This window comes from Hypanus sabinus, chromosome 3 (genome assembly GCF_030144855.1).
Source record: "Hypanus sabinus isolate sHypSab1 chromosome 3, sHypSab1.hap1, whole genome shotgun sequence".
Lineage (NCBI taxonomy): Eukaryota > Metazoa > Chordata > Chondrichthyes > Myliobatiformes > Dasyatidae > Hypanus > Hypanus sabinus.
The window spans coordinates 85,768,795-86,345,510 of NC_082708.1; the positions used below are offsets into that span (position 1 = coordinate 85,768,795).

The following is a 576,716-nucleotide window of genomic DNA, read 5'->3' on the forward strand; positions in this document are numbered from 1 at the left end:
GGGACAGGTCAATGTGTCACCATCGGATGGACTGTTGAATACAGCACAGGGACAGGTCAATATGTCACCATCAGGTGTACTGTTGGGTACAGTACAGTGACAGGTCAGTGTGTCACCATCAGATGGACTGTTGGGTACAGTACAGGGACAGGTCAATGTGTCATCATCGGATGGACTGTTGGATATAGTACAGGGTCAGGTCAATGTGTTCTATTCAGATAGACTGCTGAATACAGTACAGGGTCAGGTCCGTGTTTCACCATCATATAGACTGTTGGATACAGTACAGGGACAGGTCAATGTGTCACCATCGGATGGACTGTTGGATATAGTGCTGGGACAGGTCAGTGTGTCACCATCAGATGGACTGTTGGATACAGTACAGGGCCAGTTCAATGTGTCACCATCGGATGGACTGTTGGATACAGTACAGGGACAGCTCAATGTGTCACCATCAGATGGACTGTTGGATACAGTACAGGGACAGCTCAATGTATCACCATCGGATGGACTGTTGGATACAGTACAGGGACAGCTCAATGTGTCACCATCAGATGGACTGTTGGATACAGTACAGGGCCAGTTCAATGTGTCACCATCGGATGGACTGTTGGATACAGTACAGGGACAGGTCAGTGTAGCACCATCGGATGGACTTTTGGATACAGTACATGGTCAGGACAATGTGTCACCATCGGATGGACTGTTGGATACAGTACAGGGTCAGGTCAATGTGTCAACATCGGATGGACTGTTGGATACAGTACAGGGACATGTCAGTGTATCACCATCGGATGGACTGTTGGATACAGTACAGAGGCAGGTCGATGTGTCACCATCAAATGGACTGTTGGATACAGTACAGGGACAGGTCAGTGTGTCACCATCAGATGGACTGTTGGGTACTGTACAGGGACAGGTCTGTGTGTCACCATCGGATGGACTGTTGAATACAGCACAGGGACAGGTCAATATGTCACCATCAGGTGTACTGTTGGATACAGTACACGGTCAGGTCAGTGTGTCACCATCAGATGGACTGTTGGATACAGTACAGGGACAGGTCAATGTGTCACCATCGGATGGACTGTTGAATACAGCACAGGGACAGGTCAATATGTCACCATCAGGTGTACTGTTGGGTACAGTACAGGGACAGGTCAGTGTGTCACCATCAGATGGACTGTTGGGTACAGTACAGGGACAGGTCAATGTGTCATCATCGGATGGACTGTTGGATATAGTACAGGGTCAGGTCAATGTGTTCTATTCAGATAGACTGTTGAATACATTACAGGGTCAGGACCGTGTATCACCATCAGATGGACTTTTGAATACAGTACAGGGTCAGATGAATGTATCACCATCGGATGGACTGTTGGATACAGTACAGGGATAGCTGAATGTGTTCTATTCAGATAGACTGTTGAATACAGTACAGGGTCAGGTCAGTGTATCTCCATCAGATAGACTGTTGGATACAGTACAGAGGCAGGTCGATGTGTCACTATCAGATGGACTGTTGGATACAGTTCAGGGACAGGTCAGTGTGTCACCATCAGATGGACTGTTGGGTACTGTACAGGGACAGGTCTGTGTGTCACCATCGGATGGACTGTTGAATACAGCACAGGGACAGGTCAATATGTCACCATCAGGTGTACTGTTGGATACAGTACACGGTCAGGTCAGTGTATCTCCATCAGATGGACTGTTGGATACAGTACAGGGACAGGTCAATGTGTCACCGTCGGATGGACTGTTGAATACAGCACAGGGACAGGTCAATATGTCACCATCAGGTGTACTGTTCGGTACAGTACAGGGACAGGTCAGTGTGTCACCATCAGATGGACTGTTGGGTACAGTACAGGGACAGGTCAATGTGTCATCATCGGATGGACTGTTGGATATAGTACAGGGTCAGGTCAATGTGTTCTATTCAGATAGACTGTTGAATACATTACAGGGTCAGGACCGTGTATCACCATCAGATGGACTGTTGGATACAGTACAGGGACAGGTCAATGTGTCACCATCGGATGGACTGTTGAATACAGCACAGGGACAGGTCAATATGTCACCATCAGGTGTATTGTTGGGTACAGTGCAGGGACAGGTCAGTGTGTCACCATCAGATGGACTGTTGGGTACAGTACAGGGATAGCTCAATGTTTTCTATTCAGATAGACTGTTGATTACAGTACAGGGTCAGGTCCGTGTGTCACCATCGGATGGACTGTTGGATACAGTACAGGGCCAGTTCAATGTGTCACCATCGGATGGACTGTTGGATACAGTGCAGGGACAGGTCAGTGTGTCACCATCAGATGGACTGTTGGATACAGTACAGGGCCAGTTCAATGTGTCACCATCGGATGGACTGTTGGATACAGTATAGGGACAGCTCAATGTATCACCATCAGATGGACTGTTGGATACACAACAGTGACAGGTCCGTGTGTCACCATCAGATGGACTGTTGGATACAGTGCAGGAACAGGTCAGTGTATCACCATCAGATGGACTGTTTGATACATTACAGGGACATGTCAGTGTATCACCATCGGATAGGCTGTTGTTTACAGTACAGAGGCAGGTCGATGTGTCACCATCAAATGGACTGTTGGATACAGTACAGGGACAGGTCAGTGTGTCACCATCAGATGGACTGTTGGGTACTGTACAGGGACACGTCTGTGTGTCACCATCGGATGGACTGTTGAATACAGCACAGGGACAGGTAAATATGTCACCATCAGGTGTACTGTTGGATACAGTACACGGTCAGGTCAGTGTATCTCCATCAGATGGACTGTTGGATACAGTACAGGGACAGGACCGTGTATCACCATCAGATGGACTGTTGGATACAGTACAGGGACAGGTCAATGTGTCACCATCGGATGGACTGTTGAATACAGCACAGGGACAGGTCAATATGTCACCATCAGGTGTATTGTTGGGTACAGTGCAGGGACAGGTCAGTGTGTCACCATCAGATGGACTGTTGGGTACAGTACAGGGATAGCTCAATGTTTTCTATTCAGATAGACTGTTGATTACAGTACAGGGTCAGGTCCGTGTGTCACCATCGGATGGACTGTTGGATACAGTACAGGGCCAGTTCAATGTGTCACCATCGGATGGACTGTTGGATACAGTGCAGGGACAGGTCAGTGTGTCACCATCAGATGGACTGTTGGATACAGTACAGGGCCAGTTCAATGTGTCACCATCGGATGGACTGTTGGATACAGTATAGGGACAGCTCAATGTATCACCATCAGATGGACTGTTGGATACACAACAGTGACAGGTCCGTGTGTCACCATCAGATGGACTGTTGGATACAGTGCAGGAACAGGTCAGTGTATCACCATCAGATGGACTGTTTGATACATTACAGGGACATGTCAGTGTATCACCATCGGATAGGCTGTTGTTTACAGTACAGAGGCAGGTCGATGTGTCACCATCAAATGGACTGTTGGATACAGTACAGGGACAGGTCAGTGTGTCACCATCAGATGGACTGTTGGGTACTGTACAGGGACACGTCTGTGTGTCACCATCGGATGGACTGTTGAATACAGCACAGGGACAGGTAAATATGTCACCATCAGGTGTACTGTTGGATACAGTACACGGTCAGGTCAGTGTATCTCCATCAGATGGACTGTTGGATACAGTACAGGGACAGGTCAATGTATCACCATCGGATGGACTGTTGGATACAGTACAGGGACAGCTCAATGTGTCACCATCAGATGGACTGTTGGATACAGTACAGGGCCAGTTCAATGTGTCACCATCGGATGGACTGTTGGATACAGGACAGGGACAGCTCAATGTTTCACCATTGGATGGACTGTTGGATACAGTACAGGGACAGCTCAATGTGTTTTATTCAGATAGACTGTTGAATACAGTACAAGTCAGGTCCATATGTCACCATCAGATAGACTGTTGAATACAGTACAGGGACAGGTCAGTGTATCACCATCGGATGGACTGTTGGATACAGTACAGGGACATGTCAGTGTATCACCATCGGATGGACTGTTGGATACAGTACAGAGGCAGGTCGATGTGTCACCATCAAATGGACTGTTGGATACAGTACAGGGACAGTTCAATGTTTCACCATCAGATAGACTGTTGAATACAGTACAGGGACAGGTCTGTGTGTCACCATCGGATGGACTGTTGAGTACAGCACAGGGACAGGTCAATGTTTCACTATCAGATAGACTGTTGAATACAGTACAGGGACAGGTCAATATGTCACCATCAGATGGACTGTTGGATACAGTACAGGGACATGTCAGTGTTTCACCATCGGATAGACTGTTGGATACAGCACAGGGACAGGTCAATGTGTCACCATCAGGTGTACTGTTGGGTACAGTACAGGGTCAGGTCAGTGTGTCACCATCAGATGGACTGTTGGGTACAGTACAGGGTCAGGTCAATGTGTCACCATCGGATGCACTGTTGGATACAGTACAGGGTCAGGTCAGTGTGTCACCATCAGATGGACTGTTGGGTACAGTACAGGGACAGGTCAGTGTGTCACCATCAGATGGACTGTTGGGTACAGTACAGGGTCAGGTCAATGTGTCACCATCGGATGGACTGTTGAATACAGTACAGGGTCAGGTCAATGTGTCACCATCGGATGTACTGTTGGATACAGTACAGGGACAGGTCAGTGTGTCACCATCAGATGGACTGTTGAATACAGTACAGGGACAGCTCAATGGGTCACCATCAGATGGCGTTAAGGAGGTGGCTCTAGAAATCGTGAACAAATTGGTGATCATTTTCCAGTGTTCTGTAGATTCTGGATCTGTTCCTGAGGATTGGCGGGTAGCTAATGTTCTCCCACTTTTTTCAGAAAAGTGGGCGAGAGAAAACTGGAATTATAGACCTGTTAGCCTGACATCCGTGGTGGGGAAGATGCTGGAGTGAATTATAAAAGATGAAATAGCAGCACATTTGGATAGCAGTAACAGGATCGGTCCGAGTCAGCATGGATTAACAAAGTGGAAATCGTGCTTGGCTAATCTTCTGGAGTTTTTTGAGGATGTAACTTTGAAAATGGACATGGGAGAACCAGTGGATGTAGTGTACCTGGATGTTCAGAAAGCCTTTGATACGGTCCCACATAGGAGATTAGTGGGCAAAATTATGGGGGAGGGTAATAACATGGAGAGAAAATTGGTTGGCAGACAGGAAACAAAGAGTAGGGATTAACGGGTCCTTTTCAGAATGGCAGGCAGTGACTAGTGGGGTACTGCAAGGCTCAATGATGGATCTGCAGTTATTTACAATATACATCAATGATTTAGATGAAGGGAATAAAAGTAACATTAGCAAATTTGCAGATGACACACAGCTGGGTGGCAGTGTGAAATATGAGGAGGATGTTAGGAGAATGCAGGGTGACTTGGACAGGTTGGGTGAGTGGACAAGTGTATGGCAGATGTAGTTTAATGTGAATAAATGTGAGGTTATCCACTTTGGTGGCAAAAACAGGAAGGCAGATTACTATCTGAATGGTGTCAAGTTAGGAAAAGGGGAAGTACAATGAGATTTACGTGTTCTTGTACATCAGTCACTGAAAGTAATCATGCAGGTACAGCAGGCAGTAAAGAAAGCTGATGGCATGTTGGCCTTCATAACAAGGGGAGTTGAGTCTAGGAGCAAAGAGGTCCTTCTGCAGTTGTACAGGGCCCTGGTGAGACCACACCTGGAGTATTGTGTTCAGTTTTGGTCTCCAAATTTGAGGGAGTTCATTCTTGCTATTGAGGGAGTGCAGTGTAGGTTCATAACGTTAATTCCTGGGATGGTGGGACTGTCATATGTTGAAAGATTGGAGAGACTGGGCTTGTATACACTGGAATTTAGAAGGATGAGAGGGGATCTGATTGAAACATGTAAGATAATTAAGGGATTGGACATGCTAGAGGCAGGAAACATGTTCCCAATGTTGGGGGAGTCCAGAACCAGAGGCCACAGTTTAAGAATAAGGGGGAGGCCACTTAGAACAGAGTTCAGGAAAAACTTTTTCACCCAGAGAGTTGTGGATCTATGGAATGCTCTGCCTCAGAAGGCAGTGGAGACCAATTCTCTGGATGCTTTCAAGAAAGAGTTAGATAGAGCTCTTAAAGATAGCAGAGTCAAGGGATATGGGGAGAAGGCAGGAACGAGGTACTGATTGTGGATATTCAGCCATGATCACATTGAATGGCGGTGCTGGAACGAAGGCCAAATGGCCTACCTCTGCACCTATTGTCTATTGTCTAATCCAGTACAGGGACAAGTAAATGTGTCCCCATCAGATGGACAGTTGAAAACAGTACAGGGACCGGTCAATGTGTTCTATTCAGATGGACTGTTGAATGCAGTACAGGGATGGGTTAATGTGTCACCATCAGCTGGACTGTTGGATACCTTGGGTCTTGGGATAAGTTGCAGGAGGTGACATATTCATTTCAATATAATGGTAAAGTTTGTGGCTGAATTTCATGCAGCAGATAATCGTCCTCTGCAGTAAGAATTTAATAATTATCATCATATTAAATGACTGTGGAACACGTTATGTACGCCCTGAACCCTGGGTGGGAGCTTTTTGGTGGAATAAGTACTTATAGAGGCAAAGAATAGCTGGTGTCATAAGTAGTCACTTTAAGATAATCCTCCATTTACAATCTTCTCTGGCAAACCTGCTGGAAGCACATCAGATAGTTTCATGCACGTGTACAATGAACCCCATGTACTCTCATTGAACTGTAATTATTCACATTACCTTATCAGGAAATATGGGAGAAAGTTTGCAGCAAGACCATCAACGCTCCAATATAGTGAATGCTATATACTTACATTTTGGGAAAGTTTTCACTTGGGAGATTGAATTGGGAAATACATTTCTGCTGTGTGCTCTTTAGTAGTCCCATGGGCACTCGATGGGAATGTAAATCAATTTTTATTATTCAGGCTCACTGCTACTTTTATGGGATGCTGCAACGATTGGTAGCTATTATTGGGACACTTACGCCTGTGAGCTTCAGGTCCCTAGAGTAATGCAACAACACCAATTTGATAAAAAGCATGTTGAATGAATTTTGATTGCAACTCAAATGCTTTTTGAGACTGCTCAATGGGTGTAAGGGCTCTTTAAAGGATTCAATTTCCAGGCTAAAAAAAAAAGCAACTGATCATGTGCTCAACAATTTTATTTATGCATCTGGTTCAAGATTTGAGGGAAATTTCAGCCTCTTATTCCAAACCAAATTTTGCAGTTGTCCTAATTATTGGTTTAGTTTCCAAACTTACTTCAAATATGTTAGCATCAGTCACATCACTGCTTCAGTTCTCCTGTATCCATCAACATAGGATTTCAGTCAAAGAAAGGAGTAAAGTGAGCCATCCCTCATGTAAGAACATGCAAACTCACAGTATATTTCAGGATTTCTGTGATCAGAGCAATCGGACGCAAAATGAATAAATTGTCCATTCTTCGTTGTGATTGCTGGATGTCAGGACATTGATGCAGGAGTTTCTCAGGGCAGGTTTCAAATATCAACCAGCTTCTGCTGCTTTGTCATTGCTTTTCTTGTGCATCATGAAGACAGAAATAGGGATATTCACTGATTATTTCATTTCCATTTTTATCCTCTTACATAATGAAGCAGAGTATTCAAATACAGCCTGACCTGAATTGTAACGGGCAAGTAGCACCTTGGTCAAGTAAATACCAAACAATGTAAGACTAACTAAACTCACCTCCCAGACAACTGACTTCTCTTTCCCCCCACTTATCCATGTCATTCAATGGCACAGATATCACAGAAGCCCCAGTGTTAACTTTCTGTGGTTGGAATGAGTGGAGTGGGGTTACTAGTGGCCACAAACTCAAATGGTCTGGCTGCACAGATACAGCACCTACAAGTGCAAATCAGGAAGTGGGTTTGTTGCAGCAAGTGATTTATCAGTTGGTTACTCAAATTTTTTCTTCATTGAGAGTAAATTAAGAATATGATGGAATAATCTCCACTTGCCTTTATAAAAACAATACTAATACTTACAATACTCAATGAATTGACATCATTTATATCCATCTCCTATGGTAGAACTGTATTTACAATATGAAGTATCCACTCTGTCCACTACAGTTGGTGGATAAAATACATGGCAGTTCCTCCCTGATCTGCAGACTGCACCATCTGGAAGGGCAAGAACAATGGGTAGGATGCTGGTGCTGCAAATGGGAGCCAGAAACTGTCTGTTGAAGGAATGCAGCATGTTGAAAGGCATTTTTGGAGGAACACAAATTATCGACTTTTCAGATTGAAATCTTGTGTTAGGAATCACTCTGGCTCCAGACTGCACAACAGTCACGCACTATCCTGACAATGAGACACAGTTCCATTCATTGAATGTCATTGGCCTGAGCGTACTACAGCAGCACGCAGGGGCCTTCACCACACAACTTCCAATGGCACAAGACTCTGCTGACCACTGCTTTCCTATTGATGGCTTAGGAAGGGTAATAATTCTGACCCTGAGACACCCACATCCTGTGTATAAATAAAAAGAACTATTTATTTTTGCAGTTTAACATTACCTTGAGGACTGTAAGCATTTCACAGACAGGGAAGACTCTATTTAGACTGTTGTACTTTCAACACCAAATGTGTTTAGAAATGTTTTGAGGTTGTGAAAGACAAGAGGTTCATAACATCAGCAGGGTATTTGTACAACTTGCCTCTAACAAGCTTCTTATCTGGAGTTATGGCCATAAGGATTAGTGTAACATTAGCACATTCACAGTTCAAGATTTCAACACAATTCCTTATATAAATCTAGTGAAGTGCAGTAAACAATATTTTATAGCAGATGGTGGAATGAATGTAAGTGGGAAGCTCTGAAGAGCAAAACAGTGAATTGCCAGGTTAATAGTTGATGGGTTCTGAAGTTCCTGCACCATCTCAAACTTGAAAGATAGGGAGGACATTCCAGTACTTTGACAATATTTATATTTCAGCTTTTTATCTGGATTTTGTTCGTACTGCTCCAGTAATGCAACCATGAATCATCAGGAGGCTGTAGTGTCTGTGTGAAATGAAACGCACTCCCATCCCGCCTGCTTTGAAACTGACTGCAAAACTGCCTTCGTTGATTAGTGGCACTTTCTTAGTCCTGACTTGTAAGACAGCACAGCCTGATACCTTCCCTTGGTGAGTAGTTGTCCACCTTTTTATTTGTGAGCTAAGTGGATAGTGATTGCAGTGTATACCAATGCCCAAACAAGCGATCAGCAAGAACTTAGGATACTGATGAAGTTTCCAGATACAAGTTACCAAATCAGACTTCACCCTGAATTGTGAGCAAAAATATTACCAAAACAGTTCGAATTACAGCTCCCTTCAAGCTTGTGCTACGGCTGTGCTGGTCACGGGAAATGACGTGGCTATTAGAAACTACATTTCATGGCAGCCTTTAATGTTGCTACACTGTGGAGATGTGTCATTGATGTGTCACTGCAGAATATGTACTCTGGTTTTACTGTGAGTGAAAACTGTTGGTTGGAAGTCCCACCTTAAGCAGCTAATAAACAGCCAATTTTTACTGATAACTGCAGAAGTGGGAGCAGCACACTGGACAACGTCATTGACTGAACTTCAGAAAGTAAGTAAGTGCATGATTCACAAAGGTGAATCACACTGGTAAACGCCTGGGTCAATTTTCCGATTGTTGCTAATTGGCAACTGGCATAGGTTAGTATACACAGAAAATTGTGCCCATAAATCTAATTTCTACACGTTATTGTTTTAAAATGAAAGGATTTATTGTTAAAGATTCTCAAGAAGAAGCATGTGTTCAAGTTGTATTTATTAATTTTCACCTGTCTCTTTACATCAATTTCCTTTGAAAATTTATTGAGTCTATGATTTATCTTCTGCAATTCCAAGCAAACAACAAGTTAGGAGTTCATATATCTTTTATTTAACATGGGTGTTAGCCCACTAGTGTAAATAATGGATACAGTAATTCCACAAAACACCTCGTATTTCCTTGCTCTTATTATTAATTAATTTCTGCCATTAATCTTCAGAGACAGCAGCCAGTATATAATGCCATTTCTTCACTCATTATTTTTTTTCTTAAAGTTCAGAAAAGTGCCAAAACCTTTAAAACAGAAACAAAAGTATCTCAAGTTACTTCACAGAGATTGAACTACATAGAAGACTCTTATCAAAAGACAGAGATAATAGGAGCAGATTTTGAAGAGAGCTTTCAGTGGACATTAAAACAACAAGGCAGGAGGGATCAAGAGAGAAAATTCTTGCAATTTAATCAGGGATGCCTCATTAAATATGAGGGAGAGAGAGTCAGGATAACAAACTGAGGGAAGGGATTTACAGCTACAGGAAGTACACTTAGTGAGAGGAAAAGATTTATATTAATAATCCATGCATTAAACTGCAAACTAGTTTATCTATGCAACCTCTGAGATGATAAATGAATGATATATGCAGAGAGCATTGTTCATGTAAAGCAATGATGGGCTGACATATATTGAGGCTTCTATGGCTTTTGTTATAACAATGTATTTTGATATTATCTATTCAGTCTTTAAAATTCATCATATTTATATGTATGTAGTAAAATATGTTTGAAGATTTTTGCCAAGATCAACCATCATCCATAAAGTGGGATAATTAATGCCTAAAGCCTTTCTATCAATAGTTGTATTGATTTTATGGTACAGTTGAAAATAAATGTTTTGTTTATACAAGTAGAAATTGCCAAACATAACTTTCCAAAACAAAAACAATGAGAATTATCTGATATATTATAAAGGCTTTTTTTGTGAATGATTTATTTTTAATGAGTTGAGCTTTCAAAAACAATGATGGGAACTCTATCTAATGCTTGGCAGTAACAATGTATGCAGTGTGCTCTCCTGAGAAAATGACCATCCACTTTCACAGAGACTATGGGAGCGAAACTTCTCAATTTTATAATCCTTTGGTTAAATCCTTCTGTGTTGAACTTGGAGAAATTTGAGCAGAAGAGGTTGAAGTAAGGTAATATTTTGTGATGGATTGGATGGGAGGGACAATGGAAAAGGAACAAAACACAAAATAATGGAGGAACTCAATGGGTCAGACAGCATCGACAGAGGGAAACGGATAGTTGATGTTTTGGGTTGAGAGTCTTCATTCGGGAAAATAATTCTGCATTCTCAAGATCCACAATTGTTATTTCCAGTATTGAAAACCTTGAATAATTTATTGCAAACAACACTGGAACAGAAAGGAAAGCACAATAAATAGACAACAAATGTTAAAAGCAAAGACATGACTGGCTATCTTCAAGTATCCTCTGAAGTTCTAGATGACATAAGGAAGTGAGTGAATTAATATTTAGGTTAAATCTATGTAAAGTTATTCTCACAGATACACCTTTATCAGAGTTACCTGTCTATAATAGTCTTCAAACACAGAACATAAAATACTACTACATCGTACAATCCCTTCGGCCCACAATGTTGTGCCGATCTTTTAGCCTACTCTAAGGTTAATCTAACCCTTCCGTCCTACATAACCCTCCATTTTCTAACATTCATGTGCCTACCTAAGAGTCTCTTTAATGTCCCAATGTATCTGTCTCTGCCACCAACCCAGGCAAGAAGTTCAATGTGTTCACCATTCTCTGAGTGAAAAACTAACCTCTAATATCCCCCGCCCCAATACTTTCCTGCAATCACCTTAAACATATTTAAGATTTAAAAATGCTTAATGACATTTCCACCACACAAGGGTAAAGGAGAACAAAATAATTGTTTATTCCAGCTCTGATGTAGTGTAAATAAAAAAACTCAATGATAAAGAGCACAATAAATATAAATACATTAGATAGCTTATTTGCCTAGATCGATTGTATGTCCATAATGTAATGCCTCCTGGTGTTAGCTATTTCCATCCTGGAAAAAATTTCTGGCTATCCACTCAATCTATACTTCTTATCATCTTGTACGTCTCTATCAAGTCACCTCTCATCCTCCTTTGCTCCAAGGAGATTGCCCTTGCTCACAAAATATGCTGTATAAACAATTAGAATTGGTTGAAGGGATCACCACACAGTTCTTGAGAAAGTTTTGTCATGTCTTCGCAAGGAGCACTATCCATTGTGGGAGTAGTGTTATGTTTATGCTGAACAGGATAGATCTGGGCATTCATCAGTCACTCTGGACCATCAGCAACACCAGAAATTGATGCTCCCATAATCTGTAACTGTATTGGCTGGTATATTCCTCATTCTACCATTACAATCAAGCCATGTGACCCAAACAGGTTCAATGACGAGTGCAGAAGGTCACATCAGCAGCCACAGCAGGTTCTTCTAAAAATGATGTGCCACCCTTGCGAGCTTCAATGTAGGAGGACATGCACAAAATCAATTAACGCTCTGCAGTCCTGCCTGTTCTGGACATTAGTAGGGGTGGGCAACTAAACTGCCAATGGAGTGAAGAGACTCCAAGAACATTTCCATTTTCAACATTGGCCAGGGCCAGTATAAGAGCACTGAAAACAAGACTGAAGCATTTGTGTTCATACTTAACCGGATGTGTTGGTTGGATGACACATTTTGATGTCCTCCTGAGACAAGCCAGTCTTCTGTCAATTTGATTCACTCCACATGATATTTAGAAATGGTGGATAGTATTGCATAAAGCAAGGTTGTGGACGCCCAGGATAAGTGAGCTATTTCATTCAGGTACAAGTACAATGTTGGTATTGTAAAGCACTGTAAAAATCACCCAAAAACATTATGTCTTTTAAAAGGAGAATAAATCCAAATCAGGCATTTGCTGCCCACTTTGTCTACTCTCAACGGCATTGACAGGCAGACTTACCCGCCAAAAATACAGCAGATGCTAAAAAAATGTTGAAACAGAAGGTGAGGCATTATCAATGGAAAGAGAAACATATTAATGCTTCTGGTTGGAACTTGTTGCCAAAGCCACAGAAAAAAAACAGAAATAGAAGATAGGTGATTTTTTTAAGTTGCTGAGAAGGAGGGGAGAGATGGATGGAACAAAGGGAATATCTTTTATAGGATAAGGTCAGGTTTGATGTGATGACATCTGGTCAGTGGGTCAATTGGGCAGTTAGAGCAGTTAGAGAAAAAGAGGGCGACAAGACTACGGAGAAAGGAGTGTGAAAAGTGGCAAAATTCAGAACATCATGACATGCTCAGCAGGACAGAAAGTGCTCATGGAGAAGGAATGGCCGAGTCAAATTCATAGATGGATGACCAACAAAGAAAAGGCAGAGAAGACTGACAGAAAGAGTGAAGTACCTGAGGTTATAAAATCTTAAACTTTAACATTGTTAGGGGAATCCATGCTGTTCTTTAAAGCCATTAAGAGGAGATAAAGCATTTTCCATGCTTATGACCTGCAGCGTATTTATGTTGGTGAATGCTTTGGTATTTGGAGAGCAGCGCCAGTCATGATGATTTCTCTGTGAATTTCAAGCAGCTGTCAGTACTCACAGCAGGGCTTCAGCTGCTCTTCATGGTGGCCGAACAGACACTGCAGATAACGTCACTTTGATTGAGGAACAAGAGGCAGCAGACAGGAGGGAATAAACCACCTTGACTAACATGGACATAACACAAAACAACTGGAAGATGACATTATTTTTCTTTAATTTAGTAATTTTTCAGAATCTGGGAGTAACCAGAAAAGTCAACATTCATGGGCGATTCTTAAGTGGTTATGAGAAATAGCTGAGAGCTGCCTTCTTGAATCACTATGGCAACCTGGTGAAGGTGTGGAGGGAGATACTAGCCACCAGAGGCCTGAGAGGACCTGATGAGGAACCATTCACCAGTGATAGCAGGAATGGCTGAAATCCAATTTGACTGAAGTAACAACCTATAAAAATGGAGTAATGGTATAAAACACTGTGACCTTACCAGACGTATCAAGGTTAGAACTAAAACAGTTTGCACTTATTCTCATGACAATATGCCTGAAATGAGCAAACACAGACATGCACTTACACAGCAAACACAGACACAGACACACAACAAACTCAGACATACACACGTAGTACACACAACCATACACAGACACGCAGACACACACACACACACACACACACACACACACACACACACACACACTATACTACATGCCTTCATCTCTGTTTTATCCTCATCTTTACATTACCCGTAGATTGAGACACTGAATAAAGAATGTCCCACTAATGCTTTAATTATTTCCTCTATGTGAGGCAGAGGTCTCATTGAACAGAAGAGATGTGACCAAACCTGAGTGAAGTGTAGGAGCAATGGGTGTCAATGGGTGTTGAGTTGGTTGCTAAGGTCAGTTTTGTTCTTGTTACTTCTCCAGGACTTCACTTGATGTCTTCATCAAAAGATGCAAATAGTGAGCAGATTGCTCTTCTCCAGAGGTAGGAAGATGCCTGCAATATGCAAATCATTTTTATCAAGGACACAGAAAGCACAAGAGCAGAAATGACTCTAAATCTCCAAAGTATGCATGTCTGTTATGTTTCCCCCCGATTCAACTGATAGTATCTCCTATTTTGTCTGATAAATTCACAATCAGCAAGTACATTACTCCATTCTTTGGTTATTATTTAATAAGTTCAAGTTCAAATTTATTATCATCTGACTATACATTCCCCAGCCAACAGTGCACCCTCAGTTAGTGTGTGGTTATCTGAGAGAGCTAATATTTCCACTTTAGTCTTCCCTCGACTCACCAGCAGTAGGGTCTAAATGACCAGTTGTTCAGCTAAGAGCTCTGAAAACAAGAATAAAACATTTATAGTCATTTTAGACAGAAGTGTTAATCAGATGACCAATTTTGAATCTTGAGAGAATCCAATTTTCTGCTGATTTGATTCACTCCATGAGATATTAAGAAATGGTGGAGAGCATTCGATATAACAAAGGGTATGGGACAAGGTCATATGAGTGAACTTTGCTTTTAGAATTCTTGTAGCTGTTAAACCAATCTTTATATAAAGTTCTGCCATATTGCAATTCTTAAGTTCAGTGACTCTATCAAATTAAGTGGAACCAACTAGGCTGTAGTCTCTGGTGTTATTATGTGTCAGTGTAAACATTGCTATAATTGTGCAGCTAATGTTTGATAAAGACAAAATATTAAGAAGCAGGAGCCATTTTTATTTTGGTAATACTGCTCACTCAATGTTCATGAGAGGCTGACCAGAAAGGAGTTATCTTGTTCTTCCACAAAGCTATAATCTTTTGGTAGTTAAAATTCAGATGGTACTTCCTGCAACTCACTTCTTGATCGTTTCAAAATAACTCAAACATCAAAGCAGCCCTGATGGCCCGAAATGTTGACTGTTCATTTCTACAGATGCTGCCTGACCTGCTGAATTCCTCCAGCATGTTGTGCATGTTGTTTAAAGCAGTATTCTTTTCAGATCTACATGGGGTCCTTGTATAAGATGCACAATGCAGTGGTGAAATTATGGGCTAAAAAATCAAATTCCTGCAGTAGTCCAGATGCATTGCATAGACTATGTTTGGAGTTCAGAATGGAATGTATAAGTCTGATGATTTTCTTGTGAGCATCCATATCTTCAGGATCCTTGCCAAGACAGATAAGGAGAAAGAAGTAACATCTTCTGAGACCAGAATGGGAAATAGATCAATATGTGCACATTCTGCTTTTAGATGTCCTCAAACAGAACAACAGGTTTAGTGTGACTTCCTATTTGATGAGAGAGCTATATTCTCAGATATGAACTGAACAGTTGACTTCCATGAGGGCACTCTCATAGCTTATTGAGTAAGTGCTTTAATGGCAGTGAACAATAACCTTAATTTTTTGAAACTAATACTTGTGTAGGTTTAAATGTCCCTTAGGCACTACTGCTGCACTTCATGGATCTTATTGGAGAACTCATATAGCCAAAACATTTAACCAGTGAGTCACCTTGATCGCTTGAAATCCTGAGCTCAGAACTAATTGACTGTACTTGAGAGGCCTTTGAGTTCATTGGTTTGCTGACTGAATATGCAGTACAAAGGTAACAGTAATGTGAAGCATTTACAGTGAGCAGAATCCCATGGTGATGAAAAAAGATGTCAACCACTGATACATATATCATCATATAAAGAATAATTCATCTGCGGGAAAGAATGTGCAGGTGCTTTCACATGCTGTCTTTTATTAAGTAAACATTACTAAACATAGGTTGGAATTAACAATGTGGCAAATGACAGATTAAATCCAAAGTGCTATATAGTATATTTGCTCTCCGTACTCAGAAAAATACTTCCTCTGTTAGATTATAACTACCCTTTCCTGATCATGTTATGCCTGTATTTGTGGTGTAGCATCTTCCTGCTGTGGCTTTTTCTCATCTGCTTTATAGGTGTTCCCCTTGTCTTCCTCCAATCAGGGTGCCAGCTCTTCCGGCAGCACTTACTCAGCATGGATTGGACTCTTCGCTCAGCTAGGTTTTGTAGTATTAATGAGGATCTGTTCAGAGTGTATAACAGCATAACTTTGGACAGCTGGCGAGAATGGAACCTTATCTTCAGAAGATCAGTGGCACTCTTCTCTCCACTGATCACAAACAACGGAAGATCTGCAGATGCTGGCAGTCAAAGTAATACACACAAAATGCTGGAGAAACTCAGCAAGACAGGCAGTACTTATGGAAAAGAACAAACAATTTTGGTCTTGGTGAAGGACCTTGGCCTGTAACATTGAATTTTTATAACTCTGTCCTCAGCACCTCACAGAGTAGCAATAGTTGACAGTTTCAACTTTCTAGGCAACCTTCTCACCTGGTCCCTCCATACTGCTGTAATAATCTGAAGAAACACAGCAGCGTAGTCCGTTCCTAGGTGTCTTAGATTTGACATATCCATGAGGAGTTTTTGAACTTACACAGATGCACAATTGAAAATCTCAGCCTGGTATGACAAGTGCTTTGGGCCACCAGAGGCTGCAAAGACTGAAAGCCACAGCCAGGTCCATCACAAGCCTGTCACTTCCTTTCATCCAGTCCATCTTCACAGTGCACTGCTCCAGGAAGGTTAATCCATGATGGCTGCCACTTTGCTCATTCCCCTTTCTTTCTTCTGCATTTTGGGAGAAGTTATAGGAACTTGAAAGGCCAGATGTAGGTTCTTCCCCACTTCTGTTAGACTTCTGATCTAATCTGTTCTTTTCCATCTTCTCCTGATGGTTGCTATCACTTTCCCAGACCTCCAGTAGCTTACTTGGCTACATTATTGACATTTTAACATTTCTTTTTGCACTACTTCTGATAGACAGCATTTCATTCTTTGCATCCTCTTTTTGTTTCCTGCTCATCACTGAGCCTATTACTGTATTTATTGTCATCACATATGTTGTTCACTCTGTGAGTTTCATTTCATCCTGATGAACATGACAATAAATTAACCTGAATTAGGACTAATGATAGCTGGCAAAGAAGCCCACTGATAGTGCGATTCTCTAGGCTGCGCATTGTAAACTATGAGAAAATTCTTCCAGAAGCTTATCTGCAGAATGTCACTTAGTGGCTTACTAAATTTAAGTTTGCAAATACATTTATCCTCAGAGATGTCTCTGTAGGATCAAAATGGTTTGGATCTTCTCATCTGTATTCTTTTGTACTTTCTCCACTAGAAACCTCAGTTTGGCTTTGGTATTTGTGATGCTTGGCTTAAGGTTCCATCTCAAAAGCAGTTACCAGCATTGTGATCTAAGAACTGCCTAGAGTAGGTATTTAGTATGTAAAAAATCAGTTTCGAAACAGGCTGCCATCTTCCAGAATTCCATTGTTTCCTGGACAGGCTGGGAGGTAACAAATATCATTATTTACGGAAGGACAGGGAAGGAAAATGGAGAACTTCAGAACAGTTAACTTTGGGAAGTTGCTGGAATATCCATTATTATTAAAGATGTTAAATTCCTGCACTATCTAATAGTCAGATTCAGTAGAGTTAATAGGGATTTATCAAAAGGAGTTTGTGCTTAACATATATGTCAAAGTTATTGAAATTTTACCTAGCAGAAAAGACAGGAGTTATCAGCTGATGTATATGGACTTCCGAAAGACCTTCAAGAAGTTGCCACACATTAGGTTATTAAATAGAATGAGGGAACTGAACATATGTAGTATCAAACTGAGATTTTTGAGTGACATATGAAATCCAGAAAGGGAATATACATATATTTTACACTTGTTTAAATGTATATTGAATAGTTTCAATAAATGTTTCATTAGTCTTTAAAATGCATCTTCTAATAAGCCAACAGTTTTTGACTTTTCTTTTCTGGTATCTCTTATTGTCTGTTTAATCAATAAGTAAAACTATTGCAGCATTCTCACAATCCTGTGAATTCTCGTTTTACAACATCTTGCCGTTAGAATGAACAATGGTATGCAGTTGGCATTTGATGTAATTGATGTCATTGATGTATGAGAGGTGGGGCAGGGTAGATCTGTGTGGTAATTCTGGAAGGTTTTTGAAAGCTGACAGCCATCCAAACAATTATTAATGTTTTTAATGAACAAGATTACCTGGAATATAGGGGGCTTATACATGCAGATGCACTGATAAAGCTAAAAAAAAATCTGTAGATTTGCTCTGCCAACCAGCAGGTTCAATCCAGATGTGTTATTCAACATTCATTTTTTCCACATGTTTGGCTTGTCATGAAGATGGTTGACAAGGTTTGTGGTGCCATTGGTAAGTTAATTATGGCTTGCATGGGATTAATGATATTCTACCTCAGGAGACCTCCCACTATGTTAGTTTTAAAGTATTTCCTTTGTTCCTGCTTATCCTGCTGCCAAAGGAATAAGGTTCTTTTGTATTTAGTAGTGTTCTATTCCAGTTGGAAACTGTACACTGGAACATTTTCAATTGTAAAATTAATGTCATCCTAGCTGTGTGGTGTTGCATTTACCTCCATTTCAATCTCCATTGCAGAGCATTATACTAATATTTCTGCACATTATTGATGGAGAATTTCTGTTGTGAGAATTGTCAATTTTGATTGAAATAATTATGAGCTCAGAAATTGTTTTGCATAGCACAATGATCTTGAGTACTATACAAAGTATTTTTTATCATAAACTCATGATGAACAGTACTTACTGCATACTAAAACAGGCTACCAAACTTGTCTGATTGTCTGTGCATGCATATAGGTTTACCACAGATTTTCCCAGCACAGGAACCGGTACTTTGGCCCAACTTGTTCTTGCAGACCAGGACAACAACCTGAGCTAATCCCACTTGACCCAAATACATCAAAACATTTCCTATTCATGTACCTGTTCAAAAGTCTTCTAAACATTGTAATGGTACTATATCTACATCTACCACCTCTTCCCGCACTTTGTTCCATATACCTACCACTCTCTGTGTGAACATTTTTTTCCTCATATCCCCTCCAAATCAGTCCCCTCTCACCTTAAAACTGTTTCCTTTAGTTTTAGACCCGCCTATTTGGAAAAAAAAAAGATTACCAGTATGTCTCTTATAGTTTTACAACCCTCTATCCGGCTACCCCTCAGTCTCCTTTGTCCAGGGAAAACTGTCCTAATCCCTTCTTGGAAGTCAAAAGACCCAAGCAAAATCCCTATCTTCTGCACCTTCTCTATCTTAATTGTGTACTTCTAATGGTCCAAGCAGCTCACCTGTAGCATGATGTTCCATCTTCTTTACTCTGCCACTGAAGGCAAGCATGTCATATACCCTCTTCACTTGTCTGCCTCCTTAAAGGATGTGTTGTCATTGGAGACAGTCCAGAGGAAGTTTATGAGGATGATTCTGGGAAGGAAGGAGTTTACATATGAGGAGTATTTAGCAGCTTTGGGCCTGTACTCACTGGAATTTAGAAGAATGCAGGGGGATCTCATTGAAACCTGCCGAATGTTGAAAGGATGAGATAGGGTGGATGTGGAGAGGATGTTTCCTCCGGTGGGGATATCCAGAAGCAGAGGGCACAGCCACAAAATTGAGGGGTGACTGTTCAGAACAGAAGTAAGGAGGAATTTTTTTAGCCAAAGAGTGATGAGTCTGTGGAATGCTCTGCTACAATCTGCTGTGGAGGCCAGGTTCGTGGGTACTTTTAAGGCACAAGTTAATTGTTTCCTGACTGGTCAGGTCATCAGAGGATATGATAAGGAGGCAGGTGTATGGGGTTGAGTGGGATCTGGGATCAGCCATGATGGAATAGGAGAGCAGGCTAGATGGGCTGAATGGTTTAATTCTGCTCAAATGTCTTATGGACTACTTGTTCCACAATGTTCAGGGAACTATGTACTTGTAGCTGATTAAGGTGTCATGATTCAATAAAATCCCCAAGGCCCTGCAGTTCACTGTTTATGTCCTGGCATGGGCTAATTTCCGAAAATGCTTAACTCTGGACTTGAAAAAGTTACATTCTATTAGATATTCCCTTACCCTTTTTCCTAAATGATCTAGATTATGTAGACAACCTTCTTTACTATTCACTATCCAGCTAATTTTTGTCTCATCTGCAAAGTCATGTCACTTACATCCTCTTACAACTGATTAATATAGAAATGAACAATAAGAAACACAGATTCATTCACTGTAGCACATCATTGGTTACACATCTCCAAAATGAAAAATGTCCCTCCAACACCACTCACTACCTCCTATCACTAAGCAAATTTGCTATCTCACTCCTTGATAACATGTATTCTACCTCTCTGGGCCAGCCTTCCATGTGGAACCTTTCTAAAGTCCATGTAAACATTATCCACTACCCCCTCCATCAATCTTCTTCATCACCTCCCTAAAAAAATCAACATGCCCCAACACCTGTGGTTAAAATTGGCATCACTGATGAATTATGAACAGTCTCAGCTCCTCATACCAGTGGGACGATGCCTCTTTTACCGGATATAAAAAGGCTCTGTCTGACCTGGACCTTGGGTGTGAAATCTGACCCAATGTTAGACTGAATTTAATATTTCTACTCAGCCCTCAATCCTACCAGGCATATACTTTGGCCATTTCCTTCATATCTTGTTTAAGTATCCATCCTGTGACTTGGAATCCATGAAAAAGGATCGTGCTTTTTTTGGAATCCATGAATTACTTAAGTTTCCTTTCTATCTGCACAACCACATGGCACTGCTGACTGTTCATAGAATGTACTCTCTCACACCCCCATTGATTGTGAGTTTCATGTCTGCTTGGTCTGACAGATATTGTTAGATGAAAGAACAAAGGTCGTTCTCTCTGTGACCTGACTGGTTACACAAGAGATCCTGCAGATGTTGGAAAACACAAGCAACATATACAAAATGTTGGAGGAACTCAGCAAGTCTAGCAGCATCTACGGAAAGGAATTAATGGTCGACATTTTGGAATGACGCCTTTCAGCAGGACTGGAAAAAAAGGGGGCAGAAGTCAGAAGAAGGTGGGGGAGGGGAAGGAGTGCAAGCAATCAGGTGATAGGTGAGACCAGGTGAGGGGGAAAGTAGATGTGTGAGGGAGGGGATGAAATAAGAAGCTGGGAGGTTCTTGCTGCTAACACCATGTTGTTAGGCCATTCATTATTTCATTGTTTGTGAAACCTTGCTATACATATACTGACAGATGTCAATGTCTGCATAACAGCGACTGCACTTCCAAAAACAGTTCATTGGTTGTAAAGCGTTTTGGAATTTCCCAAAATAGTTATAAGATGTTTTATAAATCCAAGCCTTTTCATGGTTTGTTAACATAATTATCTTTAAACCACAAACTCACAAGGCAAAGAAAACATTTGTAATGTTGCTCCAAGGAAAATTACTTACTTTGAACACTTTATAGATTGATTCTGCAATCATAAAACACTGGCTGTTGAAGTTTGTTTTGAGTCTGCCAGCCAGAAACAAAACTAAACTTTTATTTTGTTTTTGGCCAATATTATTCTGCAAACTAATTCTGCAAGAGAATCTGTTCTATGAAATATAAGTTGGTGACAGAAATGGCAGTGATTGATAAGAGTTTAACAGGATTCAACAACAGAGTGAACTAAATTGCTCATTCTCACTACCTAAGGAACTCAGTCAAGATGGCGCTAAGTGGTGACTCCTTTGCTTGTGTCTTCAGAAACAGTTCTATTTCCATCTTTAATATCTCTATTTTTCCCTTTCAGGGTTCTTTTAAGACCCTGACCTGGAGTTACAGGCTGACTTCGGTTCTTTGAGGGAATGGGACTCGATCTCAGGGTGTCACCACTGGCCATTATGACATGCCAAGAGCGCGGCCTAAGAATTTGACATGCCTAGGATCTCAGGGCTCTAGAGACAGGCAAATCAAAGGTCAGTGTTCCAGACTGGTGTGTCGTGGGAGCTGGAAGATCTTCGGCTGTGTGCCCAGAGACCTGAGATATTTACCCACAGAGCTCAGAAAAAGTGACAGAATGGACTCCTAACATCATAAACTAGTGAGTTGTTTGTTATGTCTCCCTCTCACTGTGAAATGGAACAACTCTTTCTTCCTTATTAGGGAGAGAGAGAGCCTGTGGTATGTTGAATACCAGGTGAATGTGTAGTCTTTGGGCAACTGCAGGTCTGTGTCTTTGCTGTTGCTGTGCTCACACTGGAGTGCTCGGTGGCGGGTGCCGATGCTATTTTTTTGCTGGTGGAGGGAGGGTGGATCATTGCTTGCTGCCTCTTACGCACAGGAGGGTGGGGAGCTGTGGGGACCTTAGGGTTTCTAACATTTAACTGTCATTCATTCTTTGGGGCACTCCTCTGTTTTTGTGGATGTTTGCGAAGAAAAAGAATTTCAGGATGTATATTGTATACACTTCCCTGACATTAAATGTACTTTTGAAATCTTTGAAAGAGCTGCTTTAACATAAAGGAATTTGATGTAGCTGTGAAAAATTTTAACATTTGATTTAATCTTAATTTCATGAAATATTGAGTCATCTCCCATTCACCAGAATTATCAGCTGTTCAGGATATTGTGTGCTTGAAGCCCACAAATACTTGCTGTTAATTTTCCTTGTTAAGAATTGTATTCAGAAATCTAAAACATACCCAGGATGAAATCAGACTTTGACACTTCCCACGTGACTTATTTTCACTAAATATATACTTCAGTAAAGATATTGCTACAATAATTTGGATTTTGGCTGTATAAGGATGATGTTAACATAAAATGGCCTTCTAGTGCAGTAAGAGCCTTTGTGGTTTGTGAGCCAACCATCAGTCTGATTGTGAGCTTGATATTTGAAGATATTTGGGATGCAGTGGTTAGAATGTACGATGAGAGATCTAGGCAAAGATAGCTCGGACCCAAGTATCTGAGTATCCGACTAGAAAAGAGACAAGATACGAAACTGAGACGAGAGTATGGTTTCAAACTAGCTGCCAGATGAGAATCCAAAGCTGAGCTGACAAACATATTCTAGGGAGTTAGAGGATCTGAACCCTGGAAGCTGGTGCATTTGGGTGCAAATCTCAACAGTCCTGTGGTTAGGCTAGTGGTAAACAGGTGGGTTGATAAGTGGTGCATCTCATTAGGAGAGAAGGGCCTGTTCCATGCTGTAACTGTAAATAAAATAAATAAATAAGCAAACAAACAAACAAACAAACAAACAAAAATAAATAAATAAAATGCAGCTGGGCCTGACGTCTGAGGCATTAAGTGCAGCTGGGCCTCAGGCCTAAGGCATTAGGTGCAGCTGGGCCTGAAATCTGAGGAATTAGGTGCAGCTGAATCACAGTTAACTAAGAACAAAAGTTTTTCTCAAAATCTTTTTTTCAAATGTAAAGACCAGGCTTGTGTATGCAGCCAGGGTTGAATGAAGAAGAAATCCACGAGTAAGGCTGTGGGAAATAGACGGAAATTAAATGTAGGGCTGGGCCAAGTGACAGATATGACCAGACAGTGGTGGTGGTGGTGGGGCTAAAGTAACTACTTCTGATGAATGGTGTCAGTCTGAAACATCAACTGTTCACTTCCCTCCATAGATGCTGCCTGACCTGCTGAGTTCCTCCAGCAGTTTCTGTGTGCTGGGAACAGGGAGGTTGCCAGCATCTCCGAACGATGCGTACAGAAGGTGTGCTCAGCTGCAGCTCTTGGCAGCCTGCATAATGGCACTGGAGAGGCCCTTGGATTCACTCTGGAGCACCTGCATGCTGATTCTATCATGGATAACACTTTTAGTGAGCTGGCCACACTGCGGTTTGAAGGCCTAAGGAAAATTGGCAAATGGCGACCAACAAGCAGGAGGGTAGTGCAGATGCTCCTTGCAGTAACTTCCCTCCAAAGCAGATATACCACTTCAGATAACGTTGGGGGAGATGGCTCATCATACTTCCAAGATGGCGGCACGATGCAGCTTGCAGCGGCCACTCTGGAGCTGATTATCTGTTATTTGTGAAGTGGGGTGCCGTGCACAATCATAATCGATTGAAAATAGATGTGGAAGCACAGAGGAACATCAGGAAATCTCTAGGAAGACCTTCTTCATTGCTGCTGCTGCTGTGAGGTCCGGGACTCTGCTGAGAAGAACAGGCCCCCTGTCCTCAGGGTCGCGTTGCTGATGGCCATTGGCGGGGCCGTCTTAATACGCTTGGCAGAGGACGGTGCTCAGAGAAGCTGTGCCAGGACGGATGGTCGTCGGCTCGGAGGTACGACGGACTAGGAGTCCACTGCGGTCAGGTCGCTTTCTGTGTGTGTTGCATCTGCGAGGCTGAGTCCGGCGGCACCATGGAAGTCCATAGCGGGGCTATTCACTTCTGCTGCCGCTGTGGGATGGCAAGTTGGTCGGGACCCTGGGGACTTGTGGAAACTGTTTGGTGATTTCTTTTGAACTTATAGTCGTTTAACATGTTTGGACTATTTTTACTGTGCCCATGATCTTTTTTTAAATCAATTATGCTATTGTTTGCACTGTTGTAACTATGTGGTTTTGTGCGGGTCTTGCAGATTTAGATTTTGGTCTTGTTTGTCTGGTGGATTTGGAGCTCCTTTCCGGGGAAGGCGCTAAGACGGCAGCACAATATTAATACGCAGCAGTCTCTCCGGACTCTGGATTGGGGATTGCCAAACGTTATGTAGATTTTCTGGTGTAGTCTGTTTTGTCATGTGCTTTTGTGATGTCATTCTGGAGGAACATTGTCTCATTTTTTAACTGCATTGCATTTGAGGTTTCTAAATGACAATAAACTGAATCTGAATCAGGCGAAGGCAGCAGTAGCCAAGATCACATCACTGTGAGTGCTGCACAGGAGGACAGTGGAAGAGGATAGCAAAGCTATCGTGGCATGGAATTCCATGTCAATAGGAATGAACAGGCAACTCTGTAGCCACAAATGGGGCTTCTGGTTGCCATGTTGCTTCCTAGGTGCAAGGGTTGGGGATGTCCCAGAGCAGCTACAGGGCAGGGCTGAGCAGTCAGTGGACATGGTGGGTATCGGTGAACAAGTGGGGCGAGGTCCCACAAGCCGAGTTCAAGGAGCTGAGAGGTAAACTGAAAGGTAGCACCTCAATGGTAATAATCTTAGGATTGCTGCCTGTGCAATGTTCAAGTCAGAGCAGGAATTGCAGAATAATTGGGACGAATATGTGGCTGAGCAGTGGTGTGGGGGCAGGTGCATTCAGACTTCTGGGGCACTGGAGCTGGTTCTGGTGGAGATACCAAACAGATGGTGTGGTGCAGGACCATGATCAATGTCCAGGGGATCTTTTCTTGGTGTACTTGAGGATGGTTTGAAATATTATGGCAGTAGGGTGAAAATCCAAGAAGAAAGACAGAAGGAAACAATGCAGAGACCAAAGCTAATGTTAGAAGTAAAAGTACAAAAAGTCAAATGCAAATGATAGAATGGTTACTAGTTTATAAAAGAACAATGAGAGTAAGAGCTCTTTATCATGAACATTTGCCACAAAGGGGTATGATTTAGAGGCTATTACCAAAACATTGTTGCAGTGAGTCAAGATGGTCAAGGCAGTCTTGAAGAGGACTTCATAGAATGCATCCAGGATAGCTTTCTTAAAGAGTATGTTACTTAAACTACAAGGAAAAATACTATTTTAGATCTGATCCTCTGCAATGAGGCAGGTAAAGTTAGCAACTGTGTAGTTAAGGATCTTCTTGGAAAAGGTGATCACAGCACAATTGAATTTCTCATACAAATGGTGAACCAGTGTATCATGCCTAAACAAGGGATACCACAACGAGATGAAGGAGAAGCTAGTTAGAGTAGACTGGGACACAGGCTCTATGGTGGAATAATCGAGGAGCAGTGGAAGACTTTTAAAGTGATTTCGCACAGTGCTCAATAAAAGTATAGTCTAGTTAAAAGCAAGGACAGTAGAGGTGGGGAGAGCCAATCTTTGATAACTGAGGAAGTAATGAAATGCATCAAGCTAAAGGCTTATGCATACAAAGTCACCAAGACTAGTGGGAAAGTGGAAGATTGGGGAAAGCAAGAAAGCAGCAAGGAGCAGAGTGCTGCAATGGGATGGTACTGAACTGGAGCTCTTCACGGGCAAGTGTAGCTAGCGCATCTAAGTGTGCTGATAACACTAAGTGGAAAAGCAAATTGTGCAGAGGATGTGGAGAGTTTGCAGAGATACAAGTAGGTTAAGTGAATGGGCAAGAATCTGGCAGATGGAATGTAATGATAAATTGGAGATCATCCACTTTGGAAAGAAAAATAAAAGATCAGATTGCTATCAAATGATGAAAAAAGAAACATGCTGCTGTGCAGAGGGATTTGGGAGTGCTTGTGCATGAATCACAAAAGGCTGGTTTGCAGGTGCAGCAGGCTCTCAAGAATGCAAATGGAATGTTCATTACAAGGAAGTTGGAAGCGAAGAGCAGAGAGGTTGTGCAGAAACTGTACAGGGTGCTGGTAAGGCCACACTTTGTGCAGGAGATGTGTCCATTTGCAGCTGTTGGCTGACTGCATGATATCACTGGAGCTGCACACAGATTCACTATTGCTGTTCTCCTCCATTGAGAAAAGATATACAGGCCTTGCTGGTGGTGCAGAGGAGGTACACCAGGTTGATTCCAGAAATGAGGAGACAGGCCAGTGAGGAAGATTGAGTTGCAAGGGACTGCGCTAACTAGAATTATCAGGAATAAGAGGGGATCATATGGAAACATCTGAAAGAGCAGGATATGAAAGTGGAAGGAAGTTGTTTTGACTTGTCGGTGAGAGTAGAACTACCCTAAAGATTCAGGGGAGTAGATTTAACGAAGATATGTCTCCAAGAGAGTAGTGAATCTGTGGAATTCTCTGCCCCGGGATTCAATGGAGGCTATCTCATAAACTGTATTTAAACCACAGATATATTTTTACACAATAGAGGAATTAAGGTTTATAAGGGGGAAAAGACAGATAGGCTAGATCAGCCAGGATCTTACTGAATGGCACAATAGGTTCATGAGTCAAATGGCTGACCTGGACTCCTGTTTGTATTATCATCGTGTGAATCGAAGCTCAATCGAATTGTAAATGTATGCACAATGTATGATCAGAAAGGGAAGTCAAAACAAGATGCAGAAGGTGCAAATCTGAAATAAATGTTTTTAATAATTGCTGGAAGCCCACAACAGCTTAGCAGCATTTGTGGAAAAAAGTAACAGTGAATGTGTCAGGGTCCGGTCCGGTCCAGAATCCGTGTTCCGGGTCTCGATCCGGACTGAGTGCTCCGGACTCTGGGACTTGCAGCTGTCCCTCCCAGCCCCTTTGAGCCTGTTAAGATCAGCCTGGATCAAGGAGGCACACTTGTGGCCAATTCGGCTGCATGTGTTTATAAGGGGCCGAGGGATGGAGACTGGGTGGGTGGTTGTTTTGTTCTGCCCTGCTCGGAATCCTGTCCTACCCTGGTCGCAGCCCTGCTCGGAATCCTGTCCTAACCTGGTCTCTGCCCGGCTCGGAATCCTGTCCTACCCTGGTCGCTGCCCGGCTCGGAATCCTGTCCTACCCTGGTCGCAGCCCTGCTCGGAATCCTGTCCTACCCTGGTCGCTGCCCGGCTCGGAATCCTGTCCTACCCTGGTCGCAGCCCTGCTCGGAATCCTGTCCTAACCTGGTCTCTGCCCGGCTCGGAATCCTGTCCTACCCTGGTTGCTGCCCGGCTCGGAATCCTGTCCTACCCTGGTCGCTGCCCGGCTCGGAATCCTGTCCTACCCTGGTCGCAGCCCGGCTCGGAATCCTGTCCTACCCTGGTCGCCGCCCGGCTCGGAATCCTGTCCTACCCTGGTTGCTGCCCGGCTGGGAATCCTGTCCTACCCTGGTCGCTGCCCGGCTCGGAATCCTGTCCTACCCTGGTCGCTGCCCGGCTCGGAATCCTGTCCTACCCTGGTCGCTGCCCGGCTCGGAATCCTGTCCTACCCTGGTCGCAGCCCGGCTCGGAATCCTGTCCTACCCTGGTTGCTGCCCGGCTCGGAATCCTGCTTTGCCCTGGTCACTGGACTGTTCTGTATATGCTCTATCTGTTGGTCTTGTTCCCCTGCTTCTCTCCTGTGTGCTGGTCCTGATGTTCTGCCTTATTCTCCTTGCTTGTGCTGCCACGCTGTTGGTTGCCTTTCCCAATTTACCAATCTACCCGGTGGATCACTAGTTTTGATGCTTACCCTGGACCCAGCTTTTTACCCGTTGCCTCTGTCGTGCAGATCTGGCTGGACTGCTGCTGCCTGACAGGGGTTCTGCCCCTTTCACCTATTGCTCCCTAAGGGTTGTGCCCCGCACCTGCCCAGGTGTCCGCGACTGGCCCAGGCCTCTGTGCTTTCTGCCTGGGAGGCAGCCCTGCCCGGGATCCATGCGGCCCGCCCTGAGGGCTCCTACCCTTTCCTCCCCTCGTTTCCTGTGGGTTGTTCCCCTCATCTGCTCAGGTGTCCGCGACTGGCCCAGGCCTCCGTGTTTTCTGCCTGGGAGGCTCCCCAAACCGTGGGATCTGCCCGCCCGCCCCGAACCGTGGGATCTGCCAGCTTGCCTGCCTGCCTCGTCTGAACTCTGGGATCCTCCCGCCTGCCTGCCTCATCTGAACTCTGGGATCCTCCCGCCTGCCTGCCTCGTCTGAACTCTTGGACCCAGCCCTGCCTGCATTAACCCTTAAATGCCATGGCATCCCCAACCTGTCCTCCCCCTAGTACTTCAGTGTCTGCGTCCTGCGTTTGGGTCCATCCGGCCCCCTTCCTGACAGAATGTTTCAGATCAAAGACCCTTCACATGATGACTAGGTCTCAAACTTAGAAGATAAATCTGTGATCAAAATTGCCCAGTTGGGTTTATGGACTGTGTTATTCAATGGAAAACAACTCTATCAGCCTTTCACTCTGAAAGAAACAAATTCATAAATTCAGCACTGGAAAAGCCAGAACCACATGATCAAATTTCGAGGCAATTTTACCATTAGTCAGCTTTTCATTTCCACAAATAGCTCTAGTTAAAGTCACAATTACCAATGCTTGTAACTCAAGAATGTAAGGATATGTTGCTTGTACTTTATTTCATTTGGAGTTTAAAATAGATGTAATTTTTTTTAAGAGCTCTGGTTGTTACTTCAGTTCCCAATGATGTTCGAGTTCACTGCATCACATTTTGCTTGGTTTGGTCCTATACTGCTGCTGGGATAAATAGTTAATACTGGATGATATTTTGATATTTTTGTCAGAGGTTCATTTCCAGTCACAAAGGGAACTGACAGCCGTGGTCTGCCATCAGTAAAAATGAAGTAAGTTTGGATCTGAGATAGAGCAGATTGCTCTTATTAGCTCTACAGGGGAAAGACCAAAGCAGTCCAAAACACATCAGTGATTTTAAAACAATGTCAGTTCATTATCTGGATCTAGTATCATTATATCCCCAATCATAAATAGTGTTTAAACTTGCTGCAAGTCTACTTCTACCATCTAAAGCTTACATTATAAGGTTGGAGTAATCAAATCAATAGTTGAAACAAGAAAATGTCCTGGATTGAAAAAGTAATTAACCGAGTGATTTGAGATATTGTCGTGACCAAAACAAAATAGACTCTTCTACCAGAGCCTATATTCCATTTTGTTAGGCATACCTGTAGTTCAGTGGACAGCACACACAAAGAAGAGTTGCAAGAGTTGTGTTACAGTCAGGGTGCAGATGGTGCTGGCTGCTTGTCAGCAAATTATAGGACAGGAGTCCAATTGATGAGGTTAGATGATACCATACACCAGAGGAGCTTAACTGTCATCTGAGCTCTTCAATAGGATTACGGCCTCAAATTTATTTGCAGGCATCTGGTAGTGATTTGAGCAATGCACATATGTTAACTAGTGAATCTTTCACAAAGTTTTATTTTCCATTGTCAGTGAACCTTTTATTTGTTATCATAGTGTCATCTTTAAGAAGTACAAAATTTGGTGCAGACTTCAAGCTTTTTGTTTGATGTGCTAAATGACATTATTTTAAAAAGTGAAGTTAGAAAGAAATGTAATTTGTGACTAAGAATGGCCTCCTAGTGAGAGTAAATTTGAAGAGGAATTGCCGGAGAAATCACAGATTTGGATTCTCTGAATTCCTTTCAAAAATAAATAAAGGATTTTGAGTCACAATTTCTGACCATTGACATCAACTACTGTTGTTTATTAGTCACTTTTTTACCTCAGCCCTGGTATGCACTGCACACTAAGTGAACCACTGTGTCATTATCCTGACATTGTCATGCATTTGTGTAAGCCTTGAGGTGGGTAGCGTAAAGCACGCAGAATGGGTCACCACCTCACTGGTGTTCCTTCACATTCATTAACAGTCCATCTAGTTGCTCAGTGGAGTAATTTCATCAAACTATTATATAGATAATCTTGCTAATTCAAACAGCTTTTAGTTACATTGTAGTACTATAATTATAATTTTATACTAGTATACAATTTCATTTGACAAGTGCATATATAGATCGTGATCAGCTCACTTATTTTTGACAAAGAGCTGATACAATGATGCTGGAATTGTGACCTAAATATAACAATAATCTCCATCAGTACAACACCAAAGTACAAAAACTCAATCACTGTAGAGGTATCACTGCTTCTGATTCACTTTGATAGATTTCTGCAGCTCATTCGCATGATGTCATGTCTTTTCTTCCTGACTAGAAGGAGGATTATGAAATTTAATTGGGCGTGCTTCTCTGTGATTTTCAGTCTAAGTATAATTTGCTGAGATGATGTGCCAAAATTCTTTACCGATATACTCAGCATATGATCACAGGCGCTCTGAGAGTGAAATTCTGAAATGATTTGAATGTAGCAGACAGTACATAAATTTCACAACTAAGTGATGTGTATGAGAATATTCTTTTATCAGAAATGGGGCTCTAATTTTATATTGTCAGATCAAACAAAAAGAAATCATAGAATGATAACGGCCACTTAGTTCAACATCTATCAAACCTATCTTGCAGGTATACATTTCCAACTTCCATGCCAATCATCTTTTTTGAGTCATTGCCATTTCAAGTGCTTTGTCTTGATCAAACAAAAGAGGAAAGGAGATTTTATTCCCAATGTCCAAACTTGTATATGTGTTAGATTTTCCTTTCTCTTTGCATAGGATACCTAGACTGGATATATCTACAGATGTACCGTGAAGAGCATTCTGACAGGTTGTTTCATCCTCTGGTGTGGGGGTGGGGGGAGGGGGGGTCTACTACACAGGATCAAAAAAAGCTACAAAAAGTTGTAAAATTATTCAGCTCCATCTTGCGCACTATCCTCTGTAGTATCCAAGACATCTTCAAGGAGCGGTGTCTCAGAAAGGCTGCGTCCATTATTAAGGACCCTCACTCAGGGCATGCCCTTTTCTCATTATTACCATCAGGAAGGAGGTACAGAAGCCAAAGGCAAACATTCAGTAATTCGGGAATGGCTCCTTCCCCTCTGCCATCCAATTTCTAGATGGATATTGAGCCCATAAATACTACCTCACTTTTTTATTATTTCTGTTTTTGCACTCATATATAATTAGTTTTTTCTATATTTATTAGATACGCATTGTACTGGTGCCACAAATTTAACAAATTTCACAACATCACAATTGCTCACAATATTAAACTGATTCTGATTCTGAGTCTGATATGTTTAAGAGTCACTCTTACTGTGTTAAAGCTTTCAAAAATGAGCTCTGCAATACTGAGGAATAGATCAGGTTGTAATGACCTGATCAGCCAAGCAATAAAATCATTGCGTTGGTAATTACGTCATTCACCAGAGAAGCATATTATCAAATTGGCACTCTAGAAATTGATGCTGCAAGAGATTGGTTACAACCATACCAGATCAACAGCCTGGCAAAATAAAAAGCAATGAAGAAATCACAGGCACAATGATACTTTTTATTTTGATATAGTTAGCATTTAACTTTACTGCCAATATCAGCAGTGAATCGAGGTTGATCCTGAATGTGGATTCTGCACATTCTCTGTTACAAAGTGAGTACCTTTCAGATATTCATGTGCCAAAGATATGCGGTTTGCCTCTATAAATTACCTCTGTAATGTAGGTGAACAGTAGGAGAAGGGGAAGAGATTTGATGGGAATGCTCATGTAGGTGAGTGCTGGGTGGCCAGCATAGAACAATGGGTGGAAGGACTTATTTCAGTGTGGTAGGTCTTGGTGATTCTACAACACTATGCAAGGTGAAATTATGTTGTTTCTCCATTGTTTTATGCTGAGTGTTTCGAAGTTCACCATTTCACACATATAAATGATACTGTTGTACCCCTCTGTACTCTGTATCCCACTGCAGCCCAAACTTTCTCATGAAAAAACATCATTTTCTCTAGGTGAGAGTAAGCATCAGCACGGACTAGAAGGGCCGAGATGGCCTGTTTCTGTGCTGTAATTGTTATATGGTTATATGTCATAGAAACATAGTAAATTCTTTAGCATGAATTTGATGGATTGACAGGGGCTTCCAGCTTGCCCTGGCTGGAGCACCCAGCAACAACAATCTTAGAGCAAGAAGTCAGTCAACACTGACATTTCTTTACTTATAAGGTGGTCAATCTTTGGACTTTTCTAGCCAAGAGAATCTTTTGTTTTCTGTCCAGCTGTTGAGTGTAAGCAGGGCAGAGATCATAATACAGAAATAAATAGAATCACAGAATATCGAGTCAGTTCAGGCAAATGGATTGAGGTGAAAGACTTACCTTGATCTTATCAGATGGCTGATCAGGCATGCTGGAGAAATGATTAGCTCCTGGTGCAACTTCCAATGTCCTTACGTTCCTACTTAAAGTTCCACGGTCTTCGGCACCAGTTAAATAACCTCATACATTGAAAGAACAGGCATCTTCAAATTAAGTATTCACTTGGAATATCGTGTTATATTAGGAAGAATGTGGAAGTTTTAAAGAGGTACAGAGGAGATTTAACAGGATGCTGCCTAGATTAGAGGTCATGTCTTATGTAGAAAAGTTGAGTGAGCTGGGTCTCTTCTCTTTGGAGTGAAAGAGGATGAGAGGTGACTTGTAAGGGGCGTACTATATGCTAAGAAGCATAGGTAGTGTGAATAACCAAAGACTTTTTTCCCCAAAGCAGAAATGGATAATACAAAGGGGCATAATTTGAAGGTGATTGGAGGCATATCTAAGGAAAGTTCTTTACACAGAGAGAGGTGAGTGTGTGGAATGCCCTGCCAGGGGTGGCGGTAAATGCAGATATATATTGCAGGCATTTAAGAAACCCTTAAATAGGAACATAGATGATAGAAAAATGAAGGACTGTGTAGGAGGGAAGGGGTAGATTGATCTTAGAGTAGGTTAAAAGGTCAGCACAGCATCTTGAGCTGAGGGACTGTAAAGTTCTATGAAATCTGCAAACCCTATTTGCATATTGAAAGGTTGAATTTGCTACAAAACATAGTCTCTATAATTAATTGCAGATCAACCTAAGTATTCTTTTGTTTAAGAAACACTGCATTAATTTATTTAATTTTATAGAATATCATCATGCAGGAAAAGATTGAACATCAAATCTCCACTGAACTTTTCTCCATGTCACTGACATCTTTCTTGTTGTTTATGTTATATGTGTAACAAACTTTTGCAAGCCACTGTCCAGTTTCCTTTCAAGAGGATTACAGAGACTCATAATAATTGGTGATGCTGCATTTCACATACTGACCACCCTCTGAGTAAATGACCTTGCTTCTAAGGTTCATTTCCTTTAGTAATTAATCTGTGCTCCTCTTCAGATATTTTCCCAGTCATTTTCACAGTTCACAATATTATAACATTTCAGTATTTATCAGGCCACCTATTGATTCACAGTCAGCTTGGGATCAGTTGAAGCCAAGTGGGCATTGAGGACTTGCTATTGAAACAGGAAATGGGTATTGTTTCTGCAACAGATGGCCAACTCATAACTTTCCTTCTCTACTGCAGTGGGAAGTTGAAAGCACAGAGTTTCACAAACTCTGATCACATGCCTGATCAGAGTTTTACAATCTTTCTGCCAAACTTGTCTGTAACACTTGTTGTATTTTCTACAACCTGAATGTGAGTACTTTTTAGTATTTTAGTATTACTTTTTAGTATTTTTCATACAAGCAAGTTCATCGGGAAATATTTTTGTTTATGCTTCCAGAACTTTGTTGTATTTGGGCTCAATTATTCCAACATCCTCCTGAATTCTCTCATTCTATGATGTGTTAAATTGTCATACCGAAACCTCAGCCTATATCCTAAATCACATTAAATACCCTTCATCCTTTACTTCTGCATTTGCTGAATTGCAAGGGAATCCAGAGAAAATTCTTATCTTTGTATAAATGCCTCTTTTTATCCAAGCACCAGTCTATTTGTAATCTCCAGCAGCTCCACAACTGCATTCCAATTCTGTCCTCTTGAATATTCCCGAATGTAATTGTGTCACCATCAGTACTCACCCTAAGAACATATTGCCAGCATATTTATGCCTTTCCACCTTTCTTTTCTACTTTAAGCTGCCCCCTTAAAGCTTTACTCCTTGGGAAAAGACCTCAGCCATCTTTCATCTTAATTCCATCTTGATTAAAAATGCTTCTGTGAAATGCCCGGTCCATTTTTAGTGTGTATAACATTGTATATGTGGAAGTTGTTTTTGTTGTTGTCGTTACTGCCAGGAGGAGAATAAGTAGAAATTAATCACTTCCACAGCACTTACAGAATGTGTTCAGACATAACAAATATATATCTACAGAGGTGGTGTTTATTTATCAGTCAGCACATTAACATTTTATATTTTGAGTCTCTATGCGGCTGGTGCAACTAAACGTAGGAAAGCAAGGAACCAGTGATTTTTAACAAATGAAACAATGCAGTAATCATTAAAAGTTCCAGAGATCACCACAATTAGTAAATTTACCAGTTCTAGCAATGACCTTAGCTCAGCTATATTTTCAGGTTTCTGTGAAAACCAGTACCTTTTCCCTTCTACAAAGTTGCAATAATTTTCATTACAAAATCCTAGACTTGCTTTGATTCAGCCTCACAATTTTCTCATGTAATCTTATAATATTCACTAGTTTATTGTGACAAGGAGTGTGAAATTGTTCTAAAGCTCAGAAGTAATGCTGTGAAGCGATGGTTCACAATGAAAAAGGGACAGAATTGTAGCATAGTGGTCAGCATAATGGTGTTAAAGCTCCAGCAACCTGGCTTTGATTCCACTGCTGTCTGTTAGAAGTTTGCATGTTCTCCCCATGACATCGTGGGTTTCCTCTGCTTGCTCTGGCTTCCTCCCATGTTACGCTTTGTACACTTTGGACATGTTACATTGGTGACACTTGCAGACTGCCTCCTGCACATCTTTGGACAGTGTCGATCATTGACGCAAACAAGACTATATGTTTGATGTTTCAATGCACGTGCGACAAATAAAACTAATCTTTTCCAATCTTGTTCTTTAGTGTCTAATTTCCTTTTCTTTAATGTGGGTGGTGAGGAGAAATAAAGCAGCATCCTACTGCATCCTGTTTTAATGGCCAAGGATGTCGACCAACATTTGATGCAATTTGCTTTAGAAGACTATGGTTTATAAAAAAGGTTCTGAGATTCTTTATCATATGTTCATGAAGTGGTATGGATTAATATCAGAAAGTTCTCCCTACCATTTACAAATTAATTTAGATGGACAGTCTGGATTTGCTTTAGAAGACTATGGTTTATAAAAAAGGTTCTGAGATTCTTTATCATATGTTCATGAAGTGGTATGGATTAATATCAGAAAGTTCTCCCTACCATTTACAAATTAATTTAGATGGACAGTCTGGATTGTGTTAATAATCACTGCACTTACTTTTTCTGCTACTGACAGAGAAATTGTCACCTATCACATGTACAGACAGACAGACATACTTTATTGATCCCGAGGGAAATTGGGTTTCGTTACAGCCGCACCAACTAAGAATAGTGAAGAAATATAGCAATATAAAACCATAAATAATTAAATAATAACAAGTTAATCATGCCCAGTGGAAATAAGTCCAGGACCAGCCTATTGGCTCAGGGTGTCTGACACTCCGAGGGAGGAGTTGTAAAGTTTGATGGCCACAGGAAGGAATGACTTCCTAGATTCCTTTTTCTATATGGCATTTGTAAGGCAACATCGATTAATATTCACACAGGATTTTGCTTGGATATCCAATATTCAATATCGTAGTCACAGTTAGACAGTTCTGGTATATTACACGGCTCTCCCTGTTTAAGAATCAATCTGTGCAAAGGGTTCTGCAAAGTCCACTGAACAGAGAATGACTTGGCTGTGTCCAATTTTGGCACCTAAATCAATGTCAGATTGTCTGAATGTAGAACTGAGAGGTTACTTCAATGGATGCTTTAAAGTGAAACACCTGGGTTGGAGCCAGGAGGGATCTGAGAACTAGACACCAATTTGACTCCCTCCCCAGCCACAAAATTCCACATGACTTGGGCTTCAGGCATAAAGCCCACATCATATCTCTGAATTGCAGACAAGAAGCCCATAGGCAAGAGCTGAAAGTTATATAAACTAGAGTGTTACTGCAACTGCAAGCATAACTAAAGCTGGTTACTCTTCTCAAGCATCGTTGTTAATTAAATGTATTAACTGCAGTTACATTCATTAGTGCTACTTGTGTGGAACATACCAGCAAATGCTTACGTTATGCATGACAATCTTAACCGACATAGTACATATGAAACTTTGAATCTTGAAAATATCCAGACAGTTCAGTAGAACATGGATTTAATGTCCATTATCCCACCAGGGAAAAGGCAATTATGGACTGTGTCTTATGTAATAAATCAAGCTTAGCAGGCTTAAGGTAAAGAAACCCTCAGGAGAGAGGGATCATACTATGATATAATTAACCCTTCAGTTTAAGAGTGAGAAGCTAAAATCAGAAGTATCAGTGGAGTAAAGGAAACAACCGAGACATGAGAGAGAAGCTGGCTAATGTCAATTGGAAGGGAACACTAGCAGGAATGATGGTAGAACAGCACTTGCTAGAGCTTCTGGGAGAAATTCAGGATAGATACACCTCAAAGAAGAAGAAATCTTCTAAAGGGAGGAATCTGCAACCATGGCTGGCATGGGAAATCAGAGACAGCATAAAAACAAAAGAGAGGGCATAGAATATAGGAAGTATTAGGGGGAAGCTCAAGGATTGGGAATCTTTTAAAAACTAGCAGAAGAATCTAAAAAGCAAAAGGGAAGGAAAAGATGAAATATGAAGGTAATCTTAGCACATAAAAGAGGATACCAAATGTTTATTCAGGTATATAAAGAATAAAAGAGAGGTGAGAGTGGATATCTGATGACAGGAAAAAGAGGTTGGAGAGGTAGTAATGGGGAAAAGAAATGGCAGACATACTCGATAAGTATTTTGTGTCAGTCTTCACTGTGGAAGACACCAGCTGTATGCCAGAAGTTTGAGAGTGCTGGGGTGCAAAAGTGAGTGAAGAAAAGGTGCTTGGGAAACAGAAAGATTTGAAGGTAAATAAAGCACCTGGACCAAATGGAGTACGCACCAAGGTTCTGAAAGATGGAGCTGAAGAGATTGTGGAGTCATTAGTGGGAATCACTAGATTCTGGAATGGATCCGGAGGACTGAAAAATTGCAAATGACACTCCACTCTTTAAGAAAGGAAGGTGGCAAAAGAAAAGATGTTATAGTTCAGTAATTCTATTTAATGTCAGAGAATGTATACAACATACTGCCTGAAATTTTTGTTCTTTGTATACATCCATGAAAACAGAAGGGTACCCCAAACAATGAGTGACAGTAAAGAAGTTAGAACCCCAAAGCCTCCTACTAACCCCCTCCCACACACAAGCAGCAACACAGTGTCAATCATACCCCTCCCCCTCTGACATCAGCACCCTCCACCCACCAAGCAAGTTTTAGCAAAGCCCCCATGATGCACCATCAATAACTCTCGGAGACTGGAAGTGAACAATTGGCTTTTATTAACAGCAAAAGAGAGCACGACATCTTGAAGACTGAGGGAGGAGCAGTGCCCCAATCGCCTTTACACAGGGGTCTGTGGAAGGAGCCACAGGAGCAGTCAGCAGAGGGGCGTGTCCAGACAAGCATACCTCGTTTACCACATTCAACCCTCCCCCTTTGTTTTAAAAGACAGTCCCCAGGACGAAGTTTCTGACAAGTATATTTACAGGTCAAGTCTATCAGGTGGTCAAGTCCGTCGCTGTGATCTACGTAACACCGGTGGTGATTGCACCATTGCCGGTGGTAATTGCACTGGTGACAGTGGTTGTGCTGGCTCCGGCCTGACTTGAGGTGCCAGCCCGTTAGGCATCAGCAACCCCTCATGCGTGTATGAGAGTCTGTATGCCTGGTATGGGAGTGTCGTGAGGAGTCTGTGTAGGGCTTGGCGTGTGCATGGCACCTGGTATGGGAGTGTCGTGAGGAGTCTGTGTAGGGCTTGGCATGTGCGTGGCGTGCGGTATGGGAGAGTTATGAGGAGTCTGTGTAGGGCTTGGCATGCGCGGTGTCTTGTGGGTATATACATTGGTGGGTACGGGGTTCATAGTCACCGGGGAGTGTTTGGAGTAGTGGTCTGGTGCTCCTGCGGGTGCCAGGTCCCGGATGGAGACCGTGTCCTCCTGCCCATCAGGTAAGACCACGTAGGCATTCTGGGGGTTCGCATGAAGTAGGTGAACCCTCTCGACCATCGGGGAGTATTTATTGCTCCTCACATGTTTCCGGAGCAGCACTGGCCCTGGGGACGTCAGCCAAACCGGTAGGGTGGTCCCAGTGGTAGACTTCCTGGGAAAAGAAACAAATTGCTCATGAGGGGTGGCATTGGTGGACGTGCATAACAGGGAGTGGATGGAGTGGAGTGCCTCGAGGAGGACCTCCTGCCAGCGAGAGACCGGCAATCACTTTGACCTAGGCATTCTCCCTCTCCACCTGTCCATTTCCCCGGGGATTATAGCTTTTAGCCCTACTAGTTGCAATACCCCTAGCCAACAGGTATTGGTGCAGCTCGTCACTCATAAACGAGGACCCTCTGTCACTGTGGACATAGCAGGGATATCAGAACAGAGTGAAGAGCTGGCGCAGGGCTTTAATGACGGACGTGGCAGTGGTATCGGGGCAGGGGATGGCAAAGGGGAACCGCAAGTACTCGTCGATCATGTTAAGAAAGTACACATTGCGGTCGGTGGAGGCAAGGGGGCCCTTAAAGTCAACACTCAGTCGCTCAAAGGGGTGGGTGGCATTGATAAGTTGTGCCTTTTCAGGACAGTAGAAGTGCGGTTTACACTCAGTGCAGACTTGGCAGTCCCTGGTCATCGTCCTGATGTCCTCCAGGGAGTAAGGCAGGTTCAGGGCTTTCACGAAATGGAAAAGCCGAGTGATCCCCGGGTGGCAAAGATCTGCATGGAGGGTGTATAGCAGGTCGAGCAGTGCGCTGGCACACGCTCCCCAGGATAGGGCATCAGGGGGCTCATTGAGCCTTCCAGGCCAGTACAGGATGTCATACTTCTAGGTGGAGAGTTCTATTCTCCACCTCAAAATTTTATCATTTTTGATTTTGCCCCGCTGTTGGTTGCTAAACATGAACGCAACCGAGCACTGGTCGGTCAGCAGGGTGAACCTTTTGCCGGTGAGATAGTGCCTCCAGTGCCTAATAGCTTCCACTATGGCCTGGGCTTCTTTCTCCACCGCGGAGTGCCGAATTTCGGGGCCTTGAAGGGTATGAGAGAAGAATGCTACTGGCCTGCCTGCCTGATTCAGGGTAGCAGCCAGTGCGAAATCGGAGGCGTCACTCTCTACTTGGAAGGGAATGGTCTCATCCACCACATGCACCGTTGCTTTGGCAATGTCCCCTTTAATGTGGCTGAAGGCCGCGTGGGCCTCGGCTGAGAGGGGAAATGTGGTGGACTTGACCAGGGGGTGGGCCTTGTCTGCGTAATGGGGAACCCATTGGGCGTAATAGGAAAAGAAGCCCAGGCACCGTTTGAGGGCTCTGAGGGTGTTGGGAAGAGGGAGTTCCAACAGGGGGCGCATACGGTCGGCGTCAGGATCAATGACTCCGTTCGTTCTCCACGACATACCCAAGGATAGCAAGTCGGGTGATTCTGAACACACACTTGTCCCTGTTACAGGTAAGGTTAGGAGCTTTGGCCACTTGGAAAAATTGTTGGAGTTTGGTGTCGTGATCCTGCCAGTCGTGACCACAGATGGTGATGTTATCCAGATATGGGAACGTGGCCTTCAGTTGGCACTGGTCCACCATCCGGTCCATTTCTCTCTGGAAGACAGAGACACCATTCGTGTCATTGAAGGGGACGCGCAGGAAGTGATAGAGCCTGCCGCCCACCTCAAAGGCAGTGTAGGGGTGGTCCTCTGGACGGATGGGGAGCTGATGGTAAGCAGATTTTAGGTCTATGGTTGAGTACACCTTGTACTGATCTATCTGATTGACCATATCCGCGATGTGGGGTAGGGGGTACGCGTCAAGCTGCGTGAACCTATTGTTGGTCTGGCTATAGTCCACGACCATCCTATTTTTCTGCCCATTCCAAACAACGACCACCTGGGCCCTCCAAAGACTTGTAATTGACTCAATGATCCCCTCTCTGAGCAGCCGCTGCACCTCCGACTGAATGAAGGCCCTGTCCCCCGCGCTGTACCTCCTGCTTTTAGTTGCCACAGGTTTACAGTCGGGGGCCAGGTTGGTGAACAGCGGTGGGGGAGGGATCTTAAGGGTGGAGAGGCCGCAAGTGGTGTCTGTAGCACGGCTGTTGGCATGGTGTTGGGTGGGATGTGCAGGTCGGTGTGTGTGTGGGGGCAGTAGCGGGGTATGTGATGAATTCCCACAGAACTGAGGATTTCTGACAGTGATTGGTGGGAGGGGCCCATCATACTCCATTGTCACACTTTTCAGGTGGCTCTGGAAGTTAAGCCCCAATAGCACAGGGGCAAACAGTTGAGGTATGACCAGTAACACAAAGTCTCGATATTCTGTGCCCTGCACCACTAGCGTCGCTACACAACCCCCACCCCCCCCCCCCCCAGAGGTCTGTTGTATGTGACCCAGAAGCCATGGCGACCCTCTAGCTTACCAATTGTGTCATGAGTCCGCAGTGTTGCACCACGTCTGGGTGAATAGAACTCTCAGTGCTGCCCGTGTCAAACAGGCAGCTGGTCCTGTGCTCTCCACCAGGATGTCCATCATTGACCTTGCCAGCTGGTGTGGGGTGCTTTGGTCAAGGGTCACTGAGGCCAGGGTTAAATCATAGAGCATAGAATAGTACAGCAGTTTACAGGCTCTTTGGCCCCCAATGTTGTGCCGACCCTCAAACCCTGCCTCCCATATAACCCCCACCTTAAATTCCTCCATATACCTGTCTAGTAGTCTCTTAAATTTCACTAGTGTATCTGCCTCCACCACTGACTCAGGTAGTGCATTCCACGCACCAACCACTTTCTGAGTGGAAAACCTTCCTCTAATATCCCCCTTGAACTTCCCTCCCTTTACCTTAAAACCATGTCCTCTTGTACTGAGCAGTGGTGCCCTGGGGAAGAGGCACTGGCTGTCCACTCTATCTATTCCTCTTAATATCTTGTACACCTCTATCACGTCTCCTCTCATCCTCCTTCTCTCCAAAGAGTAAAGCCCTAGCTCCCTTAATCTCTGATCATAATCCATACTCTCTAAACCAGGCAGCATCCTGGTAAATCTCCTCTGCACCCTTTCCAATGCTTCCACATCCTTCCTATAGTGAGGTGACCAGAACTGGACACAGTACTCCAAGTGTGACCTAACTAGAGTTTTATAGATCTGCATCATTACATTGCGTCTCTTAAACTCTATCCCTCGACTTATGAAAGCTAACACCCCATAAGCTTTCTTAACTAACCTATCTACCTGTAAGGCAACTTTCAGGGATCTGTGGACATGTACCCCCAGATCTCTCTGCTCCTCCACACTAACAAGTATCCTGCCATTTTCTTTGTACTCTGGCTTGGAGTTTGTCCTTCCAAAGTGTACCACCTCACACTTCTCCGGGTTGAACTCCATCTGCCACTTCTCAGCCCACTTCTGCATCCTATCAATGTCTCTCTGTAATCTTTCACAATCCTCTACACTATCTACAACACCACCAACCTTTGTGTTGTCTGCAAACTTGCCAACCCACCCTTCTACCCCCACATCCCAGGTTGTTAATAAAAATCACAAAAAGTAGTGGTCCCAGAACAGATCCTTGTGGGACACCACTAGTCACAACCCTCCAATCTGAATGTACCCCCTTCACCATGACCCTCTGCCTTCTGCAGGCAAGCCAATTCTGAAGCCACCTTGCCAAACTTCCCTGGATCCCATGCCTTCTGACTTTCTGAATAAGCCTACTATGTGGAACCTTGTCAAATGCCTTATTAAAATCCATGTAGATCACATCCACTGCACTATCCTCATCTATATGCCTGGTCACCTCCTCCCATGGACAACAAGGACATAAAGATCCTAGCCAGAGGTTCAGCAATCTCTTCCCTTGCCTCGTGGAGCAGCCTGGGGAATATTCTGTCAGGCCCCGGGGACTTATCCGTCCTAATGTATTTTAACAGCTCTAATACCTCACTTTTACATGCTCCAGAACATCAACCTCACTCATATTGTCACCGGCTTCCTGGGATTGTGGGTCGAGATCCAATCTGTCTGGTCGTAAAATGCTCTCCATGTTTTAAAATTGCTGTTAGTAATAAAATTGATGCACCATCAATAACTCTCGAAGACTGGAAGTGAACGATAGGCTTTTATTAACAGCAAAAGGGAGCATGACATCTTGAAGACTGAGGGAGGAGCAGTGCTCCAATCACCTTTATACAGGGGTCTGTGGGAGGAGCCACAGGAGCTGTCAGCAGAGGGGCATGGCCAGACAGGTATACATAGTTTACCACACCCCAGTAAAGACTTGATCTGCGGTACAACAAAAGCTAATCGTTCTCCCACAGGCTCTCTCTCTCTCACTAATAAAGGGGCAGAGAGATGTCACACGGTGAGAGGGGAGGCTAACATGAAAAAAACATCTTGTTCTTTACGATGTCTGTCGCCTTGCATTTTTTTACAAATTTTCCGACTCGAGAATCAGCAACAAACTTCCCCCACCAATGAGAGAAATAAAGAGAGGGAGAGATGATCCATATTCCGTTTTCTTCCACAATGCTTCAGTCGGTGACACTGGCATAGAATTGCCTCATCCCCAGAGCCGCAGAGCCTCAGCAGCCCAAGGGTGTGCTCGTCTTCTGGGCTGTGTACTTAGGAAATCAAGAAACAGCTGGTTAGTCAGCCTGCTGATGGGAACCATCTCCATAAAGAACTGAAGTTTGAGTGCAGCTGGGAGTCAGGGACTTCATAGAACCCCATCCACCTTGAAAAGGGAAAAAAAGAGACATTAATGGTAGAAATTAAGCTATTTCTGTAGGTGAGCTTGAAAAAGCCGCTCTCTAGTGTCATCGTGGCCCTGCCAGTTAACCTGATTTCTGTGGTTTGGGTGATGATGCACTCCGTTATTAAGGATGAGGTTTCAGAGTATTTGGAGGTAGATGATAAAATAGGCTAAAGTCAGCGTGGTTTCTTTAAGGGGGATCTTGCCAATTGGAATTTTTTGAGGAAATATCAGGGCAAGCTAGACAAAGGAGAGTCAGTAGATATTGTTTACTTGGATTTTGAGAAACCTTTGACAGGGTGCTACACATAAGGCTGCTAAACAAGATACAGTGAGATTCCATAGTATTACAGAAAAGATACTAGCATGGTTAGAAGATTGGCTGACTGGTAGAAGGCCAAGAGTGGGAATAAAGGGAGTCTGGTGACTAGTTGTGTTTTGCAGGAGTTCCTCTTTAGATCAGAGATGAGGAGGAATTCCTTTAACTGGGGGCTGTAACTCAGTTGATTTAATTGCCACTGGTGGCCGCGATAGCCAAGTCAAGGTGGAAGTTGACAGGTTCTTGATTATTAGTGGAGTCAAAGGTTATGTGGAAAAGACAGTGGAATGGGGTTAAGAGGGATAATAAATCATCCTTGTGGAATGGTAGAGCAGACTCGATGGGCTGAATGGCCTAATTCTCTAATTCATGGAACTTTGAAAAATAGAGGGTTATCGGTAAAGCCTAGGCAGTTCTAAGGTAGGGACATGTTCAGCACAGCTTTGTGGGCTGAAGGGCCTGTATTGTGCTGTATGTTTTCTAATTCTGCTCCTATGTCATATGGTCTTAGCCTGTTACTTGAATTTTCCATTGATTGCTTCACCATCACAAGCTTAAAACTCAGAAAGCATACAGAGTATATAGTTTCTCAGAGGAGGCCTGAAACCTCTTCGCTGTCTGTCTTCATCATCTTCTCCTGCTTTACACATGAATAAAATCCAAATTAACTGAGTAAAATGTGAAGTCCAAAAGTGAGGCTATCTCCTTATCTTTACAGTAGCTGTCAACCTTGATATCTAGGAAATGTATAGGCCATTTCTAACTGAAGGTAGAACATTCCCTGAATTGCTTATCTAAGTCCCAAGGTTTCTAGTTTGGGAAGATAAACATTGCACATCACTGTTATAACCACCGGGCCAAATGATCTGAGCTGTTTTGTGTATGACAATAACATGTGCTTCCCAACTCTTGTTTCCACTGACGTGCAGTGCACGTTCAGCTTGCTAAAGTCATGCTCTAACTGAGACTTCAAAACCCGTGAGGTTTTTATGCCAGTAGTAATCCAGTCTGGTATTTGACCATATGGCCCTGTGATCTTAGTAGCCATAAATCCATAAATAAAACAGTTTCAACAGCAAGGGTATTTTATATCTCACAGTTTCAGCTCTTTCTTCTCTGTTTTGATTCATGTCTTCCTACTTACATTATTCCAGTTAGAGTAGTTGTCATAAACAAGTGTTTGCTTTCCTCCCTTGGCTGGCATCACCACTTTTTTGATTTACACTTGATATCAGATATTTCATTTGTTCACTACTTCCATTCTGTTTCTCTGCATTCAGTTTCTAACTTTTCCTTCTTCTGATTAAAGATTCTTCATCTGAAATGTCATTTCTTTTTCTGTCTCCGTAGTTGCTGCTTGATTTGCTGAGTACTCTTTAAACGCTTTGTTTTTATTCCATAGAAGTATCTCTCCTGCACATCCATTCAAATGTTAGATCATGAATGTTTAATAACATGGATTAAGTGTTTTCAGAAGTTTGTTCATGCACACATTTTTCTTGTTGTAATGTAATCCAGGGAAGCAGTAAAAGAGTAATGTCTCAATGGATTCTTTAGAATGACTTTCAGATCACTGAAAGAACTTTTTGATCTTGAGCTCTGGGTTGCAAATTTGTAACTTTCAAAGTTTACGATATTGCCGGGTTGAAATGATTTGCAATTTTTTCATTACTTCAGTAAATGAGACATCAAGTTTTTAGGGTGGATGTATTATTTCCAATATTGCATAAGTATCTTATTTTTATAGTCAGTTTGTTTTCTGACATTCATGTATTGCTGAATTCTACACAAACCTTTGCTTTCATTCTTTATTTCAACATTTCTATAAGTCTTAATAGGAGATTAAGCAAAGTCTTTTGGAGACCTTTCTGTAGCATCCACCATGCACACGCAAAACATAGCTGATCAAGCTGATTCTAATGATCAGATATTTAGATATTAATATGAATGGCCAAATGTGATAGCAATGAGGGAGTTCAGCAAAAGAATCTTAAAAATATGACTGAGCTGTAGAGGTGGAAAGGTCGGTAATGGAAAATTTTGGAATGCAGTACATCTGGCTGGATGCATGCTTGTTAGTGCAAGTTTGAAAGAAGTCGGGATGCACAGGAATAAGGGCAGAATGAATGCAAACTGTTGATCTGAAAGACAGATGCTGCAGTTTTTGTAAAGGTTCCATAAGTCAATGAAATTTTCACTGGTCCTGCTCCAAAACATTTTATACCAAGATGTAGTGAACAGCAAAATAGGCTGAGCAATCAAAGACATGGTGCACGAAAGAGAACGGCATGGTCACAAGTCCAGGTCTGGTTAGTGGAGGTCTCAGGGGAGGGTGATCCAGGAGTGCGTGGAAGGTCAAGGTACCAGTTGGAGAGTGAACTACTGAGAGATACTGAATTTTGTAGGAGGTGTGCGGGCAGAGCTTCATCGTACCTGACACGTTCCCAGTACCAAGGTACCTAGCAATACCAGTCCAGCTAATGACAAAAGCAAGCCCATCAAAAGCTGTTCGGGCCCGTCTCTGCATGAATGCTCCAGCTCTCTGTGTTGCACACCGACGTGAATTACCATCGGTGGATTGGCATTTACAGGTGCACCTCCTGCCTTTGGGTGCTTCTGTGCGTTCATCAGGTGCTCAGACAAACCCGAGTTAGAATCTTCAGCTTTGAACAATAAGTTTCACTTTCCTTTGCCAGATTTCTTCATTGAATGATGGCTAAAACTATTTCACTATTCAAACTGATTTCCAGGTCAGAGAAGGGGAAGTCCATTGAATGATTAGAACTTAACAATAGGAATTTTGAGGGATCAGGGCCAGGCCCAGGGCTAGTGTTTGCGAAAGAGTTCATTTGAACAGCTGAGTCTTGCATGATCATGAGTTCAAGGATGATATTCCTCATGGTCCAAGCAGCAGATCTCTTCAGCTTTGAGAATAATGAATAATTTTGTAGTGTGTGTGCGCATAGATTATGAGAATAAATTATACTTTGAATTGCACTGCTGAAAACAAGTATTATAAGGAGGTCTGCTTCATTCGATCCCCAATACAGGTTTGCAAACCAAGCCAAATTGCTTTACTAGATCACAGATTCAATAAGAGCTAAATACAAACGAATATAGTTTGTTACTGACTTAGAGAAAAATAGAGAGAGAGAGAGATGACAAACTGAGGCAAGTGGGTAAAGCAAATGTGTGCACAAGATAGCAAAAGAGACAGAAGTGAAGGAAAGGATAACGGGAGGGATGATGGTAAAGGGGAGAGTGAGTGTGGGGAAAGTAAAGCAACTTCAACTTTATTGGTTTGTTTTGGCATTGAGACTAACTGTGGAGGTAAGTGGGTAGTTATTCAGCTCACTGTGATCCTCGCTCATCCTGGGAAAGGGGCTAGAAAACCGAAACAAGTGCCGGTTGTTGCAAAGTTAAAAAAAAAGATAGAACTGGTCTTCTCTTTTCTTCCCTTGGTGGACCAAAGGGCATTTCCCATTTCCATTACAAGCTTGTTCTGACTCAGAGACCATCTTGGTGGGATGTTATTTCATGTTTTCATTTTTCAGGTTCAGATAAGCCGAACTGGAACCAGTCCCCTATATTTATATAAAGGTGGCTCAAAACATTTCAGGTGCAGTAAGATATACAGTATTTGTTCATAGATATGTTGAAATTTGGTCAAAGCATAGGGGGAAGCCAGTTTCAATGACATCTGACTCACCATCCCAAATGGAAGAATGTAAAAGCATTCAGAGTTTCTGCTAAAGGAAATAAATTATCAAGTGCCTGATATACCACCACATCCAATGTTAACCAGAAAGGCAGCCAACCTCCTGAAACGATTGTTGTGTCACTGACTCCCAAGCTGTTGTTTAACGGAAATATAGTTAGTACTCTTTTTTCTTAGGATGTGCATCAGATGCTTGAACGTCACTGCAAATGCAAGCACGTGTGCTCATGTACACACACATATCGCATGCCTCTGAATGGGAGGATTCAAATAAGTTCCACATGCACATAATACTGTATTCAACTGGGTCAGGTAGTTTCCTCTGGGGATCTGGACTGGATCCAAGCTTTTCCAGTATTTTATAGAATGATTGAGATGAAGAAATATAGAGATGTACTCCCACAGTGGCAGACAATGACAATTTAGGTGGTACTCTAAATGATCCAGATGGGAGCAGTAATTTGCAAAGGGATATGAACAGAAACTGTTGCCATTGACAGAAGCTGGCCTGCCTGCTAAGAATTCTCAGTTTTCTATGTTTATAGTTCGGACTTCCAGCATCCACAGTATTTTGCTTATTGCAAAAGGATATTGATATATAAAACAAAAGGGCTGCTGCATGTGGTATCCAAATGCAACAAACTTGTTGAGATCATCTGCATTTGATCTAGGGAAGATAAATTCAGGTACCTTCTAATTATGGGAGGGTATAAATCTGAGGAACTACAGAGACTTAGAGGGGCAAGTACAGAAATTACAAGCTGACTGATTCAAGAGCAATTTTAAAAGCAATGTGCAAAAGTGAACTTGACAGGCTTTGCTAGGCCTCAATATGTGGAGTTGTAGAAACAAGGAAGTTTTGTTAAGTTATAATGAAAGTTATCTGTGGTGTAAATGAACAGAGAAACATTTGAGATTTAAAATGACTACTCTTGTTCTTTTATCCTCTGTTCTCCATTCTTGTACCTAATTTTCATGTGCTTCATTGGCTGGTGTGCATTTAGCATTTGATCACACTTCCGTCGGAGAGCTTGCAATTTTGTTTTTGTTAAAGATGCAATGTAACTTCAAGCTGTTGTTACTTGATTGTTCTTCATTGTAGTTCATTCAGTCACAAAGTGTTCTTACACTTTGCCTTTACAGCAATTTCCAGACAAGTATTTCACAGGCTGATTGCTGTGTAAAATTTCTTGACATCAGAACCAAATTAATCATCGTGAGCTTGAACTAGAGTGCCTTGACTGGTTGGGTGCAGATCACCTTGAGGCAGTGTTATTCCTACAATGTTCCTGTCTGAGGATTTGTGTCTAATAAAAATACTTGATGGCAGATAAAAGCCAACTTAAAATAAACAAAAATAAATCAGATTTGTTGGTTCATTTATTGCATGCATTGTTGCTGAGATTCCTAATGTATGCCAGTGTACATTAGGGATCTGTAGTATGTATACAGATTATAGATTAGTTTTATTTGTCAAATGTACGTCCAAACATTGAAATATACAGTGAATTACATCATATGTGTCGGATCAAATCAGCCAGGATTTTACTAAGCAGCCTGCAAACTGGCCACACTTCCAGCACTAACATAGCATGCCCACAGCCATAGAACCTTGATTGGTAATCACTGGCACTGTAACAGCGGGGGGTACTAACTGTTACTCTACCATGAAAACTTTCTGCTACCCAGCTGATTTTCTCTGGCGTAGGAGCCGCGTACGTGTTTTATATCTAAATCATATTTTGTGCTGCACATATATTATGTGTATTTTGATAGTCACGTGCATTGAGGTGGGGTAGAAGCAAAGAGTTCAGTTATGTATTCATGCTTTGTCTTTGGGGGTCACTCTAGTTTTGGGAGTGAGCTGGGGGGTGCGATAGCTTTTTTTATTAAGTTTGTTTAATTAAAATTATTTATGTTGAAGAAAGCAGAAGTACATTTAATATGCTAAGACTGTTTATTTTATTATATTGCTGGTTTTAATTTTAGTTTTTAATCACTTCAAGATTATTTGCTTTGCTCGCTTCTTAATAAAGGATCAAACGTATTCTCCGACCTTGGAACTTTGTTATTGGATTGGAAAGCACATCATACAGGATCAACCACCCCAACCCCGACACTTAGTCTCTAAGTGGTGTTGGTTTGTTCAAGGAGTTGCTACACCTGGTTTGAGATGAGTATGGGGATAGGATCTATTCAGATGTGATGTACCTCCAGTTGCAATGCACACTGGTTCTGCCTAGATTGACTCAGAAAGGAAATCATTTTGAGGTGAGGTGATAGAGGATTGCTGGAAACTATTAAACTATAGAATCTTCAACTATTAAAAGACTCCAGGTTTATTAAAAGATACACTTACCAACAATGTTTTACTGAATCATATAAGGGGTAATAGGACAGTGGATTATATTGTTGGTTAACTGTCTGTTTTAAGAGACAGTTAAATAAAATGATGAAAACAGGTTATGCAGATGGCAACTGGAAAGAGTGAGACAAAGCCATTTAAAGGTTCAAGTTCCGATCATGTGACAATGGATGTCAAGACTGCATGGATTGGAGGGCAGCGGATATTCTGAAGGTATGTGGCACAAGAGGAAATAACAGAGACAAGGAAAAGCAAAATATTAGCATTTAAGCACAAAATGTGAAGGTTAAAATAGAAATATATATAACAGGAGCAGGTCCCCCAGCTAATAGTTACAATGACATATTTTGTCTTTTGACATGAACGGTAAAGTTTTGGATGATTCAAAACTTAGTACAATTTGGGAGAAGGGCTAAGGTTAACAGGAATACATAGTTTAAGACAGGGTCATACTTTTTCAGGATGGGAGTTTCTCAAAGAATTGATTATCTGTTTTGTTACTTATTCAATCAGAACCAAGTGGCCTTTCATGATGAAGAAAGTTACTCAGTAGCATATGTTTATGAATGAAGGAATGGCTGGCTTCGCTGCAGGTGGTTAAATTATTTTAATAATAAAAAAAGTGAAAACAGCTGTGCACCTTTCAACATCCGCTGCTTAATCTGGTGCCCACTGGTGCGGCTTGATCAGCTGAGGCTCCTGTACCAGATGACCACACTAGAAAGTGCTGTCTGGGCTTAATTTATGGGAGATGCATCATTCCATCAGCTATTGCTTCAGCACTCTGGCTACTCAGCTGGCTGGTTTATGAGGTGTGAAGCCCTTTACTCTTAAGGTATGTGCGCAGATTTAAGCCCTGGACTCAGTTCCTCACCAGCTCTGGGAAAGTTTGAACCTAAGGATTTTTGATTCTGTGATCAAAGGAAGAAACTGAGATCAAGGGCAGACTTAACTTAAAAAGATCGGCTATTTACTTCATTGATATTAAAATATTTGGCACATAACAGTAATACATGCTGAATTTCTAAGGTCCACTATTTTTGTTTATCATACTGTGATGGTTATACAATGAACCTGATTCAGAATTTACTCCATAGTATGATTTTGATTTTCTTTTCAAGAATATGAGGCAAACACACTGGATGAAACTAAAAAAAATATGAGATTTAATCACCATGATGACAGTCTGAATTTCCATATACACTGTTCAAATAGGAAGGGAGTTAATCCCAAGGGAATTTGGTCAGTACTTTAAGTTTCCCAACTATATTTTCTTCTTAATACTAGGGAGTCCCACAAAGTCAAGGACAATTTGTTTTCCTTTAAGTTTTCTGAGTTTTGAGACCACAGAGATACTGACCGAAGGTTTGAGATGTGTCTATTTTATTGCAAGGAGTGTTATGAACAAAGTGGATGAGCTTAGAGCGTGGATCAGTACTTGGAGCTATGATGTGGTGGCCATTACAGAGACTTGGATAGCTCAGGGACAAGAATGGTTACTTCAGGTGCCGGGTTTTAGATGTTTCAGAACAGACAGGGAGGGGGGCAAAAGAGGTGGGGGCATGGCACTGTTGATCAGAGTTAGTGTCAGGGCTGCAGAAAAGGTGGACGCCATGGAAGGATTGTCTATGGAGTCTCTGTGGGTGGAAGTTAGGAACAGACAGACAGACAGAAAGACAGGCATACTTTATTGATCCCGAGGGAAATTGGAAGGAAGGGGACAGGAGCAGGAAAATTGTAACAGGAAGGGGTCAGTAGCTTTATTGGGTGTTTTTTAAAGGCTGCCCAATAGTAACACTGATATCGAAGAACAGATAGGGAAACAGATCCTGAAAGGTGTAATAATAACAGAGTTGTCATGATGGGAGATTTTAATTTTCCAAATATCAATTGGCATCTCCCTAGAGCAAGGGGTTTAGATAGGGTGCAATTTGTTAGGTGTGTTCAGGAAGGTTTCTTGACACAATATGTAGATAAGCCTACAAGAGGAGAGACTGTACTTGATCTGGTATTGGGAAATGAACCTGGTCAGGTGTCAGATCTGTCAGTGGGAGAGCATTTTGGAGATAGTGATCACAATTCTATCTCCTTTACAATAGCATTGGAGGGAACAGACAAGTTGGAAAAGTGTTTAATTGCAGTAAGGGAAATTATGAGGCTATCAGGCAGGAAATTGGAAGCTTAAATTGGGAACGGATGTTCTCAGGGAAAAGTACAGAAGAAATGTGGCAAATGTTCAGGGAATATTTGTGTGAAGTTCTACATAGGTACATTCCAATGAGACAGGAAAGTTATGGTAGGGTACAGGAACTGTGGTGTACAAAGGCTGTAATAAATCTAGTCAAGTAGAAAGAGAAGCTTACAAAAGGTTCAGAGAGTTAGGTAATGTTAGAGATCTAGACGATTATAAGAATAACAGGAAGGAGATTAAAAAGGAAATTATTAGAGCCAGAAGGGGTCATGAGAAGGCCTTGGCAGGTGGAATTAAGGAAAATCCCAAGGCATTCTACAAGTATGTGAAGAGCAAGAGGATAAGACGTGAAAGAATTGGACCTATCAAGTGTGACAGTGGGAAAGTGTGAATGGAACTGGAGAAAGCAGCAGAGGTACTTAATGAATACTTTACTTCAGCATTCACTATGGAAAAGGACCTTGGTGATTGTACTGATGACTTGCAGCAAACTGAAAAGCTTGAGCATGTAGATATTAAGAAAAAGGATGCGCTGGAGCTTTTGGAAAGCATCAAGTCGGATAAGTTACCGGGACCGAATGAGATATACCCCAGGCTACTGTGGGAGGTGAGGGAGGAGATTGCTGAGCCTCTGTTGATGATCTTTGAATCATCAGTGCGGGTGGGAGAGGTTCCTGAGGACTGGAGGGTTGCGGATGTTGTTCCATTATTCAAGAAATGGAGAGGAGATAGCCCAGAGATTTATAGACCAGTGAGTCTTACCTCAATGGTTGGTAAGTTGATGGAGAAGATCCTGAGAGGCAGAATTTATGAACATTTGGAGAGACATAATTAGGAATAGTCAGAATGGCTTTCTCAAAGGCAGGTCGTGCCTTACGAGCCTGATTGAATTTTTTGAGAATGTGACTAAACATATTGATGATGGTAGAGCAGTACATGTAGCGTATATGGATTTCAGCAAGGCATTTAATAAGATACCCCATGCAAGAGTTATTGAGATGGTAAGGAGGCATGGGATCCAAGGGGATATTGCTTTGTTGATCCAGAGCTGGCCTGCCCACAGAGGGCAAAGAGTGGTTATAGACGGGTCATATTCTGCATGGGGGTCAGTGACCAGTGGTGTACCTCAGGGATCTGCTCTGGGACCCTGAATCTTTGTGATTTTTATAAATAACCTGGATGAGGAAGTGGAGGGATAGGTTAGTAAGTTTGCTGATGACACAAAGGTTGGAGGTGTTGTGGATAGTGTGGAGGGCTGTCAGAGGTTACAGTGGGACATTGATAGGATGCAAAACTGAGCTGAGAAGTGACAGATAGATTTCAACCCAAATAAGTGTGAGGTGCTTCATTTTGGTAGGTCAAATATGATGGCAGAATATAGTTTTTATGGTAAGACACTTGGCAGTGTGGAGGATCAGAGTCCTATGGACTTGGGAGTCCGAGTCCATAGGATGCTCAAAGCAACTACGCAGGTTGACTCTGTGATTAAGAAGGCGTATGGTGTATTGGCCTTCATCAATCATGGAATTGAATTTAGCAGCCGAGAGGTAATGTTGCAGGTATATCGGACCCTGGTCAGACCCCACTTGGAGTACTGTGCTCAGTTCTGGTCACCCACTGCAGGAAGGATGTGGAAATCATAGAAAGGGTGCAGAGGAGATTTACAAGGATGTTGCCTGGATTGGGGAGCATGCCTTATGAGAATAGGTTGAGTGAACTCAGCCTTTTCTCCTTGGAGCGATGGAGGATGAGAGGTGACCTGATAGAGGTGTACAAGATGATGAGAGGCATTGATTGTGTGGATAGTCAGAGGCTTTTTCCCAGGGCTGAAATGGTTGCCACAAGAGGACACAGGTTTAAGATGCTGGGGAGTAGATACAGAGGAAATGTCAGGGGTAACCTTTTTACTCAGAGCGTGGTGAGTGCGTGGAATGGGCTGCCAGCAATTGTGGTGGAGGTGGATACGATAGGGTATTTTAAGAGACTTTTGGATAGGTAAATGGAGCTTAGAAAAATAGAGGGCTATGGGTAAGCCTAGGAATTTCTAAGGTAGGGACCTGTTTGGCATAACTTAGTGGGCCGAAGGGCCTGTATTGTGCTGAAGGGTTTCTATGTTTACTTAGCTGGTCCATGTCTGAGAGGCATTGAGGAGGGCAAGGACCACAGCTGTTAGGCTGCTCATGAGATTTATAACAGACCTGTCTGAATTTTCAAATACTGATTTCCTCAAATGGCTTGGTACATTGAAGGAGATGTCTGCCTTGTCTGAGAGTCAGTTCCCAAGACGTGGAAAGTGATCAACATTTGCAAAGACTTTTATTACCAGGAGGTAGTCAAGCACAGACGTCCCTTTTGTGGATGTCCAGAGTGAAGTTCCATTCTCTTGTACATTCGAGTGAGTATTCTGTCTCAGACAAGAGTTGTGAGTGTTAGTGAATGAGTTGCTGAGTCTCCAATCACAAGGGGAACACTTCCATTCCCTCTGGCTCCGAGCTGCATTCTACACCTGACTAGTTTCTAAAAGTGCACACCTTGTGGGCTTACTTTCAAACAAACCTGGGAATAATCACAAAATATTGGATCCTGATCATTAAGTTTCCCTTTGACAGACAAACAGACAGACATACTTTATTCATCCCGAGGGAAATTGGGTTTCATTACAGCCACACCAACCAAGAACAGTGAAGAAATGTCACAATATAAAACCATAAATAATTAAATAATAATAAGTTAATCATGCCCAGTGGAAATAAGTCCAGGACCAGCCTATTGGCTTAGGGTGTCTGACAGTCCGAGGGAGGAGTTGTAAAGTTTGATGGCCACAGGCAGGAATGACTTCCTATGATGCTCAGTGTTACATCTCGGTGGAAAGAGTCTCTGGCTGAACGTATTCCTGTGCCTAATCAGTACATTATGGAGTGGATGGGAGTCATTGTTCAAGATGGCATGCAACTTGGACAGCATCCTCTTTTCAGACACCACCGTCAGAGAGTCCAGTTCCACCTCCACAACATCACTGGCCTTACAAATGAGTTTGTTGATTCTGTTGGTATCTGCTACCCTCAGCCTGCTGCTCCAGCACACAACAGCAAACATAATAGCACTGATTTGGTTCTAAATGACTCTTGTATCTTTCCGGCCAATGAAATGCTGAAGCCTAATTCTCTTGGTTGTTACTGAATTGGCTATCTTTTCTATTGAAGTTAATAAAAATTGAAAAAAAAGGGAGATGTGGAATCATGTGACTATTCCTTTAAATATCTCAGAATTGAGGAAATAAATGTGGATTAATATTGAATATTACCTTGAATAATAATCAAGTTCAAAGTTTATTTATTATCAAAGTATGTAAATAATATATAACCTTGAGATTTATCATCTTGCAGGCAGTCTCAAAACAAAGAAACACAACAGAATTCACAAAAAAATGCACTCCGTGAAGGCAGTCAGAATCCAACGTGCAAAAGGGAAAATATAAATTGTGCAAACGATATAAAAAGCAAACATGAACCGCTGGGTCCCCGAAAGTAAGCCCACAGCTACGCAGCCAGTTCTGTGCTGCAGCTGGTCCAGAAGCCCGATGACTGCAGTCCACAGCCGCGGAGCCAGGTCAGTCCTGAGCCGAGTGCCGATGGCTGCAGTCCACAGCCGCGGAGCCAGGTCAGTCCTGAGCCGAGTGCCGATGACTACAGTCCACAGCCGCGGAGCCAGGTCAGTCCTGAGCCGAGTGCCGATGACTACAGGCCACAGCCGCGGAGCCAGGTCAGTCCTGAGCCGAGTGCCGATGGCTGCAGTCCACAGCCGCGGAGCCAGGTCAGTCCTGAGCCGAGTGCCGATGACTACAGTCCACAGCCGCGGAGCCAGGTCAGTCCTGAGCCGAGTGCCGATGACTACAGGCCACAGCTGCAGAGCCAGGTCAGTCCTGAGCCGAGTGCCGATGGCTGCAGGCCACAGCCGCGGAGCCAGGTCAGTCCTGAGCCGAGTGTCGATGGCTACAGACCACAGCCGCGGAGCCAGGTCAGTCCTGAGCCAAGTGCCGATGACTACAGGCCACAGCTGCAGAGCCAGGTCAGTCCTGAGCCGAGTGCCGATGGCTGCAGGCCACAGCCGCAGAGCCAGTTCAGTCCTGAGGTGCGTGAAGTCCCCCGGAGTAGTGAGTTGAACACCAATTCATCCTCCACCCTCAGCCTCGATGCCTTAATCTTTGTAATCTGGTTCAGTGCTCAAATTGGCCAAACATTAGTTTGTTATCCACCACTGGGCCTCAGCCCTGCTGCATCAGTATGGACCCACCCACTCCAGCAATCACACTGTGGCCGTGCCTGCACTTCAGAGAGTCCACTTCACTGAATATTTCAGGATAACACAAAAATGGAACGTCGTACAGATGGTTCAAAAACATACATCCCAGTGGGCAATTACAGCTGTGGACTGCAGAGATCATAGTTCCAATAGAGCACATTTAGCAGAGTTGCTAGTAATTTTGTTTGCTGCCTACAAAGTGAGCTGTGTCTTGCCAGCACCATCTTTGTAAAACAATCACTTGCTTTGTTTCAAAAGCTTCAAAAATAAGTAGTTTCGCATACACTCAGTGGCCATATTACTAGGTACCTGCTGTGCCCAATAAAGTGCACTGAGTCCCTCTTGATGATCTGCTGCTGTAACCCGTCCACTTCAAGGTTCGATATGTTGTGCTTTTGTAGATGCTCTTCTGCACACCACTGTTGTACCACATGGTTATTCGAGTTACTGTCACCTTCCTGTCAGCTTGAGCCCATCTGGCCATTGTCTCCTGACCTCTCTCATTAACCAGGCGTTTTTGCTCACAAAACTGCCACTGGCTGGATATATATTTTTTGTTTATTTGCCTCATTCTTTGTTAACTCTAGAGCCCGTTGTGAATGAAATACTCAAACCTCTCAGCGTGCCAACAACAACCATTCCACTATAAAAAGTCAATCAGATCACATTTCTTCACCATTCTGATGTTAGCCCTGAACAACAACCAAAACTCTTGACTGTGTCCACATGCTTTTATTATTGTATTGCTGCCAGTTGATTGACTGATTGGATAATTGTATTAATGAGCCGGTGTGCGGGTATACCTAATAAAGTGGCCACTGAGAGTACATTGAAATGGATTTACAGTCTATGTTATCCTTGTCAGCCATTGGCATCACAGTATTGTCAGAGAAAGCATTTAGCCTTCCCACAACAGAGTGAATTGCAAAAAGGTCGGATGAAGGGTCTCGGCCTGAAACGTTGACTGCTCATTTCAACGGTTGCTGCCTGATCTGCTGAGTTCATCCAGCTTGTTTGTATGTGTAAAAAGTTCTGCTTGCTCTACCGGTGCTGAGTTCTTTTGCATTGTGTTTGTTTTTGCTAACCCAGGACTCAGCAGTGAATTCGATTTGTCTCTCACAAATCATCACTTCCTGAAAACAATTCTCGAGGGAAATCAGGTTGTAACTTTACCACATAAACAGAAGCGGATACAAGAACATATTTTTCGCAAAAGGATAAAGATGCTGGATCAACTGAAGCTGTCAAGATTAAGATCAATAGATTTTTACAACGTAAGGGTACAAAAGGTCAAATTGAATCTTAGTAAAGATCCTGTTCTTCTGTGTTTGTGTAAATGTATATACATATATACTTCAGGACAGGAGAAAATGAAAAAGCAAAGACAATTATTATTAAAATAAATACATTGCACAATTGCTTAATTTGAATGAATAATCCATAACCCACTGCCAAAGGAAAGGAGGGACCATTTTGGTTGCTTTATGTGGCAGAGCAGTTCCACATTTTGAGTTTATATTTAAAATTGATATAACTTCAGGCAATTCAGGAAGTGTGCAAAAGAAATATTGCCTACCTAGGTTTTAGTCTCTTCTATTCCTGGTGCTCTATTTGTCAGTATCTCCAACTGTTCTACATCTGCACATCGGATATCATCTTCCTGATAGACTGGTGTCCTGCATATCATTGAGTATACAATACAAAACCATTTCTGTCATTTTGTGCTTATGATTTAAAAGCATCTTGTACTATAAATCCATAGATAACTTGTTGTGCATCAATAAATCTGAACTAGATTATGTTCTGTTATGTAAATAGTGTAATAGAGTCATATTTTTTGTTTGTGCTATGAAGCTGAGTGCTATAATCTTATTTCATAATTATCCATGACCATTATAGCAAAGCTAGACTGCACAACATGCTTCAAAATGGTTTTGTTTTCTCACGGTAGATCAGGTTGTAAGGTATAACATTTGCTGTGAGTGTTTGCTCCCTGAGGTATAATCTGTGCAATCATAAGGATATTCACATCAGTCCAGGAGTGTCCAACATCCATGGCAGCTGTTAAATGGATCACTTTACACTCTAAGGCATCAATGGTGAAGAACAGCTGGCATTGCTTTTGGAATAGTTAAATCTATCATGGAAATCAGAACTCCAATTTCATTGCACCCATCCAGCACTCTGTTCACCTCTGAGAATGGTCATTTTCAAATGCCGACTCTGTTTCTCTCCACTTGAATACTGCCTGAATTGCTGAGAGTTTGGAGGCTTCTCTGCAATTTCATTCCAAACATTGGTCATTTATTATTCTCAAACAGAGCAGTAAACACTTGCTAATCAGTATTAACTGATATATTTTATAGGAAAAAAGGACGTACCCCACCTTGGGCCTATTCTGCATTCAGTTTTATCATAGTTGATCAACACTTCATTTCTAGCTGTCCAATTACATTTGATACACTTACACACTAAACGTATATATATTATATACACTATGTATTTGGAATAACCACAGGATCTTAGCTCTATCATTCTCCACTACCTTCCACCTTCCAAAATACAGACTGATAAGCAGCTACTGGCCAACATGACAATACGGACAAGTAACAGAAGAAATCAATGGTAATATAGATGTGGCAATCCCGAATGACAGTAACATCAGGAAGAAAGAATATGAGTAGCTGGAGAAATACCAGGGTTTGAAAGAGCCAGTAGAAAGGATAAGGAACATTAAAGCCAGAGTAATCCTGGTGTTGACAGGAGCACCTGGACTGGGAGAGTGGCTCCAACAAACCCCAGGAACAACATCTGAGATCTCGGACCAGAAGAGTGCCCTACTAGGAACTGCAAGGATACTGTGCTGAACCCTCAAGCTCTCGGGCTTCTGGTAGAGGACCTAAGACTGAGGGAAAAATACAGGTACACACCAGCCATACGGAGTGATATTGGGTAGCATTCAACCTGATGGCATGAACATTGACTTCTCTAACTTCCATTAATGCCCCTCTTCCCCTTCTTACCCAATCCCTGACATATTTAGTTGTATTCTCTCTCTCTGCCCATCACTCTGCCTGTCTCCATCTCCCTTTGGTGCTTCCCCTCCCCTTTCTTTCTCCCGAGGCCTCCCATCCCATGATCCTTTCCCTTCTCCAGCTCTGTATCACTTTCACCAATCACCTTTCCAGCTCTTAGCTTCATCCCACCCCCTCCGGTCTTCTCCTATCATTTCGCATTTCCCCCTCCCCCCACTGCTTCAAATCTCTTAGTATCTGTCTCTAACTGAAGAGACAGATGAAGGGTCCTGATGAAGGGTCTTGGCCCGAAACGTCGACAGTGCTTCTCCTTATAGATGCTGCCTGGCCTGCTGTGTTCCACCAGCATTTTGTGTGTGTTGTTTGAATTTCCAGCATTTGCAGATTTCCTCGTGATATATTTATGTTTTTATATATTCCTACCCCTCCCCTCTTCTTCTATACCCCACTCTGGCCTTTTACCTCTTCTCACCTGCATATCACCTCCCCCTGGTGCTCCTCCTCCTTCCCTTTCTCCTATGGTTCCCTCCATTCAGATACCCTCTTCTCCAGCCCTTTACCTTTCCCTTACACCTGGCTTCACCTATCATCTTCTAGTTATCCTTCTTACCCTGGCCCCCATCTTTTTATTCTGGTGTTTTTCCCCTTTCTATCCAGTCCTGAAATCTCGATTGTTTGGCCATTTCTACTGATGCTGCCTGACCAGCTGAGTTCCTCCAGCTTTTTATGTTTGTTGCTCTGCATTTCCAGGATCTGCCAGAAAATCTTGTGTTGATGGCCTAGTTCTAATATTAACATACTGTCCGTCATTTTTTAATTACTTGTTTTGAGAAAAAGCTGGTTCTTCTGCGTTTCCCCTATTTTAGAAAGCCTTATTCAGATGACTGAACAGATCTCAATGACCTCATCGTATAACATTCTAAACCTGTTAATGGCCTGGTAACATTCTGATGACTTTAGGATACCCTTGCGCCAATGACTTCACGCTCAAACTGTACAGTTGTCATTTAAGATATAAAGCTGAGAATAAATGGCGGCACTGAACAGTAGAAAGTTCAGGTCCTGCCTGGAAAAGATAAGTGTGTTGAGACTCAATGAGTAGCCTAACCCAGCATGTTTTGTGAGCGGTGGGAAGAGACAAACAACTATAAACTGGCAGAGGGTTAAAAACACAACATCTTACCATCATATACTAGGTTATCTTTTAATATTCTTTACTTCACAGAGCACTATAAACATAAATGTTTCAATCTCAATTCCGGCTGGAGAGGGTGCTCATTTAGCTCCTTGGGGAAGGTTTGCTGAGAGGGACGGTCTGGGAAAGGAGTGCTCCAGGTGTGACATTGAAATGAAAAATGGCACAAGGACAAAGGCTTTTTATTTCCCTGCCATGAGTACCACATGTAAGACAAGACAATGGGCACCCCAGTTAAGAATATCTTCTGTAACTTAGTTAAATATGAAAGAGCTTTGGGAGTGACCTTGGACAAGTGAGTCCAGGTGAAGGTCCATTAACAGGAGGCATTTATGGTTCCTGGAGCACCTCCCCACCACCCTAAACACCGCGGTACTTTATAAAGCCCAGATATACAGAAGTCTTACTGAATTATGATGTTGATTTAATATGATCAACCTCCATTATAAAAACATAGGAGAAGCGACTCGTAATGCGACAGCTCTTCTCTGTAAAACTCAATAGAGTTGTGTCAGAACTGTGTCTGGTAAAACAGATGGTTAGCTGAGCAGGGAGCATACAGCAAAAAAGTGAAAATTAAAAAAAAAAGCTTTAAAATATGAACCAGTTAGGAGGAAGCAAATGAAGAACATTCACACTGTAGAAGCAGGCATGCTGTTAAAATGGGTTATGCTGGATTTCTGAAATTAAACGTCTTTAAAATAACCTTCAATGGAGGCTATGATTGCAAATTGAAATTCTCTAATGTATTGACCATGATAATAACGTCAAGTTAGCTTTATGAATACTGCATTTTTTTAGATTCTTTATTTTATTTTTAGTTGTTTCACCTCAGCAGATGCTCACAAATTGCTCGTTGGGATATTGTTCTTCAGGTAGTGCTCACCCTCTCATCATGAAGCCATTCCTCTTAACTATGTGGCCCACTGTTTCAATCCAATGGTGCGTGCCTAACACAGTTAACAATGCAAATGCAAACAACTTAATGGTAATTTCTGTGAATTTTGTGGGTGAGCAATAAGCGTTCCTACTCATTGTAGAGTACAGTATCCATTTTAATCTCTTCCAATGGTAGTGATGTAATAATTTCAAGATCATCAACACTAATGATTTCTTTTGAATCATAACTTCAGCTACTAAAATGTAAAGGATCTCGAGCAATTGTAAAAGTTCAGAATCAGAATCAGGTTTAATATCACCGGCAAATTTTGTGAAATTTGTTAACTTTGCGGCACCAGCACAATGCAATACGCTACAAATACAGGAAAAATACAGAATATATATATATATATAGGTGTATATTAAATAATTAAGTTAAAGTAAGTAGTGCAAAATCAGAAAATAAATATAAATAATTAGTGAGGATTTGTTCATGGGTTCAAGGTCCATTTAGGAATCGGATGGCAGAGGAGAAAATGCTGTTCCTTAATCGCTGAGTGTGTGTCTTCAGGCTTCTGTACCTCCTCCCTGATGGTAACAATGAGAAGAGGGCATGTCTTGGGTGATGTGGTCCTTAAGATGGCACTGCCTTCCTGAGGCAGTGCCCCTTGAAAATGACTTGGATACTATGGAGGCTAGTATGCATGATTGAGCTGACTAGTTTTACAACTTATTGTAACATACTTCAATCCTGATCAGTTACCCCATTCCATTGCCAAACAGTGATTCAGTCAGTCATAATACTCTCCACAGTACATCCAAATCTTCTCAAACTTCTAATGAAATGTAGCCGCTGCCTTGCTTTCTTTACAGCTGCATCAATATATTGCAACCAAGTTAGATCCTCAGAGATGTTGACACCCAGGAACTTGAAATTGCTCACTCTCAAACAAGAGAAAATCTGCAGATGCTGGAAATCTGAGCAACACACACAAAATGCTGGAGGAACTCAGCAGTCCAGGCAGCATCTATGGAAAAAAGTACAGTTGACATTTTGGGATGAGACTGTGGCAGGAATGGAGAACGAAGGATGAAGAGTAGATTCAGGGTAGAGAGAAACACAAGGTCATAGGTGAAATTGGGAGGGGGAGGAATGAAGTAAAGAGCTGGGAAGTTGATTGGTGAAGGAGATACAGGGCTAGAAAAGGGGGAATCTAATAGGAGAAGATAGAAGGCCATGGAAGAAAGAAAAGAGGAAGGAGCAATAGAGGGAGGTGATGAACAGGCAAGGAGACAAGGGTGAGAGAGGGAAAAGGGGATGGGGAATGGTGAAGGGGGAGGGGAAGACTAGAAGTTCCTGAAATCAATGTTCATATCATCAGGTTGCAGGCTACCCAGATGCAATATAAGGTGTTGTTCCTCCAACCTGAATGTGGCCTCATCTTGACAGTAGAAGATGCTATGGGCTGATTTATCAGAATGGGAATGGGAAGTGGAATTAAAATGGGTGACCACCGGGAGACCCCTCTTGCTCTAGTAGGTGCTCAGTGAAGCAGTCTCCCAATCTGTGTCAAGACTCACCGATATACAGGAGGCCATGCTGGGAGCACTGGAATGCTCACTCTGTCCACTTCTGATTCATCTACGAGGATTGGTTTGTGGTCCTTCGTTCTCCACTTTCTGCAGTCCACAATCAGCTCAAGATGTGGGCAACTGGGATTTGCAGGGAGGATGCAGTGGTCAGAATGGACTAGCTGGGCTGAATAGCCTGTTTCTGAGCTGCATGACCTCGGTATGTTTGTGAAGAGGCAGCTTTACTTTCAAGAGCACCTGGCAGATCCTTCAATTGAAATATTCCACCGGTTTGAAATACTACAAAAGGATGTAAGGTTGCAAATTTAAATTGTGTGACTTGCTGGATTCTAGATGATTTCTTTGTCCCCAGAGAGCATGGGAAATGAATAGGCAGCTGTTGAGGCAGATAGTACAGGAACTGTACCAGTTCTCCATAAGGCCAGAAACTGCATCATGCTGAAGTTAATTACCTTTATACAAAACACGTGCAATTTCCTGGGCTGATTTCAATCACTTAGAGGTTATGTGAATCACAGGAATTATTCCTGGATATAATTTGACATTTTGCACCTGTTAATAAAATACATGGCTGTGGGACTACAGTAAGGGCCAAGACACCCCAATAGTCCATTAAGAGTGGAGGAGGTCTGATGAACCAAGACGTCTTATACTCTCTGTTAGATTCACATATTTGTATGCATGTATCTTAGTATAAATATTAACTGGACACCAGCAGATTTCACTTCCTGATCTTTAAAGGTTAAACTGAGCTCCGGACATGCCTGTTGTGATAGTACTCCATACAAGAAATAATCCTTATATATTCCTTAAAATATTTACTTCTTGCTGCTGTGAAACATCTTTAAATTATCAGAATATTCTAGTGTAATTTTAAGCTTCATTTCATGGTGATCAGCAAGATTGGACACTTGTATGAGTGGTTCCAGAACAACAACTGTTAGCAAACTGAAGAGCTGATTGTTGGCATCAGGAAGAAGAAGGAGGGTGAACGTGTGCCAGATTACATTTAGGGGATTGCCAGCGGAGAGATTCAGCAGATTTAGATACCTGGGTATTAACAAAGAGGATGACCTGTCCTGGATCCCACACATAGTTGTGATTATAAAGAAGTACACCAGCATCTTTACTTACTTAAAGAGGTTGACTTATCACTGAACACTGTAACAAACGTTTACAGATAGTATCCCTTATTACAGTGCAATTATATTACACCAGTGCTTCATTGATTGTAATGTATCCTGATATGGTGAATGGCACTGTAGAAATGGAAATCTGTTTTACAGCCTTTCCTGAGTTATTTTGTAAACCTGTTCTACCAAATTGCTAGCTTTTTGTGTTGCCTTTATATGCCAGTTGTTTAAGAAAGGGGAAATTTGATTCCCATTGGAAGAGAAACCCATTATTCCACAAGACTCTTTCCTTATTGGGTCTTGTTTTCCAGCCATTGATATTTGGATCATTTCTGACATTGAGCAGATATCCACTGTCTCAGGTGAGAAGTAAATTTTAATATTATGGCCTAGTCAATTTTATAATAAAGCTGATTCTCACGAGAGTATTCCTTCCTTGTGATCACAATGATTATATTCTATGCAGCATTCTAAGGGGTTTCATCATGGTCTGGCATGCAAGTCAAATACACATCAGACTTCTGAATGGTCCATGAACCCATGAATACTACCTGGCTATTTTACTCTACAGGAGGCACCGCCTCAATAGTGCACTATCCATCATCAAAGATCCCCACTAACTGGATCATGCCACCTTCTCACAGACACCGGGTACAGAAGCCTGAAGTCCCACACCACAAAGTTCAAAAACAGCTATGTCTTTTTAATTATTCATTTTTTGAACCAACTGATGTAACCCTGATCCTGGAATCCCAGCAGAACCGTAGATCAAAGAGCTTGCTAGTTTGCTCCAGGAATGAGAGCCTCCAGGTCAGAGGGTCCCAACCTTTCCTACATCATTAGGCAAGGGAGCTGTGAACCCTAGGCTGGGAACCCTTCTCTAGAGTATGAAGTCGTATCAGAAGAAATTTCACGACCTAACCTCACCAAGTCGTTTATCATTTAGATTAATACACCCACACACATTTTAATTCCAGCCACATCATCCATTGAATATACTTCCTCCCACAGTGCCTTCCACACTCAGATTGCTAATCTACTTCTCTCATTTCAACACAGAAATGAAAGCTCCTGAAGACAATAATGAAGAGATTGAATGCATTCTCTATCGCCTCCATTTAGGCAAAAACTGTAAGGTGGAGAAGGGAAGCCACTTTCTCAAGTAAATGCTTACAAGTAACAAATTATTTCTAGTGAAGGCAATCACAATCAACTGATGGGCAGAAGGGCCACTGAAACCAAACCTCCTCAAGAATAATTGCTTTCTGCAATCTTCCAGGTAATCTCACTGACAGTGTTCCATGGTGTTAACTATATCCCTTTTGATTTGATCAACAGTAAACATTTTTTTTACCATCTGTGCTGCTGCTTCACTGAAAAGGTGTTTATGCCACATCTTGTAAGTGTGGCTATCTTCTGCTTTGTCTTTTCAAAATACCAGGGTAGGCCACCTGTTACCCTTTCTCGAGTGGGGGGGGGAATGAGGAGGGAGGAGACACTGACTGATTGCAGAGGGGATGTTGATAAGAATGATTACAGTGGTTTCTTGTGCCTAACATCCCATAACATAATTTCAAACGCTGGCATCATTGGGGCGATCTCGTTTATGTCTGGAGGCAATATTCCTGATAATTTTCTTTATAGCTGCATGTACTGCTCTGAGCAGGAATTTATATACAGCCTGAAAATCGTGTGGAACTTTAAATGTTGTTTTCGTAAGATGCACATCAAACAGGCACAAACCACAATTCACAACACAAGTAAACGATGTCAGGCAGTCAAAACAGCTGACAGGCACAATGACAAAAGTAAAATGTTTTGACTAAACGACATTGGCATTCAACGGGCCGGTAGTTTAATAACAATGTGTTACTGACTTCCATTTTGTGTTTATTGTTACAACTTGTAACAATGTTGTAGCTAGAAACACTGACAATGTAAATATGTTGAAACTCTAAAATGTTTCAAAGGTTGTGATACATTCATTATTTAGAAAGTGTATGGATTATATTAATTAAAGTAATTAATTCCTGGGTATTTCAAAATTATATTAACATTATATAAAAGGAATTCCAGCTGCTTAGCAACAAAGGCTATGTGCGTGGGAGCACTTTGGTTACTGTGCAGCCACGTACCTGCTCAGCTCAGCGGAGACAGTGCTTGGAGGGATGTATGTCAGGGAAGAGCCTGACTGCCAACATGCTGTAATCTGGTGGTGGTTGAAGGGAATCGGGTGTGAAATTTGACTGGAGGAGGAGAGTTCATGCGTACATGGGACTCAGGTGTGGACCAGAACACGGATGTCATGTTGAAAAGGCTGATGTGGATGTACAACAAGGTGTGATTCCAAAATCAAAGATACAGGAAGTTAAAAGTAAAAACAGAAAATGGGAAATAGGCATCAGCCCCAATAATAACAGAAACAGAGTTAGCATTGCAGATCAAAGATTGTTTATAAAAATTGGAAAATAGGGATAAAAAGGGGAGCTTTAAGTTGCAAAAATGGATAGGGCAGGCAAATTTGTCTGTTTAGGTAAGGCCAGGATTGCCATGAGGGTAATTTACAAAGGTTGTCCAGCCAAATATGTTACAGGGGCAGATAATCCAGAGGAAGCTGCACAATGTGCTGTGGCACATGCCCAGGAGATTGGGCCACCCTAACAAAGAGCTGAGCGAATATCAGAAATGACTGCCTTACAGCTCAAATAGCCAGTTCTGAAGCAGAGAGAAAAAAAATCAAGTTATCTGAAGTAGGAAAATTCACAACTGTGTGTTAATGGCCCAGAGCAGTGGAAGAGGCTTCAGACAGATAAGAGTGGGAGAGGATGCAGAGTTAAAGTGGCAGGCAACAGAAAGCTAAATGTCGTTCCTGCAGACGGAACTCTGATGATGACAAACCATCAGGCCATTCCATTTGTTCACTATTGTTCATTCTTCCTTCCCAACAACTACTCCCCAGATTATGGCACCTTTCCATGTAAGCACAAGTGATGAAAGACTTGTCATTTCTCCTGTACCCTTCCCACTGTTTAGGGACTTGAACAGTCTTCTATTCAGTGATTGACTTACATTCATTTCTCACCTAGTGTACTACAATGTGCCTGCTCTACATTGGAGAAACTACAGGTTGACGGTGTGACAGCTTCTGATATTCCGTGTTATGTAGTGCCCATGTCGCAGAGTGAATGTGCCAGTAGGCTGCACGTAGTGCACTTTCTTCTTTGCCGAGAGCTTGATAAGGTCAAAGCCCTCAATGTAAAATAGGACTCAAAGTTCTTTTCACAGTCAGCTCTTCACTTGTTATATAAAAATGCAAATCAGGAGCAGCGGCTGATTCACTTTTCCCCACGGGTGAGGGAAAGAGGATGATTATTCTCTAAACAATTTTGCTTTCATGGGAGTGGATATGCTTTAAAATTCTGCTGTTTTTGCTGCTCCCTGCTCTCACTAAAGACTGCTAACCACAATATCTTCTTCGCATCATTCTCCTGTCTCTGACGTGTTTATTATTGTGTCTGACTTTAAGTCGTCCTCAACCCACTCACCGGGTCACTACACGGGGGAATCCCATTTGTCTTTTGTCCCCAAATACAATGACTATATGTCTGATACAGGTTTGTTAATGTCACTATTTAATCTCAAAAATGTAAAGCTGAGAAAGAAGCTTCTTTCACACGTTTGTTCTCCACTTCCTCTTTTGTAACGACTATTGATCCTCTATAAGCTGATGTTAGCCTGAGCTTGTTACAAGCTATCACATCCTTCCTCTCAACAAACACAATAGCAATGGCAAGGAAAAAAATACACAAGACAATAAATCATTAGTTGTCTAGCAACATCTCGCAGTTCATCGAGATGATGAATTGAAGTCTGTTTGGATACAAAGCAAGGGCACAGCAGCAGCAACAAATACAGGAGCGCTTGGGAATGGGCGTGTGAAAGGTGAATGTGAAAAAATGCAATCTGGTCTATTGGATTCAGCTACCAGGAGAGAAGGATATAAATGGTATCAACTGCAGAAGAACAATGAAGTAATATAGAACAGGATTAGGAGAAGCCTTATTTTTATCCACTTCAAATTCTATTTTGGAAACACACGTCATCTCTTCCTCTAACCCAACCCACATCATCCTTATAAAAATAAACTCTAAAAATTAGTTTAATCTGAACTGGAGTAAGGCCATGAATACAGGCCTCAGAAACCTAACTTTTCTTACACATTCACAGCAGAAACAAAAGCATAAACAAACTCACATTTACTTTGTGGTTGCCATAGTTTCAAGGTTTTCTTAAAGTCCAACGATGCAAGGAAGAGTACATTTAATTGTTGGTTTTACATTAATGTTCCATTATGTATTAAATGTTATTAACAACTGTAATTCTGTTTGGAAAAGAAGCACAATGCAGATTTGTGGGAGATCACTGGAAGGAGCTTACAGAAATGTGGGCATTTGCTTAGCTACTGTAATTGCCACCACATTGTGGATTCCAAGACTTTCCGACTACTCTTCACAAATATATTTTTCTGGATTGTGTTCTGACTGATTAGTAGAAGAGAAGTTGCACTAATTCTACAGCATTAGGTTTAGCTTTTCGCAGAGACTGTGCTAGCTTAGACCTGGTGCAGGAATGACATCTGAATAGTAAGAGGAGGCAGAAAAACAAAATGATGTTTAGAAATCCACTCCTCTTTTCCCTGAGCATATCAAATGCCATTTCCACCTATGACACGTGATTACTGCTGCTCTCTTCTTGATCTTCTCTTCTCCCAATTGCATGCACCTCAGTAGATCTCCACTGACAACAGGTACTGGACCTGTATCCTGCTGATAAATGTCCAAGCTCATATCCTCCCTCATCCACTTTGGCACATACTCAGTAGGATTTGTAGATTATACCTTTAGTCTAAACTGGATGAAGAGTATTGGCTGAATCACCTTGGAGCACGAAGTTGTGCAGTGGCTAGTTGGTGCAGCTAAAGCTTTGTGCTTTGGCCGTGGGTAAACTTTGATGGAGTAGGATGGTGAACAAAATGGTTGCGCTTTAGGGCACACTATAATTCCTAGGCAAGGTTAAAATGTTGTTTATATTAATTGAAGTGAGCTAAATTATGTTAATTGTTCAATTGTGTTCTTAAGTTTATCACATTTAAATACTGATATTTGTTAAAAATCTAATATATGCATTTTTAGTCAGGTAAATGGGGAGGAGGGCAGTACATTAGTTGCCTGGTGTCATTTATTTTGTAAGTGGGGTGTTTTCTAGCTTCATGTTTCCAAGTAAAACACTTTTGCATGTGAGGCCCTGCCACTGAGGATCTAACTGTCTTGGTAAATGACGAGTGAAAATTTACGTCAGTTGATACTTTCCACATTGACAGTGGTGGACATGGGCAGCCCGCTGCTGGCAGGAAATTTTGGGCAAAATAATCGATGTGGTTGCATCAGTAGCTTTAATCATTGAGACAAGAATTAATTAGAGTGTGTCATTCAGGATGATAAAAAACTTACTGCTTACAAGTAGTCCTGAAGATGTCAGATAAATCCCACTGTAGCAATTTGAGATTTGCATTTAAAATGCTGAAATTTTATTTTTAAAAAGTATCTGAAAATGTTCCCAAGAAGTTTATATTTTTTATATTTTTTGTAAGCCCACAATTGGTTCACTAATGCTTTGTCAGGGAAGGACAAGGCCAATTGGCCTTACAGCTTGTTTTGTCAAGCCTGCTGATTGACAAATAGGAATGGTGTCACTGAAGAGCAACTGACATCTCCGTCCCATCCTATTAACTTGACCTTACACTTTTCAACAGCTTCACATGGAGATTTTGCTTACAAGACAAAATTCTTTATAATTGAACTGCACAGAAGTGCACAAGGGCAGAAATCAATGTACTCTGACTGTTAGATTCTCTTGCAGAGCTCATGTTCGAATCATTAGCGTGGCACATGAGGAGAATTTTGTGAGTGAAAAGTTCAATGTAAATTTATTATCAAGCTACATATACATCATAAGACCATAAGACCATATGACATAGGAGCAGAATTAGGCCATCTGGCCCATTGAGTCTGCTCCACCATTCAATCATTGCAGATCCTTTTTTTTTCTCCTCCTCAACCCCTGTTCCCGGCCTTCGCCCTGTAACCTTTGATGCCATGTCCAATCAAGAACCTATCAATCTCTGCCTTTGATACACCCAACGATCTGGCCTCCGCAGCTGCGTGTGGCAACAAATTCATCACCCTTTGGCTAAAGAACTTTCTCCTCATCACTGTTTTGAAAGGGCACCCCTCTATCTGGAGGCCGTGCCCTCTTGTCCTAAACCCTCCCACCATGGGAAACATCCTTTCCACATCTACTCTGTCTAGGCCTTTCAACATTCAAAAGGTTTCAATGAAATCCCCTCATCCTTCTGAATTCCAATGAGTACAGGCCCAGAATCATAAAATGTTCCTCATATGATAACCCTTTCTTTCCTGGAATCATCCTTATGAACCTCCCCTGCACCTTCTCCAATGCCAGCTCATCTTTTCTAAGATGAGTGGCCCAAAACTGTTCACAATTGTCAAAGTGGGGCCTCACCAGTGCCTTATAAAGCCTCATACTTGCTTTTGTATTCTAGATCTCCTTGAAATGAATGCTAACATTTGCTTTCCCCATCACCAACTCAACCTGCAAGGTATCCTTCAGGGTGTTCTGCACAAGGACTCCCAAGTTCCTCTGCATCTCAGATTCCTGGATTTTCTCCCTGTTTAGAAAATAGTCCACTCATTTATTTCTACTACGAAAGTGCATGACCATGCATTTTCCAAGATTGTATTTGCCACTTTCTTCTGCATTCTACCTGTTCCATCAACGCTACCTGCTCCTCCACCAATCTTTGTATCATCTGCAAACTTGGCAACAAAGCCATCTATTCCATCATCTAAATAATTGGTATACAGCATAAAAAGAAGTGTTCCCAACACTGACCCTGTGGAACATCACTGGTCATTGGCAGCCAACTAGAAAAGGATTGTTTTATTCCTGCTCACTGCCTCCTACCAATCAGCCAATGCTCTAACCATGTTAGTAACTTCCATGTAATACCACGGACTCTTAACTTGGTAAGCAGCCTCATGTTGGCACCTTGTGAAAGGCTTTCTGAAAGTCCAAATATACAACATCCACTGCATTCCCTTTATATATATTACTTGTAATCTCCTCAGAGAATTCCAATAGGTTCGTCTGGCAAGATTTTCCCTGAAGGAAACCATGCTGACTTTGTACGATCTTGTCCTGTGTCACCAAGTACACCATCACCTCATCCTTAACAATTCACTCCAACATCTTCCCAACCACTGACGGTCAGGCTAACTAGTCCATAATTTCCTTTCTGATGCCTTCCTCCTTTCTTAAAGAGTGAAGTGACACTTGCAATTTTTCAGTCCTCTGGCACCACGCCAGAGTCCAAAGATTTCTGAAAGATCATTTCTAAAGCCACGTCAATCTCTAACGCTACCTTTTTAAAAACTCTAGGTGCAGTTCATCAGGTCTGGGAGACTTTTCTACCTTTAGGTCTTTCAACTTTTTGAGCACTTTCTCTCTTATAACAGTAACTGCACCCACTTATTTTCCTTCACACATTACAACACCAGGCATACTGCTAGTGTCTTCCACAGTGAAGACTGATGCATCAACCATTTCATCAACCATTTCCTTGTCCCCTGTTACTATTTCTCCTGCCTCATTTTCTAGTGGTCCTATATTCACTCTCATTTCTCTTTTATTTTTAACATACTTGAAAAAAATTTTACTCTTCACTTTGTATTATTTGCAAACTTGCTTTCATATTTCATCTTTTCCCTTCTAATAATTTTTTTAGTTGCTAAAAACTTTAGTTTTTAGTTTTAAAAACTTCCCACTAATTTTTGCTTTGTTATATGCCCTTTCTTTTGCTTTTACAATAGCTTTGACTTCCCTTGTCAGCCATGGTTGTACTATTTCATCATTTGAATATTTCTTCAGTTTTGGAATGCATATCTCCTGCACCATCCCCATTTTTCCCAGAAACACATGCCATTGCTGCTCTGCTGACATCCCTGCCAGCAGCTCCTTCCAATTTACTTTGGCCAACTCCTCTCTCATAATTTCCTTTACTCCACTGAAATACTGCTACATCAGACTTTACTTTCACCCTATCAAGTTTCAAGTTGAACACAATCATATTGTGATCACTTGTTCTGAAGGGTTCTTTTACTTTAAGCTTCTTTATCACCTCTAGTTCATTTCATAACACCCAATCCAGTACAGCTGATCCCCTAATAGGCTCAATAACAATCTGCTCTAAAATTCCATCTCTTAGGATTTCAACAAGCTCACTCTCTTGAGAACCATTACCAACCTAATTTTCCCATTCGACTTGCATGTTGAAATCTCCTAAGACATCAATAACATTGCCCTTTTGACTCACATTTTCTATTTCCTGTTGTAACCTGTGGTCCACCTCCCAGCCACTGTTGGGAAGCCTGTATATAACTGCCATCAACGTCCTTTTACCTTTACAGTATCTTAGCTCAACCCACAAGGATTCAAAATCTTTCTACTGATTTGATGCCATTCTTTACCAGTAAAGACATGCCATCCCCTCTGCCTACATTCCTATCCCTCTGATAAAACATGTAACCTTGGAGTTCAGCTTCCAACTACAACCATCCTTCAGCCATGATTCAGTGATGGCCACAACATCATACCTGGCAATCTGTAATATTACAAGAAGATCATCCACCTTATTTGCACATTGAGATACAACACCTTGAGTACCGTATTTGCTATCCTTTCTGACTCTGCATCCCTAATGATTTAATAGTCAGCCTGTTGGCTACAACTAAGTCCCATCACCTGCCTGCCCTTCCTGACAATCTGACTGCACACTATCTTCACTTTTTTACCTTCTGTCCTATCCTAGGTCCTTTCACTCTGGTTCCCACCCACTTGCCAAATTAGTTTAAGCCCTCCTCTAACAAACTTGCCCACTAGAATATTGGTCCCCCTCAAGTTCAGGTGCGAACCGTCACTTTTGAACAGGTCATACCTCCCCCAGAAGAGATCTCAATGATCCAAGAACCTCAAGCTCTGCTCCCTGTTAGGGGGTACTATGTCACCATATATTACCCTGAAATTCATTTTCTTTCAGGCATTCACAGTAAGTAGCAAGGAACACAATAGAATCAATGAAAAACCACACACGGCAGAGACGGACCAACTGCAAATACAAAAGAAAATAACAATAATACTTATGGATAAATGCAGAACATAAAACATAAAGGTACAAAAAAGCAAAAAGAATACAAAACTGAGCAGCTGGCTATAATACAACCAATGGGCGAAGATGAAACATGTAGGTATTTGGGATATCATAGTGTGAAAAAGGAAAAGTCTTTTGACAGAATTTACTTCAGGGCTTAAAAAAATCTGCCAAACTATGCTCAACAGTAAAAATATAACAAAAGCTGTAAGTACTTAGTTTGTACCCATACTAATGTATTCTTTTGTCATAATACCTTGGTCCAAAACTGATCTAGAAAATTTACCAAGAAAAATAAGAACCAAAATGTCAAATTTTAGAAAACAATATGTACTCTCAAATGCAGTTAGATTAACACTACCTAGGACAGGAGTGAGAAAAGGAATAAAAGACATTAAAAATTAACATACTGCTCAGATAAACTTTTAAGGCTATGCTTTTGTCAATGAAAACAAGTTTCTGCACTTTACGTAAGCGTATGCAGTTCTGATAAGAAGTACATACCACTATGCACAACCCAGAAAAATGAAGACATTATCACTATTGAAGAAAAAGTTAACCAATGGAAGATCATGACCCTCCATGGAAGACATCCCCATGATTAGTAGACTAGATGTCAACAACAAAGCATTGAATGCCTGGCTCAGAGTTGGAGACTTCTTCGCAGAAAGAAGTGGCAATGCAGGACCAGGTGGGTACCACAAAAAATTATCACAAATACATAATAAACCAGATAATTCCAGGCAATAAATGTAGAAAATACCATGAAAAACCAGAAACAATCCAACACATTACAGGATCCTGCAGCAGTTTAACTCAATCTGATTACTTACACAGGCACAATCAAGTGGTAAACATCATTCACTAAAATCTTGCTTTAAAATACAAACACTAAAAGAAAACACAAGTTACTATAAATATAACCCATCCAGTTTTAGAGTCAGAATTTCATACGACCAATCCATTAGTACAGTTAGAATAAGCCATTATAACTGTCCAGATAGAAAAATACATACAGTTTGTGATGACTTGTCTGCAGAATTTAGAACAGTCTTAAACCTGTAGATGAATCATCTGCAGAGAGTGAAGTGCAAAAGTGCTGCTAGTTCATTTAAAGCGGAATGGCTTAGTGAAACAGTAGAAACTGCTACATCGAAAGCTCATGAGGTCAGAAATGTGCAGTTACAAGAAATATTTATGTACAATGCAGAAACTATTGTGTGTGTATTGTCACAATGCAAATGTTGCCAGAGAATTTGCATGTGGGAAGAAATGGAGTGATCTTTGGAAACTTAACTTTTTAAAACATCATTAAGCAAGCAAATCACAAATGGAGAGTGTGCAAAAGCTCTGGAGAGAAAGTTCTTCATTACTCGCTACAGCACTGATATGTATGTTTTGTGAGAGGGCAGATGAATGAGAGTGAAAACGATCAAACTCAGAGGAGATCAAAATTCTTATTGTCAGTGTTTGGCTAGCTGTTAAAATGAATACCTCTACATATAAAATTCAGTGCGCACATGTTATTATCACTGGGCAAAAAAATCGCAGAGCACAAGATTTTTACAAATTACAAATTAAAGGGAACATTGTTCAGCACTTCACACGATGGCAACAGTGAGAAGGGAGCCTGGCCTGGGTGGTGGTGGGTGGGGAGGGGCAGATGGATGCTGCTTTGTGGGCTCAGCAGTTGGACCTATGTGATATCCTCACTTCTGCAGCTTTGATACTTTTTCTGATTAGCAAGGCCACTCCGCACCTCTTTTACCTCCCTCTCTGCCCATCTTAAAACTTCTAAACCTGCAACATCTGGCAGCCATTCCTGCTTGCGTGACAGCCGTTTCTCTAGAATAGCCACAGTATCATAGTTCCACATACCGATCCATGCTCCAAGTTCATTACCCTTGTTTCTGCTACTACGTATTAAAATAGATACATTTCAATCCATCCACCTGGCTGCTATACACTGCTTATCCTTCCTTACAATCTCTCTACATATTGTATCTTCCTTTACACCAACTGCTCCATCCCCTGACATTTAGGAGGATGTTCATCTCTCTGCCAACCTCGTTCAAAATCCTTCCCAACAACTCTAGAAAACCTACCTGCAAAGCTATTTGCTCCCCATAAATTCAGGTGTATCCTGTCCTTTTTGTACAAGTCATACCTTCCCCAGAAGAGATCCTAATGATTCACAAATCTGAAAACCTGTTCCCTGCACTAATTCTTCAGCCATGCATTCATCTACCATATCGTCCTATTCTTACACTCTGTGGTGAGCGGTACAGGCAGCAAATCTCAAGATTACTACCCTTGAAGTCCTGCTTTTTCAGCTTCCTATCTGGCTCTCTATATTTGCTCTTCCAGACTTCAACATTTTTCCTTCCTATGTCATTGGTGCCAATATGTATCATGACTTCTGGCTGCTCACCCTCCCATTTAGAATCGTTTGGACCCAATCTTAAATGTCCCTGACCCTGGCACCTGGGAGAATATAACATCCAGGGGTCTCTTTCACATCCACATAATCACCTGTCTATGCCCCAAATATTATATCCCTTATCATCATCATCTCTCTTCTCTATTCCCCCCTTCATTCCAAGCCACAGAGCCAGACTCAGTGTCAGAGACCTGGTTGCTGTACATTTCCCCTGGAAGGTCATAACCCCGCAGCAGTATCCAAAATGATATACTTGTTATTGAAGAGAATGGCCTAAGGCATATTCCCTTCCCTTTTCCTGGCAACCACCGAGATATCTGCCTCATGCACTTTGTGTGTAACTGTCTTCCTGTAGCCCCTATTTATGAACTCCTCATTCTCCCCATTGATCTGTAGGTCCAGTTCCCTCATACAGTGTGAAAGGAACCACATCTCGCTGCACTTTTCACAGATGTAGCCATCAGGGTCATGGGAGGTCTCCCGGGGTGAGCACCTCATGGAAGGGGAGCACCACTGGCCTGGGATACATTCCCTGGACTCTCAATCTGCAATAATAAAGAAAGGAAGAGGATCTTGACAGAAATCTCAACCTAGTTTCCACCTCAAAACTTCAATACTTTCATCACAGATTGCAGCATTTCAAGAAGGACAGTCACCATTACCAATAAATACTGGGTTTGCTGGCAATGCCCACTGAATGAAGATTAAATGGAAGGATCTCTTTTTAATGTAGAATATTAATTTAAATCATTAGCTACTCACTTAGGAGTTATTGCATGAAATTGTTGTCAGTTTGAAAGCACTGAAGGAGGCAATTAAACTTTAATACAAAGGCATCCACAACTTGGTTGCTGCAGGTATTGTACTCAGTTTCATAATCTGCATGCCTGAAGATGATCAGGGAATTTTAAAGAGAGTAATTATTGCTGATTTATAAATTGTATCAGGAATTTATGTCTACAACAGTACTTACAACAGTACTACAACACAACCTGGGGATGCGCTTGGATGATAGATTTGCATGGAACATTGGTTGTGTACAAGAAGGGCCAGAATCGCCTCAACTTCCTGAGGAGTCTGAGGTCCTTTGGAGAATGCAGCCCTCTCCTTCACATGTACTACCAGTCTGTTGTCACCACTACAGTCTTCCATGCGCTGGTGTGCTAGGGCAATGATATCAACATGGTGATACCAACAAGCTCAATAAACTGATTAGAAAGGCTGGCTCTGTTTTAAGAGTCAAACTGGACACACTGGAGGCTGTGGTAGAACAAAGGACCCTAAGGAAAATCCCAGCAATTCGGGACAATGTTTCTCACCCTCTGCATGCCAAACAGAGGAACACTTCTTGTAACAGACTAAGACAACTGTGCTGCCCCAAACAGTGTTATATGCGGTCATTTTTACCCTCGGTCATTAGGCTCTATAATGAGTCAACCAATAGCCGGGGAAGTGATGACCCCCTCCTGTTAGACTGTTATTGCTCTTTGTTTACCAGAGCTCTTTTTACCTCCGTTTACTAGACCCTGCTATGATGGACACTCTCTGCAATACTGCCATCAGCCTTTACCTGCATGGTGTGAATGTGTACCCATTACTGTATAATATTATGGTAATTCTTGCACTACCATCTTCTACATCCACAGTAGACTGGATAATTTTGAAAATGCCAGTTTCGCGGAAAAACGATAGGCGTCCATACTATGCATTTTTGAAAATATCTCTATCCACACTGAAACGGAGATTTCGGCAAATCTCCTCCTCCTGCGCATGCAAAGGACACGTCTACCGAAAACAAGCGACATGTTTGGTGTCAAATCTCGCCGTTGAAGTGCACGTTCATGTAGTTACAGACTAGAAAAACTTAAAATGACAGACAGCTATTGGGTCTCGCGCAGGAGAACTTAAAACTAAAAAAAAACAAATACTGGAGTGTACGGAGGCAACCGCCAGGGAGTTCATGGACAGATTGACCCAGCTGACGACGAACATTGAAAAACTGACTAACTCTGTTGCATTAATAAAGCACCTTGTTAAATGTATAAAACATGCCTGCATCAGTGTTATCTTGTATTTCCACACAATGTTACATTAGGCTGTTGCACATCTGTTGTCAGAGAAGTACTTGCATAAATAGGTAAACCACCTTCATACGAGCAAGGACAGAAAACAGGGCAAAGTGAGTACAGTATACTTATTTATTCAGTAAGTTATGGGTCAAAGTATTTGGTGAGTACATTTCTAACTCTTCTGGCTTCAGTCTCTTTGCCGTCTGTTCTGAAATTGTTAGGTTGTGTTGAAGAAAACAATGAAATAGCGCGCTGCCGTCTGACAGTGTTTTCAGAAGTCTCCGGTTACCCCGTCCACACTGATCTGCCCGAGCAGCGTTTTCAAAAATATCCACCTTGGAAAGCATTTTTGAAAAGCTCCGTTTTCAGGAGACGAAAATACCATTTTAGTGTGGATAGAGGGTAAAAAAGAAGAGAAAAAGCTTCAGTTACGGATTTATCCAGCGTAGTGTGGATGTAGCCTCAGTGTAAACTTGTAAATCTTGTACATTCTATTTTTAAGGTAACTTAATCTTTCATTTTTTCTTACATTTCTTCTAATATTTGTGTATCTGTGCACTTGTAATGTTACTATGACAGTGTAAATTATTTTGGGATTAATAAAGTATCTATCTATCTTTCTTAAATAGAGGTGAAGGATGCCTTGCAGAAACTCATCAATGATAACAGCCATACCACCTCCTCCCCATCACTGTTGTCTCTGAAAACAACAACAGCAGGAAAGCCTTGTGAGTATTATAACCCCTAAGCTGTCCACCATAAATGTGCCCTTCTTGATTTGGGTGCGACATCATGTTTGATTTTTCCTGGATTAAAATACAATTTGTGCAATGTGTGGACATCATTAATGCAATTTACAGTGATTCAAAAAAAAAGCCAAACATTACCTTCTTAAAGCAACTAGAGTTGACCAAAAAATGTAACTGTGCCCAGCTCCTGAAAATAATTTTAATAGATTCCAAATCTAAGTCAAAGCCTCTATTGTTCTACTGTAGTCTGTGGGCACTTTAACTGTGCCTCTATATATAATATATCACAGATTCAAAACAGTTATGAGCTGACAGTTGGTACAGCGGACAACTCAAGTCACTTACAGCTCAAATGTTGAACATACAAAATAAGTTTCTATCTATAGTTGGAATAGGTGTATAAGATGAAATATTCGGTTACAGGCTTACTGAGTACTGATTTATTTTTAGACGTCATCACTTTACTTGTGCCTGAAAGAGACAGAAAATGGTTGCAGTCCAGGAAATTTATTTTATTTAACAAATGTATCTGAACAGTAATTCATGAATCATTCATGATTTGTACTTGAAGGATGACATAAATGCCCAAGGGTTCAGTCTGCTTTATTCAACTGCTAATGCTGTGAATAAAGTATTGCACTCCCAGCAGATGTAAGGCTCATCATAACTCATCAGCTAATGTTCGTCTTCATAGCTTACAGAAGAAAACTTTATTGATCTTTTCTTCTACATCTGAAGAATAATTAACTCCTACTAAAAATATATTTGTATTTCATGCAAAAAAACTGGACAATTAGATGATTTTAACTGTAAAATTTTGGAGTTTGCTCTATTTCCACCACCTCAATCTTCCTGCATCTTTCTTAAATCTGTTTACAATCAGAGTGGTGTACAACACATCCCACCTGTAAAGGGTAAGTAGCTCAGGGGGTAGGTGAGTGGTGCAATTGGTAGAGATGCTGTCTCACATCTCCAGTGAAGTGAGTTCAACCCTGACCCCCCAGTGCAGTCAGTGTGAATTTGGATGCTCTCTTTGTGACCACGTAGTAGATTTGTTTTCTTCCCACATTCCAATGGGCAACTGAAAATTAGCTCCAGTGTGAAATGAGTGGCAGGATCCAAGAGAAGTGAATGAGAGAGAAGGGGAAATAAACTCAGTGGTACCCACCACACCTAATAAAGCAGCCAGTGAGTGTAGGTTTGTTCTCTTCTCCCGTTGTAGCCGATCCACTTACAGGTTCGAAGTGTTGTATGTTCAGAGATGCCATTGTCCACACTATTATTCAAATCTGCGCTTATTTGAGTTACTGTCAGCTTGACCCAGTCTGGCCATTCTCCTCTGACCTCTCTCATTAACAAGGACTTTTCACTCACAGATTGCCACTCACTGTTTGTTTTTTGCACTCTCCTTTATAACCTCGAGATTTTACATGAAAATTCCAGCAGAGCAGTGGTTTCTGATAAACTCAAACCACCATGCCTGGCACCAGCAATCATTCCACAGTCACACTTAGATCACACTTCTTCCCCATTCTGATGCTTGGTGTGAACAACAACTGAACCACTTTATCAGGTCTGCGTGTCTTTATGCATTGAGCTGCTCTCAGAAGGTATTAGCATTAACAAGCTGGTGTACAGGTGTACTTTATAAAATGGTCATGGAGTAGGAAAATAGGGTGACTTTGCTTTGTGAGCCAGACTACTCTCAACAGATTGAAGTTGTCTAACTCTACATTGTAAGGAAATGCAAAAATAATACATTAAATTATATAATGATATATAATATGAGGTTGTTATATGAGGTTGCTATGAGGTTCTAGACTCCATAGGTCAAATAGCTTCCATTATAGTATATCTAAAGCAACAGTAGCTTTTGCTTGATGACAAGAATGATCAAAGGAAAGATCAGCAACCTGATAAACAAAGTATACGCCCACCATTGGGTTCTGAACAGAGTCCTTGCAGAAATGCCAGATTCAAGACACCTTGGTATCGTGTTAGATCTTAGACAATATCTTAGATCAAGACCTTGTATTATCCAGGACATCTTCAAGGAGCGGCACCTCAGAAAGGCAGAAAGGCAATCAAGGACTCTCAGCACCCAGAGCATGCCCTTTTCTCACTGTTACCATCAGGTAGGAGGCACAGAAGCCTGAAGGCACACACTCAGTGATTCAGGAACAGCTTCTTCCCCTCTGCCATCCAATTCTTAAATGGATAGTGAACCACCAACACTACCTCACTACATTTGTTTTATTTCTTTTTTTGTGCTACTAATTTTAATATAACTATTTAATATACATATACATTTACTCTATTCAGATTTTCCTATGGGCTGGACTGACTGAGTTGTAAATGTCTCTGTGAGACTGGATGGGCTGGACTGACTGAGTTGTAAATGTCTCTGTGGGACTGGATGGGCTGGACTGATTGACTGTACAGCTGCTGCAAAGTTAACAAATTTCACACATGTGCCGGTGATATTAAACCTGATTCTGATTCAGACTCTTGTGGCATTGAAAACTATTATCTTGCTTGTCTTTCAAATATATCAACTACAGAAATATTGAAACTAATTTCTTATCTAACAGAAGCAGATGGCCATCCATGAAGTGTGGTCGACGTATTAGTGTGGTTTCACACATCTGTGAAACCCGTATGTTTATGTGCCAGTAGCAGCCCCAATATCATGAGTGGCTTCCAGTTATCCTGCACAGTCTTGGCCTGCCTTTCCTGTTTAAACTGCAGGTTCACTGTGCCTACTGAGAGCATTGAAGTTGGATGTGGAAGTTATGGGACAATGTGGGCAACCTAGTGTTCAATAATGTTTATGTTGCTTATAGGCCTTGGTGAAGGAAGTGGAGGGTTAGAAATGTGTTGCATTGCCAATGGACCTGAATGCTCTTCAGCAGCTGTTGATGAAATAGTAATCAGAGGGAATACTAGGAGTAAAGTCTTGAGGATTTGCAACTGAGGAATAAGAAGTTCAATGATCTTGTGTGTGTGGGTCAGCTCCGTGCATGGACCCATCTTGAAAAGTCTTCATTAGCTCTACCACACACTGATCCTCACCACTGAGCTACTGATGTTATCTCACTGCTATAAGACCATTGAACAGAACCCTTCAAGATGGCCTCACAATCTACTTTGCAGGACCTTGCACATTGCTATCTGCCTGCACTGCTCTTTGTGATGGTAACTCTTCATTCTGCAATCTGTTATCTGTTTTCCCTTAATGTAATGATTTGATGAAATGGTCTGCGTAGATGGCAGGTAAAACAAAGTTTGTCACTGAACCCTGGTACATCCGACAATAAAAAAATCAATTTACCAATTTAGCTGGTTTCAAGCAGGGTTTTCAATCATGTTGTTTGAATCACAATGGCAAACCTTACCCACAGGGAGAAAGAAACAATATCACTAACGCAGCTGAAGGGCCAGGCCTACTAAACTGGAGCCAATAACTGCGCTGCACAAGCCCTGGTTAAGAGAAGCCTCAGGGTAATTCATCCACAGTCATCAACTTGCAGGTAGTTTCACAAATTCCTTCTCAAGCTAGTGTTATCAAAACTGTCAGAAGAAATCCAGAAAAAAAGAGAGATGAATATCAGATAGGAACAAGGAGAGCTCAGAGTTTGAATCTGGGAAGAGTGTAGACATGTGTCCCTTTGCTGCCTGAGGTTTGTCTGTTTACATATGTTCCTGAGACAAGTCCTCAATTAACAGAAGACATAAGCATCTGCCATGCCTTTACTGTCAAAATTGATGTCACCTTTACTCTCAGAAAACACATTTCTGCTGCTGTGACACGCCTCTTTGCTGCTCGCTGCCACATCAACAGTCCTGGCAAAGTGAGGAGTCCTCCATTTCTACCAGATGAAACTTTTTGCTTTCACATCTGGTGCTGGCTGCATTGCAGGACTCACTGAAGACCAGCTTTCAGCGAGGGCAGCTGTGCCCCAACAGATATCTCTCTGGCATGCACCATTTTGCAGAAGTCTGTACAGGTTCTTCTGCCACAGAGCAGATTCTTCTTGACTCTGCTTATTCTTTGCTAACATCCTTCAGTAGGTGGAAGAATGCTGTGGTATGGCCTTTTAAGTAATAGCATTGACAAGGTATTAATAACTTCAAAATTTCAACCCTCCAGCCTACTGCTTGATAATCAGATCACTATAACCTGAGAGAGCCTGAAAACATTGTGTTGGAATTGATGTGAATAGATTTTAATGCTTTTCAAAACAATAGTTTAAATGCTACTAACATTGGTTCATTGGAGAAAAGCTAATGGAGATTAATTCCTTGGCCCTGTCTAGAAGCAAAAGGAATTGTGCATAACTTAAATCCTACCCCGCTCTTCAGAAGGTAGTGGCACTGTATCGTGAGGCTTCAGTTTTGATATTGTGCTAGATTAAAATGGACAGCAATTAAATTTTTTAAGTGTTGCTTCCTCAGAATTATTTTTGTTTATGATAAACCTCTTGAAGCTGAACACAGCTATAATTTCAGACTTCTTGTATCACTTAGGAAATTGGAGAAACAAGAAATTAACTGTTATTGACTATAATGCATTTAATTGCCCAATGGTGCTGATGCTTTGCAATAGTTCAACTAAGCTAAACTCTTCTGTTGATGATTTTCATTTATACTCAGTGTCTGAAGCTTCTCGCTTCAGTGTCCAACAATAATCACCCAGCATTGATGGATTCCAGTTTCCCTGATACCATTTCTCCATGACCACAATGTCCTGGTGAAAACTTTCACCACGCTCATCACTAACAGTGCCAAGATTTGCAGGGAAGATGTCAAAATGGGAATGCAGAAAATGAATCTTTAGTGACATACTGCACTTTATGGCTTGAAGCATGTTGTCAACCAGCTGCATGTAGTTTGGTGCTTCATAGTTGCCAAGAAAATTTTCAACATTCTTGAATGCCTTCCGTGCGATTTTCTCTAGTCTCACTAGAAGTTCTTCAAATTGTCTGTCACTGATAATGTGTTTGACCTGTGGACCAATAAAAATGCATTCCTTAATCTCGGTATCAGTTATTCTGACGAATTATGAAGTGAAGTAACAAATATAGGTGATTTCAAAGAATGGTGTCTGATAGAGAAATTTCATGGCAATTTTCAGAATTGGCCGCCCAAAATCGGTACATCCGAACGTATTCAGGAAGCAAAATGGTTGTTGTCCAGCATTATCAATGGCTTTGTTTCTTTTTTAATTCAGTATAGTCACCCTGAGTGAATGGTTGCGGCCCTGTGGAGAACAAATCCGATATCTCCTTTTGTCATAGAGACACAGCATGGAAACAGAACACAATGGCCCACTGAGTCCATGGCTACCATCAAACTCCCATTTGCAATAGTCTTCTGCTGATCCCATCATTTATTCGCCCCACATTCACATTATATCTCTCCAAATGCTACCACTCATATACACAGCCTACTGTGGGCAAGTTACAGTGGCTCATTAATTTACCAGTCCCCATGTATTTTGATGTGGGAGGAAACTGGAGCACTTGGAGGAACAACAACACACACAAAATGCTGGTGGAACACAGCAGGCCAGGCAGCATCTATAGGGAGAAGCGCTGTCGACGTTTCAGGCCAAGACCCTTTGTCAGGACTAACCGAAAGGAAAGAGGAAAGATAGTAAGAGATTTGAAAGTAGTGGGGGGAGGGGGAAATGCGAAATGATAGGAGAAGACCGGAGGGGGTGGGATGAAGCTAAGAGCTGGAAAGGTGATTGGCGAAAGTGATACAGAGCTGGAGAAGGGAAAGGATCATGGGGCGGGAGGCCTCGGGAGAAAGAAAGGAGAGGGGAAGCACCAGAGGGAGATGGAGAACAGGCAAACAACTAAATATGTCAGGGATGGGGTAAAAAGGGGAGGAGGGGCATTAACGGAAGTTAGAGAAGTCAATGTTCATGCCATCAGGTTGGAGGCTACCCAGCTGGTATATAAGATGTTGTTCCTCCAACCTGAGTTTGGATTCATCTTGACAATAGAGGAGGCCATGGATAGACATATCAGAATGGGAATGGGACGTGGAATTAAAATGTGTGGCCACTGGGAGATCCTGCTTTTTCCGGCGGACCGAGCGTAGGTGTTCTGTGAAACGGTCTCCCAATCTGCGTCAGGTCTCACCAATATATAAAAGGCCACACCGGGAGCACCAGACACAGTATACCACACCAGCCGATTCACAGGTGAAGTGTCGCCTCACCTGGAAGGACTGTCTGGGGCCCTGAATGGTGGTGAGGGAGGAAGTGTAAGGGCAGGTGTAACACTTGTTCCGTTTACAAGGATAAGTGCCAGGAGGGAGATCGGTGGGAAGGGATGGGAGGGACGAGTGGACGAGGGAGTCACTTAGGGAGCGATCCCTGCGAAAAGCAGAAAGGTGGGGGGGATGGAAAGATGTGCTTGGTAGTGGGATCCCGTTGGAGGTGGCGGAAATTACGGAGAATTATACGTTGAACCTGGAGGCTGGTGGGGTGGTAGGTGAGGACAATGGGAACTCTATCCCGAGTGGGGTGGCGGGTGGATGGGATGAGGGAGAGATGCGTTTGGAGGAAGTCTGAGTGGTCACAGGAAGAACAGGCCAACTCCACACACACAACATCTGAAGGTGGGATTGAAGCTGAGTCTGGTGCTCTGAGGCACCGGCTCGACCTGCTGCAATACTGTGTTACCCAGAATTATGCTTGGAAGACAGGCACTAAGTGTATACACAGGCATGAGAGCAACAAATAATCTGCAGGAGGAGTTTACTGGGTCACGCAGCATTTGTGTGGGCAAGGGAATTGTTGATCTTCACAGTCAAAGCCCTCCACAAGAAACTCCCAGCATGTCATTCTGACATGCGATCTCCACAAAACTGCATACCTGTTGTTTGTTACAGCACACAATTACCATGCACTGTGCTCGAAGTTCAGCCTTTCAGTCAGGCATGTTGAAATTGGCCAGATCAAAGATCAGACTGCTGCCAAGCACAGTAGATGTCCATCTTTAAAGAGGCTCTTTGAAGTAAAGGAGTGAAAAGAATGTAACTTTCTCACTTGCAGGGTTGTATACAAATCATACTATATTTTACCTTCTTGTTCAGAATGTTTTGGTCTCTTTCCAACTTTTAAACTGTATCAGCCCATATTGGCTTACTGGAGTAATCGTTCAACAGTATCTTTCATACTGGCTAAATTGGATTATTTTAAGGATTTTTAAATAACATCAGAAAGCACCATATTTTATGCAGTCATAGCCAGAAGAAAGCAATCTGTAATTAGTCTAAATATAGTTGGGTGGCACGGTGGAGACACATCTCTACCAAAGGAGGTGTTAGGTGCTTCATCTATCCCTCCTCTAGCCTGCAGGTCACCCTTGGCCAAGGTGTAGCACCTGCTTAGCCCAACCCCCCCATCCCCTCCCCCTCCACCAGATCAGGGTCACATAAAGCCATGCGAGCAGGTGGGGGATGCTTGTAGGAACATACCACGTCCTGGATAAACAGCCACTGACACCAGGCAGACAATCTCTGAAGAGTATTGATAATGGCTGCGGTCACCTGCCTTGTAAAGACACTGCCCAGAAGAAGGCAAAGGCAAACTATTTCTGTGGAAAAATTTGCCAAGAACAGTCATGGTCATGGAAAGACCATGAATACCTATATCATACGACATGACTCATAACAAATGAGCCAACAAATCTAGTTAAGATTTAATAAAAACACAAAATGCTGGCAGAACTCAGCAGGCCAGACAGCATCAATGGAGGAGGTAGTGACGACGTTTTGAAGTTAGTGATGACGAAACCCTCTGTGGTGAACTATGTGCCTGTCTGGACACGCCCCCTGCTGACTGCTCCTGTGGCTCCTCCCACGGGCCCCTGTGTAGAGGCGATCTGGGGCCTGACGCTCGGCCTCGGTCTCCGGGTCGTGGTATGGTGGACACTCGCTCCTGGTTCCTTCTTCCAGTCAATGGGAGCCGATATCTCGCCTTACGTCTCAGTGTGAGTTATTGATGGTGCGTCACCCTCCTGACTCCTGATGAAGGGTTTTGGCCCGAAATGTCGTCACTACCTCCTCCTATAGATGCTGTCTGGCCTGCTGAGTTCTGCCAGCATTTTGTGTTTTTATTTATTTCCAGCATCTGCAGATTCACTCCTGTTGCCTAGTTAAGATTTGTTTAAATTGTGCTGGCTTGGACTTTTTTTTTTACCATTTATTTTCTTACCATTACTTGCACTTACCAAAAAGTGCAAATTTATTTTTTTGAGGTGGAGAGAGAAAGAGTTAGCTGAAATGTGAGTTTCCAAATAACAGCACAGGCTTCATATCAGTATAATCTCCTTCTTTGCATGCTTCTGGAAGGTAGTAGCTGCAAATGTTTACAGCAATTATAGACTCAGGGCCAAATTGTACAGTTGTACTTTGCACACCATTTTGGAAGAGAAGTTGTATCCATAAGTCATAAAATGTGCACCATGGCTCAAATATTGTTCTTTAAAAAATGTATTTTTTATTGAAAAACAACAGAGCAAAGAATTCTGCAGCACTCTGCAATTTACTTGAACTTCAGCTGACTGAACTCCCAAGGCAATTATAATGACATTTTATAAGTATATGAGAAGAACTAGAACATTAAGTGCCAGTTGCCAACAACCAAATTGGGTACAATACCAATGGGAAACTTATAACCTTGAGTTAAAAATTTAGCAGCTACCAAAATTTACAGGGATCTTTGATCAGAAGTAATACCACATTTTGGGTTAAGGTTCTTAGTCCTGGGGGAGTGATTGCTTTAGAAACATGTTTGCAATCTGACAGAGCACAAACCAACCAGCTAACCCTAAGGAGAAACATTAGAGGCAAAGGGAATGCTCTGAAGGTGCAAACAAGCCAGGCCAAAGGACACAAGAAAGACACGTAATGACTCTAGGAGTAATACAAAAGGCAAAGAAGAAGAATTCCATGCATTTTGTAGGCTGTAGAAGAGTTATAAAAATAAGTAATGTTTTTATCTCACAGTATTTTGCTTAGATAACAAAAAGGTCAAACTTCATATCAGAGCAGTCAGGAAAAACAGCAGAGAGCAAAATGTTATTAAATTAGTCATCCTGTGCCGGAAGCAGATGAGGATGAATGCAGTAAGACCTGCTATATATTAGGCCTCTACATTAGTTATGGAGTTAAGTATAATCCCATTAGATCCACTGTAATTTTCCTGTGAGGGATCTGAGTTCTGAAGAAACCAATCAGTTCTTAGTATTATTTTTGTCTCAGTGGAAGCTCACCTCTGCACCCAGTGTTGGGTGTTCAAATTCCACCTTTGAGCATAAAGCCTAGCCTGAAACTCCAGTGTAATATGACATGTTGTGTAAGTTGATGTTTAAAACAAGACCCTTGCTGCTCTCTCTAGTGGATATAAAAGGCCCTGAAGAAGGGTCTTGGCCTGAAATGTTGACTATTTATTTAATTCCATTGATGCTGCTTGACCTGCTGAGTTCCTCCAGCATTTTTGTGTGTTGCTTTGGATATCCAGCATCTGTAGACTTCCCCATGTTTATAAAAATCCCAATGATCGCTGTCCAAAGAAGAACTGAACAGTTCTCTCTGCTATCCAAAACAAAATTTATCCAAGATCTGGGCAACAGATCGTGATGTCATTACCGTTTGTAAGAACTTGTTAGGTTTTATGTTGCAAAAGAAGCTATACTTGAAATGTATGTTAATGGCTAGAAGGTCCACTGGAATGTTCTAATACTGTGAAAGGTGGAACAGACATGGAACTCTTTATTTTTAGCATTGTTGAAGTTCATATATCAGAACCTTTACTGATATCATTCTGAAGAAAAGAAAAAAAAGAAAATATAGCTGCTGCATATCTTCTGACACCCCAAACTTCAATCAGGAGCTTGAACAAATAACTACTATAGAGGTATCCTGTCTATCTTCTGAACCAGCTCTCAGGTAGGAAGGCTTGAACTCAGTAAAACTTATGCATCTAAGGGAATCTTCAAGTCTTTGCTTCATGAGGTGGATCCACTTTCATCAATAAACTTAGTCTGCAAGATGAATCAGTTAGTGCCTAATATTGCCAATTATACAAATAATCCTCAATCACTGTTTGGACCATTTTCTGTTGTGAGATCTCAAGGCAATTTTCTGGAGTGAGGTTTTGGGAGCCTCATTTACAGGTTCTGATGACCTCCAGTCATCCCTAACGTCCAGTTGCTCTCCAGCCGCCACCTCAGGCTCCGAGCATCCTCATGACAATGTTCCTAACCACTGATCCAGGGGCAGCTGGGGAACTTAAAGTCAAGTGAGTTAACAGAATCTGGGATTTAAAAAGAGGTCTGTTCTCAATAACATTCACACTTATTCACATTAAACGTCATCTGCCAAGTATCTGCCCACTCACCCAGCCTATCCAAGTCACCCTGAACTCTCCTAACATCCTCATCACATGTCACACTGCCACCCAGCTTAGTATCATCAGCAAATTTGCTGATGTTATTCTCAATGCCTTCATCCAAATCGTTAACGTAAATGGTAAACAGCTGTGGTCCCAATACCGAGACCTGTGGCACCCCACTAGTCCATTATCTAGAGCTTACTTTAGATCCATGGTAAACAGGGTTGGGAAACAAGTGCTGGCATTGCCAACATATCTACATTCTATGAATTAATACATAAACTAATGACTGAAAGGCCCTGACTCGTTCTTCCCAATCCACTGCGTAGAAGCTCTTGTCAGAGGAAGGTGCCCTGGTTAATAGGGACATTAGTAACTCCTAAGAGTGTGTCAGTGGTGAGACTTTGATGATTTGTTGGCCATTTCAAACTCCAGCATGGAACCATTCCAATATCATTTGGCAAGTCCTCCAGTCTATTACTGCAGAAGAGCATTCAAAGGCTCCTTCTTGTAACTAGTGAGCAAATAAAACGTAATATCTGAGAATTCAAATCAGACTAGCCCAACGTAATAGAAACCAGCTTTTTAAAAAAATCTCGTTCCATCTTGCATGTGTGATGGCTTGAATAGCCAGCAAAATTCTACCTGTATAGTTCAATTGTTGTCATTGTGACTAGCAAAATGTGAAATTCTGAACCTTGGAGGAACCAGCTATTCAGTTGCTAAGGTCTGTTAACCTGTTCCATAAGATGCATATCTAACTTGCATTTGTTCAACATAGACTTTGATGTTGATTGTGAACGTGTAGCACTTGATGTTTTCAGCAGCATTTCATATGCTACAAATAAATACATAACATCCATGCTATTTTGAGCCCTTGTTGATAAGCAGCTTTGATGTGAGTTGTGACTGCAATTACCTGATCACAGGTGTTTGTCTATGATTAAACCTGCATTGCTTCTTAAAAGTTTCATGCTATTAATGTTGTATTACTTCCAAAGCTTATATAGAGCTGGTTGCATTTGTATATCTCCTCTTATAACTATAAGTAGATAATGTTCTACTACTTGAGGTGTCATCATCATTACAGCATAAAGAAATGTAATGAGTTATTCAAGTCTGAAATCAGGAAAAACAGCAGATTTGAAAGATGACATGGAAACGTCATCATTTGTTTAAAGCAATGGACAGGAGCAAGAAGGCTGCAAGTAAATGGCTGATTTTCAGAGTGTAGGGATGTTTTTTTACTACTCAGGGTAAAAGAGAGGCAAGGCTGCTCAGGCACATGACGTCGGCCAGTAAAGTGTGCAAGGTTTAAAAAGAAGACCGCCATATCCAGTGGGCAGCGGAGTGAGAGGCAGCAGAGTGACAGGGCTTTGGCTCAACGGGCTTAGGCAGTAATGGGACGAGGTGCGGTAGGTCTAACTGTGTTATTTGCAGAAAGGAGGATGTATGTGTATGAGGCCAGCTTTCTGTGCTCAGTGTCAGATGTGGGAGGTCCTGGAGTCTCCCAGCCTCCTGAACGGCCATATCTACACCCGGTGTGTCAAGCTGCAGCTTCTAAGGGACCAAGTTAGGGAACTGGATAGACCTTTGCCTGGTCAGGGAGAGCAAGGAGGTGATAGAAAGGAGTTATAGGCGGGTGGTCACTCCGGGGCCACGGGAGACAGACAAGTGGGTCAAAGTCAGGAGGGGGAAGGGGAAGAGTCAGGTACTAGAAAGTACCCCTGTGGCTGTACCCCTTGACAATAATTATTCCTGTTTGAGTACTGTTGGGGGGAACAGTCTCACTGGGGAATGTAACAGTGGTCATGCCTCTGGCACAGAGTCAAGCCCTGTGGCTCAGAAGGGTAGGGGAAGGAAGAGAAAGGCAATAGTGGTAGGAGATTCTATAGTCAGGGGGTCTGACAGGTGATTCTGCGGATACAGGAAAGAAACTCGGATGGTGGTTTGCCTCTGAGGTGCCAGGGTCCGGGATGATTCAGATTGCGTCCATGATATCCTGAAGTGGGAAGATGAACAGCCCAAGGTCGTTGGACATATTGGTACCAATGACATAGATAGGAAAAAGGAAGAGCTCCTGAAAAAAAAACTACAGGGAGTTAGGAAGGAAGTTGAAAAGCAGGACACAAATGTAGTAATCTCAGGATTACTGCCTGTGCCCACGACAGTGAGAGTAGGAATAGAATGAGTTGGAGGATAAATGAATGGCTGAGTGATTAGAGCAGGGGGCAGAGCTTCAGATTTCTAGATCATTGGGACCTCTTTTGGGGCAGGTGTGACCTGTACAAAAAGGACAGGTGGCACTTGAATCCCAGGGGGACCAATATCCTGGCGGGGAGGTTTGCTAAGGCTACTGGGGAGAGTTTAAACTAGCATTCTTGGGGGTGGGAACCAAACTGAAGAGACTGAGAAAGAGGTGGTTGGCTCACAAATAGAGAAAGCATGTAGACAGTGTGAGAAGGACGATAGGCAGGTGATAGAGAAGGGATATGCTCAGACCGAAGGTTTGAGATGTGTCTATTTTATTGCAAGGAGTGTTGTGAACAAAGTGGATGAGCTTAGAGCGTGGATCAGTACTTGGAACTATGATGTGGTGGCCATTACAGAGACTTGGATGGCTCAGGGACAGGAATGGTTAGTTCAAGTGCTGGATTTTAGATGTTTTAGAAAGGACAGGGAGGGAAGCAAAAGAGGTGGGGGCGTGGCACTTTTGATCAGAGATAGTGTCAGGGCTGCAGAAAAGGTGGACACCATGGAGGGATTGTCTACTGAGTCTCTGTGGGTGGAGGTTAGGAACAGGTAGGGGTCAATAACCTTACTGGGTGTTTTTTATAGGCTGCCCAATAGTAACAGGGATATCAAGAGCAGATAGGGAAACAGATCCTGGAAAGGTGTAATAATAACAGAGTTGTTGCGATGGGAGATTTTAATTTCCAAAATATTGATTGGCATCTCCCTAGAGCAAGGGGTTTAGATGGGGTGGAGTTTGTTAGGTGTGTTCAGGAAGGTTACTTGACACAATATGTAGATAAGCCTACAAGAGGAGAGGCTGTACTTGATTTGTGTCAGGGTCTGGTCCAGTCCAGTCTGGAGTCTGCGTTCTGGGTCTCGATCCGGTCCAAGGGCTCCAGACTCCGGGTCCTGCAGTTGTCCCTCCCGTCACCCGTGAACTAGTTAGGACCCTCCTGGCTCAAGGAAGCACACCTGTGACTCATTGAGCTGCAGGTGTTTATAAGGGGCCTTGGGACTGGGACCAGGTGGGTGGTCGTTTTGTTCTGTTTCCTGTTTCTCCGCCGGCTCTGAACTCCTCTCTGCATTCTGTTAACCTGCCCAGGCTCAGATCTACTCCTCATCCTGCTTCTCTGCCCTGTACCAGTACTGCCAGGTTGGTCTGCTCCCCCACGTTTCCTCCCATGCGCTGGTCCCGCTTCTCCGCTCGTTTGTATTGTTCGCGCAGTTGCGCTGTCTGATGGCCGTTCCCAATTTTCCCGCTATCGTGGCTGTTGTGTTGGTCACCCTGGACCTATGCCCGTTCCTAGCCTCAGTCGGACAGATCCAGCTGACCTGCCGCTGCCCGGCGGTGGTTCTGCCTGTCCTATCCCTTGCCTCCGTCGGGCAGGACGGGCGGTCTGCCACAGCCCAGCAAGGGTTCTGCTCCATCCTCCTCTTCTGCCCGAACCCTGGGATTGTGCCCTGCACCCGCCTAGGGGTTCGCGTCGTGCCCAGGCCTCCGGTGTTTCCGCCTGGGAGGTGGCCCTACCCAGGATATATGTGGCCTGCCCAGAGAGGGCTCTCCGCCAGTTTATCTAGCCACCGGTACCTGTCTACCTGTCTGCCTGCCTGAACCCCGGGGACCTGTCTGCCTGCCTGAACCCCAGGGACCTGTCTACCTGCCTGCCTGAACCCCGGGGACCTGTCTACCTGCCTGAACCCCGGGGACCTGTCTGCCTGCCTGCCTGAACCCCGGGGACCTGTCTACCTGCCTGAACCCCGGGGACCTGTCTGCCTGCCTGAACCCCGGGGACCTGTCTACCTGCCTGAACCCCGGGGACCTGTCTACCTGCCTGAACCCCGGGGACCTGTCTGCCTGCCTGAACCCCAGGGACCTGTCTATCTGCCTGAACCCCGGGGACCTGTCTACCTGCCTGAACCCCGGGGACCTGTCTGCCTGCCTGAACCCCGGGGACCTGTCTATCTGCCTGAACCCCGGGGACCTGTCTACCTGCCTGAACCCCGGGGAACTGTCTGCCTGCCTGCCTGAACCCCGGGGACCTGTCTGCCTGCCTGAACCCCGGGGACCTGTCTGCCTGCCTGCCTGAACCCCGGGGACCTGTCTGTCTGCCTGAACCCCGGGGACCTGTCTGCCTGCCTGAACCCCAAGGACCTGTCTGTCTGCCTGAACCCCGGGGACCTGTCTGCCTGCCTGCCTGAACCCCGGGGACCTGTCTACCTGCCTGCCTGAACCCCGGGGGCCTGTCTACATGCCTGCCTGAACCCCGGGGGCCTGTCTGCCTGCCTGCCTGAACCCCGGGGACCTGTCTGCCTGCCTGAACCCCGGGGACCTGTCTGCCTGCCTGAACCCGGGGACCTGTCTGCCTGTCTGCCTGAACCCCGGGGACCTGTCTGTCTGCCCGCCTGAACCCCGGGGACCTGTCTGCCTGCCTGCCTGAACCCCGGGGACCTGTCTACCTGCCTACCTGAACCCTGGGGACCTGTCTACCTGCCTGAACCCCGGGGACCTGTCTGCCTACCTGTCCGAACCCCGGGGACCTGTCTGTCTGCCTGCCTGAACCCGGGGACCTGTCTGCCTGCCTCCCTGAACCCCGGGGACCTGTCTGCCTACCTGTCTGAACCCCGGGGACCTGTCTGTCTGCCTGCCTGAACCCAGGGACCTGTCTGCCTGAATGAACCCCAGGGACCTGTCTACCTGCCTGAACCCGGGGACCTGTCTGTCTGCCTGCCTGAACCCGGGGATCTGTCTGCCTGCCTGAACCCCAGGGACCTGTCTGCCTGCCTGAACCCCGGGGACCTGTCTGCTTACCTGTCTGAACCCCGGGGACCTGTCTGCCTGCCCACCTGAACCCCGGGGACCTGTCTGTCTGAACTGAACCCCCGGGGACCTGTCTGTCCGAACTGAACCCCCGGGGTCCTGTCTGTCTGCCTGCCCCCCTGAACCCCGGGGACCTGTTTGCCCGCCTGAACCCCGGGAGCCCGCTCCGCTCTGCCTGCCTGAACCCCGGGGACCTGTCTGTCTGCCTGAACCCCAGGGACCTGTCTGCCTGCCTGCCTGAACCCCGGGAGCCCACTCTGCTCTGCCCCCCTGAACCCCGGGGACCTGTCTGCCTGCCTGAACCCCGGGAGCCCGCTCCACTCTGCCTGCCTGAACCCCGGGGACCTGTCTGTCTGCCTGAACCCCGGGAGCCCGCTCCACTCTGCCTGCCTGAACCCCGGGGACCTGTCTGTCTGCCTGAACCCCAGGGACCTGTCTGCCTGCCTGCCTGAACCCCGGGAGCCCACTCTGCTCTGCCCGCCTGAACCCCGGGGACCTGTCTTCCTGTCTGCCTGAACCCCGGGGACCTGTCTGCCTGCCTGAACCCCGGGAGCCCGCTCCGCTCTGCCTGACTGAACTCCGGGAGCCCACTCCGCTCTGCCTGCCCGAACTCCGGGAGCCCGCTCCGCTCTGCCTGCCCGAACCCCGGGGACCTGTCTGTCTGCCTGAACCCCAGGGACCTGTCTGCCTGCCTGCCTGAACCCCGGGAGCCCACTCTGCTCTGCCCGCCTGAACCCCGGGGACCTGCCTGCCCCCCTGAACCCCGGGGACCTGTCTGCCTGCCTGAACCCCGGGAGCCCGCTCCACTCTGCCTGCCTGAACCCGGGGACCTGTCTGTCTGCCTGAACCCCGGGAGCCCGCTCCGCTCTGCCTGCCTGAACCCCGGGGACCTGTCTGTCTGCCTGAACCCCAGGGACCTGTCTGCCTGCCTGCCTGAACCCCGGGAGCCCACTCTGCTCTGCCCGCCTGAACCCCGGGGACCTGCCTGCCCCCCTGAACCCCGGGGACCTGTCTGCCTGCCTGAACCCCGGGAGCCCGCTCCACTCTGCCTGCCTGAACCCCGGGGACCTGTCTGTCTGCCTGAACCCCGGGAGCCCGCTCCACTCTGCCTGCCTGAACCCCGGGGACCTGTCTGTCTGCCTGAACCCCAGGGACCTGTCTGCCTGCCTGCCTGAACCCCGGGAGCCCACTCTGCTCTGCCTGCCTGAACCCCGGGGACCTGCCTGCCCCCCTGAACCCCGGGGACCTGTCTGCCTGCCTGAACCCCGGGAGCCCGCTCCACTCTGCCTGCCTGAACCCCGGGGACCTGTCTGCCTGCCTGAACCCCGGGAGCCCGCTCCACTCTGCCTGCCTGAACCCCGGGGACCTGTCTGTCTGCCTGAACCCCAGGGACCTGTCTGCCTGCCTGCCTGAACCCCGGGAGCCCACTCTGCTCTGCCCGCCTGAACCCCGGGGACCTGTCTTCCTGTCTGCCTGAACCCCGGGGACCTGTCTGCCTGCCTGAACCCCGGGAGCCCGCTCCGCTCTGCCTGCCCGAACTCCGGGAGCCCGCTCCGCTCTGCCTGCCCGAGCCCCGGGAGCCCGCTTCGCTCTGCCTGCCTGAACTCCGGGAGTCCGCTCCGCTCTGCCTGAACTCCGGGAGTCTGCTCCACTCTGCCTGTCTGAGCCCCGGGAGCCCGCTCCGGTCTGCCTGCCTGAACTCCGGGAGCCCGCTGCGCTCTGCCTGCCTGAACTCCGGGAGCCCGCTCCGCTCTGCCTGCCTGAACCCCGGGAGCCCGCTCCGTTCTGCCTGAACTCCGGGAGTCCGCTCCGCTCTGCCTGAACTCCGGGAGTCCGCTCCGCTCTGCCTGAACTCCGGGAGTCCGCTCCGCTCTGCCTGAACTCCGGGAGCCTGCTCCACTCTGCCTGCCTGAACCCCGGGAGCCCGCTCCACTCTGCCTGCCTGAACCCCGGGAGCCCGCTCCGCTCTGCCTGCCTGAACCCCGGGAGCCCGCTCCGCTCTGCCTGCCTGAACCCCGGGAGCCCGCTCCACTCTGCCTGCCTGAACTCCGGGAGTCCGCTCCGCTCTGCCTGAACTCCGGGAGTCCGCTCCGCTCTGCCTGAACTCCGGGAGTCCGCTCCGCTCTGCCTGAACTCCGGGAGTCTGCTCCACTCTGCCTGTCTGAGCCCCGGGAGCCCGCTCCGGTCTGCCTGCCTGAACTCCGGGAGCCCGCTGCGCTCTGCCTGCCTGAACTCCGGGAGCCCGCTCCGCTCTGCCTGCCTGAACCCCGGGAGCCCGCTCCGTTCTGCCTGAACTCCGGGAGTCCGCTCCGCTCTGCCTGAACTCCGGGAGTCCGCTCCGCTCTGCCTGAACTCCGGGAGTCCGCTCCGCTCTGCCTGAACTCCGGGAGCCTGCTCCACTCTGCCTGCCTGAACTCCGGGAGCCCGCTCTGCTCTGCCTGAACTCCGGGAGCCCGCTCCGCTCTGCCTGCCTGAACCCCGGGAGCCCGCTCCGCTCTGCCTGCCCGAACCCCGGGAGCCCGCTCCGCTCTGCCTGCCTGAACCCCGGGAGCCCGCTCCGCTCTGCCTGCCTGAACCCCGGGAGCCCGCTCCGCTCTGCCTGCCTGAACTCCGGGAGTCCGCTCCGCTCTGCCTGCCTGAACTCCGGGAGCCCGCTCCGCTCTGCCTGCCTGAACTCCGGGAGTCCGCTCCGCTCTGCCTGCCTGAACTCCGGGAGCCCGCTCCACTCTGCCTGCCTGAACCCCGGGAGCCCGCTCCACTCTGCCTGCCTGAACTCCGGGAGTCCGCTCCGCTCTGCCTGAACTCCGGGAGTCCGCTCCGCTCTGCTTGAACTCCGGGAGTCTGCTCCACTCTGCCTGTCTGAGCCCCGGGAGCCCGCTCCGCTCTGCCTGAACTCCGGGAGTCCGCTCCGCTCTGCCTGAACTCCGGGAGTCCGCTCCGCTCTGCCTGAACTCCGGGAGTCCACTCTGCCTGCCTGAACTCCGGGAGTCCGCTCGCTCTGCCTGAACTCCGGGAGTCCGCTCCGCTCTGCCTGAACTCCGGGAGCCTGCTCCACTCTGCCTGCCTGAACTCCGGGAGCCCGCTCTGCTCTGCCTGCCTGAACCCCGGGAGCCCGCTCCGCTCTGCCTGCCTGAACCCCGGGAGCCCGCTCCGCTCTGCCTGCCTGAACTCCGGGAGTCCGCTCCGCTCTGCCTGCCTGAACTCCGGGAGCCCGCTCCACTCTGCCTGCCTGAACCCCGGGAGCCCGCTCCACTCTGCCTGCCTGAACTCCGGGAGTCCGCTCCGCTCTGCCTGAACTCCGGGAGTCCGCTCCGCTCTGCCTGAACGAACCCCGGGAGCCCGCTCCACTCTGCCTGCCTGAACCCCGGGAGCCCGCTCCGCTCCGCTCCGCTCTGCCTGCCTGAACCCCGGGAGCTCGCTCCGCTCCGCTCTGCCTGCCTGAACCCCGGGAGCCCGCTCCGCTCTGCCTGCCCGAACACCGGGAGCCCGCTCCGCTCCGCTCTGCCTGCCTGAACTCCGGGAGCCCGCTCCGCTCTGCCTGCCTGAGCCCCGGGAGCCCGCTCCGCTCCGCTCTGCCTGCCTGAACTCCGGGAGCCCACTCCGCTCTGCCTGTCTGACACTCTATCTACCTGAACCCCAGCTCTACCCTTAAATGCCATTGCATCCCCATCCTATCCTCCCCCTAGTACTTCAGTGTCTGCGTCCTGCGTTTGGGTCCATCCGGCCACATTCCTGACAATTTGGTATTGGGAAATGAACCTGGTCAAGTGTCAGATCTCTCAGTGGAAGATCATTTTAGACATAGTGATCATAATTCTATCTCCATTACAATAGCATTGGAGAGAGAAAGGAACAGACAAGTTAGAAACCATTTAATTGGAGTAAGGGGAATTATGAGGCTATCAGGCAGGAAATTGGAAGCTTAAATTAGAAATATATGTTCTCAGGGAACAGTACGGAAGAAATGTTGCAAATGGTCAGGGGATATTTGTGTGGAATTCTGCATTGGTACATTCCAATGAGACAAGGAATTAATGGTAGGGTACAGGAACCATGGTGTACAAAGGCTGTAATAAATCTAGTCAAGAAGAAAAGGTTCAGAGAGCTAGGTAATGTTAGAGATCTTGAAGTTTATAAGGCTAATAGGAAACTACTTAAGAAGGAAATTAGGAGAGCCAGAAGGGGCCATGAGAAGGCCTTGGCGGGCAGGATTAAGAAAAACCCCAAGGCATTCTACAAGTATGTGAAGAGCAAGATGATAAGACATGAAAGAATTGGACCTATCAAATGTGACAGTGGAAAAGTGTGTATGGAACCAGAGGAAATAGCAGAGGTACTTAATGAATACTTTACTTCAGTATTCACTATGGAAAAGGATCTTGGTGATTCTAGTGATGACTTGAAACAGACTGAAGAGCTTGAACATGTAGATATTAAGAAAGAGGATGTGCTGGAGCTTTTGGAAAGCATCAAGTTGGATAAGGCGCTGGGACTGAATGAGATGTACCCCAGGCTACTATGGGAGGTGAGGGAAGATATTGCTGAGCCTCTGTTGATGATCTTGGCATCATCAATGGGGACAGGAGAGGTTCTGGAGGATTGGAGGATTGCGAATGTTGTTCCTTTATTCAAGAAAGGGAGTAGCGATAGCCCAGGATATTATAGACCAGTGAGTCTTACCTCAGTGGTTGGTAAGTTGATGGAGAAGATCCTGAGAGGCAGGATTTATGAACATTTGGAGAGGTATAATATGATTAGGAATAGTCAGCATGGCTTTGTCAGGGGCAGGTTGTGCCTTATGAGTCTGGTTGAATTTTTTGAGAATGTGACTAAAGATATTGATGAAGGAAGAGCAGTAGATGTAGTGTATATGGATTTCAGCAAGGCATTTGATAAGGTACCCCATGCAGGGCTTATTGAGAAAGTAAGGAGTCACGGGATCCAAGGGGACATTCCTTTCTGGATGCAGATCTGGCTTGCCCACAGAAGGCAAAGAGTGGTTGTAGATGGGTCATATTCTGCACGGAGGTTGGTCACCAGTGGAGTGACTCAGGGATCTGTTCTGGGAGCCTTATTCTTCATGATTTTTATAAATGACCTGGGTGAGGAAGTGGGTGATGGGTTAGTAAGTTTTCTGTTGACACAAAGGTTGGAGGTGTTGTGGATAGTGTTGAGGGCTGTCAGAGGTTACAGTGGGACATTGATAGGATGCAAAACTGGGCTGAGAAGTGGCAGACGGAGTTAAACCCAGATAAGCGTGATGTGGTTCATTTTGGTATGTCAAATATGATGGCAGAATATAGTATTAGTGGTAAGACTCTTGGCAGTGTGGAGGATCAGAGAGAGCTCAAAGCAGCTGCGCAGGTTGACTTTGTGGTTAAGAAGGCGTATGGTGCATTGGCCTTCATTAATCGTGGAGTTTGAATTTAGGAGCCAAGAGGTAACGTTACAGCTATATAGGACCCTGGTCAGACCCCACTTGGAGTACAGTGCTCAGTTCTGGTTGCTTCACTACAGGAAGGACATGGAAGCTGTAGAAAGGGTGCAGAGGAGATTTACAAGGATGTTGCCTGGATTGGGGAGCATGCCTTACGAGAATAGGTTCAGTGAACTTGACCTTTTCTCCTTGGAGGGATGGAGGATAAGAGGTGACCTGATGGAGATGTATAAGATGATGAGAGACATTGTTAGTGTGGATAGTCAAAGGCTTTTTCCCAGGGCTGAAATGATTGCCACAGGAGGACATAGGTTTAAGGTGCTGGGGTGCGGGTACAGAGATGTCAGGGGTAAGTTTTTTCATCAGAGAGTGGTGAGTGTGTGGAATGGTCTGCTGGCAATGGTGGTGGAGGTGGATACGATACAATCTTTTAGGAGACTAGATAGGTACATGGAACTTCGAAAAATAGTGGGCTATAGGTAAGCCTAGTAATTTCTAAGAAAGGGACATGTTTGGCACAACTTTGTGGGCCAAAGGGCATGTATTGTGCTGTAGGTTTTCTATGTTCCTATCTTTCTACAGGACAGCTAAAGAACATAGTTAAACCTCATACGTTTCCTATTATCAAAATCTGAAATAAATTTGCTTGTTTCAGATGATGGTAAATCATCAAAATCAATGTCAAAGTTGAGTTATTTTCATATGCTCAAGTACTGCACATGTATGTATAGGTAGAGTGAAAAACTTTCTATTGGCAGCATCACAGGCACCTTACAAGCAACATTCACAAGAAATACAGACATTAAGCATCAAGTGTTTTGCTTTAGCAAAAGCCTTTTCCCTCACTGGTAGTATTCTCTGGAGTCTCCACTATTGCAAACTCAGCCTCAGTACTTTCTCATAACCCTTCTCCTCCACCACCACCTTATCTCAAACTCTTACCCACTTTATCTTGGCCGTTTCTGAGGATCATGATAACACACTTCTTTTGATGTCTTGGCATAATACCTGGGTTCACTATCCCTAAGTGCTACCCTACACCCGAAGCAATCTTGAGTCTCTCTTCCCTTTTCAGCACCACACCATGCTCACCTCCTCCTAACCAAATCCACGAGCTGCAACTGGGCTTCTTAAACTAGATCCATTCCTCATACTCTATATTTACAATGTTCTTTTCTTGGTGTCATAGAATTTATAAAGTCACGTGTTTCTGTTTCAGGCTGTCAATTGAAAGCATGGATCAGGATAAATACGGGCAGCACTTAAAATTTTTGCTTCAGCTGGGACCATTTGGTAGTGTGGCAGTTAGCTTAATGCTTGACAGAACGGGCAACTGGGATCCAATTGCTGCCACTGTCTGTAAGGAGTCTGCACATTCTCCTTGTGACTTTGTGGCCGTCCTCTGGGGGCCTCCCACATTTCTTATCCAGATGAACTGCTGTATCCTTGTTTCTACTAAACTAAGTTTCTCTGCTTCACATATCCTAATGAATTCTAATTCCTATTTCCCCATCATCTTGTGTTTACAGATCAATACCGTCATGACCTTCTCAGTGGTGACTTCAATACAAGGTGTGGCTCAGGTTTCTTCCAGCCAGTCACGGGAAAGATCGTCAAAATGATCCTAGGAAATGAGAGCAGAATCTTTATCCAACTTGTCATTTACTGTTCTTGAGAGCACAAACAGACTAAATATGAGGCATACTAGAATTATAGTTCATTTATTATCATTTTAAAATTGGAAAGTTATTAGCCAAAGTCAGGCATATATTTATTATACAGTATAACCTTATCATCCATATCTATAGATCCTGCAAAGAACAGCTAGTGGGAATATTTGCAGGTGGGAATATTATTGTCTCCCTACTCCAATCGGAGATTCCAACCTGCTTTAAGAAGACCATTATCAGCTCAGTGCCAAAGGAACATGAGGTAGTGTTCTTTAATGACTAGTGCCTAATGACTCTGACATCAACCACCCTGAAGTGCTTTGACAGGATTGCTATGGCACACATTTACTCTAGCCTCCTGGACAACCTTGACCCTATAATCTGCTTACCACCATCAGAACCGTGACAGAATCCATCTCTCTACCTCTATGCTCTTCTCTGGAGCATTTGGACTATAAAGACACCCATATTAGACTGCTATTTATTTGCTATAGCCCTTCTATAAATGCCATAATTCAAACAAACCCTCGACCTCTCTCTGGAGTGGATCCTTGACCGAACATGGAGCATAGAATAGTACAGCATTGAACAGGCCATTTGGCAAAAAATGTTGTGTCAATTTTGATGCCAACTTACATTAAATCTCCTCCTCCTGTCTATCAACCATATTCCTCCATTTTCTTCATATTCATGTGTTTATATAAAAGTATCATGTACTCCACCAAACTGGTAGATTGTACTTCTACCCTCATAACACTTCCAGGCACCTTGCCCACAGAGACAGGACCAGATTTCAGGATTGAACCTTAATCACTGAAGCTGTGCTCCTGAGCAACAGTTTTCATTTCAGAGAACTAAGTTCCAATTTTAAAGATAATGATCCTTCTATGATCCACCCACCAGTGGATATGCCTCCTCAGTTTTTTTCTCAGTGGTTAGAATGCTTCCAACAATTAAATATCAGTTTCCCCTTAAATTTCTAAAATCAGAAATCTTCAAGCCTGAGTAACATGCTTGGTTTCATACTTGACCTTTTGCAAATCTGAATCCAGTATGTGTTTTCTCAAGTGAAGTACGTAAAACTGGTAGCAAAACTAAATTACATTTGGCCTAATATATTTTAATCTATAAGAAGTTTGAATTAGCCAAACTACATTAAGTTTGTAAAAATTAAGATCAAGAGCAGGCAGCAGAAATATTGTGATTAAGCTATCTGGAAGGGAAGCCCCAACTCTCACAAAGATAGTTCTAATTTTCTCTCTTATTTCCCTTTTCATATATACACCTGTCAACAGGAGCAGTTTTGGTTGTCAAATTAATTAATTGTACTTATCTCTGCATTCTTGCTGCATCAAATTATATTGACATAACTGACTCAACCAATTGAAGAAAACATGTCAATTATGAAATGCAAATGATATCCAGTATTCTGGTAAAAGTGCCAATTGATTGAGCAGAATGAAAAGAATCAACAGTAGCATCCTTTGGGAGAAGGACAACATTCTCCTGGTTTTGTTATAATAAGTGATATTTTCACCCAGAGCTGAATCAGAAACTTGAATCCCACTAGGAACATGCTTTGTAATATTAGTGCAAGTTTATTGCCATCACCCAGGAAGGGGGAGACTCCCATTGCCATCCATCACTATTGAAAGTCATTTCACCATTTGACAAATTTGTAGGTACAAGAATTTCCTCTTAATGTCTTAGTGAAAGGGGCAGAAAGAGAATGAGACTCTTCTATGTCTTCCACCTGTCTCCTCACTATTATAATTTTCCTTGTCAGAGTCAGAGTTGAGTTTGTTGTCTCGTTGTCATGGCCATGTACTAAAGACCTGCACTGACCAACTAGCTGAGGTGTCCGCTGAGATCTTTAACCTCTTGCTTTGTCTGTGTGCTTCAAGCAGGCTTCAGTTATATTGGTACTCGAGAAGAGCATGGTGACCTGCCTGAATGACTACTGGCCAGTTGCACTTGCATCCAGAGTGATGAATTGTTTTGAGAGGCTGGTGATGAACAAATCAGCTCCTGCCTAAGAAGTAGCTTGGATTTGCTCCAATTTGCCTACTGGAGCAACAGGTCCACAGCAGATGCCATCTCATTGGCTCTTCACACAATCCTGGAACATCTGGACAGCAAAGATGCATACATCAGGATACTCTTTATCAGCAAAAGGTCAGCATTCAATATCTCAACCCCTCAAAACTAATCAATGAGCTCCAAGAACTTAGCTTCAATACCTCTTTATGCAATTGGATCCTGAATTTCCTCAGTTGTAGACCCTAGTCAGTTTGGATTGGCAGCAACATCTCCTCCATGATTTCCATCAGCACTGGTACACCACAGGGCTGCATTCTTGGCCCCCGGCTCTACTTACTTTACATCTGTGTCTGTGTGGCTAAGCACAACTCCATTAACAATCAAAGGTGGTGATGAATCAGTGTACAGGAAGGAGATTGAACATTTGGCTGAGTGGTGTCATAACAACAGCCTCTCACTCAATGTCAGCAAGACCAAGGAATTGATTATAGACTTCAGGAGAAGGAAACCAGAGGTCCATGAGCCAGTCCTCATCAGAGATTCAGAGCTGGAGAGGGTCAGCAACTTTAATTTCCAGGGTGTTACTACTTCAGAGCATCTGTCCTGGATCACAAAGAAAGCAGATCAGCACGTCTACTTCCTTAGGAGTCTGTGGAGTTTTGGCATTACATTTAAAACTTTGACAAACTTCTATTAATGTGTAGTGGAGGGTATATTGACTGGCTGCATCACAGCCTGGTGTGGAAACACCAATGACTTTGAATGGAAAGTCCTAGAAAAGGAAGTGAATTTGGCCCAGTATATCTCCAGGTAAAGCCCTCCCAACCATTGAGCAGGTCTACATGAAACACTGTCATAAGAAAGCAGCATCCATCATCAGAGATCCCTAGCACTCAGGCAATGCTCTTTTCTCGCTGATACTATCAGTTAGAAGGTACAAGAGCCTCAGGACTCACACCACCAGGTTCAACAACAGTTACTACCACTTAATCATCAGGCTCTTGAAAAAAATTGGATGACTACACTCATTTGCCCCGTCCATTGAGATGTTCTCTTAGCCAGTGATCTCACTTTAAGGACTTGTTATCTCATGGTCTTGTTATTTATTTATATTTGCATTTGCACAGTTTGTTGTCTTCTGCACTCTGGTTGATCTTTCATTGATCCTGTTCTAGTTACAATCCTAGAGATTTGCTGAGTATGGCCACAGGAAAATAAATCTCAGGGTTGTATATGGTGACATTTATGAATTTTGATAATAAACTTACTTTGCACTTTGAAATGATCAACAGCTACAGGTTCTTGTATGCTAATTGCCTTCACATTTTAGAGGGGGAAAATATTTTACAATGAAATTCCACGTTCTATTTCCACCATCCACTTCCTTTTTATTACTGTCTGGTGTGCTCATTACAATATTTTATATTGTCTAATTTGTTTAATATTTAAGATAAATATATGTAAAATAACAAGTGATTGATAGGAATAGAAAATGCTACAGACACCAAGAAGGTTAGATAACATCTGTGGAAAAAGAAAACAAGTCAGTAGAAAACCTGAATCTCTTTCTGATGGTTGTGGTATCAAAGACACAAAGCCAAAATCAGAATCAGAATGAGGTTTATTATCACCGGCATATGATGTGAAATTTGTTAACTTAGCAGCAGCAGTTCAGTGCAATACATAATATAGAAAAAAACACAAAATAAAATAATAATAATAATCAATCAATCAATTGCATTATATGTGTAACACTTACCCAACAGGCTGGTATCTGTCTAGGGGAAAAGGAGACCCAGCCACTCACCAACCCCACTTCCCGTACACGCGGGTGCTGTGGGAATCAAGGTTATGGCGCGCGTACACACACCATATCAAACTCACACCAGATACCGTTATGGAATACACTTTAAAGAGTTTACTAAAACTAAAAGAGTACTAGACAATACAATATATATGAAAGAAAAAGAAAAAGCAAAAGGCGCCAAACTTAACAAAGTCCAAACCACTTCGTGCACAACCATTGGAGCTCAATTATTGAAGTCTTCTGGCCACCATTCGACCCCCTCCAAACTCTTCGACTCGCAGCTCAGAACCATCTGAAGTGGTCAACCAAATACATCTATCTTCGTCTCCTCTTCTTGGGGTACCTCCTAGCCTCGGACCCCCGCTTGAGGTCTGTTCATATAACATATAACAATCACAGCACGGAAACAGGCCATCTCCGCCCTCCTAGTCCGTGAGGTCTGTTCCTCGCCCAGTTTACAGTCTCATGTCCTCTCTCTCTCATCTCCTCATGCCGATCTCCCAAAAGCCCGCCAACAATAGCTTACAGACTCAGAAGAAAGAACAACATTAATCCCAATTGGTTAACAAAGGAATACAATTCTCCTTATCAGTAAATTTTAACCCAAACAAGCTTCCAGTCTCTCGCAACAAAAAAACATTCCTACTTTTAAGAAAACAAAGAAGCCATTCTGAGTAACATACACAGTAACAATGAAAAAGAAGATATCCCCTGTACATATGTATATTGAATAGATCAAAAATTGTGCAAAATACAGAAATACTACATATTAAAAAACTGAGGTTGTGTCCAAGGATTCAATATCCATTTAGGAATCAGATGGCGGAAGGGAAGAAGCTGTTCCTGAGTCACTGAGTGTGTGCCTTTCGGCTTCTGTATCTCCTACCTGATGGTAACAGTGAGAAAATGACATGCCCTGGGTGCTGGAGGTCCTAAATAATGGATGCTGCCTTTCTGAGACACCGCTCCTTGAAGACACCCTGGATACTTTGTAGGCTAGTACCCAAGATGGAGCTGACTAGGTTTACAACCCTCTGCAGCTTCTTTTGGTCCTGTGCTGCAGTCCTCTCATACCAGACAGTGATGCAGCCTGTCAGAATGCTCTCCATTGTACATCCAGAGAAGCTTTTGAGTGTACTTGTTGATATACCAAATCTCTTCAAACAGCTAATGAAATATAGACACTGCATTGCCTTCTTTATAACTGCATTGATATGTTGGGACCAAGTCAGATCCTCAGAGATCTTGACACCCAGGAAATTGAAACTGCTCACTCTCTCCACTTCTGATCCCTCTATGGTTTAAGATGAGAAGAAGGGAGTTTTAAAGGGGATTTGAGGAGAAAGTTATGTTTATGGAGAGTAATTGATATCTGAAATACTCTGCTGAAAATGAGGTGGAATCACACAATCACTGCGTTTAAGAGATATGTTATTTGGACAAGCAGTTAAGTAGGCAAGACACAGAAGGAGCAAACACGAGGAAATCTGCAGATGCTGGAAATTCAAACAGCACACACAAAATGCTGGTGGAACACAGCAGACCAGGCAGCATCTATAAGGAGAAGCACTGTCGACGTATCGGGCCAAGACCCTTCGTCAGGTCTAACTGAAAGGAAAGAGGAGACACAGAAGGATATGGACCATTGGGTACATGGGATTTCAGGTCATGATCCCTTTATCCAAAATTCCAGAACCTCCAAAAAACCCTCCAAAATCCGGAAGTTTTTTGAGTGCTGACATGACTTTACAAATGGAGAATTTCACAAGAAGGTTCACAGGCCTCTGCGCATCACAGACAGTTCTGAGAAGTGACCTCGCATATGTAATGAACAGAAGTTAATGAAAAATAAGAAAACACTATTTGGAAGTGGCGGTTGGTGTCACTTCGCATACAGTGACCTGCAGCATCTGACGGCTCAGTTTTCAGCTTCCATTCATCACATGGCAGAGCTACCCAAATCAAACTGAAGTGGGACCTCAAACTGTTTTATGTTGCCTCCGGATTCTAATCTAAGGAACTTTAATTGCATCGTGTTTGCCTCAACAGACAGTAACAAGGCCAGTAGAAGCTCAGTGAAGCACAATTTGTTAACCTTGACAATGGTCTTGCTACATTTCTATCAGGCAGTTCACCCAGACGGCCTCTGAGATGTCCTTGAGAAAATTATGGCGGTCTGTCTTGTCTTGCTGTTGTGCTTTGCTGAAGGGATCTCATGCAGGAGACTGCAGTATGTCGATCATGCCTTGGAAGTATATTGTCAAATCTCTGAGCAAGCATGTTGTAGGACAGACGTGTGGATAGCCTCTGACTGGTAGAGGTAAAAGTTATCCAATCCTTTGGGAAGTTGATGTCATCCACTCTTTGGAGCAGTCACTCTGCAAGCATGGCAGTGGCAGCCGCGTTGGTTCAGGATACTATGACATATTGCCTTAACACAGAAGGAGGCCATTTTGGCTTACTGAATACATACCAACTCTCAAAGTCATCCATGTGTCTCTCTAGTTTCCCTGTAAACTATTGTTCCCATCAACTCTCCCCAGATTCTACCACTTACCTAAAAAACAGTTGATTTAAAATATCTATTGAACCTAGCATCCAGCACATCTTTGACATGTAAGAGATACCCTACCCACAGCACCCAGGGGATAGGAGGTAGGGACGAGGTAAAACATGTGAACATGTAAGCTCCAGACAGGCAGTCACAGAGGTCAGGATTGAACACAGATTGCAGGAGATGTGATCACAAACAAGAGAAAATCTGTAGATGCTGGAAATCCAAAACAACACAGACAAGATGCTGGAGGAACTCAGCAGGCCAGGCAGCATTGAAAAGAGTACAGCTGACATTTCTGATGGCATGAACAATGATCTCTTGAACTTTTAGTAATGCCACCCCTTCTTTCACCATTCCCCATCCCCTTTTCCCTCTTCCACCTTATCTCCTTACCTTCTCACCTCCCTCTGGGGTTCCTCCCACTTTTCTTTCTTCCTTGGCCTTCTGTCCTATCAGATTCCTCCTTCTCCAGCCCTGTATCTCTTTCACCAATCAACCTCCACAACCTCCCAGTTTCACCTATCACATTGTGTTTCTTCCTCCCCTCCCTTCACATCTGACTCTGACTCCTCATCGTTTTTCTCTGGTCCTGACAAAGGGTCTCAGCCTGAAACGTTGACTACACTCTCCACCACAGATGCTGCCTGGCATACTGAGTTCCTCCAGCATTCTGTGTGTGTTGCGGGAAGTGTGAAGCAGGTGTGGGTGTAATTAAAAGCAAACTGTTTAATCCTAAGTATGATTGTGATAGCCCTTCATGTCCGATGATGACATGAAATCTCTCCAAGAGAGTTTCTAAAGTGCAAAAGCAGTTGCACAGGGCAGGTCTACTCTCTCAACCTCAGAAATCTGGGTCCAATGTTATAGACAAGCATTACAGCTGGGGTCTTGGTTTCAGTGGATGATCATGACGTCTTCTGTGCCTTGTCATGCCCTTTGCTCTCCATGAAGCATTGCAGAACTATCTTCCTGGCCTTTGGATTTCACTGTAGATCTCATCCAGCCAGAAAGCCAGATCTGACTCCACATGCTCGGACAGGAATGTCCCCAACTCAATGAGGTATGAGGCTGTCAGCTGACGCCTCCTGGTTTAGCTTGCCTGTCAAAGTTGTTACATATAAACATTTACTTAGAGCCACAGGTGAGAGCTAAGTGTCTGGTGCAGACCAAAGGTGAGTGTGCTGTCTTGAAATGGACACGACAAGCCCCTTCAGTCGAGGGTCTACCTTCCGTGGACACCCCATACACCCAATCCTAAATGTAATCAAATCCTAAACACAGTCCTCCAGTGTGGTTGAAATTGTACTCATTCTGGTATGATGAGAATTTTCTTCAGAATGTTTGGATTGTAATTATTCAAAGCATTGATGTTGAGTTCCTTGAAAATTCAACATCAGAAGTTGATTCATTTGCTGTAAAATATGCTCATTTGGCTATATTAGTTTTGATGAAAGTTTATCGCTTGAAACATAAACTTGGTTTTTCTCTGTTCTGCTTTTCATGATCCTTTGAGTATTCCCAGAACTTTGTGTTTTTATTTCAGTTTCCAGCATCTGCCATTTCAAAGGAGACAGTGGGAATGCAAGTAAAAGCTTTTTTTATAAACAGATAGGTTATGATCTGGAACTCAGCCTATGAGTATTAAGGAAAAATCAGGAGTTTTGAAAGGGAATTGGATAGATATTTGAAATAGAATACTTTGTAGCACTTTGGTGAAAGAAATTAAAAGGAATCACATCAGATTTTCCTGCATTAAACTTCATCTGCTATGCATCAGCTTATTCGACCAATCTATTTATGTCTAGCTTCAGTCCATCACTATCCTGTTCATTATAATGCTGTCAAGTTTGGTATCAATGGCAAATCTAGAAATTGTTGTTTGATCCCTTAATTCCATGCCCTGCATAGATAAAACAGAACAATGACACCTCCCCGCCCCCAAAACATCAGACCCTGGAGAATTTACAGCCACTCACCTAAATCATTTACCACAATTATTTAATATTCTGCAAGGCTAAGTTGCCTTCATATCTGCACTATCATGCATACAACAATATAAGCAGAAAGTACTGAAAATCTGAACAGATAGTTGAAGAAGTAATGAAAAAAAACAAGCAGACTTTATGAGATATTGTAAAATCAATGCAAAATATGCAAACCCTTTCTCATAGCACAGTAGAGAGCTTCAGACATATTATGCAATATATTGGTGCAACCAGTGCTATTAAAAGTGCACAATAAAAAAATTCCAAAGATACCGAGTTCCTCAAAAGAACTTGATTTTCTTAAAACTCTATTGAATTTTGGCATCCAGAGCCTTAACGGGAGGACTTCTGGTTGCTGAGTTTCAGATTTTCTTAGTCTGAGTTTCTTTACAACATCTGATGGGTGATTTCAGCTTGGCTGCATTGGAACCTGAGATATTAGCTATCATGTATAATATCTGTCTGTACAAATGTTGACCAAAGATGAAAACTACAGCAGTCAGGCTCCACACAAAGCTCTGTGGAAGCTTGGATCTAGATTCTGCATGTTTCATGACATTTCATGCATTATATAATTTTCAAAGTATTTCTTTGTACATATATATTAGCATTGTTTTGTGATTTGCCCTAGCAATGTCCTCATTTAGATCTGCTGGAGCAGAACTTATGTACTGGCTCTCCATTTGGTGCTTCAGTCAGCCTTTCCATCTATATTCTCAAGGGCACTATTCAATATCAAATGGTGTGCACATCTAACCTTGCACTAAGTTCTACAGTGTGTTAGTATGTGTGACAGAGTGAGCCTATCGAGTGGTGAGATCCTCTCCTCATCCTCAGACAGAGATTCTTAGCTGTTTAAAAGGGAATAGGATTACTGGTACTAAAAGAGAGTAACAAGGCTCCATTTGCTTGCATATTTTCAGCATGTAAATCAGTAGAGATTGTGTGGCTGAAGGAGAGGGAGTCTGTGAGAGAAATGATTACATGTTAGCAAACAAACACAGGTCATACACTCTGCTTGGAGAATAGTAACAGGATACAGTCTGTCATCTGGGGTGGTGAATGCTGGTGCTGAACAAACCCTTTGGTCTTCATTTTGTGCAACTTTATTTTATGAATGAATGCCTTGCAATTTGGTTGAATTGTAAGCAACGTGTCATCATTGGGAGAGATGGAGCTGAGGCTTGGAGTCGTGGTACCAGTGGGAGGGCACATTGATGGTTTTCAATATTATTCCAGCATCCTGATTCATGAAAATAGTCAGCAGGCATGCAATTAGAACAATTTGAATGAAAGAACATGTGAAGTCCAATTTGATGCTTCATTGATTGATCTTGTGATCAGACCCTTCCTGTAATAAGAATCAGAATTTGGTTTATTACCAATGCAAGAGATTCTTCAGGAGCTGGAAATCTAGAACAGCACAGGCACAATGCTAGAGGAGCACAGCAAGTCAGACAGCATTTATGGAAAGGAATAAAGAGTTGAAGTTTCAAGCCAAGACCCTTCATCAGATATATTATCATCAGCATATATTGTGAAATTTGTTGTCTTGCAGTAGCAGTACACCAGAATACATTAACAATACTCTAAGTTACAATATGAAACAGAAAAAGTAAGTAAGTAATGCAAAAAGAGAGCAAAAAATAGTGAGGTGATGGTCATGGGTACATGGGTCATTCAGGAATCTGATGGCAGAAGGGAAGAAGCTGTTCTTAAAACACTGAGTGTGTGTCTTTGGGCTCCTGTACTGCCTCGCTGATGACTCAAATGAGAAGAGGGCATGTTCTGGATGGTGAGGGTCTGTGGTGAACTACATATACCTGTCTGGACACGCCCCCTGCTGACTGCTCCTGTGGCTCCTCCCACAGACCCCGGTATAAAGGCGATTGAGGCCTGAGCCCAGCCCTTAGTCTCCAGGATGTAGTATGGTGGTCAACTACTGCTTGTTCTTTCTTCCAGTCAATAAAAGCTGATATCTCGCCTTCATGTCTCAGAGAGAGTTATTGATGGTGCATCAGGGTCCTTAATGATGGATACCACTTGCTTGAAGCACTGCCTTTTGAAGATGAATAGCTTAGTGATCATGATGGATCTGGCTGAGTTTACAACCCTCTGTAACTTTTCCAGCTCTGTGCGTACCAGACCAAGATGCAACAATCAGAATGCTCTCCACAGAACATCCATGGAAATTGCTGGAGTCTTTTGTGACGTACCAAATATCCTCAAACACCAATTGAAGTATAGCTGTTGGCATTTCTTCCTTGTATTGCCTTTCACTAGTGTAGGCCCCAGACAGATCATCAGAGATGTTGACACACAGAAAGTTGAAGCTGCTCGTGCTATCCACCAAACTGAGGACTGGTATGTGTTCTCATGTCCTCCCTTCCTGAGGTCCACAACCTTTCCATTTGTCTTAATGATACAGAGTGCAAGGTTGTTGTTGTGACATCGCTATCAGCTGATCTATCACGCTCCTATATGTCTCCTCATCACCATCTGAGATTCTCCTGACAACGGTTGTATCACCAGCAAATTTATAGCTGGTGTTTGAGCTGTGCCTGATCACATAGTCGTGGAGTGAGCTAAGCACACATGCTTGAGATCCACCTGATTGGATTATCAGAGCAAGGAGGAGATATTCTTTCTGATCCACATTAAATGTAGTCTTATGATGAAGAAGACAAGGATTCAGTTGGAGAGGGAAGTACAGTGCCTCAGGATTTGAAGCTTGTTAATCAGTACTGAGGGGATGATGGTGCTAACACTGAGTTGTAATCCACAAACACCAGCCTGATGTATGAATTAGAGACCATAAGACCACAAGACACAGCAGAAAAATTAGGTCATTTGGCCCATTGGGTCTGCTCCGCCATTCAATCATGGCTGATCCTTTTTCCCCTCCTCAGCTCCGCTCCTCAGCCTTCTCCCTGTAACCTTTGATGTCGTGTCCAATCAAGAACCTATCAAGACTTAAATACACCCAATGACCTGGCCTCCACAGCTGCCTGTGGTAAACCACCCCCTGGCTAAAGAAATTTCTCTGCATCTCTGTTTTAAATGGACACATCTCTATTCTGAAGGTATGCCCTCTTCTCCTAGACTCCCCCACCATGGGAAACATCCTTTCTACATCTATTCTGTCTAGGTCTTTCAACATTTGAAAGGTTTCAATGAGATTCGCCCTCATCCTCTTAAATTCCAGTGAGCACAGACACATAGCTATCAAACATCCCTTGTATAACATTCCTTGCTTCATTCCTGGAATCATCCCTGTGAACCTCCTCTGTACCCTCTCCAATGCCAGCACATCCTTTCCTAGATGAGGAGCCCAGAACTGTACACAATATTCAAGGTGAGGCCTTACCAGTGCCTTATAAATCCTCAGCAACACATCCTTGAATGCTAACATTGTATTTGCCTTGCTCACCACTGACTCTACCTGTAAGTTAACCTTTAGGGTGTTCAGCATAAAGACACCCAAATCCCTTTGCATCTCAAATTTTTGGATTTTCTCCCCATTTTTCCCCAATAGTTTACACATTTATTTTTACCACCAAAGAACATGACCATGCATTTTCCAACATTGTATTTCACTTGCCACTTTCTTGTCCATTCTCCTAATTCTTCTACAGCCTACCTGTTTCCTCGACACTACCTGCCGCTCCACTCATCTTCGTATCATCTGTAAACTTAGCAACAAAGCCATATATTCCATCATCTAAATCATTGATATACAGCTTAAAAAAATGTTCCCAACACTAACCCCTGTGGAACAGCACTTGTTACTGGCAGACAACCAGAAAAGGATCCTTTTATTCCCAATCACTGCCTTCCTATCGATCAGCCAATGCTCTAACCATGCCAGTATCTTTCCTGTAATGCCAAGGGATCTTAACTTAAGAAGCGGCCTCATGTGTGGCACATTATCAAAGACATTATTCCCCAAAAATTGGTCTGGGTCTACTCAAACCAGAAGACTTGGATAAATAAAAACACAAAATGCTGGCAGAACTCAGCAGGCCAGACAGCATCTTTGGGAGGAGGTAGTGACAATGTTTTGGGCCGAAACCCTTCATCAGGAGTTTCGGCTCGAAACGTCGTCACTACCTCCTCCCAAAGATGCTGTCTGGCCTGCTGAGTTCTGCCAGCATTTTGTATTTTTATTTATTTCCAGCATCTGCAGATTCACTTGTGTTGACTTGGATAAATAGTTTAGTGAGTGTTGCTCTCAGCACAAGGAATAAAGCTTTCGCCTCCAGAGACCAACAGGAGCTCAAGAGATGCAACTATGATTTATGTAGAGCCATCATGATGACAAAATGGCAACATGGGGACAAAATCCAGTCTACTCTGCGACAATGACACAATGGCAAGGGCTGCACACCTTCGCGGACTTCAAGAGGAAACGCAGCCGTGCCACCTCATTCCTTGATGAGCTAAATGCTTTATACCCTCAATTCGAGGTTGATAAGACTGAACCCCTGAGAAGAGCCACTGACAAGACCTGCTCCTTGCTCATCTCTGAGGCTGAGGTACATAGAACTTTCCAACGAGTCAACAGCCGTAAGGCAGCAGGGCCAGACAGCATCCCAGAGCAGGTCCTCAAAGTGTGTGCAGAACAGCTGGCTGGTGTGTTTACGGACATTTTTAATCTCTCCCTCTCCCAGTGAGTAGTGCCCTCCTGTTTCAAATCATCCATTATTGTCCCTGTACCCAAGAAAACCAAGTTAACATGCCTGAACGATGGGCACCCTGTCACACTCACCTCAATTATAAGCAAATGCTTTGAGATGCTGGTCAAGGACTACATCTGCAGCATGCTACCACCAACACTGGACCCCTACAATTCACCTACTGACGGAACTGCTCTACCGATGACATCATAGCCACAGTCCTACACACCATACTCACTCACCTGGAGAAGAGGGATGCATACGTTAGAACGCTGTTCTGGGCTACAGTTCAGCATTCAACACCATAATTCCCTCCAGACTTGACAGGAAACTCAGAGACCTCGGCCTTCACCCTGCCCTGTGCAGCTGGATCCTGGAATTCCTGTCATATCACTGGCAGCTGGTAAGGATGTGCTCGCTCACCTCTGCCCCTCTGACCCTCAACTAAGGTACCCATGGTTGTGTCCTGAGCCCCCTTCTCTACTCCTTTTACACCCAGGACTGTGCTGTCACACACAGCTCCAATCTGCTGATCAAATTTTCAGATTACGTGACTCTAACTGGCCTCATTTCTAGCAGTGATGAGACAGCTTACAGAGGAGAGGTTAACACCCTGACACAGTGGTGCCAAGACAACAACCTCCCCCTCAATGTCCAAAAAAACAAAAGAGCTTATCATGGATTACAGGAGGAACTGAGACAATTCAGCCCAATCACCATCAATGAGAATGCAGTTGAGAGGGTGAGTAGTTTCAGGTTCCTTGGTATATACATCCACTGACGATCTCACCTGGACTGCACAGCAGCATCTCTTACACCACAGGCAGTAGAAGAAGTTTGGCATAGCCCCCAAATCCTCAAGACTTTCTCAGGGACACCACTGAGAGCATCCTGACTGGCTGTATCACCGCCTGATACAGGAACTGCACCAACCTTGATCACTGACCACTGCGGAGAGTGGTACAGACAGCCCAGCATATCTGTGGATGGGAACTTCACTCCACTGAGGACATTTACAGCAGCAGGTGTGTAAAGAAGGCCAGAAGATCATTAGGGACACCAATCACCCCAACCATAATCTGTTCCAGCTGCTTCCATCTGGCAAATGGTACAGCAGCATTAAAGCCAGGGCCAACATGCTAAAGGACAGCTTCTTTCTACAATCCACTAGACTTCTAAATTCACAATGGTGTCATAATGCAAACATTTCTACATCACGTAAGGCAGGTGTAAAATTTAAATAAATTCAAATTCTAATTCTAAAAGTCCAAATATACAACATCCACTACAACCCCTTTATCTATCCTATGTGTAATCTCCTCAAAGAATTCCAACAGGTTTGTCAGGTGAGATTTTCTGTTAAGGAAACCATGCTGACTTTGTCCTGCATCATCAAGTACTCCATAATCTCATTATTAACAATTGGCTCTAACATCTTCTCAACCGCTGGCCTATAATTTCCTTTCTGTCTGTTGCCTTCCTCCTCTCTTAAAGAGTGGAGTGACATTTGCAACTCTTCAGTCCTTTGGCACCATGCCAGAGTCAAATGATTTTTGAATGATCATTACTAATGCTTCCACAATCTCTACCACTACATCTTCAGAACTCGACGGAGCAGTTCATCTGGTCTGGGTGAGTTATGCACCTTTAGGACCTCCAGTTTTCTGACCACCTTCTCCCTTATAATAGTAACTGCACTCACTTCTCTTTCCTCACACCCTTCAACATCTGGCACACTGCTAGTGTCTTCCACAGTGAAGACTGATGCAAAATACTCATTTAGTTCATCTGCCATATCCTTGTCCCTATTACTATTTCTTCAGCCTCATTTTCTAGTGGTCCAATATCCACTCTAATCTCTCTTTTATTTTTTACATACTTGAGAAGCTTTTAGTATCCACTTTGATATTGTTTGCTGGCTTGCTTTCATATTTCATCTTTTCCCTTCTAATGATTCTTTTAGTTACACTTTGTAGGTTTTAAAAGCTTCTCAATCTTCTATCTTCCCACTAATTTTGCATTGTTTATGTCCTGTCTTTTGCTTTCACATTATGTTTGGCAACCCTTGTCATCCAGTTTGTATTATTTTGCCATTTGAGTATTTAATTGTTTTTGAAGCACACCTATCCTGCACCTTCCTCATTTTCCCCAGAAACCCATGCTATTTCTGATTTGCTGTCATCCCAATAAGCATCTTCTTCCAATTTACATTGGCCAATTCAGCGTGCACAGAAGGCATTCTCATTCACAAAAGACATCGGGGAGTGAAGCATCACAGGCATTTGAGACTCTAGGTTTTGCTTTGTAGGAAGTAACAGCCTGCAAACCTTGCCAAAGCTGATGTGCATTCGATTCTGTCCCTATCTTCATTCAGAATTACTTCTTTACTCTTAAGATAGCCTTTCATAGGTTGTACCTAGTTGAGCTCTGGTTCAGCATTCTGAATGTCACAGATTAGCCCACAGTAGACTGTGAGTCTCATTGTTCATCTACAGCTTCTGGTTTCAGTAAGGCTGAAATGGAATAGTACTTCTATGTCCCTGTGGCTTTGGCTCATTCAGTCCTTCAGTCGTCGTCAGCTACATCTGCCAATGTCTTTCGAATATCTTCAGCCATGACCTTCATTTTAAGAGATGTAAATCAATGATTAGTTCGTACTGGCAGATGGGGGCAGTGAAAGTGGATTGCATCTTATATAGTTGGTTGATTGCTAATACTATGTTAGTGGGATTACAACATAAATGACCTAGACAGCCTTAGGTTATTGCACGTGCAATCCAACATCCTGTTTTCAAGGGCTATTTAACTTGGTCCCCATGGTGATTTTAGTGAAGTTATTGCTCTCCAGAGTACCTCTAAAAGAAGTTTCTATCATTATAACTGTGTGATTTTGTTGTTAGATTGAGGGGATGCAGTTGTCTGTGTTGGATTTGCTACTCTTTTGTAATATAGCTATTGTGTTTACTCAGTAGCAGTCTGCTCAAGTTGCTTAATGGTGATAAACCAGAACAGTTCTCCATGGTCTCTTCCAAAACATAGGAATCATATCGTGTAACTCATAGGATTTTAAAATATCAAGAAGCTTTCGAATACTAATTTCAAAATCTATATGGATTGAAAAACATGGATTTGGGTTGATGTTAGTACAGAACCCTTTTACGAAAATGTGGAAATTATTCCTTAGCTATTTTACTTTATTTCTTTGCCTTTTTTACTAACATCCAGAGATTTACCAGAGATTGCCCTAATATTCTAAGACATCCCATTCCCGAGAATGTTTGGACTGGTGACATCTCTAACAATGTGTTTTCTCCTTCTCTTGGCCCTTTCGTACACAGTTGGTTTTCCTTTCAGAGTTCCTTGTATTTGTATTTTATTAGGATGTAGGGAATTTATTGGCAGCCAAGAACAATTCATCCCAGTCTTTCTGTGCTCTTCATGAACAACAAAGATCAACTTTCTAAATAATTCTGCCTTCAGAGCATTTATGACATCTGGTTCCAGATAATTGAATGATTTGAAAGGCATGGTAAGAACTAAAAACTGCTGTAAATAAAACTGCATCCACCACTTCAACTGGCAGCTCTTTCCACACTCATACCACTCTCCAAGTGAAGAAGCTCCCTCTCAGGTTCTCCTTAAGTATCTCACCTTTCACCCTTTACCTACGAGCTAAACCTCATCTGGGTAAGACTAGAACTGCTTGCATTTATGCTATCTATAACCCTCATAATTGTACATCTCTAAAATCTCCTGAAATTCTCTATCACTCCAACCAAAATTTTTAACCTGTCCCTATAACTTGGGTACTCAAGACTTGGCATTTGTCCTTGTAAATTTTCCTCTATACTCTTTCAATCTTCCTGATATTTCTTGTAGGTTGGTGACCAGAACTGTGCACAATACTCCAAATTTGGCCTCACCACTATTGTATACAACTTCAACAGCAGCTACAGGGATATTGTGCAGTGGAAGCCTAATTCCCTTTCTCTCTCCTGATAGTCACCTGCATCTTGTGCCTTAGGTGTACCTACCTCCCTGTATCGCCTGTCAATCAACCCTTCAACTAGCCTATGGATCCAGAGATTAATCAAGCTCCAGCTCTCAGTTGTCAGGAATACTAGAGATTTCCCTGCTATCCCACATTCCGTAAGAGGGGCACTCTCTACCCTGACTAACATTTCCACTGCTCTAACTGTGGAATAAGAAAGAAAGAGAAATAAAGTTGTCAGAAGCTGACCTTAGCTTCCACTCTTGTCACTGAAGCCTCTTGAGTTAAGACTTCAGCCCCCCATTCTCACAATGGCTGCCCTCCTTAAGCCTAGCTTCTTTTCATTGGCTCCTGTGAAGTTTGGAAAGGACCTTGTGCCCACTTTGAGCCATCCCACAATAAATATAAAGGAACAAGCTAAACCTGAGAAAGAAAAAAAAACATTTCATTAAAAAACCCTTTCAAGACCTCTGGCATCCCATAATGCCTACAGCTGAAGTATTACCTGTGTTGCAGCGAACTAGACACCCAAATTGGACGTGGGAAATTTCCGCAAATGTATCATTTGCCCAGATCACCCTCTAACTTTAGCTTGAGGTTGAAAGATAACTTTTGACTAGTATACGAGGGATGAATTATTTGGTATAATTCAGTTCTGACTGTGAGACTTCTGACATTCTTCAGAAAGGGAAAATAGAATCTTAGATCATTCCATCTATCTTGCTTTGTGTAACTCTACTTTGCTGACAGCACAGTCCACATGTTTGATAACAATGTTCACACAAAATACAATCAACAGATGAAAATCTAAGAGTAGTAATTTAAAATAGAACATTAAATCAGAACTCAACTGAATATATGCATATCTGTATTGATGTTAATTAAATCAAAATAAAAAAATCTAAGGCCTCAAAATGCTGTGAGTTTACTTTGCCACTGCAATAATTCTGTGATATTTCTTTGTTGTTTGATGAGTTTTGTAATCACCACCATCTGACATGTACCTCAATTAGTTGTGATGACTATCTAGTAACCTGTAATATAATTTACAGTCATATTTATGAAGGATACTTATTAAAATAAAACAAAAGCTGCTTTGATTTTTTGAGAAACTAAAGCCTCACTTTTCCATTTGATAGAATTAACAAATCTGAGTGTATTTATAGCAAAGCCAGCCCGTTGCAAATGTTTTCTCGTTACTTTTAAATGCAGATTAAAAGCAAAGAGCTTATAAAAGCAAGAGAAAACAAAATGTCAAGTAATTTTTGCAGATGAGCAGTACTAAAATTCATGCTCTGGTATTGCGATTAGCACAACGCTTTACACAGGGGTTCAATTCCCACCACTGCCTGTGAGAAGTTTGTGCATTCTCTCTGTGACTGCATGGGTTTCCTCCAGGTGCTCCAGTTTCCTCCCACAGTCCAAAGGTGTACTGTACTTTATTGTAGGTTGATTGGTTAGGCTAGGATCAAATTAGGGGATTGCTGGGTGGCACAGCTCAAACGGCCAGAAGGGGCTATTCTGTGCTGTGCCAATAAACAAACAAATAAATACTACTTGGAATAGCATAAAATTAATAAGATTGTGTGTTATTCAACACCATCTTTACCTCATTCAAATCCAGAAAATAAAACCTGGACTCTGGGCAGCTGATCTAATATCACAAGTTCCATACTACTCTATGTCAAGATTACTTCTTTTTTTCTTCTTCTTTCTGGGTGCAGGCTTTCACCATGAAATAAGCTTGGACTGTCTCAGTTACTAATAAGCCAGCCTTCAAAACTGAATTTAATTTTATTATAATATGTTTCTTCTCCTCAGAACTGGGGATGACTTTATTACTCTCAAGTTCTGTAGGTTCTGAAGTTTCTGATGAGGCTAGCATGGCTTCAGTAGACTTGGTTGAGACAGGAAAGTCTTGATGGGGTGAAGGAATGGTGATATAGGAGATATTGGGAACAGTCCACTGTTTTTGTCCATCTTCAACATGATTCTGGCAAAAGAACTACTGGTCACTCATATATATCAACTCTTCATTCTATAATCTGAACCATTGTCAGGAGCAGACATGGAATGGACCCAAATGCAGGATGCAGGCAGAGAAGGATCCCAGAGTTCAGGCAGGCAGAAGAGCCCCCTGGGGCAGGCACATAACTCCTGGGCAGGGCCACCTCCCAGGCAGGAACACAGAGGCCCGGGCAAGACACAGAGGCCTGGGCAGGCATAGGGCACAACCCAGCAGAAACGAGGGGAGGAAAGGGTAGGAGTCCTCAGGAAGGCCACATCCTGGGCAGGACCACCTCCCAGGCAGAGACAGAGAGGCCTGGGCAAGGCTCAGAAACCTGAGCAGGTGCAGGGCACAACCTATCTGAGGTTAGGGGTAGGAAGGGGATTGTCCCCCCACCAGGCAACAGCAGACAGCCTGGCTTCCCCAATAAAGGGGCAGGAAGGGACAGAACCACCCAAGGGGTAACAGCAACAGCCTGGTTTACCCAACAGAGGCAAGGGAACAGAAGGGAGCAGGGTCCAGGGTGAGCAGAAGGCCAACCAGGATACACTAGTAAATAGGGAGAAGCAAGCAGACAGCACAACAGCACAGGAAAGGCAAATACAGTGGAACAGCAGGACCAGCACACACAAGAAAAGCAGGAAAACAAGACAAACCTGGACAGAACCAACACAGAACAGGTCAGAACCGAGGGGCAGGGGGGACGGGAACGGCAGCACCACCAACTAGGCTCAGTCTCTGAGCCCCTTATAAACACCTGCCCCCTAATAGGCACCAGGTGTACCTCCTTAAGCCAAGATGATCCAATGGCTCCGGGTGACAGGAGGGCTGGCTGCAAGGCCCGGAGTCTGGAGTTTGTGGACGGAGCAAGACCCGGAAGGTGGGCTCCGGACCAGACCCTAACAACCATAAAAGGCAAGAAATACACATGAATTCATGGGGATGCTTTTTTTTTCAAAGGAGACTTCAAGACACTCCTTGAAGCATACCCTCTAGACCCTTCTCATGACAAGACTGTTTGACAAGACAGTTCCTGCTTAGAAAGTCTGGTCCTAGACATGTGTCAGAGTATAAACAGAGCCTCAGTGATGAGGTATTGACCAGGGCTGTCCTAATTTCAGTTTGCTTATCTTGCTGGTAAATCTGTTGCATTTTGCAAGGATAGTGTCAATGGTAAATCTTCCCCGCTTTGAGATTCCACTGGTTAGCATTAAGCAGGTAGTAGAATTTGAAAACCAATAGGACAGGGAACTAATACAAGTTGCTCATTCCAAATCTACACAGATTATTTGTTCAGGTCATAATTTCCATGGTAAATGGTAATATCAAGGTTTCTCTACCTACCTGGAGTATCCAATTGAAATCCAGGTATGGGTAATTATGTGCAATTACGTTTTTGCCCATTTACTGGATGTCGGTATTGGTGGTAATGCTAATCTTTGTAGCACATTCCTGACTGCCTTTGACAAGCTATCATCGGGCTGCCTTTTGAACCATAGTTGGCTTGATAAAGATAATGAAGGTCTAAGATTTAAATTCAGTAACAAAAGTAGAAAAACTATATATATGTGTGACTCGGAGTACATCCTCGGTGATGTTTTCATGAACCTGCTGCCCTTGTCCTTCTTCATGGTAGACATCATGGTTTTAGGAAGTGCTGTCTGAGTCTGGGGCCAATAACTCCTGTTATAGTTTCAATCATTTAACCTTGAGCAGTGCCTGATATACGAAAAAAAATCTTTGTATATTTTTCTACAAATATGATAAGGACATAAAAGGGTCAATATTGTAAATTGGTTTCTTTGCTTTGTGCAGTTAATGGAATATCAGTTTTGCAAGTGGCAGGTTCATATCTAAAAAGATTATTCATTCTCTAATATTTAGCAGACACCCAACACAGTGGCAATACGCTCCTCATGAGTGTAATCCAATAAATGTAAACTTTATGGCTGTCCAACACAATTAATTATCATAATCCTGGAATTTCCACCTCCCTGAAGATCTATCATGATTGTTGCAAAGGAAAACCTAGTGTATTGAGGTCAGTTTTTAAGTAGCCTACATCGGAAAGGGAGTTTATAAGATGTTATTATTCCCATTAGTTAATATTGGTAAGTAAAAGGCGTAAATCTAAGAAAACAAAGAAAATAAAAATTCTCCAGTCCTGCCGAAGGGTTTCAACCTGAAACGTCAACTGTACTTTTTTCCATAGATGCTGCCTGGCCTGCTGAGTTCCTCCAGCATTTTATGTGTGTTGCAAATGTTGTGAGAATTGTTTTTAACAAAAAGAGTTGTAAGAATATGAAACTACAAAGTCAAAATGGATAAATGTGTGGCAAAATAAAACAAAACTAAATACAAGTATCTACTTGGATTTTAGTAAAGATTGTGGAAAAGGCCCCCATAGTAAGGTCATCCGGAATATTAAGATGCATGGGATCCATAGTAGCCATTTGGGTTCAGAATTGACTTGCCCATGAAAAATAGAGGGTTGACGTCAATGGAATTTATTCTGGTGAAAGTCCGTTACTAGTCGTGTTACACAAGGATCCATCCTAGGACTTCAGCTGTTTGTGATGTACTTGGATAAAAAAAAATGAGTTAGTAAGTTTGTGGATGATACAAAGATTGATAACATTGTAGCTCATCTAAAAAACTGCAAATGAGACAGCACGATAAAAATCATTTGCAGAAATGAGCAAAACATAGCAAAAGGAGTTTGATATGACCAAAAGTTAAGAGTTGTACTTAGGGAGATCAAATGTAAAAGGGGCAGTCTGCAGTTAGTGGCAGAATCCTGAAACGTGTTCACGTACGAGATATGTTAGAGTGCAAGTCCATAGCTTCCTGAAAGTCATTGCACAGGCTGACTGGGTAACAAAGAGTGCACGTGCCACGCTTGCTTATATTATTTGAGGCATTCAGTTCAAGTGTCAGGAAGTTATGTTGCAGATTATTAAACTCTGTTTAGGCTACAGCTGAATTATTGCATTCAGTTGTCATCACCCCATTAGAGGAAGGATATTGAGGCTTTGGAGAGGGGGCAGAAGAGGTTTACCAGGGTGCCACCTGGATTAGAGGGCATGTGCTATAGGGAGAGGTTGGATAAACCCGGGCTGTTTCCAATGGAAGAGTAAGACTGCTGGGAGACTTAATCAAAGTTTATAAGATTAAGAGAGGCATAGATAGGGTAGGTAGCCAATATCTTTTACCCAGAGTTGAAACGTCTAATACTGGAGGGCTTGCATTTAAGGTGAGAGGTGGTAGCCACATAGGAGATGCCCAGGGCAAATTTGTTTTTTACACAGAGAATGTTGGCTGTCTGGAATATGCTGTAGGCACATTTGTGGATAGAGACATTCAATAACCTCTTAGGTAAGTACCTAAGTGTGCAGAAATGAACATTGTGTAGGCAGGAGATATTAGTTTAGTTGGACATTTGATTGCTAATTTAATTTGTTCGGCACAACATTATGAGCCGAAATGCGTGCTGCTGTGCTATACCGTTCTAGGTCCTATGCTTTATATTCTATGTAAATAACCTCATTATCTTAAAAAAATCATCCCAGGAGAGGCTTTAGAATCTGATACGAACTGATTTTGTCCACCAGAGGAACCTAGAGATAAGCCGGTGTAGTGGGGACCAACTGTTATCTTTTTGAAAGGGGTTGCGAGAGCTTTCTTTAGATTTGATTTCTCTTGTTCTAATGTAAGCCTGAAATTCTAAAGTATTACATTTCCAAGTTTCAATAAATTTCACAAAGCATAGCATGAATTCTGACAATAAAAATAACAGAACATAATAGTTAAAGCTTGAATACATATTTGCAAATAACTTGGACATTCTGCAAAAAATATAAAATTGGGAAATACGGAAGAGGGCTCAATATTTCATATCACTCACTCAACCTGGCCAATAAACTCATGACAAACTAAATGCCATTGGAAAGGAAACGAGTGCTAGGATAATGAATGAAAATTGACACCCACTCACGTGACTCACTGTAGTTTGAGTGGCTGGCTTATTATAATAATATCAATGGCCAGTCAGTCAAAAATGCTGCTGATTACCTTAATTCATCATCACAGGAGTCAATATAATCAGCGCTAACAGCTGCTCAAGGCATCTGCTAGTGTCCATTGACATCATGCACCATTTTATGGGGAGGCATGAGTCGGCAACTGATTGTGGAAGTCATTTCAGCTAGTTGGAGACAATGGCTGAACATGGCCAAGATTAATCACCAATATTTTCAGACATAACAGTGGAAACTTTGGAATATGAGAGGCATTCCAGACACATGATGAAACAGTTGGAGGAGGCACCTGTCAAGATTAACAGTGGGTCTGCCAACCCAAGCACCCTAATATAGTTCTGCAAAACATTTAGTCACGACGCACTCATGCTCAATGTTACTGAACCCACCTCGTGCTTTAACATCTTATGTAACACCTTCTGCTTTATTAACTGGACTCATAAAGCATTCCTTAAAAGGTTCAACAATTCACATACTCAATCAATGTAATTGTATGATCCATCATGCCAACAGCTTTCTGCCAGCTCTGTTACAGCCATAGTGAAAGTGTTGTCTAGGGCCAGGAAGATGGGCACAGCAAACATAGACAGTCAAATTGATATTTCTATGTTTTGTGTCATGCTTTGAGATATAGCTTTGGACTTATTCTGTAGTGATATCTTTTGACCATATGATGATCTTCAAAAAGAGGGAAGATGAAATGGGAATTATGATATTATGACGAATTGGGATTTTGATCACTGAAAGCACACACTGATTAGTCAGCCTGATAGAGTAGTGTTTTCTCCCCATTCCCCCTCCTGCTTCTCTTTTTCCACTCATAAGGGTTTAACCCTCATCTTTGTGGGGTTGCGGAGTATAAGGCAGCTAAGCTTATACCTTGGAGACCTATAATGCGGTGTAGTTCATCCTCCTAACAGTTTGTTCCATGTTGCATGACTGTATCAGTGGTCTGCTTATAGAACCTGCATGTGGCAACATGGCTCTGATTGCAGACATCTCTGTTCTTCTTCATGGGTTCTGCATTGAAATTAGGACATAGTAGACTGGAGTAAGGCTCTGTCTTATAGCAGTTGTCTTTGGTCTGCCATTGTAGCTCAAAGGTAGGGGCACAGTGGACTGGTGCAAAAAAATGTTCTTGAGAAGTAGTGAACATCCATGGCCTTCTTAAAACAACAATGTGCTCCAAACTGAAAGGTTCATAGAGACCCCTTACAATATCCAGAAATGACTAAGAATCATTAGAACTGCAGTCCAGGTCCAGAATAAGATTACTCCATAGTTTCATTCATAAATTACTCACCATTAAACATCTAAATGAATAGTACTCTTGGCAGAGAACCTTCCCTTTGCTAACCATTGGATTCTCTGCCTAAGCTGATCATGTGACTGCACTGCTCTTGTACAGCCATTTGTTAGCAATGGAATCAGATGAATGTGGCATGAAGAAGATTGAGGTCACAATGTGCCAAGATTTACTTGACCTCGTGCCCATTCCAAAGAGGTGGATGGTGTAAATTTTGCCAGAAGTAAGTGTGCAGACATCGCATAGAAAACCTGCAGCAAGCATGCACCTGCAAAATCTAAGCAACAATCAAATAAAGGTGGATTTGTGGAGCTAGCCTAAATCTGAACACAGCCCCGCAGATTTTTCACCCACCTATCAAGGAAAGAATTAAAATGAATGTTGAAAAAGAATGCTAGCACCAATTGCTGGGTTGGAATTCAGAGAATCCAGTATTCATTTAAAAAAATTCAAAATGGAATTGAAAGTGGTATCTTGCCCAGTAAATAGTGTTTCTAAGATTGTCCAAGGACTGTTAGTAGTCACGAATGCACTTGATTTCTTTCTTATTTTGATCTCAGAATGTGGCAGTGCATTCATTAACCATTCCCAGTTGCCTGTAGAAGGTAACAGCAAGATTTCTCCTTGAACCACTACAGTTATTAATGAATCTGTCCTGTATAACTTTTTCAGAACCGAGTGGGCCACTTCAGGGTACAGTAAAATTCAAGAAAACTTGAGTATTTGAGTCATATACAGAGTAGTCTGAATAGCCTGGCTCACCTTTGAATAGGCGTGAGTGTACAGTTCATGTACCCTGAGGGGCATGAGTGTATCTGCTACACGTTTAAGACAACCGAGAGCAATTCTTTTCATGATTCTGTTCCTTCACTTATAAAATACATTGTATATAGTTTCACAATACACTGTTTACTTAACCTTAGATTTGTGAACACTCACAGCATCAAAAGCGTTGATGTGCATCAATCCTTGCTTCATCAGATCCAGAATCAGAACCTGGTTTACCATCATCTTCTCTTAAAAATATCCACGATGATGGTGAGGGCTGCGCCTGTGATGGGGCTGGCTGAGACCCCATCCCTTGGTAGTCGATTGTGATCCTAGGCATTGGAGCCTCCATGTCAAGCTGTGGTGCAACCTGTTAGAATGCTCTCTACTATACAGCTATAGAAATTTGTAAGAACCTTTGGTTACATACAGCATCTCCTTAAGTTCCTAACAGAAGCAGAGCCACTAGCATGCATTCTTGGTCATTGCATCAATGGGATGGGTCCAGGATACAGTAGCTGATGATGCCCAGGAACTTGAAGCTGCTCACCCCTTCGTCTGCTGACCCCTCAATGAGGACTGTTCTCCCAATTACCCATTCCTAAAGTCCACAATCAATTTCTTGGTCTTGCTGACATTGTGTTTAAGACTGTTGTGATATCTCTCTGTCAGCCTATTTGTTTCCCTCTCGTATTCCCCCACAACACAACCTGAGATTCCACTCACAACAGTTGTGTCATTGGTGAATATAGATGGTGACTGAGCTCTGCTTAGCCACACTGGACTAGGCACTCATTTTTGAGGTGTGTCTGTATTGATTGTCAGCAAGGAGTTCAGACCGAAGCTCACCTGAATCAATCTACAGCTCCTCCACAGGAGATTAATGCACTCACAATGAAAATCAAATTATAGCTGAGCAGACAATTGGGGACCTTAAAGAACAATTTTCTTGCCTGGACCAATCAGGGGGAATTTTGCTATACAGCGCATGGTGGGTGCCTCAAAATTTATAGTAGTTTGCACCTTTTACAGATTAGAAGTTATGTGAGTTTGGTCCTCATCAACAACAAATGAACCTGAGATGGCTGAGGGGGTGGAGGGAAGCGGGAATGTAAGGGAATTATTTCTACCTCAACAGGGCAGGCTGATGGTGTTGTGTCTTCAGTGAGGAGAAGATTGAATGGAATCAAAGTCATCAGTGTGTATCTGCATGCAGCAAGACCAGGACATCAGTGAGACTTGGACAGCCTAACACCAGGTAATGGACAGACGATGCAAGTGCCAAACAATAGTCACCCCTGACAAGAGAAAGTTTAAGATTTTCCCTTGACATGCAACAATATTGAAATCATTGAATATTGAGGATCATTGAAATCCTCACTATCAACATTTTGGGAGTTACTATTAAACAGAGTCTGAACCAGCTACACTATTGCTGTGGCTAACTTGAGTGAGGGACTGGGCATCCTACAGGAAGTGGCTTAACCCCTGACTCCCCAAAGACTCTCTTCAATTTACAAGAAGTAAGTCATTATTACAGGTTGGATGGCTTCAGTTGATGCTGTAGTAGAAGTGCAGATCTTGCCAAGTGTTAGTAACTCAATGGAAATTCAGTGCTACCAAGCAGATGTTGCATGATGTGAGGGGCTGCAAATACCAACATGAAGGTAACTATGATTTCTAGACTGGAGCTCCAAGCTGCACAGACAGTATTTCCATGTGTGGGTTTGCAGCCAGACTTCCACAGACTCCGATATTTTACATAGCTTTCAAGCAGGCCTGACAATCTACTGAACAACTTTACTCTATTTTCCAATTATTTTTCTACAATACATAGAATACCAATTGTCATTTGATGGCTGGAAGGTAACAGAGTGCTAACTTCACCATTGTCCACTTGCACAGCTACTGCCACATTATCGAGAGCATTTAGTTATACTTAAATTCCCCAGTTCCCAGGTTGAGAAAAGAATACAGATGTCTTCAATGTTCCAGTACTGCAGCTGTTCACTCTTGGTCACTCAATCCAGTACTGGCTGCCACCATGTCCCTCGGTGGGTGGGGTGGAGAGATTGAGTTGTCAGGAGTATGCGGATCTTCCATCAGCTCACTGTTAATGGTGGCGTTCCTGAAAGAAAGGGAGAAACATGTCACTGTCTTCAGGGAACCTGTAAAGTGTGTCATGAAGGTCAGAATATTGGTAACTGTGTACTTGTGTGGAGCAGCTGGATGAAAGATCCACGTCCCAAGCATCAGAAACAGGAGTAGGGGTAGGCCAATCAGCCAGATTGCATTTAGGTGTGTGAGGAGTGAGTATTACATGAGTGAGGCCAGTGTTGTTGGTATCAGGAGATGGAAATGGATCCTACCCAGTTCATCAGGGGTAAAGCCCTCCCCACCATTGAGCAATTCAACATGGAGCATTGTTGCTGGAAAGCATTATCCATCATCAAGGACCCCCACAACCCATGTTCTCCTCTCTCTGCTGCTGTCAGGAGGAAGGTGCAAAGAGCCATAGGATATACGCCAATGGTTCAGGAACAGTTATTACGCCTCAACCACTCAGCCTTTGAACCTGAGGGGATAACTTCACTCAACTCCACTCACTTTTTCACTGACTGTTTCCACAAGCAATTGGCTCACTTTCAAGGACTCCTCATCTCATGTTCTCAATATTTATTGGTTTTTTTTCCTTCTCTTTTATAATTGTACAGTTTGCTGACTTTGCACATTGGATGTTTGTCCATCCTGTTGGATGCAGTCTTTCACTTGATTCTGTTGTGTTTCTTGGATTAACTGTTCATGCCTGCAAGAAAATGAATCTCAGGGTTGTACATATGTATTCTTGTTAATAAATTTATTTTGAGCTTCGAGTTAACTCTGCTTCCCACATAAGATTTACGATTTGTGCATACCTGAATTGTGCCAGATAATGCAGCTGATTATATACTTTCTTTCCTTTTACTGGTTCAGTTCAGATATTTACTGAAAAACCAAGACGTTATTCACTATCAACGTCTAATTGCATTACCTTGTTTTTTCACTGCAGTTATCAAAAATAAACAGAACACTAGTTCATTTCTACAGGAAATGAAAAATGATAGCTATAGTTTAGTTAAATGAATTTATATACAGGACATAAACATCACTGCAGTTGCAGTTATTTATGGTCTAATCTAATTGTCACGAACTGAGGAATCAGTTAAGGGCAAATCATATTAGAGTACCACAAGAACCTGAACAAGTAACAATAGCAGATTTCATTTCCTGAAGGGCATTATCTAAACAAATTGGTTTTAATGACAACCTTGTAGCTTTATATTGAACATACATAATCGATATTATTTACCAGTGTTTAAGTTCCCTAGATGCTAGTGGAATTCAAATTTCAAGTGCCTTTTCCTTGGATTGATGGTGTCTACTTCCTGCTGCAAGTCATGGAATCACAGTTCTGGGGTCAGAGAATAACACAGCACAGAAAGAGACCCCCCAACATGACTCGTCCATGCTGACCACAGCAACCTGCCCGCTCGTTCCAGAAGTCTGAGTTAGGCCATAACCTTACAAGCCTTTCCCCTTAATGGGCCTCTCCAAATTCCTGCTCAGTGTTGCAATTTTACTGGCCCTGACCACTTGCTATGCAGCTCATTCCAGGTACTCACTATCCATTGTGTAATGAAGTTACCTCTCTGGTCTGCTTTCCTGACTTGAAGAAAAGACTATGACTGTCCAATTTATCCATATCCCATATGATTTAAAAAATATATCTCCGAAGACACCTCTCATTCTCCTTCGCTCAAGCAAACAACGACCCAGTGTGGCCAATCTCTCTTGATAGTTCAGGATCTCGAGTCCAGTCTGCTGAGAGTTTACATGTTCTCCCCATGATCTTATGGGCTTCCTCTCGATGCTCAGGTTTCCTCCCATGTTTCAAAGGTGTAAGAGTTAGGGTTAACTTGTTGTGAACGTGCCACGTCGGCACTGAAAACATTGCAACATTTGCAGGCTGCCCCCAGCACATCTTTGGACTTTGTTGGACATTGACACAAACAGCACATTTCACTGTCTGTTTTGATATTTCAATATACATGTGACAAATAACCTAAACTTTAACCTTTAATCTTTATCTTTACTCTTCAACCTTTAATTGCAATATGATGTCCCTACTCCTAAACTGGATGCCCTGTCTATTTGCTTCTGGTGAACTATGTACTTGTACTTCCAGGTCTGCCTGTTTCACAGCACACATCAGTCTCCCTGCCATTCACTGCATAAGTCCTTGCCTGGTTTGAATGTCCAAGATGCATTAGATCACTCTTCTCTAAATTGAAACCCATTTGCCATTCCTCAGCCCATCTGCTAACAACACTTCTAGCAATTCATGATGACCTGGTGCACATCAACAAGACCCCCACATTCAGTATCAACTGCAAAGTTGCTAAGGGCACCAGGTACATTCATGTCCATATCACTTACAATATTAATGAACAACAGAGGTCCACTGGACGTAGGCCCGAAGGAGGAGAATTATCTTTCAATCGTCGCCCTCTGCTTCCTGTCATTTAGCCAATTCTGAATCCATCTCGCTAGCTCCCCCTGAATCCCATGCAACGTAACTTCCCAGATCAGTCTGTCATGCAGGAAGGACCTTGTCAAAGTTTGCTTACTGCTAATATCACAGAAGAACCTCTTGGAATGATTTTGCCATATCCATTTCATACCCTTTTTTGCCCTTCCTGATTTCCAACCTAAGCCTGTCCTTAATCTTTTTATATTAATCAAGGGATTCTTTTGTACACAACTGTTTAAAAGCATTATTTGCTTTCTATTTTTTCCTGACCAGAGCCTTGAACTTTCTCATCAGGATTCCTGAACTAGGTACTGTATGTCTATCTATCAGCCTAACAGGACCATACTGACCCCAGGCTCATGATATTTAAAAACCATTTGTTCCTTAGCTCTTAAGTAGAGTTTCCCAAGATTTTGTAATCAGGATGGCCCAGCTGATACCAGAAAAACTGAAATCTCCCACTAACTCTGCCCTACTATTCTCACAAAAGCACCACTGACGTTGGTCGTCTCATTGACACATAGGATGGAGACTGAAAATCTGGCTGAATTGTGCCTCAGCAACAACCTCTCATTCAATATCAGCAAAACCAAGGAGCTGATGATCAACTACAAGGGGAAGAAGCTAAAGGTTCATGAGCCAGTCCTCATTAGGGGAAGAGAGGTGTAAAGAGTAAATTGCTTTAAATTCTTGGCATTAACTGAGTCGTGGCTGGAAGAAGGTAGTAGTTAGGAGTTTAACATCAAAGGATACACTTTAAATCAAAAGGACAAACAGGAAGGCATAGGTGGTGGTGTGGTTTTATTTGTTTATTTTATGTATTAATTATTTTTACAGTAATTTTTATGTTTAGCACTGAACTGCTGCCACAAAACAACAGATCTTACAATTTATATCAGTGACAATAAACCTGATTCTGACTTTACTGGAAATTTGCACAGATTCAGCATGCCATCATATACAAAAGCAGTGTGTAGGGTACATCATGCCTGGTGTGGAGAAACCAATGCCTGGGAATGGATCAGTCAATAGAATTGGTAAATGCAGTTCAGTCCATCACAGACAAAATGCTCCCCACCACTGAGCACATTTACATGGAGAGCAGCATCCATCAACATTCTGCAATGCCCTCTTTTTGCTAATACCATTGGGTAGGAGGGAAAGCAACCTTAGGTCCTACTGCTCCAGGTTCATGAATAGCTACTACCCTAGAAACATCAGGCTTCTGAACTGATGTGGATAACTTCATTCACCACTACCCTGCACTAATTCTCCGATCAACAGTCTCACTTTCAAGGACTCTTTACGGTTCATGTTCTCAGTATTAGTAGACAGATTGTATTCTGTGGCACATTGGTTGTTTGTTAGCCTCTGTCTATTTACATATAGTTTTTTGGAAAATTACGTTGTATTCCTTTTTTCTGTAAATGCCTGCAAGAAAATGAATCTCCACAGAGAATATGGTACCACTAAAAGTATGATAATAAATTTACTTTGGAATTTGAACTACCTGCAATTTCTTGACGTATCTGCTCCTCAGGTCCAGAAGTTAAATTCACCCTTTGCCTTACCCCAAATTTTACCTCATTGATGTGTCCCTTACTCAGTTCCAAACTGTCCTCAAAAGAAAGCTACTAAAATATTGAAATCTTGATGATAAAGGAACGACATTAGCAAGATCTGTCCTGAAGAGCTAGCTACTCTTTCAACTGGTTTTGAAAATCCTCAATTGGAACAGATCCCAAAATGTTACTCTATAAATTTCCTTGTTAGGAATTAAACATGGGGCAGGTGTGACCTGTACAAAAGGGATGGGTTGCACTTGAATCCAAAGGAGTCCAATATCCTTGCAGGCAGGTTTGCTAGAGCTGTTGGGAGTGATTTAAATAAATATAGCAATCAGTATGATACATCTGAGGCCAAGCCAGCAGGTTTACAAGTAGATGATGTAATATGAATGCAAGGGAGGATAATCCAATGATTGTGAGCAAATATAGATAGAGCAAAGAGTTCAGTCGTACCACAGAGGTAAAATTCAAAAGGGCAAAGAATGCAGGACTGAAAATGTTGTTTTTAAATGCACGTAACATTTGGAATAAGGTGGACAAACTCATGGTGCAGTTAGAGATTGGTCAAAATGACGTTGTGGCCATCACTGAGTCGTGGCTGAAAGAAGGTCATAGTTGGGAGCTTAACACCGAAGTATACAATACACCTTGTGTTGAAAGGACAGGCAGGAAGGCATAGGCGGTGGTGTGGCTCTGTTGGTAAGGGAGGGAATTACAAGAGGTGACATAGGGGCAGAGAATGTTGAATTTTGTGGGTGGAGTTAGGAAATAGCAGGGGTAAAAAATAAACATTATGAGAATCATATATAGACCTCCAAATAGTAGCCAAGATGTGGGGTTGAAATTGCAAATGGCGCTGGAAAGGGCAAATAATAAGGGTAATGACACAATGGTAATGGGGGACTTCAATATGCAAGGGGATTGGGAAAATTAGGTCGGTGTTGGATCACGAGAGAGAGAATTTGTTGAATGCCTGCAAGGTGGCTTTTTAGAGCAGTTTGTGCTCAGGCTGACTTGGGGAAAGGCTGTTACAGACTGGGTGTTATGTAATAACTCAGATCTTATTAGTCAGCTTAATGTAAAGGAACCCTCAGGAGGCAGTGATCATGATTTGACTGCATTCACACTACAGTTTGAAATGGAGAAGCGTAAATCACATGTATCAGTATCTCAATGGAATTACAGAGGCATGAGAGAGGAGTTTGCCCAGGTGGGTTGAAGGAGGATACTGGCAGGGATGACGGCAGAGCAATGATGGCTAAAGTTTCTGGGGATAGTTCACAATGCACAGGATAGATATGTCCCATAGAGGAAGAAGTTCTCAAATAGCAAGGGTAGGCAACAGTGGCTGACAAGGAAAGTTAAGGACTGCATAAAAGTCAAGGAAAGGGCATATAAGGTAACAAAAGTGAGAGGGCATTTGGATGAGTGAGAAGCTTTTAAAATCCAACTAAAGGCAATTACAAAAACTATAAGAAGAGAAAAGATGAAATATGAGGGCAAACTAGCCGATAATTTAAAGGATACTAAAAGATTTTTTCAGTTATATAAAGAGTAAAGGAGAGGTAAAAGTTGATAATGGAAAATGATGCCGGTGAGGTAGTAATGGGGGCAAAAAATGGCAGATGAACTTAATGGGTACTTTGCATCTGTCTTCACAGAGGTCCGTGAGTGTCAGGGACCAGGAGCGAGTGTCGTTGCTGTTACAAAGGAAAAAGTGCTAGGTAGACTCAAAGGTCTTAAGGTGGATAAGTCATCTGGGCCAGATGGACTATGTCCCAGAGTGCTGAAAGATGTTGCTGAAAAGATAATGGATGCATTGGTCAAAATCTTTCAAGAATCTCTTGATTCTGGCATGGTCCCAGAGGACTGGACAACTGCAAATGTCTCTCCACTCTACAGGAAGGGAGGAAGACAAAAAAGAGGAAATTATAGATTAGTTAGCCTAACCTCAATGGCTGGGGAAGTGTTGGAGTCCATTATTAAGGACGGGGTTTTGGTGTACTTGGAGACTAATGATAAAATAAGACAAAGTCAGCATGGTTTCTGTTAAACTTGCCTGACAAATATGCTGGAATTCTTAAAGGAAATAACAAGCAGGATGGGCAAATGAGAGATAGTGGATGTTATTGAATTAGATTTTCAGAAGGCAATTGATAAAGTGCCTCACATGAGGCTGCTGAACAAGATAAAATCCTATGGAGTTACAGCAATGATACTGGCATGGATGGAGGAATGGCTGACAGGCAGGAGGCAGTGAGTGGGGAAAAAGGGGGCCTTTTCTGGTTGGCTGCCAGTGACTAGTGGGGATTAGAGCAAACAACACACTAACTATTTATTCTAATTTACTGAAGATTGTGGCAGGATACCCAGACGATGTCATCCCTGGACTAATTCAGTCCAAAGACCAAATTCAAGAGACAGTTATACACTATGACTAGTATAAATGAATAAAAATAATGGAGTGAAATATAGACCTGATGAGGTAATGATAGCACAATTCCTTCCCTGAAAATAAAATCCAGTTTTTCTATGCCTATTTAATATTAGTGAAATGTAAAACTCCATAACGAAGTGGTTAGGATTATTGGGTCCCTGCAGGTGAATGTTTGTTAAATCCACTGTGTAGCTGTGGCTCTGTGCTGTGTGACCTCACTTAAGGCTGCTCCTTAATCAGAAGTTAAGTATGATGGCAATGAAATCCCAGGAGGACGAGTAGATACTGAGCAAGATCACCTCAGGCATCATCAAAGTGATCTGCAACACACAGGCAGCTGAGTGGTCATGGTGAGAGGTATTAACTTACATAAACAGTTCTAGACATAGGAGACAACAAGCTGTCAGTTCAGTAGCCTTTATTCCAAAAACTACTGAGAATGAATCGCACAGCCCTTTTTATCAGTGTAAAATGACAGACAAAACTAACAATACACGCAAATGGGCGTGCATTTCTGATGCAAACCAGTAAGAATGTGAAATTTGATAACATGGATTCATCCAGAGAGGAGACCTAACACCAGCTCTATACTAATTTATCATGTAAACACGTGGACCAATGATCAACTGAAGCTTGATTTATATGATGGATATTTCTCTAATGCACTATATGTACACTGCAGTCAGTATGTTGCAGCCAAAGATTGACACACCAGTGATCTGTAGAAATGTCACAAATAATTGACAACAGAGGTGCCATTTATAACTCCAAATTTAAAGTGTTTTGAATGTTTGCTGCCTCTTGGATCTCCTGAGCTTTTATCTCTCTCTCTCTCTCTCTCCCAGATTGTCGGGTTTGGTTAACAGTCTTGCTCCTCTTGTGTCAGATTTTGTTACATTTATCAACAACAATTTTCCATTCATAGAATCGTTCAATCTGCTTAACCATAATCAGACTTTTCTCAGTGTTCTATCACTAATTCTTATTCATAAATCCCAACATCTTTTGATTACTGATGAAGAAGTTAATTCATCTCAAACACCAGAAAATCTGCAGATGCTGGAAATCAAAGCAACACACACATGCAATGCTGGAGGGACTCAGCAGGTCAGGCAGCAACTATGGAATAGAGTAAACAGTTGATCTTTCAGGGCGAGACCCTTCATCAGGTCAAGTTAATTCATCTGATGTTTTCCACATTCTCTCCCCTGCTTTTAGAATGTCAGTGCTAATATTTGCTGCCTTCCAGTTCACAATGACTGTTCAAGGATCCAGAGAAGTTGGAAAGAACATAATTCATGCTTTTGACACGTGCTGGTCATTAACTAAAGAGTATTAATCAGCTTTTAGTCCCATTAATTATATCAATACTTTCTCTTCTCTGATATTTCTTTCTCTTAAATTTGCCAGCCTTTTTTATTCTGGTGCCACAAAAAAAATCTAGATTTAAGAATGTGCTTTCACAAGTTGCAGTTGTAGGCTTTGAGTGTGTGATGCCATGTTTGATAATCGAGAAGGAGAGGAAAGAACCAGCTGATTACTGGCTTGCACGTGCAGTGCGCCTACATGATTAGCAGCCAGCTTATGCTGGCTCAGCATATCGTCAGAAACTGCCAGCATTTGCAAGCCATCTTGAAAGTGACTTCAAGGGGTTTGCTGCATTAAATAATTAGATACAGTGTTATGCTATTTGCTGGAGGGACACTTGTAGGTAACAGTCACCATATGACGTACATAAACGGAATGCTGAAATGCTGCCTCTCTCTATCTGGTTGCTGACTAGACCTAAGGAGATGATTCTGTGAGTAATAAGCACAGATATTTTAGACAGCTCACCATTCCAACCCTGTAGCACACTGGGCTCTGGTGCAGCTCCATACGCTGCTGAAAGGGGCAAGTTTGTAGGCGAGTTCCCATTCTTCTGACACAATATGGTAGGAAATAAGAGAACCCACAGAGCACAGAAGATTTCCCATGAAGTTTCTGACATTTGATTTCTTCCTCTTTCACTTCATATTTCACCCCCTTTCAGCCCCAGTAAGTAGAGGCGGACGTGACGTCAGACTGTCCCTGGAAGGTCCGCCCCAAGCGGGTAGTTCCAAACGCACTACCGTGTGTCTGCCCACGGCTCCCGATGGTGGTACGAGTCCCACGTGTGCAGGCCGCCACACAAAGACATATTTTTACTGCTGTAACATCAATAAAAATCAGCATAAAAGCAAAAGATAGGGTGTAGGTTTTTATGAACAAAACATGCAAGAGTCATTTTATGTGCTTTACAAAAGCCACAGATCTTTACTTCCATTACAAACAAACAAAAACAGTCACCTTACATTGACACATACCGTCAGACACTGTCTCTAACACTGTAACGTTACATCAGACACTGTCTCTTACACTGACTTGTACAATCAGACACCGTCACTTACACTGACAAGTAGCGTCAGACACCGTCTCTTACACTGACACGTTACATCAGACGACACCGTCACTTACATTGACATGTAACATCAGACTCCATCTCTCACACAGATACGTTACATCAGACACCTTCTCTTAAATTGACACATAACATCAGACACCATTTCTGACATAGACACTTACCATCAGACACTGACTTTTACATTCAGACGTACCATCAGACACCATCTCTTACACTGACAAGTACCGTCAAACACCTTCTCTTACACAGACACATACCATCAGACACGATCTCTTACACTGACCGTTCCATCAGACACCGTCTCTTACACTCACACGTTACATCAGATTCCGTCTCTTACACTGACATGTACGATCAGACACCATCTCTTACACTGACACGTATGATCAGACACCATCTCTTACGCTGACACGTTACATCAGACACCGTCTCTTACGCTGACACGTTACTTCAGACTCTGTCTCTTACACTGACACGTTACATCTCCGTCTCTTATACTGACACGTTATATCAGACACCATCTCTTACACTGACATGTACCATCAGAAACCATCTCTTATACTGACACATACCATCAGACACCATCTCTTACACTGACACGTTACATCAGACTCCGTCTCTTACACTGACACGTTACATCTCCGTCTCTTATACTGACACGTTATATCAGACACCATCTCTTACACTGACACGTTACATCTCCGTCTCTTACACTGACACGTTATATCAGACACCATCTCTTACACTGACACGTTACATCAGACTCCATCTCTTACACTGACACGTTACATCAGACACCATCTCTTACACTGACATGTTACATCAGACTCCGTCTCTTACACTGACACGTATGATCAGACACCATCTCTTACACTGACACATTACATCAGACACCGTCTCTTACGCTGACACGTTACATCAGACACCGTCTCTTACACTGACACGTATGATCAGACACCATCTCTTACACTGACACGTTACATCAGACTCTGTCCCTTACACTGACATGTACCATCAGACACCGTCTCTTACACTGACACGTTACATCAGACTCCGTCTCTTACACTGACATGTAGCATCTGACACCATCTCTTATGCTGACACGCTACATCAGACACCGTCTCTTACACTAACACGTACTGTCAGACACCCACCCTTACGTTGACACATACCATCAGACACTGTCACTTACATTGACATGTTACATCAGACACCGTCTCTTACACTTACACTGACACATTACATCAGACACCGTATCTTACACTGACATGTTACATCAGACACCTTCTCTTACATTGACACGTACCATCAGACACTGCCTTTTATGTTCACACATACCATCAGACACCGTCTCTTACACTTACACTGACACATTACATCAGACTCCATATCTTACACTGACATGTTACATCAGACACCTTCTCTTACATTGACACGTACCATCAGACACTGCCTTTTATGTTCACACATACCATCAGACACCGTCTCTTACACTGACACATTATATCAGACACCGTCTCTTACATTGACTTGTACCATCAGACGCCATCTCTTACACTGACACATACCGTCAGACCTTCTCTAATGCTGACACGTTACATCAGACACTGTCTCTTAAGCTGACACGTTACGTTAGACACCCTCTCTTATGTTGACACGTACCATCAGACACCGTCTCTTACATTGACATGTTACATCAGACACCGTCTCTTACACTGACACGTACCGTCAGACACCGTCTCTTACCTGACATGTACCGTCAGACACCATCTTTTATAATAACAGATTACATCAGACACCGTCTCTTACTTTGACATGATACATCAGACACCGTCTCTTACACTGACATGTTACATCAGACACCGTCTCTTGCATTAACACCTTACGTCAGACACCCTCTCTTACACTGACACGCTACATCAGACACCGTCTCTTACATTGACTTGTACCATCAGACGCTGTCTCTTACATTGACTTGTACCATCAGACACCATGTCTTACACTGATACGTACCGTCAGACTCCCTCTCTTATGTTGACATGTTACATCAGACACTGTCTCTTACACTGACACGTTAAATCAGACTCCGTCTCTTACACTGACACTTACAATCAGACACCCACTCTTACGTTGACACGTGCCATCAGACACCGTCTCTTACACTGACACTTACAATCAGACACCCACTCTTACGTTGACTCGTGCCATCAGACACCGTCTCTTACACTGACACTTACAATCAGACACCCACTCTTACGTTGACTCGTGCCATCAGACACTGTCACTTAATTTGACATGTTACATCAGACTCCATCTCTTACCTTGACACGTACAATCAGATACCATCTCTTACGCTGACACGTTACATCAGACACCGTCTCTTATGCTGACACGTTACATCAGACACCGTCTCTTATGCTGACACGTTACATCAGACACCGTCTCTTACACTGACACGTACCATCAGACACCATCTCTTACACTGACACGTTACATCAGACACTGTCTGCAAGTGAACACAACTCAACAATGGAGATTGTGAGTTATGTACAACAGTTTCCATTATAAACAATATGTGTCATCTGTCACCTTTATATTACCCTACAAGGGCATCTAATAAAGCAAATAAAATAGTTAGATGTTAGAGGATTGGGGAGCTTTTAAAAATCAATACAAGTTAACCAGAAAAATACATAATGAGAAAAAAGACGAAATATAAAGGTAACCTAACCAAAAATATCAAAGAGGATAGCAAACATTTTTCAGATATATAAAAAGAGAGGTGAGAGTAGATATCGGACTGCTGGAAAACGACACTGGAAAGGTAGTAATGAGGACAAAGAAATGGTGGATTAACTTTTTTGTATTTTGTTTTTGTTTTATTTTGTATTTTTGTTTTAAGTATTTTGCATCAATCTTGCTGTATGCCAGAAGTTTGAGTGTCAGGGGACAGAAATGAGTGTAGTTGCTATTACTATAGAGAAGGTGCTTGGGAAGCTGAAATATCTGAACACAGATTAGTTACCTGGACAAGATGGACTACACTCAGGTTTCAGAAAGAGACAAATGAAGAGATTATGGAGGCATTAGTAATGATCTTCAAGAATCACTAATTTCTGGAATGGTTACAGAGGACTGGAACAATTGCAAATGTCACTCCACTATTTAAAAAGTGAGTGAGGCAGAAAAAAGGAAACTATAGGCCAGTTAGCTTGACTTCAATGACTGGGGAGATGTTGGAGCCCATTATTAACTATGAAGTTTCAGTGCACTTGGAGGCACATGATAAAATAGGCCAAACCTAGCATGGTTCCTTTAAGGGAAAATCATGCCTGACAAATCTGTTGAGTATATTTAAAGTGGAGGATGATAAGTTATTTTTTATTTGGGGTGTCAAAGGTCATGGGAGAAGGCAGGAGAATGGGTTTGGGAGGGAAATTAAATCAGCCATGATGGAATGGTAGAGCAGACTCAATGGGCTAACTGGCCTAATTCTGCCCCTATGTCTGGTGGTCTTATGGTATTGCAAGGGAAAACAACAGCAGGTATGCATGCAGCAAAATGATAACATATAATGGTTTGATAAAGGTTTGGAAATTATTACACATATTTATGTGGTCTATAAGCAGATCTCTAAATGCAACAGAGTTTGAAACGTGTAACAAAATGAAACAGAAAATGCTCATATCACTCTCCCACCCAGACAGTATCTGTGGAGAGTGAGTAATGGATCAGGTTTCCAATCAATGATCTTGCTTCACAAATAGGAATATTTATTCCTACAGGTTTTAAGCTATAAAGAAAGTTGGGAAGGAAGCAGAAAATGAAGGGGAAGTTCTGTGATTGGATAGATGGAAGGGAAGGCTAAGAAGTAAAAGTGATGATGGTGCAAGGCAAAAAAAGTGACTTCAGCCACTACACAAAACAAAATTAACATTCCATGAAATTTGGTCTATCAAGTTCATTACCATTCTAGTTTTGAACTTCTCTGCATCTGATTTGTGGATCACCTTCAAGTAAATAAGTCATGAAGGTCTGATGGATATAACCAATGCTACTGAGAAAAGCAAAAGATGAGACGAGATCACTGGGGCCTTAAGCAAAATCTTTTTGTTCTCTAGCTACAAATGAGGGCTTGGAGAATATTCAAGGAGTTAATATTGTTCCACTGTTCAAGAACGGGAAAAAGCATAACTGGATTTTCATCTCCTGGAAGCTAAAGTCATAGGTAGGGAAGATATTGGAGAGCATAGGATTTGTGAGCATTTGGAAAAGCGTAGACTAATTAGGAATATTCAGCATGGCTCTGACTCGGATTTGACTGGCCCATACAATGGTTGATGTGTCTTATTCTGGGTGGAGATCCATGACTAATGGACAGGCTCCATACTGAGATCTCTGCTGTTTGTGGTATTTATATAAATAACTTGGATGAAAACATGGGTTTGCAGGTTATACATAGGTTGACGACATTTTGGATGTAGCACAAGATTACCGAACGATTCAGCAGATGCAACCCAGCATCTTATGAGCAAATGTACAGTTGCTGGAGAACAAGATTGAGGACCAGTGGGCTAGATTGCTATATCAGAGAGAAATGTGGAATTGCTGTGTTCCCTATCTCACAGAGACATGGCTCACTGGATTCGTTGGTAAGACCTGAGGGCTTTTTGAAACATAGCATGGACCAGACTGCTGATTCAGAGAAGGCAAAAGATGGGGGTCTGTGCTTGTGATGATTGGATTCAGCAGCCTCCTCAAACTCTTGTTCCCCCAACTTGGGACATCTAATGATTAAGTGCCGACCATTCTGCTTACTGAGAGAGTTCTCCTCTGTGATCCTGATAAGCATGCACTCAGTGAGTGCTTCCATCAGCAAACAAGAAAGATCCTCCCCGGAGCCTTTCAGGTTATTGTCAGGGACTTCAGTCAGGCTTGTTTGAAGAAATCTATGCTCTATTATCATCAGGGGTCCCAGCACACTTGACTACTGCTATACTATGATTAAAAATGCCTACCAGTCCATGCCTGGACCTCATTTCATTCCCTGGCTGTTCTTCTGCTACGTGCATTCAGGCAGAGGCTAAGGAGCAAGGCTCCAGAGATAAGGGCAACAAAGAGGTGATCACAGGAGGCAGAAGAACAGCTACAGGATGTGTGTGTGTGTGTGTGTGTGTGTGTGTGTGTTTTCAGGCTTCTGTACCTCCCACCTGAAGGTAACAATGACAATAGGACACGCCCTGGGAGCTGGGTGTGGGTGTCCTTAATAATGGATGCTGCCTTTCTGAGACACTGCTCCTTGAAGACGTCCTGGGTACTTTGTAGCCTAGTACCCCAAGATGGAGCCGACTAATTTTACACCCCTCTGTAGCTTCTTTCGGTCCTGTGCAGTAGCAACCCCCCCATACCAGACAGTGATACAGTCCATCAGAATGCTCTCCATGGTACATCTATAGAAGTTTTTGAGTGTATTTGTGACATACCAAATCTTTTCAAACTCCTCATGAAGTATAGCCACTGTTTTGCCTTCTTTGTAACTGCATCGATATATTGGGACCAGGTTAGGTCCTCAGAGATGACGCCCATGGTTATCCAGATCTTGTTGTCATTCAGAGTCTTTCCCAACCAGAAACAGATGAACCATGATATCCACAATCTGCTGGAGACCAGAGTAGTACAGGTAAAGTTTTTACACAGAGATTGGTTTTTGCCAGGAATGTGATGGCAGGGCTGGTAGTGGATACAAATAGGATGGAAATGTTTGAAAGGTTCTTAGATGAATGTGCACAGAATTGAGTGATATTGACACTATGCAGTGAGAAGGGATTTAGGAGCTTCTTACTTAAGTGTTAACTACTAATTTAACTGGTTTGCGCAACATCGTGTAATAAAGGTTCTGTTCTATGTTCTATGTTTTGTGGTATCGCTCATGTCCTCTCCTTTCCCAGATCTTATATCTAGACTGCTATGCTACTAATCTGCACTCACCAAGCCTTCACTGGACAGATTCAGATTCAGATTAATTTATTTATCACATATACAACAAGATATAGTAAAACGTCATTTGCAGTAACAACCAACACAGCTTTAGGGTGTGCTGGGGACAGCCAGCAAGTGTTGCCACACATTATGGCAGCAATATATCATGTCCACAATGTTCAGCGGAACTAAACAACAAAACCATCTAAACAAGCCCCTTTCCACCATCCACAAGCCACTCATCAGACCTCAACTCCCAGACTCACCAGGCTTCGATCATTGCTATCAACGCCAGCTCATGCCTCTAGAACAGATTCGAACTTCAATGACGTAGTGACGGAACTTGCTGACTCACATACTGTGTAAGGGGATCACTGGCCCACTTGCTTCCTGTCCGTATGTACTCACTGAGTAGGCAGGGGTGGGGGAGGTAGGTGTACAGCACAGACACCCTTGTCCTCAGTGGTCCTTGTCCATGTCATTTACTGCCCCAACCCTTGTCTGTGACATTCTTCATCCATCTTGTCGCTGCCATCAAAAGCAGAGCACGGAGCGGAGGCCTGACCTCTAACTCACCCCATCCTTATTGTTAAACCCTAACCTGACCCCTAATACTCCTCTGTCCCTAAAGCCACCCCATCCCCCCGAAACTAATACAAACAACCATGTCTGAGTCATGACCTCAACAGAGAGCACAGCTTGAATGGCAGGTTAAAACTTGAGAAATGGCACGGATTCCCTGTCATTATGTTCTCAGCAGTGGAAGTTAGAGTTAGGAAGCCATTAGGAAGACAAAATACTTGTTAAATTTAATTTGCTCAAGTTTAATTTTATTATCATTTCTAAGAGCTTTTATGATAAATTAACATTCTAAAATGATTTAGGTTTTTTTAGCTTCTTAATAATTTCAATTTCAGAACTGTATTACAAGTCTCTGAATTGCATATTAACAACATGTCAAATACATTGACAGCTTTAGCAGCAGTCTAAGTTCTACTTTCAAACTTGCTTTTTGTCAGTTGTGATTCATGATGCACACTATGCTGTCTGAAGCCTTGCTCAGTCTCAACCACCCCAGCAGCATTCAAGACCTGGAGGGGAAGCAAAATAAACTCTACTGTAAGAATGGGCAAGGGAGTAATTGTGGATACCTAGCTTGGTTTGGTATAATCTGGTCCATTATTATTGTTACCATTTAGTAACAACTATAATCTCTTTTTTCTAAAACAATTAATAATTCCATTCTACCAACTTGAAAGCCCTAAATTGGCTTGTTATTCACAAGTCAGAAGTCATATTATTGGAAGGAAAATCCAAACTATGTAACAGGCACCTACACAAGATAGAACTGGAAAAGAGGTCACGCAGGTCAACATTGCCACAATAAGATGGAACAACGTAAAAATTAAGGTCTTGGGTGGGGGGGGGGATTATGTGATTAATTTCACTTAAAAGTATCATCATCTGTTTGATATCTCCTCCTAATCTTTAACTTCAGATCCAAACCACTGCTCTGAAATTTCATTTGACCTGGATTTCATATGTCACAAATTTATCCTGTAATTTTGGTTAAAAAAGCTGATGCAAGTTTTTAATCAAAGGTAGCTAAAACTCACGAAGAAGCTTTAGATTGTAAATAGGTTAGGAAATGAGGTGTGACGCTAAACATGGCCCAGTTTTAAATTTCTCAGGATGTATTTGAAGTACATTTAAAACTATTGAGCTGAATTTTTACATTACAGTTCTGTTCAAGTAGTTTAGTTTTCTTTAACAAAATGAGTTAAAGATTCCTTTGAGGAATCCATACAATTTTTTTTGATATTTCATTGCTTTGTATGGATTATACATAAATTTTCATCAGATTTAGCTTTTTCTAAGCAAATTTGTGACATTGGTTGAGTTACTCTTTGAACTATGATAGATGATAGATAAACCATATTCTTATAAAAGATTCTTAATCTGAAATGTTTCATCTATTTCTCTTAGTTGGTACTAATTAGTCTACTCAATATTTCCTGTATTTTCCATGGTTTATAAATCATGGGTGCTGATAAGCTCTAAATTTAACCTACTTTAGAAAACTGTGAATTTTCTGCACCTACTGTAAATGTATTTCTAAATTAATTATTTTATTTTAGGGCCCCTAATCTGCCTACTATTACCCTTTGAATCCGCTTCTCCTTCCCACTCTCCTCTCTTATCAGATTCCTTCTCCTGCCCTTGACCGTTCCCAGCCACCAGGCTTCAATTATCACCTTCCAGCCAGTCTCCTTCTCCTGACCTCTACCTTTTTATTTCGGCATCTTCCCCCTTCCTTCTCAGTCCTGAAGGAGGATTTTGACCTGAGACATCATTTCTATAGATGCTGCCGGACCTGCTGAGTTCCTCCAGCATTTTGTGTGTGTTTCTTTGGTTTTCTGGTATCTGCAGAATTTTTGAGTTTATGATTTATTTTATCATTAAATTGCAATTTAGTAAATGGTTTTGTAAGTCAGTTCTCCTTTTACAATATTTATATTTCTTTCATTGAGGCAGATTTAAATAATTCTCACTGTGCCCTTAATAAGAGAGAGGACAAGAATTAGGCCTTTCAGCCCATTGATTTTGTTCTGGTACTTGATCATGGTTGATTTATTTTCCGTCTCAAACCCACTCTCCTGCCTTTTCTCTGTAATGTTCTTTCTTAGTTGACCTAAAGCAAGCATTAACTGAATGATGGCATAGAGAACCATGAAATTAATGGCAATAAATGTCTTTTTTTCTTATTATTCATCATCATCTCTCATCATTTTCTATTGATTTAAACTTCATCATATTGAACCACAAACCTTTAAAGTGAGATTAAAGAAGGGTGAAATATTTTCTGTCAGACTAGAAACAATGTCAATACATCTGACTAATGTGAGTCTTTAATTGAGGACAAGATTCAGTCAGATATATCGAAATGCTGCAATTTTAGGGTACTGGTAAGTTCTATTTCATCAAGATTATAGGGAATATTACTTCTGCATCACCTCCCTGACAATGAAATTATTAATTGAAGCTAGTCACTCAATAACTTTCTACACTTCAAATTAAGAATGTTTAAGTAAAGGCAAGAATCGTTATTTCAATGGCAAGACTGGCTGCCATTTATGTCTTTCATAGGTGATTTTCCGTTACCGCTAGCATTGATCTGCTGTCACAAAATGCAAACAACAAATTGTTTTGTATGTTGATACAGTCATTTACCGACCTGAGATTTGCTTCAGTCAATTTTGAAGCATGAGGTAGGACAAGGAAGGAGGAAGATTGACCTGTCAGAACAGATGGAACCACAGGCTTCAGAGTCACTGAAAACAGGCCCTTTTGCCCAAATCCTCTGTGCTATCTGAGCTAGACCCATTTGCCTCTGTTTGGCACACTAAACCTTTCCTCTCCATGGACATGTCTAAATGTATTTTAAAGACTGTAATTTCACCTGTTTCTACCACTTCCTTTGACAGCTCATTCCACATATCCACCACCCTCAGTGCCTCTCTGTCACTTACCAGCAGGAGAGATACCAGTAAGATTGAAGACAGCTTGATCTCTACATTGTACTGCCCTGGCTTGTGCACTGGTTTTTGTTTCGCATAGACAACTGAGACACAACATCCATGGTTGACCCCGACTGACAGAGGACCTCAAAAATATAATCTCGCCTCCCAGCCTTCTCTACTCTAGGGATGAGTGCCTCAGCCTATCCTGTTTCTCCTTAACTCAAGCTCTTCAGTCCTAGTAACGTCTTTATGAATATTTTCCAGGTTAGTGACAGCCTTCCTAGAGTGAGATAACCAGAACTGTACACAATAAAGACTCATAGCGATCACATTCCTCATTTCCCTCTCATGTGTAGCCAAACATCCCTTATTATTCTCACAGGATTCTCGTGGTACATGACATATGCCTCCTTCTTTTTCCTCACTAGAGCATCAACAGCCCACATCAGCCAGGGTTTCCTAATCCTGCCAGTCTTGCCTTTCACACTGACAGGAATATGCTCATCCTGAATTCTCTCTCTGTCTCTTTTCAAAGCCTTTCACTGACAATAAGTTCCTTTTCCTGCTAATGGTCTCTACCAGTCCAACTTTACAAGCTCTTATCACGTGCTGTCAAAATGAGCCTTGATCTAATTTAGAACTTTAACTTGTAGACCACACCCATCCTTAGAATGAAGCATTTGGATCAGTATAGCAAAGGAATAGGACCCTGGGCCATAGTGCTGTGCCAAAGTAATTAAGCTAATCCCTTCTACCTGCACACGGTTCATATCCAGAGCATGGACCATGGAGGGAGGGAAAAGAGAAGGGGCACCAGAAGGAGGTGATGGGAAGACAGGGGTAAAGTGGGACCATGGATGGTCCCAAGCCTGGATGCAAAAGGAGGAGGGTTGGCCAGTCTGGAAAACCCAGCACTACAGAAACACCAATAGAAGCTCCAAAGACCTCATCCCTGGGCGAGGAAGAATCTAGAAGATGCATTATACCTGGGGACAACTTGAAAGACTGGCCTGGGATAGATGCCTCTGGTGAGGGCTGCTGTTGGCGGCTTATACTCCAGTAGCAGGGGTAGACTTGAGAAGGAAAAGAAGGAAACCAGAACCCAAATGGATAAAGAGAGGAAGAAGGGGGTGAAATGGCCAGAAGTTAGAGAAATCAATGTTAATAGCATTAGGTTGGAGGCTACCAGTCCATTCTCCTCTCCTATCAGATTACTTCTTTGTCAGCCCTTTACCTTTCCCACCTATTCTTCTCCCAGCTTTACACTTCATCCCCCGCCCTGCCCTTGCCACCCCATCTTCTCTCTCACCCGGTTTCACCTATCTCCATCCTTTTCTTCCCCATTCTTTCCAAGCCCCAATGAGGGGTCTCAGTCTGAAACATCGAATGTTTATTACCCCTCCTTAAATGCTGCCTGACCTGCTGAGTTCTTCCAGTTGCGTGCGTTGTTCTGGATTTCCAGCATCTGCAGAACCTCTCATGTTTGAAAGACGCCAGCTGTCCACTCTCTCTATGTGATGGTGGATAGTGTAGACAATTACTAAACAGATCATTGGGAAACATCAGTTCTGTTTATATATAGTACCCAGTTATAGATATATCTCAGTTAAAGTCAGATTTATGTATCAGTTATAGTTATACATCTTTGCAGAAACTCACAAAATTCACAACCAATTATTGGTCACCCACCAATCGAGATGCAAGCTACCCCTATTGTACAGGCTACCCTGCCCCAGTAGAGACCCCAATGGGGCTAGAACCTTAATGTCTCCCTGCTGCACCAACTACAATTCATTTGACCTGTCCTCATATTCTTACCCTCATTTGGAGTAATCAGGAAACTGGAACCTTGAAACCCTGTTTTTAAACTTTCTGCCTAACTCCCTGCATTCACTCTGAAGGACCTCTCCTCTTTTTCAAACTGGGGTGCTGGAATAGTCACATACAACTACCTCTGGTTGCTCCTCTCCCCTTTGAAAATTTTCTGCACTGGCTCAGAGACATCCTGCATTCTGGCATGCAGAAGGGAACATATCATCCTGAAGTCACTTTCATGGCCATTGGATCACCCGCTTGTCCCATCGACAATGGAGTCACCTCTCGATGTCACCCTTCCGTGCTGTGTATCAGAGCCAATCATGGTGTCCCTGGTCTGGCTGCTGCTGACATTTTCCCCTTAGGGGCTATTCCCCCAACATTATCCTAAAATAGCATACTTGTCTGAGAGGGAATAGCTACCAGAGAATCCTGCACTGCCCGCCTTCCTCTTCCAGCAGTCATTCATTTATCTGACTGAACCTTTGGTGTGACCATCATCCTGATGCTTCTGTCTACAACACTGCTGCCTCCTGCATACATATCCAAGTAACTGGTTAAATATGATGAGGATAATCTGCCAGTTGTCATAGCTGGAGCCTGTTCTGCTCCCAAAGGCACCTCCCTTTACTGAAGAAACTCCTTTTGAGCCACCTGTGTCACTGGCAAGATTTGGGGAACTCCTAGGAGGAGGAGGAGGACACTGTGCCCAGTGGGTGCTTGGTCGGAGCACTGTGATGCTAACAGAAAAATTCATGTTCTCTCTGAATCATGGCAAGAAAAAGTCCACGTACAACAAGCTGGAGGAACTCAGCAGGTCGGGCAGCATCCATAGAAACGAGCAGTCAACATTTCGGTCTGAGACCCTTCGTCAGGACTGAAGAAGGAGGGGGCAGGGGCCCTATAAAGAAGGTGGGGGAGGGAGGGTGAGAAGGAGAAGGCTGGCTGGTGCCAGGTGAAAAACCAATCAGAGGAAAGATCAAGGGGTGAGAGAGGGAAAGCAGGGAGGGGATAGGCAGGAGAGATGAAGATGGACTGTAAGGGGAAAGCACTATGGGTAGTAGAAGAAGGCAGAATCATGAGAGAAGTGATAGAAAGCTGGAAGAGGAGGCAGAATGAAAGTGGGATGGTGAAGGGAGAGGAAGGGAATTAATGGAAGTTGGAGAATTCGATGTTCATACCAAGGGGCTGGAGACTACCCAGACGGTTCATGAGGTGTTGCTCCTCCAAACTGAGTTTGGCCTCATCATGGCAGTAGAGGAGGCCATGTATGGACATATCTGAATGGAGTCCATACATGGCCTCCACTACGCCATGATGAGGCCAAGCTTGTGTTGGAGGAACAACACCTCATATACCGTCTGGGTAGTCTCCAGCCCCTTGGTATGAACATCAAATTCTCCAACTTCCGGTAATTCCCTTCCTCTCCCTTCCCCCATCCCACTTTCATTCTGCCTCCTCTTCTAGCTGTCTATCACTTCTCTCATGATTCTGCCTTCTTCTACTACCCATAGTGCTTTCCCCTTACATTCCTTCTTCACCTGTCCTGCCTATCCCCTCCCCCACCCCTCGATCTTTTCTCTGATTGGTTTTTCACCTGGCACCAACCAGCCTTCTCCTTCCCACCCTCCCTCCCCCAACTTCTTTATAGGGCCCCTGCCCCCTCCTTCTTCAGTCCTGACGAAGGGTCTCGGCCCGAAACATTGACTGCTCATTTCCACGGATGCTGACTGACCTGCTGAGTTCCTCCAGCTTGTTGTACTTGTTGCTTTGACCACAACATCTGCAGTGTACTTTGTGTTTAAGAAAAAGTCCAAGCCCCCTTTTCAGTGGCTGAATACACAACTAGAATTACAGCTGTCATTTTGTATGATTTTTCTGTTATTCATTCTTTGGGATTTGAGCATCATTGAGACAGCAGTTATTGCCCACACTTTATTGCCCATGATAAGGTGATGTGAGCCAGATTTTTGAACTATTACTCCCTTTCTAGTGAAGTTATTCCCATACTGTTGTTGGGGAGGGAGCTCTTGGATTTAGACCCAACAATTACTTACTGCTTTCAAAGTATTTCAAAACTAGGATAATGTTTGATTTGGTTAAGATGTTGTTCCAGTGCTCTGTCCTCTGTGGTGTTATAAAGTCCTAGAAAAATACTGGATAGAAACCCACAGAAGCTGCAACAGGGATTGTATTCATGCCAAATCAACACTAGTTCCATTTTATTTGCCCTCAGTCCCATCAACCCCACCAGACACTAAAACTCACTCACACACGAGGAACAACTTATTATGACGAGTTTACTCGTACACTTTTGGCATGGTGGTGCTGGAGGGTGGCTGGGGAAACCAGACCACCTGTGAGAATCTTTGAAAACATCGCAGAGTGAATGTGTAAACTCTACACAACAATATCAGGTGACAAAGAGTGTATCAGCCCTGAAATGTCAACTGTTCCCTTTTCCACAGATGATGTTTGACCAGCTGAGCTTTTCCAGCTTTTTCCTACTGTACAGGAAGTTAGGATTGAACTCAAGTCTCTTCAGCAATTTAGAAGAAAATGTAGCAATTCTGCTAGTGTGTCAGATCAGAAGGTAAGTCTGTGTGTTTAGAAGGTGCTGTTGGAATGAGCTAAATGAGTAACTGCATTTTGCAGGTGGTCCCTGAGCACCAATGGTGCAGTGGTATCTGATCCTGGGTGGGCTTCCGGGAGTTATCGTTTTATACATTGAAGCAAATGGAGGGTGTTCTATCACATTATTGATAGGTGCATTGTAGATGGTGGAAGTGCTTTGGAGAATCAGGAGGTGAGTCATTTGGCACAGGCCCCTGAACTGCTCTTGCAGACATTATATTTGCATGAGTACTCCAAATGAGTTTCTGGTCAAAGGGTCCATGGTAACCCACAGAATACCTATTATGGGGGCCTCGCTGATGGCAATGTCATCGAATGCCAAAGGCAGGATACTCTACTCCTGCTAAAAATAGCAGCAACCCCCACTCAGGGATCCCACCACCCAGGTCATCCTCTCTTCTTGCTGCTGCCATCAGGACTCACACCACCAGGTTTATTATTATTATTTCTAAACTTCTGTATTTGCAGTTTGTTGTCCTTGCACACTGGTTAGATGCCCAAGTTGGTGTGGTCTTTCATTGATTCTATTACAGTTAGTATTGTTTTATTGAGTATGTGCACAATAAAATGAATCTCAGGATTGTATAGAGTGACATATATATACTTTGATAATAAATCTGCTTTGAACTTTTAAAAATAGTGATTGCCTGATAATTTTATGATGCAAATGATACTTGTTGGTTATCAGTCAATGTCTGAGTGTTGTCTATGTCTTGCATGTAAACATGGACAGCTGCATACCTGAGGAGTTGAGAATTAAAATGGAGACTGTGCAATTTGCTGAGAATATCCCTACTCCTGACCTTATTTTGGCAGGAAGGTCTTCGTTGAAGCAGTTGAGTATGGTTGGACTATTACAGTGCTCTGAGGACTGCAGTTGGAATGATGCGGCTTCAACAGACACAACCATCGTCCTTTATACAAGATATCAAACCACTGGAGTCCCTTCCCTTTGACCTGCGATTTGTCAAAGGAAACAGTTTACAAAAGCATTAGATTCAATCAAGTGCTTGTTACATGACAAAGCCACCCAATCTCATTTCAACCTTCCATTTATTTCAATTTAGAATGCTTTGTTACAGAAGAGAAAGTCCTACAAAAAGTAGTGAATATGGCCCAGTCCATCATTGGCAAAGCCCTCCCCACCACTGAGCATTGTCACAGGAAAGCAGCATCCAGCATCAGGGACCCCCACCACCCAGGGCAAATCTCTTCTTGCTATTGCCATCAGGAAGAAGGTACAGGAGCTTCACGACTTGCACCATCAAGTTCAGGAACAGTTATTATCCCTCAATATCAGGCTCTTGAACCAAAGAGATAACTTCACTCAAGTTCACTTGCCACTTCATTGATATGTTCCCACAACCTATAGCCTCACTTTCAAGGGCACTCATCTAAGTTCTCAATATTATTGTTTGTATTTGCACAGATTGTTATCTTTTGTACCCTAGTTCAATGCCCAGTTGATGTGGTCTTTCATTGATTCTATTATGATTATTAGATTTATTCAGCATACCTACAAGAACCGAACCTCAGGGTTGTATATGGTACATATATGTATTTTGTTAATAAATTTACTTTGAACTTTGAAGTTGTAATTGTCTGTCACATCCTCCATTTTCAGCCATTTCTTGTTATCACTTGAGTGAATTGAATGACTTTAAAACTGTTTTGTAAGATCATGAGTCTCTGAGGAAGCCAAGTCTGGTAATCTCCTCAGCAGTTCTGGTTGAACATGATGATGACTGCTTCCACTTTGTCTTAAGCACTTATATGCTTGCAATTAAAATGCTTAATAACTCCGATCTAGCCTGTCTAATAATGGTTTTCATTGTGCTCCCTTGAATTGCTTAGAGAAGTAAATATCAGATTCTGATCACAGTACTGTCTTGCTGTTACACTGAATAGTACTAAAGTGTTCAATAGAACTGAAAAATCCAAAATGTTGTCGATATAACTCATTAAAAATAATAACAATAGCTGATGGGAACAATCAGTAGATCGGTCATTTAATCATCTCTGTGGGGGGGGAGGTAGCATCTTTTGATAATATCATTAAAGCTGGTAATTAACTATCAGCAAAGATTTAATGCATTGAAGGACCCATTTCCCTTCTGTATCTCTCTATTATTTTGATTTGAGAATGGTTAGGGAAAGATCATTTATGGACTATAAGACATAGGAGCAGAATTACGCTATTCAGCCCATTGTGTCTCCTCTGCCATTCCACCGTGGCTAATATATTATCATTCTCAACCTGTTTTCCTGCCTTCTCCCCCATAACTTTTGATGCCCTGACTAATCAAGAACCTATCAATACACCTTAATCCACCTTAAATACTGTATACACAATGACTTGGCCTGCAAAGCCATCTGTGTCAATTGTTACATGGAACCAGCAATAATAGATATGGAATGGAGTCAGGATATTATCAGAACACAACAGGATTTATTAACACTCAAGCAGAAACATAGAAAATTAAACAAGCAACTAACTTAAAACGAAGTTAACAGTGCTATGCATCTATAGCTCCCAAACGGTTAAACTTAGAAACAATTCTTAACAGAGTCTTACTGGAACACAGTCTCAGAATGTCAGTTCAGAAAGTTTCAGGGATGCATGGGGGAATTGATAGGAAGGACTTTTAGATTTGAAGTGTAGCGAAGAGATGATCTTAAAGATGGAGATTCAAAAATACAGTAAAGAAGCGAGTCTCGCAGTGATAGGCCAGAAACGGCCACCGTACCTTTCCGAAGGTGATTCGGCAGACACACAGTACCTCTCCAACACTGATCTCACAAAGCAGCCACTGTACCTTTACAGTGGAAGTGAGTTCACGGTGTGGTCTGTTTCGAAGAGTCTATGAAGAGTCTACAAAAAGTGAGAATTTTACCACGTAATTGGCAGGAGATGTCCCTTTTCCAGGACTGGTCACCACACACCCGAGGCTTTGCAGGGGTTTACCAAAGTGCATGCCAAAAATCCACGTTTGGATTATGAAATGTCAGTCACCTCCGAAACGCATAGTGTTATCGACTACCCATTCCATTTTGGGTTCAATCGAAGCTTGCACTCCTAGCGACTCTGCTGTCCAAACGCAATGACTCTCCACCAAAGTGTGTCTTTGGAGCAATCTGTGCTGCTCCTTTTATACTGCTGGGGTAGGTCCTCGTGTGACACTCACAGAAACAAAGTCACAGATTCCCAGTACATCACGTACCATTCCAGGTGCTGTAACTGGGGTTCATAACACAATAAATTCCACACCGTCTGAGTAAATAAATTTTTCCTCAAATCTGTTCTAAATGGACAGTCCTCTATTCTGAGCTGTGCCCTCTAGTCCTAGACTCTGCTGCTACATTTTCCCCACATCCACTCTAACTAAGCCTTTCAATATTTGATAGGTTTTGATGAAGTCTCCCTCATTCTTCTAAACTCCAGTGAGTACAGGCCGAGAGCCATCAAACATTCCTCATGTGTTAAACATGAAACATTTCCACAGACACCTTCAAAGCGATTGTGCTGTGATTCCAGCCTTGAACTCCAGGCCGGGTCTTCACATGCTGCGATTGTGACTCCCGTCTCCCCTTCCCCCACCACCACTCTGCAATACCCTCTCCCTCAGATCCCATCGTCAGCTCCTGGGCCTCAGAGGCTCCATCTTCACTCTCACCCCAACCCTTCCCTCTCCATCGACACCACCAGCCTCCCTCCCTCTTCTGATCCCAGCTCTCATCTGTGCCGGGTCTTTACCTTCCCCTCTGACCTTCAACTCTCTGAGGCAGAGAGCTCTCTCCTCAATAAGGGCCTTACCCCTGTCCACACCTCAGCGAGTTCCGTGTACGCCATGACGCTGAACTCTTCTTCTGCCGGCTCCGTCTTCAAGACTATTTCTTCGGCAAGGACTCTCCCACCCCCACCAATGACCCCTTCTCCTGTCTTTAACCCTCTTCCTCCTCTTCATTGACAGCCCGCTCTGATCGTCTGCCTGCTCTGGATCTCAATCAACTTTCCAGCTTTCAGCTTCATCCCTCCCCCTCCAATCTTCTCCTATCATTTCAGATCTCCCCCCCGCCCCGCCACTGTCAAGTCTCTTACTATCTCTTCTTTCAGTTAGTCCTGATGAAGGGTTTTGGTCCGAAACGTCGACTGTACGTAATTCTCCCTATAGATGCTGCCTGACCTGCTGCGTTCCACCAGCATTTTGTGTGGGTTCTTGTCATGTGTTAACCCTTTCATTTCTGGGATCATTCTCATTAACCACCTCTGGACATTCTCCTTTTCTTAGATAAGGGGCCAAGACTGCTCACAAAACTCACAGTACTGTCTGACCAATGCCTTGTCATCCTCGGTACAGCAGCCTTGCTTTTGTATTCCAGTCCTCTTGAAATGAATGCTAACATTGCATTTGTCTTCCTCACCACTGTCTCGGCCTGCAAGTTAACTTTCAGGGAGTCCTGCATGAGGACTCCCAATTCCCTTTGCACCTTTTCTCCACATTTAGAAGATAGTCCATGTCTTTAATCCTTCTGCCAAAGAGCATGACTTTACACTTTCCTTCACTATATTACATCTGCCACTTCTTTCCCAATTCCCCCAAACTGTATAAATCCATAAGACCATAAGACATAGGAGCAGAATTAGACCATTCAGCCCATCAAGTCTTCTCCACCATTTCATCATGGCTGATGCATTCCCAGTCAATCCCATCCCCCTGTCTTCTCTGCATAACATTTCACACCCTAACTAATCGACCTCCACCTTAAAAACACCCACTGACCTGGCCTCCACAGCTGCCTCTGGCAATGAATTCCATCGATTAACCACCATCTGGTGAAAGACATTCTTATCTCCATTCTGCATGGATTGCTTCTTTGTTCTGAGGCTGTGCTCCCTGGTCCTAGACTTCCTCACCAAAGGAAACATCCTCTTCACATCCACTCTCTCTAGACCTTTCAACAGTTGATAGTTTTCCGGTCAAGATGGCGCCTGTGTACAATGCTCCTTCGGTTGGTATCTTCTGGATAGATCATGAACCATATATTTCACTTCTTTTATGCCTTTTACATTTGTTTATTGTTTGTTGTTTATTTACATTTGTTTGTGAATCTGGAATTGCTTGAACCTGTGATTTGCAGTTTGGAGATCGTTTTGGGTGTTTCAGATGTCTGCAGTCTCTGAGAGGATTCGGGGGGCAGAGGCAACTTGTGCAAATCTCATGGTGAGAAGGCTGTGGGGTACGAGCTGATGTTTGATTCCATTTCATCGATTAAAGCTTGCATTGTTCTCCGATTAAAGCATTGAGGGAGATTGAACCATCGAGGCCAATGTGGAAGGTGAAAGCCAGCTGCCTGACTTCTGTGTTGCTGAGGGATCGCACCATTGTCGGAGAGGGGAGACTACCTTTTTATCGCTGGTGAGGTTGCTTTGCTATGGAGAGGGGAGACTGCCTTTTGATCGCTGGGGGGGAATCGCTCTGCTGTTGGAGAGGGAGATCTGATTTTTGATTGTGGTGGGAACATTTGGCTATCAGAGAGGGGAGACTGCTTTTTGATTGCTGGTGGGATCACTGCTGCCAGAGAGGGAAAGGACTGTCGGAGGTTTTCTGTATTTTGAATATGGACTTGGACTCCAGATTTTTTTTTGGTCTTATAGAGGTTTTATATTCTGTGTATTCATCTGATTTTTCTTTTTTTTATGGTTGGGGGCTGTTTGGAGGTCAATGCGTCTGTTCCATTTTTGTTCACTTTTTTGTGAGGGGAGGAGGGATTTGAGGGTTCATGGAAAAAAAGGATTTCAGAGTTGTATTCTTTGATAATAAATGAACCTTTGAACCTTTGATTTCAATGAGATTCCATCAAGTGCAGGCCCAGAGCCCTCAATCACTGCTTATATAATAATCCTTTCATTCCTAGAATCATTCTAAATGGACATTCCTCTATTCTGAGGCTATGCCCTCTTGCCCTAGACTGATCAACTCTAGGAAACATCCTCTCAACGTCCACTCTGCCGAGGCCTTTCAACATTCAATAGGTCTCAATGAGATCACCCCTCATTCTTCTAAATACCAGTGAGTACAGATCCAGAGCCATCAGGTACTCCTCATGTGCTTTCATTCCCGGAATCATTCTCGTGAACCTCCTCTCACCTCTCTAGAGTCTTCAGGTAAGGGCCCAAAGCTGCTCACAATATTCCAAGTGAGGCCTCACCAGTCCCTTATAAAGCCTCAGCATTACATCTTAGTTTTTATATTCTAGTCCTCTTGAAATAAATGCTAACATTGCATTTTCTTTCCTCATGTCCTCAATCTGCTAGTTAAACTTTAGGGAAATCTGCACAAGAACTCCCAATGCCACTCTGATTTTTAGACTTTCTCCCCATTTAGAAGATAGTCAGTTCTTCTATACCTTCTACGAAAGTGCATGACCATACACATTTTCAGACTGTTTTCCACCATCTACTTCTTTACCAACTCTTATAATCTGTCTAAGCTATTAGACAGTCTCTCTGCATCCTCAACACTACCTTCCCTACCACCAATCTTCATATCATCTTCAAACTTGGCCACAAAACCATCAATTCCATAATCCAAATCATTGACATATCACATGAAAATAAGTGGTCCCAACACTGACCCCTGTGAAACAACCAGCAGCCAAAGAGAAAATGCCCCATTTATTCCCACTCTTTGTCTCCTGCGAGTCAGCCAATCTTCTATTCATGCTAACACCTTTCCTGTAATAACACAGGCTCTTACCTTGTTAAACAGCCTCATGTTTGGCACCTTGTCAAAGGCTTCTGAAAATTCAAATAAAAAACATCCACTGACTCTCCTTTGTCTATCCTGTCTGGTATTTCCTCAAAGAATTCTAATAGATTAGTCTGGCAAGTTTTCCCCTTAAGGGGAAGATGTCAGGTTTTCCAATCAATGAGATGAGATGCTGACTTTGGTCTATTTTATCATGAGCCTCCAAGTACCCCAAAGAATAGACTTTTATCCTTAAAAATAGACTCCAACAATGGAAGTCAGGATAGCTGGTCTATAATTTTGTTTCCTCTGCCTCCCTCCCTTTTTAAAGATTGGAGCAACATTTGCAAATTTCTTGTCCTCAGGAACCACTCCAGAATCTAGTGATTATAGAAAGATCATTACTAATTGCTCTATAATCTCTTCAGCTATCACTTTCATAATCCTGGGGTGTAATCCATCTGGTTCAGGTGACTGATCTACCTTCAGACCTTTCAGCTTCCCAAGCACCTTCTCAATAGTATTAGCAACTGCACTCATTTTTCCCCCTGATACTTTTGAACTTCTGTCAAACTGCTGGTGTATTCCACAGTGAAGACTAATGAAAAAGACTTATTCAGTTTGAATGCCATTTCCTTGTCCTCCTACTAGCTCTCCAGTGTTGTTATTCAGCAGTCCAGTATCTGCTTTTGCCTCTTTTCTACTCTTTATATGTCTGATAAAAAAAAAACACTTCTGGTATCCTAGTTGATATTATCAGGTAGCTTACCTTCATATTTCATCTTTTCCCTCCTTATTGCTTTTTTAGTTGCCTTCTGTAGCAACCCAATAATTTTTGCTCTATTATACACCCTCTCTTTTGCTTTTATGTCGGCTTTGACTTCCCTTGTCAGCCACGGTTGCCTCATCCTGTCTTTAGAAAACTTCTTTGAGAAAAATCTATCCTGTGCCTTCTGAATTGCTTGCAGAAACTCCAACCATTGCTGCTCTGCCATCATCCCTGCTCGCATCGCCTTCCAATCAGCTATGTCAGTTATGGTCCGGTCCGCAGCCCACATTCCGGGTCTTGATCCGGTCCACGGACTCTTGACTCCGGGTCTTGTAGCCATCCCTCCTTTCACCCTTGAGCCCAATTAGTCACACCTTTGGACCATCGTGGCTTGTTGGGGCTCAAGGAGGCTCACCTGATGCCCATCAGTTGGCGGTGTACATAGGGGGCTCTGGGACGGATTGGAGTTGGGGTTGTGTTCTGGCTTGGAGTAAGTCTGGTAGTCACCCTGGACCTAGTTCCCTTCCTATCCCTTGCCTCTGTTGGGCAAGCCTGGCTGGACTGCTGTTGCCTGGTGGGGAACTCTGCCCCTTTCTATCCTTTGCTGCTGATGGGTTGTGCCCCACAACCTACCCAGATGCCCCATGACCTGCTCAGTCCCCTGTGTTCCTGTCTGGGAGGTCTGGGCCCTGCCTTTGAGTTATGCTGCCTTGCCTGAACTCTAAGACTCTCCTGGAACCCCAGAATCACCTTGAATGTCATGTCCTTCATCCACACCATGGTCAACACATCTTGTCTCTTGTTTAGTTGTTCCTGTCCTGCCCCTAGTACTTCAGTGCCTGTGTCCTGCACTTGGGTCCAGCCTCCTGTCCCCTTATGACAATGCCAGCACCTCTCTCATGCCTCTGTAATTCCCTTTACTCCATTATAATACTGATACATCTGACTTTAGCTTCTCCCTCTCAAATTGCAGGGTGAATCTTATCATATTATGATCACTCCATCCTAAGGGTTCCATTACCCCAAGTTCCCTAATCAAATCCATTTTACTACACAGCACCCAATCCAGAACCATCTTTCCTCAGTGAGTATAACCACAAGCTTCTCTGAAAAACAACCTCATAGGCATTCTACAAATGTCCTCTCTTGGAATCTTCCACCAACCTAATTTTCTCAATCTACCTGCATATTGAACACTCTCCCCCCCCCCCCCATGACCTTTTGACATGCTTTTTCTATCTCTAGTTGTAATTTGTAGCCCACATCCTGGCTACTGTTCAGAGGCCTGTACGTAACCCCTATCAGTGTCTTTTTACCCTTTCAGTTTCTTAACTCTACCCACAAGGATTCAACATTTTCTGATCCTATGTCACCTCTTTCTAAAGATCTGATTTCATATTTTACCAACAGAGCCACCCTACTGCTGCTGTGCACCTACTCATCATTTCAATCCAATGTGTTTCCTTGGATGTTAATGTAACCCTGGTTAATCAAACCCATAGATGTAATATTTCCTTGGATGTTAATGTAACCCTGGTTAATCAAACCCATAGATGTAATATTTCCTTGGATGTTAATGTAACCCTGGTTAATCAAACCCATAGATGTAATATTTCCTTGGATGTTAATGTAACCCTGGTTAATCAAACCCATAGATGTAATATTAAGAAAGCTCCACCTGCAGAGAGGTGAGAATGAGGTTTACTGATTTATTTAAAAAAATTTAAAAATTTAAAAAATGAGAATCTGGGGAAAAAAGCATTATGCAAGAAGAGGCGTGGCTGATGCAGGACAGACAAAGAGAGATGCAGCAACAATCAGAAGCTGAAGACCTGAATTGTTAAGAGTGGAATTAGTAGTGAGTATCTTTACCATGCTAACTTGAAGTCCTCGGGGTGAAATCCCTGGAGAAGAGACAATAATGATAGAAGATTTATTGAAGCTATGGCTATAACATGCAACAACTTTAATGAGACAATATCGGTAGAGATAAGTGTCCAAAATCCCTACTGTATAGTTGGGAATTAGTCCCGCAAATCATACCAAGGGATTTGGTCAAGTTTTGTACAAGTTTATGAATTGACTTGCCATGGATGATCAACTGCTTCATCCAACGAACCAAGAACGAAGATCGTGAGTCACCCAAGATGAAGAACCAGCGTGGGAATGATATGTGTAATGATGCAGAGGATTTAATATGGCTGGATGTACAAGTTATTTTCATTTGAAGAATCAAAATTTGGTTTTCTGCGAGAAATGATTATTTTTGTAAAGACTTCGATAAATTACTGAATGAGATTTACTTTATTTAAAAGTTATGTTGGAAAATTATCATGAAAGGAATTGAACTGTGTATATATAATTTTTGAATTTGAATTTAAACTTGAAAATATACTGCCTGGAACTGAAACTGAAGTTATCTATAATACTTGGGAATAGGAATTATATCTGGTTTTCTAACTAACTAGAGGTAAGTATTAGTCTGCAAACTTTTAAATAGGGAATAACACTAGATCTAATTAGTTAGAGAAATTAGAGTAATAAAGGAATCTCACTGCTTCTAATTTAAAAAAGGAATTTGTTGTGGTTTGATATCTAAGATTTGGAACTTAAACAGAATGTTGGAACTTTGAATTGTTCTTGCTCATGTAAATATTTTGTACATATTGTTTTTTTTTCTTATTAACAAAACCTTGTTCCCAGAAGTGTCTGATTTCTATTCTCTGCCTCCCTTTGATAGCTAGAATCTTCTGATGGCCTACTAGCACCTAGTGTAACTTGATTTCCTCAGAGTGCAGGACCAGTCACATGTGATAAGACGGGAACTATACAGGTGTTACATTAAGCTCCTAACTATGATCTTCTTTCAACCACAACTCAATGTGCCCACAACGTCATACATACCAATCTCAAACTATGCTGCAAGATCATCCACTTGATTTTGTATACTGCACACATACAAATATAACACCTTCAGTACTGTCTTCATCGCTGTTGTCAATTTTGCCCCAATGTTACACTGCCCCTCATCCCGCTAAATGCAATTTTGCCCCATCGTCTGCCTGTCGTTCCTGGTAGTCTCACTACACACTGTATCTAGTTGAATACCTCAGCCCATTCACCCTGGTTCCCATCCCACTGCCTAATTAGATTCAACCCTCTCCAAACCCTCTAGCAAACCTGCCCAAAAGGGTACTGGTTCCCCCTCGGGCTCAGGTGTAACCTCTCCCTTTTGTACAGGTCATACTTTCCCCATAAGAGATCCCAATGATCAACCACACATTCATTAGTTAAATCATACTATTCTTACCCTCGCTGGCACATGGCACAGGCAGCCATCCAGAGATCACCACCCTGGAGGTCCTGCTTCTCAGCTTTCCACCTAACTCCTAAAATTCTCTTTTCAGGACCTCCTTCCTGTTCTTACATGTGCCAATTGGTGCCTTGATTCCTGGCTGCTCACCCTCCCTCTTTTTAATGCCATGGGCCAGATCTGAGGTGTCCCTGTGCCTAGAGCCTGGGAGGCACATACGATCCAGGTTTCCCCCTCCTTCACTGACTGATGTCCAAGCACACTTCGAGCATGCTGAACATCAGCACAATGCAACCTTGCACTCATTAAATACTCTGGTTTTCTTATATAAGAACCAAAGGGAACACTTCACTTTATATTCCAATTGCCAAGTTTTTGCCTACTCAATCACCTTGTTATGTTCCTAGATTCCTCTTTATAACCCCCTTCTGATATTCACTGGATCAGACTGAAGATTGTTGACACCTCCAACATGATGTTATTACCATTTGGATCTTTTCCTTTCCTCCTGTTTTGAGCATTCCGGTGTCAATGCTCCTTTTCTTCCACCTGTAACAATTTCACTCTCTCCTATTGTATGCTACCAACAGATGCAACAGTTGCTATTTTATTTCCTCCACCCACTGACCAGGGCTCCAAACGCCCTTCATACATAAGCTGTAACTTGTTGTACTTTTGTTTATTTCAACTTAGTATGCTGTACTGCAATGGAAGACTATAATAATCTGTATTCAGTGCTTACAATTTGGCTGCAAGCACACAGAGGAGATGGACTCCTCTGTCCCATCACCGTCATCGTAGTCAAGAACATCACTTCAATGCTCCATCTTACTCCCACTCTCATCTCTCTGCTCTTGGCTCCCTGTGCTGTTTGAACAGTGTAAACTGTGGAATAATATCTCATCTTCTCCTGAGACCAATCCTAACAAATCCAAATTCACACACTATGCATCTAAGCCACATTTCCATGATTTTTATTTCCAGTTTCCAACATTCACATTACCATCTGCTGATAACTTCAGAATTTTCTGTTTTCCTATTTACATCATTCTAGAGTCACCCTTTATTCTCTTGCCATCTTTCAGCTTGGTCCAAGGTCCCTCTTGCATTTTTTTCTACCTTAAACCTTTTTAAAGGTTTACCCATTTATCTCTTCTCCTCACCATTTTTTTCCCAGAATATTAAAGCTTGTTTCTTCTCTCTTTTTGCCACATGACTTGTATTTCCAATACTTCCCCATTTTCCTTAAGCTTGTTCAAACCGCTCAGAACGTGCCAAATAAACAAGTAAGACAGACCCTTGGTTGGAAGTACTTCCTGGTTAGATTCAAGTCCTTCTTTAGTCATACACCTCTAGATACATGCCCCACGGAAGCATAGATGCACAGAAGCCGTTCTACTTGCCTCAGACTCCTCTGGTGCCATCTCCAGTTCCACAGTTAACTGGCTATAGCACCATTAGAATGGAAACACATCCTTCGGCCTATCTCAACAAGGGAGATCAAGATGGCCAGCCTAAACTAGACCTATTTACCAAGTTCAAGTTTACTGCCATCTGACCGTACTGTCATCTGAATGTTCCTTCAGACCATGGCGCTCCCCCAGAACATACATCACATACAGCACAATCAACAAAATACTACCACAGGTAAGTTAATAAAATATAATTCAAAATGCAAGCAGCACAGGTAAATGGTAAAGAGTGAACAGTATGCTGACTTAGTGACGAGACCTCGTTGGTGACAGGTTATTCATTAGTCTCACAGCCTGAGGGAAGAAGCTGTTACCCAGTCTGTCAGTCCCAGTCCTGACGCTCCTGTACCTCTGTCCTGACGGTAGTGTGTCAAAGAGATTGTGGGATGGGTGGTTGGGATCCTCAACAATGCTTCCGTCCCTTCCCGGTCACTGTCACAAATAGGAAGAAGGTGATCTTCTCAGCAGTTTTAACTATCCTCTGTGTAGGGTTCATATCTCAGAGAATGTACTTTATTAAAATCTTCCCAACACATGCATTGCACTCTGTATAAAGCCTGATCTATACAAGTGGTAAAATCCTTAATTTATTCCTTACAGTAAGCCTGTAGTTTATTATTGAGGCAAAAAGAATCCTACAAAAGCCGGGATCAATTATACCAAATAGTACTTAGACACCTGTAAGAAAAATACCTCCTCTGAAAATCTGCTTTAATAGCAGCAGATGATTTATCCTGCTTTACAATTACTTTTCAAAACAATTAAGGTGTGACAGATTCAATCACAGGGCTTATAAATAAAATAACCTTCCATTCTGGAGACTCAGCAGACCCAATCTTAAACACCTGAAAGGTATCAGAGGAGTTGAGCTCTTCTACTATGATTGAAGAAATGACCCTTCATTAAATTTCAGTTAAGGTCTTGAAATATTATTTTTCTACTTTGCTTAAGACAGCGATAGCTGTCCCATTATTGAAGTGTTCCCACAACCAATGATCTCATTTTAACGACTCGTTATTTCATTATCTCATGCTCTCATTATATATTACTATTTGTTTATATTTGTATTTGCACAGCTTGTTCTCTTCTGCACTCTGGTTGATCTTTCATTGATCCTGTTATAGTTATTATTCTATAGATTTGCTGAGTATGCCCACAGGAAAATGAATCTCATGATTGTATATGGCGACATACAGTATATGTACTTAGATAATGAAATTTACTTTGAACTCTAAACTTTACTTTGGGCAATGCAGTTGTGCTGGCTAAGATGCAAAACTTCATTATAGAAATATGTGTCTGTTCTTCCTGTCTGTTTTTTCACCAATTGCTATGAAAACTCAATTAAAGCATTGAGAGGAAATCTAATGGGGATTTTGCTATTCATTTATCTTAATTCTGGTAGAAAATTTTCAGTAAAAACTGCAAAAATACATTTCACAGTCTGGAATTTCTGAAAATATTTTGATGGTTATGTCAGTGGTATAGAAATCCTTGCTGAGCTCATTTCAAACAGAATAAGCGATGAAATAATCCTCACCTCATCACAATTCCTCAATACTGTCCCTATGATATTGCAGTAATGTTTAACTTGAGCACCCTGGTATCACTGACCTCAAATTAAAACTGTGGAAGATGATAATATATTAATGCTTGTACAAAAATAAAGATGAGCAGTTGTAATGAGTCTATGGATTTCATATTTTGCTCTATTCATTTTCTAGGAATAAGAATGCGCCAGATTGTGTAGGACTCTCATTATGTTTTGGCCTGTACAAGATAGATGTTATAGGTTTGTTTCTTTGTTACACCAGTTGAGCTTTTACAACAATCTGTCGCCTTCTTACTCTGATCGACAAATTCCTCAGTACCACATTTTCCCTTTTAATTGATCATACTTAATTCTAATGCATTTCCTGCCATATGTTAGGAAGTGCTTGAGCACAGAATCCCCTTTGAGTTGTGGTGATACTCTAAAGTATATACTGTAAGTGCAAAATGACTATTTAGAATCTACTTAACTACTGCAATTTACTTATATTTCTTTTTAGAATGAGTCTTGATGAATGTACAAATTCTACCTTCAAACTGCTGCATGCAGTTGATTGATAGCTGCTATTTTGAAGCTCTCTAACTAGCCACATTTAATCATTGGGTCACATCATAAGATAAAAACGTCACAATTCATGATTAGCTGAAATTCATTATATTGCCAATTATTCTGATGTCTTGTGAATTCAAGTGATTATCAGAGCATGAATAATTTGCACATTAGCTCAGTTTGTCTCATCTCATCGTATGCATTTTTACAAATTCTTGTTATATCCCACAACAGCCTCTTTCATGAAATTATTAATTTGTAAACGCTGAGTGACATCAGTTGAACTGACAACTTAATGTATGCTGAACAATATAACACAGATAAGTGAAGAATTTATTGTGCATGGATCATGATTATACACTTTTACATTTTAATTGCATCAGCAGTTCTGCATAACTGAGAGGAAAGTGAATTGTTTTACACAGGGAGTGGATGGGGCTGATTTTTAACTTAATGGATCCACATTTCTGCAGAGCGAAAGCTTTTTTACATCTTAGTAATTTATAAATTTGGCACTTGATTGCCAAATTAGGCTACAGTTTAATAACGAAGGTCACAGATTGTGGAAGTGTGAAATAAAAACGTGAGTCTTTTTGAAGGGACAAATGCCTCTCTATTGCCTGTTACGCCACTAGTATTCAGGGCAGCAGTGAAGGTCCTCCATCCCTGGCAGGGTTCAGGGCTTCCATCATCATGTCAGCAGCTCAGTTTACACTGCTGTCAGTCATGGAAGTTCCAGGTGAAGATGCAGGAATACTATCCCACACAGATGTAGAAGGAACCTTCATTGCTGTTTCTGTAACAAGGTTTGTTTGACCAGTCAGGGTTGTTCGTCCTGAGCTGAACCCCTGAACCTGGAGGACTGGAGAACCACTCTTAGTCTAGGCTCTTACATTTGACCTACTTGGCATGGGTGAACCCAAGAGCCAAAGCATAAAGCTCTAACTCCAGACAACACATCTCTCTGGGTCACTGAGGGACACAAACCTTCAAACACAACAAGGTCCTCGTGGAGGTAAGGGACAAATCAGACTATATATTTCATGTATATACGTGCATCAGAGTCAAGAATTGAAACATTTTAGTAAGGTTGGAAAACAATTGAGTAAAGGCATGAAAAATAAAATGAAGAGAAAATTAAAGTAAATCAATATGTATAGAGATTACTAATCAGGATTTAATAGGTTTAATCACATGCAGACTCCATAAGAGAATATTAAATGCTGATTGAGGATGCTTGGGTTACAGTCGAACAGTTGTGGGGTTACATTTGTGCTGGAGTGCACTCAAACCAGTTTAAGGTGGTAGGACACTGAAGCAGACCCACAATAGAGGGTGAGTACATTCCAAACATCCCAGGACCATGGACTTGGCCAAACTTGTCCACATACTGTAAGTTGTGAAAGCCACTGATACATGATGGAAATTGCTCTGAGTAACAACAAATGTATGCTGAAAATGATTGGACACAACTCTTGTGTGCAAGCACTGAATGTAGAAGTAAATTGCATTCAACAACTACTGTCAACAATCTGCAGAGCTTTGTAACTACCCTCTACTAATTGGTTTAACATGTACAGTAGATCCCAAGGCAGTTCTAGGTGAATTCTGTAACATTGTGAACTTCCACGTCTTTCAGTGCTTCCGAATTTCAATGACAATTGGTTTGCTAATGCAGTGAGAAGTCTGGAGTACTTGACCCACTTCTACTCCTATTGTTTTTGTATTTAAGGAAAAAATAGTGCAAACAGAGGGAAAAGAAAACTGTTGGTTACAAATGGAGAAAACTGGAAAGACAGAATTGTCAGAAGGAAAGGTGAAACTGAACTCAATAATAAAAATTATTATTCCCTCACGTGTACTTCAATGCTCGGCTCTCACTACTGTGGAATTACCATGTTACCACGGCCTCACATAATGCCTTAAAAGACTGATACCAAATGCAGCATGATGGCTTAGATCTGTGGGAGTATAGAGACCGAACAATCTGGCCTCATTCTGACTTGTACATAGTTTGTGATCAGTTTAACGAATTTGTAGTAGTTACATGGAGAAAACAGTTCAATGGCTGAAGTAAATTCATTATGAAAGTACATGTTGTGTTACGTGTGTACATAATAAATAACTTCAGTTCTCAGTGCACGATGTGAGCAGTTCAAGGGATGTTGGAGAACTGGGAGGGCGTGCTGAAGTGTGGAGTAGAAGCGTGAGTGTTAACAAATGTACTAGTGTTTGAAAACCTATACATCGTTTCTCTTTTATCAAGAACAAACATAACACGGTGTTTGAAGTCAGTGTGAGGTCTAACTATGAAGCATATTTGAATATTGCGAGTGACTAAGAAAGAGACGCAAGGTTCTAATGGAAAGAAGCTGCTGCCAAGAGAACATGCTGACTCAAAGTTCACCAAGAAATTGAGGTGAGAGCTTAAGTATCCCCTCAATGGATAACCCAAGTCCTCCTGCACCCATGCAGTTTATCGGCAATCTAACTGATATTGGAAACACTTCACATAGTGACTCAATACATATTTAGTAGCCAGTAGAGCCAACGGGGTGGAGGAAAAAATTAAAGCACCTATGTTCCTATATGCAAATGGTGGAATGCTTTGGATGTCCACAAAATCTTCCAAATTGATGAGATAGCCTTGGGCACTCTGACGACAAAATGTATTTTGTCTCAAGTAAAAACATCATATATGAAAAATATACTGTAAATTCTTTTCCTGTCAACAGAAACAAAGTGTTAGCTTTGACCTAAGCTTAGCTGAGCTTCTCACACTGAGTAAGTCCTATGAATTTGAACATTTGAGAGACTCACTAGCCAGAGAGAAGATAGTTTGTGGAATCCCAGATAATAGGCCAAGAGAATGTTCACTTCATGACTCTGGATAAGGCTGTGAGTATATGCAGGTTTGTGGAGACCACATGAGCATAAGCAATGGAGCTGCACAGAACAGAAGCAGCAGTGCATGCTGTGAAAACCTATGGGCAGATCACAAGGCATTTCCCAAAGTAACAGTATGGCAAGAAGATAGGTTCAAATGCAGCAGCTGTGGAGGTAAACACTTCCCAAAGATACATCCTGCTTATGGAAAGTCCTGCAATAATTGTGGGAAGAAGAATCATTTTGCACAGTGCTGCAAAGCTGGGGCTACCAAGAGGAAGGTGCACACTGTTGATGAGGAAACTGAAGAACATTTTATAAATTCTCTGCCAAGACAGGATGGATTGTTCCAGTGACTGCAAATGAGACAGTAATTCATTCAAGATTGACACCAGAGCTCAAGGAAATGTGTTGTCTATGGATGATTATGAGACTCCAAAAGTTAAAAGCAAGATTTATCCAGATAAATTAATAATGACAGGCTATACTGGAGAGAATGTTCCAGAAAGGAGCTTCAAGAACAAGAGACGGCACCTAAAAGCACAGCCACTGATTGTTGAAAACTGAGTACAGCCGATGTTAGGTTTGAGAGCATGTGAAAAGCTCAGTCTGATGGAAAGAGTTTTTGTTGTGGCTTCACAGACAAATGGTGACCAGGCAACACTCAATAAAGAGTACCTTGATGTCTTTGACGAGCTCAGATGCTTACCCAATGTAACTCAAGAAACTTGTAGCTGCATCCATGAGAGCTCCAGAGAGGCTCTTCAAGAGAAGCACAAGAGCTCCACCATCCAGAGACATCCATATCTGCTACACCAGCGTGAGAGTCAGGATGCCAGTGCTGAATGGAGTGACCGTGATGAAATCATTGGTTTTGCTTCCACATCATGCAGCTTTGGTTCAAAATCTGTCTCTCATTGACTTCCAGTTAAAGACAGGAGATCACAAATATTTCTACAATCCTCTCCCAAGTTGAAGAGGAAAAACAAAAAGGAAGACCGGGAGAGCACCAGAACCAAAGGTCAGAACAGCAGCAACACAAACCAACAGGCAGAGTCACTATCCATGATACATGGCCAACAGAAGGAGCTCTGTGAGTTGAGACAGACTCAGTTAGAACTTGTGCAAAGACTCACCAATCGCATGGATGTAGTCCATTATGAGGCACGTGGAGTGAATTATGGTCACACAACATGAACAAGAACAGAGACAAACAGGATGTGAAAGAAATGCACCTCCATCACTGTGTGGTTTGGAGCCGCCACCAAGCAGGATAGAACCAGACTACAGCGCACAGTGAGGACTGCCGAGCGCATCATTGGAGCCTCCCTGCTCTCTATTATGGACCTGTACTCTTCCAGGTTGAAGAAGAGGGCGGGGAACATCATAAAGGACTCCTTCCATCCTGCGCACGGACTGTTTGAACTGCTTCCATCTGGTAGGCACTTCAGATCCATCCAGACTAAGACTAATAGGCACTGGAGAAGCTTTTTCCCTACTGCGGTCACTTTGCTGAACAGTTAACTGCCGGTTAACTGTTGGCTAACTATTACTTGGATTGCACTACCTGTATGTGTAATCTATATTTTCATTTATATTTATCATTATTATTGTTATGAGCAGAGAGACAACATCTGCCGGAAGTAAATTCCTTGTATGTGCACAGGTACTTAGCGATTAAAGTCTGATTCTGATTCTAATTCTGATTCTGATTCTGAAATGAACACATAGATCAGAGTTCCCAAGAGATTACTGATATTAATTCAGTAAGTGAAAGCAAGACATCTATGAAAACAGATAGCAGTACAAAAGGCTATTTGTACTGCTGTATTTGATGTTGGACTCCAGATCACCAAACTGACTTTATTTAATGTATCAGTAAGTGTTATGATTGTTCTTGATACAAAACAAACTTGCATGGGTAAAACTAATATATTTATTTACAGTCAAATGGCTTCAGCCCAACAGGAGCATGTGTAATCACTTCACCAATGTCATTTCTGGCTCCGGGTGAACTGCCCACATTGCACACTGGGAACTGCGGTTCTTTATTATGTGCACACATAATAATATATCTTCCTCCTTTAAAGAAAGACCAAAGACAATACTATGTCCTCATAAACCTGGAGACACAATAATACTTTCCAACAAAGATACTTACATTAAGTTCAATTGTAATAAAAAAATACAGTTCCTCATTCACTCAACCTCTCTCAATTCATCTCTGTGATGACTTAATAATCCCTTTAGTGAATGTGCTAACATTTAAAAACCTTTGCAAAGTTAGTTTTTTTATCAAGATCATACGTAACACGTATATTTTACCATATTCCACCTCTGGAGTTATTTTCTAGTAGGCATTCACAAGGAAAATAGAAATGCAATACATTTTTAAAAATCTCTACATAGACAGAGACTGACCAGCAATCAAAACGCAAAAGAAGACAAACTGTGCAAGTAAATGAAAAATAATACTGAATACATGAGTTGCAATCAGTCCTAGACAGTGAATCTGTAGCTCATAAAATCAGTTCAGAGTATTGGGGAATGAAGGCCAGTACAGGAGCCTGATAGTTGTGGGTAATAACTGTCCTTGCAAGATCCAAAGTTGTTTGATCTCATTTCCTATACACAAGTGTAAAAAAGAACAAAATAATTGTCAAGCAGATCCAAAGCAGCACAAAAAAACTCACAAAAGAAAAAGAACACAATAAATATAAACACATAAGATAGCTTAAATACTTAGATTGGTTGTACGTCCATAAAGTGACTGTATACAAGGTGACTGACAGGAAATATTGAAGTATTGGTGGAGTTAGTGGGTGGAGGTGTTGATCAGCCTCACTGCTTGGGGAAAGAAACTGTTTTTGAATCTGGTGGTCCTGGCATGGATGCTATGTAGCCTTCTCCCTGTTGGGAGCGGGACAAACAGTCCAGGAGCAGGGTGGGTGGGATCCTTCATGATGTTACTGGACCTTTTCTGGCATTTTTGTCTGTGCTTGATGATGGGTAGGCTGGTGCCTGTGATGCACTGGGCAGTTTTGACTACCCATTGTAGAGCCATCCTGCCGGTCACAGTGCAGTTTCTGTATCAAGCAGTGGGGCAGCTTGTCAGGGTGCTCGCTACTGCTCATCCGTAGATTCAGATGAGTATGTGTGTGTGAAGTCCAGCTCTCTGCGGTCTCCTCAGAAGGTAGAGGCATTGGTGAGCTCTCTTGACAGTGTAAGATGTGCACTCCGAGAAATTTGACACTGCTTGTAGTTTTCATTGCTGTGCCACCAATGTGACTGGTGTAAGTTCTCCTGAAGTCGATAATCATCTGACTTACTGATATTAGGGAAGAGGTTATTTCCCTGACATCAGGACTTGAGCTCTTCTGCCTCCTCTCAGTAGGCCATGTCTGCATTGTTGGTGATGAGTTCCACCGCTTTCATGTCATCAGCAAATTGATGCGATTGCTCGGATGTTAGGCCGTGCAGTCGTGTGTGAACAGAGTGAACAACAATGGGATCAAGAGACAGCACCGGGGGTCACCCGTGGTGAGGGTGACGGGGAGGAAAGAGCAGTTGTGCACATTGACTACCTGAGGTCTGTCTGTTAGGATGTCCAAAATCACAGAGCTGTGCTTATATGGAGGAGGAGGAATTTGCTCAGCAAGGTCTGTGGGAGAATAGTGTTGAGGGCCCAATTGAAACTCAGAAGAAGCATTCCGGCATCAGTGTCCTTGTTTTCTCGATGAGTCAGGGCCAGGGGCATGACCGATGCTACGGCATCTGTCGTCGAGTCGTTTAGTCAGCAAGCATATTGGTGAGTGTCCAATGTGTCTGGAATTGGGTTTTTGATTTCTGCCATTATCAGCCATTTCAAACACTTCATGATGATTAAAGTCATTGCCACTGGGCAGTCTGCAGCTATTGGTCTTTGTACCCTGTAGTGAGGTGAGGACATGGCCTGGATGGTGGGGGTCATGACAACAGAACTCAACTGACACTAACCTGCAAATAATAATGATTCCACCTTATTTTGGCAGGAGTTCTCCCAGATTCAATTTTCCGCAGCTTCCCAACATTTACTTTAATAAAAAGGAAAATAAGGAAACTGTATAAAGAACAATTGACTTGATCATGCTGTTTAAATGTCATCCAAAGTCCTTCCTTGTTCTTGTCTGGTTAGAAGTTGTGCTGTTTTACCAACTTCATGTCACAGTGCACCACTGAAGCCACTTGGCATTGGAATGAAAGGGCTTTAATAACGGAAGCCTCACCGGTTAGTTTGCGTCGATGATATTGAATCCAAGGTGTCATGGTAGCCAGGTAGTTAAAGCAACACTATGACAGCTTGAGGTGTCAGAGTTTGGAGTTCAATCCTGGTGTCCTCTTTAAGGAGTTTGTACATGCTCCCCATGGAATGCAAGGGTCTTCTCCAGGATTCCTCCCACAGTCCAAAGGAGCACTAATTAGTAAGTTAATTGGCCATTTTAAATTGTCCTGTGATTAGGTTAAGATTAAAATTGGAGGCTGCTGTGCTCTGCAGCTTGAAGGGCCTGTTGTACCTCTAAATCAACATAAATTTCTGCATTTGATGATAGCGATTTCAGCTTATTTCCTTTCAATTGGCACAAGGTAAGCCACCTAATTAGTGGCTTTAGATAACAGAATTTTCATCAAGGTGGCTTGGCCTAAGAGCTCTGCTTGCCTTCAGAGCCTGGGATCTTGTGGCTCTGGAAATGGGGAGATTGGAGCTCAGTGCCTCTGCAGGAGACTGATGTCTTGTTGGAGATGGAAGATCTTTGGCTGTGTGCCCTGAGACCTGAGATCGTTGGGTACAGGACTTGGACAAATGGACTTTCAACATTGTAAACCAGCAAGTTGTTTGTTATGTCTCCCCTCTTGCTGTGAAATGGAGGCACTTCTTTCTCCCTTATCAGGGAGAGAGAGCCTGTGGTCTGTTGAATAGCAGGTTAACAATATAGTCTTTAGAGTACTGCAAGCCTGTGTCTCTGCTCTTGCCTTGCTCATGTTTGAGTGCTCAGAGGTGGGTGCTGATGCTTTTTTGCTGGTGGGGAAGGGGGGACTGTTTCTTACTGCTGCTTATGGGAGGGAGGAAAGCTGGGGAGGGGGACATTTGGGGTTCTAACATTTAACTATCATTCACTCTGTTTTTGTGGATGGTTGCGAAGAAAAACCATCTCAGGATGCATGAGGTCAAAGATTTTATCTATTGTATACATTTCTCTGACATTAAATGTACCATTGAAATGACTTGTAGCTTCAAACTGATGTCAGGCAGATTTCAGATGTTAATATTATTTTGCTTCCAAAATAAAGGCAGAGCAAAATCTAATATTAGAAAATAACCAAATAATAAGGGTTTATGGTGTCAACTTTGAGCGATCTCATTGCTGAATGCTATAGATTTAAAAGGGGATGTGAGTGCAATGAAAGAACTCTTGTCTTTCAATCCTGTACCAGACACAAATTCTAGGTTATCCCTTGAGTGTAGTAATGTGGGACCATGAGAGCTGCTCTCTTTTGAAAAGGTCCTTAAATCGAGACCTGATGATTAGAGATTTATCCTCTGCTTCCTTTGTAAAATGGGTATACAAAGTGATGGTTGTTTGTATTTCCAAAATTTAGTTCCATTGAACTGAATTTCAGAAGTGAGTATAATGCATTGTTACTACTGTACTGGGAATTCAGGCTTTATTGACAAAGATTTATTTGTGCACACCTGCCCTCTCAATTGGCTGCTGGAAATCTGTCTAATTTCAAATAAGTGTGAGAAATTCTTCCTAATGTCCTAGATAACATGAGCACCATGGATAATTATGATCCAGTTTGTGGGGTTTTACAGTGTATGACATTAAGGACACAATTCCTCTTTTGCCTTCATGCCTAGGCTTCAGAAGCTTCAAAAGCACTTGTGGAACATGCAGATCTTCAGAATGACGTGAAGTCATGAAATAATGAACCTCTTGGAGTAAAAGGGATGAATTTAAAATGCTCGGCACAGTTTGGGTGGGCTAGTGGACCTGTTTGCATGCATGTATGACCTTAGGAAATGTATGGTATCAAAGGGATTGTTATCAGACTGTCTTAATAAACTGCCATCAACTTTGTGCATAGGGCAGCAGAAGTTTATATATAAACTCATTGCAAGATCAGCAGCTATGATCCTCTTACAAGCAAATAATGAAGTACAAAGTAGTTTAAATGAAGTTTATTATCAATGTGCATATTTGTTACTATATATGACCCTGAGATGCATTTTCTTGCAGGCACTTGTGGTACATCCATGAAACACAATAGAATCATTGAAAGACAGGGTAGGCAATCAACCAATGTGCAAAAGACACTGCAAATACAAAAAGAATAAAATAAGTAAGTAATAAATACTGAGGTCATGAGATAAAGAGTCCTTGAACGTGAGTCGGTAATTTGTGTGAACAGTTCTGTGATGGGGTGAGTGAAGTTCACTCTGGTTCAAGAACCTGATAGTTGAAGAATAACAACTGTTCCTGAACCTGGTGGTATGGGTCCTGCACCACCTTAATGGCAGCAGCAAGAAGAGAGCATGCTCTGGGTGGAAGGGGTCCTTGATGATGGATGTGCTCAATGATGGGGAAGGCTTTACTTGTGATGAACTGATCACATCCACTACATTTTGTGGGATTTTCTGTTTAAGGGTATTAGTGTTTCTATACCTGGCCATGATGCAACCTGTCAATATTACTCTCCACTACACATTTATAAAAGTTTTCCAAAGTTTTACATGATTATGATATTAAGCTATGATATTAAATTTAACACTCAACAGAATACAAAAGTGACTTTGACAACATTCCTTGGAAGTCCACCAGAGCATGGTTCTGTTTGAACTTGTTCTAGCCAGTTTACTTCTTTCAAATTTATTCAGGATTAGACAAGCTGAATGTTCCTTATCAGCCTCAACACATTTTTCACCAGGCAAACCTTTCATGAATAGAATTTTATGATGTTTATGGTTTGTGGAGCCATAATATAAGACCCATTGACTATAACTTTTTCCTGTTGAGGGACTGCATTCCAGATTTGGAACTTGCCCCAAGCACTTAAAGATTGTAAACCCACATACCATTTGTCACTTGCACAAAATTATTAACTCAGACAATTTCAGACATGAAAATGTATTGCAATATATCAAGTCTTGACCGGTATTTCACAAATCAAGATAAGGTATTAAGGTAGCATAAAAGAACTGGGACTCTACACGTAAGAGAAGTTTTAGTTCACAGAGTATGTGAAAACTATTTATGATATGATGAAAGAAATAGATTGGCTAGATGTTGACAGTGTATTGCAATTAAATAGGGCCAACAGACCCAAAATAAAGTTGAAACAAGTTCAGTCTAGACAAGATGTCAGTAGGTTGTTCTTTTCCCAGAGAATGGCTGCTGGCTCTTGTAGCCACTGATTAGATGGATTCTTTCAAGTATGAGTCAGCCAATCTCTGATGGCAAGTACCCTTGCATAAAAACTAGGCACTGCATATAATTAATCTCATTGGCTGGCTTTGACAGGGCACTGGAGAGAGAAAAAAAATCAAGATTCTGTATCCTTGCCAACATAAACTAACCCATGCAGCAATTGCTTGAACTTTTCTGTTTCCCCAAATTTCCCTGAAGATTACATAGCTTCAGATCAGGTATGGGATTAATATATTTTGCTGCAACTGTTAACTGGGTGAACGGGTCTTTCCTTGTAGATGTTTTTAGTGAAAGTATAACTTGATTTCCCTCAGCTTCTAGTCATTGTCCACAGTTTCTGCTCTACTCCTATCACTCGAAGGGACAACCAGAAGTACTAACAGTGTTTGACAACCAGCTAAGCTTAGTGTGTAGCTTTATCAGATCTTTTCTCGATCCAAATTACAGAAAGACATCCTTGAATGCTGCCTTGCACTATTGAGAAAGGTATGTCAAAGTTATTCTCAAAGTCCCATGAGCAGATCTGATCCTGCCTTTGGAATGTAATTGAAAGAGGGAAGGGGATACACAAAGCCTTCAGCCTTGGACTGATACAAAGGTGATGTTGTCACTGATGGCACTGGAGCTATTGCCAACATCATTGGGATGGTCAAGGATGTTAGTATCATGTCTTATTGGAGTTGATTTCATGGAGAGCTTAATACCGAACATAGCATTAAGCTTCAGAGACCGTTTTATTTTACTCCCTCCCCACCCATTATTTTCCAGAAGTATCCTTTCCATTACAGCTTTGTTGAATTAGCAGTTAGATTTTCATCTTTAGGAAAAAAGGTTTATTTCTGCAGTGTTTTATTGTTTTAGTGTGGAATCTTTCATAGTTTCAACCATCTGTTGACAGTTATAGTTCACTTGAACTGATTGAGACTTGACCAGATTGCTGTTATTTATTAATGAAATTAATATTTCTGTCATCACTAAACACAGAAAGGTATGAGAAAGCAGACAGTACAGATTTCAACGTTATTCAGTGTGACTATGTCTGAAGCTATTCTTGAATGAGCAGTGCAAAATTCCAATGTGATTTACAACTTTCGTTTTCAATTCAGTCTGATTAGTTTAGGTGACTTAAAGCATAATACGAATAAGACATGAAGGAACAATGTCTTCATGTGTGTAGCATCCTCATTTATGCCTGGCTTTTAGAAAAGTAGGTTTTCAGAGCTGCTCATTAGACCCGGGTGTGTAGAACGAGCTGCCATTGCAGCTGGTGGGTGTGGGGTCAATTCCAACATTTAAGATAAATTTGGATAAGTACATGGATGAGAGGGATAGGAGGGGCTATGGTGCAGGTTGATGGTGGATGAGAGGGGTAGGAGGGGCTATGGTGCAGGTTGACGGTGGATGAGAGGGGTAGGAGGGGCTCTGGTGCAGGTTGACAGTGGATGAGAGGAGTAGGAGGGGCTATGGTGCAGGTTGACGGTGGATGAGAGGGAAAGGAGGGGCTCTGGTGCAGGTTGACGGTGGATGAGAGGGGTAGGAGGGGCTATGGTGCAGGTTGACGGTGGATGAGAGGGATAGGAGGGGCTATGGTGCAGGTTGACGGTGGATGAGAGGGATAGGAGGGGCTATGGTGCAGGTTGACGGTGGATGAGAGGGATAGGAGGGGCTATGGTGCAGGTTGACAGTGGGAGAGGGGGATGAGAGGGGCTATGGTGCAGGTTGACAGTGGATGAGGGGGTAGGAGGGGCTATGGTGCAAGTTGATGGTGGGTGAGAGGGATAGGAGGGGCTATGGTGCAGGTTGACGGTGGGTGAGAGGGATAGGAGGGGCTATGGTGCAGGTTGTCGGTGGGTGAGAGGGATAGGAGGGGCTATGGTGCAGTTTGACGGTGGGTGAGAGGGATGAGAGGGGCTATGGTGCAGGTTGACAGTGGATGAGGGGGTAGGAGGGGCTATGGTGCAGGTTGATGGTGGATGAGAGGGAAAGGAGGGGCTATAGTGCAGGTTGACGGTGGGTGAGAGGGATAGGAGGGGCTATGGTGCAGGTTGACGGTGGATGAGGGGGTAGGAGGGGCTATGGTGCAGGTTAACGGTGGATGAGAGGGGTAGGAGGGGCTATGGTGCAGGTTGACGGTGGAGGAGGGATAGGAGGGGCTATGGTGCAGGTTGACCGTGGATGAGAGGGGTAGGAGGGGCTATAGTGCAGGTTGACGGTGGATGAGAGGGATAGGAGGGGCTATGGTGCAGGTTGACGGTGGATGAGAGGGATGGGAGGGGTAGGAGGGGCTATGGTGCAGGTTGACGGTGGATGAGAGGGGTAGGAGGGGCTATGGTGCAGGTTGACGGTGGATGAGAGGGGTAGGAGGGGCTATGGTGCAGGTTGACGGTGGATGAGGGGGATGAGAGGGGCTATGGTGCAGGTTGACAGTGGATGAGGGGGTAGGAGGGGCTATGGTGCAGGTTGATGGTGGATGAGAGGGAAAGGAGGGGCTATAGTGCAGGTTGACGGTGGGTGAGAGGGATAGGAGGGGCTATGGTGCAGGTTGACGGTGGATGAGGGGGTAGGAGGGGCTATGGTGCAGGTTAACGGTGGATGAGAGGGGTAGGAGGGGCTATGGTGCAGGTTGACGGTGGAGGAGGGATAGGAGGGGCTATGGTGCAGGTTGACCGTGGATGAGAGGGGTAGGAGGGGCTATGGTGCAGGTTAACGGTGGATGAGAGGGGTAGGAGGGGCTATGGTGCAGGTTGACGGTGGATGAGGGGGTAGGAGGGGCTATGGTGCAGGTTAACGGTGGATGAGAGGGATAGGAGGGGCTATGGTGCAGGTTGACCGTGGATGAGAGGGGTAGGAGGGGCTATAGTGCAGGTTGACGGTGGATGAGAGGAATAGGAGGGGCTATGGTGCAGGTTGACGGTGGATGAGAGGGATGGGAGGGGTAGGAGGGGCTATGGTGCAGGTTGACGGTGGATGAGAGGGGTAGGAGGGGCTATGGTGCAGGTTGACGGTGGATGAGAGGGGTAGGAGGGGCTATGGTGCAGGTTGACGGTGGATGAGGGGGGTAGGAGGGGCTATGGTGCAGGTTGACGGTGGATGAGAGGGGTAGGAGGGGCTATGGTGCAGGTTGACGGTGGATGAGAGGGGTAGGAGGGGCTATGGTGCAGGTTGACGGTGGATGAGAGGGGTAGGAGGGGCTATGGTGCAGGTTGACGGTGGATGAGGGGGATGAGAGGGGCTATGGTGCAGGTTGACGGTGGATGAGAGGGGTAGGAGGGGCTATGTTGCAGGTTGACGGTGGATGAGGGGGTAGGAGGGGCTATGGTGCAGGTTAACGGTGGATGAGAGGGGTAGGAGGGGCTATGGTGCAGGTTGACGGTGGAGGAGGGATAGGAGGGGCTATGGTGCAGGTTGACCGTGGATGAGAGGGGTAGGAGGGGCTATGGTGCAGGTTGACGGTGGATGAGAGGAGTAGGAGGGGCTATGGTGCAGGTTGACGGTGGATGAGAGGAGTAGGAGGGGCTATGGTGCAGGTTGACGGTGGATGAGGGGGTAGGAGGGGCTATGGTGCAGGTTGACGGTGGATGAGGGGGTAGGAGGGGCTATGGTGCAGGTTGACGGTGGATGAGGGATAGGAGGGGCTATGGTGCAGGTTGACGGTGGATGAGAGGGGTAGGAGGGGCTATAGTGCAGGTTGACAGTGGGAGAGGGGGATGAGAGGGGCTATGGTGCAGGTTGACAGTGGATGAGGGGGTAGGAGGGGCTATGGTGCAGGTTGACGGTGGATGAGAGGGGTAGGAGGGGCTATAGTGCAGGTTGACGGTGGGTGAGAGGGATAGGAGGGGCTATGGTGCAGGTTGTCGGTGGGTGAGAGGGATAGGAGGGGCTATGGTGCAGTTTGACGGTGGGTGAGAGGGATAGGAGGGGCTATGGTGCAGGTTGACGGTTGGATGAGAGTGGTAGGAGGGGCTATGGTGCAGGTTGATGGTGGATGAGAGGGAAAGGAGGGGCTATAGTGCAGGTTGACGGTGGGTGAGAGGGATAGGAGGGGCTATGGTGCAGGTTGACGGTGGATGAGGGGGTAGGAGGGGCTATGGTGCAGGTTAACGGTGGATGAGAGGGGTAGGAGGGGCTATGGTGCAGGTTGACGGTGGAGGAGGGATAGGAGGGGCTATGGTGCAGGTTGACCGTGGATGAGAGGGGTAGGAGGGGCTATGGTGCAGGTTGACGGTGGATGAGAGGGATGGGAGGGGTAGGAGGGGCTATGGTGCAGGTTGACGGTGGATGAGAGGGGTAGGAGGGGCTATGGTGCAGGTTGACGGTGGATGAGAGGGGTAGGAGGGGCTATGGTGCAGGTTGACGGTGGATGAGGGGGATGAGAGGGGCTATGGTGCAGGTTGACAGTGGATGAGGGGGTAGGAGGGGCTATGGTGCAGGTTGACGGTGGATGAGAGGGATAGGAGGTGCTATGGTGCAGGTTGACGGTGGGTGAGAGGGATAGGAGGGGCTATGGTGCAGGTTGACGGTGGATGAGGGGGTAGGAGGGGCTATGGTGCAGGTTAACGGTGGATGAGAGGGGTAGGAGGGGCTATGGTGCAGGTTGACCGTGGATGAGAGGGGTAGAAGGGGCTATAGTGCAGGTTGACGGTGGATGAGAGGGATAGGAGGGGCTATGGTGCAGGTTGATGGTGGATGAGAGGGAAAGGAGGGGCTATAGTGCAGGTTGACGGTGGATGAGAGGGGTAGGAGGGGCTATAGTGCAGGTTGACGGTGGATGAGGGGGATGAGAGGGGCTATGGTGCAGGTTGACGGTGGATGAGAGGGGTAGGAGGGGCTATGGTGCAGGTTGACGGTGGATGAGGGGGATGAGAGGGGCTATGGTGCAGGTTGACGGTGGATGAGAGGGGTAGGAGGGGCTATGTTGCAGGTTGACGGTGGATGAGGGGGTAGGAGGGGCTATGGTGCAGGTTGACGGTGGATGAGGGGGTAGGAGGGGCTATGGTGCAGTTTGACGGTGAATGAGAGGGGTAGGAGGGGCTATGGTGCAGGTTGACGGTGGATGAGAGGGGTAGGAGGGGCAATGGAGCAGGTAGACGGTGGATGAGGGGGTAGGAGGGGCTATGGTGCAGGTTGACGGTGGATGAGAGGGGTAGGAGGGGCTATGGTGCAGGTTGACGGTGGATGAGAGGAGTAGGAGGGGCTATGGTGCAGGTTGACGGTGGATGAGGGGGTAGGAGGGGCTATGGTGCAGGTTGACGGTGGATGAGAGGAGTAGGAGGGGCTATGGTGCAGTTTGACGGTGGATGAGGGGGTAGGAGGGGCTATGGTGCAGGTTGACGGTGGATGAGAGGAGTAGGAGGGGCTATGGTGCAGGTTGACGGTGGATGAGAGGGGTAGGAGGGGATATGGTGCAGGTTGACGGTGGATGAGAGGGTTAGGAGGGGCTATGGTGCAGGTTGACGGTGGATGAGGGGGATGAGAGGGGCTATGGTGCAGGTTGACGGTGGATGAGGGGGTAGGAGGGGCTATGGAGCAGGTTGACGGTGGATGAGGGGGTAGGAGGGGCTATGGTGCAGGTTGACGGTGGATGAGGGGGATGAGAGGGGCTATGGTGCAGGTTGACGGTGGATGAGAGGGGTAGGAGGGGCTATGGTGCAGGTTGACGGTGGATGAGAGGGATAGGAGGGGCTATGGTGCAGGTTGACGGTGGATGAGAGGGATAGGAGGGGCTATGGTGCAATTTGATGGTGGATGAGAGGGATGAGAGGGGCTATGGTGCAGGTTGACGGTGGATGAGGGGGTAGGAGGGGCTATGGTGCAGTTTGACGGTGAATGAGAGGGGTAGGAGGGGCTATGGTGCAGGTTGACGGTGGATGAGAGGGGTAGGAGGGGCTATGGAGCAGGTTGACGGTGGATGAGGGGGTAGGAGGGGCTATGGTGCAGGTTGACGGTGGATGAGGGGGTAGGAGGGGCTATGGTGCAGTTTGACGGTGAATGAGAGGGGTAGGAGGGGCTATGGTGCAGGTTGACGGTGCATGAGTGGGGTAGGAGGGGCTATGGTGCAGGTTGACGGTGGATGAGAGGGGTAGGAGGGGCTATGGTGCAGGTTGTGGATGAGAGGGGTAGGAGGGGCTATGTTGCAGGTTGACGGTGGATGAGGGGGTAGGAGGGGCTATGCTGCAGGTTGACCGTGGATGAGGCGGTAGGAGGGGCTATGGTGCAGGTTGACGGTGGATGAGGGGGATGAGATGGGCTATGGTGCAGGTTGACGGTGGATGAGTGGGTAGGAGGGGCTATGGTGCAGGTTGACGGTGGATGAGGGGGATGAGATGGGCTATGGTGCAGGTTGACGGTGGATGAGTGGGTAGGAGGGGCTATGGTGCAGGTTGACGGTGGATGAGGGATAGGAGGGGCTATGGTGCAGGTTGACGGTGGATGGGAGGGGTAGGAGGGGCTATGGTGCAGGTTGACGGTGGATGAGAGGGGTAGGAGGGGCTATGGTGCTGGTTGACGGTGGATGAGAGGAGTAGGAGGGGCTATGGTGCAGGTTGACGGTGGATGAGAGGGGTAGGAGGGGCTATGGTGCAGGTTGACGGTGGATGAGGGGGATGAGAGGGGCTATGGTGCAGGTTGACGGTGGATGAGTGGGGTAGGAGGGTCTATGGTGCAGGTTGACCGTGGATGAGAGGGGTAGGAGGGGCTATAGTGCAGGTTGACCGTGGATGAGAGGGGTAGGAGGGGCTATGGTGCAGGTTGACGGTGGATGAGAGGGATGGGAGGGGTAGGAGGGGCTATGGTGCAGGTTGACAGTGGATGAGAGGGGTAGGAGGGGCTATGGTGCAGGTTGACGGTGGATGAGGGATTGGAGGGGCTATGGTGCAGGTTGACGGTGGATGAGAGGGGTAAGAGGGGCTATGGTGCAGGTTGACGGTGGATGAGAGGGGTAGGAGGGGCTATGGTGCAGGTTGACGGTGGATGAGAGGGGTAGGAGGGGCTATGGTGCAGGTTGACGGTGGATGAGAGGGGTAGGAGGGGCTATGGTGCAGGTTGACGGTGGATGAGAGGGGTAGGAGGGGCTATGGTGCAGGTTGACGGTGGATGAAAGGGGTAGGAGGGGCTATGGTGCAGGTTGACGGTGGATGAGAGGGGTAGGAGGGGCTATGGTGCAGGTTGACGGTGGATGAGAGGGGTAGGAGGGGCTATGGTGCAGGTTGACGGTGGATGAGAGGGGTAGGAGGGGCTATGGTGCAGGTTGACGGTGGATGAGAGGGGTAGGAGGGGCTATGGTGCAGGTTGACGGTGGATGAGAGGGGTAGGAGGGGCTATGTTGCAGGTTGACGGTGGATGAGGGGGTAGGAGGGGCTATGGTGCAGGTTGACCGTGGATGAGGCGGTAGGAGGGGCTATGGTGCAGGTTGACGGTGGATGAGTGGGTAGGAGGGGCTATGGTGCAGGTTGACGGTGGATGGGAGGGGTAGGAGGGGCTATGGTGCAGGTTGACGTTGGATGAGAGGGGTAGGAGGGGCTATGGTGATGGTTGACGGTGGATGAGAGGAGTAGGAGGGGCTATGGTGCAGGTTGACGGTGGATGAGAGGGGTAGGAGGGGCTATGGTGCAGGTTGATGGTGGATGAGGGGGATGAGAGGGGCTATGGTGCAGGTTGACGGTGGATGAGTGGGGTAGGAGGGGCTATAGTGCAGGTTGACGGTGGATGAGGGGTAGGAGGGGCTATAGTGCAGGTTGACGGTGGATGAGAGGGATAGGAGGGGCTATGGTGCAGGTTGACGGTGGATGAGAGGGATGGGAGGGGTAGGAGGGGCTATGGTGCAGGTTGACGGTGGATGAGAGGGGTAGGAGGGGCTATGGTGCAGGTTGACGGTGGATGAGAGGAGTAGGAGGGGCTATGGTGCAGGTTGACAGTGGATGAGGGGGTAGGAGGGGCTATGGTGCAGGTTGACGGTGGATGAGAGGGGTAGGAGGGGCTATGGTGCAGGTTGACAGTGGATGAGAGGAGTAGGAGGGGCTATGGTGCAGGTTGACAGTGGATGAGGGGGTAGGAGGGGCTATGGTGCAGGTTGACGGTGGATGAGAGGGGTAGGAGGGGCTATGGTGCAGGTTGACGGTGGATGAGAGGGGTAGGAGGGGCTATGTTGCAGGTTGACGGTGGATGAGGGGGTAGGAGGGGCTATGGTGCAGGTTGACCGTGGATGAGGCGGTAGGAGGGGCTATGGTGCAGGTTGACGGTGGATGAGTGGGTAGGAGGGGCTATGCTGCAGGTTGACGGTGGATGAGGGATAGGAGGGGCTATGGTGCAGGTTGACGGTGGATGGGAGGGGTAGGAGGGGCTATGGTGCAGGTTGACCGTGGATGAGAGGGGTAGGAGTGGCTATAGTGCAGATTGACGGTGGATGAGAGGGGTAGGAGGGGCTATAGTGCAGGTTGACGGTGGATGAGGGGGTAGGAGGGGCTAAGGTGCAGGTTGACGGTGGATGAGGGATAGGAGGGGCTATGGTGCAGGTTGACGGTGGATGGGAGGGGTAGGAGGGGCTATGGTGCAGGTTGACCGTGGATGAGAGGGGTAGGAGTGGCTATAGTGCAGATTGACGGTGGATGAGAGGGGTAGGAGGGGCTATAGTGCAGGTTGACGGTGGATGAGGGGGTAGGAGGGGCTAAGGTGCAGGTTGACGGTGGATGAGGGATAGGAGGGGCTATGGTGCAGGTTGACGGTGGATGAGAAGGGTAGGAGGGGCTATGGTGCAGGTTGACGGTGGATGAGAGGCATAGGAGGGGTAGGCGGGGCTATGGTGCAGGTTGACAGTGGATGAGGGGGTAGGAGGGGCTATGGTGCAGGTTGACGGTGGATGAGAGGAGTAGGAGGGGCTATGGTGCAGGTTGACAGTGGATGAGGGGGTAGGAGGGGCTATGGTGCAGGTTGACGGTGGATGAGAGGGGTAGGAGGGGCTATGGTGCAGGTTGACGGTGGATGGGGGGGATGAGTGGGACTATGGTGCAGGTTGACGGTGGATGAGAGGGGTAGGAGGGGCTATGGTGCAGGTTGACGGTGGATGAGGGATAGGAGGGGCTATGGTGCAGGTTGACGGTGGATGAGAAGGGTAGGAGGGGCTATGGTGCAGGTTGACGGTGGATGAGAAGGGTAGGAGGGGCTATGGTGCAGGTTGACGGTGGATGAGAAGGGTAGGAGGGGCTATGGTGCAGGTTGACGGTGGATGAGAGGAGTAGGAGGGGCTATGGTGCAGGTTGACGGTGGATGAGGGGGTAGGAGGGGCTATGGTGCAGGTTGAATGTGGATGAGGGGGTAGGAGGGGCTATGGTGCAGGTTGACGGTGCATGAGAGGGATAGGAGGGGCTATGGTGCAGGTTGACGGTGGATGAGAGGGGTAGGAGGGGCTATGGTGCAGGTTGACGGTGGATGGGGGGGATGAGTGGGACTATGGTGCAGGTTGACGGTGGATGAGAGGGGTAGGAGGGGCTATGGTGCAGGTTGACGGTGGATGAGGGATAGGAGGGGCTATGGTGCAGGTTGACGGTGGATGAGAGGGGTAGGAGGGGCTATGGTGCAGGTTGACAGTGGATGAGAGGAGTAGGAGGGGCTATGGTGCAGGTTGACGGTGGATGAGAGGCATAGGAGGGGTAGGAGGGGCTATGGTGCAGGTTGACGGTGGATGAGAGGGGTAGGAGGGGCTATGGTGCAGGTTGACGGTGGATGGGGGGGATGAGTGGGACTATGGTGCAGGTTGACGGTGGATGAGAGGGGTAGGAGGGGCTATGGTGCAGGTTGACGGTGGATGAGGGATAGGAGGGGCTATGGTGCAGGTTGACGGTGGATGAGAGGGGTAGGAGGGGCTATGGTGCAGGTTTACAGTGGATGAGGGGGTAGGAGGGGCTATGGTGCAGGTTGACGGTGGATGAGAGGGGTAGGAGGGGCTATGGTGCAGGTTGACGGTGGATGAGAGGGGTAGGAGGGGCTATGGTGCAGGTTTACAGTGGATGAGGGGGTAGGAGGGGCTATGGTGCAGGTTGACGGTGGATGAGAGGGGTAGGAGGGGCTATGGTGCAGGTTTACAGTGGATGAGGGGGTAGGAGGGGCTATGGTGCAGGTTGACGGTGGATGAGAGGGGTAGGAGGGGCTATGGTGCAGGTTGACAGTGGATGAGAGGAGTAGGAGGGGCTATGGTGCAGTTTGACAGTGGATGAGGGGGTAGGAGGGGCTATGGTGCAGGTTGACGGTGGATGAGAGGGATGGGAGGGATAGGAGGGGCTATGGTGCAGGTTGACGGTGGATGAGAGGGGTAGGAGGGGCTATGTTGCAGGTTGACGGTGGATGAGGGGGTAGGAGGGGCTATGGTGCAGGTTGACCGTGGATGAGGCGGTAGGAGGGGCTATGCTGCAGGTTGACGGTGGATGAGTGGGTAGGAGGGGCTATGCTGCAGGTTGACGGTGGATGAGGGATAGGAGGGGCTATGCTGCAGGTTGACGGTGGATGAGGGATAGGAGGGGCTATGGTGCAGGTTGACGGTGGATGAGAGGGATAGGAGGGGCTATGGTGCAGGTTGACAGTGGATGAGGGGGTAGGAGGGGCTATGGTGCAGGTTGACGGTGGATGAGAGGGGTAGGAGGGGCTATGGTGCAGGTTGACGGTGGATGAGAGGGGTAGGAGGGGCTATGGTGCAGGTTGACGGTGGATGGGGGGGATGAGTGGGACTATGGTGCAGGTTGACGGTGGATGAGAGGGGTAGGAGGGGCTATGGTGCAGGTTGACGGTGGATGAGGGATAGGAGGGGCTATGGTGCAGGTTGACGGTGGATGAGAGGGGTAGGAGGGGCTATGGTGCAGGTTGACGGTGGATGAGAGGGGTAGGAGGGGCTATGGTGCAAGTTGACGGTGGATGAGTGGGGTAGGAGGGGCTATGGTGCAGGTTGACGGTGGATGAGAGGGGTAGGAGGGGCTATGTTGCAGGTTGATGGTGGATGAGGGGGTAGGAGGGGCAATGGTGCAGGTTGACGGTGGATGAGGCGGTAGGGGGGTGCTATGGTGCAGGTTGACGGTGGATGAGGGGGTAGGAGGGGCTATGGTGCAGGTTGACGGTGGATGAGGGGGTCGGAGGGGCTATGGTGCAGGTTGACGGTGGATGAGGGATAGGAGGGGCTATGGTGCAGGTTGAAGTTGGATGGGAGGGGTAGGAGGGGCTATGGTGCACGTTGACGGTGGATGAGAGGGGTAGGAGGGGCTATGGTGCAGGTTGACGGTGGATGAGAGGAGTAGGAGGGGCTATGGTGCAGGTAGACGGTGGATGAGGGGGTAGGAGTTGCTATGGTGCAGGTTGACGGTGGATGAGGGATAGGAGGGGCTATGGTGCAGGTTGACAGTGGATGAGGGGGTAGGAGGGGCTATGGTGCAGGTTGACGGTGGATGAGGGGGTAGGAGGGGCTATGTTGCAGGTTGACAGTGGATGAGGGGGTAGGAGGGGCTATAGTGCAGGTTGACGGTGGATGAGGGGGTAGAAGGGGCTATGGTGCAGGTTGACGGTGGATGAGGGGGTAGGAGGGGCTAAGGTGCAGGTTGACGGTGGATGAGGGATAGGAGGGGCTATGGTGCAGGTTGACGGTGGATGAGAGGGGTAGGAGGGGCTATGGTGCAGGTTGACGGTGGATGAGGGGGTAGGAGGGGCTATGGTGCAGGTTGACGGTGGATGAGAGGCATAGGAGGGGTAGGCGGGGCTATGGTGCAGTTTGACGGTGGATGAGAGGGGTAGGAGTGGCTATGGTGAAGGTTGACGGTGGATGAGAGGGGTAGGAGGGGCTATGGTGCAGGTTGACGGTGGATGAGAGGGGTAGGAGGGGCTATGGTGCAGGTTGACGGTGAATGAGAGGGGTAGGAGGGGCTATGGTGCAGGTTGACGGTGGATGAGGGTTAGGAGGGGCTATGGTGCAGGTTGACGGTGGATGAGAGGGGTAGGAGGGGCTATGGTGCAGGTTGACGGTGGATGAGGGGGTAGGAGGGGCTATGTTGCAGGTTGACAGTGGATGAGAGGGGTAGGAGGGGCTATGGTGCAGGTTGACGGTGAATGAGAGGGGTAGGAGGGGCTATGGTGCAGGTTGACGGTGGATGAGAGGGATAGGAGGGGCTATAGTGCAGGTTGACGGTGGATGAGGGTTAGGAGGGGCTATGGTGCAGGTTGACGGTGGATGAGAGGGGTAGGAGGGGCTATGGTGCAGGTTGACAGTGGATGAGGCGGTAGGAGGGGCTATGGTACAGGTTGACGGTGGATGAGGCGGTAGGAGGGGCTATGTTGCAGGTTGACAGTGGATGAGGGGGTAGGAGGGGCTATGGTGCAGGTTGACGGTGGATGAGGGGGTAGGAGGGGCTATGGTGCAGATTGTCGGTGGATGAGGGGGTAGGAGGGGCTATGGTGCAGGTTGACGGTGGATGAGGGGGTAGGAGGGGCTATGGTGCAGGTTGACGGTGGATGAGGGATAGGAGGGGCTATGGTGCAGGTTGACGGTGGATGAGAGGGGTAGGAGGGGCTATGGTGCAGGTTGACGGTGGATGAGAGGGGTAGGAGGGGCTATGGTGCAGGTTGACGGTGGATGAGAGGGTTAGGAGGGGCTATGTTGCAGGTTGATGGTGGATGAGGGGGTAGGAGGGGCTATGGTGCAGGTTGACGGTGGATGAGGCGGTAGGGGGGGCTATGGTGCAGGGTGACGGTGGATGAGGGGGTAGGAGGGGCTATGGTGCAGGTTGGTGGATGAGGGGGTAGGAGGGGCTATGGTGCAGGTTGACGGTGGATGAGAGGGGTAGGAGGGGCTATGGTGCAGGTTGACGGTGTATGAGGGGGTAGGAGGGGCTATGGTGCAGGTTGACGGTGGATGAGGGGGTCGGAGGGGCTATGGTGCAAGTTGACGGTGGATGAGGGATAGGAGGGGCTATGGTGCAGGTTGAAGTTGGATGGGAGGGGTAGGAGGGGCTATGGTGCACGTTGACGGTGGATGAGAGGGGTAGGAGGGGCTATGGTGCAGGTTGACGGTGGATGAGAGGAGTAGGAGGGGCTATGGTGCAGGTTGACGGTGGATGAGGGGGTAGGAGGGGCTATGGTGCAGGTTGACGGTGGATGAGGGATAGGAGGGGCTATGGTGCAGGTTGACAGTGGATGAGGGGGTAGGAGGGGCTATGGTGCAGGTTGACGGTGGATGAGGGGGTAGGAGGGGCTATGGTGCAGGTTGAAGTTGGATGGGAGGGGTAGGAGGGGCTATGGTGCACGTTGACGGTGGATGAGAGGGGTAGGAGGGGCTATGGTGCAGGTTGACGGTGGATGAGAGGAGTAGGAGGGGCTATGGTGCAGGTAGACGGTGGATGAGGGGGTAGGAGTTGCTATGGTGCAGGTTGACGGTGGATGAGGGATAGGAGGGGCTATGGTGCAGGTTGACAGTGGATGAGGGGGTAGGAGGGGCTATGGTGCAGGTTGACGGTGGATGAGGGGGTAGGAGGGGCTATGTTGCAGGTTGACAGTGGATGAGGGGGTAGGAGGGGCTATAGTGCAGGTTGACGGTGGATGAGGGGGTAGAAGGGGCTATGGTGCAGGTTGACGGTGGATGAGGGGGTAGGAGGGGCTAAGGTGCAGGTTGACGGTGGATGAGGGATAGGAGGGGCTATGGTGCAGGTTGACGGTGGATGAGAGGGGTAAGAGGGGCTATGGTGCAGGTTGACGGTGGATGAGAAGGGTAGGAGGGGCTATGGTGCAGGTTGACGGTGGATGAGAGGCATAGGAGGGGTAGGCGGGGCTATGGTGCAGTTTGACGGTGGATGAGAGGGGTAGGAGGGGCTATGGTGAAGGTTGACGGTGGATGAGAGGGGTAGGAGGGGCTATGGTGCAGGTTGACGGTGGATGAGAGGGGTAGGAAGGGCTATGGTGCAGGTTGACGGTGGATGAGGGGGTAGGAGGGGCTATGTTGCAGGTTGACAGTGGATGAGAGGGGTAGGAGGGGCTATGGTGCAGGTTGACGGTGAATGAGAGGGGTAGGAGGGGCTATGGTGCAGGTTGACGGTGGATGAGAGGGATAGGAGGGGCTATAGTGCAGGTTGACGGTGGATGAGGGTTAGGAGGGGCTATGGTGCAGGTTGACGGTGGATGAGAGGGGTAGGAGGGGCTATGGTGCAGGTTGACAGTGGATGAGGGGGTAGGAGGGGCTATGGTGCAGGTTGACGGTGGATGAGGGGGTAGGAGGGGCTATGGTGCAGATTGTCGGTGGATGAGGGGGTAGGAGGGGCTATGGTGCAGGTTGACGGTGGATGAGGGGGTAGGAGGGGCTATGGTGCAGGTTGACGGTGGATGAGGGATAGGAGGGGCTATGGTGCAGGTTGACGGTGGATGAGAGGGGTAGGAGGGGCTATGGTGCAGGTTGACGGTGGATGAGAGGGGTAGGAGGGGCTATGGTGCAGGTTGACGGTGGATGAGAGGGTTAGGAGGGGCTATGTTGCAGGTTGATGGTGGATGAGGGGGTAGGAGGGGCTATGGTGCAGGTTGACGGTGGATGAGGCGGTAGGGGGTCTATGGTGCAGGGTGACGGTGGATGAGGGGGTAGGAGGGGCTATGGTGCAGGTTGGTGGATGAGTGGGTAGGAGGGGCTATGGTGCAGGTTGACGGTGGATGAGAGGGGTAGGAGGGGCTATGGTGCAGGTTGACGGTGGATGAGGGGGTAGGAGGGGCTATGGTGCAGGTTGACGGTGGATGAGGGGGTCGGAGGGGCTATGGTGCAAGTTGACGGTGGATGAGGGATAGGAGGGGCTATGGTGCAGGTTGAAGTTGGATGGGAGGGGTAGGAGGGGCTATGGTGCACGTTGACGGTGGATGAGAGGGGTAGGAGGGGCTATGGTGCAGGTTGACGGTGGATGAGAGGAGTAGGAGGGGCTATGGTGTAGGTTGACGGTGGATGAGGGGGTAGGAGGGGCTATGGTGCAGGTTGACGGTGGATGAGGGATTGGAGGGGCTATGGTGCAGGTTGACGGTGGATGAGGGGGTAGGAGGGGCTATGGTGCAGGTTGACGGTGGATGAGGGATAGGAGGGGCTATGGTGCAGGTTGACAGTGGATGAGGGGGTAGGAGGGGCTATGGTGCAGGTTGACGGTGGATGAGGGGGTAGGAGGGGCTATGTTGCAGGTTGACAGTGGATGAGGGGGTAGGAGGGGCTATGGTGCAGTTTGACGGTGGATGAGGGGGTAGGAGGGGCTATGGTGCAGGTTGACGGTGGATGAGGGGGTAGGAGGGGCTAAGGTGCAGGTTGACGGTGGATGAGGGATAGGAGGGGCTATGGTGCAGGTTGACGGTGGATGAGAGGGGTAAAAGGGGCTATGGTGCAGGTTGACGGTGGATGAGAAGGGTAGGAAGGGCTATGGTGCAGGTTGACGGTGGATGAGGGGGTTGGAGGGGCTATGGTGCAGGTTGAAGGTGGATGAGAGGGGTAGGAGGGGCTATGTTGCAGGTTGATGGTGGATGAGGGGGTAGGAGGGGCTATGGTGCAGGTTGACGGTTGGATGAGAGTGGTAGGAGGGGCTATAGTGCAGGTTGACCGTGGATGAGAGGGGTAGGAGGGGCTATAGTGCAGGTTGACGGTGGATGGGAGGGATAGGAGGGGCTATGTTGCAGGTTGACGGTGGATGAGAGGGATGGGAGGGTTAGGAGGGGCTATGGTGCAGGTTGACGGTGGATGAGGGGGTAGGAGGGGCTATGGTGCAGGTTGACGGTGGATGAGAGGGGTAGGAGGGGCTATAGTGCAGGTTGACGGTGGATGAGGGGGTAGGAGGGGCTATGGTGCAGGTTGACGGTGGATGAGAGGGATAGGAGGGGCTATGGTGCAGGTTGACGGTGGATGAGAGGGGTAGGAGGGGCTATGGTGCAGGTTGACGGTGGATGAGAGGGATAGGAGGGGTTATGGTGCAGTTTGATGGTTGATGAGAGGGATGAGAGGGGTAGGAGGGGCTATGGTGCAGGTTGACGGTGGATGAGAGGCATAGGAGGGGTAGGCGGGGCTATGGTGCAGGTTGACGGTGGATGAGAGGGGTAGGAGGGGCTATGGTGAAGGTTGACGGTGGATGAGAGGGGTAGGAGGGGCTATGGTGCTGGTTGACGGTGGATGAGAGGGGTAGGGGGGGCTATGGTGCAGGTTGACGGTGGATGAGGGGGTAGGAGGGGCTATGGTGCAGGTTGACGGTGAATGAGAGGGGTAGGAGGGGCTATGTTGCAGGTTGACGGTGGATGAGAGGGGTAGGAGGGGCTTTAGTGCAGGTTGACGGTGGATGAGGCGGTAGGAGGGGCTATGGTGCAGGTTGACTGTGGATGAGGGGGTAGGAGGGGCTATGGTGCAGGTTGACGGTGGATGAGGGGTAGGAGGGGCTATGGTGCAGGTTGACGGTGGATGCGGGGGTAGGAGGGGCTATGGTGCAGGTTGACGGTGGATGAGGGGGTCGGAGGGGCTATGGTGCAGGTTGACGGTGGATGAGGGATAGGTGGGGCTATGGTGCAGGTTGACGGTGAATGAGAGGGGTAGGAGGGGCTATGGTGCAGGTTGTCGGTGGATGAGAGGGGTAGGAGGGGCTATAGTGCAGGTTGACGGTGGATGAGGGATAGGAGGGGCTTTGGTGCAGGTTGACAGTGGATGAGGGATAGGAGGAGCTATGGTGCAGGTTGACGGTGGATGAGGCGGTAGGAGGGGCTATGTTGCAGGTTGACAGTGGATGTGGGGGTAGGAGGGGCTATGGTGCAGGTTGACGGTGGATGAGGGGGTAGGAGGGGCTATGGTGCAGATTGTCGGTGGATGAGGAGGTAGGAGGGGCTATGGTGCAGGTTGACGGTGGATGAGGGGGTAGGAGGGGCTATGGTGCAGGTTGACGGTGGATGAGGGATAGGAGGGGCTATGGTGCAGGTTGACGGTGGATGAGAGGGGTAGGAGGGGCTATGGTGCAGGTTGACGGTGGATGAGAGGGGTAGGAGGGGCTATGGTGCAGGTTGACGGTGGATGAGTGGGGTAGGAGGGGCTATGGTGCAGGTTGACGGTGGATGAGAGGGGTAGGAGGGGCTATGTTGCAGGTTGATGGTGGATGAGGGGGTAGGAGGGGCTATGGTGCAGGTTGACGGTGGATGAGGCGGTAGGAGGGGCTATGGTGCAGGTTGACGGTGGATGAGGGGGTAGGAGGGGCTATGGTGCAGGTTGACGGTGGATGAGAGGAGTAGGAGGGGCTATGGTGCAGGTTGACGGTGGATGAGGGGGTAGGAGGGGCTATGGTGCAGGTTGACAGTGGATGAGGGGGTAGGAGGGGCTATGGTGCAGGTTGACGGTGGATGAGGGGGTAGGAGGGGCTATGTTGCAGGTTGACGGTGGATGAGGGGGTAGGAGGGGCTATGGTGCAGGTTGACGGTGGATGAGGGGGTAGGAGGGGCTATGGTGCAGGTTGACGGTGGATGAGGGGGGTAGGAGGGGCTAAGGTGCAGGTTGACGGTGGATGAGGGATTGGAGGGGCTATGGTGCAGGTTGACGGTGGATGAGAGGGGTAAGAGGGGCTATGGTGCAGGTTGACGGTGGATGAGAAGGGTAGGAGGGGCTATGGTGCAGGTTGACGGTGGATGAGAGGGGTAGGAGGGGCTATGGTGCAGGTTGACGGTGGATGAGAGGGGTAAGAGGGGCTATGGTGCAGGTTGACGGTGGATGAGGGGGTTGGAGGGGCTATGGTGCAGGTTGACGGTGGATGAGAGGGGTAGGCGGGGCTATGTTGCAGGTTGATGGTGGATGAGGGGGTAGGAGGGGCTATGGTGCAGGTTGACCGTGGATGAGGCGGTAGGAGGGGCTATGGTGCAGGTTGACGGTGGATGAGAGGGATAGGAGGGGCTATGGTGCAGGTTGACGGTGGATGAGTGGGTTGGAGGGGCTATGGTGCAGGTTGACGGTGGATGAAGGGGTCGGAGGGGCTATGGTGCAGGTTGACGGTGGATGAGGGGGTAGGAGGGGCTATGGTGCAGGTTGACGGTGGATGGGAGGGGTAGGAGGGGCTATGGTGCAGGTTGACGGTGGATGAGAGGGGTAGGAGGGGCTATGGTGCAGGTTGACGGTGGATGAGGGGGTAGGAGGGGCTATGGTGCAGGTTGACGGTGGATGAGGGGGTAGGAGGGGCTATAGTGCAGGTTGACGGTGGATGAGAGGGGTAGGAGGGGCTATGGTGCAGGTTGACGGTGGATGAGGGGGTAGGAGGGGCTATGGTGCAGGTTGACGGTGGATGAGAGGGGTAGGAGGGGCTATGGTGCAGGTTGACGGTGGATGAGGAGGATGAGAGGGGCTATGGTGCAGGTTGACGGTGGATGAGTGGGGTAGGAGGGGCTATGGTGCAGGTTGACGGTGGATGAGAGGGGTAGGAGGGGCTATAGTGCAGGTTGACGGTGGATGAGAGGGATAGGAGGGGCTATGGTGCAGGTTGACGGTGGATGAGGGGATAGGAGGGGCTATGGTGCAGGTTGACGGTGGATGAGAGGGATGGGAGGGGTAGGAGGGGCTATGGTGCAGGTTGACGGTGGATGAGAGGGGTAGGAGGGGCTATGGTGCAGGTTGACGGTGGATGAGAGGAGTAGGAGGGGCTATGGTGCAGGTTCACGGTGGATGAGGGGGTAGGAGGGGCTATGGTGCAGGTTGACGTTGGATGAGAGGGGTAGGAGGGGCTATAGTGCAGGTTGACAGTGGATGAGAGGGATAGGAGGGGCTATGGTGCAGGTTGACCGTGCATGAGAGGGATAGGAGGGGCTATGGTGCAGGTTGACGGTGGATGAGGGATAGGAGGGACTATGGTGCAGGTTGACGGTGGATGGGAGGGGTAGGAGGGGCTATGCTGCAGGTTGACGGTGGATGAGAGGGGTAGGAGGGGCTATGGTGCAGGTTGACGGTGGATGAGAGGGATAGGAGGGGCTATGGTGCAGGTTGAATGTGGATGAGAGGAGTAGGAGGGGCTATGGTGCAGGTTGACGGTGGATGAGGGGTAGGAGGGGCTATGGTACAGGTTGACGGTGGATGAGAGGGATAGGAGGGGCTATGGTGCAGGTTGACGGTGGATGAGAGGGGTAGGAGGGGCTATGGTGCAGGTTGACGGTGGATGAGAGGAGTAGGAGGGGCTATGGTGCAGGTTGACGGTGGATGAGGGGGATGAGAGGGGCTATGGTGCAGGTTGACGGTGGATGAGGGGGATGAGAGGGGCTATGGTGCAGGTTGACGGTGGATGAGGGGGATGAGATGGGCTATGGTGCAGGTTGACGGTGGATGAGGGGGATGAGATGGGCTATGGTGCAGGTTGACGGTGGATGAGGGGGATGAGATGGGCTATGGTGCAGGTTGACGGTGGATGAGAGGAGTAGGAGGGGCTATGGTGCAGGTTGACGGTGGATGAGGGGGTAGGAGGGGCTATGGTGCAGGTTGACGGTGGATGAGGGGTAGGAGGGGCTATGGTGCAGGTTGACGGTGGATGAGAGGGATAGGAGGGGCTATGGTGCAGGTTGACGGTGGATGAGAGGGGTAGGAGGGGCTATGGTGCAGGTTGACGGTGGATGAGGGGGATGAGAGGGGCTATGGTGCAGGTTGACGGTGGATGAGGGGGTAGGAGGAGCTATGGTGCAGGTTGACGGTGGATGAGGGGGACGAGAGGGGCTATGGTGCAGGTTGACGGTGGATGAGGGGGACGAGAGGGGCTATGGTGCAGGTTGACGGTGGATGAGGGGGTAGGAGGGGCTATGGTGCAGGTTGACGGTGGATGAGAGAGGTAGGAGGGGCTATGGTGCAGTTTGACGGTGGATGAGGGGGATGAGAGGGGCTATGGTGCAGGTTGACGGTGGATGAGTGGGGTAGGAGGGGCTATGGTGCAGGTTGACCGTGGATGAGAGGGGTAGGAGGGGCTATAGTGCAGGTTGACGGTGGATGAGAGGGGTAGGAGGGGCTATAGTGCAGGTTGACGGTGGATGAGAGGGATAGGAGGGGCTATGGTGCAGGTTGACGGTGCATGAGGGGGATGGGAGGGGCTATGGTGCAGGTTGACGGTGGATGAGGGATAGGAGGGACTATGGTGCAGGTTGACGGTGGATGGGAGGGGTAGGAGGGGCTATGGTGCAGGTTGACGGTGGATGAGAGGGATAGGAGGGGCTATGGTGCAGGTTGACGGTGGATGAGAGGAGTAGGAGGGGCTATGGTGCAGGTTGACGGTGGATGAGGGGTAGGAGGGGCTATGGTGCAGGTTGACGGTGGATGAGAGGGATAGGAGGGGCTATGGTGCAGGTTGACGGTGGATGAGAGGGGTAGGAGGGGCTATGGTGCAGGTTGACGGTGGATGAAGGGGTCGGAGGGGCTATGGTGCAGGTTGACGGTGGATGAGGGATAGGAGGGGCTATGGTGCAGGTTGACGGTGGATGAGTGGGGTAGGAGGGGCTATGGTGCAGGTTGACGGTGGATGAGAGGGGTAGGAGGGGCTATAGTGCAGGTTGACCGTGGATGAGAGGGGTAGGAGGGGCTATAGTGCAGGTTGACGGTGGATGAGAGGGATAGGAGGGGCTATGGTGCAGGTTGACGGTGGATGAGAGGGATGGGAGGGGTAGGAGGGGCTATGGTGCAGGTTGACGGTGGATGAGAGGGGTAGGAGGGGCTATGGTGCAGGTTGACGGTGGATGAGAGGAGTAGGAGGGGCTATGGTGCAGGTTGACGGTGGATGAGGGGGTAGGAGGGGCTATGGTGCAGGTTGACGGTGCATGAGAGGGATAGGAGGGGCTATGGTGCAGGTTGACGGTGGATGAGAGGGGTAGGAGGGGCTATGGTGCAGGTTGACGGTGGATGAGAGGGGTAGGAGGGGCTATGGTGCAGGTTGACGGTGGGTGAGGGATAGGAGGGACTATGGTGCAGGTTGACGGTGGATGGGAGGGGTAGGAGGGGCTATAGTGCAGGTTGACGGTGGATGAGAGGGATAGGAGGGGCTATGGTGCAGGTTGACGGTGGGTGAGGGATAGGAGGGACTATGGTGCAGGTTGACGGTGGATGGGAGGGGTAGGAGGGGCTATAGTGCAGGTTGACGGTGGATGAGAGGGGTAGGAGGGGCTATGGTGCAGGTTGAATGTGGATGAGAGGGGTAGGAGGGGCTATGGTGCAGGTTGACGATGGATGAGGGGTAGGAGGGGCTATAGTGCAGGTTGACGGTGGATGAGAGGGATAGGAGGGGCTATGGTGCAGGTTGATGGTGGATGAGTGGGGTAGGAGGGGCTATGGTGCTGGTTGACGGTGGATGAGAGGGATAGGAGGGGCTATGGTGCAGGTTGACGGTGGATGAGAGGGGTAGGAGGGGCTATGGTGCAGGTTGACGGTGGATGAGGGGGATGAGAGGGGCTATGGTGCAGGTTGACGGTGGATGAGGGGGATGAGAGGGGCTATGGTGCAGGTTGACAGTGGATGAGGGGGATGAGATGGGCTATGGTGCAGGTTGACGGTGGATGAGGGGGATGAGATGGGCTATGGTGCAGGTTGACGGTGGATGAGAGGAGTAGGAGGGGCTATGGTGCAGGTTGACGGTGGATGAGGGGTAGGAGGGGCTATGGTGCAGGTTGACGGTGGATGAGAGGGGTAGGAGGGGCTATGGTGCAGGTTGACGGTGGATGAGGGGGATGAGAGGGGCTATGGTGCAGGTTGACGGTGGATGAGAGGGATAGGAGGGGCTATGGTGCAGGTTGACGGTGGATGAGAGGGGTAGGAGGGGCTATGGTGCAGGTTGACGGTGGATGAGAGGAGTAGGAGGGGCTATGGTGCAGGTTGACGGTGGATGAGAGGAGTAGGAGGGGCTATGGTGCAGGTTGACGGTGGATGAGGGGGATGAGAGGGGCTATGGTGCAGGTTGACGGTGGATGAGGGGGATGAGAGGGGCTATGGTGCAGGTTGATGGTGGATGAGGGGGTAGGAGGGGCTATGGTGCAGGTTGACGGTGGATGAGGGGGATGAGAGGGGTAGGAGGGGCTATGGTGCAGGTTGACGGTGGATGAGAGGGTTAGGAGGGGCTATGGTGCAGATTGACGGTGGATGAGGGGGATGAGAGGGGTAGGAGGGGCTATGGTGCAGGTTGACGGTGGATGAGTGGGGTAGGAGGGGCTATGGTGCAGGTTGACCGTGGATGAGAGGGGTAGGAGGGGCTATGGTGCAGATTGACGGTGGATGAGGGGGATGAGAGGGGTAGGAGGGGCTATGGTGCAGGTTGACGGTGGATGAGGGATAGGAGGGGCTATAGTGCAGGTTGACGGTGGATGAGAGGGATAGGAGGGGCTATGGTGCAGTTTGACCGTGGATGAGAGGGGTAGGAGGGGCTATGGTGCAGGTTGACCGTGGATGAGAGGGGTAGGAGGGGCTATAGTGCAGGTTGACGGTGGATGAGAGGGGTAGGAGGGGCTATAGTGCAGGTTGACGGTGGATGAGAGGGGTAGGAGGGGCTATGGTGCAGGTTGACGGTGGATGAGGGGGTAGGAGGGGCTATGGTGCAGGTTGACGGTGGATGAGGGATAGGAGGGACTATGGTGCAGGTTGACGGTGGATGGGAGGGGTAGGAGGGGCTATGGTGCAGGTTGACGGTGGATGAGAGGGATAGGAGGGGCTATGGTGCAGGTTGACGGTGGATGAGAGGAGTAGGAGGGGCTATGGTGCAGGTTGACGGTGGATGAGGGGTAGGAGGGGCTATGGTGCAGGTTGACGGTGGATGAGAGGGATAGGAGGGGCTATGGTGCAGGTTGACGGTGGATGAGAGGGGTAGGAGGTGCTATGGTGCAGGTTGACGGTGGATGAGAGGGATAGGAGGGGCTATAGTGCAGGTTGACGGTGGATGAGGGTTAGGAGGGGCTATGGTGCAGGTTGACGGTGGATGAGAGGGGTAGGAGGGGCTATGGTGCAGGTTGACAGTGGATGAGGCGGTAGGAGGGGCTATGGTACAGGTTGACGGTGGATGAGGCGGTAGGAGGGGCTATGTTGCAGGTTGACAGTGGATGAGGGGGTAGGAGGGGCTATGGTGCAGGTTGACGGTGGATGAGGGGGTAGGAGGGGCTATGGTGCAGATTGTCGGTGGATGAGGGGGTAGGAGGGGCTATGGTGCAGGTTGACGGTGGATGAGGGGGTAGGAGGGGCTATGGTGCAGGTTGACGGTGGATGAGGGATAGGAGGGGCTATGGTGCAGGTTGACGGTGGATGAGAGGGGTAGGAGGGGCTATGGTGCAGGTTGACGGTGGATGAGAGGGGTAGGAGGGGCTATGGTGCAGGTTGACGGTGGATGAGAGGGTTAGGAGGGGCTATGTTGCAGGTTGATGGTGGATGAGGGGGTAGGAGGGGCTATGGTGCAGGTTGACGGTGGATGAGGCGGTAGGGGGGGCTATGGTGCAGGGTGACGGTGGATGAGGGGGTAGGAGGGGCTATGGTGCAGGTTGGTGGATGAGGGGGTAGGAGGGGCTATGGTGCAGGTTGACGGTGGATGAGAGGGGTAGGAGGGGCTATGGTGCAGGTTGACGGTGTATGAGGGGGTAGGAGGGGCTATGGTGCAGGTTGACGGTGGATGAGGGGGTCGGAGGGGCTATGGTGCAAGTTGACGGTGGATGAGGGATAGGAGGGGCTATGGTGCAGGTTGAAGTTGGATGGGAGGGGTAGGAGGGGCTATGGTGCACGTTGACGGTGGATGAGAGGGGTAGGAGGGGCTATGGTGCAGGTTGACGGTGGATGAGAGGAGTAGGAGGGGCTATGGTGCAGGTTGACGGTGGATGAGGGGGTAGGAGGGGCTATGGTGCAGGTTGACGGTGGATGAGGGATAGGAGGGGCTATGGTGCAGGTTGACAGTGGATGAGGGGGTAGGAGGGGCTATGGTGCAGGTTGACGGTGGATGAGGGGGTAGGAGGGGCTATGGTGCAGGTTGAAGTTGGATGGGAGGGGTAGGAGGGGCTATGGTGCACGTTGACGGTGGATGAGAGGGGTAGGAGGGGCTATGGTGCAGGTTGACGGTGGATGAGAGGAGTAGGAGGGGCTATGGTGCAGGTAGACGGTGGATGAGGGGGTAGGAGTTGCTATGGTGCAGGTTGACGGTGGATGAGGGATAGGAGGGGCTATGGTGCAGGTTGACAGTGGATGAGGGGGTAGGAGGGGCTATGGTGCAGGTTGACGGTGGATGAGGGGGTAGGAGGGGCTATGTTGCAGGTTGACAGTGGATGAGGGGGTAGGAGGGGCTATAGTGCAGGTTGACGGTGGATGAGGGGGTAGAAGGGGCTATGGTGCAGGTTGACGGTGGATGAGGGGGTAGGAGGGGCTAAGGTGCAGGTTGACGGTGGATGAGGGATAGGAGGGGCTATGGTGCAGGTTGACGGTGGATGAGAGGGGTAAGAGGGGCTATGGTGCAGGTTGACGGTGGATGAGAAGGGTAGGAGGGGCTATGGTGCAGGTTGACGGTGGATGAGAGGGGTAGGAGGGGTAGGAGGGGTAGGCGGGGCTATGGTGCAGTTTGACGGTGGATGAGAGGGGTAGGAGGGGCTATGGTGAAGGTTGACGGTGGATGAGAGGGGTAGGAGGGGCTATGGTGCAGGTTGACGGTGGATGAGAGGGGTAGGAAGGGCTATGGTGCAGGTTGACGGTGGATGAGGGGGTAGGAGGGGCTATGTTGCAGGTTGACAGTGGATGAGAGGGGTAGGAGGGGCTATGGTGCAGGTTGACGGTGAATGAGAGGGGTAGGAGGGGCTATGGTGCAGGTTGACGGTGGATGAGAGGGATAGGAGGGGCTATAGTGCAGGTTGACGGTGGATGAGGGTTAGGAGGGGCTATGGTGCAGGTTGACGGTGGATGAGAGGGGTAGGAGGGGCTATGGTGCAGGTTGACAGTGGATGAGGGGGTAGGAGGGGCTATGGTGCAGGTTGACGGTGGATGAGGGGGTAGGAGGGGCTATGGTGCAGATTGTCGGTGGATGAGGGGGTAGGAGGGGCTATGGTGCAGGTTGACGGTGGATGAGGGGGTAGGAGGGGCTATGGTGCAGGTTGACGGTGGATGAGGGATAGGAGGGGCTATGGTGCAGGTTGACGGTGGATGAGAGGGGTAGGAGGGGCTATGGTGCAGGTTGACGGTGGATGAGAGGGGTAGGAGGGGCTATGGTGCAGGTTGACGGTGGATGAGAGGGTTAGGAGGGGCTATGTTGCAGGTTGATGGTGGATGAGGGGGTAGGAGGGGCTATGGTGCAGGTTGACGGTGGATGAGGCGGTAGGGGGTCTATGGTGCAGGGTGACGGTGGATGAGGGGGTAGGAGGGGCTATGGTGCAGGTTGGTGGATGAGTGGGTAGGAGGGGCTATGGTGCAGGTTGACGGTGGATGAGAGGGGTAGGAGGGGCTATGGTGCAGGTTGACGGTGGATGAGGGGGTAGGAGGGGCTATGGTGCAGGTTGACGGTGGATGAGGGGGTCGGAGGGGCTATGGTGCAAGTTGACGGTGGATGAGGGATAGGAGGGGCTATGGTGCAGGTTGAAGTTGGATGGGAGGGGTAGGAGGGGCTATGGTGCACGTTGACGGTGGATGAGAGGGGTAGGAGGGGCTATGGTGCAGGTTGACGGTGGATGAGAGGAGTAGGAGGGGCTATGGTGTAGGTTGACGGTGGATGAGGGGGTAGGAGGGGCTATGGTGCAGGTTGACGGTGGATGAGGGATTGGAGGGGCTATGGTGCAGGTTGACGGTGGATGAGGGGGTAGGAGGGGCTATGGTGCAGGTTGACGGTGGATGAGGGATAGGAGGGGCTATGGTGCAGGTTGACAGTGGATGAGGGGGTAGGAGGGGCTATGGTGCAGGTTGACGGTGGATGAGGGGGTAGGAGGGGCTATGTTGCAGGTTGACAGTGGATGAGGGGGTAGGAGGGGCTATGGTGCAGTTTGACGGTGGATGAGGGGGTAGGAGGGGCTATGGTGCAGGTTGACGGTGGATGAGGGGGTAGGAGGGGCTAAGGTGCAGGTTGACGGTGGATGAGGGATAGGAGGGGCTATGGTGCAGGTTGACGGTGGATGAGAGGGGTAAGAGGGGCTATGGTGCAGGTTGACGGTGGATGAGAAGGGTAGGAAGGGCTATGGTGCAGGTTGACGGTGGATGAGGGGGTTGGAGGGGCTATGGTGCAGGTTGAAGGTGGATGAGAGGGGTAGGAGGGGCTATGTTGCAGGTTGATGGTGGATGAGGGGGTAGGAGGGGCTATGGTGCAGGTTGACGGTTGGATGAGAGTGGTAGGAGGGGCTATAGTGCAGGTTGACCGTGGATGAGAGGGGTAGGAGGGGCTATAGTGCAGGTTGACGGTGGATGGGAGGGATAGGAGGGGCTATGTTGCAGGTTGACGGTGGATGAGAGGGATGGGAGGGTTAGGAGGGGCTATGGTGCAGGTTGACGGTGGATGAGGGGGTAGGAGGGGCTATGGTGCAGGTTGACGGTGGATGAGAGGGGTAGGAGGGGCTATAGTGCAGGTTGACGGTGGATGAGGGGGTAGGAGGGGCTATGGTGCAGGTTGACGGTGGATGAGAGGGATAGGAGGGGCTATGGTGCAGGTTGACGGTGGATGAGAGGGGTAGGAGGGGCTATGGTGCAGGTTGACGGTGGATGAGAGGGATAGGAGGGGTTATGGTGCAGTTTGATGGTTGATGAGAGGGATGAGAGGGGTAGGAGGGGCTATGGTGCAGGTTGACGGTGGATGAGAGGCATAGGAGGGGTAGGCGGGGCTATGGTGCAGGTTGACGGTGGATGAGAGGGGTAGGAGGGGCTATGGTGAAGGTTGACGGTGGATGAGAGGGGTAGGAGGGGCTATGGTGCTGGTTGACGGTGGATGAGAGGGGTAGGGGGGGCTATGGTGCAGGTTGACGGTGGATGAGGGGGTAGGAGGGGCTATGGTGCAGGTTGACGGTGAATGAGAGGGGTAGGAGGGGCTATGTTGCAGGTTGACGGTGGATGAGAGGGGTAGGAGGGGCTTTAGTGCAGGTTGACGGTGGATGAGGCGGTAGGAGGGGCTATGGTGCAGGTTGACTGTGGATGAGGGGGTAGGAGGGGCTATGGTGCAGGTTGACGGTGGATGAGGGGTAGGAGGGGCTATGGTGCAGGTTGACGGTGGATGCGGGGGTAGGAGGGGCTATGGTGCAGGTTGACGGTGGATGAGGGGGTCGGAGGGGCTATGGTGCAGGTTGACGGTGGATGAGGGATAGGTGGGGCTATGGTGCAGGTTGACGGTGAATGAGAGGGGTAGGAGGGGCTATGGTGCAGGTTGTCGGTGGATGAGAGGGGTAGGAGGGGCTATAGTGCAGGTTGACGGTGGATGAGGGATAGGAGGGGCTTTGGTGCAGGTTGACAGTGGATGAGGGATAGGAGGAGCTATGGTGCAGGTTGACGGTGGATGAGGCGGTAGGAGGGGCTATGTTGCAGGTTGACAGTGGATGTGGGGGTAGGAGGGGCTATGGTGCAGGTTGACGGTGGATGAGGGGGTAGGAGGGGCTATGGTGCAGATTGTCGGTGGATGAGGAGGTAGGAGGGGCTATGGTGCAGGTTGACGGTGGATGAGGGGGTAGGAGGGGCTATGGTGCAGGTTGACGGTGGATGAGGGATAGGAGGGGCTATGGTGCAGGTTGACGGTGGATGAGAGGGGTAGGAGGGGCTATGGTGCAGGTTGACGGTGGATGAGAGGGGTAGGAGGGGCTATGGTGCAGGTTGACGGTGGATGAGTGGGGTAGGAGGGGCTATGGTGCAGGTTGACGGTGGATGAGAGGGGTAGGAGGGGCTATGTTGCAGGTTGATGGTGGATGAGGGGGTAGGAGGGGCTATGGTGCAGGTTGACGGTGGATGAGGCGGTAGGAGGGGCTATGGTGCAGGTTGACGGTGGATGAGGGGGTAGGAGGGGCTATGGTGCAGGTTGACGGTGGATGAGAGGAGTAGGAGGGGCTATGGTGCAGGTTGACGGTGGATGAGGGGGTAGGAGGGGCTATGGTGCAGGTTGACAGTGGATGAGGGGGTAGGAGGGGCTATGGTGCAGGTTGACGGTGGATGAGGGGGTAGGAGGGGCTATGTTGCAGGTTGACGGTGGATGAGGGGGTAGGAGGGGCTATGGTGCAGGTTGACGGTGGATGAGGGGGTAGGAGGGGCTATGGTGCAGGTTGACGGTGGATGAGGGGGTAGGAGGGGCTAAGGTGCAGGTTGACGGTGGATGAGGGATTGGAGGGGCTATGGTGCAGGTTGACGGTGGATGAGAGGGGTAAGAGGGGCTATGGTGCAGGTTGACGGTGGATGAGAAGGGTAGGAGGGGCTATGGTGCAGGTTGACGGTGGATGAGAGGGGTAGGAGGGGCTATGGTGCAGGTTGACGGTGGATGAGAGGGGTAAGAGGGGCTATGGTGCAGGTTGACGGTGGATGAGGGGGTTGGAGGGGCTATGGTGCAGGTTGACGGTGGATGAGAGGGGTAGGCGGGGCTATGTTGCAGGTTGATGGTGGATGAGGGGGTAGGAGGGGCTATGGTGCAGGTTGACCGTGGATGAGGCGGTAGGAGGGGCTATGGTGCAGGTTGACGGTGGATGAGAGGGATAGGAGGGGCTATGGTGCAGGTTGACGGTGGATGAGTGGGTTGGAGGGGCTATGGTGCAGGTTGACGGTGGATGAAGGGGTCGGAGGGGCTATGGTGCAGGTTGACGGTGGATGAGGGGGTAGGAGGGGCTATGGTGCAGGTTGACGGTGGATGGGAGGGGTAGGAGGGGCTATGGTGCAGGTTGACGGTGGATGAGAGGGGTAGGAGGGGCTATGGTGCAGGTTGACGGTGGATGAGGGGGTAGGAGGGGCTATGGTGCAGGTTGACGGTGGATGAGGGGGTAGGAGGGGCTATAGTGCAGGTTGACGGTGGATGAGAGGGGTAGGAGGGGCTATGGTGCAGGTTGACGGTGGATGAGGGGGTAGGAGGGGCTATGGTGCAGGTTGACGGTGGATGAGAGGGGTAGGAGGGGCTATGGTGCAGGTTGACGGTGGATGAGGAGGATGAGAGGGGCTATGGTGCAGGTTGACGGTGGATGAGTGGGGTAGGAGGGGCTATGGTGCAGGTTGACGGTGGATGAGAGGGGTAGGAGGGGCTATAGTGCAGGTTGACGGTGGATGAGAGGGATAGGAGGGGCTATGGTGCAGGTTGACGGTGGATGAGAGGGATGGGAGGGGTAGGAGGGGCTATGGTGCAGGTTGACGGTGGATGAGAGGGGTAGGAGGGGCTATGGTGCAGGTTGACGGTGGATGAGAGGAGTAGGAGGGGCTATGGTGCAGGTTCACGGTGGATGAGGGGGTAGGAGGGGCTATGGTGCAGGTTGACGTTGGATGAGAGGGGTAGGAGGGGCTATAGTGCAGGTTGACAGTGGATGAGAGGGATAGGAGGGGCTATGGTGCAGGTTGACCGTGCATGAGAGGGATAGGAGGGGCTATGGTGCAGGTTGACGGTGGATGAGGGATAGGAGGGACTATGGTGCAGGTTGACGGTGGATGGGAGGGGTAGGAGGGGCTATGCTGCAGGTTGACGGTGGATGAGAGGGGTAGGAGGGGCTATGGTGCAGGTTGACGGTGGATGAGAGGGATAGGAGGGGCTATGGTGCAGGTTGAATGTGGATGAGAGGAGTAGGAGGGGCTATGGTGCAGGTTGACGGTGGATGAGGGGTAGGAGGGGCTATGGTACAGGTTGACGGTGGATGAGAGGGATAGGAGGGGCTATGGTGCAGGTTGACGGTGGATGAGAGGGGTAGGAGGGGCTATGGTGCAGGTTGACGGTGGATGAGAGGAGTAGGAGGGGCTATGGTGCAGGTTGACGGTGGATGAGGGGGATGAGAGGGGCTATGGTGCAGGTTGACGGTGGATGAGGGGGATGAGAGGGGCTATGGTGCAGGTTGACGGTGGATGAGGGGGATGAGATGGGCTATGGTGCAGGTTGACGGTGGATGAGGGGGATGAGATGGGCTATGGTGCAGGTTGACGGTGGATGAGAGGAGTAGGAGGGGCTATGGTGCAGGTTGACGGTGGATGAGGGGGTAGGAGGGGCTATGGTGCAGGTTGACGGTGGATGAGGGGTAGGAGGGGCTATGGTGCAGGTTGACGGTGGATGAGAGGGATAGGAGGGGCTATGGTGCAGGTTGACGGTGGATGAGAGGGGTAGGAGGGGCTATGGTGCAGGTTGACGGTGGATGAGAGGAGTAGGAGGGGCTATCGTGCAGGTTGACGGTGGATGAGGGGGATGAGAGGGGCTATGGTGCAGGTTGACGGTGGATGAGGGGGTAGGAGGAGCTATGGTGCAGGTTGACGGTGGATGAGGGGGACGAGAGGGGCTATGGTGCAGGTTGACGGTGGATGAGGGGGATGAGAGGGGCTATGGTGCAGGTTGACGGTGGATGAGGGGGTAGGAGGGGCTATGGTGCAGGTTGACGGTGGATGAGAGAGGTAGGAGGGGCTATGGTGCAGTTTGACGGTGGATGAGGGGGATGAGAGGGGCTATGGTGCAGGTTGACGGTGGATGAGTGGGGTAGGAGGGGCTATGGTGCAGGTTGACCGTGGATGAGAGGGGTAGGAGGGGCTATAGTGCAGGTTGACGGTGGATGAGAGGGGTAGGAGGGGCTATAGTGCAGGTTGACGGTGGATGAGAGGGATAGGAGGGGCTATGGTGCAGGTTGACGGTGCATGAGGGGGATGGGAGGGGCTATGGTGCAGGTTGACGGTGGATGAGGGATAGGAGGGACTATGGTGCAGGTTGACGGTGGATGGGAGGGGTAGGAGGGGCTATGGTGCAGGTTGACGGTGGATGAGAGGGATAGGAGGGGCTATGGTGCAGGTTGACGGTGGATGAGAGGAGTAGGAGGGGCTATGGTGCAGGTTGACGGTGGATGAGGGGTAGGAGGGGCTATGGTGCAGGTTGACGGTGGATGAGAGGGATAGGAGGGGCTATGGTGCAGGTTGACGGTGGATGAGAGGGGTAGGAGGGGCTATGGTGCAGGTTGACGGTGGATGAAGGGGTCGGAGGGGCTATGGTGCAGGTTGACGGTGGATGAGGGATAGGAGGGGCTATGGTGCAGGTTGACGGTGGATGAGTGGGGTAGGAGGGGCTATGGTGCAGGTTGACGGTGGATGAGAGGGGTAGGAGGGGCTATAGTGCAGGTTGACCGTGGATGAGAGGGGTAGGAGGGGCTATAGTGCAGGTTGACGGTGGATGAGAGGGATAGGAGGGGCTATGGTGCAGGTTGACGGTGGATGAGAGGGATGGGAGGGGTAGGAGGGGCTATGGTGCAGGTTGACGGTGGATGAGAGGGGTAGGAGGGGCTATGGTGCAGGTTGACGGTGGATGAGAGGAGTAGGAGGGGCTATGGTGCAGGTTGACGGTGGATGAGGGGGTAGGAGGGGCTATGGTGCAGGTTGACGGTGCATGAGAGGGATAGGAGGGGCTATGGTGCAGGTTGACGGTGGATGAGAGGGGTAGGAGGGGCTATGGTGCAGGTTGACGGTGGATGAGAGGGGTAGGAGGGGCTATGGTGCAGGTTGACGGTGGGTGAGGGATAGGAGGGACTATGGTGCAGGTTGACGGTGGATGGGAGGGGTAGGAGGGGCTATAGTGCAGGTTGACGGTGGATGAGAGGGATAGGAGGGGCTATGGTGCAGGTTGACGGTGGGTGAGGGATAGGAGGGACTATGGTGCAGGTTGACGGTGGATGGGAGGGGTAGGAGGGGCTATAGTGCAGGTTGACGGTGGATGAGAGGGGTAGGAGGGGCTATGGTGCAGGTTGAATGTGGATGAGAGGGGTAGGAGGGGCTATGGTGCAGGTTGACGATGGATGAGGGGTAGGAGGGGCTATAGTGCAGGTTGACGGTGGATGAGAGGGATAGGAGGGGCTATGGTGCAGGTTGATGGTGGATGAGTGGGGTAGGAGGGGCTATGGTGCTGGTTGACGGTGGATGAGAGGGATAGGAGGGGCTATGGTGCAGGTTGACGGTGGATGAGAGGGGTAGGAGGGGCTATGGTGCAGGTTGACGGTGGATGAGGGGGATGAGAGGGGCTATGGTGCAGGTTGACGGTGGATGAGGGGGATGAGAGGGGCTATGGTGCAGGTTGACAGTGGATGAGGGGGATGAGATGGGCTATGGTGCAGGTTGACGGTGGATGAGGGGGATGAGATGGGCTATGGTGCAGGTTGACGGTGGATGAGAGGAGTAGGAGGGGCTATGGTGCAGGTTGACGGTGGATGAGGGGTAGGAGGGGCTATGGTGCAGGTTGACGGTGGATGAGAGGGGTAGGAGGGGCTATGGTGCAGGTTGACGGTGGATGAGGGGGATGAGAGGGGCTATGGTGCAGGTTGACGGTGGATGAGAGGGATAGGAGGGGCTATGGTGCAGGTTGACGGTGGATGAGAGGGGTAGGAGGGGCTATGGTGCAGGTTGACGGTGGATGAGAGGAGTAGGAGGGGCTATGGTGCAGGTTGACGGTGGATGAGAGGAGTAGGAGGGGCTATGGTGCAGGTTGACGGTGGATGAGGGGGATGAGAGGGGCTATGGTGCAGGTTGACGGTGGATGAGGGGGATGAGAGGGGCTATGGTGCAGGTTGATGGTGGATGAGGGGGTAGGAGGGGCTATGGTGCAGGTTGACGGTGGATGAGGGGGATGAGAGGGGTAGGAGGGGCTATGGTGCAGGTTGACGGTGGATGAGAGGGTTAGGAGGGGCTATGGTGCAGATTGACGGTGGATGAGGGGGATGAGAGGGGTAGGAGGGGCTATGGTGCAGGTTGACGGTGGATGAGTGGGGTAGGAGGGGCTATGGTGCAGGTTGACCGTGGATGAGAGGGGTAGGAGGGGCTATGGTGCAGATTGACGGTGGATGAGGGGGATGAGAGGGGTAGGAGGGGCTATGGTGCAGGTTGACGGTGGATGAGGGATAGGAGGGGCTATAGTGCAGGTTGACGGTGGATGAGAGGGATAGGAGGGGCTATGGTGCAGTTTGACCGTGGATGAGAGGGGTAGGAGGGGCTATGGTGCAGGTTGACCGTGGATGAGAGGGGTAGGAGGGGCTATAGTGCAGGTTGACGGTGGATGAGAGGGGTAGGAGGGGCTATAGTGCAGGTTGACGGTGGATGAGAGGGGTAGGAGGGGCTATGGTGCAGGTTGACGGTGGATGAGGGGGTAGGAGGGGCTATGGTGCAGGTTGACGGTGGATGAGGGATAGGAGGGACTATGGTGCAGGTTGACGGTGGATGGGAGGGGTAGGAGGGGCTATGGTGCAGGTTGACGGTGGATGAGAGGGATAGGAGGGGCTATGGTGCAGGTTGACGGTGGATGAGAGGAGTAGGAGGGGCTATGGTGCAGGTTGACGGTGGATGAGGGGTAGGAGGGGCTATGGTGCAGGTTGACGGTGGATGAGAGGGATAGGAGGGGCTATGGTGCAGGTTGACGGTGGATGAGAGGGGTAGGAGGTGCTATGGTGCAGGTTGACGGTGGATGAGTGGAGTAGGAGGGGCTATGGTGCAGGTTGACGGTGGATGAGGGGGATGAGAGGGGCTATGGTGCAGGTTGACGGTGGATGAGGGGGATGAGAGGGGCTATGGTGCAGGTTGACGGTGGATGAGGGGGATGAGAGGGGCTATGGTGCAGGTTGACGGTTGATGAGGGGGATGAGAGGGGCTATGGTGCAGGTTGACGGTGGATGAGAGGGGTAGGAGGGGCTATGGTGCAGGTTGACTGTGGATGAGAGGGGTAGGAGGGGCTATAGTGCAGGTTGACGGTGGATGAGAGGGGTAGGAGGGGCTATGGTGCAGGTTGAATGTGGATGAGAGGGGTAGGAGGGGCTATAGTGCAGGTTGACGGTGGATGAGAGGGGTAGGAGGGGCTATGGTGCAGGTTGACGGTGGATGAGGGGTAGGAGGGGCTATGGTGCAGGTTGACGGTGGATGAGAGGGATAGGAGGGGCTATGGTGCAGGTTGACGGTGGATGAGAGGGGTAGGAGGGGCTATGGTGCAGGTTGACGGTGGATGAGAGGAGTAGGAGGGGCTATGGTGCAGGTTGACGGTGGATGAGGGGGATGAGAGGGGCTATGGTTCAGGTTGACGGTGGATGAGGGGGATGAGAGGGGCTATGGTGCAGGTTGACAGTGGATGCGGGGGATGAGATGGGCTATGGTGCAGGTTGACGGTGGATGAGGGGGATGAGATGGGCTATGGTGCAGGTTGACGGTGGATGAGAGGGGTAGGAGGGGCTATGGTGCAGGTTGACGGTGGATGAGGGGGATGAGAGGGGCTATGGTGCAGGTTGACGGTGGATGAGAGGGGTAGGAGGGGCTATGGTGCAGGTTGACGGTGGATGAGAGGGGTAGGAGGGGCTATGGTGCAGGTTGACGGTGGATGAGAGGGGTAGGAGGGGCTATGGTGCAGGTTGACGGTGGATGAGAGGGGTAGGAGGGGCTATGGTGCAGGTTGACGGTGGATGAGGGGGATGAGAGGGGCTATGGTGCAGGTTGACGGTGGATGAGGGGGATGAGAGGGGCTATGGTGCAGGTTGACGGTGGATGAGAGGGGTAGGAGGGGCTATGGTGCAGGTTGACGGTGGATGAGAGGGGTAGGAGGGGCTATGGTGCAGGTTGACGGTGGATGAGAGGGGTAGGAGGGGCTATGGTGCAGGTTGACGGTGGATGAGGGGTAGGAGGGGCTATGGTGCAGGTTGACGGTGGATGAGAGGGATAGGAGGGGCTATGGTGCAGGTTGACGGTGGATGAGAGGGGTAGGAGGGGCTATGGTGCAGGTTGACGGTGGATGAGAGGGGTAGGAGGGGCTATGGTGCAGGTTGACGGTGGATGAGAGGGGTAGGAGGGGCTATGGTGCAGGTTGACGGTGGATGAGAGGGATAGGAGGGGCTATGGTGCAGGTTGACGGTGGATGAGAGGGGTAGGAGGGGCTATGGTGCAGGTTGACGGTGGATGAGAGGGGTAGGAGGTGCTATGGTGCAGGTTGACGGTGGATGAGGGGGATGAGAGGGGCTATGGTGCAGGTTGACGGTGGATGAGGGGGATGAGAGGGGCTATGGTGCAGGTTGACGGTGGAGGAGGGATAGGAGGGGCTATGGTGCAGGTTGACGGTGGATGAGGGGGTAGGAGGGGCTATGGTGCAGGTTGACGGTGGATGAGGGGGTAGGAGGGGCTATGGTGCAGGTTGACGGTGGATGAGAGGGTTAGGAGGGGCTATGGTGCAGGTTGACGGTGGATGAGGGGGATGAGAGGGGCTATGGTGCAGGTTGACGGTGGATGAGTGGGGTAGGAGGGGCTATGGTGCAGGTTGACCGTGGATGAGAGGGGTAGGAGGGGCTATAGTGCAGGTTGACGGTGGATGAGAGGGGTAGGAGGGGCTATAGTGCAGGTTGACGGTGGATGAGAGGGATAGGAGGGGCTATGGTGCAGGTTGACGGTGCATGAGAGGGATGGGAGGGGCTACAGTGCAGGTTGACGGTGGATGAGAGGGGTAGGAGGGGCTATGGTGCAGGTTGACGGTGGATGAGAGGAGTAGGAGGGGCTATGGTGCAGGTTGACGGTGGATGAGGGATAGGAGGAGCTATGGTGCAGGTTGACGGTGGATGAGGGGGTAGGAGGGGCTATGGTGCAGGTTGACGGTGCATGAGAGTGGTAGGAGGGGCTATGGTGCAGGTTGACGGTGGATGAGAGGGGTAGGAGGGGCTATGGAGCAGGTTGACGGTGGATGAGAGGGATAGTTGGGGCTATGGTGCAGTTTGATGGAGGATGAGAGGGTTGAGAGGGGTAGGAGGGGCTATGGTGCAGATTGACAGTGGATGAGAGGGGTAGGAGGGGCTATGGTGCAGGTTGACTGTGGATGAGAGGGGTAGGAGGGGCTATGGTCCAGGTGCGTGTTGATGGGACTAGGCAAACAAATGGTTCGGCTTGGCTATAGGACCTGTTTCTGTGCTATAGTGTTCTATGAATCTATGACTTTAAAAAAAACACTAAAAGTAAAATCTGTGTAACTCCAATATTTGTGGGCTTTTTCATCTTTAAATACACAGTTTACTTGACGAAGACTTAAATGGCATGCATCAGCACCATATGATTGAATTTTGATGTATTTAATTTTGCAAATGCAATGTGTTATTTTCCATTACCTCTCCTTTGAGTTACGAAAGACTTTTGGGAGGATGAAAAAATGAAAATGGAGGAGGTATGAGTCAAAAAAAGAGGGGATAGTCGAGCAGGAGGAATAGAAGGATGCACAAGATGCTGGGATTTGGAACACAAAATAAAACTACTGGAATAAGTCAATCAATGGGATTTTGCTTTTGACCCTGATTTAGAACTGAAGACACAAGGACAGATGGGCACTAGAGAAATAAGGAGATGGATGAGACAGAAGCTAATAGGTGATAGGAGGAATCAGATGAGAAAACAAATGGAAGAATTAAAGAAAAGGAGAAGCATGTTGTCAGATGGAGTCAACTCACAACCTGCTAATTTTTGGAGAACAACACTTCTCTTTTGGAGAACAACAGTTCAGGAGCCAGGTAAGGACCTAATGTATGGAAATATAGGCTCTCCTGCACCATCTGTCTTTGTTATTCATTTATTAAAGATCATTGCCAAGAAGTTATTGCATGATTCCATATATTCTATTCATTTGCAGGAGCCATCGTCAATATCATTTCTGAAAGGCAGATCTAATGTTTGCCGTCAAAGCTGCAACATGTTTGCATAAGGATAGAGATGAGCATTGACCAGCTTTGCAAAAGGACAGAGTCTTCCTCAGCTAGCAACAGAGAAGGCATCATTTCCTTACCTTGAAAATAAGTCTCTCTCTTAATCAGTTCAACTGCACTTATAGAAAGTTCTTGGGTAATAAAAGTTGGAACATAGAACATAGAATAGTACAGCACAGTACAGGCCCTTCAGCCCACAATGTTGTGCCGACCCTTAAACCCTGCCTCCCATATAACCCCTTGCCTTAAATTCCTCCAGATACCTGTCTAGTCGTCTCTTAAATTTCAATAGTGTACCTGCCTCCACCATAGACTCAGGCAATGCATTCCATGCCCCAACCACTCTGAGTAAAAAAAACCTTCCTCTAATATCCCCCTTGAACTTCCCACCCCTTACCTTTAATCCATGTCCTCTTGTATTAAACAGTGATGCCCTGGGGAAGAGGTGCTGGCTGTCCACTCTATCTATTCCTCTTAATATCTTATATACCTCTATCATGTCTCCTCTCATCCTCCTCCTCTCCAAAGAGTAAAGCCCTAGCTCCCTTAATCTCTGCTCATAATGCATACTCTCCAAACCATGCAGCATCCTGCTAAATCTCCTCTGTACCCTTTCCAATGCTTCCACATCCTTCCTATAGTGAGGTGACCAGAACTGGACACAGTACTCCAAGTGTGGCCTAACCAGAGTTTTATAGAGCTGCATCATTATCTCGTGACTCTTAAACTCTGTCCCTTGACTTATGAAAGTTAACACCCCATAAGATAAAGCCCCATCTACCTGTGAAGCAACTTTCAGGGATCTGTGGACATTTACCAAGAAACCGTCTGCTCCTCCACACTACCAAGTATCCTGCCATTTACTTTGTACTCTGCCTTGGAGTTTGTCCTTCCAAAGTGTACCACCTCACACTTCTCTGGGTTGAACTCCATCTGCGACTTCTCAGCCTACTTCTGCATCCTATTAATGTCTCTCTGCAATCTTCCACAATCCTCTACACTATCCACAATACCACCAACCTTTGTGTTGTCTGCAAATTTGCCAACCCACCCTTCTACCCCCACACCCAGGTCGTTAATAAGAATCATAAAAAGCAGAGATCCCAGAACAGATCCTTGTGGGACACCACTAGTCACAACCCTCCAATCCGAATGTACTCCCTCCACCATGACCCTCTGCTTTCTGCAGGCAAGCCAATTCTGAATGCACCTGGCCAAACTTCCCTGGATCCCATGCCTTCTGACTTTCTGAATAAGCCTACCATGTAAAACCTTATCAAATGCTTTACTAAAATCCATGTAGATCACGTCCACTGCACTACCCTCATCTATTTGCCTGGTCACCTCCTCAAAGAACTCTATCAGACTTGTTAGTCACAATCTGCCCTTCACAAAGCCATGCTGACTGTCCCTGTGATTCTTTAAATGCCCATAGATCCTATCTCTAAGAATCTTTTCCAACAGCTTTCCCACCACAGATGTAAGGCTCACTGGTCTATAATTACCTGGACTATCCCTACTACCTTTTTTGAAAAAGGAGACAACATTCGCCTCCCTCCAATCCTCCAGTACCATTCCTGTGGACAACAAGGACATAAAGATCCTAGCCAGAGGCTCAGCGATCTTTTCCCTCACCTCGTGGAGTAGCCTGGGGAATATTCCATCAGGCCCCGGGGACTTATCCATCCGAGTATATTTTAACAACTCGAGCACCTCCTCTCCCTTGATATCAACATGCTCCAGAACATCAACCTCACTCATATTGTTCTCACCGTCATCAAGTTCCCTCTCATTGGTGAATACTAAATAGATGTATTCATTGAGGACCTTGCTCACTTCCACAGCCTCCAGGCACATCTTCCCACCTTTATCTCTAATCCATCCTACCTTCACTCCTGTCATCCTTTTGTTCTTCACATAATTGAAGGATGCCTTCGGGGTTTCCTTTACCCCACTCACCAAGGCCTTCTCATGCCCCCTTCTTGCTCTCCTCAGCCCCTACTTAAGCTCCTTTCTTGCTACCCTATATTCCTTAATAGACCCATCTGATCCTTGCTTTCTAAATCTCATATATGCTGCCTTCTTCCACCTGACTGGACTATGCACCTCACTTGTCACCCATGGTTCCTTCACCCTACCATTCTTTATCTTCGTAACCGGGACAAATTTATCCCTAACATCCTGCAAGAGATCCCTAAATATCAACCACATGTCCATAGTACATTTCTCTGTGAAATCGTCATCCCAATTCACACTCGCAAATTCTAGCCTTATAGCCTCATAATTTGCCCTTCCCCAATTAAAAATGTTTCTGTCGTCTCTGATTCTACCCTTTTCTGTGATAATGCTAAAGGCCAGGGAGCGGTGAGCACTGTCCCCCAGATCCCGCAACTGAGAGATCTGTGACCTGACCCAGTCTGTTACCTAATACTAGATCTAGTATGGCATTCCCCCTCGTCAGCTTGTCAACATACTGTGACAGGAATCCGTTCTGGACACACTTAACAAACTCTGCCCTGTCTAAACCATTGGAACTAATCAGGTGCCAATCAATATTAGGGAAGTTAAAGTCACCCATGTTATTTTTGCACCTTTCTAAACTCTGCCTCCCAATCTGCTCCTCGGTATCTCTGCTGCTACCAGGAGGTCTATACTCCCAATAGAGTAACTGCTCCTTTCCTGTTCCTGACTTCCACCCATACTGTCTCAAAAGAGGATCCTGCTACATTACCCACCCCTTCTGTAGCTTTAATAATATCCCTGACCAGTAATGCTACCCTCCTCCCCTTTCCCCACCTCTCTATCCCTTTTAAAGCACTGAAATCCAGGAATATTGAGAATCCATTCCTGCCCTGGTGCCAGCCAAGTCTCTGTAATGGCCACTACATCATAATTCCATGTATGTACCCAAGTTCATCAGCTTTGTTCCTGATGCTTCTTGCATTGAAGTACACACACTGTAGCCCTTCTGCCTTACTACCTTTACACCCTTTATTCTGCTTCTTTCCTCAAAGCCTCTTTATATGTTAGATCTGGCTTTATACTATGCACTATACCTGCAGTTCTCGCATGACCTTTATCCTCCTCCACCTCACTATCTGCTCTAACACTCTGGTTCCCCTCCTGCAAATCTAGTTTAAACCCCCTGAAGCAGCACTAGCAAACCTTCCTGCAAGGATGTTAGTCCCCCTCTAATTCAGGTGTAACCCATCCCATTGGAACAGGTCCCACCTTCCTTGGAACAAGACCCAATTGTCCAGAAACACGAAGCCCTCCCTCTTGCACCAACTCCTTAGCCACGTATTTAGCTGCATTATCTTCCTATTTCTAGCCTCACTAGCATGTGACATGGGTAGCAATACTGAGATTTCAAACCTGGAGGTCCTGTCCTTCAACTTTGCACCTATCTCCCTAAACTCTCTTTGCAGGACCTCCTCCTTCTTCCTACCCACGTCATTGGTCCCTACATGGACCATGACATCTGGCTGCTCATCCTCCCTCTTGAGAATACTGAAAACTCGATCCGAGATATCGCGGACCCTTGCATCAAGGAGGCAACAGACCATCCGGGATTCTGGTTCTCTCCCAAAGAATCTCTTATCTGTCCCCTAACTATCGAAACCCCTATCACTACTGCTCTCCTCTTTTACCTCCTCCCTTTCTGAGCTGAGAGTCCAGTCTCGGTGCCAGAGAAGCGACTACTGCACCAAGACTGGACTTGAAAATTTATTAGCTTGAAAATAGATTTGCCATTAGCAACTGTTCATGAGAATCATTGAACCAGAAAAATCATTCAATTAAATTTGGAACACTCCACTCTATCAAATCAAACACACCATATTTGATTCTCATTCTCATAGTTGTGCATCTCAGTACTGTATGAAAGTGTTTCTGCTGTGTAACTCTCAGCTAAATAACAGCATTCGGTAGCTGCATTGCTGGAATATTTGACCAGCTATGTGGTATGCAATGCTAATTCTAGAGGAATCACTTATGAAACTTTGTCCTAATTCTTGACCTTGACAAGTAACTATTATTGTGTCATACACAATATCACAAAGTTAATTATGTGCAGAACAATAGCCAAAACCCTAACCTTTACCAGTGCTAGAAATGGAGGGTAGTGGCATATCTAAACCATTCTTAAGGCATACAGTATTCTTATGTACTTCCTACATTCAGGGTAATCATTGATTGGAACGTTGCCTGTGCACATGAAATATGTATTTCAAATGTCAAAGTTTGGAAAACGGAATGTGCAATTGTAGCATTTTGGCCATGAAATACATTATTTGTGTGAACATAAAAACTTGTCATTGAATTGATTCTGAAGGAGTGTGCTGAGCACAACATGAGTGAGTTAACTGCCTTACTTATTCAATTGATTTCATTTTCTGTGATAGATATGGCTAATTCCTAATGATCTTCATGCCCTCTTTTATGGCATTTCATTCTGTTATTGTCAGCATCTGATCTTCCACTGGAAAGTCCTGCAACACTAGTATCCTTCACCAAAATGATTAAAGAGTGGGACTGATTTAAAGAGATAATGTGAATGACTGACGAATGTAATGTTCCTTGCAATGTTTGCATTACACAAACCCCCCAGAAAGTTTACTTTATCCTCACAACAGTTTGTAAAAGGACCTTCTGGGATTTCCGTACATTGTGTAATGCGGTACTTCCATAATGCATTTGCTTTTGCACAAGTAAATAATAAATATGATAGAAAGGTGATTGCAACATAGAGTGCTTCATCCTTCTGAAATGTCCTTAGTTATCGCACCTGCATATTTAATTAAAATGGGCAGGCCGTGTATCTGATATTACGGATCACACAGCTGCTTCCATCATTCCCAGCCTACAGACAGCACAGTGGCACAGCTGGCATAGTGGCTATCTCATAGCTGCAGTAACCTGAGTTCATTCCTGACCACTTGTGCTACCTGTGAGGAGTTTCCTGCTTGTCCCATTGAGCATGAGATATTCTGCTTTCGTCTCACCTGTGGGTGGCTAGGTTAATTGGTCAATGTAATGACCAGGTGCTCAGAATAGTGTTAGAGTTTGAAGTGAATTGATGACAATGTGGAGATAAAAAGCTATAAAGAAAATGACTTGGCCTCCTATGTTGCAGATAAATATGGAAGCAGAGGATCAGAAACTTCCATGGCAGTGTTGTGATTGCAACTGTACACTGGCACTTTTCATCTCTCTGCTTCTACTGGCAGCAGTATGATACTGGCTGGAAGATTGGTTTGAAATGCCCCAAGGTGCCATTGAATTATGAATTTTGATGGCCTTTGCTTGTGACTGAATAGAAGCAAATTCTGCTCCAGCAGACGCTACACGCTGGGAATGTCAGCTGTAACTGACACTGAAAGGTGCTCTATTTTCAAACGTAATGGATGAGCGCCCATCTGCTCTTCACATTGGCACATGATTTTACAGCAAGATCCAGCTCTAACCACATCATTACATTTGCTGATGACATGACAGTGGTACAACAATGATGAATGGCCATGCAGAGGGAAGGTCGAGCAGCTTGTGGACTGTTGCGAGCACAGCAGCTTGAGTCTCAACGTAACGCTAAGGAGATAACTGTGGTCTTTGTGAACGTGCAGACTGACCACGCCCTGGCTCCTCCATGAATGGAGTCAACAACACCAGATTTTTTGGAGTGCTCATCACAGATGATCTCACCTGGTCCCTCAACATCAACCATTTAGTCAAGAAAACACAGCAACGGCTCAACTTACTAAGGAGATTGAGGTAAGCGAGGCTCCCTCCCCACAATGAGGATATTCTGCAAGTGGAGCGGGTTCAAAGAGGTTCACAAAAATGATTGCAGCTTGTAATAGCTTGTCCTATGAAGAGTTTTTGATGGCTCTGGTCCTGTATTCACTGCAATTTGGAAGAATGAGGGGTGATCTCATTGAAACCTATCGAATGGTGAAAGGCCTTGATAGAGAAGATATAGAGAGGGTGTTTCGTATGGTGGGAGAGTCTAAGACCAGAGGACACGGCCTCAGAATAAAGGGGTGTCCTTTTAGAATGGAGATAAGGAGGAATATCTTTAGCCAGATGAATCTGTGGAATTCATTGCCACAGGCAGCTGTGGAGGCCAAGTCTGTATGCATAATTAAGGCTGAGGTTGATTCTTGATTGGTCAGGGGAGAAGGCAGGAGATGGGGGCTGAGAGGAAAAATGGATCAGCCATGATGGAATGGCAGAGCAGACTTAATGGGCCAAATGACCTAAATCTGCCCCTATGTCTTGTGGTCCTGTAATTCTAACCACCTTCTACCGGAGCACCATTCAGAGAGTCCTGACCTGCTGTATCAACATCTGGTATGGGAATTGTAAGGCATCTGATCACAAGACCCTGCAATGGAGTGTGAAGACAGCTGAGGGAATCATCAGCGTCTTTCTCCACCTTCCCCCCCCCCACCCCTCAGTCAGGACATACAACAGAAGGGCTGTGTTCACTGAGCCCCCAGCATTGTCAAAGACCCCTCCCACCCATCCCACAATCAGTTTGACCCCTTCTATTGTCAAGCAGAAGGTACCACAGTAAAAGAACAAGGACTGTAAGGGTGGGTGACAGCTTCTACCTGCCCCCCCCCAGGCGGTGAGACTTCTGAACACCTTGCTACCCCGCAGTGCGCATTATTACTAACAGTGCCAGTAGCATTATGCTGTTATATACAGTATACACTTTGTCAGCTTGTATATCTGCAGAATATTTTTATTATCTGTTAATATTATTGTTACTATTTTATGTGCTGTATATGATAGGTGTACTGTGTTTTGTACCTTGGTCCCAGAGGAATGTTGTTTTGGTTAGCTGTATAGTGTATGGTGAATGACAATAAACCTGAACTTGAAATATCTCCATATAAAGTCCTTGCTTTGGTAGAAGATGGATTCCTCTTTCTTCCCTAATAATGTATGAGATTCATCTTCTTGTAGGCATGCTCAATGACTCCAATAATCATAACATAATCAATGAAAGACCGCACCAACTGGGCATGCAATCACTACAAAAGACAACCAACTGTGCAGAAACTACAGGAAATAAATGATCATAGTACATATAAGCAATAAATATCAAGAACATGAGATGAGAATCCTTGAAAGTGAGTCTATAGGTTGTGAGAACATTTCAATGATGGGGCAAATGAAGTTGAGTAAATTTATCCCCTCTGGTTCCAGAGCCTGATGGTTGAGGGGTAATTACTGTTCCTAAACCTGAGTGTGAGTCCTGAGGTCCCTTTACCTTCCTAATGGCAGTAGCAGGAAGAGAGCATGATCTGGGTGGTGGGGATCCTTCATGATGGACGTTGCATTCCCATGACAATACTTCATGTAGATTTGCTCAGTGGTGGAGAGTGAAGGATTGGTCTGTATCCACTACTTCTTGTAGGACTTTCCTTTCAAGGGCATTGATGTTCCCATACCTAGCTGTGATGCAGCCAGTCATTATACCCACCACCACACATCTGTAGAAGTTTGTCAATGTTTTAGAAGCTGCCAAGTCTTCACGAACTCCTAAGGAACTCGGGTCACTGCTGTGTGGTCTTCGTAATTTCACTTAATTGCTTGGCCCAGGCCAGGTCCTCAGAAATGATAATACAGAGGAATTTAAAGTTGTAGGCCCTCTGAACCACTGGTTCATGAACCTCTGGTTTTCTCCTCCCTGAAAAGTCAATGATCAGCTGCTTGGTCTTCCTGTCATTGAGTAAGAGTTTGTTGAGGAAGTTCTCAGCCAGATTTTCAATCTCCCTCCTGTATGCTCATTTTTCACCACCTTTGTTGTCATCAGAAAGCTGTGCTTAGCCACACAGTCATAAGTGTAAAGCCAGAAGAGGTGGGGGCTCAGCACACAGCATTGTGGTGCAGGTGTGCTGATGGAGATCATGGAGGAGAAATTGTTGCCCATCCAGACTGATGGGGATCTGCAAGTGAGGAAATTGAGGATTCAATTGCACAGGAAGGTATTGAGGTCAAGGTCTTGAAGCTTATTGATAGTTTTGAGGGGGTGATGGTGTTGATGTCAAGCTGTAGTTGACAAAGAGCATTCTAATGTATACATCTTTGATGTCCAGAAGTTCCAGGATTGAGTGAAGAGCCAATAAAATGGCATCTGCTGTGGACCCTGTTGTGACAGTAAGCAAACTGGAGTGGATCCGAGTCTCAAGCAGAAATTGATATGCTTCATCCACTAACCTCTCAAAGCACTTCACCACTGTGGATATACTGTAAGTGCTAATGGACTATAGTCATTGAGGCAGGTTACCATGTTCTTGGGCACAGGTATAGAAGCAGACTGCCAAAGCGAGAGGTTGAGATCTCAGTGAATGCTCCTGGCAGTGGATCAGTACAGGTGTTTAGTACTTGACCAGGTACCCCATCCAGATCAGATACTTTTCATGGATTCAGCCTCATTGGCCTCAGAGACAGAAATCACAGGATCATTGGGGGCTGTGAAAGTTTGTGATGGACCCTCTATGTTTTGATGGTCAATGTGGCCATTGTGTTCATCTTGCCGTCTCCAATGTCACTTGATCTTTCTTTATAAGCAGTGATAGCATTCAAGACCTTCTATAATTCGAGTTTGGTCCAGAATTGCCACTTCACCCATAACACGAGGAAATCTGCAGATGCTGGAAATTCAAGCAACACACACAAAATGCTGGTGGATCACAGCAGGCCAGTCAGCATCTATAGGGAGAATCACTGTTGATGTTTCGGGCTGAGACACTTCATCCTGACGAAGTGTCTGGGCTCAAAATGTCAACAGTGCTTCTCCCTATAGATGCTGACTGGCCTGCTGCATTCCACCAGCATTTTGTGTGTGTTGCTTCACCCATAAGATAGCTTTCTGGAAATCATACCTGGATCTCTTGTAACTTTCTTGGTCACCAGACCTGACCCTCATTAGATCGCGGATCTCGTGGTTCATCCAAGGCTTCTGGTGGGTGAAGACTCTGAATGATTTTGTGGACACACACTTGTCTGCAACTATTTTAATGAAGTTTGTGACAACCAATGGTGTATTCATTCAGATCCACAGATGATTCCTTGAACATCATATCATAGATGATTCATCTATGCATTTCTGTCTGTACATTGCATTTCATTTTCTGATAATAGATGTGGAAAGTGTTGAAGTAAGCAATTTTAAGTAAAGTCAAATGACAGGGTTATCAAAACATGAATAATCACCGGGTGGAAAGGAGACTGACTAGAATGTCAAAGTAGACACTATCAATTTTGAGGATGAATCCAAGAGTTAAGGTTTCAATGTTGCATGTCAATAGACTGATTAAAAAATATAATTGAGATTTTCTGTGAGATTAAAGGCTGGTAATTAATACTTCAAGGAAGACTTGCAGCCGTTTGAACAGCTTTTGAGCAAACATTAATTATACTGTTTCTGTTAATTGATATATCTTGTCCATGTGCTTCATCTTTGCTATCAACTAACCAAGGGGTTCAGGTTCCACTTTTCCTTCAGCTCCAAGAGAAATAAGTCCTGCAAAACTTTCACGTCTGAAAGTAATGCATTTATTGCCTGGGAAGTGCATATCGTTGGTCATAATGTTGGAATAAAATCACTTTCACACCAGTCACTATAATGCAGATTCAGGTAATTACAAAAATATGCTGTCCTAATGCATAACCAATTAAATCAAACATTAGAAAATTTTAAGTGGAAAGGCTTACTAGGGCTGGATTGATTCTCTTTCGAACTAAGGAGTCTGAAGAGAAATATAAATAAGGTGCACAGGATTATGAGAAGCCAGAGCAGGGTGATAATGAAGGATTCTATCAGTTACCAAAAGCAACAATAACATGGGGACTCAGAGTTAAGTTAATTGTTCAAATATGGGGAGAGTTGAAGACATTTATAATTCACTTATGAACAGTAATGTTCTCGGTAGAAACTCTCACCAAATTAAATTAAGTGTACCTGGATGGATGCATAAACTATTGAAAGTCAGAAAACCAAAAGCTGAGAAGCAAGATAAACTTGGTCCATTTTTAGCTGGTTATGAACATTGGCCAAATAGCCTCCTTATATTTTGTAAATAATTCTGATTCTAATTTCAGGAAGGTAGTAGAGAGAAGGGACTGTGGGCCATCATTCATCTGTTTGACATTGCCATTGGTCTTTGAACTGAATGGTCTTCTGCAGGAGTTAAGAGCTATCCAAGTTGTGGACCCAGAATTATACTTGGTTTGGTTGGCAACAGCAGATTCATATTTACTTAGAAAAACGGTGTGGAATACTCCCTTCTGGCTTAAAGACCCAGCAACCCACTGACTTCACCCTAACCAAACCACCAGACAATTTACAATGACCTATTGAGTCTCTGAAGGTTCTGTCATCCAGGTCATTGTATATCAGGCAGTAGTAAATCAAGGCGACTGAACTTGCTGTGTTATCTAGAAGATGTTTGGCCACTCATCCGAGAGGCTTCTACTGTTCTGATCCATGGTGGGTAGTTTTCTGGTTTATAAACTCTGTGAGTTGTTCAAAGGTATAGCAATCAGGTGAGGGTCATTAAGAGGTAATGAAAGGTTCATTGGTCTTATCTTTGCATGAATGGAGGTGTGAACTGTTGTGGGATGCCGGTGTAGAGATGTAAGGACTGCATTGTAAGTAGCTGAGGTGGTGTCTTACCCACCACCTCTGTTCAGTTTGGCAAGATGGCTTCTTTAACCCCTCTGGATTTGAGACTGCCATATACAGCAGGCAGCAGAGTGAGAGGGCTTAGGCTCAATGAGTTTTGGTGGTGACAGGACAAGGCGAGGTAGGTTTACCTGTGTTAATTGTGGAAAGGAAGTGGTATGTGTGTGAGGTCAGTTTTCTGTGCTCAGTGTCAGATGTGGGAGGTTCTGGAGTCTCCCAGCCTCCTGGACGGCCATATCTACACCTGGTATGTCAAGCTGCAGCTTCTAAGGGACCAAGTTAGGGAACTGGAGATGCAGCTTACAGACCTTTGCCTGGTCAGGGAGAGCAAGGAGGTGATAGAAAGGAGTTATAGGCGGGTGGTCACACTGGGGCACGGGAGACAGACAAGTGGGTCAAAGTCAGGAGGGGGAAGGGGAAGAGTCTGGTATTAGAATGTACCCCGGTGGCTGTACCCCTTGACAATAACTATTCCTGTCTAAGTACTGTTGGGGGGAACAGCCTCACTGGGGAATGTAACAGTGGTCATGCCTCTGGCACAGAGTCAAGCCCTTTGGCTCAGAAGGGTAGGGAAAGGAAGAGGAAGGCAGTAGAGATAGCGACTCTATCGTTTGGGGGTCAGACAAGCAATTCTGTGGACGCAGGAAAGAAACTCGGATGGTAGTTTGCCTCCCAGGTGCCAGGGTCCGGGATGTTTCAGATTGTGTCCAAGATATCCTGCAGTGGGAGCAAGAACAGCCAGAGGTCGTGGTACATATTGGTACCAATGACATAGGTAGGAAAAGGGAAGAGGTCCTGAAAAAAGACTATAGGGAATTAGGAAGGAAGTTGAGAAGCAGGAATACAAAGGTAGTCATCTCAGGATTACTGCCTGTGCCATGCCACAGTGAGAACAGGAATAGAATGAGTTGGAGGATAAATGTGTGGCTGAGGGATTGGATCAGGGGGCAGGGATTCAGATTTCTGGATTATTGGGACCTCTTTTGAGGCAGGTGTGACCTGTACAAAAAGGATGGGTGGCACTTGAATCCCAGCGGGACCAATGTTCTGGCGGGGAGGTTTGCTAAGGCTACTGGGGATAGTTCAAACTAGAATTGCTGGGGGGTGGGAACCTAACTGAAGTGACTGGGGAAGAGGAAGTTGGCTCACAAATAGAGAAAGCTAGGAAGCAGTGTGTGAGGGAGTATAGGCAGGTGATAGAGAAGGGACATGCTCAGATGGACCGTTTGAGATGAGTCTACTTTAACACAATGAGTATTGTGAACAAAGCGGATGAGCTTAGAGTACTTGGAGGTATGATGTGGTCACCATTTCAGAGACTTGGATGGCTCGGGCAGGAATGGTTACTTCAAGTGCCAAGTTTTAGATGTTTCAGAAAGGACAGGGTGGGAGGCAAAAGAGGTGGGGGTGTGGCACTGTTGATCAGAGATAGTGTTCATAGCTGCAGAAAAAGTGGACGCCATGGAGAGACTGTCTGGAGTTTCTGTGGGTGGAGGTTAGGAACAGGAAGGTGTCAATAACTTTACTGGCTGGTTTTTATAGGCTGCCCAATAGTAACAGGGATATCAAGAGCAGGTAGGGAAACAGATCCTGGAAAGGTGTAATAATAACAGTGTTGTCATGATGGGAGATTTTAATTGCCCAAATATCGATTGGCATCTCCCTAGAGCAAGGGGTTTAGATGGGGTGGAGTTTGTTAGGTGTGTTCAGGAAGGTTTCTTGATACAATATGTAGTTAAGTCTACAAGAGGAGAGACTGTACTTGATTTGGTACTGGGAAATGAACCTGGTCAGGTGTCAGCTCTCTCAGTGGGAGAGCATTTTGGAGATAGTAATCATAATTCTATCTCCTTTACAATAGCATTGGGGAGAGATAGGAACAGACAAGTTAGAAAAGTGTTTAATTGGAGTAAAGGGAATTATGAGGCTATCAGGCAGGAAATTAGAAGCTTAAATTGGGAACAGATGTTCTCAGGGAAAAGTAAGGAAGAAATGTGGCAAATGTTCAGGGGATATTTGTGTGGAGTTCTGCATTGGTACATTCCAATGAGACAGGGAACTTATGGTAGGGTACAAGAACTGTGGTGTACAAAGGCTGTAATAAATCTAGTCAAGAAACAAAAAGCTTACAAAAGGTTCAGAGAGCTAAGTAATGTGAGAGATCTTGAAGATTATAAGGTTAATAGGAAACTACTTAAGAAGGAAATTAGGAGAGTCAGAAGGGGCCATGAGAAGGGCAGGTGGGCAGGATTAAGGAAAACCCCAAGGCATTTAACAAGTATGTGAAGAGCAAGAGGATAAGAAGTGAACGAACAGGTCCTATCAAGTACAACAGTGAGAAAATGTGTATGGAGCCGGAGGAAACAGTAGGGGTACTTAATGAATACTTCAGTATTCACTATGGAAAAGGATCTTGGTGATTGTAGTGACAACCTGCCGCAGACTGAAAAGCTTGATATTAGATATTAGGAAATAGGATGTGCTGGAGCTTTGGAAAGCATCAAGTTGGATAAGTCGTCAGGACCGGATGAGATGTATTCAGGCTACTGTGGGAGGCGAGGGAGGACATTGCTGAGCCATTGGCGATGATCTTTGCATCATAATTGGGGATGGGAGAGGTTCTGAAGGATTGGAGGGTTGTGGATGTTGTTCCTTTTTTCAAGAAAGGAAGTAGAGATAGTCCAGGAAATTATAGACCAGTGAGTCTTACCTCAGTGGTTGGTAAGTTGATGGAGAAGATCCTGAGAGGCAGAATTTATGAATGTTTGGAGAGGTACAATATGATCAGGAGTAGTCAGCATGACTTTGTCATGGGTAGGTTGTGCCTTATGAGCCTGATTGAATTTTTTGAGGATGTGACTAACTACATTGATGAAGGAAGAGCAGTAGATGTAGTGTATATGGATTTCAGCAAGGCATTTGATTAGGTACCTCATGCAAGGCCTGTTGATAAAGTAAGGAGGCATGGGATCCATGGGGACATTGCTTTGTGGATCTAGAACTGGCTTGTCCACAGAAGGCAAAGAGTAATTGTAGACGGGTCATATTCTGCATGGAGGTCGGTTACCAGTGGGGTGTCTCAGGGACCCTTACTCTTCGTGATTTTTATAAATGACCTGGATGAGGAAGTGGAGGGATGTGTTAGTAAGTTTGCTGAAGACACAAAGGTTGGAGGCGCTGTGGATAGTGTGGAGGGCTGTCAGAGGTTACAGTGGGACAGTGATAGGATGCAAATCTGGGCTAAGAAGTGGCAGATGGAGTTCAACCCAGATAAGTGTGAAGTGGTTCATTTTGGTAGGTCAAATATGATGGCAGAATATAGTATTAGTAAGACTCTTGGCAGTGTGGAGGATCAGTGGGATCTTTGGGGTCCGAGTCCACAGGACATTCAAAGCAGTTGCGCAGGTTGATGCTGTGGTTAAGAAGGTGTATGGTGTATTGGCCTTCATTAATTGCGGAATTGAATTTTGGAACTGAGAGGTAATGGTGCAGCTATATAGGATACTGGTCAGACCCCACTTAGAGTACTGTGCTCAGTTCTGGTCGTCTCACTACACGAAGGATGTGGAAGCCATAGAAAGGGTGCAGAGAAGATTTACAAGGATGTTACCTGGATTGGGGAGCATGCCTTATGAAAAAAGGTTGAATAATCTCGGCCTTTTCTCCTTGGAGCGATGGAGGATGAGCGGTGACCTGATGGAGGTGTATAAGATGATAAGAGGCATTGATCATGTGGCTAGTCAGAGGCTTTTTCCCAGGGCTGACATGGTTGCCACAAGAGGACACAAGTTTAAGGTGCTGGAGAGTAGGTACAGAGGAGATGTCAGGGGTAAGTTTTTCATTCAGAGTGGTGAGTGAATGGATTGGGCTGCTGGCAATTGTGGTGGAGGCGGATACAATAGGGTCTTTTAAGAGTCTTTTAGATAGGTACATGGAGCTTAGTAAAATAGAGGGCTATAGGTAAGTCTAGTAATTTCTAAGGTAGAGACATGTTCAGTACAACTTTGTGGGCTGAAGGGTCTGTATTGTGCTGTAGGTTTTCTCTGTTTCCTTCAAACCATCTGTCTTCCCTGTGCACATTGTTATCATCAAAGGAGTGGTCCCTTGTCCGTTAGGTGTAGATATACAGCTCGGTCTTGACCTGAGGTGTTAGCCCTCCTATCGCTTTGTGAAGTAAAATGTAATGAGATCTGTAGATCAGTGAGACAAACCAACCATTTCAGGAGATGCACACTCTTCTGCTCTGTGAATTCATTTATCTAGATCCTTATCACATTGAAGGCCAGTGAGTCTATCCTACCTTCCTGAGCAATCCCAGAGGACCATTTCCTCTCAGTCAACTCCAAATTCTCCCACTTCCCTACATTTGAGGGACAATGTACAATTAACTTAATAACTAGGATGTTAGAGGAAAGCAGGAGACTTTGAGAAAACACACACGGATGCAGGGAGAACAAACAAGCGCCACTCTGATGTCAGCAAAGTCAGCGATGAAGTCAGGTCACTGAAACTTTGAGAAAGTAAGCTTCATCACTCTACCATAACACAATTTTGTTGATCAGTACAGTGCAGCTGCATTTGTTTCAACAATTTGAATACAATGAGCACCAACAACCCCCCCCCCCCCCCCACAACCCACCCTCAGGCCAAGAAAACTGTACGGATATTTCAACCAAGATTAAGCAGATTTGTTTCACTCTTACTGTTTACATTGCATATTGTGGGAGGATAAAACAGTAATTGCTTTGTGTGAGCACCAAATCTTTGATGTATTGACAGCCACATTGTGTGCAAAAAAACAGCTACAAAAATATATTTTTAGCTCCAAAGGCTGACATCATGATCGTTATTAAGGCCCTATCTGAAAAGATGCTGAAACAATTTGAGAAATATTCACTGATTAAATGGATTCGAACATGAAGATTAAATGTTCTTGTGGTTTAGTTTGTGCAGCAGGAATCATGCCTGGCCTGTGTTGTGAGCTGATAAATCGCTAAGGAAGTTCCCTCCCATTGTACTGAAAAGTATAATAAGAAGGGGAGGGGAGTTGTTTCAGATCTGGAATCAAGCTGTTTCAGTTTACTGTGTTCAAAAAAAGAGCTTATTACGAGCTAATATCTTTAAAGTGTTACCATGAAAACACTGGAAATGAGAGGCTGGGAGGAAAGCATTTTGAAAAGTTTTTATCAGCTTTAAAACTTTTGAATATGATACATTTTTCACAAGATTTCAGTCAGGTGTACATTTTACCCAAGTATTATTAGGATTATTTCTCTAAAGTCACACATGGTAAATGCCTCAGAGATTTACACAAATTTTTAGCAGGAAACTGAAGGAAGATTTTTAAATGTTCACGCACCTCTGCCCTCATCCCATCCCCCTGCCAGCCCACCAGGGATGGAGTCCCCCAGTCCTCACCTATCACCCTATCAGCCTACAGATCCAACGTATAATCCTCCGTAACTTCCGCCACCTCCTACGTGATCCCACCACCAGCCACATCTTCCCCTCCCCCCTTACTCTCGACTTCCCACAGGGATCGCTCCCTACATGACTCCCTTGTCCAGTCATCTCCCCCATCCCTCCCCACCGACCTCCCTCCGGGCACTCATCCCTGCAAATGGAAGAAGTGCTACACCTGCCCCCACACTTCTTCCCTCACCACCATCCCAGGCCCCAGACAGTCCTTTCAGGTGAGGCACCACTTGCCACTCCCCCCAGCCCATTTCCCTCCAGCCTATCACTTCCCAGCTCTCTACTTTATCTCTCCCCCCACTTCTTATCCCCCCTCGACCATCCCATGTTACTTCACTCCTGATGAGGGGTTTCGGCCCGAAACGTCACTATCTCCTCCCATAGATGCTGTCTGGCCTGCTGAGTTCAGCCAGCATTTTGTGTTTTTATTGAAGATTTTTAAATGCTTGTTGAATTCAATGAAGGTGCAGCACAGAAATGTTTTGAGCTGATAATATTACATCAATGATCACAACATTATCAGTTATACACTTGGTCGAAAAGTATTAGTTTGATCCTTAATAGCATAATGGTTAAGAGACTTGCTTCATCTACTATGTTCAAAGGTTGCTAAAACAGCTGTTGGACGATCTCTGCTGCGCATGCTATTTTTCCAAGAATTAAGTTTGCTGCTTCTCATTGCTGTTCTTAACTCTTGAGCTAAGACAAAGAATTTGAAGTGACTCTTTTTTTTTTATCAAAAACTGGAATCATGATGAAGTTGAATAACTGGTTCATTATCAAGACCATGTTTTCTGAGGGTCAATTTCTCTTGTAAGGGAGAACACCATATCAACAGGACTTCATCAAGATTCTGAAACCATATTCCCATGAAAACAATTAGTGTGTAAAATATCAGTATACCACAAACATCAGAAATCTCTGTACTGAGATGAGCTATCGTACTTGCATCAGTTTGCTTGTGGAAGAAATATAAATTTTGATGTTAGAGAGTGTGCTGGTGTGTGGGGTTAGGTATGTGTATATGTTGCAAGTGAAATTCTATTTGCGTAGAGCCAAAGCCAGAGTAATATCTCAAAATATCTTAATGTCTAAGTTGCACAATGTTTCTTGCTGACAGATTTAGCAATGTATCTGTCAATAAATAGTTTGGTAACTGCCTATATAAATTGAGTTGAAGTAGATTTTTATCAATTCAGAATCTGCTCTGTGTACCTGTTTAGTTAGAAATAAAAACAACCATGCCAATCTCCTTTCCCACACTTGTTAGTTGACGAACTTGTGTACTTTAATGCCTTAAGCTTGGCAGACAGCTCACTGTTCCCATATGAGAATTTCCTCTACACCCGCTTCAAGTAAATGGGTTGCATTGTTTTAAGATAAACAGTTTGAGAATAAGACTTGGGGCTGTTTGCACGTGAAAATGCTGTGTGAGAAACAATTACATCTATTCTTTAAAAAAAATTAAGTCACTTTCCACTTTCAAACTGTTCAGGACTCATTGAAAGCAGCCAACTAACAGAACTTGCTGTTATAAGTCCCTTGTTGTTTGACTTGGCAATGATTTTCTCTCACTAGCTTCTGTTTTGAAGAATAAACGTGTGTGACCAAACAACTGGGGCAAGACTCTGAATACTCTCCTACAGGTGTCGGTAAAACTCCAGAAAATCCTTCATACAATCAATATTTCATGCTGTTTTTTTGATATTTCAGTCAATGGTGCCAAGTTTTAACAAATAGCTTGGTTCAATAAAAATCGAAGTTGGCCTACTAACTGATTGTACCTGCACAACATACATATTCACACTTATCAACAGCTTTGTTTCCATGGAACAGATTTTCTGCTTTGAAAGTAATATCACCTATTTAACATTCCTTCATTCCTTCCCTGTGTTATCTTCTAATATTTTCCTCCTGCAATAACAAGGCAGCTGGTATGTTAAGCCATCTTCTTAAATATCAGTTGCATTAATTATAACTAAGCATCTGAGCAACGTTAAGAAGAAGAAACGGAATCTCGTAGCTCCACCTCTTGGATGTTGTCACAAATCAAACCTCTAGTAAGGTTTTAAAGCAACACTGATAGCTTGCAAGGTAGCTGAAATATTGTGATTCCCATTACAAATCAGTGTAGGGTGATACTCTGGGTTACAATACCTTATCTCTATGTACTGATGCCTGTAAGTTAATATACATAAGCATCTAATGAGCACATGATCAGAGTCAGTTGTCCCATCATTAGACTGAAATAGACTGTGTATATTAACACTTTATTAAACTATGCTTATTACTTATGGACTAACTGGCTTCTGCCAGCCCTACCTATATCTGAATCAAAAGATCCTGCACCTTTCCTTCAAAAGTATTAAACAATTAAAATAACATTTTACCTCACAACTACTGTACATCCAAGTCTTGTCAGTGCTGACAGCTTTCTTGATGCTGTAATTGCAGAATACCTTCTTGCATATGTAAGATATAATCCATTCAGAGGAGTATTACTTTAACGGAGCAAACATTTTAACTAACTACCACAGTAAGTTTTCAGCAGGCGCCAGGAATAATTGAAGGTCGATCTTGAACTCGAACCCAATGGCCGGAGTCCTGGATCTGTGAGTCTGCATCCACTAGAGAAGTTGAATGTCCAATGTCATCAAATCTGCAAATTCACTTGAGGATAGCCTGTCCTTGGTGGGGGAGGGGTGTGTGTGTGTGTATATGGTATCAACATGGTGGACATGCTATGTTGGTGGTAGAATGGGTGGTGACCCTTGTGGGCTGCCTTGCTCCCAGTACATCCTTGGGTTGTGATGGTTGTTGAGGTGAATTCTGCATTTCAGCATATGTTTTGATGTACATCTGATAAATAAATCAATGCTATTCTGTTTCTGGCTGACTATGTAACCTAGTTACCAATAAAGATTGTGCTGGCAGGACACGGTGAAGCTCCAGAGCCAGCAAACAAAATTAGTAACTGTTCTGTTAATCATATTTTTTTCTGGACTACGATCAGTGCAATCCACAACCTGTAGTTTCCCTTTGGGGGTTGTGCTTTTGAACCGTCTGTATGACGTGGTGTTTCTGCAGTATCCTGAAGGACGCAGACATGATCATGGTGGCCTTAGATGGAATGGACTTGGGCCAGGTCGAAGCAGTGGGACCTGGGCCCAAGAGGGAAAAGTATTTGAAGAACAAAGCTTATTCAAGGTAGAATGGCTGTTACCACATGTAGGTACTGAACTACTGTCTTCACATCAAAAACAAGAAATAAAAGTTGGAGCAACACACACAAAGTGCTGGTGGAAAACAGCAGGCCAGGCAGCATCTACAGGAAAAAGTACAGTCAATGTTTCGGGCCGAGACCAACTTCCAAATAAAAGTTGGACATATTTTTGCATATCAAGATACTGGCACCATTTGTATGTGAGCAAAGGTTGTTCAGTAGTGGAAAGAAATATTGAGAATAAAAGTTAGATTACTTAAAACAACATCTTAACTAGAGAATTTGTATCAATGCCATTACCAATTAGAAATGTGGAATTTCACAGAATTTAATTGAATCTTCAAAAGTATCACAGAATGTGATGCGGCTTGCAGACCACTGAACAAAGTCAGATACTGTCATGACATTTTGCCATTACTGCTTTAATGAAGAATTATGAAATTTTGATCCAGTTTTGCAAAGAACAAGTTAATGATTGTAACAATCCAATCAGCAACTACTACCTGAAGATTTTGACCAATCCACAATATTGAATAGCACTAACTGTCCTTGACGATGTTTTAGAAGATCCAGCATCTCATTGTAAATTCCATCAAAAAAGCTGTTTGAATACAATTGAAGCATTGCAGAATGCAAAAGCAAAAATTAACAAGTTACAGTCACAGTATCTTGGCGATACCATTTATTAAAATGACAAAATGACAAGTTCTGACGTCGATACTGTGCTTATTATTCAATTCATTCAACGTGTGTGTAATCACTTGGATAATAGATTCTGTGATGATGAGTTAAGAGAATGGCAAGCTTTTGATCCTGTTGTTGTTGCAAATTAAACTAATTTTGAATTTGGAAAAGAGAATGTTGTACGACTGACAGTAAAATATTCAACTACTATTAAGAACTATAATTTCAAATTTGGCGTTTCTAAGGAAGTTAAGACTGGTTCAATTAAGATATTCACTGATATGATAAAATACATGCTTAGAAATGAAGAACTTCAAGAACTGGCAATTCTTGTTGACAGCATTGGAGCGTTTCAAGTTTATAGTGAAGGCTGTGAGTGTGAATTTGTCTTAGAACTCAATCAAATGTAAATCTAGAAATAGACTAGAAGAGGAACATTTAGATGATCTGCTAAGGATTGTGATGTATCTTTCATCTCGATGCAATATTAATCTGGACAGTGTTTATTGACAATAGATTTGTAATAAAGATAGATGACAGAAGCTTACATAACAGGAAAGATTTTTTTTGTTGTATTGTACTTCATTATACCCTTCAATTAACAAATAAAATCTAAAATATGTGATTTTTCAATTTTCATTCTAAGTATTAATGATATACATTACAGAAAAAATTAAAATGTGTGCAGTTTTCATGGAGTATATTAAAAAAAATTACCTGCTCAAGGCAATTGTGGATCGGCACAGCTGTGGGGGGGAAAGTTAGAGGAAACATTAATCATACCAATAATAAAGAATATCCACCAAAATCCTGTTCTCTTTCATGTGTATCATGAGCACTTAAGTTCATTTCATGGGTTTTTTTCAGGATCAAGATGTCCCAAAATGAATTAATGCTAATAAAATGCTTATAGAAGTATAGCCAATGTTAGAAGATAGAAAATGCTACAATGTTCACAAATGCCAATAAATCATAGATGTGTTGCAAAAATGCGGCACCCATCATCAAGGACTCCAACCATGCTCTTTTCTCTCTGCTGCTATCATAAAGAACGTACAAGAGCCTCAGGATTCATAGCACCAGGTTCTGGAACAGTTACTACCCCTCAACCATCAGGCTCCTGAACCAGAAGGGATAACTTCTCTCAACTTCGCTCGCGCCATCACTGAACTAGACTCCCTTTCAAGGACTCTTCATCTCGTGTCCTCGAAATCGATTGCTTATTTCCTTAGTATTATTACTTTTTCTCTCACTTTTTGTATTTGCACAGTTTCTTGAGTATGTTTTGTGCATTGGTTGCTGTCTGTCCTGTAAGGTATGGTGGAACAGACTTGATGGGCTGAATGGCCTACTTCTGCTCCTAAATCTTATGGTCTTTCATTGATTCTGTTGTGTTTCTTGAATTTACTGTGATTACTGGCAAGGCGATGAATCTCAGGGTTGTATATGGTGACATACATGCACTTTGTTTCACTTTAGCAGTGCTGTTCGAAAGTAGTTGGTGTTTGGTCACTATGTTTCATGTTATATGTTCATGCTCTCGATGATGGAATTGATTGTGTGTGATGATACAAAAATAGGTGAAGGGACGGGGAATGTTGAGGAAGCAGGGAGTTTTCTGAATATCTTGGATAAATTAGGAGAATAAGCAAACAAGTGATGGATGGAATATAGTTTAGGGAAGTGTATTATCATGCACTTTGGTAAAAGGAATAGTGGTGTAGGCTATTTTCTAAACAAGGAGAAAGTTCAGACATCAAAGATACAACTCTGATTGACTAAGACAACTGCATTTCTCTAAAGAGCGCTATATGAGATCATTCTTACCCTCTATAATGAGTTAACCTATAGCCAGGGACGAGATGACCCCCTCCTGTTAGACTGTTTGTGGTAACTTTTTTTTAATTCTTTCTACTTCTCTTCTAATATTTGTATATCTGTGCACTTGTAATGCTACTGTGACACTGTAATTTCCTTTGGAATCAATAAAGTATCTATCTATCTAAAAAAGGACCTTGGAGTCCAAAAGCTACACTCCCAAAAGGTTAAGTTGTAGGCTGAGTCAATTGTGGTGAAAGTGAATGCAATGTTAACATTCATTTCGAGAGGACTAGAATATCAAAGTAAGAATGTAATGCTGAGGCTTCATAATGTATTGGTCAGAAGAGGAAACTTTTTTTAAAAAGTTGGTCAGAAATTGATATAGGAGAATTAAATGTGACTGAGAAAACCATTGGATTCTTAGTCAGTCACATACATTAAGCCAATGGAGTATTGTGAGCAATTTTGAGTCCCATATTAAAAGAATGATCCCAGGAATGAAAGGCTTAACGTTTGGAACTCTGGGCCTGTACTTGCTTGAGTTTAGAAGAATGAAGGAGGATCTCATGGAAACCTATCGAATATTTGAAGGCCTAGATAGAATGGATGTGGAAAGGATAATGCCTGTAGTTGGGGAGTCTAGGACCAGAGTGCAGAGGAGGGCTTCCTGCACTCATGCTGAACTCGTCAACTTCATAACCCTGCCTCCAACTTACACCCTGCCCTTGAATTTACCTGGTCCATTCCTGACACATCCCTCCACTTTCTCAATCTCCCTGTCTATCCCTGGAGACATATTAATAGATAAACACCTTTATAAACCCAGATTCTCCCTGCACCCCGTCACTTGTAAAAATGTCATTCCCTTCTCTCAATTCCTCTGTCTCCACCACATCTGCTCTCAGGATGAGGGTTTTCATTCCAGAACTAATAAGATGTCCTCCTTCTTTAAAGACAGGGGCTTCCCTTCCTTCACCATTAGTGTTACTCTCACCCCATCCTCCCCCATGCTCCCCAGGAATAGGGTTGCTTTGTCCTCACCTACCACCACACCAGCCTCCATGTCCTGCACATAATTCTCCATAACTTCCGACATCTCCAATGGGATCCCACCACCAACACATCTTTCCCTCTTCCCCCCACCTTCTGCTTTCTATAGGGATCGCTCCCTCTGCGACTCCGTTGTTTGTTCCTCCCTCTCTACTGATCTTTCTCCTGGTACCTTTCCTTGCAAGTGGAAAAGTGTCACACCTGCCCCTACACCACAACCCTCACAACCATTCAGGGCCCCAAACAGTCATTCCAAATGAGGCAACACTTTACCTGTGAGTCTGTTGGGGTCATCTACAGTATCCAGTGCTCCTGGTGTGACCCACTGTATGTCGGTGAGACCCGACGTAGATTGGGAGACTGCTTCACTGGGCACCTATGCTCCATCCAGCAGAAAATGCAGGATCTCCTGGAGCTCCCAGTTATCAATTCCACTTCCCATTCCCATTCCGATGTCAGCCCATGGCCTCCTCTACTGCCATGATGAGGTCACGATCAAGTTGGAAAAGCAAGACCTTATATTCTGTCTGAGCAGCCTCCAACCTGATAGCCTGAACATCGATTTCTCGAACTTTCAGTAACTGCCACCCCTCACCATTACCATTCCTGTTCCCTCTCTCACCTTATCTCCTTACCTGCCCATCACCTCCATCTGGTGCTCCTCCCCTTCCCTTTCTTCCATGTCTTCTACTCTCTCCTGTCAAATTCCCCTTTCCCCAGCCCTTTATCTCTTTCAGCAACCAACCCCCCCTCCCCAGCTCTTTACTCTACCTTTCCCCCTCTCTTGGTTTCACCTATCACCTACTACCTTGTACTTCTTCCACCCCTCCCCACTTTCTTTCTCTGACTATTCATCTCTTTTTATTTCCAGTCCTGACTGTTTACTCAATTCCATAGATGCTGCCTGGCCTGCTGAGATCCACCAGCAATTTGTGTGTGTTGCCTGGATTTCCAGCGTTGGCAGATTTTCTTGTCTTACAATTTTCTGGTCACTAAGTTTAAAGATTAACTACAGTGGCTCACTTTCATGTATAAACCACACAGACCCTTACTATTTCACTCATCATACAGCGCCATTTTAACAGACACTAGTTAAAAAGGTGAGCATTAAAAGCCCTAAATCGGGAGGGAAGTTAACTTTGAGTGACGCAAAGCAGTCCTTAAAGCCACTTAACATTCTATAAGGAAGGAAATGAAAGACCAACATGCTTGGCCCACTACTACATTAAATTTGGACCTAGACTGGCACATGGGTGTAGGGTCTAGATATTCCTGTTTGGCCCACTAATACGTTCCATTTGGACATAGACTGGCATGTGGGTGTAGAGTCTCAATGTTCCTGTTTGGTCCACTGGTAGATTACAATTGGATGTAGACTGGCACGTGGGTGTAGAGTCTCAATGTTCCTGTTTAGGCAGCCTCTCTTTGCCTTTGGACAGGAAAATAGGAAGGAAGCTCATTTAAAAACTGGTTAGAAAATTGATTTAAAGTTAAAGAGAAAACCATTAGATTCTTCTCAATCATTTACGTACTTTGCAAGCAAGAAATTAATGTTTGGAGAGTGAGAATCTTCCTCTACTGAACAGTCTTTATCAATGGATGAATTCAGGTGCATTCCTCAAATTAGTCACTCAATTCATGTCTTTTGAAAGATGGTAACAATATTTCCAAATTGCTTTGACCTCATGATTGGAATGCAGAGACCTTTGATGGCATTCGAGAACAATCTTATATCAGTAACATGATGCAGCAAATTTAAAGAAATTTGAAGAAATAATAATTTCAATCAATGAATTGAGAAATGTGGAATAAATAAGGAGGTGTCTTGTCTCTGTTGGATTTGTGGTAATTTAACCATTACTGAAGGAGCATCCTGTGGGAATTTAGACAAAACACAGAGCAGGTCCCACCAGACATTTATGGACGTCACATGCCCTATTCCCATAGATTCTAGAGTCTGGAAGAATTTCTTTTTTGTATAGCTTTCACATCTAGTGAAGAATGGAAAGGAACATCAAGAAAAAATGATCCCAATAGAGATGTGAAAACAATGAACTCCCTTGTCTGGCTCAGATTCGAACTCTGGAAACAAGCACTCCTGTGCTTTGCATGTTTTGGCTTTAGAAATGTTAATTTGTTTTTGTGTATCTAAGACATGCTGCAAGGCTCAGACCAGTACAATTCCAGTGTGAGCGCTATTCTTTCTCAAATAACAATAACATTAAATAGTTTTGTTTCTTTAAAATAATCGCTCCACTACTTGAGTGCACTTCATATCATGTTGTACAGTTTACATATTTACTTTGTTTTAAACTTATAATACATACACTGTAAATCCATTATTCCTAAAGTCATATATCTTAGGAAAAAGTCATGTTAGTTTCCTTGTATTTTAGCAATGCATTTTCAAGCAGTTGCAATTGCCCTCTCATTGACCTAGGTGACGATTACATGAATCTAACTCCCAAGTGGTTGCTATTTGAACCATTTCTCTAGCTAGTACTTGAGTTTTAAACACTGCTTAGTATCAACAGCTGAACTTCAGAACTGCGCTTCAGATTTTTGATAAACAATACTCCAGGAGATTAGTTCTAGTCTTTTTAAAGAAGAACTTCTAGCTGATGGAGGTCAAGTATAGATAATTTATTGTTATTACAATATCTCTGTATGTGTAATTCTTATACAGCTATTAATTCATTTTATTGTATTTAATTATGCAAAAAAGAGTGGGTGTAATTTCATGAATTCCATTCAATGTTTGCAGAAATAAAACTTGTAATCAAGATTCCTACCTGCCAATATTCAAAGGATTTTTTTTGACTTACTCCCCAAACTACCAATTTGTATATAAAAACATTTACTGGATTTTTATTTTTCAAAGCAATAGTTAAATGTTGCTGTTGAATGGGCATTTGTTTATTATTTTGGGTTATCCCAACAATCTTTGTAATTTAGTAAACTCCTTTTGTGAAGTGAATGAAGGAAAATGATTTTACAACCACTAAAATAGAGAAAGAAATTCTAACCTGATAAATTGTGTTGTTCACTCCTGAATTTGGAAACACCGATATCAGTACCAGCCAGCATCAATTTAGTACACACAAAAAAACTGTTGCTATTGAGCATATCACATTGACAAAGTGATTACCACTTTCTGATCTCACCGAGACAAGGCCTTTTCGGGCTAAACAGCAGCACACAGCTGTGCCTGAGGGGCTTACTGCCAGATACACTAAAGCTTTATAATTAATAAGTATTCCTATAAACACATCCATATGTTTTTTTATAAATGGTTCAAATGTTATTGGAACCTGAACCTGTTGAACTTTAACTGGACAAAATAATTAGTAATACCATTTTAATAACAAAAACCTTAAAATGGATCCAATGTTTTATTATTCAGAGTACAATTTAGATGGTCACAATCAAATATAAATGTACCACTTAAGAGATGAATTTATAAATTGAGCCAAGTGGACGGATTGTCCTATCTGTGTCAATACCTCCTGACATCTATCTCGAATACCCCTGACTACAGCCTGCATGGTGCTTGGGCGTATTGTGTTCTCTGCTCTGTGATTGTGTTTTCCATCTGGAAGTACACAAACTCAGACATAAATCTGAAGGCAGAATGCAGGGTTAAGGACACTTCAGCTTTCTTCCATCTGTGTTCATTGACCTTGCTCACTGTCGCTGCATCTTAAAGCTTGTTGGCTAAGAAGTTTATTCTGATACGCTGTACTGCTTTGCAACACAGAGGGTACGGAGCCTCCACTGCACAGGATCGCAAGAGGCTGCGGAGGGCTGTGGACCCATCATGGGGTACAACCATCCCAACCAGAGAGAACGTGCTCTTTTCCACATTACTACCTTTGAAGAGGAGCATATGAGAGCCTGAAGACCCACACAGTGTTTTAGGAACAGCTTCTTTCAATCTACCATCATATTTCTGAATGTTTCATGAAGCTATCAAAATGGCCTTGTTCTTCATCTTTGATAGTATTTACTTATTTTTGTGATACAGTGATTTTGATGACTCTACTGAAATGCTGCTGCAGAATTACATATTTCACAACATACTGTATATCAGTGACAATAAAGCTGATTTTAATTCTGAATCTGATATGGGTTATTTCATGGCCCCCGAGAAAGTCATCTCACCCGCTTCCCAAACTGAATTAGCCCTGGGCATGACATCGGTTGTTTAACACACCTTTTAAATGCAGGAGTCTGAAGAGTAACCATGATAGACAAGTGCAAGGAAAGATGCTGTCCTACAGTTTTTATCTTGCACAGTGTCTACAGGGTTCAAGGAGCAGCAATTTTGACAGAGGCTAAGATTTATCAAGCCGATATCTTTCTGCAGATTAAACTCTACACTCCCACCAACAACTCTGTCAGTCTAGGTCAAAGTCAATTTTACACTCAGCATTCAAGCCTCAGGATTACTCAGGGAAGCACTTCTGTTCCATTGCCATATCCATATTATATCCTGTGGTTCAGTGGTCACTATAACAACACAGAGGTCATTAAAGCATTGAACTCAAAGACGAGTGATTTCCTCTGATTTAGCATCACTGGATAGGGCTTTAACTTAAGTAGCCAGAGGAAGGTGGAGAAACAGGAATAAAGTGAAAGGGAAGGAGATTGCAGTAAGAGGATACTAAAGTTTTCAGAATAAAGAATATGATTAAGTTCATGAAGGGTTAATAATTTAACTTCAGGCAACATATTGAATACAAGACTGAAGGTGTTATAATTGAATGCATCAATGCAGTGAGAAATTGGCAGGTATTGCAATGTGGCCATCAGTGTTGTCATTGAAAGATAACAACTGGGCGCTTAACATTCAAGGATACACAAGGTTTTGAAAGGATAGGCGGTTGGCAGGTGGTTTCATTGGTTTGAAAAAAAGTTGTATCAAATGCAAAGTAGGAAGCAACATGCGATCAGACGATGGAGAATTCCGATTGGTAAAGAAGACACAAGAGGAAAAAGAGCTTGATGCGAATTATATTCAGATCTCCGAACAATGGCCAGGATGAGGTACAAATTACAAAGGGAGATAGAAAAGGCATGAAAAAGATCAATGTTATGGTTGCTGGGGGTATCGATATGCAGTTTGTTCAGGAAAATCTGGTAGGTGCTGAACCCTGATGAGTTCCCTGTTCAGAACATCTTGTGGTTGAGCTACAATTCTGGATTAGGTGTTGTGAATTGTGATTAGGGAGCTTAAGGTAAAGGAATTGTAGGAGGCGGTGATCATAATATGTTCAAATTCATCATGTGGTTTGAGAGAGAGACACTATATGGATTGGTATTACATTTGAGTACAGATAACTGTGGAGGCGTAAGAGAGTAGCTGGCCAAAGTTGATTGGAAGGGGACACTAGCGGAGGTGATGGCAGTAATTCATGATACTATTACAGTTCAGGGAGTTCTAGAGTTCAGAGTTCAATGCCAATGCTGTTCTGTAAAGACTCTCTGTCCATCCTCCCCGTGGAGTGCCTGTGTTTTCTTGGGACACTCTGGGTAGGTTAATTGGTCATTGTTACCTGTCCCATGATTAGGTTAGGGTTAACCCAGTGAATTTACTGGGATGGCTTGGCTCGGAGGGATGGAAGGGCCAACTCTGTGCACTATCACTATATAAATAAAAAAAAAATACATTTGGAAGAAATCGGTTAATCTCAAATAAAAAGCATTCTAAAGGAAGGATGAAACAAACATGGTGGACAAATGAAGTCCATAAAAGCAACAGAGGGCCAACAATATTGCAAAAATCAATGGGGAAACTAGAAGACTGGGAGCTTTTAAAGCCCAACAGAAGGCAATTAAAAATGCAACAGGGAAGATAATATGAAATACGAAGGTAAACTAATAAAAGAGGACACCAAAATATTTTTTAGATCTATAAAGAGTAAATAGAAGGAAGTGTAGATACTGGAAAGTCATAATGGAGAGGTAGTAAAAGGGAACAAAGAATTGGTAGATGAACTCTTAAGTATTTGCATCAGTTTTCACTGAAAAACACCAGCACCATGCCAGAAATCTGAGTGTGTCAGGGGACAGTTGGTCCCTGGGAAGTGGAACGATTAGAAGCTAGATATATCACTTGAACCAGATGGGCGACACCACAAGGTTCTGAGAGGTGTACATTTCAAGCAGAGGTTGATAGGTTCTTGATTGGGAGGACATCAAAGGTTTCAAAGATAAGGCAGAAGAATAAGGCTTAGAGGGGAAATAAATATACCAAGATCAAATGGTGCAGCTGAATAGCCTAATTCGGTTCTTATGGCAACTTCAAGGTTCAAGTCATATAGACTGAACTCAAGCCCAGAATCTGAATTGCAAGCTGTTTATGAAGCATAAAGGCCTTTATTCCCTCAATAATCAGGATGCTATTGGCTGGGAGAGGAGGTTTCTCTGAAGCAAAGCCAGGTATCTTAGGAACTCACTTGATTCATTGAATATTAGACTCGGAGGCCAAAGGGCTGAGGAAGTGTCAATACAATTAAATCTTCTTTGTGTTTAGTTCATTTTCTGCAACATTATGCAAATGGGGTGATATTAATCTTTCACCTCCAGTCAAAGGGCATTGAACTACAGTTCATTTATGGTCACTCTATTACCTTTCATTCTGATGAATTAATATACTTTAGCTACTGTGTCTCGGTGAATTTCATCTCTCTCCACAATGATAGTAATGATTCTGGTGTTCTGGATTCAGTAAAGATCTGATGTATGAAGCATTAATCCATCTTCGTTGAGCAGGATCACTTATTGCTCTGCTGATTTTGTGCTCTGTTTTGCATGGGAATTCAAATTTAAACACAGGATTTTTATTCACCGTTAAAATGAACAAATGCTTTAAACACTACCTTTGTTCCAAACTACCAAATAATACCAAGCTAAATTATTTCTATTAAACAAATTTGAAAGCTCCAGTGCTTCCCATCATGGAAGCTGTTATGTTTTGTAATTTCAAAGCATTAAATTAGTTTAAAGGAAAACACGAGAGTCGAAAATGTAAGGCTAACTGAGTTTACTTTTAAGCAAGCTGAGCACGTGGTAGTGCGATGGTGAATGCAATTCACGTATTTATACATATAACTCATAATGAATTATTTAAGTGAACAAGAAAGCTTAATTGACCAAAATATATATACAAAATTACTCAAATATGACTGGAATATTACATACACAATAGTTGTCTTCATGTGATTTCCACATTCATGAAGCCATAGAGTCCTAGGTATACAATGCTATTCTGCATGGTAAAACTTGTGCATGCCAACCAAGTTGCCAGATAAATCTAATTTGTCTACTTTTGGCCCATGTTCCTCTGCACCTTTCCTAGAATGTATCTGACAAAATGTTGTTCAAATGTAGTAACTGTACATTACTCAGTAACTTCCTTTGGCAGCTTATTCATTACTTTCTGTCTGAAAGAAATACAGTACAGTATTATTCTCAGGAATCTTTTAAATCCTTTTTGTTTAAACTTATGCCTTGAGCTTTGGCCTTTCCTACACTGGGGAAAAGACTTTGACTATTCACCTTATCTTTGCCCCAGAGGATTTTATAAACTTCTATAAGGTCACCTCTTAGCCTCCTACACGCCAAGGAAGAAATCCTAGCCTCACCAGCCTCTCCCTATAATCCAAGTAGTCCAGTCCTGGAAAAAATCCTTATAAGTCTTCTTGCACAGGTTTTTCTCCAGTTTAGAGACTTCCTTCCTGTAGATGGCCTCCAAAAGTGCACATGGTAGTCCAAATGTACCTTACCAATGTCTTGTACAGCTATAACATGACGCCCCAATTTCTGTCTGCAGTATTCTGGATGAAGGTAAACAAGCCACTCCATCTACATACTTTAAAGGAACTATGAACATGCACCAGTAGGTCTCACTCTTCTAGTCTATATATCTCATCTTTACATACTTTGTGAAATGCTTTCTCCTGCATTACTTCATAGTTTGGATCATGCTCAGATCCTGCACATGCTCATGTGAAGCATGCCGAACAACCTTCTCATCACCATCTACCCCTGCAACCAATTCCAATACAAAGGACTTATTCAGTGATTTCATCCACTAGCGGACCTGAGCTTCTAAAGGTGAAAGTCATCACCTTCAGCTTCAGTATTTTCCTTTTACAGCCGCAACCTGGTCTGCAGAGTTTTCCAGCATTTCCAATTTTTATTTCTATCAACATAATGGCAGTGACATAAATTATTCTGGTGTTGTGTTGGATTTTTGATACTTGCATTTTCATTTGTCTTTTGATCAGTTCAAATTTGTGGAGCCAGATTCACACCCCTTGTGCCTCAATGAAATGAATTATTAACAGCATTAGAGTTTTTGAAATCATATGATTTTATTAAAGTTACTGAACCATGCCAAACATTGAAGGAGAAAGCAAACTATTTTCCAATATATTTACACCATATTATATGATGGTTTACTGAAATTGCATGTGTGCTGCTGATAATGCAGAATTATTCTGAAAGGACCATCCACCAGTAATTAAATGATATGGGAATAATAATTAAGATTGCTTCAATGCAGGCTTCTAAACATGTTAATGTGTTCCAATTATACCATGTTATTTAAATCAAGACAGTTGAAATACAGGAAAATGTTTGTTCTGCACTTGTCTTGCATTATTCAGCATAAAACAGTGAAAGATTACTAAATTGATTATTCATTGGTATTTTACTTCAATGGGTAGATTTCAAACTCACCATCTTTTACCAACTCCCAATTTCCTTATATCTGTCTACGATTTAATTTACATTGTTCCATGAAAATAAAGAGTAAATGCCACTGTAACAAACGGTCTTTTCCACAAAGTAAAAGGGATAAAAACAGGCACTAGCAACAATTTTGGAACAGTTGATTTGATCATCTGAAACTCTCCAAACTTTATATGAACATAATCAAATTGTGTTAGTGAAAGGGGAGTGTGGGCAGACTGAAAATACAGATGAATAAACAACTTACTAGTAGAAGTTATCTACATCGATGAGACCCAGTGTAGATTGGGGGACTGCTTTAGTGAGCCCTTTTGCTCTGTCCAACAACATGGAGAACCCTAAGAGGATCGACAGAACAAAAGGATAGCAAGGGACACAATTGGACCTCTAGATGGTCAGAGTAGTAATCTATGCATGGAGCCAAAACAGACGGGGAGGCCTTAATAGGATTTTTTTGCATCTGTATTTCCTCTGGAGACAGACACAGTGTATAGAAGTGAGGTAAAGCAGCAGTAAGGTCACGGACCCTGTACAGATTACCGAGGAAGAGGGGTATGCTGTTTCAAGGTGAACTAGGATGGACAAATCTCCAGGGCCCAACATGGTGCTCTCTTAGACCCTGTGGGAGACAGGTGCAGGAATTGCAGAGATATTTTGATCATTCTTAATGACAGATCAGGTACCGGAGGATTGGAGGATAGCCAGTGTTATTCTGCTGTGTAAGAAAGGCTCTAAGAATAAAGCTCCAGGAACTTATAGGTTGGTGAGCCTGACATCAATAGCTGGAGTAGGCCCAAGCCTCAGTCCCCAGCTGGTCACACCAGCAGGGCAAGAATGCACAGCAGCCAGATCAGTTCACAGTGTTGGTGCCACGGAGAAAGGAATAACATTGAGGAGAGAAAAGCAGAATCAGCCTCACCCTCACCTCCATATCCGGCATTCTGGTTTCTGGTTTCTGGTCTAAATGTGCTGGCATTTAAATTGTCCAAGCACTGAGTAGTGGCATGTTCCAGGACTAGGATCCAGATGCTGCAACACATCCAAAGTCATTCTTAATCTCACCAAATCGGCTCGGCGCTCGGAATGATCCAACCTCGCCCAGGTGAGCTGGGCGGGTACCAATACTCTTCCGCATCGACTCCTCTCCTAATCACTCACTCCATCTCCGACAGCAATACGAACTCCATCTGTGACCCTGACTCAGACACGTTGTGCCTCACATTGCCTCAGCATGGCTCATCACCCGATCCAACCTCACCTCCACCTGCCTCCTCCCTGTCTGCAGGGATAGTTTACCACAATTTGCTTCAGAAAAAAGTCATAAATAATGTAGTTAGTTGAAGGCCCTGCCATATGATTTGCCAATAAACTGTTGTGCATCTTCAGTAGCACAGTTTAAACTGGAACCAGAAGAGGCATACAAAATTATGAGGGGTCTAGAGAGGGTAATTGCAAGCAGGCTTTTTCCACTGAGGTTGGCTGAGGTGACAACTTGAGGTCATGGGTTAAGGGTGAAAGGTAAAATGGTTAAGGGGAACATCAGGGGAAACTCCTCCACTCAGAGGATGATGAGAGTGTGGACTGAGCTGCCAGCACAAGTGGTGGATACAATTTCAATTTTAACATTTAAGAGAAGTTTGGATAGGTAGATGGATGGGAGGGGTATGGAGGGCTATGGTCCAGCTACAGGTCAATGAAACTAGACATTTTTAACGGTTCTGTATGGACAAGATGGGCCATAGGTCTTGTTACTGTGCTGTTGTTTTTTATGACTATGACTGTCAGTAGGAATTTATCTTAACTCAAATCCCTACTCCCATTCTAACATGTAGATCACAGCATCCTTTACTGCCACAGTGAGGCACTTTGTGAGGAGAAGCAACACCTCATATTCCATTTGGGCAGCTTCCAACCTGATGGCATGAATATTGATTTCTCTAGCTTACAGTAATTTTCCCCCTCCCCTTCCATTCTCCACTCTAGCTCTTCTCTCACTTCTTTTCTTCTCTTTAACTGACTATCAGCTCCCTTGGTGCGCTTTATCCCATGGTCCACTGTCCTGTCCTATCAGATTCCTTCTCATTCAGCCCTTTATCTTTTCCACCTATCACCTTCTAGCTTATACTCCTTCCCCTTCCCCACCTTCTTATTCTGGCTTCTTCCCGCTTTCTTTACAGTCCTGATGAGGGATTGTGGCCTGAAACATCGACTGTTTATTCTTTTCCAGAGATGCTAGCTGACTTGTTGAGTTCCTCCAGCATTTTGTATGCATTATTTTGGATTTCCAGCAAATGCAGATTCTCTTGTATTAATAATAAAGGACGTGGCCTCTACAAGTGTTTAACTCTTCTTTTCAAAGTTCAAATCAAATTTTGTTATTAAAGTACATGAGATTCATTTTCCTGCAGGCATACTCAGCAAATCTGTAGAATAATAAGTATAAAAGGATCAGCAGAAGATCAAGTACAGTGGTAGAAGACAACATACTGTGCAAACGCAAATATAAATAATAGGAACATGAAATAGCAAGATAAAGAGTTCTTGAAGTGAGATCCTTGGTTGTGGGAACATCTCAATGCATAGGCAAGTGAGTGTATAGTAGCTATCCCCTTTTCTTCAAGAGCCCGATGGTTGAGGCATAGTAGCTGTTCTTAAACCTGGATCTGTGAGTCCTGAGGTTCTTGTACCTTCTACCTGATGGCAGCAGTGAGAAAGGAGCATGGTCTGGGTGGTGAGGGTTTCTGATGATGGATGCAACTTTCCTATGACAGCGTTTCTGATCTGCATCTAAATCACCCACTGAAATAATTTAGAATATTTCTATTTTATAATTGAGATACTGAGACAAAGAGTCAATGTCCACAATATAAGTAATTATCTCTTTCACATCTTCTGAATTTGCCTTGAACCCATCCAGGTGGGAGAACACTCGCCAAGGCTCAGAGAGCAGTACTACCCAGAATTGTTTTAAAGCCTTAGAAAATGCTACAAATAAAATGGCATAAATATGAGCATTTGAATAATATAGCATCAGAACTTCCAATAGACTACCAAAGATTATAGAATGCAAAATATTTTGCAGAAAGATTATGTCAACCTTATCTATTCTTAGCCCTTAACTAATGCTGTAACTTCAACAATTGACAGATAGGAATGCAGAGCTGAGATTACATTCACAACAACCATGAGGTTATTAAATGGCAAAGCATTCTTGTACTTAGCTCTAGTTCTGAACACAATTTGTTCAAGTGATTACTCAAAGAAGCTGTCCATGCCTACACAGGCAAACACATCTGCTTTACAATTCCCTTGCAACTCCACTTTAAATTTAATTACATATTATAATAATATTATGTTATAATATATTGACTTGTTCTGATTTAGGTGTTTTATATTTAAATTAAACTAGTATTCATTTTGATCAGAGATATTCCTGATATTCACTGGGAAGACTTTGTTCCCATGTGCACTTGGCACCAATCCTGCCCACAGTTTTCTTGCAAGTTGCCAAAGTTTGTCCTGGACCCTCTCCATTTTTCATACACAATACTCATCTGTGAATATGAATTTATGAACTTTCAAATTAGTCTCCACATAGCACTCTCAATCATGCTCTGCCATTCTGTAATCTCATGGCCGATCTCACAGTAGTGTCAGCTCTACATTCACGTCTATCAATAGTAACCCTCCTCTCTACCTATCTCTGAAAAACAACCAGCCATTCTACTTCCACTGCCTGTGAGGAAGACTCACAATCCTCTGAGAGGAAAGAAAATCTCATCATTTCTGTCTTAAATAGTTAAAACCTTTATTTCAGGTTCAGAATCTTAGCTCTAGATTCCTCTAAAAGAGGCTGCATGCTCTTCACACTCACCCTGTCAAAAACCCTTAAGATAATTTCAATTATGTCACTGTTGTTCTAAGTTTCAGTTAATACATGTCTAACTGTCCAACTTTTCCTCATGAGGCAACCCACCTATCCCCGGTATTGGTCTGACAAAGTTTCCCTGAACTGTTTAAAATGTTTAACAGTTATCCTAAGTAAAGCAATCAATACTATACATAGTACTCTAGATGTAGTTTTGCCAATACGTATTCCACCTAAGTGAAGTATAACCTCCCTAAATATCTTACCAGTTGCTACTATTAATCTAAAGCATTCTGATACCATACTAGCTATTCATGAATCATGCTCTAGGGCACATAATCTATCTGCACCTCAATGCTCTGCAATCTCTCTAATGTGATTTTTAAATTCTAGATAATGTACATTTTAATTCCCCCTCCCCACAATGAAAACCTTCACATTGTTGCACTTCTTACTCCCAGATATTTACCCTTGTACATTACTTAAACTATCGATATTCACTTATTGTCTCCCTATGTCCTTTTACAACACACTTCCCGAGCTTTCTACATGTCAATTCAAGACAGTTTGATGATGCATGACCCTTCTTTGATTGCACTATCTTTTTTTTCTTAATTCTAGACACATATCTACAGAGAAGATTTGATAAGCCTGAAAGAGTGCAGAGAAAATTTATGAGAATGGTGCCAGGGCTTCAGGACGTGAGTCATAGGGAAAGGTTGAATAGGTTAGGACTTTATTCCCAGCAGTCCAAGAGAATAAGGGAATTCTTAGAGGGGTTTAGAAAGTCTTGAAGGGTTTATGCATGCAGATGGCTTCCCTTCAGGGTGGGAGAGGCTAGAACTAAAGGTCATTCAGTAGGTCTAGGGTGAAAGGTCAAATATTTAAGGGTCATCTGAGGGAAAATTTCTTTACTCAGAGGGTGGTGAGTGTGGAATGAGCTGACAGTGGAGGTGGTAGTTGCTGGTTCAATTGCAGTACTTACGAGGAAAGTACATGAATGAGATGGGTTTGGAGGGATAAGGTCTGGGTGAAGGTAGGTGAGACTAGGCAGAAGATTCAGTCAGCATGGATTCAATGGGAGAAGGGACTGATTTGGTACACAGTAATCTGTGACTCCATAATCTTTTCCTTTGCTGTAAGTCTGTGAAACTGCTCTCTCTTGCCCTGTGTCAGTGAATTAATCAGCTGGCTATTCAGGGGAATGTTAACCTAATGCATTGAGCACGATTCCGTCAGAATATTTAGATAGGGAAGACTACGGTTTATCAAATAGAATGAGCATTAATGTTTACAAAGTTAGACTTTGTGAAACTGAGTTTCTTACTTCTCTGTAGATGTGCAGCAAGAGCACAGGGCAGGCAGCCCATTCCCTTCCTTTATTTCATTGCTGGCTTACAAGTTCACTGGATTCCTTTTGGTTTCTCAAAGCACAGTGGGGTGGAAATTGTTCTGAATATTTACTTCATGCTTCATGAACTAAAGTACATCATCGCTGCACCTAGAAAAATAGCAATAAAAGCAATGGTGCAGTGAAAAGAAAGGTTTTGTTTGGATGACACAAAACTGACATCGAAACATAGAAAACCTACAGCACAATACAGGACCTTCAGCCCACAAAGTTGTGCTGAACATATCCCTTCCTTAGAAATTACTAGGCTTACCTATAGCCCTCTATTTTACTAAGCTCCATGTACCTATCTAAAAGCCTCTTAAAAGACCCTATAATATCTGCCTCCACCACCGTTGCCGGCAGCCCATTCCACACATTCACCACTCTCTGAGTAAAAAACTTACCTCTGACATCTCCTCTGTACCTACTCCCCAGCAGCTTAAACCTGTGTCATCTTGTGGCAACTATTTCAGCCCTGGGAAAAAGCCTCTGATTATCCACATGATCAATACCTCTCATCATCTTATACACCTCTATCAGGTCAACTCACATCCTTCGTCGCTCCAAGGAGAAAAGGCCGAGTTCACTCAACCTATTCTCATAAGGCATGCTCCCCAATCCAGGCAACATCCTTGTAAATCTCCTCTGCACCCTTTCTATGGCTTCCACATCCTTCCTGTAGTGAGGCGACCAGAACTGAGCACAGTACTCCAAGTGGGGTCTGACCAGGGTCCTATACAGCTGCAACATTACCTCTCAGCTCCTAAATTCAATTCCATGATTGATGAAGGCCAATATACCATATGCCTTCTTAACCACAGAGTCAACCTGCACAGCTGCTTTGAGCGTCCTATGGACTCGGCCCCCAAGATCCCTCTGATCCTCCAAACTGCCAAGAGTCTTACCATTAATACTGTATTCTGCCATCATATTTGACCTACCAAAATGAACCACTTCACAATTATCTGGGTTGAACTCCATCTGCCACCTCTCAGCCCAGTTTTGCATCTTATCAATATCCCGCTGTAACCTCTGACAGCCCTCTATATTATCCACAACACCTCCAACCTTTGTGTCATCAGCAAATTTACTAACCCATCCCTCCACTTCTTCATCCAGGTCATTTATAAAAATCACGAAGAGTAAGGGTTGCTGAGGTTCTCCACTGGTGACCGACTTCCATGCAGAATATGACCCATCTACAACCACTCTTTGCCTTCTGACATTACTGAGATAGGGCTAGCAAACTCAATGTTGGGTAATGATATTAGAAAACTCGGTTTTTTTGGAATGCATTTTAGTCCTTAGATTTCTATAAAATCATAAAGTTGGACAACACGGTAACATGGTGTTATTACAGCACCAGTGACCCAGGTTCAATTCAGGATGACAGGTGTTTGTACGTCCTTCCTGTGACCATGTAGAGTTCCTTTGGGTGCTGAAGATACTTCATATATCCTAAAGATGTAAGAGTTAGTATGCTAATTGGTCACATGATTGTAATTGGGCAGTGTCAGGCTCATTGGGCTGAAAGGGCCTATTATCAAGCTGCGTCTCTAAGTAGAAAGAATATATTGGCTGTATTATGTGAAAGCAGCCTAACTCTGCACTAAGTGTGCCACTGAAGGTGTCATTCACCTACAGAGAGAAGTCAGACATTATTCCAGGTTCACACGCCACTGCAACTGGATATAACTCATGGCAATGTGGAAATTGCTGTTAACTGCATCTAAATTGTCGAATTATTCAGCTTCATAGGGGTGGCAGGGTGGAGGTACACTCCTTCCCTCTGCCAGCTTGCAGGTCACCCTTGGGCAAGGTGTGGCATCTGCTTAGCCCGCCGATCAGCATCATTTGAAGCCATGGGAGCAGGTGGTGGATGGTCGTATGAGCAGCTGGTACATATCACATCCTGGTTATGCAACCACTGAGACCAGGCAGACAATTTCCGAAGAGGATTGATAATGGCTGCAGTTACCTCTAACTGCCCAGATGAAGGCAATAGTAAACCACTTCCGTAGAAAAATTTGCCAGGATCTTTCAGCCCTCTTTTATGGATCAAGCTTTTCTTTTATGGAAAACAAAAGGTATAACATATTTTCATGATTTGTTTTTGGATGATAGTGTTATGTCCTTTGAACAGCTATCTAATAAATATAATTTACCTAAAACCCATTTTTTTAGATATTTGTAAGTTAGAATTTTTTTGTATAATGAGTTACAGTCTTTTCCGAAACTATGTCCATTGGATATTACGGAAAGAATTTTAACTCTGAATCCTTGTCAAAAGGGTTTAGTAGCTGTCATTTATAATATGATCATGAAAATACAGCCAGATGTATCAGAAAAAATTAAGAAGGAATGGGAAGAAGAACTTCATTGTCTTATATACACTGAGCAGTGGGAAAAAATTTTACTATTAGTCAATTCATCCTCAATTTGTGCTAAATATGCTCTAATACAATTTAAGGTTGTTCATAGAGCTCATATGTCTAAGGATAAACTTGCTCGATTTCATTCTCATGTTAATCCAACCTGTGACAGATGTCATTCTGATGTTGCCTCATTGACCCATATGTTCTGGTCTTGCCCTTGTTTACAAAATTACTGGAAAGATATTTTCAGTATTATTTCAAGAGCTCTGAATATCAATTTCCAACTGCAACCTTTTACTGCAATTTTTGGTTTACCAATGGTGGATAATAGTCGTTTATCCTCTTCATCTCGACGAATGATTGCATTTGTTACATTAATGGCTAGAAGATCTATTTTAATGAATTGGAAATAAATTAATCCTCCAACTATATTTCAGTGGTTTTCTCAAACAATCTCTTGTTTGAGCTTAGAAAAAGTTAGAAGCGTTGTTTTTGATCCTTCAGTTAAATTTGAAGAAACTTGGAGACCATTTATTCAACATTTTCATATGAGTTAAATTGTCTTTTCCTAAACCTCACTTTTATTATCCTTAATTATTTGGATGGAGGTTCGGAGTTATTGGCACTACTGTATGTATTTAACATTATGCAACGGCCCATGTTAGTGTTTTTTTTTCTTCTCTTTTTTTGGGGTGTTTTTTTTTTCTTTTTGTTTCTTTTGTTCATAAATACTATGAGTTTGGGAGGCTATATATATTTATTATTATATATTTGAATGTCTACTTAAACTATCAATTATGTACTCTCAAACACTTTGTATTCATGTTTCATTTATGTTTGTTTAAAAATTAATAAAAAGATTTAAAAAGAAAGAAAGAAAAAGGACCAATCATGAGACCATGATTATCAGCATCACACACATGGCATATAATGTTGATGGTGGTGATCAGCTTCACAGATATGAATACTTGGTCACATTGTTCTGGTGAGGCAATTGATTAGATAAACAGATAAATAGATACTTCATTGATCCCAAAAGAAATTACAGTGTCACAGTAACATTACAATTGCACAGATAAACAAATATTAGGACAAGTAAGAAAGAATAAAAAATAAGTTACCACAAACAGTCTAACAGGACAGGGTCCCCAGCTATAGATTGACTTGTTATAGAGCCTAATGGCTACAAATTACCTCAGTGCTCTTTGGAGTAGCGCAGTTGTCTTAGTCTATTATAAAAGTGCTCCTCTGTTCAGCCAAAGTGGCATGTAAAGGGTGGGAAATTTTCCAGAATTGCCAGGATTTTCTGTAGAACCCAATTGTTCTACCATGGACCTATAACAGAGCCAGCCTTTCTAATCAGTTTATTGAGTGTGTTGGCATCACCCATGTCGATGCCATTGCTCCATAACACCACTGCATAGAAGATTGGACTGGCATCAACAGACTGATAGAACATATGAAGGAGAGGCCTAGATACTCTAAAGAACTTCAGTCTCCTCAGGAAGTAGAGGCGACACTGGCCCTTCTCATACACAGTCTGTGTTGGTGCTCCACTCAAGTGTGTTGTCCAGGTGCACACTCAGGTACTTGTAGGTCCTCACCATCAATAGTAACAGGGAGCAGTGCAGGCTCAGTCTTCCTAAAGTCCATCACCATCTCCTTTGTCTTACTGATGTTGAGCTGCAGATGATTCAGCTTGCACCATTTGACCAAGTCCTCCACCCTGTATTCATCCCCCCCCCACCCACCCTCCTTTTATATACCAAACTATTGCTGAATCACCAGAGAATTTCTGCAGATGATATGACTCCGTGTTGTATCTAAAGTCTGGTTAAAGAATCAGCTGAAGACGTTGAAAATTCCTGGTGAAATTATGCTGCAAGAATTGACAGTGTCTCTCACTGAAGTAATACACACAATGTGAAGGAGCTCAGCAGATCATTGATGGATGGGCATAAGCAGTTGACTTTTCTGGCTGAGACCCTTCATCAGGACAGGAAAGGAAGGATGAAGAGGGCAGAACAAGGTGGGGAGGGGAAAGAAGTGCAAGGTGGCAGGTAACAGGTGAAACCAGGAGAGGGAAAGAAGGTGAAGAGCTGAGAAGTTGATTGGTGGAAGAGATTTCCAGCATCTGCAGTACCTCTTGTGTCCACTCACTCAAGTAGTCATGTCCGCAGTCATAGAGAAAGCAGCATGAAAAGGTGCAAAACTGCCAGATTCTTAAAGGATGATTCTCTCTCTGTACCTGAGAGATTTGCATATTAGGATCAACTTTGTAAACTGACTATTGGTAAACACAATCAATGGAGTATGTCCCAAACAAAATGCAATTTCAATTGTATAAGAAAAAAAAGTCAATGTAATTAACCTCAACATTGCTTAAGGAAGGAGGGAGTATAAAGAGATGATAGTGAGTAAGAAATGCAAGATGCTGTAAATTCTACTGTGCATCAAAGCTGACACAACATGAACTGGTGTGGGTGAATGCCACAGTTCTGCATTAACACACCAGTTTTGAGGCTTGAGACTTTCTTTGCAGAATTCAAGAAGCAAAAGTAAAACTGCATCAGACATCAAACAAACTTTTGAGGTGCTTAACGGGTCAGGCAACATCTACCGTGAGGGAAGCAGAGATAATATTTTGGGTCAGCTTCAGTGCCGCAAGATCATCTAGCTGAAATGATCTGTTCCTCTTCAGCAATACATTTCATGGAAATAAATCAGACATTTCATGAAGGAGTTGCAAATCAGCAGGATTTTGTTAGATCACAATCAAAATCATGTTTATAATCACCGGCATGTGTCATTAAATTTGTTACCAGTACATGATAATATAGAAAGAAAATAAATAAATTACAGTAATTATATCTATATTAAATAGATTAAAAATAGTGTAATGACTGACATTATATATTTTTAAAAAGGTGAGGTAGTGCTCATGGGTTCAATGTCCATTCAGGAATCGGATGGCAGTGGGGAAGAAGCTGTTCTTGAATTGCCGAGTATGTGCCTTCAGGCTTCTGTACCTCCTTCCTGACAGTAACAATAAGAAGAGGACATTCCCTGGGTGGTGGGGCTTCATAATAATGTACGTCGCCTTATGAGGCTCCACTCCTTGAAGATGTCTTGAATACAACGGAGGCTAGAACCCTGGATGGAACCGACTAATTTCACAACTTTCTGTAGCTTCTTCTGATCCTGTGCAGTACCACCACCCAACCCACCCCCCAAAACCAGACAGAGATGCACCCCTTCAGAATGCTCTCCATGGTACATCTATAGTTTTTGAGTGTCTTCGTTGACAAACGAAATCTCTTCAACTGCAATGAAGTATAGCTGCTGTCTTGCCTTCCTTATAGCTGCATTGATATGTTGGGAACAGGTTAGATCTTGACACCCAGAAAAATGAAACTGCCCACTCTCTCCACTTCTGAACCCTCTATGAGGATTGGTACGTGTTCCTTTTTCTTACCCTTCCGGAATCAGCTCTTGTCTTACTGACATTGACTGCCAGGTTGTGGCTGCAACACCATTCCATTAGCTGGCATATCTCACTCCTGTACACCCTTTCTTCTCCATCTGAGATTCTACCAACAATGTTTGTGTCATTAGCAAATTTATAGATGGTATTTGAGCTATGCCTATCCACACAGTCATGTGTGTACAGAGAGTAGAGCAGTGGGCTAAGCACACACCCCTGAGGTGCGCTAGTGTTCATTGTCTGCGAGGAGAAGATGTTATCACCAACCTGCACAGATTGTGGTCTTTCGATTAGGAAGTCAAGGAACCAATTGCAGAGGGAGGTACAGGAACCCAGGTTCTGTAGCTTATCAATAGGATTGTGGGACTGATGGTGTTAAGTGCTGAGCAACAAACAGCATCCTGACGTAGGTGTTTGTTGTCCAGGTGATCTAAAGCCATGTGAAGAGCCATTGAGATTGCATCTGCTATTGACCTATTGTGGCGATAGGCAAATTGCAATGGGTCCAGGTCCTTGCTGAGGCAACAGTTCAGTCTGGTCATGACCAACCTCTCAAAGCATTTCATCACTGTTGATGTGAGTGCTACTGGGCGACAGTCATTAAGGCAGCCCACATTATTCTTCTTGTGCACTGGTATAATTGTTGCCTTTTTGAAGCAAGTGGGGACTTCCACCCGTAACAGTGAGAAGTTGAAAATGTTCTTGAATACTCCTGCCAGTTGGTTGGCACAGGTTTTCAGAGCCTTACCGGTACTCCATCAAGACCTTTTGTCTGCTAAGGTTCATTCTCTTTAAAGAAAGCCTAACATTGGCCTCTGAGACTGATCACTTGGCCATCAGGTGCAGCAGGGATCTTCATAGCTGTAGTTGTGTTCTCCTTTTCAAAGCGTGCATAAAAGGTGTTGAGTTCATTTGGAGGTTAAGTATCGCTGCCGTTCATGCTATTGGGTTTCGCTTTGTAGGTAGTGATGTCTTGCAAACCCTGCCAGAGTTGTCGTACATCCAATGTTGCCTCCAACTTCACTTGGAATTGTCTCCTCGCTCTTGAAATAGCTCTCCACAAATCATACCTGGTTTTCTGGTACAGGCCTGGGTCGCCAGACTTGAATGCCAGTGATCTAGCCTTCAGCAGATGACGTACCTCCTGGTTCATCTACGGCTTTTCATTCAGGAATGTACAGCAAGTTTTTGTAGGCACACACTCATCCACACAGGTTTTAATGACATTGGGAACAACTGCAGTATATTCATCCAGATTTGAAGATGAATCCTTGAATACAGTTCAATATACTGATACAAAGTAGACCTGTAGGCACTCCTGTGCTTCCCTTGTCCATACTTTCTTGGTCCCCACTATTGGTGCTGCACTTTTCAGTCTCTGCCTATACTCAGGGAGTAGAAGTACAGACAGGTGAGTAGACATTCTGAAGTGAGGGTGTGGAATAGCACAGTAAGCACTCTTGATGTCAGTGTAACAGTGGTACAGTGTGTGTTTCCGCTGGTACTACAACCAATTTGTTGATGGCAATTATTTAGACTTTTTCAGGCAGATCTGAATTCATTCTAGATTACACTGGATAAATTATTTCATTAACAGGAAAATCAAAAATAAAATATCAGAGACATAAAAGTTATTATATGTCATGAAACTAAACAACTAACCAACCAACCAAACAAACAAATAAAGACAAAAGTCAGTGCAAAGATGCAGTGTTTACGCATTCATGGATCATTCAGAAATCTGACGGCAGAAATGGTTCCTAAAGTATTGAGTGTGGGATTTCAGTCAGCTGCACCAGCTCTGCAATGGTAGTAACGAGAAGATGTGTCCCAGATGGTGAGGATTCTTGGCTGTCAGATTCTATATCTAGGATGTTGATATGACTGTGTACACTCAGTGGCCACTTTATTAGGTACACCTGTACACCTGCTCATCAATGCAAATTGCTTATCAGCCAATCATGTAGCAGCAACTCATGCAGACATGGTCAAGACATTCAGTTGTTGTTCAGACCAAACATCAGAATGGGGATGAAATGTGATCTAAGTGACTTTGATCATGGAATGACTGTTGGTGACAGATAGAGTGGTTTGAGTATCTCAGAAACTGAGATTCAAGGGATTGTCACACAGCTGTCTCTAGAGTTTACAGAGAATGGTACAAGAAACAAAAAACATCCATTTACCGGCAGTTTTGTGGGCATAAGCATTTTGTTAATGAGAGAGGTCAGAGGTGAATGGCCAGAATGTTTCAAGCTGACAAGAAGGCAACAGAAACTCGAATAACCCACATTGTAACAGTGGTGCGTAGAAGAGTATCTCTGAATGTACAGAATGTCAAACACTGAAATGGATGGGCTACAGCAGCAGAAGATCACAAACATACACTCAGTGGCTACTTTATTAAGTATGGGGTAACCTAATAAATTGGCCAGTGAGTGTATATCCTTTGATTACTGTCTGTTTCCTGAACTTCACTGATTATGTTCCTGGATATTTTTTGATATAATGATTTAAGTTTAGAGTTTTCTACTAAGAGCTCCAAAGTTTTGTCACCAATGGATCTGCTATGCTCCCTGTTATATTTGTGGAAGTGTTCACTGACACTGAGAAAGTACAACCCACTGACCAATTTGCCAATAGCCACATTGATCTGGACACCATAATGTAAATCAATATGTACAAATTAGTAACTTTTATATGTAAAACAAACATCAATAGGTACAGATTTTACACTTCTTTCAGACTGCAGTTTACTTCCGTGGTTGCTGTTTTGTGGCAGTTTAAAAATGAGAATTAAACAAATCCAGACAAAGGCAAATTCATGAACACCCTTAACAAGTGAACAGCTTATGTACATGTTTTACTTCTGTGTGGTTGAACAATTGCCTTAACTGTACGTTTAGGCTGATAAGTCCCCGGGACCTGATGGTCTGCATCCCAGGGTACTTAAAGAGGTGGCTCTAGAAATTGTGGACACATTGGTAATCACTTTCCAATGTTCTATAGATTCAGGAACAGTTCCTGCGGATTGGAGGGTGGCTAATGTTGTCCCACTTTTCAAGAAAGGAGGGAGAGAGAAAACAGGGAATTATAGACTGGTTAGCCTGATGTCAGTGCTGGAGTCAATTATAAAAGAGGAAATTACAACACATTTGGATAGCGGCAGAAGGATCAGTCCGAGTCAGCATGGATTTATGATGGGAAAATCATGCTTGACTAATCTTCTGGAGTTTTTTGAGGATGTAACTATGAAAATGGACAAGGGAGAGCCAGAGGATGTAGTGTACCTGGACTTCCAGAAAGCTTTTGATAAAGTCCCACATAGAAGGTTAGTGGGCAAAATTAGGGCACATGGTATTGGGGGCAGAGTACTGACATGGACTGAAAATTGGCTGGCTGACAGGAAACAAAGAGTAGTGATTAACGGGTCCCTTTCGGAATGGCAGGCTGTGACCAGTGGGGTACCACAAAGTTTGGTGCTGGGACCGCAGCTGTTTACAATATACATTAATGATTTAGATGAAGGGATTAAAAGTAACATTAGCAAATTTGCTGATGACACAAAGCTGGGTGGCAGTGTGAAATGTCAGGAGGATGTTATGAGAATGCAGGGTGACTTGGACAGGTTGGGTGAGTGGGCAAATGTATGGCAGATACAGTTTAATGTGGATAAATGTGAGGTTATCCACTTTGGTGGCAAGAACAGGAAGACAGATTACTATCTAAATGAAGTCAAGTTAGGAAAAGGGGAAGCACAATGAGATCCAGGTGTTCCTGTACATCAGTTAATGAAAGCAAGCATGCAGGTACAGCTGGCAGTGAAGAAAGCTAATGGCATGCTGACTTTTATAACAAGAGGAATTGAGTATAGGAGTAAAGAGGTCCTTCTGCAGCTGTGCAGGGTCCCGGGGAGTCCCCACCTGGAGTATTGTGTGCAGTTTTGGTCTCCAAATTTGAGGAAGGACATTCTTGCTATTGAGGGAGTGCAGCATAGGTTCACAAGGTTAATTCCTGGAATGACGGGACTGTCATATCTTGAAAGATTGAAGTGACTGAGCTTGTATACACTGGAATTTAGAAGGATGAGAGGGGATCTGATTGAACACACTGGAGACAGGAAGCATGTTCCCGCTGATGGGTGAGTCCAGAACTAGAGGCCACAGTTTAAGAATAAGGGGTAGGCCATTTAGAACTGATATGCAGAAAAACTTTTTCACCCAGAGAGTGGTGGATATGTAGAATGCTCTGCCCCAGAAGGCAGTGGAGGCCAAGTCTCTGGATGCATTCAAGAGAGAGTTAGATAGAGCTCTTATAGATAGCAGGGTCAAGAGATATGGGGAGAGGGCAGGAACGGGGTACTGATTGTGTATGATCAGTCATGATCACATTGAATGGCGGTGCTGGCTAGAAGGGCTGAATGGCCTACTCCTGCACCTACTGTCTATTGTTTTATATCAAACCACAGCTTCCGTTCAGAAACAGAACCTGAATGATTTTATCAAATGAATTAGTTTGTTTGTGTGGAAAAGGGCTTTGATACCTAAATGTCTGATTATTTGGAATTTCTCAAGAGACATGGTGCAAAGGTCACCTCACTTTCAGAAATTCTTCCCATCTTTTGCCTTTAAACCTTTGAAGATGCAGGCAAAGACTAACTTCAGAAATGCTGTCTGGGATAAACTCATGATTTAATGAATCCTAAAATAAACACAAAGATGACATTTATGACTCAAATAATGGGAATATTCCACATAGCATTTTGATTTCTTAGAGGTTGGTCATTTTCCAAATAAAATACATCCAGGATGGTTTTTGCTTAGAATATTTGTGCTGTAATTACTGTATTTGCAGTGATCAAAATGGTCAAGGTGTGGTTAAACTGATGATTTGGATGTGCCAGTCGGTTCAAGAACCAAATAGTTCCCGCTGTTGTGGTGGTGTGAGACCTCAGGCTTCCGTATAACGGATGTTGCCTTCCACTGTCCTGTTGACACTACCATTTGTTGGGATATGGGGTGGATGTAGCCATGATGTATTGGACTGTGTTTACTGTTCTTTGCAACTTCTGCACTTTCGAATTGCCTTCCCACAGCACGATGCAACCAGACAGGATCCTTTCATCAGTACAGCTGTAGAAATTTGTTAGAGTGTAACTAACAAGCTGAACCTCCATAGCCTTTTCTGAAAGTAAAAATGCCAGCACCCATCTCTGTGGTTAATCAACTCTAGCAAGATATTAAGTGACAATGGTTTTATTAGAGTGACTGAAGCTGAAAATGATATTGAGAATTGTTAAAGGGCCTAGAAGCACATTTTGTTCCTTTCAGTTCTTGTTTATGAAGGATATTATTTCATGGATGCTGCTTTACAACAACAACTAACCAGACACTACTCAAATGTTTCTGTTTAATTTGCGCTTTTTTTAAAAAAGAGGAGTTTAGGTTACATGTTATTATCAAAAACTCAGCTAAAATGGCCAGGGGATGAAAACATCTTGTGAAGAGGGATTTTTAAAGAAGAAATCCAAATGGAATTGTGAAAGGAAAGATTACAGCATAAAGAGATCTGCATTTATGATTTGTACAAGTATAAAGAAAGAAATGATAAGTAAAAAGTTTCTAAACCTACAGTACTGTGCAGAAGTCTTAGGCACATATACAGTATATAGCTGGGGTACCTAAGACTTCTGCACAGTCTGTAGCAATTTTTTGTATTGCTCTGCACTACTGCCACCAAAAGAAACAAACCTGATGACATACGTCAGTGTTGATAAACCTGATTCTGATATGGGTCTCTATTGTGCACTGAGAGTGGGAAGGGGGTAGGGAGAGGGGAATCCTGGTTGGGAAAAGGGGAAGGGAGAGGGGAGAGGGGAGGGAGCAGGAAGGCCCAGAGAGACATTCTGTAATGATCAATAAACCAATTTTTTGGGGAGTCAAATGGCCTTGCCAGATGTCTCAGGCTGGGTGTGTCTGCACCTGCACTACTTCCCACCCCGGCTCTCCGTCTGTGCCACCTGTCCACACCCCTCCCACAGTGCTCCACCTCCTCCATTCCCAAAATTCTTTACTCCCACCAGATTTACAAACCCACTGCCTGCTCCACATTGACAAAAACAGTACTGTGCAAAGCCTTTGTTATAAGGTGGGCATTGGGAATGGACCCAAATGCAAGACACAGACGTTGAAGTACTAGGGATAGGACTAGCTGTGTCAAGAAAGCAAGGGAATTGGGGAAGAAACAACACTGGACAAGACACAGGCCCTGGATGAGACTAGAATACAGGGCCTGGGCTAGGACTAGAGTAGCAAAGTGTGACCTGGACAAGGAACTAGGATCTTAGAACCTGGACAAGGACTCCAAGCCAGAGACTGAACAGGGACCCAGAAACTGAGTCTTGACTAGGACTCAGACTCCAGATCTAGGCAAGGACAGGATGTGGCAAGGCAACAGGACTTGATGTGGGGGCAGGTCACAGGATTCCAGGGCTGGATGAGGATATGAAAATCAGACTTGCCTGGGTCAAGGGAGAATGGGAACACAAAGCCTGGGTTGAGGGAGAACAGGAACACAGAGCACAGAGCTGGGACCCCTCCTTGGGAACAGGACATAGGGCCAGTATTCATACACAGAAAGCTGAAGACAACAAGACAATTCCCAACAATAGGTAGTGGCAAACATCCAGACCTACCTAGCAAAAGCATGGACACAAATTCAGTTCCAAATAATGAAAGACAGTTCATTATCTGTACACAACCAGGTTCCAGTCTTGCTCCAGTGGTAGAACTTGACAGTGAGAATGGGCAAGGACACAGGTTGCAGGACAAGGCTCCAGGAGGAAGGTGAAGGGAAGGGAACAGTCCAGCCACAGGGTAACAGCAGAGACAGCCTGGCTTACCCAAGAAGGACAGGATACTGACAAGACAAACCAGCCACCACACTTGAACCCAGAGCTACTTATATTCCAGCCTCAATATGAGAATCAGGTGCCTGTGATTAAGCCCAACAGAAACAATGGACAGCCAGAAGATCCGGAGTCTGGACTGTACAGACCGGGCTGTGAACTGGAATAAGTCTTTACAATAGACAATAGGTACAGAAGTAGACCATTCGGCCCCTCGAGTCTGCACCGCCATTCTGAGATCATGGCTGATCGTTCACTATCAATACCCAGTCCCTGCCTTGTCCCCATATCCCTTGATTCCTTTATCCATCAGATATCTATCTAGCTCCTTCTTGAAAGCATCCAGAGAATTGGCCTCCACCATCTTCCGAGGCAGTGCATTCCACACCTCCACAACTCTCTGGGAGAAGAAGTTCTTCCTCAACTCTGTTTTAAATAACTGACCTCTTATTCTCAATCCATGCCCTCTGGTACTGGACTCTCCCAACATCTGGAACATATTTCCTGCCTCAATCCTATCCAATCCTTTAACTATCTTAAACGTTTCAATCAGATCCCCTCTCAATCTCCTCAATTCCAGTGTGTACAAGCCCAATCTCTCCAATCTCTCTGCGTAAGACAGCCCTGCCATCCCAGGAATCAACCTAGTGAATCTACGCTGCACTTCCTCAATTGCCAGAATGTCCTTCCTTAAACCTGGAGACCAAAACCGTACACAATATTCCAGGTGTGGTCTCACCAGGGCCCTGTACAAATGCAAAAGGACATCCTTGCTCTTGTACTCAATTTCCCTTGTAATGAAGGCCAACATTCCATTTGCCCTCTTCACTGCCTGTTGCACTTGCTCATTCACCTTCATCGACTGATGAACGAGGACTCCTAGGTCTCTGCATTTCTCCCTTACCTAACTCTACACCGTTCAGACAATACTCTGCCCTCTTGTTCCTGCTTCCAAAGTGGATAACTTCACATTTATTCACATTGAATGACATCTGCCAAGTATCTGCCCACTCACCCAGCCTATCCAAGTCTCCCTGTATTCTCCTAACGTCCTCTTCGCATGTCACACTGCCACCCAGTTTAGTATCGTCAGCAAACTTGCTGATATAGTTTTTAATGCCCTCATCTAAATCGTTGACATAAATCGTAAAGAGCTGCGGTCCCAATACAGAGCCCAGTGGTACCCCACTAGTCACCTCCAGCCAGTCCGAGAAACACCCATTTACTGCTACCCTTTGCTTTCTATCTGCCAACCAGTTTTCTATCCATGTTGAAACCCTGCCCCCAATGCCATGAGCTCTGATTTTACTCACCAATCTCCTATGTGGCACCTTATCGAATGCCTTCTGAAAATCTAGGTACACAACATCCACTGGCTTACCCTCATCTAATATCCTTGTTACACCCTCAAAAAACTCCAACAGATTAGTCAAGCATGATTTGCCCTTGGTAAATCCATGTTGGCTCGGCTTAATCCTATTACTGCCATCAAGATATGCCACTATTTCGTCCTTAATAATGGACTCAAGCATCTTCCCCACGACTGACGTTAGGCTAACAGGGCAATAGTTCTCCGTTTTCTCCTTCCCTCCCTTCTTGAAAAGTGGGATAACATTAGCCACTCTCCAATCTTCAGGAACTGATCCTGAATCTAAGGAACATTGGAAAATGATTACCAATGCATCCGCAATTTCCTGAGCCACCTCTTTTAGAACCCTCAGATGCAGACCATCTGGACCAGGGGATTTATTAGCCTTCAGTCCTACCAGTCTACTCATCACAGTTTCTTTCCTAATGTCAATCTGTCTCAATTCCTCTGATATCTTATGACCCTGGCCCATCCATACATCTGGGAGATTGCTTGTGTCCTCCCTGGTGAAGACAGATCTAAAGTACGCATTAAATTCTGTTGCCATTTCCCTGTTTCCCATAACAATTTCTCCCAATTCATTCTTCAAGGGGCCAACATTGTTCTTAACTATCTTCTTTCTCTTCACATAGCTAAAAAAGCTTTTGCTATCCCCTTTTATATTCCTGGCTAGACTGAGCTCATACCTGATTTTTTCTCTCCGTATTGCTTTTTTAGTTAAGATCTGCTGTTCCTTAAAACTTTCCCAATCATCTGTATTCCCACTCATCTTAGCCCTGTCATACTTCTTTTTCTTTAATGCTATACAATCTCTGACTTCCTTTGTCAACCACTGTGGCCCCTTTCCCCTCTTTGAATCCTTCCTTCTCATTGGAATGAACTGCTTTTGTATCTTTTGTATTATCCCCAAGAATATCTGCCACTGCTGATCCACTGTCTTTCCTGCCAAGGCATCCGCCCATTTAACTTTGGCCAGCTCATCCCTCATGGCTCCGTAGTCTCCTTTATTTAATTGCAACACTGACACCTCTGATCTACCCTTATCCCTCTCAAATTGTAGATAAAAACTTATCATGTTATGATCACTACTTCCTAATGGCTCCTTTACTTCAAGATCACTTATCAATTCCTGTTCATTACACATCACCAAGTCCAAAATAGCCTCGTTCCTGGTTGGCTCAAGCACAAGCTGTTCCAAAAATACATCCCTTAGACACTCCACAAACTCCCTATCCTGGGGTCCAGCACCTACCTGATTCTCCCAGTTCACCTACATGTTGAAATCTCCCATAATGACTGCATTACCTTTAGCACATGCCAATGTTAACTCCCTAATCAACTTGTACCCAATATCCACGCTACTGTTTGGGGGCCTGTACACAACACCCATTAGGGTCTTTTTACCTTTACTGTTCCTCAGCTCAATCCACACAGACTCTACTTCCCCTGTTCCTAAGTCACCCCTTGCTAAGGACTGAATCTCATTCCTCACCAACTGGGCCACCCCACCCCCTCTTCTCATATTTCTGTCTCTACAATAGCACATATACCCTGGTACACGGACCGGACTATGATAATCTTCGGCACCCTTGCTAAATATGTGCCGAAGACTTTCACATAGTACTATTACAAGGAGGTCAAAAATGAAATAAATTGATTAAAAAGTGATCATTGTTAATGGAGAAAAATTTTGGATGGAATTAAATTTTGACTTTACCATACTTAAAAAATAAAGAAACAAAATTGCTGAATTCTTAACAACATTATTAACTATTCTATTTGGACATTAGGGTAAATGAAGAACAAAACCCTGTGATATCTGCTTGCTTAAGGTGCAGGAGATTGTTATGCTGAAAAGTATCAATATCTATTGATATTGTCACTAAAATATTTGGAGATTTTTATCTGCTAATGATGCACTGAATCGGATGAAGTGTGCCGAGAAACACATAAGAAAGGACGATAGAAGAATTCTACTTCAAAATTTCTGCAGCTCGTTAAATGCAGGTCTTCTGCCAGATGTTTGAAAAACTTCCAGCTCTCCAGTTTGTAGGAGAAAGGAGATCTGTAATATGAAACTGGGAATTACAGTTCTATTAGCTTGATGTTAATGGCAGGAAAAGCTTTGGAGTTTATTGTAAAGGAAATAGCTCAGACACATTGGAAAAGCCTAAAGGCAATAATGCTGAGCCATCACATACTTATGAAAGACCAGCCTAAAGAAATGAAAGAATTTTTTTGAAGATATAACAGAATTAGTAAAGAATGACGATAAAGTCCTGTTTGTATCTTACAGAAAACATTTCATCAAGTGGTTTACAAAAATTGCAGTTATCATGAAGGTTTTTGGACTATAGAAACAGGTGATAAGTTTGATTAACATATTCCAAATAGCAAGAAATGAAGTTCACCCTTTTCGTACAATGCAAGTTTTATTCGATTTCTGCTTTTATACTTGAACCCAAAATCATTTTAGCTGCTTCATTTTATGAAAGTGAAGGCCTGGTTAATTAGAACAGACAAAATAAATGTTGGCTGGATAAAAGAGTATTTGTAAAATAAATTAGTAACAATGTTTTTAATAAATCCATTTTGAAATTTGTAAGTTAGGCAAAGAGAATCAAATATGCCTTGAAATGTAATGGTTTATATATTGTTGAGTATATGGCTGCAATGCCCAAGAATATATTCTACTAATCATATGGATTCTTAAACTTAACATTTTCTGAAGCTTTTTGTAGTTAATTTTAGTGAATTAGATTGGCATCCTCATTCACTGACACAGCCTGTTTTTCTGGACATTTCCATATTCCCGGAATCTCTGTTCAGCACAAGTAGGCAGGTTATTATCTTGTATACAATATATGCACCACTTTCTGAATAAATTACTTTTCATTTCACTTGTACTCATATGAAAACTGTAATTCCTGAGGCAGGAGAACAACTGATAATATAAGAAATGGATGTGATCAATATGAAGGAAAGTTCATCTTGGAAATTTGCCTCCAGACTATGAAGTCACGGCCAAATACATTTGGATTTCAAAGTTCAAAGTAAATTTATTATCATTTATATATATTTCTCCATATACAACCCTGAGATTCAATTTCTTGTGGGCATACTCAATAAAGCTACAGAATAATAACCATTACAGGAGATTTGTTGCCAATATGAACTGTCTAGCATCTAACTTGTGATTGCATCATGGATGAAATGGATAATTTTGTTTGTTGGTTTGGCTACTTGGCTTATAATCTGCTTTGACTTTATTTGATGTGAGCTATCGTTTAATAATGTCCATTTGACTTTTAAACAGTAAATTGTGAGGAACACCACTTTCAGTTGTGGAAAGTCCCTGATGTTGCTTCCTTTCATCAGTTTCTTCAGTCTGAACAGATATAATCATATCACACAAAGAGCCTTTGGCCCAGGTGATTCATGTAGACCAAGATGCTCCATTCAATCCAGTTCCATTTGCCAGAGTTTGGCTCATAACCTTTGAAACTTTTCTAATCCATGTACCTGCCCAATTATCTTTTTAAAAAATTGTTATTTTACCAGCATCAATCACTTCCTCTGGCAGCTAATTGCACAAACATACGACCATTTGTACAAAAAGGTTGCCCCTAAAGGTCCAGCTAAATCTTTCCCATTTCACCTTAAGCCTTTGCCCTTTAGTTTTTGATTCAGTATCCCAGCAAAAAAATTGAATACATTCACCCTGTCAATGCTCCTTATGATGTTATAAACCTCTATAAGATCACCTCTCATTTTTCTATACCCCAAGAGAATAAACTCCTAACCTGAGCAAATTCTTCCTGTCTCTCAGGAAGACTCAGCACCACTGTACTTTTCCCAGTTTAATAAAATCTTTCCTATCACAGGTGCCCAAAATTTAACACAGTATTCCACGTGCAGCTTCACCAATGTTCTATACAATTGCAACATGATTTTCCAACTATTATATTCAAAGCCTTGACTTATGAAGACCAGAATGCAAACATCCTTCTTCACCACTCTGTCTATCTGTAATTCCACTTTCTGGGAACCATGTACTTGTCCATCTGTCCTACAATACTCCACAGGGCCTGGCCATTCACTGTGAAAGTTCTACCTAGATTAGATTTTTTTTTCAAAATGCAATATCTCACATATATTTGAATTAAACTCCATTTGCCATTTCTCAGCTATTTGTTCAGCTGATCAAGATCCCCTGTTACTTCTGACAATGTGCTTCATTGTCCACTAGGCCACCTGTTTTAGTGTCATCTGTAAACCCTGTCCATTCTTATCCAATCATTGATATAGATGACAAGCAACAATGGACTCAGGACTAATACCTGAGGTAGTCACAGGCCTCCAGTCAGAGAAACAAACTTCTATTATCCCCCTCTGCGTTCTACCATTAAACCAATTGTGTATCCAATTAGCCAGATCTTCCTGGATTACATACAACCTAACCTTCCACAGTAGCCTACCACGTGGAACCTTATCAAAGGCTTTACTGAACTCTATAGATCTACTGAGTTCCTCCATAATTGTGTGTTTGTTGATTCAGATTTCTAACATGCATAGTCTGTTGTCTCCTCAAATAAACCAGGTGAACCATGCTGCATTCATTGACTTGGTTACATCAAGATTGGTCAATGGAGAATTTATTTCTTCTGTGCCAAATCAGAGGTTTTCTTGAACTTTTTACTTCCAACCTGAAACTTCCAGCCTGCACTATAGGAAATAATTACAAGACATTGCAATGGAAGAACATAATGGGATTAAAAGAAAGCATATTTAAAAAAGTAACTTTTGCCACTCACACAACACGGCACTCAGATTTTGCAGCTTTGCGATTAAGGTGTTTGACTTTGTCAAACTCTCCAGTTACAGTAAATGATACAGTGTCTCCAGAGGGGAATTTCACTGAAAGCTGAACCAAATGATTTAAAATTCTCTGATTCCTCTTGTTTTGGAACTGAGACTTTGCACCCAGCTTACATTCATAAATTTTATATTGTCACAAATTATTTAGGGACTGATGTAAAACCAACTGGTTTGAGTCATTATCAGAAAAAAGCAATCATTCAAATTTATGACATGCTTTGAAATATAAAAGCTAGCTGTATATGAAGATGACTAAGTTTAGGTCATCACCAACTTGTGGCAATCTTCATGCCAAAGTCACTTCCACTGTTACTTTAAATTTTAAAGCAGAAATATTGTAAGCTGCCATTGGAACCTTGGAATCTACAGCATGAGGGCTATTCAAGATTCACAGGCTGTGCTGCCTTGCAAAATACTCAGGGCAATGGTGCCTCCAGGACATAGTCATAGAGTTATACAGCCTACCTGATCTAGCCCTATTTGCATGCAGTTTCAGCCCATATCTCTCCAAACCTTTCCTACAGTATCTATAAATCTGTCTTTCAATATAGTAATTGTACCTACCTCTGCTGTTTCTTGTTGCAACTCATTTCACATACCTATCACCCTCTGGGTGGTAATGCTTGACCCTCAGATCTCAGAAGTCTGTTCCTTCTTACATAAAATCCATACCCTCTTAATTTTGATTCCCTTATGCTCGAAAAAGATGATTCTGAACTTTTATCTTAACTATGCCCTTCTTGACTTTGAAAAAAATCTATAAAGTCATCCCTCACCCCCCAGAGAAAACCTGTTCAGTCTTTTTTTATAACTCAAATTGTCCTGTCCTGGCAACATTGCTATGAATCTTTTCTACACACTCTCCAGCTTAATCACATTCTTCCTGTGGTATGGTGCACACAATATTTCAGCTGCAATCTCACAGACGTCATGTACAACTGCAAAACTTTTATACTGAATGCCTCGTTTGTTAAAGGCAAGGATGCCAAATGCTTTTTCATCACTTTGTTTGCCTGTGTCATTATTTCTGGGGACCATGTACTTGCAGCATTTAATCTCTCTGATCCAAAATACTCCCCAAAACCTTGACATTCATTCTCTTCTGGTTTAACTTCCCAACATCTGCTTGTAGGAATTAAAATTCTTCTGCTAATTTTCCTAGTTGATGCATATCTTCCTGTAACTTTAGAAAACCTGCTTCCATCCAATGTTGGTGTCAGCTGCAAATTTGCTATTATGTCACCGACATATATCCAAATTGCTCAAATTGATTAAAAAACAATGATCCAGCATTAATCCTCATGGTACATCACTTGTCACAGGCCTCCAATATGAAAACAATCACCTTCTCATCCATTCAATTTTCAAAGCCAATTTTCTCCCCATCGGCTGGGACACCTTGGATCCTTTGTGATCTTACCTTAGGGTTTAGCCTACTGGGTGGGACCTTTGCAAAAGTCGTACTAAGATCCATGTGGAAAACATATGCTGCCTTGCTCAGATGTATCCTCTTGAGGGCCTCTTTAAAAAAAACTCTACTAAATTTGTGTGGCACTATTTCCCAAGCACAAAACTAAGCTATCTCTAATCAATCCTTGTCTTTCCAAATGCAAATAAATCCTGGCCTTCAGAATCCCCATCAATAAATGTTTCACCACTGATGTTGGACTCATTGGCCTGTGGTCACTTGCCCATCCTTGCAGCCCTTTTAAAATAAAGACACAATGGTAGTTATCCATCTTCTTCCAGACTTCCAATATGTCACACATTGTTCATGACAACACAGACACCTTTGCCAGAGGCTCAGCAATTTTTTCTCTCTTGTTTCCAACAAAGTCCTAGGATACATTTAGTCAAGCATTGGGATCCCTCAGCTTTATAAGACCATTAGGATCAGAATTGAGCCATTTGGTCCATCAAGTCTGCTCAGCCAGTTCATCATGGCTGATCCAATTTTCCTTTCAGCCCCAATCTCCTGCCTTCTTTCCTTATCCTTTCATTCCTTGGCTAATCAAGAATCTATCGAATCTGCCTTAAACACACACTTCAAACTGCTGGCATGTCTCTTTCATAATGTTGATGTCTTTGGACATCACTTTTCTTTTTCCTGAACTTACTAGTTTCCATTTTCTTGTCCAAAATAAATAGAGTTGAAAGTATTTACTAAAAACCTTGTCTACCTCCTGCGGCTCCACACAGGGATGAAAACTCTGATCGCTAAGTAAACCTATTCTCGTCCTAGTTAGCCTTTTACTCCTAATGTCCCTATAGAATTTTTCAAGTTCAAGTTCAAATTCAAGTTTATTGTCATCTGGCTGTACATATGTAAAGCCGAATGAGAGAAAATTCCTTTGGAACACAAGCATCCACAAAATGTATATCACACACAGCACATAAGACATAATATTACTATAAAAAGGTTTTTAAGGTATAATTCCGAGTACGTGTTGTGTGTAACACAATAAACAGCATGCAGTTCGAGTGACGAGACCTCAGTGCTGGCAAGGAACTCATTGGTCTCACAGGCCAAGGGAAGAAGGCATTACCCAGTCTGGTGGTCCTAGTCCCGGTGCTCCTGTACCTTTTTCCTTTATTGATATCAGTGGGTCAACGAGGCTCTGGTGAGGATCCTCAGCAATGCTTCAGGCCCTTTGTAAACAACCTTCCTAATCAATTTCACAAATAACGAGAGGGAGACCCCGGTGATCCTCCCAGTGACTATTACTGTTCTCTGTCCTCTGTAGGGTCTCATGCAAGCCTCCCAGAAGGTTAATTCACAGGTTGAGTCTGTGGGAAAGAAGGCAAATGCAATGTTGGCATTTATCTCAAGGGGATTAGAATATAAAAGCAAGGAGATAATGCTGAGCCTTTATAAGACACTAGTCAGCCCATACTTAGATTATGAAGGGTGATTGATAAGTTTGTGGCGTAAGGTAGAAGGAGTCAATTTTTAAAAAGCTAGCACATTTATTTTTCAACATAGTCCCCTCCTATACTTACACACTTAGTCCAGTGGTCGTAGAGCATATGGATCTCTTTGTAGAAGTTGGCGTCTTGGACCTCCAGAAAGTGGTCCACAGCAGGTGTGATTGATAAGATTTAAATTGAAGCAAGAGGTGGAGAGGGAAGAGGTAAAAGAAACGCAGAGAGAAGCTTTTTTTAACTGATCGGGGCAAAGAGGCTAGACTGCGCAGGCACGTGATGTAGCGCGCCAAAGGTTTAAAAGAAAGACCGCCATATACAGCGGCCATCATCATAATGGCCATCGTTGGAATGGACTGAGGCAAAGTGGGATGGCTTTGGCTCAATCAGGCTTTGGCGAGAATAGGCAGAGGCGAACAGCGCACGACTGCGCAAGCTCATGAAGGTCGGCCTCTGAGATCAGCGGGGGAAATTAAAAAGCAAGCAGAGGCTAAGGATGAGCCAGGAGAGGTAAGACCAGGTAAGCTCCTTTAATTAATCTAATTGGCTTAGGAGTAGGTAATGGAGGCAGTAGTTAGGGCAGTTGAGTGCTCCATTTGCAGTATGTGGGAAGTCAGGGTGAACACAGCTGTCCCTGATGACTACACCTGCGAAAGGTGCATCCAGCTGCAGCTCCTGACAAACCAAGTCAGGGAACTGGAACTGGAGCTGGATGAACTTTGGATCATTCAGGAGGCAGAGGCAGAAATAGACAGGAGGTTCAGGGAGATAGTCACCCCTAGGAGTCAGGAGACAGGTAGCTGGATGTCTGTCAGGAGAGGGAAGGGGAATAGACAGGAAGAGCAGAGCACCCCTGTGGCCGTTCCCATCAACAATAAGTATACCGCTTTGGATACTGTTGGTGGGGACGACCTACCAGGGACAAGTTGCAGTGGTTGCATCTCTGGCACCGAGACTGGACCCTCAGCTCAGAAAGGAAGGAGGGAAAAGAGGAGAGCAGTAGTGATAGGGGATTCAATAGTTCGGGGGACAGATAGGAGGTTCTGTGGAAGAGATCGAGAATCCCGGATGGTCTGTTGCCTCCCTGGTGCCAGGGTCCACGATATCAGGATCGAGTTATCTGTATTCTCAAGAGGGAGGGTGAGCAGCTGGATGTCGTGGTCTATGTATGGACCAATGACGTGGGTAGGAAGAGTGAGGAGGTCCTGAAAGGTGAGTTTAGGGAACTAGGTGCCAAGTTAAAGGACAGGACCTCCAGGATAGCAATCTCAGGATTGCTACCAGTGCCACGTGCAGGTGGGTTTAGAAATAGTAAGATAGTGCAGATCAACACATGGCTGAAGACATGGTGCAGGAGGGAGAGCTTCAGATTTATAGATAATTGGGCAGTTTTCCAGGGAAGGTGGGACCTGATCTGGCAGGACTGTTTACATCTGAACTGGAGGGGGACAAATATTCTTGCAGGTAGGTTTGCTAGAGAGGCTCCAGTGGATTTAAACTAGATATGAGGGGGAAGGGGAACCAGAGTGTAGGAACAGATGTATGGAGAAGGAAGAGAAAGAAGACAGTAAAGTTTTTTGTACTGTTAGAGATAAACAGAGAGGAAGAGGTGGAATATTTCTTAAATGCATTTACTTTAATGCTAGGAGCATTGTAAGAAAGGTGGATGAGCTTAGACCATGAATTGATGCCTGGGAATATGATGTTGTAGCTATTAGTGAAACATGGTTGCAGGAGGGGTGTGATTGGCAACTAAATATTCCTGGATTTCGTTGCTTCAGGTGTGGTAGAATCAGAGGGGCAAGAGGGGGAGGTGTTGTGTTGCTTGTCAGAGAAAATATTACAGCGGTGCTCTGGCAGGATAGATTAAAGGGTTCATCTAAGGAGACTATTTGGGTGGAATTGAGGAATGGGGAAGGTGTAGTAACACTTACAGGGGTGTATTATAGACCATCTAATGGGGAGCGAGAATTGGAGGAGCAAATTTGCAAAGAGATAGCAGATATTTGTAGTAGGCACAGGGTTGTGATTGTGGGTGATTTTAATTTTCCACACATAGACTGGAAATCCCATGCTGTAAAAGGGATGGATGTAAAAGGTTAAAAGTTTGAGAGAGTCATGGTTTTCAAGGGATATTGGAAACTTGGTTAGGAAAAAGAGAGATATCTACAATAAATATAGGCAGCATGGAGTAAATGAGGTGCTCAAGGAATATAAAGAATGGAAGAAGAATCTTAAGAAAGAAATTAGAAAAGCTAAAAGACAATTCGAGGTGGCTTTGGCATCTCTCTGCAATCTCTCTGCAAGTAGGTTTTCAAAGCTTGCAGAGAGATTTAGGCCAGTTAGAAGAGTGGGCTGAATGATGGCAGTTGGAGTTTAATGTTGATAAGTGTGAGGTGCTACATTTTGGTAGGAATAATCCAAACAGGACATACATGGTAAATGGTAGAGCATTGAAGAATGCAGTAGGACAGAGTGATCTAGGAATAATGGTGCATAGTTCCCTGAAGGTGGAATCTCATTTGGATCTGGTGGTGAAGAAAGCTTTTGGTATGCTGGCCTTTATAAATCAGAGCATTATGTAATGTTAAAATTGTACAATGCATTGGTAAGGCTGAATTTGGAGTATTGTGTACAGTTCCTGTCACCGAATTATAGGAAAGATATCAACAAAATAGAGAGAGTACAGAGAAGATTTACTAGAATGTTACCTGGGTTTTAGCACCTAAGTTACAGGGAAAGGCTGAACAAGTTAGGTCTTTATTCTTTGGAGCGTAGAAGGTTGAGGGGGGATTTGACAGAGGTATTTAAAATAATGAGGGGGATAGCTAGAGTTGACATGGATAGGCTTTTTTCCATTGAGAGTAGGGGAGATCAAACAAGAGGACATGATTTGAGAGTTAGGGGACAAAAGTTTAAGGGTAACATGAGGGGGAATTTCTTTACTCAGAGAGTGGTAGCTGTGTGGAATGAACTTCCAGTAGAAGTGGTAGAGGCAGGTTCAGTATTGTCATTTAAAGTAAAATTGGATAGGTATATGGACAGGAAAGGAACAGAGGGTTATGAACTGAGTGCGGGCCAGTGGGACTAGGTGAGTGTAAGCATCAGCATGGACTAGAAGGGCCGAGATGGCCTGTTTCGGTGCTGTAATTGTTATATGGTTATATATAAGTAAGGTGAAAATAAATCCAAAGAGTTTCTACAGTTATATTAATAGCAAAAGGATAGTGAGGAATAAAATTAGTCCCTTAGAGAATCAGACTGGAAAGCTATGTGTGGAGCCGAAAGAAATGGGGGAGATTTTGAACAATTTCTTTTCTTCGGTATTCACTAAAGAGAAGGATATTGAATTCTGTGAGGTAAGGGAAACAAGTAGGGAAGTTATGGAAACTATGACAATTAAAGAGGAGGAAGTACTGGCACTTTTAAGGAATATACAAATGGATAAATCTCCGGGTCCTGACAGGATATTCCCTAGGACCTTGAGGGAAGTTACTGTGGAAATAGCAGGGGATCTGACAGAAATACTTCAGATGTCATTAGAAACGGGGATGGTGCCAGAGGATTGGTATATTGCTCATGTGGTTCCATTGTTTAAAAAGGGTTCTAAAAATAAACCTAGCAATTATAGGCCTGTCAGTTTGACGTCAGTGGAGGGTAAATTAATGGAAAGTATTTTTGGAGATGGTATATATACTTATCTGGATAGACAGTGTCTGATTAGAAACAGTCAACATAGATTTGTGTGTGGAAGGTCAGGTTTTACAAATAATATTGAATTTTTTGTAGAGTTTACGAGGAAAGTTGACAAGGGTAAAGCAGTGGATGTTGTCTATATGGACTTCAATAAGGCCTTTGACAAGATTCTGCACGGAAGGTTAGTTAGGAAGGTTCAATCATTAGGTATTAATATTGAAGTAGTAAAATGGATTCAACAGTGGCTGGATGGGAGATGCCAGAGAGCAGTGGTGGATAACTGTTTGTCACGTTGGAGGCCAGTGACTAGTGGTGTGCTTCAGGGATCTGTACTGGGTCCAATGTTGTTTGTCATATAGATTTATGGTCTGGATGATGGGGTGGTAAATTGGATTAGTAAGTACGCAGATAAGAATAAGGTAGGTGGTGTTGTGGATAATGAAGTAGGTTTTCAAGGTTTGCAGAGAGATTTAGGCCAGTTAGAAGAGTGAGCTGAACGATGGCCCATAGAGTTTAATGCTGATAAGTGTGAGGTGCTACATTTTGGTAGGAATAATCCAAATAGGACATACATGGTAAATGGTAGGGCATTGAGGAATGCAGTAGAACAGAGTGATCTAGGAATAATGATGCACAGTTCCCTGAAGGTGGAATCTCATATGGATAGGGTGGTGAAGAAAGCTTTTGGTATGCTGGCCTTTATAAATCAGAGCGTTGAGTATAGGAGTTGGGATGTAATGTTAAAATTGTACAAGGCATTGGTAAGGTCGAATTTGGAGGATTGTGTACAATTCTGGTCACCAAATTATAGGAAAGATATCAACAAAATAGAGAGAGTACAGAGAAGATTTACTAGAATGTTACCTGGGTTTCAGCACCTAAGTTACAGGGAAAGGTTGAACAAGTTAGGTCTTTATTCTTTGGAGCATAGAAGGTTGAAGGGGGACTTGATAGAGGTATTTAAAATAATGAGGGGGATAGATAGAGTTGATGTGGATAGGCTTTTTTCCATTGAGAGTAGGGGAGATTCAAAAAAGAGGACATGAGTTGAGAGTTAGGGGGCAAAAGTTTAAGGGTAACACGAGAGGGAATTTCTTTACTCAGAGAGTGGTAGCTGTGTGGAACAAGCGTCTAGTAGAAGTGGGAGAGGCAGGTTCGGTATTGTCATTTATAGTAAAATCGGATAGGTATATGGACAGGAAAAGAATGGAGGGTTATGGGCTGAGTGCGGGCCAGCGGGACTAGGAGAGAATAGGCTTTCAGCATGGACTAGAAGGGCTGAGATGGCCTGTTTCCATGCTGTTATTGTTATATGGTTATATGTTATAAGTTCGTGAAGGAGATGAGTTATACAGCTGTCATTACATGCACGTGCAGTTCAACTCTGAGAGATTATGCAGAAAGTTTGAAATTAATAACTCTTCTCCTTAGTCCACAAACTTATCAATCACCCCTGCTGTATGCACCTTGACCGCTGGACTAAGTGTGTAAGTGTAAGAGGGAACTATGTAGAAAAATAAATGTGCTAGGTTTTCTAAAATTGATTCCTTGTACCTTAGGCTACAAACGTATCAATCATGCCTTGTACCGTCAACAGTTTTGGGCCCTATATCTCAGAATGGATGTGCTGTCATTGGAGGGAGTCCAGAGGAGGTTCACAAGGATGATTCAGGGAATGAAGGGGTTAACTTATGAGGAGCGTTTGGCAGCTTAGGGTCTGTACTCACTGGATCACATGGAAACCCACCAAATGCTTAAAAGAATAGATAGGGTGTACGTGGAGAGGATGTTTTCTATGGTGGGGTATCCAGAACTAGAGGGCACAGCTTCAAAATTGAGGGACAATCTTTTGGAACAGAAGTAATGAGGAATTTCATTTTTTTAGCCACAGAGTAGTGAATTTGTGGAATGCTCTGTCACAGACTGTGGTAGAGGCAAGTCCATGGGTATATTTAAAGTGGAAGTTGATCATTTCCTGATCGGTCAGTGCATCAAAGGACATGGCAAGAAGGCAGGTGTATGGGGTTGAGTGGCATCTGGGATCAGCCATGATGAAATGGCAAAGCATCCTTGATGGGCTGAATGGCCTATTTCTGTTCCTATGTCTTATAGTCTTATGGTTTTATTTATCCCTCTAAGATGGATTCAAAGATTATTTTTTGTGTTTGTTAGACTTTTACATCAGTAATTGTGTCACTGTGTTTCCTCTATTTTAATAGTAACCTCATTTAAAAAAAAACTTTTATTATTGTAAAGTGTGTCATGGTGAAGTACTGAGTTTAAGAAAACCATTTGCTAAATGTCTGAACATTTTTGAGTATAGTTTTATGTCTCAACAACTTTGATAAAGTAAATCAGTATATTTGAGCACTTAATGCAGGGTGAACATTTCAACATACTCTGTATAAAAATCCTTAACTAAGTGAATTTGAATGATTGCACTAAAGAGCACACAACCTAATTTATGACCCAGTTATAGTTTATCAAAGCACTTTTAATAGCTGTGGTTCATCAAAAAAAATTACTTGGACTGCTTGAGAAAATACTGTACATCTGGTTGGTCCCTGTACTATCTTGATAATATAGACTCAGCAAACTAATTTACTAATTCACACAGTTTATGAAAACTCTGGAATGCAGCTTTAAACATTTTAAGCTGTTTTACACCTTAAGTGCAAGACTTCATGAGTTTTCATTGCAGCTCTTGCTTATACCATGTTTACACAAGGGAATAAGTGAATTAGAATCAGCTGGATTTGTCAACCTGTGTGGCCTCAGTTTCCAATTTTTTCATAAAAGGTGCAGATAGTTTGTGTTAAAGATTGATCGGTTTACTTTTGAGTTGTGTAAGTCAATAGCGGCATTGACCAACAAACTTGGCATTAATTTGTTGTACAGCTTATGAATCAAACTCTTTAAACTTTCTTAAGAAACAAACAATCCCAAATGCCCATGCTAACTTTCCACAAAATTTGTTGGAAGCAGGTCAAAATTATCATAGCTTTCTTCACTAATATCCTGTAGTCATTGCTGACAGGAAAGTCATTTATAAAAACACAGTAGCAGCGTGAACCATTAAAATAGTGTTGTGCCCCAGAATACAGAATAATTCTTTAACAGAGATGCAGAGATGATGCAGGTATTTGTAATATTATATATTTTATATACATATTATATACATATAATGTATGTATATCTATACACACACATATATCCAAGTACAGCATATTTCCCAGCCAGCAGAAACATAAAAACATATCCAATTACATCTGTACAAAGGAACTTCTTAAATATTGCAAACTTTTAAATTTAGTATGAAGAACAATTTAGATTTGCAGTGTATAAAATCTCATTTGTAGTGCCCTTACCAGTCATTTTACTACAACGACATTGCAGCCACTGATTTTTGCAACTCACTCAGTGTATGTTAGCATCACAGTAGCCTCTTTTGCAAGAGCCATCCTTCTGAGGCAACAAGTTTAGGGGGGGCAGTCTGACCTAAGCAGTTTGCCTGTGGTTTCATATTTTTTTCACCTTTTTATCATGGACTGCACTAAGCTTCAAGATGGTTTTCTACCCTTCCCCAGCTTTGTGCTTCTCTTTTATCATTTCCTTGATTTGTCTTGAATGCACTTTTGTCTCCATTTTGGTTTCATCTGTTGAAAAATCTACCATACTGCTGGAACTTACACAGCGAGGGGGTATTTATTTTAATGAATTTATTGAAAACAGGTAATCCTTCAATTTTCAATGTCGATAAATTAGGCATGCTGGTAAGGCAATGTATATTGCTACTGAGGAAAGTTTGTGCAGTAATTTAAAAGATTACAAAAGGGATGAATAATTTTTCAGCTTCGCAATCTTGTTTTTTAAATTTTAGTGAATTGTTGACAGGTTTTGGAATTTTTCCTTCTGATATGACATAATGATCAATGTTTTGTAGATTAGCACAAAAAATCCTATAGAAAAATCATATGTTATATTTAGAAAATTCAGTAAAATGTGAAAATAGTTGTGGGGGCTGAATATTTTTTCAAGGCACTGTATGTCAAATTTTTAAATTATTACACAATATTTGTGGGATACCACAACTTATTTTACTTTTTCTCATTTTTATGCACGCTTGAGTATTTTGACACTGATCTTGCCTACCTACATTATTAGATCATAAGAAATAGGAGCAGAAATGGGCTATTCAGCTCATTGAGTCTCCTCCACCATAGCATCATGGCTGATTTATTACCCCTCTCAAGACTATTCTCCTGCTTTCTTCCTGTAACATTTGATGCCCTGACTAATCAAGCACCTATCATCCTGAGCTTTAAGTATACCTGACCACTTCACTTCCACAGCTGACTGTGGCAATGAATTTCACAGATTCACGACCGCCTGGCTAAAGAAACACCACCACATCACTGTTCCAAAGGGATATCTTCCTATTCTGAGGCTTGACCATTGGGTTCTACACTCCCCAACTACCGGATCCATTCTATCTAGACCTTTCAATATTCAAAAGGTTTCAATGAGGTTCCTGTCATCCTTCTAAACTTCAGCAAGTACAGCCCCAGAACCATCAAATGTTTTTCTTATATAAACCTTTTCATCCCTGGTATATTTCTCTTGAACATCATCTGGACCTTTTCTGTGGCCAGCACATCTTTGCAGGACAACGGGCGGAAACATGCTGACAAATCTCCCAGTGCAGTCTGAACAATGTCTTAAGCTTCAGCATCACATTTTCCTTTTTACATTTGTATATTCCTCTTGAAATCATTGCACTTTCCTTCATTACCATTGATTCAATCTGCAAGTTAACCTTTAGGAACTCTCTTTGCACTTCTGATTTTCTCCCCATTGAGAAAATAATCTACGCCTTTTTTCATTCTACCAAAGTGCATGGTCATATACTTCCCCACGCTATATTGTTTCTGTCATTTCTTTGCCCATTCTCCTAGTTTGGCTTGGCCCTTCTGCAGACCCCATTTCCTCAACGCTAACTGCCCTTTACCTAACTTTATATCATTCACAGACTTGGCGACAAAGCTATTAATTCTATCAATCCAAATCTTTGATGCATCATGTGAAAAGAAGGGGTCCCAACTCAGATCCCTGCAGTACATCACTAGTCACCAGCAGCCAGCAAAAAATGCCCAATTTATCCCCACACTTTGCTTCCTCCCAGTCTGCCAATCTTCTATCCATGTTGGAATCTTTCCTGAAATACCATGGGCTCTTATCTTGTTTAGCAACCTCCTTTACGGCACCTTATCAAAATCCTTCTGAAAATCCATGTAAGTATCATCCACTGACACTCATTTATCTATCCTGTCTGTTATTTCCTTAAACACTTCCAACAGACTTTCAACAAATCTACATTCATGCTATCAGGTTGGAGGCTACCCAGATGGCATATAAGGTGTTGTTCCTCTGACCTGAGTGTGGCCTCATCGCGACCGTAGAGGAGGCCGTGGATAGACATTGGTATATTGTCTATTGTATATTGTCAACACCTTATATTCCGTCTTGGTAGCCTCCAATCTGATGGCATGGACATTGATTTTTCAAATTTCTGGTAATGCAACACCCCCTTCCTTCACTATCCCTATCCCCTTTTCCCTCTCTCATCTTATCTTCTTGCCTCCCTCTGGTGCTCCTCCCCCCTTTTCTTACTTCCATGACCTTCTGCCCTCTCCTATAAGATTCCCCTTTCTCCAGCCCTGTATCTCTTTCACCAATCAACTTCTCAGCTCTTTAATTCAGCCTGCCCCTCCCAATTTTACCTATCACCTTGTGTTTCTTCCTCCCCTCCCTCCACCTTTTAACTCTACTCATCTTTTTTTTCCTCCAGTCCTGCTGAAGGGTCTCAGCATGAAACGTCAACTTTCCCTAGATGTTGCCTAGCCTGCTGAATTCCTCCAGCATTTGAGTGTGTTCCTTAATAATGGACTCCACTGAAGTCAGGCCAACAGGCTAATAATTTCCTTTTTTTTGTCTGCCTTCTTTCTTAAGGAATGGAATAATATTGCGATTTTCCAGTCTTCCACAACCAGTATCCGTGTCATATTACTGCTGAGAAATTCCTTTGATACATGAATATTACTCTTCCTCCTGTCCTCACCTACCACCCACAAGCTTCCATGTCAAGCTCATAATTCTCTGTAACTTCCGCCACCTCCAACGGGATCCCACCACCAAGCACATCTTTCCCTCCCCCGCCTACTTTCTGTAGGAATGGCTCCCTACACGACTGCCTTGTCCATTCATCCTGCCCCATTGATCTGTTCCCTTGCAAGTGTAACAAATGCTACACCTGCCGCTACACCTCCTCCCTCACTACCATTCAGGCCCCAAACAGTCCTTCCAGGTGAGGCGACACTTCACCTGTGAGTCTGTTGGGATCAACCACTGTATCCGGTGTTCCCAGTGCGGCGTCTTGTGTATCATTGAGACCTGACATAGATTGGGAGACCACTTCGCTGACCACCTAAGCTCTATTCACCAGAAAAAGCAGGAATTCCCTGTGGCCACCCATTTTAATTTTACTTCCCATTCACATTCCAACATGTCAGTCCATGGCATACTCTTCTGTCACGATGTGGCCACACTCAGGTTGGAGGAGCAACACTTTATACTCTGTCTGGGTAGCCTCCAACCTGATGGCATGAACATGGAATTCTTGAACTTCCAGGAATTGCCCCACCCATTCATGATTCCTCATTCCTCTTTCTCTTTCTCATCTTATCTACCTATCACCTCTCTCCGGTGCTCCTGCCATTTCTCTTTCTTCCATGGTTTTCTACCCCTCCTATCAGATTTCCCCTTCACCTGCCCTTCATTTCTTTCACCAGTCTCTTTCTTTCTTACCTCTCCCTATCCAGGATTCACTGTCACCTGCTACCATGTAATTCTTCCTCCCCTCCTCCACTTCATACCCTGACTTCTCTCTTTTGTTTTGCAGTCCTGGCTCAAAATGTCAACACTACTCTTTCCCATGAATGCTGCCAGGTCTGCTGAGTTCCTCCAGCATTTTGTGTGTGTTGCTTAGATTTCCAGCATCTGCAGATTTTCTCCTATTTTATGAGTCATATCTTATTCTGCAATTATACAGCCTTAACTCAAGCTAATTGGCAACACTGCAGTAGTTACTACTGAACAAGGGAAATGGGCATTGAGATGTCTAATTGAAGCAACACAATAAATTAGTGAATTGAGTTTGTTTATTCTGGAAGCTGCCAAACTGCCTAAAATTCTCCATCTCGTGGAATTAGTCCTCACCCTTAACAATTTCTCCTTTGGCTCCTCCCACTTCCTCCAAACTAAAGGTTTAGCCATGGGCACCCGCATGGGTCCTAGCTATGCCTGCCTTTTTGTCGGCCATGTGGAGCAATCTATGTTCCAAGCCTATACCGGTATCTGTCCTCCTCTTTTCTTGCGTTATATCGACGACTGCATCGGTGCTGCTTCCTGCACGCATGCCGAGCTTGTCAACTTCATTAACTTCGCCTCCAACTTTCACCCCGCCCTCAAGTTCACTTAGTCTATTTCCGACACCTCCCTCCCCTTTCTAGATCTTTCTGTTTCTATCTCTGGAGACATCCTATCCAATGACGTCTACTACAAACCTACTAACTCCCACAGCTACCTAGACTATTTCTCCTCCCACCCTGTCTCCTGCAAAAATGCTATCCCTTTCTCTCAATTCTTCTGCCTCCACCACATCTGCTTTCAGGATGAGGCCTTTCATTCTAGGACAAAGGAGATGTCTTCCTTTTTTAAAGAAAGGGGCTTCCCTTCGTCCTCTATCAACTCTGCCCTCCATCGCATCTCCCGTATTTCACGCACCTCTGCCCTCACCCCATCCCCCCCACCAGCCCACCAGGGATAGAGTCCCCCTGGTCCTCACCTATCACCCTACCAGCCTACAGATCCAACGCATAATCCTCTGTAACTTCCGCCACCTCCTACGTGATCCCACCACCAACCACATCTTCCCTTCCCTCCCACTCTCGGCTTTCCCCAGGGATTGCTCCCTATGCTACTTCCTTGTCCATTCATCCCCCCAATCCCTCCCCATGGACCTCCCTCCAGGCACTCATCCCTGCAAACGGAAGAAGTGCTACACCTGCCCCCACACTTCTTCCCTCACCACCATCCCAGGCCCCAGACAGTCCTTTCAGGTGAGGCACAACTTCACCTGCGAGTCAACTGGGGTGATATACTGTATCCGGTGCTCCCGATGTGGCCATTTATACATTGGGGAGACCCGCCGCAGACTGGGAGACCGTTTCGCCGAACACCGGCGCTCAGTCCTCCAGCAGTGGTGGGATCTCCCTGTGGTGGGATCACTCTTCAATTCCACAGACCACTCCCACTCCGACATGTCTGTCCATGGCCTCCTCTACCGTCAAGATGAGGCCACACGCAGGTCAATGGAGCAATAACTTATCTCCCACCTAGGTAGCCTCCTTCCTGCTGGCATGAACATCCAACTCAATGACCTCCATTGATACCCCTGCCCCGCACCCTTACCCCCATCCCTATCTATTATTTTAGTCTGGTTCACTTTCTCTCTCTTTTTCTCCCCTCGCTATAATCTCTCCCCCCAGCCCTACCTTTCTTTCTCTTTGATTTCCCATAATTCTCCACCTTCCCCCTAGCCCATTTCCCTCCAACCTATCACTTCCCAGCTCTCTACTGGATCCCTCCCCCCACTTCTTATCCCCCCTCGACCATCACATGTTACTTCACTCTTGATGAAGTGTTTTGGCCCGAAACATCGACACTACCTCCTCCCATAGATGCTGTCTGGCCTGCTGAGTTCTGCCAGCATTTCATGTTTTTTTTATTTGCCTCAAATTTTCTTTCAGTTAAGTACCTAAAGGTTAAATCAGATATTTGCTCCTCAGCTTTGCATTAAGTTCTGGTAAGTTGTATGCTCATATTTACGAATCAATTCCAAGAGTTTACCTTGTGTTTATTAAGATTGGCAAGGGATTTTGTGCTGCCAGTTATTCATTACATGTTTTCTTTGTTTGCAGACAGGGAGGCTGCTGAAGAGGAATGGCAGAACCAAACAGCTCACTCAAGGAGGTCTTGGATAGGGACAGCAAGGCACTTACATTGAGAGCTTGGGTTTGCTGGTTGGGATCATGATGGCTCATGCCTTGGGTTTGATAAGGCCTTGCAAGCCAAATAAATTTCCCAAAAATATTAATTAGACCTATATCAGTTAGATTCCCTCTTCTCAACTGGGTTAAATTCAAGATGTGCCTTTAAATAGAAATGTTGCAGTGTTATGAATTTTTTTTAATCTCTCTAGGAATTCCCAGCTCTGGTGCCTCTTAGGTCAACCCTTCAAAAGAGAATTCCAAGAGAACTAATGTATCACAGAGGTGACTGTGAGGTGGCTTTGCACACTGATGGTGAAAGTGTCCATCAACTTTCCAGAACGATGCAATTCAATCTGGAAGTAGTCATAATCCAATTTCAGATAGAAAGTCAACTCTTCTCAATTGACAGCAATCAACATTGTGATAGTTAGAAACTGATGAAGATTGAGATATGGACTGCAGAGATTAGTGGTGTGGTGTAAAGTGTACAATGTGAGAGTCCAGTAAGGAGAGCATGGATTAGTCAAATCAGGAATCAATAAAGGATGCCAATGATTTATTCATTTGTTCATTTACTTACTTGGAGAAGTGGTGCAGAATAGGCCGTTTCAGCCCTTCAAGCTGTGCCACCCTGCACCCCAGATTTAAACATACCCTAAACACAGGCAAATTATAATGACTAATTACCCTATTTGGTACATCCTTGGACTGTGGGAGAAAACTGGAGCATCTGGAGAAAACCTAGACATTCCACAGGTCAAACATGAGGAAATCTGCAGATGCTGGAAATTCAAACAACAACACACACAAAATGCTGATGGAACACAGCAGGCCAGGCAGCATCTATAGGGAGAAGCGCTGTCAACGTTTCGGGCCGAGACCCTTGAAACTGAACTCCAAACTCCGACTGGGGAATGGGGCTGAGCGAAAAAAAAAAATCAATCATGATTAAATAATGGCACCAAAGCAAAGGGTCCAATGCTAGCTTCTGATCCTATCTTGGGACTTCATAGTGTTTCAATAGCTACTATGCTGAGGTTAGGCTGATATTATACATAGGTAGAACACAAGTTCAGAAAAGACACCAAGTTTTTGAGCAGGTAGCCTCAGATGGAGACAGGTGTAAGATCAACGTTATACATACAAGGGTCTCAATGAAATTAAGGCACATGAGCCTGGAGAAGTTGGAATTTAGATCGGTAATCAGCTGAAGAAGTCCAGCGGGTCAAACAGCATTTGCAGGAGTTGTCAATGGTTCATTTCAAAACCCAGTCCTGATCCAGGGTTTTGACACAAATTTCTTGAAATAATGTTGCGATCGCTTACATGTTTATTATTTTATGCCTATGATTGCATTATGTTATTGTTGCCCTTACATCGGTGTGCCCAACTTGGGGTCCACGGGTCCCTTGCTTAATGACATTGGTCCGTAGCATAACAGGGTGGGAACCCCTGCTTTACATTAGTTAAACTATAACACAACAAAAATAACTGGATATTCAAATAGGGGTTCCTCATTTATCAAGTTATTTATTCATAAACTAATATCACAGGATTGCTGAGTAAAAGACTATTTGAATGCAGCAAAGTATAGAATTTGAATTAATTTAGTATATGACAAAAACGTAATTCATTTTAACTGGAATTTTCTCTAGGAATTTCTTCAGATTTTAATGGAAATCACAAAACCAATTGAAATGTTCCATTATATGGACAAGTGTGTACTTTGTGTCAGGCCTGCACTTGCCACTCATTCCCTAATCATTACCTACTCCTATTTAAACTCAGCTCTCGTACACAGTCCTTGTTCACCAGCCAGCCTCAGCCAGTTGTTCTAGCCTTCAGTTGCCTTGTTGTGTTGTTGTACTAAATATCTGTTCTCTCTTGTTTTGTGCCCCCTCATGGCTTGTTATTTTGCAGTTTATTTTTAAAGTTATCACTCACCACTTAATTGGCTCTGCTGCTCTGTTTGGGTCAAGCCTCCTTTACGTTTCCTGACACTTTGTTGGCACTCATACCTGGAATTAGAAAGCTCTCTGGTCCCTAAAACAAACATTAGTTTCCTGTATTGGTGTGAAAGACTACACTACACTGCTCCATTTTGAAGAATCTGTTAATGTGACTCAATATATAAACAGAATTATATGATTGGACTCTGGTTAACTTGAACTAAATTATTGTGGCAAGCATTTGGTCCATGTTGACGCCGAGAAACCTTGTATAACTCAACAGCCATTATTTATTGTGATAAACATAAAAACAGACAAGGTGAGAGAGCCAGACAGGGGAGGTGATTTTTACACACCCTGGTTACAATCAGGGTGATCCACAAACACACAACTGTATAACCCGAGCTAAGATACAACAATAAATGTGAACATCCCATCATAATCCCACGATCACATTTTAAAACCAGAATAATAAATAGCGCTGGCCACTAGGAATGTTGGGGTGGGCTGTCAACCTCGCTACCCCAGAGCTGTACAGTGCCCCCTCCTGAGAGGTGAGCGATCTCCAACAGCCCCAGAGTCAACAACGAACTTCAAAAGTCCCGGTGGTGGCTGACACTGCTCCCTGGGGAGATGAGGACTGTCTGTAGCCACACCCCACCTAACACACCCCCCCACTGGGAGGCACTGTTTAGTGAGGTGAGAGGCAGGGCACAAGGAGTGTCACTTGCTTCCTTCAGCCTTGCTGGGTTGGTGGTGGCCGAGGGCCAACATGGGGCCAGCCGGTCCCGGTGCAGTATGACTGTCTTCTGCCACAAGGTAACTGCACCCGGTAAACCACATCAGAGATGCAGTTGAGCACCTCTCCTGGCCTCTTCTGACATCTTCCAAACTTGGGGGATTGTCTCTTCTTCTGGGAGGGGCAGTAACCCATACTGGGGCCCCCGCCATGTGCTGCTGCATTGGCACCCTAGACTGGCGGCCTGGCCCCTTCTGGGACGTGCAGGTGTCACAGCAGTGCACAAGCAACTCCATGTCCTGCCTGTACCCTGGCCAGGAGAAGCATTTGCCCAGCTTGCAGTCTTGAAGTAGCTGTTCCCAACCAGTCCATGCACCAGTCACATAGAGAGGGGGCAGGTGATTATTACACACCCCGGCTACTGTCAGAGTGACCCACAAGCATACAAGTGAATAACTGTATAACCTGAGCTAAAGAGTAACAATAAATGAATGTGAACATCCCACCAGAATCCCACTAAAGCATTTTAACACAAGAAAAATAATTAGCACTGGCCACTAGGAATGTTGGGGCGGACTGTCGAAGACCCCTCACCCCACATGCCACTGAGCGCTTCAAGAGAACTAAGCTCATCCAGACTATTGTACTTTTAATGAATCATTATGTGTGTCCACCCATCTGTTTTTAAAAGTCACAATATTTAAGTTAAGGAAAAAACTTTTTATGGGGTCAGAGAGAGATAAATGTTTATCTATCTGTATGTGTACAATTTCTATTGAACATATTGAACTGTTCAGGTCCTTGTATACTACTGGCCTGTTCCACACCCAGTCTCCTGCATATAATGCTTAAAAAAATGCACCATCTAGGGAGGGAGGTGTTTCAGGTTGATGACCTTCTTTTCTAAAGGTTAATTTTTCTGCCTGAAATGGGACAAACCCAGGCATATAGGGTTGCTAACTTAGACTGACATCTTTGTTGGCATTGATGAATTGAGCCTGATCCTGTACTGTGTGACTCCATCAAAATATTCTGTCTTCACAGATGCTATCTGTTCTGCTGTTTCCTGCAATTTCCATGCATAGATTAGGTTTTCAATGGTTTGCTTTTGCATCATTTTCTGTTATGTGGTAGTTTATAGATCATCCAGAATTTGCCAACAAATGGAGGCAATTCTGAGTCAACCGTACATAAGAAATCTAACCATGAACCCTGAATCTGGTGAACAACATCGTCAATACATTTTGTTGCTGGAGAACCTATTAACTGAGATTGGCAGATAGTTATACCAAGGTTCAGCTCTTTCACCCCATACCAGGTAGTTACGCCAAGGATCAGCTCTTATGTCACATTCCAGGTGAGACCTGATGCAGTTCCTGCTGTCCTATCTATTTCAATTAGATTTGTAGTTCAGCAGGAAGTAAAGATTTTTAAACTACCTGTACTTCAGTTTTGTTTAATAACTTAAATCATTTAGGAGTTTCAAGTGCTTTTGCTGACTTTTTAAAACATATATATTTAAAATATTTTTTCTTCACTTTTAATAATTGAACAAAATGAATACAAAACTTAGCACATTTTTTGCAGCTATCAAGGGCAATCGGAGAGTTTCCTGCTGCAAATTTTCTTTATTAAACTTCTTACTGCTAGTCATGGCAGACGACTGGAACCCAGCACTTTGTTCAGAAAGGCAGGCCTTCCACATCTAGTCTAGGTAAGTCTGGCAGGTGATTGCAGCAGGCAGGCTTCCATTAGCAAGACCTTGCCCAGATATTGAGGTAGTTAGCTTGGTAATTTGGTAAGTGGTTAACCAACTGATTGTTATCTGGTGTGGGAGGGTGGGGATCATGACAGAGAAGCTGGCCACCTTAGACCCTTAGCTCTGACAGTGAGGAAAGACCCCAGGTTTGATCAATTTAAACACTGAGCTGAATTGGAAAGGTCAGCTCTGGGCCAAATCAAGGCAGCAAGACTCATGCCGGAGAGGCAAGGCCTGGGTCAGCGAGCAAGGAGTGACCCGAGGTCTGGACAATTTAAGCACCAGGACAGAGAGAAAAGATCAGGATGTTGAGCCGGAAGTGAGGGATGGCCCAGTTCAGCTTGCTGCTCTGTGAGATTTACTTGACTCTGCATTGAACTGAGGCTGTGGCCTGCAACCAAGGGGCACACTGTCAGGGAGTGATTCAGCTGTGAACTCACTGTCGCAGGCTTCAGTTCTGGATGATTTTGCTTACTTTTATTATTTGCACGATTGCGTTTTTTCCCTATCACATTGGCTGTTCAACGACCTTTTGTTTTAATGGTTTAGAAAAATAGAATCATAGAAAACCTATAGCACAGTACAGGCCCTTCGGCCCACAAAGCTGTGCTGAACACGTCACTACCTTAGAACTACCTAGGCTTTACCCATAGCCCTCTAATTTTCTAAGCTCCATGTAGCAGTATAGGAGTCTCTTAAAAGATCCTATCGTTTCCACCTCCACCACTGCTACATGCACCCCATTCCATGCACTAAACGCTCTCTGCATTTTTAAAAAAAACAACAACTAACTTACCCCTGACATATCCTCTGTTTCTACTGGGTTTCTTCATCTTGTGACTGTCTGCAAGTATATAAAGTATGCATACTTCAATAATAAATGTACTTTGAACTCTGAAATTTGAATCCATGCTGGCTCACAGAAGAATCCCATTCCCTATTACATTCTTCCCATAACCAATTCATTCATTCTTAATCACTTCCATCCACATTCTACCATGCACCTAAACCAAGAGGAAAGTTGAGGTTAATTAACCTATGAACCTATACTTGTTTATAATGTGAGGGGACACTGAACAGCTCAGAGGGAGCTTGCTTGGTCACAGGAAGAGTTTTAACGTGTTAGAGTAGCAACTTGATGATAAATGCTATAATTTGAATTTTTCTGGTCATTGGTCAGACAGATTTAATTTGTTAGGCTATTGATCCACCGATGTAGAGCAAAGCTAATGGCACATTAAAGACTTGAGGCTAGTGTAGCCAGTGTTTTACTGCACAGATCAGTCAAGTGATACAGCGGATATCATGGTCCCAGTATTTGCAGGGATTGTGCAAATACAGTAAAAGAACTGCCAGCAGAAAGCTCTGCTGGGACAGTTTTCCTAGACTCTCTGCAGAATTTAACATAACAGAACTTTTAAAAGTTTTCAAATTGTATTTCCTGACAGGAAAGGAGATCCTAGTTAGGGGAAGATTCTGTTTGGCCGGTCATGAGAGGGAGTATGTTCAGTAGGCGTGGTCATGGGTGAAAGATGGCCATGGAGGGGAATCCCAGATGACACTCTAGAATGGAGCAGAGATTATTGTTGGTGGGGAGAAACTACGAGTGGTCCAATCCATAATCGGAGAAAATACTTGTCACGAATTTCATTGAAGAGGTATTTAGACTTGTCCATCTATGGACAGATCAGCAGGTAGGCTTAATGGTCTGAAACAAGTTGCTACCTCCCACTAATCCTCAAGTACTACTGTAAAACTTCCTTATAGAAGTAAACTTTCTCTCCTCTTTTATCTTTCCTGGTGCCAGGAATCTGACCAGTGTTAAGACAATTAGAAGATGGAGGCATAAACCTTCCTTAAAATAATTGCCCATCCAACCTGAGTAGCATGGTGGCCTAATCTCCAACAAAACTCCATCACAGCCAGGAATGGATGGTGAACAAAACAGAGGATAATCTTTTTGATGAACCTCCCCCACAATAATCCAAAATGAGATTTAGCACATAAAGTGTGGCTGAGAGGGTGGTGGACACAGGTACACTCCATGGCATTTCAGAAATCTTAGCTGAGTACTTTAAGAACCATGGCAAGAACAGACTGACTGCAATGAAGGTTTAGTACAGATGTGTACTTAACAGCTGAATGCCTGTTACTGACCATAACTTAATGATTATCTGTTATTCTATGAATATTTTAAACTCATTAGAATTAGACATTAAATTTCTAAACCAGAAAGAGGTGAAGATTTGAACTTGTTTATTGGCAGCAGCTAACATGGCAAACATTGCAAAATAAACAAGCTGCATGAATGAGATAGCAATGTTTAGATTCTGGGGTGTAGGATGGGTTGGGTATCACATTTTAAATGTCCTATTGTTGCCTAATGAGCTGATAATAAATTGCTGAAGTATCAAAACATTGCTTGATTATTTTTCAAGGAAAATATAAAACCAACACATTGGGCAAAGGGCATAATAAAGTACTGGTGACAAAGCTAAGAGCCTTAAACTTTAACAAAGCTACTGGTTAAGTGGGCACATACGCTATAGTAAATCAGAATCAGGTTTATTATCACCGGCATGTGCCATGAAATTTGTTAATTTAGCAGCATCAGTGCAATGCAATACGTAATATAGAAGAAATGAAATAAATAAATATGTAAATCAATTATGGTATACATGTATTAAATAGATCAAAAATTGAAAAAAAAAACCAGAAATAATATATATTAAAAAAAAGTGAGGTTGTTTTCATGGGTTCAATGTTCATTTAGTAAATGGATGGCAGAGGGGAAGAAGTTATCCCTGAAGTGTGTGCCTTCAGGCTTCTGTACCTCCTGCATGATGGTAACAGTGAGAAAAGGGAATGCCCTGGGTGCTGGAGGTCTTTAATAATGGACACTCCCTTTCTAAGACACCACTCCTTGAAGATATCCTGGGTACTTTGTAGGCTAGTGCCCAAGATGCAACCGGTTCAGAATGCTCTCTGCAGCACATCTATAGAAGTTTTTGAACATATTTGTTGACATACCAAATATCTTCAAACTCCTAATGAAACATAGTTGCTTTATAACTGACTTCATATAACTGCATCGATATGTGGGGACTAGGTTAGATCCTCAGAGATCTTGATACCCAGGAACTTAAAGATGCTCACTCTCTCCACTTTTGATCCCTCTATGAGAAGTGGTATGTGTTCCTTCATCTTACCCTTCCTGAAGTCCACAATCAGCTCTTTCGTCTTACTGACATTGAGTGCAAGGTTGTTGCTGTGACACCACTCCACTAGTTGGCATATCTCACTCCTGTAGGCCCTCTGGTCTCCATCTGAGACTCTACCAGCATTGTTTGTGTTATCAGCAAATTTGTAGATGGTGTTTGAGCTATGCTTAGCCACACAGTCATGGGTGTCGAGGGAGTAGAGAAGAGGGCTAAGGACACAGCCCTGAGGTACGCCGATGTTGATTGTCAGTGAGGAGGATATGTTATCATCAATCTGCACCAATTGTGGTCTTCTGGTTAGGAAGTCAAGGATCTAATTGCAGAGGGAGGTTCTGCAACTTCTCAATCAGGATTGTGGGAACGATGGTATTAAAAGCTGAGCTATAGTCGATGAACAGCATCCAGATGTAGGTGTTTATGTTGTCCAGGTGGTCAAAGGCCGTGTGAAAAGCCACTGGGATTGCATTTGCTGTTGACTTATTGTGGCGATAGGCAAATCGCAGTGGGTCCAGGTGTAACTTAATCTTTTATTCCTTGCATTTTTTGTATCAACAGTGACACATAGTCAGAGTACTTCATTGCTATGGTGCAGGTTTATAGCAAATTCAGCACATTAATGTACTGTTATGCTTCTGATAAATACTTCTAAGATCAAACCAGTGCTTGGCGAATTCTATATAATCCATCCTGTAAACGTCACAGCAAAACTAATTAAATGTCACTTTTGATTTATGTTAAAGCATCTTAACTAGTCACAATGAGACTGTGTTCAATGCACTTGAAACATTTTCACACCTAGTCTAGCATGGAAGTGGAGATTCGCAGCATCATTAACCTGCTGAACATATTAGCCACACAGCCCAGGCTTCAATTAGGGAGCATTGAGTGGAGAGCAAGCCTGCCATCTGCACCCCACAGAGATCAAATGGAGACTGATACATCCAAATGGTCATCAGGGCTGCTACCCTGACTGGAATAAGGAAAAATAATTTCCATAAACATGAGGATGTTGCTATGATTTACCATTATTATTAGCTAACATATAGTACAATTTTTGTTAATTTAATCTATTTATATTTATCAGTCTTTTTCACAAAAAAAAATCTAACAAATCATAAACACAAGGGATTCTGTAGATACTGGAAACCTAGAGCAACACCCAAAAATGCTGGAAGAACTCAGCAGGTGAGGAAGCATCTGTGGAAATGAATAAACAGTCAATGTTTCAGGCCAAGACCTTTCATCAGTAATGGAAAGAAAGAGGGAAGAAAGTGGGGGAGTGGAGCAGTACAAGCTGGAAGGTGATAGAAAAAGCCAGGTGGATGGGGGAGAGATGAAGTAAAAAGCTGGGAGTTGATAGGTGGAAAAAGGAAAGGACCGAAGAAAAAAATCTGATAGGAGAGGAATACGGACCATAGGAGAAGGGGAAGCAGGGGCACCAGGGTGAGGTGATAGGCAGGTAGGGAAGTGAGAAGACGTAAGGGCCAGAATAGGGAATTGAAGAGGGAAGGGAAAATGATCAGAAATTGATGTTCATTTTGATGGCTACCCAGATGGAATGAGGTGTTGCTCCTCCAATCCGAGAGTGGCCTCATCATGGCAGAAGAGGCAATCGTGTTGGAATGGGGAAAGGAATTAAAATGGTCGGACACCAGGAAATCCTGCTTTTTGTGGATGGAACAAAGGAGTTCAACATACCAGTCCCCTGATCTGTGTCAGGTCTCGCCAACATAGAGGAAGCCACATCAGGAGCACCAGATACAGAAGAGAACAGGTTCACAGGCAAAGTGTTGTCTCACCCTGAAGGACTGTTTGGGGCCCTGAATGGAGGAGGGGGAGAAGGTGAATGGGCAGGTGTAACATTTCTTCTGCATGCAGGGATAAGAGCTATGAGGAAGATTTTTTGGTGAGGATAAACGGACAAGGGAAACATGGAGGGAAAGATCCCTGCAGAAAGTAGAGATTTGGTTGGGGGGGTGAGGGCGGAGGAAGGTGAAAATGCATTTGGTGGTAGGGTCCTGTTGAAGATGGCAGAAGTTGTGGAGAATGATGCGGCTAATGGAGTGGTAGGTGAGACAAGAGGAACTCTAACCCTGTTGAGGCAGTGGGATGATGGGATGTTTGGAAATAGAGGGGATTTGGGTGAGGACAGCATCAGTGGTGGAGGAGGGGAAACCCTGTATTTTGAAGAAGGAGGTAAGTTCTGATGTCCTGGAAAGGAAAGCCCCATCTTGGGAACAGATTTAGCAGAGACAAAGGAACTGAGAAAAGGGAATGGCATTGCTACAGGAGACTATGTAGAAAGAAGTATAGTCAATATCGCTGTGGGAGTCGGTAGTTTTATAAGGGATATTGGTAGACAGTTTGTCTTCAGAGATTGAGAAAGGGGAGAGAGGTGTCAGAAATTAACCAAGTGAATTTAAGGGAAGCGGAGAAGTTAGAGGCAAAATTGATTAAATTGACAAGCTCAGTGTGGGTGCATGAAGCAGCACCAATGCAGTCATCAATGTAGAGAAGCAACTGACAAATTGGTTTGTTTTATTTTGTTTCAATTTGTGACTTTAAGCCTTTCTACATCATTCATCCAATTGTTCAAAAACTAAATAATTTGCTGCTCATAGGTCATTCTTTGGGAAGTTGAATATTTAATTTACCTACCCTATATTAAGAGAGGGGGGAAGAACAATTGAACTGGTGATTGGGGAAATCTTGCCTGGTGCATTACAGAGAAGGCATACTTCACTCTTTTCACTAAATGTCTTTGTTGAGCTCCGGTTTTCAGCTTCAGAGTGCCCTGCACTGGCCTGTCCTTCATACATCTTTACTTCAGTTATCAACCCCTACCTCCTTAATGATGTAATTAAAATTACACAAATATCTCCCCCTTATTTGAATTCATTAGCTAGTTTTGCTTTAGATATCATAATTTTTGATAGCAAAATTTCTCATTAGAATTTATTGTCTTTGGTATGTTCTGAAGAGTGCATTTTCAGACTACAAAATTAATATCCTTGCAATTATTTTCCAGAACTAATCTCATCAATAGTGGATTTCATGCTTTTCAGAAACAAAAACTGTTACTAAAGGATAATCTCTCTTCATCTCCAAATGATTAACAAAAAAAAATCACTTTGTGCATAAATAATTTAAAATGCTGAAATTATTTATTAAGATACAGTGTCAAATGGGCCTTCTAGTGCTACAAGAGGCGCCACACAGCAAACCCCAGTTTAACTATAGCCTAATCACAATAACCAATTAACTCACTACTAGTACATTTTTGGATTGTGGGAGGAAACTAGGGCAGCAGGAGAAAACACACACATTCCACAGAGTGGATATGCAGACTCTTCCAAATGATGTTGGAATTGAACTCCGAACTCGTATGTCCTGAGTTGTAATAGTGCCGCGGTTACTGTGGTTGTTCAGGATTATTAAAATCTTCTTTAACATTTCCATCTACATTTATTCACTATGACATTATTTCAGATATCACTATTTTGTTCAAAAATTATTTGTTTCATTAATTTGCTTTCCTTACTTTGGAAGTTCAGTTAGTGAACTAATATTTCTTTATTGAATCCCACTGGTCATTAACGCATTAACGCAAACTCTTCAATGCAATAATGAGATTAAACAGCTTACACAAGGACAAGCTTTAGGCTTTTTCTCCCTTTCTACGAGTTAAAAAATATCCTCCAACATACAGTACTTGAGCTTGAGTAAGCAGTCAAAGCAGAACTTATCTAAAGTTAGTAATACTGGCAAAATAGTAGTGTTAGAGAAAGACTCTTGAATTAAAAGAGCAAGGATTAATTCGATCTTAAATTTATTCATACAGTACCTCTTAATATGATTATGTGGAGACTTACATCTTTGTTTTACTTTAAAATGATTTGTTTATATTAATAATATATGCTGTCAGTTTTTAAAAAGAACTAATTCTGCAGGATAAAAGATTGCAGGTTATAAATTTGAATGTACCAGGCTCAAAGCATTTACAGTTGTGCGTTCTGCAATTCATTTTTTATATTTGTTCAAGATTCAATTTATCTGTACAAAGTGTGCCCATTAAACTGAACACAACACAAAGCTGTGATTTCAAGTTTTCACTAGTTATGGGAAGTATCTTCAAATTGACACACAAAAATATCTAATTTATTGAAAAACCAAATACTCTACATAGTAAATCTTAAATTCACTAGTACTAATTTTAAGTTTGATGGAGGACTCATCCAGGCGCCCGACTTAAGACTGCTTATCATTAGTTATAAATTTAATTTTAGCTGCTTTAATAAACCTTTACTGGCTTTAACATTCTTAAATACAACAGGAAAACTTTTTACGGGAAAGAAAATAAAAAAGGCTTTATCTTTACACCATCTGGACATGCTAGTTTACTGGAATATTCTAAATTTTCTGATTATAACAATTTATTTTAGCAGGAATCTAATTGGTATTTTAGGTATAATTTAGGTATAAATTTCAGTGTGCACAAATGGGATACAGCCCTGTTCAGCATTTTCCTTGAAGTTTTACTCTTACACAGCAGAAGTTCAGAGTTTTATGAGTCCTATTTGAATGGAGTGAGAATGTTGATGGGGATACATTACTTGTAGTCAATCAAATAATCCATTTTTTAAAATTCTGCAACCAGTTTGAATATTTATTCATTTTCAGATAATGTTGTATTTACTTAGCCATAGCCACATAATTGGCATGACATTATTTAAATAATTATCTTCTATTAATAAGAAATTAATTCAGCTGCAAGGCATCCAAGGGCGGGTCTTCAAAGAGTGTGTGGAACAGCAGGCTGGTGTGTTTACAGTCAGTTTTAATCTCTCCCTCTCCCAGTGAGTGGTGCCCTCCTGTTTTAAATCATCCATCATTGTCCCTGTACCTAAGAAAACCAAGGTAACATGCCTGAAGGATTGGCGTCCTATCACACTCGCCTCAATTATATGCAAAGGCTTTGAGAAGCTGGTCAAGGACTACATCTGCAGCATGCTACCACCTACACTGGACCCCTACAATTCACCTACCGATGGAACTGGTCTACCGATGATGTCTTAGCCACAGCACTACACACCATACTCACTCACCTGGAGAAGAGGGTTGCATATGTTAGGTTGCTGTTCTGAACTACAGCTCAGCATTCAACACCATAATTCCTTCCAGACTTGACAGGAAGCTCAGAGACCTCAGCCTTCACCCCGCCTTGTGCAGCTGGATCCTAATCTTCCACCAGATCGACGACAGGTGTTAAGGATGGGCTCCCTCACCTCTGCCCCTCTGACCCTCAACACAGGTGCCCCCAGAGTTGTGTCCTGAGTTCCTTCCTCTACTCCCTTTTGACCCATGACTGTGCTGCCACACGCAGCCCCAATCTGCTAATGACATGACATTATTGGCCTTATTTACAGAGGAGAGGTTGACACCCTGACACAGTGGAGCCAAGATAACAACCTCCCTTCAAGGTCCAAAAAACAAAGGAGCTGATTGTGGATTACAGGAGGAACAAAAACAGGATCAGCCCAGTCAACATCAATGGGACTGCAGTTGAGAGGGTGAGCAGTTTCAAACTCCTCAGTATACACAGCACTGAAGATCTCACCTGGACTGTCTTTTTTAAAAAAAAGCACAACAGTATCTCTTCCACCTCAGGCAACTGAAGAAGTTTGACATGGGCCCCCAAATCCTCAAGACCATCTAAAGGGGAACCATTGAGAGCATCCTGATTGGGTGTATCACCTTCTGGTACGGGAACTGCACCAAACTTGATCGCTGGGTACCACAGAGAGTGGTACAGACAGCCCCAGTGCATCTATGGATGAGAACTTCCCTCCATTGAGGACAGTTACATGCATAACAAAAAAATGCCTGGGAGATCACTGGGGACACTCGTCACCCCAGCCATAAACTGTTTCAGCTGTTTCCATCTGGAAAATGGTACTGCAGCATGAAAGCCGGAACAGTTTCTTTCTACAAGCCATTAGACTTGTATATTCACATGACTGTACATTGCAACGGAGTCATAACGCAAAGATTTTTATTCCCTCGAGCTGTGAGATAAATGTAGAATTAAATGAATTTGTATTCAAAGTGTAATTTATTGCACTGACATGTTTTTATATCACTAGGTTTGAGGCTTTGCATCCTGAAGTTTGCTTTCCAGGGAAAGTTGACTTATTGGTATGGCAATCTTTTCTTTTGTGAAAAAAAAATTCCTGTAATAAATAGAGTTTTGAATTTCTGCGATGCTTAAATGCTTTCTGCATGAGTGGAAGTGGCAATGCTAAGATCAAGCTCTGTTCATAGTAAACAGATGCATTGCTTCCTTTGGATTCTGCTTCAAGTTACTCTGGTGCCATGCCAGTAGTTTCAACAAAGCTAGCCACAGAAGGTATTTGTAACAGGCATTCCTTAGGATTCATCTCTCTGAACTTATGACACCCAGTAGTGAGAATGACCCTTCTAAAACAAGACTGATTATGTTTATGAGTGGTTGTGCAGGAAACAGTGCCTAGAAAGTTCAGTACCTACATTTGAATGACATAAGTGTGGGCCTTCTGCTGGAAATTCCCATTGCTCCACAATCTTCAGACCTCAGCTACAACACACCTGGCTCTGCATGCTTTAGGAGGGGTGATTGATAAGTTCGTGGCCGAAGGTAAAAGGAGTCGATTTTAGAAAACCTAGCATATTTATTTTTCAACATAGTCCCCTCCTACAGATACACAGTCCAGCGATCGTGGAGCATACGGATCCCTTCTTTGTAGAAGCCGTCCACAGCAGGGGTGATTGATAAGTTTGTGGCCTAAGGTAGGCGGATGTGAGTTATTAACTTCAAACTTCCGGCATTTTCACTCAAAGAGTGGAACTACACGTGCATGTAACAAGAACGTCTTGGACCTCCGGAAGTGGTCCACAGCATGGGGTGATTGAAAAGTTTGTGGCCTGTGGTAGAAGGAGATGTTACACAGCTCTCCTTACATGCACGTGCAGTTCAACTCTTTGAAAATGCAGAAAGTTTGAAGTTAATAACTCATCTCCTTCTACCTTAGGCCACAAACCTATCAATCACCCCATGCTGTGGACCACTTCTGGAGGTCTAAGATGCCAACTTCTACAAAGGATCTGTATGCTCCCTGACCAATTGACGAAGTGTGTAAATGTAGGAAAAATAAATGTGTCTAGGTTTTCTAAACTTGACTCCTTCTACCTTAGGCCACAAACTTATCAATCACCCCTCGCAGTGTTGTTCTCCTTTTCCAAGATGAAACCCAAGATGAAATCTTGTCAGTCACCAGTCTGCTCCATCCTGTGCTGTGGCTGATGGTTGTGGAAAACTTGAGCACAGCATTTGGTGGGAGTGGGAATGGGGAGGATTTGTCTTTTAGAGTTTGAGAGGATTTAGGGGATTGGGAGCATGGTTCTTGAGGTTCAGGTGTTGGGAAGGAATGCAAAGACCAGTGGTTTGCTTGAGGGAATCGGGAGTGGGACTGAAAGAATCAGGATGTGAGGAGTCAGAGTGATGGTGGGAGGGAGAGAAGAGATGTTTTAATGGTCTTCAGACAGATCTTGATTGCATTTAGTGGGGAAGATAAACTATAGGTTTGGAGATATATTGGGGAGAATGTGGAGTAAGTCAATGATGTAGGTAGACAATTATCCGGTAAAAATTCTTGTTCAGTGGTTAAAATCATATTGTAACAGGAATGGGCAGTGATGGGAATGTACAAGACAATACAAACCAGGTTCCCCTGCAATACTCTTGTACAGGGGTCCCCAGCCATAGACCAATACCAGTCACGTGGTCCATGGACTCCCAGGTTGGGAGTCCCTCCTCTAGTGCAGTGTTGTGTGAGGAATTGGCCTTACTGCTCAACAGGGAGGGCCAGCCCAGGAAATTCTAATTTGCTATGTCTAAATACTGCAAATTACTTAAAATCCTCAAAGGTTTCAAAGTTTAAAGGTACATTTAATGTCAGAGAAATGTATACAATATCATCGTGAAATTCTCTCTCTTTGTAACCATTCACGAAAACAGAGGAGTGTCCCCAAAGAATCAACGACAGTTAAATGTTAGAACTGCAAAGTCCCCCCAGCTCTCCTCCCTCCCGTGTGTTAGCAGCAGCAAAGCCACCATCCCCCCTCCCCCACCAGCTGAAAAAGCATCAATAAAGACACAGACTTGCAGTACCCCCAAAGACTGCTCGTTCACCCGGTAATGCAACAGACCACAGGCTCTCTTTCTCCCTAATAAAGGAAAAAGAGGTGTCCTCATTTCACAGCAAGAGGGGAGACATAACAAACAACTCACTGATTTATGGTGTTAAAAGTCTGTTCTGTCGCTTCTTCCGAGCTCAGTGCCCGAAGAACGCAGGTCTCCGGGCTCACAGCCAGCAGCCAGTGTAAGGGCGCTTCTTCTTTTCTCCTTGTTACTGCATATGTTAATCAAAATGGCTTCAGACACAACATGCTGGTGGAACGCAGCAGGCCAGGCAGTGTCTATAGGGAGAAGCGCTGTCAACGTTTCGGGCCGAGACCCTTCGTCAGGACTGGTTGGAATTGGAACACGGTGTGGTGAAGTCGAGACGGTTGTTGTCCCGTTGGCAATTAGCAATAAAGAGATCCAGAGCAGGCAGAAGACCAGAGCGGGATGTCCATGAAGAGGAGGAGGGTTGAAGACAGGAGAAGGGGTCATCAGTGGGGATAGGAGGGTCCTTGCCAAAGAAGTAAACTCGGAGACAGAGACGGCGGAAGAAGAGTTCAGCGTCATGGCATACGCGGAACTCGTTGAGGTGTGGGCGAAGGGGGACAAAGGTGAGGCCCTTACTGAGGACAGAGCACTCTGCCTCAGAGAGTTGAAGGTCGGAGGGAATGGTAAAGACCCGGCACGGATGAGAGATGGGATCAGAGGGGGGAGGGAAGCTGGTAGTGTCGGTGGAGAGGGAAGGGTTGGGGTGAGAGGAAGATGGAGCCTCTGAGGGCCCAGGAGCTGATGATGGGATCTGAGGGAGAGGGGATTGCAGAGTGGTGGTGGGGGAAGGGGAGATGGGAATCACAATCGCAGCATGTGAAGACCCGGCCTGGAGTTCAAGACTGGAGCCGCAGTTGGTGGTTGCACAATCGCTTTGAAGCTGTCCATGGCCGCTGGAACCCGCGTTGGTAGTGCTGGAGTTCAGATTTTCAATATGCCCTGGGTTGCTGGGGCAGCCAAGATCGACGGCCGGGGCAAATCCATGGTCGTGGGAACCCGCGTTGATGGTGCTGGAGTCCAGGTTTTGAATATGCCCTGGGTTGCTGGGGCAGCCAAGATCGACGGCCGGGGCCAATCCATGGTCGCTGGAACCTGCGTTGATGGTGCTGGAGTCCAGGTTTTGAACATGCCCTGGGTTGCTGGGGCAGCTGAGATCGACGGCCGGGCCCGGGGCCGCGATACAAAGTCCGTGCTCTGGAGTCTGCAGATGGAAGATCTTGCAATCCTTGCAGGACGTGATAAAGTCAAAGAAACAGCGATTGCACGCATGGATCTGACGGAGGATGAAATAACGGACAGGTCCATTGCAGACTGAAAGAAAGGTGTGGAGGCGTGGAAGGGATTGTGACAGGGACGCCAGGTACCTCCTCATGGCTCGACGGGAGAAACAACGGGAGGCAGAGTCAATTAAATGTGAGTACCTGGGATCCTCAGAAGGTCCAAATTGAGAAGCTGGAAAATGGATCCTGAAGCCAACTGGAGTCAGTTGGTGGCAGAGACACGTTCCAAGGAAGGATATATGGCTGTAACAAAATGTCTGGGTCAAAATATGATCGAAACATTGAAGGGCCGAAGAAATTATAGATGGGGAGTGCCGAGAGAGGGTTTCACTGAACTCCCGTCGAAGAGAAGATTTAAACTTCTTCAGTGTAGGCATCACTGGCAGAGGCTTCACAGTAGTGAATTTAAAAGGCAAACACGAGGAAATATGCAGATGCTGGAAATTCAAGCAACACACACAAAATGCTGGTGGAACGCAGCAGGCCAGGCAGCATCTATAGGGAGAAGCGCTGTCGATATTTCGGGCTGAGACCCTTTGTCAGGACTGATGGTTTCTTTGTTTTGTTAAAAGTAGGAATGCTTCTTTGTTATGATAAGTGCTTTCTCTCGCAGTTTGTTTGGGTTAAAATTTACTGATAGCAAGAATTGTATTAATTTGTTAACCAATTGGGATTAACGTTATTCTCTCTTCTGGGTCTGTAAACTAGTGTTGGCAGGCTTTTGGGGAGTCGGCGCGAGGGGGTGTGAGAGAGAGAGGATGTGACGCTGTAAGCTGGGCAATGGAATGGACCCCGAGCGGGGGTCAGAGGCCAGGGGTTTCGGCGAGGAGAGGAGACGAGGACAGACGTGCCGGAGGTGCTTGGTTGATCACGTCAGGTAGTCCTGAGCTACGAGTTGAGGAGGTCTGAGGGGATCGAATGGTGGCCAGAAGACTTCATTAATTGAGTTCCAACAGTTGTGCACGAAGTGGTTTGGACTTTGATAAGTTTGGCACCTTTATTTTCTTTTCCTTCATATATACAGTATCATTATTAATCACTTAGTTCTAGTAATATCTATAAAGTGTAATCACTTAATCCCATATGGTGTACTCTCTGTTAATTGGTGGGGTTGGGGACATTGTTAATTGGTGGGGTTTGGGACATTGTTAATTGATGGGGTTTGGAGACATTGTTAATTGGTGGGGTTGGGGACATTGTTAATTGATGGGGTTTGGGGACATTGTTAATTGGTGGGGTTGGGGACATTGTTAATTGATGGGGTTTGGGGACATTGTTAATTGGTGGGGTTTGAGGACATTGTTAATTGGTGGGGTTTGGGACATTGTTAATTGGTGGGGTTTGGGACATTGTTAATTGGTGGGGTTTGGGACATTGTTAATTGGTGGGGTTTGGGACATTGTTAATTGGTGGGGTTTGGGACTGTTAATTGGTGGGGTTTGGGACATTGTTAATTGGTGGGGTTTGGGACATTGTTAATTGGTGGGGTTTGGGACTGTTAATTGGTGGGGTTTGGGACATTGTTAATTGGTGGGGTTTGGGACATTGTTAATTGGTGGGGTTGGGGACATTGTTAATTGGTGGGGTTTGGGACATTGTTAATTGGTGGGGTTTGGGACTGTTAATTGGTGGGGTTTGGGACTGTTAATTGGTGGGGTTTGGGACATTGTTAATTGGTGGGGTTTGGGACATTGTTAATTGGTGGGGTTTGGGACACACACAGCATCCACACAAGCTGGCTACCCAGTTCGGCGGGGCCGAAGGCTGCTCCCCCCAGACGGCAGTGAGCTGAGCGAGCCTGAGGTGTGCCAGGGGCTACACCAGCTTGCTGCTTTTGATCTTTCGTGTCCTCCCACGACACACCGATTCCCTGCAGAGGCACTGACCTCAAGTCCACCTGCCTCCACAGCCATGAAATCCTGAAGCCCTGAAGGCTCTCTAGTCTTCTAGGCCGCATCCTTGGTATATCGAATAGCGGCCAGTCCTGAGACCCCTTCCCACAAAGAACTGAAATCATCATATAACTCCAGGTCAGAGTCTTCAAAACAACCCTGAAAGGGAAAAGTAGAGATATCTAAGGCTAAAAATGGAGATGTTTCCAAAGATGCAAGCAAAGGAGTTGCCGTTAGGCGCCATCTTGACTAAGCTCCACCTCTCTGTAAAACCTGTCGAAATTTTTAAATATCATAAAACATCCTGATTCAAGTAACATTACAGAAATTAATTTTTAGTACAATATAAACTTTTTCTTTAAGCAACACACCCTAAATACTGGAGGAATTAACACTCAACATGAATGCACAAGAGTTTTATTACTCATACATTTCTTTGGTGATTAATGAGATTGTCTGATAATTTACTCTTAGGTCAACTGTAGTCAGCAGTGGTTTGGCCACATAGTGTTTGATCATTAACAATCCACAGTGAAAAATGACACTATTGAGGAACAAAATAAATAAGCAGGACCAGCTATCCTGTGGAACGAGAATCAACGGACTGAGGCTTGTGGAAAGAAATGCAAATAACCCTAACCACTTTCTGAAGGAGGGACAACTAAATGGAAACAAATCTCAAAGTTCACTGGTTGAGGTAAACATGATTACCTCAGCTTGGGAGTGCCAAAGCTGATCTAGTGAAAACAAACAAGCTTTACTATGATTATTCCCTAATAAGGCCTGAATGTAAGGGTTTCATATATTCACACAGACCCTGTGGGGCCTCTCATTTAATCCAATCCCATGCAACCTCAGTGATTTCTTTTTAAATATCTAGTTGTGCTGAAGGCAAATCATTTATCTTTCTTCACCATTAGATCCCAAATGTGTTTAATCTGTTGCAATTCGATCCATGCTATTAAGATCTGCCACTGCTCCTGTTCTCTGCAGGAGCATACTTCTGTGCAAATGCAGGGAACAGAATATCCAAAGGGAGTTCCTCAGTTAAAACACACACTGAAGTTCGGTAATCTTGTGCATAGGTGATAAAGTAGTCAATTAATGATTCTTTGGTATTTCTGACGCATTTATTTTGCAGTGTGTATCGCGTTCAGAAAAAAGTGGTCTACCTTGTTCATGCTCAGGAACTAAAAATGACAGGAAACATTCACTGCAAACTGTCAGAATTAAGGGGCTACATTTACACTAATAGTATTGTTTTTGACATTCTTTAGATAACAATAATCACCTCAGTCTTGCAGCAATTGTAACTAATGTACTAAATCGTAGAATGCATTGTGTGTTTCTAGCTGTAGTGCACTGCTGGCCACTTCATTGTCAACCCATTAGTAACTGAAACTGATCTTCTGTGGGATAGTGGTTTCTTATCTTTGAGTGGTGACCTGGGGGAGATTCCACTTGATGTGATTCAGTTGAAACGAGTTGGTTAACTTTTATGAAAAACTGAATGTCATCATTCCTTTAAGAGTAAATGGAAGTAATAAATTAGTTCTATCAAAGGATCACGGCATATTTTCATGTTACAATTACTGATTGATTTGTATTTTTTCTTTCTTGAGTGAAATCCTGTTTTAGGAATTAAAAGTGGGCAGAAACACCCACGTCTGCCACTGACATAGATAGATATGAAAGCAGGTCCCTTCCAATTTAGGCAAGTTTTTTGCCCTGACCTGTTCTGAACTGGACCACAGATAAAGTTTGACAAACTGGCGAAGGTGAAGTTGGTGTAAGATTGATGAGCAATTCTGGTTGAAACATTCCAATCGAAACTTTTCTGCAAAGCATTTTCTAAAGCATTTTATTAAATTTTAAGCAGACATAAAGGATGAATCATGTATTTAATGACTGGGTGTGAGTGTGTTTTCTAGCTGAATGGTTAAAAAAGGCATGTGACAGATTGGAAACCTTAAACTTGTCACTACTCAGACAAGGGCTGAAATTCTTCTTGAGTCAAAGAGCTCAGGTAAATGTGCTTGAGGCCTGTCAGAATGAAACTCATCCCACCCACAGCCTCATGCCAGAATCAAATGGAATTATAATTGCTCAGGAAACATTTTACTCAAATGAAGACTCATCGGCATTTGAATCTAGCCGAAGGCATCTCTCTGAAAGCTTCCTTCAAACTTCCTTCTCCAAGTAAAATGCTAATAAATGAAGAACATTTTTTTACTGTTGTGCTTGTGGAAACATGCTTAATCATCTTTCCTCACATTGATCAAAAGTGCCCTGCATTTAAACTTCCTCTGCTATCTTCCCACTGCCATTTGCACCATCTTTACAAAGCATCAAGTTTGCAGGTAATACGAAGATAGATGGAGTGGCAGGTAGTGTTGAGGAAACAGGCAGACTGCAGAAGGACTTAGGAGAATGGGCAAGAAAGTAGCAAATGAAATCCAGTGTCGTGCACTTTGGTAGTAGAAATAAATGTGCAGACTATTTTCTTAATGGGGAGAAAATCCAAAAATCTGGATGCAAAGGGTCTTGAGAGTGCTTGAGCAAGGCACCCTAAAGGTTAACTTACAGGTAGAGTCAGTGGTAAGGAAGACAAATGCAATATTAGCATTCATTTCAAGAAGCCTAGAATACAAGAGCAGAGATGTGGTACTGAAGTTTCATAAGGCACTGGTGAGGTCTCACCTTGAGTATTGTGAACAGTTTTGGGCTCCCCATCCAGGAGAAGATGTACTGACATTGGAGAGGGTCCAGAGGAGGTTCACAAGGATCATTCCAGGAATGAAAGGGTTATCATATGAGGAGTGTTTGATAGCTCTCTGTACTCACTGGAATTAGAAGGAAGAGAGGGGATCTTATTGAAACTTGTTGAATGTTGAATGGCCTAGACAGAAAGGATGGAAAGGATGTTTCCCATGGTTTGGAGTCTAGAACAAGAGGGCACAGCCTCAGTATAGAGGGGTGTCCATTTAAAACAGAGATGTGCAGAAATTTCTTTAGCTGGATGGTGGTGAATTTGTGGAATTTGTTTCCATGGGCAGCTGTGGAAGCCAGATCAATGTTGAGTGTATTTGATAGGTTCTTGATTGGACATGGTATCATATGTTATGGGGAGAAGGCTGAGGAGGGGAAAAAAATGAATCAGCCACGATTGAATGTCAGAGCAGACCCAATGGGCTAAATGCCTAATTCTGCTCCTATGTCTTATGGTCTTATACTGAGTAGAATATTCAGGGACATTATTAACCAAATTGCCTCATCTAATAATAAATAATAATGTTCAGATATAGTGTCAGAAAGAAGGACTGCAAAAAGAATTACGTTGTTTTCAGCTGATGTCAAAAAGTGGCATTTACTTCTTTTGAAACATAACGTGATGGCAAGTATTCATGTGGTACTAGAAATACTCTGCAGCGTACATAGAAATGGAAACAAGCTCAATATTTCAATTCTTTGACACATAATGAGCACTGGAAAGAGAGACAACAAGGTAGATTTAAATTAACTACCTTAACTTTAACCTACCTTTTTATGTCTCTTCTTGTTCTGTCAAATCAACTACATTTGATTTTTAAATGAACAAAATTGCTGGTAACCCACATGTTATGGCCAATTGGGTAACATAATTTAGCTTTTACAGAATTGACAAGTTTGAGTTGGAGTAGAATTTGCTCTTACAAAAATAATGTAGGGAAAAACAAATAAGTAGATATTATTATTTAACTTGTGTTTTTTCAATGCATGTGCAAATAATAGTTTTGCATTACTAGAAGTCACAATATGGACCATTTACTAGAAATGAAACCACTATCACCTCCATTCTCACACTTTGCCCATCTAAATCAACATTAGAGTTGTCAGTATTTGTGCATGGAGCCTGTACCATCTCCAGCTGTGTTCTTTTCTTGCCTGTATAGTAGAGGTCTGATTCCAGAGTATTAGATTCATTGGTCTTAAGTGCTCAGCTACAGCCTTGGTGATGGAAGAGTTGCAGCTTGGCAGCACACTTGAAAACTTTGAGAGTAGAAAAGCCCTGCCAACGCCCTGCCCTTCACTCCCAACTTTTCCTGCTCCAGTCTACATCCATGTTCTGATGTTTTGTCTACATTTCTTTATAAGCTACTTGGCTCTCCGCTGATGAGTTCTAAGATGCTCCCAGTTCCTGGCCCTGTTGTCATTTTTGTCAACTTTACAGGCCTTTTCCTTAATAATATCTTGAATTTCTCCTAAATTTCTTTGTGGGTCAGCATTGTGGCAAGTAAGACTGGAAAAAGAAGTCCCAAAGCTATGTTACCACCTTGTTGGACAATTTTGCAGTGAGCTTGGTTTAGTTGTTCAGCACGATGACTTACAGACCATGCTAATTCCAACTCACTGCCCACTGCTTCATCTTTATAGTCACCTAGGCATTATATTTACAAAAGCATACACACAATGGCCACTTGCCTGATGGGGTGGATTGATTATCTCAGAAATTGCCAATATTCAGGGATATTCACACACAACAGTATCTAGATTTTACAGAGAATGTGCAAAAAACAAAAAAAAAACATCCAGTGATTGGCAGTTCTGTGGTCAAAAATGCCTTGGTGTCTTGATGTTGAGAGAGGCCAGAGAAAAATAGCCAGACTGGTTCAAGCCAACAGAATCTGAAGGTAACTCAAATGACCACTCATTAAAAGAGTGTAAAAGAGTATCTCTGAACTCAGTTCCCCAACTAATGAAGGCCAACACTTCATTTCCTTCTTAACTACCCTATCAACTTGTGTGCCCACTTTGAGGGATCTATGGGCAAGATCCCTCTGTCCCTCCACATTGCTAGGAAACAGTCCACCTTTTCCACTGTCCACTGTTCCACCTTCCAAAATTTATCACTACACACATTTCCAAATTGAACTCCATCTGCCACTCTCAGCCTTGGTAAGCATCCTATCAATATCTACAACAATGTTCTACACTATCCATAACACCAACAATCTTCATGTGATTTGCAGACTTACTAATCAACCCGTCAGCTTCCTCATCCAAGTCATTTAAAAAAATCACAAACAGCAAGGCTTCCAGAACAGATCCCTGAGGAACATCACTGGTCACAGACTTCTATGCAGAATGTGCTCCAATTACTACCACCCTCTGTCTTCCATGGCCAAGCCCATTCGGTATCTAAGCAGATAAGTTTCTGTGGATCCCATGTCTCCTGACTTTCTGAATAAGTCTGCCTGTCTTACAAAATATCATATAAATCACATCCACTGGTCTACCTTTATCAACTTGTTTTGTCACATCTTCAAAGAATTCAATGAGGCTCTTGAAGGCACGACCTGCCCCTTACAAAGCCAAAACTGATTATCTCAAATCAGACTATGTTTTCCCAAATACTTGTAAATCCTGACTCTAATAATCTTTGGCCACCACTGAGGTAAGAGTCACTGGTCTTATAATTCACAGGGTTATCTCTTTTGAACAACATAATAACGTTTGTCACCCTCCAATCCACTGAAACTACACAGGTCAGCGAGGATGCAATGGTGCAGGAATCTCTTTACTTACTTCCTATACTAACCTGGTGTGCATCCCGTCCAGTCCTGGGAATTAGCTATCCTAAAACTTTTCAAATGCTCCAGCACATCTTCTTTCTTAACTTCGACATGTTCCAGCATACCAGCCTGTTTTATGTTGTCCTCACATCCATTAGGTGCCCTGTGACTAGTGAATACTGAAGCAAAGGGCCTCCCTTTCATCTCCTAACAGAATGCGAGTCTTGAGGCTGAAACAGAGCAGCAGATGCAAAAGGAGAAGGAGCCTGACTAAACCAACCACGGGGTGTTCCATCGCAGCATATACAACATCATCTAACAGCACAATCATGATTTCTGATGCAAATTTTCAGCTTCTCCACACTTCAATCTTTCCATTATTGATGTTCCTGAAAATGCAGGAAAGTGCAGTCAGGTGCTGATTAAAAATCCCTTGTTTCAAATATTTGAATGGTAATAATCCCCTGGATAACTGATGAGCAGAAGACAAAACTCAGATTAAATACTTAAATGGCACATTTTTAAATCTCATAAATCACAGTTAAAAGACCACACCCTTTCCCGTGTGCAGGTCAGAACATTGGTATGCAGAAAACTGAATTGTTTTTGGATGAAATAAAATTTCTTTTGGGTTTGTTCCTTTGTGTGCTGAGTCTCATTCCTGAAAAAAATAACAGTGGCCTCCATTTCCTAACTCCCTTTTCTGGTAGTTTTGGTGAATAGGTCAAGCACCTTGATCAGGGAATGCCTATCCTTATGAATGAATGTGAAAGTCATCTGCTCTTTTCTTCCAGGATTGTTTAGCAGCCCTGGGGAGTACATATTTATAGACCACCAAAGCTAATTATCTCAATTGAAGAAAATCTGAAATAAAAGAGAAAATTCTGGAAGCATTCATCAGCTCAAACAGCATTTGTGGAGAATAAAAAAGATTTGACGAATGCTCATCAGCCTCAAAAGTTAACTTTTTTCCTCTTCTTATGCTGCATGACCTGCTGAATATCTTAAACATTTCTGAATTTTTCATTGATTATTTCATGCCCTTCTCCTGCTGTAAAGCCAAGAGTCAGTAGTTTTCCTGAACTGAGTAAAGACCTGTCAGAAATGATGGAAGTCTTGTTTACTGTTTCCTTTCAGGCTGTTTGCACCCTAGCACTGTTTTACATTACACTTTTATCCAACTGTGGTGACCCACTTCCCAGCGCACTCAAACCGACTCACAAAGTGGCGCGCGTTGGCATAGAGGCCCATTCCAAAGAGGGCGCCAAGTCTGCTTCAACAGCAAGGGGAAAAACCCGTGCGCGGGATGGGACTGTGAATACGCGCCCCCTACAACATTCCCACCCGGGGAGGGTGGGATCAGGAAGGCTTTAAAGCGAGGCCATGAAGTTTGAATAAATCTCTTTTGCAACTGCAGATCACCGACTCCGTGTTGTTTATTGCAGCGCTGCGTGTAGCACACCGCTACAACTGGTGACCCCGACGGCCCAAAAGATATTTGGGCCGAAGATGATTGATGCCGCATCAGTTCATGCAGTTTCGTTAAAACTGCCAAGCTTCTGGACGCTGCGACCTCGTCTATGGTTCCAGCAAGCAGAAGCCCAATTCCACATTCGACAGATAACCTTGGATGACACATGTTATTACTACATGGAGAGCTCCCTCGACCAGGAAATAGCGGCCCAGGTTGAGGAGTTCACACAGTCTCCCCCAGTAGACGGCAAATACACAGAATTCAAAGCCCTGCTCATGAGGAATTCGGACTCTCACGGAGAGAGCGAGCTGCCCGTTTACTGCACCTGGATGGTTTGGGAGATAAGCCGCCGTCGGCTTTGATGAACGAGATGCTCTCCCTGGCCGGAGGTCACAAGCCCTGCCTCATGTTTGAGCAGGCATTCCTGGAGCAGCTGCCTGAGGACATATGCCTGCTGCTGTCCGACGTGGATTTCAGCGACCCCCGGAAGGTGGCGGCCCGGGCGGATGTGCTGTGGAAAACCAAGAAGGAGAGTGGGGCGTCCATCGCACAAATCACCAGGCCATGCTCCCAGCAGCAGACCAGACCAGGCCCGGCCACAGAGCCCGCTAACCCCAGAGGCAGGGGTGAGGAGGCCAACAAGCACTGGTGATTCTACCTCCAGCGGTGGGGCTCAGAAGCCTGCCGCTGTAGCCCGCCCTGCAAGTTCCCGGGAAATGCCAGGGCCAGCTGCCGCTGATGGCTATGGCGGCTGGCCATCGGGAAAGCCTCCTGTATGTCTGGGACAAGTGGTCGGGATGCTGCTTTTTGGTCGACATCGGAGCCGAGATCAGCGTCTTACCTCTGACGACACCCGCAACAGGGCACCAGGCCCCACCTTGAGGGCCGCGAATGGCAGCACAGTAAGGACCTACAGCACCCGTATGGTGCGGCTACGGTTTGGCTCATGCCAGTTCACGTGGGACTTTACATTGGCCGCCGTAGCCCAACCACTCCTGGGTGCAGATTTTTTGTGAGCTCACAGCCTACTGGTCGACCTGCCCAGGAAGAGACTGGTCCACGCCGAGACCTTTCAAACGTTCTCCCTGGGTGAAGCCCAGTTGCCGGCCCCACACCTAGACTCCATCATGCTGTTCGACAATGACTTCACCAGAGTCCTGGGGGATTTCCCATCGGTTCTGGCACCGCAGTTCACGGCAGCCATGCCCCGACTCAGCGTACAGCACCACATCCCGACACAAGGACCACCCCTCCAGGCCCGTGCTCAAAGGCTTCCCCCGGACAAGCTCCGACTGGCGAAGGAGGAGTTCCAGAGGATGGAGGAATTGGGGATCATACAGCAGTCCGACAGCCCATGGGCCTCCCCCCTGCACATGGTGCCCAAAGCAACAGAGGGCTGGAGACCATGCGACGACTACCGCAGGCTGATCGAGGCTACAACACTGGACTGCTACCCTGTGCCGCACATTCAGGACTTTGCAGCAAACCTGCACGGTGCATGGATCTTCTCCAAGGTGGACCTCATCCGGGGATACCATCAAATCCCGATGCATCCGGACGACGTCCCCAAAACGGCGCTCATCACCCCTTTCGGCCTTTTTGAGTTCCTCCACATGCCGTTTGGCCTAAAGAATGCCGCACAGACATTTCAGCAGTTAATGGACGTGGTGGGACGCCACCTGGACTTCGCTTTCATCTATTTGGACGACATCCTCATAGCCAGCAGCAGATGTCTTCTTTTTTTTTAATTACAAAATCCTTTATTACAAATTTCGGTGCTATACAATATATACAAAACAGTGGCAAACACAATTACTGCACTACAAATAGACAATAGACATTACACCAGAATGCTGCCATCCCTATCCACGATGGCATTTACACCCCGCGGAGCCCAACGGTCACGAAACTCCTCCCAGGCCGCTGTGGACTGCGCGTGTTCCTTTTCAATAGTTACCTGGGCACGAACATACCCCCTAAACATTGCCAGGCAGTCTGCCCGGGGAGATCCTCCCGCCACCCGTTTCCAAGACCCACGGATGGTGGATTTCGCCAGCCCCAGGAGCAAGTTGACTAGGACATCCTCATCCCTCCTTGCCCCCTTCCTTACTGGATGACCATATATAAACAGGGTGGGACTAAAATGCAGCCAGAAGGCGAGAAGCAGCCCACGCAAATATGCAAAAAGAGGCTGCAGCCTCACACACTCCATGTACATGTGGTACACGGTCTCCTCCAGCCCGCAGAAGTGGCATGTGGGTGGGAAGTCCATGTACAAACTGAAAAACTTATTGCAGGGCACTGCCCTATGCAGTACCCTCCAGCCGAGATCCCCCAGGTGCATGGGAAGAACCCCGGCGTAAAGGGACTTCCAGTGGGGACCCTCCTCACCTCTGGGTGGAAGGACCGACCGCCATGGCATGTCGGGACGGTGTACAAGGGCAAGGAAGTGGAGGATGTGGAGTAGCAGCCCATACAGATACCTCCTACTTGCATCCCTGAATGGGACTGTGGGTATCGATGAGAGATGGCTCAAGTTGTGTGGACACGGCTCCCGGAGAAGATTGCGGGGTCTGGGCCCCACCAGCAGCTCGGCCTGAGTTGGTCCACACAACTGAGCCGCACGGACAGCCACTGAGGTAGGGCAAGGGCCGGCCAGGACCCCGCCCTCTGCCTGAGGAGGGGATTCCCGGCCTGAGGCGACCATGTTCCAGACTCTCAGTAGGTCCTGATAGAAACCGGGCAAACTCCGCAAAGCAGCACGGCTGACGCCCGCCGGTGGTAGCCGCATGTCTTTGTGAAGACAGCAGCCTCTCTGGAGGAAGAATGTCAGGAGCATCTGTCCCACCTCCGTCAACTCTACGCCCAACTGAGTGAATACGGCCTGACAATCAACCTGGCCAAATGCCAGTTCGGGCTCAACACCATCGACTTCCTGGGCCACAGGATTACTACAGACCGGGCAACCCTCTGCCCGCTAAGGTAGATGTGGTCCTCCATTTCCCCCGACCCAACACAATCAAAGGTCTTCAGGAATTCGAAGGGTATGGTAAATTTCTACCACCGTTTCCTCCCTTCAGCAGCCCAAATCATGTTCGCCCTGATGTAGGGTAAGGGCAAGGACATTACCTGAGACGAGGAGTCCGCTGCCACTTTCATTAAAACGAAAGAAGCCTTGGCAAACGCCGCGATGCTAGTGCACCCCAGAACGGACGTCCCTACCGCCCTCACAGTGGACGCATCCAACACGGCAGTCAGTGGGGTGCTGGAACAACTCATTGAGGGTCGCTGGCAACCCCTGGCATTTTTCAGCAAACACCTACAACTACCCAAGCTCAAATACAGTGATTTCGACAGGGAGCTGTTGGCGCTATACCTGGCAATCCGGCATTTCAGGTATTTTTTGGAAGGTAGGCCCTTCACCACGTTCACAGACCGCAAACCGCTTACCTTTGCGTTCACGAAGGCATCTGACCCCTGGTCGTCCCACCAACCGTGACATCTGTCCTACATCTCAGAATACACGACGGATGTCCGGCATGTCTTGGGAAAGGACAATGTTGTGGCAGACGCCCTCTCCTGCCGTAACATCCAAGCCCTGTCCCAGGGGGTAGACTATGAAGCACTGGTGGAGGCGCAGCAGGCAGATGAGGAGATCCCTAGTTACAGAACCGCAGTCTCCGGTTTGCAGCTCCAGGACTTCCCCATAGGCCCAGGTGAGAGGACCCTACTCTGTAACGTCACCACCGGCCAACCCCGTCCCGTCGTCCCGGCAGCCTGGCGGCGACGCATTGTCGACTCCGTTCGCAACATAGCGCACCCCTCCCTCAGGACAACCGTCCGGATGGTAGCCAACAGGTTCGTTTGGCACGGACTCCGCAAGCAGGTCAGTGAATGGGCCAGAACGTGCATGCACTGCCAGACAGTCAAGGTGCAGCGGCACACCAAAGCTCTGCCGCAGCAGTTCCACCCCACCCGCCGGCGTTTCGACCACATTCATGTGAATATCGTGGGCCCCCTGCCAGTGTCACGAGGAACGCGGCACCTCCTGACTATCGTGGACCGGTTCACAAGATGGCCAGAGGCGGTCCCGCTCACCGACAACACCTCCGAATCTTGTGCCCGGGCACTGATTGCCACCTGCGTATCTCGCTTTGGTGTACCGGCCCACATTACTTCCGACAGAGGCGCCCAGTTCACCTCCAGCCTGTGGTCAGCTATGGCCAGCCTTTTGGGGACACATCTGCACCACACAACTGCCTACCACCGTCACCTGAAGTCGGCTCTCATGGCCCGCCTCAAAGGGCCTAACTGGGTAGACGAGCTCCCCTGGGTCCTGCTCGGAATCCGCAAGGCGCCCAAAGACGATCTGCACGCCTCGTCGGCCGAGTTGGTATACGGTGCATCCCTGGTCATCATGGGAAAGTTCATATCAGCCCCAAGGGGGCAAGAGGAAGAACCCGCAGCAGTCCTGGGCAGACTACACGAGAGGCTCGGTAACCTGGCCCCCATACCCACTTCGCAGCATGGGCAGAACTCGACCTGCATACCCAAATACCTGCAAAACTGTAAGTTCATTTTTGCACGACGGGGCAGACATCGGGCACCGCTACAGCAGCCCTACGAGGGGCCATTTACGGTGATCAGAATAAACGGGTCCACATTCGAGCTGGACATTGGGGGGAAAGAGGAGGTTTTCACGGTGGACCGACTCAAACCGGCCCAGCTGGTCGAGATTCTGGCACCACAGCGCAGAGGCAGACCTCCCAAACAGAGCCCAACCTAGACTGTGGACATCGGGGAGTGTATTGCCGGTTCTGGGGGTGGGGGAGGTTATGTGGCGACCCACTTCCCAGCGCACTCGAACCGGCTCACAAAGTGGCGTGCCCTGGCATAGAGGCCGGTTCCAAAGAGGGCGCCAAGTCTGCTTCACCAGCAAGGGGAAAAGCCCGGGGAGGGCGGGATCAGGAAGGCTTTAAAGCGAGGCCACAAAGTTTGAATAAATCTCTTTTGCAACTACAGCTTACCTACTCCATGTCGTTTATTGCAGCGCTGCGTGTAGCATACCGCTACACAACATATTTTTGATCCAATCTATAATTACTACTAAGGGGCAATAAAAGGTGCAATTCAATTTGTAAACAATAACTCCCTGAAAGAGTTATGAAAGCAGAAAACAAAACTAGGACTAATTGTGAAGAAAAATACTCCTTTCCGATCCCGTCTTGCTATTGTGATCAGACTAGTAACTGTTACATAAAGGCTATAATTTCATAAAGCTCTTTATCTCCCCAGACTGCTAAAATAGGACTCATTATGGATAACTTGTCAATTAACACATCCATCTGATTTCCAATCTAAGGAACTTCTTGTCTTACATCCTTCTTTATACTACAAACTGTTTGTGTATCATTTCACTACTTGGAATATAATGAGTTTTTTGGAAGTGTATTGTAGTACTTTGCAAAGACAATTCATAAAATCATCACTATTCTTGTTCCGAAATAAACTCATCAGTTTGTAACACAAACAAGAGAAAATCCGCAGATGCTGGAAATCTGAGCAACACACACAAAATGCTGGAGGAACTCAGCAGGCCAGGCAGCGTATATGGAAAAAAGTATAGTAGACGTTTCGGGCCAAGTTCCTCCAGCATTTTGTGTGTGTTCATCAGTTTGTAAAGTTAATCTGTGTTGCAAATCATTCAGTTTTCATTCCACTCAATTACAAAATGTACTAACTAGGAAACACCTTTGTTTAATATTGATTTGGCAATTCATTGTGCTCTTATCACAATAATGAATATGTAATAATTTTTTTGTAATTTATTTTTTTATTGAAGTTCATCATCAAACATTTCAATATGACGTATTTCAGACATTGTACATATATATATCATATAATCATGTATATCACAAAATCTCCACAAAGTGTTTATGCGGGGTATATACACTTATAGGAAAGAGTGGAAAGAAAAAACAAGCAAAAGGAAGAAACTATGTACAAGTAGGGAGTGATCTTTTTTTGCTACATATTCATTGATTTGTTAGAATAAAATCAGGCCTATGAGGCATTATGTAGTTAAACCATTTTTCCCAGTATGACTCAAATTTTTCCAGCTTATGATTAACAGATGCTGTTATCTTCTCCATTTTGTAAATGTCCATTGTAATTTCCATCCATGCATTTAAAGTTGGGTTCTCCTGTGATAACCATTTCCTAGTAAGAGTCTTTTTACCAGCCACCAACAGTATATTCATTAAATATTTATCTCTTTTCAACCATTCTTGAGGTATATACCCGAAATATATGGTCTTACTCTGTAAGGGTATTTCACATTTAAAGATCCCTTGTAGAGCATTGTGTATCCCCCCCCAATAGTCTTTGATAACAGGGCAGTCCCAAAAAATATGATAATGACTTGCATTTTGATTTCCACAATTTCTCCAGCAAACAAGGAGGGTACTATCATAATGGGATTTTTGAGAGGGTGTAATAAAATATCTTATCAAGTTTTTCCATCCGAACTCCCTCCATTTCTGTGAACTGGTACACTTCCATTGATACCTCCATATTATTGTCTATTCTTCCTCAGAAATAATTATCCCTCCTTCCTTCTCCCATTTTGTTTTAATGTATGAAGTCGAATGTGTTTTAAGATTTGACAACCCCTTATATATGCTTGAAATGATTCTACTACCTTTATCTGAATTATATGCTTTTCTAAATAGCTCTATCAAGCATGTACTTGCCTCGGTTACATTTTTAAGCGTCCTATTAACATATTGTTGCATCTGTAAATACCGATAAAAATCTTGTTTTTGTAATAAATGTTTCTCTTTAAGCATTTCAAAACTAAACAGTGTTCCTCCTTTCATTATGTTGCAAAGAACTGTTATTCCTTTAGCCGTCCAGTCCTTAAATCTAGCATCCAGTTTATTTGCTGTAAAATCCGAATCATATGCACACCATTTAAGAATTGCAATATGGATATAATGGTTATCAACTCATATCCATATATTTATATTTTTAGCTTTCAAGTCCGCTTTAAGAAACTGTTAGTTACAAAAGCTGGAGCAAGAACATGAAATGTTTTTATTCTTGGTGTCTAGGCAATGACAACCATTGCATAATTGTCAATATCTTAACGATAGACTTATGTATCTTTTCATTATTTTTAGGGAACTTTTTCCCATTAAATCTGCTGCTTTTTTGAAGTTTCAGAAAATTCTAGAAGAAATAAATGTGAAATATTTTGAAATAAAACATCTCAGGACCAACTAGAACAAAGTTCTTGGAAAATTTTAACTTCATTTAAGATGTTATCATGCTCTTTGTCAATAATAGTGTCATTTATAAGTGCAAATGGCCTTTGGCACCTCTAGTCATTGATATGAGTCTACCTTTTTTGATGGCACTGCTCTCAGCTTGTTTAAGGACTCATCTCATTGACAATTTGCACAGCACATCAGTCCATAAACAGCACTGTGTCCATAACTACTCTGATGTCATCTAACAGCTCTTAGCCTTTGGCATCAAAGACATATGGAACCTGCTTAAGATATGGTTAAGTAATAAGTAGCACATGTATTAAAATGAATAAAATTAGCTAATCATGCATTGAACGATGGTAAATTATTTAAAACATGAAACTAAACAAAGATTATGTAATGAAAATCAAACATATTAATTTTAATTTACCCTCTAGTGAAGGAGTGTAGCAGGGCCACACTTGGTTAGCTTCAGAATGAAGTATTGGAATCATGAAGTACCTGGCTTACTAGCTCAGGACAATGAGGAACTGACCTTGTTCTGATCAATGTCCCATTGCAGAGAACATCAATGTGCTGGTCAAGACAAAGAATGGAGTGCCTAAGTTCCATTACACATTATGCATATTTATCAAAAATACACCTTGGGCATGCTTTATACCCTACTGTAGAGCCATCGAGGTTTTTGATCCTTCTGAAATAGATGGGGTGTTGTAAACATTCAGTTGTTGCCTTTGGCAAAAATACAATCAACTCCATGTTGTAAATTAAGTTAAGTCTTTTCTTTCTAAGATCTTCCTTGACTAATCTTCTCAACAACTTTGGATTTATCCTGTACACTTGTGCTACCATTTCCCAAACTACGGTTCTTCATCTGAAATTTACATCAAATGACCACAAAAACAAAGCTTTAAAGAGCTTGGAGGATTCAGGATAGAAAGGTTGGCTTACATTGAGATTAGTACAAATCAATCCAGCAAAAAGTTCCTTCACTGAGCTAATCATCATTCCAATTCACCAATTAATGGAATGGTACAGAGATGTTACCAGCTGTATCTTGATTATGAACAAGTAAAGAAAACATTTCACCAAAAGAAAGGGAACTTTGATTCTAAAGGCACGAGGTACTTCATTGTAGATCCATTCCATACTGTATGTATAATAAAGATCTGCAGCAAATGTGCACCACACTGACTTGATATCAATCTTCCTTACTGTTCAGCTCAGGAAATCGTCAGTTCCATCAATAGCACATTTATAATTTACAATGCAGAAGATTTTCCATTGAAGTATAGTGCTTTGATTTATCCTGATTCTTCAAAGACTTGACAGTTTCTGTCTCTATTGCAAATCATTTAATGGATAACTAAGAATGATTAATATTTAAATATAAGGGTAAACAAATTGAAGTGATAGCCTTTCAACCAATAAGGAAAGGAAGCCGGGTTTCTTCATTGTAAAGCCACTTGCAGACCACATACGTATGTGTGTGTATGCATATATATAAAACCTTGTCTAGTGTCTCAGAGCTGGGTGTATCTGCATTTGCACCACCCCCACCCCTGGCACTCTGCTGTCACCTGTCCCATGCCCCTCCTGTGGCACTCCACCCTTGCCTTGCCATTGCTAACATTCTTTGATCCTGCCAGATTCACAAATTCACTCTCTGTTCCACATTGACAAGTTTCGTATTGTGCAAGTCTTAGGCACCATCGCTATATGTATGTGCCTAAGACTTTTGCGCAGTACTTTATGACACCTGTAACCCATACCTTCTGGAACAACAAGACTGCACATGTGGCTGTTGCAACATAACTGCCTTGAATAGCTTTGTGATGTATGGGTGATTAATGCTTTGGAAATCAAGAGACTGACAACACCTAAGGCACAAGATTGCAGTTTGTCACATTGCGTAGCTGTAGAAACAACATTAATAATGCCTTGCTGATACTTCCAGGTTTCTGGATTTTCATTTATCACTTTGCTATTGTATCATGGTGTATCTAACTTAAATAAAGGAACAATATCTTTGGCATGATTTCCTCTTCTCTTAATTTGGCATTGCTAATTCTAGAGAAAGAAGCAAGTTGTTTTCTCTACTGGTTCTCCTGTCTGCAAGTAATTATACTTCACAAGAGGTTGTCTCTTTTTCACCAGTTTAATAAGTAGCAAGCGAAGTTGTGGAAGGATATTCCTATTGACCCATGAATTCTGAGAATGCCAATGTTATTAGAAAGTTGGTATTTCGGAAGAAACAATTTCCATTTTCCTATTGCTCATAAAGAAAAAAAACGCATTTCACTCTGAGATTTATTATGACCTGATTTTTTGATATTAGCTTGAAACTGACTACACTTGCAAAAAACTTGTAATTTTTTACTTATTCCTGGAATCTGAGAATCACTGGCAACCACTTAAGCTCCATTTTTAATGTCGTTGAGCTAATGGGCTGTCTTTCAGAACTACTGCAGTCCTTATGCTAAAATAACTCCAACCAGTGAAAGAAAATGTCATTAACTGGTTCTAACAGGTGATCTTGGTACTACATTTAGTCAAATAACACCTTAATGTTGAATACATCTTATCCCATTGCTCAGCTCCACATCATCTCAGGGCATGTTTGGATTAAGTGGTCCTGGAATATCAGTGAACAGATTATTGATGAGAAGGTGTCAGTTGATAACACTGCTGATGACACTTCCTGAAGAGTGAGAATATACCGATGAAGCTGATTGGTTTCATCCTGCATTGCAAACAGCACAAACACCTTGACAATTTTCCATGCTCTCAGATGAATATCAGTATTTTAGCCTTGCAAGAACAGCTTGGCACAACTACTTGTTATTAAGGCTGAAGTGCTTGCATCCCTTTCCTTTACACCATGTGAATTAAACCAATTGGATATGCATAGTCTTCTGAGATGTTGAAGACCTCTGGAGGAGACTAGGAAAGACCAACTACTTCATTGTAAAGCTTGTTATAAAATCTTCAGCCTTGTTACTTCCATTTTTTGAGGAACTCCATCATCTACAAGGATGGGACTGAAGTTGGAGTTTCCTGTTCCAATTGTCTAGTGCTATGCTCATTTGGACTTAGTAAGAGTACAGCATTATCTACTGATCTATTGGTAAAATATTTGCATTGCTCTAAGTTTTACCTGTGTTTTTCAGCTTTTTGCAAGTAATCCATTACTGCACTGTGTCAAATTGATTCTTTATATATAGGCTGTTCCCAGCATGTTTTATGCATCTCTGAACCATGCCTGGTCCCCTTGTTGGTGAGTAATTGCAGACAACAATGTCCGCATTCAGATTCTGATTAATTTTTCATCATATACACCAGGGTGCAACTAAATTCTTTATTCATATGAAGTTCACAGAGCAAACAGTATACATGGGAATAATGAATGCAACAGTAAATACAATAATAAAAGCAATGTCAGACAGCAGAATATACAAAAGCTTGTGCAAACCTGAAGTTAGAGCAAAAAGAAATAATAAAATAATGGAATAACAGAGACTGGTAGAATTGAGAGTACAAAAATGTATTAACATCACCATAAAAGAGAAAGCAATAGGTGATTGGTTCAGAAGTCTGGTAGCAGTGGGAACAAAGCCACTCTTAAGCTTGAACGTCCAGGTCCTCCAATACTTCTGTCGTGGTTCCGGCTGGCTGTTCCCCTTTAATGCTCCTTTCTCCCTGATTATGCCCTAATTTCAGTCATTAGATTTACAATTACTGCTAGTTAACTTAATCACAGTACACCTGGCTTTCATCAGAGACTGGGAAATAAATACCATGGCGTCACTATCACAGGTTGCCAGTTTGTTGGTCTATTTTCGTCTGATACTTCGTTCAGCTCCAGTACCTGTAAATCCCGTCTCCTTGTCAAGATTCCTCCGGTTTGCTGTTCTATGTTCACGTCTACGCCAGCATCCCCAACTCAGTCAATGTGCCGGTGTCCTGTACTTGGGTTCCCTTAAGTCACCTCATGCAACAGAACAAACTGGCCATAATGTTACCAGCGGACACGGATCCCCTGCAACAAGCCCTCGCCAGCCAGGGCTCCCTACTGGGCTTGCATGATCAGCTGCTCCGGGATGTCATGGAGAACCTCCTTTCCCTGTCAGTGGACGTAAGAAAGGTCAGTGAACAGGTGGACCGAGTATCTGCTCATCTTACCCCGTTGACTCTGGGAACTCTGTCTGAGTAGCCCGGACAGCCTGTAGTGGCGATACCCGACGCATCAACAACATGTCCTAAGAGAGCCACACGTACCTGAACCAGAACCCTACGCTGGAGATCTGTGGAAGTGCCGGGCTTTTCTACTGCAATGATCCTTGATGTTCGAGCAGCAGCCATCCACGCACGCCACGGACAAATCAAAAATAGCTTACATTATGTGGTGGTTGTGAAGAAATGCCTTAGCATGGGTCACCGTGATTTGGGATAATCAGCCAGAGACCTGCTCTTCCTTCCCCACCTTCAGCTCAGAAATAAGGAAGACGTTTGACCATCCCATCTGCCGCTAAGCATTTACTCGTCCTCCGTCAAGGCTCATGCAGCGTTGTTGAATACTCCATGGAGTTTCAGACGCTAGTGGCCAAGTCGGGCTCCAGGAGGTATTTTGGCAAGACCTCTGTGAAAAGGTAAAGGATGAGTTGGCAGCTAGGGATGACACTAACAGCCTGGATTCAGTGATCTCCTTAGTCACCAGGCTGGACAACCAACTACAAAAATGTCAGAGAGAACCAGTTGTCCTACTCCTTTGGCCACCCCACAGCATGCTTTACCACCTACTCCCAGCCCAAACCTCTCTCCTCCTCCCGTTCTGAGAATAGCACCCGGTGGGGCCGTTTCCACCACCCTGGGAGAGGAACCAATGCAGCTGGGACAGAGCCGACTTTCTCCCACAGAGCGACTCTGGAGATTCAGTGCCGGGGATTGTTTCTATTGCGGTCAGTCTGGTCATTTTTGTGTTACCTGTTCCCTTCGACCTAAAGGGAGGGCTCACCAGTAGAAAGGGTACCCTGGTGAGTCAGACAACATTCCCTTCTGTTCCCCAAACCTGGATGCAGATCCAAGCTACTGTAAGCTACAACCAACAGTACCTGTCCTGTCTGCCTTGATAGACTCCGGTGCTGAGGGGAATCTGTTGGATGAAAACCTAGCTTCCCAGGCCAGAATTCCTTGGGAGGTGTTGAGTACCCCTTTGGAAGCCCGGGCACAGGACGGAAGGCACAGGCCCGAGTCACTGACCATACACCAGCACTGTGTTTGGTTCTCTCTGGGAACCATCGGGAGCAGGTACAATTTAACCTAATTTCCTCTCCTCAAGCTCCTATAGTTCTTGGGTACCCCAGGTTAAGCCGCCATAATCCTTACGTTGATTGGTCCATCGGGAAGATAGCCAGCTGGAGTCCGTTTTGTCACTCCATTTATCTACAGTTGGCCCTTTCCCCTGTAAGAACCACATCGACCTCATCTGCCGTTGAACCCCCCCCCCCGACTTGTCCTGGGTTCCAGTGGAGTACCACGACCTGGGACAAGTGTTTAGTAAACAACATGCCCTTTCCCTGCCTCCACACCGACCATACAATTGTGCTATCGACCTTCTCCCCGGAGCTCCCCTACTCACCAGTCGGCTGTATAACTTGTCCCGGCCAGAGAGGGAAGCAATGGAGGGTTACATCAGTGAATCATTCACAGCGGGCATTATCCGACCCTCATCCTCCCCAATTGGTGCAGGATTCTTCTTTGTGGGGAAGAAGGATGACTCCTTCTGTCCCTGCATCAACTACTGAGGCCTAAGTCATATAATCATAAAAAACAAGTACCCACTGCCTCTTATATGTTCCGTGTTCGAACCCCTTCACAGAGCCACCATCTTCTCAAAGTTGGACCTACAAAGCGCCTACCATTTGGTCCGGTTAAGGGAGGGGGACGAGCGGAAGATGGCATTCAATACCCGTTTAGGCCACTTTGAGTACTTGGTCATGCCTTTTGGCCTCACCAATGCCTCGCAGTCTTTCAAGCCTTGATTAACGATGTACTAAGAGACTCTATTAACTGCTTTGTGTTTGTCTACCTGGATGACATCCTGATCTTTTCCAGCAGTCCCCAGCAACACATGCACCATGTCCGTCAAGTCTGCAGAGGCTGGGGGAGAAGAAATTATTTGTAAAGGAGGAGAAATGTGAATTCCACGTCCCTTCGGTCAGCTTCCTAGGTTATATCATCAAGAGGGGACAGGTGAGAGCTGATCCCGAGGAGATCCGGGCTGTGGCGGAGTGGCCCAAATCCACAGACCGCAAGCAACTCCAACGGTTCCTGGGGTTTGCGAGCGTCTATCGCCGGTTCATCAGAAACTACAGTCAGGTGGTGGCTCCCCTTACCCGACTTACCTCACCTGCCACACCTTTCCTTTGGAACTCTGAGGTGGACTCAGCATTCGCCAAACTGAAGAGGCGTTTCACATCTGCCCCCGTTCTGATTCAACTGGACCCCTCCCGTCAGTTCATTGTGGAGGTTGACGCCTCTGACTCCGGGGTGGAAGTGGTACTGTCCTAACATTCGGGCCCGGATCAGAAACTACATCCCTGTGCCTTCTTCTCTCGCTGACTGTCTCCCATTGAACGAAATTACGACATGGGGAACCGAGAGCTACTGGCAGTCAAACTGATGTTGGAAGAGTGGAGGCATTGATTGGAGGGGACGGAACACCCGTTCATCGTCTGGACAGACCACAAGAATCTTGAATATATTCAGACCGCCAAATGCCTGAATTCCCGCCAGGCCCGTTGGGCATTATTTTTTGGCCAGTTCAGGCATACCCTCACCTATCATCCGGGGTCCAAGAACGGGAAGCCTGATGCTCTTTCTCGTCAATATGTTTCCAAGGAGGATCTTCCCAACCCCGAGACCATCCTTCCACCATCCTGTGTAGTGGCTGCCCTCACCTGGGAGATTGAGTCCAGAGTCAAAGAGGCCCAACAGACTCAACCAGACCCAGGCATCGGACCTCCCAATTGCCTCTTTGTACCTGGTTCTGTTTGATCAGAGGTTCTCCAGAGGGGGCACAGTTCTCGTTTCACCTGCCATCCCGGAATTGATCAGACTCTGATCCTGCTGAGGATACATTTCTGCTGGCCCTCCATGGACGCTGATACTCATTTCTATGTCTCTGCAAGTTCCGTCTGCGCCCGTGGAAAAGCCTCCCATTGGCCACCTGTGAGATTACTTCATCCCCTACCTGTCCCTGGACCCACATCACTAGATTTCATCACCAGTCTACCCCCTTCACATGGAAACACCGCCTTACTCACTAAGATGGACTGTTTCTCCAAATCGGTGCATTTTGTAGCCCTCCCTAAACTACCTTCTGCGCAGGAGACCGCAGACCTTCTCGTCACCCACGTTTTCCAACTTCACGGAATCCCTTTGGATATTGTCTCCAACCGGGGACCTCAATTCATGTAGCAAGTGTGAAGATCCTTTTCTTGAGCCCTTGGTGCCTCAGTTAGCCTGTCATCTGGGTTTCACCCACAGATGAACGGGCAGACGGAGCGGGTCAACCAGGAGTTGGAGGTGGCATTACATTATATAACAGCCAATAACCCGTCTACCTGGAGCAACCATCTCGCATGGGTAGAATATGACCCCAACTTGCTGGTCAGCACCGCTAATGGAAAATCTCCTTTAGAATGCTCTGTTGGGTATCAACCCCACTGTTTCCTGCCCAAGAAGAGGAGATTGCGGTGCCATCAGTCCAGGCCCACAAAGGTGCCAAAAAATCTAGGAAGACACACACGCGGTCCTGCTTCGCTCAGCCAACCGTAACAGAAAAATTGCCGACCGCCATCGTACCCCTGCTACTGTGTATTGACCTGGGCAGATGGTGTGGCTCTTGTCTAGAGATATTCCTCTCAAGAACAAGCCCAAGAAGCTTACCAACCCCCCTCGCTTCCTGGGACCCTTCGAGATTGAGAGCACTATCAATCCCACGGCAATCCGGCTCAAAGTACCTATGCCTATGCAGATCCATCCTACATTTCACGTCTCCCAGTTAAGACCAGTTTCTGTCAGCCCCTTGTGCCCTCTGACCGAACCCCTTCCACCCCCCCGGATCATCAACGACCATGCGGCGTACACCATCTGGCGGTTATTGGCTGCCCGCCAGCGGAGCAGGGGTCTCCAGTACCCAGTTGACTGGGATGGGTACAGCCCGGAAGAATGTTCCTGGGTTCCCTTTTCTTTCTTCCTGGATCCTTCTCTCATTTTAGATTTCCATCGGGACCATCCAGACAAGCCTGGGAGGTCGCCTGGAGACTCCCATTGACAGAGTAGTACTGTCATGGTTCCAGTTGGCTGTTCCCCTTCAGTGCTTCTTTCTCACTGATTATGCCCTAATTTCAGTCATTAGGTTTCCAATTGCTGTTAGTTTACTTAATCACAGTACACCTGGTTTTCATCAGAGACTGTGAAATAAGTACGATGGCATCACTATCACAGGTTGCCAGCTTGTTGGTCTATTCTCATGTGATAGTTCATTCCCTTGTCCGATTAGAACCATTAGTTCGAAATTCAGCTCCAGTTTCAAGATAGTCGTTGTAAATCCTGTCTCCTTGTCGAGATTCCTCTGGTCTGCTGTTCTATGTTCACGCCTATGCCAGCATCCCCAACTCAGTCGATGTGCTGGTGTCCTGCACTTGGGTTCTCCTCAGTTGCTTTGTGCAACAATTTTCTCCTAGAAGGTTAAAGAAAGAAAAAAGAGTTTACAGAATGGTAGGCATCTTTGATGATACTCTGAGTCTTCCTGAAACAATGCACCATGTTGTTGGACTCTACTGGACAGAAGAAAGAGGAGCCTGTGATGAACTGGGCTGTTTATCACTCTCTGCAGTTTCTGCTGATCAAAATCAGAGCAGCTGCCATACCAGAGTGAAGTGCAACATATCAGGATACTCTCTAAGCAGCATCTGGAGAGATTTGAGGGAATCCCTGTGGACCTGCAGAATCTTTCCGGATGTCTATGAAAATCAATATGCTAAGTATTTTATCCATGTCTATCCATGGCCTCCTCTACTGTCAAGGTGAAGCCACACTCAGGTTGGAGGAACAATACCTTATATACTGTCTGGGTAGCCTCCAACCTGATGGCATGAACATTGACTTCTCTAGCTTCTGTTAATGCCTCTCCTCCACTTCTTACCCCATCCCTGATACATTTAGTTTTTCTCCCCCCTCCTCTTTTCTTTTTCTGTCTCTGCCCATCACTCTGCCTGTTCTCCACCTCCCTCTGGTGCTCCCCTCCCCCTTTCTTTCTCCCTAGGCTTCCCATCCCAGGATCCTTTCCCTTCTCCAGCTCTGTATCCCTTTTGTCAATCATCTTTCTGGCTCTTAGCTTCACTCCACCCCCTCCAGTCTTCTCCTATCATTTCAGATCTCCCCCTCCCCCCACTACTTTCAAATCTCTTACTATCTTTCCTTTCAGTTAGTCCTAATGAAGGGTCTCCGCCCCAAACGTTGACAGTGCTTCTTCCTATAGATGCTGCCTGGCCTGCTGTGTTCCACCAGCATTTCGTGTGTGATGCTAAGTATTTTCTTGATCATCACGTCAGTGTGAAAAAACCAGAAGTGTTGTTGGTGATATTGGATACCATAGAACTTGTTGACCATCACTCCACTGCAACAGGTTTGTGCTCACCTTGCATGGTCAGCACTGCAGCTGATTTGTCTGGCCAGGCTGTTATTCTGACACCAGGATAGAAAGTTCGCAATTTCTTTCCTGCACTCTGTCTCATAGTGTAGCCAGTCCAGTCAATAACAATGGTATCACCAGTGAAGTTAAAGACCAAGTTGGCACTGTGATATAAAGGGAGTAGAGCAGGGGATTGAGAACATAACCTTAAGGAGCAGTTGTGGTGAGCGTTAGGGTGGATAAAATGTTACAACTAATTCTAACCAATTGAAGTCAGCCAGTCAAAAGATCTACAAGTTAGTGTCAGATGGCAGACCCAAGGCTAGTGTTCAGGAATTTAGCAATGACCTTATTTGGCATTATGGTGTTGTAGTCAATGAATAACATCCCGGTGTGGATTCTTATTGTCCAGGTGATTCAGCGATGAACTTAGTACATGGGAGATGGTGTCGTCCATAGACATATTTTGCTGTACTCAAATAGTAAGGGATCTGGATTGCTTGGGAAGCTGGAGCTGATGGGGGACATTACCAATCATAGAATGCAGCTGGATCTTCACAAGGCCTCCTCAACTCCAGGTACTGGATCTGTCTGAATCTATCTAATTTAACATCACACTTGATGCAAGGCAGCTGCAAAGTAATGACAATGCTTTGTTTCCACCAGGACTAAATTGTAGTGACTCCTACCACTTCCATCAAGAATGTATGTCCAACAAATAGATTAGTGAAGGTAAATTTATTCTGTGCTGGCTTTCTACGCACATGCTGTGAACTCTCTCTGGCAGATACGCTAACTTCTGCATTCAGGATAACAGAGAAGGATGCATGAGGTACAAAAGTTCCTAATGGCATTTGCTCTTTAGGTTACTGTAAATAATCCATTGCACAGCACATGAACAATAGAATTTCAACTCTCGTATTTAGTAGCTGCTATTTGCAAGCCATGTTCTAGATGATTGCAGTTAATGTCTCTTCAGCCACAGAGGGAGACTTCAATAAATCTATAGTGAAAAGGCCTGAATGTAAGAAATGATAAAAGGTCTTTTGTGTTCCTACATACATGAGTGAACTGAGAGGAGTATAAGAATAGTAGGAAGGAGTCTATGACCTCTTGTGAAGGAATTTAGCTTTAAGTCTAGCAGATATTGATTACAGGCTTCACCAAAACAAAACGAAGCACTGTCTGTCCTTTGCTGAGAGATGAAATGGTCACATGAATTAACCTCAATCCAGTTGGAGTTCAGCCAGGGGTTGGGGAGTTTGACTATCCTTTGCATTAGTATGCTTTTCAGATTAAAATACTTCACCTCCTTTTCCAAAGGTTTTTCAGTCCAAGATATGAAAAGATTTGGACTGGCTTTTAATAGAATCCACCAGCTTTTTGTTTAACTGTGATAGGATGACTCATGGCGTGTCTGTTCCAGTAGCCATGCATTCGGGGCATTCTGGAGTGAGTTTGATTCCAGTGTCCTTCTGCAGGAGGCTCTGTACATCCAACCTGTCGAATGTGTAGGTTTTCCTGGGTGATCTGGTTTCCTCCCACAGTGCAAAAACTTACTGGGTAGGCTAATTGGTCATTGGAAATTGTCCTGTGATTTGGCTAGGGTTTCTGCAAGGTTGTGGGGGTTGGGTTGCTGTAGTGGTATGGGTCTTAGGGCTGGAAGGGTCTACTCTGCTGTATCACTAAATCGATAAAAATAAGTAATTACAGTAAGAAAGTTTTTGCCTTAAAGTAAACTGGCAGTATGTTGACATGGAGCAAAGGATGGGCGATATTATATAATGAAAAGTACTTAAATTGAGTTCATTGCTTCTATATTCCATTAAGCAGAGAAGACTAGAGATGATCTGACTGATATTGTTGAAATATTAAAAAGATTTGAGAGGGAAGAACTGGAGGAAGTATTTCTTCTGGTGCTGAAATGGAGAATGGACATATTTTAAATATTAGAGGTAGCTTATTGAGTGTAAATAAGACTTTACAAAAAGAGAAGCAAAATGTTGCAATTTTCTGACCAAGGTAATAAATACCTAGATGTTGAGCAGCAGATCTGATATGATCTTGTTGAGCAGTGGAGCAGTCCTCAAGGTCTATGTGGTGTTGATATTTTTGATTAAATGTTTCAAGACATTTAAGAATGAATTATGTAAGAATTCATCTTTGAACAAAGACTTTCATTTCCAAAATCATTTTTGTGACTTAGCAATTGAAGCGGAGTAATGGCTCAGAAGTACAAGTATGCTGCCTGGCCTCACATGGCTGTTGGCTCTAATATACTCCAAATCCCATAACTGGGTCACTTACCAGCAAGGATAGAGAGCTCCATTGAAGACTGATGGTACCATTTTTAAAAGTCTTTATTTATGAAGGGGCACAAAAATAAGATTAATACAAACATTCAGATAATATACGTCGTCACTACTCAATCTAAAAGTGCGGGTCTAATAATAACCATCAATAAGAAACAGCTCGATCGTTTATCTAGGGGATAGTATATTGTCCGATGGAAATATAAAAGTCACTCAATTCCTGCAGGCTTCAGCCTTTTGGGGGGGGTTTCACTTGTTGGAGAGAGAGAGAGATTGGTGAGAAAAGAAACTTGCCCGGGTCTTTTATGAAGCAAATCCGTTGAATCAGGGGAGCGGGCTTCCCCGTTGTTAGCTAAAAGCGGTTTTCAGTGATTCCAGCCATGGATTCCAGCCACAGAATCCAACGCACGTGGCTTCCTTCAAATGACTTCCTGCTACTACGGGATCGTTAGCGTTTCTTCTGGTGCGTCTAAAGGGGTTGTTCCTCCCAGACCCTCTTTTATACTTCCTCACGCGGTCTCAGATGTCAATCAGGTTGGGATGATGCAACCTCTCTCTCAACCAGCCCACTTTGCCCGAGGGCTTGCACGTAGCATAGTCCCCAATCCACAAACATGGTCTCCAGGAGACAATGGTCAATGTCACGTTATTTTGCATCACTGGGGAACGAGGTATTCGGCACGTCTCTCTCTCCCATTTCCTGGGTCTACTGACCCCCCCCCCCTCAACTAGTGCTCTTACAATTCTCACAAAGGAGGGGGCTGCGGGCATAACACTAGATACTGCTTCTGTAAGTGGCATAGGACTTGGATAACTTCCAATTACTGGCTTATCCTTGTGCAACTCTAAACACTGAGCATTGCCTGGATAATTCTAGCTTGGAAAAATCAATTAGGATGTCCATATTTGCTTAAAACAAAGTGGCTATTTTGGAACTACATATGTGTGTTTTGTCATGTATTATTGTTCAGCATGATAGAACAGAATAAAGACATAAAATTCTTCAGAAAGGATGTGAAGTGCTTTACTGGGTCCTGAGTTCTCCGTGAAGGCGATCAATGACCAAAGCATTTCTCATGGACATCAGAATTTCTCATCTGTTTTCTGATAGCAACCCTCAAAAACTGGCTATTGCAGACAAAACTAATTTACATAGAAGACATTGAACCACTAATGGATTTTGAAATCCATCAATAGAAATATATTCTAAAGCATTGATTAAAGCATTTTTCCTTGAAAAGTTCCAAAGGATCCCGAACAGTTGTTCAGATGAATAATATTGTCAATTGTTTGCAAAAATAGATGCAAGAAAATGGAACTTTGATTTTAAAAAGCATCTTGGCCAACATGACAAATTTAAATATAACAAAATAAGAGAATGAGAGATGTTTTACCTTCTACTCATGCTCAATGGTTATGCAACATTATGTCATGTTTAGATTTAGAGAAGATTTGTTGTTCAACTTCTGAATCTCGTCAAAACTTTGTGGGGACCTTTCCTGAATTATTTTCAAAACTTTCAATTCATTGTTTAGAATCAGATGTTGGCTGTTATTAATTTTTATTATATGAGAATGTATTTTACCTTTTCTCCTTAATAAACAGCTTCGGTCTTGGTAGGGGTTAGATTCTTTTTTGTAATAAATGAGTATATTTCAATATAACTATTGATTAACTTACATGAATACAGGATGAGATTGTTATTATGAACAGATATAATGTAATTGGTAGTTTTAAAATCTTTTTTGACCTTTTATATACACTTTCTTGTATATTCTTCTATGTAGAAACTAATAAAAATATTGGAAAATAAAAAAGAGAATATAAAAATATACAATGCCCTCCTGGCTATAAGAGAAATAAAGGTCAAAATATGCAAATGGTGTGTCTGCAAAATAATATCATTTCCTCCAACAATACCAAATAAGGCAGTCAAACGATTGTTTAAAATTTACTTTAAAAAGCACAAAGTTTGAAATACCACTACTTCCAACTCCATTCCAACTCCAGAGCTGAAAAGTGCTCAGTGAAATAATCAATTTGCACCCTACAGGAACTGTGGAAGAGGTTGTTGGAGTAATGCAATTTCAGGTGGGGTGCATTGTAAGGCTACATCCACACTACGCTGGATAAATCCATAACCGAAGCTTTTTCACTTTGTTTTTACCCTCCATCCACACTAGAACGGTGTTTTCATCTCCTGAAACTGGAGCTTTTCAAAAACGCTTTCCAAGGTGGATATTTTTGAAAATGCTGCTCGGGCAGATCAGTGTGGACGGGGTAACCGGAGATTTTTGAAAACGCTGTCAGACGGCAGCGCGCTATTTCATTGTTTTCTTGAACGCAACCTAACAATTTCAGAACAGAAGGCAATGAGATTGAAGCCAGAAGAGTTAGAAATGTACTCACCAAATACTTTGACCCATAACTTACTGAATAAATAAGTATACTGTACTCACTTTGCCCTGTTTTCTGTCCTTGCTCATATGAAGGTGGTTTACCTATTTATGCAAGTACTTCTCTGACAACAGATGTATAACAGCCTAATGTAACATTTTATGGAAATACAAGATAACACTGATGAAGACATGTTTTATACATTTAACAAGATGCTTTATTAATGCAACAGTTAGTCAGTTTTTCAATGTTTGTTGTCAATTGTGTCAATCTGTCCGTGAGCTCCCTGGCGGTTGCCGCCGTACGCTCCAGTATTTGTTTTTTTTTAGTTTTAAGTTCTCCTGCGCGAGACCCAACAGCTGTCCATCGTTTTAAGTTTTTCTAGTCTGTAACTACACAAACGCGCATTTTTATGGTGAGATTCAACACCAACGTGTCACTTGTTTTTGGTAGGTGTGTCCTGCACATGCACAGCAGGAGGAAATTCGCCAAAATCTCCGTTTCAGTGTGGATAGAGATATTTTCAAAAACGCATAGAGTGGCGCCTATCGTTTTTAAGCAAAACTGGTGTTTTCAAAATTATCCGGTCTAGAGTGAATGTAGCCGAAATAGGATAACAACTATACTGTACTTCAATTACTCTTTTTGCATATTCAAGATACACTGAAGTGCCTCACAAGCAATCTTCTGGAATTTTGTCAATGCTCTAAGAAACTAAGCTCCAACCGCAAGCCATATGAAATGTAGTCCCACAAACAGCAAAGTCACACTTAGACTTTTGATTTCAATGAGGCTGTTTGCCTGTCTTTGTGCCTTAGTTTTTCATTGATTCTATTGTGACTCTTAGTACTTACTGTGAAAGCCCGCTTGAAAATGAATCTCAGGGTAATTTAAATAGGTACTTAGATCATGAATTTACATTGAACATTGAACTTTCAGGGAACACTCAGAATGTTATCACTTCTGGACGTAGGCATGCCCTGCCCAGCTGGATTGGTGATAATTAAACATTCAAGTCAAACTCCAGGCATGATTTACGTCTTCTGTGGAGAATCTGCCTTGCTCTCAGAAAGCTATCCTATAAAGCTACCACATTTCATTTTCTGCAACTGTTTAAAGGGACAGGTGAACAACTTCAGAAAATAACCTTGAAAAATATATAACTGCTGCTGCATTTAATCATACCAGAAAGAATGATAAAGGAGAATTTATCTGTGGACATTTTATAATGCATACAACCATCTCATTGCCAGGCGATTGAATTCCTCTTGTGTGCAAAATTAAATCATTTCTTATGATGTAACAAAGTTTAATTTCTCAACTTTATTAACAAGAATATAAAAAAGGAAATTAGCAACCATGAAGTATCAAATAACAAAATCAATTTAAATTACATTTTACTCTCAATTTCTCAGAACAGAATGACTACTGAAGAAACCCTTTGTCAACTTGCCTCACTCCTCTCCCACTTGGCAATCAAACATTCAAGATCCAACTCCCTTTATCCAGGGTCTGAATCACATTTGACCGGGTTGTATGGCTGGTAGCATACAACTTTATTCAGGAAACTCAGAATTGTACTTTCCCTGAAATGAAAGTTGGTAGAACCCTGCAGTTGATAGAAGAAAAATGTCCAAACATCAATCCCCATTGTGCACCATTTGTTACAATTTGCCAATTGGAAAAACAGCAATTCATCCCTACTGTTTCCTGGTAGCCAGAAAATCTTGCATCCATTTACATCACTTCCAATGCCATAAACATACAGCACAATTTCCACAAAAACATTTGATTTAACAAAATCTAAGCATAGCATGTTCACCTGCTCACATTCATCAAAACTCAAAAAAAGGTCAATTTATTTAGTTGTAAAATTACAGTTCCTTTCACAAAACCATGTTGACTTTACCTTTCTATTTTCTGATTACCTGCAATGATAGCTTAATTCAGATTTTAACGTTTTCTCATTTTAACATTTAGCTTCATGCAGAAGCTAACTGGGCTACATGTTTTCCATTACACCTAATTTTAAATAAAGGAGCTACATTTACTGTTTTCCCAATCTAGTGCAATCTTCCATAAATGTAGGAAGTTCTGGGAAATGAAGGCAATGAATGACCATAGTTTTGCAATTCTTATGAGTTACATCAGGAATCAATGATTCATCAGCCTGTCTCTCCAGCAGTTTGTCAGTTCCATGGCCCTGGTGGTTGCATTTTTTTCCTGAGTTTCTTCTTATCTTCTAGTTCCTGATGAACAGAGATTTCTGGGGTTTTGTGTGTATCCTTCATAGTAGATCTGTAGACTCATAAATTACAGAACAACGACAGAACAGAAGAAAGCAATTCTGCATGATCCCTCTCCCTGAGCGCCACTCTGGCCCCTCCCCGAGCCTTGCAAATTTTCCCCCATCAAATGAAGGAAGTCCTGCATTTTCCTCATTTTTCTTGCATTTTCCTCTTGGAAGCCACAATGAAACCTGCCTCCACTGTATTACAAATGTGGAAAATTCAATCAAATAATAAAACATATCCCAATCTTTGCACTCATCTTAAGAAATACAATAAATAATGGGTGAAATTTTTATTTCCAATGAATCAAATATCGTTGTGATGATTGTACGCTCTAGTATCAATTGTTTGGTGACAATAAAGTAATGTAATGTAATTACACCTTGCCTGAATTTTTGTGTTATTTTCACTTTGTGTACAACAGAAATTTCCCCTCAGAATTGAGTAATCGGCTAGAGAATCATTAAACCAAATTTCATTTACACCATAATTTTCGTAATGAATAACTTCACAATGATCATAAAAACAGAACTACAACAGAACTGGGTAAAAAAGTCTTTAAATCATTTCAAAATCATAAACAGGAAAAAGAAAAACATATTTTATATCTGATTCTGGCATCTTCCCCCTTCCTTTCCAGTCCTGACAAATGGTCTCAGCCAATACACCTGTGCTGTCTTTATGACAGTTATTTAGTTTATAATATTTTTGCTTAGTAATTCATTCGATAGTATTTTCTAGTTAGAATTAGAAGTGTTTAAAGTATATTCATTGCATGTAAAATATATCGGCATGCGATGACGTCACATCCGGTTTCGCCGCGTCTTGTGGGAAAGTACCGGTTTGAAATTAGCGCGAGGGTGGGGGCTCACCACGAGGCAGACCCGAGTAGAAGTTGTTTTGCAGGCATTAGAAATCACAGTGAGAGCAACGCTGTGTTAATAGATAATCGATATATTGAACTAAGATGTTAATGCCGATCCTGTTAGAAGTAACGACGGTCGATAATGTTTATGCTTTCGTTAGTTAAAGAGTTGCGGATAGTTTGCATGGAAGTGTATTTAAAGAAGTCAATGGAGCAGGTAAACTCTGCCTGTATACTGCACCTTAGTGTAATGTAGTTATAGTCACCTTTGCAAGTATTTACAATTGAAATGTGATATTAAGGAACAAATACTGTATCAATCTTGTATTGTTTTATCAACAGTTTTCACCATATGTTAATGTGAAGAGTGAACAGTAAATGGTTAATCTTACTGCGATCTGGTTTCATTGACTGTGGTTTATCTCGACATTGAATTCGACGTTATCAGTTACACGCGAAGGAGAACGTTACAACACCAAATGTTTATTCATTTCCAAAGATGCCACCTAACCTCATTCTGTGCGTTGCTCTAAATTCCTAGCATCTGTAGAATTGCATGTGCTGACTGATTTTACATCCATTATTCCAAACAAAATATCATAAAAACTTAAACATTATACACCTAACACACAAGCATATGACTACAAAGTTGTATTGAGGCTTTATACATCCTGTTTCCCAAAGCACTTTCAAAACCCAGTATCTAAGAAACCAAAAGCCATGGATGAATCAGGAGATTCATTGTCTGCTGAGGGCTAGATCTGTTCCATTCAAGACTGGCAACCCAGAACTATACAGAAGTCCAGGTATGGCCTACAGAAGGTTACTTTAAGTGTGAAAGAACAATTGCGCTTGAGGTTAGAGATGGAATTGGATGCAAATTAGCTCTGACAGATCACTGCATCCTGCACAGCATCTCGTGACACTGATTTCTCTCTCCGAGGCAAAAATCAGAATATCGTTCAAAGGAGTGAACCCTCGCAAGGTGTCAGACCCTGATGATGTACCAGGTGGGACTCTGAAAACCCTGTGCCAAACAACTGGCAGGAGTGTTCAAGGCTATCTTCAGACTTTCACTGCTGCAGTCGGAGGTTCCCAGCTAAGGATCTATCCTGAACCTAACATAGTGAGGCAATTAAAAAGAAGGCTCAACAATGGTTATATTTCATCAGAAGTTTGAGGAAAATTAGTATTAGTATCACCAAAGAAAGTCTCAAACTTCTACAGATGTACCATGGAGAACATTCTACGTAGTTGGTTCACTGTTGGGTATGCAATACATTGCACAGGATTGGATTCTTTCATTAGGGAGAGAGAGAGAGCTTGTGGTATGTTGAATATGTTGTGGTATGTTGGTATGTTTTGGGGTACTGCAAGTCTGTGTCTTTACTGATGCACGCTTGAGTGCTCGGTGGGGGGAGCCAATGCATTTTTTGCTGGTGGGCGAGGGGGGATCATTGCTTTGCTGCTTACATATGGGAGGGGGGAGCTGGGCTTTGGGGTTGAACATTTAACTGTCATTATCCTTTGGGGTACTCCTCTGATTTTGCTTTTTTTTTGTGAAAAAAAAGAATTTCAGGGTGTATATTGTATACATTTCTCTGACATTAAATGTACCTTTGAAACCTTTGAGAAAGTTAGAAACTCTGCGAGCTTCATCATGGGCACTAGCCTCCCCAGCATTGAGGGTGCCTTAAAAAGGTGATACACTAAAAAGGCAGCATCCATCACCCAGGACATACCCTCTTCTCATTGCTACCATCAAGGAGCTGGCACAGGAGCCTGAAGACACACTCAGTGTTTCAGGAACAACTTCTTCCACTCCGTCATCAGATTTCTGAATGGACAATGAACTCATAAACACTGCCTCAGCATATTCCCTTTATTTCTGCACTACTTAAATAATTTCGTTTTTTATAAACACCGCATATTTCTTATTTGCAATTTATTGTGTACTGCTGCTGTAAAACAACAAAATTCACAACAAATGCCAGTGATATTAAACCTGATTCTGGTTTGGAATCAAGTGCAGTAATGTGATGGGTGTTGAAGTGAGACTGTTTTGTTGCTTGGATTCTTGTCTCATTTTCTTAGGGAAGTTAACTGACAGAATTTTCAGACTCAATAAAATGCAGGCAGTGAAACATTATTTTAAAGTCTGTACTTTTAATTCCTGATGAAGGGTCTCAGTCTGAAACATCAACTCTTTATTCCTTCCCATAAATGCTACCTGACCTGCTGAGTTCCTCCAGCATTTTGTGTGTGATATTTTGAATTTATTTAATCAAGAATAGAATATGAAACTTGCAATAAAAGTAATAGTAGTTATACTGTTATTGCTCAGTTAATAACATTTAGAAATGAATGGAGCACAAGCTAGCTGTAATTTTATCCACATGACAGCAGTGGCTATTCTTAATGCAAACCTTCTCTCTAAAATATTTTACCATGGTCTGGGAATGTGAAAGGCAGTATATGTAAGCAATTTATTTATTGCATAGATAATTTCATTTGTGATAAGTTATCTTTACAATTGTCCATTTTTATATCGGACTTCAAAACTCAAGAGATAAACTCAATGAATGCCTAATCTCAGTTGTTAGTTCACTCTTCAGCCTGAGCGGAGTTTGTTGGGAGGGCAAGAATGCCTTTTGGGACCCTTAGGTTAGACTACGTGTTTTGAATAAAAAGATGAGTATTTTTTCCCCAAAAGTCCATCAGTTTTGGCATGGTCAGGTCACATTTAGTTAAATGTACTTTTCTTGTCAAAGGCCACAAATTGCATATGAAAAATGCATATAAATGAGCTGTTTAAAATGGTCAGAAAAAGCTGATTCCTTGCCTTATTGACTCAAAATTAAAATGTCTAAAAGCTGAGCAATATGGTTTGTTTCAACTATATTGTTTGCTTTAATTTATATTAAACTATTGAAGTCAGCCCATTTTAATTACATTATTTCACTTAACAAGATATGATTCTGATGTGTTTGACTGATAGAAGTACACAACATTATGTGAGGTGTGGATGGGTTTATAATAAGAAGATTTCCCTAGGACCAAAAAGGGAAAAAAAATATCTAAAGGGTGGTTGCAGTCTGGAACACAATGCATAAGATGCAGGCAGGTACTTCCTAAACATTTAGGAAGTATCTGACTAAAACATGAATTGTCAAGACACTGAGTATACACCCTTATGCCATGCGAAGTCATTGATAGACATCTCCTGGGACTAGACTCCCCAAATTATGGATACATTTCTCACAGGCTTCATGTTGGGTCCCTTCACTCTTCTAGAAGATGAACTTGCCCTTTAGTCTCATTGTGGATGGACACTTGGAATTTGCATTAACCTGGTCAATTCCCTCAAAAAATATCAGAGTAATTACTTCTCACTTAACTGAATTTAAGAGATTACAGGGTAGTTCTACTTCATATCTTGTTATTCCTTAAATCTACCACCCTCAAACCCTTTGGTGCATTAATTCTAACATAAATATCTCTTTTTGTAGTTCAAAAACTGTACACAATATTCCAGGTTCAGTCACACTACATACTTGGAACTAAAGTCTTTTACAGTCAAATCCTGTTACAATAAAAACCAACATACTATTAGCTTTACAAATTGCAGTGATCCACATACAAGTCCAGCCAGGTCCATTTGACATCCACACCATTTAATCTTTCACTATTTAGAAAATTCCTCATCGTTCAAGTTTTTCACTGAAGTGCAAATCCTTACATTGATCCATATTATATTCCATCTAGGCCAGCTGGTGGCTTAGTGGCATCAGAGCTGGACTCCAGAGCGAATGGTCCCAAGTTCGAATCCTTGCTGGGTTGAGTGTCAAGCTAGCAACTCAACCTCGTAAAAAAAAACTGGAGAATGCTACAGAAATGCTACATGATATACAATCACCAAAAAGATCGGTGCAAAAAGCTTGTCATGACAGCTCCCCGATGACTCCACCAGGAGTTAAGGACATTCTTCTTCTTCATATTCCAACTGCCATGTCCAGGTACAAATTCTTAGCTTAACCATGTCATCAGAAGCCTCTGCATCTTTTTCTCTGCTCATATTCCCATATTGTTTAGTCTATTTGTAAACTTGTATTACATAACTCCCTTCTCAAATTAATTGCTATAGATTACAAACAGCTTGGATCCCTTCATCATTTCCTATTGCAGCCTACTTGAATCAACCTTTCAACTCAAAAAATAACTCAATGATCCCTGTTTTTCTTTCTCAGCCCATTAATTAGTAACCATATCAAGCAATATGTCCAGGAGCTTGTCAGTTAAGTTTGTTTAACAATCTCTTGTGAGGTACATCATCCAAGGCCTTCTAAAAGTGCAAAGATACTGCATCGATGGGTTCATACTTCTCTATTTTTATCTATTCTGCTAGTTACAACTTCCAAAATGAAAAAAAAAGTTCTGAGGTTATTGCCCTTCATAAAAGTTGAATTCCTGGTCTTATTAATTGCTTAAAAATAGTTTCCAGCTTTATTAATGCCAAGCTTTATGTCAGGCAGCATCAGGCAAAGGGAGAAGTGGTGTTTACTTGATAATTAACTCATCATGGTGCACAGACATGATGGTTCTGTCTCAGTCCTGCTCCCCTGACCTGGAGAATCTAGCTGTCAAGTGTCATCCATTCTATGTGTGGAGGGAGTGTTCTGCTGTCATCCCAGCTGTTGTGTACATTCACCTCTGGCTAATGTCAAGTTGGAACTGAAAAACACCAATCAGCAGTCATGAAACAGTGTATGCTGATTATTGTGGACAACTTCAGCCAGGCCAGCTTGAAGAAGTCTGATAAAGAGCCACCAACATGCTATCTGTTGAACTAGAGGATTCAACATTCAACCACTGTTACACCACGATCAACAGCACCTAGCCAATGCCCGCACTTTGGCAAGTCTGATCACCTGGCTGTACTCCTACACTAAGCATATAGACAGGGTTTGAGAAGTCTCTCCATACTATACTTTGGTCATATCAGTCACATACTTACACTGATTACAACATTCCACCAGTAAACCCAACCCTCTTTCTCAAGCACAAATTAGTCAAACGACAATCCCCCTAGAGACAGCTCCTGATACGCCCTCTCTAGGCAGGGCTTGATTGGCTGGATCTGAATTTCCTACTCCTGATTGGTTAATCTGGATTGGCCTTGCTATGATTGTTTTTTTTTTGGCTAAACCCTCTTAAGGAATGTGAGCAATCTCTAGCTCTCTAGACTGGAGCTATCTCTACACATTTAGGTCCCCCACATGCTCCACCTCTAGATTTCCTAATCTTTCTCTTCTGTGCCAAGGACGTTGGCCTCATCAAACCTTGGTCTACATGAGCATGATAGGCAGTGTTCGACAATCCCACTTTGTTCTTCTCTCAATTATTTTTTATTATTTTATTTATAATTTTCTACAAACTACAATGAAGAAAAGAAAATCAATAATATATATAGAAGGATCATTGCCATATAAACAAAAATAACAATAATACATGTCTTAACAAATGAGCAAGTCACCCATAGTAAAAAAAGGAAAAAAAAAGAAAAAGAAAGAAAAGCACTCAATCCATCACCTATCCAACACCAAGCCAACCATTATATGAGATACACTTTTATTACCCCAGAACTATATATTGTAATAAAAAAAAAGGCAGCCTGCTACTTGATCAGATAAAAACAAAAGTAAAAAAAAGCTGGAAATGTAGCGTCCAATTATCAAGGAAAAAAGAACAAACACCTGTCAACCTAGGTGAGAGTTATGAAAATACTTGAGAAAAGATCCCCACACCCTATGGAACTTTATGTCCGAATTAGAAAGTGAGTAATGAATCTTTCTGAGATCTAAACAAGACATAATATCACTAAGCCATTGAGTATGGGTAGGGGGAACTACATCTCTCCATTTAAGGAGTACTGCTCATCTGGCTAGAAGAGAGGCAAAAGACAATGTTCATTGTTTAGCGGGGTCAAATGCTTGTCAGAGTCTCGAAGAATACCAAAAAGAACGATCAAAGGATTGGGTTCCAAATGACAATTTAATATAGAAGATAAATTTAAAAAAACATCTTTCCAAAATTTTTCCAGAGTAGGACAGGCCCAATACAAATGGAAAAGTGAGGCCTCACCTCCTTTGCATTTGTCACACCAGGGACTAATATCAGGATAGAACTTCGCCAATTTGATTTTGGACATATGAGCCCTGTGGATGACTTTAAACTGCAGGAGACAATGACGAGCACATAAGGAGATTGAATTGACGGATTTAAGAATTGAATCCCAAACCTTGTCAGACAAAGAAAAACCTAAGTCATGCTCCCAAGCATGTGGATGAAAGAAACGCCAAATATCAGATATTCCATAATTCGAAAGAAAAGATTGAATAAATAAAGCAGATTTACTTAATTGTCTAGGGATCGAAGAAGATCTGTCCAAAACTGTATCCAGCCAACAGTTAAAGTCACCACCCAATATAAAAGAGTATGTACTTAATTCTGGCAATGAAGGAAAAAAACGGTCAAAAAACCCTACATCATCCGAGTTAGGAGCATAAAGGTTGGCTGAGACTACCCGTGTATTATAAAGTTTCCCCGAAACAATAATAAAACGACCATTAGGATCAGATATCTTATTATGAAACTCAAAAGAAACATTTTTGTTTATAAGAATTGAAATGCCCCTCACCTTGGCTTGAAAAGCTGAATGAAAGTGTTGTCCTACCCATTGTGCCATAAGATGAGAATTATCTGCATGACGAATATGTGTTTCTTGTAAAAAGACTACCTCTGCTCTAAGCTGCTTAAGATGTGCAAACACTCTCCCCCTTTTAACCGGATGATTCAAACCCTTAGCATTTCAGCTGACAAAGTTCAATGGACTAACCATCGAACATAATAAAAAAAAGGATAGCAGGTATTAAACCATATCTGAAATTTATATGTAATTCTGGGGCAAAAGTATAGAAGAAAAAAAAACAGGATGAAATTACATCCTGTATAGTACAAATATGTCAAAATTCCATTTATAATATTAGCAATGGAGTTCCTACCCACACCCTCTAAACCTACAACAAGAAAGCTGCAAATATAAAGCAGCAAGCTCTCCCCGAGAAAAACTAACCCCCTACTGGGCTTCCAATTAGGTAACATCTTAATTAACTCCATTCCAACTGTTGATACAGTAATGGAAATAAATACCAAAAATCTTTAAGAGTTACAAAGATTTACCTTAACAAGGAAAAACAATACATTCAAAGTTTGTAAATCTTAAAGTATAATAATGGTCTAAAAAAAACTTTGTCCTAACCTTCCCGCTAGAGTTGATATACCAAAAAAAATCATCTATAAACTCAGTTATACAGAAAAAAAACTGTAACATCAAAGTAAGTAATCCAACCGAATCATAAAAATAAGAAAAATAAACGCAAATAGCATCTTGAAACACATGAAAAAAAACACCAAAGAAAAATCAATTTGAGAGGAATTTGATCCAAACCCGAAACTGAGTTTAAAGGTACAGCATCAACTGTTGCTTAAAGTTAAAATAATCTAACCAGAGAGAAAAAAAAATCATCACCTTTAAAGAACTAAAATTATGTAAGGTAGAAACTAAAATTGAGAAAATGGAAAAAAAACATCAATAGGACAATGCAACATAATTAAGCTACTAATTAAATAGATGTGACAACAGCTACATTTTAAATTTTAAAAAGAAAATATCAAGATTTCTAGAAATTGGAGACTGATGTCTGAAAAGAAAAACAAAAAACCATTCAAAGACGTCGTCACTTCACGAATCGCTATCAATTTTTTAATGCGACACCAACTCCATTTTGAAATAAAGTCTCCAAAGATCTTTAAGAGGTGTCTAATTACATAGTTTCACAGTCAGCTCTATTTAGGGAAAATGAAAATGTCCATACTGAAAAATAGAAATCCATCGTATCGAAATATATTGAGTTAATCGGATAGTGAAAAAGATAAAGATTAGAATATTAGAAAAAAAAACAATTATCTAAACAGAAACAAGAAAGGCTGAAAAGAAAAAAAAATCATATCATATCGTATCTGAGGAACTCAAAGTAGCAGATAGGCTATCAATGAAGGTCTGCGCCTCTGCAACTGAATTGAAACGTTTAAAATCGCCGTTTCTAAGCTTGATTCGGAGCCGGGCTGGATAGGCGAGAGACGGATGAAGTCCACGATCGTAGAGAACTTACATTACTCCTCTGTATTCAGCACGTTGACTCATAACTCTAGGTGCATAGTCCTCTACTAAACGGATAGCATGACCTTTATATGGAAGTGTTTTACGTCGGCGAGCTTCTTTAATTAGTAAGTCCTTGATTTGGTAACGATGGAGGCGATTTATCACTGGACGTGGTCTCTGGCTATCCGCTGAACGAGATGTAAAGATACAGTGCGCTCGATCAATCTCTGGAGAACTGGAAAGTATTTCGCTTCTAAAAATCTCACATAGAAAGTTTGAGAGAAATTCGACAGGAGATCCCTCTTCAACAGTCTCAGGCAAGCCGAGAGTTCGAAGATTTTGGCGTCTACTCCTGCTTTCAAGGTCCATAACTTTAAGAGTTAACTTGCTATTATGCTCCTTTAGGGTAGAGCAAACTCTTTCCAGGTCTTTACAATGACGGTCTAGTTTCTCTGTGACTTCTTCAACATGTGATAAACGTTGAGTGTGATTCTCCAGTGTAGAGTTGATTTTATTCAGTTTCAGTTCCAATGAACTAAATTGAGAAAACATATCTTGTCGGGTTTGTTCTAACAGCAACACAATTTCACTCGAGGTTGCTCCCGATGGAGTGTCTTTTTTTGCCGATTTAATAGGCTTAGATACACTCATTGTGCAGCCAGCAACTTCAATAGTGGGAGGAAGAGGAAGAAATAAATGTAGGTATAAGAAATGGAGCGGAGCAATAATTTTAGTGACTTAACCTACCTTCATCTTAACCGGAAGTCCTCTCAATTTTTTAAAGCACTCTTCTGTTCTACTATCCTGGTCTTCGATGGCTTTCCATCTCATCAAATATACCTTTTGGCATGGTAGTAGAGCACACAACTCCCAAACACAGTTCTTTAGAACTTCTAGGTGCCACTTTGCTCTGTCTTTTTCTAATTGTGCCCTCATATTTTGCTATTAACTGGACACCATAATTTTGGCAGATTTGTCTTAGCTTTTCAGTTAAGTTAGTCAGAATTTGAGAAGCAGAGCACTGGTGGTTCAGAATGCAAATGTAGTTCAAGGACATGGAGGAACATTTTCTGGACTGCTTTGAATCAGAGAAATGGTTTATATTCAGGGATTCATCTTTGGCTCTGAATGAATGTACCACATCCATCACCAACCTCATCAAGACCTATGTGGATGAATGTGTAGTGGATGAATATACTGGATGTACCCAAATTAGACATCATGGATGAATCAGGAGTTTACAGCCTGCACAGGGCTAGATTCAGAACATGAGAAGAGCACAGGTATGACATATGTAAGAGTGATGAAGCAATTCTGGGGGATGTTAGAGACAGAAATGGATGACGTCAGCTGTGGCAGGAATTGCAAGCATTACTCCCTAGTGACAAATCCTAACATCATAAAATGGCTGTGAGTTGTTTGGAAGTCTGGGTATCCTCACTGCAGGACACATGCTGGAGGGAGGAAGAGAAGAAGTCAGAGAGCACACACTCAATGTTTTAGGAGCAGCTTTTTCCCCTTACCATCAAATTTCCGAACAACTCATAGACCCACGAGGATGACCACTGTTTCTGTTCTCTTTCTGCACTACTTATTGTTTTAACTTAAGGTCATTTTTAATGTATTGCATTGTGCTCTTAGCACAAAATGATAAATTTTACAACATCTGTCGGTGATAATAAACCTGGTTCTGATTCTGAGTCAATTTGGTTTACATTTCCTTGTTTTCTCTCTTCCTTTGTTAATTAGTAAAATAAGATTTGCACCTTCAATCTGTGGGCTACTTTTAGAATGAATGGAATTTGGGAAATGATGTCTAGTCTATCCATTATTCTGTAATCTTGTAACTTAATTCCTTCTAAATTCCAGGAAAAAATCATAATGTTAAGGGGATTTATTAACTTTCAGTCCCTTTAGAGACATCTCAAACTTCTTTAATGACCCATTATTCATTTTTTTGACATCGTTGTCAAGGCTTGCAGCTAATAGAACTTGAGGAGATAGTAATGATCTGATTTTTTTGTCAGATCATTAGCTATATGACACCCTCTCCTTCTAGTGTAGATATTCCCACAATGCTGTTTGGTAGGTAGTTCGAGGACTTATACAAAGGATTATGAAAGAACAGCTATATATTTCTATGTCTGGATTGTGTGTGAATTAGAAAGAAAATTGCAGATTCAGACTGACAGTACAACAGCTGGAGAGCTGTCTGATCCCACATTTTTTTGCTGTATCCATCCCTCTTTGTCATATCTTGATAACACTAGAGTGAATAAGATTAGCTGGAAGTGGCTTTTTGGAACGTGGAGGTGTTAAGGTATTGCGGTGAACTGCCCATTCTGTACTTACTGTGCTGTAATGTTCTGTGGTTCTATGGTACTGGCTGATTACTGCAATTGGTTTTATTTTGTCTCAAATGCTCCTGCTGTGCCTCGCCATCAATGTCTATGAAACCTCCCCTCAGCCATCAGCTAGTTAGTTAATCGGCCATGGCAATATGTGGCACTGCAGTCCAGATCTGCCTGATATTTTGGTTGCAAGATCTGTCACCTCTGTCTGTCACATGCTGCTTTTGCTGTTTCAGATGCATGCCTGTTTCTATGCTCCATGACTCTATTAATCAACCAGAACATGTCACAGGTGCTTGGATTCAAGGTGCCAAATTTATTCAGAATCCATCCCATTGGTGGTGTCAACATAGTCCACTTTGTGTAATCGGGCTTTAACTTCACAAAGTCCACCAATGCTGTGATGGAAGGAAATTTTTGCAATAGGATGTGGTCAGGTAGGTCTATCCCACCATCCATATTGGTTTGTTCACCACTGGCTGCTGTTTTCTTTGGGACTTGGGCAGCTCATTTAACTATGGTACCAACTTCACAATTAGGCCATAAGACCAACAAATATAGGACCAGAACGAGGCTATTCGTTCCACAGAGTCAACTTCACCATTCCATCATGGCTGATCTATTTTCCCTCTCACCATGTTCATCTTCGTTCTTCTTGAAATATTTGACGCCCTGATTAATCAAGAATTGATCAAACTCCACCTTAAATATACATTATCACTTGGCCTGAACAGTCATCTGTGGAGCTGAATTTCACAGATTTACCACTCTCTGGCTAAAGAAATCCCTCCTCCTCGTATCTGTTCTAAAATAGATGTCCCTCTATTCCGAGTCTGTGTTCTCTAGCATGTACTGCAGGAAACATTCCCTCCACATCTGCTATATCTAGCTTTTCAATATTCAATAGGTTTGAATGAGAGTCCCACCCCCCCCCCACCACCCCGATCAACCCCACCACATTCTTCCAAACTCCAATGAGTACAGGCTTGGAGTATGTTAACTCTTTCATTCCTGGGATCATCTGGACTCCCTCCAATACCAAAGAGATAAGGGGCCCAGAACTGCTCACAATACTCCAAGTGGAGTTTGACAAATGTCTTATAAAAATCTTCTGCATTGAATCCTTGCTTTTAGACAAACAGACAGACATACTTTATTGATCCCGAGGGAAATTGGGTTTTGTTACAGTCGCAGCAACCAAGAATAGTGTAGAAATATAGCAATATAAACCCATAAATAATTAAATAATAATAAGTAAATTATTCCAAGTGGAAATAAGTCCAGGACCAGCCTATTGGCTCAGGGTGTCTGACACTCCGAGGGAGGAGTTGTAAAGTTTGATGGCCACAGGCAGGAATGACTTCCTATGACGTTCAGTGTTGCATCTCGGTGGAATGAGTCTCTGACTGAATGTACTCCTGTGCCTGACCAGTACATTATGGAGTGGATGGGAGTCATTGTCCAAGATGGCATGCAACTTGGGCAGCATCCTCTTTTCAGACACCACCGTCAGAGAGTCCAGTTCCACCCCCACAACATCACTGGCCTTACAAATGAGTTTATTGATTCTGTTGGTGTCTGCTACCCTCAGCCTGCTGCCCCAGCACAAAACAGCAAACATGATAGCACCGGCCACCACAGACTCGTAGAACATCATCAGCATCATCCGGCAGATGTTAAAGGACCTCAGTCTCCTCAGGAAGTAGAGACGGCTCTGACCCTTCTTGTAGACAGCCTCAGTGTTCTTTAACCAGACCAATTCATATTTGTCAATTCGTATCCCCAGGTATTTGTAATCCTCCACCATGTCCACACTGACCCCTTGAATGGTAACAGGGGTCACTGGTGCCTTAGCCCTCCTCAGGTCCACCACCAGCTCCTTAGACTTTTAATATTCTTAAACTTTTTATAATCTAGTCCTCTCAAAATGAATGCTGGCATTGCATTTGCCACCTTTACCATCAACTGAACCTGCAAGTCAACCTTCACAGAATCCTACTCAGGGTCTCCCAAGATTGTTTGCACCACTAAATTTTGAATTTTCTCACCATTTAGAAAATCATCCAAGCCTTTATTCCTTCTACCAAAGTACATGACCATGCATTTCCCTACATTGTATTCCATCTGCCACTTCTTTGCCGATTCCCTCAATCGGTTTAAGTCCTCCTGCTCTCTCTACATGACCTGCCTGTCCACCTATCTTGGTGCACCTATCTCCACCCACAAACATAGCCACAAAGCCATCAATTCTGTCATTTATATTATTGACATATAACATGAAAAGAATAATCCCAACAATGACCCCTGTGGCACATCACTAGTCACCAGCAGCCAAACAGAAAAGGCCCCTTTATATCCACTCACAGTCCCCTGCCAGTCAGCCGATCTTCTATCTATGCTAGCACCTTTCCTGTAATACAATGGGCTCTTATCTTGTTAAGCAGCAGTGTGAGCAGCACCTTGTCAAAGGCCTTCTGAAAATCCAAATAAACAACATCCACTAGCTCTCTTTGTCTGTCCTGCTTGTTATTTCCTCAAAGAATTCCAACAGATTTGTCAGGCAAAATTTCCCCTTTAGAGAACAATGCTGACTTCAACATATTTTATTATGTGCCTCCAAGTAGCCCAAAACCTTTACCTTAATAATAATAGACTCCAACATCTTTCCCTGCCACTGAAATCAGGCTAACAAGCCTAAGATTTCTTTTCTTCTGCCTCCATCGCATCTTAAAGAGGGGAGTGAAATTAACAATTTACCAATCCTCAGAAATCCATTGATTCTTGAAAGATTATGACTAATGCCTCCGCAATCTCTCCAGTTACCTCTTTCAGAAACCTGGGGCATGACTTACAGTATACATATCATATCTAAAGGACAGTCAGGTAGGCAGAGGGAGTGTGGTGGCTCTGTTGGTAAAAATGAAATAAAATATCTACAAAGTCTACCTTCACACCTTTCAGCTCCCCAAGCACCTTCTTCTTAACAATGACACTCACTCTGGCACTCTCTCATCTATGGCATTCTACTAGTGAAGAGTGATGCAAAATACTTACTAAGTTCATCCGCCACTACTTTGTCCCCCATTACTACCTCTCCAGTGGTCATTTTCCAGCAGACTGATATTCACTCTCAGCTCTCTTTTCAAAGGTTCAAAGGTCATATTTAATGTCAGAGAAATGTATATAATATACATCCCAAAATGCTTTTTCTTCGCAAACATCTATGAAAACAGAGAAGTGCCCCAAAGAATGAATGACGGTTAAACGTGAGAATCCCAAAGTCTCCTCCTGTTCCCCCATCCTGCGTGTAAGTGGCACCGAGCAACAATGCCCCCTCCCCCCACCAGCAATCAAAGCGCATCACCAACTCCAAGTGCGTGCTAAGCAAAGGCACAGACCAAAGTTACCCCAAAGGCTTCACATTTCATCCTACATTTGACAAACCACAGGTTGTCCCCCTCCCTGGCAAGGAAGAGGGAGGTATCCCTCATTTTCACAGCGAGTGGGAGACTTAACAACAACCCACTGGGTTATGATGTTAAAAGTCCATTTCATCACATTTTTCGAGCTCTGTGTCCGAAAATCACAAAGACCTTGGGTCTTCAGGCCCACAGCGAAAGATTTTCTGGCCTCCCCAATGACACGAGTTTCCTGCCGTGACAACAACCCTCGATCCGCCTGTCACCAGAGCTCTGAGATCTCAGGCTTCCGAACACCATCTAGATTCTCAGGGTAAATCCTCGGCATGTCAACTAACGGCCTGTCATGGAAACCCGAAATTGGGTCCCACTGCCGCAAAGAACCAAAGCCTGAATTTAACTCCAGGTCAGGGTCTTCAAAAGAACCCTGGAAGAGAAAAATATAGATATTAAAGGTGAAAATAGAGTTTTCTTTTACACTTTATATAGCTAAAATTGGATTCTTTTTTATGTTATTGGCTAGCTTACTTTCTTACTTCATTTTTTCTCTCTTTATGGTTTTTCAGTTGCCTTCTGTTGGTTTTAAACACTTCCCAATCCTCTACCTTCCTATTTCTTTTTGCTATATTATATGATTCCTTTTGCTTTTCTGCTGTCTTTGACTTCCCTTGTTAGCCACAGCTGCCTCATTCTCTCTTTAGACTGCTTCTTCATTTTGGGACATGTCTTTCCTGCACCTTCAGAATTTTCCCCAGAAACAGAAGGCCTTGCTGTTCAGTCATCATCTTGCTATTGTCCCCTTCCAATTAACCTTGGCTGGCTCCTCTTTCATCCCTCTGTAATTCGTCTTCTCCACTGTAATACTGATACATCTGATTTTAGGTTTTCCTTCTCAAACTGCAGGATGAACTTGATCATATTATGACTACTACTGTACCTCTTAAGGGTGTTGAATTCAACATGGCAATGTTGATAGAACTGAATGGCCTACTTGTCCACTTTGCAAGGCAGTTATACATCTGGGTTACATTAATACCTAACTGCTGAGGATTACAGATTTCTTCCCCTGAAAACCTGTGCTGAACTAGAAGAATTTTATGGCAACCCTTAATCTGAAAGACATTGATACTATGTCCAGTTTGTTTACTGTATTTTTCACAATGTTAACTGAATTATGTTTTATGGCTGCTGTTCTGCAAAATGAACTCACACCTCCGATTGTTCATTCTCGATTATTCGTCAAGTGAGATCACTTTCTGATGCCAACTCTGTCCTCTGAACCCATTACCATAGCTGGTGCTCAAGGCTTGTCCCACTAGGCATTTCATAAACTGAACCTTTATGTCCCTCAGAAAATCACAAAACCCTATACCTCTCACTGAATGCTTTCTCTTCCCCATGTAGTCACAACATGTTGATTTCTGACTGCATTGAAGAATATGTCTTTAAAGTCCAAGCCATTCTTTATCTGCTCTGAAGCAAGATGCTCGTGTTATGTTGAAACACACCTACCTGATGTTTTACTAACTAATTTCTTGATGCGTTGCATGGTACTTAATTGGTGTGAGCTCTAAATGTAATGCAACACAATAAAAGCAGGAGTAATCCAATTTGTCAGCAATAGTTGTAATGACAACAGTTTTGGGATTCTGCATTTAACTGAGGATTTGGAAACAAAATGTGCCATCAGTTTCAACATGTATTGATAGTGAGCCCTGATATACATCCAGGATAATGTCTTGTCTTTTTCCATTGTTCTCATTGGGGTTCTTATTGTGGCAACATAGAAGAAACTGGTAGTTTCTGACAGAGTCAATTTTTAGTTTACTGGGGTACAGGAGAATAAATGACAATTTCTAGATTCAACTATACCTGATGGCCAAGATTTTTTTAATCAGTTGAGATTGTTTCAATTGTGTAAAGAAGGTTTTCTCAGTATCTCACTGGAAGTTGCTATGCTGTTTGGGACTTAATTTATTTTAGTATTTAGTTCAAGGTTTTTCATAGTGTTGGTTTCACAAGACAACTCAAGGTGAGTGAGGAGCTGATTATTAGTTCCTTCAGATATGCTCCAAAGCTTCTCTTCCTCACTGCATCTGCCAGCCATTCCTGAGACGTCTCAAAGTTCAAAGTGAATTTATTATCAAAGTACATAAGTGTCACTGTGTACAACCCTGAGATTTGTTTTCTTGCTGCATTCACAGTCAGTCCAAGGAATATAATAAAATGAGTGAGAGACCACACCCAAATGGATGGGCAAACACCAATGTGCAAAAGATAACAAACTGTGCAAATACAAAACAGGAAAAAAATAATAAAAATAAATAAGCAATAAATAAGAACATGAAATGAAGAAACTTGAAAGAGAGTCCATAGGTTGTGGGAGCAGTTCAGTGTTGGGGTGAGTGAAGTTACCCCTTTGTTTCAAGAGTCTAATAGTTGAGGGTTAATAATTGTTCCTGAAGCTGGTAGTGTGGGTCCTGAGGCTCCAGTACCTTCTAGACATAAGTTTTCTCCTTTAAGTCATTCAGTTCTTCAATGTAATTAACTGCAATATAGCCAACAATCCTCATGAAAGGAAAACATTTTTTCACAGAGAAGACCAGCAGCATGATTTAACCTTATATGATGAATTCAAACAAAATATACCTTTGGTCAATCAATGGTCAGTCCACTGACTGTTTTCTTAACAGGTATGCAAACAGTCTTACTTTAAATCATTCAAAGGTACAGCACAGACACAGGGCCCATCTAGTCCATGCCAAAGTGTTTTTATTTGGATTTGATATGGATCATAGCATTTGATCAAATAAATTTCATTTGAAAATTGTGTCAATTTCCAGAAGGACATTATTAATTTTAGTTAAAGGATGAGGATTTCCAAATGCAATTTGTGTAGGTAAGGAAGGCAAAATTTCTCACATAGACTCAAGAGTGATGGAAGATTAAATCAGTGACATCACTGTGTTTAGTTATAGTGATCAACTATAATCATATTTACATTTGGTTCAGGAAAATTCAGTATCAACACATATTGAAGAGGTCTGAAACTCACAGTTATATGTGAGGCTGGAATCAGAATCCCTGCACTGGGTATATTTCTTTTGAGGCCATTGTTTTCTCAAGACAGAACAGACAAGCATGAATATGTACTGAAGTTGACATACAGGGGGCACGTGTGACTGCAAAAACACACACACACACACACACACACACACACACACACACACACACACACACACACACACACACACACACACACACACACACACACACACACACACACACACACACATCACCCAGTGTGATAAACAGAGTGAAGAATCATAATAGGTAATAACTTTCAAGTGGATGTGAATAGGCGAGTAGAAAAGGAAATCACCTGGCAGATAAAATTCAGGTGCCTTCTGATGATCATGGATACATTTAAAATAATACTGAAACTCTGTTCTCATCTTATTGAGAGTGTCTGCAATGTGGCTCATTGTTGGTTTCATTCTGACTCAAAAACAGGAATGCTGGTAAGTCATTAACCTAAGGGCTCTCTCCATTACAACAGTGACTGTACTTTTTACAGTGGTTCGCTCATCGTAAAATGCTGAGGATTGGAAAAAAGTCAATATAAATGCAGGAGGTTTTTTCTTGTGCCATGGTTCAGAATGAGTCTGTCTGTTGCAGATTGATCTGCCGAGCATCAGATAAGACAAGAAATGATTTTATGAATTATTGGTTTGTGAAACTGAAGTACAAGAAAATGGCTGTTATTTTTACTCTCACTGCTTAGTATACGAAATGAGTTTCAACTCAAGGACTCACATAAAAAGCACAGTAATAATTTTGTTTTATTTATTGCACTTGTTCATTTAAAATTTGGCATTTGCTGTCTGAACTCTATTTAATCCTCAACATTTGTACTTATAACTACATAAAGTGGTTTATATCCTGCAAGATACATATTATGTGGATAAAACATCATTATGTTGGTCATTCTGCAATTGACCTTCAAATGAAATCCATAGGTAAAGGATATATGAAATTACACTTATGTCAGATCTGAGTTTAGCCACTATGAAGTGATGTAATGGCAGGAGAGTAATTTCAATTTCAAGACTGAAGTCTGTTAGATTATAATAGTTCTTTTTCAATACATTGGAACTATAACACTTGTAACTTAAATATCAAATAATAGTTTCTTTAATTTGGGAGTTATATGTAGGCTTAAATATAAGTTGCAAATAACAATTCTCTTACGTTTGCTTGGATAGAATTGTGGTTAGAAAAAAGAGCCTTAGCGAGCTCACCCAGCATTCATCGATCTGTGTTTTCAATTTATTTCAGATATAGTAGTATTTTTGTTAGTATTATCCTAAAACAAGAGAGTGTTGATTTTCTCTAACCAATAGCTATTTTATCTCTTAACATAAATCTTTAAGAAGTCTAGTTAAATAAACAATAGGGAATTTAAAATTGTAATGACAACAGTATATGATGTAAATCATACAGATTTTAATCTTCATTTTCAGGTAGTGGGCTGCAGTTTGCAGTTAGAGAAACAGCAACAACACTAATCTCCTTTGCATTGTCACATTGTAACAGCCTCTCGGGCCCCTTAGGGTGGAGACTCTTCAGTCAGTCCATCTGGTTTTGGTGCCTGCCCATTATCGTCCTAGTATTTGCACGCCATTTTAAACAGGCCTGTTCGAATATCCACAGCACTGTCTGTTGACCCATGGCACCGTGGGTTTCCTCTGGTTACTCTAGCTTCCTCTCACATTCCAAAAGCACATGGTTGTGGGCATCAGAAACATGGCAACTTCAGGGTTGTCCTCAGCACATCTTGGATTTGTGTTGGTTGTTGACATTAATGGTGCACTTGGGTGAACAAGAGGCGCCGGCAAGTTAGTATATTTTTGTTATAGTTTATTATTTTCAGTCTAGGCAAAGAGCTGTCCACATTACGTTTTGCAAGGAAACTTTGACCTCTTCTGCCTCTGTTTATACAGAGTGAACAGAGACAACTAAAAAACTGATGAAAGCAGGACAATGCTTGGCCAGACTTAGATAAGGTCATGCATGGTAGGCAGGTTTAGAAGATGTGGGATCTGAGATGAACTGAGTATCTGGATTTAAAATCATCTTAGCGAAAGGAAGCAGGAGCTAATGGTGGAAGGATGTTTTCATGATTGGAACTCTGTGACCAGTAAGGTGCTGTAGGGACTTCAGCTGTTAGTGTGAAATACATTAACAACTTGAATGTGAATGTAGAAGGTATGACTAGTCAATTTGGGGATGAGTGGAAAGTTGGTAGGGGTGTGATGGTGAAGAAGGTTGTCAAAGGCTACATTAAGATATGAATCATTTGGAAAGTTGGGTGGAATGTTGAGAGGTGAAATTTAATCTCAACGAATGCCAGAGGATGCATTTTTGGAAGTCAAATACAGGTTGGTCATGAACAGTAAATAATAAGGTGCTAAGCAATGTTGATGAATAGAGAAACCACAGGATTCGAGCCCATGATTCTCTGAAAGTGGCAACTGTTATGAGGAAGCAGATTCACAGGTTTGTTAAGTGAGCCAGAAGATGCTGATCATGAATAGGAACATAAACCATTTACTTACAGACAACAAGTAAAACATTCCACCAAACATCTAAACCACAAATGTGTTAAGTGATGTTGTTACAAAAACTACAACACTTAACATTCTTTAACACTTCAAACTCAACTGGTATTTTATTGTCTCCGCAAGTTACATAGCTACAAAATTATACATTCAACTAACAGGTATTTAGCTAAGAGTGTGCTTGGGCCCTTCTGTTTCGGCAGCAAACTTTCCCAATGGTCCGTCAGCACTGATCGTGACCTCAGTGTGAAGCTGAGCCTCTGGAGTCAGCAAGTCTCTCACATGTGCTGTTCTTGTACCCCTGAGGTGCTCGGAACTGGACACTGGCATCGTGGCACACAAGTCAACCAATGAAAAAGAGCTGCTGCAAACTTCGAATGGGCCAATCAATGACCAACATGGTAGAACATCTTCCAACTGACAAGTAAACTAATACTTCACATTACAGTGACATTACCATCTGTAGGGTGGTGAAGAATGCATATGGCACACCTACCTCCATAGGCTGGGGCATTGTACATGAAAGCTGAGATATCAGGCCGAAAATTTACTAAACACTGGTTAGGCCACACTTGCATTTTTCTATTTTCCTGCTGAACACTACTCCCTCCCATTTTAGACCACATCTCTTGCTATTGTCTCTCATGCTAAGCAAATCTAACGGTGTTTGTGCTGGCCACTGAAAATATTGAAGGACATGAAGCCAGTCCTCGGCTATCATGCCAAGAGTTAGGGCCTCTTTCCCCTTTCATTTATCAAAGAGCTGAATTTTAAATTGCAATTGTGCTGGGAAGAAAGATGAGGAGGACAGGGAACACACTGTTAAAGTGCTGTATATCTGAGAATGTTTCTTTGATTGAAACATTGCCCTAATATATTATTTCCAAACTTTTTAAATTAGTTACATGCCTTTTATGACACTAATCAATTTCTGTATTTAAAAGCCCATAAAGCAAAGGTGGATTCCAGAGTTGAGTGGGAATTCAATAGAGTGATGTTATTCAATGGGGGCTCGTTGCTTCAATGGACTTTCCTGAGCAAGAGGCTGGAAGTATTATAGATGGTGGTCACACAATAGGTTCGATCAGATACATGGGTGACCACCAGGAGAGGAAGGCAAGTAACATAGGTGTTCCCTGTGGCTGTTTCACACTCTAGCAGACAGAACATTACGGATGCTCTTATGGTGATGGCTGCTCAGTGGAAGCAACAACTGAAACCCGATCAGTAGCACGATGTCTGTCTTGGTTATCCAGCAGGAAGTAGCCAGAGGCTGTGGTCTATACTGGTAGTAACTACATAAGTAGAAAGTGGGGCAACTTAATACACAATGAAAATAGGGAATTAGTCTAAAGGTTAAAAAACAGGATCTCTAGTGTTGTAACCTCAGGATTATGGCTGCACAATGTGCTAGCCAGGGCAGGAATAGGAGGATAGGACAACTTACTGTGTGGTTGAAGAACTGGTGCAGGTGGGAGGGTTTCAATTACTCATTTCATTGAGATGTCTTCTGGTGTCTATACAAGAGGGGCAGGTTGTATTAGAACTGGAAGGAGACTAGCATCGTAGCAGGAAATTTTGTTGGTGCAGACTTGGTCTGTTTTATCTAGTCTGGTAGAGCTGGAACAGAAATGAAAGTTGAAACAAGCCCAGTCAATAGGACAGGTAGGGACAGGACAGGGAGCATGGAGGGCTAATCTCCATTTACTTCAATGCAAGAAGCCTTGCTTTTTAAAGCAGATGAACTCAGAGCATGAATTGGCCCATGTGATGTCACAGCTGTCACAGAAACATGCCTGAGGGGTGAGAAGGAGTGGTAGTTCATTGTTTGTGGGTATCGATGCCTATAGCAAGATCTTAAACCTCTGCTTTCTATTATTTCAAACACAAGAAAATCTGCAGATGCTGGAAATCAAACCAACACAGATGAAATGCTGGAGGAACTCAGCAGGCCAGGCAAAATCTATGGAAAAGAGTAAACAGTTGACATTTTGGACCATTGGGTCATTGAGACCCATCCTAGTATTTGACAGTTTTACTCAATTTATGCCTGTCATAGTTGTAATATACTTCTGTCAGGTCACCCCTCAACCTCCAATGCTCTAGAGCAAATAAGATCAAGTGAAATCAATGAGAACTCTGCTCCTGGTATAGGACTGTGGAAAAACCTGTTCCACATTCTTATCAACATCGGTCACACCTGCTGTTGTTACTGCCAAACAATGACAACTTTTACAGCAAAGGAAGGTTCCAGAGAGCATAAACCATGAAATTGGACATATCTGTGCTTTGTTAGTTAGCAACAAGTCATAATAATCTGGATTTGTTTTGGAGTTATATTCAAGAAAGATTAACTGGCATGATCTGTGTTGATGAATACTTGAAACTTGTCTAGTCTTCTTAAGAAAAGTGTCAGTGATGAAAGATTAACTTTGGCTCATTGCAGTGTAGGTTAGCCAGCAGGAGGAGGCAAAACAGACAAAGAAGGTTACACACAGTTGAACAGCAATTAATTTCGTCTCTGTGTTGTTATGAGAAGCAATATTACGCTTTCAATTGCAAGGCTACTCCACCTTGTGATGGCAAACTCTGATCTCCACTTCTGAAAGTGTGTGCTGCTCTCCACCCTATGCCTGTGAGTAGCGTTGTTTGATTGGCTGTACTGATTTAAATATTTCATTTTCCTGTCACATTTTCCCTTATTTGAAGGGGGAAGAAGGATGCATGACAACAAGTTCACTGAAAATTCTGTTTAGATTCTGCTCATGTAACAGTTGACCAGTGAAGCCTAGTCAGACTCATGGACATTATGTTCAGACGTTCTTGGTCTCTGTAAACGTAGAGCCAAGACAAAACCATAAAAAGATGCTGGTATCACAACAGGTGACAATGTTGCAATAAATCAGACTTATGAAACTTGGAGAAATGGCCTTTGGTGATACTCAACATATCATGGTCCCTTGTCCTTAGCCATGAAAGTGAGACAGCTCTGAAGCTTTCTGTCACTGCTGACAGGTTGGTGATTTGTGTACTCTTGCCCAAATCACGACTGAGCAAGGGGAATGGTCAGAGCTCTTTGGAGCTCATGGGCTTTCCCAATCTGTTTGACATAATCATTGAGACCTACATCCTATCCGAATGAAGGGAGCAGATGTAAATACTGGATGTGCCGTTGGTATAAGTAGGTGATCAGTCTTGAGGCATCCTTCAGTTCAATGTTTGTGCCAACCCCATTTTTAATCACAGTCAGAATTGGGTTTGTGACTACTGTCTTATCTGATATGAAATTTGTTAATTTACAGCAGCAGTATAGTATAAAGACATAAAATTACTATAATTACAAAATAAATAAATAATGCATAGAAAGGAATAATGGTTCATGGGCCATTCAGAAATCTGTTAATAGAGGGGAAGGTGCTGTTTCTGAATCATTGAGTGTGGGTCTTCAGTTCTAGTACCTCTTCCTTGATGGTAATAGTGGAAGTCACGATTTCTATTGCCCAGACTATGAGCTTTGAAATTCGCTCTTTGCATCTCTCTTTCCTTGATTGTCACCCCCTCCCACTTTGACAGTTTAAATCTATTGCCCGAATGGTCCCTATAAAATAAAACATTTTTGAATGTTTTACTACAATAGTGCTTAAAAACACAAATAGTTTTTGATATGTTGTACTTTGCACATCACTCCACAGCAAGCTAGTCTCGGCATGAATTAGACATGGGCACAAAGTCCCGTGTGCTCTGGAAGAAAGAGAAAGAAGATGCAACAGTCAATGCCCAGAAACGCCGTGTTGCCTAGATGGTAAAGAATACCCTCGTTGTTGTGACTCCCTTATAATGGAGAAACTTAATTATACTGCAGAATACAAGTCCACAATTTCAGTCTACTTGAACTTCTAGTCATCTGTTACATTAATTTTCCAACTGATTCTCAATCAGGCCTCTATTTTTGTTTGTATTTGTGGCTGACGACACAAATTGTGGCAACTCGTCAAGAGGAAAAAGGAAGCATATGTTAGATATAAGAAGCAGGAGGTAGGAGGGGCTCATGAGAAATATGGGATAATCAGGAAGGAGCTAAAGAAAGGACTTAGGAGAGCTTGAAGGGGGTATGAGAAGGCCTTGGCATGTAGGATCAAGGAGAACCTCAAGGTGTTCTATGCATATGTGAAGAACAGGAGGAGAATGAGAATGAAAGTGGGACCGCTAAAGGATAAAGAGGGCAACGTGTGCTTGGAGGCGGAGGAGGTTGGGGAGGTCCTAAATGAATACTTTGAATTTGTATTCACAAGTGAAAAGGATCTTGATCAGGGTGAGGTCGAAATACAGCAGACCTGTGTGCTGGACAATGTGGAGAAGACGAAGTGCTGGAACTTCTTAAAAACATCAAGATTGATAAATCCCCAGGGCTGGATATGATACACCCCAGGTTGTTGTGGGAATTGAGAGAAGAGGTCACTGGAGCATTAGCTATGATCTTTGAATCCTCTTTGGCTACAGGGGAAGAGCCGGAGGACTGGAGAATGGCAAATGTAGTTCCCTTGTTTAAAAAAGGTAATAGGGAGAAACCTGAGAACTATAGATCAGTGAGTCTTACGTCGGTGGTCTGCAATCCACTGGAAATGATTCTTAAGGACTGGATCTACGAGCATTTGGGGAAGTGCAGTCTACTCATGGATAGTCAACATGGCTTTGTGAAGGGAAGATCATGCCTCACAAGCCTGATTGAGTTTTTTGAAGAGGTAACAAACAAAATTGATGAGGGTAGGGCAGTGGATGTGGTCTACATGGACTTTAGCAAAGCATTTGACAAGGTCCCTTATGAAAGACTCATCCAGAAAGTCATGAGGTATGGGATAATTGGAATCTTGGCTGTTTGGATAAAAAAAAAATTGCTTAAAGGGTGAAAGCAGAGGGTAGTTGTGGAAGGAAAGTATTCTGTCTGGAGGTCAGTGATTAGTGGAGTACCACAGGGATCTGTCCTGGGACCCCTGCTATTTGTGATTTTTATAAATGATCTGGATGTAGAGGTGGAAGGATGGGTGAGTAAGTTTGCGGATGATACGAAGATTGGAGGAGTTGTGGATGGAGCTATTGGTGGTTGAAGGTTACAAGAGGATATAGACAGGCTGCAGAGTTGGGCAGAAAAATGGCAGTTGGAGTTCAATCCGGACAAGTGTGAGGTGATGCATTTTGGGAGGACAAACCAGAAGACTGAGTACAGGATTAATGGTCAGTTACTTAAGAGTGTGGATGAACAAAGGGATCTTGGGGTTCAAATGCATACATCCCTCAAGGTCACTGCACAGGTTGATAGGGTAGTTAAGAAGGCCTATGGGATGCTAGGCTTTATTAACAGAGGGATTGAGTTCAAGGATAGAGAGGTCATGTTGCAACTCTACAAATCTCTGGTGAGACCACACTTAGAATATTGTGTTCAATTCTGGTCACTTCATTATAGGAAGGATGTGGGAGCTATGGAGAGGGTGCAGAGGCGATTTACCAGGATGTTGCCTGGTTTGGAGAATAAGTTATATGAAGCAAGGTTAGCAGAGTTGGGACTTTTCTCTTTGGAGCGTAGAAGAATGAGAGGGGACTTGATAGAGCTCTACAAGATTATGAGAGGCATAGATAGGATGGATAGTCAGTACCTGTTTCCCAGGGCACCAATAGCAAACACAAGAGGGCATATGTACAAAATTAAGGGAGGGAAGTTTAGGGGAGACATCAGGGGTAAGTTTTTTACACAAAGGGTTGTGAGTGCCTGGAATGACTTGCCAGGGATGGTGGTGAAGGCTAAAACATTAGGGGTTTTTAAGAGCCTCTTGGACAGGCACATGGATGAAAGAAAAATAGAGGGTTATGTAGTGTGGGTTTAGTACTCTTTTAAGGATTATATGGGTAGGCACAACATGGAGGGCTGAAGGGCCTGTACTGTGCTGTAATGTTCTATGGCTCTATGGTTCTGTGACCTCTTACACTATTCCTATGAAGCCCAAGTTTCAAACACAGTTATTACCCCTCAATCATCAGGCTCTTGAACAAACGAGGATAGCTACACTCATTTAAGGACTCTGTTATCTTGTTATTTCATGCTTACTATTTATTGCCAGTTATTTATATCTGCATGATGCACCATCAATAACTCTCGGAGACGTGAGTTAAGGTAGGCTATTATTGTCTGGAAGAAAGCACAAGCAGCAAGTGAACATCACACAACATCCTGGAGACTGAGGAAGGGGCTGTGCCTCCAATCGCCCTTATACTGGGGTCTGTGGGAAGAGCCATAGGAGCAGTCAGCAGGGGGGTGCATCCAGACAGGTATATGTAGTTCACCACACTGCATTTGCACAGTTTGTTTACAGTTTACTGTTACTGTTCTATAAACTTGCTAAGTATGCCCAGGGAAAAATGTGGTGACATGTATGTTCTCTGAAGATAAACTCGACTTTGAACTTTGTGCTGTTCCATCCATGACAAACATATGGCACCATTTTAGTTCCTCCATGTTCTAGTGTTCCTCCATGTTAAGGTTGACTCCCTATGAGATCCCTTCCCTCCTGCCGAATTACAAGTCTAAGAGAGACAAGCCATCAGCGTTCTTGGTATCTCTTATGTCGTGTGGCACAGAAACACAGCATTGGGAAAAAACATACAGTGATCAGTTCTCTACTTCAGAGGTCAGACTATAGATCTAACATACTAACGGACATCTGAAGTATCCAAAGTATTCTTCCCTGCTTTCAAAGTTACCTGCAAAGTTTCCAAAGCAGCAACCGAAGGATTGTGAAATAACTCCTTCACTGAGGGAGTTTTCTGTATGCAGATGGAGTTTAGAGCTGGAGTCTGAGGAATGAGCTTACATCTTAATCCTAATATACTCATTTTTTTTCCAGAAACTAAAATTTCAGAGTCATAGAAGTGAAATTGGACTAATGTAAAATTTGTTAAATGTGAATCATAGTGTGCTGGGGACAAGTATCTCAAAGGGTTCTAATTAACTTACCTTGTGCTATTTATACAAACCAATATCATCCTATATCAGCCAGCAAAATCGCTGGAAGTAATTAAGAAAGAGGATTTTTATTGCACTCAATGCATCATCATTGGAGGCCTTTAACATTCTTGTACTTATTTTCAGTGTTTCATGAAAGATATAGAACCTACCTCTACATATTTTATGTTGCTCTACTAATGCATAAAAAATACATTATTTTAAGGGAAATTATACCTTACTACCTGAGCTAGAAGGAGCTATGAATGGGCTGTAATTATCAATTTATGCATATTTATATACAGTAGTTAAATCTGGCCTTTTGGACTTAAGCTGAGTTCTTCGAAATAAAATACAAAGAGAGTCTGAATTTCCTCACAGTGAGAAATGGATACATTTACAATGACATCTGTTACTATTGTGATAAGCTAATGAGTGCATGAATATTCATGAGTACATACACATGGTACAGGCCATACGATTATGGGTGCTTTTATATTGGATTGCATTTTTTAACTCTCAGAACTATATTAAATGTTTAACAATTACATTTCATCATCTTTTAACGCTGACATGTGTTTCAGGGCCCTTCACATGAGAGAAGAATCTCCACCAGAAGACTTGAGCAGATTCTTCATGTTAAAGGAAGCAATGACCCAGAGAAGGGCAAAGATGAAATGAAAAGCAGGGAGTGAGCTGCTTAACAACACAGTCATCAGGTCTAGGGAGATGCTGGGCAGAGAGGGGAAAATGGTGGTGAACACAATGTAGAAAAGTTGGAATCAGTTAGAATTCTCTGAGAGATGCAGGCCTGTAGAAATTTTCCAAGATACTGAGCACAGAAGACCATGACGTTTGAATAAGTTGGTGTTAATTTTCTAAGCAGATATGCAATGAACATATTTATGAGTATTGATGTCTATAATACAAAGTTTTGGATGAGTTAAAGCTCATAGTTGCTGAGGGATGAGAACAAGATCATTTAAGAAACAGTTAAGGCTGAAGATGACAATGATATGAATCTCTAAATATTGTATATATATTACTACTACTGAGAAGAGTGAACATTAGATTCAATGGATATGAAGAAAGTTACTGAAGTTCACATAGCCAATTGAACTTTCCAAAATGACAATTAAGTCAGGAAATTGACACTTAGGAAGAAACACGCTTCTTCAACCCCCATGGGTTGAATTAATATTCTGGAAGTCTTGGTTGATGGCTGCACTAAAGCTCTGGGAAGCAAGAGAGCCTGATAAAGCAGATGCTCACTGTTGAAAGCTATGTTATGCACCAGCATGAAAAACAGTATTTGCAGTTGTCTTGTGGGACATCAAGAGCATGATGTGTCTTTCTGCACCAATTCAACAAAACGGTACAAAGTATCACATACACTCTCAGCATAATGAACCCTGTTGATCCAAGTTGAAAATGTGAAATGCCCTATTCTTAGTGAATGAATGTAATATTGCAGAATTACAAAATCATACTGTATAGTCAACAAGAGGTTTAAATTATCTCAAATGAATTTCAAAGTTGAAAGTAATGACAGCCTGGTATGGAATGCAAAAGCTGACAGAAAGTAATGGATACAGCCCAGTCCTTTGCCTCCCCAGGGAAAGCCCTCCCCTTCATTGAGCTCATCTACAAGCAGTGCCAACACAAGAAAGCAGCAGCCATCCTCATGGAGCCACGTTATCCAGGCTTTGGTCTCTTCTCACAGCTGCCATCAAGAAGGAGGTACAGGAGGCTTACATCTCACACCACCCGTTCCCGTTGAGGAGCAGTTATACCCTTCAACCACGAGGTTACTGAACCAGCTTGGGTAGGTTCATTCACCTCAGCTCTGAACTCACTTCACAACCAATGATTCACTTTTAAGGACTGCACAACTCATATTCCTATTATTATTATTATTATTATCATTATTGTGCTTGCAGTTTGTCTTCTTTTGCACATCAATTGTCAGAGAGTTCAGTTTTTCACTGATATTATTGTATTTCTGTGTTCTACTGTGAATGCCTACAAAAAATTAAACTAATAAATTTACTTTAAGCTTTGAACTACTAAGCTTAACAGTTTGTAAAAGCTTGTCTTTACTGTGTTATTCCAGAAAATGTACGATTCTCTTTCTAGTTCTGGTTACTTGCGTGCACTTGTTGAAAGGAGTGGTATTGGTTATAGGAGTTTGTTAAGTAATTCATGCAAACAGAGAAAAACATATTACGAGGAAATTATGGACCTCTAAGCAAGTAATCTTTGGAAAAGCATTGCCTCAGAAGCAAAGTACATGTTCTCAGACCAGCTTTGATTACTGCTTCCAGATAGTTTGCAAGAATAACTTTTTGATGTGATTTTCATGTGACCCAGACAATTCTTCTTAATCTGGCCACATTAACAAAACTTTACACCAGTACAATTCAATGGGTAGTTTGTCCAAACAGTATCAGTGTCAAGAAGTATTCCTTAGTTTGGAAGAGCAGATTTATATATAATATCTCTGATGTGATTGCACCAAAGCATGATTTTATTATAGTAGGTCCTCTTTATTCTCATATTCAAATCAACTTGCAAAGGCCACATGCCATCTCCCATCTTAATTGTCTGCTTTATGTACATGTGCAAAGCCATCCAAATCACTTTGAACACTTTCCACCAAAAAAATTGGCCTCACATTTTTTCAAAGGTCAGCTGAAGCAAGACCAAGGCAAGCGATTGGGGCGTGGGGTGTGCTATAAAGACATGAGCACTCTCCAAGAGAAAGACCAACAACTGCACACTGAGGACATCACCTCGACTGGAGATGAAACGTCTGCAGGCTAATTGCCAAGCTCGGGGAACAACGCAACATCAAAGTTCACTAATTTATACGGGGAAAGCATTTCATCTTCTGAATGACCATACAAGTAAATGCCTGACAGGAGTAATACAATATTGAGCAGCTGTCTGTCACTTGCAATAGAATAATTACTAGGACATTTGGATCACAGAGAATATTTGTGTTTGAGTTTTGTAAATGTGAACAGTTTGTGGGCATAAGTTCATATAGGCAGTATGTTTGAAGAGCATGAAAAGTTTAAGGAGACAAGAGCACATCACCCACATATGGGCAAGATTTCTTTAACATTTAAACCATGTAACTGATTTTGACATCGATTAGCGAGCCCATTGTCAGAAATGTAAGGCAAGCTTCAAGTCCTCTTTTACAAAAGAGAACATTAAGCATTAAAATCTTAATCTTTTTATTTATACTCTTTAAATAAATTGCGCTTGAATGGGCAAAAGGGGGCACAAATGAACTCAAGGAGTTAAACAACTCACTCTGGTTGTTCTGAGGAAATATCAATGACATGTCATGTTAATTGTTTCTCTCCAACAGATGTTGCCTGACCTACCACGCATTTCCAATATTTTCAGTTTATATTTCAGAAACCCAGCGATGCGTACTTGCTTTTATGATCCCTCCCTTTGTTCTAGCCTAACTCAAGTTTGGTCTCAATTGCTTCCAAATGGAGTGATTTGTGCAGTTATACATGACAGGACCCAGGGAATTCAGTTTCAATCCTTTGTGTGATTGATTATATATATCTGGAAACTTCAAGTATAAATTATCAAGAAAAGCATGAACTTCACTCTTTAATAATTTTGATTTTGGTTTGATGTTCCATTTGTGCTAGCAATTTGTAAAATGGATGATGTACCAACTAAGAGCAAAGTGTATCATTTTTTAAAATTTATTTTTTTATTGACGTTCATCTCATTTAAAAATTTTTTTTATCCTGCCTTTAAGCAGTACCATGGGGAAAAGTGGTGCATAACCCACGACTATTCTTGAAACGAATAAGTATGATTTCTCGTACATTCTGATTCTTATTCTGAAATAAAGTACTTCATGTTCTCAATAAAGAAATCATTCTACCTTTTTACCTCCTATTGAGAGTAATTTTTAAATGACATAAGTCAACCTTTAGAATAGTTTGGGTAAACAGTGTGATAATTATGGCAGGGCTGTGTTCTCTTTCCATGTGGTAACCAGATCACTTGATTGACTCAAGTTTCATGAGTCACAAAAAAAGGCAAATTTATGGGAACCAAATCAAAGATTCTACAAACCTTAAATTTTAATAATAATATACATTAACATTCTAGATTTAAAAGATAATGGAAGCAATTAGTTTGAGAGTTGAACAACCAAATCTCACTGACAGCGATAGTGCTGGAGTTCATTTTAAGAAGCCTGAAAGTCGCAGTCCCATGGCCTGAAAAACTACTAATTGGAGAAAGGAGCAACAAAAATTTCAACCTGCAGTTGAATAATTTTACAGAACAAAACAAACATTCAGGCCAGAATCTAAAAAATCCTTACATTATGATAACTCAGCATGAACTGTGAAAATCTCCTCCGCCTCTTGCTCAACCTAGGTTGAGCGTAAGTATTTATTTTAAATTAGCATATCAGTTCCTGTAATTTCTAGTTCAGAGCAAAACAAATGGAACATATGGTCAAGTGTCTCAAAATTTACTTGGCTCATTCCTGTATCTGAAGGTAAACATTGACTGTTCTATCAACAATCATTTTGAAACAAGACTTGCAACAGGATTGTGTGTACATTTACTGATACAAGTACAGAAGAATGAGGCTTTAATATGACAGAGGAATTTTAAAACATGTTAAAAGGTGTGAATTGATTTGATTCTAGAAACTTCTCCTTCAGAGAACCATGACTAAAAGGACACATTCCTAACAATAGATCCCAGCTATTCAGAAGGGAAACAGTTTGAACCGAAGAATTCTGAAATTCTTTTCCTTAAAAAGTTGCGGTCTCTGATTTAAATGGAACTTTTATAACTGATATAATAATATCAAAAGATATGGAAAAAACAAATAAATGAAACCCAAAATATAGATTACCCACACATAACTGATTTCCTGAAAGGTTGAATGATCTTTTTCTATCCAGCGATACAACATACTGTGCATACTGCTATACTTACTTGCAGGTTCATGTTCCTTAACCTGTCGAATGCTTCTTAGAAGCTACAATCCCTCAACTCTTTCTTAGGAGTTTGCGAATATTCAGCATGACACCTAAAACTTTGACAAACTTCTATAGAGTATATGGTCTGGATGCATCACAGCCTGGTATGGAAACACCAATGCCTTTGAACAGAAAATCTTACAAAAAGTAGTGGATACGGCCCAGTCCATCATGGGTAAAGACCTTCTCATAACTGAGCACATCTACGTGAAGCATTGTTGCATGAAAGTGTAGGATCCTTCATCAGGGACCCTTAGCACTCAGGTCATGCTCTCTTCTCACTGCTGCCATCAGGAAGAAGTTACAGAGGCCTCAGGACTCACACCACCAGGTTCAGAAATAGTCATTGCCCCTCAACCATCAGGTTCTTGAACGAAAGGGGATAATTTCACTTGACTTCACTTGCAAATGTTCCCGCAACCAATGGACTCACTTTCAAGGACACTTCATCTCACGTTCTTAATATTTGCTGTTTATTTATTTAATATTATTATTATTTTCCTTTTCTATTTGCAGTTTATGGTCTCTTGCACACTGATTGAACACACAAGTTGATGCGGCCTTTCATTGATTCTATTATGGTTATCACTCCATTAAGTATGCCTGCAAGGAAATAAATTTCAGAGTTGTATATGGAGACATAGATGTACTTTGATAATAAATTTACTTCGAAATTTAAACTCTTGCTTACTGTCCATCACATAATTTCCTTGTATATTTTTAAGAATGAAAATACCAATTATAACAGCCTTGGGTTAAAAAAAACTGCTAAAGAAATTCAGGGGGCAGCATCTGTGAAGGCAAGCTTAGTGTTTTGGGCCCTGATACAGGGTTATGACCCAAATCCTTCTGCACCCACTGGTACCACTCAACCCAACAATTTCAACCAGCACTTTGCTCCATATTCCAGCACCTGCAGCTTCGTGTACCTCCCTTGGATCAGTCAGCGAAAATCATGTCTCTTTGTCAGAAGACCAGATATTTAAATCTCTCTTTAGAGTACACAAATTCAAAGTGTGCTTTTGTATGAATTGCTACACTGTCTGTAAAGGTTCTTTGTAAAGTACATGTTTATTTTAACCAGTTTAAATTAGTGTATTAAATCCTAAAAATGTTGCTTTGCTGTTTTTACCTTGCTAGAAATAAAGCAGTAAATCTGACTAAAATTAATTACATTAATGAAATTATAAGTCAGAAACTCTACCTTCTTTATATCAATCTTAAATTAATGTTATGTTCTCTCACATGAAATTATTCTGCTATATTAAATGAAGATATTCACCAAAGTCAGTTTGCCTCATTGTTACAGGGTGGAGGAATGTAAGACAAATGATACTGTGGTCATACTGTCTGTTAATTTGAGTCTTATTCACTTTTACCACTATACCTTCAACAGTCTTGAAGAACTACTCTGGAATTTCTTTTTGAAGCATCCTTGTAGAAACCTCTTAAAATCTACCTCTTTGTGTAAACTTTTAGTCATCCTTTTTAACATATCGTTCTGAAGGTGGCCCTCCATATTAGTTTGATCACACCTCTGTGAAGCACCTTGATTTACATTTTCTTGTGTTATTCATTCAGTCAACTTTTTACAGCTAGCCACAGTGACATTTGCCAGGATTCTGGACACTACAGACAGATACTTCCTCATGAAAACACCAAAAAATGCATCACACTAATTTGATCTTTTTTAAATAATAGAAGTTCCTCATGCCAGATCAAGCAATTAGGTGCTTGGCCGATGTTTTTGATGGTGAGTGAAAGAAGGCAGCCGCAAGACATATGCATTGAACTTTGCAGTGAAGCAGACAATGCTCCAAATACACTGAACAACATTTTTTTTTCTGAAATTGTTGCTTCCTCAGAGATTTTTTTTTTACTTATGATAGACCATGTGAACACAAATATAAATTCAGTCTATTTGAATCAAGTAAGAACTTGAAGAAACAAGAAATTAATTTTCATTGAGTATAATGTATTTGCTTAATGGTGCTGGCACTTTCCGAAAGTTCAACTAAGCTAAAAATGTTTTGTTAATAATTTTCATTTGTGCTCAGTGTCTGAGACTTCTCTCTTATGTGTCCAATTAGCCAACATTGATCAATTCCAGTACCATTTCGAACATAGAACGTAGAGCATCAAGCTGTGGTCGTGGAGTAGAAATATATAGATTAGCACATCTTCGGCCCCTGATGTTGATTTAAACCTACTCCAGGATCAATCTGACCCCTACCTCTCATACAGACTACAACTCTTCAATCTTCTTGCATCCATCTGGCTATTTAAGAGTCTCTTACGTGCCCTTATTATATCAGACTCTTTCACTAACCCCGGCAGTGTGTGCCACTGGGACCTACCACTCTAAGTGGTAGAGTACCATTTTGTAAGTGGTACCATTTTCCCATCACTACAATGTCCTGGTGAAACCTTTCACCATGCTAATCACTGACAATGCCAAGATTTGCAAGGAAGAATTCTAAGGGAGAATGCAGAAAGTGAATCTAGAGTGACATGTTCCACTTCATGGTCTTGTACGCTTGAAGCACGTTGTCAACCAGCTGTAGGTAGTTTGGTGATCTGTAGTCGCCAAGAAAATTTCCAGCCACATTCTTGAATACCTTCTGTACAATTTTCTCTGGTCCCACTAAAAGTTTTTCAAACAGTTTGATTTGTTGACCAACAAAAATGTCTTCCTTAATCATGGTATCAGTTCTAACTTGAATTCTGAAATGAAATAACAATTACAGGTGATTCCAAAAATATGTTGCATGATAGGGAAATTTCATTTCAATTTGCAAGAGCAACAGCCCAAAATCCATAAGATACACTTAAAAGTATTTGGGTAGCAAAATCATTGTTGCCCAGTGATATCCATTCATTCAGGCAGAATCTGTGCAGAAATAAGTATGTTTTGGACGATAATGTTGCTGCTCTCTAAAACTCTGGTTAGACCACGCTTGGAGTATTGTGTTCATTTCTGGTCACCTCATTATAAGAAGGTACCAGGATGTCACATGAGGAAAGTTCTGCCATTTAGTATTTTTCTCTTTGGAGCAAAGGGAAATGAATGGTGAGTTGATAATGGTGTGAAAGATTATAAGCAGCATAAACAGAGTGGAGAGCCAGCACCATTGTTATTCCCAGGGCAGGAATGGTCACTACCAGAGGATATCAGTTGAGGAGAGTGGAGGAAAGATTAGGGGCGTTATCAGAGATACGTATTATACGTAGAGTGGTAGGTCCCAGCGGCACACACTGCCGGGGTTAGTGAGAGAGTCTGATATAATAAGGACACGTAAGAGACTCTTAGATAGCCAGATGGATGTAAGAAGATTGGAGAGTTTGAGAGGTAGGGGTCAGATTGATCCTGGCGTATGTTTACATCAACATCAGGGGCCGAAGATGCGCTAATCTATATATGTCTACTCCACGACCATAGCTTGTTGCTCTATGTTCTATGTTCGAAATAATAATATTCCCAGCCAAAAAGGGAGTATTTGAGCTGAGCTGTGCTAATCCATAGCTAGTTATGCCAGAATTCTTGTACATCAGAAAACACCCTGATATGACAAGACCAATCCATAAAGTGAAATCAATAGTTCTGTCAATTTCTGTAAAAAGTAGCAAGACAGATGTAGCAGCAATGATCTGAGGCGCAGTGCAAAACAGCAAACCACAACACAAGGACTGAGCATGGTATACTCAAGCTGGCTGCAGACTAGACAAAAGCATCTGCTTTCAATTGAATCTTTGGATGGATAATGCATTGCAGTATACAGTTAGCATACATTCATATGTATGGTTTAATGTGTCACAGGTGAAGGCTGGACTCAAGATACAGCATAATTGATGCTTAAATCTCTGTCAACAATGGTTGTGAGTTGCTACTGGCTAAGAAGGCTCTGGTGTCTTTAAGATTGTAAATTTCATTATTTGAAAACATCAAATATCATACAGATAGATTGAATAATCTCTGAGTGGTTTCAGGGAATGATGCATAGTTAGGCTCAACCACATTGGGGTATGGACTGCTTTTAATGCACCCTTTAGTAATTGTTGCCTGAAAATTATATGAATTAGGCCATTATAAAATTAACTTATTGATGCTTAAACCATTTGGGATTTCCTTTACCTCACAGAGAAAGAACCTACTTCTTATCTTTGTATCTTTCATCCTATTTTATCATTGTAGCCTCTGACTATCCCCCAGCAAGTCTGTATTTCCAAAAAGCATTCCCCTTATGCCTTTGAATGCTTGTGAACACTTACCTGATTGAACACATCTCTATATGATTTCATTTATTACAACCCCGGTTCATACAGATCGTCAGACATCTGCGCCACTCTTTCTTCATTAAATATTTTGAAACATCTACCACTTTGATCAAGCATTTAGTCACGCATTAACATTTTCTTCTTATCTATGCCTAAAACATGCACTGATGAAGTGCATTAAGATATTTATTCTATATTTAAAGCCCTTTGTAAAATTACATGACAGCTACTGTATTCAGTTGTGGTTTGAATAAATTTTGTTGGAACTGAATGAACAACTTTATTAAAAGGTTCAATAATTTTAATTTTAAAATACATAATTTTAGGAATATGAAGACATACTCAGTGGCCATTATGTTAGGTACACTTGCTCCCATTAATGCAAATATCTAATCAGCCAATCATGTGGCAGCACTTCAATGCTAACAAGCATGCAGACATGGTCAAGAAGTTGAGTTGTTCACACCAAATATTGGAGTAGGGAAGAAATATGAGCTAAGTGACTTTGACTGTGGAGTGATTGCTAAACCATTAGACCATAAGATGTAGGAAGAGAATCAGCCCATTTGGCCCATTGAGTCTGCTCAGCCATTTCATCATGGCCGATCCATTTCCCTCTCAGCTCCAATTTCCTGCCTTCTCCCTATATCCCTTCATGCCATGACTAATCATGAATTTATCAATCTCTGCCTTAAATATGCCCAATGTCTTGGCCTCCACAGCTGCTTGTGGCAACAAAATCCTTAGATTCATTACTCTCTGGCTCAGGAAATTCCTCCTCATCTCCATTCGAAATGGACATCCCTTTATTCTGCAATTGCGTCCTCTGCATTTCAACTCCGTCACCATAGCCCACCATAGGAAACTTTCTCTCCATATCCACTCTGTTGAGGCCATGCAGCATTCAATATGTTTCAATGAGATCCCCTCATTCTTCAGAATTCTAGTGAATACAGACCCAGGACCATCAAAAACTCCTCATATGATAGGCCTTTCCATCCTGGAATCATCTTAAATTGGTGCTAATCGGGGTGGTTTGAGTATCCCAGAAACAGCTGAACTCCAGGGATTTTCACACACAACAATCTCTAGAGTTTACAGAGAATGGTGTGAAAAGCAAATATACATATTGAGTGAGCAGCAGTTCTGAGGGTGAACCACCTTGTTAATGAGAGAAGTCAGAGGAAAATAGCCAGGATGGCTTAAGCTAACAGGAAAGTGACAGTAACTCAAATAACCATGTGTTACAACACAGGTGTGCAGAAGAGCACCTCTGAATGCACAAGCGCATGGGCTACAGCAGAAGAAGACCACACTGGGTTTCACTCCTGTACTTAATAAAACGGTCACTGAGTGCAAGTAAATACCAATACTTATCTAATAGTGATATTTACTGATGCCAGTTCTGTAATTATCGGTGCTGATCACATTCAATAGAAGCATATAAACAAATCAGATGTGTAGTGCTACTGCAAAGCTTTTACCAGTTGCACGATCTTGTGAAATATCTGTTGAATCTGTAAAAATGAAGCATTACCAAACAGGGAAGTGTGACCTTAAAGGGTGAATGTGGTTCTTAACCCACCCTTATCTCTGATTCATCAGCATTGTTACTGTTAGATTTTTTGAGATATTTCTTTTAATTCTGGACAGGTATTTGAGTACTTATTGTCAGAGAGTGCACTGAGCTTTGTAATTCTGCATCAGAACTGTGCTCAATCTAAATGTTGTTTTATTTATGATGCACCATCAATAACTCTATCTGAGACGTAAAGGCGAGATATCAGCTTTTATTGACTGGAAGAAGGAACAAGCAGTGGTTGACCACCATACTACATCCTGGAGACAGAGAGGCTGGGCTCAGACCTCAATTGCCTTTATACCAGGGTCTGTGGGAGGAACCACAGGAGCAGTCAGCAGGGGGCGTGTCCAGACAGGTATATGTAGTTCACCACAATTTAATAGATCTATGGGCATGGTAGGGGACATAACCGGGAAGATGATTCAGGTCAGTCAGCTAGCACTAAAGAGACTAAGAGTAATTATTATGCTCAAAGGCTGGGTGATCAGCACATATGACACAGTCTTTAACAGTCAGTGAGACTCACTGGCTATCAGAGTTGTTACTGCTGTTGGAGCAATAGAATATCTCTGGAATTCACCTGTATTCAATGATAGACCTTTAATTTTCTACTGAAATAATTTCAAAAACATTTAATAAATTAGTTTTTGCTTACGTTGAACACAAAAAAGAGTCACATATGGAAAAATAATTTAAAAATAAAGCAATTGCAATTAATAATAACTATAAGCTATAGTCATATGTTTCATAGCGTCTGTTCTCTTGCATTCATCCTAACGAAGATTGCCCCGAAGTCCAGGGAAATTCACTCTATCATTTTGAACTCTGTGATAGTCTCACCAAAGCAGCACAGATGGCAGGACAGAGCAGTATGCCTCCCAGCATAGGCCTATGGCGTAATTGGAAATGGCACTTCGAAAGGGAACATGTCCTAGTCTTAGTACTGGCATCAGGTCAGAAGATTCTGGCCATTATCTTTATTTTCCATATTATTTTCTTTATTTTCTGTTGACTCAAGTTCCTTTAAGTATCTATGTTCTGTAATTTGCAGCTCTATTCCCAGTGGTCAAACATTTTCAATTGGAACATTGACAGTACTCCATTTAAAATAATTCAGCTTCCCCTTGGCATTTTAATCAGAAAACCTCAGCCAATTAGTTTTCTGAAGTAGATGGAAAGAAGATTAAACTGTGTGAAATTTTGCCTTGAGACTGGAAATAACTAAGCAAATTCTTTAAGATGTTAATCTAACATTGTAATCTACATTATTCAATGCTAACCAGTTGATTTTGATAAATTAAATTTCCTTGTTCCCAAATGGAATATATTGTAATATTCCATGAAGTATTTGATCATTTTCCCTTGCAGCATACAAACTCATTTTGTGCCATCTATTTGCCCGGCTCCATTACACAATAATTAATACAACATTAAATCAATTTCTGTTTTAACTATCAGGCTCTTTAACCACAATTGATAACTTCACTCAACTTCACTCACTCCATCACTGAACAGTTTCCACAACCTATGAACTCCCTCTCAAGGATTCTTCATCTCATGTTCTTAATATTTATTGCTTATTTGTTATTATTATTTTTTCTCTCAGTTAAAGCTGGTAAATCCTGAGGTATGGGCATAGCCAAGTATGCTCATTCTTCAATTTCTAGGAACTTTCAGACTATTCTAGTGGTGTTTAGTATTGTGACTTTCTGGAGATTTACATAAATATTACTGTGTAGCCCTAATTGTTTAGTGCTGTTGTGTAGTGACTTTGGGATGATACCAGTTGTAGATATTACTATTGGAGCAATGTATACCCTGTTCATATTTCAAAGTCTTTCAATTTCCCCTTTTAATTCATCATATTTCTGGTGGGTTTTTTTTCTCACTTACCTAGTTCTATAAGTTTAGTGTGTTTGGAACAGTTATATCTATTAAATAAGTTGTTCTTGCTTGTTTATCCTGTTTGATTATATCCAGACAGTTATTATGGATTGTTCTCTCTGTAACAGTGAATTGGTCATAATATAATTTGTGGGATTCTGACTCTTAAACAGGATCAGGCTTTATTTATGTGGTTTCTTTTATGAGTTTGCATTTTAAGGCAAGATTTTGGTGAATGATGTTTGTCACTTGATTATGCCTGTGTAAGTAATCAGATTGAGTTAAACTGCTGCAGGATCCTTTAATGTGTTGGATTGCTTCTGGCTTTTCTTGGCATTTTCTGCATTTATTATCTTGAATTTGTTGGTCTTTTATTATGTATTTTTGATATTTCTTTGTGTTAGCCACCTGATTCTGTGTTGCCACAAGGAACACTTCTGTTTCTGGGAAGAGGTCTCCAACTCTAAGCCAGGCATTGGACACTTCCTTATCGACACCTGGTCTGCTCTGATCATGGGATCTCTTCCATGGAGGGTCAAGGTCATCCTTTGATTAACTTTTTCTTCAATAGTGATAATTTCTTCAATTTTCTGGGTTGTGCTCTCACTTAAGTTTGCTGATGTGTACTTCTTATCAGAATTGCATACGCTCACATGGAGTGCTGACACCTGTTTTTATTGATGAAAATATATCCTTATAAGTTTATCTGACTGTTGTGTTGATTTTTAATATCTGTTATTCCTCTTCTCCCTTCTGTCCTTGATGGTGTTAAATCTAAATGCATTCGAATGTACATAATATTTTCTGAAATTTGTCATTTCAGTTGTTATTTTTCTTTGTAAATTTTCCAGATCAGTTTTGGACCAATATATTATGCCAAAAGAATACATTAGTATAGGTATAGTGAAAGTGTTTATTGTCCTTGTTATATCTTAACTGTTGAGCTCTGTTTGGCAGATTTTCTTAAGCCTTGAAGTAAGTTCAATCAAAAGTTTTTCCTTTATCACAGTATGATCTATGTACTTTGCTTGTTCATATATGTTTTGGATTCTTCCATGTATGTATTGTATCCTGTCGTTCTGATTTGTATTCTATTATCGCTATTGCATCTTTCTTTATGTTTAATATTCTGCACTTACCAGTACAAAGTTCATATTTATATCTTTAGAAAATAGTTCTACTATTTGAATTAATTGCTTTAGCTTTACTAATTATCCAATGTATAGAAGGTGTGTCAAAGTACAATTTGTTTTGTTGCCTCTCATCTGATACTTTATTTTTGTCTGATTCAGTAAATTAGAGAGCGGGTTTAAAGCAAAACAGAACTGTAGTGGTGGGCCTAGAGAGCCAGCCTAGAAAATGCTTCGGTTTGTTTTGATAATGGTGTTTGTTCTTGTTTGGTTATTAATAGATAGAGTGACTGTAGTACACCGATGCTTCATAAGATGGTGAAAAAATTTCACATAGTTTGCGCAGTTTATATATATTTAGAACTTCTATTACCCATAAGCGTGGGACAGATTCAAATGCTTTTTAGTAGTCAATATAGTAACATGAAAGATTTCTACTTCTCTGCTGGATTTGTTTTAAAATGACAGAATCTATTATCAGTTGTTCTTTACATCCTTTCATACTTTTAGGACATTCTTTCTGCTCTTCTGTAAGTATATTGTTGCTATCTAAATCAGTGGTGATTATTATTATTATTATTTGTTTTTTTTCTTTTTGTGTTTGCACAGTTTGTTGTCTTTTAAACATTGGTTGTTTGTGTCCTGTTATGTGCGGTCTTTCATTGATTCTATTGTGCTTCTTGTATTTACTATGAATGCCCATGAGAAAATAAATCTCATGTGGTGACATATATGTAATTTGATAATAAATTTACTTTGAACTTCTGAACTTTGAAATTACCTGCTCTTTTGTGGAGAGGAGATTATTTTAACTTCTATTGTTTAACAGCTATTAACTTTGCTCTCAGACTGCTTATTTATATTCCTAGTATATAATATGTGCTTTACAATATTAAGCAAAACTAAAGGGAAATGATATTCTGTAGATTTCTGAACCGTGTTACAAGAATGGTAACCCATCATGCATTGGCATCCAGAATTCTGATCATTTCTACTACTTAAAAATCACACTTATGTTTTGGTATTTAGAAGAAAATTGAAAGCTTCATCAAAGAACAAAAATATGGCACAGTTCCTATACTTAATACAGAATTACTCACAGACACATTCAATAAATTTGTGTGGAGAACTGCACCTGGGCCAGTTTCAGTGTATGAATCATTTTCTCTCTTAGCTGCTTGTAAACATTCCAGGCCAAATTAAATCAGAAAATAGACCTTTGCAAGATTTTATTGCTTGTGTAGAGTTTCAATGAACAACCAAAAATCAAGCCTTGAAGTGCTGCGTTCCTAATGTTATATTCTACTCAATAATTTAGTTGACCTTCAACGGCAAATCAAGTGTTCATCTCATCCATTTCACTGATTCTTCTCCGACAGAGGTATATTGCATCATTAGCCTTAACCGACTCTGATCTACCCACTACCGTGATGGGGTCAGCTTAAAAACAAAAGTGCTAATTATGCTTCACTTAATAGCTTAGGATTCAAACCTATGTTGTTTTATTAACCATCGGTGTCTTCCCCATTACACATCAACATTGTTAAAACTAAATCAGCAAGCTGATTGAATTTGACTTGCAACTTTTTTACCTGTGATAAATGAGAGTGTACCTTTGGACTATTGACTTAGAAAATGTGATCCTATTTGTTGAGGCTACACTTCATTTTCTACATGAGAGAGGCGTATGTTGAAGGAAACCTTAAACTAAATTATGGAACATATTGAACTAAACAAGCACCATCACCAATTCTAGTCAATTTATTGTATTTTCTAGATCAGGAGTGTCCAAAGACCTCTTGCTTAATGGGATTGCTTCATAGCATAAAAATAGTTGGGACCCCCCACCCCCAGATCCAGAGGCTTGTATCTGAAAAAAAGTTATTGCTTTTGAAGCTCTTCAATGGATCCAATCTACAATACCCTTTAGATACGAAAAACACTCTCCCATACCCTTAGTTAGGCAAAATGTTGTCTAGAACAAAATTTTAAAGTTCACTCAGATTTCCTCTTTCCTTTTCAGCTATAGTGAATCTGAGATTGCAGGAAGAAAAGTGTAGCAGAATAATATCTGGCACATAATTCCCGTGATAGAACACAGGCCTGGTTTATCCATTACAAAGCCAGCAAACACCAGTAGATTTAAACAAAAGAGTCACCTGAGAATCAGGATCTTAATGGCTCCTCTTGAAAAGTTACATGCTGATGTGTTGTCCCTTGGTAGCAGCAAGACTAATATTTTGGACCTGCGCCATGGTACGTGTACAGGGTTGAGCAGTTATAAACACTGGATCAGACAATCGCAGAGCTACTTGCACAAAAAAATCTGCTTTAGCTCCTGGATGAATCATTTCAGAATACCCTGATCAAAACAGAACAAGAATCAATTTCTGACAGTTTGTTGCAACTGATAATCTGTTCCAAAGACTGAATAAATTACTACAGCAAGGAAAGATTGCCTCTGACCGTGCTTAGTGTTTGAATAGGATCTTTTGCAACTAAGACGCTGAATTTCTGCACGTGGATCTGAAGTTCACTAAATAAGTGCTTCAGGATGACAAGAAAGGAGGAATCATTCTGAGCTGCAGCTGGATTAGCAGGAATGTGTGCACACAAATGCCAGCCGCAACACAATGAGTGAGGTTTAAACGGGAAGCAGCGCCTCCATCAGATGGTCTGTCAGTCATTTTACTTCCTGGCACAACTCCAAATTACACTTCCTGAAGGAAAATATACCGCAGCTGTTAATCTTCTAACATCAGTAGAATTACTGTTATATTGGTTAGAAAATAACTTTTAGCATTTGACATGATACACAAAAAACATTCATTTCATTCTTTTATCATGACATAGAAGGTATTCAGCCTATCTAAGGTATGCTAGCTCAGAGACAGCATACCCTAAAGTTCAATTTCTCCACCTATTTCTCTGTAACCTGATCTCAATCACATGCTCACCAACTCCATGTGATGCTCCTGCCACCTTCTCAGAGAATTTATAGTAACCAACTAGTTCATAAAATCAGAATTTTTGCAAAATGCGGGAAGAAACGGGAGAATCTGCTTGGTCACAAAGAAGTTGTGGAAAACCTTACACAGTCAGCACCACAGTTCAGGGCTGAATCTGGATTGCAGCGGCACTAACTGCCATACCACTATTCAGGCTGACAGTAAATCAGCAAAGTACATCGCAGAGAATTAAATACATCACTGTTATCTCTGCAGTACAAGTAAATACTATTCCCTTTAGAAAAGGTCAAACTTGTTCTGATTTATTGTCGCTAAGAATGGTTCCAGATAGTGATGAAATTTACAAAGCTAAACTGCAGACTGGCCCGGTTACGCTTTAGCAGGAAAGTGTTGTATTTTTAGCTCTCTGTACAAGGCAATAAAAAACATGCAATAGAATGTTTTTGAAATATCATTCGCATGCCTTGTGTAAAACAAATATTTTGAAAGAAATTAGCCTGAATAGTGAAAGATGAACGACAAGTGATGTCAATACATGGCAAGACAGGCAGTTATAGAGAGAAAAAAATCAGTCAGTAGTTTAGGAACATCTCATTTTGATATAAGTGATCAACCTGAGAGGCCCTCCGCTGGTTGGGATGGACCATGGATATTACATCCAAGTTGACTCAGTGATACACAAGCCAAGATAATATGATGTACAGAACGAGCTGTTGCCCATGTAGCTGGCTCCCCCTCTCCACACAGCTGATGAATCCAAAGGAAGGCAGAGACCGATACAGTTTGGCACCAGCGGAGTTGCCAGTCAATGTTGAATTCAACATGGGATTGCCTTAGGGACTTGAGCTCCAGATGTTTTCTCGGGGCTCTGGATTTTTCCTCAGGGTTCATTCTCAAAGCCTCCCTCATGACAAGGCAGGGGAAGTTTGAGATCAGAGTTTTATTTCCCCTAGATAAGCCGCCATCCACAGCTGACAAGACCCATCTGCCCTTAATCAACTTGACATGTTAACAATAATACCAAAAATTGCATATGTTGGAAAGCTGAAATAAAAATCAGAAAATAGAAACATAGAAAACCTACAGTACAATACAGGCCCTTGGGCCCACGAAGTTGTGCCAAACATGTTCCTACCTTAGAAATTACTAGGCTTACCTATAGCCCTCTGTTTTACTAAGCTCCATGTACCTATCTAAAAGTCTTTTAAAAGACCCTATGGTATCTGCGTCCACCACCATTGTCGGCAGCCCATTCCATGCACTCACCATCCTCTAAGTAAAAAACTTACCTCTGACATCTCCTCTGTACCTACTCCCCAGCACCTTAAACCTGTGTCTTCTTGTGACAACCATTTCAGCCCTGGGAAAAAGCCTCTGACTATCCACACGATCAATGCCTCTCATCACCTTATACACCTCTATCAAGTCATCTCTCATTCTCTGTCACTCCAAGGAGAAAAGGCCGACTTCACTCATCCTATTCTCATAAGGCATGCTCCCCAATCTAGGCAACATCTTTGTAAATCTCCTCTGCACCCTTTCTATGGCTTCCACATCCATCCTGTAATGAAAACTGAGTACAGTACTCTAAAGTGGGGTCTGACCAGTGTCCTATGTAGCTGCAACATTACCTCTCGGCTCCTAAATTCCATTCCATGATTGATGAAGGCCAATATACCATATGCCTTCTTAACTACAGAGTCAACCTGCACAGCTGCTTTGAGCATCCTATGGACTCAGACCCCAGGATCCCTCTGACCCTCCACACCGCCAAGAGTCTTACCATTAATACTATATTCTGCCATCGTATTTGACCTACCAAAATGAACCAGTTCACACTTACCTGAGTTGAACTCCATCTGCCACTTCTCAGCCCAGTTTTGCATCCTATCAATGTCCCACTGTAACCTCTGACAGCCCTACAAACTATCCACAACACCTCCAACCTTTCTGTTATCAGCAAACTTACTAACCCATCCTTCCACTTCCTCATCCAGGTCATTTATAAAAATCACGAAGAGCAAGGGTCCCAGAACATATCCCTGAGGCACCCCACTGGTGACAGATCTCCATGCAGAATATGACCCATCTACAACCACTCTTTGCCTTCTGTGGGCAAGCCAGTTCTGGATCAACAAAGCAATGTCCCCTTGGATCCCATGCCTCCTTATTTTCTCAATAAGCCTTGCATGGGGTACCTTATCAAATGCCTTGCTGAAATCCATATACACTACATCTACTGCTCTTCCTTCATCAACGTGTTTAGTCACATGCTCAAAAAATTCAATCGGACTCGTAAGGCAGGACCTGCCCTTGACAAAGCAATGCTGACTATTCCTAATCATATTATGCCTCTCCTAATGTTTATAAATCTTGCCTCTCTGGATCTTCTCCATCAACTTTCCAACCACTGAGGTAAGACTCACTGGTCTGTAATTTCCTGAGCTATCTCTACTCCCTTTCTTGAATAAAGGAACAACATCCACAACCCCCCAATATTCTGGAACCTCTCCCATCCCCATTGATGAAGCAAAGATCATCGCCACAGGCTCAGCAAAATGTTGCAAATTCTCAGTAATCTTGGTGACATCTGTAGAATGAGAAACAATGCTAATGACTGAGGTCCAGCGCTGAGAAAGTGAGAAATCAGGATAGCTTTAATTTGGAAACTGAGTTCAATTTAGTATCTCTTACAGCATCTAGAATATAGAACATAGAAATCTACAGCACATTACAGGCCCTTCAGCCCACAATGTTGTGTCAACTATGTAATCTACTCTAGAAGCTGGCTAGAATTTCCCTACCTCATAGTCTTCTATTTTTCTAAGCTCCATGTACTTATCAATGAGTCTCTTGAAAGGGCCTATCATATCCGCCTCTACTATTGTCGCTGGCAGTACATTCCATGCACCCACCACTCTCTGTGTGAAAAACTTACCTCTGACATCCCCTTGTACCTACTTCCAAACACTTTAAAACTAAGCCTCCTTGTGTTAGCCACTACAGCTCTGGGAAAAAAGCCTCTGGCTATCCACACTATCTGGTTGATAATCTGATGAGGAAACTCTGAGAAAACAAAAGTAGGAAATGCAGACATTGCAAAATGCAGGTCTGAGTGTAGAAAACTCAGACCCAAAGGTAAATATCCAGCAGATTCGGCAGTGTCTGAGGAGACAGAAATGCTCAATTAATAGTAGAGGTAGATAATCTAGCAGTAGAGGCGGCCAGTACTGATATAAACAAAGAAAACTGTTTGTCTGAAAATGTAGAATTCACTATTAAATCTGGAAAATTGCAAAATGCCCAGACAAAAAATGTAGTTTGTTATTAACACAAGAGCTGTGGGTTCACAGGCTGAGCCAGCATTTACTTTTCTGTCAATAATTGCCTTTGAGAAGGTGGCAGTGAGCTGCAGATTTACACCAATATTGCTGAGGACTGATTCCAGGAATGTGACCGAGTGATAATGAAGGAACAATGGTGTATTTCCATATCAGCTCTATAAATCTTCATAGGGCCCCTGCCCCCTCTTTCTTCAGTCCTGACGAAGGGTCTCGGCCCAAAACGATGACTACTTGTTTCAACAGATTCTGCCAGACCTGCTGAGTTCATCCAGCTTGTTTGTACGTGTTGACAAGATTTCCAGCATCTGCAGATTTTCTCGTGTAAAGTTCATGGGTTTGGGGGTGCTCTCTGAGATGGGATACTGGAATGAATCTTGTAGGTAGTGCAACTAACAACTACTGAGCAGAGGTGGTGGAATGAGGGAATGGTTGTGGTTGGGGTGTCCAACAAGTGGGCTTCCATATCCTATATGATATAAAACTTCTTGAAAGTTGTTGAATCCGCACTCTTCCAGGCGAGTCAAGAGTATTCCATCACACTTCAGCCTCACAGATGCTGGACAGCTTTTGGGATTTAGGAGCTGGATTATAGCCTCTGACCTACTCTTGTAGATGTGTTGTCTACAATGCTGGTCAATTAGTTCTTGTTAATGGTAAGCTTTTAGATATTGATAGTGAGGCATTCAATAATAGTAATACTATTTAAAGTGGGGAAGTAATAGCTAGATATTATTTTGTTGGATATTGTCCTTGCCTGTCAGACCGGGCTTGGATATTTTCCAGGTCTTGCTGCATTTGGACGTATACTGCTCTTTTATCTGAGCAGCCATGACTGCTGCTGAATATTGTTCAATCATCAGAAGGAGCTGAGGAGTTGGAGTCGGGTCTATGATGCTACCTAGATCAGAAATGTCCTGTGACCGAGCTGATTGACTTTCTGCCATCAAAACTATCTTTCTTTGTGTCAAGTATGGATCTAACTAACAGGGGCTTTCTAATGATTAAACCCATACTTAGCACAACAGTGAACAATGGTTAAACTTCAGTTTAACCAGGACTTCTTGATTCCACAATTATAGTCATGGAGTGATGCAACATGAAAACAGGCTCCTTGGCCCAGCCATCCATGCCCATCATTTCCCACTAGGATCAAATGTTGTCTTGATGCGAAGGGCAGCTACTTTCTCTGCTGTGGAGTTCAGCTGTTTTATCCATACTTACTCTATTACTCTTACATCTATTACTCATGTTCCACAAGTGTATGTTATGCCTCATTGGAACACTGCCAGGCAACTGAAAGCTCAGGATCATCCTTGTGGAGTGAATGAAAGCAAAACCATCACCCAATCTGTCTTTGATATTTCCATTACAGGAAGACCATATTATGGGTTCCAAATGGAGGTGATAGAAGTTGTGAAAGATGGTGCATTGATTGTGAGAACTGATAGGGTAGAATGTAAGGACCAAGAGAACTGTAACCTTGTACTAGCTAATAGACAGAGGGTGAGAAAATAGGTGAAGCACAGTCAAGAGCTCTGTTAAAAAGGCTACAGGGGAAGTGAGAACTGGGGAAAATGTTATTGGAGAGGCATATTTGCTGAAATCTGGGAGAATGGAAAGCAATGAAGTGTGGAGAGAAGAATGGGTAGGATAGCTGTGGGATTCCTTAAGCTCATAATGAATACCTATTTATGGCCTGAGACGGAGAGGTCCAGGAAAGGAAGGGAAGCTTCAGTGATGAACTGTGTGGAAAGTGGCACCAAAGTGATGATATTTCCAGTTCTGGCTGAGTGCAGGGAACAACACTGTATCAGAAAAACCGTTGATGGAGGAGGCCTCACTCACTCTATATATCCCAGAGAAAAACACACATAGCTTGGACCCAGGACAATACCTCATAATTACACTTAGAATCTACAGAAAATGAGCCAAGTTGTTGAATGTGAGAAGAGTTAAACAAGGTGAATGAGTGTCTTGGTGTTGGGGACTGATTGTACCTTGATTTAAGGAAGAAGCAGAGGGTCCCGCTGTAAGATGAAGGTGGATAAACTGTGTATCAAGTGTAAAGATGAGATAGTTGGGATGAAGTAAATGGAGATTGTGAAAGCAGATGGCATAAACAGTGTCACAACAGTAAAAGAGAATGTAAGAGGAAGAATTAAAAGTAGAATATTAAAGGCTGGGTGATTGGCTGTTTTCAGACTGTGGAGGGAATATCTCTCAAGAAAGTAAGGAATTAACTTATTTTGTATTGTGTGGTATGCAGAGTATTTCTCATGTTTTCTGTACTTATCTATGTTGCACCTATTTTTTTGACAACTATTCCTGTGTTGAGATGGATAAAGATCCAGGTTAAAATACAAAATGTTGACTTCTGTATGATTTCTAAATGTATTATAATGATACTAAATGTGTTCTTTCTACTTTGTTCAGTGGGAGTTTTCTTACTTTTGAGTCAGCAGATTGTAGGTTCAATTCATATTCCAGAGACTTAAAGTTGATATCAGAGCTATCATATCAATGGAAGATGGAGACTGCTATCTTTTGCATGAGACATTAAACTAAATCTATCACAGAAGCACAATCAGACTAAGCATGGATTTTCTGGGCTACTTCATTGAATGGAAATGCTAATTCTATTGAAAATCCAGAGCTCCTGATAGGAATCTGATCGAGGATCATCTGTGGAGGCTATTGTGCATGTAGCTATGCATGAGTCAGCATGCAATGGACATTTGGCAACACTGCTACAATCTAGGCTACGTCCACACTAGACTGGGTAACGTAGAAAACGCCAATTTCACGTAAAAACATTAAACGTCCACACCAGGCATCTTTGAAAATACCTCCGTCCACATTAAAACTGGTATTTGGACAAACCTCCTCCTGCTGGGCATGCGCAGGACACATCTACAGAAAACAAGTGACATGTTTGGTGTCGAATCTCACCGTGAAAGACTTGGTGCACGTTTGTCCAGTTACAGACTAGAAAAACTTAAAGGAAATTGCGTAACGACGGTCAGTTATTGGCTCTTACGCAGGAGGACTTAAAACTTAAAAAACAAATACTGGAGCGTATGGAGGCAACCAACAGGGAGTTCACAGACAGTATTGGAAACATTTCCTACAGCCATAGTTTCTTCACCAATGAAAGGGACGACAGCTACAACTAAATGCAATGAGGCAAAAGTGAAATTTGCTGTTACCTCATTTGTTAGCCTTTATTTTTGCCATGTCTTTCTGTATTATTTTGCTGTATTTAACATGTGCAATAAGACAAGTTACTGGGCAAAAGTGATTTTATTTTTACTTGAGTAAAAGGGAAACTTACAATTTTCCTTTTTTGGTCTATGCCAAACATAAGCTACTACTTAAAAATGACAAACATGAGGAAATCTGCAGATGCTGGAAATTCAAACAACAACACACACAAAATGCTGGTGGAACACAGCAGGCCAGGCAGCATCTATAGGGAGAAGCGCTGTCAACATTTCGGTCCAGGACCCTTCGTCAGGACTGACCGAAAGGAAAGATAGTAAGAGATTTAAAAGTAGTGGGGGGAGGGGGAAATGCGAAATGATAGGAGAAGACCAGCGGGGGTGGGATGAAGCTAAGAGCTGGAAAGGAGATTGGCGAAAGTGATACAGAGCTGGAGAAGGGAAAGGATTATGGGACGGGAGGCCTCAGGAGAAAGAAAGGAGGGGGGGAGCACCAGAGAGAGATGGAGATCAGGCAAACAACTAAATATGTCAGGGATGGGGTAAGAAGGGGAGGAGGGGCATTAACGGAAGTTTTTGGGATCCTCAGAAGGTTCAAATTGAGAAGCTCAAATTTGGGGTCCTCAGAAAAATGACATTTGGATGTAGTGACAATTGCATCTATTGAATGTTTGCACAAACAATACATTAATAAAGCACCTTGTTAAATGTATAAAACATGACTGGATCAGTGTTATCTTGTATTTCCATACAATGTTACATTAGGCTGTTACACATCTATTGTCAGAGAAGTACTTGCATAAATAGGTAAACCACCTTCATATGAGCAAGGACAGAAAACAGGGCAAAGTGAGTATACTTATTTATGCAGTAAGTTATGGGTCAAAGTATTTGGTGAGTACATTTCTAACTCTTCTGGCTTTGGTCTTGTTGCCATCTATTCTGAAATTGTTAGGTTGTGTGGGGTGTTGAAATTCTCTGTCACACTGCAAAGTTGCAGTAACATTCTGCTCAGGGACAGGCACTCCTCAGTGCCCTACCATTTACCTTGTATGTTCTATCTTGGTTTTTCCTTCCAAAGTGCAATACCTCACACTTGTCTGTATTAAACTCCATCTGCCATTTTTCAGCTCATTTTTCCAGCTGGTCCAGATCCCTCTGCAAGCTTTGAAAACATTCCTCACTGTCCACTACACTTCAAACTTCATATAATCAGCAAATTTGCTGGTCCAATATACCACATTTTCATCTAGATCATTGATATAGATGACAAATAACAATGGACCCAGCACTGATCCCTGTGGCACACCACTAGTCACAGGCCTCCACTCAGAGAAGCAATCCTCCACTACAACTCTCTGACTTCTCCCATTGAGCCAATGTCTAATCCAATTTACTACTTCTCCATGTACACCTAGCAACTGAATCTTTCTAACTAACCTCCCATGTGGGACCTTGTCAAAAGCCATACTGAAGTCCATGTAGACTACATCCACTGCCTTCCTTTCATCCACTTTCATTTGTGTTTCTTAATAGTTACTAGTGCATACCAAGTGGCTTCAGGTGAAGCCAGATCTTTGCCCTGACTCTTGCTTTGTCTTTAATACAGCATTTTAGAACATGTGAATCTGTCAATCTGCTCCACTTGAAGCTGTGCAGGACAGGGTCAGTTATCAAGGGATGAGGCAACAAGTGTGAACAATATGTCAGAAATAGGAAGCACTGGATACAGTTCTCAGTTCCATTTCCCTCCTGACACATGTCCACTCACACCTCTGGCACATAAGTAAACTGGTTCATATTAGTTGAGAACACATATTCTGACCTGTTCATTTGAGTTCAGACTTCTCTCTATTACAAATGCACAGTTCAACCCTCACCACAAACTATACCTGTCCACCTCTCAGCAACTTCCACCGCCTTGCTTGAAAGCCCAATTCATATTCATATTAGTTCATTATCAGATTAATGGGCACATTTGAAATCCTGTCCAAGGTTATTTGGGGAAATGGAGAGATAAAACATATTTGAAATGTTCCTTTCATGAACATTGACAGCTACTTTCCAAAAGGATTGACATTCACATTTGAAATTGCCATTTCAGCACAGAGCTGGTGTTATGGCTAAATAAGGCGGATGTAATGCAATTGTTGAAATTGAGTTAAAAAAAAGGAAATCTGGGCAAATGAGTGAGACAATAAAATATGTAAAAGAATTATTTGGCTGGTAACAGAAAACTTTCATAAACATGTAAAGGGGGTTTCTTCTTTTTTCTTTGTTACTGTTGGGAAAGGGTTTCCTTTTGTTAACTAGCAGGAATGCTAATTTACTGATAACGAGAATGGTATTCCTTTGTAAACCAAATGGGGATTAATGTTCTTTCTTCTGAGTCTGTAAGCTTTTGTTGATGGGCTTTTGGGCAGATCGGCGCGAGGGGGTTGAGAGAGAGGACGCAATGCTGTAAATTGGGCGAGGATCGGACCCCAAGCGGGGGTCCGAGGCCGGGAGGTTCTCCAAGGAGGGGGGATGAAGCTAGATGTGCTTGGTTGACCACTCGGAGGGTCCTGAGCTGTGAGTCGAGGAGTTCGGAGGGTCCTGAGCTGCGAGTCGAGGAGTTCGGAGGGGATCGAATGGTGGCCAGAAGACTTCAGAAATTGAGCTCCAACGGTTGTGCACGAAGTGGTTTGGACTTTGATAAGTTTGGCGCCTTTTCTTTATTTTTTAAATTTTTTTTGTGATTAAATGAGTACAATTTATAAAGGTTACTATAACTAAGTGATTAATAACGATACAGTATATATGAAGAAAAAAAATAAAGAAAAGGCGCCAAACTTATCAAAATCCAAACCACTTCGTGCACAACCGTTGGAGCTCAATTTCTGAAGACTTCTGGCCACCATTCGATCCCCTCCGAACTCCTCAACTCGCAGCTCAGGACCCTCCGAACTCCTCGACTCACAGCTCAGGACCCTCCGAGTGGTCAACCAAGCACATCTAGCTTCATCCCCCCTCCTTGGAGAACCTCCTGGCCTTGGACACCCGCATGGGGTCCGATCCTCGCCCAGTTTACAGCATTGCATCCTCTCAACCCCCTCGCGCCGATCTGCCCAAAAGCCCATCAACAAAAGCTTACAGACTCAGAAGAAAGAACATTAATCCCCATTTGGTTTACAAAGGAATACCATTCTCGTTATCAGTAAATTAGCATTCCTGCTAGTTAACAAAAGGAAACCCTTTCCCAACAGTAACAAAGAAAAAAGAAGAAACCCCCTTTACAAACAATTTCAACTTCTTCAGATTATGAAAGCAAAAACTAGCTGAATTTGTTTTTTATTTAATTGTCAGGATGTTTGAAGTTCTTCTATTAGTGGCAAAATTGAAGATATTTCTGCCTGATAAAGTTCACTCAGTGACAAAGTAAGGACTTCATTCAGCAGATGACTATATTTGAATAAACTAATTCGATTGTATGCATAAATATTAGTTTGGATAGTGACCTCCTACACCAAAAACTTTCAAAAATATAAACCAGGAAAGGTTGAGCTTTGCAAATAGAATATATAAATACATAATTTTTATATCTCCATGATTTCTGAAGAATTGCATATAAATAGACAAATATTCACAGTTGGATACATATCTTTTATTATAATAATAGAACTGCTTTTCAGTTCTTTGACAAAAAATTTGCTGTGCAATTCTTACATGCCTTCTGCTTTCAGCAGATAAACTTTTCAGTGAATAACAGCACAATGTGATTGTGCATGGAGAAAAAAATAATCCATTTTTAACCAAAAGTTTATTTTGTGAGCTATACGCAGCAGACAAAAGACACATACAGTCATGTGACATAATGATGTCCAGTCTGGAATTGGCTCAAGATATTTCATTAAATCACACTGGGATCCAACAAGACAAAAGTCCAATATTTTTCAGCACCAATAAGCTGTAACTCTCTAACAGTCGGTATATAAAAAAAAATCACTCAAAGTAAGCAACTACAGTCTACAAAATTACTTGCTGTCTCCCATTTTTGTCTAAGACCTGGAAATTTAGACTTCAGGATTGTTTTTGTTTTCTATAAGAAACAAGTATTAAAGTTAACAAGAGATACTGCTGATAACAACTGTAACTGACAAAGAAAGATGAGTCTTTGCTAGGTACTTTATGAGGTGGCTCAGAATTATTGCAAGACCCCCAAAATCAATTCATTATTTTGACATGCTGTAACAGTTTTTATGTAGGAAAACACTGCAGCTACTGTATGTCTCATACCAGGAATATCCAAAATGTTGGGAAGTGAAGGACTTCTTGACCAATATCACATAATAGGCAACAGAGAATTAGCAGAGGTTGTTATATACTGACTAGTTTCCTTACCTACAGAAACAAATCAAACAATGAGATTTACAATTTTTTTAGTTCATGATTGACTATTTTACACCATAGTCTGATATGAGTTCCTCCTACAGCCTCTCACATAGAGAAGAGAAAAGGTTTCTTTCATTTTTCAGTGGGAATATCAGCCTTGATTCTACTCCTGAAATTAAAGTGAGCTCAAATAAAAAGAATCATGTAATCATGGAAATTTAGAGGTGCAGGAAGAGACCATTCTGCTATCCTTCCTGTGCTTGTTCCCTCAAAGCTAATCAATAAGCACCTAGACTGAGGCCTCAGTACCTCCCTGTGCAATTGGATCCTCAATTTCCTCACTTGCAAACCCCAGTCAGTATGTATTGACAGCAACATCTCCTCCACAATCAATATCAGCACAAGTGCATCAGAAGGACTTGTGCTTAGCCCCCTGCTCCGCTCATATAATACCTATGATTGTGTGGCCAAGTGTCCTCCAATAACGTATTTAAGTTTGCAGACAACGCCACTGTTGATGAAGGAATGAAAAGTTCGACATATAGGAGAGAGATTGAAAATTTCATGGAATGCCCCACATCAACAACTTAATTACTCAAAATCAGCAAAACCAAAGACTCATTTCTGACTGCAAGAAGGAGAAGCCAGATTTCCATTAGACAGTCCTCATTAGGGGATCAGAGGTGAGGAGGGTCAGTAACTTTAAATTCCTTGGCTTTCCACATCAGATGATCAGTCCAGGGACCAACAAGTAAGAACCACTGCAAAGACGGCATGACAGCTCCTCTGCTTTCTCAGAAGTTTATGAAGATTTTCCATGATATCTAAAATTCTGAAAAGCTTCTATAGATGCACAATGGATATTATCCTAACTGACTACATCACAGGCTGGTATAGCAACATCAATGCTCATGAATGGAAATATCTTCAAATAATACTGGATGCAGCACAACCCATCAAGAGCAAAGTCCTTCACATCATTCAGCACATTTACAAGGAGCACTGCCACAAAATAGCAGCATCCATCATCAAGGAACCCATGATCCAGGCTATGCTCTCTTCTCACTACTACCATTTATGCAGGAAGTTCAGGAGATTTAGGTCCCAAACTACCAGGTTCAAGAGTAGTTATTACCCCTTCAACCATCAAGTTCTTGAACCAGTGTGGATAACTTCACTCACCTGACTCCACAGCCTTTAGATTCACTTCCAAGGACTCTATAACTCAGCATTATTTATTTACTTGTTCTTTAAATTGTTTGTGCAATTAGTCTTCTTTTGCACATTGATTGTCAGTCTTTGTTAGTTTTTAGTTTTTCATAAAATTTGCTATATTTCTTTATTTTCTAGTAAATGTCTACAAGAAAACAAATCTCGAGGTAGCATATGGTGATATATATATGCTTTGATAACAAATTTACTTTGAACTGGACAACAAAAAAAAATCGATATTCTAATGCATTACAGGTCATGTCTCTTCAACAAAATATCAAAGTATGTTTTAAATGTATTGGCAGTTTATGCCGCTATCATTCTTTCTGGCAATAATCCACCCTATTGCTTTTGGAATGATTTTACTTCATTTATTTCTTCCCTATTACTTCCACCAGCTACTGTAAATCCATTTTTGACTCCTCTACTAAGGCAAGTTGTTGCTTCCAATTACTATATTAGAGCCATCATATTTGTATCCATCTTAATTATGACCTCCTTCAATGTCTTCTGTTCCAAAGAAAATACAGACAGCCTGGTTATTTTTCCTCATTGCTATATGTTTCCGGTCCTGATAAAATCTCTGGAAATCTCTGCTGCTTTTTTTCCTCAAGGACAGTCCCATTCTGTGAAGACCAGAACTGCATATTAGAATCAGAATCAGGTTTATTATCCTGCCATGTGACGCGAAATTTGTTAACTTAGCAGCAGCAGTTCAATGCAGTAGGCAGTAGAACAAAGAAAGAAAAAATAAATAAAATTAAAAATAATAATAATTAATAAACAAGTAAATCAAATACGTATTTTGAATAGATTAAAAATAATGTGCCAAAACAGAAATACTGTATATTTTTAAAAAGTGAGGTAGTGTCCAAAGATTCAATGTCCATTTAGGAATTGGATGGCAAGGGGAAGAAGCTGTTCCTGAATTGCTGAGTGTGTGCTGTCAGGCTCCTGTATCTCCTATCCGATGGTAACAGTGAGAAAGGGGCATGCCCTGGGTGCTGGAGATCCTTAATAATGGACACTGTCTTTCTCAGACACCGCTCCTTAAAGATATCCTGGGTACTTTGTAGGTTAGTGCCCAAGATGGAGTTGACTAGATTTACAACATTCTGCAGCTTCTTTTGGTCCTATGCAGTAGCCCCTCCATACCAGACAGTGATGCAGCCCATCAGAATGCTCTCCATGGTACAACTATATAACTATATAGAAATTTTTGAGTGTATTTGTTGATGTGTCAAATCTCTTCAGCTCCTAATAAAGTATAGCCGCTGTCTTGCCTTGTTTATATCTATACCGATATGTTGGGACCAGGTTAGATCCTCAGAAATCTCAACACTCAGGAACTTGAAGACGCTCACTCTGTCCACTTCTGATCCCTCTGAGGATTGGTGTGTGTTCCTTCATCTTACCCTTCCTGAAGTCCACAATCAGCTCTTTTGTCTTACTGACATTGAGTGCCAGGTTGTTGCTGTGGCACCACTCCACTAGTTGGCATATCTTACTCCTGTACGCCATCTCGTCACCACCTGAGATTCTACCAACAATGGTTGTACTGTTATGCCCGCAGCCCCCTCCTTTGTGAGAATCGCAAGAGCACTAGTTGAGGGGGGGGGGGGTCAGTAGACCCAGGAAATGGGAGAGAGAGTGAGACGTGCTGAATGCCTCATTCCCCAGTGATGCAAAATAATGCGACATTGACCATTGTCTCCTGGGGACCACGTTTGTGGATTGGGGACTATGCTACGTGCAAGCCCTCGGGCAAAGTGGGCTGGTTGAGAGAGAGATTGCATCATCCCAACCTGATTGACATCTGAGACCCCGTGAGGAAGTATAAAAGAGGGTCTGGGAGGAACAACCCCTTTAGGCCCGCTCCCCTGATTCAATGGATTTGCTTCAGAAAAGACCTGGTCGTTTTTTTTCTCACCAATCTCTCTCTCTCTCCAACAAGTGAAAACCCAGCAGTCCCCCCCCCACCACCAAAAGGCTGAAGCCCGCAGGAATTGAGTGACTTTTATATTTCCATCGGACAATATAGTATCCCCTAGACCAGAGGTCGGCAACCCGCGGCTCCGGAGCCACATGCGACTCTTTCATCTCTGTGATGCGGCTCCCCGTGGTTTGTTAGTTTTTGAAATGTAATTCGAAATTTGAAGATTATGGTGATCTTGTACAATCTAAAAACTTTGTGGAGACCCCATTTCCTGGCACATCCGAACCGGCTCACAATTAGCCACCGTTCCGGCTAAGGGAGATAGCCTACGGGGGTTTGTGAGTACGTGTCTTTTGGAGCATCCGCGCCTATGGGGGCCAGGTTGAGGGAGGCTTTAAAGCAAGGCTGTTTAGTTCGAATAAAGTTACCTTTGATTGCAGTCTTTATTTTAGCGGTGCATGTAGCACACCGCTACAACGTGTTTTTATCGCTATTAATGTACATCACCACTGCCAATGCCTGACACCCGCCAGTGCGCGTTTTCTTTTAATTCTTCGATCCAAGGTAGGCTAACTATGGAGTAACCTTCAACCAAACGTCTTTTTTTCGGAGTTCAAAATGTTTTTGTTGCATGCAGAAATGTAATTTTGTTTTCTCTGCAGGAGTTCATCAATTTCATAAATGCAACACATTATAGTTTGTTTATACATAGCATAAAGGCAAAAAAACCCGTTGTATGCAGTGTTATTTCATTTTAAATGTCAAACGGGTTTTGTGGCTCCCAGTGTTGTCTTTTCTGTGGGAAATGGGTCCATATTGTCTCTTTCAGTGGTAAACGTTGCCGACCCCTGCCCTAGACAAACGATCGAGCTGTTCCTTATTGATGGTTATTATTAGACCCGCGCTTTTAGATTGAGTAGTGACGACGTATATTATCTGAATGTTTGTATTAATCTTATTTTTGTGCCCCTTCATAAATAAAGACTTTTAAAAATAGTACCATCAGACTTTAAACGGACCTCTCTATCTTTGCTGGAAAGTGATCCAGTTACGGGATTTCGTAACAGTACTATCAGCAAATTTATAGATGGTATTTGAGCTATGCCTAGCCACACAGTCATGTGTATATAGACAGTAGAGCAGTGGGCTAAGGACACACTCCTGAGGTGACCCACTGTTGATCATCAGCAAAGAGGATATGTTATCACCAATCCACACAAATTGTGGTCTTCTGGTTAGGAAGCTGAGGATCCAATTGTAGAGGGAAGAACAGAGGCCCAGGTTCTGCAATTTCTCAATCAGGAATCTGGGAATGATAGTATTAAATGCTCAGCTATAGTTGATGAACAGCATCCTAACATTGGTGTTTGTATTGTCGAGGTTGTCTAAAGCAGTGTGGAGAGCCATTGAGATCACATCTGCCATTAACCTATTGTGGCAATAGGCAAATTGCAATGGGTCCAGGTCCTTGCTGAGGCAGGAGTTCAATGTAGTCATGACCAACCTCTCAAAGCATTTCATCGCTGTTGATGTGAGCGCTACTGGACGATGGTCATTAAGGCAGCCCACATTATTCTTCTATGGCACTGGTATAACTGTTGCCTTTTTGAAGCAAGTGGGAACCTTCACCCGTAGCAGTGAGAGGTTGAAAATGTCCTTGAATACTAGTTGGTTGGCACAGGTTTTCACAGCCTTACCAGGTACTCCATTGGGACCTTCCGCTTTGCGAGGGTTCTTTCTCTTTACAGACAGCCTTACATCAGCCACTGAGACAGAGATCGCAGGGTCATCAGGTGCAGCAGGGATCTTCACAGCTGTAGTTGTGTTCTCCCTTTAAAAGCGTGCATAGAAGGTGTTGAGTTCATCAGGTAGTCAATCTACATTGAATAATGCGTGTTCCAGTATAAACTTTCTATTTTTATAACCAATGCTTTTGTTTATAAAGAAAAACCTTCGCAATCCATTTAAAGCACATTAGCCATTTAGTTTGTTACCTTTAAGATGTTTAACATACCTTTGGATGTTCATTCCAAATTTCTCTGGTCCTTCACACCCCGCTTTATACCGCTATTTACTGCAAAGAATTTAGTATTTTCCTTATTCCCCAAATGCATTACCACATTTCCCCCATAATGAATTCCACTATCTGGTGCCATGGAAGTAGAGGGCAGTTAACATGACACCATTGCAGCTTGGGCCATTGGAGTGCAGAGTTCAATTCCATCATCCTCTTTAAGAAAGTTCATATGTTATTCCTGTGAACACTTGTGTTTTCACTGGGTGCTCCAGCTTCCTCACACAGTCAAAAGACGTACTGGTTAGTAGGTTAATTGGTCATTAAATATAGTCCTGTTTCTAAGCTAGGATTAAATACCGTAGGTCAATTGCTGAATGGTGCGGTTCTGTTGGCCGGAGCGGCTCTTACATACCGAATGTCTAAATTCTTTAAAAGTATTTGAACTGATCAGCCAAACTCAATTCTCCAGAAGTCAAAAGTTTTTCTCCTTACTATAAACTACTCTCCCACTTTGTTGCAACAATTCAAAATGCTTTATGATAATGACCTCCACGTTTCAATCTGAATCAGCGATACGAAGTATATTCTTGTTCAAAAAGAACAGGGGGGAAAATTTGGCAATTACAAGTCAGTGAGCCTAACATAGAGACCATTGGTGAGCTTTCTGTCGGACAGGACTCATGTCCATTTAGAGAGTTAGGAATTTGATTAAAAGGAGTCAGCATGGTATTGTGCAAAGAAGATAACATCTCACAAATCTGACTGAGGAGGCTGTTGAAGGCAGGGCATTAGAGGTGCTCTACATGGATGTTAGTAAGGCTTTTGACAAGGTCCCACAAGATAGACTCGATAAAAAGGTAAGGCACAGGGGTTCTGAGGGGTGATCGTGAACTGGATCCAAAATTTGCTGGCTGAGAGGGGGCACAATGTAGTGATGAATGGGAGTTCTCTGAATGGAAATCTGCAACAAGCTGTGTACTGCAGGGATTGCTGCTTATATGATTTGGATGAGAAGGTAGGTAATTTGATTAATAAATTGGCAGATTACACAAAAGTTAGTGGGATCACAGGTAATGAAAAAGGTTGTCTAAAGATACAGTGGGACATAGAGCAGCTGGAAACTTGAGTTGATCCGTGGCAGACAGAATTTAAGCCTAGTACATTTCAGGTAATATATATGGGGGGGGGAGGAGTCAAACTCTAGTAGGAGAACTAATGTACAGAGAGGCCTCAGAGTGAAATTCCAAAACTCCCTGAAAGTTTCAACATAGATAGGATAGTGAAAAAATGTGTTCAGCTTGCAACATAATGGATGGCATTGAGTATGAGACTAGGATGTCATGTTACAGTTGTACAAAGTGATGATGCACAATTATTGCCTGCAAAAGAGAGAGGGAAGAACAACTTTCCAGTCACAAAAACACCAGATTTTTCAGTGTTCTAAATTTGGATCCCTTTATCATTGGGTTCCGACTTGCAATAGGGCTTCTGCTTGATTGATCAGTTTGCCATGTGTGACCTTGCTAAAACCTTTAGATGGGTCATATTCTGCATAGAGATCGGTCACCAGTGGAGTGCCTCACGGATCTGTTCTGGGTCCCTCACTCTTCATGATTTTAATAAATGACCTGGATGAGGAAGTGAAGGGATGGTTTAGTAAGTTTGCTGATGACACAAAGGTTGGAGGTGTTATGGATAGTATGGAGGGCTATCAGAGGTAACATTCATAAGATGCAAAACTGGGCTGAGAGGTGACAGATGGAGTTCAACCCAAATAAGTGTGAAGTGGATCATTTTGGTAGGTCAAGTATGATGGCAGAATATAGTATTAATGTTAAGACTCTTGGCAGTGTGGAGGATCAGAGGGATTTTGGGGTCTGAGTCCATAGGACACTCAAAGTAGCTGTGCTGGTTGACTCTGTGGTTAAGAAGGCATACGGTGTATTGGCCTTCAACAATCATGGAATTAAATTTAGGAGCCGAGAGGTAATGTTGCAGCTATATAGGATCCTGGTCAGACCCCACTTGGAGTACTGTGCTCAGTTCTGGTCACCTCACTGCAGGAAGGATGTGGAAATCATAGAAAGGGTGCAGAGGAGATTTACAAGGATGTTGCCTGGATTGGGGAGCATGCCTTATGAGAATAGGTTGAGTGAACTCAGCCTTTTCTTCTTAGAGCAAAGGAGGATGAGAAGTGACCTGTTAGAGGTATACAAGATGATGAGAGGCATTGATCATGTGGATAGTCAGAGGCTTTTTCCCAAGGCTGAAATGGTTGCCACAAAAGGACACAGGTTTAAGGTGCTGAGGAATAGGTACAGAGGAGATATCAGGGGTAAGTTCTTTTACTCAGAGAGTGGTGAGTGCGTGGAATGGGCTGCTGGCAACAGTGGTGGAGGTGGATATGATAGGGTCTTTTAAGAGGCTTTTAGAAGGTACATGGAGCTTAGTAAAATAGAGGGCTATAGGTAAGCCTAGTAATTTTTGAGGTAGGGACACGTTCGGCACAACTTTGTGGGCTGAAGGACCTGTATTGTGCTGTAGGTTTTCTATGTTTCTATTTTCTTTCTTATTGTTGCCTCAATATTTCAGATTTTTTCTCCATGCTGCAATATAACCATATCTTTTGTGAAGTCTGTCACAAAATATTGATTAATAATCTTCCACCACCATCACAATCAGGTTACCTTTAGGCTTCCAAGGAGGCTTTTCTCTTTCCTTAGTAATTCTCCTTCACTACTTACTTTTCAAAAATTCATGGATCTTCTCACCTTCAAATGCTTCACGTTATCATGAATCTCTTTAGACTTATTGCAATCTGAAATTGGAATCATCATGGCCTCAATTATGGCCTCAAACAAGAGTCACCATGAATCCCTATGAGTCTCACTGTGGCCACTTGTCTGAAGCACCCAGGAATGATGTATCAGTGATGGTGTTATGTTAGGTTTCTACTTCATCATTTCACAAGTTAGTGTATTCTCACTTTTACAGTTTTGAGCATGAATAGCTTTATGATTTGGTCATTAAGAAAGCAACCATTGTTCTGCCTCAAGCCTAATTAACTAAACACACCAAAGGCCTACAGTTCACCATTAACACTTGCAACAAGCCTCAATAAACCAGAAGAATTGCTTTGAGTACAATGTCACTTGGACAGTTTTGGGTGTATACGTACCACACAGAATCTCTTTAATTCAGTTCCATGGTTTCCATGGTTCCATGGTAGAGTTAACCCTGCAGCAGCCAAAGAGATAAATAATCTAATATACAGAGTCTATACAAATCTACTGTGATCAAATATATATTATAGACCATAAGACATAGGAGTTGGAATACTGCACATGATTCAAGTCCTTTGGATGTTCTTCCCATTTAGAAAATAGTCCAAACCTTTATGCCTTCTGCCAAAGTACATGACCATGCACTTCCCTACATTATAACCATCTGCCACTTATTTGCATATTCTACCAATCTATCTAAGTCCTTCTGCCTACACTCTACTTCCTCAACACTACCTACCACAACACTATCATCCTCAAAGTTGACCACAAAGCCATCAATCCTTTCATCCAAATCACTGACATAACTTGAAAAGAAGCTGTCCCAACACTGACTCCCTGTGGCACAGCACTAGTCACCAGCAGCCAATCAGAAAAAGCCATCATTATTCCTCTTACTGTTTGCCTCCTGTCAGTCAGCAATCTTCTATCCATGCTGGTGTCTTTCCTGTAATACCACGGGCTCTTATCTTCTTAACCTCATATATGACACTTCTCAAAAGCCTTCTGACAACCCAAATAATTAATATCCACTGACTCTCCTTTATCTATCCTGCCTGTTATTTCTTTAAAAACTTCCAACAGATTTGTCAGGCAAGATTTTCCCTAATGAAATAATGCTGATTTTGGTCTATTTCATCATGTGCCTCCAAGTACCTCGAATCCTCTTCCTTAATAATAGACTTCAACATCTTTCCAACCACTGAAGTCAAACTAACTGGCCTATAATTTCCTTCCTTCTTCTTTCCTCCCTTCTTAAAGAGCAGCATGACATTTGCAATTTTCCACTCCCCCAGGACCATTCCAGAATTTAGTGATTCTTGAATGATCATTACTGTGGCTCCACAAGCTCATCAGCTACCTCTTTCAAAAACTGGGGTCTAATGAATCTGGTCCAGGTGATTTATCTACCTTTAGACTTTTCAGTTCCCCAAACACCTTCTCCTTAGCAATAGCAATGACACTCACTTCTACCCATTGACACTCTCACATTTCTGCATTCTGCTGGTGTCTTCCAAGTGAAGAATGACACAAAATACTTAATAAGTTTGTCTGCCATTTCTTTGTCCGCCATTACTACCTCATCAGCATCATTTTCAGTGGCCCGATATCCACTCTCGACTCTCTTTAACACAGTATTATGTCGGTAAAACCATTTTGTTTCCTCTTTGATATTGTTGGCTAGCTTATCTTCACATTTCATCTTTCTCTCTGTGTGGCTTTTCTTAGTTGAATTCTGTCAGATTTTAAAAGCTTCTAAATCCCCCAGCTTCCCACTAATTTTTGCTATATTATTGGCCCCCTATTTTGCTTTTACTGTGTGCTGTCTTTGACTTCCTTTGTCACGCACTCTCTTTAAAGTTCTTCTTCATCTTTGGGATATATCATTCCTGTACCTTGCAAATTGCTCCCAGAAACTCAAGCCATTACTGTTCTGTCATCATCCCTGCTAGTATCCAGTTAGTCTACTTTGGCCAGCTCCCTTTACTCCACTGGAATACTGATGCATCCAATTTAGATTCTCCTTCTCAAACTGCAGGGTAAGTTCTATCATATTCTATCTATCACTGCCTCCTTAGGGTTCCTTTAACTTTCCCTTAAGCTCCCTAATCAAACCTGGGGTCATTAGATAACACCAAATCTAGAATTGCCTTTCCTCTTGTGAATTCAACCACAAGCTGCTCTAAAATCTCATAGGCATTTTTCCCTCTGTTGGGACCCAGCATCAGCTTGATTTTTACAATCTACCTGCATATTAAAATTCCCCATGACAATCACAATATTGCTCTTTTTACATGCCTTTTCTATCTCTCAGTCTATTTTGTAGCACGCATCCTGGCTACTGTTCAGAGACCTGTATATAACTACCATCAAGTTATTTTTACCCTTGCAGTTTCTTAACCCTACCCACAAGAGTCTAATAATCTTCCGAACCTATATCACCTCTTTCTAATGATTTGACCTCATTTTTTACTGACAGATCCACTCCACCCATTCTGCCTACCTGCCAGTTATTTCAATACAATGAGTATCCTTGATGCTGAGCTCCCAGCTATGATCTTCTTTCAGCCACGACTCAGCAATGCCCACAAATTCATACCTGTTAATCTCTAACAGTGCTACAAGATCATCTTCTTTATTCTGTACACAGCGTACATTCAAGTACCTTGTATAACTCCTTCAGTCCTCTATTTGTCACCCTTTTGAATTTGGACCCCTGTTACACTTTATCTCATCCCAATTTTAGACCATAAGACTAAAAGATATAGGAGCAGAAGTAGGCCTTTTGGCCCATCGTGTCTGCTCCACCATTCAATCATGACCTGATCCAATTCTTCCAGTCATCCTCACTCCCCTGCCTTCTCCCCATACCCTTTGATGCCCTGGCTAATCAATACCTATCTATTTCTGCTTTAAATACACCCAATGACTTGGCCTTCACAGCCACTCGAGGCAACAAATTCCACAGATTTACCACCTTCTGACTAAAGTAATTTCTTCACATCTCAGTTCTAAATGAACATCCTTCAATCCTGAAGTCATACCCTCATGCCCTAGAATCTCCTACCATGGGAAATAACTGTCATATCTAATCGGTTCAAGCCTTTTAACAATCAGTATATTTCTATGAGATCCCTTCTATTATCTGCTTGTCTTCCGTCACAATCTCACTGCACCATATATTGACTTGTATACCAATTGCCCTACCCTCAGCCCTATGTCTCTAGTTCCCATCCACCTGCCAAATTAGTTTAAATCCTCCTGAACAGCTCTAGCAAACCTGCCCACAAACATATTGGTCTCCCCTGGGTTCAGGTGTAACCTTTCCTTTTTGCACCAGTCATAACTTCCCCAGAAGAGATCCTAATGATCCAGAAATCTGAAACCCTCCCCCCTGCACCAATTCTTCAGCCACACATTCATCAGCCAAATATTCTTACCATTGTCAGATTGCACAAATAAGATGATGTGAAGCATTTTATTTAAAAAAACATAGCAACTGATATACTGTACACCAAACACTGAACATGAAACATGATAAAAGTACTTTACATAATTACATTATCACGTCAGACCCACCTCTGCAAGTGAAATCCCAACTCAGTGGTGGTTGTTTCCACCAATTACATTACCCTACAGAGCAACCCGACATCCTCCCACAGTTCACTGAAACTGCCATTGTGAGCCTGTACAGAGCTTAGGCTTGGCTCCTGTGTTCCATGGGTTCAGTTTATTGCTTGTCACACCAGACAGTCAGCCATTCTTGTTTGATGCATAGTGTCAGGATTGGTCTCCTTTCGGATTAACTGGGTCACGGTACAAATGTTCCTGACTCGACCCCTGTTTTCTTTTTTACGAGACCAAGTGGCTAGCTCACCGCTCAACCCAGCACGGATGGAAAGCGTGGATTCGAACTTGGGAGCCTTCGCTCCTGAGTCCAGCGCTGATGCCACTGCGCCATCAGCCAGCTGTTCCATGGGTGGAGGAACAGCACAGGCCTCTGGCTCTTCCAGTGGTGTCTTCACATGCTCTTGTTTATGTCGTGATGTCAGGGGCATGGTAGCAGAATCTGTCCTTTCTTGGTGAGCCTGTTCAAGGCGATCTAGCAAAATACATCCAGGTTTGCCTATTACCTTTGATAAAAGTCATTTCTCTCCATTCCAAAATGTGGAACGGGCTAACAAGGTACAATGTACAGTAGGGTCAACAGGAACCCAAGAGTACTGGACGACATGATGGGAGATGTGGATAAATTGCAAAGAAATTGAATTTACTGAGGAGGGTGGAACGTTCCTTGAATTTGCTGAGACACTGACCAGGTGGTCACAGAATCCAGAGAGACAGATTCAGTGCCAGAGATCAAGTCACTGCATTTTCCCTACCCAACAGCCTCAGGGACACTCAGCACTGGCTGCCCATACCCCTTCCCTCTCCTGACAGTCAACCAGGCACCTATCTTCTGCAACTTAAGAGTGATAACCTCCTGGTAGCTCCTATCTATCACCTCCTCATTTTCCTGTATGAGTCAGAGGTCTTCCAGCTCTAGTTCCTTAACATAATCATTCAGGAGCTGCAGTTCAGTGCACTTCACCCAGAAGTATCAGGCAGACTGGAAGTCTTCCAAAGTTCCCACAGCTCACTCAAGGAACATACCTGGACCCATTCCATTCTCAGTGCACTAGCTTTGCACTGACAGCGAAAACAACTTACTCGAAACTTACTTAGATCAGCCACCCGTGCTTGCCCAAGGCTGTTCTTGCTTTATACAAAAGTATAGCTCAGTATGTTTATAGCACCATTGCTGCACTTATAGATCATTACTATGGTGAGGATCATGTCTAATCTCAGGCTGTTGGATATGCATTCTGATCCATACTTGTCTCTGCCCAGTTCTGCATGGATTGAAGGGATAATCACAGATGATGTAGGATAAACAGCATTCCTGGTCCACGGCTGTAATGGAGAATTAGAGGGTAATAATGTTACATACAGCTGCCAGTCTGATAAGATCAAACACTACTCTGACTGCATATTTCAGGCGGATGGAGTTTGTACAGTGGGATACCTCTGTGGTGTCGTGGTTTGCAAGGGTTTTTTATGGCTCAGCGTGTTGGAGTTTGGAGTTCAGTTCCAATGTTGTCTTTTAGGAGTTTGCATTCCTTCCATGCGAACATGTGAGTTTCTTCTGGGTGCTCCTGCTTTCTCCCACGTTCCCAGACCTGCAGGTTAATTGGCCCTTGTAAATTGTCCTTTGATTAGGCTGGCGTTAAATAGTGGGGTTGTGGCTCATTAGGCCAGAAGGGCCTGTTCTGCTTTGTATCTCTAAATAAAATAAAAATTACATTCTGCTGCGTATGAATGAGAACATTTGCTAAAATATGCATTTTCTGATTTGAGTGAGTTGAAAATAGGGGTGTGACGGGCATCTATTAAGCCAAGTTGAATGGAAAACCCTTGGAAATTATGTCTAACTATCTGATTTGGTGAAGCTATTATCACTTTGAAAACATACTGCAATGAAGCTAGAAACACTACAAAATTCTGTTGTGAGCAGGGTTAGCGAAGAAAAGAAAGACCAGGATAATACCTTTTTACCCAGAGCTCTAACAGAGAGCAACATTGTGAGGAGCAGAAGGTGTAGGATTTGGAGTGGTGATTCTAGTCATGAAGTCATGTCCGAGTTATTGAAAATGATCAACCATTTTGCAAGAAATTGTCTTTTAGAAAACATTTCATCCGATTACATAGTGAGTGTTCAAGCCCATGCAGCAGTGAGCAACAATTCTGACTTTTTTGAGTACTCTTTTGTCTGTTGCCACACTTGTCAGAGCACTTGAAACATTTGTGATCCATGTATCAATGCATTCGCTGATATGGGAACATCTGCCAGCACGACAGTGAACTAACTTTCACCGTCATCGAATTCTAGCTCAGCAAGCGAATGCCAGGGCATTTTGTTACAATTGTACTGTGTGTTTGACAATTCAGAATACGTTCTCATCGCAAATAACATTTAATTACACCAGTGACAACACAACATCCTATGGAGTCTCAGGTGACAGTGATACTTTTCTGAGTTTCAGCATGGTATCAGCTCGACAAATTGCAGAGATCACACATGTAGCACTTAAAAATGAATCCCACTAGTTGTGAAGAAAAGATTACAGAACAGCATGGCAATGTGAAATGCCATGCTCAAAATGAGGGAAAAGAAACTGAAACTGTTACAAAACAAGATTTCTTTCATCTCTGTGTTATACAGCAATTTAGTTATTAAACTGGGGACAGCTCATAGAAAATGCACCTCCCAGTGATCTTGAATATTGCAAGATACCATAATATAGAATTACAATAACCTAAAATATTGTGGAATGAGTTAATAACATTAATCGCAACCATTAACAAAACTGTTCAAGTATTGCTCACAGAGACTATTAAAGAGCTGTGGAAACTAAATAAAGAAAGAAGTACAGTTCCTAGCAATAGATCATTTGGTTGAACACAAAATCAGTAAACATAAAACCACAACAGCAAAGCAACAGAAAAACAAAACCACCAGTGTTAAAAGTGCTGTGGCTAATTGTTATGTTGATTTTTCTGATCAAGCATCTGGTAATGATCTGCGTTTGATTATCAACATCTATAGTAGATAATCAAACATCTCAATGTAAAATCATAGAAGTCATAGAAAAGTACAGCAGAGAAACAGGCTCTTCAGCCCGTTGAGTCCACGCCAAACCATTCAAACCGCCTACTCCCATTAACCTGCACTGGGACCATAGTCCTCCATACACCTGCCATCCATGTATCTATCGAAACTTCTGTTAAACATTGAAAATGAGCACATATGCGCCACATATGCCGGCAGCTCATTCCACACTCACACAACTGTCTGAGTGAAAAAGTTTTCCCTCATGTTCCCCTTAAACGTCTCACTTTTCACCCTTAACCCATGACTTCTAGTTGTAGTCCCACCCAATCTCAGTGGAAAAAGCCTGCTTGCATTTGCCCTATCTATATCCCTCATAATTTCGTATACCTCTATCAAATCTCCTCTTAATCTTCGATGTTGCTAGGAATAAAGTCCAACCTATTCAATCTTTCCTTGTAACTCAGGAACTCCAGTCTGAGCAATATCTTTGTAAATTTTCTCTGTACTCGTTCAAACTTATTTACATCTTTCCTGTAGTAGGAGACCAAAACTGCACTCAATACTCCAAATTAAGCCTCAGCAATGTCTTGTGCAACTTCAACAACCCATCTCCTGCACTCAGTACTTTGATTTATGAAGGCCAATGTGACAAGTGATATCTTTACAACCCTATCTACCTTTACTGCCACTAACAATGAATATAGACCTGTATTCCCAGATCCCTTTGTTCTACTGCACACCTCAGTGCCCTATTGTTCACTGTATAAGACCTTCTCTGGTTTGTCCTACCAAAGTGCAACAGCTCACATTTGTCTGCATTAAATTCCATCTGCCATTTTTCAGCCCATTTTCCCAGCTGGTCCGGATCCCGCTGCAAGCTCTGATAGTCTTCCTCACTGTCCACTACACACCCCAATCTGGGTGTCATCTGCAAATATGCTGATCCAGTTAACCACATGTTCTTCTGGATCATTGATATAGATGACAAACAACAATGGACCCAGCACCGATCCCTGTGACACACCACTAGTCACAGGTCTCCAGTCAGAGAGGCAACCCTCTACTACCACGCTCTGGATTCTTCCACAAAGCCAATCTCTAACCCAATTTACTAACTCATTTTGTTTGCCGAACGACCAAACCTTCTTGACCAACATCCCATGTAGGACCTTGTCAAATTCCTTTCCAAAATCCATGTAAACAACTTCCATTGCCTTGCCCTCATTGACATTCCTGATAACTTTCTCAAAAGTCTATAAGATTGGTTTGAAATGACCTAGCACAGACAAAGCCACATTGACTATCCCAAATCAGTCTGTGTCTATTCAAATACTCATATATCCAGTCCCTTAGAATCCCTTCCAATAACGTTACCACCATTGAAGTCAGGCTCAGCGGCCTGTAGTTTCCTGATTTATTTTTAGAGCCTTTCTTAAACAGTGGAATCGCACTAGCTACTCTCCAATCCTCCAGTACCTCACCTGTTGCTAAAGGTAATTTAAATATCTCTGCTAGGGCTCCAACAACTTCTGCACGACATCCACAGGGTCCAAAGAACACATTGTCAGGCCCTCACAAATCTGACACCTTCCCTCGTGCACTAACTCCTTGGCCACGTGTTAAACTGTATGATCTTCCTATTGCTGGCTTCCCCAGCAAGTGGAATGGGTAGCAATCCTGAGATCACAACCTTGGAGGACCTGTTCTTTCACTTAGCACTTCTTAGATCCCTGAGCTCATTTTGTAGAGCACTTCTGTCTTCCTAACCATATCATTGGTACCTACATAGAGCACAACCACTGGCTGCTCACCCGCCCACGTAAAAATGCTGAAGCCTCGATCTGAGATATCTTGGACTCTGGCATCCGGGAGGCAACGTACTATCTGGGAATCTCATTTTCATCCCCATAACCTCCTTTCTGTTCCCCTACCTAATGAATCCCCTATCACCACAGCTTTCCTCTTCTCTCCCCTTCCCTTCTGAGTCACAGAGCCAGACTCAATACAGAGACCAGACTGTTGTGACTCACCCTACCCCCCACCCAACCAACAGCATCCAAAGTAGCATAGCTGTTGTTGAGGGGGATGGCCATAGGGGTACTCTGCACTGGCTCTTGAACTCCTTTCATCCTCCAGACTGTCACTCAGTTCCTGTGTCCTGCACCTTGGGTGTAACTACCTCTCCATATGACTTACCATTTACCCCTCAGCCTCCCGAATTATCCTTTCTTGATCCAGTTCCAATTCCAGCTCCCTAATGTGGAATGTTAGAAGTTGGAGCTGCATGCACTTCTTCCAGGTGAAGTTATCAGGGACACTGGACATCTCTTCACTTTCCACATTCCACCAGAGGACCCTTCATCTATCTTACCTAGCATCCCTACTGTTCTAACTATGAAAATATAAAGAAGAAAACGATAAATAAATCTGGAAAAGAAAATCAACCTATAGCTGTTTTGCCTCCTCTCACTCAAACCTCTCCTCACTAAAGCCTGGAAGCACTAAAACTTCAAAGTTCAAAGTAAATTTTATTATCAAAGTATATATATGTCACAATACACAATACTGAGATTCATTTTCTTGTGGACATACTCAGCAAATCCATAGGATAGTAACTATAACAAGATCAGTGAAATATCAGCCAGAGTGCAGAAGACAACAAACTGTGCAAATGCAAATATAAGTAAATAGCAACAAATAATGAGATCATGACATAATGAGATAAAGTGAGCTCATTGTTTGTGGGAACATCAATGATGGGGCAAGTGAAGTTGTGTAGTAATCCACTTTTATTCAAAAGCCTGATGGTTGCAGGGTAGGAACTGTTCTTGAACCTGATGGTGCGATTCGTGAGGCTGTTCTACCTTCTACCTGATAGGAGCAACAAGAAGAGAGCACGACCTGGCTGGTGGAGATCTCTGATGAGGGATGCTTCTTTCCCATGATGGTGTTCCATGTAGATGTGCTCAGTGGTTGGGATAAGATACTGGGCTGAATCCATTGCCTTTCAAAGTCATTAATGTTTCCATACCAGGCTGAGATCCAGCCAGTCAATATACACTCCACTACACATCAATAGAAGTTTGTCAACATTTCAGATGTCATGCCAAAACTTTGTAGACTCCTAATGAAGTCGAGGCATGGCTGTGCTTTCTTTGTTCAGTTTCAGCTATGTGCTGAGTCCAGAACAAGTCCTCTGACATAGTAACATCCAGCGATATAAAGTTACTAACCCTCTCCACTTGTGATCTTCAGATGAGGACTGGCTCCTGGACTTCAGTTTTCCATCTCCTGAAGTTTTTAATCAGTTCCTTTGTCCTGCTGACATTGAATGAGATATTGTTGTATGACAGTACTCAGCCAGATTTTCATTCTCTTTCCTGTCTGCTGATTCATCACCACCTTTGATTCGGCCCTCAACAGTTATGTCATCAGCAAACTTTTACATGTGAATGGAGCTGTGCTTAACCACACAGACATCAATGTAAAGCGTGTAGGGCAGGGAGCTAAGCATACAGCCCTGTGGTGCACCAGTGCTGATGGAGATCGTGGAGGAGATGTTGTTGCCAATCTGAACTGACTGGAGTCTACACGTGAGGAAATCCATGATCCAATTGCACAAGGAGGTATTGAGGCCCAGGTCTTGAAGATTATTGAATAGTTTTGAGGGGATATTATTGTATTGATGTGTTCATCTTTGCTGTCTAGATGACCAGGTTTGTGTGAAGACCCATTGAGATGGCATCTGCTGTGGATCTGCTGCTAAAACAAGCAAATTGGAGAGGATCCAAGTAGCCTGTCAGGCAGGAGTTGATCACCCTAACACTGGCCACTCCAACAAAGGCCGCTCCAACAATCCCGCTTTTTTTGCTCTTGCCTTATTTTAATTTGTTCTTGCCAATCAATCCCGATTGCTGTTCTCAAACACCCAAATACCAAGCCACTGTGAATTGATGACTTACGTATTCAGTCAGTAAACATGAGAGAGCTACATCTTCTCATGCTTCCTATCACTAGTAAGCCACTGTTCAAAAATATCTGATATATTACCACAGAAGTTAGGATTCCAAAGTCTGCTTGGGATTTTTCACTGTATGTCATGTAAATTGTGGGAATGGATAACAGGCTTCTATCTAACAGTGATAATTTCAGGAGATGTACAAATTTCTTAGAATTCGCACATTGTGAAATCAGATGTCACAGAGCACAAGTCAGTGGTGGTCTGCATGAAAACAAAAGAAAGAATCTAAAAGGAAATCAAAGAAGCTTTAATGTTATAGGATCTTACAGAACTACAGACTCATTGCATACTCAGTAAAGGAATGCTGCCAGATGAATTTGCTTTTGTAAGACCTTTATATATGTATCTTCCCGAGATGCCCCAGGAAATAAATTATCAGAATTATGTTAATGTTACAAAGCCAAAGACTGTACCATGAAAATTACTGTAAACAAATGCTAAAGGCAAGATCTGCATCATCGCAACCTGGGCACATAGAATTTGTTAAATACAATAACCATTCAGGCTAGTAAGGAACTCCATTTGCCACAGAACCGTGTGAAATTGCTGCCACTAAAGATTCCTTGATCACAACATTGCATGCTTGTAAAGAATCAAGTGAAATGCGCAATTCTTTAAAGTATAAAATTACTTCCAACATCCTTGAATTCAAAATTAATAACCTATGAACTAAAGAAACTCAGTAATCTGGGAATCCATAGCTGGCTCATTCTGAAGTCGCTCAGCATCAACCAAGGAAATCATATCTCAAGGAGTTTGCAACAAATTGGTATGAAGATCATGAATATATTACTTAATATAGACAGGGTTTTAGCATTGCATTGTTATTTTATGTCAGTATATTTTATCTTTAAGAATACTGCATATACAGTATTTCCTTTTTAAGACTGTGTACCTGTCATTCATTGATATGGTATTAAATTTGGTAAAAGACCATATTCAATGAATTATGGAGTAACAAATTTACCAAATTAATCACAAAGCTCAAAGCTTTACAGTGGTCTCATTTAGTACTCACACTGGGTCTATCATATGCTTATGGTGATTAAATTCTGGGATTAGACCAGCCATAGTGAGATATGCAGGTGGCATTGCTATTACCAATACCGATGTTTACTCACTCTCATCTTCTCCACATCTTTCTATTCACAGAGCTCATGTTCTGAATTTCCTTCAGTACTTCTTGTTTAATGGTCAACAAGCAAAGAATCATTATCAGTAAGTTATGTTAAAAAAATTAATTTGGCCCTGCAAACAAACAGTGAAATTATGATGAAATAATTGCGAAGATTTTCAGGCCACTCCTTCTCCTGTAACAGTGGTAGGTCGTGATACAGCATCTGAAAACATGTAGCTTGTAAGGATTAGTGCAAAAAACCATCTGATATGTCTTTGCAATGTCTTTTAGTGGTTCCTCATGCAGTCAGAGATTGAGTTCCCTTGAGAACAGAAGATTCAGGATTTTAATTAGATTTGAGATATTTAAGATGATAAGGGAATTGACTGGCTTGTTAGACAGCATTTCCATTGGTGAAGTAGTCTCAAACAAAAGCTGGACTGTTCAGGAGATGTTAAAAAATTCATCTTCATACAAAGAGTAGTTAAACGCCAGAACACTCTCTCCCTGAGAGATGTTGGTATAAAAAAACATAATCAAAAGTTCAAAGCAGAGATTGAGACACTTTGGACAAGTGCAAATGGGAATATGAAGCTATGGAGGAGGTGATGACTGCAGTGGAAATTAAATGGTAAACTATGATTTATAGAGCAAGAGTATCAATCGATGGTAAATTTGATTTGTTCTACCCATGACTTTTGCTCTCTAACATTTACTAAGATGTTGGAGTAAGTGGGTTGGTGCTGATGTGTTGAGAGAATATGGAAATCTTGGCATTTATACCTGCCAAATTTAATGATGGGATTTCAATGTAACATTTTTAATCTTCTTTAAATCTAGCAATCAGCTGCATTGACGGGGTAAAAGAAGATTGCAGCTTTTAATCATTGAATAAATTACTTTGGCAATCAAAAAAAATATCAGCATGTGGTAGAAATGATGGAGGGGAATTCACTGAAAGGGGATGCTTGGATGATAGGAAGAGAAAAGAGGGGAATCATACTACAAAATTGATTTAAAACAATGTACACAAGTAAGATGGTGATAACTGGTTGGCAGGTAAAGTAAAAAAGGGGTGTTTGTTACATAATGATTTTTTGAAACTGGGAGCAGGATTTTTGTACACTGCTAAATAATGTAGGAACAATTATAACAAATAGTCTTTATTTAACATTTATAATTAGAGTAAAAATTAACAATAAGACCATAAGATATAGGTGCAGAGTTAGGCCATTTGGCCTATTGGGTCTGCTCCTCCATTCAATCATGGCTGATCTTTTCTTTATCCTCCTCAGCACCACTCAGCAGCCTTCTCCTCATAACCTTTGATGCCGTGTCCAATGAAGAACCTATCAAACTCTGCCTTAAATACACCCAACAATCTGGCCTCCACAGCTACCTGTGGTAATAAATTCCACAAATTCAGGACCTTCTGTTTAAAGAAATTTCTCCACCTGTCTGTTTTAAATGGATGCCCCACAGTCCTGAGGCTGTGCCCTCTTGTCCTGGACTCCCCCACCATGTGAAACATCCTTTCCACTTCTAGTCTGTCTAGGACTTTCAACATTTGAAAGATTTCAATGAGATCCACCCTCAACCTTCTAAATTCCAGCGACTACAGTCCCAGAGCCAAGTTAGTAATAGCATGGGCTCTTATCTTGGCAAGCAGCCTCAGGTGTGACACCTTGTTAAAAGCCTTTTGAAATTCTAAATATATAAAATCCACTGCATCCTCTTTATCTATTATACTTGTAATCTCCTCAAAGAACTCCAACAGGTTTGTCAGGCAATATTTTCCCTTAAAGAAACCATGCTAACTTTGTCCTATGTTGTCCTGTATCACCAAGTACTCCATCCTTAGCATCCTTAATAATTGACTCCAACATCTTCCCAACCACTGAGATTAGGCTAAGTGGGTCTACAATTGCCTTTCTGCTGCCTTCCTCCTTTCTTAAAGAGTGGAGTGACAATTGTAATCTTCTAGTTCTCAAAATCCAATGATTTTTGAAAGATCATTACTAATGCCTCCACAGTCTCTATCTAGCACTACCTCTTCCATAACCCTACGGTGCAGTTCATCTGGCCTGGGTGACTTATGTAGCCTTAGGTCTTTGAGCTTTTTGAGCAACTTCTCCCTTGAAATAGTAGCTGCACTCACTTCTCTTCCCTCTCACCGTGCAACACCTGACAGCCTGTTAGAGACTTCCACAGTGGAGACTTTTGCAAAGTATTCATTTAGTTCATCTGCCATGTCCTTGTCCCCCGTTATTATTTCTCCAGCCTCAAGTTCTAGTGGTTCTATATCCACACTCATCTCTCTTTTATTTACGTACTTGAAAAAGCTTTTACTATGCACGTTGATATTGTTTGCTGCCTTGCTTTCATATTGCATCTTTTCCTTCCTAATGATTCTTTTAGTTGTTCTCTGTAAGTTTATAAAAGCCTCCCAATCCTCCATCCTCCTACTAATTTTTGCTTTGTTGTATGCTCTCTTTTGCTTTTACATTAGCTTTGACTTCCCTTGTCAGCCGTGATTGTACTATTTTGCCATTTTAATATTTCTTTGTTTTTGGAATAGATCTATCCTGCACCTTTCTCATTTTTCCTAGAAACACACACCATTGCAGCTCTGCTGACATCCCTGCCAGCAGCTCCTTCCAATTTACTTTGGCCAATTCCTCTCTCTTACCACTGTAATTTCCTTTTCTTCACTGAAATACCGCTATGTCAAGCTTTACTTTCTCCCTATCCAGTTTCAATCATATTGTGATCATTGGCTCCTGAAGGTTCTATTAAGCTCTAAGGAGCTGGTGGTGGACCTGAGGAGGGCTGAGGCACCGGTGACCCCCGTTTCCATCCAAGGGGTCAGTGTGGACATGGCGGAGGATTACAAATACCTGGGGATATGAATTGACAATAAAGTGGACTGGTCAAAGAACACTGAGGCTGTCTACAAGAAAGGTCAGAGCCGTCTCTACTTCCTGAGGAGACTGAGGTCCTTTAACATCTGCCAGATAATGCTGAGGATGTTCTACGAGTCTGTGGTGGCCAGTGCTATCATGTTTGTTGTTGTGTGCTGGGGCAGCAGGCTGAGGGTAGCAGACACCAACAGGATTAACAAACTCATTCGTAAGGCCAGTGATGTTGTGGGGGTGGAACTGGACTCTCTGATGGTGGTGTCTGAAAAGAGGATGCTGTCCAAGTTGCATGCCATCTTGGACAATGTCTCCCATCCACTCCATAATGTACTGGTTAGGCACAGGAGTACATTCAGCCAGAGACTCATTCCACCGAGATGCAACACTGAGTGTCATAGGAAGTCATTCCTGCCTGTGGCCATCAAACTTTACAACTCCTCCCTCAGAGTGTCAGACACCCTGAGCCAATAGGCTGGTCCTGGACTTATTTCCACTTGGAATAACTTACTTATTATTATTATTTAATTATTTATGGTTTTATATTGCTATATTTCTACACTATTACTGGTTGGTGTGGTTGTAACAAAACCCAATTTCCCTCGGGATCAATAAAGTATGTCTGTCTGTCTGTCTGTAATCTGCCGAACCTCTTCAACCATCTGAGGTGAAAGAGGCACTGTTGTGTTATTCTCACCACACAGCCAATATGTACAAACCACATGAGGTCCTCGTTGATGAGTATACCAAAGTCCTCAAATCCTAAGGACTTTCTATAGGGAGACAACTGAGAGCATCCTGACTGTTATGGGAACTATAATTCCCTCGATCACAGGACTCTGCAGAGAGTGGTGCGGACAGCCCAGCACATCTGTAGATGTGAACTTCCCACTATTCAGGGCATTTACGAAGACAAGTGTGTATAAAGGGCCCGAAGGATCATTGGGGACCAGAATCACCCCCAATCGCAATTTGTTCCAGCTGCTACCATCCAACATAAAAGCCAGGACCAACAGACTCTGGGATAGTTTCTTCCACCAGGCTATCAGACTGATTAATTCACACTGACACAATTGTATTTCAAAGTTATATTGACTGTTCTGTTATATATCTTACTGTACATACTATTTATTACAAATCACTATAATTTGCACATTGCACATTCAGACGGAGATGTAACCTAAAGATATTTACTGCTCATGTATGTGAGGAATGTAAGAAATGAAGTCAATTCAATTTAATTCAATAACACCCAATCCAATATAGCTAATTCCCTGGTAGTCTCAAGGACAAGCTGCCCTACAAATCCATCTTGTAGGCATTCAACAAACTCACTCTCTTGAGATCCGTTACCAGCCTAATTTTCCAAATCGTCCTGCATGTTGAAATCTCCCTTGACGAACAGAGTAGGAATATGCAATTAAAACAATGTGCTTGTTTGATTGTCTGATGGAAGCAAAGTTGCTCTCTTAGGTTCAGAAACCATTGGATCCCTGATATCACAGCTCCAACTTCAACATCTATCGGGCTTCTCAAGCTTTACTCAAGTGAAGCTCCTAACAAAATACCCCATCTTTCTACAGCATCGCAAAGGCAGGCCACATAATTGTCAACTGTGTATGTGCTGAGTTGTGGTCATGTTAGGAAAAATTTGAAGTCCTTCTTCTCTCATATTGCCCCCAACTCTGATTGTGAAGTTTAATATCAAAGTTGTTTGCTTTGTCTAGCTCTTGAATGGTTACTTGTAGCGTAAATAAACTTAGGCACTTCCTGTTGCGACGCAATATTTAAGTGTCAAACATGATTAAACATGACTGAGGTTGATATTGCCTTAGCTCTTTCAGTGTAATTTAATTTCTTTAAACCTAATAATAACAGAGCTTGAGAAAGCAGTCCAAACACGTCATGTCGAGGAAACAGAGCAGGAATTAGACACGTAAACTAAATAATTCTAATGCATGAGTGATCAAACAAAAGGTAATCTCACATAATTCAACCTTAGATACAACACAAATAAGAATATAACACAAAAGTGAGAAAGCCCTTAAGATACTTCATTGTGATAAAAAATGTGATTTATAGATGTGGAAAGATAACAAGAGCTTATACCATTGCTCAGATTGTTTGAACTGCTGGGAAAAACACCAGCATCAGCAATAATGAATACAATAAAGTTCTCAATCAAAGAAGATTCAATTGCAAAAGTCTATGTAAATTCAGCCAACTTGAAGATGGGAGAGATCGGCAAATGCCAATATTTAGGAAAGTAAACAATTTTCAGTTGTACAGTACTCACATGATAATTACAGAAGGAAAATGATGCATATGAAAAATACTTGTCACCAAACAGAAATATTGCAAAAGACTTAATATTTAGTGCCTGACAATTAGAAATAAGAAAGTCAATGGAGAATGGGCTGAAGACATTCTGGTGCATAAACTAAAAGCTTGATAGTAATTAATATGATATTCCAATATGAGAGTTTGGCACTAGAGATGCATTGGGAAAATATGTAGAGTGAATGTCTGCAGAAATATGAAGAGCTATCATAGAACAACATAAAATACCAGGCACAGAAACAGACTAATAGGCCTAAAAGGTCCATCATTTATGTTTCACTTAAATCTCCCCTTCACCTGAATAACATTTCTTCATGTTTCTTCTCCTTCACGTTTGTCGGATCTCTTTCTAGGTAATGCACCATGGTAAAATTACAATTTTTTATTATTTCTGTTGTAAGGAAATTTGCATCGTTTCCATTAGATGTCCTGGTTATTATCTCATACTGGTGGACTCTATTTTTGCTCTTTCCTGCAAATGGAAATGTAATTTCTTTATTAAACCATTCTATCAGAAACATGCAAAGAGCGAGAGGAACTCAGCAGATCAGTTAGCATCTTTGCAAGGAAATGGACAGTCAACATTTTGGGTCAAGACTAAAGTCAACACATAGTCTTCTTCTCTTAAGAGAAACCAAAATCTATTAGTTCAAGCTTTCACAGTATAAAGGCAGATAAATCCCTGGGGCCAGATGGTCTGCATCCCAGAGTGCTTAAGGAAGTAGCCCAAGAAATAGTGGATGCATTAGTGATGATTTTTCACAACTCCTTAGATTCTGTATTAGTTCCTGAGGATTGGACGGTGGCTAATGTAACCCCACTTTTTAAAAAAGGAGGGAGAGAGAAACCGGGGAATTATAGACTAGTTAGTCTGACATCGGTGGTGGGGAAAATGCTAGAGTCAGTTATCAAAGATGTGATAACAGCACGTTTGGAAAGAGGTGAAATCGGACAAAGTCAGCATGGATTTGTGAAAGGAAAATCATGTCTGACAAATCTTATATAATTTTTTGAAGATGTAACTAGTAGAGTGGATAGGGGAGACCCAGTGGATGTGGTATATTTAGATTTTCAAAAGGCTTTTGACAAGGTCCCACACAGGAGATTAGTGTGCAAGCTTAAAGCACACGGTATTGGGGGTATGGTATTGATGTGGATAGAGAATTGGTTGGTAGATAGGAAGCAAAGAGTGGGAGTAAATGGGACCTTTTCAGAATGGCAGTCAGTGACTAGTGGGGTACTGCAAGGCTCAGTGCTGGGACCCCAGTTGTTTACAATATATATTAATGATTTAGATGAGGGAATTAAATGCAGCATCTCCAAGTTTGCAGATGACATGAAGCTGGGCGGCGGTGTTAGCTGTGAGGAGGATGCTAAGCGGATGCAGGGTGACTTGGATAGGTTAGGTGAGTGGGCAAATTCATGGCAGATGCAATTCAATGTGGATAAATGTGAGGTTATCCACTTTGGTTGCAAGAACAGGAAAATAGATTATTATCTGAACGGTGGCTGATTAGGAAAAGGGGAGATGCAACGAGACCTGGTTGTCATTGTACACCAGTTATTGAAGGTGGGCATGCAGGTACAGCAGGCGGTGAAAAAGGCAAATGGTATGTTGCCATTCATAGCAAAAGGATTTGAGTACAGGAGCAGGGAGGTTCTACTGCAGTTGTACAAGGCCTTGGTGAGACCGCACCTAGAATATTGTGTGCAGTTTTGGTCCCCTAATCTGAGGAAAGACATTCTTGCCATAGAGGGAGTACAAAGAAGGTTCACCAGATTGATTTCTGGGATGGCAGGACTTTCATATGAAGAAAGACTGGATCGACTAGGCTTATACTCACTGGAATTTAGAAGATTGAGGGGGGATCTTATTGAAACGTATAAAATTCTAAAGGGATTGGACAGGCTAAATGCAGGAAGATTGTTTCCAATGTTGGGGAAGTCCACAACGAGGGGTCACAGTTTAAGGATAAAGGGGAAGCCTTTTAGGACCGAGATGAGGAAAAACTTCTTCACACAGAGAGTGGTGAATCTGTGGAATTCTCTTTCACAGGAAACAGTTGAGGCCGGTTCATTGGTTATATTTAAGAGGAAGTTAGATATGGCCCTTGTGGCTAAAGGGATCAGGGTATGGAGAGAAAGCAGGTACAGAGTTTTGAGTTAGATGATCAACCATGATCGTACTGAATGGCAGTGCAGGATCAAAGGGCCGAATGGCCTACTCCTGCACCTATTTTCTATGTTTCTATGTATGTAAGCCTGTATGTATCAGATCTGATGTCATCCTTATAAATCTTCTCTGCACTTCTTCACCTTTTTCCAGAGTGTTTGAACATTATGATTACTAGAACTTAATGTAGTTCTCTAAGAGGAGTCTAAACATGATAGAATAGATACCCTGTCTTTCAAACACAAGCCTCAAAAATAAATCCTAAAATTTGATCTTTTTCTCAATTGCTTTGCTAATCTCCAGTGTTTAATGATGAGTTTTTGTTTTCTATGATTCCCTTATTCCTCTCTCTCAACTAGAGCTATGACCTATCAGCTAATGGTCAACATTTATTGCCTTGTATTTAATTCATGTGTCAATTGTTTGCTATTCTTCAAGTTCATTAATTCTCTCCAGTTCATTGTTTTTCAAAATAGATATCAAGCAATTGACCATCTCTGCATTAACATGCCAACACTTAAAATTAGAAATTTAGAATTCCACTTCGATTCCCATTCTGACATGTTGGTCCATGGCCTCCTTTAGCATCATGTTGAGGCCACCCTCAGTTTGGGGATGCAAAATCTCATATTCCAACCTGATGGAGAACATTGATTTCTCCACTTGCTGGTAATTTCTACCCTCTTCCACTTCTCTCTTTCTCCATTCCCCATTCTGTCTCTACACCTTCTCCTTCTTTTCTCCTCACCAGGCCACCACCTCGCTCTTGTGACACTCACACTTCCCTTCTACCATGACTTCTGTCCTCTCCTATCAAATTCCTTCTTTAGCCCTCTGCCTCTTCCACTTATCACCTCCCAGCTTCTAAATGCACTACCACTCCCAACCACCCACCTTCCCCCTCACCTGGTTTCACTTACCTCCCGCCAGATTGAACTATTTCACCTCCCTACACCTTATTCGGGTTCTTCCCCCTTTATTCCCAGTCCTGATGAAGGGTCTCAGCCTGAAACGTTGACTGTTTATTCCCCTCCATAGATGCTGCCTGACTTAATGAGTTTCTTCAGCATTTTGTTTATGTTGCTCTGGATTTCCAGCAACTGCATTATGTCTTATGTTAGAGATTATACTTAAAGTAAATTGGTCTCAACACCAAGCCTTGTGAAACAATGTCACCTATCTTCTCCCATTCTGTGTTTTCTGTCCTGAAGCCCGCTGAGAATTTGTTCTGCTACTCGTCCTCTGGTTCAGCATTCTCTAACATTCAATAAAAGCAATGATCAGGTCGGTACTGCTCACTGTCCTGCGACAATTACTTGCCTCTCCGCGGCACTGAGCCCGAGGCTGTGGCCTGCTGTGGCAGCTCTGGCTTCATGCCTGCAAGCTCCGCAACGATCTGTTCCCCTGTTTGATAAACTGAGGCACAGCCTGTGAGGCTGCATGGGCTGCTCTGGGCTTCGTATCTATGGACACCTCTTTCATTCCGAATGCTGCTGCTTGCTTTTATTGTTTGCATGATCTCTGTTCATTTTTCTCTTTTGGGTGTTTGATAGTCTTTATAAAATTGGTTCCCTTGGGTTATTGTTTTGAGGCTGCCTCTGAAGAGACATATAATTTGTACATACTTTAAATGTATTTGAGCTTATTGAAGGGCTTTTAAAGTCAGTGTCATAGGGAACTACAGCACAGAAACTGGCCTTTCAGCCCATCTAGTCGTTGCTGAACTACTATTCTGCCTAGTCCAATTGACCAGCACCTGGACCATAGCTCTTCTTTCCCCTCCCGTCCATGAACCTTTCCAAACCTATCTTAGATGTTGAAATCAAACTCACACCAACAACTTCCACTTGAAGTCTCTTCAAGTACCCCAAAATCACATCCTTAACTATCACCTCCAATATCTTCCCAACCATTGAGATCAGACTAACTGGCCTATAATTTCCTTTCTTCTGCTTCCCTCCTTTCTTGAAGAGTGGAGAGACATTTGCAATATTCCAGTTCTCTGAAACCATGCCAGAATCCATTGCCTTTTGAAAGATCATTACTAATGCCTCCACAGTCTCTTCAGCCACCTCATTCAGAACTCTGGACCATAGACCATCTGGTCCGCAGATGATTTATCTACCTTCAGCCATTTCAGTTTCACAAGCATCTTTTCCCTAGCAATGGCACCTTCACCCACTTCTGTCCCCTGACACACTTGAACTTCCAGCATACTGCTACTGTCTTCCATAGTGAAGCCTAGTGCAAAATGCTCACTTCAACCACTGTTTCCTTGTCCCCTATTACTACCTCTCTAGCATCGTCTGCTAGCAGTTTCACTGCACACTGCCCCTGTTGGTAAACCAACTACACCATCCTCAGCTTTCTACCTAGGTCTCTAAAATCTCTCTTCAGGATCTCCTCACCTTTGCTACCTATGTCATTGGTGCTAATATGTACCAAGGCTTATGATTGCACTCCCTCCCCTTTCAATATGCAGTTTGCTGACCCAAAGCATCCCTGACTCTGCTCCTGGGAAACAAGCTACTCTCTGTGTGTCCATATCACCTCCACAGAGTCTCATTTCTATTCCTCTAATCACTACTGGAGACTTCTTCACCTCTCTTCTATTCAGTGCTGCAAACCCCCCCGGTAGTTTGTCCCCCTCAACAGTATCCAGAGTGGTTTACTTATTGTTGAGGGGACTGGCCACAGGGTAATTCTATACCAGCTGTCCATTTCCTTCCTTCCTCTTGATAGTCACCCAGTCTCCTGCAACCTAGTGGTGACTACATCCCTATAAGTTCCTATCAATCATTTCCTCGGTCTGCCATAAGACCCGAAGGTCGCTGAGCCCAGCTCCAGTTCCTTAACATGTTCTCTGAGGAGCTGCAGCTTGATGCACTTGGTGCAGACGTGATTATCTGGGAAAACCTCCAGTCTCCCATAATTCACACATCTCCTACACAGAACAAAGTGCAACTCCTGGAGCCATTTTCACTGCATTAACTGTGCCTTAACAGACAAGGAATGAAAAAATAAAGACGAAAGCAAAACTTACCAGGTACCTACAGTGGTGCTAGAAACTCTGTGAACCCTGTAGAATTTTCTCTATTTCTGCATAAATATGACCTAAAATGGGATCAGATCTATACGTAAGTCCTAAAACTAGATAAAGAGAACCCAATTAAATAAAAAACACAAAAATGTTATACTTGCTCATTTATTTATTGAGAAAAAATATCCAATATTACACATATTTGTTGGACAAAGTATGTGAACCTATGGGGTAAAGTTTTCCTCAAAAGTTACTTGGAGTCGAGTGTTCCAATCAATGAAATGAGCTTGGAGGTGTGGGATTAGAGGTGCCCTGCCATATAAAAAAAGACACACAATATCAGGTTACTGATAGCATTTGCTGTCCTCAAGAAAGATCTGTTTACGTTCACCACGCCTCAATCAAAACAACTTTCAGAGATCCTTAGAAGAAGAATTGTAGAGATGCATAAAGTTGGAAGAGGCTACAAAAGCATTTCTAAAGACCTGAGGTTCTATCAGTCCATGGTAACAGAAATTGTTTACAAATGGAGGAAACTCAGTACTGTTTCTACTCTGCCTAGAAGTGGGCATCCTGCAATGATCACAACAGCACAACTTGCATTGCTGAAAGAGGTGAAAATGAACCCAAGGGTAACAGTAAAAGGCTTGCAAAAATCTCTAGAACTTGCTAAAGTCTCTGTTTATGTGTCTGCTAAAAGAAAAACACTGAACAAGAATGGTGTTCATGGAAGGAAACTATTGCTCTCCAAATTAAAAAAAATGCTACATGTCTTATGTTTACAAAAGACTACCTGGATGTTCTACAACGCTTCTACAATGACATTTCTGTTTGGAGGAAAAAGTGCACTACACACCAAAACCTCATCCCAACTGTGAAGCACGATGGAAGGAGCATCATGGTTTGGGCTGCTTGACTGCCTCAGGGCTTGGATCATTTGCAATCATTTAGGGAAAAACGAATTCAAAATTGGATCAGGACATTTTACAGAAGAATGGCAGGGTAACAGTCCATCAACTGAAGCTTAAAGTTGTAAGTTGGATAATGCAACAAGACATTGATGCAAAAGACAAGAGTAAATCAACAACAGAATGGTTTAACAAGAAAATTTGTGTTTTGAAATGGCCAAGTCAAAGTCCTGATCTTAATCCTATGGAAATGCTGAGGAAGGAGCAGAAGCAAGCGGTTCATGCAAGAAACCCACAAGCATCGCAGAACTGAAGGAATTTTACCAGGGGGAATGGTCCAAATGGCCATCAAGCTGATGTACTGGAGTGATCAACAGTTACCGGAAATGTTTGGTTGAAGTTATTTCTGTACAAGGAGGTCACACCAGTTAGTTAAAGCAAAGGTTCACATAATTTTTCCAACAAATACATGTAATATTGAATATACATTCTTAATAAATGAATGAACAAGTATAATGTTTTTGTATTATTTATTTAATTGGGTTCTCTTATCTAGTTTTAGGATTTGCATGAAGATCTGATCACATTTTAGGTCATACTGATGCAGAATAGAGAAAACTCTAGTGTTCACAAGCTTTTTACCACTAATGTATCTCGCTGAAGCATAATTCCAACACTGGCCCGCTCACACAATGGCTGCTCCACTTGCCCCTGCCTTATTTTTTATTCACCCTTTCTAATGAATCTCATTCACTAATTGGGTGCTGTCAAACTATGAAAACTGCCACACAGCCTACCTGTTTCGTTAACACTACCTGCCCTTCCACCAATCTTCATATCATCTGCAAACTTAGCAACCAAGCCATCTACACCATCATCTAAATCATTGATATACTAGTCACTGGCAGCCAATCAGAAAAGGATCCTTTTATTCCCACTCACAACCTCTTACCAATCAGCCAATGCTCTATCCATGTTAATAACTTTACGGTAATACCATAAGTTCTTAAATCGGTAAGCAGCCTCATGTGTGGCACCTTGTCAAAGGCCTTCTGAAAGTCCAAATAATCAACATTCATTGCATCCTCTTTATCTATCCTACTTGTAATCTTCTCAAAGAATTTCAAAAGGTTTGTCAGGCAAGATTTTCCGTGAAGGAAACAATGCTGACTTTGTCCTATCTTCTCCTGTGTCACCAAGTACTTCATAACCTCATCCTTAACAATTCACTTCAACATCTTCTCAATCACAGAGTTCAGGCTAACTGGTCTATAATTTGCGTTCTGCTGCCTTCCTCCTTTCTTAAAGAGTGGAGTGACATTTGCAATTTTCCAGTCCTCTGGCACAATGCCAGGGTCCAACGATTTTTGAAAGATAATTTCTAATGCCACCACAATCTCTAACGCTACCTCTTTCTGAACCCTAGGGTGCAGTTCCTCTGGTCTGGGTGAATTCTGTATCTTTAGGAAATTCAGCTTTCTGAACACCTTGTAACAGTAACTGCACTCACTTCTCTTCCTTCACACAGTGCAACATCTAGCGCACTACTAATGTCTTCCATAGTGAAGACTGATGCAAATAATAACTTAGTTGATCTAACAACCCCTTCTCTCCTGTTATTATTTCTCCGGTCTCATTTTCTAGTGGTCCTACATCCACTCTCGTTTCTCCTCTTTTCATATATACGTCAAAAAGCTGTCATTATCCATTTTGATATTGTTTGTTAGCTCGCTTTCATACTTCATTTTTTCCCTTCTAGTGATTCTTTTATTTGCCCTCTATAGGTTTTTAAAAGCTTCCCAATCCTTCATCTTCCCACTAATTTTCACTTTGTTTTATCCTCTTTCTTTCATTTTTACATTAGCTTTGATGTCCCTTGTCAGCCAAGGTTGTACTATTTTGCCATTTGATTATTTCCTAACTTTGAAATACGTATGTCCAGCATCTCCCACCCCGTCTCCTGCAACCTAGACTATTCCTCCTCCCACCCTGTCCCCCGCAACCTAGACAATCCCTCCTCCCACTCTGTCCACTGCAACCTAGTCTATCCCTCCTCCCACCCTGTCTCCTGGAACCTAGACTATTCCTCCTCCCACACTGTCTCCTGCTACCTAGACTATTCCTCCTCCCACCCTGTCTCCTGCAACCTAGACAATCCCTCCTCCCACCCTGTCCACTGCAACCTAGACTATCCCTCCTCCCACCCTGTCCACTGCAACCTAGACAATCCCTCCTCCCACCCTGTCCACTGCAACCTAGACAATCCCTCCTCCCACCCTGTCTCCTGCTACCTAGACTATTCCTCCTCCCACCCTGTCCCCTGCAACCTAGACAATCCCTCCTCCCACCCTGTCCACTGCAACCTAGACAATCCCTCCTCCCACCCTGTCTCCTGCAACCTAGACTATTCCTCCTCCCACCCTGTCTCCTGCAACCTAGACTATTCATCATCCCACCCTGTCCCCTGCAACCTAGACAATCCCTCCTCCCACCCTGTCTCCTGCAACCTGGACTATTCATCATCCCACCCTGTCCACTGCAACCTAGACAATCCCTCCTCCCACCCTGTCTCCTGCAACCTAGACTATCCCTCCTCCCACCCTGTCTCCTGCAACCTAGAATATTCCTCCTTCCACCCTGTCCACTGCAACCTAGACTATCCCTCCTCCCACCCTGTCTCCTGCAACCTAGAATATTCCTCCTTCCACCCTGTCCACTGCAACCTAGACTATCCCTCCTCCCACCCTGTCTCCTGCAACCTAGAATATTCCTCCTACCACCCTGTCTCCTGCAACCTAGACTATCCCTCCTCCCACCCTGTCTCCTGCAACCTAGACTATTCCTCCTCCCACCCTGTCTCCTGCAACCTAGACAATCCCTCCTCCCACCCTGTCCACTGCAACCTAGACAATCCCTCCTCCCACCCTGTCTCCTGCAACCTAGACTATTCCTCCTCCCACCCTGTCTCCTGCAACCTAGACAATCCCTCCTCCCACCCTGTCCACTGCAACCTAGACTATCCCTCCTCCCACCCTGTCTCCTGCAACCTAGACTATTCATCATCCCACCCTGTCCCCTGCAACCTAGACAATCCCTCCTCCCACCCTGTCTCCTGCAACCTAGACAATCCCTCCTCCCACCCTGTCTCCTGCAACCTAGACTATTCCTCCTCCCACCCTGTCTCCTGCAACCTAGACTATTCCTCCTCCCACCCCGTCTCCTGCAACCTAGACTATTCCTCCTCCCACCCCGTCTCCTGCAACCTAGACTATTCATCATCCCACCCTGTCCCCTGCAACCTAGACAATCCCTCCTCCCACCCTGTCTCCTGCAACCTAGACAATCCCTCCTCCCACCCTGTCTCCTGCAACCTAGACTATTCCTCCTCCCACCCTGTCTCCTGCAACCTAGACTATTCCTCCTCCCACCCCGTCTCCTGCAACCTAGACAATCCCTCCTCCCACCCTGTCCCCTGCAACCTAGACTATTCCTCCTCCCACCCTGTCTCCTGCAACCTAGACTATTCCTCCTCCCACCCTGTCCACTGCAACCTAGACAATCCCTCCTCCCACCCTGTCCACTGCAACCTAGACAATCCCTCCTCCCACCCTGTCTCCTGCAACCTAGACTATTCCTCCTCCCACCCCGTCTCCTGCAACCTAGACTATTCCTCCTCCCACCCCGTCTCCTGCAACCTAGACTATTCCTCCTCCCACCCTGTACCCTGCAACCTAGACTATTCCTCCTCCCACCCCGTCTCCTGCAACCTAGACTATCCCTCCTCCCACCCTGTCTCCTGCAACCTAGACAATCCCTCCTCCCACCCTGTCTCCTGCAACGTAGACTATTCATCATCCCACCCTGTCCACTGCAACCTAGACTATTCATCATCCCACCCTGTCCCCTGCAACCTAGACTATCCCTCCTCCCACCCTGTCTCCTGCAACCTAGACTATCCGTCCCCCCACCCTGTCTCCTGCAACCTAGACTATTCATCATCCCACCCTGTCCCCTGCAACCTAGACTATTCCTCCTCCCACCCTGTCTCCTGCAACCTAGACAATCCCTCCTCCCACCCCGTCTCCTGCAACCTAGACTATTCCTCCTCCCACCCTGTCTCCTGCAACCTAGACTATTCCTCCTCCCACCCCGTCTCCTGCAACCTAGACAATCCCTCCACCCACCCTGTCTCCTGCAACCTAGACTATTCCTCCTCCCACCCTGTCTCCTGCAACCTAGACTATTCCTCCTCCCACCCTGTCTCCTGCAACCTAGACAATCCCTCCTCCCACCCTGTCTCCTGCAACCTAGACAATCCCTCCACCCACCCTGTCTCCTGCAACCTAGACAATCCCTCCTCCCACCCCGTCTCCTGCAACCTAGACAATCCCTCCACCCACCCTGTCTCCTGCAACCTAGACAATCCCTCCTCCCACCCCGTCTCCTGCAACCTAGACAATCCCTCCACCCACCCTGTCTCCTGCAACCTAGACTATTCCTCCTCCCACCCCGTCTCCTGCAACCTAGACAATCCCTCCTCCCACCCCGTCTCCTGCAACCTAGACAATCCCTCCTCCCACCCTGTCTCCTGCAACCTAGACTATTCCTCCTCCCACCCCGTCTCCTGCAACCTAGACTATTCATCATCCCACCCTGTCCACTGCAACCTAGACTATCCCTCCTCCCACCCTGTCTCCTGCAACCTAGACAATCCCTCCTCCCACCCTGTCCACTGCAACCTAGACTATTCCTCCTCCCACCCTGTCTCCTGCAACCTAGACAATCCCTCATCCCACCCTGTCTCCTGCAACCTAGACTATCCCTCCTCCCACCCTGTCCACTGCAACCTAGACAATCCCTCCTCCCACCCTGTCCACTGCAACCTAGACAATCCCTCCTCCCACCCTGTCCACTGCAACCTAGACTATTCCTCCTCCCACCCTGTCTCCTGCAACCTAGACAATCCCTCCTCCCACCCTGTCCACTGCAACCTAGACAATCCCTCCTCCCACCATGTCCACTGCAACCTAGACTATTCCTCCTCCCACCCTGTCCACTGCAACCTAGACAATCCCTCCTCCCACCCTGTCCACTGCAACCTAGACAATCCCTCCTCCCACCCTGTCCACTGCAACCTAGACTATTCCTCCTCCCACCCTGTCTCCTGCAACCTAGACAATCCCTCCTCCCACCCTGTCTCCTGCAACCTAGACTATTCCTCCTCCCACCCTGTCCCCTGCAACGTAGACAATTCCTCCTCCCACCCTGTCCACTGCAACCTAGACAATCCATCCTCCCACCCTGTCTCCTGCAACCTAGACTATCCGTCCCCCCACCCTGTCTCCTGCAACCTAGACTATTCATCATCCCACCCTGTCTCCTGCAACCTAGACAATCCCTCCTCCCACCCTGTCTCCTGCAACCTAGACAATCCCTCCTCCCACCCTGTCTCCTGCAACCTAGACTATCCGTCCCCCCACCCTGTCTCCTGCAACCTAGACTATTCCTCCTCCCACCCTGTCCCCTGCAACCTAGACTATCCGTCCCCCCGCCCTGTCTCCTGCAACCTAGACTATTCCTCCTCCAACCCTGTCCCCTGCAACCTAGACTATCCGTCCCCCCGCCCTGTCTCCTGCAACCTAGACTATTCCTCCTCCAACCCTGTCTCCTGCAACCTAGACTATTCCTCCTCCAACCCTGTCCCCTGCAACCTAGACTATTCATCCTCCCACCCTGTCCACTGCAACCTAGACAATCCCTCCTCCCACCCTGTCTCCTGCAACCTAGACAATCCCTCCTCCCACCCTGTCCCCTGCAACCTAGACTATCCGTCCCCCCGCCCTGTCTCCTGCAACCTAGACAATCCCTCCTCCCACCCTGTCTCCTGCAACCTGGACTATTCATCATCCCACCCTGTCTCCTGCAACCCAGACAATCCCTCCTCCCACCCCGTCTCCTGCAACCTAGACTATTCCTCCTCCCACCCTGTCCACTGCAACCTAGACAATCCCTCCTCCCACCCTGTCCACTGCAACCTAGACTATCCATCCTCCCACCCTGTCTCCTGCAACCTGGACTATTCCTCCTCCCACCCTGTCCACTGCAACCAAGACAATCCCTCCTCCCACCCCGTCTCCTGCAACCTAGACTATTCCTCCTCACACCCTGTCCACTGCAACCTAGACAATCCCTCCTCCCACCCTGTCCACTGCAACCTAGACTATCCATCCTCCCACCCTGTCTCCTGCAACCTGGACTATTCCTCCTCCCACCCTGTCCACTGCAACCTAGACAATCCCTCCTCCCACCCTGTCCACTGCAACCTAGACTATCCATCCTCCCACCCTGTCTCCTGCAACCTAGACAATCCCTACTCCCACCCTGTCCACTGCAACCTAGACTATCCCTCCTCCCACCCTGTCTCCTGCAACCTAGACAATCCCTCCTCCCACCCTGTCTCTTGCAACCTAGACTATCCCTCCTCCCACCCTGTCCACTGCAACCTAGACAATCCCTCCTCCCACCCTGTCCACTGCAACCTAGACTATTCCTCCTCCCACCCTGTCTCCTGCAACCTGGACTATCCCTCCTCCCACACTGTCTCCTGCAACCTAGACTATTCATCATCCCACCCTGTCTCCTGCAACCTAGACTATTCCTCCTCCCACCCTGTCCACTGCAACCTAGACAATCCCTCCTCCCACCCTGTCCACTGCAACCTAGACTATCCCTCCTCCCACCCTGTCTCCTGCAACCTAGACAATCCCTCCTCCCACCCTGTCCACTGCAACCTAGACTATTCCTCCTCCCACCCTGTCTCCTGCAACCTAGACTATTCCTCCTCCCATCCTGTCTCCTGCAACCTAGACTATTCCTCCTCCCACGCTGTCTCCTGCAACCTAGACAATTCCTCCTCCCACCCTGTCCACTGCAACCTAGACAATCCCTCCTCCCTCCCTGTCTCCTGCAACCTAGACTATTCCTCCTCCCACCCTGTCTCCTGCAACCTAGACAATTCCTCCTCCCACCCTGTCTCCTGCAACCTAGACTATCCGTCCCCCCACCCTGTCCACTGCAACCTAGACTATCCATCCTCCCACCCTGTCCACTGCAACCTAGACTATCCATCCTCCCACCCTGTCTCCTGCAACCTAGACTATCCGTCCCCCCACCCTGTCTCCTGCAACCTAGACTATTCCTCCTCCCACCCTGTCCACTGCAACCTAGACTATTCATCATCCCACCCTGTCCACTGCAACCTAGACAATCCCTCCTCCCACCCTGTCCACTGCAACCTAGACAATCCCTCCTCCCACCCTGTCCACTGCAACCTAGACTATCCATCCTCCCACCCTGTCTCCTGCAACCTAGACTATCCGTCCCCCCACCCTGTCTCCTGCAACCTAGACTATTCCTCCTCCCACCCTGTCCACTGCAACCTAGACTATCCCTCCTCCCACCCTGTCTCCTGCAACATAGACTATCCCTCCTCCCACCCTGTCCACTGCAACCTAGACTATCCATCCTCCCACCCTGTCTCCTGCAACCTAGACTATCCGTCCCCCCACCCTGTCTCCTGCAACCTAGACTATTCCTCCTCCCACCCTGTCCACTGCAACCTAGACTATCCCTCCTCCCACCCTGTCTCCTGCAACCTAGACAATCCCTCCTCCCACCCTGTCCACTGCAACCTAGACAATCCCTCCTCCCACCCTGTCCACTGCAACCTAGACTATCCATCATCCCACCCTGTCCACTGCAACCTAGACTATTCCTCCTCCCACCCCGTCTCCTGCAACCTAGACTATTCCTCCTCCCACCCCGTCTCCTGCAACCTAGACTATTCATCATCCCACCCCGTCTCCTGCAACCTAGACTATTCCTCCTCCCACCCCGTCTCCTGCAACCTAGACTATTCCTCCTCCCACCCCGTCTCCTGCAACCTAGACAATCCCACCTCCCACCCTGTCTCCTGCAACCTAGACAATCCCTCCTCCCACCCCGTCTCCTGCAACCTAGACAATCCCTCCTCCCACCCCGTCTCCTGCAACCTAGACAATCCCACCTCCCACCCTGTCTCCTGCAACCTAGACTATTCCTCCTCCCACCCTGTCCCCTGCAACCTAGACAATCCCTCCTCCCACCCTGTCTCCTGCAACCTAGACAATCCCTCCACCCACCCTGTCCACTGCAACCTAGACTATTCCTCCTCCCACCCTGTCTCCTGCAACCTAGACAATCCCTCATCCCACCCTGTCTCCTGCAACCTAGACTATCCCTCCTCCCACCCTGTCCACTGCAACCTAGACAATCCCTCCTCCCACCCTGTCCACTGCAACCTAGACAATCCCTCCTCCCACCCTGTCCACTGCAACCTAGACTATTCCTCCTCCCACCCTGTCTCCTGCAACCTAGACAATCCCTCCTCCCACCCTGTCCACTGCAACCTAGACAATCCCTCCTCCCACCCTGTCCACTGCAACCTAGACTATTCCTCCTCCCACCCTGTCTCCTGCAACCTAGACAATCCCTCCTCCCACCCTGTCCACTGCAACCTAGACAATCCCTCCTCCCACCCTGTCCACTGCAACCTAGACTATTCCTCCTCCCACCCTGTCTCCTGCAACCTAGACAATCCCTCCTCCCACCCTGTCTCCTGCAACCTAGACTATTCCTCCTCCCACCCTGTCCCCTGCAACCTAGACAATCCCTCCTCCCACCCTGTCCACTGCAACCTAGACTATCCATCCTCCCACCCTGTCTCCTGCAACCTAGACTATCCGTCCCCCCACCCTGTCTCCTGCAACCTAGACTATTCATCATCCCACCCTGTCTCCTGCAACCTAGACAATCCCTCCTCCCACCCTGTCTCCTGCAACCTAGACAATCCCTCCTCCCACCCTGTCTCCTGCAACCTAGACTATCCGTCCCACCACCCTGTCTCCTGCAACCTAGACTATTCCTCCTCCCACCCTGTCCCCTGCAACCTAGACTATCCGTCCCCCCACCCTGTCTCCTGCAACCTAGACTATTCCTCCTCCCACCCTGTCTCCTGCAACCTAGACAATCCCTCCTCCCACCCTGTCCCCTGCAACCTAGACAATCCCTCCTCCCACCCTGTCTCCTGCAACCTGGACTATTCATCATCCCACCCTGTCTCCTGCAACCCAGACAATCCCTCCTCCCACCCCGTCTCCTGCAACCTAGACTATTCCTCCTCCCACCCTGTCCACTGCAACCAAGACAATCCCACCTCCCACCCCGTCTCCTGCAACCTAGACAATCCCTCCTCCCACCCTGTCTCCTGCAACCTAGACTATTCCTCCTCCCACCCTGTCCCCTGCAACCTAGACAATCCCTCCTCCCACCCTGTCCACTGCAACCTAGACAATCCCTCCTCCCACCCTGTCCACTGCAACCTAGACTATCCATCCTCCCACCCTGTCTCCTGCAACCTAGACAATCCCTCCTCCCACCCTGTCTCCTGCAACCTAGACAATCCCTCCTCCCACCCTGTCTCCTGCAACCTAGACTATCCGTCCCCCCACCCTGTCTCCTGCAACCTAGACTATTCCTCCTCCCACCCTGTCTCCTGCAACCTAGACTATCCGTCCCCCCACCCTGTCTCCTGCAACCTAGACTATTCCTCCTCCCACCCTGTCTACTGCAACCTAGACTATCCCTCCCCCCACCCTGTCTCCTGCAACCTAGACTATCCCTCCTCCCACCCTGTCTCCTGCAACCTAGACTATCCCTCCTCCCACCCTGTCTCCTGCAACCTAGACAATCCCTCCTCCCACCCTGTCTCCTGCAACATAGACTATCCCTCCTCCCACCCTGTCTCCTGCAACCTAGACAATCCCTCCTCCCACCCTGTCTCCTGCAACATAGACTATCCCTCCTCCCACCCTGTCTCCTGCAACCTAGACAATCCCTCCTCCCACCCTGTCCACTGCAACCTAGACAATCCCTCCTCCCACCCTGTCCACTGCAACCTAGACTATTCCTCCTCCCACCCTGTCTCCTGCAACCTAGACTATTCATCATCCCACCCTGTCTCCTGCAACCTAGACAATCCCTCCTCCCACCCTGTCTCCTGCAACCTAGACTATCCGTCCCCCCACCTTGTCTCCTGCAACCTAGACTATTCCTCCTCCCACCCTGTCCCCTGCAACCTAGACTATCCGTCCTCCCACCCTGTCTCCTGCAACCTAGACTATTCCTCCTCCCACCCTGTCTCCTGCAACCTAGACAATCCCTCCTCCCACCCCGTCTCCTGCAACCTAGACTATTCCTCCTCCCTCCCTGTCTCCTGCAACCTAGACCATTCCTCCTCCCACCCCGTCTCCTGCAACCTAGACTATTCCTCCTCCCACCCTGTCTCCTGCAACCTAGACTATTCCTCCTCCCTCCCTGTCTCCTGCAACCTAGACCATTCCTCCTCCCACACTGTCTCCTGCAACCTAGACTATTCATCATCCCACTCTGTCTCCTGCAACCTAGACTATTCATCCTCCCACCCTGTCCACTGCAACCTAGAATATTCCTCCTCCCACCCTGTCACCTGCAACCTAGACAATCCCTCCTCCCACCCTGTCCACTGCAACCTAGACTATTCCTCCTCCCACCCTGTCTCCTGCAACCTAGACTATTCCTCCTCCCACCCTGTCTCCTGCAACCTAGACTATTCATCATCCCACCCTGTCCACTGCAACCTAGACAATCCCTCCTCCCACCCTGTCTCCTGCAACCTAGACTATCCCTCCTCCCACCCTGTCTCCTGCAACCTAGACAATTCCTCCTCCCACCCTGTCCACTGCAACCTAGACAATCCCTCCTCCCTCCCTGTCTCCTGCAACCTAGACTATTCATCATCCCACCCTGTCCACTGCAACCTAGACAATCCCTCCTCCCACCCTGTCTCCTGCAACCTAGACTATCCCTCCTCCCACCCTGTCTCCTGCAACCTAGACAATTCCTCCTCCCACCCTGTCCACTGCAACCTAGACAATCCCTCCTCCCTCCCTGTCTCCTGCAACCTAGACTATCCGTCCCCCCACCCTGTCTCCTGCAACCTAGACTATTCCTCCTCCCACCCTGTCTCCTGCAACCTAGACTATACGTCCCCCCACCCTGTCCACTGCAACCTAGACTATCCATCCTCCCACCCTGTCCACTGCAACCTAGACTATCCATCCTCCCACCCTGTCTCCTGCAACCTAGACTATCCGTCCCCCCACCCTGTCTCCTGCAACCTAGACTATTCCTCCTCCCACCCTGTCCACTGCAACCTAGACTATTCATCATCCCACCCTGTCCACTGCAACCTAGACTATCCATCCTCCCACCCTGTCTCCTGCAACCTAGACTATCCCTCCTCCCACCCTGTCTCTTGCAACCTAGACTATCCCTCCTCCCACCCTGTCCACTGCAACCTAGACTATCCATCCTCCCACCCTGTCTCCTGCAACCTAGACTATCCGTCCCCCCACCCTGTCTCCTGCAACCTAGACTATTCCTCCTCCCACCCTGTCTCCTGCAACCTGGACTATCCCTCCTCCCACCCTGTCTCCTGCAACCTAGACTATTCATCATCCCACCCTGTCCACTGCAACCTAGACTATTCCTCCTCCCACCCTGTCTCCTGCAACCTAGACAATCCCTCCTCCCACCCTGTCCACTGCAACCTAGACAATCCCTCCTCCCACCCTGTCCACTGCAACCTAGACTATTCCTCCTCCCACCCTGTCTCCTGCAACCTAGACAATCCCTCCTCCCACCCTGTCCACTGCAACCTAGACAATCCCTCCTCCCACCCTGTCCACTGCAACCTAGACTATTCCTCCTCCCACCCTGTCTCCTGCAACCTAGACAATCCCTCCTCCCACCCTGTCTCCTGCAACCTAGACTATTCCTCCTCCCACCCTGTCCCCTGCAACCTAGACAATCCCTCCTCCCACCCTGTCCACTGCAACCTAGACTATCCATCCTCCCACCCTGTCTCCTGCAACCTAGACTATCCGTCCCCCCACCCTGTCTCCTGCAACCTAGACTATTCATCATCCCACCCTGTCTCCTGCAACCTAGACAATCCCTCCTCCCACCCTGTCTCCTGCAACCTAGACAATCCCTCCTCCCACCCTGTCTCCTGCAACCTAGACTATCCGTCCCACCACCCTGTCTCCTGCAACCTAGACTATTCCTCCTCCCACCCTGTCCCCTGCAACCTAGACTATCCGTCCCCCCACCCTGTCTCCTGCAACCTAGACTATTCCTCCTCCCACCCTGTCTCCTGCAACCTAGACAATCCCTCCTCCCACCCTGTCCCCTGCAACCTAGACAATCCCTCCTCCTACCCTGTCTCCTGCAACCTGGACTATTCATCATCCCACCCTGTCTCCTGCAACCCAGACAATCCCTCCTCCCACCCCGTCTCCTGCAACCTAGACTATTCCTCCTCCCACCCTGTCCACTGCAACCAAGACAATCCCACCTCCCACCCCGTCTCCTGCAACCTAGACAATCCCTCCTCCCACCCTGTCTCCTGCAACCTAGACTATTCCTCCTCCCACCCTGTCCCCTGCAACCTAGACAATCCCTCCTCCCACCCTGTCCACTGCAACCTAGACAATCCCTCCTCCCACCCTGTCCACTGCAACCTAGACTATCCATCCTCCCACCCTGTCTCCTGCAACCTAGACAATCCCTCCTCCCACCCTGTCTCCTGCAACCTAGACAATCCCTCCTCCCACCCTGTCTCCTGCAACCTAGACTATCCGTCCCCCCACCCTGTCTCCTGCAACCTAGACTATTCCTCCTCCCACCCTGTCTCCTGCAACCTAGACTATCCGTCCCCCCACCCTGTCTCCTGCAACCTAGACTATTCCTCCTCCCACCCTGTCTACTGCAACCTAGACTATCCCTCCCCCCACCCTGTCTCCTGCAACCTAGACTATCCCTCCTCCCACCCTGTCTCCTGCAACCTAGACTATCCCTCCTCCCACCCTGTCTCCTGCAACCTAGACAATCCCTCCTCCCACCCTGTCTCCTGCAACATAGACTATCCCTCCTCCCACCCTGTCTCCTGCAACCTAGACAATCCCTCCTCCCACCCTGTCCACTGCAACCTAGACTATCCCTCCTCCCACCCTGTCCACTGCAACCTAGACAATCCCTCCTCCCACCCTGTCTCCTGCAACCTAGACTATTCCTCCTCCCACCCTGTCCACTGCAACCTAGACAATCCCTCCTCCCACCCTGTCCACTGCAACCTAGACTATCCATCCTCCCACCCTGTCTCCTGCAACCTAGACAATCCCTCCTCCCACCCCGTCTCCTGCAACCTAGACAATCCCTCCTCCCACCCTGTCCACTGCAACCTAGACTATTCCTCCTCCCACCCTGTCTCCTGCAACCTAGACTATTCATCATCCCACCCTGTCTCCTGCAACCTAGACAATCCCTCCTCCCACCCTGTCTCCTGCAACCTAGACTATCCGTCCCCCCACCTTGTCTCCTGCAACCTAGACTATTCCTCCTCCCACCCTGTCCCCTGCAACCTAGACTATCCGTCCTCCCACCCTGTCTCCTGCAACCTAGACTATTCCTCCTCCCACCCTGTCTCCTGCAACCTAGACAATCCCTCCTCCCACCCCGTCTCCTGCAACCTAGACTATTCCTCCTCCCTCCCTGTCTCCTGCAACCTAGACCATTCCTCCTCCCACCCCGTCTCCTGCAACCTAGACTATTCCTCCTCCCACCCTGTCTCCTGCAACCTAGACTATTCCTCCTCCCTCCCTGTCTCCTGCAACCTAGACCATTCCTCCTCCCACACTGTCTCCTGCAACCTAGACTATTCATCATCCCACTCTGTCTCCTGCAACCTAGACTATTCATCCTCCCACCCTGTCCACTGCAACCTAGAATATTCCTCCTCCCACCCTGTCACCTGCAACCTAGACAATCCCTCCTCCCACCCTGTCCACTGCAACCTAGACTATTCCTCCTCCCACCCTGTCTCCTGCAACCTAGACTATTCCTCCTCCCACCCTGTCTCCTGCAACCTAGACTATTCATCATCCCACCCTGTCCACTGCAACCTAGACAATCCCTCCTCCCACCCTGTCTCCTGCAACCTAGACTATCCCTCCTCCCACCCTGTCTCCTGCAACCTAGACAATTCCTCCTCCCACCCTGTCCACTGCAACCTAGACAATCCCTCCTCCCTCCCTGTCTCCTGCAACCTAGACTATTCATCATCCCACCCTGTCCACTGCAACCTAGACAATCCCTCCTCCCACCCTGTCTCCTGCAACCTAGACTATCCCTCCTCCCACCCTGTCTCCTGCAACCTAGACAATTCCTCCTCCCACCCTGTCCACTGCAACCTAGACAATCCCTCCTCCCTCCATGTCTCCTGCAACCTAGACTATCCGTCCCCCACCCTGTCTCCTGCAACCTAGACTATTCCTCCTCCCACCCTGTCTCCTGCAACCTAGACTATACGTCCCCCCACCCTGTCCACTGCAACCTAGACTATCCATCCTCCCACCCTGTCCACTGCAACCTAGACTATCCATCCTCCCACCCTGTCTCCTGCAACCTAGACTATCCGTCCCCCCACCCTGTCTCCTGCAACCTAGACAATCCCTCCTCCCACCCTGTCTCTTGCAACCTAGACTATCCCTCCTCCCACCCTGTCCACTGCAACCTAGACTATCCATCCTCCCACCCTGTCTCCTGCAACCTAGACTATCCGTCCCCCCACCCTGTCTCCTGCAACCTAGACTATTCCTCCTCCCACCCTGTCTCCTGCAACCTGGACTATCCCTCCTCCCACCCTGTCTCCTGCAACCTAGACTATTCATCATCCCACCCTGTCCACTGCAACCTAGAATATTCCTCCTCCCACCCTGTACCCTGCAACCTAGACAATCCCTCCTCCCACCCTGTCCACTGCAACCTAGACTATTCCTCCTCCCATCCTGTCTCCTGCAACCTAGACTATTCCTCCTCCCACCCTGTCTCCTGCAACCTAGACAATTCCTCCTCCCACCCTGTCCACTGCAACCTAGACAATCCCTCCTCCCTCCCTGTCTCCTGCAACCTAGACTATTCCTCCTCCCACCCTGTCTCCTGCAACCTAGACAATTCCTCCTCCCACCCTGTCTCCTGCAACCTAGACTATCCGTCCCCCCACCCTGTCCACTGCAACCTAGACTATCCATCCTCCCACCCTGTCTCCTGCAACCTAGACTATCCGTCCCCCCACCCTGTCTCCTGCAACCTAGACTATTCCTCCTCCCACCCTGTCCACTGCAACCTAGACTATTCATCATCCCACCCTGTCCACTGCAACCTAGACAATCCCTCCTCCCACCCTGTCCACTGCAACCTAGACAATCCCTCCTCCCACCCTGTCCACTGCAACCTAGACTATCCATCCTCCCACCCTGTCTCCTGCAACCTAGACTATCCGTCCCCCCACCCTGTCTCCTGCAACCTAGACTATTCCTCCTCCCACCCTGTCCACTGCAACCTAGACTATCCCTCCTCCCAACCTGTCTCCTGCAACATAGACTATCCCTCCTCCCACCCTGTCTCCTGCAACCTAGACAATCCCTCCTCCCACCCTGTCCACTGCAACCTAGACAATCCCTCCTCCGACCCTGTCCACTGCAACCTAGACTATCCATCATCCCACCCTGTCCACTGCAACCTAGACTATTCCTCCTCCCACCCCGTCTCCTGCAACCTAGACTATTCATCATCCCACCCCGTCTCCTGCAACCTAGACTATTCCTCCTCCCACCCCGTCTCCTGCAACCTAGACTATTCATCATCCCACCCTGTCTCCTGCAACCTAGACTATTCCTCCTCCCACCCCGTCTCCTGCAACCTAGACAATCCCTCCTCCCACCCCGTCTCCTGCAACCTAGACAATCCCACCTCCCACCCTGTCTCCTGCAACCTAGACAATCCCTCCTCCCACCCCGTCTCCTGCAACCTAGACAATCCCTCCTCCCACCCCGTCTCCTGCAACCTAGACAATCCCACCTCCCACCCTGTCTCCTGCAACCTAGACTATTCCTCCTCCCACCCTGTCCCCTGCAACCTAGACAATCCCTCCTCCCACCCTGTCTCCTGCAACCTAGACAATCCCTCCTCCCACCCTGTCCACTGCAACCTAGACTATTCCTCCTCCCACCCTGTCTCCTGCAACCTAGACTATCCCTCCTCCCACCCTGTCCACTGCAACCTAGACAATCCCTCCTCCCACCCTGTCCACTGCAACCTAGACAATCCCTCCTCCCACCCTGTCCACTGCAACCTAGACTATTCCTCCTCCCACCCTGTCCACTGCAACCTAGACAATCCCTCCTCCCACCCTGTCTCCTGCAACCTAGACTATTCCTCCTCCCACCCTGTCTCCTGCAACCTAGACAATCCCTCCTCCCACCCTGTCCACTGCAACCTAGACAATCCCTCCTCCCACCCTGTCCACTGCAACCTAGACTATTCCTCCTCCCACCCTGTCTCCTGCAACCTAGACAATCCCTCCTCCCACCCTGTCCACTGCAACCTAGACAATCCCTCCTCCCACCCTGTCCACTGCAACCTAGACTATTCCTCCTCCCACCCTGTCTCCTGCAACCTAGACAATCCCTCCTCCCACCCTGTCTCCTGCAACCTAGACTATTCCTCCTCCCACCCTGTCCCCTGCAACCTAGACAATCCCTCCTCCCACCCTGTCCACTGCAACCTAGACTATCCATCCTCCCACCCTGTCTCCTGCAACCTAGACTATCCGTCCCCCCACCCTGTCTCCTGCAACCTAGACTATTCATCATCCCACCCTGTCTCCTGCAACCTAGACAATCCCTCCTCCCACCCTGTCTCCTGCAACCTAGACAATCCCTCCTCCCACCCTGTATCCTGCAACCTAGACTATCCGTCCCCCCACGCTGTCTCCTGCAACCTAGACTATTCCTCCTCCCACCCTGTCCCCTGCAACCTAGACTATCCGTCCCCCCACCCTGTCTCCTGCAACCTAGACTATTCCTCCTCCCACCCTGTCACCTGCAACCTAGACTATTCCTCCTCCCACCCTGTCCCCTGCAACCTAGACTATCCGTCCCCCCGCCCTGTCTCCTGCAACCTAGACAATCCCTCCTCCCACCCTGTCCCCTGCAACCTAGACAATCCCTCCTCCCACCCTGTCTCCTGCAACCTGGACTATTCATCATCCCACCCTGTCTCCTGCAACCCAGACAATCCCTCCTCCCACCCCGTCTCCTGCAACCTAGACTATTCCTCCTCCCACCCTGTCCACTGCAACCAAGACAATCCCTCCTCCCACCCCGTCTCCTGCAACCTAGACTATTCCTCCTCCCACCCTGTCCACTGCAACCTAGACAATCCCTCCTCCCACCCTGTCCACTGCAACCTAGACTATCCATCTTCCCACCCTGTCTCCTGCAACCTAGACAATCCCTCCTCCCACCCTGTCCACTGCAACCTAGACAATCCCTCCTCCCACCCTGTCCACTGCAACCTAGACTATCCATCCTCCCACCCTGTCTCCTGCAACCTAGACAATCCCTCCTCCCACCCTGTCTCCTGCAACCTAGAAAATCCCTCCTCCCACCCTGTCTCCTGCAACCTAGACTATCCGTCCCCCCACCCTGTCTGCTGCAACCTAGACTATTCCTCCTCCCACCCTGTCTCCTGCAACCTAGACTATCCGTCCCTCCACCCTGTCTCCTGCAACCTAGACTATTCCTCCTCCCACCCTGTCTCCTGCAACCTAGACTATCCCTCCCCCCACCCTGTCTCCTGCAACCTAGACTATCCCTCCTCCCACCCTGTCTCCTGCAACCTAGACTATCCCTCCTCCCACCCTGTCTCCTGCAACCTAGACAATCCCTCCTCCCACCCTGTCCACTGCAATCCACTGCAACCTAGACAATCCCTCCTCCCACCCTGTCCACTGCAACCTAGACAATCCCTCCTCCCACCCTGTCTCCTGCAAACCTAGACTATTCCTCCTCCCACCCTGTCCACTGCAACCTAGACAATCCCCTCCTCCCACCCTGTCCACTGCAACCTAGACTATTCCTCCTCCCACCCTGTCTCCTGCAACCTAGACTATTCATCATCCCACCCCTGTCTCCTGCAACCTAGACAATCCCTCCTCCCACCCTGTCTCCTGCAACCTAGACTATCCGTCCCCCCACCCTGTCTCCTGCAACCTAGACTATTCCTCCTCCCACCCTGTCCCCTGCAACCTAGACTATCCGTCCTCCCACCCTGTCTCCTGCAACCTAGACTATTCCTCCTCCCCACCCTGTCTCCTGCAACCTAGACAATCCCTCCTCCCACCCCGTCTCCTGCAACCTAGACTATTCCTCCTCCCTCCCTGTCTCCTGCAACCTAGACCATTCCTCCTCCCACCCCGTCTCCTGCAACCTAGACTATTCCTCCTCCCTCCCTGTCTCCTGCAACCTAGACCATTCCTCCTCCCCACCACCGTCTCCTGCAACCTAGACTATTCCTCCTCCCTCCCTGTCTCCTGCAACCTAGACCATTCCCTCCTCCCCACACCTGTCTCCTGCAACCTAGACTATTCATCATCCCACTCTGTCTCCTGCAACCTAGACTATTCATCCTCCCACCCTGTCCACTGCAACCTAGAATATTCCTCCTCCCACCCTGTACCCTGCAACCTAGACAATCCCTCCTCCCACCCTGTCCACTGCAACCTAGACTATTCCTCCTCCCACCCTGTCTCCTGCAACCTAGGACTATTCCTCCTCCCACCCTGTCTCCTGCAACCTAGACTATTCATCATCCCACCCTGTCCACTGCAACCTAGACAATTCCTCCTCCCACCCTGTCCACTGCAACCTAGACAATCCCTCCTCCCTCCCTGTCTCCTGCAACATAGACTATTCCTCCTCCCACCCTGTCTCCTGCAACCTAGACTATCCGTCCCCCCACCCTGTCCACTGCAACCTAGACTATCCATCCTCCCACCCTGTCCACTGCAACCTAGACTATCCATCCTCCCACCCTGTCCTCCTGCAACCTAGACTATCCGTCCCCCCACCCTGTCTCCTGCAACCTAGACTATTCCTCCTCCCACCCTGTCCACTGCAACCTAGAATATTCCTCCTCCCACCCTGTACCCTGCAACCTAGACAATCCCTCCTCCCACCCTGTCCACTGCAACCTAGACTATTCCTCCTCCCATCCTGTCTCCTGCAACCTAGACTATTCCTCCTCCCACCCTGTCTCCTGCAACCTAGACAATTCCTCCTCCCACCCTGTCCACTGCAACCTAGACAATCCCTCCTCCCTCCCTGTCTCCTGCAACCTAGACTATTCCTCCTCCCACCCTGTCTCCTGCAACCTAGACAATTCCTCCTCACACCCTGTCTCCTGCAACCTAGACTATCCGTCCCCCCACCCTGTCCACTGCAACCTAGACTATCCATCCTCCACCCTCTCCACTGCAACCTAGACTATCCATCCTCCCACCCTGTCTCCTGCAACCTAGACTATCCGTCCCCCCCACCCTGTCTCCTGCAACCTAGACTATTCCTCCTCCCACCCTGTCCACTGCAACCTAGACTATTCATCATCCCACCCTGTCCACTGCAACCTAGACAATCCCCTCCTCCCACCCTGTCCACTGCAACCTAGACAATCCCTCCTCCCACCCTGTCCACTGCAACCTAGACTATCCATCCTCCCACCCTGTCTCCTGCAACCTAGACTATCCGTCCCCCCACCCTGTCTCCTGCAACCTAGACTATTCCTCCTCCCACCCTGTCCACTGCAACCTAGACTATCCCTCCTCCCACCCTGTCTCCTGCAACATAGACTATCCCTCCTCCCACCCTGTCTCCTGCAACCTAGACAATCCCTCCTCCCACCCTGTCCACTGCAACCTAGACTATCCATCATCCCACCCTGTCCACTGCAACCTAGACTATTCCTCCTCCCACCCCGTCTCCTGCAACCTAGACTATTCCTCCTCCCACCCCGTCTCCTGCAACCTAGACTATTCATCATCCCACCCCGTCTCCTGCAACCTAGACTATTCCTCCTCCCACCCCGTCTCCTGCAACCTAGACTATTCATCATCCCACCCTGTCTCCTGCAACCTAGACTATTCCTCCTCCCACCCCGTCTCCTGCAACCTAGACAATCCCTCCTCCCACCCCGTCTCCTGCAACCTAGACAATCCCACCTCCCACCCTGTCTCCTGCAACCTAGACAATCCCTCCTCCCACCCCGTCTCCTGCAACCTAGACAATCCCTCCTCCCACCCCGTCTCCTGCAACCTAGACAATCCCACCTCCCACCCTGTCTCCTGCAACCTAGACTATTCCTCCTCCCACCCTGTCCCCTGCAACCTAGACAATCCCTCCTCCCACCCTGTCTCCTGCAACCTAGACAATCCCTCCTCCCACCCTGTCCACTGCAACCTAGACTATTCCTCCTCCCACCCTGTCTCCTGCAACCTAGACAATCCCTCATCCCACCCTGTCTCCTGCAACCTAGACTATCCCTCCTCCCACCCTGTCCACTGCAACCTAGACAATCCCTCCTCCCACCCTGTCCACTGCAACCTAGACAATCCCTCCTCCCACCCTGCCCACTGCAACCTAGACTATTCCTCACAATCCCTCCTCCCACCCTGTCCACTGCAACCTAGACAATCCCTCCTCCCACCCTGTCCACTGCAACCTAGACTATTCCTCCTCCCACCCTGTCTCCTGCAACCTAGACAATCCCTCCTCCCACCCTGTCTCCTGCAACCTAGACTATTCCTCCTCCCACCCTGTCCCTGCAACCTAGACAATCCCTCCTCCCACCCTGTCCACTGCAACCTAGACAATCCCTCCTCCCACCCTGTCCACTGCAACCTAGACTATCCATCCTCCCACCCTGTCTCCTGCAACCTAGACTATCCGTCCCCCCACCCTGTCTCCTGCAACCTAGACTATTCATCATCCCACCCTGTCTCCTGCAACCTAGACAATCCCTCCTCCCACCCTGTCTCCTGCAACCTAGACAATCCCTCCTCCCACCCTGTCTCCTGCAACCTAGACTATCCGTACCCCCACCCTGTCTCCTGCAACCTAGACTATTCCTCCTCCCACCCTGTCCCCTGCAACCTAGACTATCCGTCCCCCCACCCTGTCTCCTGCAACCTAGACTATTCCTCCTCCCACCCTGTCACCTGCAACCTAGACTATTCCTCCTCCCACCCTGTCCCCTGCAACCTAGACTATCCGTCCCCCCGCCCTGTCTCCTGCAACCTAGACTATTCCTCCTCCCACCCTGTCTCCTGCAACCTAGACAATCCCTCCTCCCACCCTGTCCACTGCAACCTAGACAATCCCTCCTCCCACCCTGTCTCCTGCAACCTAGACTATTCATCATCCCACCCTGTCCCCTGCAACCTAGACAATCCCTCCTCCCACCCTGTCTCCTGCAACCTAGACTATTCATCATCCCACCCTGTCTCCTGCAACCTAGACAATCCCTCCTCCCACCCTGTCCACTGCAACCTAGACTATCCCTCCTCCCACCCTGTCCACTGCAACCTAGACTATCCCTCCTCCCACCCTGTCTCCTGCAACCTAGACTATACCTCCTCCCACCCTGTCCCCTGCAACCTAGACAATCCCTCCTCCCACCCTGTCTCCTGCAACCTGGACTATTCATCATCCCACCCTGTCTCCTGCAACCCAGACAATCCCTCCTCCCACCCCGTCTCCTGCAACCTAGACTATTCCTCCTCCCACCCTGTCCACTGCAACCAAGACAATCCCTCCTCCCACCCCGTCTCCTGCAACCTGGACTATTCCTCCTCCCACCCTGTCCACTGCAACCTAGACAATCCCTCCTCCCACCCTGTCCACTGCAACCTAGACTATCCATCCTCCCACCCTGTCTCCTGCAACCTAGACAATCCCTCCTCCCACCCTGTCCACTGCAACCTAGACAATCCCTCCTCCCACCCTGTCCACTGCAACCTAGACTATCCATCCTCCCACCCTGTCTCCTGCAACTTAGACAATCCCTCCTCCCACCCTGTCTCCTGCAACCTAGACAATCCCTCCTCCCACCCTGTCTCCTGCAACCTAGACTATCCGTCCCCCCACCCTGTCTGCTGCAACCTAGACTATTCCTCCTCCCACCCTGTCTCCTGCAACCTAGACTATCCGTCCCTCCACCCTGTCTCCTGCAACCTAGACTATTCCTCCTCCCACCCTGTCTCCTGCAACCTAGACTATCCTCCCCCCACCCTGTCTCCTGCAACCTAGACTATCCCTCCTCCCACCCTGTCTCCTGCAACCTAGACTATCCCTCCTCCCACCCTGTCTCCTGCAACCTAGACAATCCCTCCTCCCACCCTGTCCACTGCAACCTAGACAATCCCTCCTCCCACCCTGTCCACTGCAACCTAGACAATCCCTCCTCCCACCCTGTCTCCTGCAACCTAGACTATTCCTCCTCCCACCCTGTCCACTGCAACCTAGACAATCCCTCCTCCCACCCTGTCCACTGCAACCTAGACTATCCATCCTCCCACCCTGTCTCCTGCAACCTAGACTATTCCTCCTCCCACCCTGTCTCCTGCAACCTAGACTATTCATCATCCCACCCTGTCTCCTGCAACCTAGACAATCCCTCCTCCCACCCTGTCTCCTGCAACCTAGACTATCCGTCCCCCCACCCTGTCTCCTGCAACCTAGACTATTCCTCCTCCCACCCTGTCCCCTGCAACCTAGACTATCCGTCCTCCCACCCTGTCTCCTGCAACCTAGACTATTCCTCCTCCCACCCTGTCTCCTGCAACCTAGACAATCCCTCCTCCCACCCCGTCTCCTGCAACCTAGACTATTCCTCCTCCCTTCCCCCCTGTCTCCTGCAACCTAGACCATTCCTCCTCCCACCCCGTCTCCTGCAACCTAGACTATTCCTCCTCCCTCCCTGTCTCCTGCAACCTAGACCATTCCTCCTCCCACCCCGTCTCCTGCAACCTAGACTATTCCTCCTCCCACACTGTCTCCTGCAACCTAGACTATTCATCATCCCACTCTGTCTCCTGCAACCTAGACTATTCATCCTCCCACCCTGTCCACTGCAACCTAGAATATTCCTCCTCCCACCCTGTACCCTGCAACCTAGACAATCCCTCCTCCCACCCTGTCCACTGCAACCTAGACTATTCCTCCTCCCACCCCGTCTCCTGCAACCTAGACAATCCCTCCTCCCACCCTGTCCACTGCAACCTAGACAATCCCTCCTCCCACCCTGTCCCCTGCAACCTAGACTATTCCTCCTCCCACCCTGTCTCCTGCAACCTAGACTATTCCTCCTCCCACCCTGTCTCCTGCAACCTAGACTATTCATCATCCCACCCTGTCCACTGCAACCTAGACAATCCCTCCTCCCACCCTGTCTCCTGCAACCTAGACTATCCCTCCTCCCACCCTGTCTCCTGCAACCTAGACAATCCCTCCTCCCACCCTGTCCACTGCAACCTAGACAATCCCTCCTCCCACCCTGTCCACTGCAACCTAGACAATCCCTCCTCCCACCCTGTCTCCTGCAACCTAGACTATTCCTCCTCCCACCCTGTCCACTGCAACCTAGACAATCCCTCCTCCCACCCTGTCCACTGCAACCTAGACTATCCATCCTCCCACCCTGTCTCCTGCAACCTAGACTATTCCTCCTCCCACCCTGTCTCCTGCAACCTAGACTATTCATCATCCCACCCTGTCTCCTGCAACCTAGACAATCCCTCCTCCCACCCTGTCTCCTGCAACCTAGACTATCCGTCCCCCCACCCTGTCTCCTGCAACCTAGACTATTCCTCCTCCCACCCTGTCCCCTGCAACCTAGACTATCCGTCCCCCCACCCTGTCTGCTGCAACCTAGACTATTCCTCCTCCCACCCTGTCTCCTGCAACCTAGACTATCCGTCCCTCCACCCTGTCTCCTGCAACCTAGACTATTCCTCCTCCCACCCTGTCTCCTGCAACCTAGACTATCCCTCCCCCCACCCTGTCTCCTGCAACCTAGACTATCCCTCCTCCCACCCTGTCTCCTGCAACCTAGACTATCCCTCCTCCCACCCTGTCTCCTGCAACCTAGACAATCCTCCTCCCACCCTGTCCACTGCAACCTAGACAATCCCTCCTCCCACCCTGTCCACTGCAACCTAGACAATCCCTCCTCCCACCCTGTCTCCTGCAACCTAGACTATTCCTCCTCCCACCCTGTCCACTGCAACCTAGACAATCCCTCCTCCCACCCTGTCCACTGCAACCTAGACTATCCATCCTCCCACCCTGTCTCCTGCAACCTAGACTATTCCTCCTCCCACCCTGTCTCCTGCAACCTAGACTATTCATCATCCCACCCTGTCTCCTGCAACCTAGACAATCCCTCCTCCCACCCTGTCTCCTGCAACCTAGACTATCCGTCCCCCCACCCTGTCTCCTGCAACCTAGACTATTCCTCCTCCCACCCTGTCCCCTGCAACCTAGACTATCCGTCCTCCCACCCTGTCTCCTGCAACCTAGACTATTCCTCCTCCCACCCTGTCTCCTGCAACCTAGACAATCCCTCCTCCCACCCCGTCTCCTGCAACCTAGACTATTCCTCCTCCCTCCCTGTCTCCTGCAACCTAGACCATTCCTCCTCCCACCCCGTCTCCTGCAACCTAGACTATTCCTCCTCCCTCCCTGTCTCCTGCAACCTAGACCATTCCTCCTCCCACCCCGTCTCCTGCAACCTAGACTATTCATCCTCCCACCCTGTCCACTGCAACCTAGAATATTCCTCCTCCCACCCTGTACCCTGCAACCTAGACAATCCCTCCTCCCACCCTGTCCACTGCAACCTAGACTATTCCTCCTCCCACCCCGTCTCCTGCAACCTAGACAATCCCTCCTCCCACCCTGTCCACTGCAACCTAGACAATCCCTCCTCCCACCCTGTCCCCTGCAACCTAGACTATTTTTTCCCTCCTCCCACCCTGTCTCCTGCAACCTAGACTATTCCTCCTCCCACCCTGTCTCCTGCAACCTAGACTATTCATCATCCCACCCTGTCCACTGCAACCTAGACAATCCCTCCTCCCACCCTGTCTCCTGCAACCTAGACTATCCCTCCTCCCACCCTGTCTCCTGCAACCTAGACAATTCCTCCTCCCACCCTGTCCACTGCAACCTAGACAATCCCTCCTCCCACCCTGTCTCCTGCAACCTAGACTATTCCTCCTCCCACCCTGTCTCCTGCAACCTAGACTATCCGTCCCCCACCCTGTCCACTGCAACCTAGACTATCCATCCTCCCTCCCTGTCCACTGCAACCTAGACTATCCATCCTCCCACCCTGTCTCCTGCAACCTAGACTATCCGTCCCCCCACCCTGTCTCCTGCAACCTAGACTATTCCTCCTCCCACCCTGTCCACTGCAAGCTAGACTATCCCTCCTCCCACCCTGTCTCCTGCAACCTAGACTATCCCTCCTCCCACCCTGTCTCCTGCAACCTAGACAATCCCTCCTCCCACCCTGTCCACTGCAACCTAGACTATCCCTCCTCCCACCCTGTCCACTGCAACCTAGACTATCCATCCTCCCACCCTGTCTCCTGCAACCTAGACTATCCGTCCCCCCACCCTGTCTCCTGCAACCTAGACTATTCCTCCTCCCACCCTGTCTCCTGCAACCTAGACAATCCCTCCTCCCACCCTGTCCACTGCAACCTAGACAATCCCTCCTCCCACCCTGTCCACTGCAACCTAGACTATCCCTCCTCCCACCCTGTCTCCTGCAACCTAGACTATTCATCATCCCACCCTGTCTCCTGCAACCTAGACTATCCCTCCTCCCACCCTGTCTCCTGCAACCTAGACTATCCGTCCCCCCACCCTGTCTCCTGCAACCTAGACTATCCGTCCCCCCACCCTGTCTCCTGCAACCAAGACTATCCCTCCTCCCACCCTGTCTCCTGCAACCTAGACTATCCGTCCCCCCACCCTGTCTCCTGCAACCTAGACTATTCCTCCTCCCACCCTGTCTCCTGCAACCTAGACTATTCATCATCCCACCCTGTCTCCTGCAACCCAGACAATCCCTCCTCCCACCCTGTCCCCTGCAACCTAGACTATTCATCATCCCACCCTGTCCACTGCAACCTAGACAAACCCTCCTCCCACCCTGTCCACTGCAACCTAGACTATCCATCCTCCCACCCTGTCTCCTGCAACCTAGACTATCCGTCCCCCCACCCTGTCTCCTGCAACCTAGACTATTCCTCCTCCCACCCTGTCCACTGCAAGCTAGACTATCCCTCCTCCCACCCTGTCTCCTGCAACCTAGACTATCCCTCCTCCCACCCTGTCTCCTGCAACCTAGACAATCCCTCCTCCCACCCTGTCCACTGCAACCTAGACTATCCCTCCTCCCACCCTGTCTCCTGCAACCTAGACTATTCATCATCCCACCCTGTCTCCTGCAACCTAGACTATCCCTCCTCCCACCCTGTCTCCTGCAACCTAGACTATCCGTCCCCCCACCCTGTCTCCTGCAACCTAGACTATCCGTCCCCCCACCCTGTCTCCTGCAACCTAGACTATCCCTCCTCCCACCCTGTCTCCTGCAACCTAGACTATCCGTCCCCCCACCCTGTCTCCTGCAACCTAGACTATTCCTCCTCCCACCCTGTCTCCTGCAACCTAGACTATTCATCATCCCACCCTGTCTCCTGCAACCCAGACAATCCCTCCTCCCACCCTGTCCCCTGCAACCTAGACTATTCATCATCCCACCCTGTCCACTGCAACCTAGACAATCCCTCCTCCCACCCTGTCCACTGCAACCTAGACAATCCCTCCTCCCACCCTGTCCACTGCAACCTAGACTATCCATCCTCCCACCCTGTCTCCTGCAACCTAGACTATCCGTCCCCCCACCCTGTCTCCTGCAACCTAGACTATTCCTCCTCCCACCCTGTCCACTGCAAGCTAGACTATCCCTCCTCCCACCCTGTCTCCTGCAACCTAGACTATCCCTCCTCCCACCCTGTCTCCTGCAACCTAGACAATCCCTCCTCCCACCCTGTCCACTGCAATCTAGACTATCCATCCTCCCACCCTGTCTCCTGCAACCAAGACTATCCGTCCCCCCACCCTGTCTCCTGCAACCTAGACTATTCCTCCTCCCACCCTGTCTCCTGCAACCTAGACAATCCCTCCTCCCACCCTGTCCACTGCAACCTAGACAATCCCTCCTCCCACCCTGTCCACTGCAACCTAGACTATCCCTCCTCCCACCCTGTCTCCTGCAACCTAGACTATCCGTCCCCCCACCCTGTCTCCTGCAACCTAGACTATCCGTCCCCCCACCCTGTCTCCTGCAACCTAGACTATCCCTCCTCCCACCCTGTCTCCTGCAACCTAGACTATCCGTCCCCCCACCCTGTCTCCTGCAACCTAGACTATTCCTCCTCCCACCCTGTCTCCTGCAACCTAGACTATTCATCATCCCACCCTGTCTCCTGCAACCCAGACAATCCCTCCTCCCACCCTGTCCCCTGCAACCTAGACTATCCCTCCCCCCACCCTGTCTCCTGCAACCTAGACTATTCCTCCTCCCACCCTGTCTCCTGCAACCTAGACTATTCATCATCCCACCCTGTCTCCTGCAACCCAGACAATCCCTCCTCCCACCCTGTCCCCTGCAACCTAGACTATCCCTCCCCCCACCCTGTCTCCTGCAACCTAGACTATTCCTCCTCCCACCCTGTCTCCTGCAACCTAGACAATCCCTCCTCCCACCCTGTCTCCTGCAACCTAGACAATCCCTCCTCCCACCCTGTCCACTGCAACCTAGACAATCCCTCCTCCCACCCTGTCCACTGCAACCTAGACAATCCCTCCTCCCACCCTGTCCACTGCAACCTAGACTATTCCTCCTCCCACCCTGTCTCCTGCAACCTAGACTATTCCTCCTCCCACCCTGTCCACTGCAACCTAGACTATTCCTCCTTCCACCCTGTCTCCTGCAACCTAGACAATCCCTCCTCCCACCCTGTCTCCTGCAACCTAGACTATTCCTCCTTCCACCCTGTCCACTGCAACCTAGACTATTCCTCCTCCCACCCTGTCCACTGCAACCTAGACTATTCCTCCTCCCACCCTGTCCCCTGCAACCTAGACTATTCCTCCTCCCACCCTGTCCCCTGCAACCTAGACTATTCCTCCTCCCACCCTGTCCACTGCAACCTAGACTATTCCTCCTCCCACCCTGTCTCCTGCGACCTAGACTATTCCTCCTCCCACCCTGTCTCCTGCAACCTAGACTATTCCTCCTCCCACCCTGTCTCCTGCAACCTAGACTATTCCTCCTCCCACCCTGTCCCCTGCGACCTAGACTATTCCTCCTCCCACCCTGTCTCCTACGACCTAGACTATTCCTCCTCCCACCCTGTCCCCTGCAACCTAGACAATCCCTCCTCCCACCCTGTCTCCTGCAACCTAGACTATTCATCATCCCACTCTGTCTCCTGCAACCTAGACAATCCCACCTCCCACCCTGTCTCCTGCAGCCTAGACAATCCCACCTCCCACCCTGTCTCCTGCAACCTAGACTATTCCTCCTCCCACCCTGTCCCCTGCAACCTAGACAATCCCTCCTCCCACCCTGTCCACTGCAACCTAGACTATCCCTCCTCCCACCCTGTCCCCTGCAACCTAGACTATTCCTCCTCCCACCCTGTCCCCTGCAACCTAGACTATTCCTCCTCCCACCCTGTCCACTGCAACCTAGACAATCCCTCCTCCCACCCTGTCCACTGCAACCTAGACTATTCCTCCTCCCACCCTGTCTCCTGCAACCTAGACAATCCCTCCTCCCACCCTGTCCACTGCAACCTAGACAATCCCTCCTCCCACCCTGTCTCCTGCAACCTAGACTATTCCTCCTCCCACCCTGTCCCCTGCAACCTAGACTATTCATCCTCCCACCCTGTCCACTGCAACCTAGACTATTCCTCCTCCCTCCCCGTCTCCTGCAACCTAGACTATTCCTCCTCCCTCCCCGTCTCCTGCAACCTAGACTATTCCTCCTCCCACCCTGTCCCCTGCAACCTAGACTATTCCTCCTCCCTCCCCGTCTCCTGCAACCTAGACTATTCCTCCTCCCACCCTGTCCCCTGCAACCTAGACTATTCATCCTCCCACCCTGTCCACTGCAACCTAGACAATCCCTCCTCCCACCCTGTCCACTGCAACCTAGACTATCCGTCCCCCCACCCTGTCTCCTGCAACCTAGACTATTCCTCCTCCCACCCTGTCCACTGCAACCTAGACTATCCCTCCTCCCACCCTGTCTCCTGCAACCTAGACTATCCCTCCTCCCACCCTGTCTCCTGCAACCTAGACAATCCCTCCTCCCACCCTGTCCACTGCAACCTAGACAATCCCTCCTCCCACCCTGTCCACTGCAACCTAGACTATCCCTCCTCCCACCCTGTCTCCTGCAACCTAGACTATTCATCATCCCACCCTGTCTCCTGCAACCTAGACTATCCCTCCTCCCACCCTGTCTCCTGCAACCTAGACTATCCGTCCCCCCACCCTGTCTCCTGCAACCTAGACTATCCGTCCCCCCACCCTGTCTCCTGCAACCTAGACTATCCGTCCCCCCACCCTGTCTCCTGCAACCTAGACTATTCATCATCCCACCCTGTCTCCTGCAACCTAGACTATTCATCATCCCACCCTGTCTCCTGCAACCTAGACTATCCCTCCTCCCACCCTGTCTCCTGCAACCTAGACTATCCGTCCCCCCACCCTGTCTCCTGCAACCTAGACTATTCCTCCTCCCACCCTGTCTCCTGCAACCTAGACTATTCATCATCCCACCCTGTCTCCTGCAACCCAGACAATCCCTCCTCCCACCCTGTCCCCTGCAACCTAGACTATCCCTTCCCCCACCCTGTCTCCTGCAACCTAGACTATTCCTCCTCCCACCCTGTCCACTGCAACCTAGACAATCCCTCCTCCCACCCTGTCCACTGCAACCTGGACTATTCCTCCTCCCACCCCGTCTCCTGCAACCTAGACTATTCATCATCCCACCCTGTCTCCTGCAACCTAGACAATCCCTCCTCCCACCCTGTCCACTGCAACCTAGACAATCCCTCCTCCCACCCTGTCCACTGCAACCTAGACAATCCCTCCTCCCACCCTGTCCACTGCAACCTAGACAATCCCTCCTCCCACCCTGTCCACTGCAACCTAGACAATCCCTCCTCCCACCCTGTCCACTGCAACCTAGACTATTCCTCCTCCCACCCTGTCTCCTGCAACCTAGACTATTCCTCCTCCCACCCTGTCCACTGCAACCTAGACAATCCCTCCTCCCACCCTGTCTCCTGCAACCTAGACTATTCCTCCTCCCACCCTGTCCACTGCAACCTAGACTATTCCTCCTTCCACCCTGTCCACTGCAACCTAGACAATCCCTCCTCCCACCCTGTCCACTGCAACCTAGACTATTCCTCCTCCCACCCTGTCTCCTGCGACCTAGACTATTCCTCCTCCCACCCTGTCCCCTGCAACCTAGACTATTCCTCCTCCCACCCTGTCTCCTGCGACCTAGACTATTCATCATCCCACCCTGTCCCCTGCAACCTAGACAATCCCTCCTCCCACCCTGTCCACTGCAACCTAGACTATTCCTCCTCCCACCCTGTCTCCTGCAACCTAGACTATTCCTCCTCCCACCCTGTCTCCTGCGACCTAGACTATTCCTCCTCCCACCCTGTCCCCTGCAACCTAGACAATCCCTCCTCCCACCCTGTCTCCTGCAACCTAGACTATTCATCATCCCACTCTGTCTCCTGCAACCTAGACAATCCCACCTCCCACCCTGTCTCCTGCAACCTAGACAATCCCTCCTCCCACCCTGTCTCCTGCAACCTAGACTATTCCTCCTCCCACCCTGTCCCCTGCAACCTAGACAATCCCTCCTCCCACCCTGTCCACTGCAACCTAGACAATCCCTCCTCCCACCCTGTCCACTGCAACCTAGACTATTCCTCCTCCCACCCTGTCCCCTGCAACCTAGACTATTCCTCCTCCCACCCTGTCTCCTGCAACCTAGACTATTCCTCCTCCCTCCCCGTCTCCTGCAACCTAGACTATTCCTCCTCCCACCCCGTCTCCTGCAACCTAGACTATTCCTCCTCCCACCCTGTCTCCTGCAACCTAGACTATTCCTCCTCCCTCCCCGTCTCCTGCAACCTAGACTATTCCTCCTCCCACCCTGTCCCCTGCAACCTAGACTATTCCTCCTCCCACCCTGTCTCCTGCAACCTAGACTATTCCTCCTCCCTCCCCGTCTCCTGCAACCTAGACTATTCCTCCTCCCACCCTGTCCCCTGCAACCTAGACTATTCATCCTCCCACCCTGTCCACTGCAACCTAGACAATCCCTCCTCCCACCCTGTCCACTGCAACCTGGACTATTCATCATCCCACCCTGTCCCCTGCAACCTAGACAATCCCTCCTCCCACCCTGTCCACTGCAACCTAGACAATCCCTCCTCCCACCCTGTCCCCTGCAACCTAGACTATTCCTCCTCCCACCCTGTCCACTGCAACCTAGACTATTCATCCTCCCACCCTGTCCACTGCAACCTAGACAATCCCTCCTCCCACCCTGTCCACTGCAACCTAGACAATCCCTCCTCCCACCCTGTCCCCTGCAACCTAGACTATTCATCCTCCCACCCTGTCCACTGCAACCTAGACAATCCCTCCTCCCACCCTGTCCACTGCAACCTAGACTATTCCTCCTCCCACCCTGTCTCCTGCAACCTAGACAATCCCTCCTCCCACCCCGTCTCCTGCTACCTAGACTATTCATTATCCCACCCTGTCCACTGCAACCTAGACAATCCCACCTCCCACCCTGTCCACTGCAACCTAGACAATCCCTCCTCCCACCCTGTCCACTGCAACCTAGACTATCCCTCCTCCCACCCTGTCTCCTGCAACCTAGACTATTCATCATCCCACCCTGTCTCCTGCAACCTAGACTATTCCTCCTCTCACCCTGTCCCCTGCAACCTAGACAATCCCTCCTCCCACCCTGTCTCCTGCTACCTAGACTATTCCTCCTCCCACCCTGTCTCCTGCTACCTAGACTATTCCTCCTCCCACCCTGTCCACTGCAACCTAAACTATCCCTCCTCCCACCCTGTCTCCTGCAACCTAGACTATTCCTCCTCCCACCCTGTCTCCTGCTACCTAGACTATACCTCCTCCCACCCTGTCCACTGCAACCTAGACTATCCCTCCTCCCACCCTGTCTCCTGCAACCTAGACAATCCCTCCTCCCACCCTGTCCACTGCAACCTAGACTATTCCTCCTCCCACCCTGTCCACTGCAACCTAGAGAATCCCTCCTCCCACCCTGTCCACTGCAACCTAGACTATCCCTCCTCCCACCCTGTCTCCTGCAACCTAGACTATTCCTCCTCCCACCCTGTCTCCTGCAACCTAGACAATCCCTCCTCCCACCCCGTCTCCTGCAACCTAGACAATCCCTCCTCCCACCCTGTCCACTGCAACCTAGACTATTCCTCCTCCCACCCTGTCTCCTGCAACCTAGACAATCCCTCCTCCCACCCCGTCTCCTGCAACCTAGACAATCCCTCCTCCCACCCTGTCCCCTGCAACCTAGACAATCCCTCCTCCCACCCTGTCCACTGCAACCTAGACAATCCCTCCTCCCTCCCTCTCCTGCAACCTCGACAATCCCTCCTCCCACCCTGTCTCCTGCAACCTAGACTATTCATCATCCCACCCTGTCTCCTGCAACCCAGACAATCCCTCCTCCCACCCTGTCCCCTGCAACCTAGACTATCCCTCCCCCCACCCTGTCTCCTGCAACCTAGACTATTCCTCCTCCCACCCTGTCCACTGCAACCTAGACAATCCCTCCTCCCACCCTGTCCACTGCAACCTGGACTATTCCTCCTCCCACCCCGTCTCCTGCAACCTAGACTATTCATCATCCCACCCTGTCTCCTGCAACCTAGACAATCCCTCCTCCCACCCTGTCCACTGCAACCTAGACAATCCCTCCTCCCACCCTGTCCACTGCAACCTAGACAATCCCTCCTCCCACCCTGTCCACTGCAACCTAGACAATCCCTCCTCCCACCCTGTCCACTGCAACCTAGACAATCCCTCCTCCCACCCTGTCCACTGCAACCTAGACTATTCCTCCTCCCACCCTGTCTCCTGCAACCTAGACTATTCCTCCTCCCACCCTGTCCACTGCAACCTAGACAATCCCTCCTCCCACCCTGTCTCCTGCAACCTAGACTATTCCTCCTCCCACCCTGTCCACTGCAACCTAGACTATTCCTCCTTCCACCCTGTCCACTGCAACCTAGACAATCCCTCCTCCCACCCTGTCCACTGCAACCTAGACTATTCCTCCTCCCACCCTGTCTCCTGCGACCTAGACTATTCCTCCTCCCACCCTGTCCCCTGCAACCTAGACTATTCCTCCTCCCACCCTGTCTCCTGCGACCTAGACTATTCATCATCCCACCCTGTCCCCTGCAACCTAGACAATCCCTCCTCCCACCCTGTCCACTGCAACCTAGACTATTCCTCCTCCCACCCTGTCTCCTGCAACCTAGACTATTCCTCCTCCCACCCTGTCTCCTGCGACCTAGACTATTCCTCCTCCCACCCTGTCCCCTGCAACCTAGACAATCCCTCCTCCCACCCTGTCTCCTGCAACCTAGACTATTCATCATCCCACTCTGTCTCCTGCAACCTAGACAATCCCACCTCCCACCCTGTCTCCTGCAACCTAGACAATCCCTCCTCCCACCCTGTCTCCTGCAACCTAGACTATTCCTCCTCCCACCCTGTCCCCTGCAACCTAGACAATCCCTCCTCCCACCCTGTCCACTGCAACCTAGACAATCCCTCCTCCCACCCTGTCCACTGCAACCTAGACTATTCCTCCTCCCACCCTGTCCCCTGCAACCTAGACTATTCCTCCTCCCACCCTGTCTCCTGCAACCTAGACTATTCCTCCTCCCTCCCCGTCTCCTGCAACCTAGACTATTCCTCCTCCCACCCCGTCTCCTGCAACCTAGACTATTCCTCCTCCCACCCTGTCTCCTGCAACCTAGACTATTCCTCCTCCCTCCCCGTCTCCTGCAACCTAGACTATTCCTCCTCCCACCCTGTCCCCTGCAACCTAGACTATTCCTCCTCCCACCCTGTCTCCTGCAACCTAGACTATTCCTCCTCCCTCCCCGTCTCCTGCAACCTAGACTATTCCTCCTCCCACCCTGTCCCCTGCAACCTAGACTATTCATCCTCCCACCCTGTCCACTGCAACCTAGACAATCCCTCCTCCCACCCTGTCCACTGCAACCTGGACTATTCATCATCCCACCCTGTCCCCTGCAACCTAGACAATCCCTCCTCCCACCCTGTCCACTGCAACCTAGACAATCCCTCCTCCCACCCTGTCCCCTGCAACCTAGACTATTCCTCCTCCCACCCTGTCCACTGCAACCTAGACTATTCATCCTCCCACCCTGTCCACTGCAACCTAGACAATCCCTCCTCCCACCCTGTCCACTGCAACCTAGACAATCCCTCCTCCCACCCTGTCCCCTGCAACCTAGACTATTCATCCTCCCACCCTGTCCACTGCAACCTAGACAATCCCTCCTCCCACCCTGTCCACTGCAACCTAGACTATTCCTCCTCCCACCCTGTCTCCTGCAACCTAGACAATCCCTCCTCCCACCCCGTCTCCTGCTACCTAGACTATTCATTATCCCACCCTGTCCACTGCAACCTAGACAATCCCACCTCCCACCCTGTCCACTGCAACCTAGACAATCCCTCCTCCCACCCTGTCCACTGCAACCTAGACTATCCCTCCTCCCACCCTGTCTCCTGCAACCTAGACTATTCATCATCCCACCCTGTCTCCTGCAACCTAGACTATTCCTCCTCTCACCCTGTCCCCTGCAACCTAGACAATCCCTCCTCCCACCCTGTCTCCTGCTACCTAGACTATTCCTCCTCCCACCCTGTCTCCTGCTACCTAGACTATTCCTCCTCCCACCCTGTCCACTGCAACCTAAACTATCCCTCCTCCCACCCTGTCTCCTGCAACCTAGACTATTCCTCCTCCCACCCTGTCTCCTGCTACCTAGACTATACCTCCTCCCACCCTGTCCACTGCAACCTAGACTATCCCTCCTCCCACCCTGTCTCCTGCAACCTAGACAATCCCTCCTCCCACCCTGTCCACTGCAACCTAGACTATTCCTCCTCCCACCCTGTCCACTGCAACCTAGAGAATCCCTCCTCCCACCCTGTCCACTGCAACCTAGACTATCCCTCCTCCCACCCTGTCTCCTGCAACCTAGACTATTCCTCCTCCCACCCTGTCTCCTGCAACCTAGACAATCCCTCCTCCCACCCCGTCTCCTGCAACCTAGACAATCCCTCCTCCCACCCTGTCCACTGCAACCTAGACTATTCCTCCTCCCACCCTGTCTCCTGCAACCTAGACAATCCCTCCTCCCACCCCGTCTCCTGCAACCTAGACAATCCCTCCTCCCACCCTGTCCCCTGCAACCTAGACAATCCCTCCTCCCACCCTGTCCACTGCAACCTAGACAATCCCTCCTCCCTCCCTCTCCTGCAACCTCGACAATCCCTCCTCCCACCCTGTCTCCTGCAACCTAGACAATCCATCCTCCCACCCTGTCTCCTGCAACCTAGACTATCCGTCCCCCCACCCTGTCTCCTGCAACCTAGACTATTCCTCCTCCCACCCTGTCCACTGCAACCTAGACAATCCCTCCTCCCTCCCTGTCTCCTGCAACCTAGACAATCCCTCCTCCCACCCTGTCCACTGCAACCTAGACAATCCCTCCTCCCACCCTGTCCACTGCAACCTAGACAATCCATCCTCCCACCCTGTCTCCTGCAACCTAGACTATCCCTCCTCCCTCCCTGTCTCCTGCAACCTAGACAATCCCTCCTCCCACCCTGTCCACTGCAACCTAGACAATCCCTCCTCCCACCCTGTCCACTGCAACCTAGACAATCCCTCCTCCCACCCTGTCTCCTGCAACCTAGACTATCCCTCATCCCACCCTGTCTCCTGCAACCTGGACTATTCCTCCTCCCACCCTGTCTCCTGCAACCTAGACTATTCATCATCCCACCCTGTCTCCTGCAACCCAGACAATCCCTCATCCCACCCTGTCCACTGCAACCTAGACAATCCCTCCTCCCACCCTGTCTCCTGCAACCTAGACAATCCCTCCTCCCACCCTGTCTCCTGCAACCTAGACTATTCCTCCTCCCACCCTGTCTCCTGCAACCTAGACAATCCCTCCTCCCACCCTGTCTCCTGCAACCTAGACTATTCCTCCTCCCACCCTGTCTCCTGCAACCTAGACAATCCCTCCTCCCACCCTGTCTCCTGCAACCTAGACTATTCCTCCTCCCACCCTGTCCCCTGCAACCTAGACTATCCGTCCCCCCACCCTGTCTCCTGCAACCTAGACTATTCCTCCTCCCACCCTGTCTCCTGCAACCTAGACTGTTCCTCCTCCCACCCTGTCCCCTGCAACCTAGACTATCCGTCCCCCCGCCCTGTCTCCTGCAACCTAGACTATTCCTCCTCCCACCCTGTCTCCTGCAACCTAGACTATCCGTCCCCCCGCCCTGTCTCCTGCAACCTAGACTATTCCTCCTCCCACCCTGTCCCCTGCAACCTAGACTATCCGTCCCCCCACCCTGTCTCCTGCAACCTAGATTATTCATCATCCCACCCTGTCTCCTGCAACCTAGACAATCCCTCCTCCCACCCTGTCTCCTGCAACGTAGACTATTCATCATCCCACCCTGTCTCCTGCAACCTAGACAATCCCTCCTCCCACCCCGTCTCCTGCAACCTAGACAATCCCACCTCCCACCCTGTCCCCTGCAACCTAGACAATCCCTCCTCCCTCCCTGTCTCCTGCAACCTAGACTATTCCTCCTCCCACCCTGTCTCCTGCAACCTAGACTATTCCTCCTCCCACCCTGTCTCCTGCAACCTAGACTATTCCTCCTCCCACCCTGTCTCTTGCAACCTAGACAATCCCTCCTCCCACCCTGTCTCCTGCAACCTAGACTATTCCTCCTCCCACCCTGTCCCCTGCAACCTAGACAATCCCTCCTCCCACCCTGTCTCCTGCAACCTAGACAATCCCTCCTCCCTCCCTCTCCTGCAACCTAGACTATTCCTCCTCCCACCCTGTCCCCTGCAACCTAGACAATCCCTCCTCCCACCCCGTCTCCTGCAACCTAGACTATTCATCATCCCACCCTGTCCCCTGCAACCTAGACAATCCCACCTCCCACCCTGTCCCCTGCAACCTAGACAATCCCTCCTCCCACCCTGTCCCCTGCAACCTAGACTATCCGTCCCCCCACCCTGTCTCCTGCAACCTAGACTATTCCTCCTCCCACCCTGTCTCCTGCAACCTAGACTATTCCTCCTCCCACCCTGTCTCTTGCAACCTAGACAATCCCTCCTCCCACCCTGTCTCCTGCAACCTAGACTATTCCTCCTCCCACCCTGTCTCCTGCAACCTAGACTATTCATCATCCCACCCTGTCTCCTGCAACCTAGACTATTCCTCCTCCCACCCTGTCTCCTGCAACCTAGACTATTCCTCCTCCCACCCTGTCTCCTGCAACCTAGACTATTCCTCCTCCCACCCTGTCTCTTGCAACCTAGACAATCCCTCCTCCCACCCTGTCTCCTGCAACCTAGACTATTCCTCCTCCCACCCTGTCCCCTGCAACCTAGACAATCCCTCCTCCCACCCTGTCTCCTGCAACCTAGACAATCCCTCCTCCCTCCCTCTCCTGCAACCTAGACTATTCCTCCTCCCACCCTGTCCCCTGCAACCTAGACAATCCCTCCTCCCACCCCGTCTCCTGCAACCTAGACTATTCCTCCTCCCACCCTGTCTCTTGCAACCTAGACAATCCCTCCTCCCACCCTGTCTCCTGCAACGTAGACTATTCATCATCCCACCCTGTCTCCTGCAACCTAGACAATCCCTCCTCCCACCCTGTCTCCTGCAACCTAGACAATCCCTCCTCCCACCCCGTCTCCTGCAACCTAGACAATCCCTCCTCCCACCCCGTCTCCTGCAACCTAGACAATCCCACCTCCCACCCTGTCCCCTGCAACCTAGACAATCCCTCCTCCCACCCCGTCTCCTGCAACCTAGACAATCCCACCTCCTTCCCTGTCTCCTGCAACCTAGACAATCCCTCCTCCCACCCTGTCTCCTGCAACCTAGACTATTCCTCCTCCCACCCTGTCTCCTGCAACCTAGACTATCCCTCCTCCCTCCCTGTCTCCTGCAACCTAGACTATTCATCATCCCACCCTGTCCCCTGCAACCTAGACAATCCCTCCTCCCACCCTGTCCACTGCAACCTAGACTATCCCTCCTCCCACCCTGTCCCCTGCAACCTAGACTATTCCTCCTCCCACCCTGTCTCCTGCAACCTAGACAATCCCTCCTCCCACCCCGTCTCCTGCAACCTAGACTATTCCTCCTCCCACCCTGTCTCCTGCAACCTAGACAATCCCTCCTCCCACCCTGTCTCCTGCAACCTAGACTATTCATCATCCCTCCCTGTCTCCTGCAACCTAGACAATCCCTCCTCCCACCCTGTCTCCTGCAACCTAGACAATCCCTCCTCCCACCCCGTCTCCTGCAACCTAGACTATTCCTCCTCCCACCCTGTCTCCTGCAACCTAGACAATCCCTCCTCCCACCCTGTCTCCTGCAACCTAGACTATTCATCATCCCACCCTGTCTCCTGCAACCTAGACTATTCATCATCCCACCCTGTCTCCTGCAACCTAGACAATCCCTCCTCCCACCCTGTCTCCTGCAACCTGGACTATTCCTCCTCCCACCCTGTCTCCTGCAACCTAGACTATTCCTCCTCCCTCCCTGTCTCATGCAACCTAGACTATCCCTCCCCCCACCCTGTCTCTTGCAACCTAGACAATCCCTCCTCCCACCCTGTCTCTTGCAACCTAGACTATTCATCATCCCACCCTGTCCACTGCAACCTAGACAATCCCTCCTCCCACCCTGTCTCCTGCAACCTGGACTATCCCTCCTCCCACCCTGTCCACTGCAACCTAGACTATCCATCCTCCCACCCTGTCTCCTGCAACCTAGACTATCCCTCCTCCCACCCTGTCTCCTGCAACCTAGACAATCCCACCTCCCACCCTGTCCCCTGCAACCTAGACAATCCCTCCTCCCACCCTTCCTGCAACCTAGACTATTCATCATCCCACCCTGTCTCCTGCAACCTAGACAATCCCTCCTCCCACCCCGTCTCCTGCAACCTAGACTATTCCTCCTCCCACCCTGTCCCCTGCAACCTAGACTATTCCTCCTCCCACCCTGTCCCCTGCAACCTAGTCTATTCCTCCTCCCACCCTGTCCCCTGCACCCTAGACTATTCATCATCCCACCCTGTCCCCTGCAACCTAGACTATTCCTCCTCCCTCCCTGTCCCCTGCAAAAATGCTATCCTTTTCTGTCAATTCCTCTGCCTCCGCCACATCTGCTCTCAGGATGAGGCCTTTCATTCTAGGCCAAATGAGATGTCTTCTTTTTTTAAAGAAACGGGCTTTCCTTCGTCCACTATCAACTCTGCCCTCCATCGCGTCTCCCGTATTTCACGCACCTCTGCCCTCACCCCATCCCCCTGCCAGCCCACCAGGGATGGACTCCCCCTGGTCCTCACCTATCACCCTACCAGCCTACAGATCCAGTATAATCCTCCGTAACTTCCGCCACCTCCTACGTGATCCCACCACCAACCACATCTTCCCTTCCCTCCCCACTCTCGGTTTCCGCAGGGATCACTCCCTACACGACTCCCTTGTCCATTCATCCCCCCCCATCCCTCCACACTGACCTCCCTCCGGGCACTCATCCCTGCAAATGGAAGAAGTGCTACACCTGCCCCCACACTTCTTCCCTCACCACCATCCCAGGCCCCTGACAGTCCTTTCAGGTGAGGTACCACTTCACCTGCGAGTCAACTGGGGTGATATACTGTATCCGGTGCTCCCGATGTGGCCATTTATACATTGGGGAGACCCGCCGCAGACTGGGAGACCATTTCGCCGAACACCGGTGCTCAGTCCTCCAGCAGTCCGGCGCTCAGTCCTCCAGCAGTGGCGGGATCTCCCTGTGGAGATTCCACTTCAATTCCACAGACCACTCCCACTCCGACATGTCTGTCCATGGCCTGCTCTACCATCAAGATGAGGCCACGGACAGGTCGATGGAGCAAAACCTTATCTCTCGCCTAGGTAGCCTCCTGCCTGCCGGCATGAACATCCAACTCTCAGACCTCCGTTGATACCCCTGCCCCCCCTTACCCCATCCCTGTCTATTATTTTAGTCTGGTTCTCTTACTCTCTCTTTTTCCTCCCTCACTATTATCTCCCCCCAGCCCTACCTTTCTTTCTCTTTTATTTCCCATAATTCTCCACCTTCCCCCAGCCCATTTCCCTCCAGCCTATCACTTCCTAGCTCTCTACTTCATCCCTACCCCCACTTCTTATCCACCCTCGACCATCCCATGTTACTTCACTCCTGATGAAGGGTTTCATCCTGAAACATCGTCACTACCTCCTCCCATAGATGATGTCTGGCCTGCTGAGTTCTGCTAGCATTTTGTGTTTTTTATTTATTTCCAGCATCTTCAGATTCACTCGTGTTGTCCAGCATCTTCCTCATGTTCCCCAGAAACACAAGCATTTGCTGTTCTGCTGACATCCCTGCCAGCTCCTCTCTCATACCACTGTAATTTCCCTTACTCCACTGAAATACTGCCCTGTCAGACTTTACTCTCTCCCTTTCAAATATAGAGTTGAACTCAATCACGTTGTGATCACTAGCCCCTTAGTGCTCTTTTACCTTAGGCTCCCTAATCACCTCCAGTTTATTACATAACACCCAGTCCAGTATAGCTGATCTCCTTGTAGGTTCAATGACAAACTGTTCTAAAAAGCCATCTCAAAGGCGTTCAACAAACTCACTCTTTTAACATTTATTATCAAATTGATCTTCCCAATCAACCTGTATGTTAAAATCTCCCATGACTATCATAACATTGCCGTTTTGACACCTTTTCAATCTCTTGTTGTAATTTGTAGTCCACCTCCCAGATACTGCTTGGAGGCCTGTATTTAACTGCCATCAGGGTCCTTTTACCCTTTCAGTTTCTAAACATGATCCACAAGGATTCATCGTCTACTGATTTGATGCCATTCTGTACCAGCAGAGCAATGTCATCTCCTCTGCTGACCTTCCTAGCCCTGCGATACAATATGTAACCTTGGACATTCAGCTCTTAACCATTCTTCAGCCATGGTTCAGTGATGACCAGAACATCATAACTGACAATCTTCAATAGTGCAACAAGATCATTCACCTTATTTCTAATACTCCGTACATTCAGATATAACACTTTGAGTATTGTATTTGCTACTCTTTTTGATTCTAGAAACATAGAAACATAGAAAATAGGTGCAGGAGTAGGCCATTCGGCCCTTCGAGCCAGCACCACCATTCAGTATGATCATGGCTGATCATCCAACTCAGAAACCGGTACCTGCTTTCTCTCCATATGCCCTGATCCCTTTAGCCACAAGGGCCATATCTAACTTCCTCTTAAATATAGCCAATGAACCGGCCTCAACTGTTTCCTGTGAAAGAGAATTCCACAGATTCACCACTCTCTGTGTGAAGAAGTTTTTCCTCATCTCGGTCCTAAAAGGCTTCCCCTTTATCCTTAAACTGTGACCCTTGTTCTGGACTTCCCCAACATCAGAAACAAACTTCCTGCATTTAGCCTGTCCAATCCCTTTAGAATTTTATACGTTTCAATAAGATCCCCCCTCAATCTTCTAAATTCCAGTGAGTATAAGCCTAGTCGATCCAGTCTTTCTTCATATGAAAGTCCTGCCATCCCAGGAATCAATCTGGTGAACCTTCTCTGTACTTCCTCTATGGCAAGAATGTCTTTCCTCAGATTAGGGGACCAAAACTGCACACAATATTCTAGGTGCGGTCTCACCAAGGCCTTGTACAACTGCAGTAGAACCTCCCTGCTCCTGTACTCAAATCCTTTTGCTATGAATGGCAACATACCATTTGCCTTTTTCACCGCCTGCTTTACCTGCATGCCCACCTTCAATGACTGGTGTAAAATGACAACCAGGTCTCATTGCATCTCCCCTTTTCCTAATCGGCCACCGTTCAGATAATAATCTGTTTTCCTGTTCTTGCAACCAAAGTGAATAACCTCACATTTATCCACATTAAATTGCATCTGCCATGAATTTGCCCACTCACCTAACCTATCCAAGTCACCCTGCATCCTCTTAGCATCCTCCTCACAGCTAACACCGCCGCCCAGCTTCATGTCATCCGCAAACTTGGAGATGCTGCATTTAATTCCCTCATCTAAATCATTAATATATATTGTAAACAACTGGGGTCCCAGCACGGAGCCTTGCGTTACCCCACTAGTCACTGCCTGCCATTCTGAAAAGGTCCGGTTTATTCCCACTCTTTGCTTCCTGTCTGCCAACCAATTCCGTATCCACAACAATACCATACCCCCAATACCGTGTGCTTTCAGCTTCCACAGTAATCTCCTGTGTGGGACCTTGTCAAAAGCCTTTTGAAAATCTAAATATACCACATCCACTGGGTCTCCCCTATCCACTCTACTAGTTACATCTTCAAAAAATTCTATAAGATTTGTCAGACATGATTTTCCTTTCACAAATCCATGCTGACTTTGTCTGATGATTTCACCTCTTTCCAAATGTGCTGTTATCACATCTTTGATAACCGACTCTAGCATTTTCCTCACCACCAATGTGAGACTAACCGGTCTATAATTCCACGGTTTCTCTCTCCCTCCTTTTTTAAAAAGTGGGGTTATATTAGCCACCCTCCAATCCTCAGGAACTAATCTAGATTAGTCTAATCTAGGAGTTTTGAAAAATTATCACTAATGCATCCACTAATGTACTCATACTCACTTTGCTGACTGCAATTTGCCCTATCATCTGCCTGCCCTTCCTGACAGTCTGATTGCACGCTATCTTTAGCTTCTTTACTATCCGTCCTATACTGAGATCGTTCATTACGGTTCCCACCCCTGCCAAATTACAAACCCCATTTCCAGAAAAGTTGGGATATTTTCCAAAATGCAATAAAAACAGAAATCTGTGATATATTTATTCATGTGAGCCTTTATTTAACTGACAAAAGTACAAAGAAAAGATTTTAATAGTTTTACTGACCAACTTAATTGTATTTTGTAAATATACACACATTTAGAATTTGATGGTTGCAACACACTCAACAAAAGTTGGGACAGAGTTAAAATAAATTTGAAAAGTGCACAGAATATTCAAGTAACACCGGTTTGGAAGACTCCACAGTAATCAGGCTAATTGGTAGCAGGTGAAGTATCATGACTGGGTTTAAAAGTAGCGTCCATCAAAGGCTCAGTCTTTGCAAGCAAGGATGGGTCGTGGCTCACCCCTTTGTGTCAAAATTCGTGAGAGAATTGTTAGTCAGTTCAAAAGGAATATTTCCCAATGCAAGATTGCAGAGAATTTAGGTCTTTCAACATCTACAGTACATAATATTGTGAAAAGATTCAGAGAATTCAGAGACATCTCAGTGCGTAAAGGGCAAGGTCGGAAACCACTGTTGAATGCGCGTGATCTTCGAGCCCTCAGGCGGCACTGCCTAAGAAACCGTCATGCTGCTGTGACAATTATAGCCACCTGGGCTTGTGAGTACTTCGGAAAACCATTGTCACTTAACACAGTCCGTCACTGCATCCAGAAATGCAACTTGAAACTGTTTTACGCAAGGAGGAAACCATACATCAATTCTATGCAGAAATGCCGACATGTTCTCTGGGCCTGAGCTCATCTCAGATGGACCGAAAGACTGTGGAACCATGTGCTGTGGTCACATGAGTCCACATTTCAGCTAGTTTTCGGAAAAAATAGGCGTCCTGTTCTCCGTGCCAAAGATGAAAATGATCATCCTGATTGTTATCAGTGAAAGATGCAAAAGCCAGCATCTGTGATGGTATGAGGGTGCATCAGTGCCCATGTATGTGAAGGTACCATTGACACGGAGGCGTATATTAGGATTTTAGAGAGACATATGTTGCCATCAAGGCGGTGTCTCTTCCCTGGACGTCCATGCTTATTTCAGCAGGACAATGCCAGACCACATTCTGCATGGGCTACAACAGCGTGGCTTTGTAGACACAGAGTGCGTGTGCTTGACTGGCCTGCTGCCAGTCCAGATCTATCTACTATTGAAAATGTATGGCGCATCATGAAGAGAAGAATCAGACAACGGAGACCACAGACTGTTGAGCAGCTGAAGTCTCATATCAAGCAAGAATTGACAAAATTTGCAATTGAAAATCTACTACAATTAGTATCAGTTCCAAAACGATTAAAAAGTGTTATTAAAAGGAAAGGTGATGTAACACAATGGTAAACATGCCTCTGTCCCAACTTTTGTTGAGTGTGTTGCAGCCATCAAATTGTAAATTTGTGTATATTTACAAAATACAATTAAGTTGGTCAGTAAAACTATTGAAAATCTTTTCTTTGTACCTTTGTCAGTTAAATAAAGGTTCATGTGAATTATGATGTCACAGATTTTTGTTTTTATTGCATTTTGGAAAATATCCCAACTTTTCTGGAAATGGGGTTTGTACTTTAAACCCTTCCCAACAGCTCTAACAAAGCTGTTCATGAAAATATTTGTCCCCCTTGGGTTCAGGTGCAACCCTTCCCTATTTTATAAGTCATACCTCCCCTAGAAGAGATCCCAGTGATCCAAGAACCTTAAGCCCTGCCCCCTGCATCAGCTTCTCAGCCACACATCATGGTCATTATTGTGCAGATGCTCCCCAACATTTATGTTTTTTTCTGCTCTGGTTCAATTCCCATTGCTAGGTCTATAAGACCATAAAGTGTAACAACAGAATTTGGGCATTTGTCTCATCAGGTTTGCTCTATCATCCAGTCATGAATGATTTTCTTTTTTCTCCAGCCCATTCTCCTTACTTTTAAATGGAACACTTAATTCCATAACTAATTAAGCAGCTATCAAATAATTAAAGAGTCCCAGTGACTCAGCCTGCTCAGCCTTCCATGGCATTGAAAGCCATTCAATCAGCACCTTCTGGCTGAAGAAATACTTTCTCAATTCTAAAAGATCACCCCTTTTTGCAGAGCCTGTGCTCTCTCCTCGTAGACTCTCCTAGTAATGGAAGCATTCTATCCACTCTCTGCAGCCCTTTCAGTTTTTGATATGTTTCAGTGAGATCCCTTTTTCATTCTTCTGAACTCCATAAAATACAGGCCCAGAGCTTTCAAAGACTCCTCATTCCCAGAATCATTCTTATGGATCTCCTTTGGTTCCACTGCAGGGCTGACACATCCTTCCTTATGTATTGGGCTTAAAACTGAAAATTGCTCATTATAATCCAAATGTCAAATCAACAACACCTAATAAAACCTCAGTACTGCATTCCTCCTTTTGTATTCTAGCCCTTTCAAAATGAATGACAACCCTCCTTACTATCAACTCACCTGTAATTTAAACTCAAGTGTATCCTGAACTAACATTTCTAAGTCCATTGGCACCTCTGATTCTGGATTATTTCCCTTGTTACGTCCGTAGCCCCCTCCTTTGTGAGAATCGCAAGATCACTGTTGGGTTGGGTCAAGGGGCCCAGGAAATGGGAGAAGAGAAGTGCAGACTGTTTCGTTTCCCCGGCGATGTAAAGCTATGGGACATGGCCATTGTCTCTTGGAGACAGATTTGTGGATTGAGATGCTCTGCTACGTGAACGCCCTCAGGCAAAGTGGGCTGGTTGAGGGAGAGAGTGCACACCCCCAACCTGATTGACATCTACGACCCTGCGAGTCAGGATAAAAGAGAGTCTGTAGGAACAGTCCCTCAGATGCACCAGAAGAAACATTAAGCGACCACGTAACAGCAGGAAGTCATCTGAAGGAGGCCACGTGCGTTCAGTTCCGTTGCTGGAATTGGTGGCTGGAACCACGGAAAACAGCTTTTAGCTAACAACGGGGTACCCACTCCCCTGACTCAACGGATTGGCATCATAAAAGTCCTGGGCAAGTTTAAACTGCCTCGATCTTAAACCCAAAAACGCTGCAGCTTGAACGAACTAACAGTGATTGTTATCTTTCCATCGGACAATACATTATTCCCTAGACAACGATAGTAGGCTATTTCTTATTGGTTATTATTATACCCGCGCTTTAGATTTAGTATTGACGATGTATATTATCTGTATGTTTTGATTAATCTTATTTTTGTGCCCTTTATCAATAAATACTGTTAAAAATAGTACCATCAGACTTCAACGGACCTCTCTATCTTTACTGGTAAGTGATCCAGTTACGGGATTTCATAACAAAATTGGGGTTCTCATCTCGGGATTTGACACCAAATTGGGAGGCCAGTGAATCAGGCTTGTAAGTCCAAACTTGGATCTGGTTACGCGGGTAGCCAGACGGGAAACCAGCAAAGATGGACGTGGATGAATTTATAGAAAACCTGGCTCTGGAGGCGCTGGAGGTGGCCTCCAAATCGGACTTGATAAATTTGGCGAAGGGGTTAAACCTCACAGAGGTACGGTTGTCAATGAAAAAGTGGGAGGTGCGAAGGGCAATAACTCAATATTATATCGGGAAGGATGTGTTTGCAGCTGCGGTATTGGAGAATATCCCTGAAAAGGTACCAGCTAGTGGGAAGGCTCAGTTAGAGTGGGAGAAATTAAAGTTGGAACATGCAATTAAGTTAAAGCAGCTGGAGGCAGCCGAGAAAGAGAGGGAAAGAGCCGAGAGAGAGAGGGAGCATGCGCTCCAGCTGAAGGAGTTAGAGGAGAAACAAGAGCATGAAATGAAGTTAAAACAGCTGGAAGCAGCTGAGAAAGAGAAACAGAGGAAACATGACTTGGAGATGGAGAAGTTACGGCAGGAGCCATGAGTTCCGGGGTCAAACCGAGAGGAGCAGTTCAATGTTAGTCGAGAGTTGACGCTAGTACCTCCATTCGAGGAGACGGATATTGATAGTTATTTCTTGCTTTTTGAAAAGGTGGCAGTAAATCAGAAGTGGCCCAGAGGTCAGTGGGTGGCGCTGTTACAGAGTGTGTTAAAGGGGAAGGCACAGCGGGCATATACGGCGTTGGCCATGGAGGAGGGAGAGGAGGAGAGTTATGCCAAAGTAAAGGCGGCCATTCTCCGGAGTTATGAGCTAGTACCTGAGGCGTACAGACAAAGGTTTAGAAATTTAAAGAAAGGGTGGAATCAGACGTATACCGAGTTTGCCTATGAGAAGGGTGTGCTCTTGGAACGGTGGTGCTCTGCAGAGAGAGTGGAAGAGGATTATTGGCATCTCAGGGAGTTAATTCTGATTGAGGAACTTAAAGGTTGTGTTTCGGAGGATATCCAGATGTATTTAAATAAGAAGACGCATAAGTCCATCTCGGAATTTGCTAGGTTCGCAGATGAATATGCCCTAACCCACAAGACAAAGTCTTCCTCGAATAAAAGTTCCCAGAGAGACCGTGGGAACGATTGAGAAAGTCCGCCGGCTGAGGCAGAGGTCCCGCCGGAAGCTAGTGGTCAGGTTGAGGGGGAAAGGCCAGACGGCCAGAAATTTCTGGGCTTGACCTGTTTTAATTGTGGAAGGGGGGGCATATTGCATCTCGGTGCTTTGCTCCGAGGAAAGAGACAGGAAAAGGGAAAGCAGCAGTCCCTATCAGATGTGCCGTGGTAATCAGTAAATCGACAAGAGAGCCCCAGGTAGACAGAGTACGAGAAGAGTCTGAGACTTGTCTGTCACACAGAACCGTGTCTTTGAGGGAGGGGAACAAACCAGTTCCAGTACGGATCTGGAGAGACACGGGGGCTGAGCTGTCGTTGATCAGCAGTAAGGTATTAGAATTTGGTCGCCAGATGAGAATGGTAGCTGTGAAAGGAATAAATAAAGGAACAGAAATGGTGCCCTTACATGAGGTCATTATGGATTGTGAGCTGGTATCTGGACCAGTTGAAACAGGGGTGCGATCAGAATTCCCGAGAACTGACGCGGACGTCCTTCTCGGTAATGATTTAGCAAGTGGTAAGGTTTGGGCAGCCATGATGCCGACACACCAGCTGGTGAGTGTTGTGGCCCCGCCCCTAGAGTCCCAGATCTATCCCGCATGCGCGGTCACTCGCAGCATGTCGAGAAAGGCAGCTGAGAACGAGAGCAGTTTAAATCCGACCAGTTTTGATTTGGCCGAGACGTTTCTACCGACCCTGTACCACGAGGGTTTAAAGGGTGGTAAAACGAAGAGTAGTAAAGTGAAAGAGGGTAAGGAAGCGGAGGTAGATCTGCCCTTAGCGAGGAGAAAGGTCCTAGAGGCAGGAAATAAAGATGACAAACCGATAGAGCGGTTAAGAGGTCCAGAGTTGGACAGGGATGATCTGTCTGGTTTGGCAGAACTGTTTGAAGAAGTTGAAAATTCTAAAGGTGTTCCCGATAATGAAATGAGGGCAGTCCTAGATGAAAAGGGTGCCCTTACCTCGAAGAAGTCTGCTAGGTTGGCAGATGAGGTTGTTTCAGCCCGCGGGGTTGAGTTTACTCCGGAAAGGAGTTGCCCAGAGAGTACCTGGCAGGTTCGGGGGAACGTAGAATTTGAAAAGGGTGCGGGTATTAAAAGCCTGGAAGAGGCCAATGTCCCATTTGAGTGTGTCCAAGATGGGGATGCACGTGGTACTGAACCTAGTAACGGAGCTCAGAAAAAGTCTGAGGCATTTGATTCAGTGGAACGAGACGGCCGTCCTCGTGGGTCAGATAGACTTGGTTCAGTGAAGAAAGGGTTAACCTTGGTAATAGTGGGAAGTGAGAGTTCCCAGGCGGTTGTGCTCGAAGGTGTGTTCAAAGTTAATGTGTTCAAAAATGGGGAGATAAATATTATCATTGAAGGAAACGGGAAATCTGTAGTTCCCAAATCGAATGAAGAAATTTTAAAACCTGCAGATCGCTTACCGATTAAGCCGGGAGATGACGGGGGGTGGGGGGGGGGGTGGGCGTGCTATTGTTATTCCAGAGTGTGGTGTGAAAAGGCAGAATTTGAAATGCTGCTTGAACGAAGAGTTCAAACTGAAAACACATAGCCTGAAGGGTCCTGACGAGAGGGTTAGCCACCTGTGTAAAATTAAAGAGTTGGGTGGAAATTCAGAAGATGGTCTAAGTTTAGGACACGGTGTTGATAAAATAATTCCTATGGAAAAGGCGAGCAAGGGTTTATCTCGCCACATTACCCCAGTTCCCCATGTGGGAACTCCCCAGAAAAGAGGCGATGGTTAAGGGGGATGCCATTTTTAAATAGCAAAGCCGGTTGTACAGGATTTCGACAAAGCCTGTGAATAATAAAGACAACCCCCTTGGAAGCCTGCCTGTTCAGTTTGAAAACGACCGAAAGATTAGTATTTACATAAACTTTTGTAGATGCACGTAAGCTAAGATCACACCTCCTTAGTTTTGTTGCTGAAGGGAAAAAAATAAAATAGGTCGTTATTAAATTGAAGTCTGATGCTACAAGACTTTAGTACGATACAAGATGTAGGAACAGTCCCTCAGACGCACCAGAAGAAACGTTAAACGACCACGTAACAGCAGGAAGTCATCTGAAGGAGGCTCCGTGCGCTCAGTTCCGTGGCTGGAATTGGTGGCTGGAACTACGGAAAACGGCTTTTAGCTAACCATGGGGAACCCACTCCCCTGACTCAACGGATTGGCATCATAAAAGTCCTGGGCAAGTTTAAACCGCCTCGATCTTAAACCCAAAAACGCTGCAGCTTGAACAAACTAACAGTGACTGTTATCTTTCCATCGGACAATACCTTATCCCCTAGACAACGATAGAGCTATTTCTTATTGGTTATTATTATACCCGCGCTTTAGATTTAGTATTGATGACGTATATTATCTGTATGTTTGCATTAATCTTATTTTAGTACCCTTTATCAATAAATACTTTTAAAAATAGTACCTTCAGACTTCAACGGACCTCTCTATCTTTGCTGGTAAGTGATCCAGTTACGGGATTTCGTAACACCCTATTTAAAACATAGTCTACAACTTTACACATATTTCCAAAGTGCATGACCTCACATTTCCCTACACAGTATTCCATCAGCCACCTCTTTGTCCATTCTCCCAATCTGTCAAAGTATCTCTGCAGATTCCCTGCTTCCACAAAACTATCTGCCCCTCCACCTATCTTTGTATGTCCACAAATTTAGCCAAAAATCCATCACTTCCGTCATCTAGATCATGAACATATAACGTAAAAAGTAGCGGACACAACACTGAGCCCTTGGAACTCCAGTAGTTACCAAAAGCCACTTGAAGAAGCCACTTTTATCCATACTCACTGACTTTTGCTAGTTAGGCAGACTTCCAATCAACTACTACCCTGGTATTTGTAGCCACTAAAACCATAGGCTCTTATTTTGTTTATGCCTTGTATGTGGTACCTTGTTAAAGGCCTTCTGAAAATCGAAGTAAATAATGTCCTTGACACTCCTTTATCTAAGCTGCTGTTACCGTCTCAAAGAATTCTAACAGATTTATCAGGCAAGATATCCCTTTAATAAAATAGTTCTGGATCTGCTCTATTTTATCAAATACTTCCAAGTACTGTGAAATTCCATCCTTAATAATGCACTCTAAATTTTTACCAACCACTGAGGTAGGTGATCTGGCTGATAATCTCCTATCTTTTGCCTCCCTTCTATTTCAACCAAGGGCATTGTATTTGTAATTTTCCAGTCTGGGGAGATCAGTCTGGAGGGACAAATGGACAAGGAAGACATGTAGGGACTGATCTCTGCACAAAGCATCAAGTGCTGGGGAGTGGAGGATGTGCTTGGTGGTAGGATCCATTGGAGATGGCAGAATTTTCAGAAAATTATGTGCTGGACCACCAAGCACATCTTTCCCTCCCGCCACTTTCTGTTTTCTGCAGGGATCTCTCCCTGCATGACTCCCTTGCCCATTTGTCCCTCCCCACTGATCTCCCTCCTGGCACTTATCTTTGCAAGCGGAACAAGTGCTACACCTGCCCGTACACTGCCTCCTTCACTACAACCCAGGGCCCTAAACAATCCTTCCAGGTGAGACCATACTTCACCTGTGAGTCTGTTGGGGTCATTTGTTGTGTCCGGTGCTCCCAGCGTGACTTTCTGTATATCGGTGAGACCCAACGTAGATTGGGAGACGACCTAGTTGAGCATCGATGCTCTGACCGCCTAAACAAGCAGGATCTCCCAATGGCCACCTATTTTAATTGCATTTTCCATTCCCATTCAGATAAATCCAGCCATGACTTCATTAATTATCGTGATAAGGCCACACTTCGGTTGGAGGAACAACACCTTATACTCAACCTGACATCATCAACCTCGATTTTTCTATCTTCTGGTAATGACCCCCACCCCACCCTTATTCTCCATTTCCCATCTCCTTGTCTCTCGCTCACCTTATCTCCTTGCCCACCCATCACCTCCCTCTGGTGCTCCTTCCCCCTTTTTTTTTCTTCCATGGCCTTATGTCCCTTTCACCACTCAACTTCCCAGCTCTTTACTTCATCCCTACCCCTCCAAGTTTTACCCATCATCTGGTGTTTCTCTCTCCCCTCCCTCACCTTTTAAATATACTCCTCAGCTTTTTATTTCCAGTCTGTACTTTTTACCATTGACGCTGCCTGGCCTGTTGAGTTCCTGCAGCATTTAGTGTATGTTCCTGTATCTGCAGATCTTGGTTGTGATTTGAAACTCCAATAATCCTTGAAGCATTATGACTGATGCTTGCACAATCTCATCAACTACCTCTTTCAGAAATCTGGGGTGTAGTCTATCTGGGGCAGGTAACTTATCTATTTTCAAGCCATTCAGCTTCCCCACACCTTGTTCTTAGCAACAGCAACCACACTCACCTAATCCCCCTAACTCTCCTGAATATTTTTCATGTTATATTGAATCTCTTCTCCTTCTGTGAAGATTGTAAAATACCTATTTAGCCAGCTTCAGCACAGGCACAGCCCTACATCCCTACATCTCCACCCACCCCATTGAGAGTGTCTTCAAAAGGCAGTACTTAAAAGGATTCCTTTGTCTTACACTTACTAATCAATTTTGCCCCACTGCACAATACCAAACCCGGAATTGCCTGTTTTGTAATAGGCTCTAGCACAAACTGCTTTAAAAAGCAAACTCATTGACATTCCATTAATTCCTTTCCTTAGCATTCACTACCAAGTTAATTTACCTGTCTTTGTGCATATCTAAGTCCAAAAACAAATCCTCTTTTATTGATCTTACTTACAGAGGGGGTTAGTTATTGGGTAATAACTAGTAAATTATCAGTTTCCTTTTGCCGTATCTATCTCATTGATCTAATTAATATTAAAGCAGTTGAAAATCCCCCCCACCTTCACATTCCTTATACTTTCCATTATTTATCTGAATACTTTTTCCTCCGGCCCTCTTCCACCATCAAGAAGTCGGCAGACCATGCTTTTGACGAAGGAAAGCACTCATCTGATAAAATTAATTCCTCATTTAGATTATAGACTGTTCGTACATTTGCCATTTGGAATCTCAATTATATTGCAAATATATTTGGGACATCAGCTCTGGATTCTAAAGATGGTTTCTGATTGCTCAATATTCAAATATAGATGATACGAATTCATTAAAAACTTCAAAGCTCTGACTTGGATGTGCTAAAAGAGCTGAAACCTAATTAGGAAATGTATTTCCAGTTGTTATCTATTTTGGATATTTAATTACAATTTACCATCTTGAATTAGATCATAAAAAGAGAAAAGGTGTTTGAAATGCAAGGCTTCCAATATTAAATCAGAGAAGAGAAGGTTATGTGTATGGTGAATTAACTTTACTTTGCCAACCCAACATTGTTTGCCTCTCCATAGTTCCCCTTGAAAAAGTGATGGTAAATCTTCTTCAACCACTGCACCCTGTGTTAAAGATCTCAAAGATGTCCTCAAAACGAGATTTTCTCAACTTAGAACCAAACAAAATAAGTTTTTGTTTGGGGTTTTAACTGAAGCTAATGATAACCAATGGACATTTTAACTGAAGAGTTCATCACCAAACTATAGGTGCTTACAAATGATGCTGTGCTGTGGAATCTGTAAGGCTCTCACTTAAAAAAAATAGATTCCATGTTCAACTGGATAAGGCAACCTTAGCCCTATTCTTATAACTTCAGTACTGTTGGCTTTAAAGGCTTTAGGTATTTTGCTATGCATCAGTTAAAACATTGGCTCCTTTGTGCAGGTAGAAATGTGCGCTATGACACAGATTTGTGCAACTGAACCAGGCTGAATTCCCATCCAGTACTGAGAGCTTCCTGCATAAAATTTAATTTTGAATCAATACATGGTTTTACACTGTCAGGTTGACTTATAGAGTCTAGGGTTCCATTTTGAGGTACGGCCAAATTCTCTTAAGCATCTGGTTGAATAAAGTTTACCATGCAAGATTATTAAATAAATTACTAGGTCATTATTATATTATGCATGGATGCTACATTTCATGTATACATCTGGTGAGTATGCAGCAGAACCAACCTCAGCCAACAACAATGTCAAACAAGACTGCTTCATTTCCTCATCTGAATTAATTCTGGAGAGGTGTGAATAAATTACAGAGGAGGGGGTTATTAATCAGTTTAGATGAACAGTTAGCACCAACTTGGTGAACGAAGAGCCTCTTTCTATACTGTGTGATTTTTTTGACTCTGTGAAACCTCAGTATGCAGATGACCCTTCTATCTGTGCTTGGAGAGGGTGAATTCAAATCACCTTCAGCTAATATACCGAGAAAAACATCCTCTATCACTTTCCCCACTGCATCATATTACCCTTCATCAATGAAGATTCAGAATAATACCCTTTTTGACTACTTCCAATATCAGTGGAGTCAATCCTAAAGATAGATGTTGATCATGAAACCTACCACTGTCATTATTGTGCCAGCTTTTGATCAATTGAAGAAAAGGGCATTTGAAAATCAAGACTTTTGAGCTAGGACAACTCAAAAGCTGGTGCAGAGGCATGGACTACTGGACAACAATTATACTTTTTGTAATGAACACTACTTACACCAGGCATCTCAAGACACTAGAAAAGTACCTCCAATGTTGTTTGAGCAGAATCCTCAAAAAATCACTAGAAGAATAACCAAATCAAATTCAGTGTTTTCACCAGGGTGAAAATTTCCACTACTAAAGCAGAATGATCTTCAACTAACTGCTCTGGATAGTCACATCATTCATATGCCTAACACCAGATTTCTGAAATAGACCATCTCTGTTGAGCTCTGTCACAGGAAAAGGTTATTAGGCTTGCAGCAAAGAAGATTTGAGGATATGCTCAAAGCCTTCATGAAGAACTGCAACATCCTCATTGATTCCTCAGGATCTATGACCAATGACCTCTCAAAGAAGAGAAGCAACAGATTGTGGCAACCCATTTCCTAGCGTATCCGAACCGACTCACAATTAGATAGCCTACGGGGGTTTGCGAGCACAGAGCTTTGGAGCCTCTGCGCCATGGGGGGCCGGTTGACAGAGGCTTAAAAGTGAGGCTGAAGTTTTCGAATAAAGTTTTTTCCTTCGACTGCAGTTACTGACTCCGTGTCGTAATTTTAGCGCTGCGTGTAGCACACTGCTACTGGAGACCGTGCGGCGACTACCGCAGGCTGAACGAGGCTACCACACCGGACCGCTACACTGTGCCGCACATTCAGGACTTTGCAGCAAACCTGCACGGCGCACGGATCTTCTCCAAGGTAGATCTCGTCCGGGGATACCATCAAATCCCGATGCATCCTGACGACGTCCCCAAAACGGCTCTCATCACCCCTTTCGGCCTTTTTGAGTTCCTCCGCATGCCGTTCGGCCTGAAGAATGCCACACAGACGTTCCAGCGGTTAATGGACGCGGTGGGACGGGACCTGGACTTCGTGTTCATCTACTTGGATGACATCCTCATAGCCAGCGGCAGTCGTCAGGAGCATCTGTCCCACCTCCGTCAACTCTGCGCCCAACTGAGTGAGTACGGTCTTACAATCAACCCCGCCAAATGCCAGTTCGGACTCGATATCATTGACTTCCTGGGCCACAGGATTACTAAAGACGGGGCAACCCCTCTGCCCGCTAAGGTAGATGCAGTCCACCACTTCCCCCGATCCACCACGATCAAAGGCCTTCAGGAATTCGTAGGTATGGTCAATTTCTACCGCCGCTTCCTCCCTTCAGCTGCCCGGATCATGCGCCCCCTGTTCGCCCTGATGTCGGGTCCGAGCAAGGACATTACCTGGGACGAGGAGTCCGCCGCCGCTTTCGTTCAAATGAAGGAAGCTTTGACGGACGCCACAATGCTAGTACATCCCAGAATGGACACCCCTACCGCCCTCACAGTGGACGCATCCAACACGGCAGTCGGTGGGGTGCTGGAGCAGCTCATCGCAGGTCGCTGGCAACCCCTGGCGTTTTTCAGCAAACACCTGCGGCCACCCGAGCTCAAGTACAGTGCTTTCGACCGGGAACTGTTGGCGCTCTACCTGGCAATCCGGCATTTCAGGTACTTCCTAGAAGGTCGGCCCTTCACCGCGTTCACGGACCACAAACCGCTTACCTTTGCGTTTATGAAAGCATCCGACCCCTGGTCGTCCCGCCAGCAACGCCACCTGTCCTACATCTCTGAATACACGATGGATGTCCGGCACGTCTCGGGTAAGGACAATGTCGTGGCGGATGCGCTCTCTCACCCTACCGTTCATGCCCTTTCCCAAGGGGTAGACTTTGAGGCACTGGCAGAGGCGCAGCAGGCGGATGAGGAGATTCCGAGTTACAGAACCGCAGTCTCCGGTCTGCAGCTCCAGGACCTCCCCGTGGGCCCAGGTGAGAGGACCCTACTCTGTGACGTCACCACCGGCCAACCCCGTCCAGTCGTCCCGACAGCATGGCGGCGCCGCGTTTTCGACTCCATTCATAACTTGGCGCATCCCTCCATCCGGACAACTGTCCGGATGGTTTCCAGCAGGTTCGTTTGGCACGGACTCCGCAAACAGGTCAGTGAATGGGCCAAAACGTGCATGCACTGCCAGACGGCCAAGGTGCAACGGCACACCAAAGCCCCACCGCAGCAGTTCCATCCCGCCCACTGGCGTTTCAACCACATTCATGTGGATATCGTGGGCCCCCTGCCAGTGTCGCGTGGAGCGCGTTACCTCCTGACTATCGTGGACCGGTTCACAAGATGGCCAGAGGCGGTCCCGCTCATCGACACCACCTCCGAATCTTGCGCCCGAGCCCCGATCGCCACCTGGATATCTCGCTTTGGTGTCCCGGCCCACATTACCTCCGACAGAGGCGCCCAGTTCACCTCCAGCCTGTGGTCAGCTATGGCCAGCCTTTTGGGGACTCAGCTGCACCACACAACTGCCTACCACCCACAGTCGAATGGGCTAGTGGAGCGTTTCCACCGTCACCTGAAGTCGGCCCTCATGGCCCACCTGCGAGGAGCCAACTGGGCGGATGAGCTTCCCTGGGTCCTACTCGGCATCCGCACAGCGCCCAAGGACGACCTGCACGCCTCGTCGGCTGAGTTGGTATACGGCGCGCCCCTGGTCGTCCCCAGGGAGTTCCTACCAGCCCCAAGGGGGCAAGAGGAAGAACCCGCAGCAGTCCTGGGCAGACTACGCGAGAAGCTCGGTAACCTGGCCCCCATACCCACTTCACAGCACGGGCGGCACCCGACCTGCGTACCCAAAGACCTACAGAACTGTAAGTTTGTGTTTGTACGAAGGGGCGGGCATCGGCCACCGTTGCAGCGGCCATACGAGGGGCTGTTTCTGGTGCTCCGGAACAACGGGTCCACGTTCGTGCTGGACGTTGGGGGGAAAGAGGAGGTTTTCACGGTGGACCGCCTCAAACCGGCCCATGTGGACCTGGCGCAACCGGCCGAGTTTCCGGCGCCTCGGCGCAGAGGCCGACCTCCCAAGCAGGTTCTGGCCCAGACTGTGGACATTGGGGGGTGTATCGCCGGTTCTGGGGGGGGGGGGGGTTATGTGGCGACCCATTTCCTAGCGTATCCGAACCGACTCACAATTAGATAGCCTACGAGGGTTTGCGAGCACAGAGCTTTGGAGCCTCTTCGCCATGGGGGGCCGGTTGACAGAGGCTTAAAAGTGAGGCTGAAGTTTTCGAATAAAGTTTTTTCCTTCGACTGCAGTTACCGACTCCGTGTCGTAATTTTAGCGCTGCGTGTAGCACACCGCTACAAGATAATATTAACTCAAGTTCGTGCATTAGGAGCACACCCTAAACCTGCCTTAACAACACAAGGAATGCAGAACCTCACAAACCACTTGCACATTCATCTCGTCTAACTCCTCCCAACCGGTTTGTGAGAGACTCTTCAGCTCCCACGCTGGCTTCATTGGAAAATCAAACTCCCTCAAATCCAGAGTGGAAGCAAATAACCATGGATCATGAGGTCTGTCGAAAGAAGAGGACAGATATGATTAAAAGGCACATTAGGAAATTAAGAATGGTGCTATTTAAATGCAAGTAATGCTATTAATTATATCATTTGTGAAACTAAATTTAAAAGACATGGTAATTAAAAACTAGCAACAGATTGTGGAAAGAAAATAAAATGTTCGGGTAGGATCAATGTCATGGATGCATGATGTTTCCATGCTGTATCCCTCTACAGCTTTATGACTCTAAAATAATCTTTAAGACTTTTTTGTTATTATCACAAATCCAATATTTCATTAATATCCTCTCAGGGATTGCAACTACCTTACCTACCTCATCTGGTTTATCAATTATATTAGACCCACAATATATGACAGCTCTTAATATGCTGATTTTGTACACTGGCTCACCAATACCACTCAAATTTAAAGATCATTCATAACTCAATTTGAGGTACCAAAAACAATCAAAAAGAGTAAACTTTGTTTCTGTTCTTCGGTTCCATCACCATTAAAGGATTCCTTCAAACTTGACCTCATATCAATCCCCACTTCTCTTTGTCCCACAATGGCAACATGCCTTCAGCTGAATGGGTCTATAGCCTCCCTCCCAAAACCTTACTATCTCTACAAGTCCTCCTTCATATTTAAGGTGTTTTTAGTATTGCATTACATGATTTCTTGTGTAATTTTTGTGATGATATGCTCATGCAGCATCTTGAATGATGATCATTGTTCTGAGAAAGAAAATGTATTCATACATATCAAGTACAGGGAGATGTAATACATCTCATTGCATGAATCTGTATCCTCCATGATTGGATGTTGTCCATCTCTTCACTACTTAACTTTTTTATCAATCGTACATATACTTCATTTTCCTGTCACATACAACCAGTGTGCTGAGCATCACCGAAGTCTGGGATAAAATCAGAACATGCTGCAAATACTGAGCATATTGGGTGCACCAGTGTCAATAGCAACAGAGTTACTGCTTCTGCTTTGAGAGCCATTAACCTGAAACATTAACTTTGATTTTCTCTCCAAAGATTCTAACTGATATGCTGAATATTTCTAGTATTCTGTCTTTCATTTTCAGATTTACAAAATCTGGTTTTCCGTATTTGACACCATTCTAAAATGCACATTACCCTTTCATTTTGTTTCTTTTTATAAGATTCTTGTAATGTGTGGATCTATTTATTTTAGAGCAATGACCTCCTCCCTTAGCCCTACATGTTGATCTGTGGTCTGCACATGCACATTGTTCTCTCTCTCTCTCCCCCATTCCCTGTCCCCGTCTCCCCTTCCCCACTTCTCTCTCTCTTCCACTGCACTGTGAATACACCAGTTAAAACCATCTCCCATATACGTGTTTTTATATAATTGATAAGTAGTTGGGCACAGACACAACAAATTGGTGATGTATGAACCTGAATGTCAGAAAATATCACCAACTGCACCAACATTTATGGGATGAAATAGCGAGGGTTGAACAACAGGGGAAAGCCGAAGGACCCCTGAGTAACAAGAGAAAGATGTGCTGAATTTAAAGTGAAAAGAACACAGAGATGGCTTCAGTTGGGAAAGTTGACGTACTTGATTGTGTTGATGAAGGCTGGGAGTTGTCTATCAAGAAAGTGGAACTGTATTGTCACATGAAAAACGTTGAGGAACAAAATAGCTTAATGGGTGCAAGGGCGAACAGTCTGTTACACAACTTAGTAACCTCACAAAGCCAGCAAACAAGACATTCAAAGAAATGGTTACAATTTTACAAAATCACTTGACCCCTAAACCACCGGTTATAGCTGAGAGATTTAGATTTTACAGAAAGAACCAGTCAAAAAAATAAAAACATTTCTGAATACATTGCAGAACTGCACGTATTTTCCCAGTACATTGACTTTAGAAATGAACTTTTGATTCACATTAATCAACAGGCTTGTATGTGGCATGCATAGTCAATGCACTTAAACGAGGCTACTGTCGGAAAGAGACCTAACCTTAGAATGGGCATTGACCATTGCAAAATCATTAGAGAGTGCCACAAAGGATGCACAGCAGAACAGCAGAACTACAGAAAAGGATACAAGAATATGAAATGCACAAAATGTCCCTGAACATTGTAAAAAGCTAAAAATGTTATCAACATGACAAATCTTCGCATGATGCAAATGACTGTTGGTTAAGAGGAAAAGTCTGCAGAAAGTGTCACAGATGAGCTCACATAGAGAGGGTATTCAAGGCAGACAAAAAGCACAACTGAGCGAAATGTCTCAAACACAAAACTAAGCAAATGCATGCATACACAACGCTGGAAGAACTCAGCAGGTCAGGCAGCATCTGTGAGAAAAGAGCAGCCAATGTTTCAGGCTGACGCATTGGTTTCCTGGTGAGGGGTCTCAGCCCGAAGCATTGGCTAATCTTTTCTCACAGATGCTGCCTGACCTGCTGAGTTCTTCAAGCATTGTGTACGTATTCTTTGATCCACAGCATCTGCTGTTGTATTTTTAAGCAAATGCATAGAGTTACTGAATGTAAAACAGAATCAGACAACGTAGAGTCTGACAAAGGTGAAGAGTCATGCCTAGAACTGCAGAGTATAACTGAAGCAGATCACAAATTCATCGGGATCACAATAGATGAGTCCAGTCTAAAACTGACTACAACATAATGTTTTCTAAGATACCATTAGAGAAGACCTCAGTGATGTTAAAGAATTACACAGGTGAAAAAGTCTCCCCCAAAGGTGAACTGAAAGTAATTGTGATGTATGGAAGCCACACATCGTAGTTGGAGCTTTATGTATTGAAAAGTGCAGGGCCAGCACTTTTCAGATGTGAATAGTTGAGAAAAATCCAACCAGAATGACAATCAATCAAAGCTCTCAGTGTGGCATCAACAGGCAACAGCAGGCAAATGTTTGCACTAACCAGAGACTGTCACAGCTGCTTAATGTTAATGAGATAGTGTTTGAGAAGCGGATTGGTAAATTCAAAGGCCTGAAGGCCGGAATTGAACTGGATGAAGCCGCAACAACAAGATTCCATAAAGCACATCCAGTGCCTTTTGCACAACATCCTAAAGTGGATCCTGAATATCAGAGCTTAGTCTACTACTAAGTTGATTGGAGCAATTAGGCCATGCCCATTGTCCCGGTGGTCAAGAACGGGAAGGCCAGAGCCGTTTGCATTTCAAGGTGAGCATTAACTTGGTGCTGTGTACTGTGCAGTATCCCCTGCCATGAAAAGAAGACATGTTTGCATCTTTGGCAGGCGGGGAGATTGACCTGTCAGAAGCCCGTCTGCAAATGGAGATTGAGGAGTCAAGCAGGAAGTTCCTCACAATCAACACTCAACAGAGGACTGTTTCAGTATAATCATCTCGTCTTTGCTGTCGCATCAGCTCCAGAAATTTGACAAAAAACAATGGACCAAATGCTCCAAGATATCAAGGAACATAATGTTACATTGATGACATCATTCTGACTGGCAAGAATGATGAAGTGCACCTCCAGAGCCTTACCAGGCTGAATGAGTATGGTCTGCATACAAAGAGAGAGAAATGTGAGCTTTTCAAGAATGAAATCTCATATTGTGGGCATGTTATCGACGAGCAGGGCTTACAGAAATCACAAGAGAAGACTGAAGCAGTGTTGTAGGCACCCAAGCTGGAAAATTTGTCATAACTCAGGTCATTTCTGGGCCTTATAAACAACTACCACCGATTTCAATGCACCCATTGTATGCATTGTTGCCAACAGGAACAAAGTGGGAATGGTCAGAAAGAAGTGAAAAAACGTTCAAGGAAACAAAGAGACTAGTAACATTTGATGAACCGCTGAACACCCAGTTACGACTGCTTCAAGATCACTGCCAAGCGTCAGAACGCAACCATGCACAGATCAGCCTTAGTCTAGTATGGGGAATAAACAAGTTCCATCATGACCTCCATGGCAATTGTTTATGTTAGTGGCAGACCACCAGCCCCTTATAGCCATTCTCAGACCCAGGAAGGAAATCCAGAGATGACTGCTACCCAGTTACAACATTGGTCACTATTCCTGGGAGTCCACTCTAATGACATGGAATTCAAGGGTACCAGACAAGACAACAATGCTGACAGCTTGTCACGTCTTCCACTATTGGCAACTGAAGAAGAAAAGTCTTCATGCTGTGACTCAGCAGAAGTGTTCCACACTGCATTGGTAGACATGTTGTTGGTAACAAATTCCAAAATAAAGTCCACAATCCCTTATCCGAAATCCTTGAGGCCAGTTGGATTTCGGAATTCAGAATTTTTCGGATTTCAGAATCCCTCCTTATTGATTCCGGGACCCCCCCCCCCCCCGCCTCCAGATACCAAAAAAACATGTATGCTCAAGTCCCTTATTTAACCTGTCTCAGTGTGCGGTGGACTTTAGGACCCGGTGGAGCTCCAGACCTATGCAAATCCTCCTGTATACTTTAAATCATCTCTAGAATACTTATAATGCCTAATACAATGGAAATGCTATGTAAATAGTTATTATACTGTATTGTTTCAGGAATAATGACAAGAAAAGTATTTTATTTCAAACAAAAACATTCACTAAAACATAAAAATATACAGCTTCAAATGAACTGAACCAAACACATGGTAAATGACTTATTGGAATAAATGCAGAACGTCACTGTCACTATAAAACTTCAGTAACTTGTCTTTCTGTTTCTTTAAATCATATACAGTGGTAGTTCCAACATCATATTCTTCAGTAAGACGCCGCACAGACACACCACGATCAAGCTTCTGCAATAACTCCACTTTCTGTGTTATTGATAATGATAGATGCTTCCTTCTCTTTTTCTCATTGTTACCCATAGGGGTATCTGCAGCTCTTTTTGACATTTTCACAGTGAAATTAAACACAAAGTCAACAGTGAACACAAAATATTAGCGAACAGCAAATGCACGTGTAACCAGTATGAGCACTGAGCCACAACTGATGTCTGGCAGCCTCTGCTAGAGCTGCCACATCACACCTGAGTGACGTCAGCTGTTGGCAAAAAAACTTTGTTTTTTAGAGCTTTTTGGATTTCAGATAAGGTATTGTGGACCTGTACAAAAATGAAACAAGGAATGACCCAAAATTGTCAAAAGTCTATGACATCACCATGGAAGAATGGCCAGCTTATGGTAACGCGATGTTTCCAGAGATCTCAGCGAGATGAATCCAACTATTGGTATGTTGAAGAATGCTGATATGTACATCATGTGTTGTAGTTCCCTCTAATCTGCACACTAGAGTGTTAGAAAATTTGCACGAAGGACACTTGGGTACAGTCAAGATGAAGAGTGTCACCCGGAGCCATGTGTGGTAGCCGGGAATAGATAAACAGATTGAAGACTTGGCCAAAAAGTGTTTGGGATGCCACAAAATTCAAAATGCACTTCCACAGCACCCGGTTACAACTGTGGGAGTCTCCTTTGTCACATGGCATAGAGTACATATTGACTTTGCTGGGCCATTCGTGGACTCCATATTTCTGATTGTTGTGGATGTTCATTCGAAGTGGCCAGATGTTATACCAATGAACTTAACCACCTCAGCAAAGACTGTCTCTTCCCTGAGGTCCGTCTTCACCAGAAAAGCTTACCAGAACAAATTGTGAATGCCAATGGTCCACAGTACACGTCAGAAGAATTCTGACTGTTCATGAAGAAAAATGGCATCAGACATTTTAAGTCAGCTCCTCATCACTCAGCAATGAATAGGTTACCTGAACAGTTCATCCAAACCTTCAAGAAGTCCATTAAAGTTATGGACAAGGAGGATATTTCTCTACAGCACAGGTTGGATAACTTCCTTTTTGTGTATCGGAACTCTGTTCATGTGATGATCAATCAAACACCAACAACTCTGTTCATGAGCAGGAATCTCAGATCTCGCATAGACCTCTTGAAACCAGATCTATGGAGGGAAGTATAGAATAAACAGTTCAGCCAGTTGCCAAGAGAAGCAGCAAAGAGCTTCGAGGTTGGACAGGAAGTCCTAGTGTATGATTACCTGAAGACAAGTGGACACCCAGTAGGATAGTTGCAAGAACTGGCCACTGATGTACATAGTGGATGTTGGAGATCAGACATGGAGATGTCATGTGGACCAGATACTGGATGGTCAACCAAGGAACACCCCTGAGCTGACTGTATACAGCAGGAAAGATGCATTTCCGTCACCTAACTTACCTCTCAGCGATGATGTCACTGATAGCAGTGTGACAACAGAAACCCAGAACATTGTCTTAGACAAGACATCTACCAAACCTGATGTCACTCCATTGGTCCAGAGGTGCGATGAGAACGTTATTGTTAACACAATACCTGCCAAACCTGATGCCCCTCCACAGATCCAGAGGCACTATTCTGAAAGAAACAGAGCACCACCCAAGAGACTGAACAATTAGAAATGTGAACTTAGCTATGGACTGTTATTGTGAAAGCATCTGTATATGGGTTTATGAATGGAAAATACATTTTTGTTTTGCATTAACCTAAAGGGGGAGGGAGTGTAATGTATGGATCTATTTCTTTTAGAGCAATGACGCCCCCTTCCCCAGTACTACATATTGATCTGTTGTCTGTGCATGTGGATTTTCTCTCTTTCTCTCTCTATCTCTCTCTCTGTCGCTCACTGCAATGTGAATACATCAGTTAAAGACATGTTCTGCGTACAGTACATGCTTTTATTTAACATATATGCAGTTATGCACAAACACAACAGTTCTACATACACAACCCAGAAATTACAATAATTTTTGAAAGCAATAAAATATCAGAAACCCACTGCCTATGGCTACCTACACATTTCACCCAGAGCTATGATGTCAGTTGCTGTGGGGCACAAAGCCTTTTCTCTATTGCTTAAATACTGTATTACTGTGCAAGAGTAAATGACAGCACTATAACATTCTCCCAGTATCAAAATGATGCTGTAAATGAAAATGCTTGTTGGAGGATTTCTCAGATTATATCAGCAGGTGACATATGGCTATGATACAAATGGTTTTCCTGTTAAAAACTTTGAAATTCAAGATAATGGTGGCAGAGAAGTCAATGGTTTTGACAAATCTACTTGCCACATATTCCCTATATATTTCACAATTGTATCAACATGAAATGCTCCAGCAAGATATCTGAAGGCCTTATTGTATGGAATAGTATTGTAAAACTTTCTTGAAACTGAAACAACTATTTCCAGCATACACTACTGCTCTGTTTTACACAAACATTGAGCAGTGGGGAATTCATCAAGTTCTCCCAAAACCCCAAACTAGTCTTTTTTTAAAATACAAAAAGAACAAATGCAAAGCCAAATGCTGGTATGTTTGTTTCGAGCCTGTCTCCTTTATAATAACCTCACATAGTAAATTCAGAGTGACAGTTTCAATACCGGGCTTAGATTTTCCAGTGTAATCAGCTGTAGAGAGATTAGGAATATCTGACCAAGTTATTTTATTGATTCAATGATTTAAGATTCAAAGCATGTTTATTATCAAAGTACGTATGAGATTTCTCTTCCCCAGAGACAGTCACAAAACATGGAACCAAACCATAAAGATATAAAATCAATCACCAAGTCCCATTCCTCCCCCTCAAGAAAAAATAGTTTTTCTTTAGGAATTTTAAATAAACAGAAGATTTTTTTGCAGCAAAGTTTATAAAAGTAACTGAAAAATATTCAAATTAATGACATTTGCTCTCAGTCATGATTTTTTAGGATTTTCTTTGCTGAGAAATAATTAGATAGTATGTTAAGTGTGTGTGAGCCATAACTGTCACAAACTCAAATAAAGAAGGCTGTTCCATGAGTTCTGGTACGATGCTACTGTTTCAGGTGATAAGCTTTTTCCTTTTTAGTGCTGCCATAACTGTGCTCTCCTCATTCCTTAAAAGAAGAGCACAATGTTACGCAATTTGCAGAACTTTTTTGTAGGTAAGAGTTAGTATTTCATTCATCTTTTGCTAAAATGTGGCCTTGTGGCGGCTCATTTCCTAGCGTATCCGAACCGACTTACAATTAGATAGCCTACGGGGGTTTGCGAGCACAGAGCTTTGGAGCCTCTTCGCCATGGGGGGCCGGTTGACAGAGGCTTAAAAGTGAGGCTGAAGTTTTCGAATAAAGTTTTTTCCTTCGACTGCAGTTACCGACTCCGTGTCGTAATTTTAGCGCTGCGTGTAGCACACCGCTACAATTGGTGACCCCGACGGTCCAAACGATTTTTGGACCAGAAATGACCGACGCCGCCTCTGTTCATGCGGTTCCGTTGAAACTGCCGGGTTTCTGGACACAGCGCCCGGACCTATGGTTCCAGCAAGCCGAAGCCCAATTCCACGTTCGCCGGATCGCCTCAGAAGACACCCGCTACTACTACGTGGTGGGCTCCCTCGACCAGGACACAGCTGCCCAGGTCGCGGAGTTCGTACAGTCGCCCCCGGCAGACGGCAAGTACACGGAATTCAAAGCCCTGCTCCTCAGGACTTTCGGACTCTCACGGCGCGAGCGGGCTGCCCGTTTACTGCACCTGGCTGGCTTGGGCGACAGGCCTCCATCGGCTTTAATGAATGAGATGTTGTCTCTGGCCGAGGGACACACAGGCCTCATGTTTGAGCAGGCATTCCTGGAGCAGCTGCCCGAGGACATACGCCTGCTGCTGTCCGACGCGGATTTCAGTGACCCCCGGAAGGTGGCAGCCCGGGCGGACTTGCTGTGGAACGCCAAAAAGGTGAGCGGGGCGTCCATCGCACAGATCTCCCAGCCACGCTCCCGGCAGCAAACCAGTCCAGGCCCGGCCGCAGAGCCCACTAACCCCCGGCCCAATGAACACTGGTGCTTCTACCACCAGCGGTGGGGCGCAGAAGCCCGCCGTTGCCGCCCGCCCTGCAAGTTCCCGGGAAACGCCAGGGCTAGCCGCCGCTGATGGCTACGGCGGCTGGCCATCGGGATAGCCTCCTGTATGTGTGGGATAGAAGGTCGGGACGCCGGTTTTTGGTCGATACTGGGGCTGAGATCAGTGTTTTACCTCCGACGAGTTACGACACCCGCAGCAGGGCACCGGGTCCCCCCCTGAGGGCCGTGAATGGCAGCACAGTAAGGACCTATGGCACCTGTCAGGTGCAGCTACTGTTCGGCCCCAGCCAGTTCACGTGGGACTTCACACTGGCCGCCGTAGCCCAACCGCTTCTGGGTGCGGATTTTTTGCGAGCTCACAGCCTGCTGGTTGACCTGCCCAGGAAGAGACTGGTACACGCCGAGACCTTTCAGATGTTCTCCTGGGCGCGGCCCAGTTGCCAGCCCCTCACCTCGGCTCCATCACGCTGTCCGACAACGACTTCACCAGGGTCCTGGCGGAGTTCCCATCGGTTCTGGCACCGCAGTTCACAGCAGCCATGCCCAGGCACGGCATACAGCACCACATCCCGACACAGGGACCACCCCTCCATGCCCGTGCTCGGCGGCTTCCCCCGGACAAGCTCCGACTGGCGAAGGAGGAGTTCCAGAGAATGGAGGAATTGGGGATCATCCGGCGGTCCGACAGCCCCTGGGCTTCCCCCCTGCACATGGTGCCCAAAGCGACGGGGGGCTGGAGACCATGCGGCGACTACCGCAGGCTGAACGAGGCTACCACACCGGACCGCTACCCTGTGCCGCACATTCAGGACTTTGCGGCAAACCTGCACGGCGCCCGGATCTTCTCCAAGGTCGACCTTGTCCGAGGGTACCATCAAATCCCGATGCATCCTGACGACGTCCCCAAAACGGCTCTCATCACCCCGTTTGGCCTCTTCGAGTTCCTCCGCATGCCGTTCGGCCTGAAGAATGCCGCACAGACGTTCCAGCGGTTAATGGACGCGGTGGGACGGGACCTGGACTTCGCGTTCATCTATTTGGATGACATCCTCATAGCCAGCGGCAGTCGTCAGGAGCATCTGTCCCACCTCCGTCAACTCTGCGCCCGACTGAGTGAGTACGGTCTTACAATCAACCCTGCCAAATGCCAGTTCGGACTTGATACCGCCGCTTCCTCCCTTCAGCTGCCCGGATCATGCGCCCCCTGTTCGCCCTGATGTCGGGTCCGAGCAAGGACATTACCTGGGACGAGGAGTCCGCCGCCGCTTTCGTTCAAACGAAGGAAGCTTTGGCTGACGCCGCAATGCTAGTACATCCCAGAATGGACGCCCCTACCGCCCTCACAGTGGACGCATCAAACACGGCAGTCGGTGGGGTGCTGGAGCAGCTCATCGCAGGTCGCTGGCAACCCCTGGCGTTTTTCAGCAAACACCTGCGGCCACCCGAGCTCAAGTACAGTGCTTTTGACCGGGAACTGTTGGCGCTCTACCTGGCAATCCGGCATTTCAGGTACTTCCTAGAAGGTCGGCCCTTCACCGCGTTCACGGACCACAAACCGCTTACCTTTGCGTTTACGAAAGCGTCCGACCCCTGGTCATCCCGCCAGCAACGCCACCTGTCCTACATCTCTGAATACACAACGGATGTCCGGCACGTCTCGGGTAAGGACAATGTCGTGGCGGATGCGCTCTCTCGCCCTACCGTTCATGCCCTTTCCCAAGGGGTAGACTTTGAGGCACTGGCAGAGGCACAGCAGGTAGATGAGGAGATTCCGAGTTACAGGACTGCAGTCTCTGGTTTGCAGCTCCAGGACCTCCCCGTGGGCCCAGGTGAGAGGACCCTACTCTGTGACATCGCCACCGGCCAGCCCCGTCCGGTCGTCCCCGCAGCCTGGCGGCGACGTGTTTTCGACTCCATTCATAACTTGGCGCATCCCTCCAGCAGGCACGGACTCCGCAAACAGGTCAGTGAATGGGCCAGAACGTGCATGCACTGCCAGACGGCCAAGGTTCAGCGGCACACCAAAGCCCCACCGCAGCAGTTCCATCCCGCCCACCGGCGTTTCGACCACATTCATGTGGATATCGTGGGCCCCCTGCCAGTGTCGCGTGGAGCGCGTTACCTCCTGACTATCGTGGACCGGTTCACAAGATGGCCAGAGGCGGTCCCGCTCACCGACACCACCTCCGAATCTTGCGCCCGAGCCCTGATCGCCACCTGGATATCCCGCTTTGGTGTACCAGCCCACATTACCTCCGACAGAGGCGCCCAGTTCACCTCCAGCCTGTGGTCAGCTATGGCCAGCCTTTTGGGGACTCAGCTGCACCACACCACTGCCTACCACCCACAGTCGAACGGGCTAGTGGAGCGTTTCCACCGTCACCTGAAGTCGGCCCTCATGGCCCGCCTGCGAGGAGCCAACTGGGCGGACGAGCTTCCCTGGGTCCTTCTCGGCATCCGCACAGCGCCCAAGGACGACCTGCACGCCTCGTCGGCCGAGTTGGTATACGGCGCGCCCCTGGCCGTCCCCGGGGAGTTCCTACCAGCCCCGAGGGGGCAAGAGGAAGAACCCGCTGCAGTCCTGGGCAGACTTCGCGAGAAGCTCGGTAACCTGGCCCCCATACCCACTTCACAGCATGGGCGGCACCCGACCTGCGTACCCAAAGACCTACGGAACTGTAAGTTTGTGTTTGTACGAAGGGGCGGGCATCGGCCACCACTGCAGCGGCCATACGAGGGGCCGTTTACGGTGCTCCGGAACAACGGGTCCACGTTCGTGCTGGACGTTGGGGGGAAGGAGGAGGTTTTCACGGTGGACCGCCTCAAGCCGGCCCATGTGGACCTGGTGCAACCGGCCGAGTTTCCGGCGCCTCGGCGCAGAGGCCGACCTCCCAAGCAGGTTCTGGCCCAGGTTGTGGACATTGGGGGGTGTATCGCCGGTTCTGGGGGGGGGTTATGTGGCGGCTCATTTCCTAGCGTATCCGAACCGACTTACAATTAGATAGCCTACGGGGGTTTGCGAGCACAGAGCTTTGGAGCCTCTTCGCCATGGGGGGCCGGTTGACAGAGGCTTAAAAGTGAGGCTGAAGTTTTCGAATAAAGTTTTTTCCTTCGACTGCAGTTACCGACTCCGTGTCGTAATTTTAGCGCTGCGTGTAGCACACTGCTACAGCCTGTTGTTTTTGCAATCATATCACTTTGGTCTACAAAACACTGGAAAACCAGATCCATGTCATATATAAAGCACTTTGCCACGGCATTCTTCATAGGGGTATGATCAAACAAAGTAAAGTTAATTGGCAGTAAGACACATAGATCATCTTGAAAATGTTAAAGATGTAACATAAATACTATTTCTTTCTTTTATAATGACAAAGTATATGTGAGTCTATGATTCTCTCCCATTTGGACATATTTTTCCAGATACCACGATAGGACGTCTGTTATGGTCCGGCCCGGAGACTGCATTCCGGGTCTTGATCTGGTCCGTGGACTCCGGAGTCCGGGTCTTGTAGCCATCCCTCCTTTCGCCCTTGAGCCCAATTAGTCACACCTGTGGATCATCGTGACTTTTTGGGGCTCAAGGAGGCGCACCTGATTCCCATTGGCTGTCGGTGTACATAGGGGGCTCTGGGACTGAGTGGAGTTGTTCTGTCTATCCTGTTCCTCTGGTTGCCCTGGCTTAGAGTTCACCTTGTTAAAGATGAGTTCTTTGAGTAAGCTTGGCAGTCACCCTGGACCTAGTTCCCTTCCTATCTCTTGCCTCTTCTGGGCAAGCTTGGCTGGACTGCTGTTGCCTGGTGGGGGACTCTGCCCCTTTCCATCCCTTGCTGCTGATGGGTTGTGCCCTGCAACCCACCCAGGTGTCCTATGACCTGCTCAGGCCCCCATGTTCCTGTCTGGGAGATCTGGGCCCTGCCTTTGAGTTATGTGGCCTGCCCAGAGGTCTCAGCCCCTACTTATCCCTTGCTGCTGATGGGTTGTGCCCCACAACCTACCCAGGTGCCCCATGACCTGCTCAGGCCCCCATGTTCCTGCCTTTGAGTTATGCTGCCTTGCCTGAACTCTAAGACTCTCCCCGAACCCCAGAATCACCTTGAATGTCATGTCCCTCACACACACCATGGCCAACACGTCTATTGTTTAGTTGTTCCTGTCCTGCCCCTAGTACTTCAGTGCTTGTGTCCTGCACTTGGGTCCAGCCTCCTGTCCCCTTATGACAATGCCAGCTCCTCTCTCATGCCTCTGTAATTCCCTTTACTCTATTATAATACTGATACATCTGACTTTAGCTTCTCCCTCTCAAATTGCAGGGTGAATCTTATCATATTATGATCACTCCATCCTAAGGGTTCCATTACCCCAAGTTCCCTAATCAAATCCATTTTACTACACAGCACCCAATCCAGAACCATCTTTCCTCAGTGAGTATAACCACAAGCTTCTCTGAAAAGCAACCTTGTAGGCATTCTACAAATGTCCTCTCTTGGAATCTTGCACCAACCTAATTTTCTCAATCTACCTGCATATTGAACACCCCCCCCCCCCGCCAATGACCTGCTCAGGCCCCCGTGTTCCTGCCCGGGAGGTCTGGGCCCTGCCTAGGAGTTATGCGGCCTGCCCAGAGGTCTCAGCCCCTACCTATCCCTGGTTGCTGACGGGTTGTGCCCTGCAACCTACCCAGGTGTCCTGTGACCTGCTCAGGCCCCCGTGTTCCTGGCTGGGAGGTCTGGGCCCTGCCCAGGAGTTATGCGGCCTGCCCAGAGGTCTCTGTCCCTACCTATTCCTATTCCTCGATGCTGACGGGTTGTGCCCTGCAACCTACCCAGGTGCACTGCGACCTGCTCAGGCTCATGTATTCCTGCCTGGGAGGTCCGGGCCCTGCCCAGGAGTTATGCAGCCTGCTCCGTGAACTCTGGGATCCTGCCTTGCCTGAACTCTAAGTCTCTCCCAGAACCCCAGAATCAGCTTGAACATCACATCCCTCACGCACACCACGGTCACCACATCTTGTCTATCGTTTAGTTATTCACATCCTGCCCCTAGTACCTCAGTGCCTGCATCCTGCACTTGAGACCAGCCTCCTGTCCCCTTATGATAATGTCAGTTTGAGGCTACGTCCACACTACACCAGATAAATCCATAACCGAAGATTTTTCTCTTCGTTTTTACCCTCGGTCCACACTAAAACGGTGTTTTTGTCCCCCGCTTTTCAGAAACGCTGTCCAGGGTGTGTAATTTTCAAAACACCGCTTGGGCAGATCAGTGTGGATGGGGTAACCGGAAAAAACTGAAAACGCTATCAGACGGCAGCACGCTATTTCATTGTTTTCTTCAACACAACCTAACAATTTCAGAACAGACGGCAAAGAGACTGAAGCCAGAAGAGTTAGAAATGTACTCACCAAATACTTTGACCCATAACTTACTGAATAAATAAGTATACTGTACTCACTTTGCCCTGTTTTCTGTCCTTGCTCATATGAAGGTGGTTTACCTATTTATGCAAGTACTTCTCTGACAATAGATGTGTAACAGCCTAATGTAACACTGTATGGAAGTACAAGATAACACTGATGCAGACATGTTTTACACGTTTAACAAGGGGCTTTATTAATGCAACAGAGTTAGTCAGTTTTTCAATATTCATCGTCAGTCAATAGGTTTAGAAGTAGACCATTCGGCCCTTCGAGCCTGCACCGCCATTCTGAGATCACGGCTGATCATCTACTATCAATACCCAGATCCTGCCTTGTCCCCATATCCCTTGATTCCCCTTTCCATAAGATACCTATCTAGCTCCTTCTTGAAAGCATCCAGAGAATTGGCCTCCACTACCTTCCGAGGCAGTGCATTCCAAACCCCTACAATTCTCTGGGAGAAGAAGTTTTTCCTTAACTCTGTCCTAAATGACCTACCCCTTATTCGCAAACCATGCCCTCTGGTACTGGACTCTCCCAGCATCTGGAACATATTTCCTGCCTCTATCTTGTCCAATCCCTTATATGTTGCAATCAGATCCCCTCTCAGTCTCCTTAATTCCAGCGTGTACAAGCCCAGTCTCTCTAACCTCTCTGCGTAAGACAGTCTGGACATCCCAGGAATTAACCTTATGAATCTACGCAGCACTTCCTCTACAGCCAGGATGTCCTTCCTTAACCCTGGAGACCAAAACTGTACATAATACTCCAGGTGTGGTCTCACCAGGGCCCTGTACAAATGCAAGAGGATTTCCTTGCTCTTGTACTCAATTCCCTTTGTAATAAAGGCCAACATTCCATTGCCTTCTTCACTGCCTGCTGCACTTGCTCATTCACCTACAGTGACTGATGAACAAGGACTCCTAGATCTCTTTGTACTTCTCCCTTACCTAACTCTGCACTGTTCAGATAATAATCTGCCTTTCTGTTCTTACTCCCAAAGTGGATAACCTCACACTTATTCACATTAGACATCATCTGCCAAGTATCTGCCCACTCACCCAGCCTATCCAAGTCACCCTGAATTCTCCTAACATCCTCATCACATGTCACACTGCCACCCAGCTTAGTATCATCAGCAAACTTGCAGATGTTATTCTCAATGCCTTCATCTAAATCGTTGAAGTAAATCATAAACAGCTGTGGTCCCAATACCGAGCCCTGTGGCACCCCACTAGTCACCACCTGCCATTCCAAGAAACACCCATTCACCGCTACCCTTTGCTTTCTATCTGCCAACCAGTTTTCTGTCCACGTCAATGCCTTTCCCCCAATGCCAGAAGCTCTGATCTTACTCACCAATTTCTTATGTGGGACCTTATCAAATGCCTCTGAAAATCAAGGTACACTACATCCACTGGATCTCCGTTGTCTAACTTCCTGGTTACATCCTCGAAAAACTCCAACAGATTAGTCAAGCATGATTTACCCTTGGTAAATCCATGCTGGCTTGGCCTAATCCTATCTCTGCTATCTAGATATGCCACTATTTCATCTTTAATAATGGACTCTAGCATCTTCCCCACTACTGATGTTAGGCTGACAGGACGATAGTTCTCTGTTTCCTCCCTCCCTCCTTTCTTAAAAAGTGGGATAACATTAGCCATTCTCCAATCCTCAGGAACTGATCCTAAATCTAAGGAACATTGGAAAATGATTACCAATGCATCTGCAATTTCCAGGCCCACCTCCTTTAATACCCTAGGATGCAAATCATCTGGACCTGGGGATTCGTCAGCCTTCAGTCCCATCAGTCTACTCATCACCGTTTCCTTCCTAATGTCAATCTGTTTCATTTTCTCTGTTACCCTATGTCTTTGGCCCATCCATACATCAGGGAGATTGCTTGTCATACTGTCCGTGAACTCCCTATCGGTTGCCTCCATATGCTCCAGTATTTTTTTTTACTTTTAAGTCCTCCTGCGTGAGAGCAAACAGCTGCCCGTCGTTTTAAGTTTTCCTGGTCTGTAACTGAACAAACGCGCACTTTCACGGTGAGATTTGACACCAAACATGTCGCTTGTTTTCGGTAGATGCATCCTGCACATGCCCTGTAGGAGGATTCGCCAAAATCTCTGTTTCAATGTGGACAGAGATATTTTCAAAAACACACAGTGTGGACAACTATCGTTTTTATGCGAAACTGGCGATTTCAAAATTATCCAGTCTAGTGTGGATGTAGTCTGAGTTTTGTCTGCTGGCATAAGTGATATCATTATGGCCTGAAAGTCAGTAATTGGCTGAAATGAACTCTTCACCAGTTGACAAAACTGACTGTCCTCTGCCTGTTCAGTTAGTTATAACTTGTGACACTGTTCCTTTATGTTCATGATTCCTTTTGAGGTTTGTCTTTTTTCTGCTTGTTTCAGTCTATTACTCTATGGGTAAGAATTACTTGATTTTTGCCTTTCTAACTATGCCCTTATTCGGAATGGAAGCTTATAGCGTTCATAAAAATTTTCACAAAACTCAAGCAGTAATCAATTCTAAGTCAGAGCTTTGGCCTTTATTATGGATCAACCCTGTATTAAAGGTTTGATATTGGTATTTCATTGCAAAGTAACTTGCAAGAGTCTGCGGGTACAGCAAAAGTATGTAAACAATTAAATAAGTAATCAACTGAAAATTTAAAGAAAGTACAGTAAATCCAGTAATTTTGGGTGTTCCATAATTTTGGGTTTAAATATTTGGTTTTGGCTCAGTTAAAGATTCTGTTGAAAAAGAGGTTAAATTTAGCACTTGGCATAGAGCTAGTTAAAGAATGTAAAGAGAAACTGATATAAAGCAGGCTATTTTATAAAAAAAAGCAAACCATTTAATAATAGTTGCTTTGCCAGCTTCCTCCAGGTGTTTGCGAAGTTACCTTTGTATCAACTCCAAGTCTTCAGCATTTGTGATTGGTATTTGAGTGAAATATTTGAAGAATATCACTATGCCAGTGGAGTAGTTTTCAATCCAAAACCACGCTACTTGGGTGGATACGAATATTATTTTACTTCACAGAGAACCAGAGATTCACTCAGTGTTCTGGCTACCTGTCTCCCCTTTGACTCATTCCACTAGAAACAAATTAATTAAACCTTCTTGATGAATGTCAAGGGAAATTCAGCAAAAAAAAATCTGAAAATCTGAAGCTCATTGGGGAAGCTTGATTTAAGAAATTAATAAGAAAGCATATGCTTGGGGGAGGGGGGCAAGAGATCAACATTTACTCAAACCAATTGATGTTCCCATTCACTGCATTTACTGACACAATTATTATATTTGACACAAACATTTTTGCAAATGCTGAAAGGACATTTTGGTACACTTAAATGCATGCAATTCTGTGATTTTTAAATTTAAAATGCCATTTACTTCTTTCTTAAAGAGCAAAATAAGAGCTACTTTTATTTTAGAAGTGCAAATGTCATCTGTTTTGTCTGCTTTGGAATCAAAGTGTATTTCCGCTTTTAAATATCTTGTGCTGTGTCCTACCGAAGGACAAACTGAATGCCAAATGCAAAAGGTTTGAGGATTTGTATCAAATAGACCCATGTTCCTTGAGCCCTTCAGTCTTCACCTTTAAGTACAGAGCAATCACAATGTGAAAGTGGTACTGAAAACTCACTTTTTTGTCACTTACTTATCATCACTATGCTCGTCCTGATTATCCACCTTAGCCAGTGTAATACTTTATCTACTGATGTTAGGTACTGGTCAAATGACAGTACAATCTTAATAATTATATCTGAAACAAAGTCAGATATTAGGTTGTCAAAGCTGCATTTGATGGAATGAAATATCTTATTTTAAACAACTGCATAATATAGCATTTCAGCATAAAACTTAAATTTGTGAATGATTGCATTCATGTTATAAATGGAGGGAACAATTTGCTGAATAATAATTTAAAAATGTCAACATCTTGTTGGAAAATATTTTAAAAATAACGAGCTGGTTAATCGCAATAGCATTTTGTGTTATATGCTACTATGCTGGCTCGTTTTGCACACATATTGGTCACATATGTGCCCTTGATTTTCATACCTGGGGATAAAGCAGTCATGAGAGTGTTTAATAGAAGTGGAATTTTTGTATCAAAATGTCAGAATTAATGACGTCTTTCCCATCAGTGAACATCAGTTTGTTGCTCGCTTTGTCATACAAATTGTCTGAAGTTGAATGCAGTGGCAGCTGAACAGGTTAAAATGATTCTTGTTTATTTTGACAGTCTTCCACTCTGTTTATGATTATATCCCACAAGTGGAATAGTTTCTGCTTCTTTTTCACATTTTTGTCAAAATAGTTATCATTGAATGAGAGTTTGTCATAGAAATAGCACTGTGCACAGAAATAAATAGCAAAATGTTGCTGCATTGGGGACATGAGCCTGTTTTGGGTGAGGATGTGGGAGAGGAGTTTCACATGTTATAACATACAGAAGATATGGGTGATGTGATTCCTGGACCTCAATGCTATGTGGACAATAATTGAAGGTAATTTCCAAAGCTGCATACGTAGCATAAGCTTACCTGAGCTATGTCCCTGAACAGATCTCAAGTATTGCTGCCAATGTTCATCCTGCTCTCAACTTTATATGGTCCATCTCTGATTCTTCCAATCTCTTTCTGGATCTCTCATTCTCCATTGCTGCTAATAAGCTAGCAAGAAACGTCTGATTACAAGCCCATAAGCTCCCACAGGTTCCCTTAGGGGATGACACTTTCCACACAGATATGTGTGAGGAGCACATCTTCATTTTGAGCTATTACTTTCCCTTGAAGATAGTGGTTTGAGTCTTCAATGACCTCTAATTCCCACTCCCTATTCTTACACCTTGTTGCTTCTACCTCATTAACTTTCATACTGAATGGATGTGATACCAATCCCCTGTGGAAAATATTTGATCGCTGGCTAACTGGTTGCTATTCCGTGAATGTGGATGACGGACTTCATTGTTGCCAGAGACGCCACATGCGCTTGCTGTATCTTCTTTCATGTGGGTTGCTGTTGAAGAAGCATTCCATTAGTTCCATTTTGTCCAGTCCTGTCCATTTATGATTTGTCCAGGTAGCTAATTTCTCACCAGATAGTCACAATTCCGTAACCATTGGCGTGAACCTTGTCAATCCAGGCAACATCCTTGGTCTTGTCACTCTCATTTGGAGGTTTTTATTGGCAAAAGTAGTGTGAGCAGGGGGTCCAGCCCAAGACCTCTACCAGACTGCCATCAGACCCCTGTGCAGGTGTCAGCCTCCGCTCCCAGTGACCTCAGACTCAGCCCGCATGCCGGTGGCAACCTCTTGCTGATTCTTCCATCCACCATCCTTGCGGTGGCCCACACTACCTTATAATACCACCTCCAGGTTCTTGTGGTCCTCATAAAATCTTTCCTCCACCCAGTCCAGGTCAGTGCAGTGCGGTGCGGGAGAATGTAGCCATTGTCCTCGGAGCCTGCGGGCCGGTGTTCCTCTCGCTGTTGGAGCCGGGATATTATATATACATATAAAGCATCTGGGTTATTATATATAATATAATATGCCTGTTATAATTGAATAGTTGGGACCGTCTTTAAGTTGTGATGTTTAAGTATGAGTGAATGAGTGGTGGGGTACTTATAGATCAGTAAGAGTCTGAAGATGCATGTGAATAGAAGGTAGGAGAATTATTATGTTGTGATTGTTGGTTGGTTGTAGATATATGACCATAGATGTGGATCCTCAGGGAATGTTTGAAGTTTGTAGTACTATTGTTGTTGGTAGATGCCATTTGTTAACACCTTAATAGCCATGAATGCAATATTTTCTACTAGTGCATCCAGACCTTGGTTTGTTGATTCCCGGTGTTGACCTTGTTAGCCATCCTTTGCTTCCAGATCTTCATGATATAACTGGATAGATTATTAAAGACCTGGGAACAGATGATCTGTACACTTTAATCATGGCAGTAAAGCTAAATACTTGTTTTCTTCCATGCCACAACTGTAAATTTCTAGGACTTTGAATGAATTCCCTCATTGCTTGGAGAGAGTGACCACGACCCCTTTAAGAGGTCCAATCACAGTTTCAGCTATTTGGGGTTAACCTTAGCTGGTAATCTCCCAATTGGCAGCCAGAGTGTACACGTTAATATGATAAAGATGCAGATGTTGTGACTACAGGCCTGGATACTGTGGCTAATGGTCCTATAGTGATAATTAGGTGAGAACACAAGATTTCAAGTGTGACCTGGCAAGGGTAACATGTGCATTGAAATTCCAACTAATGTGTTCCAGAGCCATCTAATTTATTCCTCATGATCTCATCTAGGGAATGTTTCTGGACCAAATTACTGATGATGTAAAACATAAACGTGAAAAATTCTGCAGATACTGAAAATCCTAAAGAAGGGTCTTGGCCTGAAATGCCAACTATTTTATTAATTTCCATAGATCCTGCTTGACCGGCTGAATTCCTCCTGCAGTTTGTATGTGTTACTCCCTGATCGCAGTGCTAACAAAATCTTCAGTTTCACAGGGAAATCATGAATCTTAACTATGTAGTATCTCCAACAATAACACAGAAATAATTAAGAAAACAGATTTTTACTCTGTTACTCACCTGCTAACCGAAGAACACCAAAACAATGATGTTGAAGTTTCTCTGAATTGATTTCCTGTTTTCTTTACGTATATATAAAAAGGTTTTTGTTGATTGTTTGAACATTTTCATATTCTGGCATGCCAGGTATCTGAACCTTGGAATGGTTACCTTTTTTGTGTCAGGTAAGTCGTTTCTTACTTACTGCCCATTACACCCCTGGTGTTTACAGCAGCAATGAAGGTCCTCTACTTCTGGCGGTGTCCGGAGCTTCCTTCATCATGTCAGTAGCTTCCTCTTGGTTTTCACTGCTGTCAGTCTTTCAAATCCCAGCTTGGAGACTCAGGAACACCATTACATTCAGATGTGGAAGGATACTTCATTGCCGTTTTCATAACAATTTTGTTTTACCAGTCAGGATTGTTAGCCCTGAGCTGAACCCCCAAACCTGGAGGACCAGTGGACCACTTTTAGTCTGGTCTCTACCGTTTCACCTGTTTGGCATGGGTGACCCTACCAAAAGCCAAAGCATAAAGCCCTGACTCCAGCCAACATAACTCTCCGGGTCATTGAGGCATGCAAGCCTCCAAACTACAAGAAGGTTGTGGTCCTCTTGGATGGTCAGGTAAGTACATTGTGTGGAATTTTAGGGGAGTAAGAGGGACTTCTGATGCTAAAGTTCTAACCAAAATAAAGTTAGAGAATGAGGAGTTTGCGTAGGATAAGGGATAGGGATATGGAATTTACACTTAACCTGCTTGTCCTGCAATATTAGGTGGCCTAGTATTCAATAAGGTCATATACCTTATATACTGTACGTAGTATATTTCAGAAACCATACCTGTTTCTGTTCAACAAGCCTCAATGCACTTCATTGGAGTTGGAGAATTAGTTGAAGCTAAGAATATTCTGAAAAGCAGCAATATCTTCCATGCCAACTGAAGCTTTGCCTAGGATTAGTCGTCTTCCACTGTAAGCTGGCAATTTGATTACCTCACTCTGCTGCTCCAGAAAGTTGAGTGAGAGAAAGCAAGGACTATATTGAGTGAACATTGAAACTGAGAAATTAGAACCAGGAAACAAGGATAAGAATATTGAATCTCTCCCATGATCAGCATGATACAGCAGATTAGGACATAACCAATGAACTATATGAATTTGTTTTTTTTAGGAAAGCAGCAGAGAATATGAGTAGACTTTGCTTATATTGATTTTGGAAACCATTTGATAAAGTCCATTAGAAGAGACCATTGCTCAAAGTTAAAGTTAACTGATTAGAAGGCAACTTAAGTCTTTGAATAATTACTTGAAAATGTGAATGTTATTTTTCCATTTATTCCTTTCTGACAATGTATGTATCATTGGCAAAGCCAGCATCTTTTTTTTCAAACAATTATTGCCTGTTTAAAAAAACAATGAATTAATTAATCAATCTATCAATCAATTAATAAATACATAATAAATAAACAAACAAACAAACAAATAAATAAATAGGTGACCTTTTTATAGAACTAGCTGAGCTGTCTGCTGATGTCCAACAAGGATTTGTGTTGGAAATAAAAGTTTATTACATGCTTAAAGGACTCAGAGGACAAAGTAGAAAATCAAATAGGCCGGCTGACACAAATATTCAGCACTGCAACTAGCATTAATGGAAGGGGTGATTAAAGGGATACACTAAACTGCATGATGGATAGAAATGTGTCAAATAGATACCTTGATAGGCAAAATAGAAGCCATCAAGAAAAGACAAAAATGTTGTCCTTTCCTTTGAACAATTCAATGCATAGGGATGAATTTATACTTCAGCAATGGAAATGTTTAGGGTGATAACATCCAGAATGCTGAGAATAATTCCGAACTGCACACGTCACAAAATATATCACCCTGGTGACATTGCAATATTGATGTTGGATACAGAAACTAGGATCATATATCCTAAAAAGAAGTGGTAGGGATGATGTAACTAAAGTCTTATTAATTTACGAAGGATCAAGAGGGTAGACAAAAAGTAATATTTTTTGTTGATTAGGCTGTTAAAGACATATGAGCATAATCTCATCCTGGAACCAAGATCAATGTGGAAACATTACAGCATAAACTAGAATAGAAATTCAGAAGAAGTAACTTCTGGAGCAGTTACCAATTTTAATTTTGATGTTGATTGATTTTTCCCAAAATTTGCCAAGAGGTAGGAGGTAATTGTGTTAGGACACAAATCAACAGCAATTGCATTGAATGGTGGAACACACCCAAGGGGTTAAATGGCATATTCCCACTCCTTTGTTCGTGAAAGGTAACTGAGGACTTGGAGCTGCGAATGAAGTCACCACATGGTCTTTTCCTAAGCATTCTGCTCCATTCTCCCATGTTAGTGAATGATTCAATGTGAAATGCTGAAAATCTAAAATGCACATTCACTCTATCTTGCTAATCACATCTCCTCGCAGTATGAGAGTTAATTAACACGTAGGTTGTTCATGGTAGTAGGTGGAAGCTGTATTATTGAGCCTTGGGTTTCTGACAAATGAACCATGTTATTGAAAGGTTTGCTTGCAACTGGAAGCTGTGCCTGATTGTGTGAAAAGAACTAAAAAATGTTCATATTATGCACACGCATCCATAATCATGAGGTACTCTCTTTGTTCCTAGCAGGTCAATTGGAGTAATTCTTTCATGGTAGTCATCCTCCCAGATCAGTCATTAATGAAGCTTCAACTATTTTTGGTGTACGTTTTCTTAGATTAAATGCAATGAGTTTTATTTTCAATTTTATGACATTTGACAGACTTTCAGAATAATCAATGTCTCAGTATGAATATGACATCAGAAGATGTGACTTGACAACTTATGCAATATATTTGAAAACCACCAGCTATTACAGTGAGGAATGTGAGAAAAGTAGTACTTGCTAAGCACACCAACACTTTCAGTATAAGATTGGCACAGTACTTTGTCTTTAACAAAGTAAATTTCTGTAAATTTTAACCATGTGTTTTCTAATGGGGATTTGCACCTTAAAGTGATAAACCATCTTTGGAACTTCTTGTTCAGCACAAAGTTCATAGGCTGTTAACTACAGTGCTACATAAGGAAAGCTGTACAACAGACACTGAAGTTAGTGGAATAAGTCAAGAATTGCTTGTAAACTAATGATAATTAGCAACTTTGATATAAATCTTGAACTTGCTAATTATGGTTGTGGTTATTTTATAGAAAGTAAAAATCCCAGACCTCAAATTAACTCCATTATATATACACCTATGTATCCATTGTTTCTAATTTTAAAAGCACAACACACTACACATCTATACTTGTATCTTTCCCCCATGATGTGTGGAGCAGCTGTAACCAAGAATTCAGTGGGGTGAAAAATCTGCTACCAAGGGCCTTCCAAATGTCTCAGGGCAAGGAGTGCCCAACCCCCACCCTTGGCACTCCTTCTCTGCCACCTGGCCCACACACCTTCCGTGGCGCTCCACCCTTGCTATTCCCAACGTCCTTTGCTCCTACCAGATTAACACACTTGCTTTTTGCTCTACGTTGACAAGTAAAGGACTGTACAAAAGTCTTGGGCACATCCTGTTGGATTATCACTCCTTCGGTGTGAAGGCATCAGTGACCCAGCAGGTAATGCTGCTGCTGCATAGTTTGAGTAATCTTGGTTCAGTTCAGATCTCTAATCCTGTCTGTGTGGAGTTTGTCACTCTCTGGCAGCGAGGGTTCTCTCATGTGCTCTATATTCCATTTGCCTTATTTAAGAGAGGATGTGCGAACATTGGAGAGGTTCCAGAGGAGGTTCGTACAAATGGTCTTGAGAATGAATTGGTTAACACATGAGGAGCATTTGATGGTTCTGGGCCTGTACTCACTGGAGTCTAGAGGAATGGGGGGTGAGGGAAGTGGCATTGAAAACCATTGAATATTGAAAGGCCTAGATAGAGTGGATGTGGAGAGGATGCTTCCTGTACTGGGGAGGCACAACCTCAGAATAACACAACATCCCTTTAGAACAAAGATAAGGAGGAATTTCTTTATCCAGAGGGTGGTGAATCTGTGAAATTCATTGCCACAGACAGTTGTGGAGGCTAAATCATTAGGTATATTTAAAGTGGAGGTTGGTAGGTTCTTGATTATTCAGAGCATCAAAGGTTATGGGGAGAAGTCAGAAGATTGGGTTTCAGAAGGCTAGTAACTCAGATGTGATGGAATAGTGGCTATACTCGATGGGCCGAAAACCTAATTCTTCTCCTGTATTCTATGGATTTATACTCTTATGGTCCATTGGTCTCTCCTATTAGATTCATTCTCTTCAGCCCTTCCATCTATTCCTTCTAGCTTCTTAATTTATCCCCCACCCTCATCCACCCACCTTATCCATCTCCTGTTTCACCTATTGCCTGCCAGTTTGTGCTTCTTCCCCTCTCCCCACTTTCTTATTCTGGCTTCGTTCTCCTTCCTTTCCAGTCCTGATGAGGGGCCTCGGTCTGAAACATCCACTGTTTATTTCTTTCTACAGTGCTGGCTGACTTTCTGCATTCTTCCAGCATTTTGTGTGTGTTTTTCTGGAATTCAGCACCTGCAAAACCTTGCGTCTGTAATTCATTGAAGGAATTTGCCCTGACCTGAGAGTTTGGCTGGAGAGCAAAAGGAATGAACTTAAGAAACAATGGAATTAAGCTATTAAAAATTTTACAAACTTAGGGAAGATAAATGTAAACTATTCCCTCTTGCAGGATATTTAAAACAACATAGAAACAGAGAGTGATGGAATTGTGTTTCACAAAAGAAGGCTTCTTAACCTATTGTGCTTGACCCAGACCTGTGAAGAAGCAACATAATTCATGGTACTACACTGCTCTGTTGCTATAACTCTGCAAATGCTGGAAAAACTCTTCTGCCCTTCTGAAGGTAAACATTGAATCTACTTTCATTATGTTTTCTGATATTCTTTCCAGATCATGACAATTGGCTCCATACTTACTTTCACACACACATACAACCACCACCACTACTACCACAAACCCCCCCCCCCCCACCCCCAGAGGGAGTCAACAGGACAGGCAGCATCTATGAAAAAGAGCAAACAGTCGAAGATTCAGCCTGAGACACTTATGAGTCCTGATGAAGGGTCTCGGGCTGAAATTTCAACTGTACTCTTTTCCATAGATGCTTTCTGGCTTGCTGAGTTCCTCCAGCATTTTGAGTATGTTGTTTGGATTTCTCGTGCCTGGTATCATTTTAATTCATTTTCATTGAATCCTCTCTTGGGCTTTAAGATAATTTTTGATTGGGGGGCCCAGAATTACCATAATAGGCATGGAGTGGGAAGGAAGCTTTGCTTAACCTCTATGAAGGATTTCTAATTTGGATGAGCTACAGTTCAAATATCATATTAGTAATAATAGAAGAAAAAAAGGAAATTGTGCTGAACTTATTTTACTTAGAAAGCAACAAATCCTGTGTTGCTTTAAATATTTTTAAATTTGTCATGCTATCTCTCACACACACACACACATACCCCTCCCCCTACCTTTCATGGTCTTACTACAAAATCAATCACTACAAATGTTTGAGATCTGTACCAATGTCCTGTGTTTCACATTGAACTGATGTATGCCATGACTTGGTCTGCAGTGTGATTGGCTCTGTGGAGGCTTTGCCCAGCTAGCAGCAGTTCAGAAGGCTACTCGTGACTTGCTGAGCCCTGGCTGATGAGTATTTGCACTCCGATTGGAGCCGAAGATAGTTTTTTTATAGTTTGTACAGAATTCAGACAACGATGGTAAAATCAGCATTTATTGTCGAAACCTAATTACCCTTGAGAATGTGGTCGTTAGTGGACTTTTTGAGCTCCAATAACCCTAATGGAGTTGGATAGTGAATTCTGGGATTCAGGCCTAAAGGAAATGAACAATCAGTGATATGCTGTACTTCCAAATCTATCTTCACAGTGGCTACACTAATATTCAGTGTCTCCCTCACCTTGGATTATGGCTGCCAGCGTTATTCACTTCCCTCACTGGAAGACCAAATGGTTTTACAGTAATTGAGTTATAGTGAAATGCATCACAGAAACACACCCTTCAGCCCATTTAGTCCTTGCTGAAACCATTTAAACTGCCTACTTCCATTGACCTGCTCCTGGACAATAGCCCTCCATATCCCTACTATCCCTAAAGCTATCCAAACTTCTGTTACAGGTTGAAATTGAGCTTGCCTGGACCACTTGTCCAGGCAGCTCATTCCATACTCACACAACCTTCTGAGTGAAGAAGTTTTCCCTCATGATCCCATTAACCTTTTCACCTTTCACCCTTAAGCCATGACTTCTGGTTGTAGTCCCACCCAACTTCAGAGGAAAAAAGCTTGCTTGCACTTACCTTACCATTACCCCTCATAATTTTTTATACCTTTATCAAATCTCCACTCAGTCTTCTACATTCTTTTTTTTTGTAATTTATTTTTTTATTGAAGTTCATCAAACATTTCCATAAGATATATTTCAGATATTGTACATATATATCACAAATCTCCACATAGTATTTATCCGAGGTATACACTTATAGAAAAAAGTGGAAAGAAAAAAACAAGCAAAAGAAAAGAACTATGTCCGAGTAGGAAGAGATCGTTTTTTTTTACAACATATTCATTGATTTGTGAGAATAAAATTAGGCCTATGAGGCATTATGTAGTTAAACCATTTTTCTCATTATGAATCAAATTGTTCCAGCTTATGATTAACAGATGCTGTTATCTTCTCCATTTTGTAAAGGTCCATTGTAATTTCCATCCATGTATTTAAAGTTGGGCTCTGCTGTGATAACCATTTCCTAGTAAGAGTCTTTTTACCAGCCACCAACAGTATATTCATTAAATATATATCTCTTTTCAACCATTCTTGAGGTATATACCCAAAATATATGGTCTTACGCTCTAAGGGTATTTCACATTTAAAGAAGTCTTGTAGGTCATTGTGTATCCCCCTCCAATAGCTTCTAAAGAATACAGTCTTTCCTTTTAATGCAGGTCTCCCAGATCCAGCAACATCCCTGTAAAAATTTCTCTGCACTCTTCCAAACTTTTTTTTTACATCTTTAAGGTACATAGGTGATTAAAACTGTGCATTAGGGTTTAAATATACAGTATATACCATTCACTGAAATGATGCTTTACTTGTGTCAGCTAATGAGTTTTTTTGGAATACACCCCTTCAGATACTTATAGATCAGTTTCTTTTTCTTTAAAGAAGTGTAGCTTCCAAAAATAGGTTTGAAGTTAACTTCTTGATATCCTATTCACTCTATTCAAATCAGTCCTGTTTTTCTTTGATAGAGTAGTGAATAGTCTTTTCACAGATGTCATTTATGGTCAGCACATGAGTTGTGGACACTCTGCAGCTCCTGCAGACACACAGGTGACCATGAGTTGTGGACACTCTGCAGCTCCTGCAGACACACAGGTGACCATGCGTTGTGGACACTCTGCAGCTCCTGCAGACACACAGGTGACCATGAGTTGTGGACACTCTGCAGCTCCTGCAGACACACAGACGACCATGAGTTGTGGACACTCTGCAGCTCCTGCAGACACACAGGTGACCATGAGTTGTGGACACTCTGCAGCTCCTACAGACACACAGGTGACCATGAGTTGTGGACACTGCAGCTCCTGCAGACACACAGGTGACCATGAGTTGTGGACACTCTGCAGCTCCTGCAGACACACAGGTGACCATGAGTTGTGGACACTCTGCAGCTCCTGCAGACACACAGGTGACCATGAGTTGTGGACACTCTGCAGCTCCTGCAGACACACAGTGACCATGAGTTGTGGACACTCTGCAGCTCCTGCAGACACACAGGTGACCATGAGTTGTGGACACTCTGCAGCTCCTGCAGACACACAGGTGACCATGAGTTGTGGACACTCTGCAGCTCCTGCAGACACACAGGTGACCATGAGTTGTGGACACTCTGCAGCTCCTGCAGACACACAGTGACCATGAGTTGTGGACACTCTGCAGCTCCTGCAGACACACAGTGACCATGAGTTGTGGACACTCTGCAGCTCCTGCAGACACACAGGTGACCATGAGTTGTGGACACTCTGCAGCTCCTGCAGACACACAGGTGACCATGAGTTGTGGACACTCTGCAGCTCCTGCAGACACACAGGTGACCATGAGTTGTGGACACTCTGCAGCTCCTGCAGACACACAGGTGACCATGAGTTGTGGACACTCTGCAGCTCCTGCAGACACACAGGTGACCATGAGTTGTGGACACTCTGCAGCTCCTGCAGACACACAGGTGACCATGAGTGGAGACTGTATGAGCGGTATCTTTGTTGTATTCTTGAAAGCTATTGCATTGATTTTCAGCAAATCTATTTATGGCCACATAAATGAAAGTAATAAAATACTTCAGGTTGTTCAACCAGCAGTCATAACAGTGGTGATATGATGAGCATTACAATACCTAGCTCAGATAATGACATAAACTAATGTCAATGCTTAGGTTGGCTGTGTTGTCATTAGATCTTGTGCTTGTGATAAGCACAATGCTGATTATGAAATGAATGTACTACAAGCATTTTGTAAAAAGATAGATCCTCTTGAAATTAACTTCCCCTATCCTTTGTTTCTGATTCGATCTTGCCAGAAGGGTATTTGCATTAGTGATGGTAGCATGCTTGTTCCATATTGGAGAGCTGAAGGGTCACAAGATGTTGCTTTCCTGCAACAACATTCCATGTGGATGTGCGCAGTGGTGTGGAGGCCTTTAGCTGTGATGGATTGAGCTGTATGTAATGCTTTTCATAGGATTTTCTGTTCAAGGGCATTGGTTTTCCATGCCAGGCTGTGATGCTGCCTGTCAATATACTCTCCACTATGCATCTAAAAAAGTCTGTCAAACTTTTAGATTGTCATGCCGAATCTTTGCAAATGCCTAAGTGGTACAGCACATTGTAATTGTACAGTACATGTGTGCTGTGCCCAGGTCAGTTAATCCAAAATAATACCAAAGAATTTGAAGTTGCTGGCCTCAGATCTTCTGATGAAGACTCGCTCATAGAACTCTGGTTGCCTCCTGAAATCAATAAGCAAATCTTGGTCTTGCTGACTTTGACTAAAAGGTTGCTGTTGTGGTACCAGTCAACCAGATTTTCATTCTGCCTCCTGTATGTTGATTCATCACCACCTTTGATTCAGCCGACAGCAGTGGTAACATCAGCAAACTTGAATATGGCATTGGAGCTGTGCTTAGCCACGCGGTCATAAGTGTAAAGCGAGTAGAGCAGGGGTTTATGATAACACTCAGCCTTGTGGTACCCCTGTGCTGATGGAGATCATAGAGGAGATGTTGTTAATCTGAACTGATTGGGGTCAACTCAGCCCAGTCCACTGACTCAAAGCAATCCTGTAGCTGTTCCTTTGCCTCCCACAACCACCTCTTTGTTGTTCTAATCTCTTGAACTTTTTTCTTTTGCCTCTGTCTCTGAAGACAAGTGAAGGACAGCCAAGTGATTAGATTTACCGAAATGTGGTCTGGGTGTGGAGCACTAGGCATTCCTTACCTTACTATAACAGTGGCCTTGTGTTTTGGGACTTCTGGTGCTACAGATTATATGCTGCTGGCAATTGGGCAGGGCTTAGATGGTAATTGGGCATATGCTGATGTCAAATGGGCACGGGCCCTGATACACATGCATGTGAATCCTTCTCCACTTTCTTCTCAAATCCAAGCCTACTCTTCTGCCGTGCTCCAAGCCATGCTCTACGTTCCAACTCCTGATCCCAGCCATGCCCACATCCTTGGACACTGACTCTGTCTGCACACTGGTCAACCTGCTGAGCAGCCAGCAAGTACGCAATCAATGCTTGCATTATCAGAGTGTTAGCTCCATGCCATCCTCTACCCATTCACAGAGGCTTATTAAAGGATGGGTCTTGCACGGGGCAAAAGTCCTTTACCAACATTTAAAATACAGCTCTGCAACAATAAAGGTTTATGGTAACACCTAAGAAAATGTGAACACTTTTATAGCTTGGAAGTCTTTTCACAGTGAGTGGAGCCAATTTACTTCAACTGCGTACACAGATTTTGGTCAAAGGTGTTTGATGATCAAGAGCCCAGACCTGTCACAAAACTGGATCAAATTTCATATCTTACATACTGTACTTCGGAGAGCAGAAGGACTGAGAGCAGACAAATTGATGGGATGGATAACCAAACCACTGTTAGTGTGCTCTCCCAGGCTCTGTTCTATGTCTGACAGGGAAAGAAATTACCGGAAGGCCTACAAAAAGATTCACCGATATATTCAAATCCTGTTTAAGCATGATGCCGAAAGTGGAGAGGGAGCAGTCAGGATGGCTTCGAGAATCTCCTCAGAAGCACAAAAACAATTCCTGTATAAGTCTGCAGTTCCCATATTGATCTCATTCAGTGCTCTCTCAAACCACAATCTTAATCCTGAGAGGAAGACAACATCACACTTTGGTTGGCGTAGTCACCCAGATTCAGTCCCGATATTGGATGTGTTTGTATGGAATCTGCACATTCTGCCTGCAATTGCAGGATTTCTCTCAGTGCCCAGATGATTTCATCCCATGTCATAAAAGTAATATGCAAGGTCGTATCTAAATTGCCTGCAGTGCATAGATGACAGGAGAATCACTGCCGATGCTGGAAATCTGAGCAACACACACAAAGTGCTGGAGCAACTCAGCAGGCCAGGCAGCATCTGTGGAAAAGAGTGCAGTTGACATTTCGGGTCAAGACTGCTGAGTTCTACTAGCACTTTGTAGATGACAGGTAGAATCTGGAATGTTATGGGGAATATATGGGGAGAATAAAATGAGTAAGGTTTGAATCAGTGAAAAATGTGTATTTCAATTTTACTTGAAGACTCAATATGACAAATGGTCTCTTGTCAAGCTGTATCACTTTGCATCTATATTTACCTCCTCTTCAACAAAAATAAAAATCAGCACAGGATTTAAAAACTGAAAAATATGAACAATTATTCTTTAAAAAGTACGCAACTGTGGATATTTTTTCACTTGGATTGACAGAGGAAGAGAAATTAAGAATTTTTATTTGCATTCATTACTGCACCTTTGCCAAACAACCTCAGATCAAATATAAAGATAATGTTCTTTACCTTGATGCCAAATTTTTATTATTTTCACTTACTTCAACAGTATGGTGCATGTCACACTTAACTGCTCTTAAGTTATTAACAGTATATACAATAAGCCTTTACATTGTCGGAGCTGCATTGAACATACACACCAATTTTGTTTTATATTAACACAATAAACACTAAAAGAACCATTTATCTCAATCTTTTGACTGGATTCAAAACAAGTTTCAAAAATAAAGACTTAGTTTTCTAACTTCTTCAAAGCAAGCAGTCACTCTCACCTGTGATGCTTCTAACTACTGGTGTATTGCATGAATGAATGGAAAGTGAATATGTATTGTGCATTATATCAGGGCTGGCAATAACAGTCTATGTTTTTCTTCTTTTAGTATGGTTAACAGATGCAGTTGCTAGATTTTACACTTTGATATGAATTCTTTTACAAGGGTGCTGGGCTTTGTCAATTTAATTAGTTTTGTCTAGAGACAGCATAAAAATCTTGATTTTTATCTAACAGTAGCAAGTCAAATTCAACCAACTTGAATAGGACAATGCATGTGTACAGAATATTGGAATTTGTGAGTGTGTGCATGCCATAATATTATGAATGATCTATGAGGGAATGACTGCAGTTATGATCTGGTTCTAAGAAAAGGTTCATCAGTGCTGTAAGTCTGGTTGACTTCAGGATTTTGCACAAATTCAGCAACATTCTGTGTGCCCTAACTAATGAAATTTTTCATTGCAACCTAATGGTCTGTAAAAATCCATTCTCTCTGTGAAAATGTGAAGCAACACAAGATGAGAAAACATCTTCATGGTTTATAAAGAGTACCAATGACAGCCTGGTTTAAGCATTATTGGAGCAAAAAAAGTAATGGTGCATGAATCTGAAAAGAAAACAGATTTAGTGCAAATTCTCACTGAATATTAGAAATGTTGCAAGTTTATTTTTCACAGGTGAAAATGAGTTTTAGAAATGTTGCTCAATGAAGACCAAAGCAAGCACTAATATATTTCTATTCATGCTTCCTGCTTAAAAGGTTGTTTGCAAAGAGATAATGTTTCAACAAATCAATGGATTGATTTTCTGCATTTTCTGTGATTCAAAGCATTGCTTTCTCTTAAAAACAGAAATAAAAGTTAAGCGAGGAATCAAAAGAAGATAAGTAATCTTGTTAAGGACTTGTAAATCATCATTAATGAGGAGGTTCTACAACATACTGCACTGCAGAAGATCATCAAATAACTAAGTACTTATCTTCAAGTCAGCCTCAAAATCAGTGAAGATAATGATGAAAAAGAATTCTGAGCATTAAGAATAAGTGCTGTAGGAATTTATTGGCTGCGAACTTGGGTGCTGTAATCCATTCCTGACATATAGAAATAACAGAACATCACTCAGTACCTCTAAGCCTGTTCTGCTCAGATCATCCCTGATATGCACATCTGATAACTTTGACATCCATTTTGGGATTTTACATACACTTTTATTCATTTAACTAAGTGCTAGGACTTGTTCTCTATGCTCCATTTAATTATATTTCAAGACTTATCTCTGTGCCTTACATTATGTGTATTTTATTTTATATCTCATAGGGCTGCTAAAAGATAAAATATATATTTTCTGGTTAAAATGTAGTGTGTTCATCATAGGTTCATGTGTACTGTTTATACAACTAGCTTTTTGTGAATCTTTAACAGTACAGATCCTCAATCTTTCTTTCAATGAAAAATCTTCTCCTCTTAAAACAAAATTCTGTTGATATCTGGGTTTCACAGAGAAACTTTGACTGATGACCATGCTTGTGTCAGCATATTCCAGAATTTTGCATCAGCACATTATGGTAGGGTAGCAAGGAACATACATGAAGTGAGGTCCAAGTGAATCTGACATCTACCCTGCTGTTGGATCCATTACTGAGTCCAGTCCATACCAACATGTGGAATCCAATGCACTTTGCACGCAATCCCTGAAGCTCTTGTATTTCAGACTCAGGTTAATTTATTGCCATAGGCAACAGTGTGATGAAATATCTTGCTTGCGTGAAGCTCACAGAGCTAACAGTGCACATAGTAATAATAAATACAATAGTGAGCGCAAAACAATGGAGTGGTGCAAAGTGTAGATGAGCAAGTAAATGCTCGAGTGATGATAACGAAACAGGCTGATTTAAGGGCTAGCACTAACCCCATTCATCTGTGCAGCATTAAAAAGGCAAGTTAAGGTAAAAACATGAGAAATTCTTCAGATTCTGGAAATCCAAAGCAACACGTACAAAATGCTGCAGGAACTCAGCAGGCCAGGCAGCAACTAAGGAAATGAAGAGACAGTCACCGTTTGGGGCCAAGACCCTTCTTCATATAAAAGGTTTGTTTTAATCTTATTTTAACTGATGTTGGAGATTTTAAATAATTTACACATGTTAACTGTGCTTTAAGACTTTTTTTTAAACTTTTATAGGTGTTACAACTTCTTTAAATATCAGAAGGCCATTAGTGAGGTGGAGTTTTAACTGCACCATCTGAACTTTGGTCTCCTTGCTGATCACTCACTTTTGCAGAATGTCACAGCACATTTTCATAACATTGGAGCCAAGTGACCACAAAAATACACTTTCCTGCTTCAAACTTATAACCTGTGATCCATAAGCACTTTCAGCTTATTATGCATCTTAAGACATCTTTCATTCTGTAGCTCCCTTGGTAGAAAGTTGCATGTGTGTTTTATGGACCCGGATGCAACCATCCCTCACACACAGCATCATTTCCCCTGCTGTGGAGGTTATTCACAGTATTACTGATGGTGTTGCTTTTGCTGCTGGTTTATCATTTCTAGTGTAGGCTTCAAAAGATTCTGTTCCTTCTCATCTGCTGACTTTTCTCGGTCTGGATGATATTTATCTTCAAGGTAACAGTTACTTGTATTAATAACATTAATTTGGCATAAAGAACATTTCTATGTTTTGATGTTTCAATGTACCTGTGACAAAAAAGCTAATCTTTATCTTTGACTATCTTGGATTGAGGTTTCCTTAATGAAATGCTATAATTGCACTGCTTGACCTCTCAACAACTCAGTTGAATGTTAGAGTGCTGGCTTTCATTCTCTTCTTAGTTCTTCTTAGAGAATAAATTTTGCTTGACGAAGTTGATAACGTTGTATCGAATTTTGGTCACTACTTCCTCTGGAGATGTCACACCAGTCTTATGAGTTTGGGGTGCAGCCTCACCAATGTTTTGTATAGATTAGCTCCCACACTCAATGCATTGAATGATGACACCCAGTGTGGCCTTACCAGCCTGTCTACCAGTGACACAGCTTTTGTGGGACAATTTACTTGTATTCCTATATCCTACAACACTCCCGGGCCCTATGATTCATTGCAAGAGTCTTACATAGGTTTGATTTCCCAAAATGCAACACTTCACATTTATCTAAATCAAACTCTATTTTGTTCTTCCTCAGTTCACTAACTAAGATCCCTCTATAATTTTTGGCTGTTTATTTCACTTACTAAGCATGGCTTGAATATTATCATCCAAACTACATTTATATATGAACAGGTTCTTGAATAGTCAGGGTGTCAAACGTTATGGGGAGAAGGCAGGAGAATGGGGTTGAGAGAGATAACAAATCATCCATGATGGAATGATGAAACAGACTCAATGGGCTGAGTGGTCTAAGTCTGCTTATGTCTTATAAATGAACAATAAGGGGCCCAGCACAGATTCCTATATCTCTGTGTCATACTGCTGGTAGTAGGACTCCAGACCAACCAAAATGTTCTTGCTATCATGCTCATTTTTCTATCAACAGGCTAGAATTTCCTGGCTCCCATGCAATCTAACCTTTCAGATTGGTTTATCATATGGGATCTTGTCAAGGACTTTGCTTAATTCATATGTAGGCAACATCCACCACCATACCCTCAATAATCTTCTTGATCAACTTTTCAAATAACTCTGGCAGATTTATGAGACATGATTTCCCATGCACAAAGCCCTGATGATTATCCATAGTCTTTGCCTATACAAATGCTTGTATATCCATCTTAAAGATCAAATTAAATTTATTATCAAAGTTTATATACCCTCATTGGTCACTTTATTAGGTACAGTGCCTCCTGTGTCTTGAAAGTGGCCACTGAGAATGCATTTGTGGTCTTCTGCTGCTGTAGTCCATCAACTTCAAGCTTTGATGAGCTTTGCATTCAGAGATGCTTATTTGCACATCACTGTGATAACACATGGTTATTTGAGATACTGTCACCTCCCTGTCAGTTTGACCCAATCTGGCCACTCTCCTCTGACTTCTCTCATTAACAAGGCATTTTCGCACACAGAACAGCTGCTCACTGGATGCTTTTTTGCCCACACCATTGTCTATAAACCCTAGAGATTATTGTGCGTGAAAATCCCAGGATATCAGTAGTTTCTGAGATACTCAAACCACCCTGTCTGGCACCAACAATCAATCCACGGTCGAAGTCACTTATATCACATTTTTTTCTCCATTCTGATGTTTGGTCTGAACAACAACTGAACCTCTTGATGGCATCTACATTTTTCAATGCATTGAGTTGCTGCCAGATGATAGGCTAATTAGATATTTGCATTTACGAGCAAGTATATAGTGTACATAATAAAGTGGCCATTGATTGTATGTTACATTATACAACCTCAGAATCCCCTACAGTAACTTGCCCATCACCGATGTCAAAGGCTTCTGCCACTTCCTCCTTACGTTCCCACATTGTATTTTCTCAGGCCTTAGGATTTATCTACTTTCATCTATCTAGTGCATCCAGTACCCCATTTTTGGAATTTCTATATGGTTCAATACATCACAACTTATTTGCCTCAATTCCTTAGCTTTCATGATCTTTCCCAAAGGAAACAAAATTGTTGAATAATATCCATTAAACATCTTCTTTTATTGGAGGAAGATACTGCAGCTATTGAAAATCTAAATCAAAAGCTAAAACTACTGGAACTTTCAAAGTATCAGAGAGAATACAAACAAAGTGACACTGCGTGCTATATTTCTCAAGGTAACAATTATCTTAAATGCTCCATTTGTTCCTCTATTCGTTACACCCTCTCTCAAACTGCAATGTAAAAGCATGATATTTTGCAGTTTTCCCATGCTTGACCAAAAACTCTAGCATGGGAAAACTGCAAAATATCATGCTTGACCTTCTGGTCCTTGGCATGAAACATTGACTCTATCTCTCAGCTGCTTGTCTGGCAGCACGTTTATATTTTGATTCAGATTACCAATGTCTAGAGTTTTTGGTCCGATTACACTCCTTTGGTATTTCTTGTTTTGGCCAGAATGCTCCCAACACACCTTTAGCTGTGTTGGTTGTTAATGCAAACAATGTATTTCACTGTAGTGTGATAAATAAACCTGAACTGAAACTACACTTTGTACAAAACAGCTTCTCTGTGTCTGTGGTGATTGTGTGTCAGTCCAAACACCAAGTCTCCTTTTTTTTAATTCAAAGTGTCATTTCAAAGAAATGTCCTATGATTGCAGTTGGGTTTGATCAATGGTTTGGAATTATTTTCTGTTCTGGCATGTTTTGCTTTCACCAGGAAATAGAAGTTAAGAATAATAGTTATAGAAACACAGAATAGAAAATTAGAAAACCTACAGCACAATACAGGCCTTTCAGCCCACAAAGCTGTGCTGAACGCATCCCCACCTTAGAACTACATAGCCCTCTATTTTTCTGAGCTCCATGTAGCCATCCAGGAGTCTCTTAAAAGACCCTATCATTTCGACCTCCACCACCGCCGCCGACAGCCCATTCCACGCACTCACCGCTCTGTGTAAAAAAACTTACCCCCAACATCTCCTCTGTACCTACTTCCAAGCTCCTTAAAACTATGCTCTCTCATGCTAGCCATTTTGGCCCTGGGGTAAAGCCTCTGACTATCCACATGATCAATGCCTCTCATTATCTTGAACACCTCTGTCAGGTCATCTCTCATCCTCCGTCGCTCCAAGGAGAAAAGGCCGAGTTCACTCAACCTATTCTCATAAGGCATACTCCCTAAAATAAGCAAGATCCTTGTAAGTCTCCTGTGCTCCCTTTCTATGGTTTCCACATCCTTCCTGTAATGAGGTGACCAGAATTGAGCACAGTACTCCAAGCGGGGTCTGACCGGGGTCCTATAGAGTTACAACATTACCTCTCGGCTCTTAAGCCCACAATTGATGAAGGCCAGTACACCGTATGCCTTCTTAATCACAGAGTCAACCTGCGCCCCAGCTTTGGGTGTCCTACACGCACACATATATATTATATATAACCAAACAAATCAATGTTCTTCTGGATCACAGCATGCAAATCAAATATTATACTATAAATAACTTAAAAATATAACTTAAATGCATGTAGTAAGTGCAGCACGGGTGAACAGTGAACAGTACACTGCCATCGTAGTGATGAGACCTCATGGTGGCAGGATATTCATTAGTCTCGCAGCCTGAGGAAAAATGCTGTTACCCAGTCTGGCGGCCCTAGTCCTGATGCTTCTGCACCCTCTTCTTGATGGCAGTGGGTCAAAGAGATCGTAGGATGGGTGTAGGGATGCTGAATGGTGCCTTAGGCCCTTCATTTGCAACACTCCTGGTAAATGTCAGAAATAACCCAATGATCTTCTTGGCAGTTTTTATTGTCCCCTGTAGGATCTTGTGGTCTGATACCTTGCAGCTTTCATACCACACAATGAAGCAAACAGGCAGGACAACTCTTCAATAGTATTCCTGTACAAAGATATTAGAATGGGGGGAGGGGGCTTGCAGGCCTCCATCTCCTCAGAAAGTGTAGACACCGCTGTGCCTTCTTGAGTGGTGAGGTGGTGTTATAGGTCCACCTTCAATCGTGCGTGGCATCCTGGTTTTCTGCTAAGTCACATTAGCTACTCCCAGACCATAACCTTCCATACCTCTCTCAAATTCTATGCCTATCTAAGTTTAATGTGTTCAATAAAATTAAATTCTCTGGATGTATTTGCTTTTAGCCATGTGCTTTAATTCAGAGGGAAAATAAATAGAGAAGAGATATTTCCTAAGTTGTGGTTTTCTGGCATTTATTTTTGAACAAAGAGGATGATTGTTCACTTCGCTGAGTACAAATTGAAGAAGAGTAAGACAACATTGTGATACTTATGAACTGTCAAGAGTTATATCTTGGTTTACAGGAGATAAGGCCTGTTGATATTTACCAGGATACAAAAGCTCTTTGGTTCACTACAGATCTGGAAAAACTTGATATTCACTCTTTGATCTTATAGGAAGCTGTTTGACTAGACACAAGTTTCAGTGTATTGCTGCTAGAATTGGGCCTTTTCACTTCATCAATAATACATACATTGTTAAATCTGTCACTCCCAGGCTTAACATAATTGGCACAATGGAGATGCATTCCATTTATCATGGCGAATAATAGCTACAGCAATAAATCTCATAGTAGTCTGAGGAATCCTTTCCCACAACAAAGTTAGCTCTGGTTTTAATTTATTATTTAATATTAAGTTTAATATTTATATATGACTAATGAATAAATTCAGGGTATTCAGACACATTTCTGGGCTGAGCAGTGGTGGAAACTGTAACAATTCTGTGATAATTTGAGCCATCTGCAGTATTTGTGCTATCAGTTGCTGTCCATTATAATAGAGTAACCTTTGCTGTATGAATAGCAGTCTGGCTGTGGGAATTACGTGATTCTATAGAAACCTTCTGATTTGCATTCCATTTGGATTCCATGATATTCAGGTGATTAACTTTATCAGCTTATCATGCAAATGATGGAGATGAAAGGCACCCCTTGTCCCTTGAGGAATAGGTTGATGTTCAATATTTTGTACTTGACACCATCAGGCGTGGTCTCTGTTTTGCATTCATACTTACTTATGTAACCTTTGCTCATTTCAAGGAAGACAATCTTAACTTTCAAGGTTGATACTGTATACTCATTAAGATGGTTATGTACACTAAATGTATTAACATATAGTGTTGATTTCAGTTCAAAAAAAAGGTCTAGTATTTAAGGCAAAAACCAATGTGTGAAACCACAGTAAAAATAAAAGGAATTAACCTCTGAACATGCAATGAATTGATTATGACAAACACTACACATTTGTTGAGAGCCATTTGTTTGTGCAATATGGATAAAATCTTTACAGTTAAAATATAAATTACTCATGACATTCACCTCATAGCACTGGGAAGGAACCTCTATGTGTCTCTGAACTAATTTTTTAATCTGATTCTGCAATCTTCCTTGGATCACGTGCAACTTAACTTTCAGAAGTAGCCTATGATGCGGGGCCTTGAGAAATACTTTACTAAGGTCATATTGACAGAGTCTATTGCCTTCCAGTCAACACGTCTTAAATAATTAGTCAGAATAATGAGGCAGGGAAGAGGGGGAGGAGGGGGGAATGGGGGGAGAGATGGGGGGATGGAAGATGGAACAGGAGGGTTGTTATCTTAGCGGGAAGGTTTGTTAATGCTGCACTGTGGGGTTTAAACTAGAGTTGCAGGGGAATGGGGAACAGAGTGCCAGAACAGTCAATGGAGAGGTTGTGAAGCAGATGTTGGTAATACCTCAGACAAAGTCAGAAATCAAAAGGTTGAGCAGAGTGTGACTAGAGTCCTGAGCTATGTAGATTTCAGTGCAAGTGGTATTGTAGGAAAGGCAGATAATAGTGCTGAATTTGAGGTAGCTGGGTTATAAACAGAGGCAATATGCGGTGAGGAGAAGCTGGTGATGGGGCAAAATTGCAGTCAACAGGATGAGTTGCAATGCTAAAGGTGAACAAAATTGAAAACATGAACATAGGACTGAAGGTGTCATATCTGAATGAGCACATTATATGAAATTAGGTAGATGAACTAGTAACGCAGTTATGGATTGGCAGGTATAGTGCTGTAGGCATCATTGAGTCATGACTGAAAGAAAATTATAGTTGTGAGCTTAATGTCCAAGGATACACATTGTATTGAAAGGACAGGTAAGAGGGCAGAAGGTGTGGTATTGCTCTATTGGTAAAAAACAAAATCAAATAATTTGAGAGATGTGACATAGGATCAGAAGGTGTTGAATCATTGTGGATAGAGCTAAGGAACTACAAGGGTTAAAAGGGCCTGATGGGAGATGTATAGAGATTCCCAAACAGTAGTAAGAATGTGGTCTACAAATTACAATTGGAGATAGAAAATGCATGCTGAAAGGGTAATGTTACAATAGTTATACTGGACTTAAATTTGCAGGTAGATTGGGAAAATCAGATTACAAGGTGGGGGGGTGGTTTCTAAAGTGCTTACAAAATGACTTTCTAGAGTAGTTCATGGCTGAGCCCACTAGGGTATCAGTTATTCCAGATTGTGTGTTATGCAATGAACAAAAATAATTAGAGAGCTTAATGTAAAAGAACCCTAAGAGGAAAGTGATCATAATATGATTGAATTCACATAAAATTTGAGAAGGAGAAGCAAAAGTCTGATGTATCAGTATTACAGTGTAGTAAAGGGAATTACAGAGACATGAGAGAGAGTTGGCCAGAAATGATTGGGAAAGAACACTGGCAGGGATGATGGCAGAGCAGTGATGGCTGGAATTTCTGGAAGCAATTCAGAAGACACAGTATAGATACATCTCAGAGGGAAAGGTATTCTAAAGGAATGATGACACAAAAGAAGTCAAAGCCAATATAAAAGCCAAAGAAAGAGCATGTAATAGAGCAAAAATTGTTGGGAATATTGAGGTTTGGGAGCTTTTAAAAACCAATTGAAAGCAACTAAAAAGTCATTAAGAAGGTAAAGATGAAATACAGAAGCTAGCCAATAATTTTAAAGAGGATACCAAAAGTTAATTCAGAGACATAAAGTGTAAAAGAGCTGTGAAGGTGGTAATGGAGCACAACAATATTGTGGATCAACTGTATAAGTATTTTGCATCATTCTTCACTGTGGAAGATACAAGCAACACGCTGAAAGTTCCAGGTGTCAGGAGTGTCACAACCACTGATTCTGCAGTGCAGCAGATTCGGCAATTGCGCACTAGAGTATGCACGTGTCAGCTAATCATTATTTCATTGTGCTCCTATTTAACTCCATTCATTCCATTGTAGTATTTGTCGAGACATGGTCACAGCAACACTTCATCAGACCACAAAACCCTTTTCCAGCTTCAGAGTTACCCACATGACTTCTGGCAAATTCTAGCCAGATTTTATGTGAGTTTTTGTTTCAACAGTGGCTTTCTCTTTGTCACTGTCCCATAAAGCTGCAACTAGTGAAGCACCCGGGCAACAGTTGTTGTATGCGCAGTCTCTCCCATCTCAGCCACTGAAGCTTGAAACTCCTCCAAAGTTGGTATAGGTCTCTCGGTGGCCTCCCTCACGAGTCCCCTTCTTGCACAGTCACTCAGTTTTTGAGGATGACCTGTTCTCGGTAGAGTTACAGCTGCGCCATATTCTTTCCATTTCTTGATGATTGACATAACTGTACTCCAAGGGATATTCAGTGACTTGGAAATTTTCTTGTATCCAGCTCCTGAATTCTGCTTTTCAATAACCTTTTTGCAGAGTTGCTTGGAGTGTTCTTTTGTCTTCATGATGTAGTTTTTACCAGGATTCTGACTCAGCAGCAGTTCTACTTTCCAGATACAGGTATAATTTTACTGTGATCAATTGAAAGACTTTGACTGCACACAGGTGATCTCCATTTAACTAATTATGTGACCTCTAAAACCAATTGGCTGCTCCAGCGATGATTTGGTGTGACATATTAAAGGGGATGAATACTTAAGCAATCAATTATTTTGTGATTTATATTTTTAATTAATTTAGATCACTTTGTAGAGATCTGTTTTCACTTTGACACGAAGTAATCTTTTTCTTTTGATCAGTATAAAAAAGCCAACATAAATCCACTGTGATTCAACGTTGTAAAACAAAAATAACATGAAAACTTCCGGGGGGGGGGGTGATTTTTTTTTAAAGCACTGTATGTAAATTGCCTGGATAAAAATGCAGATTGGTCAGGAAGTAAGTTCACAGATCATACAAAGATTGGTATTGTGAATCACATAGGAGAATGCCAAAGGATACAGTGATATATGAATCAGTTACAGATGTGGGTGGGAAAATGGTGGATGGAGGTTCATCTTGCCAAATGTAAAGTGTAGCCATTTGGGAGATCAAGAGTCATGGAACAATATACATTTTATCACAAAATGTCTATCAGTGTTGATGTACTTCGAAAAGGTATTCAGCCCCTGCAATTATTTTTAGATTTTACTGTCTCATTCTCTAAATTTAAAATATATTGAAGCAGGATTTTTTGAGCTAATCTACAAAACTTTGTGCTTCATGTCAAATCAGAAAAACAAATCCAAAACCTGTCAACAATTTACTAAAAATTAAAAACCAAAATAGTGAGGCTGAAAAAGTTTTGTCCTGCTTTGCAATTACTGTGTAAACTTTCCTAATTGACTTTACTAATTCACCCAATTTGTTAATGTAGACATTTAGAGGATCACCTGCTTTCAATAAATTCTCTCTGTAAGGTCCAGCAGGATAGTAGGTTTTCAACAGACCAAACCAAAATGAAGACAAAAGTGCATTCAAGACAAGTCAGGGAAATAATAGGCGTCCGTTAGTCTTGCAAGATCATGGATTTGCACCTTGGAAAGTTTCCAGGGCACGGTTGTATGGGAGACTGGCAGTTGCCCATGCTGCAAGTCTCCCCTCTCTACACCATCGATGTTGTCCAAGGGAAGGGCAAGGGCTGATACAGCTTGGCACCAGTTTCGTTGCAGAGCAATGTGTAGTTAAGTGCCTTGCTCAAGGATGCAACACGCTGCCTTGGCTGAGGCTCAAACTAACAACCTTCAAATCACTAGACCAACGCCTTAACCACTTGGCCATGCACCAGCACAGGGAAATTATCATAGAGGAAACACAAATCTGGGGAAGAGTACTAGACTATTTCAAAGGAACTGAACATACCTCAGAGCTCAGTGCAGTCCATCGTGAAAAAGTGGAAAAAACTTATGAATACACAGCCACACCTGCCCCTCTACGCTTAGTCACCAAACACTTGTAAGAGAAGCTACTGAGATGCCAACAGTCTCTTTGAGTGAGCTACAGAAATCAATGGCTGCAACTGGAGATGAAGTTTATGGCTCCACAATCTCCAAGGCCTAGCACAAAAAGAGTATTTATGGAAAAATATCAAAAGCATTATGTCATGAAAGTTGTTGGCTTTGCAGCAAATCATAATAATAGAAGAAACATGAATTACAGTAGGTATATTTATATTAAGTGATTAAATTATATAAGTAGTGCAAAAATAGAAATAAAAAATAGTGAGGTTATGTTCATAGTTTCAATGTCCATTCAGAAATCCGATGGCAGAGGGAAAGAAGCTGTTCCTGAATCATTGAGTATGGGCATGACTTTTGTGATGGGGGTCCTTAATGATGGACACTGCTTTTCTGAGACATCGCTCTTTGAAGATGTCCTAGATACTACAGTCTAGTGCCCATGGTGGAACTGAGCAGGTTTACAATTCTGTGCCGCTTATTTTGATCCTGTGCAATAGCACACACCAACACCACCACCCCCCCCCCCACCACCCATACCAGACAGTGATACCACTGAATCCATAAAAAATTCTTTGGTCTTACTGATGTTGAGTGCAAAATTGTTGCTGCAACACCACTTAACTGACTGATATATCTCACTCCTGTACTCCCCCTCATCACCATCTGAGACTCTGGCAACAATGGATGTATTATCAGCAAATTTATAGATGGAATTTGAGTTGTGCCTAGCCACACAGTCATGGGTGTAGAGAGAGTAGAGCAGTGGTTAAGCACACACCCCTGAGGTGCACCTGTACTGAATGTTGGCAAGGGAGTGATGTTATTTCTGATGCTCTTCCTGCTGCAGTGGGAGGTACAGAGGTTGTGTTAAACACTGTGTTGTAGTGGCAAGAGTGGCAAGGAAGAAGCCTTTGCTGAAAAGAATGCACATCCTTGCACTTAAAAACTTCACAAAGTGTCACTTAGAAGACACTGTAAAGATGTGACAGAAGGTCTGGTGGTCAGATGAGACTAAAGTGGATCTTTTTGGCTGAACACCAAGCGGTACATGTGTGGTAGATCTAATACTGTGCATCAGCCAGGTAACACCATCCCTCCTGTAAAGCATGGTCAAGGTCGATTCATGCAATGGGGATGCTTTTCAGCAGCAAGGACTAGAAATCTGGCCAACATGGATGGAAAGATGAATGTTTCCTGGATAAAGTCCTGCTAGCCTTGGCCAGAAAGTTTAAACTGGGGGGGAAACTCTCAGGAGGACAACGGCCCGAAGCACACTGCCAGATCAGCCATGGAGCGGCTTCAAATGAAGGAAACACAAAGTACACTGCAGATGCTGTGGTCAAATCAAGACGTACAAGTTGATGCATTTGAGTGGCCCAGTCAGAGTCCTGACCTTAACCTAATCAAATATCTCTGGCAAGAGCTCAAGATTGCTGTTCACCGCCACTCCCCAACTAACCTGCAACAGCTTGAGCAATTTTGCAAGGAGGAATGGGAACATCTTATTTCATCATGTTTACAAAGCTAATAGAGATTTATCCAAAAAAACTACTGGCTGTAATAGCTGCAGGAGGTGGCTCAAGTAAGTACTGAGCAAATGGGGATGAATACCTTTCAAGTGCAGACACTCCAGTTTTTGAACTTTCAGTTTTTCACGCTTCACAATTTTTCCTTTTGTTTTGTGTGGTACCGTGGGGGGGGGGGGAATTGGGCATGTGATTCACAAATAAAAAAATATCAGTTAAATTGAATACTCATGTATGTGAACCATTTAGGTTGTGTGTATGGACACTAAATTTTTGGAGCTAAATACTTTTACAAGGTACTGTACAGAGGGACTTTGGTGTCCAAGATGATAGCTCTCTGAGAGTGGCTGTGCAGGTTGACAGGGAGGTAAAGAAGACATATGGTATTTTCTTTTATTGGTTGAGGCACTGAGCTCAAGAATCATCTGGTTATATTCAAAGTTCAAAGTAAATTTGTTAGCAAGGTACATGCATATATGTCACCATGAACTAATTTCAGATTCATTTTCTTGCAGGCATTCACAGAAAAACAAAGATATGCAATAGAATAAATGAAAAAATCTCCACAGAACAACTGATAAACCACAAAAGAAGGCAAACAGTACAAATAAAATAATTGTTACTGAGAACTTGATTGAAGTTGAGTCCTTAGGATGTGTCCATGGACATTGTGTAGGCAGACTGATTAATGCAGTTAGACATTAATTAGTTCAGCACAAGATCTTGTGTTCTGCTTTCTATGTTAAATAATGTAACAACAAAAGTACTTCAAGATCTCTGAATCCAGCCTGGGATACTCTCAGTTTTGCACTACTGTAAATCACACAGGGAAAGGTGTAGCTAGACATTCAAAATTTCCCGGATGAGATCAGTGAAGATATCTCCAGTGTATTAATGCATTGGTATGGATGCATTGGTCCTGCCAATCAATATTTGGGATGTTGTCTGTTTTGGGCATCTGGATTCTGTTGCAGCAAGTGCCTAATGTATCTGCATATGGAAAGACACTCCCCTGTGGATGATGAGGCTTGGTCGGTGTAGGGTGTACTGCTGCCCCTCCCACTAGCTTCCACATAGCTGATAGTTTCATGTATTGGCCCCAGGGTGCTATGGAAACAGTAAACAGTAGAGGTGTGCTGCAATAAAGAGGAGCCAGGTGTACAATTTAGATAAGTATTTGTCATTGTGTGCATGTTTAGTGCCTGTTTTGTCCTGTCACTTCAGGCACTCAGTTTAGATAGGTATCTGTAACTGGGTGTAACCTGAAAGGTTTACCGATTGATTAAAATCTGTCTTGTTCTGTGATTAAACAGTTAACTTACTTACCAGTTGTGAGTGTCTTCTGCCCTAATCCCTTTACCCACGAACCTTATTTCATACAATTGGTACTGCGAGAAGGGTCAGTGATTGAACAAAGGATGAATGTCTTTAGAAAGAAAAATGAGAGATAGACCCCCCACTCCATTTGAGTGGGATAGAGTCATCAGATTATTGGAGGGATAAGGCCCCCACAGTTGGATCTGCAAATTAGAAAAGTGACCTATGGGTGGAGGGCACTGCATGGCGCATAAGGAAATAATTCTAGCGTTCCTCCGAGCCGGGGTCCCAGGAAGCAGGTAGACAGGGTTCCCACACCCGAGGGCCAGGTAGACAGGGTTCCCACACCCGAGGGCCAGGTAGACAGGGTTCCCACTCCCGAGGGCCAGGTAGACAGGGTTCCCACACCCGAGGGCCAGGTAGACAGGGTTCCCACACCCGAGGGAGCAGGTAGACGGGGTTCCCACTCCTGAGGGAGCAGGTAGACAGGGTTCCCACACCCGAGGGCCAGGTAGACAGGGTTCCCACACCCGAGGGCCAGGTAGACAGGGTTCCCACTCCCGAGGGAGCAGGTAGACAGGGTTCCCACTCCCAAGGGAGCAGGTAGACAGGGTTCCCACTCCCGAGGGAGCAGGTAAACAGGGTTCCCACTCCCGAGGGAGCAGGTAGACGGGGCTCCCACTCCCGAGGACCAGGTAGACAGGGCTCCCACTCCCGAGGGAGCAGGTAGACGGGGCTCCCACTCCCGAGGGAGCAGGTAGACGGGGTTCCCACTCCCAAGGGAGCAGGTAGACAGGGCTCCCACTCCTGAGGGAGCAGGTAGACGGGGTTCCCACTCCTGAGTGAGCAGGTAGACAGGGCTCCCACTCCCGAGGGAGCAGGTAGACGGGGTTCCCACTCCCAAGGGAGCAGGTAGACAGGGCTCCCACTCCTGAGGGAGCAGGTAGACAGGGTTCCCACTCCCGAGGGAGCAGGTAGACAGGGTTCCCACTCCCGAGGGAGCAGGTAGACAGGGTTCCCACTCCTGAGGGCCAGGTAGACGGGTTTCCCACTCCCGAGGGCCAGGTAGACAGGGTTCCCACTCCTGAGGGAGCAGGTAGACAGGGTTCCCACTCCCGAGGGCCAGGTAGACGGGGTTCCACTCCCGAGGGAGCAGGTAGACAGGGTTCCCACTCCCGAGAGAGCAGGTAGAGAGGGTTCCCACTCCCGAGAGAGCAGGTAGACAGGGTTCCCACTCCCGAGGGCCAGGTAGACGGGGTTCCCACTCCTGAGGGAGCAGGTAGACGGGGCTCCCACTCCCAAAGGAGCAGGTAGAGAGGGTTCCCACTCCCGAGGAAGCAGGTAGACGGGGTTCCCACTCCCGAGGGAGCAGGTAGACAGGGTTCCCACTCCCGAGGAGCAGGTAGACAGGGTTCCCACTCCTGAGGGAGCAGGTAGACAGGGTTCCCACTCCCGAGAGAGCAGGTAGACAGGGTTCCCACTCCTGAGGGAGCAGGTAGACAGGGTTCCCACTCCCGAGAGAGCAGGTAGACAGGGTTCCCACTCGCAAGGGAGCAGGTAGAGAGGGTTCCCACTCCCGAGGAGCAGGTAGACAGGGTTCCCACTCCCGAGAGAGCAGGTAGACGGGGTTCCCACTCCTGAGGGAGCAGGTAGACAGGGTTCCCACTCCCGAGGGAGCAGGTAGACAGGGTTCCCACTCCCAAGGGAGCAGGTAGACAGGGTTCCCACTCCCGAGGGCCAGGTAGAGAGGGTTCCCACTCCCGAGAGAGCAGGTAGACAGGGTTCCCACTCCCAAGGGAGCAGGTAGACGGGGCTCCCACTCCCGAGGAGCAGGTAGACGGGGTTCCCACTCCCGAGAGAGCAGTTAGACGGGGTTCCCACTCCTGAGGGAGCAGGTAGACAGGGTTCCCACACCCGAGGGCCAGGTAGACAGGGTTCCCACTCCCGAGGAGCAGGTAGAGAGGGTTCCCACTCCCGAGAGAGCAGGTAGACAGGGTTCCCACTCCCGAGAGAGCAGGTAGACGGGGTTCCCACTCCTGAGGGAGCAGGTAGAGAGGGTTCCCACTCCCAAGGGCCAGGTAGACGGGGTTCCCACTCCCAAGGGAGCAGGTTGACAGGGTTCCCACTCCCAAGGGAGCAGGTAGACAGGGTTCCCACTCCCAAGGGAGCAGGTAGAGAGGGTTCCCACTCCTGAGGGAGCAGGTAGACGGGGTTCCCACTCCCGAGGGAGCAGGAAGACAGGGTTCCCACTCCTGAGGGCCAGGTAGACGGGTTTCCCACTACCGAGGGCCAGGTAGACAGGGTTCCCACTCCTGAGGGAGCAGGTAGACAGGGTTCCCACTCCCGAGGGCCAGGTAGACGGGGTTCCCACTCCCGAGAGAGCAGGTAGACGGGGTTCCCACTCCCGAGGGCCAGGTAGACGGGGTTCCCACTCCCGAGGGCCAGGTAGACAGGGTTCCCACTCCTGAGGGAGCAGGTAGACAGGGTTCCCACTCCCGAGGACCAGGTAGACAGGGTTCCCACACCCGAGGGCCAGGTAGACAGGGTTCCCACTCCCGAGGGAGCAGGTAGACAGGGTTCCCACTCCCGAGGGCCAGGTAGACGGGGTTCCCACTCCCGAGGGCCAGGTAGACGGGGTTCACACTCCCGAGAGAGCAGGTAGACGGGGTTCCCACTCCTGAGGGAGCAGGTAGACAGGGTTCCCACTCCCGAGAGAGCAGGTAGAGAGGGTTCCCACTCCCGAGAGAGCAGGTAGACGGGGTTCCCAGTCCTGAGGGAGCAGGTAGACAGGGTTCCCACTCCTGAGGGAGCAGGTAGAGAGGGTTCCCACTCCTGAGAGAGCAGGTAGACGGGGTTCCCACTCCTGAGGGCCAGGTAGACGGGGTTCCCACTCCCGAGGGCCAGGTAGACAGGGTTCCCACTCCTGAGGGAGCAGGTAGATAGGGTTCCCACTCCCGAGGGCCAGGTAGACGGGGTTCCCACTCCCGAGGGCCAGGTAGACAGGGCTCCCACACCCGAGGGCCAGGTAGACGGGGTTCCCACTCCCGAGAGAGCAGGTAGACGGGGTTCCCACTCCTGAGGGCCAGGTAGACGGGGTTCCCACACCCGAGGGCCAGGTAGACGGGGTTCCCACTCCCAAGGGAGCAGGTAGACAGGGCTCCCACTCCCGAGGGAGCAGGTAGACGGGGTTCCCACTCCCGAGAGAGCAGGTAGACAGGGCTCCCACTCCCAAGGGAGCAGGTAGACAGGGCTCCCACTCCCGAGGGAGCAGGTAGACGGGGCTCCCACTCCCGAGGGAGCAGGTAGACGGGGTTCCCACTCCCAAGGGAGCAGGTAGACAGGGCTCCCACTCCTGAGGGAGCAGGTAGACGGGGTTCCCACTCCTGAGTGAGCAGGTAGACAGGGCTCCCACTCCCGAGGGAGCAGGTAGACGGGGTTCCCACTCCCAAGGGAGCAGGTAGACAGGGCTCCCACTCCTGAGGGAGCAGGTAGACAGGGTTCCCACTCCCGAGGGAGCAGGTAGACAGGGTTCCCACTCCCGAGGGAGCAGGTAGACAGGGTTCCCACTCCTGAGGGCCAGGTAGACGGGTTTCCCACTCCCGAGGGCCAGGTAGACAGGGTTCCCACTCCTGAGGGAGCAGGTAGACAGGGTTCCCACTCCCGAGGGCCAGGTAGACGGGGTTCCCACTCCCGAGAGAGCAGGTAGACGGGGTTCCCACTCCCGAGGGCCAGGTAGACGGGGTTCCCACTCCCGAGGGCCAGGTAGACAGGGTTCCCACTCCTGAGGGAGCAGGTAGACAGGGTTCCCACTCCCGAGGGCCAGGTAGACAGGGTTCCCACACCCGAGGGCCAGGTAGACAGGGTTCCCACTCCCGAGGGAGCAGGTAGACAGGGTTCCCACTCCCGAGGGCCAAGTAGACGGGGTTCCCACTCCCGAGGGCCAGGTAGACGGGGTTCCCACTCCCGAGGGAGCAGGTAGACAGGGTTCCCACTCCCGAGAGAGCAGGTAGAGAGGGTTCCCACTCCCGAGAGAGCAGGTAGACAGGGTTCCCACTCCCGAGGGCCAGGTAGACGGGGTTCCCACTCCTGAGGGAGCAGGTAGACGGGGCTCCCACTCCCAAAGGAGCAGGTAGAGAGGGTTCCCACTCCCGAGGAAGCAGGTAGACGGGGTTCCCACTCCCGAGGGAGCAGGTAGACAGGGTTCCCACTCCCGAGGAGCAGGTAGACAGGGTTCCCACTCCTGAGGGAGCAGGTAGACAGGGTTCCCACTCCCGAGAGAGCAGGTAGACAGGGTTCCCACTCCTGAGGGAGCAGGTAGACAGGGTTCCCACTCCCGAGAGAGCAGGTAGACAGGGTTCCCACTCGCAAGGGAGCAGGTAGAGAGGGTTCCCACTCCCGAGGAGCAGGTAGACAGGGTTCCCACTCCCGAGAGAGCAGGTAGACGGGGTTCCCACTCCTGAGGGAGCAGGTAGACAGGGTTCCCACTCCCGAGGGAGCAGGTAGACAGGGTTCCCACTCCCAAGGGAGCAGGTAGACAGGGTTCCCACTCCCGAGGGCCAGGTAGAGAGGGTTCCCACTCCCGAGAGAGCAGGTAGACAGGGTTCCCACTCCCAAGGGAGCAGGTAGACGGGGCTCCCACTCCCGAGGAGCAGGTAGACGGGGTTCCCACTCCCGAGAGAGCAGTTAGACAGGGTTCCCACTCCCGAGAGAGCAGGTAGAGAGGGCTCCCACTCCCGAGAGAGCAGGTAGACGGGGTTCCCACTCCTGAGGGAGCAGGTAGACAGGGTTCCCACTCCTGAGGGAGCAGGTAGAGAGGGTTCCCACTCCTGAGAGAGCAGGTAGACGGGGTTCCCACTCCTGAGGGAGCAGGTAGAGAGGGTTCCCACTCCCGAGGGCCAGGTAGACGGGGTTCCCACTCCTGAGGGAGCAGGTAGAGAGGGTTCCCACTCCCGAGGGCCAGTTAGACGGGGTTCCCACTCCCAAGGGAGCAGGTTGACAGGGTTCCCACTCCCAAGGGAGCAGGTAGACAGGGTTCCCACTCCCAAGGGAGCAGGTTGACAGGGTTCCCGCTCCCGAGGGAGCAGGTAGACAGGGTTCCCACTCCTGAGGGAGCAGGTAGACGGGGTTCCCACTCCCAAGGGAGCAGGTAGACAGGGTTCCCACTCCCAATGGAGCAGGTTGACAGGGTTCCCACTCCCGAGGGAGCAGGTAGACAGGGTTCCCACTCCTGAGGGAGCAGGTAGACGGGGTTCCCACTCCCAAGGGAGCAGGTTGACAGGGTTCCCACTCCCGAGGGAGCAGGTAGACAGGGTTCCCACTCCTGAGGGAGCAGGTAGACGGGGTTCCCACTCCCGAGGGAGCAGGTAGACAGGGTTCCCACTCCCGAGGGCCAGGTAGACGGGGTTCCCACTCCCGAGGGCCAGGTAGACAGGGTTCCCACTCCGGAGGGAGCAGGTAGACAGGGTTCCCACTCCCGAGGGCCAGGTAGACGGGGTTCCCACTCCCGAGAGAGCAGGTAGACGGGGTTCCCACTCCCGAGGGCCAGGTAGACAGGGTTCCCACTCCTGAGGGAGCAGGTAGACGGGGTTCCCACTCCCGAGGGCCAGGTAGACAGGGTTCCCACTCCTGAGGGAGCAGGTAGACAGGGTTCCCACTCCCGAGGGCCAGGTAGACAGGGTTCCCACACCCGAGGGCCAGGTAGACAGGGTTCCCACTCCCGAGGGAGCAGGTAGACAGGGTTCCCACTCCCGAGGGCCAGGTAGACGGGGTTCCCACTCCCGAGGGACAGGTAGACGGGGTTCAAACTCCCGAGAGAGCAGGTAGACGGGGTTCCCACTCCTGAGGGAGCAGGTAGAGAGGGTTTCCACTCCCGAGGGCCAGGTATACAGGGTTCCCATTCCCGAGGAGCAGGTAGACGGGGTTCCCACTCCTGAGAGAGCAGGTAGACGGGGTTCCCACTCCCGAGAGAGCAGGTAGACGGGGCTCCCACACCCAAGGGAGCAGGTAGAGAGGGTTCCCACTCCCAAAGGAGCAGGTAGACGGGGTTCCCACTCCCGAGAGAGCAGGTAGACGGGGTTCCCACTCCCAAGGGAGCAGGTTGACAGGGTTCCCACTCCCAAGGGAGCAGGTAGACAGGGTTCCCACTCCCAAGGGAGCAGGTAGACAGGGTTCCCACTCCCAAGGGAGCAGGTAGACAGGGTTCCCACTCCCAAAGGAGCAGGTAGACAGGGTTCCCACACACGAGGGAGCAGGTAGAGAGGGCTCCCACTCCCAAAGGAGCAGGTAGACGGGGCTCCCACTCCCAAAGGAGCAGGTAGACAGGGTTCACACTCCCAAGGGAGCAGGTAGACAGGTTCCCACTCTCAAGGGAGCAGGTAGACAGGGCTCCCACTCCCAAAGGAGCAGGTAGAGAGGGTTCCCACTCCTGAGGGAGCAGGTAGACAGGGTTCCCACTCCCGAGGGAGCAGGTAGACAGGGTTCCCACTCCCAAAGGGAGCAGGTAGACGGGGTTCCCACTCCCGAGGGAGCAGGTAGACAGGGTTCCCACTCCCGAGGGAGCAGGTAGAGAGGGTTCCCACTCCTGAGGGAGCAGGTAGACAGGGTTCCCACTCCCGAGAGAGCAGGTAGACAGGGTTCCCACTCCTGAGGGAGCAGGTAGACAGGTTTCCCACTCCCGAGGGAGCAGGTAGACGGGGTTCCCACTCCCGAGGGCCAGGTAGACGGGGTTCCCACTCCCGAGGGAGCAGGTAGAGAGGGTTCCCACTCCCAAGGGAGCAGGTAGACAGGGTTCCCACTCCTGAGGGAGCAGGTAGACAGGGTTCCCACTCCCGAGGGAGCAGGTAGACGGGGTTCCCACTCCCGAGAGAGCAGGTAGACAGGGCTCCCACTCCCAAGGGAGCAGGTAGACAGGGCTACCACTCCCGAGGGAGCAGGTAGACGGGGCTCCCACTCCCGAGGGAGCAGGTAGACGGGGTTCCCACTCCCAAGGGAGCAGGTAGACAGGGCTCCCACTCCTGAGGGAGCAGGTAGACGGGGTTCCCACTCCTGAGTGAGCAGGTAGACAGGGCTCCCACTCCCGAGGGAGCAGGTAGACGGGGTTCCCACTCCCAAGGGAGCAGGTAGACAGGGCTCCCACTCCTGAGGGAGCAGGTAGACAGGGTTCCCACTCCCGAGGGAGCAGGTAGACAGGGTTCCCACTCCCGAGGGAGCAGGTAGACAGGGTTCCCACTCCTGAGGGCCAGGTAGACGGGTTTCCCACTCCCGAGGGAGCAGGTAGACAGGGTTCCCACTCCCGAGGGCCAGGTAGACGGGGTTCCCACTCCCGAGGGCCAGGTAGACGGGGTTCACACTCCCGAGAGAGCAGGTAGACGGGGTTCCCACTCCTGAGGGAGCAGGTAGACAGGGTTCCCACTCCCGAGAGAGCAGGTAGAGAGGGCTCCCACTCCCGAGAGAGCAGGTAGACGGGGTTCCCACTCCTGAGGGAGCAGGTAGACAGGGTTCCCACTCCTGAGGGAGCAGGTAGAGAGGGTTCCCACTCCTGAGAGAGCAGGTAGACGGGGTTCCCACTCCTGAGGGAGCAGGTAGAGAGGGTTCCCACTCCCGAGGGCCAGGTAGACGGGGTTCCCACTCCTGAGGGAGCAGGTAGAGAGGGTTCCCACTCCCGAGGGCCAGGTAGACGGGGTTCCCACTCCCAAGGGAGCAGGTTGACAGGGTTCCCACTCCCAAGGGAGCAGGTAGACAGGGTTCCCACTCCCAAGGGAGCAGGTTGACAGGGTTCCCACTCCCGAGGGCCAAGTAGACGGGGTTCCCACTCCCGAGGGCCAGGTAGACGGGGTTCCCACTCCCGAGGGAGCAGGTAGACAGGGTTCCCACTCCCGAGAGAGCAGGTAGAGAGGGTTCCCACTCCCGAGAGAGCAGGTAGACAGGGTTCCCACTCCCGAGGGCCAGGTAGACGGGGTTCCCACTCCTGAGGGAGCAGGTAAACGGGGCTCCCACTCCCAAAGGAGCAGGTAGAGAGGGTTCCCACTCCCGAGGAAGCAGGTAGACGGGGTTCCCACTCCCGAGGGAGCAGGTAGACAGGGTTCCCACTCCCGAGGAGCAGGTAGACAGGGTTCCCACTCCTGAGGGAGCAAGTAGACAGGGTTCCCACTCCCGAGAGAGCAGGTAGACAGGGTTCCCACTCCTGAGGGAGCAGGTAGACAGGGTTCCCACTCCCGAGAGAGCAGGTAGACAGGGTTCCCACTCGCAAGGGAGCAGGTAGAGAGGGTTCCCACTCCCGAGGAGCAGGTAGACAGGGTTCCCACTCCCGAGAGAGCAGGTAGACGGGGTTCCCACTCCTGAGGGAGCAGGTAGACAGGGTTCCCACTCCCGAGGGAGCAGGTAGACAGGGTTCCCACTCCCGAGGGAGCAGGTAGACAGGGTTCCCACTCCCGAGGGCCAGGTAGAGAGGGTTCCCACTCCCGAGAGAGCAGGTAGACAGGGTTCCCACTCCCAAGGGAGCAGGTAGACGGGGCTCCCACTCCCGAGGAGCAGGTAGACGGGGTTCCCACTCCCGAGAGAGCAGTTAGACGGGGTTCCCACTCCTGAGGGAGCAGGTAGACAGGGTTCCCACACCCGAGGGCCAGGTAGACAGGGTTCCCACTCCCGAGGAGCAGGTAGAGAGGGTTCCCACTCCCGAGAGAGCAGGTAGACGGGGTTCCCACTCCTGAGGGAGCAGGTAGAGAGGGTTCCCACTCCCGAGGGCCAGGTAGACGGGGTTCCCACTCCCAAGGGAGCAGGTTGACAGGGTTCCCACTCCCAAGGGAGCAGGTAGACAGGGTTCCCACTCCCAAGGGAGCAGGTAGAGAGGGTTCCCACTCCCGAGGGAGCAGGTAGACAGGGTTCCCACTCCTGAGGGAGCAGGTAGACGGGGTTCCCACTCCCGAGGGAGCAGGTAGACAGGGTTCCCACTCTTGAGGGCCAGGTAGACGGAGGTTCCCACTCCCGAGGGCCAGGTAGACAGGGTTCCCACTCCTGAGGGAGCAGGTAGACAGGGTTCCCACTCCCGAGAGAGCAGGTAGACGGGGTTCCCACTCCCGAGGGCCAGGTAGACGGGGTTCCCACTCCCGAGAGAGCAGGTAGACGGGGTTCCCACTCCCGAGGGCCAGGTAGACGGGGTTCCCACTCCCGAGGGCCAGGTAGACAGGGTTCCCACACCCGAGGGCCAGGTAGACAGGGTTCCCACTCCCGAGGGAGCAGGTAGACAGGGTTCCCACTCCCGAGGGCCAGGTAGACGGGGTTCCCACTCCCGAGGGCCAGGTAGACGGGGTTCACACTCCCGAGAGAGCAGGTAGACGGGGTTCCCACTCCTGAGGGAGCAGGTAGACAGGGTTCCCACTCCCGAGAGAGCAGGTAGAGAGGGCTCCCACTCCCGAGAGAGCAGGTAGACGGGGTTCCCACTCCCGAGGGCCAGGTAGACGGGGTTCCCACTCCCGAGAGAGCAGGTAGACGGGGTTCCCACTCCCGAGGGCCAGGTAGACGGGGTTCCCACTCCCGAGGGCCAGGTAGACAGGGTTCCCACACCCGAGGGCCAGGTAGACAGGGTTCCCACTCCCGAGGGAGCAGGTAGACAGGGTTCCCACTCCCGAGGGCCAGGTAGACGGGGTTCCCACTCCCGAGGGCTAGGTAGACGGGGTTCACACTCCCGAGAGAGCAGGTAGACGGGGTTCCCACTCCTGAGGGAGCAGGTAGACAGGGTTCCCACTCCCGAGAGAGCAGGTAGAGAGGGCTCCCACTCCCGAGAGAGCAGGTAGACGGGGTTCCCACTCCTGAGGGAGCAGGTAGACAGGGTTCCCACTCCTGAGGGAGCAGGTAGAGAGGGTTCCCACTCCTGAGAGAGCAGGTAGACGGGGTTCCCACTCCTGAGGGAGCAGGTAGAGAGGGTTCCCACTCCCGAGGGCCAGGTAGACGGGGTTCCCACTCCTGAGGGAGCAGGTAGAGAGGGTTCCCACTCCCGAGGGCCAGGTAGACGGGGTTCCCACTCCCAAGGGAGCAGGTTGACAGGGTTCCCACTCCCAAGGGAGCAGGTAGACAGGGTTCCCACTCCCAAGGGAGCAGGTTGACAGGGTTCCCACTCCCGAGGGAGCAGGTAGACAGGGTTCCCACTCCTGAGGGAGCAGGTAGACGGGGTTCCCACTCCCAAGGGAGCAGGTAGACAGGGTTCCCACTCCCAAGGGAGCAGGTTGACAGGGTTCCCACTCCCGAGGGAGCAGGTAGACAGGGTTCCCACTCCTGAGGGAGCAGGTAGACGGGGTTCCCACTCCCAAGGGAGCAGGTTGACAGGGTTCCCACTCCCGAGGGAGCAGGTAGACAGGGTTCCCACTCCTGAGGGAGCAGGTAGACGGGGTTCCCACTCCCGAGGGAGCAGGTAGACAGGGTTCCCACTCCCGAGGGCCAGGTAGACGGGGTTCCCACTCCCGAGGGCCAGGTAGACAGGGTTCCCACTCCGGAGGGAGCAGGTAGACAGGGTTCCCACTCCCGAGGGCCAGGTAGACGGGGTTCCCACTCCCGAGAGAGCAGGTAGACGGGGTTCCCACTCCCGAGGGCCAGGTAGACAGGGTTCCCACTCCTGAGGGAGCAGGTAGACGGGGTTCCCACTCCCGAGGGCCAGGTAGACAGGGTTCCCACTCCTGAGGGAGCAGGTAGACAGGGTTCCCACTCCCGAGGGCCAGGTAGACAGGGTTCCCACACCCGAGGGCCAGGTAGACAGGGTTCCCACTCCCGAGGGAGCAGGTAGACAGGGTTCCCACTCCCGAGGGCCAGGTAGACGGGGTTCCCACTCCCGAGGGACAGGTAGACGGGGTTCACACTCCCGAGAGAGCAGGTAGACGGGGTTCCCACTCCTGAGGGAGCAGGTAGAGAGGGTTTCCACTCCCGAGGGCCAGGTATACAGGGTTCCCATTCCCGAGGAGCAGGTAGACGGGGTTCCCACTCCTGAGAGAGCAGGTAGACAGGGTTCCCACTCCCGAGAGAGCAGGTAGACGGGGCTCCCACACCCAAGGGAGCAGGTAGAGAGGGTTCCCACTCCCAAAGGAGCAGGTAGACGGGGTTCCCACTCCCGAGAGAGCAGGTAGACGGGGTTCCCACTCCCAAGGGAGCAGGTTGACAGGGTTCCCACTCCCAAGGGAGCAGGTAGACAGGGTTTCCACTCCCAAGGGAGCAGGTAGACAGGGTTCCCACTCCCAAGGGAGCAGGTAGACAGGGTTCCCACTCCCAAAGGAGCAGGTAGACAGGGTTCCCACACACGAGGGAGCAGGTAGAGAGGGCTCCCACTCCCAAAGGAGCAGGTAGACGGGGCTCCCACTCCCAAAGGAGCAGGTAGACAGGGTTCACACTCCCAAGGGAGCAGGTAGACAGGTTCCCACTCCCAAGGGAGCAGGTAGACAGGGCTCCCACTCCCAAAGGAGCAGGTAGAGAGGGTTCCCACTCCTGAGGGAGCAGGTAGACAGGGTTCCCACTCCCGAGGGAGCAGGTAGACAGGGTTCCCACTCCCAAAGGGAGCAGGTAGACGGGGTTCCCACTCCCGAGGGAGCAGGTAGACAGGGTTCCCACTCCCGAGGGAGCAGGTAGAGAGGGTTCCCACTCCTGAGGGAGCAGGTAGACAGGGTTCCCACTCCCGAGAGAGCAGGTAGACAGGGTTCCCACTCCTGAGGGAGCAGGTAGACAGGTTTCCCACTCCCGAGGGAGCAGGTAGACGGGGTTCCCACTCCCGAGGGCCAGGTAGACGGGGTTCCCACTCCCGAGGGAGCAGGTAGAGAGGGTTCCCACTCCCAAGGGAGCAGGTAGACAGGGTTCCCACTCCTGAGGGAGCAGGTAGACAGGGTTCCCACTCCCGAGGGAGCAGGTAGACGGGGTTCCCACTCCCGAGGGAGCAGGTAGAGAGGGTTCCCTCTCCCGAGGGCCAGGTAGACGGGGTTCCCACTCCCGAGGGAGCAGGTAGACAGGGTTCCCACTCCTGAGGGAGCAGGTAGACAGGGTTCCCACTCCCAAAGGAGCAGGTAGACAGGGTTCCCACTCCCGAGGAGCAGGTATAGAGGGTTCCCACTCCCGAGGGAGCAGGTAGACAGGGTTCCCACTCCTGAGGGAGCAGGTAGACAGGGTTCCCACTCCCGAGGGAGCAGGTAGACAGGGTTCCCACTCCTGAGGGAGCAGGTAGACAGGGTTCCCACTCCCAAAGGAGCAGGTAGAGAGGGTTCCCACTCCCGAGGGAGCAGGTAGACAGGGTTCCCACTCCTGAGGGAGCAGGTAGACAGGGTTCCCACTCCCAAAGGAGCAGGTAGACAGGGTTCCCACTCCCAAGGGAGCAGGTAGACGGGGTTCCCACTCCCGAGGGCCAGGTAGACGGGGCTCCCACTCCCGAGGAGCAGGTAGAGAGGGTTCCCACTCCCGAGGGAGCAGGTAGTGAGGGATCCCACTCCTGAGGGAGCAGGTAGACAGGGTTCCCACTCCTGAGGGAGCAGGTAGAGAGGGTTCCCACTCCCGAGGGAGCAGGTAGAGAGGGTTCCCACTCCCGAGGGAGCAGGTAGTGAGGGTTCCCACTCCCGAGTTAGCAGGTAGTGAGGGATCCCACTCCTGAGGGAGCAGGTAGACAGGGTTCCCACTCCCGAGAGAGCAGGTAGACAGGGTTCCCACTCCCGAGGGAGCAGGTAGACAGGGTTCCCACTCCTGAGGGAGCAGGTAGACGGGGTTCCCACTCCCGAGGGAGCAGGTAGACAGGGTTCCCACTCCCGAGGGCCAGGTAGACGGGGCTCCCACTCCTGAGGGAGCAGGTAGACAGGGCTCCCACTCCTGAGGGAGAAGGTAGAGAGAGTTCCCACTCCCGAGGGCCAGGTAGACGGGGTTCCCACTCCTGAGGGAGCAGGTAGAGAAGTTTCCCACTCCCGAGGGAGCAGGTAGAAGGGGTTCCCACTCCTGAGGGAGCAGGTAGAGAGGGTTCCCACTCACGAGAAAGCAGGTAGACAGGGTTCCCACTCCCGAGGCAGCAGGTAGACAGGGTTCCCACTCCCAAGGGAGCAGGTAGAGAGGGTTCCCATTCCCACCCTCTGTGCCATGTGAAGGGATCACTACCAGAGAAGATGAAAGGAGACCAGTAGGATAAAAGGCCATTCTCCCAATGAGGGCTCTTCCTGCCCTCTGTAGATTCCTCACAATCCCATCAAAGTTCCTTGTATCCCTCTCTGGAAGCTCTGGGAAAGACACTGGCGGTCATCCAGCAGCCACAGGGTTAGGCAGTGGGTCGGTCCACCGGTCCCACTCTCATGGGGGTGGGGTGGGTGACGACTCCCAGCAAGTATGTTGATCAGCCCTCTCTCAGCTGGGGGACCAGAGGTTTCCGCACCTATTGTGTTACCCTGGTGGAAAGGGAATGTACGGTGATGGATTTCTGTGGTGAACACCAGTGCCAAGCGCCCCATCATTCCAGCAAAGCACGATAACTGGTGGGGTTCCATGGCTACAATAGAGGAGTTTGTGGGCTCTCTTCTCCCCACCTGCAAGGTGGCCACCAGATCGACTGTCCTGGTGGGGGCCTCCCCCAACTGCATTCTGGGCATGAATGTGCGGAAGGGTAACTCCCTACAGACAATTAAGGGTAGTTTTATCTTCAGGGTGGCATAGGTGAGAGCACGGTGGGATTGCCCAAGTGGGGGTCTTTTGTGATCCCCCTCCCCCACCATGGTAGTTAACACCAAGCGAACTGCCTCCTGGGAGGCACCAAGGAATCTGGGAAACTGTGGAGGCTCTGGTGTGGGAGCAGGTTTTCCACCCTGCAGCCTCCCGCTACAATAGTCCGGTGTGGCTGATGCAGATGACCATGGATTATAAGAACACACTGCCCCCTACAGTGATGTGGTGACCCTTACTGAGGACATAACGAGTAGGGAGGGGAAGCATTGGTACGCAGTAGTGGACCTGGCCAAAGCCTTCTCCATTTCCCTGAGTCCAGAGTCACAGAACCAATTCGCTTTTACCTGGGTGGGTACACAGTACAACTTTTGCCATTCCCACAGGAGCATGTTCACAGTCCAACCTAGTGCCACGACATAATTCCCCAAGATCTGCTGGAGATAGAGTTAGACCCCACCTACTCCGTATCCCACTACCTAGTGCTGCTGCAGGGAGCAGGCCCTGGATAAGGTGATCACCTCCCTGCAAGAGCAGGGTTGGCCCATTAACCCCAATAAAATTCAGGGCCCCAGCCAGAATGTCATATTGCTGCACCTACAGTGGCATTCTAGACTTTAGGGGATACCAGATCAGGCCAAGTACTTGGGTGCTGCAGTGCCCACCTCCAAAGAGGAGATGCAGCATTTTATGGGGCTCCTGGGTTGTTGGTGTCAGCACACCCCCCACTTAATGATGATATGACACCCCCACTGCCCCATATAGGTCTCCTGGAAAAAGACCACCTTCCAAAGAGGTCCCATGCAGCAGGTGGCCTTTGAAACCACCAAGCAGGTGGTAGAGTAGCATCAAGTGGGCTTCCAACCCTCACAGCTCCCAGTCCACAGACTTTCGACAGTTCATTCAGCAATCATTTAGGTCTTTTGGTATCAACCCCCATTCCAACCCATTGCACTTCCCTTCCTCCTCCCTCCTGACAGAAGCCCTATGGTCGTCACAGGGCTTTGGGCCACCCTTTGTTCCAGACCATCTCAGTGATATTACCTCATTCACTCCACTGTGACAGCACATAGAGGAAAATTGTGAGGGCCAATCAGTAGCCCTCCTCAGTCGGAGAATCAACTGAACCTTGTGGCGGCAGTTTCACAACCCAAGTTACCACTGGTGCCTGCACAATAGGTACTTAATTCCCAGAGCTGACTCAAAAAGCAAAGGGAACTTTTGGGAAAATCTAATAACCCTGGTTTGGCTGTGATGTAAATGAAGAACAAATTTCAAACTTTAAGTAAATAAAAATAAGGGGGGCTTAAAGTTCTGATCATTCCAAAAAACCATCACAACTTGACAGCGTTGGCTTCTTCAGTCACTTATCTTATCAAACACTATTATCAGAGAAAATAGAAATAGTCATTTGTAAACCAGTCTGGTCAAGGACCATATACTGTAAATTAAAAAAGCAGAATCCATTGCCCTTTCACAAATGGGCAATTTAAGGACTAAAAATGTCCCAGAATGTCAATAATCAATTCCACAATGCTCCAAATGTCACTGGCTTCTTAGTGCTGTCTAGAAATGATGGTGTCCCTGGTTTTTCTCCATCAGCCAAGCTTTGTAGACATAACTCTAGTAATTTATTAAGCATGATGGTCTCCTGGTGTAAACTGGTGCTCCTGCAATGTTTTTCTCATGTAACGTTCTGTCTCTACATTTATAGAAATATTTATGGAACTTTTTAGGGTTTTTCTCAGCAACAAAATACTACATAATATTCTCTGCTGAAGCAAGAACCTGGAATTTAAAAAAAACATTAAACTACTTTCTTCATAAGTTCAATCCTTATACACATATTGTGCAGTATATGGTGCTTTTTGAAGAAGACGTCTTAGTAAACACTTCATGAAAGAGCAAATGCAGTGTTGCACATACAGGACGATCAATATGAGGGGCCTGGGCCCAAGAGCAAGGAATGAGCCAGTGCTTGGCCTTAGCTGAAGAGACTTGCTGTAGTGTTTAGCTTGCTGCTTGGTGAGATTTACTCATCATTGCACTGAACTGAGGCTGTGGCCCGCAGCTAACGGGCTCCTGGGCCCGCTGCAGTGATGACTAGCATTGTGGCTGCAAAACAAATTTTGTGAACTTTAGTTTTAAAGGTTATTTTCTTACATTTTATTGATTGCACAATTTGTTTTTTTGCACATTGGGTGTTTGACAGACTTTGTTTTTAATGGGTTCTCTTGGGTTTCTTTGTTTTGTGGCTGCCTGTGAGGAGACAAATCTCAACCTTGTATATAGCAAACATTCTTTGATAATAAATGTACTTTGAACTTCGGATTTTGAAATAAAAATTACAATGATATTTCAGAGAAATCAGTGATTTATTTATCGGACATCTGCAAATCCATAAATCTAGTTAAATAAGTAACTTATCAATTAACATATATCAGCATGGTCTGATTAGTGTAGTTGGATGTTTGGTCAAAGCACATGTAACTGAATTCAAACTAACACAAAATGTGAAATATACTCTGTGCAGATTATTATTTAGAGAATAGATTTATTGTCATGGAGTCAGTGGAAGGAAAGGGGCTACAATCCCTGTATACAGTGTTGGCTTCTCAGAAGAACTGCTATTTATTCCAATTTCCTCATTCCTTCTCTATAGCTTTTGCATTGTTTATTTGCTTTTTCTAATCCCCTTTTGGAAGTTAATGTTGATTACGTTACCACCAACTTTGCAGGAAATGCATTGCAGATAATGGCTGCTCACCCTGGGGACAACATTTTTTTCTTGGTTGCTTAGTGGTTCTTTAAGTGCTCACCTAACATCACCATGAGACCATAAATCCATAAGATGAAGCAACAGAATTAGGCCATTTGGCCCAAAGATTTGCCGTTTCATCATGGCTAATCCAATTATCTTCTCAACACCATTCTCCTGCCTTCTCCCTGTGTCCTTTCAAGCCCTAACCAATCAAAAATCTAAGCTATCAAAATCTGCCTTTGCCTCCACAGTTTCCTGTGGCAGTGAATTCCACAGATTCACCACTCTCTGGCTAAAGAAATTCATCATCATCTCTGTTCTAAAAAGGACATCCTTCTATTCTGAGGCTGTGTCCTCTGGTCTTATACTATCCCACCAGAGGAACCATCCCCTCTATATCGACTCAATGAAAGCTTTTCACTTTTCGATTGGTTTCAATTAAGTCACGCATCATTCTTCTGAATTCTACTGAATACAGGCCCAGAGCCATCAGACTCTCTTCATATGAAAAGCCATTCAAACCTGGAATCATTTTCATTAACCTCATTTGAACCCTCTCCAGTTTCAGCACATCCTTTCTAAGATACGGGGCTCAAACCTGCTCACAATACTCCAAGTGAGGCATCACCCAGTGCTTTATAAAGTCTCTACACTACAGCTTTACTTTAATACTCTAGTTCTGCTGAAACGAATACTAACATCACATTTGCCTTCCTCACCACAAATTCAACCTGCAATTAATCATTAGGGAATCCTGCACAAGGAGTCACAACTCCCTTTGCTCCTCAGTTGTTTGTATTTACTCAGAAACTAGTCAACCCTTTCATTTCTTCTAGCAAAGTGTATGACCACACAGTTCCCAATACTGTATTCTATTGAACCAACACACACAAAATGCTAGAGGGACTCAGCAGGTCAGGCAGCATCTATGGAAAAAAGTACAGTTGACGTTTCAGGCTGAGATGTCAACTGCACTTTTTTCCATAGATTCTGCCTGATCTGCTGAGTTACTCCAGCATTTTGTGTGTGTTGTTGGGATTTCCAGCATCTGCAGATTTTCTTGTTTGTGACTATGCCATTGGCCATTTCTTTACCCATTCTCCTAATCTGTCTCAGTGTTTCCATAGCTTTACTTCTTCCTCAAAACTGCCTGCCCTGCCACCAAGCTTCATATCATCTGAAAACTTTGAAACAAAGCTATCGATTCCAAGATTCAATCATTGTCCTATAACATAAAAAGAATCGCTCCCTACACAGACCCCTTTGGAATACCACTAACCACCAGCAGCCAACCCGAAAAGGCTCCCTTTGCCACCTGCCCATCAGCCATTGATTTATTGATGCTAGAGTCTTTCCTGTAATACCATGGGCTCATAGCTTGTTTAGCCTCATGTGTGCCATCTTGTCAAAGTCCTAATGAAAATCTATGTACATAACATCAACCTATTCTCCTTTCTCTATCCTGCTTGTTATTTCTTCAAATTCCAACAGATTTATCAGGCAAGATTTTCCCTTTTGGAAACCATATTGACTATGGCCTATTTGACCATGAGCTCCAAGTGCCCTGAGACATCATCCTTAAAAATCAACTCCTACAAGCTCAGACTAACTGGCCTATAGTTTCCTTTCTTCCGTTCCTCTCTCTTCCTGAAAAGAAGAAAATTTGCAATTTTCCAATCTTCCGGAACCATTCCAGAATCTAGTGATTCTTGATAGATCATTATTAATGCCTCCATAATCTCTTCAGACAGCAATTATAAATCCCTGGAGCATACACATCTTGTCCAAGTGACTTACCTACCTTCAGATCTTTCAGTTTCCCAAGAACCTTCTTTCTAGTAATGGTAAATTCACATGCTGCATGACTCCTGAAACCTGGAACTTCCACCATACCACCAGTGTCTTCCACAAATGCAAGATACTTACTCATTTCTTCCACCATTTCATAGGCCCTCATTACTAACTGTCCAGCATCGTTTTACAGCAGTCTGATATCCACTTTCACCTCTCTTTTACACTTTATGTATCTGAAGGAACTTCTGGTATCCTCTTTCATATTATTGGCTCACTTACTTTTGTATTCCATCTTTATCTTCTTAATTAGTTTTTTTGTTTCCTTCTGTTAGTTTTTAAAAGCTTCCCAATCTGCTTACATGTCACGAATTTTTGCTCTATCATATGCCCTCTCTTTGGCTTTTATGTTGGCTTTGACTTCTCTTGTTAGCCATGGTTCCATCGTCTTGCCTTTAGAGTACTTCTTCCTCTTTGGGATATATATCCTGTACCTTCTGAATTGCTTCCAGAAATTCCAGCCATTGTTGCTCTGCTTTCATCCCTGCCAGTTTTCTTTTCCAGTCAATTCTGGCCAACTTCTCTCTCATGCCCCTGTAATTCTATTTACTCCACTGTAATACTGAAACACCAGACTTTAGTTTCTCCTTCTCAAAGTTCAGGTTGAATTTGATCATTTTATGATCACCTCCCCTAAGGGTTCTTTTACCTTAAGCTCTCTAATCAATTCTGGTTCATTGCACAACACCCAATTCAGAATACTCAATCCCCTTCCAGAAATTCCCTGTCTTGGCATCCTGCACCAACTTGATTTTCCCAAGTCCATCTGTATAATTCTCCGATTCTTTCTACAGCCACCAGTGGAATTCTGCTTTCCTGTCACTTATACCAGAAATAGAATTCACATTTTTACCAATTTTAACCTGAACAGAAACTTAGTCTAATAAAACTTTGTCAACAACATCTTCTGATTTTTAAACTTGGGGTGAATGAGAAGAATCAATTTATATTAGATGTCAGCAGTTTTATTCCGGGTGGCACAGCTGACATGCTACCTTTAAACCTTTCTTTAATCTGGGAATATTAATTGTGATGCTAGTATTTTGGCACCTGCAGGAGCTGTCAGCAAGGTCATCCATGAAAGCTATCCAATTAAGTAGGTTGATCTTGTTATGCAACATATCACACAGCTGTGGGTTAAGGCCTTTGATATCTGTAAACTGTCATTTTTATAAAGTGTCATATTTAACAGTTGTTACATATAGCTGTGTGCATTTGGGAAAGAGTCACCCAGACTGCACCAATAGTTTCAAGAAAGTTGATACGGATTTTTCTGCTTCTTGCTTTGATTTCTGGCAACGCTTGGTCAGAGCTTCCAAACAGGATAGTTCACTGCTGGTGTTACATTTTCATGTGCATTGTTTCTGCCCAGGTTTTTTATTGCCAATATTATGCAAAAGAAATGAATGCTGTTAAGCAAAACATTTCCAGTGACTAAAAATTTAACTTTATTACTTTTTCAAATTTTTGAAGTAGGGTTTTCATGAATATTGTATTCCAGTTGTATATCATTGGTGGAAATCAATCGGAGAAGTGCCTAAAACATTGACAATTTCAGTTCAGTAAAGTTACAATAAGACTGTTATAACATTTTCATTAAGTGTATTCTTCTGTTTTGGAAAGAGGAGGGGTGAAGTCAATAAAGTGAAGCTTAAAAGCATATCACTGTAAACAGAGGCTTGGCTTCAAGTGTGTTTACATTGAAATAGAATCTGATCACTTAAATGATTCTTTTGGGATTTCCAGTACTTGTTCATGTTAACATAGACCACATAACTAGATGGTACAACCTTTCATGAATCCAACTCAGATCACCAGTTAATGCTTTCTGGACTGTAGTGAAGCATGCGGTGCATACTGTATCACTGGGGAAGGGCACTATCTTCCTTAATATTCACTCAGTGACCACTTTATTTGGTATTACATATGCCTATTAAAGTGGCCACTGAGTGAATGTTCATGGTCTTCTGTTGCTGTAGCCCATCCACTCATAGTTTCAACGTGTTGAGTGTTCAGAGATGTTGTACTGTTGTAACACATGGTTATTTGAGGTTCTGTCACCTTCCTGTTAGCTTCAAACAGTCTGACCATTGTACCCTGACCTCTCTCATTAATTAGGCATTTTTTTCCCATAGAACTGTTGCTTACTGTTTTTTTTGTTGTTTTTTGCACCATTCTCTGTAAGATCTGAAGACTGTTGTGATTGAAAATCCCAGGAGATCTGCAGTTTCTGAGATACCCAAACCATCCCGTCTGGCATCAACAATCATTCCATCATCAAAGACACTTAGATCACATTTCTTCCCCAGTGTGATGCTTGGTCTGAACAGCAGATGAACCTTATGACCACATCTGCATGCTTTTATGCATTGAACTGCTGGGACATGATTGACTGATTCGATGTTTGCATTAATGAGCAGGAGCACCAGTGTATCTAATAAAGTGGCCACTGACAGCATATTAATCATGTAATGATTATAATATCTAGAGGTGGCTTTCAACAATTCAATTCTCCTTGTTTCTAAATTGTTTTGATCATGTGACCTATTTTCCAACCTGGCTGCTAGCTATTCCTCCCGTCAACTTGACTTGCTGCTACATGAAAAAAATAAATATGTTCTCAGACATGATTAGTTGCACCCTACTGAACATTCGTGTACTCTCTCTCCTCTTCCCTCTGCATTTAATGTCCATGTAAATGCCATTACAAAGAAGGCTTGGCAGAGCCTCTACTTCCTTAGAAGCTTGCGAAGGTTCGGCAAGATGTCTGAAACTTTGACATGGTGGAGAGTATACTGACTGGCTGCATCATGGCCTGGTATGGAAAGAGCAATGAATTTGAATGAAAATGCCAACAAAATTAGTCCATAACAGATTATGTTATGGACTAATTATGGACTCTCCCCACCATTGAGCACATCTACAAGGAGCGCTGTCACAGGAAAGCAGCATCCATCATCAAGGCCATGCTCTCTTCTCATTGATGACTTCAGGAACGAGACACAAGACCCACACCACCAGATTCAACAACAGTTATTACCCCTCAGCCATCAGGCTCTTGAACAAAAGGGGATAACTTCAGATTCAGATTCAGTTTATTGTCATTTAGAAACCACAAATGCAATGAAGTTAAAAAATGAGACAATGTTCTCCCGGAATGATATCACAAAAGCATATGACAAAACAGACTACACCAGAAAATCCAAGTTACGTTTGGCAATCCCCAATCCAGAGTCTGGAGAGGCTGCTGCGTATTAATATCACTCTACCATCTAGCTTCACTCTTACCCCAACACCAAACTGCTTCCACCACCAATGGATCACATGTTCTCAAGATTTATCACTTATTTATTTATTATAATTATCATTATTTTGGTTTTTTGTATCTGTATTGTTTGTTGTCTTTTGCTTATTAGTTGGTTTGTCCATCTTGTATGCATTTTAATTGATTCCATTGAGTTTCTTTATATTTGCTATGAATGCCCGCAAGGAAATGAATCTCAGGTAGTATATGGTGTCTTATATGTACTCTAATAATAAATTTACTTTCACCTTTTTTGTTTCCTGGCCATGTGCAAATCCAGTGAAACCTGTGTTCACTCAAGCTAAGCTTCAAACTCTAGTGTATCAAATCCCTTGCCAAGACCACTAACTTTCTCATCGCAACATTACCCTCAGTCACACCATGATCTGTACTGTATTTCATTGTATTGATGATTAAAAAGTTTTTTTTTTCTTAAAACCAGGCCTCCACTATTCACATCCACAAGTTCCAGCTTATTTAGAAATGATCTCTGATTCCACACATGATTTCCATCTCTTTCCAGATTCATTGTCCTCACAAAATCTATTATCCCCACATTTAGCATATTAATTTCCCTCTTCACAGATTGGTCAAATCTTATGTGTAATACCAACAATTTTCATTTATATGGACCCATTATGTTGCAAGGCTCGTAATAAGATATTAAATGAACATTTGTACATGCAAGTAGCAAAGCTCTTTAACCCTCTTCTGTTACTTAGTAAGATCCTGGCTGATGTAATTATTTCAACTCTGCATTCCCACCAGACCTGCCAACAGTTTACTATCTGGTTTATCAGGAAACAATCTAACCCACCCTAAACATTTTCAAAGAGTTAGCTTTCACTGCCTTTTGAGAAAGAGTTTTCTAACGACTCACAACCCTCTGAGAGAGACACGTTCTCCGTGTTTCTGCCTTAAATGGCCAATCATTTATTACAATTTACAGTATCCCTGAGTTCTGGAGTAGAGGAAATGTCACATATAACAATTTCAGATGGCATTTGATAAGGTCCCACATAGGAGATTGGTGGGTAAAATCAAAGCTCAGGGCATCGGGGGGAAGGCATTGTCATGGATAGAAAACTAGTTGGCAGATAGAAAGCAAAGGGTAGCGGTGAATGGGTGTTTCTCGCAATGGCAGGTGGTGACTAGTGGGGTGCCACAGGGCTCAGTATTGGGACCACAGCTCTTTACCATTTATGTTAACGATTTGGATGAAGGCATAGAAAATAACATCAGCAAATTTGCTGATGATACTAAGCTGGGTGGCAGTGTGACATGTGATGAGGATGTTAGGAGAATTCAGGGTGACTTGGATAGGCTGGGTGAGTGGGCAGATACTTGGCAGATGGCGTTTAATGTGAATAAGTGTGAGGTTATCCACTTTGGGAGTAAGAACAGGAAGGCAGGTTATTATCTGAATGGTGTAGAGTTGGATAAGGGAGAAATACAAAGAGATCTCGGAATCCTTGTTCATCAGTCACTGAAGGTGAATGAGCAAGTGCAGCAGGCAGTGAAGAAGGCTAATGGAATGTTGTCCTTTATTCCAAAGGGAATTGAGTACAAGAGCAAGGAAATCCTCTTGCATTTGTACAGAGCCCTGGAGAGACCACACCTGGAGTATTGTGTACAGTTTTGGTCTCCAGGGTTAAGGAAGGACATCCTGGCTGTAGAAGAAGTGCAGTGTAGATTCACGAGGTTAATTCCTGGGATGTCTGAACTGTCTTACGCAGAGAGGTTAGAGAGACTGGGCTTGTACACACTGGAATTAAGGAGATTGAGAGGGGATCTGATTGAAACATATAAGATTATTAAGGGATTGGACAAGATAGAGGCAGGAAATATGTTCCGGATGCTGGGAGAGTCCAGTACCAGAGGGCATGGTTTGAGAATAAGGGGTAGGTCATTTAGGACAGAGTTAAGGAAAAACTTCTTCTCCCGGAGAGTTGTGGGGGTCTGGAATGCACTGCCTCAGAAGGCAGTGGAGGCCAATTCTCTGGATGCTTTCAAGAAGGAGCTAGGTAGGTATCTTATGGATAGGGGAATCAAGGGATATGGGGACAAGGCAGGAACCTGGTATTGATAGTAATTGATAGCCATGATCTCAAAATGGCGCTGCAGACTCGAAGGGCTGAATGGTCTACTTCTACACCTATTGTCTATTGTCTATAAAAGCGTAACATAATGAAAGAGATAGGCATGTCTTACAGGAGGAAAGAGAGCTACAAAGGAGTGGTTTGGATTGGCAATTCCAGAATGTTGGCTCCAGGTTGTTGAATACATGGCTGCAAATCGCTGAATGACTGAAATTGGAAATGTGCAATAAAATACAATTGTTTTTATAATGCTGGAGAAGATTATGGAATAACAAAGGGGCGAGTCTGGACATGATGCATATGGTTTTGAAGGTGCAGATCAGTGATTACAGAGATGCTGGACTAATTGGGTTTACTTTAAGTTTGGACAACGGTCGCAGAGAACTGGAAGAGTTTGGGTTATGGAGGAATAAAATGGAAACTGGGCCAGGAATGCATGGAGTAATCCAATCTAGAGACAACCTTATAAATAATGTTCTCAACATTGGATGAATTAACGAACTTCAGAGAAGTAAAAGTCCTTCCTGCACTCGTCATTTTTGTATACTGGTTTTCTTTGCATTCTTTGTTGTTGGATTGACACTTTGAGGCAGGTTGTACTCTCCAACATATCTAACCTAGACTTTTCAACTCTAAAAAGCATCAAATCCCATATTCATGATCAAATTTTTAATCACCTTTGCCATTTCACCACTTGAATTTTATTCTTTCCCCTTTGAAACGTTTTATCTATTTTCTTTTCTGTAAAATGGCCTAGATGGTATATGAACATAAGTAGTTGAATTAAGCCTCCTCGAGCTGAGCACAAAATGGCATTGACTGTAGTCAGGGAAAAGTCAGTGGTCCGATTCAATTGGAGGCAATAAAGGGAAGGTCTATTCATATTAAAGAGTTGAAACCAATGCATCAAACTTGAACTGGACCTGCTTGTCAATTCCATGGAATAAAAGCAGGTCAACAGGTGTCCTCATTCTACTTGACCTTTTGTTAAGTCCATCTGTAAGTAGATTAACCAGAAAATAAAAGCAAGACCTTTCACACAAGCTGGTCTTGCAGCAGCTCCAAACAAGTCTTGTTTCCCACAGGTCATATTTTAATCCCTTGGCATTTTTTCCCACTCTATTATGTGTGAACTGCTCTACTCCTTTCTTTAAGTCCATATCACTGGTATTTTTTAACTCTTATTTCATCCCTGCGGAGCTTTAACAGTCATTCTTTAACACTTTGCAGCTAAATCGTTAAATAAAACATCTGTGCACTGAAGTCTGTAGAGTAGGATAAGTTTGTGAACTTCATGTGATGAAGTTAGGAATTATTTTTAGAAATATGCTCTTCAGAAAACAATTCATAATGCCATCACATAATACAGACAGAGACGTATGTTTAATATGTTTATTGCTAGACCACATCAGCATCATCTTCTGCTTTACAGGCTGATGTTTTACACAGAAGATAAACACATTGGCAAACCTTTTCTCTGCCAACGTTCAATATGATCCTCTGCATACCAACAATTATTAATCTTCCCACAAAACACAATGCACTATTTTATTATACATAATTCCTCCAAGAAGTATACTTTTAACAGAAATATATTTCACCGAATTGCAATTACAGATCACTTCAATAATTAGTGATTTCCCATGTCAATGCATTTGTAATGTGGTTGTGTGAAATTCTTCTATGTTAATGATGATTTAAACTTATAATTTCAAGTAATTCAATTGGAATGCTAATGTTCTCATGCTGATAAGGAACATTGAAGTTTCCCTCTATCATTCAAAATGCATAATCAGCTAATGTGCACTTTAACTGTTACATTTGTTCTACTGTCAGCGCTGAAATCACAGAGCCGATGGTTGTTTGGAAGGAATGGCAAAATGACACAATGAAGTAAAGTTCACTAATCCTGGGTAGCCTGGTGTGTTCTGTAATGGAGCACAGGAAGCAAGGCAACTGCTCAAATTTCCACAAAAGGAAGTAAGTTTGACAATATATTTGACACACAGTGAATTTGAATGCCATGCCAGCTGCAGAGGAGCACTTAACTGTATCACTGAAACTACACCAGTCAAAAAGAGGGAAATTGTATTTGTGCTTTTTCACAATCACAGCATTCGGAGTGCTTTCTAGCGAATGAAGTACTTTGAATCTTTACTACAACCACCAGTTCTGTAAGTAACAAGGCCTCCCAAATCACAGTGAAATAATAACCAAATAATCCATCTTAATGGTGTTGTCTCAGGGACATAACATGACTAAAAATAAGAACTCTTTTGCTTTACTTTGAACTATTGCTGTTAGGTTTTATTTTAACATTGATTGTATGATCAAACATAAATTTTAATTTAACCCATATCACCTAAATATAAGTACAGATGTCCACTTTACTGGATCACTATTTAAAGTCATAGATTAGTCCGTCGATCAATGACCTGGCTCTCCATTAACTTCTGGCAATGTACATTTGTTTCCACCATTTAAATAAAATTTTAAACGCGTGTCTAGATTTTAGTTCTGATAATGCATGAGTGAGCTGAATACAAACTGAAGATTTCTTGATTGATGTATTAATATGTAGATATAAGAGTGTTTGATACATAAACTTCTGCTGCCATTAAGATATTTTGATTGATAGTGTCTTATATATTTCTGCTATACCACACACTCTTCCCCTACCTTCTCTCCTACTAAAATACTAATTTGCGCCTTTCCCTTTCTGAGTTCCGATGCAGGGTCACAAACCCAAAATGAAACATTTCTCTTACCAATATGCTGCCTGAACTGCTGAGTTTCTCCAGTGTTTTCTATCTTTATTACAGAAAATAATATTGGTTTCATGCTGAAGATAGGAACTTTGCAAGTTACTGTAGTTAGATTAGTGTAATTTTTCTCATTGAACAGGTAGTTCAAAGCATTAACAGAGGCTAAATGATCTTTATAAATGTTACACTATCTCATGAGAAATTTGTAGAAAACCATGTTATAATAAATGTGAAATGAAGCCTTTTTAGACAGTTTACCACTCTGAGGATACAAGTGTGAATTTACTATCATCTTGAAGTTGAGATGTAGTAGAAAAAGTCATGACAAAGAACAAAGTTACATTGTATTTGGAGACACTGCACTTGGATGTGGCATTAGATTTTACCTGCTTCTCCTGGTAGATGCAAAGGATGTTATGGTACTGTTCCAAAGACAAACTGGACTGTTAACCCCACTGTCTAAGTGAATATACTGTATATCCCTCAATCAACATTGAAAGTCACTATTTCATAATTGTGAGAACGTGCACTAATCAGCTTCCATGTTTTTCACATTATGGTCACAACTACATCAAAAACAAGAATCAGTGTGATCCAAGGTCCAAGGGTATGCTCTGTAAGTGCAATTACTTCATTTACTATTTTAAAACTGGGAGCTGGAAATATAATGCAAGGTCAAGAATAAGAAGTGCAAACACACAACGGGCTTAAAAAGGAAGACAGCCAGACCTGCTCATACAGTGCCATGCTGGAGCAAATTTTGAGATCATATTTTGAAACTAGTGACATTAAATCGAATAATTGTGAAGCTTGTGAAATGCATGGAATCCTAAATAGTTACATCTGGATTCAGTTTGATAAAGGTTTTCTTGAGGCAAATAGTTACTGGTGCTTATTTTTAAAAGTATAATTCTAAAAATATGAAGCAATGGCTACTGAATGTTCTGGACGTTAACTGCAGTGAACCAACATTTTATGGGATTATGGAATAAAGCATAAATGTTTTCATAAATGAAAACTGAAATCCATACAGCTACTGGAAAAAGAAATGACCAATTTCCAATCTTATTTTCACTATGAAATGTGGTTTGTATCAGATACATTTATAAAAACATATGGAAATGTCTATGAAGTCCTTGGAAACTATGAATATAATAGAGTTTGATTGTTATTTTGAAAGCTGGCATTATGCTGCAGTCTGTTCTGCTGATTTCACTCTGAAAACATTTGCTTTGAATTTTGTTTTTAACCTGACACCATTATTTGGAAATATCACTATTTAAATTAAATCACATTTCCAATTTAAACTGAACATCAACCAGAATAGTTATTTTTAATAGAAACCTCTGACAACCTTTGCTGTGCATGCATTGCCTCTTTTTCAGTGTTTTATTTTTCCCACAGTCCTGCAGTTAAACCATCAGGAAATACCATAATTGACTATTTCAACAGTAATGATATGGAACTCAAAGATAGCAAGACTTGTAAAGATTTGGTGCTGTGAATTCAGCCTTGAAAGGAACTGTTAAATCAAGGCAATGGTGCGTTCAGCTTATGTTTAATAAAAGGTCACTTTTTATATTACTGTTTGGACCATTTTCTACAGGAGTAAAGAATTTCGATCAATTATAGAAAGCTGGACAGTTCACAGGGTGTTTGGATAACAGAAACTATAAAGTAATAATTCTGAGAATGCTTTAAGTGTGGAGGAGTGCTTTAAACTATATTTAATCATCAATGCTGTTTTTTCTAGGAGGTTATTTCTAAAAGTCATTGCTGTACAGCTATTTTAAGTGTTTTACAATTAGTTTAATAAAAAGAATGTCTGCTCAATAGGAAGCTTTTGTACTTGAAAAGCAGTCAACTATGGAACATCCGGACAACAAAGATGCATACATCAGGATGCTCTTTATCAACTACAGCTCAGCATTCAATACTATCATCATCTCAAGACTAATTAACAAGCTTCAAGACCCTGACTTTAATACCTCCTTGTGCAATTGGTCCTTGATTTCTTCACTTGCAGACCCCCGTCAATTTGGATTAGCAACAGCTTCTCCTCCACAAACTCCATCTGCACACCTGCACCACAAGGCTGCGTGCTCAGCCCCCAGCTCTTCTGGCTTTACACTTATGATGGTGTGGCTAAGCACAGCTCCAAAGCCGTATCAAAAATTCTGATGACACCACTGTTGTTGGCCGAATCAAAGAAGGTGATGAATCAGCAAAATAAGAAGGAAAATCTGCATGAGTGGTGTCACAAGAGCAATCTCTTACTCAAAGGGAACAAGACCAAGGAGCTGATTATTGACCTCTGGAGAAGAAACCAGAGGTCCATGAGCAAGTTGTCATTAAAGGATCAGAGGTGGAGAGAATCAGCAACTTTAAATTCCTGGTTGTTATATTTCAGAGGACCAGTCCTGGGCCCAGCACTTAAGTGCAATTACAAAATAAGCATGACAGCACCCCTACTTCCTTTGGAGTTTGCAAAGTTTCAACATGACATCTAAAACTTTGACAAACTTCTATAGATGTGTGATGAAGAGCATACTGACAGGCTGCATCACAGCCTGGTATGGAAGCACCAATGTCCTTGAATGGAAAATCCAAAAAAAAGTGGATACGGTCCAGTCCATCACAGGTCATCGTTGAACACATCTACATGAAACGCTGTTGCAGAAAAGCAGCATCCATCATCAGAGATCCTCACCATCTATGAAATGCTCTCTTCTTGATGCTGCCATCAGGAAGAAGATAAAGGAGCCTCAGGAATCATACCACCAATTTCAGGAAGAGTTTTTACCTCTCAACCATCAGGGTCTTACACCAAAGCAGGTAACTTCATTCAACTTCACTTGCCCCATCATTGATATGTTCCTGTAACCTTTGAAATCACTTTCAAGGACTCTTCATCTCAAGTTCTAAATTTTTGTCCTTTATTTATTTATTATGATTATTTCTTTCTGTTTGTATTTGCACCGTTTGGTGTCTTTTGCATAGTCCTTAAACACCCAAGTTGGTGTTGTCTTGAATTGATTCTGTTATGGTTATTATTTGATGGAATTATTGAGTAAGTCCACAAGAAAATAAACCTCAGTTTTATATATAGTGACATATATGTACTTTGACAATCAATGCACTTTGGATTTTGAACTTTAAATGTTACATTAGGAACTAAAAGCAACAGCAATCATAATTTTCATAATCAAAAACTCTCTTGCAGCAGCACCACTACAAAATATCCCCAGTCATACCTGTTCAACATATGTAAAGTATTTCTTTACCAATACAATACAAACTCAAAGGGAAAAATAAAATATCACTCATGTCAGCAATATCTCATTGCATTGCCATTTGCTTCATCATTTGTCTTTTAAATGAAGCTCAAAGACTATGTGAAATCTCATGGGCACTAAAAGTGGTCAGTTGCAAACTTCTTCCGGTTTGTGATGTGACGCACTACCTTTTACAGTGGTATGGAAACTGAGAAAATTCCATTGAGATCTGTATTATATGTTCAATCTCAATCAATCCATTATTTTTTGGTTTTGCAAATGAGATGCTTCCATTTTTATCCTGCAAGTGTTGAGCTAGATTAATAATACTAATCCACTCAGATAATCAGATGAGAACTAACAAAGTTATTCCCTCCCATTAATCAATCAAACACTGGTTTCCTTACATGGATCAGTGAAAATATCACTTTAGTAATAAAAGCTAAAGCCATCGGTCAGTTGTAATTCTGAATGATATTCAAGAGATTGAAGTGTAAATAACCAGACTGTTACATAATTTATCAAAAAGGAAATCTCACCTAAATAAATTAAAGCTAGGGTAATATAGCCTAATGTTTAAATGATCGTTTTCATTACCTTGATCATTTGAAATCATACAGTGTTTAAGTAACAGTTATTCAAGTGACTTTGAAGCTGTTGGGTTTTAGGGGAAAAAAAACTAACAGGTCTGTATCTTTCTTTAACCAAGTATTCTTGTAGTTCTCTACATGACTCCAGTACTTTTTACCTTTGTTTCCTTAGGCAACCTCCAAGGCTGAGGAGGATTTACTTCTGAGGTAACTAATGAACCCTTTGTAACTAATCACCACACTTAGATGGTTGTATACAACCAGAGTCCTGGTGGTTAGAAGGCTGAAACAGTGATGGCAACAAAAGCATTGCTAAAGGAAAATCTAATCTAAGAATTGATAAAAAAAAAGATCTCCGCTCAGTTAGTCCATTGCAGAGAGGCTGAGAACTCCAAGCCAACAGAAACCACACGCAGATGATCTGCCCTGAAGTCCACTTTCATTTGCACCTGTGAAATATCTTGGCCTCACATTCAGAAAATACTGAGACTCACCAGGAGATTCAAGAGCTAAGTAAACTCAAGATCTTATTCAACTGAAAGCATCATTATGTCATAAGACAGAACAGATGCAGAACAATGAACATTTGAATGCAGAGGTCCCACAAAAAATATTGTGACCTAAAACAGAAGGTTGATGCAAAAATGCAGAAGAGCCAATAAATGACTGATAACACTGGATAGCAAAGATTTTGCTTCCTGAATACCTTCGAGTGTATCTTACCATTTTCGGACTATTGACCATGAAAATCACCATGGAGTTTTGCTATCTCACACCACTTTTTTTAAAATCGCTGATACTTGTTATTTTAATTCATAATGCAACTTAGAATAATTGACACCAAGATTAAGTAAGTCATTTTTGTTGGTCCACAAAGCAAACCGGTTATCAATGACAGACAATTCAAAGAACGTCTAGTGGAACTGGAGAAGATAGCATGGAAGGCATTTAAGGATGTTATTGAAAATTTTCTCAGCAACTACAGGGCACCAAATTCAGTGCAGCTGGTTGACAACATGCTTCAAACATACAAAACCATGAAGTGCAACATGTCGCTAAAGATTTATTTTCTGTATTCCCATTAAGACAGTTTCCCTGCAAACCTTGCTGCTGTGAGTGATGAGCATGGTGAAAAGTTTGACCAGGACATTGTGATCATGGAGAAACGGTATCAGGACAACTGGAATTCATCAATGTTAGCTGATTATAGCTGGACACTCATGTGAGAAGCCTCAGACACTGAATACAACTGAAAGTCATCAACAAAACACTTTAGATTATGTTGAACCATTGCAAAGCATCAGCACTGTTACATAATTAAATAAATTATTTTCAATAAATGTTATTTCTTGTTTGTCCAAATTCCTACATGTTACAAGTAGCCTAAAATTATATGTGTGTTCAACTTCAACCAATCTATCATAAACAAAATAATTCTAAGGAAGCAACACTTTTGAAATTTGTTTTCCAGTGTAATCAGTGCTGTCAAAACCACCTATGACACAAAGCCCAGTGGACCAGTTAAAATCTGTGATTATGCACCAAAACAAGGCTAAAATTTTAATGCAGAGAACATGTGAACATATCTCCTTCATTTGGAAAGGGTAAAGGATGCCAAGTTGTTCAGTATGTGACCACATTCAGGAAAAGAGACATGGCCAATTGTGGTAGCCCTAAGCGAGTGATATTTGTCTGTCTATTGATGTGAGAGATCTAACCATTTTTTTCTGATGTGAGAATACAACAAGACTGTGTACAAATGGCAAAGACAACCAAAATCTTCTCAGGGCAATAAAAGATACTAATGGATGCTAGTAATGTCATATGCTGGGAATAAACTATAAACAGGGCTACAGTATATTTTCTGATTTAAAAGAATATGCCTATACATGCATTCACATAGTGAGTGCAATAGTATGCATTTGTTAGTGGTATTTCTATTGCCTATTTCAAATTCTGCATTTTCTTTATATCAGATATTATTTAATGTTGGTGATTGCAAGAAATTTAGCAAATGGTATCATATAACAGCTAGCTAAATATGTTTTGAGTTTTCAAGTTTTTTAGATGAGAACTCATGCAGAATTTACCCAGCTAACAACTGCAATATCAGAGATAATATCTCAGTATTATATGCCAGCATTAGCCATAGAAACTGGAAACAAATAACTGTTGCTGAAGTTGTGACAGTGTCTGCACTGTGTTATTTTGTGTGTCCATAATACTGAACTGCAGTTCCCAGTGAGAAATGCGAGCGGTTCACCCAGAACTGGCGGTGACATTGGCGAGCAGGTCGCACGTGCTCAGGTCAGGCTGAAGCCATGACTGCATTGTCCTGTAAATAAATTAGTGCTAACATCTCAAAGAGAAGGTGAGACCTTTCTTGGGGATGATGACTTACCTGGCCAAGTTCTTCGCCCATCTGTCAACTGTGTCTGCACCACTTAGGTTATTCCTTGAGCAGTGAAATGCATGGATTTATTCTCACAAACAAGAAGAGTGTTTCCACAGGCAGAAACAAGTTCTAATCGAAGAACCCTTGCTGTAGTTCTATGATCCATGAAGGTGTACTAGGATCTTGGCTGATGCATTCCAGCATGGCCTTGGAGCATTAATACTACAGCAGCATGATGACACATGGAAACCTGTTGCCTATGCATCAAGGGCTTTAACAAGTGCAAAAGCCAGAGAGAAAGAGCTTTGCGCCACCACTTATCCATGTGAAAGGTTCCATCACTACATCTATGGTGAAGATTTTGAAGTGGAGACCAACTATAATTCTTTGGTCTCAATTCTGTCCAAACCACTGAATGACTGTCCCATGAGGATATGGCTCATGTTGATAAGGCTGCAGAAATATGATGTGAAAAAGATCTACACATCGGGAAAGTATATATTTACTGTTGATGTGAAGACTCGAGCAGTTGACAAGAAAAAAAAGTGAAGAAAAGAAGGGGATAGTACATATACTGTATACAGGCTTATGTTGACATGATTGTCACCTCCCTTCCAGTATCTCCTGATAGAACAGAGCAGATTAGGAAAGCAGCAGGGTCAGATGAAAAAAATAAAAGAAATACATAAGGAAGTATTACAGGAGATGCAAGAAGGGCATCTTGGTGAGGAAAATGTAATTTACAGAAGTGTGCCATTGCAAACTGGACTTTCATCAAATCAGATTCTGATGGGTCGATGCATATGCACTACACTTTCAGTGTACAAAAACTTGTGGTTACCTAAAGTGGCATACGAGGTCAAATTGGCTAAAGAGAAAGAGAAAGAAAAACAGAAATGGTATCTCGACAAGACTGTGAGAAGCCTACAGGTCCCGAAGCCTGGAGATCAAATGTGAACCTGAGATCACGATTCGGGCTCATGGTCCATGCGAGGATATGTACAAGAGGAAGTTGCTCCACATTCTTACCAGATCCAGGTAGAACAAGGAACACCTCTGAGAAGGACCAGTGTGGATCTGTGACCACAAGCTCATAGCTGTAACTCATCACCAAAGGTGCAGCAGATGTGAAAAATAAACTTTTCAGAGTTCTCAGGAAGACACTAATATTAACACAGCAAAAGAAAACAATAGATCTGAGAAGACAAATAGCAGACCAAAAGGATCATCAAACTACCTCAGAAACAGAATGAGAGTTCATGAGTGAATAAGGTACTGTGTTTGCTCATTACAACTGAAGTTAATGTAAATATCTTTGTTGGAAAGCATTATTGTTTCTTATTTTCAGAATCAGAATCAGTTTTTTCCGATCCTGTGCTGTGGCACCTCCATACCAGCTGCTGATACGACCAGTTAGAATGCTCTCCACAGTGTATCTATAGAAATTTGTAAGCGTCTTTGGTGACAGACCAAGCCTCCTCAAGCTCCAAATGAAATGTCAGCATTGTCAAGCCTTCTTTGTAATTTCATCAAAATGTTGGGCCCATGATAGATCTTCAGAGATGTTGACACCCAGGAACTTGAAAATGCTGACCCTTTCCACTGCTAGTCCCTCGATGAGGACTGATGTACAAACCTTTGACTTCCTCTTCCTAAAGACCACAATCAATTCCCTGGTCTTACTCACACTGTGTACAAAGCTGTTGCTGTGGTACAACTCAACCAACTGATCTCCCGCATACCTCCTTGACACCATCTGAAATTCTGGCAGCAATAGTTGTTTTAGCAAATTTATAGATAGCAGCTGAATTGTGCCCAGCCACATAGTTGTATGTGTAGAGGCAGTAGAGTAATGGGCTAAGCACACATCCTTGAAGTATGTTAGTGTTAATTGTCAGCGAAGTGATGTTATTTCTGATCTGCACTGACTGTGGTCTCCCGATGAGGAACTCAAGTTCAGAGGATATGATAGCGTTGAATGCTGGGCTGTGATAAGTAAACAGTAGCCTGACGTAGGTATTAATATGGTCCAGATGACTGAAAGCCAAGTGGAGAGCCAGTGAGATTGCATCCATTGTAGATCTATTGTGGCAATGGAGAAATTGCAGTAGATCCAGATCCTTATTAAGGCATGAGTATTGTTTATGTAACAATAAAGCACCTCAATAGTTCCTTCTGCTGTGAGGAGAATTTGCATTTGTTGTACATTCGCTATATATTTTTTTCTAAAGGTGAAAGGATATTATTATGTTGTATCAATAGAACAATGCACAGAAAGTTGTTAAACATGATCTTACTTGTTTTTATTGGTATTTTCAATTCTAAAATTAATATTTCATTCAATAATCATGTTATTTACCTTTGGTGCAAAAATATACATACACTGTTTTTAATAGACATTAATATATTTTGTCAATTGTTATTACCCACTGCCATCATTACCAAAGCTGGTTAAACAGTTTGAAAAGCAGTTTCAAACATGAATTTCTAAAATAATGTTTTTCTATGTTTCATTTTTAGCAGTAATCCTCTTTCAATATAGAGTACAAGTACTGTAATAGACTGCTTCGATTTACATTGGATTTTTTTTGCACCATGCATTCCACTTATTGCAGGCTTAAAGGATTGAGAATTGTTGGCTTTCCTATGAGTTTGTCAACTTCCACAGGAGAAGCAGCTGTTGTTTTCATTAGAGTGGCTTGGACCTTTTTAAATGGTCTATTCAGTTGTCTTTGAAGCGCTTGTTTGTATGTTGTGATCTATGGTTCATCTTATCAGTTGTTTACAGTGTAGGAAAAGAAGTCCTCTGGCATGAATCTTGACCTTCTGGCAAGCGAGAGAGTGAGAGATTGGGAAAAATGACTGAACATTTAACCACTGTGTGTCATGAAATATCAATCAGTTTTAATAAGCTAGATTCTTCATCTCATGTCCTATAAAATCCTTGAAAAGGCAAGCAAGTATTTTTTGCACTAAGAAAATTATTACAATTTTGTTTGGGCTGTAACAAAACTACCTAAAGTAATCTTACATTTGTTTTTCTTTCATATTTTAGTTAACTTGTAACAATGTCAGATGCACATCATTAGTGTAGCTTAAAATGAGTAGACATTGTTGTTGAATTTCAAAGTGAATGTGATAAGGAGCAAATCAGTGGGAGTCAACTTGTCAAAGTTCTTATTAACCAATACTTAATACATTTATTGCTTAATACTCTTTTATTGTTAAGCCAAAGTCTTGAAATGCAAAGTACAACCATGGAAGAATGAGATAACAGAAAACATTAGGAAATTTCAAGTTGTGATAGGAAATTTGAAAAGTTTGATAGCGGTGATGAAAAAAGAAATAGTGAGAAACATTAAGCTTGAGCCATCCAGGAAATTCTCTGCAGCAGCAGAATTTGGAATGACTGTGGAAATCTGGAGCAGATAGAGTATGAAAACTAACAGAGATGGAGATACACAGGATCTGAAGGTATTTTACTTCTCTAGTTGCATCTGAAATTAGTCAATGGGTAAAAAGCTAATGAAGACATCTTTAAAATAAATTACCCTGGGATGTGAGTCATACTGGATAACTAGTTGCTTTGCCTTCCTAGATGTTCTGAGTCTGTTAAAGATGAAGCACATTTTAGGAAGTGAGTAACACAAGAATTTGGTTTTAAGGCTGACCTAGAATCTTCTCTACTTAATGACAGCATAGCAGTGGTGTGGAATAAGTACCAAAAAAAGGTTCAAACACTCAGCAGGTCAGACAGCATCATTTTTTGGTTTTCATTTACCTCATGTTCTGTGGCTAGGATCAGGGTATTGAAGATCAGACCTACAGCTTGCTTGAAGAAAATCAGGGACAGTAGGTCTGGAATTGGGAATTATCATGTGGTTAACTGATCAGTAGTGAGTTAGACTACTATTTAACCTACATCTTCCAACAACTAATAAATACTCAGACTTGATTCAAATACTATGAATATATTCCAGTTAACTAAAATAAAAAAAGTATAAGTAAACATTAATACATAAATATATTCTCTGCATCTGTTAGGATGCCAAGGTAGCCATTAACATCCCTAAACGTCATGACAAACCATGAGCATTCTAAAACATTCTTGGTCCAGTCTTGGGAAATATAGTTTAAAGGGTCGTTGCTGAGCTTTGATATCACTGATGATATTTTAAAAAAGAACACACAAAACATAAATGACTGCAGAAGACCGGAAATGTCAACTGCTTATTGCTCTCCACAGATGCTGCCTGACCTGCTGAGTTCATCTAGCATCTCCGATGGACGAAGAGGTTTTACTTTAGTGATGGACACTGGTGTGGGTTGAGGTCTTTTTGGCAGGAGCTGTGAAGAGACAGAGGGAAGATGGCTGAGGATGCCATCCCTGTTGCATAAGGTGCTTTGTGCAAATGATTGGCTTTAAGGAGGAAGGACAGATACTCCTGTGGGGAAGTCCACTTGTTCAAACTGGATTTCAAGTGACATTTGGGAATTGGTGTGTTTTCACGCAAACCGAGGGTCATGTGCAGGAGTTAAAGATAACTTCAAGATGAGCTCCAACTTATGTGCACATTTGAGTTTAATTATGATGGGCTCTTTTGTAGTTTTTTTCTTTTCTTTAATAACTGTTTGGTTAAGTTCACGATTATAAATATACTTTATAATTGTATGCAGTGTAGGGTCTGTTATTTCTTGACGACAGGCATGGTATTCACACAGGTCAGAGTTCAGGTGGGTGAAACATCTCAACCTTACAGGATGGACGGCATCTAAGTCATGTCAACCCTAGCTGTGTGGAGCCTGATAAGATCATTTTCTCAGCAGTGGCTGTTATCGAGGTGCTAACGAGCCGCAAATCCAGAGATGCCCAATTAAAAAAAGGGGTTTCACTTGAAAACAGATCCTTTAAATTATAATGCTGTAAGATCACTGGTGACTTTTGAAGCATTATCATTTCAAATTAATGATGACATAGAAAACAAATACTCTGAGATGCTTCATTGAGAAAAATCATATTCTCTTCAAAATTCAAAGTAAATTTATTCTGCATCGCTGTATTTTTACTAATATTCTATATTGTATTTATTAAGCCACTGCATTGTGGGGGGTGGGGCAGGGTTGGAGGTGGGCCTTGGGTCTCTGATTATGTGATTCTGATCCTGTGTGTGTTTACTGTGTGCAATTGTTGGTAATGTGTGCTGGCACCTTGACTCCATAGTAAAGCAGTCTCGTTTGGCAGTATTCATGAGTACGGCTATTAAATAACAATTAAACTTGAATTGAACTGAGTATTATCAATGTATATATGTGTCACCATATATAACCCTGACATTTATTTCCTTGTGGGCATACTCAATAAACCTACAATAGAATAATAACCATAATAGAGTCAATGAAAGAACGCACCAACTTCGGTGTTCAACCAGCGTGCAAAAGACAACAAACTGCGCAATTACAAAAAGAAAGGGATAATAATAATAATAATTAATTAATACATAAATAGATAAATAAATTAATAAATTAGCAATAAATATCAAGAACATCTAATGAGGTGTCCTTGAAAATGAGTTCATAGGTTGTGGGAACATTTCACTGATGGGCAACAGAGGTTGAGTGAATTTATTCCCTTTGGTTCAAGAACTTGATAGTGAGGAGTAATAACTGTTTCTGAACCTGGTGTTGTGAGATTTCATAGTGCAGCTGAGGTAGAAAGACTACAAGATACTACTGGGAAAACGATCAGAAAGGAAAGTAAAGCTCTTAAAACCCTGAACAGAGACCAATTGCTCCTGGAATTGTAGCAGTCAGAATCTCTGTATATTAGTAAGGAGACTAGGACATGAAAGGAAACGATATATGGTTTTTCAGGAAATTTTCTTGCTTGGCACACACTATACATCAGAAAGAATTTAAAAAAAAATCAGAGCAAGTGTTGAAACTAAACCAGATATCAATGAAGCTCAAAATCTAACCCAGAAATGGTCTATTTCCACTGTATCACACTTTCACCACAGGACTTGCACAGAAGTCTCGTATCTGTTTTAGAACTTATGGTACAAGGTAATCTCATCGGTTGTCATCACTTTACTTTGAATTTCACAACATATATCAGTGATACTAAACTAGAAACAACAGATTTCACAACATTTGTCAGTGATAATAAACCTGATTTTGAGTCTGGTGATTGCCATAAACATTTCACATAAAGACCATCGACATTAATTCCGTCATATCAAACATTCACAATATCAAATGTTAGTTATCCAAAGAGCCATTTATAACATTGATGTTGATCCAATGATCATTTGCCTGCAATTGCTGATTAATACATTTCTTATTGTAGCAATTGTCAGATCTCTATTTGTGAAACTTATGTTATATCCTTGTACTGTTTGGCATTCCCCTATCAGTAAAGATGGATATTCTGCACTCCGACTACAAGGATGAAGAGTTTGGAAAACAGACAATCATATTTCCAGTGTGGCATTAGATGATCAAGAAGCCATATTAAACAATTGAATTTCTTGGCCTTAATCTTTAGTTCTGTCAAAACAAATTAACCGTTCCTTAATTATGCTTAATTCATCTTTAGATTAATGTTCAATGAAATCAGAAGGTTTAATTTAGGACCTATTAACTATTTTCCCATAAAATAACACTCATATTCAAATAGTATAAGTAATATGCTAAGAATACCACATTCAGCTCCTTAGTATTTCCCTTTAAAGATAGTCTTTCTACATAGTGCTTCAGCATAAATTCCTTATGGCTAAATGTGGGGAATTGGAGCCATTAACTTAAGAAAATACCAAAGGGTCATAGTATTTTTGAGGGATAATACATTATAAATAAAACAAACTGTCTTTAGATTTATTGTTTTGAATCCTCTCCCCTCAGTATAGTCTTCTGCATACCATATACCTGAGCCTGTTGTGGACAAATAGATTAACACTGTTACAATCCCCTTTTTCATGTTATTTGAATTATGCATCTATCAAGGTGATGGGAAGTGAGTGAGAATGATAGTACTTTGCTTTTATTTAGCAATTTCTTTTATTTGTCCATTAGTTCATCTGAAAAGGAGTTGTTGAGAGTATGATGTGATTGCTATAAATAGAAACTATTCCACACCCATCAGGGGTAGGAATTGAATCATAACATCTACTTCTGAAAATTGCTGAATGTCATGATAAAGGAGAAAACTAATGTACCCTGAACTCCAAGATCTCTGTCGAATCAGTGCGATCAAATACAATAATTAACACTTGACCTTTAATCTCTGTAATAGACTTAATTTAAAAAGTCAGGTAGCTGCAAGCTAAATCAATCGATCCAAAGTGAATCTGGCTTAAAAAATGTATTTGGTGTTGATGAAATTTCTTCAAATTGACTTGCAATACATTCAAATTGAGCTCTGATTGTTCAGTTCATGTTTCTCTCAACCATCAATTACACTTGTACCTGATCTAAGTTGTATCAGAATTGTGCCATTCCCCAATAACTTCTGGATTAATTCAAGTTCTTTTTTCCTTTCTGGGTGACTATAAGACCATAAGACATAGGAACAGAATTAAGCTATTTGGCTCATTGAGTCTGCTTCATCATTCCATTATGGCTGATTTATTATTGCTCTCAACCCCGTTCTCCTGACTTATCCTAGAAACATTTGACATCCTGATTAATCAGGGTCTTTCAACTTCCACCTTAAATCTACCCAATGACTTGGCCTGTACAGCCATCTATGGCAATAGTTTCCACAGATTCACTGCCCTTTAGCTGAAGAAATGTCTCCTCATCTCTGTTCTAAATGGACATACCTCAAATCTGAGGGTGTACCCTCTCTTTCTAGACTCCACTACTATAGGAAACATCCTCTCCAAATCCACTTTATCCACACCTTTCTATATTCAATAGGTTGAAATGAAATTTCCCCTCATTCTTCAAAACTCCAGCAAGTACAGGCCCAGAGCTGTCAAATGCTCCTCATGTGTTAAGCCTTTCATTCCTGGGATCATTTTTGTGAATCTCCTCTACTGCAATCTCTCCAATGCAAGCATAGCTTTTCTTAGATAAGGGGCCCAAAACTGCTCACCATACTCCAAGTGCGATCTGACCAAAGCCTTATAAGCCTTTGCATTATATCCTTGCTTTTGTTTTCTAGTCCCCTCAAAATGAAAGCTAACATTTCATCACCAACTCAACCTACAAGTTATCCTTTAGAGAATCATGTATGAAGATGCCCAAGTCCCTCTGTACCCCTGATTTTTGAATTTTCTCCCTGTTTAGCAAATAGTCAACACCTTTATTTCTTCTAGCAAAGTGCATGACCATAGGCCTACATTATATTCTATCTGCCGCTTCCTTACCCAATTCCTCAATCTGTATAAGTCCTTCTGCAAACACGCTGCTTTTTCAAAACTACCTGTCTTCTACCTATCTTGGTATTGTCCACAAACTTGTCCACAAAACCATCAATTCTATCATCCAAATCATTGACATGAAAAGAAGCAGTCCTAACACCAACCCTCGTGGCACCGACAAAAAATTAGAAAAGGCTCTCTGCACCAATTCCTCAGCCATGCATTCATCTACCAGATCATCTTATTTTTAACCTCACTGGTACATGGCTCAGACAGCAATACTGAGATTACTACCCTGGACTTCCTGTTTTTTAGCTTTTTACCTAACTCCCTATACTTACTTCAGGACCTCCTCCCTTTACTACCTATGCCATTGGTAACAATATATACCATGATTTCCAGCTGTTCACCCTCCCCCTTTAGAATGCTGTTCAGAAACATCCCTGACCCTGGCACCTGGGAGGCAACATACCATTTGGATGTCTCTTTCTAGTCCACAGAATCTCTAATTATAGAACACCCCATCGCTATTACTCTTCTTTTCTCCTCCCCTCCTTCCCTTCTGAGTCATGAAGCCAGGCTCAGTGCCAGAGACTTGCTCACTACAGCTCCCCCAATAGGTCATTCTCCCAACAGTATCAGAAGTGGTGTATTATTACTTAGGGGAAAAGCCACAGGGGAGCTCTGGACTGGCTGCCCAATACCTTTCCCACTTCTGAGAGTCACACAGGTACCTCCTCCTGCAACTTAGGGGTAACTACCTCAACGTAGCTCCCCTCTATCACCTCATTTTCCCATAAAAAGCTGAAGGTCATTCAACTGCAGCTCCAGTTCCTTAACATGGTCTCTGAGGAGCTATAGCTTGATGCACTTTGTGCAGATGTAGTTATCAGGGAGACTGGAGGTCTCACAAATTTCCTATGTCTTACCCAAGGACCATACCACTACCTCTGGATCCATTCTCACTGTACTAGCTATGTACCAACAGACAAAAAAAAAACTTACTAGAAACTTTCTTACTAACTTACTTACTTAGAGCCTGCAACTGTTCTCATCCAAGCCTGTTGAGCCAAAGCGAGACCATGCAACAATGGCGCACTTGCACGATGACTGCTCCAACAATAGCCGCTCTGCTTACACCTCCTCCCTCCCCATGCAGATTTCAGCCCGATGAAAGGACCATATTGGCTGGTAAAGTAATTAAGGTTGACTATGTGACTATGTGGGCATTCCATACTTATTCTCCATGGATCTCTGTATAAACCTGCAAAACAACACTTTTCCATTTGAAACTACATGCTTGGAATTTAGTAAAGTAATATTTCTGTCAACAATTCAGTATTACTACTACTGATCCCTTGTAACCCAGTACTACCTGTCACATGGTTGGGTGGTCGGCGACTAAACTGGCTCCACCCACAGGCTTGCCTGGTGAGGAGGGTGGCTAGACACCCTGCAGGACGAAAAACAAGACCTGTCAAAGGGCAGATGAAACCTCTTGTACAGTCGACGGCCATCTAGCAAGCATGTGCCATGAAGCGCAGAAAGGGCATCCCTTGTGTCGAAGCTTGGTCTGGCCATTCACTGCAACAGGACTTCCCCCGGCCATCTTGGACCCCACCTTTCCTCTGGATCCGGGAGAGGATGTCGAGAGGGTGGTTTTGGACTTGTGCAACCCCCTACTCACACTGTTCCTTTCTGAGGAGCAGGGTATCCTAAACCCCATTAACTGACTGAAAGGAAGCATCATCACCCTGTGGGATGGATATTCAGAGAGAGGGAGATTTGTATTAATATTTCCTTCGATAATTTCTTAATATTTTATGGAAATTAGAGCCGCTCTTTATGTATTGTCTACAGGAATAATGAGCATGAAATTCAATATCACATATTCATTTTAAGTGAAACAAAGAACAAGTTTGCATTCATATGGATTCTTTTGCACATCATCAGAGTGTCATTACATACTTTGGAACTACAAAGTAGTTCAGAACCAGAATTAGAGTCAGATTTCTTATCACTGACGTATGTTGTGAAGTTGCTTGAGGCATCACAGTTTGAAAATGTCCTTGATAGTGTGAAGGCTGCTGCCCACAATGGAGCTGTCTGAGTTTGCACCCCGGTGCATTGCCACCTTTACCAGTCAAAATGCTCTCCACGGTACATCTACTAGTCTTTGGTAACATACTTTAAAATATAGTCACTTATAGCATGGGAGGTATATCAGCCATTTATTGCAACCGTGATTCAACCAAAAGCAATGAAGTAAATCACAAACTAACTTGCTTTTGCAGTGGTAATCAAAGGACAAATTTGGATGCAATCTTTGATTATATCATTCTATAGTATAAAACCAAAGGAGAAACAATATTATGCCTTGCCCAGTACATAAATCATTAGGAGTTCAGGAATTCTCAGCATAATTTTCTTGTGCTGTTATCAAAATGCCCATTTGGTCATCGTCCTAACACATTATATTTGGGAAAGGTTTTCAGTGTTTGATATGAAATATGGGCATGCCATAGTAACGTAGTGGTTAGTGTCACACTATTACAGCTTAGGGTGCCAGAGTTCACAGTTCAATTCTGTAAGAATTCAATAAATATTGAATGTACAAGTTATGTTTTGAAATACAGCCAGGAACAGGCACTTCCAGTATTTGGACAAACTTTTGGACAAACGTCTGTCCTTCCCATGAGTACATGGGTTTCCTCCAGGCAATCTGGTTTTCTTCCACAGACTAAAGGCATAACAGTTAGTAGGTTAATTAGCCATTGTAAATTGTACTGAGATTAGACTAGGGTTAAATAGGTGGATTGCTGGATAGGACAGTTCATTGGGCTGGAAGGGCCGGAGGCGATGAATAGACAGGTTCAGCTAGCTGCTTTGCCAGGTTTATTTGTCTCTGCACTGGACTGAAGCTGTGCCCACAACTAATGTGCTCCTGAGTTGGCTGCAGCGATGCCTGACCGTGGCTGTGAACTCCCTTCTCATGAATTTGAGTTCTGCTTACTTCTACTGTTTGCATGATTTTGTCCTTTATTTTCTGCACCGATGTTTCATGGTCTTGTTTTTAATGGGTTCTGTTATGGTGGCTTCCTGTAAGGAAATGAATCTCAGAGTTGTTTATAGTATACATACTTTGATAATATATGTACTTTGACCTTAGACCTTTGAGAATACAGGAAAGTAATAAATAAAATTAGTCTCTTGAAATTGTCCATATTTCTGTTAGATTTTGGCTAAGAATTTATGCATGTTTCTACTTGATACACAAATCTTTAGAGTCCCAAATCATCATTTTTAGCCTTGAAAATATCCCAAAGGTCAATCATTTTTAGTCCACTAAATCAAAGAATTCACTTGTAGATTTCTTTTCTCAGTCCCAAGTGACCAAACTGTTTTTCTGGATTCTGTACACAAGAGAACCATACTCTCACTATCTACTCTGTGACTTTCTCTTAGCAAATTGTATTTCAATGAAATCATCTCCAATTCTATTTATCTCTATTGAATATGAGTACATCTTCTATTCAATCTCCCCTCACAAGAAAATACCTCATCCAGGATGTTTTGTATTAAAGTAGCTTTCAGCAACTTTTAGGTAGCTTTAGTTTTCCAAAGCTCAATGATGCACACCCAATCCCAAGTGTGGAATATCAAAGTCCTGCAGAAGTGCAACAAGACATCTTTATCCCTATGAACATTAACATTCCAGAATGTTCTGTATAAATATTCCCATACTGATATCTTGCTTTTCTGCTCCATTCTTAATATATATTACGTATTTTATATATATCACTATATTATCCGATATTTTCCCAACATCAAATGTGAGGTTAACTTATTTTTTTGTTTCAGAATCAGGTTTGTCACTGACATAAGCTGTGAAATATGTTGTTTTATGGCATCAGTATAATGCAGGCATAATAAATTACAATCAGTTATAAATGAATAGGAATATCGAGGTAGTGTTCATTGCTTCATGGATAATTCAGAAATTTGATGGCAGAGAGGAAGAATCTGTTGTTAAACTATTGAAAGTGGGTCTTCAAGTTCCTATGCTTCCTTCTTGACTGTAATAATGAATTGAGGACATGTCTTGGATAGCTAAGGTCCACAGATTGTGCGGATCAGAATTAACACCTCCTCCTCGCAGACAATCCATACAGGTGCTCCTCAGGGATGTGTGCTTAGCTCTACTCTCTCTACACCCATGACTGTGTGGCTAGGCACAGCTCAAACATCAACTACACATTTGCCGATGACACAGCTATTGCTGGCAGAATTTCAGATGGCGATGAGGAGGCGTACATGAACAAGATAGATCAGCTTTTTGAGTGGTATCGCAAAAACAATCCTGCATTCAGTGTCAGTAAGACCAAGCAATTGATTGTGACTTAAGGAAGGGGAAGTCGAGGGAACACACACCAGTCCTCATCGAGGGATCAGCAGTGGAAAGGGTGAACAGTTTCAAGTTCCTGGGTGACAACATCTATGATGGTCTATCTTGGGCACAACAGAACAGAGTTTATATGTCATTAGGATTTTGAAGAGACTTGGTATGTCACCAGCGTCTCATTCAAATTTTTACAGATGTACCATCGAGAGCATTCTAACTGGTTGCATGACTGTCTGGAGGAGGCACTGCACAGGATTGGAAAAGGCTGCAGAAAGTTAACTTAGCCATCTCCATCGTGGGCACTAACCACCAGAATCAAGGACACCTCCAAAAAGTGATGCTTCAAAAAGCTGGCATGTCATTAAAGACCACCATCACTCAGAAAATGCCCTCTTCCCATTGCTACATTCAAGGAAGAGGTTCAGGAGCCTGAAAACACATAATTAATATTTTAGGAACAACTTCTTCCTCTCTGTCACCAGAGTTTTAAATGGACAATGAACCCATGAACCATTTTTCTCTCTTTTTGAACTTCTTACTTTAATTTTTGATGTGTACTTACTGTAATTTAGTTTTTTAATTGTTATTGTGTATTACAACATACTGCTGCCGCAAAACAATAAATTTCCTAGCCTATAATTGTGATATTAAACCTGTTTCTGATTCTGATTTGGCAGCTACAGGGAGGAAGTCCAAATTCCACACAGACTGCACCTGAGGATTGGATTGAGTCTGATTCACTGGAGCAGTATGACAGCAGCACTACGTTTTGCAGTATTGTATTACCCTGTGATTTTACAGAAGCTGGCTGGAGAACATTCACTGTTTTTATTAAACATTGACACTGGTTCCTGTAGATTGAAATGTACAACAGTGTAACTTTTCTTCAGCTTCATGTCCAATGCCCACACTCTAGGGGAATGTTGCACCCATGATCTTCTGAATCAGCTGTAAGGACAGCTTCACTGACCCAAAGATGATATTTGTGAATTCTAATTCATTAATGCCCATAAAAGTAGTGATTTTCTAACTTCACCATCCTCCTGTTGAACCATGCTTGTAACGGATATCTGAAACAAGTAGACATCAAATGACTTCTATATTCTTTTTATGTTATTTCAATAAATACAGTACATATCCCATGAGTAGCACATGAGTAACAGCTTGCTCTCCATATCATACTGCCCTGACTTGCACACCACTTTGCATATCATGGAGACCCCAGCCAACGGAGGGACTCAAAGCATATATTCATATCTGCTTTGTTCCTAGGAAGAAATAATCCTTCATGCACGATTTATGTGGCCATTTCTGATCTTGCAATTGTCTGTTGCCTTTACCTGTGCAAAACGAATGTCTATACACAGTACAAATATAATTAAATGGTTGAGAAAGAACTTGGGGCTTCTATGCCCATGTCTTTTGTGGTTATGTTCCCAAATTTATTTTGTTCTTGCTTTCCCACAGGTGCTGCAGATTTAAGTCTAATTGTTTGAGAAGTGCGTTAGACATTTGTACAGGTAGTAATCATTCCTAAGTCTCTTTAGACCCACCCCTCCATCTTGAGCAGAGGAAATATCTCTAAATATATTTTTTTGAAACAAAATACTATCAAATAGCTGGACTACAAAATATCAACAGTGCCAAAAGAATCCACTAATGAACAACAATATCTTGGAAATAGTAAAGTAGCAATAATTAAAACAGTAGCCACCCACTTCTACCCTCCTGCCACCATGTAATCATCATCACCATTGACAGAACTAAAGGAATGGTCTAAAATTCTGTTTTCAATTAAATTCCTGGAATTTATTTCTTTAGATAGAAGTATTTAAATCCATGCTTCCAGACTATTAAAGCATGTTTATTAAATTAGTAATGAAATTCAGTAGCATGAAGAATAGATTCAAGGACTGGTCTCAGCAGTTTCCCATATTGTAAAAACTCTAATAAGCATAAACATTTCAGAACCACACCTTGTGATAGTTTAAAATTCTTTTCTACAATTTGTCTTGAAAACAAATTCAGCTTTTGAAGCGTGTTTTCTCTCTAAATGGTGAAATAACTCTTCTTCTGCCTCGGGGAAGATGACAGGGCATAAAAAGGATGCGCTGCAATGGCAGAAAATGGTGATTGAAGCTGGAGGGTGGTGAAGTTGAAGGGACAGGGGAAAGAAAAGGAATGAGAAGAGGAGGTCAACAGGCAAATATGGTAAGGGGTTTATTAACTATGGTAAAGAGAAACCCATAATTGAAAGAGAAGGAAGTTGTGGAAGATATCATCATCAGAAAAGTTCAAGTTCAAATTTAATTGTCATTCAACCACACATGAATACAGCCAAATGAAAGAGCAATACTCCAGGGCCAAGCTGCAAAACATAGTAGCACAAGCCACACATACACATATAAAGTGTGTATCAGTCGAATACAGTCATACAAATACAATATAGACCCTGACCCTGAATATTGCAGCAGCCTGCAGTCAAACAGAATATGGCTTGTCTTCTGCCAAGTGAACAGTTGTGGGCAGCATCAACTCCAGCTTGGATGCCGTGCTGAAACTCTCCCCACACCCACCCTGGCACACCGGTGGAGCGCACCGACCCCAACACCACTCTCCTGGGTGGCTGTGAACAGGTGACATTGTGGCTTGAGATTGTGTCCTCCCTATGACGGAGGCCACACTGTTCCTTTGCAGTCCACTGTTATCCACGAATAGATCACTGAATCAGAGTTGCAGCATTCCACAATACCAATCTTAGTCACAAGAAAAGTGATTAAGATTATCACTCGCTGGTCAACTGCAAAACACCTTCATGCACCGACTCCTCCAACACCTCTCTGGTCCAGGCAGCAGCATGAGCTGCACCAAATCCAGCTCTTCCAGTTTCTCTGCCAGGGAGCAACTCGCTGCTGGGGTGGACCAGCAGTACTTTAAGCTCTTAATGTCCTGCAGGGTCTTGCAATTATAAAAATTATGTTTAAAGAAGACAATAACACCTTTGGTTGGCCCCATTGAAGCCACTGTGACTGAGCACCACCATCCTAAGTTGTGACACGGATAAATAACTAGGTGAATAAAGTATGGTTCTCACAGAAGAGGGAGGAAGGAGCCAAGTCAAGGTACAAGCATGAGTCCATAGGGGATACGAATCTCTGACCATCTCCTGACATGAAGATGGAGAAGTTAAGAAAGAGAAGTTATGGACTGGAGGTGAACCTCCAAAAATGGGAAGATATTTCAGCTGTCCCTTTGTGGAAATCCTCTCAGTATCTTAGATTCATAAAGCAAAACAGTACCAATGCAGTCCTTTAACCCAATGAGTCTCTGCTGATCACGGTACAGATCAACTAGTCCTAATTTCCTGCATTCGGTCCATACCTCACCGAACCTTGTACTGTTATGAATGTACCACAGCTCTGAGGGGCCGAAGGGTGCGGGGTAGCCCCCTCCTTTGTGAGAATCACAAGATCACTATTGATTTGGGTCAGGAGACCCAGGAAATGAGAGAGAGACGTGCGGAATGTCTCGTTCCCTGGCGATATAAAGCTACGGGACACGGCCATTGTCTCTTGAAGACGAACTTGTGTATTGCAATACTGTGCTATGTGAATGCCCTCGGGCAAAGTGGGCTGGTTGAGGGAGGGATTGCATCACCCCCAACCTGATTGACATCTGAGACTCTGTAAAAGAGGATCTGTGGGAACGCCCCTCAGACGCACCAGAAGAAATGCTAGCGATCCTGTAGTAGCGGAAGCCGATGGGAGGAGGCCACGTGCGTTCAGTTCCATTTTGCCCCGGAACCGGTGCCCTTTACCACGGAAAAACGGCTTTTAGCTAACAACGGGGAAACCAACTCCCAACGACTCAAAGGATTAACATCATAAAAGGACTGGGCAAGTTTCAAACCCGTCTTTCTCTCAAACCAAAACGCTGCAGCATGAATGAACTAACAGTGACTTTTATATATCCATCGGACAATACATCATCTACTAGACAACGATAGAGCTATTTCTTATTGATTATTATTACACCCGTGCTTTTCGATTTGGTATTGACGACGTGTATTATCTGTATGTTTGCATTGATATTATTTTTGTGTATCTTTATCAATAAATACTGTTAAAAATAGTACCATCAGACTTCAACAGACCTCTCTATCTTTGCTGGTAAGTGACCCAGTTACGGGGTATGTAACAGTACCTGTCCAAGTGCTTCTTAAATGATATTATTGTAGGTGTCTCAACCACTTCCTCTGGTAGCTTGTTCCATATACTCACCACTCAGTTCTCTTTTGAAATATTTACCCTCTCACCCTAAATCTATTCACCCCAGTTATGGTCTACTCTACACTGGGGGAAAGTTTGTTACCTTATCAATGTCTCTCATAATTTTAACTACTTATCTAAGATCATCACTGATTTTCCTGCAACATATTGTCCTAACTCCTAAATTCAATACATTGATGGATGTGATACCATTTCAATAAACTATGCACTTATACTCTGAGTTCTCTCTGTTCCATTAGATTCCCAAGAGCCTTATGCTGGTTTGACTTTCTAAAAGGCATCACCTAACACTTATCTCTATCGAAATCCATTTGCCACTCCTCAGCCATCTTCCCTAACTGAACAGGAAACTACT

The 576,716-nt window shown here is 44.3% G+C and overlaps 1 protein-coding gene and 1 long non-coding RNA gene across 6 annotated transcripts; one reads left to right on the plus strand and one right to left on the minus strand.

Annotated features, from left to right (window-relative positions):
- The first annotated feature begins 22,238 nt into the window (after window positions 1-22,238).
- LOC132391492 (uncharacterized) lies at window positions 22,239-289,723 on the plus strand. 5 transcript variants are annotated; one of them, XR_009511246.1, is made up of 6 exons: window positions 22,239-22,525; window positions 65,754-65,973; window positions 79,119-79,217; window positions 175,520-175,622; window positions 213,080-213,286; window positions 213,406-220,295. It is a non-coding gene; the product is annotated as an uncharacterized LOC132391492 (long non-coding RNA). The 5 variants fall into 5 exon arrangements; XR_009511247.1 differs by lacking the exons at window positions 22,239-22,525; window positions 65,754-65,973; window positions 79,119-79,217; window positions 175,520-175,622 and adding exons at window positions 176,806-176,925; window positions 285,115-289,723 and having other exon boundaries at window positions 213,406-219,247; XR_009511249.1 differs by lacking the exons at window positions 22,239-22,525; window positions 65,754-65,973; window positions 79,119-79,217; window positions 175,520-175,622 and adding exons at window positions 176,806-176,925; window positions 240,185-240,357 and having other exon boundaries at window positions 213,406-219,247.
- Window positions 289,724-301,020: 11,297 nt separating this feature from the next.
- Window positions 301,021-304,561, minus strand: LOC132390789 (uncharacterized). Its single transcript, XM_059963334.1, has 2 exons — window positions 304,287-304,561; window positions 301,021-302,643 (listed from the first exon to the last, which is right to left on the minus strand). Exons 1-2 carry the CDS (start codon window positions 304,418-304,420, stop codon window positions 301,413-301,415), a joined length of 1,365 nt encoding a protein of 454 aa, XP_059819317.1. The 5' UTR covers window positions 304,421-304,561; the 3' UTR covers window positions 301,021-301,412.
- Window positions 304,562-576,716: the final 272,155 nt, after the last annotated feature.

Excerpts from the sequence above, each read along its gene's own strand:
- LOC132390789 (XM_059963334.1), bottom strand. The coding sequence starts at position 304,420 with ATGATGATTTCAGTTCTTTGTGGGAAGGGGTCTCAGGACTGGCCGCTA. Across the intron at positions 302,644-304,286 it reads TGGAGGCAGGTGGACTTGAG|CCATATATCCTTCCTTGGAA; the intron begins GTCAGTGCCTCT and ends ATTTTGTTACAG.